The 504457-nt window shown below is 41.8% G+C and overlaps 2 protein-coding genes and 1 long non-coding RNA gene across 8 annotated transcripts in view; 1 reads left to right on the top strand and 2 right to left on the bottom strand.

The window, feature by feature from the left end:
* Positions 1–54788: 54788 nt before the first annotated feature.
* On the bottom strand, positions 54789–84324 carry LOC148152060 (uncharacterized). The gene is made up of 3 exons (XR_015751313.1): positions 84188–84324; positions 69484–70693; positions 54789–59070 (listed from the first exon to the last, which is right to left on the bottom strand). It is a non-coding gene; the product is annotated as an uncharacterized LOC148152060 (long non-coding RNA).
* dclk2a (doublecortin-like kinase 2a) lies at positions 83963–414835 on the top strand. Of its 6 annotated transcripts, none has more exons than XM_043699574.2 (18): positions 83964–85250; positions 143327–143658; positions 260954–261056; positions 272490–272594; positions 273825–273872; positions 282685–282779; positions 323241–323313; positions 336448–336556; positions 349969–350026; positions 353489–353608; positions 360003–360149; positions 376194–376327; positions 381649–381726; positions 383985–384081; positions 396966–397046; positions 400235–400348; positions 406458–406517; positions 414479–414563. In XM_043699574.2, the coding sequence occupies exons 1-17, from the start codon at positions 84815–84817 to the stop codon at positions 406485–406487; spliced, it is 2160 nt and encodes a 719-aa protein (XP_043555509.1). In that variant the 5' UTR covers positions 83964–84814; the 3' UTR covers positions 406488–406517; positions 414479–414563. The 6 variants fall into 6 exon arrangements, with proteins under 6 accessions (XP_043555490.1, XP_043555509.1, XP_087830445.1 ...); XM_087974319.1 differs by lacking the exon at positions 414479–414563 and adding an exon at positions 411699–412936; XM_043699565.2 differs by lacking the exon at positions 414479–414563 and adding an exon at positions 409950–411178 and having other exon boundaries at positions 83965–85250.
* Positions 414836–438778: 23943 nt separating this feature from the next.
* The window catches only part of lrba (LPS-responsive vesicle trafficking, beach and anchor containing), an 897133-nt gene continuing 831454 nt past the window's right edge, over positions 438779–504457 (bottom strand). Inside the window, exons 52-56 of the mRNA XM_043699616.2 lie at positions 477283–477450; positions 455891–455992; positions 450778–450974; positions 444139–444290; positions 438779–440105 (exon numbers count right to left, since the gene is read on the bottom strand). Of these exons, the coding sequence (XP_043555551.2) occupies positions 440015–440105; positions 444139–444290; positions 450778–450974; positions 455891–455992; positions 477283–477450 (710 nt within the window). The 3' untranslated portion in view covers positions 438779–440014. The remainder of the gene's footprint in view (positions 440106–444138; positions 444291–450777; positions 450975–455890; positions 455993–477282; positions 477451–504457) is intronic.

Here is a 504457-nt window from a genome sequence, read left to right as displayed (position 1 = left end):
ACAACTCAAACCAACGACTTCACCATCTGAGCTGATTTCCCTTTCATTTATCTCACCCACTTACACATGCTATCCATTTACCTAACATTATACCCACACTTCTCATCTACTTATCCACCTCGGTACCTCACCACCTAACCCCACCTGCCCACCACAACCACTTACCAATATCCACCTACCCAGTTACCTACGTACTTGCCTACCTCAACCAGCTTACTCAGCCACCTATTCACTCACCCACACACCAAACCATTCATGCACTCACACTTTAACTCGTCCATTCATCAACATTAACACTACTCCAGAAGGAGCTCTACCCTTCGGCAAGCAGTTCCAGTACAGTTGGAACATTGTCATCTATTTGACATTGTGGAAGTTTACCCAGTGATACGACAAAGAACAGAACAAATACACCACAGCCAATTCCAAACCCCCATCCCCTGCACCAATCTACTTTAAAGCATCAAAAAGTGACAGAAAGTGCTGTCAACAGAGCAACCAATCAGTACTTAATAATAACTTGCTCAGTTTATGCTTTGCCAGACCCACCTAGCTTCAAGGAGAAAGTGAGGTCTGCAGACGCTGGAGATCAAAGCTGAAACTTTATTGCTGGAACAGCACAGCAGGTCAGGCAGCATCTAGGGAACAGAAGATTCGACGTTTCGGGCACATGCCCTTCTTCAGGAATGAGCAGAGAGTGTTCAGCAGGAGAAGATAAAAGGTAGGGAGGAGGGACTTGGAGGTCCTAGCTTCATCCTTGGTCCAAACATGGACAAAAGTGCTGAGCTCAAGAGGGATTGACTTGCTCTAGACATATGGCATCAAGGAGCCCGAGCAAAACTGGAGAGAATGGAGATTGGGGTATTGACTTTCTGCCAGTTTTTCTTATTCACTCATGGGAGATGGGCAGCATTTATTATTATCCCTCGTTGCCTGTGAAAAGATGATCTTGAGCTGGCTAATTGAACCGCTGCAAAGCATGTGCTGTCAGTGGACCCACAGTGCCCATAAGGAGGGAATTCTAAGATTTTGACCCAGCGACATTGAAGGAACAGCAATATATTTCCAAGTCAGAATGGTGAGTGGCTTGGATAGGAATTTGCAGGTGGTGGTGGTGTTCCCATATATCTGCTGCTTTTGTCCTCCTTGATTGAAGTGGTCATGTGTTTGGAAGGTGCTGTTCGATGAATTACTGCAGTGTATTTTGTAAATAGTACATGTTGCTGCTACTGAGTGTTAGTGGTTGAGGGAGTGGATACCTGTGGATGTGATGCCAATCAAGCAGGCTGCTTTGTCTGGATGGTGTCAAGCTGCTTTAGTGTTGTTGGAGCTGCTCCATCCAGGTAAGTGAGAGAATTCCACCACACTCCCGACTTGTGCCTTGTAGATGGTGGAGTCACACTTAGCAAAAGGAAGATAGGTGGCATTTGTTAGAGGTCATGTCAGCCATAAGACATTGCTGCAAGAGTTGCTCAGGGTAGTGACCTTGCCTCAGCTATCTTCAACTGCTTCATAAATGACTGTCCCTTAATCACAAAGTCAGAGGGGGCGATGTTCACTGATTGCTTAGTTTTCAGCACTGTTCTTAGGTACTGATGTAGTTGATGTCTAAAGTCAAAAAGTCCTGGACAACATTGAGCTGCTAAAAGCAAGTGTCATGATCCCAGTATAACATTCCCTCGAAGCTGTGTGTGCCCATACAGCCCCACAACTGTTCCAAGGACCAATTAGCGTGCTGATAGGTTGGCTTCCACATGCAGAGATTACTCCCACAAATAAATCTCAGATGTCCATGAAAGAGAAATGGTAATGGTAATACTGAACAAGTCAGATTGCATGATGAAATCTGGCTTGACAGATCATATATTTAACGTTTTTGGTGGGTTAATGTGGTGTTTAGTCATTAGGACATATTCATATGAGATTGCAGATGTTCTTTGCCAAGGGTACCTAAATTTATGACACAAAAGATTAAATAAACAAATCATAACATATAGAAGTCAATGCTTACCCAGTGGTTTGTGATTCCTGATTACCTGTAACATAGGGCTGGTGGATCATCAGGCTCAAGTTCTTCTCGTTATGTCCCTTCCATTAGAAACAGAAACAAAGGTTTAACCGATTCTCAACACTAATCTATTACAAAGGCTCAGTCTGAAAGAAATATCAGTCCTTTCTTCGTTTTTAAAACATCTTTATTTAACCACTGCTTTCACATTCGCTCTTCTTGAACTGTAGTATCAAATTTTCCAGATGCCTTCCTGATTCCACTGAGATGAACCTTTCACAATTCAGATGGCCTAAGCTTCCGCAGTTCCAGCAACTTGAAGAATTATATCCAAACCCTCCTAGCTTGGATGCTGTACTGACTAAAAACAACTTCTGCGAAGGTGCATGATTCCCATGAAGTCAAGGGGAAAATGCCAAGATCTCCCACTAAGAGAAAAAAAAGTTCCAAGTTCTTTTCAATTAAAACTTTGAATCTTTTATTCTGACATCAAATTAATATTTTAATGTTTTTACTCTGCAGTCATAAACACAACAGTATAATAATTATATCCATTAACACTACAGGGGTTCTCCCAAGCACTCTACTGCAATCACTTGCTTTCTTAGAACTGATGGATTAAGTCACTGTTCCAAACTGACTTTCTGATTAGATTAGATTACATTACATTACAGTGTGGAAACAGGCCCTTCGGCCCAACAAGTCCACACTGACCCGCCGAAGCGAAACCCACCCATACCCCTACATTTACCCCTTACCTAACACTACGGGCAATTTAGCATGGCCAATTCACCTGACCCTGCACATCTTTGGACTGTGGGAGGAAACCGGAGCACCCGGAGGAAACCCGCGCAGACACGGGGAGAACGTGCAAACTCCACACAGTCAGTCTCCTGAGGCGGGAATTGAACCCGGGTCTCAGGCGCTGTGAGGCAGCAGTGCTAACCACTGTGCCACCGTGCCGCCCACGATCTTTTAAAAGAAAACCTGTCCCACATTCATCTGCCTTTTTTTTGAAATCCAAATCCCAAAATATAAAAATTAGTACATAACAACAGGATTAGGCTATTCAACCCAGTGACCCCAACCTGCCATTCAGCACAATAATGGCTGATCAAACACTTCAATGATCTTAGGGATAGTCAACACGGCCTTGTGCATGGGAAATCATGTCTCACAAATGGGCAACACAGTGGCACAGTGGTTAGCACTGCTGCCTCACAGCGCCAGAGACCCTGGTTCAATTCCCACCTCAGGTGACTGACTGTGTGGAGTTTGCACATTCTCCCAGTGTTTGTGTGGGTTTCCTCCAGGTGCTCCGGTTTCCTCCCACAGTCCAAAGAAGTGCAGGTTAGGTGAATTGGCCATGGGAAATTGCCCGTAGTGTTAGGTGTAGGGGAATGGGTATGGGTGGGTGCACTCCGGTGGGTCGGTGTGGACTTGTTGGGCTGAAGGGCCTGTTTCCACACTGTAAGTAATCTAATCAAATGTGATTAATTTTTTTTTGAAGAAGTAACAGAGGATTGATGAGGGCAGAGCAGTAGATGTGATCTGTATGGACTTCAGTAAGGCGTTCAACAAGGTTCCCCATGGGAGACTGACTAGCAAGGTTAGATCTCATGGAATACAGGGAGAACTAGCCATTGGGACACAGAACTGGCTGAAAGGTAGAAGGCAGAGGAGGGTGGTGAAGGGTTGTTTTTCAGACTGGAGGCCTGTGACCAGTGGAGTGCCACAAGGATCGGTGCTGGGTCCACTACTTTTCATCATATATATATAAATGATTTGGATGTGAGCATAAGAGGTATAGTTAGTAAGTTTGCAGATGACACCAAAATTGGAGGTGTGGTGGACAGCGAAGAAGGTTACCTCAGATTACAATGGGATCTTGATCAGATGGGCCAATTGACTGAGAAGTGGCAGATGGAGTTTAATTTAGATAAATGTGAGGTGCTGTATTTTGGGAAAGCAAATCTTAGCAGGACTTAATACATTTAATGGTAAGGTCCTAAGGATTGTCACTGACCAAAGAGAATTTGGAGTGCAGGTTCATAGCTCCTTGAAAGTGGAGTCGCAGGTAGATAGGATAGTGAAGGCGGCATTTGGTACGCTTTCCTTTATTAGTCAGAGTATTGAGTACAGGAGTTGGGAGGTCATGTTGCGGCTGTACAGGTCATTAGTTAGGCCACTTTTGAAATATTGTGTGCAATTCTGGTCTCCTTCCTAATGGAAAGATGTTGTGAAACTTGAAAGGGTTCAGAAAAGATTGACAAGGATTTTGCCAGAGTTGGAGGACTTGAGCTATAGGGAGAGGCTGAACAGGCTAGGGTTGTTTTCCTTGGAGCGTCGGAGGCTGGGGGGTGACCTTATACAGGTTTATAAAATCATGAGGGTCATGGATAGGATAAATAGACAAAGTATTTTTCCTGGGGTCGGAGAGTCCAGAACTAGAGGGCATAGGTTTAGGGTGAGAGGGGAAAGATATAAAAGAGACCTAAGGGGCAACTTTTTCACGCAGAGAGTGGTACATGTATGGAATGAACTGCCAGAGGAAGTTGCAGAGGCTACAATTGCAACATTTAAAAGGCATCTGGATGGGTATATGAATCGGAAGGGTTTAGAGGGATATGGGCCGGGTGCTGGCAGGTGGGACTAGATGGGGTTGGGATATCTGGTCAGCATGGACGGGTTGGACCGAAGGGTCTGTTTCCATGTGTACATCTGTATGACTCTATGACTGTATGACATGTAATCCATCACGATTTACCGAAAACATGCTGAAAGATTGAACTTCCACAGACCCCTGTCGCAGCGAATTCCAAGGTTTCAGAAACCTCTGTGTAAAAATGTTTCTCCTCATTTTGGATCTATGTGGAACCCCATATTCGTAAATTGATCTCCTTCATTCTAAACTCCCCATCCAGTGGAAACATCTTAACCTGCATCCACCCTATCCATCCTCTTAAGTATTTTGTAAATTTAAGAGATAACCTTTCATTCTTTCAAACAATACAAACCCAGTTTGCCCAATCTCTCTCCAAGTTTTACATTCACGCCAACAGCAAATCACACAGAGGATATCAGACCCACTCTGTTGAAGTGTAACCAGTCCAGGTTGTACAGGTCCTACATGTTGCAGGGTTGATCCCAATTCCATGGAAATCTGATTCCACTGATCCTATGTCAGTTATCCAGCTACGTATTCAACTGGGGCAAACATCCAGTTCTGATATTCACCAGCACATGGCACAGGGGGTATTCCAGCCATTACTGCTCTTGAGGTCCTGCTTTTTAGATTTTATTTCCCTAACTCCCAAAAATCTGCCTTTAGCATCTCATTCCTCTTCCCACCTGTATCATTGGTCCCAATGTGGGACACAACTTTTGGCTCATCCACTTTCCCCTGAAGAATGTTCTGCTGCTTCTCTCTGGTATCCTTGACACTAGCAGCAGGGAGGTAACACACTATCCTGGAGTCACATTTCATGCCACAGAAACACCTGTCTGACTCCCTGGCTATGAAATCACTTATAACTATTGCTCTTCCATTCCTCTTCCTCCTTCCCTGTACAACTGAGTTAACCAAATGTCGTGGGCTTGACTCTCACTGCATTCCCCTGATGAGCCATCAACTTCACCAGTTTCTGAGACCATTAGCAAGCAAAGTTAAAAATCACTAGTGGGGGATCCAAGATGGCGGCGACCCAGCAAGACTGAGTCTATAGTGCTCCTCCCAAGACTTGGGTACAGTGGGTCACCCACCCCCTACCACGCTCATCAAATCATTTATAATAGTTGTGTAATTTAATTAGTTGTGTAATATTACATTTAAACAATTTAATCCTAAGTAAAAATGACTAAAGGGAAGGGAGCCCGCAGCTCTCAGCAGGCAGGAACCCCTCCCCCACCCTCTCCAGCTGCAGCAGAAGCGTCCACAGCCGCCCCGGGGGACTTAGCTACAGTAACAAGCCTTGCAGAAATGATTTCCAAGCTGGATTCGAAGATCGATGCCTTTATTGCAGAATCCAGAAATCGTTGGGACTCGGTCTCGGCCGCGCTGCAGAAGCACGACCGAGAAATCCAAGAAATCGAGCGCCGAGTCGGAGGGGCGGAGTTAAAGACCGCGACCTCCAAAAATACTGTTCAATCAGCCGTGGATCAGGTCCGGACTCTCGAGCAGCGAGTCCGGACCTTGGAAAATCATATTGACGACCTCGATAATCGAGGTCGTCGAAAAAATATTCGTTTGCTGGGCCTTCCCGAACGGGAAGAGGAAGGCCAGCTTACAGCATTCCTGGAGCAGTGGCTGCCACAGCTTTTAAATCTGGAAGCTGGATCAGGCCAGGTAAGGGTGGAATGGGCCTACCGGGTAGCAATACGCGGGCCCGGCTCGAACCAGCGCCCATGCCCGGTCCTGTTCCGGCTGCAGAGCTACAAGGAGAGGCAGATATTCCGAGAAGCCTCTAGAAATCTCGGAAAAGACCCCCAAGCTATGATCTATAAAGGATCCAAGATCATGCTATTTCAGGACTTTTCCCCGGCTCTGGTTTGAAAGAGGAAGGCATTCGACAAGGCGAAGAAGCGTTTAAGGGACTTAAATATTCAGTATTCCTTACGCTACCCAGGTATGTTACGCTTTAATCATGAAGGATCCGTATATAACTTTGGATCACCAGAAAAGGCTAAGGAATTCTTGGACTCTCTTAGATAAACTGTAAGACATAATGGATGTTGGTCTGCCTTTCCCCCCACTTTGGTTTATATCCCCCCTTTTTTTTTCTCTTACCTTACTGTTTAATATTATCATGGGAGGTGGGGAGAGGGATTTGATTTTCTCCCCCGCCTTGGGGTTGTTTTCTGTTATTATTTTATGTATATATGAGGAATGTATGTATATGTGTGTATATATATATATATATAAAAGCTGGGGGGTTTGGTTAATGTTGGTGGGGGGAGGTCGTTATCTTATTCAATTTTACCTCTGTCTCTAGGAGCGGGATTGTTTTCCCCTTGTTATTTTGTATTATTATATTTAATTATTATTCGTTGAGGTGGTAATTTTATAGTTATATGTTTATATATGGTATTAACATTACCAAATATACCCAGGTGTTGGTATGGGTGGGGGTGGGGTGCTCACTGTTAACTCTAGCTTTGTATTATATTTGAATTCTCCTCATTTTATTGAGGAGTGCCTGGGTCAAGGGTGGGGCATTGGTTGGGAGAGGATATGATGGACTTTTGGAGAGGAAGTGAAACCCCCTGGGAACAAGGGGGAAAGTCTCCACTTAGATACGTTTTATATTTTTTTTATTTAGAAAACGTTTTTTACTGTATTGTTGTGGGTGTATTAAAGAGGTTTTATTTTTGTAAATTTTACATGTTCTACGCTCGGGATGTTCTGGATAGGGTTCCCCCTCCCGAGGGGTCTCGGATTGGCCCAGAGGATTATGGTTGATCAGTCGGTTAAGTGGTGCACCTGGAATGTCAAGGGGAGTAATTCGCCAGTCAAAAGGAAGAAAATATTATCAAATCTTAAGAAGGAAAGAGTTGATATAGCTCTCCTACAGGAGACACACCTGTCAGATAAAGAACACTTGAAATTACGACAGGGCGGATTTGATCAGGCCTTTTTTTCTTCTTTTAGCTCAAAAAGCAGGGGAGTTGTTATTCTTGTTCGAAAGAATTTCCCTTTCAAAATCCTAAAGCAGATAAAAGACGAATCTGGACGATATATCTTGATTAAAGCCCTCATAAATGGAGAGGAATATGGGATTTTAAATTTGTACTGCCCCCCGGCACACCCCTTTAAATTTATAACGGAAGCCTTTTCAAAATTGATGGCTTTTGATGCCCGTCATATAATTATAGGGGGAGACTTTAATTGTATTATGGATCCGGAAATAGATAGGATTCCCAAGAGTACTGCAGGAGTATCTCCCAGATCTAGACAATTGATGGATCTGAACAAAGAATTAGGATTAGTAGATGTATGGAGATGTCTTCATCCACAGGGCAGAGATTTTTCTTTCTACTCTAATCCACATAAATGTCATACCAGAATTGATATGTTTTTTTCCCCTCGATTTTTTTAAATTCTATATCATCCTGTAAAATAGGTAGTATAGCAATTTCTGACCACGCTGCTGTATATATGGAAACTAAGGCGAGGAACAATGGGACATCCCCTCGGCATTGGCGTATGGACCCCTTCCTAATGAAAGATAGTAAATTTGTAAAGTACTTCTCTCAAGAATTTAAAACTTTTTTAGAAATTAATTCAGGTACAGCTAGCAACCCGTCAATGATGTGGGAGACCATCAAAGCTTACACGCGAGGTTTGATCATCTCCTATTCAGCGACCCAGAAGAAATTGAAGGGAGAACAACAGCGTCTGCTTGAAACTCGCTTAAAAGCAGCTGAAACAGCATACACTGATAGACCTTCTATTATTAAATTGCAAAGGATTACGGCTCTTAGGACAGCTCTAAACACTACGCTTACTCAAACGGCTAAGAGGGAAATATTATTTGCAAATCAAAGGTTATATGAATATGGCAACAAACCGGGTAGATACTTAGCATTTCTTGCAAAGAAAAAAAAGGCCCCTCAGACTATTACGTCTATCAAGGAAAGTACGGGTATTTTGACTCATGATCACAAAAAGATTAATGCGATCTTTAGAGAATTTTATTCTGAGTTATATAAATCACAGGATTATGAAGATAGGACGAAGAGGATGCAGTCATTTTTTAAAAATTTGACTTTTCCAGGCCTAACTCTGGAACAAGTATCGGTCCTAAATGCTCCTCTTACAATCCAAGAAATACTTGATGCAATTAGGCAACTTCAAAATGGTAAGGCGCCGGGCCCAGATGGTTTTCAAGCTGAATTCTATAAAGAATTTACAGAAATACTGGCTGGTCCACTTATGGACATGTATAACTATGCATATAGTCAGGGCTGTCTCCCGCCTTCGCTGAAAGAGGCAAATATCTCTCTTATCCTTAAAAAAGGAAAGGACCCAGAAGATTGTACATCATACAGACCAATATCCTTGCTAAATGTAGATTTTAAAATCCTCTCTAAAACGTTAGCACTGAGACTAGAAAGGATACTGCCACATATTATAAAGGAGGATTAGACAGGGTTTATTAAGGGCCATAGATCATCCAATAATGTTAGAAGGGCTCTGAATATGATTCAAGCTTGTCATCAGGGAAAGATACCAGGAGTAGTGGTTTCATTAGATGCGGAAAAGGCATTTGATAGGGTTGAATGGTCATATTTGTTTTACACATTGGAGAGGTTTGGCGTTGGACAGGTGTTTACCAAATGGGTCTCAACATTGTATAGTGATCCCAAAGCAGTTGTGGTTACCAATGGATTAGGTTCGGATAGCTTCAGTGTGGATAGGGGCTGCCGTCAGGGATGTCCCCTCTCGCCATTGTTATTTACGCTAATAATTGAACCACTAGCAGAAGCTATATGAGCTGATCCTAATATAGTGGCCCCAAGGATTGGTACAGGTAAACATAAAATTACCCTTTATGCAGATGATGTTCTTCTATTCCTCAGTAACCCTTTGATGTCCATACCTCGCCTAATCCAAGTTATTAATACATTTAGTGCATTCTCAGGCTATAAAATTAATTTTTCAAAATCGGAGGCTATGCCAATGGGTGGCCTTGCTATGAGACCCCTTTTTCTCTTTCGCTGGTCCCTGGAGGGCTTCTTATATTTAGGCATTTTTATTACTCCAGTATTTGGTCAGTTGTATACGGCTAATTTTGTGTATTTATTGGAAAGGATAAGGCAGGACTTCCAGCGATGGGGAGACCTACCAATTTCCTGGTTAGGTAGAATAGCACTAATCAAAATGAATGTCCTGCCCCATCTCCTATATCCTATGAAAATGCTTCCGGTGATGCTGCCGAGGACGGCTTTATGTAAATTATATGGCTGGCTGGGTTCCTTTATCTGGAATCATAGGCGGCCCCTCATTAAGCTGAAGAAGCTACAGCTTCCACAGACAAGGGGAGGATTGGACTTCCCAGACTTTAGGAAATATCAGTTAAGTTCCCTATTAAGTTACATAGCTGATTGGGTCTTGTCTGACCCACAATCAATCTGGTTGGACATCGAGGCTTCTCAAGCAAAATACCCACTTATTAACCTTTTATTCTCAGACAAGAGGAAAATCATTACAGATCACTGTAAAAACCCTATAATACTAAATACAATCAAGGCTTGGAATATAATGCGGCAAAATGAGGGCAATTCACATAAAACATCCCCCTATGCACCGATAGTGGGAGCATGGGGATTCCAACCGGGGTTTACAGATGCCACTTTTAAACTCTGGAGATCCAGGGGTATCTCATGTCTCGGGGATCTATTTAAAGATGGGGTCCTGATGTCTTTCGAACTGCTGCGTCAGAAATTCGGATTACTCAATGGAGACCTCTTTCGATACTTCCAAATTCGAGATTATATACAGAAGACGACTACGTTATTAGATAGTCTTTATAAATCCGATAGAGAATGTAGTGTCGTACGACCAGTGAGGGTATCTTCCGTCAGTACTATTTATCATTTACTACATGAGGAAGTATCGGGAGATATGGATAATCTGCTTAAAACATGGGATCAGGATCTGGGACTAGAAATCTCCACAGAAACGTGGAATGATATTTGGGAAAATGCTAGAAGAATTACTATTTGTAACAGAACCCAGGCTATCCAGCTGAAGATACTTCATAAGGCCCATATAGCACCGGTTCGATTAGCAAAATTTAAGGCAGGAGCATCTCCAATGTGTCCCAAATGTAAAATAGAGGTGGGCACTCTTGTACATTGCTTATGGACCTGTCATAAGATCCGTAGATATTGGACTAAAGTAGCAAGTACCCTGACAGAAATTTTAGGAACGGAAATTAAAATGGACCCTGTATCTCTCCTCTTGGGCTTTTCGAACTTTCCCTCCCTGGACACGTACGGGAAGAGACTATTTTCTATTCTTTCTTTCTGTGCAAGGAAAAATATTTTGGTGAACTGGGCGGCTGAGGGCCCCCCCTGGACTTTCAAATTGGCACAGATTAATTATGGAATGTATTCCCCTTGACTTCCTTACAAATATGGTGCACCGAAAGACCGAATTATTTTATAAAATATGGCAGCCCTTTTTGAATTACATAAATACAGATATTTCGGCTATCCTAACAAGGGCTTTTATTTAATTGAGATTACAAACCTGGCTGGTCCGGGGCCACTTAGGAGAGGAATCCCGCACGAATACGGGTTTTATTATATCTGATGCTAACACATTCCGAGCATGTAAGAGACTTAAATATACACTCTGGTTAGTTGTAGGTTAGATTAGTAGATAGTTGAGTTTTGTTTGTTTTTTTTTCTTTTTTTCGGTTTTTTTTGTTTTTTTTTGTTAAATTTTGGCTATTGTATATTTGAGCTAATTGTATATCAATGTTTATATCTGAGAGTTTTGTTTATTTTTGTAAACTTGTAAAAATGTTAAATTTCTAATTAAAATATCTATAATAAAAAAAATGACTAGTGTGCTTCCAATTAAACCTGTTGGACTCTAACCTGGTGTTGTGTGATTTTTAACTTTGTACACCCCAGTCCAACACCGGCGTCTCCGAATCATGTTTAACAAGCAAGATAGATTCAGGCAATTCTTCCACTACTTGCCTTGTTTTCTTTGGCTGCCAGATAGTCACCCATTCCCTCTCTGCTGGTACATTTCTAATCTGAAGTGTGACCTCCTCTCTGTGAGTGCTACAATGTAGTTCTCAGTCTTGTGGATGGAAAAGTCACTCTCAGAAAGGGAGCATAGATTATGAATGTATTTCCAGCAAAAGAAACATATAAACTGACTGCAAAAGCTGGTCACACTTCCTACAGATGTGTTTGCCTGGGACATATGATATGTCCATGATTTCACAAATATTGCAGGATGTACACCCCATGTGACCCATCCAACCAGCCATCCCACAACTCTAAAAAAATTGTTATCCTTAGAGTAAGTTTTGACTTACCATCGAAACATAACAAGCTACTTTTCAGAAAAAAAGAGAGAAAAATGTCTACCTAAACTCCAACTAAATTTCCAACTTCCACTTTAAAGATTAGAAATACTGACCAATGCTACTCACCAATCACCCCACACTTGTGATATCATGTCACCATTGGTCTCAGTGCAGGTCCACCTTTAAATCTACAACTTAGCATCATCTCCCACTGACCTCTCACTCTGAGACTTTATTTCTTGCAGTAAGTCGTAATTAAAGCCCCCTTTGCACTGAATGCCCATTTGACCCAAATTCACAGTTATTCCATTTGTTTTCTGACACCCTCGCTCCCTCACTCTAACTGTATGGCTTACTCTGACCGAATAGTTTGAACAAAATCGTTTCATATTGAGAGCCCTGATAGGTCACATATTTTTCTTCACTTACTGCCACAGTTCTGGATGTAGGATTGCTACTAGGTAACAGCTGGAGTGGGCCTCTAGTTGAAGCACTGCTGATGATTTCAGCTTTTTATTTCTGCTTTGGGTAGGTGATGTCATTTCCTGTTCTTTTTCTCAGGGGATGCTGGGTGGGGTCTAACTCGATCTGTTTGTTGATGGAGTTCCGGTTGGAATGCTATGCATCTGGGAATTCTCATGCGTGTCTCTGTTTGGCTTGTCCTAGGAGTTAGACCTCATCTACCACCCCCTGAGAAAAAGAACAGGAAATGACATCATTGCAGGAAATGACATCACCAACCCAAAGAAACCCAAACATATAAGTAGAAAGCAGGAATTATCAGCAGTGCTTCCCCTGGAGGCCTACTGCACATGTTACCTAGTAAGGTGATGAAACGAATGGAAATGAACCTTCCAGCTCAGCGAGCAAATCTACATCCAGGTCTATTCTCTGCTCATTGTTTGTATGTTAACATTCAATGGCATTACCATTGCTGAATCCTCGCACTATCAGCATCATGGGAGTTACCATTTACTGGAAACTAAAGTAGATCAGCCATTAACATATAAGAGCCTCAAGAATAGGGCAAATGCTAAACATTCGGGAGTGACCACCTCCCATTTTCATTCATCAAAGTCTGCCCACTGACAAGGCATACGTCAAGAGTATGATGGAATACATTCCACTTGTCTGGATGACCACAGCTCTACAAACATGCCAAAAACCCAACACCAACTGAAACAAAGCAGCACCATCTTTGATTAGCACTCCAATCACCATTTTCACCATGCACTCTCTTTACCATGACACATAATGGCAGCAATGTGTACCATCAATAAGCTACTCTGCAGCAACTCTCACCTGGGGTTAGGCCTATACCCCAATGTTTCAAAATGGCAGCTCACCTATGTTTTCAAAGGCATTTAGGCTTGGGCAATATATACTATCTCAGCCAGTAGCCCTAAAAACAAACACAGATGTCGATGAAATAAGTTTTATTTTAGGTTAATGTTTTGAAGGGGAAAGTATTGGTGAAGGTCAGTAAGAACAGGGATAACATTAAAAAAAAATAATGCTATAAATGATCTCTGTGGATGAACAGGTTGAAGTTTGCGATGCTGGGAATAAAACGATTGAGAAAACTGAATTTGGAAAAGATGACAGATTGGATGAGAATTTCTGCTAATTTGGGCATGAAGAGAGATGATATTATTCAAATGGAATTCCAACCTCTTAGTGATGGACAGAATGAGGAGTTTGCAAAAAAAAAAATCGATGCTTTCAATCTCAATTTGCTTTTGGAATCAGTGACAAATGTAGGAATGCATTACAATTTGCAGGAAGAATGTGAACCAAATTGAAATGCTTATTTACTAACTAGTTATTCCTGGATACTCCCTCTGGGTGAAGTTCTTCTTCTTCTTTCTTTGCATTTGAACTTTTAAGCAATAATCTATTTTGTTATCCAAATCCATCTTAAACTCATGACTTTCCCATGTGCTAATTGGTGACAAATCTTCTGTTTCACTTCATTGCTGCTGAGTTTGCCAAGTTTCTGTCAAGACTAGCAATCCTGCCAGATTGATTGGACAGTCCACAAAGTAACTCGAAGCAGACAGAAACTTGTGAATGTGGTTTGTAAGCACAGCAGGAACGACTTATTCATGCTCTAGGGGGAGCCATGGTATCTAAAATTTACATCTTTCGACTCACTTCACTGTCCTAGTTTCCTAAAATTTGGGTTAGCATATTCGAATATTTCTGGAGGAATTATTCAAGTGTATGCAACTTACACCATCCAGTAAAAATTTTCTGATACAGATTTATGTTTGAATAATAATTTAAATTATAACCATGAACAAATGCATATTTAAATTACTACAAATCTGAAAAATAAAATTGATGTATTGCATTACTTTAATGTTGCAATTGCAATGCAATAGAAACATCAACATGACGTAAATAACACTTGCAATATATTTTTCTCAAGTGTTTATTTTTACCTGGGTCTTTTTGCTTAAACAATGTTACTTAGGTCATTAGTAATGATGAAACAAAGGAAAATTATGTCTAAGCTGTGAGAAATGTTTCCACACTCACTGGGGGAAATAGGAATATTTTACCTTCCATCTGCGCAGTTGAGAATATTTTATTTTCTCTGTAATGGAAAGGCACTGGGAATTTTGGTAAATTAAATGCAGTCTATGTTTTGAGTTTAAATTGTTCAGATGAAATGCTTCTCTGTCAATTTTAAACGTTCTGTGTAAAATTAATTTAGACACACAAGCCAGTTCTTCTTAGACTTTGGCTCAAAGTACAAACCACACCTAATTTGCTGATGTACTGTCTAAAAGAATATATGATGTGGGAAAGAGCAAAATACCACAGCACAGTACTGCAATAAAGAGTTCCTTCCAACCTTTGAAACAGAGGCACATTTCTGGAGCATGTAGGGCGAGGAAGGAAATTTTACCCTGTGTCACAGGCTAGACTTGTAACTTTGACTTGCGGAAGAAAAAGAGAATTTTTACCTTGCATCTTTTACTTTGAAAAACCTTTAATTCACACAAAAAAGTAAAAGTGTTCTATTCGCTGTTATGAATATGGGGCACTTGTTAAATGCACTATATGGATGCAGATTATTTTCATTCTTTCATGGGATGTGTGCGTCACTGGTAAGGAAAATATTTCGTAGAATAAATTACAATCCTGTCAGGTTGGAATCTCATGTTAGGACAGACCAAGTAAAAATGATGTATACCCACTGTAAAGGGCATAAGTGAACCAGCTGGGTATTTCCAACAATATTATTGTCACCTTTACAGAGCATAGCTTGAACTGTAGATTTGTTTTTAATTAACTTGAATTTAAACTCTGCCAGACACCATAGTAAAAATTTAACCAAGTCCCAAAGACATTAGCCTGGACCTTCCACTGTTTCATTATAACTCTCCTGAAATGTCTCATTTCAATTTCAATTGCCATTTCCAACTCAATCGAATCCAAAATGAGCTTGTCCTTTACTTCAACAGTTGCCTTCCAAGGACTATCATCTTACCTAATAGTAAAGATTGTACTCAAAATCATTCTCTGAAATGAGTATTATCAGATGTTTTAAACTCTAGGATGCTATATAAATGCAAGTAAATTTATCATTCTCAGATTGTCTGTTTCAAATAATAAAGGTGAAAAGGCCATGGATTTTTTTTTCATGATTTCAACATGAATGTCATGGCTTAAAACTATTGCCAGCCTGTCAGTCCAATTTAACAATGTCTCCATACAAGTGACAGCTCCAGTGGACCATAAAACATAATCTGATTGGAATACATGCTCAATGAGCTGCATATATGCACACAAGGGACTTCCTACTCAGACATTTTTCTTACCTTCAAAGATTTCCTACAAGTACAAGTAAAGGTCATTTGAGATAATGTTGCTGGATCAGTATTTTGAAGACCAAAGGCATTTGTTAGCTGCACTTCTGAAAAGGTAGTCTGGAATGTCATTTTATGACTAGCTGACTGGAAACATGTGTACAAAGGAAGGTAGAGTCACTATGTCCTCTCCTAGTCATAAACTGATTAAACTCATTAAATAGGGCAAACAACAGTCAATAAAAAATAATGTTAAGATTATTTTGATACACATAGTTACTAGATAAAATACCTCTAAATTATCATTGTTAATTTATAATTATATGTGATTATTATCCGTAGCCTGTGAGTATTTTTTAAATGTTCTATATATTAATTCTGCAAATAATTATAAGCTTTTATTTTAAAAAGGGTTACAATTCTTTTATTATTATAAAGGATATTAGAAGAATATAGAATAATAACTTGCAGAGGAGAATTGGATATGTATTTGAAAAGAAAAAAAATGCAGGAATAAAAATGCAGAACAAGTAGATGGCTCTTTAATAGCTGGCATGGCCACAATGGGCTCCTCCTGTTCTATATAATTGCATGTCCCAACTTTGTTCTTCCAGTTACCTTACTAGAGTTTATAGACAAGATGGAGCAAGTGTTATGGAATGACTGCTGAACTCTTGCTTTGGTTTTCTCATTCCAGTATTGTCAGTTTAAGAGTTCTATATCATTATTCCTCCAATTAAATGTTGGGAAGGTTCTGCCATTTGGTTTCAGACCATACTGTGAACATATCAGTTACCAACTCCATTTTTGTGGTCAGAGCTAAGATTTAATGAGTCTGTTTGCAATGTCGGTTTCATGTTTTATCTCACGATGAGGTTTTAACCTAATATCTGTTCTATCACTTACACCATCTATTTCCTTTCCCATAACTTTGCTCAATTTCACATCTGCCTCAGCTCTTCCACTGTTGAAATTCTCATCTGTATCTTTACTTCATCGAAACTTAACCAGCTCAATGGTTGGTCTCCCACATTCTACGCCCCAGTAATGGGAGGTAATGTGAAGTTTTGCAGCCCCTGTCGTAACTTGTAATAACTCTTGTTCCCCTATCACCCTGCCTCAGGCTTCCAGAGACAATTCATTTTTAAACTTGCGTTCTTGTTTTTCAAATCTTGCCAAACATCTTACCCCTCCCTGTCACTGTCATCTTCTCCAGTCCCACAACCTTCCAAACTATCTGTGCTCCCTATTTGTGGTATTTTATGCATTCTCAACTATAATTGTGCCAACATTGGAAACAGTGTCTTCAATTGACTAGGCTTCAAGGTCTGGAATTTGTCCCGTACATTTCTACCTGCTTTCTTTCTCTAATGTGGAGGTGCCAGTGTTTGACTGGGGTGGGCAAAGTAAAAAAAATCACACAACACCAGGTTATAATCCAACAGGTTTATTTGGAAGCACTAGCTTTCAGAGTGCTGATCGTTCATCAGGTGGCTGTGGGTCATGATCATAAGACACAGAATTCATAACAAAAGACCACAGTGTAAAGCAATTAAAATGACACATTGAACAAACCTAGACTGCTGTTAAATCTTTCATCCTTTAGAATGGATTGCAGGTTTCGGTTCATTAATATGTAAATCTCAGAACTTCTTTTAAGACACATTCTCGCGATAACTTAAGGTTTTATAAAAAAAGGTGACATCTCAGCTCAGACAATGCATTCTAAAAGATGAAAAACTTTACAGCAATCTAGGTTTGTTCAATGTATCATTTTAATTGCATAACACTGTGATCTTTTGCTATACATTTTGTGTCTTATGATCTTGCCCCACTAGTTACCCGATGAAGGAACAGTGCTCTGGAAACTAATACTTCCAAATAAACATGTTGGACTACAACCTGGTGTTGTGTGATTTTTAACTTCCTTCTTTAAGACAGTCCTTAAAACCCATCTCTTTGACCAAGCGTTTAGTCATCTAACTTAATAGCCCAAATGTTCTGGTCAATGGATGTAAGTTTGCTCACTGAGCTGGAAGGTTAATTTTCAGACGTTTTGTCACCATAGTAGATAACATCTTCAGTGAGACTCAGGATGAAGCACTGGTGGTCTGGCCCACTTTCTATTTCTGGGTTTCCTTGGGTAGGTGATATCATTTCCCATGGTGACATCATTTCCTATCATAATGTCATTTCCTGTTCTTTTTCTCAGGGAGTGGTAAATGGGATCCAAGTCAATGTGTTTGTTGATAGAGTTCCCATTGGAATGTCATGCTTCTAGGAATTCTCATGTGTGTCTCTGTTTGGCTTGTCCTAGGATGGATGTGTTGTCCCAGTTGAAGTGGTGTCCTTTCTCAACCATATGTAAGGATACTAGTGAGAGTGGGTCATGTCTTTTTGTGGCTAATTGATGTTCATGTATCCTAGTGGCTAGTTCTCTGCATGACCCACTCTCATTAGTATCCTTACACACAGATGAGGAAAGACACCACTTCGACTGGGACAACACATCCATCCTAGGACAAGCCAAACAGAGACACACATGAGAATTCCTGGAAGCATGGCATTCCAACCGGAACTCTATCAACAAACACATTGACTTGGATCCCATTTACCACCCACTGAGAAAAAGAACAGGAAATAACACCACCATAGGAAATGACATCACCATAGCAAATGACATCACTAACCCAAGGAAACCCACACATAAATAGAAAGTGGGCGACACCACCAGTGCTTCATCTGGAGGCTCACTGAAGATGTTCCCTAGTATGGTGATTAAACGTCTGAAAACAAACCTTCCAGCTCGGTAAGCAAACCTACATCCAGAACCTCAACCTGAGCTAAAAATCCTTTCAAAACTAGTTCTGGTCAATGGCACTGCGGTGCACAAGTTTCTGCCTTCTAAGGTTTTTCCAGCCTTTGCTATTGCTTATTTTATCTGGAGTCTTACTGTCTCTGCTGACAGAGAAATGAACAGTGTAACATCTCCTGCCTAACATTACTGAGAAGAGTTGGATTAAGAAAAGGGTATGCTCCCTTTTTATATCCAATATAGGAAGTATTCAAGGTCCTGTTTTTTACTTATTGAATACAGGTTAGTGAACGAATGAGTGAATGGTTGAGTGTATGAATGAATTGGTCTCTCCCACTCTCTCATGCTCTCTATCCTGCTCTCCTTCGCTCTTATGCTCTCTCACACTCTTCCCCCATCTCTCCCACTCTCTCATGCATGAAGTAGGTGGATGAGGTGAGTGGGTGGCTAAAGTGGGTGAATGAGTCATAGGATCAGGGATAGTTAGGTAGTCAGAAGGGTATTGGGAAGGTTTTATTGTTGAGACTCAGTTGCCAAGTTATCCAAATATTAAACCTAATATTTCCTGGTTAACCATTAAAGTAAGTCATATCTTTCCAGCCCAGGTCCCCATCCTAAGCTCAGGATCAAAGGTGTTTACACAGGGTTCCAGGTAGCAAGGAATTCCCCAACAGAAGTTTAGATTCACAAATATGTCCATGCATTATGACTGCTGCAGAGTTCAACGTATGTCCAGTCTCAATGATTTGGCGACCAAAGGATTTAGGCCAATATATAACTCTATGTTCTGTTAGCTCCATACATGTAGCTCAGTATCATGCTTTGTCCCTAATATTCCAATGAAGCAGTCTGGGACAATTCAGTGTGTTAAATGGGCAATATAAATATAAGTTGATTCTATTGTATTTTAAAATTGTGGAAAGTTTGTGTTTAGGCCTTTTTATTTTTCATGGAATCCTTCCCAAACGTTAAAAAATGGCAAGTGCTAGTTCATCTGTTTAAACAATTGGAGATTAAGAATACTGCTTGGGACCCAGGCAGTTGGCTTCAGCTCATATTAGTGGCATGATTTATGTGCAGGAATAGTTTATGTTTAACATAATATGTTTATCCAATCATATGAATATTTCTTCATGTTCTTTATACTCCAGAAATGAGGGAGTTGTCTTATGAAGAGAGATTGTGAGCAGTTCAGACCTCTACCTTCTGGACTTAGAAAAATGAGATAAGCTCCAATTGAGATGAACAAGATGCTAAAAGGGATTGACAAAATAGGCATAGAGGGGATGTCCTCTCAAGTGGGGGAATCTAGAATGAGAGGTGGAATTCACTAGCGAGCATGTGGTGGATATTGGGACATTCAATACATTTAAGGAGGAGATAGACAGATTTTTTAATTAGTAATTGGTTGAAGGGTGATGGAGAACAGGCAGGAAAATGAAATTGAGGCCAAGCTGAGATCAGCATGATCATATGAAATGGCAGAGGAAGCTCAAGGGGCTGAATTGCCTACAGATCCAGTTCTTATGTTCTTATACTTTTTTTAATTGAATAAATTGAATAACTTTGGTTATTTTTGTCTTCAATCAGAGTTGATGGAACCCACTCAATACTGTCATTGTCAAAAATAGATATGGCTTTGTAACATAATTAACAACTTGGATTCACCTTTTTTTATAAAACGTCATGCTGCAAATCCTTGAATTTTTGAAAGCATTGTATTTTTGGATTTGTAGCTTTAGGAATTTAATTCCTCAAACTGTATTACCACACCATGCCTCAGCGTGGTGCTGATGAACTATTAAAATTCTCCACTGATTTTATTTAAAAGCTACAAACACTGGAATAGTGAATTAAAATGTCAAATGCTGCAAATATTCTGCAGTTTATTAAAATGTAAGGTAAGATTAATGTGGGGAGCACCTGATGGCTTTTGATAAATGAATTCCTTTTCAAGATTTATGGTTCATCTGTAGATAGATATTGAAATCAACATGTTCAGAAATGTTGTAACATACCTTTCGAGCAGGTGGGAGTTGAACTCTGGCCTCCTGGCCCAGTGTTGGGGACACTGTCACAGGCTCTGTTGCAAATTCTGTTCCATTCTACCAACAAACAGGAATAACTGATCTTGCTCTCATACCAGGTACTGAAGTAGTATTGATGTTCCTACTTGGTTTCAAACCAGGGCCTTTTGCATGTTAGGTTAACATGATAACCATGACAGAAACACCATGATTCAGTTGTATATTCCTATATTTTGTTTTGCTATATAATTATATAATTCCAGCAATGTAAATAAGTAATGTTTATTTGATTTCCTCATTCATACATTAATTTCCTTTGGACTGAGATAAATTTTGAAATTATTTCATAATTATGCAATTCAAATAATTTTGACTGCAACAAACTTCTTTTTTTCTCTCACGCTAAGGTCCAATCCCACAGGCATCAAGTGCTCATTCCAGTGACCACCATGTGTGCTCGTTGCTGGATAGTAGACCATCAGATTCTTGTGGAGAAAGTGAGGACTGCAGATGCTGGAGATCAGAGCTGAAAATGTGTTGCTGGAAAAGCGCAGCAGGTCAGGCAGCATCCAAGGAACAGGAGAATTGATGTTTCGGGCATAAGCCCTTCTTCAGGAATGAGGAAAGTGTGTCCAGCAAGATAAAAGGTAGGGAGGAGGGACTTGGGGAGGGGCGTTGGAATTGCGATAGGTGGAGGGAGGTCAAGGTGAGGGTGATAGGCCGGAGTGGGGTGGGGGCGGAGAGGTCAGGAAGAAGATTGCAGGTTAGGAAGGCGGTGCTGAGTTCGAGTCAAACCCATCTTTGTCTAATTTGCATATTTCACAATTATAGATATCAATGATGATAAGTACCCTAGTTGAGTTTTTACTGTTTCGCCAAAGGCTGGCAAAGTAAATTAGAGAACTCCAATCACATTCTTTGTTGAGATTAAATAAGGGATTTTACAATCAGAGACCGAGGATATTATAATAAGGTACCTGTAAATGTCAGAAGAACTGAACACATATCAGAAATGTTAGAAATCCTAGAGTCTGTTGAGAGGACAGAACAGCATTAAAACAGCATTAATGAGAAAATAATGCTGGGGAAATTAATAGAGTTAAAGGCTGACAAATCACCAGGGCCTGATAATCTACATTCCAGAGCACTTAATGAAGTGGGCCTGGAAATATTGGATGCATTGGTATGCATTTTCCACAATTCTTTAGACACTGCAGTGGTTCAAAAATTGGACTGTGGTAAATGAAACCCCACTATTTAAATGGGAGGGAGAAAAAGAAACAGAATAACAGACCATAAATTGAAATTGCTAGAAAAACTCAGCAGGTCTGGCAGCCTCTGTGTAGGGAAAACAGAGTTAACATTTTGGATCGAGTGACCATTCCTCAGAACTGCCTCAGTTATACACTTCAGTGTGCAAAAACAGGAAGAATATTATTTCGATGATCATTTCTTGGGAAATGTAGGTGTACAAAGTGATGTTGATATCTTTGTACCTTAGTCAGTGAAAGTAGATTGGCTGAAGAAGGGGCAAGAGTGTGGTGCTGAAAAAGCACAGTAGGTCAGGCAGCATCCAAGGAGCAGGGAAATCGACATTTCAGGCAGAAGCCCTTCATCAGAAACCTTAAAGAAGGGTTACACCCAAAACGTTGACTTCTCCACCTCCTGATGCTACCTGGCTTGCTGTATTCTTCCAGCCTCCTGATGCTGCCTGGCTTGCTGTATTCTTCCAGCCTCCTGATGCTGCCTGGCTTGCTGTATTCTTCCAGCCTCCTGATGCTGCCTGGCTTGCTGTATTCTTCCAGCCTCCTGATGCTACCTGGCTTGCTGTATTCTTCCAGCCTCCTGATGCTGCCTGGCTTGCTGTATTCTTCCAGCCTCCTGCTTGTCTGGCTGCTACAGCAAGCAATCTAGAAGGTAAATGGTGTGTTGGTCTTCATTGTAAGATACATATTCCTCTCTTTCTCCTCCCTTTCTCTCTCCTCTCTCTCTCTTTCTCTCTCTCTCTTTCTCTGTCTCTCTCCCTCACACACGCGTGCGCGCGCACACACACACGCACACACACACACACACACTTATAAATCTATGGGGTGAATTTGCATTTGCAGAGTTGTGTTTGGAGATACATTCTACTTTGTTTAAAAGGCACACAATCTGTAGACAGTCCTACTTTGGAAATAAAGCCGTCTGACTCCAGGTTAAGACACAGTCAGACTCAAAACAGGGTCTCACACTTAAAATGCATTGTCCGACCTGAGATGTCACCTTTTATGCTGATAAAATGTCCAGTTATCTAAGGGCAGTGACTTAAAAGAAATTCTGGGATTTACATATTAATGAATCCAAATCTGTGTCTCCATTCTAACTGATTAAAGACTTAACAGCTATCTAGGTTGGTTCATTACATTTGCATCAGTTGGGTGACCCTTTGATCTCTTACTTATAAATTCTGTATCTGATGTATTCTCTCTCACTAGCTACCTGATGAGGGAGCAATGCTCCCAAAGCTTGTGGTTTCTGTTAGACTGTAACCTGGCATCATGTGATTTTTGACTTCATAGTAAGAAGATTTGAGTTTAGAAGTAGGGATGTCTTACTGCAGCTATAGAGTGGTTAAGGTTCAATTTGGTGGGATGTTATATAAACACTCTACAAGTTAAGTAATCCAAATTAATATATTTATTAGCTGTATTATTTATATTAAGTGAATATTAATCAGTAACTATATTAAGCAGTAAATTGATATACAAAGCAGTAAGTGTATATTTATCTCATGCCCTTCTGCCCATCATTGACGCTGTTTCTCAATGGCCGGTTTGGAGAACTTGAGGATTCTGGCACTGTTATCGAATCTTGTCTGAGGTGATGTCCAACAGAAATGACACATACATTAACATAACAACAAGCCTAAGGTTCAGTGCTAGGTCCTCTGCTTTTCATCATTTATACAAATGATTTGGATGTGAACATAGGAGGAATGAGTATAAGTTTGCAGATGACACTAAAATTGGAGGTGTAGTGGAGAGCAACGAAGGGTACCTTGGGTGGGCCAATAGACCACGGAGTGGCTGATGGAGCTTAATTTAGATAAATGTGAGGTGCTTACATTTTGGAAAGGCAAATCTGGGCGGAAATTATATACACGTAATGGCGAAGTCATAACTAGGGAGTTATGCTGGACAAAGAGACCTTGGAGTAGAGGTTCATAGTTCCTTGTGTGATGATGCTGTTCCTTTAACAAGGTTATGCTGTCCTGGGTTTTTTTTTCAGAGGTCGTCAAAGCAGCAATTTCAAAAAGTCTGGCTTTGGAAGAGTTTTAGAGCCAGTTTGATTATAGCGAATAGGTACTGCCGCAGGCAAAAGGCTTTCAAGTTTTAAAAAAAAACACTTGTACAATGAAAGGGGAGTGGCCAGTTCTCCCAGCTCAGCTTTCCTCTGGTTTTGTTTGGTTTGGTTTTGGCAGTCTGGCTGTTCACTGAAAGCAGTCAGGCAGTTTGAGGCTGCTGAACCATGGAAGAGGGTGTTCCATGCTGCCATCTCTCTCTCTCCTGTAAAACCCTGTATTTGATTTTACCTTTAGTGCCAAGGGGTGTTTATGGGGATTGTAGCAAGTATTTGGAACAGCATCGTTAGGTTGGAATCAGCTGTTGGGTTTTCGGGTAGCTTAAGTTATTCTGCAATCTGTTCTCTTTTGTTTGCGTTTCATTTGGTAATATTGCAAATAAATTCTGGTTTGTTTAAAACTAAGTGTATTCCTCCTGGAATATCTTAAAACAACGAGCAAAGTTATGATCTGGGATACTTTCTTGAAATGTTTTGAGGGGGTCCGGCCTGGTCCATAAACACTTGCAAGTGGAGTCACAGGTAGATAAGATAGCGAAGAATGTGTTTGGTATGCTTGCCTTTATTGGTCAGTGCATTGAGTATAGGAATTGAGAGGTCATGTTGCAGCTGTACAGGACATTGGGTAAGTCACCATTGGAATGCTGCGTGCAATTCTGGTCTCCCTGCTATAGGAAGAGTGTTGTGAAACGTGAAAGGGTTCAGAAAATATTTACAAGGGTGTTGCCAGGATTGGAGGGTTTGAGCTTTAGAGAAAGGCTGGGGCTATTTTCCCTGGACTGTCGGAGGCTGAGGGGTGACCTTATCGAGGTTCATAAAATCATGGCAGGCATGGTTAGGGTAAATACACATGGTCTTTTCCATAGGGGGGTCGAGTCTTAAATGAGAGGGCACAAGTTTAAGATGAGAATAGAAAAAAGGATCTAAAGGGAATCCTTAAAAGAGATGTAAGGGGCAACTTTTTCACAGAGGGCGGTGCATGTATGGAATGAACTGCCAGGGAAGTGGTGGAGGCTGGTAAATTACAATATTTCAAAGGCATTTGGATGGGTATATGAATAGGAAGGGTTTAAAGAGATATGGGTTAAGTGCTGGCAAATGGGACTAGATTTACTTAGGATGTCTGGTCAGCATGGATGGGTTGGACTAAAGGGTCTATTTCCATGCCGGATATCTCAATTACCCTATAACTGTCTTCTTACAGTCACAAATCCCAGCCTGAGGTGAAGTATAATGAATGGGGCAAAGTTCCTGACATTAGTACTTTTCTGAATTTAAGATTACATGCTGTTTATTATGGTATTTTCAGTACTTTCCCGCACATTCCATCATACAGAAAAATATATCCAGGTGGCTCTGTATGATGGCCCAACACGTCAACTCTCATAGACAATTTGATGTCACCTGATTACCTCTCGGGCAAAACAGGCTGTTTTCGTATTAACCCTGTTTTCCATGTATTTCTCTACTTTATTTCAATTGCTTGTGCTCATGTCCAATTAACTGTTAATTATTAATCCTTAATGGTCAGTTTTGAAGATATCATTTTAATCCTTCCACTACAAGGGTATTGGTGAGACCACACTTGGGTCTCCCTACCTAAGGGAAGGTAGACTTGCTGTAGAAGAAGTGTAGTGGAGGTTCACTAGCCTGGTACCAGGGGTGGCAGGATTGTTCTGTGGGGAGAGATTGGTTCAACTAAGTATTCACTAAAAGCGTGGAAGAATGAGAGGGGGATCTGATGGAAATGTATAAAATTCTCAAAGCTTTGGAAAAACTAGATGCAGGCAGGATATTTTCCCTGGTTAGAAGTCTCAAATCAGGGTGCACAGTCTCAGGGTATGGGGTAAACCATTTAAAACTAAGATGAGGAGGAAATATCCACCCAACTGTTCATTAACTCGTGGAATTTTCTACTACAGAAGGCCAAGGAAGCCAAAATACTGACCGTATTTAAGAAAGGGACAGATTTTATTTTTAGATTTTTAAGGTAACAACGGGTATGATGAGCAAGTGGGAAAATGGTAGAGAATCAGCCATGATCATATGGAATGGCAAATACAGGCTCAAAAGGTGGCATGGTGACTCAGTGGTCAGCACTGCTGCCTCACAGCATCAGGGACCTGGGTTCAATTCCAGCCTCAGGCGACTGTCTGTGTGGAGTTTGCACATTCTCCCATTGTCTGCATGGGTTTCCTCTGCATGCTCTGGTTTCCTCCCACAATCCAAAGATGTGCAGGTTGGATGAATTGGCCATTCTAAACTGCCCATAGTGTTCAGAGATGTGTAGGTTAGAGGCCTTTGTCAGGTGAAATGTAGAGTAATAGGGTGGGCTACTCTTCAGAGGGTCGGTGTGGACTCACTGGGCTGAATGGCTTGATTCCACACTGTAGAGATTCAAATTGAAGAGCTAAATGGCCTACTTCTAGTTTCTGCAGTTATATTTTAAATCAAACAAACTTGTGATAAGGACCACTCCTTCATCTCTTTGACAGTTTCTATCTTGGCCACCTAGCAACCCTTTCATATCTACCTTTGTTGTTTTTTTTTTCTTTTTTTTCTTCTTTTTATTATGCTGTGTGATAATTCCCTGTTTATTTCTTTTTTAAATAAATTTAACCCCACACTACCACCTAAGTGCGGTAGTGCTTATTTTCTACCTTTGTTGTTATGTGAGATGCCAATGAATCATGGTCATTAAAATCAGCCAAGGCCTCCTATCACCATTTCCCAAAAGACTGGCCAATTGGGCCAAGGTCCTGCCCAGCAATAAAAATCTCAATAGGGCACTAGTAGATGTGAGGCAGTTGACCTCCACACCATATCAGGAAGTGGAAAGTAGACTAGATTTGAATTGAATTGAATTTATTGTCACCTGTACCGAGACACAGTGAAAATCTTTGTCTTGCAAGCAATACAGGCAGATCACAGAGTTAAGTAGCATAGATAACTAGATAATAGGTAAACAGCAGCAACACAAAAACACAGGTACAGGCGAATGCTAAGAGTTTGTGAGTCCATTCAGTATTCTAATGACAGTAGGGTAGAAACTGTTACGAAACTGGCTAGTGTGTGTGTTCAGGCTTCTGTACCTTCTCCCCGATGGTAGAGGTTGTAGAAAAACATTGCCAGGGTGGGATGGATCCTTGAGAATGCTGGCGGCCTTTCCTTCATAGTGGGCCTGGTAGATGGACTCTATAGATGGGAGCTTGGCCTTTGTGATTGTCCGGGCCGAGTTCATCACTCTCTGTAACCATCTCTGATCTTGAATGGTATATACCAGGTGGTGATACATCCAGACAGAATGCTTTCAATGGCGCACCTATAAAAGTTGGCAAGGGTATTCATTGTCATGCCAAACATCCTCAGTTGCCTGAGGAAGAAGAGATGTTGTTGGGCCTTTGTAACCAATACGTCCACATGAAGAGTCCAAGAAAGCTTGTTGTGGATGACCACTCCCAGGAGCTTGACACTCTACACTCGTTCCACCTCTATGCTGTTAATGTGTAGGAGGTCATGAGGAAAATCCCACCGAATGACCCCTGTTTTCCATGTGAATGTATGGATATCTGCTGAACACTAGACTAGAGTTAACTAGAATGCCTCCTAAAGGTGAATAGCCTTGCCAACATCAACTGCCAGGACTCATACATGAAAGGAGGACCCCCACAAAATCATACTCCAGAGCAGGGAGCAGTTTGAGTAGATAGGGGAAAGAAAGGAAATTGCTGGGGCCAGTAGCAAAGATTGCATGAAGTTAAAAGTGGTTTGGATTACAATCAGTTGTGTTGGGTACAATTAGAGCATAAAAAATTATAAGTTAAAAGAACACCAAATCTAGGTTTTCTGTGAAATGGCAGTCAGTTTCAATTGGGGCATTATGGGCATGAGTGCTTAGACATTGGGAGCAACATCTCCGTGGAAGGAAGAAAGTAAATTCCTGGTAAGGTTTCCCATGCTGCAACGAGGTGGTTTACTGAGATGATGGTTCAATGTAACTCTGCAGAGTGGCACTATCATCACTGACCCATACCATCAACTTCCTGGAGATTTCCATTGATCCGAAAGTTAACTGGGCCAATCATGTGAATACTGTGACTACAAAGGCAAGTCAGAAGCTGCGAGCTTTGTGACGAGTACCTCTTTTTTTTTTACTAAACCCCATTCTCCTCCTTGTCATCCAGACATGGAACTGTATTGTGTTCCTTCACAGTGTGTCAAAAATATTGGAAATCCTTCCTTAACTCCACTCCTGTACCTCACCACAGGAAGCAGCTCAACATTGTAGATCACTGATATTTTGTGAAGTACAATAGAGATGGGCAAAATAATGCTAGCCTTTCCAACAATGCTCATATACTATGAACAATAAAGCTGCTGATGTCCATGACAATATGTATAGAGCACTTCTGCTGTAACAACATTCAAATGTAATTAGCAAATCAGTTTTGAACAATACGCCTGGTAAAAGTGATGGAGACTGTTCCACAATATAAAAAGAAATCAATAGCATTCTAATCTGAGAAGATTTCAAAGGATTGGAGCTTGTTTTTCCAGATCATCTGTTTGTTACAGCTACTGGGATAATAAACAGTTTTCACATTTCATGAACCATAATATTCTGAAATATTTCTGATAACGTTGAGACCTGTGTCCTCGTTAACTTAATTACATGTGGGAGGCAAGTTTGGCTCATAATCAGGTGGACATTTAAAATTAGAACATTTGACTTTTCTAAGTAGGAAAACCCCAAGTCCAGATTTTTGGCAAAATGACAGCTAATTTCATTTGGAACATTACAAACACAGGTACTTGAACACCGAAAGCAATATTTCCAGAGAAGTTAAGAAAACTAGAAAGAAATGTAAATCCCTAATTGAGGAAGTTCTGGGAACATTTGAGATATTAAGAGATACTTAACAACTCAATGCAAGCAAGCCAGAAAAATAAAACAAGCTGATAAAAGATCAAAGAGTTCTTTGATAAAAAGATCAAAGAGACAGACACAGTTCTGATGTCTTTGATAGGGAAACTATTGGTAACATTTCTGAGGGACAGAATAAATATCCATTTAAAAAGGCAAGGATTCATCAAGTATAGTCAACATGGCTTTGTAAAAGTGAGACTGTGTCTAACAAATTTACTTGAATTTTTCAAGGAAATAACTAGATATGGAGTTAGGAAGAAGGACCAATGGACTCAATATATTAACTCTGTTTTCCTTCTACAGATGCTGCCAGATCTGCAGAGTTTCTCCAGTAATTTCTGATTTTGGTTAATTAAGATTCAGGAAAAGTAGGATTATTTATGAAAATAGAATAGAGGGACACATAGTAAAGGCTTTGGATTCAAAGACTTCATGATTTTATATATGATGACTGGAGATGGAGAGTCCCAAAAGGACTTTATAAAAACACACCAGGAGAAACAACCAGTGGACCATTGGAATAAAATAAATTGTGACAAAAATATTATATATTTTGCAGGGTATTTTTAATTTATGTTCTGTGAAATGGAGAAGAGCAAGGGAGGGTGAAACAAGTCACACAGAATTAAGTCACTGCAAGTTATTCTCTGAAAATGAAGACAGTTTATTGTTACAGATAAGAAATTCCAGATGGTGCCTCAAAGCAATTCAAAAAATTATTGTAGTAATTTGAATGCCTGGTTCATATTGCTGCCAATTTTAGATTGGTAGGATTTAAAACAAATTGAACAATTATTTTACTCAGTGTTTTTCTGCTTATTTGCTCTCCGCTGGCAGTCACTAACTTAAAGTCATAGAGATGTACAACACGGAAACAGACCCTTCAGTCCAACCTGTCCATGCCGACCAGATATCCCAACCCAATCTAGTCCCACCTGCCAGCACCCGGCCCATATCCCCCCAAACCCTTCCTATTCATATACCCATCCAAATGCCTTTTAAATGTTGTAATTGTACCAGCCTCCACCACATCCTCTGGCAGCTCATTCCATACACGCACCACCCTCTGTGTGAAAAAGTTGCCCCTTAGGTCTCTTTTATATCTCTCCCCTCTCACCCTAAACCTATGCCCTCTAGTTCTAGACTCCCCCACTCCAGGGAAAAGACCTTGTCTGTTTATTCTATCAATGCCCCTCATGACTTTATAAACCTCTATAAGTTCACCCATCAGCCTCCAACGGTCCAGGGAAAACAGCCCTAAACAATTAAACCTCTCCCTATGGCACAACTCCTCCAACCTTGCAACATCCTTATAAAGGATGTGGTGCTTGAAAAACACAGCAGGTCAGGCAGCATCCGAGGAACAGGAGAATCGATGTTTTGGGCAAAAGCCCTTCATCAGGGATGAAGGGATTTTGCCCGAAATATGATTTTCCTGCTCCTCAGATGCTGCCTGATCTGCTGTGCTTTTCCAGCATCACACCCTTGTCTCTAATCTCTAGTATCTGCAGTCCTCACTTTTGCCTAACATCCTTATAAATCTCTTCTGAACCCTTTCAGGTTTCATGACATCTTTCCGATAGGAAGGAGATCAGAATTGCAAGCAGTATTCTAAAAGTGGCCTAACCAATGTCTTGTACAGTCGCAACATGACCTCCCAACTCTTGTACTCAATACTCTGACCAATAAAGGAAAGCATACCAAACGCCTTCTTCACTATCTACCTGTGACTCTACTTTCAAGGAACTATGAACCTGCAATTAATTGACTTTTTAAAATCATTTGAATTCTGTGATTTGCATGTTTAACTAATAATTTAATAAGTAAATTTTCATTTCAACACATTATTAATTTTGTACTTGGTGGTGTGACATTGGGAGGTGTGATGCCTTTGAGAGTGTAATGAGATGAACGAGAGCTGGACACAGACTTTAATTGTGTAGACAGGTTAGCTTAACCAAAATGAAGAACCTATCTCTTAAGTTGAATAATAAATCACAAAATTATTAAAACATTGTGAATTAAAGAACTTTCTATGGACTTTTGAAATTATAATATTCTTCATTATAAAGATTGACTAAATAAAATTCAATGCGTTGTGCAATTATGAAAGGTCACTGCTTAAAGATGATTTTGATGATAACCACTTTGATAGCTTTTCGGGCTAAAAGAGATCATAATCACGGTTCTCTAAATAAAGAACAATTACAGGCCATTCTGATGTAACACGACAGCTGCGTTCCTCTGCAACCTCACACTATAGAAAATTACGCTAGGGAAGGTCGCTATGGAAAACCACACTGTAGAGGATCACTAATAGAAAATTGCTATATCTATTCAGTAGAAAGTTTTAGTTATCCACACAACATCCACAGTTCATCAATCGTGTTCTAGCCAACTCGCACTAACAAAACATGCGTTATAGCAGAACGACGTGTAATTCTACATTTATTGGGAATGTTCTGAAATTTACCACTGAAGTAAAATTTTTGTTCCAAATCCTGTGTTATAAGACAGAAGCATCTGATTACAAACAGTCCACTTAGGCTCATGAGAAATAGATATCTGCTATTTGCCTTTCTCAATAAAAAGTGCATAGTATTAAGTCTTAATTACTTTGGAGTCGTGGATGTGTTTTTCACTGGGTATAAATAGCACAGTCTGGGCAGGGTTAGGAAGATTGGAACAAACAAATATATGCAGAGAAGCAGGTGGAGTGAGCCAATGATCAATAGACATGATAGTTCACACAAAAGGCTTTCAATAATTTCTGTCTTTCAGACTTATTTGTCTTAGTTTTAACTTTAATCCTATCTCATGTTCTCTCTCCTCTGAACTACTTGACAGGACCCCTGGCAATCTAGTTTAAATCTGTGCCAATACCACAGTAAACCTCCCACCAAGGGTATTGGGTCCTTTCTTAATGAGAAACCTATCCAATTTATACAGGTCCCCAGCTACCCCAGTAACATTCCCAATGTCTTGGAAATGTAAAGCCTTCCCTCTGTACCATCACTTCAGCCACAAGTTAATTAGTTGAAGGCTTTTATTCCCACTTTCCATGGTCTGTTAGGTTAACTCTGGGTATCCTTCCCAACCCTCTCTGCCTTCCACAAGGATCCTTCCCTTTGCTAATTCTTGATTCCTGTCACTCTTCCCACCAACACCCCCGAACCCTCGGTACCTTCCTCTGCAACCGTAATAGATGCAAAACCTGCTGTCAGACCCCCCCACCCCTCACCTCCATCCAGGACCCCATACAGTCCTTGAGGGTGAGACAGAGGTTCACCTGCCTCCAAACTAGTTTACTGTATCCGGTGCTCCCAATGTGGTCCTCTCTACCTCGGGGAGGCCAAACATAACCTAAGGGAATGTTTCACCGAGCATCTCAGCTGGGTCCACAGGGGCCTACCTGACCTCCCAGTCACCGCCCATTTTAATTCCCCCCTCCCACTCCCTTTCCAACATGACCTCGGCCTCCTCCATTGTCACAGCGAATCAGACCACAAATTGGAGGAACAACACCTCATCTTCTGCCTGGGCAGTCTACAGCCCCGAGGACTCAACATTGATATCTCTATTTTTAAATAACCTCGCTTCCCATCTACCGACTCCCTTTCCAGCCCCTCCCCCTCCCTTCCATTCCTCTGACCAACCCTTCCTTCCAGCTACCAAATGGATTCATTCCTCCCATCGACCAACCAGGTCGTACCCTCTACCTGTCTTCACCTATCCCTACCTCACTGCTCCGCCCCCTCCCCATCCAAAATGCTGCCCCACCCCCCTCACCCTTTACCTGCAGCTCCCTCTTACACCCATCCCCAACCCACCCAAAACAGTGACTTCTCCTGATTGCTAGGTAGAAGTGAGGACTGCAGATGCTAGAGATTTGAGTCAAGATTAGAGTGGTGCTAGAAAAGCACAGCAGGTCAGGCAGCGTCCGAGGAGCAGGAAAATTGATGTTTCAGGCAAAAGCCTTTCTCCTGATTGCTGCCTGGCTTGATGTGTTCTCCCAGTCACCTGCTTGTCTACCTATCAATCCCCAGGCAGTTCTAACGCTGGAATATGCCCAATGTTCTTCATTAAAGTACGCTTCAAAAATACCGGAAGAAAACGTACCCTAGCATTGTTTACAATCAAACGACGCATGGTTCATGTGAACTTGTCTAAGGATGACACAAAACAGGTCATCAACCTGCCCACCCCAGCGTTCCGGAGAGACCACTCCCTCCGCGACTCCCTCGTCAGGTCCACACCCCCCACCAACCCAACATCCACTCCCGGCACCTTCCCCTGCAACCGCAAGAAGTGCAAAACTTGCGCTCACACCTCCCCCCTCACTTCCCTCCAAGGCCCCAAGGGATCCTTCCATATCAGTCACAAATTCACCTGCACCTCCACGCCCATCATTTACTGCATCCGCTGCACCCGATGTGGTCTCCTCTATATTGGGGAGACAGGCCGCCTACGTGCGGAACGTTTCAGGGAACATCTCTGGGACACCCGCACCAACCAACCCAACCGCCCCGTGGCTGAACACTTTATGTCCCACTCCCACTCCACCAAGGACATGCAGGTCCTTGGCCTCCTCCATCGCCAGACCCTGGCCACACGACGCCTGGAGGAAGAGCGCCTCATCTTCCGCCTAGGAACCCTCCAACCACACGGGATGAATGTAGATTTCTCCAGCTCCCTCATTTCCCCTCCCACCCACCTTATCTCAGTCCCAACTGTCGGATTCAGCACCGCCCTCTTGACCTGCAATCTTCTTCCTAACCTCTCTGCCCCCATTTCCTCTCCGGCCTATCACCCTTATCCTCACCTCCTTCCACCTATCGTATTCCCAGAACCCCTCTCCCAAAGTGCCCCCCTCCACCTTTTATCTCAGCCCGCTTGGCACACCAGCCTCATTCCTGAAGAAGGGCTTATGCCCGAAACGTCGATTCTCCTGCTCTTTGGATGCTGCCTGGCCTGCTGTACTTTTCCAGCACCACACTTTTCAACTCCCAACTCCTGTACTCAATACTCTGACCAATAAAAGAAAGCGTACTAAACGCTTCACTACCCAACTATCTGTGATTTTACTTTCAAGGAGCTATGAACCTGCACTCTTTGTTCTCTTTGTTCAGCAACACTCCCTAGGACCTTACCATTAAGTGTATAAGTCCTTCTAAGATTTGCTTTCCTAAAATGAATCAACCTCACATTTATCTGAATTAAACTCCATCTGCCACTTCTCAGCCCATTGACCCATCTGGTCAAGATCCTGTTGTAATCTGAGGTAACCATCTTCACTGTCCATTACACCTCCAATTTTGCTGTCATCTGCAAACTTGCTAACTGTATTTCTTATGCTCGCGTCCAAATCATTTATGTAAATGACAAAAAGTAGAGGACCCAGCACCGATCCTTGTGGCACTCCACTGGTCACAGGCCTCCAGTCTGAAAAACAACCCTCCCCCACCACCCTCTGTCTTCTACCTTTGAGCCAGTTCTATATCCAAATGGCTAGTTCTCCCTGTATTCCGTGAGATCTAACCTTGCTAATCAGTCTCCCATAGGGAACCTTGTCGAATGCCTTACTGAAGTCCATATAGATCACATCTACTGCTCTGCCCTCATCAATCCTCTTTGTTGCTTCTTCAAAAAACTCAATCAAGTTTGTGAGACATGATTTCCCACACGCAAAGCCATGTTGACTATCCCTAATCAGTCTTTGCCTTTCCAAATACATGTACATTGTGTCCCTCAGGATTCCCTCCAACAACTTGCCCATCATCGATGTCAGGCTCACCGGTCTATAGTTCCCTGGCTTGTCTTTACCACCCTTCTTAAACAGTGGCACCACGTTTGCCAACCTCCAGTCTTCCGACACCTCACCTGTGACTATCGATGATACAAATATCTCAACAAGAGGCCCAGCAATCACTTCTCTAGCTTCCCACAGAGTTCTCGGGTACACCTGATCAAGTCCTGGGAATTTATCCACCTTTACGTGTTTCAAGACATCCAGCACTTCCTCCTCTGTAATCTGGACATTTTGCAAGATGTTACCACTTTTTCCCTACAGTCTATATCTTCCATATCCTTTTCCACAGTAAATACTGATGCAAAATACTCATTTAACATCTCACCCATTTTCTGTGGCTCCACACAAAGGCCACCTTGCTGATCTTTGAGGGGCCCTATTCTCTCCCTAGTTACCCTTTTGTCCTTAATGAATTTGTAAAAACTCTTTGGATTCTCCTTAATTGTATTTGCCAAAGCTATCTCATGTCCCCTTTTTGCCCTCCTGATTTCCCTCTTAAGTATACTCCTACTTCCTTTATACTCTTCTAATGATTCACTCGATCTATCCTGTCTGTACCTGACATATGCTTCCTTCTTTTTCTTAACCAAACCCTCAATTTCTTTAGTCATCCAGCATTCCCTATACCTACCAGCCTTCCCTTTCACCCTGAAAGGAATATACTTTCTCTGGATTCTTGTTATCTCATTCCTGAAGGCTTCCCATTTTCCAGCCGTCCCTTTACCCACGAACATCTGCCTCCAATCAGCTTTCGAAAGTTCTTGCCTAATACCGTCAAAATTGGCATTTCTCCAATTTAGAACTTCAACTTTTAGATCTGGTCTATCCTTTTCCATCACTATTTTAAAACAAATAGAATTATGGTTGCTGGCCCCAAAGTGCTCCCCCACTGACACCTCAGTCATCTTCTGGGATCTCTCTGTTCTCACTGTGCCTTTAAGCCTTGTTGCTGCCACTCCTGTGTCCCACACAGGTTTGCTACCAATGTATGTGCCGTTCAGACTGCTCTGCTCTTGCTGTTCTTTTTAACCTTGTTTCTAAGCCCCACACATCCCTGTCAATAATCTCTTGCTGGTTTTTTTATCCTCATTGCCATTGCTCCTGTATGTCACACAAGTTTGCTGCCAGATTGTCTGGCATATACTCCAAAATAACAATATACTCCAAATGTGACCCAGCTGAAGTTGTATACAGTGCAACATGACTTGGCAACTTTTACACTCAATGCACTGACCAATGAAAATGAGTATGCCATAAACGTTCTTTAACTCATTATTCATTTGTGTTGCCACTATGGATTTGGACCCCAGAATCCCACAGTATATCAATGCTCCTAAGCTCCTGCCATTAACTGTATACTTTCCTCAGACATTTGACCTCCCAAATGTAACACCTCACACTTGTCTGGATTAAATTCCATTTGCCATTTTGCCACCATCTTTCCTACTAGTCTAAATCCTGCTATATCCTTTGTTCACCTTCCTCAATAATCACAACTTCACCGATGTTCAGAAAGAGGTCCCAACACTGACCCTTGTGGAACATCACTGGTCACAGATCTCCAGTGAGGAAAACATTGCTCCTCAACTACTCTCTGTCTTCTATGACCAAGCAAATTGCGTATCCAATTTGCCAATTTATCTTGAGCCTATGTGACTTACTCTCTGGACCAGATTACCATGAGTGACCTTGTCAAATGCTTTGGTAAATTCTATGTAGACAGCATCCCCCCCATCGTCATAGGTCAACTTCATCACTTCCTCAAAAAACTCAACCAAATTTGTGAGTCACCTCCACCACATAGACCATGCTGAATTTCCTTAATAAGTCCATTATTTTGTAAATATGAATAAATCCTGTCTGTAAGAATCTTCTCCAAATATTTTCCTGCCACTGACATTAAGCTCAGTGATGTTTCCTGGATTATTCTTGCCTTTCTTAAACAAAGGAACAGCATTAACTGTGTTCAGTCTTTCATGACCTCACCTGTGGGTAAAGAGGATACAAAGATCTCTGTCAAAGCCCCAGAAACATCCTCCCTTACCGCCTTCATTTCCTGGGATAGATCCCTTCAGACCCTGGGAACTTATCTTCCTTAATGCTTTTCAAGACACCCAACACTTCCTTCTTCTTAATGTTAACATGCCCCAGAATATCAACATACACTTCCCGAGCCCTACCATCATCCATGTCCTTCTCCTTTGTGAATACCATTGCAAAGAACTCATGAAGGAGCTCACCAACTTCCTCAGGTTCCATGTATAAATTCCTTCCTTTGTTCTTGAATGGACCTATCCTTTCTCTAGCTACCCTCTTGCTCCTAATATGTGTAAAATGCTTTGGAATTCTCCGTAATCTTACTTGCTAAGGACATTCCATGGCCCCTTCTAACCTCCCCTAATTTCTTACTTAAATTCTGTTCTGCTTTCTTTATATTCCATAAGGTTTTTGTTTGATTTCAGATTTCTTGAATCTTATATATGCTTCCTTTCTCTTTTTGACTAAACTTTCAATATCTCTTGTCATCCAAGGTTCATGAATATTGCCATTCTTATCTTTTACCTTCACAGGAACACATTGTTCCTGAATTCTGATCACCTGGCCTTTCAAAGATACCCATATGTCAGGTGGGGATTTACACTCAATCAGGTACCCCCACTCTAATTTCTCCAGGTGCTGCCTAATACTGTTGCAGTTAGCCTTTCCCCAATTTAACACTTCTATCTGATTCTTATTCTTATCCACAACTATCTTAAAACTTACTAAATTATGATCAGTGTTCCCAAAATGCTTCCCCACTGAAAGTTCAATCATCTGGCCAGGCTCATTCCCCAGTACAAGGTCTAGTATGACCCCCCTTCCCTGGTTGGACAATCCACTTGCTGGACAATCTACCATTGTTTTAAGAAACCCTCCTGGATGCGCCTAAAAGAATTATGCCCCATCTAAGCTCCTGGCCCCAATCAAACTGGGCAAGTTAAAATTACCCACTATGACAACCCTGCTGATTTTACATTCTTTCCTGATCTACTTACATATCTGTTCCTCTATCTCCCACGGGCTATTGGAAGACCATTAGAATAATTCCACCATAGTGATTGCACCTTCCATATTCTGAAATTCAACCGATATGACCTCGTTGGACGAGGTCTACAAGATGACCTCTGTCAATACAGTTGTGACATTCCCCTTAAACAGTAATGCAACTCCCCCACCCTTTTCACCCATCCCTCTCTATCACACCTAAAACCTCTAAACCCTAGGACTTTGAGCTGCCGGTCCGGCCCTTCTCCCAACCAAGTTTCTGTGATGGCTACGATGTCGTAGTCCCATGAACTAATCCAGACTCTAATCCCATCGGCTTTACTTGGTTTGCTCTGTACATTAAAATGAATAGAGTTTAGACAGTCAGATCCATTGAATTCATTAACCTGGGCCTGCCTGTTCTTCTTGTTAGACTTAGTTGCCTTAAAGCCAACCTTCTCCTCAATCACTTCACATGCTGACCTACTGCTCTGTTTCTCAATCCCTGCCATACTAGTTTAAAGCCTCCTGAGTGGCCCTAGCAAACCTCCTGGAGAGGATATCGCTGCCCCTCCAGTTTAGGTGGAACCCGTCCTTCTTGTACAAATCCCACCTGCCCTGGAGGAGATCCCAAAAGATCCAGATATCTGAAGCCTTCCTTTTAGGCCACACATTCATCTCTATTACCTTCCTATTTCTGGCCTCACTAGCACGTGGTCCAGGGAATAATCCTGCTTTTCAACTTCTTACCTAATTCCCTAAATTCCCTTGGAAGGACCTCATCTCTCTTCCTACGTCATTGGTACCAATATGGACCACGACCTCCCTTTCAGAACGTGCCGTGCCACTCAGAGACATCCTTAAGCCTGGTACCAGGTAGGCAATACACCATGCTGGGGTCTCACTCATAGCAACAAAAATGCCTACCTGAGCCTTGAATCTAAGGACCCCAATCTCTCCTGGTTGCCCACACTTCAACCACACTGCTGTGTAATAGAGCCTGTCATGGTACCATTGATCAGGCTGCTGCTGCTTTCCCCTGAGAGACCTTGCCCCCCAACAGTATCCAACACGGTATATCTGTTTGAGAGGGGAATGACCACAGGGGATTCCTGCACTACCTGCCACGCTTACTCATCTTCCTGGTGGTCACCCAACTCTTCTCTGTCTGTGTAGCCCTTACTGTGGTGTGACCAGCTCACTAAACATGCTATCTATGACATCCTCAGTGTCATGGATGCTCCATATTGAATCCATCCACAGCTCCAGCCATTCCATATGGTCAATCAGGAACTGCGGCTGAACACACTTCCTGCATACATGGTTACCATGGAGACTGGTAGTGTCCCTGATTTCCCACAGATTGCAGGAGGAGCATTCCCTGGGACTGAGTCCTACTGCCATTGTGAACGTTATCAACTACAAACAATAAACGTGGAACCAGTAACAAACCTTGCCCCCTACTCACCAAAATCAGATTTCTCCCTCCTTGCCTCTCTCTCCCTATATATCTAACAAACTACAAATCATAAGAATAAGTACTTTACAATGTATCTCCCTGCAAACACTGAACACTCAGTGTCTAGACTTGGTACCTGAGCAGCCAATCCTTCGTCACTTTTTAACATGTGACATCACCCCCAGAGATCTGCCCCTGGAATCTGCTCTGCTCCCACAGCCATTACCCAGCCTCAGGCTCACTCCGCTCTGCTCCCACAGCCATTACCCAGCCTCAGGCTCACTCCACTCTGCTCCCACAGCCATTACCCAGCCTCAGGCTCACTCCACTCTGCTCCCACAGCCATTACCCAACCTCAGGCTCACTCCGCTCTGCTCCCACAGCCATTACCCAGCCTCAGGCTCACTCCGCTCTGCTCCCACAGCCATTACCCAGCCTCAGGTTCACTCTGCTCTGCTCCCACAGCCATTACCCAGCCTCAGGTTCACTCCGCTCTGCTCCCACAGCCATTACCCAGCCTCAGGTTCACTCCACTCTGCTCCCACAGCCATTACCCAGCCTCAGGCTCACTCCGCTCTGCTCCCACAGCCATTACCCAGCCTCAGGCTCACTCCGCTCTGCTCCCACAGCCATTACCCAGCCTCAGGCTCACTCCACTCTGCTCCCACAGCCATCACCCAGCCTCAGGCTCACTCCGCTCTGCTCCCACAGCCATTACCCAGCCTCAGGCTCACTCCACTCTGCTCCCACAGCCATTACCCAGCCTCAGGCTCACTCCGCTCTGCTCCCACAGCCATTACCCAGCCTCAGGCTCACTCCGCTCTGCTCCCACAGCCATTACCCACCCTCAGGCTCACTCCGCTCTGCTCCCACAGCCATCACCCAGCCTCAGGCTCACTCCGCTCTGCTCCCACAGCCATCACCCAGCCTCAGGCTCACTCTGCTCTGCTCCCACAGCCATTACCCAGCCTCAGGCTCACTCTGCTCTGCTCCCACAGCCATTACCCAGCCTCAGGTTCACTCCGCTCTGCTCCCACAGCCATTACCCAGCCTCAGGCTCACTCCGCTCTGCTCCCACAGCCATCACCCAGCCTCAGGCTCACTACGCTCTGCTCCCACAGCCATTACCCAGCCTCAGGCTCACTCCGCTCTGCTCCCACAGCCATCACCCAGCCTCAGGCTCACTCCACTCTGCTCCCACAGCCATTACCCAGCCTCAGGTACAGTCCATGCTGCTCCCACAGCCATTACCCAGCCTCAGGCTCACTCCGCTCTGCTCCCACAGCCATCACCCAGCCTCAGGCTCACTCCACTCTGCTCCCACAGCCATTACCCAGCCTCAGGTACAGTCCATGCTGCTCCCACAGCCATTACCCAGCCTCAGGCTCACTCCGCTCTGCTCCCACAGCCATTACCCAGCCTCAGGCTCACTCCACTCCTCTCCCACAGCCATTACCCAGCCTCAGGCTCACTCCACTCCTCTCCCACAGCCATTACCCAGCCTCAGGCTCACTCCGCTCTGCTCCCACAGCCATTACCCAGCCTCAGGTTCACTCCGCTCTGCTCCCACAGCCATTACCCACCCTCAGGTACAGTCCATGCTGCTCCCACAGCCATTACCCAGCCTCAGGCTCACTCTGCTCTGCTCCCACAGCCATTACCCAGCCTCAGGTTCACTCCGCTCTGCTCCCACAGCCATTACCCAGCCTCAGGCTCACTCCACTCCGCTCCCACAGCCATTACCCAACCTCAGGCTCACTCTGCTCTGCTCCCACAGCCATTACCCAGCCTCAGGCTCACTCCACTCCGCTCCCACAGCCATTACCCACCCTCAGGCTCACTCTGCTCTGCTCCCACAGCCATTACCCAGCCTCAGGTTCACTCCACTCTGCTCCCACAGCCATTACCCAGCCTCAGGTTCACTCCACTCTGCTCCCACAGCCATTCCCCAGCCTCAGGCTCACTCCACTCCGCTCCCACAGCCATTACCCAGCCTCAGGTTCACTCTGCTCTGCTCCCACAGCCATTACCCAGCCTCAGGTTCACTCCGCTCTGCTCCCACAGCCATTACCCAGCCTCAGGCTCACTCCACTCCGCTCCCACAGCCATTACCCAACCTCAGGCTCACTCTGCTCTGCTCCCACAGCCATTACCCAGCCTCAGGCTCACTCCACTCCGCTCCCACAGCCATTACCCACCCTCAGGCTCACTCTGCTCTGCTCCCACAGCCATTACCCAGCCTCAGGTTCACTCCACTCTGCTCCCACAGCCATTACCCAGCCTCAGGTTCACTCCGCTCTGCTCCCACAGCCATTACCCAGCCTCAGGTTCACTCCGCTCTGCTCCCACAGCCATTACCCACCCTCAGGTACAGTCCATGCTGCTCCCAAAGTCATTACCCAGCCTCAGGTTCACTCTGCTCTGCTCCCACAGCCATTACCCAGCCTCAGGTTCACTCCACTCTGCTCCCACAGCCATTACCCAGCCTCAGGCTCACTCCGCTCTGCTCCCACAGCCATTACCCAGCCTCAGGTTCACTCCACTCCGCTCCCACAGCCATTACCCAGCCTCAGGTTCACTCCACTCCGCTCCCACAGCCATTACCCAGCCTCAGGTTCACTCTGCTCTGCTCCCACAGCCATTACCCAGCCTCAGGTTCACTCTGCTCTGCTCTTACTGTCACTGCATCTCCAACTGATCCAGGCTGCATCATCTCTTACTTAGCTGAAAATGTGTTGCTGGAAAAGCGCAGCAGGTCAGGCAGCATCCAGGGAACAGGAGAATCGACGTTTTGGGCATAAGCCCTTCTTCAGGAATCAGCCTCTTCTCTTACTTATTATGTTTAATTATAGTGAAATTCAAATTATTTTATTAAATATTCGCCAATTATGTCGTTGCTGTGTCCTCCTAGATACCCACTGACCCATTCAAAGAGGAGAGTCCAAAGCAGTCACCCCAGATCTCCTGATGCTAGGAGTGGTTCTGACAAGGGAATTCCTTAATCCAATTATGACAATGTGCTCTAATTATAACCTTTCAAGTATGATACCATCTCTTTAATGCTCCTTTATGTTTCTGGATGATAAACTGAAAAGGTTATGTTTTCATTCCTAAACTCTTCATTAATTCTTGGCATTTTTTAGATTCCCTACTGTGTGGAAACAGGCCCTTCGGCCCAACAAGTTCACACCCACCCCCCGAAGAGCAACCCATCCCCCTACATTTACCCCTGACTAATGCACCTAACACTATGGGCAAATTTAGCATGGCCAATTCACCTGACCTGAACATCTTTGTCACTGTGGGAGGAATCCGGAGCACCCAGAGACACAGACACAGGGAGAACGTGCAAACTCCACACAGACAGTTGCCCAAGGCAGGAATTGAACCTGGGTCCCTGGTGCTGTGAGGCAGAAGTGCTAACCACTGAGCCACTGTGCCACCCATTTGTGACATACAATTTGAAACTTGATCAGACTATTTATTTGGGGCATCCAAATTTTGTAAAATAATTTTTCCATTTTTGCTGTAATTTTCTCCAAAAGCATCGCCTTTGGAAATCTTGATAAAAATTGCACAAGAAAATACTTATTTTCACCCTTAGCTTTAAGTAGCAGTTCTATCCAACCTTTTAAAAACCTGCTAAAGAGGTCTTGGAAGATGTGTAACATTTTACCGGCATGTTCAAGCCGGTGACCTGCCATTATTACCAAGACAATATTCAAATGGAACTGCCACTGATTGACCACTACACTTTTCTAATCAGCTGGTATTTGAGGTGGTTTCCATTTCCACATTAAACCATATTTTTAAAAGTTATATTAATAATAAAACTCAGGTATTGGTCCTGATTTAATTTCTGAGCCAGCTGTTTAATCTGGCTCTCTGAGCTCCAGATTTACTTGTTGTGTTTCGGTGAAAGAGATGGGTTAAACACATTGGAGAAGTGATGGCTTCATCTATTTGTCACTAAACTATTAATGCAGCGACCCAGCTAAGGTTCTGGTGGTCAGGTCTGAATCCCACCCAAGTCGAATTTGAATTCCATAAATATCTGGATTTAAGAGTCTAATAATCAACATGAAATCTTTGTTGATTATTGAAAAATCTATCTGATTCACCAATGTCCTTCAGGGAAGGAAACCGCTGTCCTCACCTGCGCTGGTCTACATGTAAGTCCAGACACAGCAATATGATTGACTCTTAACTGCCTTCTGAAATGGTCTAGCAAACTACTCAGTTGTAACAATTACTAGGGAGTCTCAACAAAGAATGGAAACCATCTGGCTGCAACCTAGGCTTCGGAAACAATGGTGGCAAACAGTCTTGTCAACTCTGGAAGGTCCTACTTACTAATAACTGGAGGGTAGTGCCAAAATTGGGAGAGCTGTCTCACAGAGCACTCAAGCAACAGCCTGGTATAGTCATGGTCACATAATCTCACTTTACAGACAATGTCCCAGTCATCACCATCACCATCCCTGGCTATGTCCTGTTCCACTGGAGGGAGAGGCCCAGTAGAGGTGGTGCTACAGTGGTATACAGTCGGGGAGGGCATTGCCCCGGTAGTGCTCCACATTAACGGTGGATACCGTGAAGTCTCGTAACACCAAGTCATTGGCAAGGAATCCTCTTGCTAATTACCACCTCACTGATGAATCAGTATTCCTCCATGTTGAACAACACTTGGAGGAAGTGTGGAAGGTGGCAAGGGTAAAAAATGTACTCGGGGCAGGGGATGCCAAAGTCCACACTAAAACTGTCTGGGCGACAGCAAAAATGGATGAGTCCTAGAGGGCATAGCTGCTGGATTGTGTCTGCAGGAGGTGGTGAAGGAACCAATTGGGGATAAAAACACCCTTGACCTCATCCTTTGCAATCTGCCAGCTGTAGATGCATCTGTCCATGACAGTATTGGTAAGAGTGACCACTCGCACAGTCCTTGAGAATCACCTCCATTATGTTGTGTGGCACTATCACCATGCTAAATGGAAAGACTTTGCACAAATGTAGCAATTCAAGACTGAGTCTCCTTGAGGTGCTCTGGGCCATCAACAGCAGCAGAACTGTACTCCAGCACGATCCGCTCATGGCCCGGCATATCCCCAGCTGATCCTAACCATCAAACCAGTGGATCAACTCTGGAGAGTGCAGGAAAACATTCCAGGTACAGCACCAGGCATCCTTAAAAATGATGCCTGGTGAACCTAGTGACACTTCCAAATTGGGCTACGTGTGTGCCAAACAGCAGAAAAAAAAGGGATAGACAGAGCTAACCAATTCCACCAATGGACTAGATCTAAGCTCTTCAGCCCCCTCGTGGGTTGAAGATGCAGTCATGAATGTAGCGGAGGAAGAGGTGGGGAGTGGTGCCGGTGGAACTGCGGAATATGGACTGTTCTATGTAGCCGACAAAGAGACAGGCATAGCTGGGGGCCATGCGTGTGCCCATGGCTGGCCCTTTCATTTGGAGGAGGTGGGAGGATTCAAAGGAGAAATTGTTGAGGGTGAGGACCAGTTCAGCGAAACGAATAAGAATGTCAGTGGAAGGGTACTGTTGGGGACGTCGGGAGAGGAAGAAACAGAGGGCTTGGAGGCCCTGGTCATGGCGGATGGAGATGTACAGGGACTGGATGTCCAGGGTGAAGATGAGGCCTTGGAGGCCAGGGAAATGGAATCTTGGAGGAGGTGGAGGGTGTGGGTGGTGTCCCGAATGTATGTGGGGAGTTCCTGGACCAGAGGGGATAGGACAGTATCGAGGTAGGTGAAGATGAGTTTGGTGGGGCAGAAACCACACCAATCCACCCCACCGCCCTGTGACCCAACATTTCAACTCCCCCTCTCACTCAGCCGAGGACATGGAGGTCCTGGGCCTCTTTCACCGCCGCTCCCTCACCACCCAACGCCTGGAGGAAGAATGCCTCATCTTCCGCCTCGGAACACTTCAACCCCAGGGCATCAATGTGGACTTCAACAGTTTCCTCATTTCCCCTTCCCCCACCTCACCCTAGTTCCAAACTTCCAGCTCAGCACTGTCCCCATGACTTGTCCTACCTGCCTATCTTCCTTTCCACCTATCCACTCCATCCTCCTCTCTGACCTATCACCTTCATCCCCACCCCCATTCACCCATTATACTCTTTGCTACCTTTCCCCACCCTCCTCCCTGACCTATCACCTCCATCCCCACCCCCATTCACCTATTGTACTCTCTGCTATTTTCTCCCCACCCCCACCCTCCTCCCATTTATCTCTCCACTCTGCAAGCACTCGACCTCTATTCCTGATGAAGGGCTTTTGCCCAAAACATCGATTTTCCTTCTCCTCGGATGCTGCCTGACCTGCTGTGCTTTTCCAGCACCACTCTGATCTAGACTCTGGTTTCCAGCATCTGCAGCCCTTGTTTTTACCTAGGAGCAAGCAGGAGCAGATAATAGGTCAGGCTTGTGGATCTTGGGAAGGAGGTAGAATCGGGCAGTGCAGGGTTTCCGGACTATGAGGTTGGAAGCTGTGGGTGGGAGATCTCCTGAGGTGATGAGGTTCTGTATGGTCTGGGAGATGATGGATGGGGTCATGGTCAAGGGGGCAGTAGGAGGAGGTGTCTTCGAGTTGGCGTCTGGCTTTAGCGGTGTAGAGGTCAGTGCGCCAAACTACCACTGCGCCCCCTTTGTCTGCTGGTTTGATGGTGAGGTTGGGATTGGAGCAGAGGGAGTGAAGGGCTGTGCTTTGTGAGGGTGAGAGGTTGGAGTGGGGGAGGGGGGTAGACAGGTTGAGGCGGTCAATGTCTCAGCAGCAGTTGGAAATAAAGAGGTCGAGAGTGGGTGATAGGCCAGCACGGGGTGTCCAGGTGGATGCAGTGTATTGGAGGCGGGTGAAGGGGTCCTCGGAAGGTGGGCGGGAGTCCTGATTGTGAAAGTAAGCTTGGAGGCGGAGGCAGCGGAAGAAGTGTTCGACGTCACAGCGTGTATTAAATTCATTGATGAGTGGACAGAGGGGGATGAAGGTGAGTCCTTTGCTGAGGACTGATCATTCGTCCTCAGTGAGGGGGAGGTCAGGAGGGATGGTGAAAACTCGGCAGGGCTGGGAGCGGGGATCTGGTGTGGATGTGGAGCTGGGAGTGGGGGCAGAACCTGTAACCAGAGTGAACATGGTAGTGGGTGGGACCAGGGGTGGTGCGATTTGCAGAAAGGATGCTCACCATGGGGTTCTGGGTGGGCAGAGGTGGTGATAGTGGGATCCACGGGGGGGGGGGAGCGTGTCAGTGGTGTACGGGTGATGGCGTCAGTGGGGGTGGAAATGGTTGTGATGACAGCAGCTGTGGGGGTGGAATTGGCGGAACGCGTGGCATCGGTGATGATATTGGGGGCTGCGGTGGCGGAGCAGAGGGGGCAGAATGGTTGTCTGGTCTATGTTCGCGGAAGCAGCATGATCAACCGTGGCTACAAGCTGGCAGCTGTTGCGGGGACGGAGATGATGTCATTGATCGCCGTGGTGATGATAGCTAGCACGGCCTCATGGGTAATGGCAGTGGAGCAGTTCCGGAAGGCGGTGAAGCTTCTGGAATGTTCTAGGAATGCCGACTATTGAGGTGGGTACATGAAAGTTTGTTGTACTTTCAGTTTTTGATGTTTGAAATGGTGTAGAAAAAGTGTTTGTTAACTGTGTGAATTCTTCTGAGGATATAATATAGTTGGGGGTCCTTTGCAGTTCTGAGAGAATGTGGCCCTAAGTTGAGGCATAGCTGAGAGGTTAGGTGGTGGTGACACTCTTATTCGTTTGGCTGAACTGATCCTCACCCTCAACAATTTCTCCTTCAAATCCTCCCACTTCCTCCAGATGAAAGGGGTAGCCATGGGCACTCACATGGGCCCTAGCTATGCCTGTCTCTTTGTCGGCTACATAGAACAGTCCATCTTCCATAGTTACACCGCCATCACTCCCCACCTTTTTCTTCACTACATTGATGACTGCATCAGAGCCACCTCGTCCTCCCGCGAGGAGGTTGAGCAATTCATCAACTTCACCAACACATTCCACCCCAACCTTAAATTCACAAGGACCATCTCTGAGACCTCCCTCCCCTTCCTGGACCTCTCAATCTCCATCCACGGTGACTGACTCAACACTGACATTTTCTACAAACCCACTGACTCCCACAGCTACCTGGATTACACCTCTTCCCACCCTACCTCCTGCAAAAATGCCATCCTGTATTCCCAATTCCTCCGCCTTTGCCGTATCTGCTCCCAGGAGGACCAGTTCCACCACAGAACACACCAGATGGCCTCCTTCTTTAAAGATGGTAATTTCCCCTCCCAAGTGGTTGAAGATGCCCTCCAGCGCATCTCATCCACATCCCACACCTCTGCCCTCAAACCCCACCCCTCCAACCACAACAAGGACAGAACCCCCCTGGTCCTCACCTTCCACCCCACCAACCTCCGTATACATCACATCAAACTCCACCATTTCCACCACTTCCAAATATATTTCCCTCCCCATCCCTATCCGCTTTCCTAAAGACCGTTCCCTCCGTGACTACCTGGTCAGGTCCACGCCTCCCCAACAACCCACCCTCCCGTCCTGGCACCCTCCCCTGCCACCGCAGGAATTGCAAAACCTGTGACCACACCTCCTCCCTCACCTCTGTCCAAGGCTCCACATCCATCAAAGTTTCACCTGAACATCCACAATATCATTTATTGTATCCGTTGCTCCTGATGTGGTCTTCTCTACATTGCGGAGACTGGACTCCTTCTCGCAGAGCACTTCAGGGAACATCTCCGGGGAGACCCTCACCAACCAACCCCACCGCCCCGTGGCCAAACACTTCAACATCCCCTCCCACTCTGCCGAGGACATGCAGGTCCTGGGCCTCCTCCACCGCTACTCCCTCACCACCCAATGCCTCATCTTGCACCTTGGGACCCTCCAACCCCAGGGCATCAATGTGGATTCCTCATTACCCCTCCCCCCCCACTTTACCCCAGTTCCAACCTTCCAGCTCAGCACCATCCCCATGACCTGTCCCACCTGTCAATCTCCCTTCCCACCTATCCACTCCACCCTCCCCTTCACCCTCCTCTCTGACCTATCACCTTTACCCCCTCCTCCATCCACTTATTGCACCCTCAGCTACCTTCCCCCCAGCCCCACCCCCTCCCATTTATCTCCCCACCCCTAAGTCTCCAAGCCTCATTCCTGATGAAGGGCTTTGGCATGAAACATCAATTTTCCATTCCTGCTGTGCTTTTCCAGCACCCCACTTTTGAGCTCCACACACATCTCAATCCTCAGTGATGGGAAGCTCCCAGCACTTCAGTGCAAAAGATCAAGTTTCAAGTAGATGAGACAATTTGGCTTGGCTTCCTCCTGTGGTCCCCAGCATTATAGACTTTAGTCTTCAGGCAATTTGATTCACTCCACACTGGAAGCAGTGGATATTGTAAAAGCTATGGGCCCAGACAACATTCTGGCAATATACTGTCCTGTGCTGCAGAACATAGCACTCCCCCAGCTATGCTGTTCCAGTACAGTTACAACACTGGCATCGACTCGATGATATGGAAAATTGCCCAGGTATGTTCAGTACATAAGAAGCAGGACAAATCCAAATCGTCCAATTACCGCTCCATGAGTTTACTTTCTATCATCAATAAAGTGATGGAAGTTATCATCAACAATGCTATCAAGCAGCACCTGCTCAGCAATAACCTGCTCAGTGATGCCCAGTTTGGGATCCCCCAGGGCTATTCAGGTCCTGACCTTGTTACAGCCCTGATCCAAACATGGACAGAACAAGGTGAGGTGAGAATATCTGCAGTTGACATCAAGGCAGCATTTGACTGATTGTGGCATCAGGGAGTGTCCTGGGCCCTACCAGCTGGTTCATCAATGACCTTCTGACCATCATAAAGTTCAGAAGAAGGAATGTTCACTGATGTCCACATATTGTCAGTACCAATCACAAGTTGGAGAAAGTGAGGACTGCAGATGCTGGAGATCAGAGTTGAAAGTGTGGTGCTGGAAAAGCACAGCAGGTCAGGCAACATCCGATGAAAGGCATGATTCCTGATGAAAGGCTTATATCCGAAACGTCGATTCTCCTGCTCCTCGGATGCTGCCTGACCTGCTGTGCTTTTCCAGCACCACACTCTTGAGCCCCATTCACAAGTTCTCAGAGATTGAAGCAATCTAGGTTCAAGTGCAACAAGACTTGTACAGTTTCCAGATTTGGGCTGACAAGTAATAAATAATATTTTAATGACCAAATGCTAGGCAATGACCATCTCTATCAAGGGCCCCTTGATAATCAATGACATTCCCTGAATAATAAGACAAGACCGAAAGGTATATGAGCAGAATTATGTCATTTGGCCCATCAAGTCTTCTCTGTCATTCAATCATGGCTAATATGTTTCTCAAACCAATTGTCTTGCTTTCTTCTTGTAACCCTTGATCCACTTTCCTAGGAGAACCTAGCTATCTCTGCCTTAAACACACTCAATGACTTGGCCTCAACAGCTTTCTGAGGCAATGAGTTCCACAGATTCACTACCCTCTGGCTGAAGGCCTCCTCATCTCAGTTCTAAAGGGTTGTCCCTTCAATTTGAGGCTGTGACCTCAGGTCCTTGACCCTCCAACTAGTGGAAACATCTTCTCCATGCCTACTCTATCCAGGCCTCTCAGTATTGTGTAAGTTTCAATGAATTCCCCACTATCAATAACCTGAGGGTTGTCATTGACCAGAAACTCAAGAAGACCCATCATATAAATATAATATCATAGACTAAGAAGCAGTCAGTGAGGAATTCATGTCCTAACACTCCAAGCCTGCCCACCATCCACAAGGCACAAGTCAGGAGTGTGATGTAATACTCCCACTTGCTTGGATGGGTGCAGCTCGAACAACATTCAAGAAGCTTGACACCATCCAGGACAAAGTTGCCCACTTGATTGGCACCACATCCACAAACATACTCTCGTACTACAACCAATGTTTTACAGCAGCAGTGTGTACCATCTACAAGATGCACTGCAGAAATTCACCACAGCGCCTTAGACAGTACCTTCCAAACCCACAACCACTTCCATCTCGAACGACAAGGGCGGCAGACAAATGACAACACTACCGTCTTCAGGTTTCCACCAAGCCACTGATAACTATCATGTACTATCATGCAGTAATTGGATCCATGTTTCATACATGATAATAGTGACTACACTTCAGATATCCTTCATTGACTGTAAAGAATTTCAGAGTATATTGAAATCATGAAAAGCATTTTATAAATGCTATTATTATTCTGCCAAACTCTGGATGTCCATCCAATGTTCCCAACACACTGGCCATGCCCTCAAATCTTTCCAGTATTATGAAGTCTCAGGAACCATTCCCAACAGAGGTAAACTCCACTGTCCAGAGAGTACTCCACAGACTATTGCTAAATATCAGAGGGTAGTATGTTGCTGTTGTTCATTGTTGTGACCCTGGTTGAATTCAGTGACTGAGTCATAAACTTGTTACACAGCTAACAGGCTAGTAATGGTTCTGTAGAGTTACCTTCTCAGCAGACATGGCAGGATAGCATTGTCAGCCTGGGAAATGTTTCACCACATCACCAGAGATACTTCATCACTTGGTCCTCGTTGTTGACCCCAGTTTGATGTAAATACTGATTCACTTTTCGGTAGGAATAGAAAAATAGTTACACATAGTACTGTATTTGCGGCACAGAAATAGGTCAATACATCTAATAGGTTTAAGCTAGTGTTCATGTTTGTTGCAAATGCAGAACTTTACAAGGCATTTGTGCTCAAATTGCTCAGTTAATCTTTGGTAAAACAATATATTTTTATTAGCGGGATGATGATCTTACTAAACCTCTGCTTAGACGGAAACCCAAACAAAAACCTTTTGAATGTCATCTTTGCACCTTGACCTTGATACAAAAAAAGGGACAGCTGCATTTTGGAGACAGAGATGGAGAGAGAGAGACACAGAGAGAGAGAGAGAGAGAGAGAGAGAGAGAGTCAGAGACAGAGAGACAGAGAGAGATACACATAGAGTCATAGAGATGTACAGCATGGAAACAGACCCTTCGGTCCAACCCGTCCATGCCGACCAGATATCCCAACCCAATCTAGTCCCACTTGCCAGCACCCGGCCCATATCCCTCCAAATCCTTCCTATTCATATACCCATCCAAATGCCTCTTAAATGTTGCAATTGTACCAGCCTCCACCAGATCCTCTGGCAGCTCATTCCATACACGTACCACCCTCTGCGTGAAAACGTTGCCCCTTAGATCCCCTTTATATCTTTCCCCTCTCACCCTAAACCTATGCCCTCTAGTTCTGGACTCCCCCACTCCAGGGAAAAGACTTTGTCTATTAATCCTATCCATGCCCCTCATAATTTTGTAAACCTCTATAAAGGTCACCCCTCAACCTCTGATGCTCCAGGGAAAACAGCCCCAGCCTGTTCAGCCTCTCTCTATAACTCAAATCCTCCAACCCTGGCAACATCCTTGTAAATCTTTTCTGAACCCTTTCAAGTTTCACAACATCTTTTCGATAGGAAGGAGACCAGAATTGCACGCAATATTCCAACAGTGGCCTAACCAATGTCCTGTACAGCCACAACATGACCTCCCAACTCCTGTACTCAATAGTCTGATCAAAAAATGAAACATACCAAACGCCTTCTTCACCATCCTATCTACCTGCGACTCCACTTTCAAGGAGCTATGAACCTGCACTCCAAGGTCTCTTTGTTCAGCAACACTCCCTAGGACCTTACCATTAAGTGTATAAGTCCCACTAAGATTTGCTTTCCCAAAATGCAGCACCTCGCAGTTATCTGAATTAAACTCCATCTGCAACCTCTCAGCCCATTGGCCCATCTGGTCCAGATCCTGTTGTAATCTGAGGTAACCCTCTTCACTCTCCACTACACCTCCAATTTTGGTGTCATCTGCAAACTTACTAACTGTACCTCTTACGCTCACATTCAAATCATTTCATGCTGCAGCCAGACAGAGAGAGACTGAATGTAACTGCTGTGAAGAGTAGAAAGATTTTGTTTATATTAGCAACCAAGCAGGTGAGAGTTGGATCTCTAAAGACAACTGAGAAAAAGCTCAGTCGGGACGTTTTGAGTTTTAAGAAACTTGACGTCATTGGGATGGGCCTTGCCAGTAGATGTTGCTTTATTCAAATGAAGTGGGACAATTGTCAACAGACATTGGAAGGTTCAATCCCCATAGCAGGAATAAGTGAGCCTGTTGGAAAACTGAGTATTTTGGGACTGCACCTCATGGTGTTATATTTTTGTCAGAAGTGCAAAGTCCAGTGAAATTAATTCTCTAGTATATCTTGACTGGTTCATGTAAAATCAGTTTTTCATCAGTTCGATGTATTAGTTGCCTATAAAATTGCCTGAAATGTTTGACTTACTTCGGTGTTAGTTTGCTTATTAAGGTATGATAATGCAAAAGCTTATGCTTCAGCTTATTTCTGTTGATTGATGAGAAAGTAATTTTTTTTTTGCTAATATTATATGTCCTGATGGGTACAGTAATAAAACTCCACTTAAGCTACTTTCCACCCTGCTTCTTGTCACCCAGTGAACATATCCTTCCAATCCTTTTCACTGTGATGAATTACGCCTCAACTCGAAACCACTGCTGTCAGAACTTGAATCCCAGCCCACGGCAGTGATATGATTCCAAGCTTAGATAACCTACAGATCTCAAAAGCGCCATTAAAGTTCTCCTGATGAAGGAGTGGCGCTCTGAAAGCTAGTGTGTTTCCAATTAAACCTGTTGGACTATAACCTGGTGTTGTGTGATTTTTAACTTTGTACACCCCAGTCCAACACTGGCATCTCCAAATCATTAAAATCCCAGATATTCCTAAAAATAAAGAATGTCATTCATTGGATTGATGTAAACGTATGGCAGAAACGCTCCCATTGATGAAAAAGAATAGATCCCTTGACTCACTGAATAACACCAATGGAAATTTGTTAACATTTATTATCATTATTAGCTCATGTCCTGTGACATTGTACACTGTGAGTCAACAACTGATTCAATTGGAATGTACTACCAATTATTTTAAGAATATGAAGGAAAACAAAACAAATTGTGAATTGGGGAGGAAGAGGTGGGTTTGGAGGAGTTATATAACAAGGAGCCACAATGGGAAGTGGAGGTAGATTCATAACAATGGAGTAAGATCCACAAATGAGAACATCACAAACACTGGGATGAGTTAGAATGTGAGAAAACAACATCTATAAGTGTACAGAGTTGATGGTATGTCCTAGAACTAAAGTTTGCTGACATACAACATTGAGTGGGTATATAAACTCTGAAGAGGGCACAAAGAAGTGGCAAAGAGATATATGACATGGAAACTGTCGTGAGGAAGTGTGGTGTAAAATTATGTCCCAATACATGTGTGAATCATAATGTAACACATGTATTGGGCCAAGCAGTGGAATGTGGTGAAACGGTTAAAAATTATGTCCCAATACATGTGTGAATCTAACCGGAATGGAGGTGTTGCTTAGTCCCGTGTGAATCTTATTACACACCTCCCCGTGTGAATCTTCTTATCTGTATGTAACCAGAATGGAATGTGTTTTTTAGCCTTGCTCTGCTGTTCACATGAATGTTTATATCTGGAAAAGAGTATATCAGCTGGAAAAGTCTCCAGTTCGGTGAGTCTGCTCCGGGGTTACGTTTAACCGCCGAGCGTGGGTTGTTGGCAACCGCTCTACGAGAACTGACGGCTCCCAGTTCCGGTAACATGTAGAGTGAGTACAAGCCAGACCCGGGAGTCTGCTCCGGGGTTACGTTTAACCGCCGAGCGTGGGTTGTTGGCAACCGCTCTACGAGAACTGACGGCTCCCAGTTCCGGTAACATGTAGAGTGAGTATAAGCCAGACCCGTTGTAAGTATGAGACCTGGTTTTGGCGACGCTGCGGGGAATAAAATGCTCATATTCTAGCAGACTCGCCTCTTGGTCGTTTGTTCTGTGTCAGACTACTCTCCTACGAACCTGACCTTGAGAATTTTTTAAAACAGGAAGGAGTTTGGCTCAGAAAATCAGGGAGTTGAACCAGCAGGGGTGAAAATTAGAAGTAAGGGGGGGGAAGACACGGGTGGGAGTGGTTTATTGGCACTTAACTGTAGCCATACTATTAATCAGAACCTTAAGTAGGAAACAATGGGAACCTGTGACAAAGGAAATGTAATAATTGCCAAGCACTGTTGTGTGTGCTCCTGTCTGTACCTTCTCAGTGTGTGGGTTCTTACCTGGCGCAATATGTATGAGGCTAGTCACCTTCTCCTCCAAAGAGAAGAGTGCTGTAGGTTGTTACAGCTCTGCACCTATTTACAAATTATAGGAAAACAAAGACTGTTGAAAAGACCTCAGTTTTGTAGGTTAGGTCTAGTCTATCCCCTACAAGATCCTTCCTTTCTGTCCCACCAAGTTTGTGTAGTATCAATATAGTCAGTATTTATTGCACTCAATCAAGCATTAATTCTCCCAGATCCTCTCAGAGCAATATTCAACAGGAAGTTTAATCTTTGGGTAGGGTGAACCAATCAAATTGACAAAGAAACCTAAGAAAAACATTGTACAATGCCTTTGTGCCAGCTTCCTAGAGCATTTAGTTGTGGAACAAACTTGGCATAAAATTATTTTAGCTGGAGAGCATTGTGCAGTGAAGCAGAATTAAATAATAATTCCATTGCAAAAGATCCATTGGGAAAATTATCACAACATCATCATACTCTATTTTCAGTTTGAAAGCTCCAGTCTCAAACGAGAATCTTAAACAAAGCCAATTACACTGACATGAGGGTAGAAATGGTGAATAGACTAAACTTTTGATGGTAAATAAACACTGGAAATTATGTAAAATATACCGATTCAAAATGTTGAACAAACTAAAGTTTTCAATAAAAGAAAATATGTCATCCTTGGCTTAATAAGGAAGTTACGGATGATATTAATTTACAAGGAGAAGTTTACACTGTTTCAAAAAATAGTCAAAAGCCTGAAGATTGAGGTGTCTTAGAAACCCAGCAAAAAGTAATTAGATACAAAGGGTAAAATTAGAATGAGATACAAAGGGTAAAATTAGAATGAGAGTAAACTAGCCAAAAAATTGTCAGAGCTCTTACAAGCATAAAAAAAGACAGCAACTAAGGTAAGCTTAATAATGTAGGACAGGCCTCTGACATCATGACAAGTAATTCCAAGGTGACAGCTGTATTATAGCAGCCTCATTGCCTGCAGCTTGGCTTCACTTATACACTTTTCTGTTCCCACTGGGCTTCTTCTCCCAACCTCCCACATTGTGTTGCAAAGCCTCTTTACCAACATTGCTTTAAACCTCCCACCAGCAGTATCATCCCCGTTAAACTCACCACCATTGCTGCCTTCAAGCCCATTCTGGGCCCTTTCTGTTGGCCAATCATTGATTGGCCAGCCAGTGTAATATTGCAGTCAAATGTAGGGAGTGTGCAGGAGCAGGCATAATGTCTATTTCCTCTTCCTCCTACTGCACTCACTCACCTCACATCAAATTCTTCCTGAGGTAACATGTATCAGCAGAGAAAATGTATGAAATGTTAGTGCTAAGAGCTGGCAAATTATCCAGCTCCGATGGTCTACAATGTGAATGCTCTGGAGCAAGAGAATACAGTTTTAGGATAATCAGTTAGGACTGAAATGAACTTTCTGCACAATGAGTGTTATCAATCTTTGAAATTTTCTACCTTCATTGAATTCTCCTTCATTGATATTTTACAAGACTGAAATCAATTTTTTAACCTCTATTTCTTGTGTTATGAGGTTCTGATTAGAGGACACAGTTTAAAAACAAGAGGTAGGCCATTTAGAACAGAGTTGAATAGAAACTTCCTCACCCAGAGAGTGGTGGATATATGGAATGCTCTGCCCCAGATGGCAGTGGAAGCCAAGTCTCTGGATACTTTCAAGAAAGAGATGGATAGAGCTTTTAAAGATAGTGGAATCAAGGGTTATGGGGATAAGGCAGGAAGAGGATATTGATTGTGGATGATCAGCCATGATCATAATGAATGGTGGTGCTGGCTCAAAGGGCCGAATGGCCTACTCCTACACCTATTGTCTGTTGTCTATTGTCTGATTGTGAAATAGGACAGCAATTTTGGATCATTGGGCTGTGGTGCAGAGTCACAAAAAGTATCAGTTATTCCAAGGGGCAGGATTGGAAAGAAGCTGAAATGAGTAAAGGTTAGGCTAGACAAATGCAGTTATTCAGTGGTTCATGTTCCTAGGTGAAGATAACAATGTGACTGTTAGAAATACAATGCAGCATATTTGTGATGGCATTGTTAGTGAAGTACATCTCTGGGCATTTGCTGGTGCACCTCACAATGAAATTATTGTTACCTCACTTTATTGAGAGATACTAACACTTGATTGAATTAGATGCTGATGAAGTCAAAATAGCCTTGATAAATTTACTTACAGAATCAGTGGTTGAGTCTCTAATATCAGCTGCCCCCATCCCTTCAGCATGTTCAAAGCTAAACAGCTGAGGAACATTCTCTACAGTGCTGCTGAATTCCTTCATTAATCTTAGTTGTTTTTTTTCTTGTCAGAGAGTAAAATGCTCTTCTGTTGACATTACTGAACAGTGTTTGGGGCTTTTGATCATTCAAATCAAATACAACTACAAAGGAATCTCCTCTGGCTTCTCTCCTGTCTTATGGATTCAAGGGGATGGAATCTTTCCAAATATTATCACGTGTCTAGGACTCTATGATCTACTTTAAAAAGCCATGCTCTTTCTTTACAAAGAAAGCCTTCCAATTTTTTTGTATCAAAGCTGGGCAATGCCAAATCGGCTGTGATATAATTAGTCTGGTAATCTAAGAAGACTCAAGTGCCTTACCTCCAGCTTACTTCATTCTAAACTGATAACTACAGCTGTGTGCCAGTGTACTGCTTTAGAACACTGTAGCTGCTGATTTAAGACATCAAATATTAAACTTGCAACAATATCATAAAGGCAGCAACAAACATATTCACCCCAGATAACTATCTAAAGTACTTTAAACATTCCTTGGCCCTTTTAAGGACTTCACATTCTGACAAATCTTTAGATATTAAATTATTGATTTTGGTCTATTTTGTTGCCACTGGTGATACAGCCAGTATCCCTGTCACTTGTTTATAATCGCTCTTTCAGTTGTCCTCAGTTGGATTTGAGAACTTGTGCTCCTACGACTTTTTGATTTCTTGCATCTTTAAAATGTAAATTCTCTCCCTCTTGCATGTCACCCATTTTCACTCCCACCCATGTTGATCACAAGTTCAAATTAAGCCCAAACTTCACAAAGGGGATCATGCAGGAGGCAGCACAGGAAAGACAGAAAGACAGTAAAATACCTTTGATGCTTCACACTGACGTGATTAAAGTTAATCACCTGATGGCAATGTAATTAAAGCATTTTATTGTTATGAGATCGATCTACTTGGGGAATTTGAAGGAAATTAATTCTAAAGCAATTTTTGCAAATTCTGTTCATTGTCATTAAAGAGAGAGTTACTGCAATCCTGACTGCAGGTACTTGGGATTGACACCAACACATTACTGCATATAATTGCCTTTGAATGTCAACATTATCTCATTATGTGAAAGTATTTGATTAATATATTTTATGGTGTTGCTTTGCTTGTATGTTCAGCCTTCAACAATATTCTCGTTGAAAATGTCAAATCCTGACAATGTCTGGAAGAAGGAAGAGCAGTAAATCTTGGGAACAAGGCCAAATTCGTGTTCCTCCCAGGCAGAGCTGTAGTTTCCAGTGGGCCATGTTCACAGGTTTCTGAGGAATGGCAGCCTGTGTTGAGTGTGTGGTGGCTGAAGTGGATGTCTGTCTGGCTGCAGTGCTTACCTATCTTATGACTGAAATCCTCTGGCTGGTCACGAGAGGATCCACATCTGCAGCTGTGAGGAATGAGGAACGACGAGGAACCCAACAGGCTGCTAGGGAAGGTGGCCAGCACTCAAAATGGAGAACTGTCTAATATCAGACGGTGCTGCTGCCCAACAAACTAACGTGACTAAATGAAATGAAGAAGAAATTCATAATGTCATTTCTGTTTTGACAGAGAAGTCTATTCATAAGACTGATTGTTTTTCTAGGAACGAGCACTTACAAAATAAGCAGTGAACCCAGATATACCAAGTTGAAAATTTTGTTTCTCAAGGGGCACTGGGTTACCATCAGGAATGAGATGGGCCCTCATATTATGAGATGCCTCATGGATGATTTTATAAGTTCATAAGGTCATAAGATATTGGAGCAGAATTAGACATACAGCCCATTGAGTCTGTTCCACCATGGCTGACATGCTCCTTAACCCCATTTTCCTGCCTCCTCTCCATATCCCTTCAACTCATTACCAATCAAAAATCTAACTCCTCCTTAAATTTACTCACTGTCCCAGCATCCACCACACTTTGGGGTTTAGTTTATTTCTTATCTTGCACAAGTTTTGTCTTCATGTGGTGCTGTTTTGCTTTTAACTTCTCTGATCAATCTTCATAAGTAAAGTTTCTCATCTCTGGACCCATTCTCATGAGCATCTGTTGCATGTTCTCCGATGCATTCATATCCTTCCTTAAGTTCGGTGCTCGAATTGTTTCCAATTCTCCAGCTGTGGTCTATGCAGCATCACATCCAGCGTTACATACCTGTTCGAGTACTCTATGTCCCTACAAATGAAACATAGAATAGTATTCTTAATTAATAGCTCTCTCCACTTTTTCTACTACCTTCAATGACCTATGCACATGAACACCTAAGTCTCTCTGCTCCTGAACACCCTTTAGGATAGTACCCTTTATTTTATACTGTTTGTCCATGTATTGAAGTGTACAACCTCAAATTCTCTGTATTGAACTAATCTTTCACCTATCTACCCACCCCATCAACTTGTCAATGTCCTTTTGAAGTTCTACATTGTCTTCCTCACAGTTTACAGTTCTTCCAAGATTTTATTGTCTGTAAACTTTGATATTTTCTCCTGTACACTAGGGAATAAATAATTAGTATAAGTCAGGAAAATGCTAATACCAATCCATGTGAAACTCTATTAGCAACCTTTGTCCAGCCTAAAAGAAACACCACTAACACCCAATTAGATTAACCATACTCTGTCCATTCATATAAATAATGTCTAATCCTAATTAAACTTCACTATTTTGTCCCTTACTCAGACTCTACCTACTAATTTCTGGTGTCTATTTAGTGTTATTTGCCTCTCCCACCATCTTATGCACATTGGTATTACTTTCTAATATTCTTTCCTGGTTCCACATTCTTTCTGAGTTAGTTTAATCCATTCCCAACAGCTCGGGTAAACAAATCCACAACAAACTCAGTCCTGGCTCTATTCAGATGCAACCTCTGTGGTTTGCACAGGTGACATTTTCCTGTAGCCAGATCTAACGTCCCAGGAATCTAAAGCTCCCCCTAATGCATCAACCTTCCAGCTACATAATCATCTTTTTTTTTCTATTTCTGTAATCACTTGCAAGTGGCACTGGAAGTGATCTAGAGATTACTACTTTAGAGATCTAGAGATTACTTGCTTGCTAACTTTCTGCCTAGCCCCATATGTTCTGATTGCAGGAGCACATCCCCTTTCCTCCCTATGTCATAATCAATGGTGTTTGTCTCCCCAGTAGAATGACTTGCAGTTTTTCTGTGACATCCTTTACCCCCGCACCAGTGAGACATCATACCATCCTGTACTCATGTTAATAGCCAAAAAAAAGTCTCTTCATTCCCTGAACGTAACAATTAGTACTGTCCTTCAACTTTACTTCCTTTCATTCTGTACAGCTGGCCCACTCTTGGAGCCACAGATTACCCTCAACAATATCCAGAACGGAAAATCAGTTAGTGAGCAAGATCTTTGGACAGTCGTGCATTGTCTGCCTGATTCTTTTGGACTGTCTGATGGTCATTGATTCCCCATTTGTCCACCTGCACTTGTGGAGGTATTTACTCGAGCTGATGGGAATGGATTAAACCAACTCAGAAGGAGTGTGGAACCAGGAGAGAATATTAGAAAGGAATACAAATATGCATAAAATGGTGGGAGAGGAAAATAACACTAAAATAGACACCAGAGGTTAGTAGGTAGAGTGGGAGTAAGGGAGAAAATAGTGAAGAGTAATCAGGATTACACAGCATTTATGTGAATGGACAGAGTATGGTTAATCTAATTGGGTGTTAGTAGTGGGTACCCATCTCCTTAAAGTTGCTAGCCACGTATTACTCTTCCTCATGGATCTACCTCAGTGACGTTACCTGCTGTTTGAGTTCCAGAGTTCAAGCTTGTGCAGCTGATAATGCTTCATGTACCTGGGCTTGTCTACATCACCAGGGATCTCCATGACTCCCATATACCAAAGACAGACTTTCTGCTTGACTAAGCTGGACTGCCATATATTATGCTCATGCATGTAGTTTATCTTGTTACATTAAATTACTTTTATTTACTTTAATCTTGCTCTTGCGCTAGTAACCATAAACGAGAGATCAGCATAAAGTAGAAAGATTTCACCCTGACTCACAAATCAGCTCCCTTTTCTGTGCCAATAATTTCTTATTTAACCTGGGTTTTCAAAATGGCTGGAGTTGAAGCACAGATCCTAATGGCAACAACATATGTTACAGCAACAGGCCTGGCTCGGAGATATTTTTTTCAAACTCTGCCCCATGACCCAAGATTGGTGCTCCCTCACAAGCTTTACAGTTCTAGACCTCACAAGGTGAGTGAAAGGCCCTGACCAATAGCCTCTGTTTTTATTACCAATCCAGGTCAGGGGTTTCCTCATACATTTGTTTATTTGAGCCCCTGAAGGTAGGTCTTTTATGTTCAATTCCTTTGGTAATAAAATACAGTATTTATTAGCCTTCTAATTACTTAACATACCAGCATACTAGGTTTTGATACCTCATGCACTAGAATACCTCGATCCCTTGTGCCTCAGAATTCTGCAGTCATTCTCTGTTTCAGTAATATTCTGATTTTTTTTTCAATTCTTCCTACCAAAGTGAACAACTTCACACCTTTCCATATTAAAGACTATCCGCCAGATCCAAGATGGCCATGGTCTGAGTGGTCTGCTGTGCTGGGCTCTGTGCCGTACCCCCCCTGGCAAGGTGGACATTTACCCCCCCCTCATCAACCACTCCAAGGAGTAAAACAAATTGCTAATGTAAACGTACTGAACATCTGGAGCTGCTAAAATTGTGGTGTGATAGCTTTAAGACTAGAATGAAAACAAATAAAGGAAAGGGGCCTGAAGGAGTACAGCAGGCAGGGCGCTCCTCTACTGCATCGGGGGTGCCTGCAGCCAGTGCTCAAATTTCCAGGGCGACCCCTTTGGATTTAATGGGGCAGCAGCAGTTACTCTCAGAGTTTGTCAAACTGAGAGAAGAGATGGAAGCAGCAGTTGAACCAATATCCACCATGCTGAAAAAGCATGAGCAGGAGATTCAATTGTTGGACCGAAGAGTAGAGGCAGTGGAGGAGAGGACTGTGGCATTGGAGACCATGGCGGAGGTCTCAGGAGGAAGCACCCAACACTGGACGACCAGGTTCGGGTCCTTCAGGAGCAACTGGATGACCTAGAAAATAAAAATAGAGGAAAATACTTTCAGCTCGTGGGTCTCCCAGAGCGCGAGGAAGGCGAGGACATTGTTGGATTCCTGGAGACGTGGCTCCCAAAGTTCCTGGGGCTGAAGTTGGGGTTGGGCCTGGTGAGCGTGGAACGCACCCCCGCTCGGTCCTAGTGCAACTCCAGCATTATAAAGAAAAACAGTTTGTGATTGAAACAGCAAGAAGACTAGGAAGAGATTCATACACTTTAATGTACAAAGGCTCAAGAATAATGTTTTTTCAGGACTTCTCAGGAGCCATAATTAAGAAGAGAAAGGTATTTGATGAAGTCAGGAGAAAATGAAGGGATTTGAACATTCAATATTCCTTGAGGTACTCGACGGTGTTGCATTTCACTCATGGAGAGACAGTATATAATTTTGATTCTGCAGAAAAGGCCAAGGACCTTGTGAATTCTCTGAATTAACACTCAGATCGGGGTGGAAGGAGGGGGCATTGTTACAGACAATGGCATGGGTTCTTTTTAAAAAAGAATTATTGCCCTTCTCTTCTCCTTTCTCCCTTTTTTTTGTGGTTATCGGCTTTATAGGTACTACCTTGCTGTAAAACCGGAATTATTTCATACATTGGTCAGTTGGGTATTATCTTGGGCTTTTCTTTACTGCTGTCCTTTGTTTTTGGATTGGGGGTGGCTATTCCTGTGGTTACGATGTGTTGGGGGTGGTGCATAGGCATCCATTGTTAACTCTCAGAATGTAAATAACAGGTTTTCTTCATTTGTGAATTGCCTGGGCCTAGGCTACAGCCTCAGCTAGAGGGGATTGGGGGAGTGTCCCCTATGGGCAAGGGAGGAGATCGCTAGAGAATTGGGAGTTATTTGTAGTGATTTGTTTTTTATTTGTAGTAGTTTTTATTGAAATAGTTTTAAGACTTGAAAGAGTTAGTGTCTTTGTTGCTCGCTGCCCCTCAGATAAGCTTCCTCATCTTGGGAGACCATGGGCTGCCCTGGACGACTGTGGCTAGTGATTTGTTCAGGTGGTGCACCTGGAATGTAAAAGGCAGCCATTCCTCCATTTTAAAAAAAAAGGTGCTGTCAAGACTTAGGAAGGAAAGGGTTGACATCGCCCTGCTGAAGGAGAGGCACTTACACTGATTAGGAACATGAAGCTTTGGCAGGGCATTTTGATAGGGTAGGAGAAAGTGAGGTCTGCAGATGCTGGAGATCAGAGATGGAAATGTGTTGCTGGAAAAGCGCAGCAGGTCAGGCAGCATCTAGGGAACAGGAGAATCGACGTTTCGGGCATTAGCCCTTCTTCAGTTTCCCGAAACGTCGATTCTCCTGTTCCCTAGATGCTGCCTGACCTGCTGTGCTTTTCCAGCAACACATTTCCATTTTGATAGGGTACTCGTTCTCCTTCTTTAGTTCCAAGAGTAGTGGAGTGGCTGTACTGCAAAGAAGGAACCTTCCATTCCAGGTAACTGAGCAAATTAAGAGTGAGGATGGTTCATCATTCTTAAAGCGCTAAGAATATGGTGTCCTGAATGTGTATTGTCCCCCAGCGCACTCTCTTAAATTTCTAATTGATGTAATAGCTAAGTTAATAAATCTTGGGGTGCACAGTACAATCATAGGAAGGGATTTTAACCGCCTAATAGATCCCTTGGTAGACAGGATGCCAAGGGGCCCGGCAGGTACACCCTAGACAGTTTGTGGACTTGTCTGAAGAGTTGGGATTTGTGGATGTGTGGAAGCATCTCCACCCTAATGGAAGAGACTTTACTTTCTATTCCAACCCACACAAGTGCCACATGCAAATTGACATTCTTTTTATACCATTAGATTGTTTGGACAGAACATTGACTTGCAAAATTGGGAATATATCTGTCTCTGACCATGCACCAGTGTTTTTAGATGTTAAAATCAAGGGTGTATGGCACTGGCACATGGACCCATTTCTGTTAAGGGATAGCAAATTTGTTCAGCACATTACAAGAAGGTTCAGTGCCTTTTGGGATATCAGCCCTGGTATGGCCAGTAATCCGGTAATACTTGGGAGGCTCCTAAGGCATATTTACAAGGCCTGATCATTTAGTATTCAATGACTAGAAGGAAGCAGAGGGAGGAGCAGCACCAGATGCTGGAGCCCCAGCTGAAAGTAGCTGAGGAAGTATATTATAATAGGCCTTCATTGGTCAAGCTGCAGCGGGTCACGGCTTTCTGGGCTGCTCTCAACTCATTGCTCACGCAGGTGGCAAAGAAAAGGTCGTCTTTGCTAACCAGAGATTGTTTGAATTTGGAGATAAACCAGGTAGATATCTGGTTAAAAAGAAAAATGCTTCCCAGTCTATTATCTCCTAGAGAAAAGGCTGGCGTAATTACCTATGAGTTGAAGAAGATCAATGTTAGATTTCGGGAATACTTTGCAGAGTTATACTGGTCAGAGGGAGGCGAATACAGTGCAACGAGAATGCAGTCCGTTTTTGAGAATCTGGACTTCCCCATTATAAGCGCAGAGCAGGTCTCCCTGTAAAATGTGCCTATGATGATACAAGAGGTGCAGGAAGCAATAAAGCGTCTCCAGAGTGGCAAACCACCGGGACCAGATGGATTCCCGAGTGAATTTTATAAGGAATTCATAAATGTGTTGGTTGTGCCACTTTTGGGGATGTGTAGCTATTCATATACACAGGATTATCTTCTGCCCTCTCTTAGGGAGTCTAATATCTCCCTCATTTTAAAGAAGGGAGATATGTGCTTCACACAGACCAATTTCATTGTTGAATGCAGACTTTAAAATTCTGTCAAAGGTGCTGGCCCTGAGATTGGAAAAGGTATTGCCGTATATTATGAAAGAAGATCAGACGGATTTTATCGAGGGCCGTAGCTCCTCCAACAATATAAGGAGGGTACTGAACATAGTGCAGGTAGGCAAAAACAAGGACTGCAGATGCTGGAAACCAGAGTCTAGATTAGAATGGAAAAGCACAGTAGGTCAGGCAGCATATGAGGAGCAGGGAAATCGGGCAAAAGCCCTTCATCAGGAATAGTGCAGGTATGCCAGCAAAGATTGATCCCAGGTTTGGTGGTCTCCTGAGACACGGAAAAGGCGTTTTGACCGGATAGAATGGCCGTACCTGTTTGGGGTCCTAGAGTGCTTTGGTCTGGGGGAAGTCTTTGGTAGGTAGGTGGGTTTTGGTGTTGTATAATGATCCTAAGGTGGCAGTCATCAGAAATGGCACTAAGTTGGATAACTTTAGTATTGGGAGAGGTAGTCGACAAGGGTGTCCTCTTTCATGTTATTTACCTTGGCAATTGAGCTGAGGCTGTCAGGAGGGGTCCTGAAGTAATGGTTCCAAGGGTGGGAATGGGGGAGCATAAGATCACCCTATACGCTGATGACTTCCTTTTGTTCTTGGCCGATTCAGAGGAGTCCGTTCCTCGATTGATTCAAAAAATGTATTTTGCGGTTTTTCGGGATACAGGATCAACTTCACAAACTTGGGAAGCCATGCCGGTGGGGGAGATTAGAGGAGGGACCTGATCTGAAGGATGGAATACAGTTCCTGTTTAGATAGTCATCAAAAGGTTTTTTAATATTTGGGAAGTTTTATTTACCCCTGCCTTCCACCAGCTGTATAAAGCTAACTATGAACAACTACTGGAGAGGATAAAACAGGATTTGCAGCAGTGGGATAGATTACTGTTATCATGGTTAGGCTGAGTAGCCCTGATTAAAACGAATATTCTTCTTCACCTGTCGCACCCCATGGGAATGCTCCCGTTGTTGCTACCCAGACAAGTGTTACAGAAGGAGAAAGTGAGGTCTGCAGATGCTGGAGATCAGAGCTGGAAATGTGTTGCTGGAAAAGCGCAGCAGGTCAGGCAGCATCCAGGGAACAGGAGAATCGACGTTTCGGGCATAAGCCCTTCTTCAGGAATGGGGAACGTTTGTCCAGCAGGCTAAGATAAAAGATAGGGAGGAGGGACTTGGGAGAGGGGCGTCGGAAATGTGATAGGTGGAAAGAGGTCAAGGTGAGGGTGATAGGTCAGACTGGGGTGGGGGCGGAGAGGTCGGGAAGAAGATCTCAGGTTAGGAAGGCGGTGCTGAATTTGATGGATTTGACTGAGACACGAGGCGGCGATCGATGACTGTATCGGCGCCGCCTCGTGCTCCCACGAGGAGGTTGAACAGTTCATCCACTTCACCAACACCTTCCACCCCGACCTCAAATTCACCTGGACAGTCTCAGATTCCTCCTTCCCCTTCCTCGACCTTTCTATTTCCATCTCAGGCGACCGAATCAACACGGACATCTACTACAAACCGACCGACTCCCACAGCTACCTGGACTACACCTCCTCCCATCCTGCCCCTTGTAAAAACGCCATCCCATTCTCCCAATTCCTTCGACTCCGCCGCATCTGCTCCCAGGAGGACCAGTTCCAAAAACGCACAACCCAGATGGCCTCCTTCTTCAAGGACCGCAATTTCCCCCCCGACGTGGTCGACGATGCCCTCCACCGCATCTCTTCCACTTCCCGCTCCTCCGCCCTTGAACCCCGCCCCTCCAACCGCCACCAGGACAGAACCCCACCGGTCCTCACCTACCACCCCACCAAGGATATGCAGGTCTTTGGACTCCTCCATCGTCAGACCACAACAAAACGACGGTTGGAGGAAGAACGCCTCATCTTCCGGCTAGGAACCCTCCAACCACAAGGGATGAACTCGGATTTCACCAGTTTCCTCATTTCCCCTCCCCCCACCCTGTCTCAGTCAAATCCATCAAATTCAGCACCGCCTTCCTAACCTGAGATCTTCTTCCCGACCTCTCCGCCCCCACCCCAGTCTGACCTATCACCCTCACCTTGACCTCTTTCCACCTATCACATTTCCGACGCCCCTCTCCCAAGTCCCTCCTCCCTACCTTTTATCTTAGCCTGCTGGATAAACTTTCCCCATTCCTGAAGAAGGGCTTATGCCCGAAACGTCGATTCTCCTGTTCCCTGGATGCTGCCTGACCTGCTGCGCTTTTCCAGCAACACATTTCCAAGTGTTACAGAGGCTCAATGGTTGGCTTGGGTCCTTTATTTGGTGTTGCAGGTGCCCTTTAATTAAATTTACTAAATTGCAACTACAGGGTGAGGGAGGGGTGGACCTTCCAGACTTGAAGAGATATCAAATAAGCGCCCTGTTAGGATATGTATGTGACTGGGTACGGGGGGGGGGGGGAGACTTGGAGTCGATTTGGTTTGACGTTGAAGCCTCACAGCCAAGATTCCCCTAATTTATTATTCATGGATTAGATGAATTCTGTGATTGAGCAGTGTAAGAGCCCACCATTTTAAATAGGGTGAAAGCTTGGAGGATAATGAGGCAAGACAAGGACAATTGACTTAAGACCTTGCCATTTATCTTGTTGGCGGGAGCCCCAGGATTTAAACCTGGGGCAATGGACTCTGGCTTTAAGCTATAGGAGAATAAGAGAATCTCTTGTTTGGGAGATTTATTCGAGGGGGAAGTCTTGATGTCGTTTAGCCAACTAAGTCAGAAATATGGATTGTCTAATAGTTACCTTTTCTGGTACTTTCAGATAAGGGATCATATACAGAGGAAGACCATGCTCTGACTCAGCCTTACAAGTCAGATGTGGAGAAAAAGAGTGCTCTGGTTAGTACTTTGTATCATTTACAGGAGGGACGTGCCTTAGGAGATGTGGAGAGACTCTGTAGGACTTGGAATCGGAACTAGGAAAGTACATTTCACTGGAAACATGGGAAGGTACATGGGAAAATGTAAAGAAAATCTCAATATGCAACAAAGCGCAAGCCATGCAAGTGAAGATTTTACACAGGGCTCGTATGGCGCCAGAGAAGCTAGCTAAATTCAAGAGAGGAGCATCTCCAGGGTGTCCCAAATGTAAAATTAGTATAGGCACTCTCACACACTGCTTTTGGTCATGTTGTAAGATTCGGAGATATGGAGTGCCATAGTAAGGGAGCTGAAGGAAATCCTGGGAATTGAAGTCAAAGTGGACCCGGTATTATTTCTTCTGGGGTTGCCCAATTTGCCACCTCTGGGGGCACACTGGAAGAGACTGTGTAACATTCTCATGCACGGGTGTGCAGAAGAGCATGTTAATGAATTGGATGTTGGAAAACCCCCCCAGGTCTTATGGGGTGGTGCAGGCTGGTGATGGAGCATGTCCCCCAAGACTACCTCTCAAATATAGTGTAGCACAAAATGGAGCAGTTTTACAAGATGTGGTGGCCCTTTTTAAAATTATATTGACGCAGACTTATCAGCAATATTAACTAGGGCTGTGATGTAGCTGTGGGAATCAGTCTGGGCACCTGTGGGGCCCTGGGAGGGCGAAACTAGGGAAAAAGACCACAGGTACAATGACTGGTGCTCCCATAGATGGGAGCCTCAGTGCAGGTGTGATGAGTGAAAGAGAATAAAGTTGTGAGATATAATTTAATTTAAGTTAATTTAAATTCAGTTTAATTTAAGTCTTATTTAATTTGTTTATAGTTTAGTTTAAGTTAAGTAGATACGTTTGTTCTGGTAGAATAGTAGGTAGTTCATTATTAATAGTATTGTGACATGACTTTGTCGTACTGCCTCTATCTTTCTGTATTTTGATATTATTTATTTTTGCAAATAAATGTTTTGTAAAAGATTTAAAAAGGTTTTTAATAAAAATATTTATTAAAAAAAAGACTATCTGCCAGATTTTTGCATGTCTGCTACTTCATTGGCCGTCTGTTTTAAAATCCTAGATGAATTATTTCTCTACTTTGAGGTCTAGGAATCCTTTATTAAGCATAAACCATCTATCAGGCCTTAGGAATAGCATTTATTTGCTTTATGATTTGTTTTGTATATCAGAAACTGTTAAGGGCAGTGGTAGTGAATGGTTGACTTGCAGATAGTTAAAAACAACAAGTTTCATATATTGTTTACTGTTCAGGTCGAACAGGATTACTGCACCCTCCACCTCGCGTGTGTAACACCAGTTTACCAGATTTGGTTTGGAAACTTAAGCCAATATATGTTTTATTGAATCCTTGACAATATTCTTTTAAGAACAAGACATTTTTGAAGAGTTGTCACATGCCTGTCACAAATGTTGCCCATTAGACTGATGCATGCACTTCAAATGTTAATTATAGCTGTACATGAGTTCACGTTTAATATATCAAACTAATAATATATTAAATATGTATAAACTTGGAAATAAATCGCAAAATGTGGCTTGAGAGATACACCAAGCAGAAAATGTGTTAAAGTAACACAACCCTTACACTGTAATAGATTCTATGGACAAAAACGTTGAATGCAAAATTTCTCTCAATTATATCATAATAAATATATCTAAAAAGTGTTTGTCTCATGTTTTGTTCTTTAACTAAAACTAAATATAACTAGAGTAGAATTTATCCAAGGCACTTGTGCCCTGAATTCAACACAACAGAGAAAGCACTTACATCGAAATGTGTCATGTCACTCTCAGCATTTAGAACTGTTTCTTATTCTTTCATCATTGGCATCACGTTTATTGTCCATCCTTTAATGGCCTTGAGAAAGTAATGGTGAGTAGTATCTTAAATCACAGTGTTGTTTCCGTACACCCACTGCACTGTTGGAACGTTGACCTGTGACAATGAAGGAATGATGATTTATTTCTAAAACAGGATGGGTGTGCTTTGGAAATGAGTTTGCAAGTGGAGATGTTCCCATGAACTTGATCTTTTTGTCCTTCTAGAATGTAGAGGTCGCAGGTTTAAGAACTGCCGTTGAAGGAATCCTGAGAAGTTGCTACAATGCATTTTGTGGATGTGTACACCGCAGCACAGTGCACCAATGGTGGAAGGAGTGACTGCATAATGTGATACAGGGTACATTTGTCCTGAATGGTGCCAGGCTGCTCCATTACCTGAGGGGTTGAAATGTAAGTAAATCCTGTGAGATTCAGAGCAAATATAACCACTTCTAATTTTACGATTGGAAGGAATAATTGATAAAGCAACTGAAGATATATGGGCCTTGGACACTTCACTGAGGAACTCCAGCAGTGATGTTTTTCAGATCACATGTTTATGTATTTCTAATAAAAAAAATTCCAAGGTGGCCAGATGCCAAATTGAGGTAAATTTTAAAATCCATCATTCCATGTATATTTATAATGCAATAAAATAGAAACAGTAGTGCAATATAACTTATTGGTCATCAGATTAAGCTCTTTAGAAGTTGAAGTCAAGGTGATTGGTCTCCAACAACTACAAACATCTTTCCTTAGGTTAGTTGTCATTTCAGCTGGTGATAAGTATTAAGCTGATTCTCACTGACTTCAGTTTTACTCGGGCTCCTTGATGCCACATTCAGGTAAAAGCTACCCTGAAGTCATTTTCCTCTCACCTCTAGATTTCAACTACTTTGTCCCTTTATAAAGGCTGAGAATGAGTGCTCCTAGGAGAACCCAAACTGAACATCAGTGAGTCGGTTATTGAAGAATAGGTGCCACTTGATAACACTGTCAAATCCCATTCCAGCACTTTTTCTTTCACAGAGAGTCACTTTCACATACCGTTCTTTTTTGTAATTGAACGTAGCAACCATTCTGTGCACAACAATGTCCAACAAAGCACCATGTGCAGAATATCCCTTGCTTCCAAAATTACTTGGGCACTGGAGAATCTGTTGCGAAAATAAGATGAGATTTGCAGAATTAAACTCTTGTTGTTGAAAGCAAAATGTCTGATTCTACAGACATTAGTAAGCAGTGCAAAGCCTATTTCCATCTATTTGCATGTATTAGCATATCACTATTATCCAGTCTCACCTCATTGATATGCAGTTTCACATTCTCCCACATACCACATCCCAGAGATTAATCTTTATGAATCCATTGCAATATTCACTTCCCTGGCTCAATGCTTTACTGTTCTGATTATTTGTAACAGAAAATGGATTATAAAAATATGGGAAGATTCTACTGGTTACCACTCTCATTGAGAATTGCAAAACAGTGAATAGATGATATCAGGAGTTAGAAAATTTCCAAGATACAGATCTGGCAAGTACCATTTACCTTTGGAAGCACCAGATTCCAAATTGTTCTGAGAAATTATATAGCATGCACCCTGTTATGATCCCAATTAATGGAACAAGTCAAATTGGTGACAGATCCCTGGATTGCTAGAACATATTTTTATTTCTTTTGGTGGTCACAGGCTATTAAAGTGAAAATCACGCAACACCAGGTTATAGTCTAACAGGTTTATTTGGAAGCACTAGCTTTCAGAGCGCTGCTCCTTCATCAGGTGGTTGTGGAGTATAAGATCATAACACATGATCCACAACCACCTGATGAAGGAGCGGTGCTCCAAAAGCTAGTGCTTCCAATTAAACCTGTTGGACTATAACCTGGTGTTGTGTGATTTTTAACTTTGTACACCCCAGTCCAACACTGGCATCTCCAAGTCATGGCTATTAAAGTAATTAGATGTGGATTTTTGTCCCCTCCCCAGTCTCCCTCGATTGCCTGAGAGATCAATTCTATTCACTAGCTAGCATTTCTTTGGTTTCATTTCTACGATAACTTATAACAAAGTGGTGTCCAGATTTCTAACTCTCATTGAAGCTGTATACTAACTCATAGGTAAATGTGTTTAGCATTTACGCAGCACCAGGTTTGCACAGCCAAATTGCATTGTTAATCCAGACACTAGAATTTATAATGAGCTGAAAAATGTGTTGCTGGAGAAGCTCAGCAGGTCAGGCTGATCGATGACTGTATCGGCACTACCTTGTGCTCCCACGAGAAGGTTGAACTGTTCATCCACTTTACTAACACCTTCCATCCCGATCTCAAATTTACCTGGACCGTCTCAGACTCCTCCCTCCCCTTTGTAGACCTCTCCATTTATATCTCGGGCGACCGACACAACTCGGACATTTACTATAAACTGACCGACTCCCACAGCTACCTAGATTACACCTCCTCCCACCCTGCCCCCTGTAAAAATGCCATCCCATATTCCCAATTCCTTCGGCTCCGCCGCATCTACTCCCAGGAGGACTAATTCCAATACTGAACAACCCAGATGGCCTCCTTCTTCAAAGACCGCAATTTCCCCTCAGACGTGGTTGACGATGCCCTCTACCGCATCTCCTCCACTTCCGGCTCCTCCGCCCTTGAACCCTGCCTCTCCAATCACCACCAGGACAGAACCCCACTGGTCCTCACCTACCACTCCACCAACCTCCAGATACATCGTATCATCCTTTGTCATTTCCGCCACCTCCAAACAGACCCCACCACCAAGGATATATTTCCCTCCCCTCCCCTATCAGCATTCCGTAAAGACCACTCCCTCCGTGACTCCCTCGTCAGATCCACACCCCCCACCAACCCAACCTCCACTCCCGACACCTTCCCCTGCAACCGCAAGAAATGCAAAACTTGCGCCCACACCTCCCCCCTCACTTCCCTCCAAGGCCCCAAGGGCTCCTTCCATATCCGTCACAAATTCACCTGAACCTCCACACACATCATTTACTGCATCCGCTGCACCCGATGTGGCCTCCTCTACATTGGGGAGACAGGCCGCCTACTTGTGGAACGTTTCAGAGAACACCTCTGGGACACCCACACCAACCAACTCAACCGCCTCGTGGCTGAAATCTTTAACTCCCCCTCCCACTCCGCCAAGGATATGCAGGTCCTTGGCGTCCTCCATCGCCAGACCATGGCAACATGACGCCTAGAGGAAGAGCGCCTCATCTTCCGCCTAGGAACCCTCCAACCACAAGGGATGAACTCAGATTTCTCCAGTTTCCTCATTTCCCCTCTGCCCACCTTATCTCAGTCCCAATCCTCGGACTCAGCAGCGCCTTCTTGACCTGCAATCTTCTTCCCGACCTCTCCGCCCCTACCCCCTCTCGGCCTATCACCCTCACCTTAACCTCCTTCCACCTATCGCATTCCCAATGCCCCTCCTCCAAGTCCCTCCTCCCTACCTTTTATCTTAGCCTGCTTGGCACACCTTCCTCATTCCTGAAGAAGGGCTTATGCCCGAAACGTCGATTCTCCTGCTCCTTGGATGCTGCCTGACCTGCTGCGCTTTTCCAGCAACACATTTTTCAGCTCTGATCTCCAGCATCTGCAGTCCTCACTTTCTCCTACTAGAATTTATAATTCCAAAGTTATAAAAAGAGGGCAGAGGTTTTGTAACTGGATCGTGGGAAGAGATGTGAGATTTAAAGAAAATATTAGAGTTCAATTCCTTTTTCTCTGACAAAATCTCAAATTGGTCCATTGCAATCTCACCACTCCCAATTTTTGCAATCCCTCACCATTCTAAATGTCCACCTGATCAATAACAATGTCAAGGATAGGCTAGAATGTACAATAACACTTGAAGAAAAACTCTCTTTTTCCTTTTTAGTCATGTGATTGAATGATGGTTAATTCTGGTTGGGAGGGTATTCAGGTCAGGTTGGGCAGCAGTTGAGTGGTCAACAGTAGTTGTGTTGTGTTGGAGGGTAGCTGAGTGATGGGCAATACAGTAGCTGGCTTTGATTAGAGGACAGTTGAGTGGTCAGGAATAGGTGACTTGTGCTAAAGAGTAGCTGAGTGATCAAAGGAGTTGGGTCAGGTTGGGAATTGGTATGGTTGTAGGGGTCTAGTCAGGTCAGGCCAGGGGGCTTAGTTGAGGGCTTAGTGAGGGTAGTCAGATTGAGTTGGTGTTTGTTAGGAAACATTCACGGAGGGTCCTGGGAATCAGGGAATTGTCAGAGGTTTGAACTTCCTGGATAATTCCCATGTAGGTCTGTGCATCAGAACGTCTACAGGATCTCAGTGCAGGTTTTCCATTGTATGTCTAGTCTCTGATGATCTGTAGACCAGAGGATTTGGCCTCATGTAACCACCTCACAGATTCAAATTTGTCTATATTTGTTTTCAGCTAAATTGGGAGTGTATGTGATAATATTGGCGCAATTAGAGATAGTATTGATCAGAGACCTGATCATTACTAATTAGGTAGGATGTGAAGCTTTTAGCTATATTGATTGACAAGTTATCTAGTAACGAGTGGGATAGGGAACATGCTTCTAACTGTGAATGCAGGCAAGGTTTATTCACAAAGAAAACACATGCAACATGCCTCAATGACTACCACCTAGTAGCTCTGACCTCCATAGTCATGAAGTGCTTTGAGAGGTTAGTCATGGCCTACATTAACTCTAGCATGCCAGTCTGCCTCAATCTCCAGCAACTCGCCTACTTTCAAAACAGGTCCACAGTGGACACTATTTCCTGAGCCCTACACTCATCCTTGGAACATCTGGATAACAAGGACACCTACATCAGGCTCCAATTCATCAAAGATATCTCCACCTTCAACACCATAATCCCCTCCAGACCAATCTCACAACTCAGAGACCTAGGTCATTGATAATCCTCAACACTGACACCCCACAAGCATGCATTCTCAGCCCCCTACTGTACTCCTGTACAACCACAACTATGTCGCCAAATTCCTTATGAATGCCATCTACAAGTTTGCTGATATACCACTGTTGTGGCCGGATATCAGATAATGATGAGTCAGAATACAGGAAGGAGATAGAGAGCTCGGTGTTATGGTGCAATAACAATCTCTCTCTCAATGTCAGAAAAAGAAAAAAAACTGATCATTGACTTCAGGAAGAAAAGAGGAGGACATGGCTCTATCTACATCAATGGAGCTGAGGTAGAGAGGGTTGAGAGTGTCAAGTTCCTAAGGGTGACAATAACCAATAATCTGTCCTGGACCTCCAAATAGATGTGATGGTCAAGAAGGCACAACAACGCCTCTTCGTCCTCAGGAGGCTTAGGAAATTTTACATGTCCACAAGGACCCTCAACAACTTTTACAGATGCACTATTAAAAGCATACTGTCCAGGTGCGTAATAGCTTGGCATGGCAACTGCTCTGCCTAGGAAACTACAGCCCAGACCATCACCGATGCCAACCTCCCATCTACACACTCCATTTACACTTCTTGTTGCCGCGGAGAGGCTGCCAACATCATCAAAGGCCCCTCCCACCCCGGTAATACTCTCTTCCAACCTCTTCCTTCAGGCAGAATATACCAAAGTTTGAACACATGCACCAACAGGTTCATGAACAGCTTCCCCTTGACCATTATTAGGCTGCTCAATGGACTCTCTAATTTCAAATCTAATGTTGACCTTGCTTTTGTGCACCTCCTGTGCTGTCGTAACCTTGTTGTAAGCCTCACTCTGTCTACGCAGCCTGTATGATCTGTATATCTTTGTTTGTTATGGTCTGCCTGTACTGCTCACAAAACAAAACTTTTCACTGTACTTAGGTACATGTGACAACAATGAATCACATCAAATCTTCACTTTACAAGCATTAGGAAAGTAGGTTTCAGAATTTCTATTGCAACATTCCTTCATAAACCCGTACCACATGAAGTTCCAACTTCTTCCTCCAAATTATCCCATTTCACCCTTTCTTCTTGCTATTTGCTCCTTAATCTTTCCCTTTCTCGCTTTCCCTACCTGTTTCTAGTTAATTCCTTTGAATTTAACAATGTTTGACCTGAATAATGTACTTATTCATGTACAATGCAACAATGAATCAAATACTTATTCTGCTTCAGTATAGTAGGTAGCAAAATATGCATCAAAAGGAGACACAAGAAAATGGTTCAGTACTGTATGGAAGGATAACAAAATAATTTGAATTAATTCTGCTTTTGCAGACCATGGGGTCTGGATGCTTTGAGGCTGAAACACAGTAAACAAAGTAAATCGATGATAAAACCCCACACTGACAGCAAACAATAACGTGAGTTTCATTCGTTCTGCAGTAAATGTAAACAAAGGGAAGATGGAAACCAGGCTCCTATTTGGCATGTGCCCTTTTGTGATGGGTGTAATGGGGCATAAATTTCCCACAAAAGACAAACACTTGCTTGATGACATCAAGAAAGTTGGACTGTCTGTAATACGACTAGGAAATAAAGGAAAGTTCAAAATAAGATCTGGAAAATAAGTTAAAGAAAATGTTTTTATGAAATAATAAACTGATATATTGACTCTCTCGGTTATAGAGTGAATGAAATAGATATTAAAGCTGAAAATTAGATCACAAAAAGGCTTTTATGAAGTAATTTACTGTTGCATTTCCTCTATGCAACAGCTTATTTTATTCTTCACAGGACAGGGAGCAGGACATAGATTACCTATTCCTACTTGCCCTGGAGAAGATGGCATGAGCTATCTTCTTGAACTGCTGCAGTTGGCAGGACACCCACAGTGCTGTCAGAAAGGGAGCTCCAAGATTTTCATCCAGTGGCAGTGAAGGAAAAGTAATATAATTTCAAATCGGGGTATGCATGGCTTGGAGGGAAACGTGCAGTCGGTGATGTTTCGATGCATCTACTGCCCTTATTCTTCTCGGTGACAGAGGTCACAGGTTTAGAAGATGCTTTTAAATGAGCATTGGTGAGTTGTTATGGTATGCTCTTGTAGATGGTACATACTGTTTTTGTTTGGTTGCTGGAGTGTGCTCTTGTAGATGGGACATGCTGTTATCGTTGTTCATTGGTGGTGAAGGGAGTAAATGTTGAACTTGCAAACCAGCTGTTCTGCCCTGGGTAGTGGTAAACTTGAATTATAGAATCTCTACAGTGTGAAAACAGGCCATTTAGCTCAGCAAGTCCCCACCAACCCTCTGAAGAGTATCCCACCCAGACCTATTCCCCATTGTTCCACATTTCTCCTGACTAATGCGCTTAGCCTACATGTCCCTGGTCACCATGGACAATTTAGCATGGCCAATTCACCTGACCTGCACATCTTTGGACTGTGGGAGGGAACTGCACCAGCTGGAAAAAGCCCATGCAGACACAGGGAGAATGTGCAAACTCCACACAGACAGTTGCCCAAGGCTGGAATCGAACCCAGGTCCCTAGCGCTGTGAGGCAGCAGTGCTAATTGCTGAGCCAGCGTGTCACCCCACAGCTTTTTGAGTATTGATGGAGCTTTACCCATAGCTTGGAGGGAAATGGAGTATATTCCATCACAATTCTGACTTGTGCTTTGGAGATGATAGACTTGCATTAGGGAGATAGGAGGTGAGTTTCAGAACTCCTCGTCTCTAACCTGCTTCTGTGGCTACATTATTTATATGGCTAGTCTGATTCTGTGTCTGGTCGATGGTCATTCTCAGTATTTTAATAATGAGGGATTCAATGGAGTTAATGCCATTGAACATTAGATATGGTTAGGTTCCCTCTTGTTAAAGATGGTTATTGCTTGTTACTTGTATGGCATTACTCTCATTTGCCACTTAGCAGTCAAAGCCTGGATGTTGTGTAGATCTTGCTGCATTTGGGACTTCAGTATCTTAGGTGCAGATTGCCAAAAAGCCTTTTTCTATACTGTAGACCTCTGTGACTACATGAGTCATGAATGGTGCTGAACATTGTGAAATAATCAGCGAATATTCCCTCTTCTGAATTTATAATGGAGGCAAGGTCATTGATGAATCAGCAGAAGATGGTTAAGCCTCAGACGTTGCAGTTGGGAATTTCTGCAGAAGTGTTCTGGAGCTGAGACGACTGACTTCAAACAAACCCACCACCCGCCTTTTTGCTCAGTGTGACTTCAACAAACGGAGAGCTGTTTCCTTGATTTCCATTGACTCAAGTTTCACATGGACTCCTTTGTAGAACATAAAGGTTTATAAAATCACAAGGGATATAAATAAGGTGACTGGCAGGTTTCTTTTCCCTAGGGTGGGGGATTTCAAGACTAGGGAGCATATTTTTGAGGTGAGAGGAGAAAGATTAGATTACCTACAGTGTGGAAACAGGCCCTTCGGCCCAACAAGTCCACACTGACCCTCCAAAGAGCAACCCACCCAGACCCATTCCCCAAAATTTACCCCTTCACCTAACACTACAGGCAATTTCCCATGGCCAATTCACCTAACCTGCACATCTTTGGACTGTGGGAGAAAACTGGAGCACCTGGAGGAAACCCACATGGAAAACATGCAAACTCCACACAGACAGTTGCCCAAGGCAGGAATTGAACCCAGGTCTCTGGCGCTGAGAGGTAGCAGTGCTAACCACTGAGCCACCGTGCCACCCACTAAGATAAGGGGGCATTTTTTTTACACTGAGAGTTGTTCATGTGTGGAATGAACCTTCAGAGGAATTGATGGCTGTGGACACAGTTACAAAGTTTAAAAGACTTGTGTGTACATGAATAATAAATACTTGGAAGGATGTGGGCCAAGTGCAGGCAGGTGGGACTAGTTTAATTTGAGATTATAGTCTGCATGGATTATTTGGACTGAATGGTCTATTTCTATGCTGTATGACTGTATGGTCTATGATACTTCACTTGGTCAAATGCAGCCTTGACATTAAAGGTAGTCACTGTCAGCTCACTTCAGAAGTTTTGCTCTTTGTTTGGACCAAAGCTGTTTTTGGATGAGGAGGTCCTGGTGGAATGGTAAGTGAGCAGATTATTGCTGAGAAAGTAATACTTAATAGAATTGTCAATGACCCTTTCTAACACTTTGCTGATAATTCACAATACACCAACTGGGTGGTAATTATTTGGGTTGGATTTATCCCGCTTCTTGTGACCAGATAATACCTGGGCAATTTTTCACATTGCTGGGCTGATGTCAATGTTATAGCTGTAATGAAACAGCCTTGCTTAACGTTTTCAGAACACCAGTTTTCAGTGTTTTTGTCAGAATGTTAACTTGGCCCACAGCTTCGGCAGCATCCAGTGCCTTCAGCCATTTCTTGGTATCCACATGGAGTGAAATGAATTGGCTGAAGATTGGTGTCTATGTTGCTGGGAACTTCAGGAGGAGACAGGGGAGGATTATTCATGGAGTAATTTTGGCTGAAGATAGATACAAATGTTTTAGCCTTGTCTTTTGCACCGAGCTGGAGTCGAGAGTGTGGTGCTGGAAAAGCACAGCAGGTCAGGAGACATCCGAGGAGCAGGAGAATCGACGTTTCAGGCAAAAGCCCTTCATCAGAGACCGATGTGCTGGGCCCACCCATTAATCAGGTTGAGAAAAGTTATGAAACCTCCTTCTGTTAGTTGTTTAATTGTCTGCCATTCATTCAACAATTCCCATCGTGCTGCACAATTATTTCAATCAACAATTTTAATCTCATAAAAAAGTGAGATATAAGTGCTTAAAGTCACAGAACATTATGCGAAAAACATTTACTGAACGTCTTCCTTTTCACGTGTAATTTATTTAAATTGCTTTACTTGACCAGATTTACAATTCCTACCAAATGATTTTTAATAATCACTTTCAAATCATCAAGATCAAGGTCTACATCTACACATATTTTCTCAATCTTTGTTAATATTCTGAATATTTCATGATCAGTTTCAAAGACAACATCTGTCATATCACTTTCTGCAGGTTCAGTCCATTGTCTACAGTTTCAGTGTTTGTTTGTCACTTTATTGTAGACCATATGACATGGTCTTCTTTTCTGAGACAAAATAAAATGACTTTGTGGTGGTCTTACTCAATGATTGGGCTGGTGGTCTAGCTCCATGTTAGCTTTCATCCTCCTCATAAACAGCAAACCCTTTGTGGTCACTTGGTTTATAAATTGGCTTCTTATGTACCCACGTCTATATGTTGTGGTTTCAAACCCTACGCAAGGACACCAGCACATCATTCATGCAGATATTTCAGTGCTGTTCTGAGAGAGTGCTGAGTTGTCAGAGTTACTAATTTTTTTTCAGATGCAACATTGCACCATTGCTCTAACTGTTCTTTCAGTATTTGGAATATGTTCCATGACACTTTTTCAAAAGGTGTAGTTCTTAGAGTCATAGAGTTGTATCACAAGGAAACAGACCCTTCAGTCCAACTTGTCCATGCCAACCATATATCCTGAATTAAACTAGTCCCATTTGCCAGCACTTGGCCCAAATCCCTCTAAACCCTTACTATTCATATACCCATCCAGGTGCCTTTTAAATGTTGCAATTGTACCAGCCTCCACCACTTCCTCTGGCAGCTCATTCCAAAAACACACCACCCACTGTGTGAAAAAGTTGTCCCTTAGATCCCTTTTATATCTTTCCCCTCTCACCTTAAAGCTATGACCTCTCGATTTGGACTCCCCTATCCTGGGGAAAAGACCTTGGCTATTCACCTATCTATGCCTGTCATGATTTTATAAACATCTGTAAGCTCACCCCTAGGCCTCCGACACTCCAGGGAGAATAGCCTTAGCCTATTTCAGGTATTGTCATCAAGATTTGATTTGGTTCCCAACCAAAGAAAATTATTGCCATATGTAAATTATATGCTGCATTTTGTTATATACAGCAGTGGCTCTATTTCATTGGCTGAAAAATGCTTGTTTGAAAATTTGAAGTTGTGAAAGGCACTAGATAGATGTAGGTTGTTTCTTTCTTCGGCTGCTTACATAACCAATCTGCAAATGTGAATAGTCTCTGCTTCAGATCATTAAGTCGAGGAGCGCCCTCGAGTCTTTGATCTCACATGATCACAAAATTGTTTGAAACATCCGCCCAACCACACTATCTAATCCCATCAACATATCCTTTTATTCCTTGCTTCCTAATATATTTATCTAGCTTGGTCTTAAAATGTTCTGGGCTATTTGTCTCAACTACTCTTTGTGGTAGCACTTTTAGCATTCTTACCACTGAACGAATTCTCCTGAATTCCCTGCTGGACTTATTGATGACAGTTGTAAATTTATATCTTTCACTTTTGGACACAAACCACACAATCCCCGCCCCATTCCTCAGCCCCCAAGCGTGCCTGTGTCTGCCTTATAATACCTTTCATTGTCTGAATATCGTGAGAAAGTTTGATGAATATGTAGATAAGCTTCTGAGGTGAACTATGATGTAAGGATGACCTCAGAGGTCATGTGCTCGTCTACTTGTTGTAAACCTGATAAGGGAAATTATGTCTGTTGCTGGTTCATTCCGTCTATATTGTTAATTTTAAAAAAACTACTCGAAACTCAGCTTAAGAATATTTGAAGAATATAATAACCCACAGAAATCATCACAAAACGTAAAGACTTCGATCAAGTCACTTCTCATTCTTCTCTTTCCTGCAGCCTGTTCAGCCTTTCCTGGTAGGTATATCCTCTCAGTATGGTTATCAGCTAACGCTTTCCTTGCACTGCATTTGTATTTTCTCATGACAGGTAGCATTCTTGTAAATCCAACAATAGCCTCTCTCTTCCTCCAAGGATCTTTGTCAAGTCAAAAGTTGCAAACAGCATTCCAATTGTGAACTCACTAACATTTTCTGTGGATTAGTGTTACATCTCAAATTTAATATTCCACACCACTTTCCTTAAAACCTGGCATTCATTTAAAATTTCTGTTGTCTTATAAACTTGAAATGGTTTTAGTTTCTGAACTTCCAGTTCCTTTGCCTTGCACATCACCCAAACATCTCAAATTCATCATCTGCAATTTCATGTTTTCTGACATTGAATTCAATCTGCCATTTTCCTGTCTACTTGGCTGACAACTATGTGTACTTGCAGTCTCTGATACTCCTTAAAATTATATAGAATGCTTCCGAGTTTAGTATCATCAAAAACTTTTGGGAAGAAATTCATATCCTATAATGAAATTATTGATAGGATTTGCAGGACGTTACCACTTTTTGAGAAATCATTAGCTTCTGTTTCTGTTTGCTGCCTTCTAATCAACGTTTGATTCAATTTTCTATGCTTCTCCCCCCCCCCCCCCCCCAATTTTTTAACCCTTAAACTTATACAATCGTTTCTCTGTGGTACTTTATCAAAGTTCTGCACATCCACAGAATTTTTTTCCATATTTCTTAAATCTACCATGTTTCCCAAGTGTGATTTCCCTCTCTAAAATCATGCTAAATTTTTAATTATTTTCTCTTTGTGGGTATTTAGTATTTCATTTTAAATGAAAATTAGCAATTCATGTTCCCATGCAGATGTTAATCTAACTGACTCACATCCACACTAATTAGATTTGACTAATTTTGAAATTAAATGCTACTGTCCAGTCCTCTGGTATATACGTACAATCCGATTACTTACAGTGTGGAAACAGGCCCTTCGGCCCAACAAGTCCACAACGACCCTCTGAAGAGCAGCCCACCCAGACCCATTCCCCTACACCTAACACTAAGGGCAACTTAGCATGGCCAATTCACCTGACCTGCACATCTTTGTGACTGTAGGAGGAAACCCACGCAGACACGGGGAGAATGTGCAAACTCCACACAGACAGTTGCCCGAGGTGGGAATTGAACCTGGGTCCCTGGCGCTGTGAGGCAGCAGTGCTAACCACTGAGCCATTATGCTGCCCATGGAACATAAAGTAGAAAATGCTGTTTTCAGGAAAGCCATCATTTAACTTTGCCTTTCTCTCCAAAGAGGCTGTAAGTATGATCCAGTGAGTATTTTGCTTTTACACTTAGAAACAAAACTGGGAATATAAATTTTCAGCCAATGCTCTTCTAATCTCTTACAGGATGCTGGGAAGTATCCTGTTAAATTCAAACATCTTGCCCACATGTTTCTTAACTAACTTCTCTAATTCTTTCTTTTCCATTTGTTGCAACTGATCTTGTAAACAATTCAAGATTGATCATGTTTCTCAATACTCTTTTTTAACTGAAGCGAGATGAATCGAAGTAGCTGGTAAATCTTTCTGGGAGAAAAGAGAGAGCTGGAGATCAGAGTCCAGAGTGTGTTGCTGTAAAAACACAGCAGGTCAGGCAGCATCCGAGGAGCAGAAGAAACGTTGATTCTTCTGCTTCTCGGGTGCTGCCTGACCTGCTCTGCTTTTGCAGCAGCACACTCAAATTTTTCTGCCAATTTGCATCTGTTCTCTACTCACTATTCCTCTCCACCTGGGGCCTAACTTCTCAATTAATAATTCTCTTTTAGCTAATCCCAGTTTTGGAAAACTAGACTGTTCTTTCTGAAAGCTTTTGGGAGCCTCCCCTTATTCTTTATCTCTGATTTTCTTTTTCCATTTGGCTCAGTGGTTAGCACTGCTGTCTCACAGCACCAGGGACCCAGGTTCGATTCCGGCCTTGGGCGACTCTCTGTGTGGAGTTTGCACATTCTCCCCGTGTCTGTGTGGGTTTCCTCCGGGTGCTCCAGTTTCCTCCCACAATCCAAAAAGAAATGTGCAGGTCAGGGTGAATTGGCCACGCTAGATTGTCCATAGTGTTAGGTGTATTAGTCAGAGGGAAATGGGTCTGGATGGATTACTCTTCGGAGGGTTGGTGTGGACTGGTTGAGCTGAAGGGCCTGTTTCCGCACTGTAGGAAATCTGAATTTAAACAAAATTCTTCACCCCTCACCTGAATTTTTGTCTGACTTAGGCCTGCCCCATTGTTGTCACAAAATTTAAATTGTAATGGTGGAGAGTCAACGTGGGGAAAAAAGGGGGCAGACTTTATATTTGTTTTGTAAGTAAGAACGGTGTGGCATTTTCATCTTGACTCTCCAAATAACGGTGCAATGTTTTCAAACAGATTTAATTACGTGAATTAATTTGATTTAAAAAAATCACAATCACTTGTCTTCAGGACGATATAATAGAGTGAAGAAGTGTTGTTTAGGATATTTCCTAACGATGTAGACTTTAAATAATTATTTGAAAGAAAACCGAAGGGACGATTGGCAGTCGCTGAATATGTTTGGAGTTTAAAAGGGCGGGGGAAAGTGTTTGTCAATAATTGGAGGGGGCAGTCAGAGAAGCAGGGCTGCCCTCCGGCACTAAGACCTGGAGGAAGCTGTTGTGTGTGTGTGTGTTGTGTGTGTGGAGCTGCAGCGATTTCCTCCTGCACACTGCGGCTCAGCCCATAGGCTGTTCGTGCTGCCGGGTTTGCGAAGTGTTGGGAAGACTGTCCCAAACACACACACACACACACACAAAGAGGATGAGCAGTTCGAATGGTTGCATTTGCACTCCAGCAGCCGTGCCTCCCTCTGCCTGACAGCTCCACACCCCTTAAACAGCGACGCTGCAGTGCATCAGCCCTCTCCCCATCCTCAGCACTCCCCCCCCCCCCTCCCACACACACACACACACACACACACACAACAGGATCGCCTTACTCCTGTTTCCGCTTCAGTCACAGTCAGCCCGGAGCTGGACCACACCGATTTGCTGTCGTCCTCGCTCGCTGCTCCAATTGGCAAGTGGACCACAACGGGCAGAGAGAGAGAGAGAAAGAGAAATCACAGTACTCTGCCGCCTCGGTGCATCGTCTCCTCCGTCTTCTGCACTCCTCAGTTAACCCAGACCTGTCATCATCATCATCATCATCATCTGTGGAGAGGCCGAATCCAGGCGACAGAGTCTCTCTGATCCTCCACTTCCCTCTTCCTTTCTGGGTGGGCATCAGCTGAAGCAATGTAGGAGATGGTGGGTGACCCCCTCCTCTCCCACCAACCCCATCCCCCTCCTTCCCTTATTCTGTGTAGAAGATAGTCTCTGGTGAATAAGACAGCCTACTGCCATTGTTCAGTTTCTTTTTTTTTTGAAAGGATAATAATTGCTCACATATTTGAAGTTCAGTGCCAACGATAAGGTCATCAAACTGACCGTGTACATGATCTTTGGGAAAGTGGTGCTTTCACTGCATTGCAGCTGGCAGTTAGAGAGGGAACAGGATTATTTAGGAGAACAGCAGTTTTCTTTGGCGTTGTTTCTAATTTTAATTTGTTGTTGCACTATTAACAATGTCGCATGATCGGAGTATCGAGCTGGAGCACTTTGAGGAAAGGAGCAAGGGCCACCGATCTTCCCGGCGTGGAAGTGGCACCGGAGGAGGAACAGGAGCAGGAGGAGGTGGTGGTGGAGGAGGCTCGGGCTCCCGGGGAAATGGTATACCGAGCCCAGCTCACAGCGCTCACTGCAGTTTCTACCGGACCCGTACCCTGCAGGCGCTGAGTCAGGAGAAAAAAGCCAAAAAAGTCCGCTTTTACCGGAATGGAGACCGTTACTTTAAAGGGCTCGCGTATGCTGTCTCCCCGGACCGGTTCAGGTCGTTAGACGCTTTGCTTGCGGAACTGACTAAGTCTCTATCAGACAATGTCAACCTGTCCCAAGGAGTCAGGACTATCTATAGCATTGATGGGAACAAGAAGATCACCAGCTTGGATGAATTGCTGGAAGGTGAGTGGGAAAAAGACAAAAATATGTTTCAATACGTGTATGATCAACTTAAATTGCCTCAAAGTCAGATATGTGGTTTTGATCACCATTGCAGTTTTAGAGGAAACCGCACTGTATGATGGGAGAACCAGCTTTCCATTCAAACACAGAAAACCTGTCATTGCTTTAAGGGATAGGCTACCTTCATTTACAATTATTACAATAATGCTGAAACAAGTGAATTGCAAGTACAAGGAAGCAAAGGTTGTTTTTTTCTTCACAATATTTTAAAAATTCAATGAAGTAACAAATATTCATTTGTATTTCTGCCACTTTAGCATCATGGTTGCCATGGCTAACCTAAAGGATATTTTTCCTATGGGGATGTTTTGGTGCTTGATTTTGGAATGATTTTATTTGGAAACTTCTGTGACAATCCATCGTGATGCTTTTAAACAGAATTTTAAATAGTAATTTCAGTATTTCCTTTGTAGCTTTTATTTTAGCTTAACACAGACCTGTAGGGTTTTCATCTTGGATACAGTTGTGCTGTAACTATAATGACAGTGTTCAAATTCCTGTTTACAAAGTTAGTGCATTATCTTTTTTACTACTTTGTGGTCCTCGTATCAAATGAAAGAAGAGGAGCAACTCAAAGGTCAAGGAAGTGTAGGAGGAACATCCTGTCTTCAAGGTATCCACTTTTTGAATCAAGTAAAAAATGATCTCCAAATTATGTTGGAACTAATTTTGTTAGTAAGATGGAGATCCTTGAGTTGGGTTTCCATCTTGCTAAGGCACTCAATAGTGCAGTTATGAGCAGCATTCTGAATGAAGCTAGTTGTAGTTAAAAGGGATTGATGACCAAAGAGTGTTATGTAATGAAATTATGTATATCTCCAAGTTATTATTGTTCTTGTTAATGGTGAGTGGTGTTTAATGTCAGTCCAATTTTGATAACCTTGCCACAGCTCAGGATGCAGACTTAAACCTGAAATATGGTTTCCCAAGATCATGTTCCTCCAAATTGACTTTGAGATGGGCATCAGCAATAACAACAATTTCCATAATAAGCAAAGCTATTATTATTATTTTAAAAAAAACTTCATGTTTGAAGTTGCTCTTATTTGCAACTTACGGTGGAGTCACTTTGTATGGTAGTTATAATTTAGAGGTAGCTCAGTAGGAAAAGAAGACTTGATTTTAGGAGTTGATATAATTGATTTTTTAAACTTCAAAACATACATTTTTGATAAGACTCATTTACTTTCACAAAAAGGATGACCTTCCTAAAAAGTGTGATGTAAAACTATTGCAAAAGGTAATTCTGACAGAAGAAACGTGCTGCATATAAGAATTTTAATGTAAGATTGTACACGATTGGGTTGCTCATGAAAGGGTAAGTTGTTTTCTAACAATAGGTTACTTATGCCACATAGAAGGTGATATAATGGTCACTGATTATGTGACTGTCCATACCAAAAAATGTTCTGATAAACATATTGAGAACTTGCACTGTAGACATATCCATTTGCAAATAGGAGGCCCAATTTGTGTGTGTTGGCCCTTTCCCAAATTTGGGCTATGCTGAATGCAGTTAGTGCCGATTATGTGTTAAAGCAATAATCAGCATCCTTAAAAGATAGTGACAACATTTATCTGTTAGTATTCAAAATTTGGTTAAATTGCTAACTTAAAAAGAACAATTCCAGTTCGGACCAGTAAAGATATTATCATTGCCTGCTTCAGTGTCTGTCTCTGAGTTGGTAATGATTAGAATATTTAAAACTAGGATCAGTGCTGGGTCACTGCTTTTAGTTATCGATATTCATATGCCAATCATTTATATGAGAGGTATGGTTGGTAAGTTTGCAGATGACACCAAAATTGGTGATGTCGTGGACAGCGAAGGTGGTTATCTCAAGAGAACAATTGGACCTTGATCAGATGGAGCTTAATTTGGATAAACGTGAGGTGTTGTACTTTGGTAAGGCAAATCAGGGCAGGACTTATGCACTTAACGTTAAGGTCCTGGCGAGTATTGCCAAACAAAGAGACCTTGGGGCACTGGGTCACAATTTCTTGCAAGTGGAGTCACAGGTAGACAATGTAGTGAAGAAGGTGTTTTGGTACGTTTGCCTTTCTTGGTCAGTGCATTGAGTTGGGAGGTATAGGACATTAGTTAGGCCACTTTTGGAATGCCGACTTTCCTGCTATAGGAAAGATGTTGTGAAACTTTGAAAGGGTTCAGAAAAGGTTTACAAGATGTTGCCAAGGTTGGAGGGTTTGAGCTATAGGGCGAGGTTGAACAGGCTGGGGCTGTTTTCCCTGGAGCGTCGGAGGCTGAAGGTTGACCTTATAGAGGTTAATAAAATCATGAAGGGCATGGGTAGGGTAAATAGCCAAGTGCTTTTTTTCAGGGTCGGGGAGTCCAAAGCTAGAGGGCATAGGTTTAGGGTGAGAGGGGAAAGATTTATAAGGCACCTAAGGGGTAACTTCTTCATACAGAGGGTGGTGAGTGTGTGGAATAAGCTGCCAGAGGAGGTGATGGAAACTGGTACAATTACAACGTTTAAAAAGCATCTGGATGGGTATACGAATAGGAAGGATATAGAAGGATATGGGCCAAGTGCTGGCAAATAGAACTAGACTAGTTTAGGATGTCTGGTCTGCATCGATGAGTTGGACTGAAAGGTCTGTTTCCATGCTGTCCATCACTATGACTAATTGCTAACTATCAGCAAAAATGTGATAATCCAGTTATAGTTATAGCATTTCTGCTTTTAGAGTCATAGAGTCCTACAGCACGGAGTCAGGCACTTCTGCCCAAACTGATCCATGCTGACCAAAATGTCCATCCACGCTAACCCCATTTCCCTGCACTTGCCCCATATCCTTCTGAACCTTTCCTATCCATGTATATGTCCAATTGCCTTTTAAATGTTGTTAATGTATCCAGCTCAACCACTTCCATTGGCAGCTCATTCCATATGTTACCGGCCTCTGTGTAAAAAAAGTTGCCCCTCAGGTTCCCTTTCATTCTTTCCCCAATAACCTTAAACTGATTCCCTCTTGTCCTTGATTCCCCAACTCTTGGAAACAGGCTGAGTACATTCACCCTGTCCATGCCTCCCATGATCTTCTACACTCCACTCCCTCAATCTCCTACGCTCTAAAGTAAAAGGTCCTAGCTTGTCCACCCTCTCCCTATAACTCAGACCGTTGAGTCCTGGCAACATCCTTGTAAATTTCTTCTGCACTCTTTCCAGTTTAATAACATCCTTCCTATAGCAAGGTGAGCAAAACTGAACACAGTGCTCCAAGTGTGGCCTCACCAACGTCTTGTATAACTGCAACGTAATTTCCCAACTTCTATACTCAGTGCCCTGACTGATGAAGGCCAGTGTGCCAAAAGCCTCCTTCACTGCCCTGTCTGCCTGGGACTCCACTTTCAGAGAGCCGTGCACCCAGATTCCAAGGTCCCTCTGTTCCACTACACTTGTTGAGGCTCTGCTATTCACCATGAAATTCCTATTTTGATTTGACTTTCCAAAATGCAAGATCTCACACTTATCTATATTAAAATCCATTTGCCATTTCTTGGCCCACTTCCCCAACTGATAAAGATCCTGCTGCAATTTCTGATAACCTTCCTCACTGTCCACGACACTGCCTATTTTAGTGTCATCTGTGAATGTATTTATCATGCTTTGTACATTCTCATCTAAATCATTGATATAGATAACAAACCGCAATGGGCCCAACACCGACCCTAAGGTACACCACTAGTCACAGGCCTCCAGTTCAACAAGCATCCTTCCACTATTACCCTCTGCTTCCTACCATCAAGTTAATTGTGTATCCAATTTGCCAGCTCTCCCTGGATCCCATGCGATCTAACCCTCCAGAGCAACCCACCATATGGAACCTTATCAAAGGCCTTACTGAAATCCTTGTAGATGATGTCTACTGCCCTGCCCTCATCAAACTTCCTGATCACTTCATCAAAGAGCTCTTATCAAATTAGTGAGGCATGATCTCTCACACACAAAGCTGTGCTGACTACTTCTAATCAAACCCTGTCTTTCCAAATGCACGTATATCTTATTCTTCAGAATCTTCTCAAGTAACTTACCAACCATAGACATGAAGCTTATTGGTCTATAGTTGTCAGGTTTTTCTTTGCAGTCCTCCTTGAATAAGGGCATAACATTTGCTACCCTCCAGTATTCCAGGGCCTTATCCATGGCTAATGCTGATGCGAAAATATCAGCCAGGGCCCTGTAATTTCTTCTCTAGCTTCTTGCAGGGTTCTTGGATATATCTGGTCAGAACCGGGAGATTTATCCACCTTCATACATTCTGATATGTCCAACACCACCTTTACTGTTATTTGGACTGTCCCCAAGATATCAGCACAAACTTCGCCAAGTTCCCAAGTCTTCATGTTGTTTCTCTGCGGTAAAAACCGATGAGAAATATTCATTGAGGATCTTGCCCAACTCCTGCAGCTCCACACATACATGTTCACTTTGGTCCTATTCTCTCTCTAGTTATTCTTTATAATACCCTTAATCTCAAGTATTCATTACTAAATGTGCCAATTAAAGATAAGATAATTTGTTCTATTAATCCAAATAGAACAAACATTTTTTCCCTGAAGTACAGTGTTTCAATCTTATGTAAATTTAAAATCTGAGACAAACAGTTTCTGAGCATTGCTGGGACTCTCACAAATGAACCTAGAAAACCAAGTCTCAGTAGTTGAGGTATTTTTGATGAACAATTTTTATAGCTGTTTGTGTTTTTAAAAAAAGATGTCTCAATTGAATCTGTCGGATGGGTTACTTGTTTGGCAATCCTTGTAACACACTGTATCTTAGCTCTTTGTGGATACTATTCGACCAGGCTTGCTTTTGAGCAATACTGTTTTAATGACACCTGCTAAAAAATGTAGAAACAGCAGAGAGCGTTGATAAAGGTTCTAGCACAAAGAAAGTTGGAGACATTGTAAAGAGCGACTCCTATTTAACTGCATACAATAGAGTGAGTATTACAGACATTTAGTTAGGTGCATTGTGGTTGTAAAGGATGAACATGAACAGCAGAGAAGGACAATGGTGATGTTAAGCCATTTTCTACAGACGTGGTATTGATGTCTAATAACAATATTTCAACTGAATCTTGTTGAAGGACAATCACTGAAGAGCAAAGCCGCCCAGGAATTGTGCCATCTTTCGCAACTGGAACTACTATCAGCAATGTTCTAAAAAGGTCATTGGACCTGAAACATTAGCTCTACTTTCTCTCCACACAAGCTGCCAAACCTGAATTTTTTTCAGCAATTTCTGATTTTGATTATGGTATTATTACACATTGCTATATCTTCCTTCCAGGCAAAGTGAGGAACCTGGCCAGATTAATTTGCTTCATGTTCCACTGCTACATTAAGCCAATCATAGATACCGGGGTGATGAATACATTAAAGTCAGTAGGCAGCTGCAGTAGGAGATGCGAAAAACACTTTTGAACAAAAATGGTCACTTGAATGCACACATCATCATTTAAGCAATATTACCTAATCAACCTATCAAAGAAAAAAATGTTGAATACCTAAATAGCTTCTGCTTCTAAAACACATGAATGCAAAATGGACTGCTTAGAATATTCACAAGCCCTTAACTTTAGAATGCATTCATTATTCCAAAGGAAATTAGTTCCGTGGAAAAATAGATTATTCACCCAAAAATGGTTTATAAATTGTACATAACCCATACCCACAACACAAACATGCAAGTACATATATATTTGAGAGGGAGGAATATAATCGAGTCATAAGCTGAAACAGCAGTTAATTATATTGGGAGACTTGTAGTAGGATCTGCACCACAGAAGCTGCAGAGTTGTGGTTGAATGCTGAATACTGAACACTATAGCTTTCAAAAAAGGCAAATAAGTGAAGACTGAGCAGTAGAAAGCTATTGTGCCTGAGCAAGATGACAAAAAGGTGGAAGGTGATAATGAGAACTAGCAGAAACTAAGCCAGAACTTCAGGCTCTGCTAAGCAGTTCCTTTTTCAAGGGCTTCATGTATTTTTGTGTGATTTTATACAGAATCATTTCTCTGTCATATGACCTTGATCAGATGGGCCAACGGGCTGAGGAATAGCAGATGGAGTTTAATTTAGATAAATGTGAGGTCCTGCATTTTGGAAAAGCAAATCAGGGCAGGACTTATACACTTAATGGTAAGGTCCTGGGGAGCGTTGCTGAACAAAGAGACCTTGGAACGCAGGTTCATAGTTCCTTGAAAGTGGAGTTTCAAGTAAATAGATTAGTGTAGAAGGTGTTTGGTATACATGCCTTTATTGGTCAGTGCAATAAGTATAGCAGTTGGAAGGTCATGTTGCAGCTGTACAGAACATTAGTTAGGCACCTTTTGGAATACTGCATTCATTTCTGGTCTCCCTGCTATAGTAAGGATGTTGTGAAACTTGAGAGAGTTCAGAAAAGATTTACAAGGATTAGATTCCCTACAGTGTGGAAACAGGCCCTTCGGCCCAACAAGTCCACACCGACCCTCCGAAGAGTAACCCACCTCCCCTGACTAATGCGCCCAACAACTATAGACAATCTAGCATGGCCAATTCACCTGACCGGCACATCTTTGGACTGTTGGAGGAAACCGGAGCACCCGGAGGAAAACCACGCAGAGAATGTGCGAACTCCACACAGATAGTTGCCCGAGGCTGGAATCAAACCTGGGACCTGGCGCTGTGAGACAGCAGTGCTAACCACTGAGCCATCCTGCCGCCCTTAAATATTGCCAGAGTTGGAGGATTTGAGCTATAGGGAGAGGATGAATAGACTGGGGCAATTTTCCTTGGAGTGTTGGAGGCTGAGAGGTGACCTTATAGAGGTTTATAAAATCATGAGGGGCATAGATAAAGTGAATAGCCAAGGTCTTTTCCCCAGGAAAGCAGAATCCAAAACCACATTTGGACTAGTTTATGGTGAGAGGGTAAAGATTTAAAAGGGACCTAAGGTATACATTTTTACGCAGTTGGTGGTATGGTATAGAATGAGCTGACTGAGAATGGTGGAGGCTGGTACAATTACAATATTTAAAGGCATCTGGGTGGGTATATGAATAGGAAGGGTTTCGAGGGAAAATTGGCCAAGTGCTGCAAATGGGACTACGTTAATTCAGGATATCTGGTCGGCATGGACAAGTTGGACCAAAAGGTCTGTTTCCATGCTGTACATCTCTATGTGAAATAAATGATTATTAATTTTAGATTTATGGTCATGTCACTTTTTTGTGGGTATTAGTATAGGGTATGTACCATGTTATCTATTTTATGTCATTGATATATTAGTGACATGGTACTTGTACTGTCTATGTGGAACTTTGATATTAGTCTTCTGGCTAGCCCATACAGCCCTGACCTACTTGGTTTTGCGTGCTTCACCTTCCCTAGTTCAGAGGCAGCTACACTCACGGGATTGGCATTGATTTCAAAGTTGCTGCCGTTTCTGTGCTTCTAGGTATGTAACACCTTGGGAACAGTATCCTTACTGAACTGAGGCTAATATTATGTTTAAGCACAAAGCATTAAAGTTGCTGGTTGCATGACTACAAATCCGTCTGCAAGTTGGACATGTTATTTTTTTTTTTCTTTTTTTCTTTTTTAACCCCCACACTACCACCTTACTGCGGTGGTGCTTATTTTTTTTTTCCCCAGCACCCATGGTGTGTGTGTGTGCAGGTGTGAGACACAGTGAAAGACACAAAGTGCACAAATGTTTATTCAAATTCCACCACCAGGAAGATAGGAAAACACCCGAGTGGCCAGTGACAAACACTGCCCTTCACATCAGAGGGCAGTGCTGTGTGATCAAAAACAGTGAGGGGAAGGGTAGGGACTAAATCAAAATAGAGTTGGAGGGAGAAATGATGCACTCCACTCCCTGCGGCGCCCACCTCTCCCTGAACAACTCCATGGTGTTGGTGGACACCGCGTGCTCCTTCTCCAAGGACACCCGGGCTCTAACGTAGCCGCGGAAGAGGGGCAGGCAGTCGGCCCTAACGACCCCCTCCACGGCCCGCTACCTGGACCTGTTAATGGCCAGTTTGGCCAGGCCCAGGAGCAGACCCACGAGGAGGTCTTCAGACCTGCCCTCCTTCCTCCGTACCGGGTGCCCATTGGACATGTTATTATGAATATAAACCTCAACGTCATTGGCAGAATCTTTAATTAGCCTCCCTGTCAAACATCTTTCACTTCACAGTTATCTCCTTGAGGACTGATTTAAGAAGTGAGTCAACAGAACATACCAGTGCTGTGCCTCTGCTGAACAGGAAACAACACTGCTTCATCCATCAATTCTGCCCTTTTTGTTTAAGGAATAACTTGTTATGCATTTCTTTATCTAAGACGTGAAGTCTGCTGACTCTGCACCTCAATTGAAGCCCACTTGAAGTGATCATACTGAAATCTATGGTGAGGCATATTGCTGAGAAAGTTCAGCTTTATGTTGGAGGTATCACACTCTCTGTTAAAAGAAAAGGGCTCTTGATTTAAGTCAGTGGGCATTGTTAGAGTCATTTCATGATGCACTGTAGGCCCTGCTCTCCATCTGCAGAAAAGCATTTAGCAAAGTTTGTGGTAATATAATTGTTCATGTTTTTCTCTCGATGCTTGCATGTTTCGCTTAGTATATACAGCCTCCCAATCAACGACTTCCTTGATAGCATCTTCAAATAGTGGTAGATTTGGTTATTCGGTCTAGCTAATATCTGAGTTTGATTATTGAGGCCAGTCAAGGGTCTCAATAGATCAAAGACCATGTCGGCTGGTACACCCACCAGTTTATTTGGGGAAAGCTGCAGGTGGGTGGCAAGGCGGTGGACTGCCCATGCATCAACCTATTTTATGTGACTAGCCCTACCTGTAAATATATCAGCTTGGAGGGCCATAAAGTTATGAATTGCCTACTTCTTTCTTTGTTCAGTGTTGCATAGGATCTCGAACATCCTGACATTTGTGTTATTTGATTTCCAAAGTTAGAATTAGCAGTCTGTTTTTGTTTTGGATGGCAAAGTGCAGCTTTTATTGTTAGTGCTGTATTGTTAGTTGTCTCATCTGGTGTTTCTCGTCAGTTGCTTGTGTATATGCTTGGCAGGGATCAGTTTCTGCTGTAATTCAGGAAAAGTGGTCTCCATCTATATCTGCCCTAAAAAGGCCAGTTTTGTGCTCATACTTGATTTTTTTTTCACTTTATATGCAGCCACCTTAGTTAATAGAACAATAAACACCAGTTTTGATGAAAGACCAAAAGAGAAAATGCTGGAAAATCTCAGCAGGTCTGGCAGCATCTGTAAGGAGAGAAAAGAGCTGATGTTTTGAGTCTTACTGACCCTTTGTCAAAGCTCCATTCACTTTCTTTCTCTGAGATGCTGTCTGATATTTCTTAGGTTCTGCAGCATCAGAGGGAATTATTAAATTGGATCTGGGGCTTGCTAACAGGGTATCATCCTCTCCTAGAGTGTCCCAGGCATTTATGTTGGGACTTCTAACATTCATGATGTACATAAACAACCTTCCTAATTATTAAAAACAAAAGTGCAAATATTTGCAGATATCTGTATCGCTTATATCTCACAATTGACACAAGATCATGTCAATTTTATGTAAGATGATCATTTGGAATGCAAACTTGGCAGGACCAGTGGAAGATGTTAAAAATGCTATGTTATGTATATTACCAACAAAAGAGAACTATAAAAGATAATTTCAAGTTCTGTATTCAAATCCTCAAATGGGGATTTCACATTTTGCATATGGCATTCAATGCAACAAGGCTCTCAGATTTCTGAAGAGCAATGTTTGGTATTGCAATAAAAGTATCAAAGTGATGGTTTACCAAAATCTCTTTTTCATTCAGCCTTAGTGTGCAGGTAGTGTCAGGGGTCCTTGCATAGTGAGAGAAATAAATAAGTGGAATCATCCAAACACATGCTGCATGATTCTGAACAAATCAGTCTTGCAGTAGACCAGTGTCACATCCTTGATCAAAGATTTGGAATGAGAATCTGTACAGCAAATGTGAACAAAAAAAGTAGGCTGACAGTGTTCTGTAAAATATGGAATGGATTGGTGAGAATTGGCAGAAATAACTACGTGCTTTTCTCTGGCAAGACAAAATGTGGCATAACTATCCACATAAACCATGAGGATGGTGTATCAACCATTTTTTCTTCTCAAGGAAAATCTCATGGAACAAGCTGCAAGAAGAAATAGTCAAAGCTCCATCACTTGAAATCTTTAGGACCTATCTCTAGGCCATTTCCATTTGTAAATTTTTTGTTATCGAAGTCTACAATGAATAGAGGTTGAGTAGGTTAGGTTTGTTTTCATTAGAAAAAAGGAGATTGAGGGGGGACCTGATTGAGGTTTACAAAATCATGAAGGGTATAGACAAGGTGGATAGAGACAAGCTTTTTCCCCAGGGTGAAGGATTCAATAACGAGAGATCACACTTTCAAGGTGTGAGGCGAACAGTTTAAGGGGGATACACGCAGCAAGTACTTCACACAGAGGGTGGTGGGCGTTTGGAACGGGTTGCCAGCAGAGGTGGTAGAGGCAGGCACGGTAGATTCATTTAAGATGCGTCTGGACAGATGCATGAGTAGGTGGGGAACAGAGGGATACAGATGCTTAGGAATTGGGCGACAGATGTAGACAGTAGATTTGGATCGGCTCAGGCTTGGAAGGCTGAAGGGCCTGTTCCTGGGCTGTAAATTTTCTTTGTTCTTCTTTATTCTAATACTGACACATCATGCTTGGGTTAACTCCTGCTAAGATTAGAGATATTGGCAGCTGATGGATATTATTCTGTGATGCTGGCGGAACCAAAGCAGAAACAGTAGCTGAGGTTCGAAAGGATTCAATGAGTTCTGTTCCCCAGCCACTTCTACCACCCACTTGGCAGTTGTTTGAGTCTGAATCAAACTGCACCGAATTTTAGTGACTTTTTCACCCTGCGATGATCTGCCACCTTCGTATCTGATGCCATCACTCCCACTGTGTGTTCCACTGGGACATTACCTGCCCTTTGGCCCTGTCTCAGTTCATCTGCTGCTGATGCCCTCATTCAATCCTTTGTTATCTTTCAGACTCGACTGTTTCAGCATACTTCTGATTAGCCTCCTACAGCTATCTTATGCATACTTGAGAACATCTAAACTTAAGCTGCTGATGTGCTAACTCTGTGTAAGGCTGGACTTACTTCTACAATCACAGCACTTGTCAGCAGGCCTTAAAGTTATCAGGGCTCTGGTGTGGACCAAGCCACTGAGTCAGATTTTGTAGTGACAGGCTTGTGAATGGATTTACAAATGGATCATGTGGCAGGGAAGGCCCATATCACCTGGTGGCAATGTAGGAGCTGATGCCATCTTTAAAGGACAACCCTGTGTTTGAATTGGAAATCAACTTAGAAACTAATCTCCTGCAATTTCTATGCTCAACACAGAGCATTGTCAAGTCAAGGTCAAAGTTTCCTCTGCAGTCAGAGAAAATTGTATGGTCCAATGGGTTTAATTCAAGCCTGAGATGTCCCAGTCCAATTAGTGTAGCTCTGTTGCAGATTGAGGATGAAAGGTGGATAATTCCCATGCTGCTACTAATTGTCCCTTTCCTCGCAGTCAGCCTCTGAGGTGTTCTTGTTCTTAGGGACTTCAAGCAGTCACGTCACTTCAAGGGATGATTCCTCTGCAATTTACTCTGCCCCTTTCAATTAGGATCAAGTACTTCTAGGTTCTAACTTTCCTTTGTGAGCCTTCACCCCCTTAGATTGTCAATTCAGCAAAATTTTATGCAGAGAAATTGTCTTCAAGATCAGTGCAATGCCCTGTGATGCAGTCTCCTGACATAAAAAGGACTCTGTCATTGAGTCAAGAAAGTACGTGTTAGTCAGCAGCTTTCACTGGGTGGGTTACTGAGGGCGCAAGAGACGTGTGAGTTTCAATACATATGTGAGGCAGGATTAAATTCCATTGAATTGCATTTAAATTATGAGCAAATGGATAATTAAGCAAATCAGAGAGCTTTCAACCATTAGCAAATGAATTCTCTCTTTCTTTCACCTTTCTGATACTGATTTAATCATTTACAGCCTTCTGCTGCGGAGAATATGATTCAGAGCCTCCCAAGCAATTTTCTGTGTGAGCCACCACGTTAAGCTATGCAAAGTCCATCGCCCAAGTTCTGTTCACCAGTCGCCGTTGTATGTGGGTGCACCTTGGCTCTCATTTGAAATTCTCATCCTTTTCACCTCTGACCAAAGCCTTGTTTCCCCCCAATTTCTGTAAACTGCTGCAGCCCCATGATGTTCAACATAACTTGTGTTTCTCTAATTCAGTTTCCTTTAGCATTCCTGATTTTAATTGTTCCACCATTGGTTGCCATAGTGTGAGCTCTCAGAGCCATGAAGTTCTGAAATACCCTCCCAAAGCTTCTCCAGCCCTAGACATCTTTTTCCTTGTTTAAAATGTGCCTTAAAACCCACCTTTTTGATCGAGCTTTTGATAATTTGCTCTAATATCTGCTCATGTGGCTTGATGTTGAGAGTGTGGAGCTGGAAAAGCACAGCAGGTCAGGCAGCATCTGAGGAGCAGGAGAGTCGACATTTCAGGCATAAGCCCTTCTTCAGGAATGAGGCTCATGGGCCAGGGGGCAGCTGAAAGATAAATGGGAGTGGGGGGGGGGTGCTCAGCCCTCCGGCCCACCAGCCTCATTCCTGATGAAGGGCTTATGCCCGAAACGTCAACTCTCCTGCTCCTCGGATGCTGCCTGATCTGCTGTGCTTTTCCAGCTCCACATTCTCGACTCTGATCACCAGCATCTGCAGACCTCACTTTCTCCTCATGTGGCTTGATGTCAGATTTGATTAAGAATGCACTGACAGCACACTATATAATGTTTTATTATGATAAAGGTGTAAGCTTAAATTTTAAGTTGTTTTTGCTGCATTAGGGATATTTCAAGAAACATTGTTTTTCTCTTTTAAAAAGTGTTCAGGCTGAAATTAGATTTTTCTCAAATATAACACTTAATACTTATTTATAGTCCCCGTACCTAATCTAAAAAAAAGCTCTGTATTCTTGCTTTGCCTTATTTCTTGGGTGTTATTTTTAATAATTAAACTACTGCCTGGCTGTAATTTTTATTTGTTATTCACACGGATAAATTATTATTTTATAGACTTATAAAGAAAGCTACTTCTTTACGAATGAGTACTTTTGGATTGTAATGTGAGGGAGAAAGCAGTGAGGCCTTTTTAAACAGTCATGTTCAGGCTGTGAGGTGGGTGATCAACAAAAATAAATCCACTTCTTTAGAAATATACAGTGCACAGAGGCTGAAAACAGAAGCAGATATTCACATTTTAATGGCAAGAAGGTAAAGTCAGAAGACAATCTGACAGTCCATCCAAAAGATGTTCATTGTTCATGGTCCATTTTGTGTGGAAGTTGTGCAAACTACCTTTCCAATTTGTAATCCATCAGATTTATATTTCGAGCTCAATTAAATCCAGTATGATAGAACTAGAAAATTTGGAAATCTAAAACAAAGTGAAACTCAAAGAAGTCAAATAATTTAGATATTTGCTGAGACTTGAGTTGGGAGATATAATTTGACTTTGTTCGTATAGTGAAATACTGGGCATTTCTGAGGAGGAGGTATTTACTCTTTGTCCCTAGGGTAGGAACTGGTCCTCGGCAAAAGTGAGGACTGCAGATGCTGGAGATTAGAGTCGAGAGTGTGGTGCTGGAAATGCACAGCAGGTCAGGCAGCATCTGAGGAGCAGGAGAGTCGATATTTCAGGCAAAAGCCCTTCATCAAGAAAGTGGAGTTAGTCGCTGCAGGCTTCATAGCCTCTGACCTGCTTTTGTAGCTACTGTATTTCTATAGTGGATTGAGTTTATGGTCAATGGTAACCATTCCTGATTAAGGGCTTTTGCTCGAAACATCAGTTTGCCTGCTCCTTATATGCTGCCTGACCTGCTGTGCTTATCCAGCACCACACATTCCACACTAGGAACAGGCTATAGCCTGTCAATGCTCAGATGGATATCATGTTCCTCCCATGTTGCTTACTTCAGATGTTGCCCTTGAGAAGGAGGTAGTGAACTGCCTTCTTGACCTGCAGTAGACCATGTGCTGTAGATTGACCCACAATGCCCTGAGGGAAGGAATTCCAGGATTTTGACTCAGCGACAGTGAAAGAGCATAATATATTTCAGGGTGGTGGGCATCTTGGGGGGACACTTAGTCATAGAGCTGTACAGCATGACAACAGACCCTTTGGTCCAACTTGTCTGCGCTGACCAGATATCCTAAATTAATCTAGTCCCATTTAGCCCGTATCCTTCCACACCCTTCTTATTCATATATCCATCCAGATGCCTTTGAAATGTTGTAATTATACCAGTCTCCACCACTTCATTTCATATGTGAGAAAAAGTTGCCCCTTAGGTCTCTTTTATATCTTTCGCGTCTCACCCTAAACCTAAGCCCTCTAGTTCTGGACGCCCCCAACCTGGGAAAAAGATTTTGGCTATTCACCCGATCCATGATTTTATACACCTCTTTAAGGTCACCCCTCAGCCTCCGACGCTCCAGGGAAAACAGCCCCAACCTATTCAGCCTCTCCCTAAAGCTCAAACCCTGTAACCCTGGCAACATCCTTGTAAATCTTTTCTGAACCCTTTCAAGTTTCACAGCATCCTTCCTATAGCAGGGACACCAGAATTGAGTGCAATATTCCAAAAGGTGCCTAACCAATGTCCTGTACAGCTGCAACATGACCTCCCAACTCCTGTACTCAATACTCTGACCCATAAAGGAAAGCATACCAAATGCTGCCTTCACCACCCTGTTTACCTGGAGCTATGAATCTGCACTCCAAGGTCTCTTTGTTCAACAACAATCTTGGGACCTTACCATTAAGTGGATATGTCTTGCTCTGATTTGCCTTAACAAAGTGCAGCACCTCATATTTATCTAAATTAGTCTCCATCTATCACTTCTCAGCCCATTGGCCCATCTGATCAAGGTCCTATTGTACTCTGATGTAACCTTCTTGGCTTTCCACTACACCTTCAATTCTGGCGTCATCTGCAAACTTACCAACTATACCTCCTATGTTCACATCTAAATAATTTATATAAATGACGAAAAGCAGTGGACACAGCTCCGATCCTTGTGGTACACAGATGGTCACAGGCCTCCAGTCTTACTGAAGTCCGTGTAGATCATGTGCTCTGCTCTGCCGTCATCAATCCTCTTTGTTACTTCTTCAAAAAATTCAATCAAGCTTGTGAGACATGATTTGCCATGCATAAGGCCTTGTGAAGTATCCCTATTCAGTCCTTGCCTTTCCAGATACATGTCCCGCAGGATTCCCTCCAACAACTTGCCCAATGTCAGACTCACCAGTCTATAGGTTCCCTGGCTTTTCCTTACCACCTTTCTTAAATTATGGCACCACATTAGCCAACCTCCAGTCTTCTGGTACCTCACTTGTGACTATCGATGATACAAATCTCAGTAAGGGGCCAAGCAATCACTTCTCTAGCTTCCCACAGAGTTCAAGGGTACACCTGACTATGTCCCAGGGATTTATCCACCTTTACGCATTTTAAGACATTCAGAATCTCTGTAATATGGGCATTTTTCAAGATGCTGTTATTTATTTCCCTACATTCTTTATCTTCCATATCCTTCTCCACAGTAAACATTTATGCAAAAGTTGCAGGTAGTGGTGTATCTGCTGCCCTTAATCTTTGAAATGGAAGTGGTCGTGGGTTTGGGAGATGCTGTCTAATATTGTTTGGTTCATTTCTGCAGTGCATCTTGTAAAGAGTACACACTGCTGCAACTGAGCATTGGTAGAGGAGAGAGTAGATGTTTGTGGATGTGGTGCCAGTCAAGCAAGCTGCTTTAGTGTCAAGCTTCTAGAGTTGGGGGTAATTCTATCACAGTCCTGACTTGTGCCTTGGTGGTGGGCAGGCTTTCGGGAATTAGGAGTTTCTCTCTGCTGGCCTCATAGCCTCTGACCTGCTCTTGTAGCTACTGTATTTCTATGGTGAATTGGCTTCATGGTCAATGGTAACCCCCAGAAAGTTGATCGTGGGAAATTCATTAATGGTAATACCATTGAATGTCAAGGTGTGTTGGTTAGATTGTCCCTTATTGGTGATGGTCATTGCCTGGCATTTGTGTAGCACAAATGTTATTTGCCACTTGTCAGGCCAAACCTGCATTTGTCTGGATTTTATTGCTTTTGAACACTGACTGCTTCAGTGTCTGAGGAGTCGCGATTGCTGCTGAACATTGTGCAGTCATCGATGAACATCCCCACTTCTGACCTTATGATGGAGGGAAGGTCATTGATGAAGCAGCTGAAGATGGTTGGGCCGAGGACACTGCCCTGAGGAGCTCCTGCAGAGATGTCCTGGAACTGAGATGACTGACCGCCAACACCCAGAACCATCTGCATATGTGCATGGTATGACTCCACCAGGGGTGAGTTTGCTCACTGATTCCCATTGATTCAAGTTTTGCTAGGGCCCCTTTATGCCATACTTGGTCAAGTGAGGCTTTGATATTAAGGGCTGTCACTCTCACCTCACCTCTAGAATTCAGCTCTTTTCTCCATGTTTGAACCAAAATGAGATCAAGAGCTGAGTGGCCATGGCGGAACCCAAACTAGGTGTCACTGAGCAGGTTATTGCTGAGCTGGTGCTGCTTGACAGCACTGTTAATGACCCCTTTACAGATGATCGAGAGTAGATTGATGAGGCGGTAATTGATCAGGTTGGATTTGTCCTGCTTCTTGTGTACAGAACATATTTGAGCAATTTTTGTCATCATCAGGTAGATGTCAGTGTTGTAGCTGCAATGGAAGAGCTTGGCCAGGAGAGTGAGAAGTTCTGGAGCATGTCTTTGACAACATTCCAGCAACAATACCAGAGCCTGCAGCCTTTGCAGTATCCCTGTGCCTCCAGCTATTTCTTGATATCACGCGGAGTGATGCAAATTGACTGAAACCTGGCATCTGTGATGCTGGGCCTATTGGAGGAGACTGTGTGGATCATTCACTTGGCACTTCTAGCTGAAAATTGTTGTGAATGTTTCAACTTTATCTTCTACGCTGATGCACTGGGTTCTTCCATCGTTGAGGATGGGACTGTTTGTGACACCTCCTTTTCCAGTGAGTTGTCTGAAAGAAGCTGCTGAAAATGCACCAGATTTTGCCTTGAGTGATTTATGCAGATGGTAGTCTTCAAGGCATATCAACAACAATGAAAACGTATATTTGCATCGTGCCTTTAAAGTCATATGCAGTGGAAGCAGTGATAATCAGAGGACATAAATTTAAGTTAATTAACAAAAGAGCTCAAGGGGACATGAGAGAAAAAGCAAGTTGTTTTGAACTGGAATACATTGCATGAAATGACAGTGACATAGATTTGATAATAACTTTCAAAATGGACTTGGATAAATGAGAAGGAAAGGAAAACACTATTATCTCCTGCTTAGGCCCATTAGGAAAGAAAAGGAGCAGTGGACCAATTGGGTTACTCTTTCAGAGAGTGCATACAAGATGGGCTGACTGTCCACCATCTATGCTGTCTCTTTGTACAATTCAATGCCTTACCTTTTGAAGACTACATGATTGAGTGCTCCATCCGGCTTCCTCAGGTTAGATGTTCGACCCAAATATTACGACAGAGCTCAGTTTGTAAATTACATTCATCATCATTGACTGTAAGGGTCATTTAAGACTGCCATTGAACCATAATCTTTTTTTTTGACAATGGAGTAATTATTAGGTCTTAGAACTGACAAATTTACTTGAATTAATTTCACATATGCTGTTTGGACAAGCGTGAGCTCAGATTATTTAAATTCCTCTCATTCTTAGTCTCCAAAATAAGCACTACCTTAGATTGCAAGGTCAATCAGTTCATCCTTTCACGACCCACCCTAAGCAGGGTCTTCCTCATAAAAAGAACTACCGGAAATCTCAAAAAGAAAATTCCAAAATGCTCATCAAATCCGTTGATACCAATGGATAGAAGTGCTGGATCTCAAGGCTGAAATAAATATTTCATCATTTGGCTGGATGATGAGCAGATCCTATCACTACTGCGAATAGAGGTCATTCCCAAATGTGAAACAAACACTGCAGCTCCCAATGGAGTTTGCTCTTGCGCAGTACAAAAGCTGGTTCATTATCCATTGCAGTAGCTTAACTTTCTCTTCAGTTTCATGTACTTTACTCGGATACTGTTCTAAACAGTAGCTGTCTGTGAGACAGTCATTAAACTAGGTAAGAATTAGTTCCCTTGCTATCTAAACTGCAGACCTTTAAAAATAGACCTTCGACCTAAAAATCTCTTGGTGTTCACAGAGGAAAAAAAAATTGTTGGCAGTATGTGAGTTAACTTGAATATTTGGAAACATTGGTTTGTTCACAGTCCATATATTTGCTTTCATACTGTATAAATCAGTTCTGGAAATATTATTTGATGAAGTCGTAACATAGTGTTCTATGATAAATAGTATTGTAATTCTTAGACAGCTGGCATGCAAGATGCAGCCATACTGTCCACATAGACCATCTTTATGTGTGCTCCGTAGTGTTAGTTTTCTAAGCCCATTTAAGGAAATAGATTATAAAGCATACTTTGCTAAATATAAATGGAGTCACATTGTCGATAGCCTGTTGGCTATATTTTAAAATTTAATTTAATTGCTCTAAAAACAACCTAATATTTAGAAGAACTATATATAAATGGGGCAGCCAAATTACGCCACAGCTGGTGTCTGAGTTACATGAAACCCATTAGTTTTTGGCTGTGATCATTCTAGAGATTAACTAACATGGAGTATCATAAACTGATTGTTATTCCTTTGTGTATAGTTTCTCATTTGTGGATGTTGTCTACCCGCATGTTTCATGTAGGAAGGTTACCAGTGATTGTGAGTCATGTGTAATCAAAGCAATTAACATTCTCACTCCAGCTTACCTTGGCCACTGTGGTCACACAGCTGCAAAAATTCTGCCGGTGCTGCCAGTTTGAGGCCTTGAGAATCTTCTGAAAATTCAAAATTTAACACGTTACATTGATGACTTTAGAAATCTGTATCAAAAGTACATTTGGCTTGCCTCAGTAATAAGAACATAAGAATTAGGAACAGGAGTCAACTGTTTGGACCGTTCCATTAAGTCGTGGCTGATCTGTTTGTGGCCTCAGCATTACCTCCTGGTGGTCCCCACAGCTTCTGATTCACTTGTAGATCAAATGTCTGCCTAAGTCAGGCTTGAATATATTCATAGAGCCAGCCTGTAGGTGGCTGTCATGGGGAGAGAGTTTGAAAGATGAGCAATGTGTCAAGAGAAGATAGTCCTCCTCACCTTCAACTTAAATGGGTTATCTCAGAATTGGGAAGACTGCACAGACCTTTAAAAATGCTGGGCATGACCAGTATTAAGAAGTCCCACCCTCTCCGTGAACGGGAAAGTGTTTCACAAGGTATGTTTCACAGACAGGAAATGCAGTCTCAGTAGAACCATTTGAACCATTTTGGCTGATTCAGAAGTCTTAGCAGCAGTTTGGGAGCCATGAGTAAACATAAATGCCCTTGATTATTGAGGATAATATCTGCCTATCTGATATGATCTGAAGACTTTGTAAATGCCTGTTTATTACATTTTTAAACGCATGTACAGCTGTTACAAGTGAGAGCTCTTGTACTACTTTGATTAACAGGCAGAAATTAGAAATAAAAATAATTACTATAATTTCTATAGAGCTCTCTGTGGACATTTACAGGAGGGCTAATAGATATTACGAATGCTTAGCTGAGTTTCAAAAGCCACAATTATGCCAGAAAGGGATTCAGGTTCATTATTTGATTGACAGTTTAAAGTGGTTGTTTCTGAATAGAAATTTGTTTTTTTTTAACCGAGATTAACCACCTGAGATCTAAAGTGGATTGAATGAATGGGAATTTCTTTCGCCATGTGGTGTGTAGGAATATGAGCTATATTAGAATGTTGGGTTTTTTTTTTCCCATCTCCCATGGCTCTTCAGGTGTGTCCCTGGTGAATGTGAGGTTAGTGGCTATGGGAATGGCATGGAATCTCTGATGCATCATCTTGGTGAGTGAGGATGAGTGAAGAAGGAGGGGTGAGAGGACTAAAGGGCATAACACATTCTAAAATTATTGGAATGAGGTTGCAGAATGAGAACCAAAGTAGGTCTTTCTAAACAGCCTTCCTTGGCACTTGTCCACCTCCGACTATCTGTTTGGAGCTACTGGGATCAGTAGGCCAAACGCTATCAGTACTCAGTCATAGACTCATAGAGATGTACAGCACAGAAACAGATACTTTGTTCCTACTCATCCATGCTGACCAGATATCCTAAATTAATCTAATTTCATTTGCCAGCACTTGGCCCATATCCCTCTAAACCCTTCACGACCCTCTCTCCCTCGTAGCCCTACGCATGGATGAAAAAAAACACCATTTCGACTGGGACAATACATCTATCCTGAGACAGGCTAAGCAAAGACATGCCAGAGAATTCCTAGAGGCCTGACACTCCAACCACAACGCCATAAACAAGCACATAGATCTAGATGCCATCTATCAACACCCCTGAAAACAAACAGGAAATGACATCACCACAAACCCCAGGAACCCCATCCAGGAGAAAGATATAAATAGAAAGCAGGAGACAACAGCTTCGCTTTACTTGGAGGTCGCCACTGATGATGTTACCTAGCCAGGTAATGAAACGTCTGGATATCAAACCTACAGCTCAGCGAGCAAACCTACACCCTAAACCTCAACCTGAGCTACAAACCTTCACAAACCTTGCAAAAACCCTTCCTATTCATATACACATCTAGATGCCTTTTAAATGTTGCAATTGTACCAGTCTCCACCACTTCCTCTGGCAGCTCATTCCATACACGTACCACCCTCTGCGTAAAAAAAGTTGCCCCTTAGGCCCCTTTTATATCTTTCCCCTCTCACCCTAAACCTATGCCCTCTAGTTCTGGACTCCCCCACCCCAGGGAAAAGACTTTATCTATTTATCCTATCCATGCCCCTCATGAGTTTATAAACCTCTAGGGTCATCCCTCAGCCTCCGATGCACCAGGGAAAACAACCCAGCCCAGTCAGCCTCTCCCTGTAGCTCAGATCCTCCAACCTTCTGTTGAGTGAAAATCGCATGTACCTTTCAGCCATGGCAAGTCTGGTGAATCATGGAGCTATCGGTCTGGTAGCTAAAATCAGGCCTCTTAGTGTGAAACTCTGCTCTCAGTTCTAGTCTTCCATGAGGGGAACATTTTCTTCAGCAACTACCCTAGGTCCCCCCACTATCTCTTTTTCTTTCAATAAGATCACCTCTGATTCTTCTAACATCCAGTGCGTGTCGGCCCAAACTGCTCAACACTTTTTCCCCATACGACAAACTTTCATTCCAGACATCATACGGAGGTGTCGGTGTTGGACTGGGGTGGACAAAGTTTAAAAATCACACAATAGCATAGCCCAGCATCAACTCTGGAAACCTTCTCAAGTTTTACCTCTAAAGGGTGAATATCCCTCCTTTTAAATAAGGAGGTCAAAGCTGTGCACAGTACTTTAAGCACAGTGTTGACGATGCTGTACGCAGTTATTGCAAAACACTCCCACTTTTATATTTCACACCCCTTCTGTAAGGCCCAGCTTCTCATTTGCCTTTCAAATATTCGCTGTACTTCTTTTATAGGATGTAGCTATTACTGGCTAGGGCAGCATTTGTTACTCGTCCCTAATCACCTTTGAGGAGGTGGAGGTGAATGTCCTTCTTCAGTCACTAGTTTGTTCCATGTAGGTATATCCACAACTGTGAGGATGTAAGTTCCAGGTTTCAATCCAGTGACTGTGAAGGAATGGTTGTATTTTTCAGTCAGGATTGTGTATTGCTTGGATATGGAATTACAAATGGTAGTGTTCTTATGCATCTGCAGCCCTTTTCCTTCCAGATGCTTGTTAACATTTTGTGATTTATGTAAAGGGCACTCGGACCCTGTGCACCAGATAAGGATGCAATCTGTTTCAGTTTAATTGCTATTCTTCTCTGTTCTTCCTCCCAACGTGTATATTCTTTCTTTTCCAACAGAAAAATTCATTTGCACACACACTTAGCCTTTACAGTGTAATATTTTCCATTAAGTAGAGCCTTTCACCTCATCAGAATGTTCTAAAGCAGTTCATACCTGATGCGATACTTATAAACTGTAGTCAGTATTATTTAATTGGGCCAATGTGACAGCTAGTTTGTATAGCGCAAGGTCCCACTTACAACATAGGAGAGAAATTACCAATTTGTTTACTTTGTTTGAGAATTGAATGTTGTCGAGGGTCCTGGGAGAATTTCATGCTCTTCTTTAAATAGCATGGAACCTTTTGCATTCATCAAAATAACCAGAAAGTTTAACATCTCTTTGAAAAGCAGCGCACCCAACAAAGTAGCACTCCTGCTGTATTGAAGAGCTGTCCATACAACGTGCACAAGTTGAATTGTATTAAATTAGATTTATTGTCACATGTCCTCAAATGTGTACAGTGAAAAGTTTACAAGTTGTCACTAACGATGTGATCTTAGGTATAAGGTACCTAGGTACAGATACTTCAGTACAAGTTCTTAGGGAAATCAATTTGGGAAAATAAAGAAGTGAAGTCCAGCGTTACAGATCATAAGAGTAAATTAGAAAAGTAGAGAAATAGAAGTTCTGGTTGAACCACCAAACTCCGCGACTGAAGAATATGTTGATTTAGTTACTTTCATGCTGTGGCAAATTATGAATATTTTAAAAATGCAATTAACAGTTGGTACTTTTAAAAATGCATCTGAAAATAAGTGTTTAATGTCACCTTTTGTTCTCAGAAAATCAAAGACAGCACAGTGATTTAGTGGTTAGCACAGCTGCCTCAGAGTGCCAGGGACCCACTCTTAGGTGACTGTCTGTGTGGAGTTTGCATACTCTCCCTGTGTCTGCGTGCGTCTCCTGCAAGTACTCTAGTTCCCTCCCGCAGTCCAAAGATGTGCAGGTTGGGTGGATTGGCCAGGCTGAAATGCCCATAGTGTCCAAGGATGTGCAGGCTAAGTAGATTAGCAATGGGAAATGCAGGGGTGGGGGAGGGGGATGGGTCTTGGTGGGATGCTCTTCAGAGGGTCAGTGTGGACTCGATGCACTGAATGGCCTGCTTCCACACGGTAGGGTTTCTGTGATATTATGAAAATGTAAATAAACTTGAGGTGCAAAAGAGAAGCATGAGAGAGTGCAAATGAGTGTGAAAATATGTGAGAAATTCTGAAATAATTGGAACTGCAAGCCTTTCAGGAGAGAATCTGATCATTCTTAAGGAAGAAATCAAGAAATCTAAGCAACGTAATTGGTGACAGGATATTACACTCTCTTTTCTTTCAGACTCAATTGTATTTCTATAATCTCAGCTAATTTTGTCTCATTTCCTAGGATTATTTCCCTCTGGGTCCACTTTGGAATACTGTCCTCTGTTACTTTCAGAAATGTTTGTCTAACTGTCTCTGATCGGATGTCTGTCATGTGAAAGAGGGAAGGGTTAATTTAATTATTTTATGGACCTTCTCTTTTTGCCCATAACCGAGATTAGTTTTGAATTTGTTTCTTACTTTTTATTTCTTTCCGTGTTTGTGAAGAAACACAGAATGCACCCTAGCAAACGAGAAATGAACGGAAGTTACAATGGTGAATAACGGTCTTAAAAAAAAGGCATCAATTCACGTGACTGAGAGGTCAGTAAGTTGTTGTCCAGTGAAAGTTTCTGCAGTTGGCTGTTCTGGTAGAATTTTCTTTCGTAGTTTCTCAGATGCAGTTGAATGTGTAACAATATGTTTCATGTAGACTGGGAATTAGTTTATGTTTCAGGTGAAACACTGAATTTCGTTTGGAATTTGGGTTTTGAGAGAAGTCAAGATTTGAGACAGGCTTTTAGCTGAGCTTGGAGCTGCTGCTTCCCTGTTCTAGTGTTAAGAAATAGTCTGAGGAAACAGCTCAAAACTGTATACTTAAGTTATTCAAAAATCAACAGTTTCAATCAAATGTCCTCTGAGTCAATTCAGTTCACAAGATGATTTTGGTATCTCTTATTGTTATGGGAGATAACAATTGGCACCATCTGAGGCATAATGAATTTCAGTGGCCCATGTTTGTTTAGAGCTGAGGTTGATATCTCATTGCCTGAGTCAAAAAGTGTAGCGCCAGAAAAGCACAGCTGGTCAGGCAGCATCCGAGGAGCAGGAGGAGTCGATGTTTGGAGCATGGTCCTCCAAATTGGTTTGACTGAAATGCCTACACTATGCAAAGTGTGAAATTCCAGGAGGCTGATGAGCTAGATTTTGTTCACTGGAAATTTCTGCAAAAAACATCTGTTGGTAACAGCCATTGCAAGTCTGGAAAGAGTCCATGTTTTAAAAAAAGAGGATTTGTTTTTGGAAAATCATTCTCTTAATCGCTCCATGTTTTTGGGCATGACTTAACTGTAAAATTGAGATGTCAACGATATTAAATCTTATCTGAAAATATGGACAGCTGGAGCAATTTTACCTCTACAGGTCGTTCTGCTATAACGTGCATTTCGTTAATGAGAATTCACAGTAATGCACTTGATGAATTGGGGACACTGTTTCTCAAGTGTGAACTGTTAAAATGTGTGTTGGCTTTAATGAGATTACATCACCAACACTTTAAGCATTGTTTCTGGAGTGTAATTTTTCTATCATGTGGGATTGCACTAGAATGCAACCATCATGTTATAGAAGTCCAGTTGCAGGTAGATGGGATAGTGAAGAAGGCGTTTGGTATGCTTTCCATTATTGGTCAGAGTATTGAGTACAGGAGTTGGGAGGTCATGTTGAGGCTGTACAGGACATTGGTTAGGCCACTGTTGGAATATTGCACACAATTCTGGTCTCCTTCCTATCGGAAGGATGTTGTGAGACTTGAAAGAGTTCAGAAAAGATTTACAAGGATGTTGCCAGGGTTGAAGGATTTGAGCTACAGGGAGAGGCTGAATAGGCTGGGGCTATTTTCCCTGGAGCGTTGGAGGCTGAGGGGTGACCTTATAAAGGTTTATAAAATCATGAAGGGCACGGATAGGGTAAATAGACAAGTTATTTTCCCTGGGGTCGGGGAGTCCAGAACTAGAGGGCATAGGTTTAGGGTGAGAGGGGAAAGATATAAAAGAGACCTAAGGGGCAACTTTTTCACGCAGAGGGTGGTGCATGTTTAGAATGAGCTGCCAGAGGATGTGGTGGAGTTTGGTACAATTATAACATTTAAAAGGCATCTGGATGGGTATATGAATAGGAAGGGTTTAGAGGATATGGGCCATGTGCTGGCAAATGGGACTAGATTAGATTAAGATATTTGGTTGGCATGGATGAATAGAATTGGATGGGTCTGTTTCCGTGCTGTACATCTCTATGACTCTATAAAATAAATACCTGTACAGATAAAAACTGTTTCTTTCTACCTTGCTTTGAGGTGACATTTATATTTTGTTTTCTAGTGCATCATTGAATCTATTGACAAGAGATGCTAAAGGTTAATCAGTCTATGGCTTGAAAGTGAATATGATGCGTTTCGCAATGTGCAGCACACTGAAGAGCTGTTGATCTAGGAATAGATTTGCTTATGCATATTGCCAAGCCTGTGACACTGAGCTTTGAAGTTCATAATCGTGACATTGAATGCGTTGATGCTTTCAGGCTAAAGAAGGTTGCTTTTATCTATAAAGCTTCATTTAGCTGCTGCCCAGATTAGCATTTGTCAAGTTCTCTTTATGTAAAATGAGCTAATTTACAAGTATACTAGTGAGGGAAAAATATTATGACATCCTTTTAATAAAATGAAGTGATTTAAACTAAATTTGGCACTGGTATTTGCTATGACCTGCTACCCCAAGACTGCAAATTGATGCGTCCAATAGAAGTTTGTTTTGTTTAAACGTCTGGCCTAGTAAGTGTGTAAGGATGACTGACTGGGCCTCCAATTCAGTTAATTCCTGTCCCTCTGATCTTAATACTATCCATCATATGTTATCTAAAAGGATAGGTAGATAGCCTAGTTCACAATAATTGCTTTCAAGTTGACCCATAAGAATAGATGAAAATTGGTTCTATCCCTCTGTGGACTTGAATGTTAAACCTGAGCCATAGCAGAAACATGACTTTTAGCTATTGCTGCACCTTCTGGGGTATATTGGGATGACTGTTGCTGAAATTTGATGATAAGACTCAGTCGGAGCAGTTTGCTACCAGCAGTGAAATCCTTTGTGCCGTTCATTTTGATATGAATAACCTTTTGCCAATCCCATACCGAATTAACATTTTTTTTTTCCCCCAAATAAAACATGAAAGAACTGCAGCTGCTGTAAATCAGAAACAAAAACAGAAATTGCTGGAAAGGTTCAGCAGGTCTGAGGAGGGATCACTCGAGCCGAAATGTTAACTCTAATTTCTCTCCACAGATGCTGTCAGACCTGCTGAGTTTACAACAACTTGTGTTTTTGGTTTTTTTTTTCCCAGTTGTCTCTTCCAACTTAGGAGCGTCCACAGAATCTTGAGGGAAATGGTGTAAATGCAGTTGGCGCTATTTCTCCAAGGTTTCTGCCAGGGTGATGGAACATGCTTGGGACAACTCTTCTCATTATGTATTGTAATGGTTCTGAAGAGTTTAATGTTCATGTCAATGGCTTCACCCGTTTGACTGATGCAACACAGTCAGTAGCTGGAAACAAGGAGGTCTCCTGGGGACAGATGTATCTGTAACAGCTCCCCAGTGTCCTAATAGTTATATTTGACCAGATGTAATTATACTTTTTTTACCATGCAATAAACTTTCTTGTTACCTAAGAACAGTGCCTGTTACACAGAAGCTTTGTGGTGATGTATTCTCTACCACTGATCACGAGATAAGACACAAAGGGCTAATGGCAGCAAGCTGCCTCAAGAACTCTTACCAGGTCATAAAATGCTTCATCTTATTTACGTGACAATTCCTATTAGGGCTGCTGTTTAATTTTTAAAGGTGAGATTTTGGTTTTCAGGATTTACTTTTTATTCTCACTGACTCCTTTATGAGGTGATTCAGGCAACATTATTTTGTGTATTCGTGTTGACACACAAGGCATTTGGACTTGCACAGAAGCAGAATTAGAAGAATTCACAAATACCCACAATAATTATTATCCATTTTTTTAAAAATCCACTATACAAACAAACACCTTAATTTTTCAGATACCACTGTCTTTCATATAAAATAAAAACATAAAATGCTGGAAAAACTCAGCAATTCCAACATCATCTACGTAGAGAGAAACAATTGACGTTTCGATACTGTGTGATTCTTCTATAGAGATGGAGAATGGTGTTTTTTAATGTAATAGGCACAGGAAAAGGATGAAACTTTATTGCTGGAACAGCACAGCAGGTCAGGCAGCATCCAGGGAACAGGAGATTCGACGTTTCGGGCACAGGCCCTTCTTCAGGCCCTTATTCCTGAAGAAGGGCCTGTGCCCGAAACGTCGAATCTCCTGTTCCCTGGATGCTGCCTGACCTGCTGTGCTGTTCCAGCAATAAAGTTTCAACTTTGATCTCCAGCATCTGCAGACCTCACTTTCTCCCCACAGGAAAAGGATGTCCAAGTGGATCAGATTGTCAGGATGGTCACAGCAAAGGCAGTGGCAATGGTGGTAAAGGAGTGATAGATGTGGAAATGTTAGCTGTGAAGATGAGAAGCCTCTGTTCCACTGAGAGAAAAGCCAACAAGACAAACCAGAGACCCCAGGGGCTGGTGGGAATGTAAGAACAATAAAAGGCAAATGTCATATCCTGAAGTTGTGAAAATCAATATTTTGTCTCATTGCAATAAAGTACCTAAGGATGAGGTGGTGTTCCTCTCGCTTGCTTTAGTGGAACACTTGTAGCATTGTAATGTTCTTACAGGACAAGGATGGAAATGGTAACATGAAGCAAGGTGGTTCCTTGAAATGGCAAGCTATTTTGTTTGTGAACCAGATACCACAAATATAAATTATTGATGCAAACCTTCAGTTGACTTAAATTGGTATCCCAGTGTTAGAATCCCATTTTTGTTGTACTTGTGTTCCTGTGATTTTTTTTTTCCTCTGTTAAATTGAGTAGCGAGGAAATTATTCACTAATAAGTAGAGCAGAGTTGTTTATCTCTATGGGACTCGACTTCTTGGATTGAAAGTGAAAGCAGGCTGCTGATGGTGTTTTAGTTGGCTCGACTTGCATTGAATCATAAAGGTCAGGTCTCCATCAGACTGGTGGGAAACAGTCAAGAAGAACGTCAAGAGGTTCTTTATCCTCCAAGGTGTTCAGAAAGTGAGAGAGAGAGAAAACTGTCCAAACTCCAGAAAAGTATGCAGAACCTACTCCAGCTGCAGACAATGGGGGCCCATGTCATAGAGGATCTCCAGGAGGTAAAGAGCCAGCAAGCCTCACTGTTTTGCCTCTGAGGTCTCCAAGATAACCTTCCAGTCCAGGGTCTGCGCCGTGGAGCAGGGTGAGATGTGCTCACGTTTCTTCTTTTGAAAGGTACACAGGGAGAGCTCTGTGCTCAGCAGCCTGAAAGAAGATGGCACTTCAGTAATATCATTTCAGTTTGACCTCCTGAAGGATCGCAAATGCTTTTATGCCGGACTTCATGCCATGATGCTCACAGGCGACACTCCTCCCAGTTATTCCTATCCTTAACAAGCAGGAGAGGTTGGACCAGCCATTATCTCCAGAGGAGGAATTTGAATAAAGATTCGTGCACCTTGTGTCTTTCACTGTGTCTCACACCTGCACACACACACCATGGGTGCTGGGGACAAAATAAGCACTACCACACTTAGGTGGTAGTGTGGGGGTTAAAAAGAAAAAAAAAAGAAAAAAATAAAAAAAAGGAGGAAAAATATATATATATAAAAAAAAAAAATCTCCAGAGGAGGTGACAAAGGCCCTCAAGTCCTTAGAAAAGAATAAAGCTCCTGGCTTATTGGCTAACTTGTATTCCAGTCTGTGGGGCTCGATTGGCCAGGATCTGCTGGAGATACATGAAAGTATGCTTCCGGCAGATAGCTTGTGCAAATCTATGAGGAAAGGTATCATCACCCTCATCTACAAGCGGAAAGGGGAGAGGGAGGAAATCAGAAATTGGTGACCATATTCTGTGCTGAATGTGGATTCCAAACTCCTGTCTAAGGTCATCACCAACTGGGCCAGGTGTGTTCTGCGATTAGTGATTTGCCGTGACTGTGTTGTATTGGGCAGGACAATGTTTGAGAGCCTCGTGTTCCTCTGGACTATGATCACCTAGGGGCAGGACGGGGTGGAGGGACGGATGCCTGCCTCATCAGATTTGACCAGGAAAAGGCCTTCAATTGGATACCGCCTGTATGTGGGATGTGCTTTCCAGAATGGGCTTTGGGAAAAGAATCTGCAATTGTATCTGACTGCTCTACACCAACATTGTTAGTGCAGTCTCAATTATTGGGTGGTAATCAGAAAGCTTCCTGGTCAGGCAGGGCTGTCCACTCTCTCCTTTTTTCTTAGTGTGTTATATAGAGCTTTTTGCTGAGTCCATCAGGAAGGATGTGAGCCTGAGAGGGGTGACTGTTCCAGGCAGTGGAGACCTGCAGATCAAAGCCTCCGTGTACATGGATGACATCACTGTTTTCTGCTCAGATCTGCTCTCGGTGCAAAGACCCATGAGCATATGTGACCAGTTTGAACTGGCCTTGAGAGCCAAGATAAATGAAGGCAAGAGTGAGGCTGTGTGCTTTGAGAACCGAGCTGACCATCCTTTATCCCCTTCACCATCAGGGCAGATTAACTGAAGGTGCTGGAAATATGGATCAGAGGGGCCAGAACATGCATAAAAGCTTGCAAGGAATGTATCGCCAAGGTGGGGCAAGGACTGGGCTTTTAGGAGCACCACTCCCTCTCCTTTCCGGGTAAAAACCTGGTTATCAGGTGTGAGGCACTCTCTCTGTGTTGTATGTGTTACAGGTCTGGCCTGTCACACATCTCCCGTTGGAATGTGCCTTTGCGAAGGAAGTCTGCTGTGATTTTTGCCGAGGTTCATCCTGAGCAGCTCTGTTATGTGGGACTCTGTGCTGCACGGTCTGTTCCCTGGTTGACCAACATCAACTGTTCCTGAAGGACCATCGACTCTGTGAAAGAAGCTGTTTGGTCAGCCCAAAACCTGCAGGTCTCCCAGAACAATGGATTACAGACTGGCACATTCCTAGGTCCAGGACTACAGGCTGAGGAACGCACTAAAGCTTGGGCTACCTGCCACTGAGGCACAGTGGGGAAAGACCACTGTCTAAGGCCTTTCTGCCAAAGTTAAATCGAGGTGTGTTCAGTTACTTGACCATGTCTCAAATATGGAAATATAGTCATATACAAGTAAGAAATGCCTTTGGTTTGTTGGTTGGATAGAGCCAAATTCTAATATTTGTTTCTTCATATGTTACTGTACAGAATCAAACTGCTTTAGGGACTAGGTATGTATATAAAGGTGTTTTATGAATAAAGCATATTTTTGAAATTAAAAAAGAATTACAGAAGTGTGGCTAAAGTTCACAGCAGTTAGCTCAGTTCTGGGAGTTTAACTGCGCTGACTTAGAATATTCTTGTTAAGAGAGAATTCAGAAAAGCAATGTTTTGTTTCCATTCTCTAAGATGGCTTTTAAATGCCTACTCGGGAAGAGAAAGAACAACCGAAGGAAGAAATGGCGATGTGATTTGAATGGTGAAATGCTGTCATAACCCCCCCCCCCCCCACTGACAGCATCAAGCAACTCTTTCATCAGCCAGGACTCAGCAATTCATACTGAGCACCTGCTTCCAGTTTCAAACTTTACAAGATGTGAGCAATTATCAGCTATTTCCCTCTCTATAGACAATTCCAATCTCGCTAACAAATGACCATTGATGGTAAAGAAAATCAGACTTTTGAATCTGATTATATTAGAAATGGGGAGGACCATTGCATTAGTAGCTTCAGTTTTCAGGGCTTTGCAGAAGTTCTCAAAGGCACGAAGGAGTAAGTAATTCCTGCAAGGTGTAGATTCATTCCCAAGGCTTCTGTGAAGGGTGGTACTTTGACCCTTTAGTCGACCTGTTGTCATTATGAAGTGTTTTGGTAACAAAAAAGCAATATCCTGACTATCTGAAATTTTCATGTTAATTTACTGCTGTGTGATGAATGGCATGTCAGTCATAAACTATACCAGAGAACATGAGTGCTACTTCAGCATTGATGCAGTGTGGTAGTACGTTTAGGTGGACAGTGGAATTGGGAAGAGACCGATCTGATCTCACACATTGCCTTCTCCAAACTTCAACTTCTTCCTTGCATTTTGCCTTTGACACAATTCTTAATCCATTCCCCACTCTCTCTGAATGTACCTGATGGATTCACTCTCGTTGTGCTTTCCATGCGATTGCTTTCCTTCAAAGTTTGAGTTGTGTCAGTCGGAGATACTGCTGTCTCCAGGTTTCACCCTGAACCTGTCTGGGTGGAGAAACTGCTGAAGGCTCACTGCTCTTTTAACAGTTTAGTTTAGCACAGACACATTTACAAACATCAGTATTCTGCCTTGTTATTTCAAGCAGTCATCAGTTGTTATATCCAAGATCAGATCTTTGTCTTTAACAAGGTCATGTTACACAATCCAACATGTGGGCACTATTAAATTGCGTGGTTTAATTCCATATGATTATATGGCTATGCATTTTTACTGAGTTCACAAGTCACTTGAAGAACTCAATTACAGTATCACGCTTTACAATTCTAGTATGATTACAGCAAGCAGTTGTTTACTCAAAGCACTTATTATACATTTGTAATTACATGCATCATAGTACCAAATTCTTTCTTTCTCTCTTTCTCTCTTTCTCTCTTTCTCTCTTTCTCTCTTTCTTTCTCTCTTTCTCTCTTTCTCTCTTTCTCTCTTTCTTTCTCTCTCTCTTTCTTTCTCTCTCTCTTTCTTTCTCTCTCTCTTTCTTTCTTTCTCTCTCTCTCTCTCTCTCTCTCTCTCTCTCCTCCCCCCTGCTCTCTCTCCCTTCCCCCTGCTCTCTCTCCCTTCCCCCTGCTCTCTCTCCCTTTCCCCTGCTCTCTCTCCCTTCCCCCTGCTCTCTCTCCCTTCCCCCTGCTCTCTCTCCCTTCCCCCTGCTCTCCTTCACCTTGCTCCCCTTCCCCACTCTTCTCTCCCCCCGCTCTTTTCCCTCCCCTCCCTCCTGCCGCTCTCCTGATCATACCATACGAAGTGCATTCGGGTAATGGAACAGAGTGAAGAATGTAATGTTGTGACTGTAGAGAAGGTGCACAAAGAGCAAGGTCAGCATTAGATTTTAGAAATTTGAGAGGTCCATTCGGAAATCTAATAACAGTGGGGAAGAAGCTGTTCTTGAATCTGTTGGTACGTGTGTTTACGTTTTTGTATTTTCTGCCTCTTTCCTTTTCTCTGTATCTCTTTCTCAGAGAGAATGAATGAGTGACCCAGTGAGTGAGAGAGAAGCGCTGAGCAAAAGCACCAGGAAGGGTGTGGTGAATCAGAGAGATAATGAGCAAGAGGAGGGCAAGTGGGAGCGAGGTGAGTGAGGATGGTGGCAAGCAAGAGGGTTGGCAGTTAGGGATGAGGCTGTGTCTGGGAGCTGGGGGAGGAGGGTCTGCAGGTGGGAGAGAAACAATGAGCAGAAGTGCTGGGGAGGGAGGGAAGTGGTGAGTTGGAGAGGTTGAGAGTGGAAAGGAGGAGTAAAGAGGAAGTGTTGGTGAGAAAGGTCAGCAGGTAAAAAATAAAAGGCAACCCAGAGGGATCATGGAGTGGGTGAGAGGTGATGAGCGGCCTGCAGGAAAGGTGTATAATTTCTTCATTATTTTCCACTTTCCCATCCATTGCAATATCCCAGCATAGTGTCCACTTGACCAGAATTCTACAGTCATCAACAGGTGCTTAGCATAACATCCTAATCCTACAATACACAATGAACTCTTTACCTTTGTGCATTCTATGAATGCAGTTCATATTTCCAATGCAGTGCCACCCTTATGCCTGCTGAAAGACTGTTGCCTGTCACTTGAGGGGATGGTGGTGAATTGCAGATAGTTTTGCAAGATGGTACAGGGAGCCATTCAAGAGGGAAGAGAAAAGACTGATGTAGTTATAATCAGTAATAAGGTAGTTAGGGGAATAGACACTGTTCTCTGACGCCAGGATAGAGAGTCCTGAAGGCCCGTGTTACCTACCTAGTGCCTGGCTTCAGGATATCTCATCTGGGCTGCAGAGGAACATGACAAGGGAGGTGAAAGATACAGTTATTGAGGGCCACGTACGTACCAGTGTTATTGGGAGAGAGGCAAGAGGTTCTGCTGAGGGAATATGAGCAGCTAGGGAGTTCAGTGCATGGAAATTTAAAGAAAAGGTTGGAGTGGGGGAGGCTCATCCAAGGTAATTAAAGTTTCTAAAATGAATAGCAGGGCAGAGAATATTGGAAAGGGTCAGGAATCTATTCTCGGTCACAGGAGATGAGGGGACAAATGAGAAGGGGTGGGTCAATGCAGGACTGAGGGTGTACTTCAATGCACGCAGTACACAAATCCCTATAGAGGTTTATAAAATAAACAGGGTGAATAAACAAGGCCTTTCCCTGGGGTAGGGGGATCTAAAACTTGAGAGCATAGGTTGAAGGTGAGTGGGGAAAGATTCAAAGGGACCTAAGGGCTTTCACGCTGAAAAGGTGATGCGTGTATGGAATCATGGGACATGATTTATTTAGGATATCTGGTTGGCATGGATGGGTTGGACTGAAGAGTCTGTTTCCATGCTGTATAGCTCTGTGACTCTAAATGACCTTGTAGCGCAGATTGAAATTGGCTGGAAAGATGTTGTGGGGAACACAGAGACATGTCTGCAAGGGGATTAGGGCTGGGAATTTTACATCCAAGAAGACGCACGCTATTAAAAGAAAGGCAGATGGGCAAAGGGAGCAGAGGTGCCTTGTCAGTACAAAATGAAATTAAATTGATAACAGGAAGTGATATAGGTAATATATAGACAATAGATCATACAGATAGTATAATCAAATTCACCCTGTTGAGAGGGAGAAGCTGGAATCAGACATAACGGTTTAACAATTGAGTAAAGGTAACTACAAAGATATGAGGGGGAGCTGGCCAGAGTTGATTAGATGGGGAGCTTAGCAGGGAAGATCATGGAGCAGAAACAGCAAGGGTTTCTGAGGTAATTTGGGAGGCACAGCAGAAATGCATCCCAAGGAAGAAGAAACATACTAAAGGGAGGACAAGGCTGATGAGGGAAGTCACGGACAGCAAAAGCAAAAACTAAGGCATACAATGTGATGAAGATGAATAGGAAGTCAGAGGATTGAGAAACCTTCAAAATAAAAACAGCAGAGAACTAAAAACCCAATAAGAGGGAAGAAGATGAAACATGAGAATAAGCTAGCTTGTAACATCAAAGAAAATTGCAGGAGATTTTTAGATAGCTAAAAGATAAGCGAGAGGCAAAAGTGAACATTGACGTCTGGGAAATGAGTTTGGAGAAGTAGTGATGGCAGAGGAACTGAATAGGTACTTTGCATCAGTTTTCACAATGAAAGACTCCAGTAGAATACCAAAACTTCACGTGAGTCAAGAGGCAGAAGTGAGTGTAGTAGCCATCATGAAAGAGAAGGTGCTGGGGAATCTGAAAGGTCTGAAGGTGGATGAAATCACCCAGATCAGACGGACTATAGCACAGAGTTCTGAAGGAGATAACTGAGCAGATTGCGGAAGCATTGGTGGTGATCTTTCAGAAATCATTGGAGTGAAGGATGTTCCCAGAGGATGAAAAATGGCTAATCTAAGAAAGGAAACTGTAGGCCTATTAGCCTGGCCTTAGTTGTTGGGAATGGTCCATTATTAAGGATGAGATTGCAGGCTACTTGTAAGTGGAAGGTAAAATACGGCTGACTCAGTATGGCTTCATCAAGGGGCAGCCATGCCTGACAATTTTTTTAGAATTCTTTTGAGGAAGTAATGAGCAAGTGAGACAAGGAGAGATGGTGGATGTGATCTATTTGGAGTTCCACAATGTCTTTGACAAGGTGCCGCCCAGGAGGCTGCTCAATTAAATAAAACCCTATTGTGATAGGGGTAAGGTACTGGCATAGATAAATGATTGCCTGACAAGCAGAAGGCAGAGGGTGGGGATTGTAGGGCTCTTTTTCAGAATGGCAGCTGGTGACTAGTGGAGTTCTGCTAGGGTCCGTGATGGGACCAGAACTATTCATGATGTACACTAATGATCAGGACGAAGGAACTGAAGGAATTGTTGCTAAGTTTGTAGATGACAATAAGGTACAGGTAGTGTTGACGAGATGAGGAGACTGCAGAAGGACTTGGACAGCTAGGAGAGTGGACAAAGAAATGGCAGAAGGAAAGTGTGAGGTTATGCACTTTGGTAGGACGAATGGAGGCATAGACTATTTTCTAAACAACAAAAGGCTTTGACAGTCTGAAGCAAAAAGGGACTTGGGTGTCCTTGTGTGGGATTCTCTTAAGGTTAACATGTAGGTTCAGTTGGCGGTTCAGAAAGCAAATGCAACGTTAGCATTCATTTCAAGATCATGACAGCAGAGGTCTGCTGAGGCTGAATAAAGCTCTGATCAGAAATGCATTTGGAATATTGTGAGCAGTTTTTGTCCAGGTGACTAAGGAATGATGCTCTGGCCTTGGAGGGAGTCCAGGGAAATTCAGAAGCATAATCCTGGGTGAAGGGCTTGTTATATAAGGAGCAGTTGTAGATTCTTGAGTCTTTACTCAATGGAATTTAGAAGGATATGGGGGATCTTAGTGAAACTTAGAGTACGCAGGTGCCTGGATAGAATGGAGAAGATGTTTCCACTAGTAGGAGGGATTGGGACCTGAGGGTACAGATGCAGAGTCTTGGGAAACCCTTTAGAATTGAGATGAGGAGGAATTTCTTTGTTCAGACGATGGTTAATCTGTGGAACTCAGTGCTGTAGAAGACTGAGAACTACGTGGATAGTATGTTTATCAAAGTGATTACACTGCAGGTTAAGGAGGTGAAAGTGAGGACTGCAGATGCTAGAGATTAGAGTCAAGAGTGAGGTGCTGGAAAAGCACAGCAGGTCAGGCAGCAGCTCAGGAGCACGAGAATCGATGTTTTGGGAATGAAACACTTTTGCCCGAAAAGTCAATTCTCCTGCTCCTCGGATACTGCCTGACCTGCTGTGCTTTTCCAGCACCACACTCTTGACTCTGCAGATTAGTACCGTGTAGATAGAGGCAGGTTGGCTAACTGCTAGACAGTATGGAAAGACCTGGCAGATAGTCCAGGAGCTCCTGGGCTTATTTCACTCACGACCCAGTTTTTCATTTTGGACACTGGTGAAGTCGATGGTTTATCGGAAGAATGTAGTTAGAATCAAACATGTGGCACTGCGACCGGCTCAGCTGCAATGGTGGAAGGGATGGGATGGGGATTAGAGCGGAGGGAAATGTGGTCAGAGAGTGCACGGATGTTTCTTTGATTGTAGACATAGTCCAGGATTGAATGCTGCCACCCTCGATGGTGTCACTGTGGAACATTTATTGGGCAAAGTTAAAAATCACACAACACCGATTATCGTCCAACAGATTTATTTGGAAGCACTAGCTTTCAGAGCACCGCTCCTTCATCAGGTGGTTGTGGAGGTTAAGATCATGCTCATAGAGTTTATAGCCAATGGGGTCCAACGAGCACGGGAGTCCTCCATTTCTGTTTGTCAGTGGCAGCAGCAACCCGAAGGGTGGGAGCTTGTACCAAGGGCCTAACGGGAGCGGTGAATCACTGATTTGAGCTTTTATATTTGAAGTCAGAGAGCAGGGGTTTTGGGGAAAGGAGGGACTACTTATTTTTATTTCCGTCCAGATGTATAAGTCGGTGTTTTCTCAACCCGAGACCCTACCTGTGTAGGGCCTCCCACCCAACCACCTCCTCTATCATTAAAGACCAGGGACATATCAGGTAAGCGTCTCTTTGTTTTTACTTTCTGATAAGGGGACTAGCAGGGTTGGCAGTGCAGGGAGAGGAATGTTCCTCCTGCATGATTTTTGAGGTGAGGGATGCCATTAGTGTCCCATCCAAGTACATCTGCAGGAAATGCACCCAACTCCCGCTCTTCCAAGACTGTGTTAGGGAACTGGAGCGGGAGCTGGATGAACTTCGGATCATTTGGGAGGCAGAGGCTGTGATAGATAAGAGTTACAGGGAGGTAGTTACTCCTCGGCACGAAGAAAGCTGGGTGACTGTTCGAAAGGGGAAAAGACAGTCAGTGGAGGGATCCCCTGTGGTCGTTCCCCTGAAAAACATGTATACCGTTTTAGATACTGTTGAGTGGGACGACTTACCAGGGGCAAGCAGTGGGGCTCAGGTCTCTGGCACAGAGCCTGTCCCTGTTGCACAAGAATGAAGGAGGGAAAGGAGGAGTGTGTTAGTCATTGGGGACTCGATAGTTAGAGACTCAGATAGAAGGTTTGTTGGGAACGAACGAGATTCGCGGTTGGTGTGTTGCCTCCCAGGTGCCAGGGTCTGTGATGTCTCGGATCGTATCTTTGGGGTCCTGAAGGGAGAGGGTGACCAGCCTCAAGTCGTTGTCCACTTAGGTACCAATGACAGAGGAGAAAGAGGGATAGGGATGTAAAGCAGGATTTCAGGGAGCTAGGGTGGAAGCTGAGAGCTAAAACAAACAGAGTTGTTATCTCTGGTTTGTTACCCGTACCACGTGATAGTGAGGCAAGGAATAGGGAGAGATATCAGCTGAACACGTGGCTGCAGGGATGGTGCAGGAGGGAGGGTTTCAGGTTCTTGGATAAGTGGGGCTCATTCTGGGGAAGGTGGGACCTGTACAAACAGGATGGTCTTCACTTGAACCAGAGGGATACTAATATCCTGGGTGGGAAATTTGCTGGTGCTGTTCGGGTGGGTTTAAACTAGCTCAGCAGGGGGATGGGAACCTGAGGTGTAGTTCCAGGGCACAGGAGGATGAGAGTAGGGAGGACAGGGACAGGATTTCAGGGTCACAGGAATGTGCTGTCAGACAGCGAAGTGGTTTGAAGTGTGTCTACTTCAACCCCAGAGTATCCACAATAAGGTAGGTGAGCTTGCAGCCTGGATACGTACCTGGGACTTGGATGTTGTGGCCATTTCGGAGACATGGATAGTGCAGGGTGAGGAATGGATGTTGCAGGTTCCAGGGTTTAGAACTTTCATTAAGAACAGACAAGGCGGTAAAAGAGGGGAAGGTGTGGCCTTGTTAGTCAAGGATAGTATAACGGTGGCTGAGAGAACTTTTAATGAGGACTCGTCTACTGAGGTATTGTGGGCTGAGGTTAGAAACAGGAGAGGAGAGGTCACACTACTTGGAGTTTTTTATAGGCATCAGCAGAATTCCAGGGAGATGGAAGAGATGATTAGCAAAATTATTCTGGGTAGGAGTGAAAGGAACAGTGTGGTCATTATGGGGACTTTAACTCCCCCAACATTGACTGGAAATGCTATAACTCTAGTACATTGTATGGATCAGTTTTTGTCCAATGTTTACAGGAGGGTTTCCTGACACAGTATGTCGAAGGGCCGACAAGAGGGGAGGCCACACTGGATCTGGTGATTGGTAATGAACCAGGCCGGGTGTTTGATTTCATTGCAGGTGAACACTTTGGAGAGAGTGACCATAATTCGGTTATGTTTAGTTTAGTGATGGAAAGGATAGGTACGTGCCACAAGTCAAGAGTTATCAATGGAACAAGGGCAATTATATTGCAATTAGGCAAGAATTAGGATGCATAGAATGGGGAAGCAAGATGCAGGGGATGCAGACAATGGAAATGTGGAGCTGGTTTAAGGAACAGTTATTGCGCGTCCTCGATAGGTATGTCCCTGTCAGGCAGGGAGGAAGTGATACGGTAAGGGAACCGTGGTTTACAATGGAAATTGCATCTCTTGTTACAAAGAAGAAGGAGGCTTATGTGTTGATGAGGCAAGATGGTTCAGATGAGGCGATGGAGAGTTACAGATCAGCTAGGAAGGATTTAAAGAGAGAGTTAAGAAGAGCAAAGAGAGGACACGAACAGTCTTTAGCAAATAGAATAAAAGAGAACCCTAAAGCTTTCTATAGGTATGTGAGGAATAAAAGGATGATTAGAGTAGGAATAGGGCCAGTCAAATACAGAAGTGGGATGAGTGTGGACCCTGTGGAGAGCGGAGAAGTGCTAAACGAACATTTCTAATCGGTCTTCACTCAGGAAAAGGAGAATATTGTAGAGGAGAAGAATGAGGTACGAGATATTAGACTAGAAAGGATTGAGGTTAGTTACGAACAGGTGTTATCAATTCTAGAAGGAGTGAAAGTAGACAAGTCCCCTGGGCCGGAGGGGATTTATCCGAGGATTCTCTGGGAAGCTAGGGAGGAGATAGCAGAGCCTTTGGCTTTGATATTTGAGTCGTCATTGTCTACAGGCTTGATACCAGAGGATTGGAGGATTGCAAATGTGCCCTTGTTCAAGAAGGGCAGTAGAGATGACTCAGGTAATTATAAACCAGTGAGCCTTACTTCTGTTGTAGGAAAGGGATACAGTATACTGGTTTCTGTTCTTTGATATGTGAATCCCAGAACTTCTTTAAACTTACATTCTCAAGATAGCTCAGCTTTGAAAACAATAGGTGGGAAGTCTGTCTGTGTCCCAATGCTATGTCAGACTGATAAACCCTCTGCATAGTTTTAGAGTTTTACATGGACTCATGCAATTTTTGAGCAAAATAAAATGTGATTCGGCAAAACCAGTTTTATTGGGCAGTGTAACAGCAGTTACAGACAGTATAAGTAACATTAACAATGAGTGTCAGTAACTCCTTTTAAAAGTGCAGCGACCCTTTCTGTAATACTTGGTTTTTAAAACCGTCCTTTTCTCATTTCAGGCCTTAATTAAAAATACAGAAAACAAGAAGACATGATCTTTACTTTGTAATTGTTTTTCCAGTGTTTAATATGCTTTGTAAATATCTGAGGCGCCAGTACTGATCCTAGAGGCATTCTGCTTGTGAAAGCCTGTCAACTTGAACAACATTCTGCTTATCCCAACTTTCTGCTTTCTATTATCAACCCATCCTTCTTCCTTACTGGTACGTTACCACAACCCATGAGCCTTACTTTGTGTATTTTGCCTTTTGTGTGGTACCTTGTGAAAATTCTAAAGGTAGTGCATCCAGTGGCTCCATTCATTCAGCTTATTAGTTGCATGCTTGAAAAACTGTAATCAATTTGTCAAATGTGACACTTATCTATCATAAAATCATTTTGATTCTGTCTGTTCGTACTGTGATTCTCTAAGTACAGAGTTAAAACCTCCTTAATGATACATGCCAGCATTTTCCAATTACTGCTAATTGGTTTGTATGAGCTGAAAATGTGTTGCTGGAAAAGCGCAGCAGGTCAGGCAGCATCCAAGGAGCAGGAGAATCGACGTTTCGGGCATGAGCCCTTCTTCAGGAATGAGGAATGTGTGTCCAGCAGGCTAAGATAAAAGGTAGGGAGGAGGGACTTGGGGGAGGGGCGTTGGAAATGCGATAGGTGGAAAGAGGTTAAGGTGAGGGTGATAAGGTGAGGGTGATAGGCCGGAGTGGGGGTGGGCGCGGAGAGGTCAGGAAGAAGATTGCAGGTTAGGAAGGTGGTGCTGAGTTCGAGGGTTGGGACTGAGACAAGGTGGGGGGAGGGGAAATGAGGAAACTGGAGAAATCTGAGTTCATCCCTTGTGGTTGGAGGGTTCCTAGGCGGAAGATGAGGCGCTCTTCCTCCAGCTGTCGTGTTGGTATGGTCTGGCGATGGAGGAGTCCAAGGACCTGCATGTCCTTGGTGGAGTGGGAGGGGGAGTTGAAGTGTTGAGCCACGGGGCGGTTGGGTTGGTTGGTGCGGGTGTCCCAGAGGTGTTCTCTGAAACGTTCCCCAAGTAGGCGGCCTGTCACCCCAATATAGAGGAGGCCATATCGGGTGCAGCGGATGCAGTAAATGATGTGTGTGGAGGTGCAGGTGAATTTGTGACGGATATGGAAGGATCCCTTGGGGCCTTGGAGGGAAGTGAGGGGGGAAGGTGTGGGCGCAAGTTTTGCATTTCTTGCGGTTGCAGGGGAAGGTGCCAGGAGTGGAGGTTGGGTTGGTGGGGGGTGTGGACCTGATGAGGGAGTCACGGAGGGAGTGGTCTTTTTGGAACGCTGATAGGGGTTTCCTCATTTCCCCTCCCCCCACCTTGTCTCAGTCCCAACCCTCAAACTCAGCACCACCTTCCTAACCTGCAATCTTCTTCCTGACCTCTCCGCTCCCACCCCCACTCCGGCCTATCACCCTCACCTTCTCACACTCACCTTAACCTCCTTCCATCTATCGCATTTCCAATGCCCCTCCCCAAGTCCCTCCTCCCTACCTTTTATCTTAGCCTGCTTGGCACACTTTCCTCATTCTTGAAGAAGGGCTCATTCCCGAAATGTCGATTCTCCTGCTCCTTGGATGCTGCCAGACCTGCTGTGCTTTTCCAGCAACACATTTTCAGCTCTGATCTCCAGCATCTGCAGTCCTCACTTTCTCGTAATTGGTTTGTATGTCAACTTTCTCTCATATTCCTGGTTAGTGGCAAATTTCCAATCCATTAATTTAGAAAATTTTAGAAAATTGTAACCAGTGACTACTGACTCTGCAATTGCTTCTTCCAAGTCTTTACAATTTAGACAATCTGGGAGCCTGGAGATTTGGTAATTTTCAATGCCTAAAGATAATTCAAAAAGATTCTACAAATACATTAAGATCAGGAGAGCAACTGGTGAGAGAGAGAGTAGGACCCGTTAAAGATCAACAAGATCATCGTTGTGTTGAACCTCCAGAGATGAGAGGTATTAAATAAATATTTTGCATCAGTCGATAAAGGAATAGAGGCTAGAAAATTCAGGGAAATTTAATATTGATGTATTGAAAATTGTTCACAGTATAGAAGACGAAGTGCTGGAGGTCTTAGAAACATAAAGGTAAATAAATCTCCAGGACCTGATCAAGTGTATTCCAGGATGTGGAAAATTAGGGAGGAAATTGCAGGGCCCCCAGCAGAAACACTGGAGGACTGGAGTGTAGCTAATGTTGTGCCATTGGTTAAGAAAGGCTGTAAGGAGAAGCCTGGGAATTATAGACTTCTAAGACTGACATCGGTGGTAGGTAAGTTGTTGGAGGTGATTCTGACAGATAGGATTTCCATCTATTTGGAAAGGCAAGGATTGATTAGGGATAATCAGCATGGTTTCATGCGAGGAAAATCATGCCTCATAACTTTTGGTTGAGTTGAGTATTTTTAAAGTGAAATAACCAAAACAATTGAGGGCAGTGCAGTTGACATTTGTTTACTTGGACTTCAATAAAGCCTTTGACAAGATTCTGGTGTAGTTGACTAAGTTAGATCACATGGGATTCAGGGTGAGCCAGTTGAACAAAAAATTAGCTTAACTGTAGGAAACAGAGGATGATGGTGGAGGGTTGTTTTCTGGATTGGAGGCTTGTGTTCCACAGGGATCGGTACTGGGTCCACTTTTGTTGGTCATTTATACAACTGATTTGGATGAGAATATAGGAGGCATGGTGAGTCAGTTTGCAGATGACACCAACATTGGTGGTAAAGTCGTCAGTGAAGAATGTTACCTAAGATTATAAAGAGATCTTGATCAGTTGGGTCAATGGACTGATGAGTGGCAGTTGAAGTTTAATTTGGATAAATGTGAGGTATTGCATTTTGGTAGAACAAACAAGGACAAGACTTAATAGTAGGGTCCTGGGTAGTGTTGTCAAACAGAGGACTAAGGACTCAGGTACATAATTCTTTGAAATTAGTATCACAGGTAGACAGGGTGGTTAAGAAAGCATTTTGCACATTTGTCTTAATTGCTCCTTTTCCCTATGATGAGGGAGTTTGAAACAAAGGGGTGTATTTTTTAGGTGAGAGGAGAAAGATTTTAAAAAAGGACATGTGGGCAATTTTTTTTGCACAGAGTGGTTTGTGTGTGGAATGAACTTGCAGAGAAACTCGTGGATGCAGGTACAGATGCACTGTTTAAAAGTCATTTGGTCAAGTTTGTTATTTGGAAAGGTTTGGAGGGTTATGGGCCAAGTGCAGGCAGGTGGGACTAGTTTAGCTTTGGAATATGGTCAGCATGGACTGGTTGGACCGAAGGTCTGTTTCTATGGATGTAGGTTTGCTCGCTGAGCTGGAAGGTTCATTTCCAGATGTTTTGTCACCCTCCTAGGTAACATCTTCAGTGGGCCTGTATCATGTTCATGTATCATGGTGACTAGTTTTCAGTCTGTTTGTCCGATGTAGTGTTTGTTACAGTTCTTGCACGGTATTTTGTAAATGACATTAGTTTTCCTCCTTGTCTGTATCGGGTCTTTCAAGTTCATTACCTGCTGATTTATTGTGTTGGTGGGCTACCATGATGCCAAGGGGTCTGAGTAGTCTGGCAGTCATTTCCGAGATGTCTTTGATGTAGGGGAGAGTGGCTAGGGTTTCTGGACATGTTTTGTCTGCTCGTTTGGGTTTGTTGCTGAGATATCGGTGGAGTGTTTTCATTGGGTACCCATTCTTTTTGAAGAGGAGGAAAACAACAACAAACTGCCATTCCTAGATGTCGCAGTAGAGCGAACAGCCAATGGGGAACTTCAAACCAGCGTATACAGGAAAACAACACATACTGACCAAATATTGAACTACAGAGCAATCATCCCAACACCCACAAATGAAGCTGCATCAGAACATTATTTCAACGAGTCAACACACTGCAGCACAGAGGAACTATGCAGAGCAGAGGAAAATCACCCATACAATGTATTCAAAAAGAATGGGTACCCAATGAACTGCTAATAGTGGTAACATCGACTTTTTAGATTAGATTAGATTCCCTACAGTGTGAAAATAGGCCCTTCGGCCCAACAAGCCCACACTGACCCTCCGAAGAGTAACCTGCCCAGCCCCATTTCCCTCTGACTACTGCACCTAACACTCTGGGCAATTTAGCATGGCCAATCCACCTGACCTGCACATCTTTGGACTGCGGGAGGAAACCGGAGCACCCGGAGGAAACCCACGCAGACATGTGGAGAATGTGCAAACTCCACACAGACAGTCGCCCGAAGGTGGAATTGAACCCGGGTCCCCGGTGCTGTGAGGCAGCAGTGCTAACCACAGAGCCACCGTGTTTTAAAAAATTCTCAAGGTCAAGGACCAGGCTCGCAGGAAAGTAGTCTGACACAGAACAAACAGCCAAGAGGCGAGTCTGCTAGAATATAAGTGTTTTATTCCCCGCAGTGTCCCCACAACCAGTCTCGTACTTACAACGGGTCTGGCTTATACTCACTCTACATGTTACCAAAACTGGGAGCCGTCAGTTCTTGTAGAGCGGTTGCCAACAACCCACGCTCGGCGGTTAAACGTAACCCCGGAGCAGACTCTACCGAACTGGAGACTTCTCCAGCTGATATACCCTTTTCCAGATATAAACATTCATGTGAACAGCAGAGCAAGGCTAAAAAACACATTCCATTCTGGTTACATACAGATAAGAAGATTCATACGGGAAGGTGTATAACAAGATTCACACGGGACTAAGCGACACCTTCCATTTTCGGTTAGATTCACACATGTATTGGGACACAATTTTAACCCTTTCACCACATTCCACTGCTTGGCCCAATACATGTGTTGCATAATGATTCACACATGTATTGGGACATAATTTTACACCACATTCCACTGCTTGACCCAATACATGTGTTACATTATGCCCATATGTATTCTTTCTAACAAGCGCCTACGTACACGCCAAATATACAAGCAAGTCAGGACATTACAGCATGTTAAAATCACCAGGACCGCTACCAGGATCGACAAGGGTGGGAACAGGAATGTCCCCGCAGTGGAGGACATACCACTCAATATGTCCCACCAATGATGAGCTGACTCCACGTCCACTACACGGGCAGCATGTACTACCTCCTGTCCATGTATAAAGGTAGACACCGTAACCTTGGTGACATTGGTTTGATGCTTTCGTAATATCTGCTTAAGCTCCTCGGATCGGTCCAATGCTCGCTTAAACCGATCCAGGGAAATGTTCCAGGGATTCCTCAGCACTTTCCACTGCACCTTGGTAAAGTGGCGAGCACTGCTATAAGTGGTCAACAAATAGGTGTGATTCTGCCAGTGCCACTGATAGACATTTGAGAGGCATCCCGAGAACGGTGCTGAGGGAAGCATAGGATGTGGATTATTGGTAGCCACACAGAGCGTGTGTGGCCCAATCTGCCACATCATGTCCCTTGGAGCCTCAACAGTCCATTCGCACAGGGCCGTTCCCTTAGTCAAGCAAGGGTCCCGATACCTGTCCATCAGTAGGCAAGTTTTCCCCTGATCAGTCTGTTCACAAGCGGACAGATCATAGGTAATATTGGTATCTGGGCTAAACCACTGTCCCCTTGTCTTCAGAAAATAATATCCAGAAGATGTAATCACTGGTAATACATAATATCGACAGACCGTAACAGTGTGGGTTACATTCATGGTAACAAAGTATCCGTTACACATAGTTGCGTTACACCATGTTCGCTCTGGATGGGTTATCATCCACAATTTCTCAGATACATTCCATATTCCCCTCCACGCCTGTACATTGGGGGATGTTACCACACGCAAAAAGCGTTCTTTCTGTATTTGAGCATGCAACATTTGAATATGACAGGCAGTCCAATTTAACTGAGCCGTAATGTTCTCAAACAGTTCCTGAGTGGCGCCCCAGACATCCAGTTCCCATTGCAGAGATCGTATCATTATTTCAGCTGTCTCTCCTTGAGTCATCATTACGGATGGCATCCACCTTCCAATAGTATGTAGTCCTTGTGAGGTGGCCTGTCCCGTGTTAGATAATTTAGTACGGGTTACCTCAGAGTCAATGGCATTCGAGATACCCATAACAGTTCCTGCGCCTCCCAGCAGGGTGTCGTACCACGCTCGTCGCCGCCTCTTGGTATGACACTCGGGTATGAGGGGCAACTGTACCCGCCAATGAACATCAGTGTGCAGTACCGCCCGGGCCATCTGTTGACAAGTTGACATAATAGGGGCCAACTGTGTTCGATGCGACCGCACGCCCCCCGTGGCACCCCTCTTCGGTGCTGGCCCGCCCCGCGTGGGGTTTAATAACGCCTCAGACGGGGCGTTCGTCGAGGGCAGTACCATTATTAACCACATGAATCGATGACGATTCCGAATATCGGTGGCATTGCGCAGCCACAGATCTTCCCCCCGAGCTGTGACGCTCCAATGGGTCCCCGTTGTCCCGCATGTCTGGGTGCGTCGGTCCCACAAACACGTCTTGACTTGGGCATTTACCACCAGGGTGCAATTAGGCGGTATGAACGATATGTCATATTTTTCCCCATCCCGGCGCATGTAGCACTGTGCACACGTGTACAATTGACAGTCGCTGGTGAGAGTCAGAACAACGCACTGCTGACCGGGTTCACATGTAAAATTGTCCTGCGTCCGTCGCTGGCTACTGGCCTCCCACCGCACCTCATGGCGGGCGACCGGTACCAGCGTCCAGGCCGTGATACCGATGCCCTGGAGTGGCCATCCGATCGCGAACATCGCCAATAGGAGTCGCAATCCCCATGACCACCCCATGTTCAAGGCGGAGGGTCAGCCTGCGGGTGCATAGCAATTACAACATTATTTAGGTCTCACGTAAGTAGCACTGGTTCGCCGGGACGTTTGCCCAGGTCGGGTCTCCGGGGTACATAATGGTGACCAGACTGTCCTTCCCCTGTGCTATGATTTCGGCCGGCCTGGGGGGGCCGGTCGTCTGGTGCACCCATACCTTGGCCCCCTTAGTGTCAGTAGACCCAAATCCCCCCGTCCCACGCTCAGTAACCGTAACGGGAGCTCCCATCTCTTCCACCGTTGTAAGGTTACATGGCTTAATGACCAATTGCGCTATTCTGTCCCCCTTCTGTATCACGTAAGGTTCAGCGGTGATGTTGACCAGGATCACCCCCAACTCCCCTTGGTAGTCTGCGTCAATTACGCCTGCCATCACATCAATCCCCTTTAGTGACAGTCCCGACCGCGGGAGGATATGCCCATAGGTTCCAGGGGGACAAATCAACCCTAACCCGGTCTTAATCACCGTAGGTTTCTGTTGGATCAAAGTCTGGGCAGTTAGTGCTCGTAGGTCCAGTCCAGCCGAAGCCGGCGTGGCCCTTACGGGAATATCAGCTTCCTCAGCGAACTTCCACATTTTAATAGGCTGAGTCTTTGGGGTATCACATACTCGTATCATCCTATTCAAGGGTGTTACCCCATTTCCTAATGGGCGGTTATTAATTTGTTTCACCACCCGAATTAGTTGCTTCCTCCAACCCGTTAAGTCATTGCAACCTCCTGCTTTTCGTAGTGAGGACTTCAGAAGCCCATTCATTCGTTCTATAAGTCCCGCAGCTTGTGGGTGATAGGGTACATGATAAACCCATTCCACGTGGTTATCGTGACACCACTGCTTTACCGCCCTTCCTGTGAAATGGGAGCCATTGTCACTCTGGACCTGTATGGGCAATCCATAAAATTGTTCAATCAAATCTAAACATCGCAAGGTAGCCTGTTGATTGTTGTGACGACAGGGATGGGCTACCAAAACCCCAGACATAGTGTCCACAGCTGTACATATGTGGTTACATCCTTGTGAGGAGGGTAAGGGACCCACAAAGTCCATTTGCCAGCTCTGTCCCGGACCATCCCCCCGATGGATATGTCCCATCATGTGTTGGGGCACTCCCTGCCGCTGATGTTGACACTGCTCACACTGGTTTACTGCAGTCTTAACATCATCTACCATAAGATCTATTCCTCGGTCTCGAGCCCAGTGCAAGGTTCCTTGCACTCCCCAGTGCCCAGCCTTAAGGTGTGCCCATCTAGCTAGGTCCACTGAGGTGCCCCTTTGCACCATCATGGTTCGGACGATACCATCCACATATCGGTTATGTAGAGCTTCCACATCATTTCGAGAGGTATGGGCATCTACGTGGGTGATGTATATGACCAGGTATTGAGCTTTCTCCCATATATCTTCCCATAACTGTTTACCCCACACTTCCCTATTCTGGATCATCCACTGATTGGCCTGCCAAGTTGGCATCCATTGTGTCATGCCGTTAACCACTGACCACGAGTCAGAGAACAAACAAACTCCCATGACCCCTGCTTGCATGACTACCATATGCACTGCCTTTAATTCTGCCCACTGACTACTTTTTCCCTCCCCTAATTCTTCTAGGGTGGTGCCTTGTTTTGGGTTAAAGGCGGCAGCTTTCCATCTACGCTGTCCCGCTTTCCATTGGGCTGACCCATCTACGAACCAAGCCGTGGCTTGTTCATCCGGGGTCAGTTCATCATACCGTTTTCCCATCTTAACGGGTGATTCCTTGTATTCAATCACCTCAAACCGTTTTTCCCCTTCCTCAGGGGCCTCCGCCACTTGCTCATGTAGGACTGACACTCCTTTCTGTCCAGTCCGCACTCTCTCCGACACATACCATTTCCATTTAATGATGCTGCTCTCTTGGGCAGTTCCTATTCGGTGGGTAGTGGGGTCACTAAGTACCCACGGAAGAATAGGGATAACTGTTCTCATGATCACTTCATGTCCAATGGTCAGGGCTTCGGTTTCCACCAAGCCCCAGTAGCATGCTAATAACTGTTTCTCAAAGGGGGTATACCGTTCCCCTGCCGGGGGTAATTTTCGAGACCAAAATCCCAGTGGCTTACGGGTCCTTTCCTGTTTTTGCCATAAGCTCCAATTGGCATAATCCCCCTGTGCTGAGACTTGCAGTTCTACAGGTCCTGACTGTATCTTTCCCAAGGATACAGCTTGCTGTATCGCTTGCTTGGCCATTTCAAATGCAGTTTGATGGACCTCCGTCCATTCGAACGCTGCCTTTTTCCTCGTAACTCGATACAAAGGTTTTAAAATTTGTCCTAAATGGGGAATATGCTGTCTCCAGAATCCGAATAACCCAATAAATTGCTGCACGTCCTTCTGGGTGTGAGGGACGGCAAAGACCTGAATCTTATTTTTAGCTTTCGCAGTGATTTCCCTTTCCCCCTTGTTCCACACGATTCCTAAGAATTTTACCGTTTGTGAGGGACCCTGGATTTTGGCTGGGTTGATCTCCCACCCATATCCTCGCATATGTTGAACCAGTTGGTCCAGCAATTCCTGAACCTGCTTCTGACTTGTCCCCTGTATCATCATATCGTCAATATAGTGCGAGATCATCACTTCGTCAGGCACTTTAAAGGCAGCCAAGTGTTCTGCAACTATCCGGTGGCAGATAGTAGGGCTATGCAGATATCCTTGGGGCAGTCGTGTGAACGTGAATTGTCTACCCTCCCAAGTGAATGCGAACTGTTCCTGCCTATCTTCGGGAATAGGAATTGTGAAGAAGGCATTAGCCAAATCAATTACTCCGTACCACACCCCTGGATGATGTTGGATTCGTCCTGTAATAGTGACGGCATCCGGGACCGCTGCCGTCAAGGCCGGAGTGTGACGGTTTAGTTGCCGATAATCTACCGTCATCCGCCATGACCCATCGGCTTTATGTACGGGCCATAAGGGGTTATTCCACGCCGTGGTGCATGTCCTAAGCACTCCCGCTTCCAAATAATCCTTAATTGTGGCGGATATTTCTTTATGTCCGCCGGGAATCCTATACTGTCTAAGACTTATTTCGCGATCGGCGATCGGGATGGGGAAGGGGTCCATCTTAACCTTTCCCACTAACACCGTCCTACAGCGCAAAGCCATTTTCGTGATTCCAAATTCAAACTTCCCTTGTTGGAGGTGAAGTGTTAAACCGGCCAGAATGTCCATTCCCAGGATCCATTCTCTAACCGGTGTAATGATAATTGAATAAGTTTTAATGGGCATTGTACCTATCTTTAGGGGCAATTGTACTGTTCTTCCTTCAATCAGATTACCTCCCAGCCCAACCAGCGTGACTGGGGTTCCTTTAAACTTATGGGGCGTCCCATAGATTAAGGTGGCCTCCGCCCCTGTGTCCACTAGAGCCATAACGGTTTGGACGGATTTGCGCCAATAGATAGTCAATGATACATGAGGTCGAATGTCGTCTGCTGACCATTGGCTCGTTCGTGGGCAAACCCTTGGGGCTTGGCCCGATTCCTATTGTTCCTCCCATTCATCTTCCCCAGACAGCACTGGGTAAAGACGTTTGCCTCGCCCTTCTTTGTTCTTGCCTTTCTTACTAGGTTTCCGGCCACGCCTATCCACTTTATAACACTCTCGGAGGGGAGGCCGTACCTCCTCCTCCTCCTCGTCCTCCGAGGATTCCCACCGCTGGGAAGTGGAAGTTCTACCCCTTCGAGGCTCATTAACAACCGGACCCCGTGTCTGACATTTTTGTGTTAGTAATTCCACTAGGTCTTCCATAGTGGGTCGGGACTCCGTCTCTACCCGGGACACCTTCAGTCCCTTTCGTCTGCATAAGTCTTTTAATTCCGGTGTAGGTAGGCCATCAATCTCCGATGCTGGGACCTGCGCCCGTATCAAAGCTTGCCACAAAGCACGCCGTGAGGGGCCTTGGTTACTTCCTTGATTAGGGTTTACTTTTCCCCCTGCCCGAGCCTCAGGGCGACGCCCCTCCGTGCCCCCCTGAGAAGCACGGGTTGTGGGTCCCCAATCCCCCAAACCACCCATCTCCCTCATCATACTACGGGCATCTCCTAGGGTTTCTCCCCGTCCACTCAACATTATGGTTAATAACAGTGGTTTATAATGGGGGGGGGCAGTCTTCACTAGATGGTCTCTAGTCTGTCTACTAACATTTGTGTTATCTACCTCGTCCAGCACTCCCAGCAACAGGGCATCCCGCACACACAAACGGGTTAGCCTCTGAACCCCTTCCTTAATCGTTGTCCAAGTTCCTTCCAAGGGGGGCCAATCGGACGGGAAGGGATACTGTTCGGCCACTGCCCTGGCATACATCCCAAATAGGGTCCCCATACTGCGATCTATTACCATATCCTTGGCTTGGTTGCGGTACCCCAGGTCTATGGCAGCATCCTTTGCTAATCCACCAAACTTGGGAGCATCCTGATAGTCTACCTGCACTTGTTGCCCCCCTTCCTCGAGGAGCCGAATTAGCCATAGCTCTAACGGCTCCCCAGGATTACGTCGGGTTTTCTGGGTGATAAACAGCACCTCATCGGTAGTGAAGTCTTCCGTTAATTCAGAGAATTCTGCGGGAGGCTGAGCCCGCGGTAATTCATGCATAATTGCCTCCCCTTGTTCATTCCGTATAGGGTTTCCTTCCTCATCTAACATTACCTCCCGTTGCACTGGGAGACGTCTCTGAACCTGCTTTCTCCTAACCACTGGTTTAGCTTGGAGTACGGGTGGGTCCTCTTCGTACTGATCATCTAAATCTCCCCAAATGTTCCCATCCCAATGATCGATATCCCACCGATCCCCGTTATTTAACTGGGCTACAAACGCCCGTACTTGTACCGGGTCCGGGGTTCGAGGGACCTTCCTTTTCTCTTTCCGTTTCTTAGCAGATAAATACATAATAGTTCGTCCTGCTAGTTCAGTTAATGCTGTCAATTCAGCTTTTAACTTCATAATTTCCTGCCTCAACATAGAGGCATCTCCCGAACTGAGTCCCTGCTCATGTTTCAGGAGGGCTAATTCTGCTTCAGCTTTTTGGCGCTTGTCTGACTGTTGTCTACAAGCCGCCGCACAGGCCCACATCCTCCGCTGTACCCCAGGCAATGGGTTCTTCGGCAGGACTGGGATCCTCTCAAGGGTGGACAGCAGCGACCCTGGGGTTCCTACGCCCTCGGCCTCCCAGTCCTCCGGTCGCCCCCCACCATTTCTCAAACAAACTGCCACGCCATGCCACGGCCCATGCCATCCCGGGACGGTCAGGACCTCCACAGTTTGTTCCTCTGGTTTCTTAGCCTTTTTCCAAAACATTGTTCTGTATCAAAATCTTTCCTCAATTGCGATTGATCCTGCCGGCTACGCCAAAATGTTTTAAAAAATTCTCAAGGTCAAGGACCAGGCTCGCAGGAAAGTAGTCTGACACAGAACAAACAGCCAAGAGGCGAGTCTGCTAGAATATAAGTGTTTTATTCCCCGCAGTGTCCCCACAACCAGTCTCGTACTTACAACGGGTCTGGCTTATACTCACTCTACATGTTACCAAAACTGGGAGCCGTCAGTTCTTGTAGAGCGGTTGCCAACAACCCACGCTCGGCGGTTAAACGTAACCCCGGAGCAGACTCTACCGAACTGGAGACTTCTCCAGCTGATATACCCTTTTCCAGATATAAACATTCATGTGAACAGCAGAGCAAGGCTAAAAAACACATTCCATTCTGGTTACATACAGATAAGAAGATTCATACGGGAAGGTGTATAACAAGATTCACACGGGACTAAGCGACACCTTCCATTTTCGGTTAGATTCACACATGTATTGGGACACAATTTTAACCCTTTCACCACACACCGTGCCGCCATTAACATTTTAAAACATTCTGTCATGCAACATGTGCACGGTACTTATTGCCCATCGCTAACTGGTTGAGTAAATCAGAACATGACAAACTCCAATTGTGAAGCACAGCAGTCCATCTGTTGCAGATACTCCCAGACTGCTGTTAGGAAGAGAGTTCCAGGACTTTGACTCAGTGACAGTGAAGTGATGGCAATATATTTCCAGGGGACATGCATACCAAATTGCGGTAAGGATGCTCTAGGAGTTGAGCAGGGGCATAGGCAGGACAAACTCAACATTTTGTTTTGATCATTAAGTGCCATGGGCTTTATCACAGTTGGTGATTTATCACCTCCTTGACAGTTCTCAGAGGTATAAGGCTTTTTGACTCTGTTCCCTGTGACTGATTGTGACCTTGTCTTGCAAGAGACTTGAACGACTATGAATGATATTAGTGTACTATTGTTTTGAGAAGATTAGTATCTCAAGTCGAGGTTCAGGTTGTAAGTTTGCTCACTGAGCTGCCAGGTTTGTTTTCAGATGTTTCATCACCATGTGAGCGAACATCATCAGTCTGGAGGCTCACTGGTGTTACCTCTCGTCGTGACAAACCTACCAGCTCAGCGAGCAAACTTATAACGTGAAGGGTACTACATTCTTGGTGCTGCGCCTGCTGGAACTGAAAATCTGTGGGTGCGGAGAGTAATAAATTTTGTTTGTGCGTGTTGGTAAGATGGAATCTTATGTACATGACCTGACTAGGGACTGTTGATGAGTGAGTGATGGGATGTGTGACATATTGAGCAGCCTGAGGAATTGTGGAGCAGTGGTACGCAACTAATGATGTTGATCACACATAAGATCATTGAACAACTTACTACATGACTGTTGTGTTCTCTTTGAGCATTTCTTGAGGGACTCTTCACCCCGTGGAGAGATGGCCTGTATCTTCCTGTTGATATCCACGGTTAAGACCCCCAACCCTGCACCTACATATATCGAAGGCATGTCTTTTCCCTGATACTCCATTTATTTGATTTTTGCTTGTAGCCAACTGCAATACTGACAATCAACAGTATCATCGTTCTGCTGTGTGCACCTTTCCTGTGCAAGCTCCAGCCAGACTTTGAGATGCAGGAGAGCTGGAACATGTGCTTCTGCATTACTTTTGGGCAGCACAGTGGCTCAGTGGTTAGCACTTCTGCCTCACAGAGCCAGGGACCCAGGTTCGATCCCAGCCTTGGGCGACTATCTGTGTGAGTTTGCACATTCTTCCCGTGTCTGCGTGAGTTTCCTCTGGGTGCGCTGGTTTCCTCCCATAATTCAAAGATGTGCAGGTCAGGTGAATTGGCCATGCTAAATTGCCCATAGTGTTAGGTGCGTTAGTCAGAGGGAAATGGGTCTGGGTGGGTCACTCTTCAGAGGGCCACTGTGGACTTGTTGGGCTGAAGGACCTGTTTCCACACTTTAGGGAATCTAATCTAAAATAATCTTCTAGGCTCCCTGTTGAGCATTACTTATCTAACTATTTCTATTAATGAGTTCTGGGTTATTTATTCTACTGCTACTTCATCCCCTCTGAATAAAAGAAATGCCAGGGCCTGTGTGTTTTGCAGGCCTGTCTAGCTGTCAAGTATGAGAGAATTGCTGGTAGTTATGAACACAGATTACCTGTACAGAGTGACGTTAATGTGTCCTGGGAGTTCACAGAGTACTTATGCAAAATGACAGTGTGTCCTGAGAGCTGCAATTTCCAAACTGATTGGCCTTCATTGTTCACTTGACAGTAATAGTCGTGAGCTCAGTCTGCAGATGATACAGACTAAAGCAAATAATGTGGGAGGCATAAAACCAGTATGAGGTTTGGTAGACAATTAACAAGTGAAATTTAGGAAAGGAAGGGGATGGTCTATATTGATAAATGATAAAAGAAAGTGACTGCGGAAGGCTAAGTAACTGGTGTAGAGTGGCAAGGAGATACTGAAATAAAGCAATATAACTGGTTACGTTGCTAAGTGTAGCAGCTCGAGTAGGCCTTTGGCAAGGTAGCGACGTATCAGAATTCCAGTTGAGATGTACAAGAAGGAAAAACAAGGAGATCATGTTAAACTTCGATGGGACCCTGTTCAGAAAATATGTGAAATGAATACTTACATCATTCTGCATAAATGTCATTCAGTTGTCATTCACTAGCTGTTTTACTCTCCAGAGATGTTGTCTAACCTTCTGCGTATTTCCAGTATTTTCTGTTTGTACTTCGGATGTTTGGCATCAGTAGTATGAATTGTGTCAGCTTAAAAACACAAAATACTGGAAATACACAGGCGGTCAGTCAGCATATGTGGAAAGAGAAACGGGGTAGACTCAGATACGTCATGTCATGAGAACTGAGATAAATTAAGGACTGTAATAGATTTTCAGCCTGTGAAAGGGAGGATGGGAAACAAACAAACAAAAAGATATGCGATAGGATGGAAGTCAGGTGACATTAAATGACAAAATTATTTTCAGTACAGAGCCAAAGCGAGTGAAAATGGCAGAAATAAAGAAATTGTATACTGGCTGCAGGAGGCAGGAACAGCAGAATAAGGAGCAGCAGCTCTCTGAATAAAACTAAAAACTGTGGAAAAAGTAAAAAAGAATAACAATTTGGGGAGAAGGGTTATGCTCTGAAAATGTTGGACTCCATGTTGAGTCTGGAAGACCGTAAAATTGAACTATGAAGTGCGCTTCCTCAAGTTTATGTTGAATCTCATTGTAAGAGGCGGAGGTCAACTCAAGGTGAGAAGTGAAGAATTAAAATGACCAGCAACTGAAAGCTCAGGGTCACGCTTGAGGACTGAATGGTAATATTTTGTGCAGCAATCGTGTAATCTGCATTTTGTCTCCGCAGTGTAGGCTAGACAGTATTCTAAGCAGCAGACATGAAAGAAGTACATGTAAATTGCTGATCACTTGGAAGGGGTATTTGTGGCCTCCGACAGTGAGAAGGAAGAATATGAAATGATAGGTGTTCATTTATTGTGCTTACATGAAAGAGTTGGAGGTTTTGAGGGTAACTGAGAAGTGGACTAGAAGATTGTGGAGGGAACCATTTCTGTGGAAGGTTAAAGGAGGGAACGATGTGTTTCATGGTGGCAAAAATGATGAACTATGATCGATAGAATGTCCTGGGGTATCAAGATGAAGACAAGGGAAGGAAAAGGTGGGACCAGAATTCGGGGAAGGGGATAGACGTTGTGAAGAACCAGTCAACTGTGGGGAGAATCCTTAGTTAAGGATGATGTATCAGAATAGATGCAACAGAGTTGGAGAAACTGGAGGAATGGAATTAAGTCTTAGGAAGCAAGTTTTGAGAATGTGTAGTCGAGGTAGCTTTGGGAATTAAAGGGCTTACAATGAATATTCATTTACAACCTATCCCAGAAATGGAGAAATCATGGAAGGGAAGGAACGTCTGGGAGAAAGTCCATGTGACGGTGAGAGAAAATGGAAATTGGAAGTCAGATGAAGGTTTTGGTTTTGGTTTTGAGCAATTGCAGTAAGCAGTGCCACTACAGTCATTACTGTTCCATGAAAAGATTAAGGATGTCCTGAGTTGGACGGGAACAAGGAATGTTTTGTATATGCAATAAAAGGGAGGTGGTGATACTCAGTGACCTATTCTGTTTGGAGAAGTGAGTGAAATTAAAGGGGAAGTTGCTCAACGTGAGAAAAGATTCAGCCAGGCGGAGGAGGATGACGTTGGATGGAAGCTGATGGACCGAGCCTCAAAGGGCAGAGCTTTTGAACATGTCTGTCCTAGGCCCATGCTTTTGTTTCCACCCCTTGCCCTCCTCCCCAAGCTATGACAGTAGCTTCTTGTGCCCTCATCCTCCACCGCTCCAGTTTCATGTTTAACATGCCATTCTCTGTCATTTCTGCCACTTCCAGAGTGATGTCCCCATCAAACAGATCTGAAGGCATGGCTTGAGCCACAAGAGTGAAGGTCTCAGCATGTATCCAGGAAATACTGATGTCTTGTTGGAGCTGAGTCTCCACGGTAGTTGCCACCTCGTCATTTCTCACTAATTTGGAGCCCCCCAAAACACTCAAACTTAATACTGTCAAGGACCAAACATTTGCTCTTAATTAACATCCACCATCATTTAAACTTTGTTTCCTTCACCACTGATGCACAGTGGCAGCAGTGTGTGACATCTGTACAGTCCATCTTCAGCAGCTCATTCCAAACTTGCAGCCTTTAACTCCTGGAAGGACAAGGGTGACAGATGTAAGGGGACACCACCTGTAAGTTCTCTCCAAGCCACCCATCATCCTGGACTGGAACTGTTACTTCACTGTTGGGTCAAAATCCTGAACTCCCTCCTGAACAGCATTTTAGGTGTCCCTGTACCCTATGGGCTACAACAGTTTAAGAAGACAGTTCACTTTCTCAGGGGGAAAGTAAGAAATGGTGACTTAATCAGTGATCTCCACATCCCATGATGGAAAACAAAAAAAAAATGAAGTTCTAAAATCACACTGTGATCATTTTTAGTTGTATTAAGCAGTTTAACCTGACAATCTCCCTGATCCTAATTTTGAGAAAAGAAAACTACTGGGGTGAGTAATTAATCACTGACCTACTCAGCTAATTCAGAACTCTGGACCTCAGTGCTTCAGCCTCCCTTTCTCACTCCTTGTCTCAGACCATTCCTGTCTTGTGAAAGCAGAACAGCACTTCTTCCCTCATAATGCCAGATTTCTACATGACGTTCTGAGTTAAGTACTCTGGATAAGCTGTATTCCATTGAGCTGGCCTCCATGCTATTCAACAAATATATACTTAACGAGCATCACATGGTTAAACTGTTTGTTGTGATGTCATTCATGTTATTAATTTAACCTTTTAAACAACATTTGTAAATTATACCTTGTGACCATTCCCATAGCTATTTTTGGCCAGACTTTATGAAGAGGATGAACTGCTATATTCTACAGAAAGATCAATCTGCTTCACATTTTAGAGTATTTCACTAGTTTTCTTCTAAAGAGTTCTTATTGTATCAAGTTACTGATGTAAAAATGCCATAATATTTCCTATAATGACACTTTTGTTTAGTGAAAGCAATGGGATATAACTGTCTATTTTAATGAGCACCCAATAGTTATGGTAAAGTTAAAATCAGAAATACAATCCTTCGGAAAGTGAATCTATGCTTTACAAGGGCATCTTTTCTTTTCAAACAGGAGAAAGCTATGTTTGTGCATCCAATGAGCCATTTCGGAAAGTAGACTATGCGAAGAATGTTAATCCAAACTGGTCAGTCAATATCAAAGCAGGAACATCCCGCTCTCTCTCATCACTGACATCAAGAGGTGAAGGAAGAGAATCCAAGGATTTTATCAGGCCCAAACTGGTGACTGTTATCCGCAGTGGTGTAAAACCACGGAAAGCTGTGAGGATTCTTCTCAATAAGAAGACAGCGCATTCATTCGAGCAGGTGTTAAATGACATTACAGACGCCATCAAGTTAGATTCTGGAGCAGTCAGAAGGCTATACACACTTGATGGAAAGCAGGTACGAAATGCTCTGATCTAACTCCTTGATCATACAACATTTACAGAGAGTAAGAGTACATATTTGTACAGGTACCATGGTTAAACTTTGTAACACCATGTCTGCCATGTTGTCTGAATTTCTAGCTGTTTCTTATGGTACAATCTGTTATGTTTTGTCAAGGCTGAACGCAATTTCTAACACCTTTTTAATTAATTTGTATGTGGCATCAAAATGAACCTTAACCTGACATATTCATTCTGATGTTTTCATGAGAAGTTTTGGTGTGCAGATGCAGGTTTGATAACCTTCTTGTTCGCATATATTAAAATTCTTTTAACTTGGCTATGTGAAGGTCAGTTGAGGTAACTCTCTCCTTGTACTATTCAGAGAGTCATAGAGATGTACAGCACAGAAACAGACCCTTTGGTCCAACTTGTCCATGCCAACCAGATATCCCAACCTGATCTAGTCCCATTTGCCAGTACCTGGCCCATACCCCTCCAAACCCTTCCTATTTATATACCCATCCAGATGCCTTTTAAATGTTGTAATTGTATCAGCCTCCACCACTTCCTCTGGCAGCTCATTCCATACCCATACCACTCTCTGAGTGAAAACGTTGCCCCTTAGGATCCGTTTATATCTTTCCCATCTCACCCTAAAACTATGCCCTCTAGGTCTGGAATCCCTTACCCAGGAAAAGACTTTGTCTGTTTATCCTATCCATGCCCCTCATGATTTTATAAACCTCTCACTCCTCAGCCTCTGACGCTCCCAGGGAAAACAGCCCCAGCCTATTCAGCATCTCCCTATAATTCAGATCCTGTATTGAGTACAGGAGTTGGGAGGTCATGTTGTGGCTGTACAGGACACTGGTTAGGCCACTGTTGGAATATTGCGTGCAATTTTGGTCTCCTTCCTATCAGAAAGATGTTGTGCAACCTGAAAGGGTTCAGAAAAGATTTACAAGGATGTTGCCAGGGTTGGAGGATCTGAGCTACAGGGAGAGGCTGAACAGGCTGGGGCTGTTTTCCCTGGAGCATTGGAGGCTGAGGGTGAGGGGTGACCTTATAGAGGTTGACAAAATTATGAGGGGCATGGGGCATGGATAGGATAAATGGACAAAGTCTTTTTGCTGGGGTCAGGGAGTCCAGAACTAGAGGGCATAGGTTTAGGGTGAGAGGGGAAAGATATAAAAGAGACCTAAGGGGCAACTTTTTCACACAGAGGGTGGTACGTGTATGGAATGAGCTGCCAGATGATGTGGTGGAGGCTGGTACAATTGCAACATTTAAGAGGCATTTGGATGGGTATATGAATAGGAAGGGTTTGGAGGGATATGGACCGGGTGCTGGCAGGTGGGACTAGATTGGGTTGGGATATCTGGTTGGCATGGACGGGTTGGACCGAAGGGTCTGTTTCCATGCTGTACATGTCTATGACTCTGACTCTACTCAATACTCTGACCAATAAAGGAAAGCATACCAAACACCGCCTTCACTCCAATTTCAAGAAACTATGAACCTGGACTCCAAGGTCTCTTTGTTCAGCAACACTCCCTAGGACCTTACCATTAAGTGTATAAATCCTGCTCTGATTTGCTTTTCCAAAACATAGCACTTTGCATTTATCTAAATTAAACTCCATCCGCCAATCCTCAGCCCATTGACCTATCTCATCCGTTGTACTCTGAGGTCAAGTTTTTCGCTGTCCACTACACCACCTATTTGGTGTCACCTGCAAACTTATTAACTATACCTCCTATGTTCACATCCAAATCATTTATATAAATGATAAGAAGTAGAGGGCCCAGCACCGATCCTTGTGGCACACCACTGGTCACGGGCCTCCAGTTTGAAAAACAACCCTCCACCACCAGCCTCTGACTTTGACCTTCGAGCTATTTCTGTATCCAAACGTTTAATTCTCCCTGTGTTCCATGAGATCTAACCTTGCCAACCAGTCTCCCCTGGGGAACCTTATAGAATGTCTTACTGAAGTCCATATAGATCACAACTACTGCTCTGCCCTCATCAATCCTCTTTGTTACTTCTTCAAAGAAACTCAGTCAAGTTTGTGAGACATGATTTCCCACGCACAAAGCCATGTTGACTATCCCTAATCAGTCCTTGCCTTTCCAAATACATGTACATCCTGTCCCTCATGATTCTCTTCAACACCTTGCCCACTACGGACGTCAGGCTCACCGGTCTATAGTTCCCTGGCTTGTCTTTACCGCCTTCCTTAAATAATGGTCCCACGTTAGCCAACCTCCAGTCTTCTGGCACCTCACCTGTGACTATTGATGGTACAAATATCTCAGCAAGAGCCCCAGTAATCACTTCCCTAGCTTCCCACAAAGTTCTAGGGTATACCTGATCAGGTCCTGGGGATTTATCCACTTTTATGTGTTTCATGACATCCAGCACCACACCCTCTGTAACATGGACATTTTTCAAGGTGTCACCATCTATTTCCCCACATTCTATTTCTTCCATGTCCTTCTCCACAGTAAATACTGATGCAAAATATTAGTTTAGTATCTCCCCCATCTCCTGCAGCTCCACGCAAAGGCTGCCTTGCTGATCTTTGAGGGGCCCTATTCTCTCCCTAGTTACCCTTTTGACCTTAAAGTATTTGTAAAAAACTCTTTGGATTCTCCTTAATCCTATTTGCCAAAGCTATCTCATGTCCCCTTTTTGCCCTCCTGATTTCCCTCTGATTCCTTTGTATAAAATCTATCAAGAGCGGGTCTAGCCTCTTTTTTGAGATTTTGTCAAAGCTAAGTTGTAAAATTTATGGTTTACGATTTCAATGCAATTTCCGGTTGCTGAACATTTCTACTGAGATATGTTGTACTGAAGAGTTCTAACCTGTGTTTGGCATATTTTTGGGAGGCTTGGTTACGTGACATTTGATTCCATGACATTTGATCTCATGCCATCACTTATGCAATATGTAAGCACAGGACAACTGGCTGTGCAGAAATTGTCTGCACGTTGACGCCGTCTCCTGAGTTGTTGGGACCTGCATTTAATCCAGTAGATGTCTGCATAAACAGGAGGATTCTGAACTTTAATTGTACATTCTGTGTATCTCTGGTATCTTTTGTTTGTGGGTCAGTTTGTTGCAACCTGCATTTTTGCAACAGACACCTCTCCTGGCTTTTCTGGTCACAAATGTGAGGTGCAGCTAATCGAGGTGGGAGGAGAGCATCCCCACTGGTAGTTCAGTAGAATTCTACAACCTGGATGAGGAAGGCTTTTTTCTCAAAATTCACCTTCGTTTAAAGGCACCTCAAGGTGAAACCCCAGGTTCCAAGTATCCAGACAATGCCAATAGCACCTAAGTTGCCTGAACGAGTCCTGCCTTTGATGCTTGGACTTGATTAGAGATAGTGACTGAGTTGTGCTCCCAATTGCCAGTTGATCTTCGAATGACCTCAACTTTAATCCAATTGCTTTGTGCTAAGGTCAAAATACTTTGTTCACTCTACATGGTGGATCATACTTAACAAGGGAATTTAAAAAGATACCTTCTTAACAGTTGTTAGATTACACATTACACAGGAAGGGTTCAGAGGAGATTTAGTAGGATGTTGCCTAGGATGGAGGGAAGGGCTTATGACGCTGAGAGATTTGAGGCTGTTTTTCTTATGTAGAAGAAGGTTGAGCGGTGACTTAGTTGAGACATATCAGATATTCAGAGGGTTAAATAGGGTGGACAGTAAGAGCCTTTTTCCTCTGATGGTGGTGGCTAGCACGAGGGGATGTAGCTTTAAATTGAGGGGTGATGGATATAGGTCAGATGTCAGAGGTAGTTTCTTTACTCTGTAGTAGGGGTGTGGAATGCACTGCCTGCAACAGTAGTAGACTCACCAATTTAAGGGCATTTAAATGGTCATTGGATAAACATATGGACGTGAATGGAATAGTGGAGGTTGTTTGGCTCTCAGATTGGTTCCACAGGTCGGTGCAACATTGAGGGCCGAAGGGCTTGAACTGCGCTATAATGTTCTACTATATTTTTTTCTAAATCTCTTAGTGGTTGCTTTATGTTTTATAAAGTACAATCTTAAGACCACATGTATTTGCTAAGTATAGGAGGACTGTTATTTAAAAAATATCATTGGCTATTTTGGAGGGAAGCAGTTCAGTCTAACTTGCACCTCATATAATAGAGCTCCTTTGGCTTCCTTATTCTTCTTGAAACATAACACACAGAAAACTGGCGACAAGGGTAAAAACTGATTCAGGATCTATTGGGTGAATCCACTGATCCATCAAAAAGAAATGAACTAGAATCACAGTCCCCACTGCAGATCATGGAGGCTCTTCAGTAAAAAAGAAATCAAAAGCACAATTGCCGCACCAAAGTGAGCACTTGTTGTAAAGGAGTTCACCCCAGGGAAAAGGTGATCGGTGCGGAAGCAGCTTGTAATTTACCCCACCTGGGAAGGACACTGCGAGGGTTGAGTACCCTACCCGGAGGGAAATGTTTTGACTTCGGGGTATAGTCTCAGAGGAAAAAAGAACAGGCTACCTTAGAAACATCTTGTTTTAAATGGGCAAAAGTGAGATAAAGCAAGATAGTGCTAAAATTTTCATGGTACGTTGCTACACAGTTAATTCCACTTGCAAACACAAAGGGAGTAAGTTTTGCTCCATGGAACTGTATGATGAAAAATACCAAAAGCTGAAACTCCTACACTGGAAGATTCCCTTGCTTCACTCAAGCCAACAACTTGAAGCAGATATAGTCATCCTTGTGATCCTGAGTATTGAAGGGGAATTTTTTTACCATCCTGAGGCACTAGTTGCAGCCAGAGAAACTGCATTCCAAAACTTGGGAAGAAGTAATGGGAAGCCTGCAGAACTTGTTGGAAGGTTCAGATTCCACAAATGTAATCAGCATGTTGTTGCATCCATTTCCCAGTTTGTAGCAATTTTGAAAAAAAGTGAGCAGAATTTTATGAATTCGGAGACTGCTTAAATGATGCTATCAGAGACAGATTAGTTTGTGATTTAAGGTCCCCATAAGAGATTACTGATGGAAAGGAACCTAAACTTAATGAAAATACTAGGACTAGCAACCAAGGTGGTTGAATAGGTAAGCTCAAGTTTGAGAGTTCACGAAATGGTGGTTGAGAGACAAGCACCGATGCATACTCAAAACTGCCATCGGAATGGAAAATCTGGTCGCACAGCCGCAGACCTCTGGAATAGTCACGTTGTATGCAGAAGCTGTGGCAAAAGATTGGCAAATTGAACAGGTCTGCTAGAGGACAAACCATGTACAACATGCAGTGAAAATACAGAAACTCAAGAAAATCTACACGAATAGATAGAGTTTGAACTTTGCTCATGTTCCTTCAGTCTGAAGAGGAGTTGCTATGAACATAGTGGCTGTTGTTGGTGATACCAACCGATTGGGTCACTCCCTTACTAAATGGCAAATCAGAAAGAATGGACGTGGTCATCACATTAGTGTTACCTGAAAGTGTGTATCAGAATAGTTCAGTCACGTGAGATATTGTGTTATGAGATATCATGTTACAGGTTATCTTAACTCACTCACCAATGAGTTACCACTAACCACTAACTAAATGACTTGTCAGATTCTGAGCATGATCTATCACAAATTGTAATGAAGTATGCCATTGCTTATAATTTAGATCTGGGAAGCATGGGAACGATCTTTGTCAAATGGAAAACCAACGTTAAGAATTGAGCAAGATATTGTCAGGCTTGATCAGTGCCTTAGACAATCAGACCAAAGGTCGAGGTAGAACTAGGAAGGTTGATCAAGACAGGAGTCCTTGAACACTTAAATGTGAGTGATTGGGCACATCTATTGTACCAATAATGAAGACAGATGGATCAGTACACATCTGTGGTGATTTTAAGGTCATTATTAATGATGAATGATGTTTTTAGTAGTATCAGTTGCCTTTAATCGATGACCAATTTGCTGAACTAGCAGAAGGTCATTTTTAAGTAAACTGGAAATCTGCAGATCAATTTATCCTGAATTACAGAAATACTTGATTATGACATACACAATCACATTTGTACCTGCGTTGTTCCAATGTGCATTGGATCAGATTTTAAGTGGATTGGAAGGAGTCCACTATTACTTCGATAATATTTTATTCATGGGAAGAAATGAAAAAGCGCACCTCCACAATTTTTAGTTACTAAGCTGTAGAGACTTGATGGTTATGCCCTAAAGTGAGGGAAGACAAATTGAACTTTTTAAATTTTCCATTAAATATTTAGGTCACGTCATTGAAGCTAAGGAACTATACAAGTTATATTCAAAAGTAAAAACCATAACTGAGGCACTGGTACCTAAAAATGTAAACTAACTGCAATCATTTTTGTGTCTGCTAGATTACTATGGCAGGTCTATTCCAAATTGAACATCTATTTCTGAAGCTGTTGCACAATTTATGACAAAACAAGGTTTGGAAATGGGAGGATGAATGTGAAAGAGCTTTATTAAAGTCAGAAGTTCAAATCCCTTTGACCCAAAGTTGTCATTGCAACAAGCAAGTGATGCATCACAGAATGGAGTGGGAGCAATCATTTCACATATATTACCCAATGGTGAAGAAAAGGAAACGCCTTTTGAATCAAGACCATTTTAAGTAAGTGGAGAAATGAACTATGCACAGATAGAGAAAGAAGTTTTATAAATCATTTTTGGCATTAGAGGATTCTGTCAATGCTTGGCCAAGAATTAACCCCACTAACAGACCACTGACTGTTGATCACAATATTTGAGCCTCATAGAGGGGTACCTTCTCTATATAGCAAGCCATATTAGAATTAGGTTTTACTATCTCTTGAACTCAAGTAGAGGAATACATGAGTACAATGAAAAATGTACAAAGTCACCATTTCCAGTGCATCTTGAGTCCAAAGGAGCCTAGGTACAAAATCTTAGGTATAAATTAGAAAAATAAAGTTAGAAGATCAGCAATACCGTCCTTCTAAAGCAGAGAAAGAGAGAGAAAAAAAATAAAGGACGAAGCAGATGAGTCTATACTAGGCTCTACCTCAAGGCTGTGCTGTCTCAACTCATCGCCACTGATGTCATCTGAGGATGGGAGGTAAGTAGAAAGGAAAAAAAATGTGAAAAGAAAAAGAAGAAAGGAATCGGACAGAGCACAGGAGCCCTCCTGCCATCTTGGACTTGACCCATATGCAGAGGTTGGAATGCTGATGGGCTTCCTGGTTACCTTTGCCAAATGAGCCAACTACAAACCGTACTTATGTCGACATCATCTACTTCATACAAGTAGAGAACACTCCAGTAATGGCAGGACAAGGAAAGACATTCATTAGAAATTATCTCCTACTATCACTATTCACTGAGGTCAGGCATCCAACAAAGCTGAGAGTGGATGACTTTCCAGCAGCAATGACTACCTCTCCTGTGTCATTGCCAGGTAAAAGTGTTGTTGCCTCTGATTGGCCAGCAGCCCTCAGAGTGAAAGGGGTCAGTTCTGATCCCATGAAGGTCCACCAATGACCACTCAACTGCCTGCTTGGCAAGGAATAAGGCACACTTTCCATTAAGGATGTAATATGGGCTGCTTGTTGGTTTTCCAGTCAGCAGTCAAGACACCCATTATCTCCATAACATTCTTTCCAATGTGTATGATTCATTCAATAATTTATTACCGGAGGAAATCTACTCATGACCTGATGTCTTTATAAGGCTACCTTTAGTGGGAAAGGACTGGAGGTAGAGGGGGAATGGCCTGAGGATAAAACAGGAAGCTCTGACCATCATAGTGGCTCTAGATCTCTCAGCCAGTGTTAGCCTGTTGCTGAGATATTGCCTGGAGACTGATGACAAGGCTATCAACTGTAACGATGTTATCTGTAGACTGCAGGCAGAGGGGAAAGTGAGGGCTGGAGATCAGAGCTGAAAATGTGTTGCTGGAAAAGTGCAGCAGGTCAGGCAGCATCTAAGGAACAGGAGAATCGACGTTTCGGGCATGAGCCTGAAGAAAGGCTTATGCCCGAAACGTCGATTCTCCTGTTCCTTGGATGCTGCCTGACCTGCTACGCTTTTCCAGCAACACATTTTCAGACTGCAGGCAGAGTCAACCACACTGTTCTCTTTAATCCTGTTTTGACATGTACTAGAAATTTGTTCAAATTAATGTTCCCTTTAAATTTTTGGAAAGAGCAGCACACTTGTGATAACCTAAAGGTACTGACATGTACATAGTCCACATGGAAACCTTTGTCTTTTTGTGCAGCCACTCAGCTTGAAAGGAATGTTTGACTGCAGGGATACGCTCTGGAGTTACACTGCTGAGTTTGGACAGAGAAGGGAAGAGAATGGTGTCTGGAGATCACTGGGGCAGTTGTGGAAATTGGGGCAAGGACAGATGCAGCAGGTTGTAGAGTTCCCTGGTGCTCCTGGCGCGCACACAGCTGGAGAAACCATTTCCTGTTTGCTTTCATGCGTTGTTCGGATGTATTTGTCAGTGGCGAGGCCAACATTTATCCCCCATTGCACGTGGTGCTGAGGTATTTTCTCAAATAGATACTGACTGTGTAAGAAGAAAACACTGCCTCAGTGTTGAATTATGGATTTTTGTTTTGCTTTTGACAAAACTGAATGGTTTACTCAGTCACTTCAGAGGGCACTTCAGGGTCACCCCTATCACTGTGGCTCTTCTGTCACATATGGAGAAGACCAGGAAGGATGGCACATTTCTCTTTCTGGTTGACATTAGTGAGCTTGATGGGTTTTATGGTAATCAGGTAACTTAGTGGTCATTATTATGATACTGACCTTTTATTGAAGTTTTAGTTAGGTTCCTAATTTTCAGTTCCCCAGCTGTCATGGTGGAATTTGAACAGCTGTCTTTGAGTTGCAAGTCCATTTTCCCTGTTGCTTTGTTACATACCTTTCAGCAGCTGCCTCCCTTCAGTTGCTGCATTTTCTTCACCATAGAACATCAGGCACATTAGATTTAATTTGTTACCGAAATCCAAGAGCACCTTCTCATTAACCTCCATGGACCAGCATTTACTGTAAAAATAATGGTCTGCGCTCTCCATTACTTATGCACAAAAAGAATAGTAATTTCAGGAAAGTGCAGATATATGCAGTCAAATGTGAGAGTTAGGAGGTTGGCTGAAGTATGTCAGTAAAGTGCATTAAAAAAGGCACTTTGCTAGATGGCTTCCCAATCCAATGTGTTTAGTGGTGTGAAGTATTTGTAATTATGCTGTGGATATGAACTAGAATTCACACAAAGATTTGGTCAGTTCAGTCTAAGTGTCCTCTTCTTAATGGTGTGGCAACTCTTAAGTTAATACTAAACAATTACTGTGACAGTCAAAGCAACTTGAACAGTTATGACATCTTGTTCCTTCTGATTTTAATCATTATTAAAGATTTTCAAAATGGAATTTTCCCATACTTTTCATCTTTCTTTTCCTTTCTCTCTATCTTCTCATCTTCCTTTTCCTGATTTGATGCAGAAAATCAATATCCTGCTGAATGTTTTGATTAACTCTGCACTGCCCATTGACAGCCTTCAGTCTGATTATTTAGACACAGAATTGCTTGCCCTGATGCATCCCAGATGCTCTTTGGACCTCTAATTTACAGCAAATTTCACTGAAGACAATACAGAAATTCAGTGGGCAGTGGGAATTTTAAGTAAGGCTGATGATGCTGCCTGGCTTGTTGTGTTTTTCCAGCCTCCTGCTTTGTCTACACTGCTGTAGGTTATGACAGACTAAAATGACTGACTTGCCTCTCCAAATCTGCCACGGCCAATCCCAAATTTGGCACCTTTGTGGTGAGTTGGAATTGGGCTCTCATTTTTAACCATTTAAATCATACCCCCAAACCCCCACCAATATTCCCTTCAATTTCCCTTTGTTGTGTGTGACTTATTTTTGCTTATGTGGTTCCTTTAAGTTAGTGGCTAAATGCTCATAGTCAAAACGTCAAGAGTCACTCAACACAGAAACAGACCCTTCGGTCCATCCAGTCCATGCTGAACATCATCCCAAATTAAACATCCCACTTCCATGCTCCTGGTCCAAAGCCTTCCAAACCTTTCCTACTTAAAAGGGTTTGCTGTTTGTGTGTGACCTGTTTATCTCATCCACAAGATATTCCTTGTTGCTGTGTGACTGCTATCTGCAGAGCATACAGGAAATGTTTCTTCTTTATTTGACCCTCTTCCAACCGTAATTTCTTCATCATGCAGCATTCCTCTCTGTTGAGTCTGAACACATGAGGTTAGTTTAGCTGATTTTAATTTTGAACAAAGTTCTCCCTTTGTCTGACCGATCTATGCTTACCTTTCTGTAACACTTTTTCATTCAGTCCTGGCACATTGCTCATAAAGGAAGTTCTCAAATGAACTGATGAAGGCAATGGAATGAAATTGGCAACAGTTTAAATGGTCAGTTGCCAATTCTGTTTGTGAGGACCTTTCTCCCTGCTGAGAGTCATTAATTGTAAACCCATAATTATACCCAGAGTATTTGTTTTTTAAATGTATACCTTTTGATGAACTTTTATGTTAAATGTAAGTTATGCCAGTGCTCTGAAATGGAGCTTTATTTCTGAATTTTCACGGTCAGCATTAAACACTGCCAGGTGGAGAGAGAATTTCTGCTGTATGCTGTAAAGTGCTTTGAACCAAGTCTCAATGTAATGTTTCTGTTTTCCATCTCAACCACCCATATGACTGACTAGCTTAGATCCTTAATTTGAATTGTACTGCACTGTGGCATTTTCTTACTCGAGTGGCAACACAGACCAGACAGCTTCCAAATGTAGTGAATCGCACAGTACCTCAGATGGAATCATTTTCAGAGATATAAAGTCGTGACAGAAGACAACCATTTTGTCTGTCATGTCGCTTTGCGAGGAGTAATTCAGTCAGGTTTTATCTTTTATAGCCAAATGCGATTCTGTGGAACTCTTTGACAATGGACCCAAGTTTCCTTGGATTGGAGTTATAAGGAACCTCCAAACTCCCAAGACTGGCCTGGAATTCCAAAAACTGAAGAGTCATGCCCAAGACAGTGTTGTGGTAATCCTGCAGAGAACGATATGGGTCTTTAAGATAAACTTTCAACCAAACTGGGAGAAATCCTGCTAAGAGAAGGTTAACCTTGTCACAGGAGAACAACATAATCCATTAAGTGTATAAGATATGAAAACCTTAAAGACACACGTGACAAGAAAACCCACAGAGCAAGCCAGGCAGAGGACACTAAGAGATAGTGACAGTTCTATGGAATAAGGAAGCTCATAGACACAAATATAGTCCAGCCCTTGGAAAAAACATTCTCTGTAAAACTGTAAGTCACTTGAAGGACAAATGTTGAAATAGAACACAGTGGTTCAATGACTACTCATCCAAAAATATTAATGTAGTGGAACTACTAACATTGGAAAAGATATCCAATGCATTCCAACAGAAAACTAGTAATCCAACCAACTTGAGTTTGACAAAAACTGTTTATGTCAACGGACACTTCATTAATTTTAAGATTGACAAAATGGCCAGTACATCTTGTAGATAATACACACTGCTGCTCTTGAACACTGGTGCCAATTGAGCAGGCTGCTGCTTTGTCCTGGATGGTATCCAGCTTCTTGAGTGTTGTTGGAGCTGCACCCATCCAGGCAAGTGGGGAGTATTCCATCACAGTCCTGACTTGTGCCTTGGAGATGGTGGATAGGCTTTGTGCATCAGGAGGTGCTGCAGTATTCCTAGTCTCTGTCTGCTCTTATAACCACAGCATTTGTATAGATGGTTTAGTTGAGTTTCTGGTTAATGGTAACCCCCAGGATGTTTGTGGGGGATTCAGTGATAGTAATGACTCCATTGAATGTCAAGGGGCAGTGATTAGATTGTATCTTATTGGAATTAGTTATTGCCTAGCCTTTTTATGGCATCAGTGTAATTTGACAATTGTTAGCCCAAGCCTGGGTATTGTCCAGATCTTGTTGCACTTGAACGTGGGCTACTGCAGTGTCTGAGGAGTCACTGAATATTGTGAATCATAAGTGAACCATTCCACTTCTGACCTTATGGTGGTAGGGAAGGTCATTGATGAAGCAGCTGAAGATGGTTGGGTCTAGGACACTACCCTGAGGAGCTCCTGCAGAAATGTCCTGGAGCTGAAGTGGCTGACCTCCACAAGTGTTTAGTATGACTTCAGCCAGCAGAGAGTTTGCCCTCTGATTCCCATTGATTTAGTTTGAAGTATAATTCTGCTGTTGTTGATGGCCTACAGCCCCTCATGAATGCATAGTCTTAAGTCGATAGATCTGTTTGAAGTCTGTGTAATTTAGCAAGGTGATAGTGCCACACAACACAATAGAGGATATTCTCAGCGTTAAGAGGGGGATTTTTGTCTCCACAAGATCTGTGAGATGTTCACTTTTACTGATTTATGATGTGGACAGTTATATCTGCAGTAAGTATATTTTTCGCTCGTATTGATTCCCTCACCACTTGCTGCAAACCCAGTCTAGTAGCTATGTCTTTAGTACATGACCAGCTTGATCAGCAGTACTGGTGCTCAGCTACATTTGTGGTAGACATTGAAAGACCCACCCAGAGTACATTTGAGTCCTCGTTACTCTCAGTGCTTCCTTCAACTTTTGTTCAAGGTGGAAGGTACGTCATAATCAGCAGGCACTTGAACCTGAAGCCGTCAGATTTATTGGGGTCTGGAGTTAATGCCAGGGCAACGTCCAACTGTATATACCACTTGCCACTACCTCTGCTGGGTCTTCCCTACTGGTGGGACAGGATGTATCTCTGGATGGTGTCTGGGATATTGCCTGCAAGGTATGACTGTGTCAGGCTGTTGCTTGACTAGTCTGTGAGATAGCTCTCCCAATTTTGGCACTAGCCCCCGATGTTAGTTTGGAGTACTTTGCAGAGCTAACAGGGTGGGTTTTGCCATTTCTGGTGCCCACATTTTTTTTTTGAGACTTCATAGAGTTTGATACAACTGAGTGGCATGTTGGCAATTTCTGAAATCAGTTGAAAGTCAACTGCATTGATGTGGGCCTGTGAGGATGGCTGATTACCTTCCACGAGTGAGCCAGATGGGATTTTTTCCCCCAAGAAGAGACAAAAGTTTCATGGTCATAGGTAGATTTTTAATTCAAGATTTCTTTTTATATATTGAATTCAAAATCTGTGGCAGGATTCAAACCCAAGTCCCCAGGATATGTGCTAAATTTCTGGATTAAAAGTTTAGTGATAATGTCACTAGGCCAACACTCTCTTGGAGCCCTAGCAAAACTGGAGTCAATGGAAATCGAGGGGAAAACTGCCTGATGGTCAGAGCCTTGTGTAGAAAAAAGGAAGATGGTTGTGGTTGTTGAAGGTCAGTCATGTTGACTCCGGCATATCACTGCAGGAGTACTTCAGGGTTAGTAATCTGGACCTGACCAGTTGCTTGATCAATAACCGTCTCTCCATTATAAAGTCAGAATGGTGATGATCTATGATAATTGCACAATGTTCAGTAGGATTTGTGACTCCTTGCTTACTGAAGCAGTCCATGTACATTTGCAACAAACCTGACCAAGATCTGGGCTTAGATTGACAAGTGAGAAGTAATGTTTGTGCCACACAAATGCCAGGAAATGACCATCTCCTATAACAGAGAATCTAGCCATTAAATGTTCAATGGCACTGCCATAATTGAAACCCCCATTATTAACATCATGGGTATAACCATAGGCCAGAAACTGAACTAGACTAGCCCTATAAATACTGTAGCTGTAAGAGCAAGTCAGAGGCTGTAGCAAGTGCCTCACGACCTGCCTCCCCAGTGGCTCTCCATCTACAAGGCACAAGTCAGGAGGGTGATGGAATACTCTGTGCTTTCCTGGAGAGGATAACTCCAATATCACTATCCACTTGACTGCCACCACATCCACCACCTTCAATATTAATTCCCTTCGCTGTCAATGCACAGCATGTACCTTCTACAAGATGCACTGCAGAAACTCACAGATTTCTGTTAACTGACAGACTCCACCATCTAGAAGGTTTTCATGATGTTTGGCCAGCATCTTGATGACTCATGGCTCACAGCCTCTTAGAAGTGTAGTGAGCCATAGTCTGAACTTGCTGGATTCAAAGCTGTATCGTTGGCTGTGGGCCCAGACCAATGAAAGCACTATCTCACATTACAAAATACTGTAACAAATTTATTAAAACCCAGTGGTAAGCAGGAACATTTTCACTTTCATGTTTTAAGCATTGGGTGCTTGAAGAGTTTTGAAATCTTCAGGCATTTGGATTCCACACAGTTCCACATTTTACTTTGCACAACTGAGTTTTATAAAACCAAAATGTTAGATTTTAATTATCAGCCAGATGCCAGATGGTACCGTCAGGAGACCCAGCCCATTTGGAGGATTGAGCTTTATTCAGAATTATTAAAGTGAAATGAATATTGAAACCCAGTGTGATCTCAGGTCTCCAAAGGCCAACTGAACCTTTAGGTTCAGAGGTCAGATAGTTGTAAATGCAGTATATTCTGCATGGGTTTCTGGAGAGGCTGCAGTGCTCAGTATCCTTATGAAGTATATGGCACTTTGATTTTCAGGCCTCTTTTGCTGTGTGGAGTGTCCACTGCACTTGCAGTTGGGCCAGACAGGGAAAATGATGACAGCGTAGGAACTTGTATTTTTATTTTGTTGCATCCTTACCTCTGATTAAATATCCAAAGAGAATCATAGGATGTAGCAGCACCGGAACTTAGTTGATCAAGTTCATGCTGAGTCATTTCTTCAATGGAGCAACCTATAGTATATTTTATTATCATATTCGTCACATCTTTTATTATTCTGCATTAGGTCAGCCATATTTGATGCATCAGAATAAATGTAAATATGGAATTGATTTAAAATGAAGCGTTCTTATTTGCAATTTTAGTCTTCTTATAAATTGCTAGTTTTAAAAATTGCTATCAATTTAACAAAGAAAATATTCCAGTCTCTCATCGATCATGAACCATTTGTTAATTCAGTATTATGCTCAGAATGACCCAGGTCCAAAAGTGACATTACAATTCATTCCTTGTCAGCTTGAGGGCTTGTACAGTCTATATGTCATTATGAATAATATCAGATTTAAATTCGGGTTTCTTTGACTCAATGAAATTAGTGTGTTACGTTCCACACCACATATTGCATTTGAAGTGGTCCGTGAAGTTTTAAGTCCCTGCTACCCTCTATTTTAGAAGTTTACAGAAAGCTTTTTTTTTGGCTAGCAGTTAGTTGGTCAGTATTATGTGGCAATGAGAATGTATATGTTCACCATCTATCTAACTCACCCATCATACAACATGCAAGAAAGTAGTTCTATTTATATTTAATTGCTATACAGAATCCAAAACTCACAGATGATGTTGTATTTAAAATCAAAATTACAAATTTTATGGTTCCCATCCGTGTATTCAAACCTCCGTGTTGTCTTGTTCCTCCTTATCTTGGTCATCTCTTCTGCTTTGCAGTCTTGTGCAATTTCTCTCTAACTCCAGATCTGGCCTCTTGCACATTCATTTCTCTACTGGTGAATATCCCTTCAGCTGCAGTACCTCAAATTATATTGGCTAATTCTGAACCCAGCAGGCTTAAATAGGTGTCAGATGCTGCTGCTGCTGGAGTGGGGCAGGGGAGGGGTGTGGGTTTATAGACCCTGTAAGAATGATAAACGTGGTGTGTGGTGTAGCTTAATTAGGCTGATACAAACTTTCAACTTCCTGATCAAAAATACATTACATTGTTTCTTACATAATGAAGGAAATATCCCTAAACTCCCCAGTAATCATCTTTGAAATTTTACTGTGTATTAAAGTGCTATATAATTACAAGATAATGTCAGTAATGGAGGGGTAATTACCTGGATGGCTGTGCACCTTGTTACATCAGGCCAGCTATTAATGTAGGTTGGGCCTAATGCTCGTTTGGTAGTGAGGTGCAAACTTGGAATTTGAAAATTTATCCAAAATGACAAAATTATTTGCAATCCCTGAAGCTGACTCATTATGAAATGTAATGTTTTATATGTTATAATGAGGCATTCTGAGCATAATACTGAACTAATAATAATTCATGATTTTATTTGCATTATTCCCCTTGACATTTACACTGCATTTTAATTCTTGAACTTCATTTTAACTTCGGAAATCCGTCTTTCCCAACTGATGATATTAAGATCAGCAGACGGGAGCCACACTGATGATTTGATGCTGTGCTAATTTGCACTGCTTGAGGTTAAAATAATGTCTGACCCGAAATGATATAATTGAGCTGGGGGGGTTTTGCATTTTGATTCGTCATGAGAACGCAAAGTGGCAGTGGGTGTTTTTCAAAATTAATGTTCACTTGTAAATACTTTGCAATTCATTGGTTTAACTTTATACATATAATTGTTACTTGTTGAACTTGGTCAGAGAGTTAAATATACTGGCGTGCCTTAGGCCCCAGGAGAGTTTACAGACACTTCCTCTATTCTGCAAGAAACAATGCCATGGATTTTCAGGAAATTGAGACTTTTCAGCGAGCCTCATAAAGTCACCTCGCACAGCATGTTTTTCCCTCTCTTAAGAGCTCCATGAAATCCTCCCACCCCACCAAAAAAAAATCAACGCACCCAGTTTGAGCTTCTAAATCCCACTGGAGCCGATAAGATCCAGAGGCCCACAGAAATATTCCTAACTTGATGTTTCCTGATCACTTGGCTTCTGTATTAATATTTGTGGCAGGGCTCTATTAGATTTATATGGATCAACAGTGCTGGAGTGATGTGAATATGTGACCAGTTTTATTAGCAATGGAATTAGTAGGTGATGTTTAATGGAAGTCTCTTTTCAAGAAATTTAGTGCCAGTATAGGAAGTAGCAGGCCTTCCTCAGAATCAACTAACCCAAAGGCAGAAGTTGCTATTAACGGCTCAGTAGGGTCTGGTGGCTTTTGCCAGTATTATACTCCCCTAAGGTTCAGAATCAGCATAGACACCAACATGGATGAGTTGGGGCAGGACTGGGATCACATGATTGTTGAGGAAGGGCATCAGCAGCAAGGGCACATGATAGTACTCAATGGGCATTGAACAAGACATAGCCACACTTCCTTGGGTGTCCACAAGAAATCCAGACACTTATTGCTTTGCAGGGTTCCCACTTTCTTCTGCCTGCCAGTGGGTATTGACAAGAATGCAAGTAAATGGGTTAGTCTTTTGTCAACAATTTAAAAACTCCCAGCCAATGTTATTCTCAGGCCTCAAGTCAAAGACCTGGATTTCCACGATCTTCTGCTGTCAGTTTGGTGGGTGATCAGCTGAAACCCCAGAAATGGAAGGGTATTTGAATATTGCAATTTGTAGTGGTTCTCTGGGATTCACACCAAAGCTATGATGCGAGATTGGGGAAGCTACATAACATTTCTCCAAAGAGAGTTGGGCTGCAAAGGAAGCTGGAGCAATGATCAAAATTTTAAAAGTTCAAGAGATGAACAGCTGCTTGGGGATTTACATTGAGGGATGTACACACCATGGGGCAAGTTTTTATTTTTGGTACAATCACTGATTTGGCTACACGTGGAACACGTTTCAGAAGTGGTTTTTGCTCCTGGGTTTCCACTCAAACTAATTCTTGTAGAACCAGTCGCAAATTCTAAGCCAGTATACCTGAGCAGTGATTTAAAGCATTTTAAAAAACGTTTTAAAGCACATTCCTCGAAATCTTTAAGAATGGAAACTGGAGCTGTTTTATCAGTACCACTCAAAATAGATGTATCACAACACAAAAAAAGCACCAAACCAAGCCACCATCAACATTGAGTAACCCAGTTTTAAGTTGCTGAATTACTTTAAAAACAACAATCATTTTCGGCAGTTTTTTAGTTAGCGAAAGAATTACATGAATAGCCTTTTGATTATATAGCTTTTCCTACACCCAAAAGAGCAAAATTAATTCTTATAGCTTCCTCAAAGGCCTGCAAACGAGTGGAATTTAGGGAAGTGCAAATTGAGGTTTACGTTAATCCAGCACATGGCCAGTTTTGTGTCATGCCTTCATCAATGCTGGAAGAGGATGCATCAATTCCTGTTGTCTGTGATTTTCCTGGTTCCTGGTGCAGGTAGTGAGCTTGGACTCAGTAATACCACCTTTGCTTATTCCGTTGTAGATAGGGGGCATTTTTGACCCTCTGCTATCCTCATGGACCTAGTCTGTAGGGAGACATAGTTCACAGCACCTCAGAGTAGCCATGCACCATGGGGGATCATGAGTCACAGATGAGGAACAGCACAGTCCCCTGCTGCTGAAATTCCTTTATCGACAAGCTTTGGGGAAAGAAGCTATATTTCAATTTCAATGATTAGATATTGTATTATACGTTAGGTGTGTTTTAACTACCTTGATTAATCAATCAATCCTGCAAAGGTAAATTGATCATTGCATTCACCAGGTTTATTCAAGTGTTGAGACGCCAAAGAGTCTTTTTTCAATTGGCAAAAAGTACTCATCCACTCAAAACAGAAGACATTGATGCTTGGAAACTAAAGTGCAACGTTTTGAATTGTGTTAAAGGCGGACAGCCCTTTACAAGCTTCAGCACTTTTCACTGTCGCTCAGAATAATCTTATCTCTGTTTTGGCAATTTTGATAGGGACCATTGTTTGAGAGTTGGACTGTTTTGTTATGAAAGTTAATCTCTTTGTAAGTTTGTAGCTGAGTTTAAATAGACACGTGCCCTCCTTTCTCAGCACTGATTGTTACAGAGATATGGCCAGTTTTAAGAGGTTATTAAAAGATTAGCTATTCTTGATTAGATTAGATTCCCTACAGTGTGGAAACAGGCCCTTTGGCCCAACAAGTCCACACCGACTCTCCGAAGAGTAACCCACCCAGACCCATCTCCCTCTGACTAATGCACCTAACACTATGGGGCAGTTTAGCATGGCCAATTCATCTGGCCTGCACATCTTTGGAGTGTGGGAGGAAACCAGAGCACCCAGAGGAAACCCACGCAGACACGGGGAGAATGTGCAAACTCCACACAGACAGTCGCCTGTGGCTAGAATCGAACCTGGGACCCTGGTGCTGTGAGGCAGCAGTGCTAACCACCATGCCGCCCCAAATGTGAAATTGATTGTTGTTTTTGCTGATTGACCACTTGAGATTAACTTAATTTGAATTCATAAAATCAAGTTTTTCAGTATGAGTTATGTTTGAGAGTATAGTTTATTCAATTGTTCAAGAACTTTCTTTCAATTACTGTACCAAAGACACACATCCTGTAGCCTGGCCATGTTGGATGAGTGGAAATGGAGGACAGAAGGAGGCATGGAGGTGGTATGGATAATATGAGGAAGCATTGGGACATGGAGAAACTGGAGAATATGGAGTGTTGGTGAGAGTTGAGGAGTGAGTTTTTGAGGAGCTGTCATGTATCATTAAAGTTAGGTTGATGTCCCAATAAACAGAGCTAGACTTCCCCGGGGCATGGTTCCTGATTCCATCCCACCCTTGCCTCTTCAATACAAAAATATGGCATGCTGGGTATTTTTATAGGAGATGGGTTTGCTGAATCAACCTCCAGTCTGTCCTCCAAAGAAAAGTCCAATCCAAGTTCTTCAAAACAAGGACAGAAGCTTATGAAAAGTCAGTTTGCTCTTATTCTAATTTGTATTTAAAATTCTGCACCTTTGCAAAGATTTTGGAGCAAAAAAAGTGCAATCTAGTGAAAACTACCCTTACTCCTGAGTGTGTGGTGTGATATTGATATCTTTGTGACATAAGAAATGTCTAGCCTTGGACGTGAATAGTAAATTAGGTGAGATCTGAAAAGCATGATCTTTTGGAAGCTAGGAACAGATTCCTCACAATTTGGCTTTTATACCTTCTTCCCATTGTACAGGTCAACCAATGTTTTGAATATTAAACAAAAGTACTGAAAGTGTGACTGTGTAGCTCTGTTCACAGCCATGTCAGCCATGCCAGGTTTGACAAAAGGCCATTTCACACGGTTTTTGTTTGCTGCTGTTCCTGTTTCAAATCCTGCTGCTGGCTTCCTGTTCTGAAAACTTGTCATCGTTTACCAGCCTGTATGTGACTAAAATGCTCCTTTTTTTTTGTTGCACTTGAACAAGCCACTGTTTGAAGAAATCACGCACGTTATAACCAGGTGCTGATATTTGACCTCAAAATGTCATGCGGACATTGTGTGCTTACCACTGAGCACTGTCTGGAGTCAGGCAATAATGAATTAATCGCATTCATCTGTATTCTTTACGGTATTTTCAGCCCACACCACCTCTTCTCAGGCAGTTTTCTGTGAGGCAGCATACAGAGACTGGCTTGGGATAATATTGCATCATTTATTCGTTGAAATATCAGCTGCTCAATACAAGCAGTTTCAAATCCTTGCTGTCTCTCCTAAATGAGGTGAGTCTTCATAGCCAGCCACTGATTTACATCAAGGACTTGGTAAAACACCCAAGCTGCACAGAGACAGTGAAGAGCAGGTCATACAGCTCGCACTTGTCATAAATATTAAATGAAGGCCATCTAGTTTCGATTTGTTACTTCTGCTTTAAAATAAATATTATTCATACTGGAGTTTGGGCTGCAGGAAATCCTCAAAGGATGCTGATGTCATTGGGGATTTTGTTCAGCATCACTAAGTTTTCTGCTGATTTCATCCTTGATGTGGAGCTCCGCCCATGCTCCATACTTAATGGTTTGCTGCAGAATGCAGTCACACCCTTTAGAAACGGAACCAGTTGTCATTACCAATCACCACAGTTTTCTTTGTGTATTTTGTGTTAAATGTTTTTAATTTGAACTATCTGCCTTCTATTTATTTTTTAAATATGCTAAATATTTTTGGACCTTTCAATTGTCAGAAAAAATATTATCTTCCTGAGGTAAATCAGGTCTCTAGGTGAATGTCACTGTCTTGCATTCAGGCTACAGAAGCCATTGCCCAGTTGGTGCCCTCTGGTTCTGTCAATTCCTCTGCTTAGTTACAAGCTCTGCCTCTAATTCTCTGTATCTGTCTTTTTAGCTTTTGATTATCAAAATAACTACTTTGGTAAAATTTTGTATGTTAGGTATATTGTGAGAAAGTCATTTTTGGGGTTAACCACATGCGTCCACATTAAACAAATAAAAAAAGAATGAATTTAAATTAAAATGGTTTCCTGTAATATCAGCTCAAAATACAGATATTTTCTGGCACTGCTCCTCTGTTATCTCCTTGTTGAATTCTGCCCAATACACATTTTCTAAAATTTTAATCAGACTTGTCATCTTGAAATTCTTTTGGTTAGGTGGCAGTAATATTTTGGTGAGTACATCTTTTTTGCTGCCTTTTCGTCCATCCTCTCCTGCCTTTTTTTTTCCCATGGAATCTAAATGGAATGCTGCAGCTGCTCTGTCACGGGGGGTTTGAATGTCAGATTAAAATTCGGTCTGTCCAGGCTAAATTCCAACAAAAGAATTATTGAAAATTATTATTCCCAGCTGCAGTCATTGCAAGACCAATTTCCATTAATCTTTGGGCTCAAAGACTCCTCCCTTCCACTAGTGTTAGCTGAGTCTGGGAATGTCGGTGTTGTAAATTTCTCATTCTGATTTGCTAAGCATAAGTTTGGAGAGCCAACATGTAGTCTGTCATTTACTATACTTTGAATGGATGCAGGGTATTGAGCAGATGGATCAATGGAAGGGCCAAATCATCTGAAGAAATGGGGCACGTCAGCTTCCATCGCAGTTAGCTGTCCTGAGAAAAACACTTTCTCTAATTTTAGACTGGAAAACCACCACAGATGGCAAAGAATGCTGAGGTCAGGAGCTGTGGTAAAATAAGTACAATCTATGGTAATCATGTTTTGAATATGATTGTCTGTTGTTCTGATCCACATTTTCAGCCATAATAACAAATAAACTAGTTCTGTCAGTATGATTAATTATCTAATATAGAGAACTTTACTTAAAAAAAGCAATTTAATACCTGCAGTTTATGGGTAACAAATATGTTGCAATATTTTATTCTGCAAAAGCGCCATGTTTAAAAAAAAAGTGTCTGTCACCCATGTCCCAACTCACATCAAGCCTTGTTCACCCAGACAGATAAAACCTTGATTTTAAAATTCTCCATGTTTTCAAATCTTTCCAAAACCCATCTCAATTTTCTCCACCTCTGTCAGCCTTCCAGATATCTAACACCTCCAATTCTGGCCATCTGAGCATATCTAATTCCACTATTGGCAGTACTGCTTCTAGTTGTCAAAACTGAGCTCTGGAATTCTCTCCATAAATCTTTCTTCCTCTCGCCCACTCTTTCCTCCTCTTACAATCCCTTTAAAAGTTATCTCTTTGACCAATCTCCCCTTCATCTGCCATAATGTCTCCTTAGGTCATTTAGTGTCAAATTTTGTTTGATAATGATTCTTTGAAGTGCTTTCAATCATTTTAGTCCGTAAAAAGAGCTATTAAAATACAAGTTATGATAGTTAAATAGGTTCAAGTTCTTATCATTGTGATGTATCAATCTATGTCCACTGATTATACTGTAAGCTGTACAGCTGCACAGAAATCTGCAAGTTCCCACACACACAGCAAGCAAATTGTCTCCCTTAAGTTATTGTGGTGCATGGCCAAACAGAAAGATTTAAAAGGCCCATGGACCCAAAGACCGCACGCTTCTAAAAAACACGTTAGTGTTCCCAAGAAAGTTGGATGAGTGTTGTGATCCCTAAACTGTCTCTCGTGTAGTTGTTAGAATGTAACAGTGGTGTGTTTCATATATTTCTCCACCGTTGCCTCGAAGCAACTGAACTTTGTCGAGTATGTTTGGGATTAATTATTAACAGTAGAAAGGTATTTTCCTGATCGATATAATCATACCCAAAAAAACACACTGTCCTAAATAAACGTGCACTTCGCTCAACTAGTTTTATCTGCTTTAAACAAATTTACATCAAGAACACAACACCCAGCAACCCATAATTATACTGAGTACATGGTCTACCACCGTTATAGTCTGGCCTGTTTTTGATTATAATTCAGGTTATTACCCTATTATTAGTCTGCATGTAAACTCTTTTAATTACATTTTATTACTGACAGATTGTGGACAGTCTTGACAGCTGTAAAGAAAATTCACACATGGTAGTTACTCTGTTGTTAAAGTTCTGTTTATTGCATAATCTTCTTTGATTAATATTTGAATCTCTGGTATTAGTGTAGGATCACTTATTCTCCAGGCTGAAACTAAAGTTGGATGATTAGTCAACATTAATGAGGTTCAAATCATATTTGACTTTTTGCTTACATGATGGAATCAAATCTGGGAGATACAAATTTTTATGTTCTCTAGATGTTTACAAATGTCAAAATATGGCATTAGTTAAGAACTAGTTTAGAGATACTGGGATTTTTTTTTAAAAGAGCTATTAATACAGGTTTACCTGACTTTGGTCTGTTGAAATAATTAAACCTGGCACCAAAACCTGGAAGACAGTTTGCAGCGAGCAGGTGCATAAATGGTAATCACTTACTCTCTCTACGGATTAAATTTTCCACTTGTGTCAGTCATGTCTTCTGTTTTTCCTTTCCTTTTCAACTCCCAAAATAAGTTGCACCAACAAATATTTAATTTAAACAAAAAAAAGGAACATTTTAAATTAGGCTAAGGACATGTAACTTAAGCTCAGTATAGATTCCTTGCATGCAGCAACATACCTTAATACCTATATATTGATAGAGGTTTCTGTCAATGTTTTTTAACTGCTTGTATTGCTACTAGTTCAAGTAATGATGTTATAAAATGTTGATTTTTGTGTTTATTAAGTAACAGTTTAAATAAGTTGTTGTAAAGTAGTACATTTAATTGATGCTGATGAAAATACTTCCGCCCCTAGACTGTTAGGTTGCTGTTTGTTCAAACTTCAGTTGAATAAACTATCCCAGTGTGTCATCATATTGGCTGATATTGGGTTATGTGAAATTCTTTGGTAAGATTAAATGAGATTTGTTCTCCCAAAGGCTGGAAATTCCAGATCTGTAAATGATTACAAATGTCTTTCACTCTACAGCTTGAATCACTTTGCAGATTTTTCTTTGATCACTTTGTTTGGCTTTACTTTCATACTAATTTGCATGAGCCCTATTAGGTATATATATCCAGAAGTGAATCAGCATCTTTAATGTTGTGTGGTCTTATAACAGATGTGGCACAGATCAGATTTGACTAAGCTAAATGAGTTTTAATGAAATGACAGAGAAGGTTGCTGAAAAGAAATGCAGTGGATATTGTCTATATTAATTTTAAGAAAGCAGTTGACAAAGTATGATATAAAGGGTAGTCTAATAAAATTGAGTCTCATGGAATATACATGAGGTGAGTGTTAACTTGGGGAAGAACAAATATTGACTGAGGCTAGAACAGCTAATTCTGGTAAATATTCATCAGTTCTGAACTTGAAACATTCATTCTGTTTACTCTCCACAGATACTGCCTGACCTACTGATTTTCTCCGTCAGTTTCTGTTTTTATTTTAGTTTTCCAGCAGCCACAGTTCTTTGTTTTATGATACTTTGGTAATTTATTTTGGAGTAGGAAATGGTAAACAGTGGTGTTCTCCAAAGTTTAGTGCTAGGAGGTCTGGCAACCAGTGGTATCATAACTTGTAACCTCGAAGCAGTTCAGCAAGGAAAAATTGGAACCTCTTTAAAATATTTGAACCTGTAATTGTTTTCAAAAATATTTGAATACAACTCTTGAGAGTTTCTGTCCATTGTAGAGGGATTAATTATCATTTTGAGATATAAAGAAATACGGTCCATGTGACCTGGCAATTCTTAACTAAGAAGCACTACTGCAACAGGAAGTAAGATGGAAGCCATGTGTTCAGGCACAAAAACAAGGCAGCAAGACAGGAGGTAGAAGGTGGTAATTATACAGATGCAGGCAAAAATGAGAAGCTGAAGAGTAGTTGAGAAGGTTCCAAATCAGAACTTTGTTTCTGCTGTGCCTGCAGAGATTCTGCTAGCTCTTGGAAGGAAAGGAATTGGAATTTGGTTTTAAGATTTGTGTACCCGAAAAGGGCACCTATAAATGGTGATGCCCACTGACTAAGTCAGAGAGATAGTCATTGAAGTATCAGCTGTTCCAGCTTTGCCAACTATGATTTGCCTATTAACTTAAACTTAATACAAGTTCATTCTGATTTGTGTAGAAGTAAAAGCTGCAAAAAGATGAAATCTTGTTGGTAAATATTTCACTTGTGGTGGGGGTAGTTGTTTGGTAAATTTGTTGGTTTGTGGTTTATGATCACTACAAGAATCTGAACCATTAAAACATGATACAGATACACTAATAGAAATGACAGTCTAATGATAGAGAGAATTTAATGCAAAGAACTGTGAGATGATATATTTTGGCAAGAGGGAGATGGAGAGACAATATATACTTAAATACATAATTTTAAAGAGTGTGTAGGGAGAAAGGAAGCTGGGGTCTGAAGACTTATTGGACCAGATTTTCATGGAGTGAGGCCATCCCACTCTGGAATTCTGACCGTAATCCTAATGCCCTCCATTTTCACCAATACAGAATAAGAGTGCATCCTGCATTGAATCATTATTCACACATTGGTCTCCTGACCTAGCTGACCCTTTCCATCAGAGGCACTCTCTAAGAAGGTGGCACTGCTTCAACACCTGCTTTAAAGTCCGCCCCCAAAATACTCTCACTCCAACTTTGCATTGTCAAAAAAAAACTTCTCTCCAAACCTCCTGATTTACCTGGATCCAGAACTGATCCTGGAGTGAGCTTGCTTCTAGTCATGTGTTTGCCCTGATGCAGCAATGCTTATGTTATCTCCCATCTCATAAGAAACTGGGTGTGGCTATCATGGTATGGAAGCATCCAACAGAGATTTATTACAAACATTGCATTACAGAGGGTACAGTGTCTGAGCTAACATTACCTATTAACTTACAATAGAGGAGCATGCTTTTATTTGTGTTCTGGTTCAATTAATGCAAAGATGGAGAATGAGACTCCTGCTTTAATAGTGATGATATCATGACCTTTTCTCTTTAAGGCATACTGACCGTGAGACTCAATGCAAAATGTTGGGAACCTCCTCCAGTCCCAGTAGTGCCCACTATGGACTGTTGAAGCTACTGACTATTCTGATTCACCGTTGGCTCCAGTGAGTAGAACCTCCTCCCAGTGAGGGATGGAAGTCCCACTATGAGCTTGTTTACTGCTCCTGCAGCGTTTAACGGAGGTGGGATTATCTTCTAACTGTGCACTTGGCTGGCCTCTGACTTTTCTCCTGTGGGGTGCGGAGGGCAGATCTATCTGTGCATCATGTCAAATACCACCCAATATTCTGAAAACATGCTGAGTAGTGGGTTGTGATTATTAGTTTTGTTTGCAGATCCATTAATGTGAGCTTAAAGACGTTGCAATTTGTTATTTTAAATTCCAGCACCACCATACATATGCTAGTCAGTGGCAATTGACCCATTCAATTACTGTAATAATATAACCCGTGCTGTTTTCATAAGTTCAGCATCTGCTGGATACATTTTTAACTATTTAGACCTAAGAATAAATATTGCTTTAAGAACAAAGTCTGCAATTTGAGCGACCAATCTGACCTTGTTTTGAGCACGAGCCTAATTTTAACATCTCTGTTTTCACACACAGTTTTTCAATATTCATTCTGGGGATATAGACACCACTGCAATTAATTTAAAATCCAGTGACTTTACACAGATTTAAACTTATTTCTATCTGTTAGCAGCAGTATTATGTTGCATATATTTTCACTATGAATAGTGGGGACTGGAAGAGGCACAGCTTAAAACATTGATGCTTTCATAGCCATAACAAGCTAAAAGTTACCTGATGTTTAGCAATAGCAGCACAATTTGGTCTGGAAAAGGAAAGCAACCCCACATATTCTCTTTTCGTTAATCTCTCGTCCTATCTAATATGTTTTGTTTCCTGTTCTTTCAGATGACACTTGCTTCCTTATCAAATGCATTCCTGTTCTGTAAAGTACAGGGATGGAATTATAATGGATGCAGCTTTTCACAGGATCCCTTTTAACACTGAGACTTATTCTATTGCCCTCTTTAATGGAATGCATGTTCTGTTAAGGAGATGTTTGCTGTCATATCACATTGCCAAGTAAACATGAGTATTTATTGGCTTTATCCTACGGATGTCACTTTGGTCTGTTGGATAAACCTTTGCATTTTAAATGAGGGTGAATGTCATTTTTAATATTACAGCTTGAAACTGTCATATATATCAACGCATATGGCATTTGGACACATTACTCACATTGAGTTTGAAATTGGCTTGACACAACTTATGCTGTTACAGCAACAATGGAGCAGTGTACTGTCTTGAAACAATTACAACCCGTTTGGCAGGATATGACTGCACATTTCAAATTGTAACATTCCCATGGGAAAGTGAAACAAGCCCATTACTGTTCCTCCTTGTTAAATTGTCCTTTCTCCATATGATTTTAGTTCTGTAAGCTTCAGGATTCAGATGTTTAGGGAAAAGAAAGTGCTTTAGCAATCAGCACACATTATGCACCAGATAAACAGTACAAGCCTACTTATGTGACACATTTACAGTGCTGTTCATGAAGGACAAAAGATAGGGCTGCAGAAGGAGGCCAGTGCTTTGACAATGTGCATGCAAATGTATTAGCGGATGGCTCTTTTGGCATTCAAGCTTTCATTTGCATTCAGTGCACAGTAAGTCCCCATCAACCTTTTCCATCCCACTGAGTCCTCAACTTGATTTCCTACATAATAGTTGACCCCTTTTTTCCCTTTTGCAAAGTACAGATATTTGTTATTTTTCTCTAACCTTCACCACTCAGAAGTGATTTTCAGAAGTGTGCTGTGAATGATGATTATCTGCATTTGCTTAGTATTACCTACAGGAGTAGTTATTTTAAAATCCTGTTCAAAGGTAAGGCCGCTGCCTCTGTGGCATGAAAATCCAAACCTATATAAATACATTGAGTGATATCAGCCTTTTATAGAAACATGTTGTGAGGCCCAATGAGTGGGTTGAGATAGGTTGGTGTGTGTGTGTGTGTGTGTGTGTGTGTGTGTGTGTGTTTGTTTGTTTGTTTGTTTGTTTGTTTGTTTGTTTGTTAGAAACATCAGTAGTGGTTTTGCAGGGGTGCCAATAACCCAACCAAAAGAAATGTGCTACCTTCCTTCCCACTTCTGTGCAAGTTAATTTTTACAAAAGTGATCTTCTACATCTCACCTGCCACCCTTCTGCACTTCTTTATCAACAAGAGTCCAATGAGTGCACAGACCAACAACCCAGAGAGAGAAACAAATTCTCCTAATCTTGTCCTAAAAGAAGATTCTTAAACATTGGACCCTATTCTAGTCTCTTCTACAAGAAAAAGCATCCTCCTGACATCCACCTTGTCAAGTCCCCTTTAGATCTTACATGTTCCAATAGGAACATCTCTCATTCTTCTAAACTCCAATGGATACAAACCAACCTGTTCAACCTTCCTTCATCAGATGAGCACACATCCTTTAAAAAGGTTTACAAGCACATTCACCAACAAGTAGATGCACAACTATGATAATAAAACAAAGAACTGTGGATGCTGGAAAAATAAAACAAAAACAGGAATTGCTGGAAAAACTCAGCAGGTTTGGCAGCAGAGAGAAAACAGAGTTAACTTTTTGGGTCCAATGAGCTTTCCTCAGTTCTGAAGAAATGTTAACCTGCTTTCTGTCTACAGATGCTGCCAGACCTGCTGAGTTTCTCCAGTAATGTGTTTTTGGTACACACCTGTACCTGGAAGTTCATTTTTCTTGAACCAGTTTCATTGGGAATCCCATATTCAGCAGATAACATCCAAAGCAACAGATGTTTCTTACTTCTGAGGAGGAATCCAGGATATTTTTAATGCAATACCAGAGTAATAACTTTTCAAGCATTTGTTTATCCAATCAGAGTGTATGCACGTTATATCTGGGATCTTTTTATGATGAGTGATATAAATAAGATTCAAGCAATCCAAGGACATGCCATATGACTCAGTGCATGAAATACACTAGTACTTTTGATCAACAAATTAGACTGGGAATCACTAGAAGGGAAGAATAATAGATTGATTATTTGAGATTTTTTAAAAAATGGCATGGACAAATAAAATTGACAGAAACAAGTACCTGCTACTGCGTTGTAGTTATGAAACATGAGGTAACCATGCATACAGAGTACAAAGGCCATTTGTTTCCAAGTCCATACATCCCAAGGATGATCCCACAATTGCAGAAGCTTCAGAAGAAGGAATATTCACAGCTGCAGCACTTAAAATGTTCTGAACCTATCTGTAAATTATTTTGATTTGTAAATCTTTCATCATTCAGACTACCATTAACAGTCTATGCTTGGGTTACTTAGTGCTAACTGTTATAAATATTGGAGTAATGTGGATTTATTCTGTGATGCTGACACAAGCAAAACCTTAGAAGTAACATCTGTGATGACAAAAGCTGTTTAAGTATGAGCCTGGTTGAACAAACTGCATGAAAGAAGGGAATGAATTTTATCATGTCCTCAGGGTATCCAAAACATTTCTTCACGTGTTACCGTATCCTCAGGGTATCCAAAACATTTCTTCACGTGTTACCGTACTCTTAGGATATCCAATACATTTCTTCACGTGTTACCGTATCCTCAGGGTATCCAATACATTTCTTCACGTGTTACCGTATCCTCAGGATATCCAATACATTTCTTCACGTGTTACCGTATCCTCAGGATATCCAATACATTTCTTCACGTGTTACCGTATCCTCAGGATATCCAATACATTTCTTCACGTGTTACCGTATCCTCAGGATATCCAATACATTTCTTCACGTGTTACCGTATCCTCAGGATATCCAATACATTTCTTCACGTGTTACCGTACTCTTAGGATATCCAATACATTTCTTCACGTGTTACCGTATCCTCAGGATATCCAATACATTTCTTCACGTGTTACCGTGTCCTCAGGATATCCAATACATTTCTTCACGTGTTACCGTATCCTCAGGATATCCAATACATTTCTTCACGTGTTACCGTATCCTCAGGATATCCAAAACATTTCTTCACGTGTTACCGTATCCTCAGGATATCCAATACATTTCTTCACGTGTTACCGTATCCTCAGGATATCCAATACATTTCTTCACGTGTTACCGTGTCCTCAGGATATCCAATACATTTCTTCACGTGTTATTGTACCCTTAGGATATCCAATACATTTCTTCACGTGTTACCGTGTCCTCAGGATATCCAATACATTTCTTCACGTGTTACCGTGTCCTCAGGATATCCAATACATTTCTTCACGTGTTACCGTACCTTCAGGATATCCAATACATTTCTTCACGTGTTACCGTATCCTCAGGGTATCCAATACATTTCTTCACGTGTTACCGTGTCCTCAGGATATCCAATACATTTCTTCACGTGTTACCGTACCTTCAGGATATCCAATACATTTCTTCACGTGTTACCGTATCCTCAGGATATCCAATACATTTCTTCACGTGTTACCGTACCCTCAGGGTATCCAATACATTTCTTCACGTGTTACCGTGTCCTTAGGATATCCAATACATTTCTTCACGTGTTACCATACTCTTAGTATATCCAATACATTTCTTCACGTGTTATTGTACCCTTAGGATATCCAATACATTTCTTCACGTGTTATTGTACCCTTAGTATATCCAATACATTTCTTCACGTGTTATTGTACCCTCAGGATATCCAATACATTTCTTCACGTGTTACCGTACCCTCAGGGTATCCAATACATTTCTTCACGTGTTACCGTACTCTCAGGGTATCCAATACATTTCTTCACGTGTTACCGTGTCCTTAGGATATCCAATACATTTCTTCACGTGTTACCATACTCTTAGTATATCCAATACATTTCTTCACGTGTTATTGTACCCTTAGGATATCCAATACATTTCTTCACGTGTTATTGTACCCTTAGTATATCCAATACATTTCTTCACGTGTTATTGTACCCTCAGGATATCCAATACATTTCTTCACGTGTTACCGTACCCTTAGGATATCCAATACATTTCTTCACGTGTTATTGTACCCTTAGGATATCCAATACATTTCTTCACGTGTTACCGTACCCTTAGGATATCCAATACATTTCTTCACGTGTTATTGTACCCTTAGGATATCCAATACATTTCTTCACGTGTTACTGAATCCTCAGGATATCCAATACATTTCTTCACGTGTTACTGTATCCTCAGGGTATCCAATACATTTCTTCTCATTTTACCGTACCCTCAGGTATCCAAAACATATCTTCTCATTTTACCGTACCCTCAGGGTATCAATACATTTCTTCTCATTTTACCGTATCCTCAGGGTATCAATACATTTCTTCATGTTTTGCTGTATCCTCAGGACATCCAATACATTTCTTCTCATTTTACCGTACCCTCAGGGTATCAATACATTTCTTCTCATTTTACCGTATCCTCAGGGTATCAATACATTTCTTCATGTTTTGCTGTATCCTCAGGGTATCCAAAACATTTCTTCACGTTTTGCCGTATCCTCAGGATATCCAATACATTTCTTCTCGTTTTACCGTATCCTCAGGGTATCTAATACATTTCTTCACATTGGCAGTTTCAGCAAGCAATATGCACACAACAAAATCCCATAAACAGCTGTTAATCTAATTTTAGTGTTGGTTGGATGAGGAGCACTGGTTACTGAATCCAGAAAATGTTGTACAACATTCTGAATAAAATATTGGATATTTTAGCATCCTCTTGAACAGCCACATAGAGCTTTGGAAATGGTGTCTCTAACGATGCAGTAATCCATCCTAAAGTGACAACCTAGGTAATGAAGGGTATGAGTGGTGAGAAGGGAACACACATTTCAGAAACATAAAGTATGGAGCAAATCTTCAATTGGATAAATATTGCTTCTGCCATTTGCAGAACAATATGGTAATGCAATATCTGAATGCATCAATTTTCTATTAGACTGATGATAGTATTGTATGCTGTTATCTTCATCCAGTGCATCAGGTCAAGATGAGCGACATTTCTCTACAGGATAGTAATGTCACCAAAGGTAAGTTGGCAGGGTGTCTGTGGACCTGATTAGGCAGCATTGGACACATCTTGAATTTCAAGATTGGGATACAGACAGACATCTTTAATGCATTATCTGAGCTGAGATGTCACCTTTTTAAAAATAAAACCTTAAGTTATCTAGAGAATGTGACTTAAAAGAAGTTCTGGGATTTAAATATTAATTAATTGAAACCTGCAACCCATTCTAAAGGACGGAAGACTGAACAGCAATCTCGGTTTGTTCAATATATCATTTCAGTTGCATGACACTGTAATCTTTTGCTATAAATTCTGTATCTTATAATCCTCTTCCAAAACTACCTGATGAAGGAGCAGCGTTCTGAAAGCTAGTGCTTCCAATTAAACCTGTTGGACTATAACCTGGTGTTGTGTGATTTTTAACTTTGGCTGATGATTGGCATCTGTAATGCAGAGGGCTAGAAAAGGAGACTGAAATAGATCATCTCAGGTAGTGGAGAGTGCGGGATGGTGATGTAGTAATAAGCAGAAGGTTTCACTGCACATGTTTGACTTGATGCCTTGAGACTTCATGAGGTTTGGAGTCAGTGCTGAGGGCTTCCAATGTAACACCCTTCTGATGGTATTACCACTGTGTTGCCACTTCTGCTGGGACATAGCCAGGCATGGTGATGATGCTGTTTTTTTGGGACATTGTTTGAAAGGCGTGACTATGTCAGGTTTTTCCTTGACTAGTCTGTCAGGCAGCTCTCTTAATTTTGGCAGTAGCTCCCCAGATGGTGGCATGTAGAACTTGGAAAGGTTGAAAGGGCTGAATTTACCATTAACATTTCCACTGCTCAAATCAATGCAAGGTTGTCACCTGGTATATTTAGTGGTTTGTTACAGCTACATGGCTTGCTATGCCATTTCAGAGGTTAAGAGTAAATCACATTGCTGTGGGTCACATGTTTGTCAGACCAAGAAGGGACAGCAGATTTCCTTCCCTAAATTACAGAATCACAGAATTGTTACGGCATGGAAAGAGGCCATTCAACCCATCATGTCTGTACCGGCTCTTCAGACGAGCATCATTACCATATGCCCATTTCCTGCTTTTGCCCCATATCCTTGCACTATATATCAATGCGAATAATCATCCATTTCCCTCTTGAATACCTCAGTTGAAGCTGTGTCACCATATCTCCAGGCAGTATATTCCAAACAGAGTTGTGTGAAAAAGCTTTTTCTCACATCACCCTTACTTTTGCGATCACTTTAAATCTATGCCCTCTCATTCTTGTTCCTTTTTATGAGCAGAAATTGCTTCTTCCTATCTTTTCTATCCAATCTGCTCATGATTTTGAAAACCAATATAATATCTCATCTCAGCCTACTTCTCTCCAAGGAGAATAGTCCCAACTTCTTCAGTCTATCCTCATAACTGAAGTTTCTCATTCTTGGAACCTTCTTGTTAATTGCTTCTGTAGTGTCTCCAATGCATTACACCTTTTTGATAAGTGTGCTGGCCATACTGTACACAATACTTAATCTGAGCTTTAAAAAGTGTCTTGTACAAGTACATCATCACTTCACTGACTTTGTACTCACAAGGCCAGAAATAAGTAAATTGGAAATCTGCTCAATGTGTTGCACTCCACACTACAGTCGATTGTTCAGTTCCTATGTGATCCTGCGTTATAAGAAAATCGCGTAACAGCAGCACCAGTTAAGCTAATGGGACAGGAATCACGTTATAGCCAATACAGGTATGGAAAGTTCTTGTTCTACAAATAATGGTCTACATTTTTTAAATGTGTTATAGCCAGTTCGCATTGAAGAAATGGATGTCAAGGCAGAATCAACAGTACTTTGCTATGATCATATCCAACCCCTTAACTTGCCCTGCTTCCAGAGAAGCAGAATTAAAAAGATCATTACTCACTCTTCATTCCCTTTTGACCTTAGTTTCTTGATTAAATTAGCCAAGACTAGTAGCCATGCTAGCAACAGACTGGGTGTTCACTAATCCTCACCAGTGATGCAGTTGGCTAGGCTGAACACATTATAATAAAGCCCTCCTCATTCCCCATGAGTTCAACAGTAGACTTGCTCAATTTCTCAATTTTAATTGAAATACTTTCTTAGGAGCATGAGAACAGAGGAATTTGAAAAGTCCACTCAATCCAATCAGCCCACTCACTTCGTCAGTAATACCTATTTCGAAACTTGATCTGACATTTTCCACTTCCTTGCTATTGCAATCTACTACCTCTGGGGTACCTTCTCCCTTAGCTTTCCAATAATCAAAACTAAATCCCATTTCTTTCTGATTACTTCAGCTGAATTATTATTAATAATATAGTCCATAAGTTATTAATCTGGTTATCCTGTGATCCCATGTCTCCCCTGCCCAGTGTAGAACAGTGCTCCCAGGGTCAACTTGTTAGATACTAGGAAACAAAAATGCCATTCCTGAATTTCTAATTAAGCCTGGAAGCACAGCATCAGAGTTATTTCAATTGAAAATGTAAAGACATTTATTTTTTCCTGTTCAATCCGTTTACATTTCATTATTATTTTGTGTGGTTTTTCTCATCCATTTAATAATTTTACTCGTGGTCTGAAAGCCTACACTATAACCTGCTATCTTGATCTGCAGTTTGTTGCTGATGGATGAGCTTGCTTCATCACGTAATTACATAAATGGACCTATTTTCTGTGTTAATAGACTTGTCATCCTGTTCATGTTCAGCAAGAAACTCAATGGGAGAATTGGAATCTTCAGCTTTCCTTTCTCAGGGTTGTAATTTTTATGTACAGGGACCATACTAGTATTCCCTAATATGTATCTAGTCAAAATGCAGCTAATGAAATGGGGCTGTAGTTATACTAGAAAATCACAATTGAAATGAAAGAAAACTCAATAAAGTTTGTTGTCAAGATAGAATAAATATGACAGAAAAGAGCATTAGCAAGTGAGAAAAAATGGTTGAGGAAGAATCTATTTTAACAATTACCTCATAACCTACTTGAGAGGAATAGTTTGTAAGTAAAATTCATATTCATCACCTATATCGTGTATTCAAAAAGAATGGGTATCCAATGAATGCAGTCCTCCGATTTCTCAGCAACACACCCAAACAAGCAGACAAAACACGTCCAGAAATCCTAGCCACTCTCCCCTACATCAAAGACATCTCGGAAATGACTGCTAGACTATTCAGAGCCCTTGGCATCATGATAGCCCACAAACCCACCAACACACTAAAACTAAAATGAATTTGAAAGACCATATACAGACAAGAAGCAAAATTAATGTCATTTACAATATACCATGCAAGAACTGTAACAGACACTACATTGGACAAACAGGCAGAAAACTAGCCACCAGGATATATGAACACCAACTAGCTACAATACGACATGACCGTCTCTCTCATTAGTATCCTTACATACAGATAAGGAAGGATACTATTTTGACTGGGATAACACATTCATCCTGGGACAAGCCAAACTGAGGCACGTACAAGAATTCCTAGAAGCATGGCATTCCAACCAGAACTCTATCAACAAACACATCGAGTTAGACTCCATCTAACCCCCCTCAAGAAAAAGAACAGGAAATGACATCACGAACCCAAATAAACCCAAACAATTAAATAGAAAGCAGGAATCATGAACAGTGCTTTGCCTGGAGGCCACTGATGATATTAGCTAGCAAGGTGATGAAACGTCTGGAAATGAACCTTCCAGCTCAGTGAGCAAACCTACATTCATATTAAGATTTGGTCAATGTTGACTTCATAATGCCAGAGAATCTGCTTAATATTTGTCTTTAATGCAGTAATAATGTGCACAACTCCTTATATGCATTATAAGTCCTTCAGGGCTTTTACATTATGTAAGGCTGTGGTATTGTGAAGTGTTCCATGATTGTAGTGTGGTTTAATTTCAAGGTTTCCAACTTATTAAAGTTCAGTGAGCACACATTCCACTCAGTTGTGATAATAGAAACAGCAGCAGTACTTGCAGTTATACAGCATCTTATGATATTTAAACATCTCAAATTTCTTCACACAAGTTAATTTTCAAAACATTTTAATGACTTACGTGGGTTATGGTGCAGTATTATGAGCACGACAAAGTCCCAAGCACTTCTGTGGTTCTGTCTTATTTCGCAAAAGTGGAAGTTGGAAGTTCTTCGAAATTAGTGTCTTCATAACTGTTTCCAATGGAGATGATATATAGCACTTTATATTTGAAATAAAATTACTTGTATCTGTTTTTTAAAAAAAAATTGTAACTGACTTTACATAAAATTGCTTGTTACCAGTTGAAAGTGTGGAGCATGAAAGGTTTAGTTGCTAACCCTCTGCTTTATAATCTATATTCGAATACTCCCAGAAAGGAAGAGGTTTGTAGTCTTGAGGTCAGTCAGAGGGTTTTGCTGGCAGTGGTTGTTTGAAATGTTTCTCCATGTTTGGGGAGTCACAGGGTTTCATTCTGAGTGGAGATTGATTGGTGTCCTTTTTCTTTTTGGGCAGTTTTTAAAGACTGCTCAGTTATGATTTGATGGTTTTGCACCAAGTGTGGCATCTGGGAAATGAAGAATGCTGTCAAAAATTGATTTAAATTGATCAGATTTGAATGCTGTTTATCTCCACGACAATGCCAATAAGGTGGTGATGTGGATACAGCTGAAAACCATCAGATTTAGGATACTTGCAGAATAGATGAAATTGCAGTGGTAGTGTTCCCACCTCTAAGCCGGAAGGCCTGTGTTCAAGTCCCACCTGCTCCAGACATATGTCATTAGGTTATCTGAGCAGGCTGATTAAAATCTACATGATAAAAAATGCACAGATAGGTACAAATCACCAGTTGCTATAAATTTATGACTGCTCAATGTTCAGTATTTGACACTAGAACAATTGGAATATAATTTGATGTAATTTATAGGTGACTGCTCAGTACTTGATCTTCTACTGGCTTAGTACTGGGTCTATTGTTCAATTGTTAATAGATGCACTATCCAAACTGGGTAATGATTTCTAAGGTATCTAAACATAATCTCCCTTTATCTTTTGTGCTTACCATGTATTCCCACATAGAGTCATAGAGATGTACGGCACAGAAACAGACCCTTTGGCCCAACCCGTCCATGCTGACCAGATATCCTGAATTAATCTAGTCCCATTTGCTAGTATTTGGCCCATATCCCTCTAAACCTTCCTATTCATGTACTCCTGCAGATGCCTTTTAAATGTTGTAGTGGAACCAGCCTCCACCACTTCCTCTGGCAGTTCATTCCATATTCTGCTTTTATTTCAAACTTACTGCATTCTAAATGTCGTTTTATTCACCCAGAACTAAGTCTCTAGTTTGTGATATTGTGCTCTTGTGTCATGTCTGTGTTTAATATTTGTTGAGTTGTTTGACAGAATATATGCACTAACTATCTGCTATGCACTCGTAATGATGCTTCTGGTATTCAGTTGGAGAAACAAAATACTAAATCAAGGTTTGGCCAATGCTCCTAGTTTTTGTGTGTCAGACAGACTAAGTAATCTATATTTTATATTTTCTCACCTTCCCATGGGGCTAATTTTTCACAGACCTGGATGTACAGATGAAGCAACTGCTGCTTCATCCTGTCAGACAAAATGAAGCAGTCACAAAATTCAGCAATCAGTTTCATCTGTCCAGACTTTAAACATCAAGTGCTGCCAGTCTTTTATGTACTTAAATGACCATATGTTTTCCATTGTGACTTTCACAACTGTTTCTAGTAAATGAAAATATAGTAAAACGTTAAATCATCCCTGTATGATATCTCCACAAGAAGCTATTATCAACCTGTAAATAGATTTACTGTCATCTGTTCATAGTATGAGGAAAATGAATAGGCCATCCAGCTCATCGAACTTACCCACTACTTTGGTAGCAAAACTAGCATCATCTCTCATTTTTCTGTCATAGCTTCTCATGACTTAATGCATAGTTACCTTGCTATCTTCTGAATGTCATGCTCATTCTTTATCTGTGATCTTCAAAGGTAGCATATTCTACATGTTAGTCTGGCCTGGGTTCCTTTATTGGATTAAAGATTATTCCCAAATGGTCTTGTTCAATCCTTTTATTATTTCAAACATCTGAATCCACCATCATCAAGCCCTTGGGGCTTGAAAATGTGCTTTTCAGTGTAAATAAAAATCTACCCACAACCATCCTTGAGTGCTAAGTCCCAATAAATGACCCATTCGCCTTTGTAAGGGGCTAAATAATCCCACCAGTAATTCAGCAATTATTCAGGGCAGCTACTTGGTATACCCAGCTCATATACGCTCTGTGAAATGGAGACACAGTGGCCTGGATAGTAACAAATGAGGGTAATGTATGTAGTTACGTTGTTACGTGGAGGTTCAGGCGAGAGAGTCTGAATTGTGCTGTAAGAAAAGGTTACAGTGAATCCCTTGGCTGTGACACCTTCCCCAGCAAATGTCAGCTTGGGTGACAAGCTTGACTTTGAGTTAGGTGTGAGCACTGTGGAGCAGGTAGCTCTGACTCCCGATCCCACAGAGGTGAGGGATTTTTGTATTGGAAGGTGAAGAGTGGGAGATTGATTGATTGATTGATTATGAGAGAATATTTTTGGGGAAAGGGGGCAAGTCTTCTGCATCTCTTGACCCACAACAACACTGCAAAGGCACGTATCTACAACATTGGCTCAAGGGCAGTTAGGGATGTGCAGTAAGTACTGGCCTTGCCAGTGATTTTTGTATCCCAAGATTAAATGGAAAAAAAGTTTAGGAATGCAGGTGGGTGTAGTTAATGAACAGAAACATTCCTCGGTTTTCTTTGACCTGGTATCATGAGATTTTACAGAAATCCCAGGGTCACACTTGTCCATTGGAATACCATTGTATCCCCCTGTTTTGAGTCCATGCCATCTGTAGGATGGGTACATTCCCAGCAATGATTGTGGGGATGTAAGGTATGTTGCTGATAGATGTCACTGTTTGAGTGTGGTTGCCTCAAAATTCCAGATCCAGGTGAACCTGAAAACAGTATTGGATCCCACTCTCATCTGCTCAGACGCTTGCTAATCCAGGATCATCCTGAATATAAATAAACCACCCATCCTTAAACCCCACTCCTTTCTTCCCTGTGTTCTCACCTCCAACAACGAATGTGACGAGCTCGTGGATACCTTTTGTCACTAAGATCAAAGCTGTCTGATTGCTGCTTCCACCACTTCCCTCCAGACCAAACCTCTTTTTATTCCCCCTCCATGTCCTTGCCCTGAACTCTCAGCTTTTTCTGGTTCCTCTCCTATCACCTTCATGGTCTCCTGAGTTCATCTTGCACATGAGACCCACTTCCTGTGACTTGGATTTCATTGCCATGAAACTGCAGGTGACCAGATTTTTCTGCTGGTCCCCATGTTCACTGACACTCTAAACTGATCTCTCCTTTCAGATACTGTTCCTCTTTCCTTTAAATCTGCTGGTATCACCCACAGGTTAACAAACCTTTAATCTTTACACCTTTGCAAGCCATCATCTAGCCTCCAACTTCCCTTTCCTCTCCAAAGTTCTTGAATGTGTTGTCAACTCTCAAGTCTTTTTGCCAACTTGCCTGGAATCCACAGTTAGATCCTTCCATTCAGATTCCTGTCTTTGACACAGTACCAAAATGACTCTTATCGAAGTCATAAAGTACACCCTATCTTGCTGTGACAATCCTAATGTTTGTTTCTTAACACTTCTACAGCTTTTCATATAGTTTTCTACACCATCCTCCTCCAGTAGCTCTATACTGTTGTCCAGGTAAAAGTGAGGACTGCAGATGCTGGAAATCAAGAGTCTCGATTAGAGTGGTGCTGGAAGAGCATAGCAGGTCAGGCAGCATCCGAGAAGCAGGAAAATCGACATTTTGGGCAGAAGCCCTTCTTCAGTCCTGATGAAGAGCTTTTGCCCAAAACGTCGATTTTCCTGCTCCTCGGATGCTGCCTGACCTGCTGTGCTTTTCCAGCACCACTCTAATCTGTACTGCTGTCCAGCTGGGAAGGGTGGCACGGTGGCTCAGTGGTTAGCACTGCTGCCTCGCCATGCCAGGGACCTGGGTTCAATTCTAGCTTTGGGCCACTGTGCAAACACCACAAAGACATTCTCCGTGTGTCTGCATGGGGTTGCTCCGGTTTCTTCCCACAATCCAAAGATGTGCAAGTTAGGTGAATTAGCCAAGCTAAATTGCTCATAATGTTCAGGGATGTGTAGGTTAAGTGCATTAGTCAGGAGTAAATGTAGAGTAATAGGGTAGGGAATGTGTCTGGGCAGATCACTGTTCAGAGGGTCAGTGTAGGTATGTTGGGCCGAAGGGCCTGTTTCCACACTGTAGGCATTTTATGATTCAATGACTGCTTTCACTTGGTTCCATTCTTATTTTTCTAATCTTAGACAGAGAATCATTTGTAATGGTTTCTCTTCCTGCCCCACTACTGTTACTCTGATGTATGCTGAGGGTCTTAGCTTAGTCCCCACCTGCTGCCAATATATATGCCGTCCTTTGACAAATTCATCTAAAGGCACACCATTAGTTTACAATTATACATCAACAGCACCCAGCTCGAACTCCCCACCTCCTTTGAGGGCTCCACTGTTGCTAAATTATCAAACGACTTATCTAATATTCAGTACTGGATGAGGAGAAATTTCCTTCTGTTAAATATTGATGCGATTGAAGCCATTGTTTTCAGTCCCCACTCCAAACTTCATTCCCTATCCGTGTTCCTGACGACAGTCTGAAATTAAGCCAGTCTGTTTGCAATCTAGGTGTCATATTGGATCCTGAGATAAGATTTCAAAATCATTAATGCAGCCTCTGAAACTGCTTTGGCCACCTCGTAACTTTGTTCCATTTTCCCCATTTTCCACCTCAACAGCTGCTGAAGCTCTCATTTGTGTCGTCGTTGCTTTTAAGGTTGATTATTTCAATGCATTGCTGCTTGGGGTGTCTCATTCTGCTTCCTGGCATCATCCAAAACTCTGGCACCGTGCCCCGTTCCCCTCACACATTGCTAACCTATGTTGACTCCCCGTCGAGCGATACCTTGATTTCACAGTACTCAGAATTGTTTTTGTGTCCTCATTTGGCTGCTCCAATTCTACAATCTTTTCAAGTCCACAAACCTCCAGTACATTTGTATGACTTTAATTTTCATCTTTTACAGATTCTCAGTTTTTTTAAAAATTCATTTGCAGGATGTGGATGTTGCTGGCCAGGCGAGTATTTATTCCTCATCCCAATTGCCCAGTTAGCAATTGAGAGTCAACCACATTACTGTAGGTCTGAAGTCACAGATAGATAGGCCGCACTGGGTAAGGTCTGAAATCATATATAGGCCACACCAGGTAAGGGTGGCAGATTTCCTTTCCTAAAGGATGTTTATGAAACAGGTGGCTTTGTTCCGACAATTGGCAATGGTTTCATAATCATCATTAGACTCTTAATCCCAACTTTTCATTGAATTCAAATTAAAAATTCAGCCATGATTGGACGTGAACCTGGATCCCCAGGACATTGCCTTGGTCTCTGGATTAATAGTCTAGTGATAATACCACTGGACTATCACCTTCACCATTGACAGCTGTGTCTTTCGATACAGGGACCCAAGCTCTGGAATTCTCTCCCTCTGCCTCTGTACTTCTAGTTGCTTTACTTCTGCTAGACACTACATAAAACCCAACATTTTGACCAAACTTTTTGTGAGGTGATGTAATATCTCCTCTGTAGTTTGTTACACTATCTTATTTTCCAGAGCTCCTCAAGAGCATCTTGGGACATTATATTGTGTTAAAGGAATGGTATAAACATCATATTGAAAACACTTGCAGATTTAATAAAGAATAAATGTTACATATTTTCAATACCTACTCCTGAGGTTACAGATACTCCATGGCAGATATATACATGAAATTGAAACCAGCTGGAAATCTCCTTTCTCATGCCTACAGTATGTCTACGACTTCATTGTTTTTATATTTATACTGTTTTCAAATTTTATTCTCCAGTTGGCAATATTCCTGGCAGTTCTGAAGAAGGGCCACTGGAATTGAGATGTTAACTCTGCTTTCTCTCCTCAGATGCTGTCAGAGCTGCTGAGTTTCTCTGTTCTTGTTTCTTATGGTCTCATGTGTGATAGAAAACATCAGTGTTCTAAACTGAGCATAAAATGGAGCGTGGTCCTGAAGAATAATGTTCAGTGTCCAGTTTAAAGTGATCATGTGAATCCAAAAGTACAAGTATGCCAGCAGGCCTTGAGAAACATTAGAGTGAGAGAGGAGGGTGAGAGAGGCAGTTGATTAAGCAGGATGGCGGCACGCCTAAACCCCATTGCCTTCTGCCTCCTCTGATTAAATTTAGACTAGGGGAGTTCGTGGTAAGTGCACCAGTGAAAGCTGTGCAGCCAGCTTGCAGTGTGCAGGCAGTATTGAGCTTGGGGTCTTTCATTCAAAGACACGCACAATCATGAGATCCAACACTGTGGTGGTTTGCATGTGTATCCTGAGAACTGCCATCCTTCCCTTTCTGCCACCTTCCCTTATCTGCTTCCCTGCAGCCTCTCCCCAGTACAACCCTCCCACTTCTCAATTCTGGATCAGCTGTGCTCATTGTTCTGGCGGTGCTACCGTTTAAAAGGGTTGCAAGCCTCTAATTGGCCAGCACCTCTCAGGAGGTGGGGACCTCTGTCCTCCAGTTCTTAATCCCAGGAATTGCCCACCAATGGTTTTTTTAATTAACCATGTGGTACTTAGCCAGAGGAGGCAACACACATCGCTGGCTGGCTGTCTATAAGCCTAGTCTAGACCCCTGATGTTTCCACAAAATCCAGACCGTAATTAACTTTCTGCATCATTGCTTCACATTCTCACCTCCAAACTAGCCAAGAGAGACAATGGAATTCCACTCTACAGGTGCATTTTACTGAGCATCTCATCATGGTCCTCTCAGCCGGGAGGCAATCAATTGATTTATCTCATTGTGGACAGCTAGGACATTTGTAGTCAAGTCCAAGGGGCAAGTGAAAGAGCAACAACAAGAAGATGCCTACATCAATGTTGCAACTGTGTTTCTGAAATGGCTGCAATGTTTGGACTAAAATATTTTTAGAATAATCACTTTTCACAAGCTTTGGCTGTGTCATCACTACTTTTATTTGTCCAAAGAAGTGAACAGAAGAAAATATATCCCCACAAAGGTATCTTGGCAGAGCGCAGGCAATGGGTTCATTTGACTGCTTTACTGTTATCTTTCAGACCTTGTTTTTACTAAATTTGTCCACACTGCAGTCTTCTCCAGACTGTGTTGATATTAAATAGTCCAGCCTGTTTTCATTAAACTGCAAGAGCACATAATCATTCAAGAAGAAAAACTGAGCTGAGTTTGCAATGTTTTGTTCTCCCTTTTGCTTTGCTAATGAGAGCCTTGTGTCATTTATTTTGAAAGGGCAATTATCAAAAGCAATTGCCTGATCAGCCAAAGGGCTCCATTTCTTTGTTTCATTTTGTGGAGGGAGCTAGTGTTAAGATTTTAATTAAAGCCATAAAATGCAGCAGCATTCAGTTTGTAAAATAATAAGCCATCACCAACATTGTAAAGCATTATATTTTTAAAGCTTGGAAGCTCTCAGTACAGAGGGAGGACATTAAGCTCTTGTTCACACTAAAGGAACGTGGAGTGAATCCTATCTCCTCATATCTCTTAATCTTCCTGTTCCTTAAGTATTTATCTATTCTTTGTCACAACTGCACTCTCTGACAAAACATTGCACACTCCAACTGCTCACTTTGTAAATAATCTCTTGTAATTCCTAAACTCTCAACCTCATTGCAGTAAGAATTCAATATCATTTATCCCTTGCCAGTGGTGTCCCAGAGGAAATAGCCTTTCCCCATTCCCTATAAAAACCATTCTACTCCCAAGAAACATAAACCTCCTTTAATCTTTTCTTTGCCTTAGTGCAAAATTTCTCCTTATAGCTAGTTTCCAGTCCCTCCACTGAATCTATTTTATGCATTCCCTATAATTCTAGTTCTCTATTACAACAATCTCCAACCTGTATGTAAGACCCCATCCATGCTTTACGCAATTTCATCTTAATCTCTTGGATCTTCTGTCCTATGCTCCTCTATGAAAATTAGGAAATTCCCAGATAGTGGCACCTGTTTTCCACAGGGTTGATATTAGTGAAAACTCCAGTGGGTACATACATGACAGGAAACTCACCCTTCCATAGCACTGCAGATGTTGAAAATACTCAGCAGGTTTGGCAGCAACTGTGGAGATAAAGCAGAGTTAAAGTTTCAGGTCCAGTGACTCTCCTTCAGAATGTAATGTGGAGGTGTGGGTGGGCAATGTCAGAAGTCACATGACACCAGGTTATCGTCCATCAGGTTTATTTGAAATCGCAAGCTCCTTTGTCACCTGGTGTCATGTGATTTCTGACCACCTTCAAAACAGTGAAGAAAGATCACCAGACCCAAAACATTAATTCTGCTTTCTCACCACAGGTGCTACTAGACTTGCTCAGATTTCCACACATTTCTGTTTTTGTTTCACCATTCCAGGGCATTGACATAACAGTGAGCGACTCAGCAAGGGTAACTTCAGTTCAGTACCAACTCTCTGGAACAGATTTTGTACAGTTGCTGTACATAGCTGATGGTGTGCGTTCACTATTTGTGAGTGGCAGTGATGTGAGATGTTATGGAGTTTGCAGGAAGAATCTTGTAGAGTTGATAGTTGATTGAGGAGGTCTCTGGCTAATCAGGAACTGGAAGCTCTTTTGCTCTCCCATGTCACCAGGGAAGATGATGGCTGCTGCTCCCTCTGGTCCAGTATCAAACAGTGAACCATATCCGAAGTAAATAAAGTCATAAAGTCAGACAGCACAGAAATGAACACTTCAGTTCAACTCGTCCATGGGGGTGACAAAGTTTCCCAAAACTAAATTAGTCCATTTGCATACACTTTGCCCATAATCTTCTAAACATTTCTATTCATGTACAGATGTCAGGAGGGATCTTAATGGAGTGAGGTTTACGAGTTAGGTAGTGTATAGTGTGTCTGGGATAGGAGGCCATCCTCCCATGCTGAGTAAGTCCATCATGGAATTCATTGTTTTTGAAGGAGGGGCCACCATTGCAAATGGGGAAACAACAACAAGTTCTGACAAATTTATTTGGCATGCACACTGCATGGTGATCACCCTGCCCACTGTTGGTCTCATATTAGTGGCAATGGATCTTATCGTGGTAGTGGCAGAAAGGTGACTAGTTGCTCACCACTTAATTAAATGTCCTCCCAATCTCCAAACACACCACCAGGGAGGGTAGAAGATTCTGCTTGGTAGATCGATTGCTTCAGTGAAACATTGGGAAGGAAAGGAGTAAAAATGTCTTCCTGCAAATAAATAAGAATCTTGGTGAAACCATTTTTCATGTGTTATATGCAAACCTGATCTCCTTACCCAAGGAAAGATGTAATTGTCATAAAGGGAGTATGCTAAATGTTTGTTAAATTAATTCTTGGAATGAATGGATTGTCCCATAAGGAAAGATTAAATTGATTACACCTTTATTCTCTGCAGTTTCGAAAAATGAGGTGTAATCTCATTCAAACGTACAGAATTATTGCAGATATTGACAGGATAGATGCAGGAAGGCTGTTTCCCTAGCTGGATTCTAAAGCCAGGGAGCACACTCTCAGAGTAGGGGGCAAGCCATTTCAGACTCTGATTTGGGATTTGTTTCACTTTGAGGGTGGTGGGTCATTGGAACTATCTGTCACAGAGGACTGCTGATATTCAGTTGTTTCAGGGATAAAGGGTGGGTGGATGGGAAGGGTGTAAATATAGCAACTGTCACTGCAGGAAAAGTACCAGGGAAACGAATGGGATGAAAGGCCAATAATTCCCCTGGACCTCATCAGTTGCAAACTATAATTTTAAAAGAAAAAGCAGCAGAGATAATGGATGCACTGGTGATGATTGTCTGTAAATGCTAATATTCTGGAAGTCCCAGAGGATTGGAATAATTCCAATGTAACAACACCCTTATTCAAAAAAAGGGATGAAGACACAAAGTCGTTAACTATATGCCAGTTAGCTCACATCTGTCTTGGTAAAATGTTAGAGTCTATGAAAAGGGAGATAACAGCAGAGCATTTAGTTTTACATAATGTGATCAATCTGAGTCAGTATAGGTTCACGAGAGGAAAATCATGCCTGACCGATTTATTAACATTCCTTGAGGAAGTAACAAGAATGATAGATAAAGGGGAAAAGATGGATGTATTGTGTTTGAATTTCCAAAAGGCATTCAATACATAAGATTCAGCACATAAGGCTACTTCGTAAGATGAGCCCATGGCCTTAAGATTGGCCAGGATAGAGGATTGACCGACTGATAGAATTCAGAGAGTTGGGATAAAAGGGGTATTTTCAGGATGGCAACCTGTAATTAGTTAAGTGCCGCTGATATCAATGCTGGGGCCACAATTATTTACAATATACAGTACATTAATGATTTGGATAAGTAAGTGAATGTACTATAGCCAAGATGCAGATGACACAAAAATAGGTGGGAAGGCAGGTATTGAGGATGAAGCAAGGAGTCTACAGATGGAGATAGACAGGTGAAGTGAGTGGGCAGGAATTCAGCAGAATACAACATGGAAAAACATGAAATTTTGTACTTTGGCAAGAGGAACTGAAAAGTTGAATGGAGAAAGATAGCAGCACAGAGGAATTTTAGGGTCATCCTGAATGAATTATAAAAAATACAGCATCCTAATTCATTGGCTAATCAGGAGGAAATTTTGTCTTTATTTCAAAGGGAATGGAGTATAGCAATAGGGAGGTATTACTAAAATTATGCAAGGCACTAATCAGACCACAGTTGGAATACTGTGACCAGTTCTGATCCTATTGTTTTAAGGAAAGAAATACTGTCATTGGAGCCTGTGCATTGAAGATTCGCTAGATTGATCCCGTATGGAGGGAGTCTGTTATGAGGAGAGGTAGTGTAGATTGGGCCTGTACTCATTGGAGTTTAGAACAATGAGAGGAGACCTTATTGAAATGTATAAAATTCTTTGGGGGCTTGGCAGGGTAGATGTGGAGAAGTTATTTTCCCTTAAAAAGGGACCAGAGGGAATAATCTGAGAGTAAGGGGGTCACCCATTTAAGATAGAGATGAGGAGGAATTTTTTCTCGAAGGGTCATAGGTCTGTGGAATTCTTTATCACAGAGCTGTGTCAAGACTTGGACTTTTATTCAAGGCAGAGATAGACTAATTTTTAATCCATAGAACATTACAGCGCAGTACAGGCCCTTTGGCCCTCAATGTTGTGCCAACCTGCGAAACCAATCTGAAACCCATCTAACCTACACTATTCCATTCTCATCCATATATTTACCCAATGACCACTTAAATGCTCTTAACATTGACAAGTCTACTACTGTTGCAGGCAGTGCATTCCACATCCCTACTATTCTCTGAGTAAAGATACTACCTCTGACTTCTGTCCGATAACTATCACCGCTCAATTTAAAGTTATGTCCTTTTGTACTAGCCATCACCATCCGAGGAAAAAGGTCCTCGCTGTCCACCCTATCTAACCCTCTGATTATCTTATGTATCAATTAAGTCACCTCTCAACCTCCTTCTCTCTAATGAAAACAGCCTCATGTCCCTCAGCTTTTCATCATAAGACATTCCCTCCATACCAGACAATATCCAGTAAATCTCTTCTGAAACCTTTCCAAAGCTTCCATATCCTTCCTATAATGCAGTGACCAGAACTGTATGCAACACTCCAAGTGCGGCCGCACCAGAGTTTTGTACAGCTGCAGCGTGACCTCATGGCTCCGAAACTCGATCCCTCTACCAATGAAAGCTAACACACCGTTTGCCTTCTTAACAACCCTATAAACCTGGGTGGCAATTTTCAGGGATCAATGTACATGGACACTGAGATCTCTCTGCTCATCTACACTACCAAGAATCTTACCATTAGCCCAGTACTCTGCATTCCTGTTATTCCTTCCAAAGTGAATCACCTCACATTTTTCTGCATTAAACTCCATTTGCCACCTCTCAGCCCAGCTCTGCAGCTTATGTATTTCCCACTGTAACCTACAACATCCTTTGGCATTATCCACGACTCCACCAACCTTCGTGTCATCTGCAAATTTACTAACCCATCCTTCTACGCCCTTGTCCAGGTCATTTATAAAAATAACAAACAGCAGTGGCCACAAAACAGATTCTTGTGGTACACCACTAGTAACTGAACTCCAGGATGAATATTTTCCATCAACCACCACCCTCTTGTCCTCTTTCAGCTAGCCAATTTCTGATCCAAACCGCCAAATCACCCTCAATCCCATGCCTCTGTATTTTGTGCAATTAGCCTACTGTGGGGAATCCTAACACACGCCTTATTGAAATCCATATACACCACATCAACTGCTTTATCCTCATCCACCTGTTTGGTCACCTTCTCAAAGAACTCAATTTGGGTTTGTGAGGCATGAACTACTCTTTACAAAACCGTGTTGACTATCCCTAATCAATTATTCCTTTCTAAATGATAATAAATCCTGTCTCTTATAACCCTTTACCCAGCTGAAGTAAGGCTCACTTGTCTATAATTACCAGGACTGTCTCTACTCCCCTTCTTGAACAAGGGGACAACATTTTCTAGTCTTCTGGAACTATTGCTGTCGACAATGACGACATAAAGATCAAAGCCAAAGGCTCTGCAATCTCCTCTCTAGCTTCCCAGAGAATTCTAGGATAAATCCCATTGGGCCCAGGAACTTACCTATTTTCACATTTTCCAGAATTTCTAACACCACCTCCTTGTGAACCTCAATCCTGTCTCATGTAGTCGCCTGTATCTTGGCATTGTGCAGGACAACATTGTCTTTTTCTGGTGTGAATACTGACAAATAATATTCATTTAGCACTTCTCCTATCTCTTTAGTGGGCGTCACGGTGGCGCAGTGGTTAGCACTGCTGCCTCAGCGCCAGACACCTGGGTTCAATTCCCACCTCAGGCAACTGTCTGTGTGGAGTTTGCACATTCTCCCCGTGTCTGCATGGGTTTCCTCCAGGTGCTCCGGTTTCCTCCCACAGTCCAAAAATGTGCAGGTTAAGTGAATTGGCCATGCTAAATTACCCGTAGTGTTAGGTGAAGGGGTAAATGTAGGGGAATGGGTCTGGATGGGTTTCTCTTCGGAGGGTCAGTGTGGACTTGTTGCGCCGAAGGGCCTGTTTCCACACTGTAAGTAATCTAATCTTTGGACTCCACGCACAACTTCCCACTACTGTCCTTGATTGGCTCTAATCTGACTGACTCTAGGAGAAAGTGAGGACTACAGATGCTGGAGATCAGAGTTGAGAGTGTGGTGCTGGAAAAGCACAGCAGGTCAGGCAGCATCCGAGAAGCAGGAGAATTGATGTTTTGGGCATAATCCCTTCATCAGGAATGAGGCTTTTGGGCTGGGGGGAGCTGAGAGATTAATGGGAGGGGTGTGGGGTTGGAGGGATGTTCTCTAAAATGACCAGCAAGTTGGCGTCCTGTTTTCCTGATTTGTTTCAGAGAACATCTTTGGGACACCCGCACCAACCAACCCCACCACCCTGTGGCTGAATATTTCAACTTCCCCTCCCTCCCAGATCCTGGACCTCCTCCATCGCCAAACCTTAACCACCTGACACCTGAAGGAAGAATGCCTCATCTTCCACCTTGAGACCCTACAACCACATGGGATCAGTGTGGATTTCACCAGTTTCCTCATTTTCCCTCCCTCTACATTATTCCAGTCTCAAGCCTCCAACTCGGCACTGCCCTCTTGGCCTGTCCATCACCTTTCCCATTTATCTACTTCATCCTCCTCTCCGACCTGTCACCTTCTCCCCCACCTTCATCTCCCTATCACATTCTCAGCTACTTTCCCTCCATAACCCCCACCCCAACCCGCTCCCATTTATCTCAGCCCCTTGGCTCACAAGCCTCATTCCTGATGAAGGGCTTTAGCCCAAAATGTTGATTCTCCTGCTGCTCGGATGCTGCCTGATCTGTGCATTTCTAGCCCCACGCTCTCGACTCTAATCTTACTCTAGTCATTCTTTTATTACTGACATACCGATAGAAAGCTTTAGGGTTTTCCTTGATCCTATCTACCAACGATTTCTCATGTCCCCTCCTGGCTCTTCTTAGCTCTCTCTTTAGGTCCTTCCTGGCTAACTTGTAACTCTCAAGCACCCTAACTGAGCCTTCACATCTCATTCTAAGATAAGCCGCAATTCAACTTCTTTAGTAAACCACAGCTCCCGCGCTCGACCACTTCTTTCCCTGCCTGACCAGCAAATACTTATCAAAGACCCGCAGTATGTGTTACTTGAATAAGCTCCTCATTTCAATTGTGCCCATCCCCTACCGTTTCCTTCCCCATCCTATGCATCCTAAATCTTGCCTAATCACATCATAATTGCCTTTCCCCCAGCAATAACTCTTGCCCTGCAGTATATACCTATCCCTTTCCATTGCTAAAATAAACGTAACTGAATTGTGGTCACTATCACCAAAATGCTCACCTACCTCCAAATCTAACACCTGGCCGGGTTCATTACCCAGTACCAAATCCAATGTGGCTTCACTCATTGCTGGCCTGTGCCAGGAAATCCTCCTGCACACATTGGACAAAAACTGGCCCATCTAAAGTACTCGAACTATAGTATTCCCAGTCAATATTTGGAAAATTAAAGTCCCCCATAACAGCTACCCTGTTACACTCACTCCTATCCAGAATTATCTTTGCTATCCTTTCCTCTACATCTCTGGAGCTATTTGGAGGCCCATAGAAAACTCGCAACAGGGTGACCTCTCCTTTCCTGTTTCTAACCTCAGCCCATACTACCTCAGTAGACGAGTCCTCCAAATGTCCTTTTTGCCATGGTAGTACTGTCCTTGACTAACAATGCCACACCTCACCCTTTTTTTTTTAAACCACCTTCCCTATTTTTACTGAAACATCTGAACCCCAAAACCTGCAACAACCATTCCTGTCCCTACTCTATCCTGTCCCCAAAATGGCCACAACATCAAAGTCCCAGGTCCCAACCCATGCCTTACAAACTAGCCTTACAAAACCTAACATTAAATTTTGAACCAATTTTTATCATTGGCCTTGATTTTGTCTACATAGATTATTTTTCTTATTTCTGGCATGCGATTAAATAGCTGGAGAAAGGTAGCTGGAGGTAGTGGATCCATATAGCAATCAAAGTAAGAGTGTAAGGGGTTAAAATCCACTGGTCTACCAAAACAAAGTGGGGTTTGCAACACAGAAGTCCTCAGTCTGATGGTTTCCAGTGCAGGCAGCAAGTCAACTTTTGTGGTGCCTGCGAATTAACATAATTGCATGTAGCCAGTGCTGACTGGGCTTTTGAGTGGTTCTGTGATGAATTGGGCAGCTCAAAATCATGAAAATTTACCATCACTTAAATTACCCAGATCTAAAGTCAGCCTTCAAGAGGGGATGTATTGTGGAGCAGGTACTGGAAGTCATTCTAAAAGTGATTCTGGCTCTGGCCATTCGAGCGTCCTCTACCATTCAGTGAGGTCATGGCTGATCTGGTTGTGTGAATTCCCATCTACCCCTTTAAAAACCCTTTACCCACTCACTTATCCAGAATCTATCTACCTCTCAGAATTATTTGAAGACTGCTCACTTGCCTTGTGAAGAAATGATAACAAAGACTCATGATTGACTGTAAGACAAAGCTTCTCCCCGTCTCTATTTCAAATGGACGACACCTTATTATGAAACTGTGATCCCTTGTTGTAGAATCTCCCACAAGATCTGACGCATAATTGCTTAATGAAAAGCTGTCACTTGAAGCATTTAATAGCATTTTGAGTGCGTCATGGTTTTAAGGTCAACTCTATGAATGTGTAATATATTGGAACCATAGCTTTGAATCAGACAGAAATGTATTGGGTAGGAGAAAGTGAGGACTGGAGATCAGAGGCAAGTGTGTGGTGCTGGAAAAGCACAGAAGGTCAGGCATCATCCGAGGAGCAGGAGAATCAACGTTTCAGGCATAAGCCCTTCATCAGGAATATATGTATTGGGCCCTCAGTAAATCAGGTGTGCACTCTTCACAAAACCAGTGTGAAGCATTAGTTGAAGTTTGACTAGGGTTGTGTTTGAGGTGAAGCCGAGTGCATGCCTGGAGTCAAGGCCTGGCATGGACTGGAGGCTAGGTGCCAGTGTGGACTAGGTTGGAAGGATTGTTGTTTTGAACTTGTTATTTCTCTATTTTCTAATTTATTCCTACAATCGCAATGCTGGACTTTTCATTTCTTTATTTTGTCATTTTTTTCCCCCAAAACCTTGGATTGAAGAATCTGTACCTGGGTACCTTTGTACCTGAGATGATGCAGTAAGTGGGGACTGTAAACCTGTCACTGTACTCATTTAAGTACGTATGGCAATAAAACTAATTCTAATTCTAGTACCTTCAAGATTCTTATTGGCACCACATCAAGTGCTTTCACATCAACCTTGTGTCTTGCAGATTAGAAAAGTCTGTAGTCTTCAAGGTATGATTTGACCAGAGCTCTGTTTATCTTTCACATATTTATTTGTTTACATTGTGCATTTCAGTACTCTTAATTTTACTGATTTCTGCTTTCCATTGAGTAAGCATTTTATTTTCTTGGAAGTGATCAATCCATGGTACTTGTATGCCACTTATCACCTGATGTCTGGATGTTATTTACAGCTTCCTGTGTATGAATCTGTACTGTTTCAGTATCTATGCTGAACACTGTACGTTCAGAGAACATCTCCACTTCTGACCATTTGATGGATGGAAGGTCATTGATGAAGCAGCTGAAAATGTTTGGGTCTAAGAAATGACTGTGAAGACCACCTGCAGAGATGATTTGGAGTATTGAACTCCAACAGCCATATTCCTTTGCGCTAGGTATGACTCCAACCAACTGAAAGATTTCTCCCCTGATTCCCATTAACTGTATTTTGCTAGGGCTTCTTGCTGCCACACTTGGTCAAATGTAGCCTGATGTCAAAGGTTGTCACTCTCACCTAACCTCTGCAGTTCAATTATTTTCTCCATATTTGAACCTGAGGTGTTAAAGGGTCCTCGGATGCTGCCTGACCGGCTGTGCTTTTCCAGCACCACACTCTTGACTCTGATCTCCAGCTTCTACAGTCCTCACTTTCTACTAACTCATTGTTCTGCTGACATGTAAGAAATCGGATGTCCTGGGAGGTGTGTTTTTCTGTCTTGCAGATAGGATGGAACAATCTAATCACAATCTGTAAATGCTGCATATTAAGGAATAGCGTAATCACACACTGTTTTAAAGAATAGCCTAATATTGCATTGTTTCTGGAAATAATCTAATCATATTACATTGTTGTTGGGTGGCATGTGACACTGGGGAATGGCAGGTGGTTGTGTTTTGCGCACATAACTGACTGTGATGTATAACCCTCTATAAAGGGAGGACGGTTCCCTTGTTCAGGGATCTTCATTTGACACGCTTCCCAAACATCACAAAGAGTGTTATGTGATCCTCCAAAAGCTGGTACTTGCTGAAATAAACCGTGGCTGTTCCCAGAAGTTGGCGTATCTCAAGAAGGGAACCTGACAGACCAAGGCTGGAATGAAGTCAGGAGCCAGGTGGCCCTCATGGTTCCCAAACCAAATCAATGAGCAGGTTTTTCCTTTGCAAATGCTGCTTGAAAACAATGTTGACATTTCCTTCCATAACTTTGATAATCAAAGTCAGGCTGACAGGACAGTAATTGTCCTGGGTGCATTTGTTCTGTTTTGTGGCTGGGATATAGCTGGGTAATTTTCCACTTTGTTGGGTAACTGCTAGTGTTGTGTCTGCACTGGAACAGCTTGGCTTAGGGCACAACTTGTCCTGGGGATATTGTCCAGAGTCTTTGCAATATCCAATCTCTCAGCTGTATCTTGCGATCGCCTGGAGTGGATTGGGTTGGTTTAAAGCTGGTATCTGTGATGCTGGAGACGTTTGGAAGAGGCTGAGATGGATTATCCACTTGGTATTTCTGCAAATTGCTGCAAATGTTTCAGCTTTGTCTTTGCACTGACTTGTTGAGCGTTGTACTTTCAGGTGGGTAAAAACAATAACTGCAGACGCTGGAAACCAGATTCTGGATCAGTGGTGCTGGAAGAGCACAGCAACTCAGGCAGCATCCAACGAGCAGCGAAATCGACGTTTCGGGCAAAAGCCCTTCATCAGGAATAAAGGCAGAGAGCCTGAAGCGTGGAGAGATAAGCTAGGGGAGGGTGGGGAGAGAGTAGCATAGAGTACAATGGGAGTGGGGGAGGAGATGAAGGTCAGGGAGGAGAGGGTGGAGTGGATAGGTATAGTCATCATAGTTTTAGTAGACCCCAAGGCTGCTGTCTTAGAGAGTGGTGACTAGGGGTGGTTTAACCTGATGGTCACCATGCTTCATATGAGGGGAGAGGTTGAGAAGGACAGTCCTTCATGTTAACCTAAGCCAATGTAAAAATGGAACCCACACTATTGGTGTTATTGCATCATAAACGAGCAATCCAGCCCCTAGCTTCCACTTTCAGATACCACCACTTCCAGCATCTGATATCCTGGTTTGAGTAGTTTGATGCCACCAATCCTTTCTCTGAGCTGAGTCTATAGCCTGACTATTTGTTAGTGGCAGAAGATAGATCACTGGTGCATCTAAATGGAGTAGACACTGTCTGACATAAACAAGGTAATTTATTCCATGTTTTTATGATAGGTAAAATTTACTTTAACTTCCTAGGTATAATTACAGAGGACAGTTGGGAACAGTAAATTATGTAAATGACATATCTGCTCCATTTGCATACACGTGCAAAATCATTGTTGAACTCAAAGACTATGTAACATCACCAGGTTGGGTGAATCTTAATGTAACATAAACATTAAACCGTTACCTTAAACAACATTGGGTTTTCCAGTAATTGAGGATGGGGTTTTTTGTAGAATCTCCAGCTTCTGTTAGTTGTTTATTTGTTCACTAACACTCACATTTGGATGTGGGTCAACTTCAGAAATTAGACGTAAAAAAAGCAAATTACTGCGGATGCTGGATTCTGAAACCAAAAGAGAAAATGCTGAAAAATCTCAGCAGGTCTGGCAGCATCTGTAAGGAGAGAAAAGAGCTGACGTTTCGAGTCTAACATACGGGTCAGCTCTTTTCTCTCCTTACAGATGCTGCCAGACCTGCTGAGATTTTCCGGCATTTTCTCTTTTGGTTTCAGAAATTAGATGTGATTGTTCAGCTGTGGGACCACTGAACCATGCCTAGTGCACGCTGCTCCTGCTGTTTGACATGCAAGTCTTCACCAGTTGGAACCTTATATTTAAGTACTTCTGAACTGAAAATAAAATCTTGTGTGCTTTAAAGCAAATGACAGATTCACGGTTGTCCATTTTGTAATCTCATCAAAGGTTCCTTTCACTCCTGTCTTCGTGAAAAGAAAGTAACACATTTTGTTGCAGTGGACTAAGTCAATGATCAAGTTCTTGTGTCAAAATGTGTCAGCGAATCATGTTTCAACATAATGTATTTTAAACTAATGAAAAAATGCATTGCAAATAATTTTACAAAAACGATGCTCCTTTAAAACATGGAACAAAAGAAACTACAAATCTCAAAAAACGACCCCACATGGATTGATCACGAATGCACTGACTTGGTTGACCCCCTTATCCAGGCCATCTTCACTGTCAGGGAGAATGATCACAAATGGCAGATCAAATGAATTACCAGGACTGAAATTGGCTGCTCTTTTTTATTGTGCACCAAATACAATAATTCAAATATCTACAATGGTTCTGAACATTATAATGGAGGGTTTGATTATTTTTCTCATTAACCTTAATGAAGCACTTTGGGGCTGTGTTTCTGAATTAAAGACAAGTTTCTGCTTATTGGCTGAATATGGTAAACTGAGCTGTATTTTGCTTTCCAGAGTGATCATTGTAATGCAGAACTGAAAGCAACCTACAATGGCGTTCTGAATCAGGAACAGCGATTTTGAATGGCAGTGTAACATAAAGAGCAATTGAGACGTTACGTGCAGTTTTGATGGAGTTGCATTTTGTTTTGCAAGATGTGTTCAGGGCCAGGCTGACAGTTATTTTTCACAGCATGGAAGGGGCAAGAATTCTTCTGTTAACTGGTTTCTGACTGATAATGGTGCAACACTGTTCCATTGAAACACAGTTCAGAGGTAATCACTGCAGTCACCACCCTTTGCTTCCTGTGCAGCCTCTACTCAATGGTTCTCAGCTGTTGTAACAAATTAGCTGCACAGTAGCCTTGTAAGCTGTTCCATGTGAGTTATTGGCAACATGTAGAGTTCTTAAGGAGATGTTTCTTGACTTCAGTGCTGTGCTAATTTTGTTTTTTTTGGCAATTGGTGAAAAACAGGGACAGAATACCAAAAGGACTGGGCAGGAGAGCTTGGCAGAGGAACAGCTACTATCCATCAGTGGCATGATGTAGATGAGTTAGAAAAAATAAGTCTTTTATATGAATACATTTCTGGTTGTAGTATAGAAGGTGCGAGGGGAAACATTTTTTCATGTTGCACAGCAAACACCAACAGCTGTGTAATAAAATGAAAGACACTACTGTACTACCTGTTAACCAGATTAATGTCTTTGATATTAAAATCTTTTGTTACTCAGTTGGTACGAACCTGTTCTTTGTTGTGGATTTTTAATCTTACACTAACAAATTAGTGTCATTCACAAAATTAATACTCTGGAATTGTTGAAGGCACCCTGGCTTCTTGAACATTTTGGTCAATTTTCTTAATTATGTTGCAAGTAAGTGATGTTTTTCAATGAGGATTGAATAAAACCTTCCTAACAATTTTTAGAAGTATTTGTCTTTAATGAAGGTAATGCACCTTTAAAAATGAAATATTTGAATCCTTCTGGGACAGCAAAGTGGGAAAAGAGAAAAACAACTGGCTTAGATTTTGTTGAGATGATGTTGGCAGAACTGACAGTGCAGCAGATCACTTGTCTTCCTGTCGCACTAGAGCCAGGTTCACTGGGTCTGTACTTGGGCCTTGGCCTCTACAGACACCTCTGCCTCGGCTGTATTCATCAGTTGGGATGTCATTTTCTTGCTATCCAGAGGGAAAAGAATGTCCGCTCTCTCCTGAATAGCCTTCAGGTGAACCTATCAGGGACATCACTAAAACTGGTGCTGCATTTAACCTGTTTTTGGACATCTCCAGGGATGAGTGGAGGTGATGAGCAGAAGTTTGGTGATGCTTCTGGTTTGCAAAGACTAAAGTGCTGTCTGGGTACCTTTTAAATATGGTGTCTGGATGTTGGATTCTGGGAAGACACTTGGGCCTTTGACCTCCTTGGGAATATGAAATGAACTAAGAAGGACGCACTCATGCGAGAAAACCCAACTTATCCCTGAGCATGTGTCTTTCTCACTGCCACTACACCCATCTCTGTACCTGGTCTCAAAAAGAAAATTGCAACTCGAGAGTGGCCTCTTCAAAATTTAAATTAAAAGCGGCCATTGAAGACAGCCACACCAATGGAAACCCTCAACAAGGCAGCCGGTGACTGCTGGTATATGCAAGCAGACAGGCTGGGCCCTGCTGGTAGGCCTGGCCCCTTACTATGCTGGTAGGAGATTCTGTCTTCAGGCAGTGACACTGGTTTCTGCAAGCTGCTGAAAACGGGAGGCTGACTGAAAACAGTTGGCCTCTGTTAACAGGCTTCTCTAGCCAGTTGGCTAGTTGCTGTTTGTGTGTGGATGGTCCTGGTTTACCTTCATTCCCAACATACTTCCTGTGTCCAACATAGTGTCTGAGGTGCAAGATGGAGTTGGAGTACTGGCACACTACACATCCCATGATGATCACACTCCAGCCTTTGAATTGAATTTATTGTCACGTGTACCGAGACGCAGTGAAAAGCTTACTCCCCACTCATTCCACCTCTGTGCTGTTAATATGTAGGGGGGCATGAGTAACCTGATGGCTCTGATGGGGGAATAAACCTCAAATTAACAATGAGCTTTAATCACATCAGGAATGACAGTAATGTTTTTCGGATATTTTTGTACAGCCAATATAACTGAAAAGGAGGAGTAACTGCCAGAGTGCATATTTTTTGTATACAATACTCCTCCGATTACTGTAGATGTACACTTTATAGGAATGACACGGCAGCTCCTAAAAGCATGAGAAGTGTTGATGACTTTAATGATGTTTTTTTAAAAAACCCCTACTAGAAAATAACTGCACACTTCAGGATAATTCACAAGAAATTCCAAAGTGAAGGGAAAAAGCAACATCTATACATTACAAAACAAAAAGGCATGGACACAATATGTCTTTCTCAACAATGCTCCGAAATCTCATTCCTGGGGTGTAAGAAGACGAGGGAGTTAATCTGCAAACGTGGATAAATTTGACAGAGAAAAAATGAGTGCTTCATATTTGCCAGAAGGAAAAACTTGGAAACAATAGAAACGTCAGAGAAAAGCAATTGAGACTGAGGACATTAAATTCTTTATCAAGTATCTGGTGATAACCAGATATTGTTAGATCGTTAAGTAATAAATATTCACAAGAGAGAATGGTGCTATGGGGAAAGGTAACAATGTTTTCATCTGAGCAAGCCTACTGTGTGACCAATCAAGGGAGAATATGTGAGAGATGGTTTCTCCCTTCAGAAGATATCTTCATTTCAAAATTAGCCATCATTGAAAACTGAATTTTTAAAATTCATTCATTAATTATGTGTGCATCTCTGGCAAGGCATATTTCTAATTGCCCTTGAACTGAGAGCTGTACGTTCCTTTCTGTCTGGTATCGATGCTTAAAATGAGGACTTCAGAGTGAAAGAATCTACCTCAGATCTCACGTTTCAAAATATCACTTAATTCTGAAGATTAAATGTGATTGTGAAGTCATTCGAGGTATTTTAACTTCTCTTACTCTCGTAACACTGTCAAACGCATTATCATTTAACTTCTGTAATTGAATACTGCACCTTTGCTGAAAAATACAATCCCTGTTACTAACCATTGTTGTCCCAGTAAAATATCAGTATGAATAATTAATTTGTCACCGCCAAAAGCTTTGTATCATCCAAATGGAAATTTGGAAAGGCAAGATCATCTGTAATAATGTATTAAATGCAAATACAGTACTTGGGTGGGGTGTGATTGATTTAACACTCCAAAATGTTTTGACACATGTTTTTGCATCAAAATTTAGCTCGAAAAATTGGTTTTCTTTCACTCATGTGCTTAAAGGTTTTCTTTTCATGAGCTATTTCAGTGTAGCGTAATGCTTTCTCCTTCGTTTTATTTCACAAAACCTTTCTGCATTGCCCTTTGGTGACCTTGCAGCATTTGACGAGATCCTGTTGCCATGGCAACATTCAGATTTGTTTTTCACCGTGAAGTGGGAATAACACATGAGCTGGAACCTGACCCACTTCCTCAGCACAGCTGACAGTGCAGGGCCTCTGTAGGTGCTAGGCTGGAGCCACTCAGCTGTGCTGCTGATTGACTGCATTGAAATGCCATAAACATTTTAACAAGCCCTTCAAGAATAAACCTCACTAACCAAGCTGCAATGGCTGCAGGTGCATGAAAGGCGTAACGAGGCATTTGAAGTGAAAATTTTAAGTCGCTCAGAGATGCTAATTAATATTAATAGCATATCAATGTGCAGCTCCTAGAACATACATTTCAGTACAACAGGAAGGAAACGTGCTGGAAGCCCTGCTTTAAGCGATCAATTTGAAAATAGCTGCATTATTAATATTCATCTGTTCATTCAAACATGCTTGGTATGTTTAACAACTGAATTCACTGTTCACATTCTTGTCATTCCCTCCCCATAGCATGAAAAATTAGTTTTTGTTTTAGCAAACTCCATTCTGTATGTCTCAATTCATTATGTGATGTAGTTTTTCTTTTGAATACTTGTATTTTATGACTAGAATCTTCATGGTATTTCTGGAATTCTCTTTTTTTTGACGTTTTTAATGTTCATGTCTTTTTTTATAACAGATCGTCACAATTCATGGCCCGCCTCCTCTTACTCTATACATAGGTTTAATTTTGAAGTCAAATTTTACTATAATTATTCTGAGATACTGCAGCAATTTATTGGCCATTACATTCACAGATTAAAATTAAAGTGGATACTTAAACCATGAGCTTTAATGGCTCACTCCTAAATAACACAAATTCGTGATGATGTCAGTATGCTGACATGTACAGCACTTCCTGCTGAATAATTAATACAGTTTTTATTTGTTCCTGGGTTGGGAGCATTGCAAGCTTGGCTGGGTTTTATTACCCATCCATAAAGACACTGAAGAGTGTGACAGTGCTCCACCTTCTTGAACTACCGCAGTTCATTTTGTGTAGGTCCATCGACAGTGCTATTCGGAAGGGAGCGGAAGGATTGTGACCCAGTGCCAGTGATGGAGTAGCAACACATTTCCAAGTCGCGATGGTGTGCAGCTTGATGCTGAGAGTGGAGAAGTATTGATTGGCAAGGCTATATAGCCCACAAGTTTTTCAAATGCTTGCTGAATATAGGGAAATCTAATCCTTATGATTATTTTTTCATATTCCATTATTAAACTCTGTAATTGAAATCATGAAATAATCTTGTTATTTGTGACGTGGAATAGTGCAAATCACAGAAATACAAGTTTTTGCTGAGTTTATATTTCAACATATGCAAATCTCCATTAAAATGACCACTTATTTAATTCTTGCAGTTTAGTACACAATTCCTTTTTTTACATTGAGACAATGATTGTGACCTTAAATGGGTTTTCATTAAGAGAAGACATCTAACCATGAGAAGATTAGAGCGTGGCTGTAAAATGTGATGATCATTATTATAAGAATGGAGGTACAAAGGAACTTCGATTCTGTGAAGGAAACGGCCGGAGAGTATTTTGTTCGGATAATTGAATGCTGGATAACATAGTTAGTCAAGCATCTAGACCTCGCGATCTTGTTAAGATCATTAGAAATTTTGTTAATCAAATGCTGGATAATCGAGGTTCCTCCGAACATGGCAATGGAACAATCGTAATCTTTTATCATATTTAGTTCCATTAGAACTGTCAACTTTGGTCATTTTTTAAAAATACGCTTTTTAGTTGTGTGCATTCTCAATGGGAATTAATTTTAATTCCTTCCTCATGCCAAGATCTAAAGACAGTGGATCTTTTCTAACATGTGTATGTCAGATCCTGATCATGTCATCAAGTCTTGGCTGTATTTTTACTGCGTTGGGAAGTAGGATCTCAGCTCACTCAGCTATAATGAGTGAGTGAGTGAGCTGAGATTCTCAAAACGATTCTCACCATTATAGTTTAGTGAGGATAAGGAGCGAGATTCGCACCATTATAGCTCAGCGAGGATAAGGAGTGAGAATCTCACCATTATAGTTCAGTGAGGATAGGAGCAAGATTCTCACCATTATAACTCAGCGAGGACGGGGAGCGTGATTCTCACCATTATAGCTCAGTGAGAATAAGGAGCAAGATTCTCACCATTATAGTTCACTGAGAATAAGGAGCGAGATTCTCACCATTATAGCTCAGTGAGGACTGGGAGCGAGATCCTCACCATTATAGCTCAATGAGAATGAGTGAGATTCTTACCATTATAGCACAGCGAAGATGAGGTGTGAGATTGTCACCAATATAGCTCAGTGAGAATAAGGAGCGAGATTCTCACCATTATAGCTCAGTGAGGACAAGGAGCGGGATTCTCACCATTATAGCTCAGTGAGAATAAGGAGTGAGATTCTCACCATTATAGCTCTGTAAGGACTGGGAGTGAGATTCTCACCATTATAACTCAGTGAGAATAAGGAGTGAGATTCTCACCATTATAGCTCAGTGAGAACTGGGAGCAAGATTCTCACCATTATAGCTCAATGAGGACTGGGAGCGGGATTCTCAGCTGAAACTTTATTGCTGGAACAGCACAGCAGGTCAGGCAGCATCTAGGGAACAGAAGATTCGACGCTTCGGGCACACGCCCTTCCTCAGGAATGAGCAGAGAGTGTTCAGCAGGAGAAGATAAAAGGTAGGGAGGAGGGACTTGGAGGAGGGGCGTTGGAAATGTGATAGGTGGAAAGAGGGGGATTCTCACCATTATAGATCAATGAGGACTGGGAGCGAGATTCTCACCATTATAGCTCAGTGAGGACTGCGAGCGAGATTCTCACCATTATAGCTCAGTGAGGACTGGGAGTGAGATTCTCACCATTATAGCTCAGGGAGAACTGGGAGCGAGATTCTCACCACTATAGCTCAATGAAGACTGGGAGCGGGAATCTCACCATTATAGCTCAGTGAGGACTGGGAGCGAGATTCTCACCATTATAGCTCAGTGAGAATAAAGAGTGAGATTGTCATCATTATAGCTCAATGAGAATAAGGAGTGAGATTGTCACCATTGTAGCTCAGTTAGAATAAGCAGCGAGATTCTCAGCATTATATCTCAGTGAGGATAAGGAGCGAAATTCTCACCATTATAGCTCAGCGAGAATAAGGAGCGAGATTCTCACCATTATAGCTCAGTGAGGATAAGGAGTGAGATTCTCACCATTATAGCTCAGTGAGGATAAGGAGTGAGATTGTCACCATTGTAGCTCAGTTAGAATAAGCAGCGAGATTCTCAGCATTATATCTCAGTGAGGATAAGGAGCGAAATTCTCACCATTATAGCTCAGCGAGAATAAGGAGAGAGATTCTCACCATTATAGCTGAGTGAGATGGAGTGAGATTCCCACCATTATAGCTCAGTGAGAAGAAGGAGTGAGATTCTCACCATTATAGCTCAGTGAGATGAAGGAATGCGATTCTCACCATTATAACTCAGTGAGGATAAGGAGTGAGATTCTCACCATTATAGCTCAGTGAGGACAAGAAGCGGGATTCTCACCATTATAGCTCAGTGAGAATAAGGAGTGAGATTCTCACCATTATAGCTCAGTAAGGACTGGGAGTGAGATTCTCACCATTATAACTCAGTGAGAATAAGGAGTGAGATTCTCACCATTATAGCTCAGTGAGAACTGGAAGCAAGATTCTCACCATTATAGCTCAATGAGGACTGGAAGCAAGATTCTCACCATTATAGCTCAATGAGGACTGGAAGCAAGATTCTCACCATTATAGATCAATGAGGACTGGGAGCGAGATTCTCACCATTATAGCTCAGTGAGGACTGGGAGCGAGATTCTCACCATTATAGCTCAGTGAGATGGAGTGAGATTCTCACCATTATAGCACAGTGAGAAGGAGTGAGATTCTCACCATTATAGCTCAGTGAGAATAAGCAGTGAGATTCTCAGCATTATAACTCAGTGAGGATAAGTATCAAGATTCTCACCATTATAGCTCAGTGAGATGGAGTGAGATTCTCACCATTATAGCACAGTGAGAAGGAGTGAGATTCTCACCATTATAGCTCAGTGAGGATAAGGAGTGAGATTCTCACCATTATAGCTCAGTGAGGATTAAGAGCGAGATTCTCACCATTATAGCTCAGTGAGGATAAGGAGTGAGATTGTCACCATTATAGCTCAGTGAGGATTAAGAGCGAGATTCTCACCATTATAGCTGAGTGAGAATAAGGAGTGAGATTCTCACCATTATACATCAGTGAGAATAAGGAGTGAGATTCTCACCATTATAGCTCAGTGAGGATAAGAAGTGAGATTCTCAGCATTATAGCTCAGTGAGGACTTGGAGCGAGATTCTCACCATTATAGCTCAGTGAGGATAAGGAGCGAGATTCTCGCCATTATAACTCAGTGAGGATTACGAGTGAGATTCTCACCATTATAGCTCAGTGAGGACTGGGAACGAGATTCTCACCATTATAGCTCAGTGAGGATTACGAGTGAGATTCTCACCATTATAGCTCAGTGAGGACTTGGAGCGAGATTCTCACCATTATAGCGCAGTGAGGATTAGGAGCGAGATTCTCACCATTATAACTCAGTGAGGATAAGTAGCAAGATTCTCACCATTATAGCTCAGTGAGATGGAGTGAGATTGTCACCATTGTAGCTCAGCGAGAATAAGCAGTGAGATTCTCAGCATTATAGCTCAGTGAGGATAAGGAGCGAGATTGTCACCATTATACGTCAGTGAGATGGAGTGAGATTCTCACCATTATAGCTCAGTGAGAACTGGGAGCGAGATTCTCACCATTATAGCTCAATGAGGACTGGGAGCGGGATTCTCACCATTATATCTCAGTTAGAATAAGGAGTGAGATTCTCACCATTATAGCTCAGTGAGGATAAGGAGTGAGATTCTCACCATTATAGCTCAGTGAGAATAAGGAGCGGGATTCTCACCATTATAGCTCAGTGAGAATAAGGAACGAGATTTTCACCATTATAGCTCAGTGAGAATAAGGAGCGAGATTCTCACCATTATAGCTCAGTGTGGATAAGGAGTGAGATTCTCACCATTATAGCTCAGTGAGAATAAGGAGTGAGATAGTCACCATTGTAGCTCGGTGAGAATAAGGAGCGAGATTCTCACCATTATAGCTCAGTGAGAATAAGGAACGAGATTTTCACCATTATAGCTCAGTGAGAATAAGGAGCGAGATTCTCACCATTATAGCTCAGTGTGGATAAGGAGTGAGATTCTCACCATTATAGCTCAGTGAGAATAAGGAGTGAGATTGTCACCATTGTAGCTCGGTGAGAATAAGGAACGAGATTTTCACCATTATAGCTCAGTGAGAATAAGGAGCGAGATTCTCACCATTATAGCTCAGTGAGAATAAGGAACGAGATTTTCACCATTATAGCTCAGTGAGAATAAGGAGCGAGATTCTCACCATTATAGCTCAGTGTGGATAAGGAGTGAGATTCTCACCATTATAGCTCAGTGAGAATAAGGAGTGAGATAGTCACCATTGTAGCTCGGTGAGAATAAGGAGCGAGATTCTCACCATTATAGCTCAGTGAGAATAAGGAACGAGATTTTCACCATTATAGCTCAGTGAGAATAAGGAGCGAGATTCTCACCATTATAGCTCAGTGTGGATAAGGAGTGAGATTCTCACCATTATAGCTCAGTGAGAACTGGGAGCGAGATTCTCACCATTATAGCTCAATGAGGACTGGGAGCGGTATTCTCACCATTATATCTCAGTGAGAATAAGGAGTGAGATTCTCACCATTATAGCTCAGTGAGGATAAGGAGTGAGATTCTCACCATTATAGCTCAGTGAGAATAAGGAGTGAGATTCTCACCATTATAGCTCAGTGAGGATAAGGAGTGAGATTGTCACCATTGTAGCTCAGTGAGAATAAGCAGCGAGATTCTCAGCATTATATCTCAGTGAGGATAAGGAGCGAGATTCTCACCATTATTGCTCAGTGAGAATAAAGAGCGAGATTCTCATCATTATAGCTCTGTGAGAAGGAGCAAGACCACACATTTATTTGTGGCATCCTGCCTAAAAATTTTTGGAGAATCAGCTGTCAACTTGTAGGTAAGGATGTCAGTGGTTAACTGACACCAAACCCACTCACTGAAAGGTAATGTGTAATTAAACTAATCATAATTACCTTTTTAGATAAATCTGATGCCAAATTGTTGTTTTTCAGGTGTTCTTTTAAGCAGCCATTATTATTTTAATTAGTTGCAATTTTTTTTGCAAGAGGTGAAGTCCAACCTGTCCTTTATTGGAGCTTTGTAGAAACGAGAGCAAACTGCATACCAGCTTACTGAGGTCTGCAGGATGGTGGCTCAGTGGTTCGCACTGCTGCCTTACAGCGCCAGGGTTCGATTCCAGCCTCAGGTGACTGTCTGTGTGGAGTTTGCACATTCTCCCCGTGTCTGCGTGGGTTTCCTCCGGGTGCTCCAGTTTCCTCCCACTATCCAAAGATGTGCAGGTCAGGTGAATTGGCCATGCTAATTTGTCCATAGTGTTAGATGCATTAGTCAGGTCTCAATCTAGGGTAAAGGAATGGGTCTGGGTGGGTTACTCTTTGGAGGGTCAGTGTGGACTTTTTGGGTTTCAGGGCCTGTTTCCATTTTGTAGGGAATCTAATCTGATAATTTTGTTTGTGTTTAATGAGGTCATGTGACTTTCCACGATGTATTTGGACAGAAATTAGGGAGCTTATTCCTCATGTGCAGGAACGGTTTGTGTGCAAGGAAGGTGTTAGGGAATGCTTGTGATTAAAGTTGGATGTCTAAATGAAGGAGCCAAAAATTCTGAAAATCTTTGCAAGGGTTCAAAGTCGTCTTGAATCCCAACTGGCAGAGAACCAAGGCAAAACAGGACATAATGAACAAAATGGAACTTCAAAGAGCAGAAATGAGTTTGCAGGCAATTGTTAACTCATTACCAGCTCCTCTATACACAAACCTGCATTGCACCTTGGATGTACAGGCAAGCTCAGGTCACAGCTCATTGTTACAGCCACTGGATCTAGTAATCCTGATGAAGGGCTTTTGCTGCTCCTCGGATGCTGCCTGGCCTGCTGTGCTTTTCCAGAACCATTCTAATCTAGACTCTGGTTTCCAGCGTCTGCAGCCCTTGTTTTTACCTGTAGTAATACTATGCTACCTGCAGATGCCCTTACAGAAAGTGGTACAACTTGACAGCTGCACCATCGATGAGTAGGATCCTGAGAAGTCAGATGGGTGTGCCAATGCCTGCAGAACTGGTTGGGAACATCTCGTAAGGCCTGGCCAATCAGGTTGTGTTGGTTAGATCACCTGACACCACTGCTTACATACAGCAATGTATTATCCTCAAGCTGTGCCTGAGAAATCAACCAGAATTAATTGGGGTGTCTGGTCTGTTGTCTCTTTCTATTGTGGTAGGAGAAGCTTCAACTTGCATTGTTGAATTTTCAAAGTGGGGATGTTGTTATCTTTCTGCAGCTGTGTGTGGCCACCTAAAGATAGGCACTGACCATCTGTCATGAAACCTGACCTGCTTAGCATCCCTTTGTAATTCCTCACACACAAGAGTTTGACCAGATTATTAACATATATGTTTCCTCTGGATAATTGAATGCAGTGGGTATTTGTGGAGCCCCTTCCTCCAGTGAGTTGTTTAATTGTCCACCACCATTCATGACTGGATGTGGCAGGACCGCAGAGCTTGGATCTGATCCCTTGATTGTAGAACTACTTAGCTCTGTCTTATCACTTTCTGCTTATGTTGTTTGGTAGACAAGCTAACCCTGTGTAGCTTCAGCACGCTGGCACCTCATTTTTAGTAATGCCGGGTGCTCCTACTATGCCTTCCTGTACTCTCCTTTGAACTGAAGTTGATCCCCTTGCTTAATGGCCGTGGGATCCAAATTAAAAACTATTTCATATGAACAAAATACAGCCTCTCTTAGATTTGTGCCTCCTGGCTGAAGAGCTCCATTACTGTTTTTAATGGCTATTTTAACCTTTCTACTAATTATTCAATGATATTAATTACTACATTTATCAACTTGAATCTATAAATTAGAAGACATTGCTGGATGTACATCTTCTGGATGTCAGAAAGTGTGGGGCAGCCGGTCAGACAGCATCCGAGGATCAGGAGAGTCGACGTTTTGAGCATAAGTCCTTCATTGGGAATGTGGGGGGGGTCCCCAAGGGGGCTTAGAGATAAATGGGAGGGAGGTAGGGTTGGGGGGAAATGGAATGCGAGAGGTGGATGAAGGTGTGGGGTGACACTGATAGATCGGAGTGGAGGATGGAGCGGATAGGTGGGTAGGAAGATGGACAGGTAGCACAGTTCACAAGCATGGTGCCAAATGTAAGGTTGGATCTGGGATAAGGTGGTTGGAGGGGAGATGGGGAAATTGGTGAAATCGACATTGATTCCGTGTGGTTGGAGGATCAGAAGACGGAAGATGAGGTGTTCTTCCTCCAGTGTCGGGTGGCTTGGATTTGGCGGTGGAGGAGGCCCAGTATTTGCATGTCCTTGACAGAGTGGGAGGAGGAGTTGAAGTGGTTGGCCACAGGGCATTGGGGCTGTTTCGTGTCTGTGTCCCAGAGATGTTCTCTGAAACGTTCCAACAGTTGGCGTCCTGTCTCCCCAACGTGGAGGAGACCACAACAAAGCAACAAACAATAGATGAGGTGTTTGATGTGAAAGGATCCTTTGGGGCCTTGGACGGAGGTGAGGGGGGAGGTGTGGGCACAGATTTTACACCTCTTGTAGTGGCAAGGAAAGGTACCAATAGTGGAGGGTGGCTTGGTGGTGGGCATGGACCTAATGAGGGAGTTGCTGGGGAATGCTCTCTGTGGAAAGGGGTGGGGAGGGAACTATATCTCTGGTGGTGGGGTGTAATTTTAGGTGGCAGAAATGATGGAGGATGATGCATTGTACCCAGAGGTTGATGGGATGGAAATTGAGGACCGGGGTGAGAGGGGGGGGGGGGGGTTCTGTCCTTGTTATGGTTGGAGGGGTGAGGTACAGCGGCAGAGATGCAGGAAATGAGGAGATACGCTGGAGGGCATTGCTGACCATGTGGGAGGGGAAATTGCGGTCCTTGAAATAGGGGGTGATTTAGGATGTTCGAGAGTGGAAGTGGTCCTCCTGGGAGCAGATGTGGCCGAGGCAGAGGAATGATGTCTATTACTGTCAGTGTGGTCTCCCCTACATTGGGGACACAGGATGCCAATGTGAGGAACGTTTCAGAGAACATCTCTGGGACACACACACGAAACAACCCCACTGCCCTATGGCCAACCACTTCAACTCCCCCTCCCACTCCGCTGTCTTACATATCCATCTTCCTTCCCATCTATCCACTCCACCCTCCTCTCTGACCTATCACCACCAGCCTCCAACTTTATCTACCTATCGCATTCCTAGCTACCTTCCCCTCAGGCTATCAATCCCTCCCATTTATCTTTCCGCCCCCTTGGGGCCCCCCTACACATTCCTGATGAAGGGCTTATGCTCGAAACATCAATTCTCCTGCTCCTCGGATACTGCCTGACCGGCTGTGCTTTTCCAGCACCACACTTTTTGACTCTGATCTCCAGCATCTTCAGTCCTCACCTTTCTCCCAGTACATCCTCTGGACCAAGACTGCATATTTCGGTGATATGAAACGACACCAATGGTAGAAATTAATAGAGCACAACAGACCTATCAACCCAACTTGTCTCTGCCAACCAGCTTTCCTAAACTGAACTAGTCCCATTTCCCTGTGTTTGGCCCATATTCCTCTGTACCCTTCCTATCCATGTGCCTGTCCAAATGTCTTTTAAATGTTTTAATTGTATCAGCGTCTACCACTTCCTCTGGCAGCTCGTTCCATGTAGGCACCATTCTCCGCATGACAAAGAGGTCATTTTTAAATCTTTCCTCTCTCACCTTAAACCTATGTGCTTGAGTTTTGGCTTCCCCTACCTTGGGGAAAAGACCTTGGCTATTTACCTTTATCTATGCCCCCCACAATTTTCTAAACTTCAGCAAGGTCATCCCTCAGCCTCCTACGCTCCAAGGAAAAAAACTCCAAGCCTATCCAGCCTTTCCTTGTACATGATTCCAACCCTCCAGTCTTGGTAATGTCCTTGTGATTCTCTTTTGCACCCTTTTCAGTTTAATAATAGCCTTCCTATAGCTGGGTGACCAGAATTGTATACAGTGCTCCAAATGTGGCCTCACCAAAGTATTGTACAGCTGTAACTTGATGGCCACTTTCAAAAAACTATGTACCTGTACCCCTCGGGGTCTCTGTGCAACAACAACACCTCTGCCCTCACTACAGGGATCCGTATTAACCTGGTGCATTTTGCAGCATCTACAGCACAGGCATGTGGAGTACTGACGAGGATCTCTGTGAGCTGTTTCCTGTACAGGTCACCACGCGCTGAAATATTATCGTAAATGCAGGCCTCCGTACCATCCACGAAAGCTGTGCACACAGCTTGCAGGAACTAGTGACTGGAATACTTGAGGCAAATTTTTTGATGGGTACACATTTAATGACGATTGGTGGTTTCTTATCTGCCTACCTGCCTCTGCCCCAATTAAGGCCGTGTTAAGAAAGTTCATGGATGGCTCCCCTTCTCCCACCCAGTGGAAAGTGGCAATTAAGGGCTTTATCCGACCAACACAGGTATTCACCCAGCAGTAGACAGAGGATGGTTTCTCACTCAGAAACAGATGGACTGCTGGCCTCTGAGTGACCAGCAGGAGCATGGGATTTCCATTCTCCCAAGGGTCCTTGGTCTCTCTTGTGTCCTGCCACTGCCTAGTTAAGTGTCTGATTGGCACTTGGTTTGGTTGGACTTCATAAAGGGAGACGCTGTGCGGTTTTGCTGGCTCTTCAGCTGCTGGGCAAGACCCCCAATGTCTCCACTAAATACCACCCATGAGGCCAATTAGTAGAAAATTAGGAATCGTTCTGGTTTTCCCTGAACCAGCAATCATGTTCTTTGTGGAACCGTATTGTGAGGAAATACCTTCCAAGTGTGGACCATAACTAGTGCAATAGCAATGTGCTCTTGTATAGCACTCTGATGCAGTCGAATATCCGAAGGCATTTCACAAAGATGTGACTTTATTTAGAAAAACATGTAATACCAAAAATATAATGGAAGGGGTAGCAAAGAAAAATCATGAGGTTTAGGGATAATGTTATAAGAGGTGCAGGAGGTGGAGAGGCAGAGTGTTTCAGAATTATGGAGGTTGGGTACTTCAGATGTCAATGTTAGAGGGAGGAGAGAGGATCATAAGATTCCGCTAGAGCAATTCCAGGTTCAGGAGAGATTGTAGAGCCTGTAGTTACGGATGACTGAGATCAAGAAGGAATTTGCAGTTCAGACAGAGAATATTAAGTTTGCATCTGGAACTGGTGTAAATGGGTGTCATTTAGGACGAGGATAATTGTAAGAAGTATTTAATTTGGGTTTACATGCAGGAATCAGAGTTTTGGATGAGTTAAAGTTTATGGAGAGTGGAAACAGGGCTTTGAAATCCCTGAGACTGAAGATGATGGGTTTTAGTTGAAGTCTGAGCTGAAAATGTGTTGCTGGAAAAACGCAGCAGGTCAGGCAGCATCCAGGGAACAGGAGAATCGACGTTTCGGGCATAAGCCCTTCTTCAGGAAGAAGGGCTTATGCCCGAAACGTCGATTCTCCTGTTCCCTGGATGCTGCCTGACCTGCTGCGCTTTTCCAGCAACACATTTTCAGCTCTGATCTCCAGCATCTGCAGACCTCACTTTCTCCTTTAGTTGAAGTCTGCTGAGTTTGGAGTGAAGCTGGGTGATATAAAAACAGTGGTGTAGCTGGCCTCTGACAGAGAGATCATGGGATTGCATGGTCATGTTGGGATCGTATAAGATGCTGAAACTGTGAATAGCTTGCCCAAGGATGAATTCAATTCAGAGATAATTAAAACTGAGAGATGCGCTAAATCAGTCAACAAAACGAGAGTTTTTAAATCACAGTTCAGTCTGTTAACATATGGTGCACAGCAATTATTCTGTCAATGAAATCAGACAATATCTGGCAAATATCCACTCTTTAACGGAAGATTCATCATGAAGCTCGACTCGATCACCAGCCTATTGTATAACATTCTCTTCAAAGGAGTTTTTGAGTAGGTTTTTAAAAAAAATTCATTCAGCGGGTGTGGGCGTCACTGGCTAAGCCAGCATTTATTGCCCAGAGGGCAGTTAAGAGTCAACTGCATTGCTGTGGGTCTGGAGTCACATGTAGGTCAGACCAGGTAAGGACAGCAGTTTCCTTCCCTGAAGGACATTAGTGAACCAGATGGGTTTTTCCTGACACCTGATCATGGTCTCACAGACATCACTAGACTCAGGATTTCAGATTTTTTTGAGTTCAGATTCCACCATCTGGAATGGCAAGATTTGAACCCAGATCCCCCAGAACATTACAGAGGTCTCTGGTTTAATAGTTGAGCAATAATGCATGTAGACCAGCGCCTTCCCATTGGGAACATTCTGTGATAGAATTGATCTGATTAAGAGGACAGACCTTTAGAAGGCTTCACTACTTTGTAGTGTCATATTATATTAAACTTTTCAAATCCTTAACATTTTTTGAGGTATGTACAAATAACAGATATCAAACAAACGTAGGCTGGCGTGCAAAGCAAATGATAAATCATGGGTGGCTCAGTGGTTAGCACTACTGCCTCCGCGCCAGGGACCCGGGTTCAATTCCAGCCTCGGGTGACTGTCTGCGTGGAGTTTGCACATTCTTCCCGTGTCTGCGTGGGTTTGCGCTGGTTTCCTCCTGTAATCCAAAGGTTATATAGGTTAGGTGAACTGGCTATGTTAAATTGTTTATAGTGTTCAGGGATGTGCAGGTCAGGTGCATTGGTGGGGGGGGCGGTAAATGTAGGATAATAGGGGAATGGGTCTGGGTAGGCTGCTCTTCGGAGGGTTGGTATGATCTTGTTGGGCCGGGTGTTTCCGCACTGTAGGGATTCTATGAATAAGAAGAATCTGTGGATGGTCAGCGTTAATGCATTGAATGTTAGAGTTTCTCTAACATTCCTCTTAGACACTCCACTTTGTTGTAGGAACCACCATTGTCAGGAAATCTGCCAACTACACTGACTTAATGTGCAAGTTTGAGGTGTACCTACTGTGCACCTGATGGTAACACAATGTAAAAATTACTGCTATTTCTATAGAGTTTCTAATGTCAGTTGACTAACAGTTATACTTCGAGGCCACAAAAAAAATGACAGCTTGTAAATAGTTTTTACTTTTGGCTATTCCTCATTGGATGTTAGTATTAAATTCACTACAGAACTGCCAGTCACACACGTGACCTGATACTGAAAGATACTCAGCAGTGGTTAATGCTGAATAGGTTAATGCTCAGAAGTTTATTTCAAGAAGCAGGACTATAAAATTCAAAAAAGGCCAACTGTGTGTCATCAGTCAGGACCGCGTCCTTAAACTGTTTGTAGTCCCAGTATTCTTGACTATGATATTGTTTGAACTCGGACTCTGTAGACCCCTCATCGCTGAGTGTGAAAGTCCAGCCATATGTAGAAGTTCCTTATTACTGCTGTACACTGAGTGGCATTTTTTCACAGCTTTCAGCAGTGTTCTCTTAGGTTTAACAGGCCTCTACCAACAGATAAATGTGAAAAATAAGATAGTTGTTATTTTATGTAATAAGGAAGCTCTTCAGGCCTCCATATTAACAATGCCTGAAAGGAAGAAGGGGCATGCACTGCCAAACACACCACTGCAACATGATATCTGTTGGGAAGTGTGAATGGCCAATTGTATAAAGACAGGTTTCTTATTAACATAGTTAAATCAGGTTCCAACGTTACACTTGGGAGCATGATTGAAACTTACTGCTGCACAGATTTCAAGTGGTTAGCAAACTGAGCAGTGAATGTGAAGTAGGAGCTGCTGATCCCCCATGATGGATGCTTCTTTCAGTACTCCTGGGTAGGCCAGGAGCTTAGAGCAGGGGTTCTCCCTACTGGCCCTCAATAAGCCTTGTTTGTCAATCTCTCCCACCGTGGTCTCAATCTCCATTTCCCCATTGCCCCATCTTTTGATTGCTTCACCTCCCTCCTGATTGACGGGTCCTATGAGTCTCTAATTACAGCTCCATAGCCCTTGTGTTCCCTCCAGGTTGCTGTGCTTTTCATCAGTTGCCCGACAATAAGCAGAGCTGCAAGCTACTAGAGTTGTTAGAGGTTGTGCCATTAATGTCTTGACCTTTGTATTTTCGGCCTTTACTGGTTATTTGACCATTTTTGATGCCACTCGCAAGCTCACGTTTTTCCAAATATATATGTTTCCTTTTACAATCCTTCTTCCCTAAGTATTAAAGAATTGCAATAGACATGATGTAGATCTTATTAACTGGGACTGTCTTTGTTGTCATAGCTAATTACTGTCTCAGTGCCCTATTTCTGTCAACTTAGAGGTGAAAGCCTCAGCTGCCAAATAAATCTCTAAGGCTTATTATCAATTTGTAAAAACTCTCGACTTTATGCTCAGTCTTCAACTATAGACTCAGAAATTATAGCACAGGAGGAAGCTATTATGGCAGTGCCTGTGTGAGATTTTCTGCTGGGACAATTAACTGTAATCCTGTCTACCTTCTTTTGTGCCCTTCACCTGTAATAAACATTAAATCTGTTGTGAATGCTCTATGTAAAACTCATTTTTGATAACTTCTACCTTTTTGTTCTCTGAATTGATCTCAGCATGTGCCCCTTTCACTGATTCACAAACTAGAATCACTGAATCCCGACAATGTAGAAATAGGTCCTTTGGCCCAACAAATCCACACCCACCCTCCGATGAGTAACCCTCCCAGACCCATTCCCCCTACCATGTTATTCTTCATTTACCCCTGACTAATGTACCAAACCTACACATCCCTGAACACTATGGGCAATTTAGCCTGGCCAATTCACCTAACCTGCACATGGGGCGGCACGGTGGCACAGTGGTTAGCACTGCTGCCTCACAGCGCCTGAGACCCGGGGTTCAATTCCCGACTCAGGCGACTGACTGTGTGGAGTTTGCACATTCTCCCCGTGTCTGCGTGGGTTTCCTCCGGGTGTTCCGGTTTCCTCCCACAGTCCAAAGATGTGCAGGTTAGGTGAATTGGCCACGCTAAATTGCCCGCAGTGTTAGGTAAGGGGTAAATGTAGGGGTATGGGTGGGTGGCGGGTCGGTGTGGACTTGTTGGGCCGAAGGGCCTGTTTCCACACTGTAATGTAATCTAATCTTTGGACTGTGGGAGGAAACTGGAGCACCCGGAGGAAACCCATGCAGACACTGGGAGAATGTGCAAACTCCATGCAGATAGTTGCCTGGGTTTGGAATCTAGATAAGATTCCCCACAGTGTGGAAACGGGCCCTTCAGCCCCACAAATCCACACCAACCCTCCGAAGAGTATCCCATCCAGACCCATTTCCCTCTGACTAAACCAGAACACCTGGAAGAAACCCATACAGACACAGGGAGAATGTACAAACTCAATAGATAGTCGCCTGAGGCTGGAATTAAATTCTAGTTCCTGGCACTGTGAGGCAGCAGTGCTAACCACTGAGCCACAGTGCCGACCTTAACTAGTTGAAATATTCTCAAGACCTTTGATAAATTTGATAATCACATTCCCATGCTCTGGTTCAATAAAAAAAGCCCCACAAATTTCACACATTACCTTATAATTATAGAGGTAGCATTAATGTTAAAAAGGCCTCAACTGTTCCATAGGCAAGTAAGTCTCACAGATGTCCCTGATCCTGAGTAAAATACCCACAATAATGGGTAATGAATGGCAGTTGCTGGACAGGGCACCACTGCCATGACATCTAACTTTATTTATATCTTTCCCTGCTTAGTATCCTGCCCTGTGGAATTATAAATTCAGGTCAGGATCTCTCAGTAGCCTCTGTAGAGGTTTTCACCCATGGATGAGTTTAAGAGGAAAATAAAATTATAATGTGCTTTCATTGTCTGGATCACTCCAGAGGGACCATGTAATATTCACCAATCAAGGTCTCTGGATAGTGGTTGTGTGTACATACTGCAGACTATTACACAGAGAAGTGAGTTCATCTTGAGTAGGTATATGCTAATGGAAGGCCCATGCTTTCATTCATCACAAATCCTAACAGTATGGAAGAAGGCCATTCGGCCCTTGGAATCCATACCACTTCTCCGAAGAGCCACATGCACATCTCTGCACCTCCCAAGGACTACCCGCCTCGCCCAGGACACTATGGGCAACTTAGCACAGCCGACCCACCTAATCCAGACATCCATGGGCTGTGGGAGGAAATCACAGCAGCCGAAGGAATCTCACGCAGACATGGGGAGAATGTGCAAACTCCGCACAGCCAATCACCCGAGACCAGAATCAAGCCTAGATCCCTTGCACCGTGAGGCAGCAGTGCCATCCACTAGCCATAGTGCTGCCAACATTGGTCAGGTCAGAGGGTGAGCCATCAGGAGCAGAGGTTGATGAGGGAAGGGTTTTGCGTGCATGATGCCATGTCAGTAGGGGCCTCCCCTACTTTTGCCTGATCACAACACATCATGTGCATGGCAAGAAATGAAACTTGAGCCCAAGTGAACATCCTTCATATTTGTTACCATCGTGAGAGGTGGATGTTCACTGTTTCAAACCGAACCAGTATGAACTTATTTTGTCTTTAAAGATGTAAGTGCCATCAACCTGCCCTACAAAATGAGCAAATAGTCACAGCCATTAAAACAGCACACGTATTTCGTGCATTTATGTAGTGCCTGTTCAAAATTACAATTATAATGGCCATCTCTGGAACTCCATTGCGACCCATTCAGAACTCATTATAACAAAAGCCTTGTGAAAGAGCATACCCGTGCACAGTGTGCGAAATAGGATATCTCCTGATGTCTCCACGATGTCTCCTGCCCCTATTTCGCATGATCTGTAATCTTGTCAAACAGTAGGAGAAGAAGGAAAAGAGCAGCAAAATTAGCAGTTTGAACACTGGTTGTGGTTAACTGGCTGACCATGTAACAAACAAAAAATTACTACTTTGCAACTTCCTCGCTGAAACATATTATCATGTGGTTTTCTTTTTTACTTTTTGTTTTACCAACTGTGGAGATTATCTGATGTGAGTTTGCTTATGTTATCTCCCATAACATCAAAGCCTGTGCATGGACATCATGGTTATTGATGAACCCAATAGATATCATGACTCGCTATAATGCATGAACATTACAATCCTCACACACCAACGTGCCTGGGCTAATGTTAAGCTAGTAGTTTTAAGCAGGAGTGTCATGCTTCTAGAGGTCTTTGAGATGGCATACACAGTCTTTGTAACCTTAGTTCGCATGCTATGATGGAATGATGATATCATGAGTATGCCTGTTAAAAATATACTGACCTTGAGGCATAACACATTATCCAGCTTAATGACTTCTCTTCAGACTTGTAACATTAACGCGGTATAAAGGTGAGATTCCTCCCACAGTGCCTCAATAGGAGGGCGAGACTTAATGTCTCCACAAGGATGGACTTCTGACAATACTGTCATGAACAGACATATTTGCAACAGGCAGCTTGGTAAGGATGAGATTAAATGGGCTTTAGCGGTAATGTCACTGGACTGATAATCCAGAACCCCAGGCTAATTTTCTAAGAACGTTAGTTTGAATCCCACCATGGAAGATGGTGAATTTTATATTAAATAAGAATCTGAAATAGCATAGATTTTTGAACAGTAAAGGAATTGGGCTAAGCAGGCGAGCAAGTAGAGTTGAGTCCATGAAAAGATCAGCCATGGTCTGATTGGAAGGCAAAGTGGGCTCAATGGGCCAGATGGCCTATTCCTGATCCGACTACTTATGTTCTTATGAAAGCTAATCGAATGGTGACCATGACTGTTGATTATCTGGTTCCATATGTTCTTTAGGGAAGGATATCCTCCATTCTTGCCTGGTCTGGCCTATATGTAATTTCAGACCTACAGTAATGTGGTTCATTCTTAACTCCCCTTTGTGGGCAACTAGGGATGGACAGTAAATAAAGCACACATTTTCCCTTTCATTGGTTCTCTCACCACCTGCTGCAGGTCCAGTCCAGTAGCTGTGTCCTTTAGGACATGACCAGCTTTGTAAATAATGCTGCTGCTGAGCCATTCATGATGATGGACATTGAAGCCCTTCACTCAGAGTATATTCTGCATCCTTGCCACCCTCAGTGCTTCCTCCATGAGGTGTTAAACATGGAGGTGCACTGATTCATCACCCAACTGGGTCCACTGTGTAAAAATCAGTAGGAAGTTTCCTTGCCTATCTTTGACATGATGTCATGAACATTCTGGGGTCCACGGTCAATATTGAGAATTCCCAAGTCGACCTCCTTCTGATGATATACATTGTCCTGCCACCTCTGCTGGGTTTGTCCTGAACAGGCCATACCTGAGGACGGTGATAGCAGTGCCTGGGAATGTTTGGATGGTATGATTCTGCGAGTGTGACTGTTAGGAAATGGCACAACTCTCTGGATTTTGGCACTAACCCCAGGTGTTAGTAGGGAGGACTTTACAGGATCAATAGGGGGCTGAATTTGTTGTTTCTGATTCCTGGACCAGTGGTCTGTTCAGTTTTGTTACTTTCAAACGTTTTAGTGGTTTTCAAACAACAAGATGGCTTGCTGGGCCATTTCAGAGGAGAGTTAAGAGCCAACCATATTGTTGTGTATTTGGAATTACAGGTAGGCCAGACCAGGGAAGGATAGCTGATTTATTCTCAAAAGGACATTAGTGAACCAGATGGGCATTTACAACAATTGACAAAGGTTTAATGGTCATCATTAGATTTTTAAATTCAGTTCTTTTGGTCAAATTCAAACTTAGGTCCCCAGAACATTGAGTCTCTGATAAATGCTCCCAATGCTCCCAAAGGATGCATCGGGAGCATTCATTGCATATCTTTGGCATCAACCCCAGGTGTTATTAAGGACGACTTTGCAACATCAACAGGTCTGAATTTACTGTTGTTTTTGATTCCTGGATTGATGTGACTGGTCTGTTCAGCTTTGTTGGAAATCTATCTTGCCAAAACCACTTGATGGAAGATTCTTAACTTGAAAAATTGGCCTATATTTCCATGGAGTCTGAAAAACAATTTCAAAAATGGTAGGAAGACTCCGTGAGAGAGTCACAGAGTCTTAGAGGTGTACAGCATGGAAACAGATCTTCAGAATACTCATTCATGCTGACCAGATATGCTAACCTAATCTAGTCCCATTTGCCTGCATTTGGCCCATATCCCTCTAAACCCTTCCTATTCATATACCCATCCAGATGTCTTTTAAATGTTGTAATTGTACCATCCTCCACCACTTCCTCTGGCAGCTCATTCCATACACGCACCACCCTCTTTGTGATAAGGTTGCTCCTTAGGTCATTTTAAATTCTTCTCCTCTCACCTTGAACCTGTGCCCTCCAGTTTGGACTCTGCTTCCCAAATGGAAAAGACCTTGGCTATTCACCCTATCTGTGCCCCTCATGATTTTATAATCTTCCATAAGGCCATACCTCAGCCTGTAATGCTGTAGGGAAATTAGCTCTGGCCTATTCGGCTTCTGCCTATCGCTCAAACCCTCCAACCCTGGTAACATCCTTGTAAATCTTTTCTGAACCCCTTCAAGTTTCACAACATCCTTCTGTTATAGGAAGACCAAAATTGCATCCCAAAAGTGGCCTAATGTCCTGTACAGCTGCAACATGACCTTCCAACTCCTGTACTCAATACACTGAGAATAAAGGCTAGCATCCCAAACGCCTCCTTCACTATCCTATCTACCTGCGACTCTACTTTCAAGGAGCTATGAACCTGCACTCCATGGTCTCCTTGTTCATCAACACTCCCTGGGACCTTACCATTAAGTGTATAAGTCCTGCCTTGATTTGCCTTTCCAAAATGCAGCGCCTGAAATTTATCTAACCTAAATTCCATCTGCACTTCCTTGCCCCACTGGTCCATCTGACCAAGGTCCCGTTGTACTCTGAGGTAACCTTTTTGGCTGTCCACTACTCCACCACCTTTGGTGTCATCTGCAAACTTACTCATATCTCATATGTTCACATCTAAATCATTTTCATAAATGATGAAAAGCAATGGATCTAACACCGATCCTTGTGGCACACCACTGGTCACAGACCTTCAGTCTGAAAACCAACCCTCTACCACTACCCTCTGTTTCCTAGCTTCGAGCCAGTTCTGTATCCAAATGGCTAGTTCTCCCTGTGTTCCATGAGATCTAACCTTACCAACCATCTTCCTGAAGTCCATATAGATCACGTCCACTTCTCTGCCCTCATCAATCCTCTTGGTTACTTTCTCAAAAAACTCAGTCAAGTTTGTGAGACATGATTTCCCACGCAAAAAGTCATGTTGACTATCCCTAATTAGTCCTTGCCTTTCTAAATACGTGTAAGTCCTGTCCCTCAGCAACCCCTCCAATAATTTGCCCACCACTGATGTCAGGCTCACTGGTCTATAGTACCCTGGCTTTTCCTTACCACCTTTCTTAAATAGTGGCACCACATTAGCCAACTACTGGCACCTTACCTATGGCTATCGATGATACAAATATCTCAAACCAGGAGCCCAGCAATCACTTCCCTAACTTCCCACAAAGTTCTGGGCTACATTTGATCAGTTTCCAAGGATTTATCCTTTGTGTTTAAGACATCTAGCACCTCCTCCTCTGTAATATGGACATTTTTCAAGATGTTGCTATTTATTTCCCCGAGATCCAGACTGCATATATATTAGCAGGATTTGGAGGCAATTTATCAGGATCAAATTGAACTTGAAAGCGACTATGAAACTCGCAGAGCTACAGTGTCCATTGTAGATTTGGTTGCGATTATACAAAAGTATGTAAAAAGGCCTTGCTTTCTCTCTGATCTGTTTTATTAGGCATATTGCTCCATTAGTAATTTGAATAGGATATTGATGTCATGACGAGAACAAAGAGCAAAGAAAATTACAGCGCAGGAACAGGCCCTTTGGCCCTCCAAGCCTGCACCGATCCAGATCCTCTATCTAAACCTGTCGCCTATTTTCCAAGGATCTGTATCACTCTGCTCCATGTCCATTCATGTACCTGTCTAGATACATCTTAAATGACGCTCTCGTGCCTGCCTCGACCACTGCCACTGGCAATGTGTTCCATGCACCCACCACACTCTATGGAAAGACCTTTCCAAACATTTCTCCCTTAAACTTCATCCCTCTCACCTTGAACTCATGACCTCTTGTAATTGAGTCCCCCACTCTGGGGGAAAAAGCTTCTTGCTATCCACTGTCTATAAATCTCATGATTTTTGTAGACCTCAATCAGGTCCCCCCTCAAACTCCATCTTTCTAATGAAAATAATCCTAAATTACTCAACCTCACTTCATAGCTAGTGCCCTCCATACCAGGCAACATCCTGGTGAACCTCCTCTGCATCCTCTCCAAAGCATTGACACCCTTCTGGTAACGTGGAGACCAGAACTGTACACAGTATTTGAAATAGGATGTCTCCATCATGTGGCTGAATTAAAGTCATATTCACCTGTAACATGACCTGCCAACTCTTGAACGCAATACCCCATCCGTTGAAGGAAAGCATGCCGTATGCCATCTTGACCACTCTATCAACCTGTGTTGCCACCTTCAGGGAATAATGGACCTGAACACCCAGATCTCTCTTTACATCAATTTTCCCAAGGACTTTTCCATTTATCGTATATTTCGCTCTAGGATTGGATCTTCCAAAATGCATCACCTCACATTTGCCTGGATCAAATTCCATCTACCATTTCTCTGCCCAACTCTCCAATCTATCTATATTCTGCTGCATTCTCTGACAGTCCCCTTCACTATCTGCAACTCCACCAATCTTAGTGTCATCTGCAGACTTGCTATTCAGACCACCTATATCTTTCTTCAGATCATTTATGAATATCACAAACAACAATGGTCCCAACATGGATCCCTGTTGAACACCACTGGTCTCAGTTCTGCCTTTTGAGAAACTCTGTTCTATTAACTCTCTCTGTCTCCTGTTGCCCAGCCAGTTCTCTATCCATCTATCTAGTACACCCTGGAGCCCATGCAACTTCACTTTCTTCATCAGCTTACCATGAGGAATGTTGTCAAACACCTTACTGAAGCCCATGTATGTGACATCTACAGCTCTTCCTTCATCAATCAGCTTTGTCACTTCCTCAAAGAATTCTATTAAGTTGGTAAAACATGATCTTCCCTGCACAAAACCATGCTGCCTATCACTGATTAGCCCATTTTCTTCCAAATGTAAATATATCCTAGCCCTCAGCATCTTCTCCAGCAGCTTCCCTACCACTGTTGTCATGCTCACTGGTCTACTGTTACCTGGATTATCTCTGCTAACCTTCTTAAACAAGGGGACAAACATTAGCAATTCTCCAGTCTTCCAAGACCTCACCTGTGTTCAGGGATGCTGCAAAGATACTTGTCAAGGTCCCAGCTATTTCCTGTCTTCCTTCCCTCAGTAACCTTGGATAGATCCCATCAAGACCTGGGGACCTGTCCACCTTAATGCCTTTTAGAATACCTAACACTTCCTCCCTCCTTATGCCGACTTGACCTAGACTAGTCAAACCTCTATCCCGAACCTCGGTGAATAGTGATGCAAAGTCATCATTAAGAATCTCACCATATTCTCTGATTCCACACATAACTCTCCTCCTTTGTCCTTGAGTGGGCCAACCCTTTCTCTAGGTACCCACTTGCTCCTTATATTCTGAAGTATCTTCTATAAAGAAAAGTAAGTTAAATGGTAAAAACAACAACTCAAGCGTCACTAAAAGGGGTCAAATTTCCAGCAGCACAATCTCCCCCAGTGATTATCATAGGATAGTGGTGAATTGGGCATCATTTAAAATTTAAATGTGACAGAAATGTGCTTTAAACAAAGTGCTTAAGATGATCAGTTGGTAAAATATGACAGCGCTGGCCTTGAGATGGATTTGCCAAGATGAAATTTTCAGCCTTCTGGTGGATGAAATTCCTGCATTGATAACTGAAAAAAATATATTAAGATGGGTTCTTGCTGGGAACTGAACAGTTGGAATCTACAGTGTGAAATTTGGATTTGCAGCACCACTGGTGAAGGTGCTGCAGAAGCTAAAAGCCCTACGGGTGGGGCTGCAGAACATCTCCAGCAGATTTGTCTTTTATCTCACACTATTCAGCTGGAACATGAACTGTCCTTTCCCTTGGTCTGACTATTGCACCCTGAAGTCTGCATGTCTCAGCAAGTGCAGGTCCACATCTATACCAGCCTCGCTGGTATATGCAGTGCCTGGATCAGAGCTGGTGATGAAGTGTCGCATCAAACGATGACGCATGGTCATCATTAATTTTGTAGTTCCTTCTCCCCTTTATTCCTATGCTGTGTTGGACAGGTACTGAGCTTGTGTCTCTGAAAGTAAGAAATCAAGATGGGGTGAAGAAGGGGTAGTGGGTTGCAAAGTAGGCGCTCCATGGTTGGACGATGTACAGGTTGCTGTTCACATTAGGTAGCAGGATGAGAGAGAAAGTGGGTCTTAAGAAGGAGCAAAAACAGCAGCATTCTGTCATCCTGAATTTGCTCAGCAGTCAGCCCCATGTTGCTAAGGCCTGTTTTCTCTCGGGCTCGGGTGAGATGTCCATGTCTGTCACCAGCTCTGCTGAGTTTGGGTGACATACCTGCCACAGCCAAATAGTTGGAAGTAAGCGGAAATAGCAATAGTCGATTGTGAGGCTGACATTATTGGTTTGTACGCTGAAGAGTAGTTGGATTATTTGGATGTAAGTCCTGAGAACCAGGAAGTATTTCTGATGAATGTGTGGTGGGCTGTCATGTATTGAGCAGCGCAAGAGACAAGTGGATAGGAGATGTCATGTGAAGGTGTATTCACTGACCATGCTCACCTGGGTGAGGTGAGACTGCTCCAAGCTCCTTGGGGCCAAAGCATGAATTAATCTCTGAGGTCACCAGCTGAATAGGCTGCACAACTTCTGCTCACTTTCAGGCACATTACTTGCACTTAAACCTATGATCCTTCTCCTTTCCTTATGCCCCCATTTTGTTTTTCTTTTGCAGCTTCTGCATTGAGCCAATTTCAATGGGCAACCAGTAGTCATTCTGTTTCGAGTAGATCATCTCCGTTAAAAAGAGCAGGCTAAATGTTTCTTGTGAGATGTGTTGAATTTTCAACTGCTATTACCAACAAAAGTAATTTCTAGACAATTCTTCATAAACAATAGAATCTTTGCTTTTCAATGGACTAAAATCTTCTAATAGCCAAAAACAAAAATAAATATTTGAAAATGCAGCTATTTTTAAAACGGTGACAATCATTCCTCTGTATCTGCGAGGGTTCCATTCTGGAAGACCCTTGCAATTGATGACATCCGCTTCCAATTAAACCTGTTGGATTATAACCTGGTGTTGTGTGATTATTAACTCACTAAAGATAGGTTACAAATATCATGGATAAGTGGGTTTTTGCCCATGTATGTTAATTTTTGGTTGGGTTTTTTTGCCGTAAATAGGCAAATTCATGATTTGTGATTTCGTGTGTATGAGGATTTACTATTTATTAACATTTCTGACTGACAGCTTAAATTTACTGATAAAATCCATAGCTAAACACTATATTTAGCCACTTTGAGCTGCAGTAAACCTTTTGCACAGACAGTAGGAGAACTTAATACTTCAGCATTCACAGTAGATGAAAAACAAGGGAGTTAGATCTTGTTTGATGTCCTATAAGTCAAAAATGTAGACAGACCATAAACATTGTGGCAAGGAAGTTTGCCTTTTTTTTTGTATTGTTCAATAGTAAAGAAGGGAATATTTTTTAAAACGGAGATACTAGGAAATAAATAAAACTGATCCTGTGGGACAGGGTAAGTACAGAAAGAGCTGCTTTGGAAAGAAATTTCTAATGTGAAGCAAATCCAAGAGAGAGCAGGCCAATAAAAGAACATCCTGTTCCACACAGAGACCAGATTCTCATTTCCCAGTGAAAATTGGAATTAGATTGGGAAATCGGAAATTTTGGGTCAAATATTCAGTATCAACATGGAAACGTAATGCGGCCCTTGAGAATGTGGTGATGAGCTGTCTGTTTGAACCACTGCAGTTCATGTGGTGCAGGTACACCTGCAACCCTATCAGGAGGGTTATTCCATGATTTGATTCAGCGACAATGAAGGAACATCAGTAGATTTCCAGGTCAGGGTGATGCCTGTCTTAGATAGGAGCTTGCAGGTGGTGATGTCCCCAGCATCTGCTCGCTGTTGTTCTTCTAAACAGTCGAGGTCACAGGTTTACAAAGTCTTGTTGAAGGAGCCTTGGAGAGTTGCTGCTATGTGTTTTGTATATAGTTCACATCACCATTGCTGCCTATCAATAGTGAAGTGAATTAATGGTTAGGTTTGTGATGAGATGCCAGTGAAGTGTGTTTAATACTGGGGAATTCAGTGCTGGTAATGACATTGATTGTCAAGGACAGTAAGCTCATTTTTGTTGGAGAAAGTCAATGCCTGGCACTTATGTAGCACAAATGTTGCTTGCCACTTATCAGCTCAAATTTAAGTCTTTCTGTGTGTGGCTGTGGACTTCGGAATTTAAGGAAAATTGTGCAAATGTTCCCATTTCTGACATTATTTTGGAAGGAGAGCCATTAATGAAGCAGCTGAGAATCTTCTGCCTTGATGTCCTGGGACTGAGATGGTTGCCTTTCAACAACCACAATCATCTTCCTAACTGCAAGGTCAGACTGCTATCACTGGAAATTTTTCTCCCTGGTTCCCACTGGCTTCAGTTTTGCTAGGGCTCCTTGAAGCCATACTCAAACAACTACCTTGGTGTCAAGAACAGTAACTCTCATCAAACTTCTGGATTTTAGCTTTTCCTGTCCATGCTTCAGTCAAGGCTGAAATGAGGTCAGGAACCAAGTCACCCTGGCAAAACACTAACTGAGGGTCTATGACCAAGTTTTTATTGCTGTGCAAGTAGCACTATCAATGACACCTTCCACCATTTTACTGACCTCTTGAGAGGCAAATGGAGCACTAATTGGCTGAACTGGATTCAGTTCCATAATGGAGTTCAATAATGATTTTCATGAACTGCAAAAGGTTTAGATGGCATGGCAACATGATATAGCACATGCATAAAAAATAATGATCATGCTGTCTGCTTTTGCTCTCTTGTACAGCTGGAAGTAAGTAAATATTTTCTTTCATTTAAACAGAGCTGTGTTTTAAGCTGTAAAGATTTACGGGTGCAGCGTTTCAGTTCTGTATCATTGTCCTGACAGAATATGTTTAGAAGCCTTACATGGAATTGAACAAGGAAACATGATTTGCTACCACAGAAGGATGGTCTGTACTCAGTAACTTGGAAGAAATTTGTCTTCCAATATTTATTACATTTTCTGTTTAATAGCTGGTGTGTCATATCAGGTTATGTAAGGTTATTATCAAAAGTAGAATCATAGAATCCCTATCGTGTGGAAGGTCCTTGGGTCCAACAAGTCCACACCGACCCTCCGAAGAGTAACCTTACCCAGACCCATTCCCCTACCCTATTACTCTATATTTACCCCTGACCAATGCACTTAACCTATACATCCCTGAACACTACAGGCAATTTAGCATGGCCAATTCACCTAATCTGCACATCTTTTGGATTGTGGGAGGAAACCAGAGCACCTGGAGGAAACCCACGCAGACACGGGGAGAATGTGCAAACTCCACACAGACAGTTGCCTGAGGCGGGAATCGAACTGGGGTCCCTGGTGCTGTGAGACAACAGTATTAACCACTGAGTCATCGTGCTGCGCAAATAGTTTCATGACTGTCGATAACTCAAACGTGGAAAGTAAGAGCATTATTAATTCGCATTTGTTTTCCATTTCGTCCTAGATTTCCATGTGGATAATATTGGGAGAAATGACACTGTAAACATCAACAGGGAACTTCCATTGTTTACAATTTTGCTAGAAATAATCTTTTCTAAAACAAATTTAAAAGTTTGTTAGAAGGTGCATGGAAAACCAATCTTTTGGCTGTGTTTACAATAATTCTAATGCAGTGACCAGCGCAAAACCTGCCCAAACCCACATTACATCAGAATTGTTAGATTAGAAACAAATAGTACAGTACTCCCAAACGCCTGTGACAAAGTGAACACGTCCATAATGAGCATTCCTCCAATATTGTGTGTTCTGACAGCTTTATCGTTTCAAATGAAACATGGGGAAATTCAGGAATTCATAAGAAATGAAATCCAGATTTATTTCAAATTCCTTAAGTCTGGTTTGCAATTTAAGGCCAATCATGTGTGCAGTGTAGTTTGACAAATAGCTCCATCTGCAGCCAAGGCAGAACAAGGGACATGAGGTAGAGATAAGAATCTGGATATTCTTTCCTTTGTTGAGTTATTAATGGAGACACATACTTAATTTTGGCTTGGACTATGTGGAAAAATGGAGCAACATTCTTTGAATTATTGATTCCCTAATAACCGTTGATTATACAAAGCTAAGTATCTAAAATTAGGAATAACTAAGATTGTGGATGATAATGAGGAATTCACCTTAGGAATACAGTGAAAATGGAATTCAGCCACATTATTTTGCAGATCTGGTATATGGGGTAATTCCACAACAAACAGGTTAATTTTCATGGACTAAAATTCACAGTTGATTCACACATTTCCAAGATCCAGTGCTTTCCAATAAGAGTGCCGGATTATTGACTAACACGTTCAACATCCCATAATGAGACCCTCGTCACAGACATGACCTCATAGTGAAAGGATAAGCAGTACATCCTCAGCCTCCATTGGGAAAGATAGAAAATGAGAGTTGCTATCACAGTTTTCACTGTCTAATTCCAGTCAAGCATTAGCAGTGTGTGTGTGTGAGTGTAATTTAAAAGTGGAGCTCGATCAGAAAGAAACAAATCAATGTGTAGCTACAGTGAGCAATGATTGGGAGTGGGAGGAAGTTCATTTCCTTATGGAACAGACAGGAAGTTGGCCAAGGAGCTACAATATCCCCAGCTGAACAACCTTGAGGTCCAGGCTTTATTTAGTCCTCATCAGAGATGCAAGAACCAAACTGGTGCTCCACTCCAGCATGGAGTTGAAGGAAGGAACACAGAGAGTTAGAAGTTGACTTTTGGAGATGGCCATGACCAGCCATCCGCAGGCTGCAGTATTTCTGGGAACTTGAAGGGGTCTTGCACACTTGGCCCTCTCACAAAAAGACCCCTCCAACCACACAAACAAAATTACAGACCTTTTGTCGAAATTAAGAGATACTGGTTAGGTAGGCCATTTCCTGGTATGGCAAAAGTGAGGACTGCAGATGCTGGAGACCAGAGTTAGAAAATGTGGTGCTGGAAAAGCACAGCAGGCCAGGCAGCATCCGAGGAGCAGGAGAATTGACGTTTCGGGCATAAGCCCTTCTTCAGGAATGAGAGTTGCTATCACAGTTTCCACCACCATCCTCTGTCTTCTACCTTTGAGTCAGTTCTGTATCCAAATGGCTAGTTCTCCCATTAGCAAATGGCCATTTGCTAATAAGTCTCCCATGGGGAACCTTGCTAATCAGTCTCCCATGGGGAACCATGTCGAGCGTCTTACTGCAGTCCATATAGATCACATCTACTGCTCTGCCCTCATCAATCCTCTTTGTTACTTCTTCACAAAACTCAATCAAGTTTGTGAGACATGATTTCCCACACACAAAGCTATGCTGACGATCCCTTATCAGTCTTTGCCTTTCTAAATACATGTACATCCTGTCCCTCAGGATTCCCTCCAACAACTTGCCCACCACTGACGTCAGGCTCACTGGTTTATAGTTCCCTGGCTTGTCCTTACCATCCTTCTTACAAATATCTCAGCAAGGAGCCCAGAAATCACTTCTCTAGCTTTTCACAGAGTTCTAGGGTACACCTGATCAGGTCCTAGGGATTTATCCACCTTTATGCATTTCAAGCCATCCAGCACCACCTCTTCTGTAATATGGACATTTTTCAAGATGTCGCCATTTATTTTCCTACATTCTATATCTTCCATGTCATTGTCCACAGTAAACACTAATGCAAAGTGCTCGTTTATTATCTCCCCCATTTCCTGTGGTTCCACACATAAGCTGCCTTGCTGATCTTTGAGGGGCCCTACTCTCTTCTTAATTGCCCTTCAGTCCTTAATTACCCTATTTACTAAAGCTACCTCATGTCCCCTTTTTCCCTCCTGATTTCCCTCTTAAATATGCTCCTACTGACTTTATACTCTTCCAAGGATACTCTCCATCTCTCCTGCCTACAGTGGAAGGGATGGAGAGGGACGGGGAAGGGAGTTGGGGATGGGAAGGGAGGTTATTTGAAACTGAAGAACTCAGTGTTGAGTCCTCCAGGCTGTAGGCAGCCCAGATGAAAGATGAGGCATTGTTCCTCCAATTTGCAATGTGGCTTGTTGTGGAAATGGAGCAGGCCAAGGATGGTCATGTTGGAAAGGAAGTGGTTGGGGGGGAATAGAAATGGGTGGTGTCTGGGAGGTTCGTCAGCCCCTGTGATGCTTGGTGAACCATTCCCTAAGTTTACGTATGGTCTCCCCGATGTAGAGAAGATCGCATCGGGAGCACCTGATGCAGTAAATGAGGTTGGAGGAGAGGCAAGTGAACCTCTGTCTCACCTGGTTGGGGCCCTGGATGGAGCTGAGGGGCGTGGTGTACCGACAGGTTTTGCATCTTTTCTGGTTGCAGGCACCTATCGTCTCAGCATGCGTCTGCCCCCACAAGTTCATCTTGTCCTACCTCAACTCCATCCTCTCCCACTTCTGTTCAGGCACTTCCCACCTACATCCGCGATACCAACTACACCCTCCATCTCTTCAGCAACTTCCAGTTCCCCAGCCCCCAGTGCTTTATCTTCACTATGGATGTGCAGTCCTTATACACGTCCATACCCCACAAGGATGGCCTCCATGCCCTTCCGCTACTTCCTCTCCAACAGACCCAACCAGTCCCCCTCCACCAATTCCGTCCTCCACTCACCAAACTGATTTTCACCCTCAACAACTTTTCCTTTAACTCCTCCCATTTCTTCTAAATCAAGGGGTTGGCCATGGGCACCCGTTCAGGCCCCAGCTACTCCTGCCTCTTTGTCGGCTATATAGAACAGCCCCCCTTCAGTACCTCCACAGGCACTGTGTCCTACCTCTTCCGCCATTACATTGACTGCATCGGTGCAGTGACCTGCACCCAGACCGAACTGGAGCAGTTCATCGACTTTGTCCACAACTTCCACCCCGCCCTCAAATTCACTTGGTCCATCTTGAACACCTCCCTCCCCTCTCTTGACCTCACCATTTCATCTCTGGTGACAGTCTCCAGACAGATGTCTACTACAAACCTACAGACTCCCATAACTACCTGTTCTACACCTCCTTCCACCCACCATTCTGCAAGAACGCAATTCCATTCTCCCAATTCCTCTGCCTCCGCCACATCTGCTCGGACGAAGAGACATTCCACTCACGAGTATCCCAGATGTCCAACTATTTTGAACAATGTGCTTTTCCTCCCTCCATCATTCAGACAGCCCTCTGCCACACCACCTACATTCTCCGCTCCACTGCTCTAAACTACCCCCCTTCCAACACAATAGAGACAGAGTCCCCCTTGCCTTCACCTACCACCCCACCAGTCTCCATATCCAATGCATCATCCTTAAACACTTCCGCCAATTCCAACTAGACCCCACCACCAAGAACATCTTCCGCTCTCCACCCGTCTCTGCCTTCCCCAAGGACAGTTCCCTTCAACAGTCCTTGGTTTGCGCCACTCTCCCCACCAAGCCCTGAACTCCCAGGTACCTTCCCCTGCAACTGGAAAAGATGCAAAACCTGCTGGTACACCACCCCCTCACCTCTATCCAGGGCCCCAAACTGTCCTTCCAGATGAGACAGAGGTTAACCTGCCTCCCTTCCAACCTAGTTTACTGCAGCAGGTGCTCCCAATGTGATCTTCTCTCCATCGAGGAGACCGAATGTAAACTTATGGATCGGCTCACTGAGCATCGCAGCCGGGCCAACACAGGTCGACCGGACCTCCCAGTCACCACCCATTTCAATTCCCCCAACCACTCCCTTTCCCACATGACCATCTTTGGCTTGCTCCATTGCCACAACGTACACCTCATCTTCCATCTGGGCAGCTGACAGCCCGGAAGACTGAACATTGAGTTCTCCAATTTCAAATAACTTCCCTTCCCATCCCCCGACTCTCTACCCAGTTCCTCCCCCTCCCTTCCACTCCTCCCTGCCACCAACCAGTTTGTACTCTCTACCTGCTTTCACCTATCCCCACTTCACCACCCTGCCCCCTGCCACCCAGTCCTGAAGAAGAGTTACACCTGAAATGTCGACTTCTCCACCTCCTGATGCTGCCTGGCTTGCTGTGTTCTTCCAGCCTCCTGTCTGTCTACTTTGATTTCCAGCGTCCGCGGGTTTTTTTTTGTCTCTGGAAACTGCAAAAAGGCAGAAATTGCAATTCTATTGGGTCGCCAAGATATCCTGCCAGTGTACCCATACCCTGACGTACTGATATTCAGCTGTTTTCAGTGTATAACCTGAGAAAGAGTTGGCTAGTTTAAAATTGCCAACCATGTTTAATGAATTTAAATAAAAGTCAAACCAAAGTCTGGTCTAACTTACAACCTTTGGGAATAGAATATTATGTAATGGTCAAACAGAAGGCCTTTGTTGCTAAGTGCAGCTTCTTTAGAATTGGAATAGTAGTGGAATAAACACTCTCAGACAACAAGATCTAGAATTGTATGTATTACCAGTTAAGTGTAACAACAGATTGCAGGATTTCTGTCATGTTGTTAACATCCTCTTCACTCCTTGGTGAAAAGACTGGGGAACCGAAACTTATACGGAGCTGAACAACGTGGGTTATGGGGGGATTTGTAGCAGAATCAGACAAGAAGTCTGATGACCCATCTTAATGACAGGAGCAGCTCACTCTACCTTTTATGTATTTGCTGAGCATTGAGGTGAGTTCCTTACTATGCAGATGTAAGTTGCCATTTAACGGGGGTTATGGCTTATTAAATGCCTGAAACAATGCAGCTCATCTCATTAATAGTCCACTTCCTATTTTCCTGAACACTGAACAAGCGAGAGAATTCTCTGTATGGAAATCAGAGTGGCTACCTGGTGTTTTCACCTCTGCATGAGCTTCAAGGAACCTTTGCGAGGAGAGGTTTAATTGGTTCGAGCTATATTTGTTGGAGTTCCGAAGAATGAGGGCGGGTCTCAGAAACCTATAAAATCTGACCAGGACTAGACTGGGTCGATGCAGGAAGGATATTCCTGATAGTAGGGGAGTCCAGAACTCAGGGTCACAGTGTAAGCATATCAGGTAAACCATTTCGGGCTGAGATGAGAGATTTCTTCACCCAGAGACTGGTGAATCTGTGGAATTCACTATCACGGAAAGCTGTCAAAGGATGTATAATTTCAGGAAAGAGTTGGAAAAAAGCATCTGGACTAAGGAGATCAAAGGCTATAAGGGAAAATTCAGATCAGGCTTTTTGAGTTGGATGATCTGCCGTGATCATAATGAATAGCAGAGAAGATTCAAAGGCCAAATGGCTAACTCCTACTCCTATTTCCGCTGTTTGTGTTGCCCAGGATTTAAATGATCCCCAGGCACCGCTAAATGCACCTCTTGTCCAGGTTTATTGGCATTCGACAATTAACAACCCCTCACAGCCATCTTGGCACCTCCATTTGCAGGCCATTTATGTAGCACAGGCTGTCATTGCAGGGTGAACCAGAAACTGGCTAACGTAGGTCAGGAGATTTTCAGGCACCAGCCTAAAGTCTGGGCGGTTCTTGTTCACGGCTGTCTGGTTAGGCTGCTGAAAGTGGTGGGCTGCAGTTAGTCCGTCAGGTCCTCCCACTGGAACTCGGGAAAAGAGGATGGAGGGTGACAAGGGGATCAATGCCAAGGGGGAGGAAGCCTGGAAACCTATTCTTCAGGATTGGGGGCTGCAGGCTTAGGGGTGAACGTGGAGAACACCAGTTGTGAAGGGGAACTATAATATTTGTAAAAGGGTGTGCAGTAAAGCAATGGTGGGTAGAGGGTCATGCATCATGTGGTGTTTGTCCACAGTCAGTGACTCCAGGGGGGAGCAGTCTATGATAAAGCTGGTGAGGTCACCTCATTTGCCAGGTGCTGGGAGAGAAAGGTGGGCAGCTGCAGGCTCGTATAGACAAGTTGGGCAGGGACCTGGGGTGTGAAGCCTTTGGGCAACTCTGGAAGGAAGAAAATCCATGCTGGGCCTCATTGGCACAGAGAGACAGAGGCTGGAGGCCGAAGAGTGCTCACTGTCACCTTTCATTGTGCTAGAAATTGAAAGTACACAATGGGAAATAAAATGGCTCAGACCGGGAGCCACAAGACTCACTGATGTGAGGTCTTGAAAGTGAAACAATATTAAGCACAGGCCTGTGGGGTCTCTAATTCCTGGTGATCCCAAAGCACTGGTTTCCCATTTGCTGCACTCTTCTCTGCCTCAGACATGCCTCTGGGGCGCTGAAGGCCATTGAATCCCACATACCTGTCTGCCACTGTCGTTCTTCCCTGTGCATGTGGACTAAGTCCCTGACTGCTGACACCACAGGGTCCTCTCCTCATGTGGCTGAGCAGGAGCTTGGTGTCCGGCAGTCCACTGAGTGAAAATGCCCTGGGGCTTTCCTCCCTCGGCTGGCCACAGAGGTTTCACAATGAGGTGTCCACCAGCACATTCTGCCAAGCTTTTCCAGATCTGCCATTTCCACAGAGGTATCCGAATTTGAGGTTGTTGGGGTGGGAGGGGGACAGTGCAGGAAGTGGCCTTTCCTCTGACGCCTTCGTACTCTTGTCCTCAGAGATTGAGCAGATGGTTACTGGCGGTGCAGGCCCTTTCTCAGTGGCAGTTACAGCGGTTACCTTCCAAATAAAACAGCGTGACTGGTTGGAAGTGGGCTGCAATGAAAGGCACTAAGAGTGGGGTTACTGTGAGAGTTGCAGGGGAATGAAGAATGCTGACCCCCACCCCACCCCTATCCCCTAAGGTGCTCAGAGGAAGTGAGTAGGCAACATAGAAGCCATGCAGGGTATGTATGTGGGAGGTCTGGGAGAAAGGTGAGAATGGATACAGGAAGATGCTGGAGGCAATGGTGAGAGTGGTAGAGTATGAACATTGATAGATGATGATGGAGTAGCAGATAGTATGTACATATTTTGGCAAAATGTAGAAGGTCATTGGCCTCCTGAAGGCATTGATGACCAATCCTCTGCACTGCTGAGACAGCACTGACCTGGGTGGCAATCTCAGTACAGACTGCCAGGGTCTCCTGTGCCAATCTTCTCAGAAGGATATCCCTCCTTTACGTTATCCAGTCCACCAGCACCTCCAGATCCCTGTCAAAGAATCACAGCACTATCTTCCCCCTTCGCCAACAAATTTAGAATCTGTAGATCAGCTTTAGGTTGCTGGTGCTTGTCCAGGTGCAGAGTGACTTTTTGAATATGGAGACTGGGGTACGGGTCGTTTGGCGGATATCTGGTGATTGGCGAGTTATTCTGGAACAGCTCATAGAGTGAACTGGATGTGAAGGATGCCAAAGGGATGAGGTAAGTTTGGTAACATACAGCAAGAAACTGCACTGGGCCCCAAGTGTGAATCTCTTTAAAAGATTCAATAAATTTGCAGGTAGCCAAAAAAAGGCCTTAACATTCAGCCTAAGATATTTTACTAACTTTAGTAGAAGTACTAGTCCTGACTGTCGTAACACTTGAACAAATGAGTTTGGCAGCTTTCCACATGAGGCGCAATACATTCTTCTAAGAGCTGGATAGGCTGGGGTTAACCTTACAGAGGTTTATAAAATCATAAGGGACGTGGATAGAATAAATAGACAAGGTCTTCTTCCTGGGGTGGGGGAGTCCACAACTAGAGGGCATAGGTCTAAAGTAAGAGGGGAAAGATTTAAAAATGATCTAAGGGGCAACTTTTCACGCAGAAGGAGGTGCGTGTATGGAATGAGCTGCCCGAAGATGTGGTGGAGGCTGGTACAATTACAACATTTAAAGGCATCTCGATGGTTATATGAATAGGAAGGGTTTAGAGGGATATAGGCCAAATGCTAGTAAATGGGACTAGATTAGGTTAGAATATCTGGTTGGCATGAATGAGTTGGACTGAAGGATCTATTTCCTGTACATCTGTACACTTCTCTGACTGTAAAAGCAATGAATCGCTAACAGGAACCCTGGAATATTTTTATTATTTTCTCTCAATTGTAAGGAGTAGAATGTGGACTGCAAAGAAATATGTTGTGCTTCCCCAAATTAATTTGAGCTTCCTATCAGATGCAAAACCCAAGGGCTAAGTGTTCCAATGGAAAGATGGAACTTGCAGCAGTGTAGATCAAAGTTAGATGTCTGGACCATGTGAAAGTCCCAGTGCAGCTAACTCCCTGGGAATTGCCCCAGAAATGGAAGCTGCCAATAGATTATTACCTAGCATTTAGGACCTCCTGATTAACAGCATCCTCTCAACCAACTTCCAACTCCATTCTGGAATGCCCATGGACAGCTAACACCTTGAACCTCCCCAGCCCTAACCGGACCCAAACACCTTGCTTCCCTGAAGGCCGCGCCACCCCATTGACCAAGCCGTCAGATCTTGCCCTTTTTACTTGCTACTTCAGCCTCTCGCCTGCCTGACAATCAGTACTTCAGTTACTTGATAGCCAAGCTCCCATCGACCTACCAGCCAAGACCCTCACTGACCTTCTGCCAATAGCTGTGAAAAAAGCTTTATATCCTGAAAGATGGCAGGGATAGTCATGAAAAAGTGATGAGGTTTCTAACACTGATCCACTTTGCTACTGGCTGGGGACTTGCTAGCCTGAATCCAGAGTGCGGTGCTGGAAAAGCACAGCAGGTCAGGCAGCATCAGAGGAGCAGGAGAAGCAATGTTTCAGGTAAGAGCCCTTCATCAGGAATGGCCCGACCTGGACTGAACTACTTCAGCTGAGAAGGTTTCTGGTGCCCACAGAGAATTCCTCTAAAGATAATTGTTTATTTTTTGACCCATGGGAACAGAAATAGGGTTTCTGATTAGAAGATCTTGGCCATCACACCATTTCTCAGTTTTGGAACAGAGCAAACAACTACGTTGAATAAATGTTTCTCTTGTTTTGTGTTCACAGACTCACATACTTAAGTGACATATTGCATACCAGACAATGATCTGTATCCCATATGCCAGCCAATAAAATCTCTGAAAAAGGTAACACAACAGCTGCATATATTGTTGCCAGGACAACACTAGTCCTGACCAGATTGGAAACGATTGGATAATTCACTGTTGATCACAATTGGAGACCATATGATTGTAAGTGACTTGAACATGATTTACACACAGACAGACTTTTGTTGGTTCGGCCCTACTTGGGAGCTCGTTTAAAAATGACATTCAGTATTTCCTGATGAGGAATGGACCAGCTCCCTAACTCATCTTAGTTTCTGTTCACTGGACTAAAGACCATGGACTTTCAGACATGGCCATTTGGTTGAAGCACATGTGGCGTGATTGACATGTAAGCTATTGGTACATGCTGTAGATGTGATATCACAGAGGTCAGTACACTGACCGGTCCACCCCCACTGGACTGCTCATTGCTGCCTAGCTTTCATACATATTAAAAAACAAGGCAGAGATGCTGTGAGCATTCATCCAAGTAGACACAAAGTGAGTGAGTGCTAAGAAAGAAAGTTAACAGCCCTAAGATTGACACTGTTCCAATGAACAAGATGGGTACTTGCCCCAGTGGGCAAAGCCACTTGGCAGCAGTAATGCTATGCAGTCATGCAGGGAGTGGGCATATTACTGTGGCGAACTCTGCTACATCAATGTCACATTTACAGTATGTGCCAGTAGCTTACATAGAAAATATATTATGTGAGTTTCAACCAAATGGCCATGCCTGAAAATGCAGTAAAAGTGGGGATCCTGGTCAATCAGGTGGCTGGTTCCTCAGTCAGCTGTTAGTGAACTTGAAAGTAAAGGGCTAAACTGTATTATAAGTTTGTCTGAGATGTGCCATAGTGATTTGGTAAGGCTGGTGTTTTGCCGTTGGCAATTTCAGAGAATAGGGAGTACAGATGGTAGCTGCCATGCTGGTGTGTCCTGAGGTATTCGGGAACGCTGACCAACATGGAAGCCTGGAGAAGACACATTGAACTGAAGCTGCCAGGCCATTGCTCTGACCTTCAAGTTGGGAGTTGATGCTGTCTGGTTTCTCACCAGCAGAGGCCAGTTGTGGGAGAAGAGCTGCCCGCTTTTTGCATGAGGTGAGATTAGAATAATAGATAATAGATAATGAAATGTAAATCTGTGCAAATGGAGGTCTTGCCACTCTCTTTGGCAAGGTTCTGTTGCAGCCACAGAAACCTTAAGGGGAAAATCCAACTTTATTTTTCTCCATTTTCTTTCAACATGCTCGCCACATTTCCCATTTCTTGCATTTGTCCACATTGTTCAGACACTGGGAAAATTCTTCCCTTTGACATTTCCGACCACAGTGCTTGTAAAAACAAGTCCACAAAGTAGGGTAGCTTCATGTGTCAAGAGAGTGAATCAGGAATTTGAGCAAACAGATTAGTTGGCATGAAGAATTTTGCATTTATTCAAATTAATAGGATAGAATGCTGTGGGTTCAGTGATTGCCATGCTCAAATTTCCAGTGTCTACTCATATTGTCTAAAACACTGCCCTAAAATTGCATCTTTAATCTTATTACTGATTTTTAATTTTGTTTGGTGTACCTGATTTGAAGGAGTTGGCTACCTCCCTATAATTGAGTTGTTTCTTGTCTTTTTCATTGTTGTTGTTGTTAATCTTTCACTATCACATTTAGCAGCAGAGCAAGGAGGTTTGGAAAAAGATGCAGTTGGCTTTCTAGAGATTCATCCCAAGCAGCTTCATGACACAGGGCTCTGTGTCATATGGGCTATTCTCTGGGACACACATTGACTGCACCTGGAGGACCCACAGCTCGGTAAACTATGCTCTTTGGTCTGCCCGAAATTGGTTGGTCTTCCAGAGCAAGGACATTAACCTCAACTTAGTATTACAGACTGGCATGTTGCAAGGTCCAGGACTACGTCCTGAAGGATGCAATAAAGGTTGAGGCAGCTGCTGCCAAAGCACAGTGGGGAAAGACCACTGAAGTCTTTTAGTCGAAGTTAAATGAGGGTCCCAGACCACACCCCCCCCCCCCCCCCCCCCCCATAGAAATATATGTAAATATAGTCGTGAAGAAGTAAGAAATGCCTTTGACTCTAGCCTACAAACAAACCGAACTCTCAATATTTGTTTCTTCACGTGCTGCTGCACAGATCCAAACTACTTTGGTGACCACGTAAATGAAGTATAAAGTAGATTGATATTTGTAATTTTATGATTAAAGTATATTTTTGAAATAAAGAAAAACAAAAAAATAAAAAATAGCAGTGCAAATGGCTTGTGGCTAAATTTCCTGTGAGAAACCCCATGAGTTTCAGCATTTGCCATGTGTTGTGTGATTTGTAGTCTCTGAGCTGCAATTTAGCAAGTTCTGCAGGCAGTTAAAAGAAACATGATTTGGGGGACCATCTGGACAATATAAGGAATAGCAATTTACTTACCCTTCATATTGGGAGTTCTACCAGGGTGTATACAAGTTTGTTATCACTACATGACTTTTGTGTCAGATTTTCACTTTGTTAAAGGATCTGATTTCCTTGTTTATGCCAACACTGGGTTGTTTCTCTTTGCTGACTGCAGGTATCAGGAAATTATCGACATGCTGGGCTCAGTGTCCCATTATAATGGAAAGAATATTACAAATGCCATACGGTAGTTTCTCAGTAATGGTGTCTGGTGGGTGAGGCTCCCCTCTACAGCATGAACACTGAAGTCGCTCCTCTTTGCGCGCAGTAGTCTCCATTACAGGGTATTCTCTGTACTTTGCCTCTGTTAGCTTATCAAAGAATTGACACAGTTAGAAGCTTCTCTGGCTCATATTTTCTGATGAGATTTCCCAGCCTCTTTTATTTGGAACAAGACTGGCCTTTTTTCTGGTACCATGGTTCCCACCACTTGCAGTACTTATTTAATTCAGAGGTGCCAAGTTTCATCAATCATATATTGCACTAAAGCTGCTGTCTCTGCAGAGGAATGGAAAACAAAACAGAGAGCCCCTGCAATCAGTAGTACTTCAGAGTTGTACAAGTGCAGAGATTTGCCCTTAATTTACATTGATATTGCACTTTTAATGTGCTTTGCAGAGGCAAAAATGGGGGGGGAAACAAACATTAGCAGGAGAAATGAGCAAAACTAAGGTCAAAAGGATAGGTTTTGAAAATGCTTTTAAAGACTGGGAGAGAAATAAGTAAGTGGATAGTTGAAGGAACTGAGTTTTAAAAAGTAGGGCTGAGTTTGTCAGTCTCTCCAATTACAAGTACACATGTTGACACAGAAATATCGAGACACTGAAGAGCCATAAAAAAATGTAATGTAAGCAATCAAAATAGTTTCCTTTCTGATTAGAAATGATTTATTTATGTCAGATTAGAATGGAAATAAGTTTTGGAAGGAAATTCTCTTCCTTCTTTTTGAATTGCTTGATGGCCTTGCCCCTCCCAATCTCTGTAATCTTCTCCAGCTCCAGAATCCCATGAGGTAGCTGTGCTCCACTAATTCTGGTCTCTTGTGCATCTCTCTGACTTTCATCGCTGTATCATTGGTGACACTGGCTTTACTTGTCTTGGTCCTAAGTTCTGAACACCCTCTTTACATCTCCCTAATTCAATACTTCAAGTTCTTAAGTTAAGATTGTTCTTGATCGAGCTTTGATACTTCTCTGCTTTCTTTTATCTTGTGGGTTTGCCTCGCTGAGTCATTTTGTGGATTTCAAGTATTATCAATATGTCATTTGAGATTGGCATCACACATAAAAGGCATAATATTCAGTGTCAGGCGGAGGCATGATTACAGCTGGAACAAGGAGGAATTTGTAAGAAAAACAACTCGTGTCAAATTGTGAAAAACTGTTGATTGGTTATAAATGACGTGTGAAAGTGAGGACTGCAGGTGCTGAAGATTAGAGTCGAGAGTGAGGTGCTGGAAAAGTACAACAGGTCAGGCAGCATCCGAGGAGAAGGAGAATCAGCGTTTCTGGCAAAAGCCCTTCATCAGGAATGAGGCCATCATCTCTGCCTGACCTGCTGTGCTTTTCCAGTGCCACACTCTCGACTCTAAATGACTTATACTTTTGCTGTTGCAGTTGATGATGTAACCTCAGTTCTTCAGTTGAATCCTAGTCTTGTCAGTTATTAGCAGGCATTTGTTGCTGCCTGTGATTAGATTTATATTATCTTGAGAAAACGATTAAGTAGGAACCGCTGCAAAGGGCCGTTGTGTTACAAAGCAAAATAATAGTTTGATTCAATGACATTCGGACTATTCAAAAAATTAAGACATGGTGTCACCAAATGATGCATCATGCAACAGCTTAGCTCTCGAGTAAAGCAGGTCATTGATATTTGCTGAAACAAAAAGGCAGGGTCCATTTGAAAGCAGTTGAACAATGTTGAGATAAAGCTGTGTCTTGTTTACTTTTAATCCTGGGTCACCAATTAGTCATCCGAAAATCACAGTACCAATGATTTACAGAACTGGAAGTCTGCAGTGTGGTGAACATAATGCTTCTTTATAAAATATTTTCCCATCTGAGCCACCATTGCATTCAGGCTCTCATTACAAGTTATTTGATTTTCAAGTTTGATAAATTGAAATTTGAAATGGAGTAGAAAGAAACAATTGTTTGCTTTCATGAGAAAGGACAGCACGGAGAATTTGAAGAGAGTGTTGTCAACATTCTAAGTTTTAGACTTTTGTTCATCTGAAGATTGTTTATTATATACCATGAGTGCCCCCAGTAAGCAGTTTGATGGGTTTCAAGTAATTCTTACGATCATGAGAAAGTTGGTGTTTTTTTGACTTTCATGAGATGAGGTTGTCACTTTCAAGGCTGGCATTTATTTCCTGTCCTGGGTTGCCCTTGACTCGAGTGCCATGCTGTGTCAATGCTGAGGGCAGTTGAAAGTCAAGTCTGGATTCACATGTCGTCCAGACCAGGAAATGATGGCATTCTTCCATTGTTGGAGGATGTGAGTGAACCAAATGGGTTCTTGCACCAACTGATGGTTTTCACAGTTACCATTACAGGGCCACTTCTATATTCCAAATTTTGTTACAGAATCATACAGCACAGAAACAGAAACAGACAGTCCAACTCATCCGTGCTGATCAGACATTCCAATTTGACCAAGTCCCATTTGCCAGTATTTGGCCCATATCTTTCTAAACCCTTCTTATGCATATACCCATCTTTTAAATGTTGTATAGAATCAGTTATTGAATTTTAATTCTACCAGCTGCAATGGTGAGGTTTGATCTTGTGCTCTCTCAGTATTAGCCCTAACCTTGAGATTACTTGTCCAGTGACATTGTCACCCTTTCTGCCTAATTGAAATTGAAAGTAATGTTGGACGTTAGAGGAGTTCATTGCAACAACATATATTTCATCTGTTCTCCTGGATGCACCGCAACCTTTAGGCATTCAGGGCATCCTTTGACACATTAGTATGTCTCAGGAGCAAGCTCTGAGGACAGGGAAGGATGGGCACATTTAGAGTCAAAATGTTGCTCCGTATGAAGGGCAGGTATCGTTGGTATTTACAGTCTGGCACGAAGGGCTGAGCCTGCTAAATCCTTCACATTGGGAGAGGAGCAATGTGTGTTTAGGCCAGGAATTACTATAACGTGAATGACATTCTTGGGAAAAGAAGAACATGCAAGCAGAGAGGTTGGTCAGAGCACTTTGAAAGTGTGAAGTCAGATACTAAATAGACTGACAGGTTGTAACCCAGCTTTCAGCAGTATGGGCTCCAATAGATTATAGCAGGGCAACTGGAGTAATGGTGTGCTGGAGCATCTGAATTCCGAACCCAGCAGGATAGAGGGACAGTATTCTGAATGCACTGCAATTGGAAGCAGAGGCTCTGAAGAAAGTGTGTGTTAGAATGGGATATTGACCAGACATAGAAATTTCTTCTGCCTTTTGCTTTACCTTTCTCAAAAGGGTTTATTCCTGATGTGCTGGAGGCTCAGACCTTTAGGATGCTCTAGAGTGACATTTGTTGGTGAAAAACTGCAATTGCACGCAGATGTCGCCAATGTGGTTTTGCTGTTGACATTTAAATACACAGCTGAGATTCCCAAACTATTTATTGTCTATTCAGTTTCAAAGCTACCAGCTTGAATACCCCTGGCAGCATATAGGTCTGATAGTTGAAACATGTTACGGCCCAGGCATCATTTAAATGGTCGTATTATAACACACACATGCAACAGCTACAATTTTAATAGTACTGAATTGAATTGACAGGTCATAACTTAAGATACAAGTTGATTCTTTTTCCAGAGAGGTAAATCCTCTTTCACAAAAGGTTGGTTGTAGCAATTGGTAAAACTTTGACAGCTTTGTTTGACAATCTGGAGAACTCTGCTCACATTTGGATCCAAACTCTGTCAACTGTTTTCAATTAAGTCTCATTCTTGAGTACACTGTCAGTATGAGTACAATACAGATTTCTTCCATTAGTTTCACCTACATCTTGGATGATTGTTTAAGCCTAATAAACTATATTTAAGGCACAACTCAAATTCTGAACACTACTTTCTATTTGACATTCTCTTTCAGATTCTGGGAAGGTGAATAATGAGGGAAAGTTTTCTTTCTAGAAGCAAATATTAACCATACTTATTCAGTGTTTGGGTTCTTTAAGGACTGGACCTGCAAACTGCAACACTTCTATTTTAAAATGAATGTTTTTTCTACCTGTGGATGCATTCTTTTTAATGCATCCCAATGTGCTTAATATCAGCCACATATAAAGGTCAAATTGTTTGTGTAGTTGCTTTTGAATATATTGCTTCCTGTATTATTAATATTTTAGGTTAAAACTTTTCGAAACCTAAAGACAGCATTTCTCAGTCAAGTTACAGGTTTCAAATTTAACTCGGGGGGGGGGGGGGGGGGTCAATGCATACTTAATTTTGCAAAGCCACTAAGTCAGCTAGTGAAGATACTGAAAAGAAATAAAGATCTTCTCAAACTGACTGTTTCCAAAATATTTCTGCCAAAAGAAATCAGATATTACAGTTGACATCAGAAGCTTGAAGTATCGGAGTGCAGCACAACAGAGGAGGAAAAAATCCTGGACAGCAGCAAAGATTTTAGAAAATATAATCTGAATAATCCAAGGAATATTCCAGCACTTTTATGCTTTGCCAATACACTTTCCTGCAGAGTGAATGTAGGGAGTTAGTCAGGAGGTTAAAGGGTAGTAATCTCTGGGTTATTCCTGGTGCTGTGTACTAGTCAGAGTAGGAATAGGAGGATAGGGCAGATCAATGTGTGGCTGAGGAGGTGGTGCAATGGGGAGGGGTTCAGATTTTTGGATCATTGGGATCTCTTCTGGGGCAGAAGTGACCTGTACCAGAGGGATGGGTTGCACCTGTACTGGAGAGGAATCGATATCCTGTTTGCTAGAGCTACTCAGAAGGATTTAAGCTAGTCTGGCAGGGTGATGGGACCCTAAACAGTAGTGAAGCGAGAGAAGGTACACAAGTCAAAGACAGTAAGTTAAATAGACAAGTCAGGCAAGATCATAAAGAATGAGGAAAGACTGATGAAATAAATTGCATTTATCTCAATGCAGGAGGCCTGACAGTTAAGGCAGATAAACTCAGGGCATGAACGGGAACACTGGATTGGGATATCATTGCAATTACAGAAACATGGAAGAGGGAGACAGGACTGGCAGCTGAATGTTCCAGAAACAAATGGTACAGGAAAGATAAAAGGGGAGGCAAGAGAGGAGGGAAAGGTAATTTTAAAATGAAAGGCAGTAAGCTCTTTAGTTTTGAAACAGAATAGTGTTTGTTTACTGTTTTCAAAGCTTGGGCATGTACTTAACAGATTTGCAGATAAGATAGACTGAAAAATGAAAGTCAAATCGAGATAGCACAATTTGCTTGAAATCAAAGAGATCAGATTAGTTCACATACACTAGGGAGTTCAGTAAGTCCTTGTCCAGTTGAGGTTCCTTCAAGTGGTGGTGCACAGAATTCTCAGTTTACAGGAGCACTGATACAGTTGAATTGCTTGTGAATGTTTAGTAGTTGTAAGCTGTAAATTGGTAAACTGCAGACAAAAGACAGGTTTCTTTATAGAAATTATTCTTTTTGGAAGGTATTGAGGTCAGAAACAAGTCTTTAGTTAAGCCTGGGACTGCTACTGTTCCCGTGTTACAAGCAGACTCTGAAACAAAAGTGAAGTCAAAGGCGATTCGAACAAACCAGCAGTTTCAATCATGTGATTGGGCTTTCGGGCTGAACCATTTAGCCAATGAGGTCATTTTCGATGTTCCTTGTAAGAAACAGTTGTGTTTCACAGTAGATAACTGTGGAATTATTTGCACCAAATCAAACAATAATGGGTTTCAGTGGTGTCCTTTGCTCAGGACTGCCTAAGCTAAACACTTCATCTAGATTAGAGTGGTGCTGGAAAAGCACAGCAGTTCAGGCAGCATCCAAGGAGCAGGAAAATTGACGTATCTGGCAAAAGCCCTTCACCATAAATACCTGATGAAGGGCTTTTGCCAGAAACATCGATTTTCCTGCTCCTTGGATGCTGCCTGAACTGCTGTGTTTTTCTAGCACCACTTTAATCTAGACTCTGGTTTCCAGCATCTGCAGCCCTTGTTTTTACCTAAACACTTCATCTGCTAATCCCTTGTGTTGGCTAAGCTCGGAGGTTCATACATTGCAAAAGTTGAATGCATATCTATCACAAATCTATTTCATGCCAAGATTTTGAAGAAGCAAGGCATCTTTGATAGCAGTTTCCTTATTTCCACAATTAGCTGCACTTGTATGGTTTCAAAAAGCTGCTGACTGATTTCCACATTAATAAAGTGGACACTGCTTATCCCGTTAAATTATTTTTACTGCAAAACCCTGCCACATATTTCATGGATTACTACAATTGCAAAATGTATGATTTTTGAAATCTCTTTAATAATGTTCCTCGTGGAAGGAGGGACTTATTTGTATGAGCGATAATGAGAATGCTAGAATTATTTGTCATCAATGGAAGACTTTTGTATCTAGCTGCTTGATAATAAAAAAACATGAGACATACCTAAAAGGATGTTAAGTTGAAGCTTTTTGTCTTGCACTCATCAGAACTGAAACACAAGAAAACCAAACTTTAGAAAGAAAGTGACAATTCAGATAGCACAAAAAGAGGGTGCTAACAGGTTGTACTGTGTTTGGCATGGAGATACCACCAGAACTGTCGACTGTCCTAGTTAAGGATAAAGTGTATGGTGGCACGGTGGCTCAGTACCAGGGGTCTGACGCCAATTCTAGCTTTGGGGTGACTGTGTGGAGTTTGCACATTCTCCTGTGTCTGTGTGGTTTTCTTCTGGATGCTCTGGTTTCCTCCCACAATCTTAAGATGTGCAGGTTAGGTGAATTTTCCATGCTCAATTGCACATAGATATGTAGGTCCAGTACATTAATCAGGAGTAAATGTAGGTGAATGGGTCTGGGTGAGTTACTGTTTGGAGGGACGGTGTGCACTTGTCAGACTGAAGGGCCTGTTTCTGTGCTGTAATATTCTTTGTTCTTTAGAAAATAAGTGTCAAGTTTAGATAAAGGATCTGGATCAGCATAGGCTTGGAGGGCCGATGGGCCTGTTCCTGTGCTGTAATGTGCTTTGTTCTTTGTATTAAATTAACTCGTACCAGGCAGGTGAACCCTAATCAGCCAACACGTTGCTGTAGGGATGTAGTCAGCATAGTTGTCTCCACAGCTCTTAATTAGTGAAAAAAGGTGCATGGACATATTCCTTTTGTTTGCAAAGAACAGGTCTGTCATATGAGTAAATAAAGCTTCTAGCATGTGCAAATTCATCATGCCTGGTATCGGTTTCCAGTTTAATTTTTAGTGCAGTTAGAGCTATTTAGTAAATGTCCAAAACAGAATTCCACCGAATGTTCGATACCATGTCCTATGTTTTTCCAGCACAGATTGCTTTAGCACAGTCAGTGTATAGCCCATTGTGGAAAATGGAAGAAATGTGTTTCTTGATACAATTGTGAACAAGTGAGACATACAGCCTGTGTACTTGTTATCACACCAGCACTGAAATTCATATACCATATTACTCATTCATTGGTAGGCAGAATATGTTTTTGTTTTCATAGCAGTTAGAGGAGAATATCAGTTGTGTGCTTTCAAGTCTATTAGATGAAATTATACTATTATAATAGAGAATACTTTAACATTGGCACTTTATCCATTGAAAAGAAGAAGGATTATTGTCATGTTATACTAGAACCATTTTGCTTTATGTAGTATGTTGCAGTTCACTTACAGAGTTGGATTTCTTTAACAAAATGGGCAGCACGGTGGCTCAGTGATTAGCACTGCTGCCTCGCAGCACGAGGGACCTGGGTTCAATTCCAGCCTTGAGCGACTGTCTGTGTGGAGCTTACACATTCTTCCCGTGTCTGCGTGGGTTTCCTCTAGGTACTCTGGTTTCCTCCCACAGTTCAAAGGTGTGTAGGTTAGGTGAATTGGCCATGCTAAATTGCCCATAGTGTTCAGGGATGTGCAGGTTAGGTGCATTAGTCGGGGGGAATATAGAGTAATAGAGTTGGGTAATGGGTCTGGGTGGGATGCTCTTTGGAGGGTCAGTATGCACTTGTTGAGCCTCATGGCCTGATTCCATACTGTAGGGATTCCACGAAAATGGACTTTTGTATTCAGCGTGATGTAATCTAGAGTTATGTCTGGTAGTGGCAGAAGCTCCGATTTTTCTTTCCATCCTATTGGCTGCCCGGGAATCTTTCCCTCTTCTCCAGCCAATTTTTGGTGTGGTGTTGACGAATATGTGGGATCATACTCAAGCTGTTTGGTTCCACTCTGAATGTACCTTCCTTGGGTATCAATTCCTGGGGTCGTACTCAAACTCTCTGAGCTTTTGGCTTAGAGACAGGAATGCTTCTCAGTGCATTGCAGGAACCCACTATATGTAGAGTAAGTATTCACAGCAAGAGAGGAACAATATTTGATCAGCTTGGTATATTGGAATATTAAATCCAGCTCTGTAGAAAGAACTTAATCTGCTAACATTCTTTAGTATATATCATAGAAAATTAGTAACAGAGTACAATATAAATGAAATGAAAAAGGAAAAGCAAATAATTTATAATGTAATCATGTTGCAGAAAATTTATAAAGTATAATTATCAGTAGAGAAAGAGTGCTAGGGAAACTAATAGGGCTAAAGACTGATAGGTCTCCTGGACCTAACAGGATGGATCCTCGGATATTAAAGTGAGTAACTACAGAGACAGTGGATGCACTGGTTACAATCTATTAGGAATCCTTGGCTTCTGAAAAAGTCCCAGAGGATTGGAAAATTATCAATGTAACACCTTGATTTTAAAAAGAGGAGACAAAGTTGAGGCAGCTATAAGCTAGTTTGTTTAATCTCTGTTATTGGGACAATGTTGGAGTATTCTATAAAGGATGTGCATAATATGATCAAGCAAGGTCAGTATGGTATCAGGAAAGGGTAATAATGCCTGACAAATTTATTCGAATTCCCTGAAGGGATAACAGACAGGTTTGATAAGGGGGAAATCAGTCAATGCAATATATTTGGATTTTCAGAAGGCATTTGATAATGTACGACACATTAGGCCACTTAAGATAAGTGCCCTTGGTGATGGAGATTGGATATTAGCATGAGGAGAGAATTGACTAACTCATTAAAAAAAACAGAGTTGAGGGAAGGGGCTTTTTCAAGCTGGCAACCTGTAATTAGTGGTGGATCCTCACAGGGATTGGTCCTTCCTGGAAATGCTGATCAGCATTGAGGAGCGCTGATTTAGCTGGGTATGTGGCATTCACCAGGAAATTTCCCTGCCAATGTTGACCTGATGCCATGAGAGTTCATAGAGCACACAGTCAATGTTGTCCCTCCTGACTATACATCAGTGTACTGCCACCTCTGCTGCATGGTAATTGTGTTGTTTGGGATCTTGAGTGTTAATTCTATGCATGATTCTGTGAGAATGACTATATCAAGCTAGAACAGTCTGTGAGATAGTACTCCCAATATAACACTTACCCCAGATTTCAGTGAGGAGGACTTTGCAGGGACAACAGGGTCATGTTTGCTGTGATTCTATCCAGTACCTTCATTAATGCCAGGAATCTGCCTCGTGCCTTTTCTTTTTTTTTCCCCTCTTCTTTCGATACAACTGAATGGTTTGTGAGACCATTTTAGTCAACCACTTTGTTGTTAGTCTGGAGTCGCATGTAAGCCAGACCAGGTAAGGCCAACATTAGTGAAGCAGATAGGTGTTTTTTGACAATTAATACTGGTTTCATGGTTATCTTTAGACTTTTAATGGAAGATGTTTAATTGAGTTCAGATTCCACCGTCTGCCATGGTGGAACTTGAACTTGGGTCCCAGAACATTACCTGGATTACTAGTCCAATGATATTCATTATGTTCCTGTATTGCCTTATAGTAAACTCTACTATGGAAAAAAATTAGACTGTGCAAAGGTGGAAAATAGTGATTATAGAAACTAAAGATCATTGGATTCAAATATTGTTTGAACTTTCACATCCAGAATTTTCCACAATAAGCTGCCATTCATTGCTGCATTGTCATTTCTCTAATAAAACAAAGAACTGAGGGTGGTGGAGATCTAGAATAAAAACTGAAATTGTGGGCAAAATTCAGGCCTGATGGCGATTATGAAGAGAAAGTAGAGTTAACCTTGAGTTTGGTTGCCTCTTCATCATGCATTCTGTACAGTGGTCACTATTTTCTAACATTTATTAATATTTTTTCAAATGCATATTGACAAACACTAAATCTGAACTTGCTGAAAGAAATAGCAGTGCATGGCAACTAAACTCGAGTATTGGTGTTCAATCAGTCATCACCTCAGAGTGAGGAAGAGATAATTACAATGCCACAAGTTACTGGTAGATTGTGTTATTGTATCAACAACTTTGCAAATGTGACATTTCACCTTACACACCCTCTGATTTTTATGCAGTTGCTATATTTAAACAGGATAGGCCACAAAACTTACCACAATGTAATAACTGATAAATGACCATTAAACCCACTAGCCTAGAAAGTGTAGAGTCTCATTCTTTTAGGTTGTAAAATTGTGGGCGATGATTTTAAAAATCCTAAATTTAACTTTCTACCTCCTACTTAATCCTTGTTTTTGCCTTCTAAAGTCTTCCTCAAACCTCAAGTCCCATTGGCTAAATAGATTTGCTGTCACTTCCAACGTTCAACTAAATCACAGATAGTCAGTCTGTTGCTCTCTCGTTGCCATTATCAGATGACCTTTCCAGCAAAATACAGGGCAAAATGTTTTTGAGTTGAATTGAAGCCTGTAGGAAAATGTCAACCTTTACTGATGCCCTGTTGCAGCAAATTCAGCTCATGAACATTCTTCAGTAATACCTCAACCTTTCTTTGTTGCTGTATATTCTTTGCGAAGGGTGAGGAGAGTTTGCCACAATAGAATTTTTTTCCCCCTCCCGTTCCCTCTAAATTACATTCGCAGCACCAGTCTGTCAGGAGCCTGCAGCAACTAATCTCATTTCAATATCATTAACACAGCTGCAATCTATTCTCGACTTGAGAATGGTCGAGGCAGACTCTGATTGGTTAATAAAACCTCTGCCTATCATTGAGCTGGAGGCCAATAAAAATGTTACACCAGCTGGAAACAATTTGCACAAAACAGGAAACCTGCTTTCTTGCAGTTGCAAGTGATAAAAGTGACTAATATAACAATTCTGGCTGTAATCATCGCTATAAACGAACTTTGCAGGACTGAGTTTTGTAATAATCAGTTCCAGACTGGAGATGAGATGAGTTTTCTAATGGCCTCTGTGGCAGGGAACAATTAGGAACCTCTTTTCAGGTTAATTGAAGCACTAATCCCAAGAGATATTGAGTGGGGGAGTGGGAGTCTAGCCTTAGTAACCAGGGATTTTACACTAATACTGACACAAAAAAATGCCTTAAGCCTTCTGGTGAATTATGAATTCTATCTGAATCCTTTAATTTAGTTATAGTTTTATTTAACTAATACAGGAACTTGTATCTTGTAGCACCTTTAACCTAAGAAACCATCCCTCTGCAATTCATAGAAGAAATTTGGACACAAGGTAAACAAAAGCTCAGGAGGGACTTTGAAAAATCTTGATCAGAAAGAATTTTAATAATCATCAATGACCTTCCCACCATCGTTAGATCAGAAGTGGAGATGTTTACTGATGACTGTGCAGTGCTTGGTATCATTCATAACTGAAGCAATCCGTGTCCAAATGCCACAAGATCTGGACAATATCCAGACATAGGCAGGTAAGTAACATTTGCACCACATTAAGTGCCTGACAATGACTAGATTTTTTTTTAGATTACATTACAATGTGGAAACAGGCCCTTCGGCCCAACAAATCCACACCGACCCGCCGAAGCGCAACCCACCCATACCCCTACATTTACCCCTTACCTAACACTACGGGCAATTTAGCATGGCCAATTCACCTGACCTGCACATCTTTTGGACTGTGGGAGGAAACCGGAGCATCCGGAGGAAACCCGCGCAGACACGGGGAGAACGTGCAAACTCCACACAGTCAGTCGCCTGAGGCGGGAATTGAACCCGGGTCTCTGGCGCTGTGAGGCAGCAGTGCTAACCACTGTGCCACCATGCTGCCCATGACTATTTCCAACATGGGAGAATCTAATCATTGCCTCTTGATATTCATTAGTATTTACCATCACTGAATCTTCCACTATCAATGTCTTGGGGTTATCATTGACCAGAAACTGAACTGGACTAACACCTGATGGGTTAGTGATCACAGTTACCTGATATGTGCAGTAGACTGCTTGTAACAATTTTCTGATGGTTTATTGAGTTTTTTAAATTACTCATTCACAGGATGAGGGCATTACTGGGCAAGCCAATATTTATTACCCATCGCCACTTGCCCAGACAGCAGTTAAGAGTCAACCGCATTGCTATGGGTCTGGAATCACATGTCATCCAGACCAGGTAGGGATGACAATTTCCTCTCTAAAGGACATTAGTGAACCAGATGGGTTTTTCCAACCGTCAGGCAATGATTTCATGTTCATCATTACACTCCTCTAATTCTAGATTTTTATTGAATTCAAGTTCCACAATCTGCTGTGGCAGAATTTGAATCCCAGAACATTACCTGGATCTTTGGATTCACCACTGTGATATTATCATTAGGCCATCGCCTTCCCTCTAAATTTATTAAGAGAATTCATTAAGAAACAGCAGTTTAGATATAAACCATCAGTTAATTAGGCAAAGAAAATATAACACCATGACTGATGAAATGCATTCCCAATACCAAAATTGTCCTGCAGAATGGAGGAAACAAAGCAATAGTTTTGAAGTGGCATTTGTTCTTCTCTCAGGCTGATGCTCAGTCCATTTCCCTGGATCCTCTCACTCACACCTCTCTCTCCCCACCTAACCCTGTTGATGTTCTGTATTTTGGGGACTGTCTATCTATACTGTCTAAATCCTCAGCCAATGACTACAGACAGGTATTCATGATGCCTGAAGACTAATGTCCCCTTGCCCACTTCCACTTGAATGTTAGATTTCATTTCTTCTAAGAAGAAAACCTTCTTATTTTTGAAAACAGTATGTTCATAATAGGTTGAGGTAGTGCCCAATAAGTCTTTTGTTTGAACTGTAGAAGACTTGTTAACATTGTAACAGTTAAATGAGGTTGTATGGTGCACTGGATATGGAATATTAAATGAACAGAGGTTTAAAGGAACCCCCTTAAATAGTAGCTACTAGTTACAAAGTTCATCTTTATGGTTTCAACTATAGTTTTTATGCTTCTGTTGCTGTTTTGATCCCAAAAGGACAACCATGCCCCATACTCCCTTCCAGTGAACATACATCTGGTTGTCCATATTTCAGTTAATTAGGCAACTGAATTAACCTTTCTTAAAGAAGCACAGCTGAGCATGTGTTCAGCAACAGGAAGAACTCCTTCCACCATTGCTATTCCAAATAAAGGATTACCAGCTAGTGGGCGGCACAGTGGTTAGCACTGCTGCCTCACAGCACCAGAGACCCGGGTTCAATTCCCGCCTCAGGCGACTGTTTGTGTGGAGTTTGTACATTCTCCCTGTGTCTGCGTGGGTTTCCTCCGGGTGCTCCGGGTTCCTCCCACAGTCCAAAGATGTGCAGGTTAGGTGAATTGGCCATGCTAAATTGCCCGTAGTGTTAGGTGAAGTGATAAATGAAGGGGAATGGGTCTGGGTGGGTTGCGCTTCGGCGGGTTGGTGTGGGCTTGTTGGGCCGAAGGGCCTGTTTCTACACTAAGTAACCTAATCTAATCTACGATTAATTCCCACTGACCTGATGTAAATTTTTCAGAGGGTTCAGTGGTTTGCTGAATTGTTCTAAATTGTTGAGGGAGTGGTGCTGTGAAGTCCTTTGTTTCACCAGAAACTTTGCAGTGTACTCCCAATTGTGATGTTACTAATGCCTTTGCACTGCAGCATGAAAGGCCATTGGAGCAGAGGGAGTATGGAAAATGCCGAATAGTTGGCAGAAGGATTGCAGGGTGACAAGGACTCATAAAGGCAGAACTTTCCGCGAGCATTCATCTTCCTTCAACCCAAGTAATCAATGGTGTGAATGCTAACTGTGTTTTATGGAAATCTACCATCTCTTTGGGCAGAACTACAACTTCAGAGTAAGGTGGGGACAATTTTGCCAGTGGCTGGGCGTATTATCTGTAACCCTGAATTTCTGTATGTAGGGACCCTGAAGCAGGTGACATCTGCACAGCTCCCAGTTCACCATCCAAGGGAAGTAACTAATGCTCCTCATGCACGGAGAGAGGTGTTCATTACCCCAAACCTTCCAAGCAGCTCCAAGAACAAGCAACTAGCCACTGTGCTAATAAATTTCCCTGATCTGACTAAGTTGCACATTTTTTTCTAAGGTCATTGGATTCAGCCTTGCATAGAAATGCACAATGTCCCTCAGAGAACCCTTTTGCAGGAGAGTGGGATCAGATGAAGACAGGACACCCCTCCTTTTTATTGATATCGCAGTCTCATGTTCCTCACCAGGTCAGAGTTCATCTGCCTTCCCTGTCAGACCTCTTGCATTGAAATAAGTGCAGTTTAATTTATCAGTCCTACCTTGTTCTCTGCTTTGTCCCTGCCTGCCCTGACTGTTTGACTCACTTTTTTTTCTCAACTGTACTAGTCTCAGATTGAAAACTTCCCTCACTATCTCTCTGGCTCCCACCCCCTCCCACCACCTTATTAGTTTAAATTCTCCCGAGCAGCTCTAGCAAATCTCCCTGCCAGTATATTAGTCCCTTCCAATTTAAGTGTAATCCGTCCTTCTTGTACAGGTCACTTCTACCCCAGAAGAGTTTCCAATGATCCAAAAATGTGGATCCTTCTCCCGCACAGCAGCTCCTCAGCCATGCATTCATCTGATCTATCCTCCTACTCCTGCCCTCACTAGCTTGTAGCACTGGGAGTAATCCAGATATTACTACTCTCGAGGACCTCCTTTTTAAATTCCTGCCTAACTCTCTGTAATCTTACTTCAGAATCTCATCCTTTTCCCTTCCTATGTCGTTGGTTCCAATGTGGACAATGACCTCCTGCTGACCCCTCTCCCCCGTGAGAACATTCTGCACCCTCCCTGAGACGTCCTTGACCCTGGCACCAGGGAGGCAACACACCATTCTGCTTTTTTGTTGATAGCAGAAACGTCTGTCTGTGCCTCTGACTAGAGAGTCCCCTAACAAAATCAATCGCTTGGAACCTAGTGTACCCCTCATTACATTAGAGCCAGTCTCGATACCAGAAACTTGGCTATTCATGCTACATTCCCCTGAGAATCTATCACCCTTTACATTTTCCAAAACCGCATACTTGTTTGAAATGGGGATAGCCACAGAAGACCCCTGCACTACCTGCCTACCTCTCTTACCTTTCCTGGAGTTAACACATCTATGTGACTGTATCTGCAACTTTTCTCCCTCCCTATAACTACCATCCATCACATCCCTTTGCTCTTGTAAATTCCTTATTGCCTCTAACTGTCGCTCCATTTGGTCTGATAGGATTCGCAACCAACAGCATTTATTGCAAATATAATCCTAAGTAAAACATAAACTCTCTCTAAACTCCCACATTTGACAAGAGCAGCATATCACTCTATTAAGGGCCATTTTTACTTCTTCCAATCCACAGACCCAGAAAATAGCACCGTCTTATTCCTCCACAAAACACTGCTCCAGGCTAATTTAATATTTATGGCTTATATTTTTAAGTTTAATCAAGAGACATATCTCAATAAGACATATAATCAAGAAAGAACCCACTCTGCTCACTATTGCAGACTTACAGCAAGACCACACTTAAAACTATTCACTTACCTGTTTGTGTGCTGTGACATCTCCCAAACAGGTTCCTCCAAGATCAGTTGTGAATTTTACTGTTAATTTTCCTAGCTTAAAAATGTGTTGCTGGAAAAGTGCAGTAGGTCAGGCAGCATCAAAGGAACAGGAGAATCGACGTTTCAGGCATAAGCCCTTCTTCAGGAATCGTCTTTTCCTAGACGCACTCCGATGTCCACCGATACATGAATTCAAACAGCAAAGGCAGTAACTGCGCAGGTTCACTGCTCTGTTAGGAAGCAGTGTGGGTTTCTTTCTTTCTCTGTCTCCTGCACTGACCTGACCATGTGCTGACTTTGTCTGTTCCTCTCCCTTTTAAAAGTGTCATTGTTTTGACTTTTTTCTCCAAGTTCCAAAACAATGCAACAGCATATAAAACAGCAATTGCTGCTCCTGAAATTTGAGGAAATCACCTCCAACATGTGAAATAGCTCAGAAAAGGAGCAGCCTGTTATAGCCAGAAATGGTTCCCGTCCTCCATCTTGGCTTACCCAGAATCCTTGTTGAATAACTCTGTGGAGCAGTGCTGTGGGTGTGAGGTTGAGGTGAGCTATGAATGTTGGGTATGAATCATGTTTGATCAGGATTGTTGGTCAGTGAATGAAGGAGGGGTAGTGGTGAATGGAGCAGTGAGAAATGCTGATGGTTCCTTTGTGAAAGCTCATTAGCTTTCATCTTGTGTTGCACCTAAGTTATTGGAACCAGACTACTAACAAATATTCTGATGACCATATGCTCCTGTTATCTCAGTATTTGTCGAGAGTGCCCCTTAGCTCCCTTTTTTATAGACTCATAGAGTCCCTACTATGTGGAAGCAGATCATTTGGCCCATCGAGTCCATACCAACCCTCTGAAAAGCATTCCACCCTAGCCCTGTAACCCTGCATTTCCCATGGCTAATCCACCTAACCTGCTCATCCCTGGACATTATGGATAATTTAATATGGTCAGTCCACCAAACCATTTTATTGAGGACATCACTATTCCTATGCATTTCCTATACCGAGGGCTCTAGTTTTATGTCACAGAACCCTGGAACTTGCTGTCTGACCTGTTACACCATTCACAATTATTACTCAAAGACTCTTATTCAGCCCCTCTAACACCTGCCAGAGCAAACATGTGCCTGCCCTTGAGATGCAGACAGGCTTTAAGTGATGCTCATCTCTCATGAACTTGGGACTTGTCCTGATTATTACAGCCATTCAGTATTGCGTGCTGGACTGCATGTGATTGGATGCTGCCTGTAATATCACAAGTTGATTGAGGTTAATCGTGCGTCATGATTCCCTTGTATATTTTGGGCCTTATTAAATTCTACCCCATGAAGCTTCCAGTTGTATGGTGTACTGAACATCAAAATATACTGCAAAATGTAAGTGCATGGCCTGACCCAGTGTGACAGAACGGACTATAACCCATTAAATTGTAATTACTTGAGACAGGAAAGACCTACCTGAGCAATAATTTCTGCCTCACTGCTATGAGCTTCGACTTATCTAGAAATGTTACCAGTATCCTCACTTCACAAAGTTTTGTTTATCCATCAACTCAGCCCTCATAACCTCCACCCCACCCTCTAACAAGTTGATTTCAAGATCTTTATTTCCTGGACAACTGTCCATAATCTGTCTTCAGCTCAGACTCAGATGACTTCCAACTGCCCTTCTGAATTTGAACTATTATGCATCGCATTCCCTTTGTCCCACCATTAATCCCAAAACCAAAATTAGTCCCAAAATTGTGAAGTCTGGAATCTCCTCTCTCTTGCCTTTTTTAAGTCAGTCTTCTGTGACCACACTTTTGGTAACTCCTTCTGACCTTCATTGTTTTTCCTGCTGGGTCACCTGCCTCTTTAAGTGATATTGTGGAATGTTTTACTATATTAAGTCTGTCATATAAATGTCAGTTCTTCTCATGCACCAACTTGCTGAGTAAAAGTGTACACATTTGTAATGGAAAGTAAGTCAAAGGGTTTCAGGAACCATGGGTGATTTGGTGATGGGGAAAATAAACTTTTCAGTTTAGTGTAAGTGCACAACTGGATTTAATATAAAAAAGAAAAATACATAAAAGGGGTTCAGGTCAGAAGCTTTTACCACCATGGCTCCATTTGCTGCTCCTAGGTTTGACTTGGCTGTTTGGATGCTGGATCAAGTGTTTATTTTAAAGCTGAGACAAATCATTTTTTGTTAAGCAAAGGTATTAAGGGATATAGGCCAAAGGTAGTTATATGTAGTTAGACCACAGATCAGCCATGATCTCATTGAATAGTGGAACAGGCTTGAGTGGCTGAGGGACTACTCTGTCCTCATGGTTTATGATAAATTGAGATGAGTAGAGCCTGTTGTCTTTGGAACTGTATTTGGCATCTTGCCTGAGACTGACAAGCTCACAACTGAAATGGTCAATAAGAGTGTTCCCGAATTTCAATCTTTACTACTCAATTAAGATGTATAAATACATATTATTAAAATAGAGTATTAGAATGCTCTTCTATTATTTGATTTAAGTAATTTGTTCAACAAGTGATTACTATCGCTATTTTCTCTTTCAGATCGTTTGCCTCCAGGACTTTTTTGGGGACGATGATGTCTTTGTTGCATGTGGTCCGGAAAAGTATCGCTATGCCCAGGATGACTTTTTACTGGACAGCAGTGGTAAGATTCTGTGGATCATTCTGTGTATGATTCAAATTCAATCTCCCTCTTATATGAATGAGGTTAAAGAAATAAGGAAATTTCCATTTGGCTCCAAGTCGTGATTTTGATTGTTCTTATTTGAAGTTCACTAGCCTTTTTGAATTGTTCCATTTGAAATTGTGCTTGCCTTCTATCAAGCTGGCTGTTAATAACTGAAAATTGCCTTTAATAGGTCAGCCAACAAAGTCTTACTGTTACAACACCTTTAAATGAATCTCTTTACAACTGTCAAGCTTACTTTGTTTGTTTGAATGAGCACAAATCTTGCATCTGAAATAGTTAAACTCGGTGCTGTGATTAATACCCAGACGCTGATCCTTGTGCTGCAAGCAGGGTTACTATATCACTGCTGGTTGTTTGAAGGAAGGCAGCCAGGGTTCCTTGCTTTGACCTTTATCCATTGCCCCAGCTTGTTGGGGATGTTATCGTCTTGCTTGGATGAATGGACAGCACCTACTTGTGTGAGGTACAACTAACAACACCCTTGTAAAACTTTACTGAAGCAAGGAGTTGATTCCTTTAACTGATGCAGAGTGGGGATGAGAAACTTGATCAGAAAAAGAAGCCACTTCCAGCCATTTCCATGGATATGTGAAGGGATTGCACATCCATAGTAAAGAGAAACCAACTGCAAACTGAAAACTGGAAATTCTGAAACCAGCTAAAGCATCAGACGAATTGTAGATGTAAATGGGCAGGGACTGGACTGGGGGGAGAAAAGACTGAGTCAAGGTAGGGAGAGATGAGCTCTGTGGGGCAGGAGCAGGCAGAAACATTGGGTCTGCAAAGGGAATCCTGTTTGTGGATTTTTGGAAGGAGGTAGAAGTGAGCCCTCTCAGTTTGGAGGTAGTGATGGGGAGATCACCAGATGAAGTGAGGTCAGTGACCCATAGTTGATACAATGGCCTGATGTTCCATGGTGGGCTCATGGTCCGGGGAGATAGGAGGAGGTTATCTGAGAGCTGCTGCTCAGCCTCTGCAATGTAGAGTCCAGTAAAGCAGCACCACCTTTATAGGCAGGCTGAATGACAAAGTCAAGGTGGGATCTAAGCATTGGAGTGCAGTCAGTTCGAGGAAGACAGTTTGGTTTGGGTGGGGGGTGGGCAGAGAAATTGAGGTGACCAATGTCATGTCAATAGTTCTCAATGAACAGATCGAGCACAGGTAAAAGGCCAGAGGGAGGGGTCCAGGTGGAGGGAGAGTGTTAGAACTGAGTGAAGGATTCTGTGGGACAGGAGGAGGATTCTTGCTTAAAGAAATGTTCAAGGTGGTGAAGAGGCTAGAAGAAGAATTCAACGTCATGTTATGCCATTTTTACAAGGGAGCCTCCAAAACGTCCAACTACATCCTCAACCAAAAGTTTCCCAGCACCATTGTTGACAGGGCTCTCAACTGGGTCCGACCCATCACCCGCACTTCTGCCCTAACCCCATCTCTTCCCACCCACAATGGTGATAGGGTTCCCTTTGTCCTTACCTACCATCCCACCAGCGTCTACATCCAGAAGATCATCAGTTGACATTTCCACCTCCTCCAGCAAGATGCCACCACCAAACAACTTTCCCTCCCTTGTCCACACTTCACAGGGACTGTTCCCTCCAGGTTACCCTGGTTCACTGTGTTCCTTCACTCTGAACACAGCCTCTGGGCACCTCCCTCTGCAACCGCTGAAGGTGTAACACCTGCCCACTTACCTCCCTCCCTCCTCAGTCTCCAAGGGTCCAAATATACATTCCAGGTGAAGCAGCACTTTACCTACAATTAGACTGGGTGACCACTTTGCAGGATACCTACGTTCTGCCTGCAAAAATGATCCTGAGTCTCCAGATGCCTGTCACTTTAACACCCCACCCTGTTCCCTGGTCAATATCTCTGTCTCAGGCTTGCTGCAGTATACCAGTGAAGCTCCGCACAAGCTGAAAGAACAAAACCCCACTTTCTGGTTGTTGCGCCCGCGCCCCCACCCCCCCCACCCCCGGACTCACTATCAAGTTTAATAACTCCCAGCCCCCAACCCTGCACACCGGTCTTGTTATCACATAGTCTGCCATTACACACTATGTATTGTTAGCTGCTAACAGTCTATTTACAGCTGTTCACTCTCCTAGCCAGATAGTTGCCCACTCCTTTATCCAACAGATCTTTTTCTCTCTTTGGACTCTCTTTCTACCTATTGGTTACTCCTTACCCTCTCTCCCAACCTATCTTCTGTATGTAAACTGGCATTTTCCTCGCTACCATCAGTTCTTAATTTGGTTCACAGGATGTGAAATGTCATCTCTGATTTCTCTTCACAAATGCTGCCAGACCTGCTGAGCCTTTCCAGTGATTTTTGCTTTTGTTTTTGGATTACAGCATCTGCAGTTCTTCAGCTTTTTATATTCCATTTAAACAGTACCAGTAAGCAGCAGATTTATTTCCAAAAATCTATTCAAGCTTGCTTTTAAAATTGACTGATTTGATGTGATGGTGAGTGTAATTGGATTAGACGTTAGGTTCCCTGATTTTAAAAAAATGTTTCAAATAAGTAGATTACCGAAAATGTTGAATGGTGCTTACTGAAAATCTTAGCCTGATTTGACGGGTTGGTCTTAGGATTGCTGGGCCCCAGCCATTGTAGAAACAAACCCCCACTGTGAGCAGCACGGTGGCTCAGTGGTTAGCACTGTAGCTTCACAACACCAGGCACCTGGGTTCGATTCCAGCCTCAGGCGACTGTCTGTGTGGAGTTTGCACGTTCTCCCCATGTCTGTGTGGGTTTTCTCCGGGTGCTCCGGTTTCCTCCCACAGTCCAAAGATGTGCAGGTTAGGTGAATTGTTCATGCTAAATTGCCCTATGATGATAGGTGCATTAGTAGGGAGTAGGTGAATGGGTCCTGGTGGGTTGCTTTTCGGAGGGTTGGTGTGGACTTGTTGGGCCGAAGGGCCTGTTTCTACACTGTGGGGAATCTAATCTGTAATTACATTTTCATCCTGTGGCCAGAATCCCATCAGAGCCTGTTGAGAATAGTGAGAAGGTTAAAGGTGAAATTTCAGTACACTTGACCACAATGAGCTTTCATGGCTACAGCTACATTGTACGTAAATGGGAATTTAAATCATGGCAAGCAAAAGTAAAATATTACAGCTGCTGGAAATGTTAAACAAAAGCAGAAAATGCTGGAAATACTTCGCTGCTCAGGCAGACACTGTGAAGAGAGAGAGTGTTAATGCTTCAGATTTGTGACCCTTCAGCAGAACAGAGTTTGGTGACAGCACAGGGGTTAGGAAATACTGAGGTGCCTTTTGTCATGTCAGTTTGATCTGCTTTGCCTCGGGTTGGATGATGTATTCTTCTCCAAGAGAGGAGAAAGTGTCTATGAGTGGGGCTGATATGGCAATTGTGGTTGAACAGTTGTTCACACTGTGAGCTGTGGTTATGCTATTTGCACTGAAACTGAGTACATGAGGGTGAGCTTAAATATATATGATTGTTGGACGTATGACCTGTCTGATGGAAACTATTGAACAAATATTGGGATTATGATGATTTAAATATTATTTAGACTGCTGTTGTGGTTGATGTATTTGAAGATGCATTCATTGATCTTACTATCTGCTAAGCATACGTCCAGAAGGTGTCCTGGGTTTCTATAGTTACAAGATACCTGCCCTCCATTTCACCTTCCTCTGTTTCACCCTCCCCTCCATTTCAACTTCCTCTGTTTCACCCTCCCCTCCATTGCAACACCCCTCCATTTCAACCCCCCTTTGTTTCAGCTCCTCCCCCCCCCCCCCCCCCCACTCCTTTTCACCTCCTTCACCAAACACTCCAGTGTAGGGTTGGGTTGGAACCCTACGGTTCTTTGGCTCCCATGTTGTGCTAATATTCACTGTTTCGGAGTCAGATTGATTTCTACAAGATTGCCACGTTGCACATCCCTGGCTTAGAGGTGCGTGCATCTCTAACTAGCACCAAGGCTGGTGCTGACACATTCAATCCCTTAACAAGATTGTTAACGCAGGCTGCACACTGCAGCCGCTCAGATGAGCTGGCATCATGAAGTTGATGTGTTTCCTCTATTGCAGCCAATGGACACAGGAACATTGTTCATTACTACCCCTGCCTGTGATCTCAGGCAATGATGTAATTAGGCTACCACTGTATTCGTGCACTTCTTACTGGATAAAATGGCAGCGTGACTCTATTTGTTGTCTAAATTTAAATTTGAGAATTGAGCAGATCATGTGAGCTGAGTTATGCAGCTTATTCAAAAAGTTGAGATCAAATATTCTATATCATTCTGCCTAAGTTGGTTGAAAAGCTGTGTGATGGCAAATTATAAAGATCAAAAGGGTAGACGGGCGGCACGGTGGCTCAGTGGTTAGCACTGCTGCCTCACAGCACCAGGGACCTGAGTTCAATTCCCACCTTGGGCAACTGTCTGTGTGGAGTTTGCACATTCTTCCCGTGTCTGCATAGGTTTCCTCCGGGTGCTCCAGTTTCCTTCCACAATCCAAAGATGTGCAGGTTAGGTGAATTGGCCGTGGTAAATTGCCCGTAGTGTTAGGTGGATCAGTCAGGGGTAAACATAGGGGGGGGGTGGGTTTCTCTTCGGCGGGTCAGTGTGGACTTGTTGGGCCAAAGGGCCTGTTTCAACACTAATCTAAATCTAAAGAACCTGAAATCAAATTCACATTGATATTAGACAGAGTAATGCATTTTAATAAGATTTAATACTTTTTTTAACCTGTCATACATCAAATTTTCTCCTTGGCTTTATTAAATCCTGTAGATATCATTGATCAATTGTATTGAGGCGTCAGCGTAGAGCAGGCCTGCTTTCGAGTCAGAAGGTTGTGGATACAGGTCTCATCCCAGCTCTACATGTAATCAGAAACCAATCGTAACACACCAGCCAGGAATGAGGGAGGTGTTCCATTGGCAGAGATGCTGTCTTATAGCTCAGACAATAAGCAGAGCCCAATCTGTTCTCTCTGATGGACGTTTGATGATTCTGTAGCACCGTTTTGAAGAGGAGTAGTTTACATTCTCCCCAATTTCCTGGTCAGTCGTTACCACTCAAGCAACACCACTGAAACAGAGGACCTTGTGAATATCACTATGGTGCTTTTAGGACCTTGCTCTGCAGAAATTGATTATAACATTGCCTACATTAAAACTGAGATGGCACATCAAAAGTACTGCACTAGCTGTAAAAGTACTTTCGGAAGTCCTGAAGTTCTGAAAGACACCACATAAAATGAAAGGTTTTTTTTAAGATGTGCAGTGTAACAGCATAAAGCACTATTTATAATAAAACTAGTCAATTTTTCTCTCATATTAAAACTATGCAATTTTCTTGTTTAGAAATTGAGTTTTCCTGAGGTTGGTGAGGTACTTGTTCCATTTTCAAGCAAGATTCTAATGCAAGTCAAATGTGATTCAAAATTCCAGTCTATTTGAATCGTTACACCATGTTCTGTTCTCATCGTCCTGGGCTCACATTTGGGATTTTCATCGTCACACTTTCTGGGCTGTGGGAATATGCAAGAGTCTAAATTTTAAGTTGAATACAGAGCATTAATATTTCACTCTAGGTTTTGTAAGTACGTCTTAGCCAGCATAATTAACTGGCAAACGTGAATCAGGATGGATATTAAAGGGAAAGCTGGACCCCTGAAAATGGATTGTAGATCTTTTTTTTTCTCTCAGGTAGCCATTTTAAATTAAGTAAATCTTGTGTTTCTTAACCAAGTTGTTAATGCAGGTAAGCAGGTAAGTTAAACTGCAATGGGACAAGTGAGGTAAAAATGACCCCTCTAGTTCTTCTTGAAGGTGTGGTGAATGATCTTTTTAAATACAAGAGTATAGCCTCTTGTTAAATAATTGACACCTCCAGCAGCGTGGCACTCAGAGCGGCATGTTCCAGTTGCAGAAGTGTGGGATAAATCCGCATCCTTTACAATCAGAAATGGGAGTGCTGCCATCACTCTAATAATATTACTGTCTAGATGCAGTTTATATCTTCACAGTTGTTATGGACCAGGCCAGACCCCTCAAATCATTTCAAGAAGGTAGCCCAGACTAACTTTGTTATTTGATTTTAAGCAAGTGTACAGTGGATATTCCAGGAGAATTTATTTACAAGATTACCAAATGAAACACAAAGAACAGAAAACAGAATACTGAATAACCTATCCTATCTGAAAACCCAACAGACTATCCCAACTTCCAAAATACTCGCAGCAATCCCCATAAACCCCCCCCCCCCGTGGCACAAAAAGAAGAATCAAACAAGTTCTAACAGGAGAGAAGTCCAAGAGAGAGAGGGTCTAGCAGCCTTTCTTCTCACACACACACAGCTGCATTAAAACCAAACCAGAGAAGAGCTTTGAGGACTGGCCACTTCCCTTTCATAATACAAGTGGTTTTATTTTTAATACTTGAAAGCCTTCTTCCCAGGGCAGTATCTGTTAGCTGTAAACAAATTGGCCCTAAAGTCCAACCAAACTCAGACATTTCGGAACCTGTGTCATTTATAACCTCTCTGGAAAAATACCAAGGACAATCTAACCTTGTTAAAGGAGCAGCTTCATCACACAGTGTTTTGAACCACTCTGAAGCTTGTGTTACAGCAAATGTACACTCACAATGTCCACAAAAAACAACTTGAATGAACAAGTAGGTAACCTGCATGATGGTGGTCTAACTTGACCAGAAGAGGAAGAAGGCTCCCTTCCCTCCTTTCAATCATACCAGGGGATCGATTACCCTACACTGATAAGGCCTCAACTCATGGAACGTGACAGATGCACTATTCACAACTTTGAAGGAGCTTTGGCCACAATTCTCGGAATATAATTTAAATATTCATGTGCACCATTTAACTGGAGTGGAAATAAGTAGGTCTGACAACTAGAACAAATGGGGGTGAGAGTTGAGAAATATTTTTTCATTCACTCAGGAGCTGTGGGTGTTGCTAGCTTGGCTAGCATTTATTCCCCAATCTAGACACCCTTAAGCAGTTGGTAGTGGGCTGCCTTCTTGAACCGCTATTGTCCAATTGGCGTAGGTCAATCCACAATGCTGTTAGGGTGGGAGTTGCAGAATTTGACCTAGCACCATTGACCAAACAGTGATTTATTTCAAAGTCAGGATGGTGTGTGGGTTGAAGTGAAACCTGTAGGTTGTAGCTTTCCCATAATTTTGCTGTCCTGTCCTTCTGGATGGAAGAGGCAGTGGATTTGGAAGATGCTATCTGAAGAGTCTTGGTAAATTGTTACAATGCATCTTGTAGATGGTACACTGTAGCTACTGAGTATAAAAGGCCAAGGGAGTGAATGTTTGTGGATGTAGTCCCAATCAAGTGGGCTGCTTTGTCCTAGATGATGTCAAGCTTCTTGAGTGCTATTAGAGCTACATTTGTCCAGGCAAGTGCAGTGTATTTTATCACACTCTTGTGCTTAGTGCATGGTGGATAGGAAACAGGAGGTGAGTTAATTGCTACAGTATACCTAGCCTCTTAGCTGCTCTGGTAGCCAAATATTTACATGACTAGTCCACTTTAAATTCTGGTCAATGGTAATCCACAGGAGTTTGACAGCAGGGTATTTGGTGATGCCATTAAATGTCCAGGGGCGATGGTTAGATCATCTCGGTGACAATAGATGTGAAACATTAGCAAAGAATGTGCCAGTTTGGAGAAGGACAGGATGGCTAGACATCATCTTGATGAAAGGAGGAACTACAATGAACAGAAAAATGCCTTGTGGATTATATGGCTAATTATGAATTTGGGGTTTTCATGAATCATTTGGCAGTGTTACAGCAGGAGATTGAAGGATCCCCGTTGGAAATTCTACCTCAGTATTTTCATGAAAAATGGGAAAATACTGGCAAGAGAGAGTTCTTTGCCATCTGTGAACATTACCATTATCTATTTGTAATATGTTCTGTGGAAGTTAATGTTCATTTCTGTTTCCTTCAGAGTTCCTGAGAGTATGTTGAGCCTGTTGAGGACAATGGCAATGTCAATTTATCCAGCATCTTAAGAATATCCCACTGTACTTGACTGCAGAGACACCAAACAATTGGTGCTCAGTTGAATGAAAAGGTCAAATGTCTAGTTAAAGAAGTAGTTTTTTTAAAAAAAACATATTAAATGAGGAGGAGTGTGTAACTTTGCAGTGGTAGTTCAAAAACGTAGGGCCTGGACAATTGAAGACAATGCTGGGACAAGGAAGAGGGAGGCAGTGTAAGTAGGCAGAGTTGGAGAAACACCGAATTCTCAGACGGTTCTCCAGCTAGATGAGATTAGGAGGTAAATGGGATACATAGATGATGCAGACAAAAAAAAAAATCAAAGTTAGTTCCAAGAGCAAACAAAAATATGGGGAAAAAAGACAGGAATGGATTAAAATATAAAGGCCTGGATTTTCTCCTCAGTGAGGTAAAAACAATGACTGCAGATGTTGGGAACCAGATTCTGGATTAGTGGTGCTGGAAGAGCACAGCAGTTTAGGCAGCATCCAAGGAGCTTCGAAATCGACGTTTCGGGCAAAAGCCCTTGATCAGGAAGTGGCAGAGCAGGAGCAATGAGAGTTGGGGGTTTCGTGACAAAGCACAATTCCACTGACACCCTTTCCCATCACAGACTGAAATCATGGCCCATTTGATGGGACATAGGTTCACGATATACTATTGTAAATAGACCTGTCTTTGTTAGGTTCTCTTTCTCTCCTCCTGTTCCCCACCCAAACCCTCAACCCTGTACTCGCTATTACCACTTGGGAGGGCGTGGGAGGATGCTAGGTGAGGGAGCAATGTTGGGAGGGTGAGTAAGGAGAACATTAGAAGAATGGATAAAGAGGATGCTGGGAGAGGGAACGGTGTTGGGGGTGTGGGTAAAAAGGATGCTATGAGAGGGAGTGTTGTTGGGCTGTGGGTAAAGAGGATGCTGGGAGAGGAAGCAATGTTGTGGGGGTGTGGGTAAAGAGGATGCTGGGAGAGGGAGCAATATTGGGAGGGTGAGTAAGGAGGATGTTAGGAGGATGGGTAAAGAGGATGCTAGGAAAGGGAACAATATTGGGAGGCTGGATAAGGAGGTTGCTGGGGTGATGAGCAGTGTTGAGTTGTCTAGGCATTGAAGCTTTTGGATATTTCCACCTGATTTACTTCAAACTGTGCTCCTGAGGTAAGCTTTATACCTGTTAAGAGCTTTGTGTAACCAATGTATAAAGTGTAGGACAAACAGCTTGGTGTATATGTTTACAGATATACTAAATACATTCCTGTTGTATGTTGGCTCCTAGGTATTAGAAATAATCACTCTTTGGGTTTGGAAAGGTTAGACCTCTTTGACTAAGCAGTTTGTGGTACTGTCAGTTACTGAGCTACATCGGGCCAATGTTGTGTTACATGTAACTTGACCCTTCAGTACAGGTTTTAGCCTCCTGGAGCATTTTAAAGCACAATCCATTCCTGACCAATCGGTTCCCAACTCTTAACAGACATTACAACAAAATGTTATGGGGCCCATCAGCATGGTCTCCCACAGAACCAATTTTGGCATATCCAAAGTTCCAGGTTCAGGAATAAATCAGCTCCCACTGCGACACACAATAGTAGCAAACATCTCAGCTTAACTACTCTTGGGAATAGAAGATTGAAGTAGATATCAGTTTGTGGGTGATCGAATTTACACCAAGTCAACTTAATAGTCTTGATGTTGTTGAAATGAAATCTTTGTGTCACTAAAAGGTAGAAACTCTGCTATGTTTTTATAGGGTTCCTGCATGGAATGGAGGTAGTTTGATCTGTCGCAAGGCAACAACTGTACTTCCTTAGACTTCAAGGAGTTTGTCATTAGGAACATTTGACTTACTGGTTTAAACAAAGTGCACCTCTGCTTGGCTGTTTCCAAAGAACCCGTTTATATTTATTGATGATGTTATTAATTAATGTCAAGAGGGGCCAAACAGCAAGCTGCAACTAGGGAGGTGGGGGTGAAAGGACTGAACCCTGGAGGGGAAGGGGAAGGGGAGGAGGGGAGAGAGAGAGAGAGAGAGAGAGAGATCTGCCAACAGGCTTGGCATTCAATGGAGGCCACTTCAATGCCAGCAAAATCCCAACCAAGTCCCTATCTTTATCATCCTCATTGGAAACTATTGAATATTTGCTGCTCCTGGGCATGGGGCTGCTAATGTTGTTTATCTACCATTTACTGGAGATGAAAGCACATTGGCCCACTGCCCTGAGGCTCCGGTGTGCAAGTTTACCCCCTGTTCCACCTTCAGCATTTCTCCACATGACCTGGAAAGTTTTGACTTTGCGTATTAGAAGTACATGTTGCCCAGACTACTGCAAGTTGTCTTTAGGGAACAAATCCGGGACACCTGCACCAATCAACGCCACCACCTCGTGGCCCAACATTTCAGCTCCCCCTGCCACTCTGCTGAGGACATGCAGGTCCTGGGCCTCCTCCACCTCACTACCCGACGCCTGGAGGAAGAACGCCTCATCTTTCGCTTCGGAACACTTCAACCCCAGGGCATCAATGTGGACTTCACCAGTTTCCACATTCCCCCCCCCCACCACCTTACCCCAGTTCCAAACTTCCAGCTCAGCACCATCCTCATGATCTGTTCTACCTGTCAATCTTCCTTCCCACCTATCCAGTCCACCCTCCTCTCTGACCTATCACCTCCATCCCCACCTCCAACCACCTATTGTACTCTTGGCTACCTTCTCCCCAGCCCCACCCCCCTCCCATTTATCTCTCCACCCTGGAGGCTCCTTGCCTTCATTCCTGATGAAGAGCTTTTGCCCGTAACGTCTATTTCCTGCTCCTCGGATGCTGCCTGACCTGCTGTGCTTTTCCAGCACCAGTCCAATCTTGACTCTATCTCCAGCATCTGCAGTCCTCACTATTGCCTACTGCAAGTTGTATGGAATGCAGATCTTCTGAATTCCAAGAATTTTAGTTTTGGTTTGCTGCTTGATGCATGACACCCATCTGTTAGTTACCCTGTGGCACAAACAACAGAAGAATACCGAGACTCTATTGTAAATAAGACTGGGTCATTTAACTTTTCAGGGATGTCATTACCATAAGGGCCCAGTTGATATGCAGTATCTTGGAAAGTTGTAAATAAAGATAACAACTAAACACTATCAGTTTATTCCACTGAGGTCTTATGTAATTTCATCTCTTACGCTACAGCTAATGCTGCCAATTGTGCTGCAGATTGTAAACTGTACGTCGGTGTTAAGGGCACAATGGTAGAACACTAATATGGAACTGCACCATAATATAGTTAATGCACATTTTGCAATCAATAATGGCATGAAATCCAGGAATAAAGTGTGACATGTGAAAGATATAGTAATGTAACTCTTTTCTGTTCCAGAGTGTCGGGTGATGAAATCATCGTACTCGCGTTCTGGTAGCGCCACACGACATTCTGGATCAAGAAGTCCCGGGCTATCTCGTCGAAGCAGATCTCCTGCATCAGGTACTTTTTTTTAAAAGAATGGCCATACAAGTAAAACCATCAAGTGAAGTGATAAACTGATCTTAGCAACCTGCTGAGGAAATTGTGTGCGAGAATGCATTGTCAGAAAGATACTTGGCCTGTGGACCCACATAAGTAGCTTCCAATCTGTTTTTAAATTACTTTGCGCAGTGTGGCCATTGCATTTATTGCCCTTGAGAAGAGTGGTTGTGAGTTAACACCTTAAACTGCTGCAGTCCTGAGCTGCAGGTACACTCACAGTATTAGCTTCTTATGAAGCTGCTCTCATGTGACTATTTCTGACCTTTATCCCTTACCCTTATCCATGTCAGACTTTCACTTGATGTTTACATCACAAAACGCTTTTGAATGTTGCTTTAAAAGTAGCCATTGTAAATAAGTGTTCTGCATCCTGTCTGGCAGAAAAATTCCAGATTCAAGGGGTGGATAATGCTTATTATGACTTTGTTGGACACTTACCCCGGAAGGTTTAGCACTTATGGCACTTTAGGATCTTCTTTGTCTCACGTTTCTCAAATAACGCATGGTTTATTTTGCCAACAGGAAACACTTTGGGCGTGATTCTTTAAATTTTTATATCTGGAGGTCATTTTAACTTAATGCAATATAACAAAGCTGATTTCAGATTAGCTGCCACTTACGTACTCGGCTACACTAATCTTGGATTGGCAAAGGAAGGTTAACCAAACTCTGAAACGGGAGGCCAATTTGATGTTTCAATTTTATACCATTTCCCCAAGTTAAACTTGCTCCTGCTTTATTTATAAGACAGCTGCAATATAAACTGTAATAATGCGTGAACAAAGAAGACACCTGGGTGTTTGAACTTACACATGTAATAGAACAAATATATGTTCAATGTGAAGGTCAGAGTTTTTGAATAGAACCACACAACCTGATTTTCACACAGTTGTTTTGTAGTCATTATTTTTTAAAAATGTGCTTCAGAGATCTGTTTTTCCAGATTCAGAAAATTGTGTCTCCCACACCTATAATACTGTACCCTGTATGTAGTTGTATATTTGTGATCTCTAATGTCTTCATCTCCTTATATTAATCTTTGTTACAAAGCTAAATGTTGTCTGTAATTGTCTTTGTCTTTAACCCTTCTTATGTTTTGGATTTGAATCTCTTCTATTTATGATCGTGTGGTAACATCTCTCCTTAATGTTTTTTCCTTCTGTTTGTGTGTTAACTGAATGAGTGCAGTTAAAAGAGGAGGTTACTACACAGCTTTCTCTCCAGTCAAATCCCCAGGTGAGCCCCTCTTTTCATACAATCCCATCTCATACTTTGTTACCATCCTCAAGGCAGGTTTGTTTCAAACGGTAATATTCACAAAGAGCTCGAGTTTTCCCCATCTCAGCAGTTGATGAGGAACTGGAAGGATGAGGACTGTACTGGACCTGGTGGCTTGATCACATGAACTTATCTAGACCTAGTATAATTGACGAATGACAGAAATAACAGCAAAGTAGTTTTTGGTGTGTCAACCTCATTTGCTACTTGAAACTTTCTGGGGATGGAACTACTTTTGGGCTTTAGGATAAGAAGAACGGTAGCTTAAACCCCACTGAAGTCAACAAAGATGAAAATAAGCTGCTCTGTGAAATAATGGGCCATGTAATGTTGATTTGTGAGAGAGTTGGATTTGCACAGAAGCAGAGTTAGAAGAATTCACCAATATCCACGATAATCATTGCAGCTCTATTGAATGGAAAACTACACCACATAAGCAAAGTATTGATTTTGAGAGAGATAAAACACAGAACTGGAGATCTGAAACTAAAACAAACTGCTGGTGAAACTCAGCACATCTGCCAACATCTGTTGGTGGTGGTGGTGGGGGGGGGGGCATTGGAGGAGGGGAAAGCAAAGTTAATGTATCAAGATCAGTGACTCTTCATTGGAACTGGGCTACATGTGCTAACTCTGCATTAGTTCCAATTGATTTTGTGGGCACTATTGTAGTCAGTTGATGCAAAATAATGGACATAAGGTGGCAGCAAATGCATTTAAAAAAAAAGACACCTTTTCTATACACAGAAAGCCATTACAATGTGTGTGCTTCCAGTTTGATGACATTACACTACAACATTACATGTTTGTCTCTAACACAGCTACTGAGCTTAAGTAATTCACAGTATGTAAGATACTTTGTGAGGTGCTAACACACAAATCTTTATGAAGTAAAAGTGTTCAATGTTAAATTATACAATTGGCTTAAAAATAAAGCACTGTGGATGTTGGAAACCAGAAACAAAAATAGAAATTGCAGGAAAAGTTCAGCAGGCCCAGCACCATCTGTAGAGAGAAAGGAGAGTTGACTTGAAGCTTTATCTCTGCAGATGCTGCCAGACTTGCTGAGTTATTCAGCAACTTCTGTTTGGATACAATTAACTCTGTTCATTGCAATAGCATCCACTACACCCCCACCACCCATTATAATAGGTTGTAAATGACATGTGTCGAAGTGTGGGTAAAACTTTGATGGATGTGGAAGGCTACTTTGGAGCCTTGGACGGAGGTGAAAGGGGAGAACTCATTCCTTGACTTCATTCCAAAGCCTCACTCTTCAGTTCATTCATCTGGTTCCCATCATTTACAACCACGCTTCCCAAAGTCACTCCTGAGGCCCTTGGCCCCACTGACAGGGCCCTGACCTCATTCCCAAGCTTCATTCCTGCACAAACTTCGTTGTCCAGCCTCACTGCCCAGCCTCAGCCTTTGATGTCTTCCTGGGACCCCCTCCTCATTCAGTCATTCCATTTGCTGTTCAGGGTGACTTTTTCACTGATTGGTTGACCCTGTGAGTGAATTCCCCTGACTGTTTTTGGATTTCAGGGGTGTGTTCACCTGCTGTAACTGTGTAATTTGAGCCCAGTCTATGGTTTTAACCAGATCCCAGGCCACAAGGTAGTTATGGAGGTGGAGAGAGTGGGGCTTCAGGCAGTGAATGCCTTTGAATGAGGGACCATAGCTGTGCTCCAGAAGCAATCCCAGATGGTACGCTTACTTAGTAAAGCAGTACCCATTTAAGACTAAGACGAGGAGAAATTCCTCTTCCCAGAGGGTTGAGAGTCTTTGGAACTCCTTTTCACAAAGAGCTATGGGTGCAGAGTCCTTCTACTTATTTAAGTTTGAGATAGATACTTCATCAGTAGGGGAATCAAGGGTTATGGGGAAGGGTAGGAAACTGGATGTGAGGGTGGGGTAAAACTGAGGTACTAGGAAAAAGTTCCAAGCAGAAAGGAAAGTGTTCCTGGCTATCGTGTGGCTGCACTGTTGCCACCCTTTTTAAACACAGAGAGTACCACCTGACTGGTCGATGGGAGGAATGAATCCAGTTGGTAGCTGGAAAGAAGGGTCAGTCAGAGGAATGGAAGGGAGGGGGAGGGGATGGAAAAGGAGGTTCTTTGAAATTGGAGAACTCAATGTTGAGTTCTCTGGGTGTAGGCTGGCCAGGCGGAAGACGAGGTGTTGTTCCTCCAATTTTCAGTCTGGTTCACTGTAGCAATGGAGGAGGCCAAGGATGGTCATGTGGGAAAGGGAGTGGGAAAGGGAATTAAAATGGGTGGTGACTGGGAGGTCAGGTCAACCCCTGCAAGCCCAGTTGAGGTGCTTGGCGAAATGTGCCCTAAGTTTTACGTTTGGTCTCACCGATGTAGAGAAGACCTTCTCTAAGCTCCAAGTGTGAGTTGTAATCACATGCAGCAAAGCATAGGAAATGGGAATGCAGTCTGTGGTTTACATCAATTAATGGGACATAGCTGCAGTTTCCTAAGAGACACAGCCAGTGTGTGGAGTAACTATATAAATTCCATCTTTGATTGTCAATAACATTTTCTGATTGTTTCAGTTCAGCAGGGAGTGAGGGTGATGGAAAACTGTAGGAAGAAAGCTTATTATATTGGTTAATGTATATTGCCAACAACATTCAAGAAGCCTACTTAACCCAAACTGCCAAACTCTAAATGAAAATAAATAATGAAAATAAATAATCAAGCAATGGCATTCGAACATAAGAAGAACATAAGAAACTATAACAAGAGAAAGCAACTCAGCTTATTGAGCCTGCTCTGCCCTCAGTAAAATCTGACTATAGGTTTGGTTTTGGATGTCAAGTGTTGGGACTATCAAGTCAGGTTGACAGGGGGCCAAGGAGGATTCGGGAGTAATGGAAATTGCTCAATTGTATCTATTTCCAGGAGTTAGAGACAGTTTTAAGCTGTCTAACATTTCCTGGGTAACAATTCAGCTAAGTAAATTGGAATTGTTCTGATTAATAATCAGAAGATCTTATTGGGTCAATTTTACAGAAGTGCATGTGGCAAATGGACAGCTTTCCAGAGCTGGGTTGTATGTAAACATTCCCTGTTGTGAGAAGAACAGAGTGTGCACCGGGAGTTGCATGGGTTGGGTGTGACTACACAAACATGACAGACACCAACCAACCAGAAGCGTTTGTCAACTTTGCATTTTATCTTGGATTCCGTTCCATTAATTTGCAGTTCATGCACAACCGCAGGTAAATGTTTCATGGAAGTCTGATGCTGATTCCAAGTGAGATGACAATCAAATTGCCCCATTTCATCACTTGTACTCTCAGCTCCTCGTTTGCTGACTAGTTCACTTTGATTGTGCTGTTTTTCTACTATGCTAAATGTATTTCCAGTACTTCAACGGAAAAGGGGAATAAAGCTGGAGGATAAATTATGTATACGCCAGCTGAAAAGCAGCATACTGAGATAAATGTTGAGCTGGGAACCTCTTTTCTTATCATTTGATGTTTGTCTTAAAACTGGAGTAATTCTGAGTTTCAGCAGCTGGGCGTTGGATAATATTAAGTTAACTATATCACTTATATTCTCATTCCTATGGGAGGAATCCACCTCTCAACTGTAGGTATTATTGTATTCTTGGATGTGTCACGATGTGTGAATGTTTTAATCGATTTATCACATAGCAAGGTGCTGATCCACTCACTGTATTGATTATCAAAGGGTCAGTGTCACAGCCAGGAGGCTCATTACCAGAAAATCCAACTTGTTGCCTTTTTCAGAGCCATTAGACCAATTTAAGTTTATTTATGACTGTGGCTCTGTCTCTGTCATATGCTGTTCATCTTTTGTTATAGCTCATTTATTTAGCGAATTCAGGGACTGCCACTATTACAGAACCATTAGAATGTAACATCGTAAAACAAGGGAGTCACTGGCATGAACAAAGGGTTGTTGTAAATTTGTAGTAAACTGAAGAAATTATGTTTTCAGGGATTTTCTTGACTGTCATTGCTTGCTGAAACAATTAAATATCATCTCAATCATCGTAGAATCCCTACATTGTGGAAGATGTCCAGTCGGTCCATTGAGTCCACACCGACCCTCTGAGCAGCATCTCCCCCAGACCCCTACCCTATCCCAGTGATCCTGCATTTCCCATGGTTAATCTACCTAGCCTGCTCATCCCTGGACACCTATGGCAAATTTAGCATGGCCAATCTACCTAACCTGCACATCTTTGGACTGTGGGAGGAAACCGGAGCACCCGGAGGAAACCCACGCAGACAGTCGGCCAAGGTTGGAATTGAACCCAGGCCCCTGGCGCAGTGAGACCACTGGTCTACCATGCTGCTGCCTTCTGATTGAATTAGTATTCAACTGTTCCAGTGACTTAGAATCATAAGGATGAATTTTACAGGGGCTAGGGGGGCACAGAAGCTGAACATGAGCTGAATGACTGAAAGATGACTACTCTGTCCCAATAATGCACTGTTAGTGGCGTGAGCAAGGGTGCGACTTACTGTGCTCCTCATTAGTTGGCAGCTCCAGCCACCTCAGCAGCGCCAGAATTCAGCGCTGTGTGTTGCTGAGGCTTGCAGTAGGTCCATGAAGAATCACTAGTGTCTAGAACCAGGAAGGGCCCAGGCCCACAGGTATCTTACACCCTTGGAAAGGAAGACAGGGTGGGAAGCTCAAAATGGGGTGCATCTTTGAGGCCTGTGCACCCCTGATGCACCCAGGGTATAGTATAATGATGTATGCAAATTATAATGTAAATTATTAGAGTGTGGAAACAGGACCTTCCAAAGAGCAACCCACCCAGACCCATTCCCCTATATTTACCCCTGACTAATGCACCTAACACTACAGAAAATTTAGCATGGCCAATTCACCTAACCGACACAACTTTGGAATGTGGGAGGAAACTGGAGCACCTGGAGGGAAGGACACGGGGAGAATGTGCAAACTCCACACAGACAGTTGCCCGAGACGGGAATTGAATCCAGGTCCCTGGCGCTGTGAGGCAGCAGTGCTAACCACTGAGTCACCGTGTTGATGTGACTCTGATAGCACTCCGAGAAGGCAGGAGCCTAGAATGAGAATGTAAAGAGAAAATTCTTAGAGCTGTACTTAATAATGTAGTCTATAGACATAAGTAAGAGTGATGCAGTGCAAAAGAAGCAGCAGCCCCCTACCTACAAAATGCAGATACGTATATATGTATATCCACAGATCAGAGATATTAAGAATTAATATTTATTGCCAACCCCTAATTTCCCAAACTAAGAGTCAACTATATTGCTGTGAATTTGAAGTCACATGTCAGCCAAACCAGGTAAGGATTATAGATTTCCTTTCCTAAGTCATAGAATCCCTTTGAAAGAGGCCATTTGTCCCATCAATCTACCCAGACCTATTCCCTCCACAACAATCCCACTTTTGTTTATTAATTATGGTTTACCTGCACATTCCTGAACACTGCAGGGCAATTTAGCATGGCCAATCCACTTAATCTGCACATTTTGGGATTGCGGGAGGAAACCCACGCAGACATAGGGAGCATGTGCAAACTCCACACAGACAATTGCCCAAAGTTGAAATTGAACCCGAGTCCCTGGTGCTGTGAGGCAGCAGAGCTAACCACTGCGCCACCATGCCGCCCAAAGGATGTTAGTGAACCAGATGGGTTGTTATAGCAATGAACAGTGGCTACATGATTGCCCATTAGACTAGCGTTTAATTCTGGATTTTTATTGAATTGAAATTTCATCATCTGTGATTCAAACCCATGTCCCCAGAATATTGCAGAAACAGAAATCACTGGAGAAGCTCAGCAGGTCTGTGAAGAGAAGCAGAGTCAACATTTCGGATCCAGTGATTCCAGAACTAGAAAATACAGAACAGTTCAGTTCAAAAATTGAGATGCTATTTTCTGTGGTGGGGGAAATGAAGAACAAGAGAATGCCATCCTAAAGTTAGAGGTAGGCCATTCACGACCAAATTTAGGAAGTACTTTGTCACAGGAAGGGTAGTGGACATTTGGAATAGTCTCTGTGAGTTCTGTGTCAATTATAGCTATGAAATTTGAGTTCATAAGATTTTTGTCAGATAAGGAATTCAACAACCATCAAGCAAAGGCAGTAAAATGGAGGTGAGGTGCAGGTCAGCCTTGTTCTAATTGAATGGTGGAGCAGGCCCAAGGGGCTCAATTTCCTCCTCCAGTTCCTAATTTACCTATACTGTATTGTGTCTGTGAAGCTGCTTGATTGACTGCTCTGTGCTCAGAGACCTCTTTAGATTGTGATAAATGTAAAATCCAATCTTTGACTCAATCAAACCAGCAGGATGTCACATTATTGTAATGAGACAGATGAGGAAATGCCAAGTGAAATCGACACACTTTCCGCAAAGGAGGAGGGAAAATCTGATGAGTATTCATTATTGTTCTCAAAGGGACTGAAGACTTGCTAGGTGGGAAAAGATCAGGGTCCATTTAGTTTGCCTTCTGTCATCCTCGTTGCTGCATGATGCAATAATAATTGAGTTATTGACAAGATAGCACTCAATCTCCATCAATTAGTCTACAGCAGACACAAACATCAACTGAGGAAAGGCACACCAGTGATGGAAAGCTTTGGAAACATTAAATGGGGCTTGGTTTTAACTTCGTGAATGGATTTTGAGTAAGTTTAAAATTTCACGCTGTAGTTCCAAAGTCGCCTGTTTCTCCCAAGCACTTGACACTTACTACTCATTACATCTCATGACTAGTTTGAGATATTAATGACATGTTAGAAAGCAACATTGTTTGATGCGGAGGTGAAGGTTTCATTCTTGGCAATGTTGTGTGACAAAGGCAGAGGAAGGCAAAATAGAAAGAAAGTGAATATAGTGTGTGAAAAGAGCAATGTGTTCAACATTAATAAATCTGGAAAAAAAAAGCCCTTTAAAATCCTTCAAAATCCATCAACATCATGACTGATATTTTCTCTTTTATACAGCCATATTTATTGTTATTAATCAATGGCTTCATAGAATAATTTACTTCAGCTGGGAAAGGCACTGATATTACAGGAGTCTTCATGGTATTGAAATCAATTTGACAACTTTAAGCCTGTAGAATGTAACAAAGTCTATAGCTTTCAAGATCATTGTGGGGAGATGGGACTGAGTAGAAATCAGGTTTTCATTCTTTGTGGTAATAAATTAATTGATAAAAACTATTAGAACAGAAAATTCCATATTTTGATTTGACTGAATCAACTGTGGTTACTGTGAAGTCTTTTTTTCGATGTTTATTATCTGTTGTCTATTTGGCTTTAGTAAACACTTCATTTAACTTATTAAAAATGTAATCATAATCTTTGCAGTACAAATTACTAGATTGCATGTTTGATTTCAACTTTTTGACTTTTGAACCTACACTGTTGACCAACTTAGTAAATGAAACAGACAATAATTCTACAATTCATATTACTGATGAAAAATACCATTTAATGAGACAAATTTGTTTAAAGGAATGCATGGACAGAGACCTATCATCTCAGTTAGTCCAATATTCTAGTTATTCAATATGCTCAATCTACAGGTTTTTCATGTCACTGGGATGGTGCTCTTGAAATTGAGCTATGCCTAGAGTTGTCACGAAAAATTTGTGAAGTTGTGCAAAATTCTTCTATTTACCTGTCTTTTGAGGCCAGGTTGAACATGGACCAGATTTCTGTGTTTAACAAGAATGTCTACTTATTGCAAATAAGTAAGTAAAAGATCATGAACTGTCAACATACAGCTGTACTGGTTAAAATGCTAACTAAACTCTCCTGCACACACACAACCACACATACACGCACACAAATAAACTTCTAACAAGGCTAGAAAAGGTGTTCCCAATGATGAGAGGGTCCAGGACCAGGGATCACAGTCCAAGGATAGATGAGAAACAAAAACAGAAATGGCTGACAAAACCCAGCAGGTGTGGCAGCATCTGTGGGAGGAAAGCAGAGTTATGTTTTGAGTCTGATGACTTTTCTTCAAAATAGGGGTAGCTCTCTCTCCCTACACTCTCCCATCCTCCAAGTGCAAGATTCCAACTGAGGAGGATACATTAAAAAAAATTACGCTGTGATTATGATGAAGCAGGCAAGCAGGGAGATTAAGAGTATTTTAGTCTGTCATTCATCATCCTTTCACCAAACACAGTCCCTCTAAATTCATAGTCTTTCCTCTGCACTACTCAACAAATTTCCATTAACTTTACAACAAAGACAAAACAAGTTATGGAAAGATATATATTGCCCCAACATAGCCAATAAATAAAATTTGCCAGCCTTTATATTCATGAAGTAACGTTAAAATTAAATGTTCTAGAAAGTCAGTGGTCTTCCACAGTAGGCTTGGAGCAGATTGGAAGTCATTTTATGCTGAATCCTTTTTATCCCCACACCTGTTGAAATTAGCGCAAAAGGAATTTGCGCCTGGCATAAATTGGGCTGCCAATTTGCAATTAACCAAATTTGTGCTATAGGCAAAGACCAATTCCTTTTCAATGTTATGTAAAATAAACAAACAAAAGACAGTGCTTACTTCTTCAAAATAAATCTTGATAATCACATTGTTTTACATGTTGAAAATCAGCAGGGTAGATATAATGTTCCATGTAAGAAAAAGGTTATTTTGCATTATGTAACAATATGAAATTTCTGGGGGTTTTTTTTGAAAAAGATTGTCTATCAATCTGTGCTTTTTAAATTTTCACGTCATTTAAATATTTATTTTCTTGTGCGCAGTGAATGGAACTCCAAGCAGTCAGCTGTCAACACCCAAATCCACAAAGTCATCGAGCTCCTCCCCAACCAGCCCTGGCAGCTTGAGAGCTCACAAGGTAAATAAAAAAATCCGTTCATATACTCACAAAAGATTGACTTTTGCTGAAAACCTCTACACTGACCAAAAACAGCAACAAATGGGAGAACTCTTTAATAAGGTGTGATTTCAAAGAGCTATCAAGCATATAGGGTGCAGCTTTGAACATGTGAATGTGCAGGCACTGTATTTCACTGTATCTTGGGAGCCTGGGTTTCCTAATTTTAACGTTTCTTTTGTCTTACAAATTCTTTTGATGGGACAAGTCATAACAATGTTCCAGTCCTCAAAAGATCTCCTCTTCATCACTAGCTTTGAAAAGGTGACTGAGCCTGCAAGCCATGAGTGACTTGTTCTCTAACTACCCACTTCTTTTATATCTTTGACTGTTGACTTGTCTGAGACTAGAAACTTTGGGAGACTGTGACCATGGACCGGCATCCTGCCACCACAATGCTGCTATCCTATTTTTGCAGAGCCTTTCAAAACCAGCTGAGGATGCTCCAAGGATTGTATCTTCAATCATCAGCTGTAGTATAATCACTTCTGTCCAGTCATTATCCTCCCTTGTCCCTCTCCCTAATGATTATGGCCTCTTCTTCACTATCAGCTGCTAATCCCTTCTAGTTTTGGATAAATAAATATTGGCGAGAGTGTGATTATGAAAGCATTTTAAAAATTTAAACCAAGAAAAAGAAATTAGAACTGCAGTTTAAACAAGTGCTGCACAGTGATGGGAACCTGAATTGTAGTTCCAGTGTACAGGAGGTTGCTGGTAGGTCAGGGACAGGTTTACAAGGCTGCAAGAGGGCACCGGCAATCAGGGTGTTGGTTTGAAATGTGTGTACTTCAGTGCCAGGAGCATCCGGAATAAGGTGGGTGAACTTGCAGCATGGGTTGGCACCTTGGATTTCGATGTTGTGGCCATTTCAGAGACATGGCTGGAAGAGGAACAGGAATGGTTGTTGCAGATTCCGGGATTTAGATATTTCAGCAAGAACAGAGAAGATAGTAAAAGAGGGGGATGGTGGGGTGGCATTGTTAATCAAGGGAAGTATTACAGCAGCTGAGATAACGTTAGGAAAGGAGAGATCACCCTGTTGGGAGTTTTCTGTAGGCCCCCGAATTGTTCCAGTGATGTAGAGGAAGGGATAGCAAAGATGATTCTCGAAAGGAATGAGCATAGTTGTTATGGGGTCTTTAACTTCCCCAACATTGACTGGAATACTATAGTTCAAATAGTTTAGATGGATCAGTTTTTGTTCAATCTGTGCAGGAGGTTTTTCTAGGCACAGTATATAGACAGGCCCACAAGGGGCAATGCCATATTGGATTTGGTACTGGGGAATGAACCCGGCCAGGTGTTAGATTTGGAGGTAGGTGAGCACTTTGGCAATAGTGATCACAATTCAGTTATGTTTATTTACGCCATGGAAAGGGATAGGTATATACCGCAGGGAAAGAGGTATAACTGGGGGAAAAGCAATTATGATGCAATTAGGCAAGATTTAGGATGCATAGAATGGGAAAGGAAACTGCAGGGGACAGACAGTTGAAGTGTGGAGCTTATTCAAGGAACAGCTACTGTGTATCCTTGATAAGTATATACCTATCAGGCAGGGAGGTAATTGTCAAGTATGGGAGCCATGGTTTACTAACAAAGTTGAAGCTCTTGTCAAGAGGAAAAAGAAGGCTTACGTGAGGATGAAGCGTGAAGGCTCAGTTAGGATGCTTGAGGGTTACAAGGTCGCCAGGAAAGACCTAAAGAGAGAGCTCAGAAGAGCCAGGAGGGCACATGAGAAGTTGTTGGTGAATAGAATCAAGGAAAACCCTAAGACTTTCTGTGGGTATATCAGGAATAAAAAAATGACTAGAGTAAGATTAGGGCTGAAAATGTGTTGCTGGAAAAGCGCAGCAGGTCAGGCAACATCCAAGGAACAGGAGAATCGATGTTTCGGGCATAAGCTCTTCTTCAGGAATGAAGAAGGGCTTATGCCCGAAACGTCGATTCTCCTGTTCCTTGGATGCTGCCTGACCTGCTGCGCTTTTCCAGCAACACATTTTCAGCTCTGATCTCCAGCATCTGCAGTCCTCACTTTCTCTCATAGAGTAAGATTAGGGCCAATCAAAGATAATAGTGGAAAGTTGTGTGTGGAATCTGAGACATAGGGCAAGGGTTTAATGAATACTTTTCATCAGTATTTGCACTGGAAAAGGGCAACGTTAGTGAGAATACAGAGATGCAGGCTACTAGATTAGATGGGATTGCGGTTGACAATGAGGAGGTTTTAGCAAGTTTGTAAGATCTGAAAATAGATAAGAAATCTGGGCCAGATGGGATGTATCCTTGGATTCTCTGGGAAGCCAGGAAGGAGATTGCAGAGCCTTTGGCTTTGATCTTTGTCATTGTTGTCAACAGTAGTAGTGCTGGAAGACTAGCAAATGTTGTCCCCTTGTTCAAGAAGGGGAGTAGAGACAACCCTGGTAATTATAGAGCCTTACTTCGGTTGTGGGTAAGGTGTTGGAAAATGTTATAAGAGATTGATTAGATTAGATTAGATTACATTACATTACATTACAGTACGGAAACAGGTCCTTTGGGCCAACAAGTCCACACTGACCCGCCGATGCGCAACCCACATCTACCCCTTACCTAACACTACGGGCAATTTAGCATGGCCAATTCACCTGACCTGCACATCTTTGGACTGTGGGAGGAAACCGGAGCACCCGGAGGAAACCCATGTAGACACGGGGAGAACGTGCAAACTCCACACAGTCAGTCGCCTGAGGTGGGAATTGAACCCGGGTCTCCGGCGCTGTGAGGCAGCAGTGCTAACCACTGTGCCACCATGCCACCCATAGGATTTATAATCATCTGGAAAGGAATAATTTGATTAGAGATAATCAACACGGTTTTGTGAATGGTAGGTCATGCCTAACTAACCTTATTGAGTTCTTCGAGAAGGTGTCAAAACAGGTGGGTGAAGGTAAAGCAGTTGATGTGGTGTATGTGGACTTCAATAAGGCATTTGATAAGGTTTCACATGGTAGGCTATTGCACAAAATACGGAGTTTCAGGATTAATGGTGATTTAACAAATTGGATCAAGAATTGGCTAGCTGAAAGAAGAGAGAAGGTGGTGGTTGATTGGAAATGTTCATCCTGGAGCTCAGTTACCAGTGCTATGCTGCAAGGATGTGTCTTGGGGCCACTGCACTTTTGTCATTTTTATAAATGATCTTGATGTGGGCATAGAAGGATGGGTTAGTAAATTTGTGGATGATACTAAGGTAGGCAGAGTTGTGGATAGTGCAGAAAGATGTTGTGGGTTACTGAGGGATATAGATAAGCTGGAAAGCTGAGTGGAGAAGTGACGAATGGAGTTTAATGCGGAAATGTGTGAGGTAATTCATTTCGGAAGAAATAACAGGAATGCAGAGTACAAGGCTAATGGTAAGTTTCTTGGCAGTGTGGACGAACAGAGAGATCTTGGTGTCCAGGTGCATAAATCCCTGAAAGTTGCCACCCAGGTTGATAGGGTTGTTAAGAAGGCATATGGTGTGTTGGCAGGTATTGGTAGGGGAACTGAGTTTCAGAGCCACGAGGTCATGCTTCAGCTGTACAAGACACTGGTAAGGCCGCACCTGGAGTATTGCGTACAGTTCTGGTCACTGCATTATAGGAAGGATGTGGAAGCTTTGGAAAGGGTTCAGAGGAGATTTACTAGGATGTTGCCTGGTATAGAGGGAAGGTCTTATGTCGAAAAGCTGAGGGACATGAGGCTGTTTTCGTTACAGAGGAGGAGGTTGAGAGGTGACTTAATTGAGACATAAGGTAATCAGATGGTTAGATAGGGTGGACAGTGAGAGTCGTTTTCCTCAGATGGTGAAGACTAACACAAGGGGCCATAGTTTTAATTGAGGGGTGATAGATTTAGGACAGATATCAGGGATAGTTTCTTTACTCAGAGAGTAGTAGATGTGTGGAACGACCTGCCTGCAACAGTAGTAGACTCGCTGATGTTAAGGGCATTTAAATGGGCATTGGACATACATGTGGATAATAATGGAATGGTGTGGGCTAGATGGGCATCAGATTCATTTCACAGGTCAGCATAACATCGAGGGCTAGAGGGCTTGTACTGCGCTCTATCGTTGTATGTTCTAATGTGACTTTGATCAGAGTTCTGTTTATTGAAAGTCAAAAGAAATGAACTTAATTTCAGTTTGAGATTTTGTGAAGACTACAGCAAATAATACGATGTAAATAGGGTCAGAGCAGGGATATGAACTTCATAAAGTGTGTGAGAGAGCAAGGACAGGAGCCTCATAAAGAGAAGATTAGACTTGGGTGAGGAGGGCAGCAGCAGTGGGAGATGAAAACTGTAGACAGAGACTCCCTTCACCCTGCTTTTACCAGTCACAGCTGATGTTCCCTGATCTTGGGAAAATGTATATGTGATTGCTGGGTATTTCTTCCATTTATCTTTTGATTGGCCAAATCAAAAGATGATATCATAGCCGAAGAGTAAAGTTAAGGAGTTCACTTTTAAAATCTTTAACACCAAATTAATTAATTGAATAAAAGAAAGATGGTTAGGCAGGTGATGTGTTGCAGCTGTAACATGTGGGAGCTGGTGGATAGCAGTATAATCCATGCTGACCACATCTCCTGCCATCGAAGGAACTTCAGACCAAAATTGCTGAGTTGGAGTCTGAGCTATGGACACTGTGACACATCAGGGAGACGTGGAGAGACCTGGACACTGGTTCAGAAGACAATCAAACCCCTTAAATAAATTAGTCAAATTTGGTCCGTGGTCAGGAATAGGAGGTTATGACTATAAATGAGCTAGGTATGGCGATCCAGAAATTAGCTTTGAAGGAACCTCAGAAAGTGCACTTGTTTGAGAGGTTTGAGGTTTTTGCTCTGAGTGGGTGAGGGCACAAGTTGTAGGACAGGTGAGTAAATTGACCAAGCACCAAGCTCCAGAGCTATTTTCAAGTGAATGGAGAAAACAGAAATGTAGTAATAATTGTTGGTTATCATTGTTGGAAGAATATATACTGTTTTCTCCAGCAAAAGCAGAAAATCCTGAAGGCTGTGTTACTTACTTGGTGCTGAGTTTCGGGTTATCTCTTTTTGCGCTGGAGAGGAACTTGCTGCAGGAGTGGAAGATCTCGTTGTTGTGGTCAAGGAAGGTGCCAAGAACATGGGTTGGACCAGGAAAGACATTCTGCTGAGGGACTGCAAGGAGCTAAGGCAGAATGACAATGGTAATAAGATCTAGATTATTATCTGCACCAAATGCAAATTGGCAAAGAGCAAATAAGATTTGAGAGCTAAATGCATGGCTCAAAGATTGGTGAGGGAGCAGTATCACCAGTACTATGGAAAGGATTGTGGCTGAGGTAGTAATCACAACATGGTAGAATTTCAAATTCAGTGGGAGAGCAATTTGGATCACAAAGCCGTGTCCTTAAATTAGAAAGGGTAATTAGTGAGGTGTGAAGAAAGAGTTGAATAAACTGGGTTGGGAAAATGAACCAAAGGGCTAGCTAGTGATTAATCAGTGGTGGATATTTCAGCTGATATTTCATAAAGCTCAACAATGAATTATTCCAGTCAAAAAGAATGACTCGATAAGCAGGTCAAACCACCCGTGGTTAACAAAATTGATAAAGCAGTGTAATGAATCGAAAACAAAGGCATGCGATGGACAAAATTCATTATGAAAGTAAATTAGCAGGAAATATGAAGACAAACAGCAAGAGCTTCTAAGGGGTAAAAAGAAAGAGAGAAGCTAAAGAAAGTGTGGAAGCCCTGGAGGATGCAACTGGAGAATTAACTTTGAGGAACAGGGAAAAGGCAGATAATTTTAAAAAAATACTTTGCATTAGTCCCCACAGTGAAGACAAAGATAATGTATCCAAATTTGCTGGTGATGTAAAAATAGGTATAGAGCATGTTGTAATGAAGACAAGGGGATACAGACAGAATGAACGGGAAAACGTTTGGGAGATTAAGTTTAATGTAGGAAAGTGTGAGACCACGTACTTTGGTAGGAAGAATAAAAGGTCAGACTATCATTTAAATGGAGAGAAATTCCAAAAATGTGCAGTGTGGTGAGATCTGGGTAATCTTGACCATCAATCACCAAAAGCTTGCAGTTACACCAAATAATTATGAAGGTCAATGGAATATTGGCCTTTATTGTTGGAGTATAAAAGTGGGCAAATCTTGTTACAAGTACATGTTGTTGGTGAGGCCTCATCTGGAGTACTGCATATAGATCTTAAGATCCTTAAGTATATCCTTAAGAAAGGATATACTGGCAGTTTTTTTTTCTAAACTCACCAGCTGAACTTGTGAGGAAAGGCTTGATTGTTCAAGAACAGCCGAACAGGTTTTTATTCATGAGAGTTCAGAAGAATGAGGGGTGATCTATTGAAACATGCAAGGTTCTGTTGGCTTTTGACAGATAGATGTTGAGAAATTGTTTGCACTGGTGGGGGACACAGGGAACATACTTACAGAATAAGGAGACACTCAGTAAAAACTGAGACACATTGGAATAACTTTTGTGATGGTCAGATTTTCAACCCATGAAAATTGTGGAGACTAGATCACTGAATTTAAAGAGGAGGTAGATAGATTTTTGGAGTAGTTATGAGGTGAAGGCTACAATAACCAGGCAACAAAGAGGAGCTGAGGCCTGAAGCTAATCAACTATACACTTATTAAACAGTGGGGCAGACTTGAGGGGCCAAATGACCATACTCATTCCCCCATTTCTTCCATTCTTACACTCCAGAGATACTTGAACATTGCATACACTGAAGTATTTAACTCCACAATCTCAGTATATTCTTTAAATTTCAACAGACCATAAGACACAGGAGCAGAAGTAAACCATTCAGCCCCGTCGAGTCTGCCTCACTGTTCAATGTGATCATGACTGATTTGATAATTTTCAACTCCACTTTCCTTGGTGACACTTAGAGTCACAGAGATGTACAGCACAGAAACAGACACTTCGGTCCGATTATCCATGCCGACCAGATAGCCTAACCTAATCAAGTCTCATTTGCCAGCACTTGGGCCACATCCCTCTAAACCCTTCCTGTTCATATACCCATCCAGATGCCTTTTAAATGTTGTAATTGTACCAGCCTCCACCACTTCCTCTGGTAGCTCATTCCATACACGTACCACCTTCTGCATGAAAAGGTGAACCCTTAGGTTCCTTTTATATCTTTCCCCTCTCACCCTAAACTTATGCCCTCTAGTTCTGGACTCCCCCACCCGAGGGAAAAGACTTTGTCTATTTATCCTATCCATGTCCCTCATAATTTTGTAAACCTCTATAAGGTCACCCCTCCGCCTCTGACGCTCCAGGGAAAACAGCCCCAGCCTGTTCAGCCTCTCCCTATAGCTCAAATCCTCCAACCCTGGCAACATCCTTGTAAATCTTTTCTGAACCCTTTCAAGTTTCACAACATCTTTCCGATAGGTAGGAGACCAGAATTGCACGCAATATTCCAACAGTGGCCTAACCAATATCCTGTACAGCCGCAACATGACCTCCCAACTCTTGTACTCAATACTCTGACCAATAAAGGAAAGCATATCAAACGCCGCCTTCACTATCCTATCTACCCGCGACTCTACTTTCAAGGATCTATGAACCTGCACTCCAAGGTCTCTTTGTTCAGCAACACTTCCTAGGACCTTACCATTAAATGTATAAGTCCTGCTCTGATTTGCTTTTCCAAAATGCAGCACCTCACATTTATCTAAATTAAATTCCATCTGCCACTCCTCAGCCCATTGGCCCATCTCATTAAGATCCTATTGTACTCTGAGGTAACCTTCTTCACTGTCCACTACACCTCCAATTTTGGTGTCATCTGCAAACTTACTAACTGTACCTCCTTTGTTCACATCCAAATCACTTATGTAAATGACGAAAAGCAGTGGACCCAGCACCGATCCGTGTGGCATTCCGCTAGTCGCAGGCCTCCAGTCTGAAAAGCAATCCTACACCACGTTTGAGCCAGTTCTGTATCCAAACGGCTAGTTCTCCCTGTATTCCATGAGATCTAACCTTGCTAACATGGGGAGCCTTACTGAAGTCCATATAGATTACGTCTACCACTCTGCCCTCATCCTCTTTGTTGCTTCTTCAAAAAGCTCAATCAAGTTTGTGAGACATGATTTCCCAGCATGCTGACTATCCCTTGTCAGACTTAGTTCTCTTACTGATTAAAAATCTGTCTATCTCAGTCTTGAATATACAATAAGTTAGCATCCACAATCTTCTGCAGTAAAGAATCTCACAGATTCACTGCCCTCAGAGAAGAAGTCCCTCCTCATTTTTATTTTAAATTATTATCCCTTATTCTGAGATTATGCCCTCTGAACCAAGACTCTCCTTGAAGGGAAAACAACCTTTTTGCATCTAAATGTCAAATTCCCGTAGACTCTTGAATGTGTTAGTCTCTAGATCAAAATGGTTCTGTAGCACGTTTTCCTGTAGTGATAGCAGATGTATTTATTTCCTCTTCTCTTTCGCCCCTCCATTATTCAGTAATTTTGGAATGCTATTAGTGTCTTCTAACGTGAAGGCTGATGCAAAATATTTATTAAATTCCAATGCCATTTCCTGGTTCCCTATTATTATTTCCCCAGCCTCATCCTCTAAGGGGCCTAGTTTCACTTTTCGTGAAAGTGAGGTCTGCTGATGCTGGAGATCAGAGTCAAGAGTGTGGGGCTGGAAAAGCACAGCAGGTCAGGCAGCATCCGAGGAGTAGGAAAATCTGCGATTCGGGCATAAGCCCTTCATCAGGAATGAGGCTGGTGGGCCGGGGGACTGAGAGATAAATGGGAGGGGAGTGTTCAGCCCTCCAGCCCACCAGCCTCATTCCTGATGAAGGGCGTATGCCCGAAACGTCGATTTTCCTGCTCCTCAGATGCTGCTTGACCTGTTGTGCTTTTCCAGCACCACACTCTCGAATCTAGTTTCACTTTTGCCTGTCTCTTCCTTTGTATATATTTAAAACTTGTATACACAGTTTGTGTACCAAATCATTGACAAAGTTGCACTTCTGTAAACATAAAACTTTAATCTCTAAACAAGTTCTGGTTTCTATAGATTACATTATTTTTCCATCACTAATGTCAATCCATTTTAATTCTGAAAATAAATTATTGGGCTGAAATTGTTCTGTGGAAAATGCACAAATTAGAATTATTAGTAACAAGTGAATAGGGTGTAAGATTCAGGAGTTCTCCCCCTGTGATTGGTGGAATGGTGAGAGGAAGGAGTTTTGCTAAAATACCATGGAGTCTATTTTATGCCTTCTTATTGGCTGGGTCAAACAAACATGGGAAGACATGATGTGGAGGATCACAAATGGAGAACAGAACTCATTTGATGTTATCCACTGTTACAGTGAACGGGTGGAAAATCATTTAACTGTGAGAACATCTTCCCTGCAGGTTTCCCTTCCTTCCCTCCTTTGTGGCAATGCTCAATGATTAGTCAGTAAAGACCAAATACTTTTAGTTATTGCATTGCAAGATGAATGAAAACGTAGGTCAGATAAATTGTTCTTCACATGATTGAAACTGGCAAAACTAGTAGGCTGATTATTCAATAAAAAACAAAGATTTATTGGTAATTATATATTACAAATTGTATATGGACAAAAGGATACAGAAGTATACCCAAAATAATTAGCACTCTTCTTGAAAAAAAACATAACAGTGCAGTTTTTTTTCAGTCCTTATTTTCCCATTCTTCATTGTATCTTTCTACAGCTAACAGGGTGAACTGGCAACCTTTTTCAAACTTGAGAGATGCTTAAGAGTAGCATGATGATGTTCCATCAGTTTTATTGCCCTTCCCTGGACTTGTCGTCTCCTTGACAGCACAATAAACATTTGGAACTTATCATGCAGGAACCTACAAGTGAAAACCTCCATACTGTTAATGAATATACTTCTTGGGCTCTGTGCCCCCTCTAATGTGCTACAATTGAGATTGCTCCCCATTGATAACTCAGTACCTGTTTAAAGCTTGCTGTCATTGATTGTTCTCTAGAGAGCTCATGGTGTCAACTAGAAATATTATGCGTTGCAGGATATCAGTTATGTGACCCAATAGATTAGATATTTTTATGAACTAAATGCTAATCAATATGGAAATTTTGGCATGTAATGTTAAGAAAGAATGTCAGTAATATATATTTATTTTATAGCTTCACCCCTTCTTAGAAAATAGAGAAATGAATCCACAATTTTCCTCTTCTGAGCTCAGAAGCCTGTGAATTTATAGCTTATCATAACTATATTGGGCAGTAAACCATGAACTGGCAAGCTCTCTTATTAGAATATGTACAAAATGTTTTGGTTGTTTATCGTTCTCTTGAAAGTGAAGCGTTCAGGTCTCCCTTCTTGCTGATCAGGGATGGCTACCTGGAGAAACCGTTGTGCATGAGTGTAGCATTTACTCAGTGCTGCCGCTTCCAGAGGAGTTTAGTTCCAAAAGCAGCAGTATTACATCATTAACATGTAAAAAAAATCTGTGCTGCCACTTGCATCAGCACTGGGGATGTTAGCTGCAAATAGCAAATGATCCAGTGTTTATATAGTTCATGTTGAAACCAACAGGGAAATTGTCAAATTCAACTGCTCTTCAACATGTATTACACTGTAGTACAACTACTTATTATAGTGTGTGGTGTTCCTTTCAAGAGTAACATCCATTTCACTGAAAACAATTGGATGTGAAATGCAAGTCTAGAAACTGACAGCTCAGAAAACTGGAAACATGTTATTATCATTCAGAGCATTCATTAGTATTGACATTCAACAAGCTGATCCTTTGATTCATTTTTAAGGCGTGGCAGCATGGTATCTTATTTGATTCCAGTGTTTACCGTGTCTTTCAGTAAATGTTTTGTTAAAACAGCACTTGATTAAAAAAAGAAACTGAAAGAACTGGAAATTAAAACAAAACAGAAATTGCTGGAAAACCTCATCAGGCCTGGCATCATCTGTGTAGAGAAACCAGAGTTAATGTTTTGAGTGCAATGACCCTTCTTCAGGACTTCAGTAAAAAGAATAAAGATAATGTTGGTAAATTTCAGATCAACCATGCAGCAGGTGAATTATAGTGTGTGATAACTTTATAATACAAACACCCAGAAGACATCATTGACTGTGGTGGATTAAATGATCAGGAACAATATTGGCATTGTCTGAAATATTGAGATTGTTTCAACACTGATCTTGAATTTTCTTCCTCAAGCATTTTTTACATTGTAATGGATTCTAACCAACCTACTTACTGTCCCAGGAAGGAATTCCACTCTTTTGCTCCATAATTGGTAGCAAGGTCTGGGGGACTCTCCATACATTCTGCTCAGAAACAGTAGAAACAGATAGTGGAGGTCAGTGCCAGAAGTCCAGTCCCAAGGACCTGGACAGAAGTGAGCAAGGTCATTGAATACGTTTTCAAATGCCTTACCAAAGCGATTGCAACAGTATTGCCAAACGTCAATTTATCACACTAATGTACCAATAATCTCTATCAGTCAGGTCTCATACCTGTCACTGATGTGCTTGACCCTTGCATACCTTTCACTGCCATGAGCCTGGAACCTACGTTCCCAACTTGCATATTCTGCCAGCTATCCAACAACCGTATCATGCAAACATATGGCAGGACACATACTGCCATATTTGCCTTTATCTTGGTACAGACATTTATTGGAGGGGTAAAGCACAACTGTGTATTTTGAATCAATCAATAAAATGGTATTGGATATTATTAGAGTACCCATTGCTGAAGTAGTGGTCAGTGGAAGTACTGAAACCATCAAAGACAATGGTATCCTCACGTTTACTTCTCCTTGGATCCCATTTCCCATCGCCACATAGGAACTTCTGATTTGCAAGCTGCAGATGGCCTAAGCAAGTTTGGACACCTGAGATGTGTGACCTGACCAGGCAGTGCAGGGATAGCCAAGAAGATAGAGGTGATGAAGACCAGTCCCGTCCTTTGTAAGATTTACTGTTTCATATTGCCTTCAGGAATTCAATACCCACTAAAGCTCAAAGCAACAGCTGCACCTCCAGCAACAGTACACTAACTGCCTGGTGGTTAGTTCTTTAATTATGAATATATAGCATATGTTTAAAATAATATCACCACATAATTAGTGTGCAGCAGACTAGTGCTAATGTTTCTGTTTTGCACTGGTGAGTAGCTCAGGGAGGGAAATGTGTTGTTTCAGCATCCCAGTGATCTGCTCAGTTGCATTGCATTTGGCAACATGGCTTTCATTCTGTGTATGTTACATGCGTGCATGGTTTGACCACTGAAATAATCAACCATATGTTTAGCAGATGAATCTTGGAGACACCAGCCACCAGTTAGTAATGGTGTTCAGGCAAGTACAGATGGACCAGAAGGCTGCAGGAGAACTAAGGCATCATGATCATTGCCAGGATGTTTGGCATTGACCTGTACAATACTCTCTGTATGGGCACTCACCATCTACACAGTGAGGAAATGTATTTCAATTCAGTACAGGGTAGAATTGACATGCAGTGCCTGCAAAGTAATGCATATGCAGTCAGTGGCACCGTGCACTGTGGGGACGTGTGCAAACCTAGCAACAAACCACATGGTTTGCCTACTGTTTCTCTCTGGTAGGGAAGAATGAAATTTAGCTAGCTCTTAATGAAAAGAAAGGCTCAATGATCTCTCTCATACAAGAATTAACGGAAAGATATTGCAAGTATCTCCATCTCCAGCTAACCTAGGAACTACCTGCATAAAAGTTCATGACCACAGTCACCCTCATAACCATGGACAATGACGTGCTTGGTGTGTTCTGGGGTTGCAGATGTAAATGCATCACATTACAAATCTCAGTGAAGATGCCCCAACTGGAGCAAAAATATTGTGCGCACAGTCCCTCAGTGATGTTCAAGTGGAGAGTTGCTCCCTGAACATCCTGCATAAATATATCCTTCTGCTGAGAGTACTGCTCCCCTCTCTCCCCCACCCCTTAAAAGCAATGCTTGGCAATGTATCCATGTTGATGAGCCATTGCATTGTGTACAACTTTTAAAATCAGAGATCTCCTTAAACATGTCACACCATTTCCTGTCGACTTTAATCTTTCAAAAACTATAGAAAGCACATGTTATAAAATGACGGTAACAGCCAGAAGAAATGAATCAGCAGCCAACTTCTAGGTAGTTGATGACCCCTTGAGTTAACACATTGGAATATCTTTTGCTGCTGCTTAGCAGTTGTTCATTTGTTAAAGAGGAGCCATTGGCTAATGCGTTGAGCTCTAAAAGGACATCTCTGGTGTCAAATAAACAGAAGAAGAAGACTGACATCACAACTGGTCTGCTCTGCACTCTTCAAGCAGCCATTCAGTGCCTCTAAAACATGGCTTTCAAACTGACATGCCTCAAATTTTGCCCATAATCCCCATTGCCACTTGGTACAGCGTACAATAGGCTATAATGCCCGACTGATGGTGCTACCGATCTAAATTTCATGCCATTGGTGCTTGCATAGTTCTAAATATATGCATTTTCAGACTAATATTTTGTTTCACCACACTGAAATTCCAATCTTTGTGCCAATGCATTTTTGTACTAAGACTGTGTAAATTTTATTGCATCAGTAATTGCCTTGGATTATAATTTGAGCAAAGTATTGAAATTAAGATATCAGGTGAAAGTCTAATTTTAAACTTCCTTAGTTATCTTTCTATTGCTGCAGCTGCTGTAGAACCTAATCTGTCACTTTAATATCTCCTGAGATACTATGAGGACTGAATTCTGATTAACTGCTTTCATATTGCAGAACCACTTCAGGATGCAGTTCTGTAATAATAACCATACAGAACCTAAGTTAACTTTACAATGGGACACTGTTGCTTGAATCTTGTTCAATCAGTCGTGGCTGTAACCTTTTGCATCATCCCATTCACCCATCTTGATAAGCTGCACTGATGCAACATCGGTCCTGCCCGAAAACACCGAATCTCCTGATCCTCTGATGCTGCCTGACCTGTTGTTTTTCCAGCGCCACACTTTATCAACTCTGACTGTACCTTCTGGATGTGGTACCAACCCAAGTGAACTGTTTTGTCCTGGATGGTGTCAAGCTTCTTGAGTGTTGTTGGAGCTGTACCCATCCAGGCAAGTGGGGAGGATTCCTGACTTGTGCCTTGTAGATGCTGGCAGGTGTTGGGAGTCAGGAAATGAATTACTTACTGCAGGATTCTTAAGCTGTGACCTGTTCTTGTAGCCGCAGTATTTGTATGGCGGGTCCAGCCTGTTTCTGGTTCATGGTAACCTGCATAATGTTGATGGTGGGGGGATTCAGTGATGGTGAAACCATTGAATATCAAGGACAGATTGTATCTTATTGGCAATTAACAATGTCTCGCATTTGTGGGATGCAAGTGTTACTTTCCACTTTTCAGATTAAGCCTGGGGATTGTTAGGCATTTAAACATGGACTGCTTTAGTATCTGAGAAGTTGCAAATGGTTCTGAACTTTGTGCAATCATCAGCAAACATCCCCACTTCTGACATTATGATGGGTGGATGGTCATTTATGGAGCAGCAGAAGAAGTTTGGGCCTAGGGTACTATCCTGAAGCAATGCCTTGGAGCAGAGATGACTGACTTGCAACAGCCATAACCATATTCTTATGTACAAGGTATGAGTCAAACTAACAGAGTTTCTCTCTGATTGTTGATGACATCTTCCATCACTTTACTGATGATCAAGAGTAGACAGATAGGCGACTGACTGTGTGGAGTTTGCACGTTCTCCCCGTGTCTGCGTGGGTTTCCTCCGGGTGCTCCGGTTTCCTCCCACAGTCCAAAGATGTGCAGGGTCAGGTGAATTGGCCATACTAAATTGCCCATAGTGTTAGGTAAGGGGTAAATGTAGGGGTATGGGTGGGTTTCGCTTCGGCGGGTCGGTGTGGACTTGTTGGGCCGAAGGGCCTGTTTCCACACTGTAATCTAATCTAATCTAATCTATTGATTGCAGTTTAGTGAGGGATCCTCAACATCACACTCTGTCAAATGTGGCCTTGATGTCTCATCTCACCTGTGGTATTCAGGTCTTTTGTCAATGTTTGAACCAGGTCAATGAGATCAGGAGCTGAGTGGCCCTGGCAGAACCCAAACTGAGCATCAGTGAGCAGGTTATTGCTGAGCAGGTGCTGCTAAATAGCATTGTTGATGACATCTTCCATCACTTTACTGATGATCAAGAGTAGACAGATAGGGTGATAATTGGCCGCATTGGAGCTGTCTAGCTTTTTGTGTACAAGAAATGCTTGGACAGTTTTTCACATTGTTGGGTAGATGCCAGTGTTGTAGCTATACAGGAATAGCTTGGCTCAAGGTGTGGCAAGTTGTGGAACACAAGTCTTCAGTACTATTGCCGGGATGTTGTGAGGGCCCACACCCTTCACAGTATGCAGTGCCTTGATACCACGTGGAGTGAATCGAATTTGGTTGATGCTGGGGAACCACTGGAGGAGGACAAGATGGATCAACAATTCATCTCCACAAGGTCTACGTGGTGACCGCCCTTACAGATAATGTCATGGACGGATGCATATGCAGCAGACAGATTAATGAAGGTGAGATAGCGTATGTTTATCCCTCCTGTTGGTTCCCTCACCACCTGCTGCCAACCCAGTCTGGCAGCTGTGTCCTTCTGGGCTTAACCAGCTCGATCAGTAGTGCTGCTGCTGAGCCACTGTACATGGCTGGTATTGATATCCCCATCTAAAATACACCCAGTGCTTCCTCCATGTGTTGCTCAATGTAGAGGAGAACTTAGTCATCAGTCAAGGGAGGGCGGTACATTGTAATGAAGAGGACACTGCCTTGTCCGTCTTTGACCTGTTGATTTGAGACATCGTGGTGTCTAGAGTCAGTGTTGAGTACTCTCAGGGCAACTCTCACCCAATTGTATTCCCCTCTGCTGGGTCTAACATGTCCATGTACAGGACATAGTGATGGTGATGTGGTGATTGTAAGGTATTACTCTGTGAGGAGAAAATGAGGACTGCAGATGCTGGAGTGATGAACGGCTTATACCCGAAATATTGATTCTCCTGCTCTTTGGATGCTGCCTGACCTGCTGTGCTTTTCCAGCATCACACTCTCTACTCAGTATTACTTCGTGAGTATGACCATGTCAGGCTGCTGCTTGACTTGTTCATAGAACAGTTCTCCCAAGTTTGGGACTAATCCCCTATGTGAGTAAGGAGGACTTTGGCAAAAACAGCCAAGTTAAATCTGCAATGTCCTTTCTGGTTGATAGCTGGTCTGTCGTTTTCACTTTTTTTTACTGGCTCATTTCAGAAGGCAGATCAAAGTCAACCACATTGCTGTATGTCTGGAGTTATGTGTAGGCCAGACCAGTTAAGGATGGCAGTTTCCTTTCCTAAAGGACGTAAGTGAAGTGACAATGGTTTCTCGGTCATCATTAGACCGGTAATTCCAATTTTTTTTTTAAATAGCCATGGCCATTTACATTCACACTGTATTCCATGGCAGGATTCCAACCTGGGTCCCCAGAACATTAATATCTAGCAATAAGGAGAACGTGAGGACTGCAGATGCTGGAGATCAGAGCTGAAAAATGTGTTGCTAGAAAAGCGCAGCAGGTCAGGCAGCATCCAAGGAGCAGGAGAGTCGACGTTTCGGACATAAGCCCTTACTGAAGAAGGGCTGCTCCTTGGATGCTGCCTGACCTGCTGCGCTTTTCCAGCAACACATTTTTCAGCCATAGTCTAGCAATAATACAAATAAGCTATCACCTTCCCAATAAGCATCTGTAAAAAGTATTTGGAAGATTTTGGCAGGTTATTGTGTCAATAGAACATCAACTGAAATGTTAACTCTGTTTCTCTCTCTGCAACTGCAGCCTGACATGCTGACTATTTCCATCATACTCTGCTCTTAGAGTCATAACGATATATAGCACGTAAATAGACGGTCCAACTCCTCCAAGCTGGCCAGATAGCCTAAATAAATCTCGTCCCGCTTGCCAGCACCTGGTCCATATCCCTCTAACCCCTTCCTATTCATACACCCATCCAAATGCCTTCTAAATGTTGTAATTGTACCAGTCTCCTCCACTTCCTGTGGCAGCTCATTCCATACTCGCACCACCCTCTGTGTGAAAACGTTACCCCAGGTCCCTTTTAAATCTTTCTCCTCTCACCTTAAACCTATACCCGCTCATTTTGGACTCGCTCACCCCCAGGGAAAGGATCTTGCCTATTTACCCTCTCCATGTCTCTACTGATTTTATAAACCTCAATGAGGTCACCCTCAGCCTCCAACGCTGCAGTGAAAATAGCATTTTCAGCCTCTCCTTTTGGTAAAAACCCTCCAAACCTGGCAACATCCTTCTAAATCTTTCCTGAATCCTTTAAAGTTTATAACATCCTTCCTATAACAGCGAGAACAGAATTGCACACAGCATCCCAAAAGTGACCTAACCAACGTCCTCTGAGCCGCAACATGACCTCCCAACTTCTATGTATTATTTCAGATATTCGGCATCTGTAGTAGTTTGCATTCATCTTATTATTGTTGCAACCATGAACTGCTTCATAGCAGTTTGGTGAAATAGTTGCTGTTTAAAATTCCACAGATTTAAAATGTTTATTCCCTGATTTCCATACAGCGGCAGAGTATGTGATGAACATTGTAGCAGCATCACTGAGGAGTCACTGTACAACTGAGATTAATTATCACATCTCATTTATGGCAGCACAAAAAACTAACAACTTCATTAAATGTGAGCGAGAAAGAATCTGCTTTAGTACTGAATCAATCTTAACACGTCTAATGAAACACCTACATTACGTTTGAGAGTAAAAAATCATTAGCTGTCTAGATTTGAGTTGAGTGAACAATTAACAACTACCTTTACCCTCTGTCCTTTAGAAGCAATTCACTTTTTAACCAGTAATGTGCACGTGTAAGAAAGGCTCACATTTTAAAGCAGAGTAGTTTATTTTAGCAGTGTTCACTAAGTTTCTAAATTTGGCTTTGTTCTTATAAGTGCTGGCTTAGTGACATCAGTTTCTCTTTTCAAAGCTTTTCATTTTTCACTTGCTTACACAACAACAGCATTTACACTTCAAAACTATTTCATTGGCTGTAAAGTAGTTTTGAGTTGTATAGTGCTTTTCACGGCCACTGGACAAGTGGAAAAATAAAGTTGCATGAATTCAGAGGAGATGGATATAAGATGCCTACATTTTTATGGTTAATGTAGGCTATTTGTTTTGTAAAGATTTGTGAACATGCAGTGCAGATCAGTATATCAATATATCTTGTAGGATATCTCACTACGCCTTAGAAATACAGGTTATATTTACATTTATTGTCAACATTCTCCGATGCATAAGTAAAACAAAGAATTGTGGGTGCTGGAAACCTGAAACAAAAACAGAAGTTGCTTGAGAAACTCAGGTCGAGCAGTATCTAGGGAGAGAACGCAGAGTTAACATTTCAGATTACGGGTCTGTTCTGAAGAAGCGTCACTGGACTGGAAACATTAGCTTTGTTTTTTTCCTCACGTCATTCTCTGATGCAACCCACTTGATGGATTTTACACGAGTTCCAACCTCTTTGTTTAAGTATGGGGGGGAGGGGAGGACCTTAGACAGTGACCATTCTCTGTTGGGCCTTTGCACCAACTGTCTCAGCATGAAATACACCTTGGATTGTAACAGTTTACAACACTCAGTCATTAAAAGCATTTGTACTGGAAGACTAGCAGGTTTTGGGAAGTCTAAAGAGTATCTTTCATTATTTGATGTCCTCCAGCAGCATTTGATTCTTCTTTTGATGCCAGTCATTGGGAAAAGCCCAGAAAGCATGGAGTGTGGATGATAGAACTACTTCAATAAAAACTGCTGCATTTCTTTCCTTTCTTTGAAGAAGTAAGCCATGGTCTCTTTTCTCCTACAGCTGCCTTGAGGGTATTGAGTGTTGGTGGTAACACTGGGTATGCCCAAAGTATCTGATGAGGAGGTTCTTTTCAGCCAAGCTACAATTTTGGGGTGGGTTCATAATTCTGGGGCTGAGGCATTTTGCTACGTGGCCTTTAACAATCTGCCCACCATCTCCCTTTTTCTGCAAGGCTTCAAGGACACTGCTTGTGACCACTCTGATTAAATATGTTTTTCTCCACCAGGTTTTCCATGAGAACAGGTGCAGCAAAACTCAGAGGAGTGTAGTCAGGCTCATCCTTTGCAACACTAGAGACAGAACCTTAGCAAAGCAGTGCAGTGACATTTGAGGTGATATTTAATTTAGATGATGAGGACTTTACCCACTGGCTGGAGAGTTAAAGAAAACACTCCATTGCCTACATTGGGAAGGTTTGCCATATAATATGCCTGTTAGGTACTTCCTGGGATCACAGACCGAGGAAATTTCAGCAGAACTATAGGGGAAGTGGTGTTTGCCACTGTATCAACCTGTGGCTGAGGATCATCAATGAACCAAGGCTATAGTTGAGTTGCTTTTTATATTTGGGCATTTTATGTTTGGGTGTTGTTGACTGGACCAACATTTATTCCCAATCCCTAGTTGTTCCTTGAAAAACCTCCTTGAACCATTGCAGCCCATGTGCTGTAGTTAGATCCACAATGCTCCTAAGGTGATGATTTAAGTGTTGAATTTGGCCAGTAGGGCACATCTTTTGCCTTCTCTCGACACAGTTGCTAAATGACTTGAATGGTTAAAAATCACCCAACACCAGGTTATAGACCAACAGGTTTAATTGGAAACACTAGCTTTCGGAGCGCTGCTCCTTCACCCTATCACACAACCACCTGATGAAGGAGCAGTGCTCCGAAAGCTGGTGCTTCCAATTAAACCTGTTGGTCTATAACCTGGTGTTGGGTGATTTTTAACTTTGTACACCCCAGTCCAACACCGGCACCTCCAAGTCATGACTTGAATGGATGTGCATCAGCATCTCTTTTCTCATCTCCATGGGGAAAATTATTCTATTTCCTTTATCCAAGGTACCATCTTGGGTATAACTTTATTTCCATACATCCAATGCTGTCTTACAGCAATAGGTGTATCCTTGATCCTTTTACACCAATCTTTCATCACTACTACCTGCAACACATGGAGAGTCACATTTGTTGAATGGTCGGCTTGATTTAAGCAAGACACTTGTTTTTCAGATTCAATGTCTTTGCTGGAGGGATTGATTCCAGAATATGTCACCTTGTTGTTTTTTCTTGAGTCTAGCAAACTCAATGCGTTATTTTAACATCCTTAATATTTTTTTCATAGTGAGTGCTGCTCATGATAGCATATTGGGCATATCCATCTGTTTCCCTTGTTTGTATGTCACAGTGAGATCATATATCGGCAAACAAGGTAAAATTCCTTGCAGACACTGGGGAGATGGAAGCAGCTTACGGAAAACGCTTTGAAGTGATTTGTGGTTGGACTCTATTGTCATGTTGTCTCTTCTATCTTACAGATTCAATAGTTGGCTCTCTTACAGTTCTGAAAAGGCACACATTTTCAGCTGTATCACTCTGACACCATGTTATAGAGTCCTAGAGGATATAGCATGGAAACAGACTCTTCGGCCCAACTCATCCATGCCAACCAGGTTTCCTAAACTGAACTAGTCCCATTTGCCTGTGTTTGGCCCAAATCCCTCTAAACCTCATCGTCCCACAACCCTGCACCGCCCGTTTCTACCTCCTGCCCAAAATCCACAAACCTGACTGCCCCGGCCGACCCATTGTCTCCGCCTGCTCCTGCCCCACAGAACTCATCTCTGCATACCTCGACACAGTCCTGTCCCCCTTAGTCCAAGACCTCCCCACCTACGTTCGGGACACCACCCACGCCCTCCACCTCCCACGCCCTCCACCTCCTCCATGATTTTCGCTTCCCTGGCCCGCAACACCTTATCTTCACCATGGACATCCAGCCCCTGTACACCTCCATCCCCCATCACAAAGGTCTCAAAGCCCTGCGCTTCTTCCTTTCCCGCCGTACCAACCAGTACCCTTCCACTGACACCCTCCTTCGACTGACTGAACTGGTCCTCACTCTGAACAACTTCTCTTTCCAATCCTCCCACTTCCTCAAACCAAAGGAGTAGCCATGGGCACCCGCATGGGCCCCAGCTATGCCTGCTTCTTCGTCGGATATGTGGAACAGTCCATCTTCCGCAGCTACACTGGCACCACCCCCCACCTTTTTCCTCTGCTACATCGATGACTGTATCGGCGCTACTTCGTGCTCCCACGACGAGTTTGAACAGTCCATCCACACCAACCTCAAATTTACCTGGACCGTCTCAGACTCCTCCCTCCCCTTCCTAGACCTCTCCATTTCTATCTCGGACGACTGACTCAACACGGATGTTTATTATAAACCGACTGACTCCCACAGCTACCTAGATTACACCTCCTCCCACCCTCCCCCCTGTAAAAACGCCATCCCATATTCCCAATTCCTTCGCCTTTGCCGCATCTGCTCCCAGGAGGACCAATTCCAATACCGTCCAACCCAGATGGCCTCCTTCAAAGACCGCAATTTCCCCTCAGACGTGGTTGACGATGCTCTCCACTGCATCTCCTCCACTTCCTGCTCCTCCCGCCCTTGAGCCCCAGCCCTCCATTTGCCACCAGGACAGAACCCCACTGGTCCTCACCTACCCCACCAACCTCCAGATACATCGTATCATCCTTCGTCATTTCCGCCACCTCCAAACAGACCCCACCACCAAAGATATATTTCCCTCCCCTCCCCTATCAGCCTTCCGGAAAGACCACTCCCTCCGCGACTCCCTCGTCAGGTCCACACCCCCCACCAACTCAACCTCCACTCCCGGCACCTTCCCCTGCAACCGCATGAAATGCAAAACTTGCGCCCACACCTCCCCCCTCACTTCCCTCCAAGGCCCCAAGGGATCCTTCCATATCCGTCACAAATTCACCTGCACCTCCACACACATCATTTACTGCATCCACTGCACCCGACGTGGCCTCCTCTATATTGGGGAGACAGGCAGCCTACTTGCGGAACGTTTCAGAGAACACCTCTGGGACACCCGCACCAACCAACCCAACCGCCCCGTGGCTGAACACTTTAACTCCCCCTCCCACTCCGCCAAGGACATGCAGGTCCTTGGCCTCCTCCATCGCCAGACCCATGGCAACACGACGCCTGGAGGAAGAGTGCCTCATCTTCCGCTTAGAAACCCTCCAACCACAAGGGATGAATGCAGATTTCTCCAGCTTCCTCATTTTTCCCCCCCCCCCACCTTTTCTCAGTCCCAACCCTCAGACTCAGCACTGCCTTCTTGACCTGCAATCTTCTTCCCGACCTCTCCGCCCCCACCCCCTCTCCGGCCTATCACCCTCACCTTAACCTCCTTCCACCTATCGCATTCCCAACGCCCCTCCCCCAAGTCCCTCCTCCCTACCTTTTATCTTAGCCTGCTTGGCACACCCTCCTCATTCCTGAAGAGGGGCTTATGCCCGAAACGTCGATTCTCCTGCTCCTTTGATGCTGCCTGACCTGCTGCGCTTTTCCAGCAACACATTTTTCAGCTTTAATCATAATATGTCAATCCTGATACTCGAGTGGAGGCTGAGTAATCCAGCAACTGTCGATCTAGCAAGCTATATACCTGGACTTTCAAGCCTTGGTATCCAATGCCTAATAGTCTAAACATTTATCTCTTGTTAGATTGCTCAATGATCACTGGCAGGAAGATGACAATCTCATTTGCTGAGCCTAGCTATTACTTGGCAATTCTTCAGGGACTCTGATAAGGAAGAGATAGTGGGAGGATTGAGATTTAATGAGCTATCTAGGAGCCTAACATTCTGAATGTATCCTGTGGGTGCTGAATAGTTTTTATTTCAATACCATAGTCTCAACACTGCTGATTTTTCATGGTATTTGAAAAATTACTTATGCAGAAATGGTAGAACTTTAAATACAGATGTGTGATAGCTGCAGGTGCTTAAAGCTGCGGAATTGATCTTTTCGAACAACAAGCACTACAGTTTCATCACAAGGCAGTTACTATATTCAGTTCACATCCATCTACATGGGAGGTCATCCTGAGCTGTCCTTCATGTGACCAGTACCCTCTCTCTCGCTGATCTGCATTGAATCCTGGCTAAGCAAAATCTCAAACGTGAAATTCCCATCAGGCCACGAAACTCTAAATCTTGGCAACCTTCCGTAACTGTACAGCCCTCTGGCAAATCTGTCCTCCTCCAATTTTGGCCTTTTGAGCCGTGCCCATTTTAATTGCCCTGTCGTTGGTTGCCGTGCTTTCCAAGTTCACTCAATAAAAACGGAAAGAACTGTGGGTGCTGTAAATCAGAAACCCGAAAGGTTGACTCTGCTGCCAGACCTGGTAAGCTCTCTTCCAACAATTTCTATATTTGTTTCAACTTCACTTGCTTGAAGCTCTGGAATACTCTTGAAACTTCTCCATTTCTCAGTCTCTCTATTCCATTAAGATGCTCCTCAAATCCCCTCACTTCAACTACTCTATTGATCAATCATGGCCTAATTTCTCTGTAGCTTGGTTTCTCTTTTTTCAGTAATATTGTCCTGATTAATGCCTTGGGATATTATTAAATGGTGCTATATTAATGCAAGTTGTTGTATTAATGCAATCACAGAGACTTGGTTGAAGGAAGGGCATGATGATAGGCAACTAAATGTTCCAGGATATAGATGCTTCAAACAGGACAGGGAGGGAAGTAAAAGAGGGGGTGGTGTTGCATTGCTGGTCAGGGACGATATCATGGCTGTGCTAAAGGAGGACACTATGGAGGTCGTGGATAGTGAGGCATTATGAATGGAGCTGAGAAATAAGAAGGATGCAGTTACATTGTTGGGGCTGTATTACAGGCCTCCTAACAGTGAGCGTGAGGTAGAACAACAAATAGGGAAACAGATTATGGAAAGATGTAGAGGCAACAGGGTAGTGGTGAAGGGAGATTTTAATTTTCTCAACATTGACTGGGATACACTTAGTGCCAGAGGTCTGGATGGGGTAGAATTTGTAAGAAGCATCCAGGAGAGTTTTCTAGAGCAGTATGTCAATAGTCCGACGAGGGAAGGGGCCATATTGGACCTGATACTGGGGAATGAGCCAGGACAGGTGTTAGAAGTGCGGTGGGAGATTTCTTTGGGAACAGTGACCACAATTCTGTAAATTTTAGACTACTCATAGATAAAGATGAGAGTGGTCCTAAGGGAAGAGTGCTAAACTGGGCCAAAGCCAATTATATCAAAATTAGGCAGGAGCTCGGAAATGTGGATTGGACACAGCTATTTGAAGGGAAGTCCACATTTGAGATGTGGGAGGCTTTCATAGATAGGTTAAAGATAGTGCAGGATAGGCATGTCCCGTTGAAGGCAAAGGATAGGAAGGGCAAGATACGTGAACCGTGGATGACAGGAGAAATTGTACGACTAGCCAAGAGGAAAAGGGAAGCGTACATAAGGTCTAGGCAGCTAAGAACAGAACAGGCCCTGGAGGAATATCGGAAGAGTAGGACAAGTCTTAAACGAGGAATCATACGGGCTAAAAGGGGTCATGAAATAGCTTTAGCGAGCAGAATTAAGGAGAATCCCAAAGCATTCTATTCTTATATAAGAAGCAAGCGGGGAACTAGAGAAAGGATTGGTCCACTAAAGGATAACTAAGGAAGGCTGTGTGCCGAACCTGAGGGAATGGGTGAGATTCTGAATGATTACTTTGCATCAGTGTTCACTGAGGAGAGGAACATGATGAATGTTGAGATTAGAGATAGAAGTTTGATTAGTCTGGATCAAGTTGACATAAGTAGGGAAGATGTGTTGGGTAGGCTATAGGTTATTAAGGTGGACAAATCCCCAGGACTGGATGGGACCAATCCCAGGTTGCTGAGGGAGGTGAGAGAGGAAATAGCTGGGGCCCTGACAGACATCTTTGTGCATCCTTAAATACAGGTGAGGTGCCGGAGGACTGGAAAGTTGCTCATGTTGTCCCCCTGTACAAGAAGGGTAGTAGGGATATTCCGGGTAACTACAGACCAGTGAGCCTGACGTCGGTAGTAGGGAAGTTGCTGGAGAGGGTACTGAGAGATAGGATCTATTTATATTTAGAAAAGAATGGGCTTATCAGTGATAGACAACATGGTTTTGTGCAGGGGAGATCGTGCCTTACCAACTTTATAGAGTTCTCTGAGGAAATGACCAAGTTGATAGATGAAGGAAGGGCTGTTGATGAACTTTAGTAAGGTGTTTGATAAGGTTCCCCATTGTAGACTAATGGAGAAAGTGATGTCACATGGTGTGCAGGGTGTTCTCGCTAGGTAGATAAAGACCTAGTTGAGCAACAGGAGGCAGAGAGTAGTAGTTGAAGGGAGTTTCTCAAAATGGAGAAAGGTGACCAGTGGTGTTCCACAGGGGTCAGTGCTGGGGCCACTGTTGTTTGTGATATACATAAGTGATCTGGAAGAGGGCACTATTGGAATGATCAGCAAGTTTGCAGATGACACGAAGATTGGTGGAGTAGCAGAAAGCATAGGGACTGTCAAAGAATACAGGAGGATATAGATAGACTGGAGAGTTGGGCGGAAAAGTGGTAGATGGATTTCAATCCAGGCAAATGTGAGGTGATACATTTAGGCAAGTCTAATTCTAGAGCGAATTATACAATAAACGGAAGAGCCTTGGGAAAGGTTGATGAGCAGAGAGATCTGGGAGTGCAGATCCATTGTACCCTGGAGGTTGCTGCACAGGTGGATAGAATGGTCAAGAAGGCATATAGTATGCTTGCCTTCATTGGATGGGGTATTGAGTATAAGAGCTGGCAAGTCATGTTAAAATTGTATAGGACGTTGATTCGGCCGCATTTAGAATACTTTGTACAGTTCTGGTTGCCACATTACCAAAAGGATGTGGACGCTTTGGAGAGGGTGCAGGGAAGGTTTACGAGGATGTTGCCTGGCATGGATGGTGCTAGCTATGAAGAGAGGTTGAGTAGGTTAGGTTTATTTTCATTAGAAAAAAAGAGATTGAGGGGGGACCTGATTGAGGTTTACAAAATCATGAAGGGTATAGACAGGGTGGATAGAGACAAGCTTTTTCCCAGGGTGAAGGATTCCATCACGAGAGGTCACACTTTCAAGGTGAGAGGTGGAAAGTTTAAGGGGGTGACACGCGGCTCAGGCTTGGAGGGCCGAAGGGCCTGTTCCAGGGCTGTAAATTTTCTTTGTCCTTTGTTATTGATCAATCTTGGGACTTTTGCTGGGTGTTTTCAGCAGGGCACGGTTGGAGTTGTTACAGCCTTGTGCAGTCCAACATTGTGAAGAAAAATTTGAGATAATATGCGACATCCCTCCCTTCAATATCTAATTAACACTTCAAATCACTGCACTAACTAATCTAGTTTGATTGCTGAGAAGGTAACACTGAATTTCACATTGCACAACATGTGTGAGTTTATAAAATTAGTCCCAGCTCAGAAAGAATTAAATTTATGGCAACAAAAAAATCCAACCAAATGTATTCTGGCTTTCGAGCCAGCAATCTCAAAGCACATTTATATTACTGACTTCAAATTTCTGCAATTCTGTTGCCAGAATAAAGCAACTCAATTATCAGTACAAATGTGAAATGTCAAAGCACAGATGCTAGATTCCTGAATAATTGTCACTTCTTTTTACTAAAGCACCTTTAGGATTGCCCAGGTGTCCTGTTCTTCAGAAAGAGAATTTAAACAGGATCTGTGAGACAGTACTTAGGATGTGTAGATCTATGTATTCTGCAGTGACTAAAAAAATGATATAGAGCTTTCATTTTCTGATTATCACTCATTATCCAAAAGTGAATAAATTTAAAATTCAGCAGCAATAAATAACTTCCATCTATTTATATTGTTCCAGTAGCTGCATATTTAATATTTTTTGTTTCCTTGTGTTGAAGTGTTTTGGAGATACCTGCATTGTTTTTAAACAGGTAAATAAAAGAGCGGTGATATACTTTTAACAAGGCACTTAGCATCTTAAAAATAAGAATGGAGAAACACAAGTTTGTGGTGGAAGGGTTTGAGATACTGGTGTTGATTCCCGTGAAAAACTGCCATGATCTCATGTGTAGCTTTAATGAGAGTTCAAAAACAATCTTTGTGAACACGGTCAAAGCAGCAGAAACCAGCTCTCTCCTGGATGCTGGTTTCTTGGTAAAATCCCAGCTCATTGTTGTGACTTCCATTGGAGTAGAGAAGAAACAAGAGATATTACAGAGCATTTTAAAATGAAGGAATTTGACAGAACATATAGGACATGAGGAGTTTCTTTTTGTTTTGAGTTAGTGACGAGGGAGTCATCAATTTAAAATCTTCACTATGGAAAGAAGTGAGGAGACATTTCTTTACACAAAGGATTAGTGAGCATGGAATGTCAAGGTAGAGGGATGAGACTGTTACTTGCTTTTATGAAAAATCAGAAAAAGATTTGAAGTGGAGGAGCGCCACTAGGGGAGAGCAAACGAGGGATTATCGTCTTAGCTGTTACAGACATGATGGGCTAAATATTTTCATTTTGTGTTGTAATTTCTATAATTAGCGTTCTTCAACTTGCGTGTAATCATGTTAATTTTAATGCAGGAATGCTGTCACAGGATCAGCAGTTTGAAGAAGGTGGCCTAGTTTTACAGCATTTATGGTCCTTTCATTCTAGAGATGTATAGTCAAACATTGTTAAAGCTTCAAGCTCAGCCAGTTTTGTGATTTAAAAAAAAACACTAGCAAGTGCCAAGTCTCGGCATCATTTATATGGCTTGGGTTCTGAACAGACTCATAGAGATGTACAGTATGGAAACAGACCCTTCAGTCCAACCCGTCCATGCTGACCAGATATCCCAACCCAATCTAGTCCCACCTGCCAGCACCCGGCCCATATCCCTCCAAACCCTTCCTATTCATATACCCATCCAAATGCCTCTTAAATGTTGCAATTGTACCAGCCTCCACCACTTCCTCTGGCAGCTCATTCCATACCCGTACCACCCTCTGTGTGAAAAAGTGGTGTTTCTGAGTTTTAAAGAGTTCTGCAGTCTATTTCCGTGAAAGGATTTTACCTGGAACTGTGATTAATTTCTAAACTCTGGGTGAACTGTAAATTTTAAAATACTGTTAATAAAAGTCTCCAAAAGCATCAGGATGTGAATTTTCAAGTTGTTTAATTTACCTATAACAGTGTTTTCTCATCTGTCAATGTCGGGAAGTGGAATGGAATGCCTCTTACTTAGTCAATAGTGACAGTGCTTGTTTTGGAAGGATGTTAACTGCCAGGAAAGTGTTGAAGGTTGTCTGCTTTACATTAGAGACGTGCTGAACCTGAAATTTCCGAAGGGAAGTGCTACTTACTGTAGACCCAGAACCAATTTATAAAAAGGAGTCAAAAACATACTGCCTCTCAAAATGGTTCTCAGTTTCTCCACAGAAAAGGAAGACCTGCAATTTGGAGGGTGTCCACACCGTCTCTGTTAACAGCATTTGATTTCTCCATACTCCTTTTGACATGGTCCTGCATTTGATAGCCCGCCATCAGTGAATTTGAAAGCAAGGGTCTCATAAAATAAAGTGGATGTCCTTCCCATTCGCCCTTTCTGTCTCCAAATGGATAGGTCAGGCACTTGGAAGCCAAACTGGGCTGACTGAAGGTATGGAGTGACCAATTAATGGCCAATTAAGAGCTTCATTGCACCTGTGCTGATGTTCTAAGAGAACTGCTCGAAGAGTTCTAATACGATTGCCAACTCAAGTGAGGCCCCTGGCTTGTGACCAACCAAGCCTTGTATGGGAGGGTACATGCACATTGAGAGACTTCTTGAGATTCATGCAGAAGCAAAAGTGGAGATATTGGAGGGAATCTCAGAAACCTTCAGCGAGCTCATCCATCCAGCCCTTGAAGTAGCACTTGTCCTGCAGGTTGTGGAGTTTGCAGATTTGTGTATTGGAAATATCAACCATCTGAGAATTCATTGAAGCCGCCAATAATATCCACTTGCACCATTGGCAAAGATTCCAAAACCAAACAACATGTTAGAATGGACCAGTCACAGTGGATTCTCATTGCTCTCAAGGCTCATGTGACAATTCACAACCAGAGGAAAACTGTAGGAATGAAGTATAACCTTATTCTACCATTATTCATTAGTGATCACGGATTGGTGCAGAAATAACCTTTTTAATCAGTTTTATTTTCAACACGTCAGGATATCCCAAAGCTTATCACTATCCTTTTAGCTTTTAATTTCAGACATTCACTAATTGATTTTACATCTCAGTGTCTGCTATGGTGGGATTTGAGGCCATGGGACGTTTTGTCAAGTGATTATACCATTACGCTACTGCCTCACCCTCCATCACTGCTACAGTGTGTAGAAGCTATAAGCCGCCCTGCAACAACTCTCCAAAGCTCCTGCAATAGCATCTTCCAAGCCCAACCCTTTACCACCCAGAAGGATAAGGCCATCTGATACATGGGGGCACCATATACTGGATGTTCCCCTCCAAGAACACCTTTTCAGAGGCAATTAGGAATAGGCAATAAATGCGAGCCTAGCCAAACAATGCTCACATCCCATGAATGAATAAAGAAGGGACTTTTAGAAGGACAGGCACTGGTGTAACTCAGGTACCAGTAACAGCTCGCAATAAAATTACATCTCCAATAGAGCAGTACAAAATAAGATATTGAAATTGGTGAAAATGTCAGTATCCAAATAATTCATTCACCAGTTTCACTTCCCATCTTTTGAAGGCTCTGATTTATTCTGAGGTACTTGATGCTGGACTGCCCTATGCTTTATAATCTAAATGACCATGCTTCATGTGTGGGTCGAGACAACCTTTTTAAAGATTTATGTTTTCCGTCTTGTTCTCTGTAGCTTTTTCAGCCATTTTACTGAAATTAATGAGGAAGTTTCAGTGAAGTTGATTTAAGGGGTAAATGTATACTTTTAACTCAATGACTTTGCAACTTCATACAGGCTATCAATCCATCAAAGTGTAACCCCTCTTGAACTCTTTTCTTTGACAGTAGCTGTCTTAGAACTTGCCATAAGAGTCTCCAGTACTTGGCTGGCAAACCAGCCCCTTGAAACCCCTCCTTTTATTTCGAATAAATCTGTTCATAGTGCTGCAACAGGTGGCAGTCTCTTATTATTGCACCACCTGACCACTGTGAAAACTCTCCTTTTTACTTCTTAAGTGATAATTCCACTGCGCTTATTGTAACAAAGTGATCAATTCTATTATTAATTGTATTTCTAATTACTGATGTCACTTCTCCACTTTCTTCAGCAAGAATACTACGGACTACTTGTAGAGTCATGCAGCATGAAAACAAAGCCGTTGGTCCAACTCATCTGTGTCAAGCACACATCCCAATCTGACCTTGGCCTATATGCCAGCATGTGGGCCATAACTCTAAATCCTTCCTATTTAGGAAGAAACGAAAGAGAAGTGATCATAAAAATATTGAGCTAAGTAGGGACCTTAAACCCCTCAGTCATACCACCCGGACACAGCTCCCAATTATTGCCCTGACTATACAATAGATATTCATGGGCTCTTGTGGCATAATAGTAGTGCCCCTCCCTCTCAGCCAGGAGGCCCAGGATCAAATCCCACCTGCTCCAGAGGAGTGTAATAACATAACTGAGCAGATTGATTAGAAAATATCGACAGTAGATATTCTTGGGCTTCCCTCGTGCAATGTTAATGTCCCTGCCTCTGGGCCAGGAGACCTGGGTTCAAGCCCCACTTGCTTCTGAGGTGCATTGTACCATCTCTGAACAGCTTGTAAAGAAAATGCAATTGATATTCTTGCATAATTGTCAGGACTCATGATTATTTGTATGTTTGTCTGCAAGTGTTAGCTGAAGGAGCAGCTATGGATTAGTTCCAAAGCTAGTGCTGAATTGGGAAGTGCAGTTTTTTTTTAATTTATGCAGTCGAAATGGGTTCAAAAATGAAATTTTAAGCATACGTAACAGATTATAGCAGTGAATGTTTAAGGAAATTACAGACAAAATAACCTCTGATTGACACCCTTCCACCACCTTAAGTGTTCAATCTCTTTTGTACAAAGGCTAATATATGGGTCAGCTACAAGATGTACTGCAGCAAAACATCAAACCTCCTATGCCTATACCTCCCAAATCCATGATTCCAGAAAAGCAAAGGTAGGGATGCTTGAGACTTGTATCGTTTTTAAGCTTCCATCAAGTCTCACGCTATGCTAACTTGGAATTACATGGCTGTTCCTTCACTGTCACAGGATCTGAATCTTCCCTAACAGTGCTGTGGGTCTGCCTTTATTCAAAAAGGCAGTTCCCAATACATCACCTTCTCAAGTTAGGGATGGGTAACAGCTCGGTAAAAACAAGGACTACAGATTGCTGGAAACCAGAGTCTAGATCAGAGTGGTGCTGGAAAAGCACAGCAGTTCAGGCAGCATCTGAGGAGCAGGAAAATCGATGTTTCGGGCAAAAGCCCTTCATCAGGAATAGAGGCAGGGAGCCTGCAGCAGCTGGCACCCTGGGAACAACTGGGTAACTGCGGCTGACCTAGTTAACAATGCTCACAACCCATGAAAGAACAAAGACAAGAAAGGAATTTTGATTCCTGGGGCAGGAATTGGGATTTAAAAGAAGCACAGTCCCTGCACTCCTGTCTGAAGCACTGGGGAGGACCCGACCCATCAAACAGACAGCTGTCCCAAGACAAGTTATCATTGGAAGTAACATTAATTGCTTTAAGGCAAGACTTCCAATCCTTTCAGACTGACATCTACCTTTTGAAGCCTTCCTGCACATCTTTGGTCTCCTTCCTGCTTCAGGTAGTTAGCTATTTTATATAAAATCCCACTTTAAAACCAGCATGTACTCAAATGACTGGACGTTTACTAGTTCTGGCATTCAGGATTTGAACTAGAACCTTAGCTTTTCACAATTGCTGATGAACTGGAGAGTAGTGTATCTTAATTTGCTCACAGCACAAAGTTAGATAGAATTGAAAGTAGAAGATAGAAACATCCGGGGACAAAGGGACACTGATAGGTGGGCAGAACATTGGCAGATGAAGTTTAATGCGGAAACAGTGTGAAGTCATTTACTTCGAAGCCAAAAAAGATAGATCACTGCATTTTTAAATGGTAGAAAGCTAGGAACTGTGGTATAAGTTCTTAAGGGTCCAGCTACAGAAACCATTAAAAGCTAGAGGACAGTTACAAAAAATAATATTTAAAAAATGTTGGCCTTTATTTCAAGAGGACTGGAATACAAATAAGTGAAAGTGATCTTATAGCTATATAAAACTCTGGCTAGACTCTAGTTAGGGTACTGCTTTCTATTCTGGGCACTGTAACTCAAGATTAATTTGGCTTTGAGGGAGTGTAATGGTTCACCAGGAGGACACTATGGATAAAAGGATCAAATCATGAGGACAGGTTACATAGAATTGGCTCATATTCCCTAGCATATAAAAGATGAAAAAGTAATTTATATGATATATTCAAGGTGACTAAAGGATTTGCTAAGATGGATAACCCTCTTGTGAGAGAGTTCTGAACAATGGGACATAACCTGAAAATTAGAGTGAGTTCCTGTGTTTCTTTATGCGAAATATTCATGCAATCATTCAAACAATAACTAATGATGGATAAGAGCTCAGCAGGAATAGCAGCAATAACTGACTTTTTTCAAGTGAGTCAAGCAATTTGAATTTATAAAAGGCACATGAAAACTCAAAGGGATGTAATGCAAAAGAAACCAGAGTGCAAACCTCCGTCAGAATTTGCTAACTCAACATTACTACAACTATGCAACTCTTCCTTAAGGAACTGTACCAACAAAGTTGCTGAAGACATTTTTATAAAGTGTGTCCATCCTTACACAGTAGACTCAAGGCTCCAATCCACATCCTACACTCTACTCTGAAAACTCTGCTCACGTTGTGACAGCTGTGGCAAATGTTGCTACAGTAGCAGAATCCACAACATTGTAAAGCAAGTTAAAACAGCTGTGACACTGCCAGTTCTTCATTGGAATAATTATTTATTGCCATTTGACTGTTCTCCTGACAGCTGTACACAATCTTTTTTTTTATTATAGATATTTTTATTAGAAATTTAACATTTTTACAAGTTTACAAAAATAAACAAAACTCTCAGATATAAACATTGATATACAATTAACTCAAATATACAATAGCCAAAATTTAACAAAAGACAAAAAAAAACAAAAAAGAAGAAACAAAACAAAACTCAACTATCTACTAATCTAACCTACAACTAACCAGAGTGTATATTTAAGTCTCTTACATGCTCAGAGTGTGTTAACATCAGATGTAATAAAACCCGTATTCGTGCAGGATTCCTCCCCCGGGGGGCCCCGGACCAGCCAGGTTTGTAATCTCAATTAAATAAAAGCCCTTGTTAGGATAGCCGAAATATCTGTATTTATGTAATTCAAGAAGGGCTGCCATATTTTATAAAATAATTCGGTCTTTCGGTGCACCATATTTGTGAGGAAGTCAAGGGGAATACATTCCATAATTAATCTGTGCCAATTTGGAAGTCCAGGGGGGCCCTCAGCCACCCAGTTCACCAAAATATTTTTCCTTGCACAGAAAGAAAGAATAGAAAATAGTCTCTTCCCGTACATGTGCAGGGAGGGAAAGTTTGAAAAGCCCAAAAGGAGAGATACAGGGTCCACTTTAATTTCCGTTCCTAAAATTTCTGTCAGGGTACTTGCTACTTTAGTCCAATATCTACGGATCTTATGACAGGTCCATAGGCAATGTACAAGAGTGCCCACCTCTATTTTGCATTTAGGACACATTGGAGATGCTCCTGCCTTAAATTTTGTCAGTCGAACCGGTGCTATATGGGCCCTATGAAGTATCTTCAGCTGGATAGCCTGGGTTCTGTTACAGATAGTAATTCTTCTAGCATTTTCCCAAATATCATTCCACGTTTCTATAGAGATTTCTAGTCCCAGATTCTGATCCCATGTTTTAAGCAGATTATCCATATCTCCCGATACTTCCTCATGTAGTAAATGATAAATAGTACTGACGGAAGATACCCCCACTGGTCGTAGGACACTACATTCTCTATCTGATTTGTAAAGACTATCTAATAACGTAGTCTTCTTCTGTACATAATCTCGAATTTGGAAGTATCGAAAGAGGTCTCCATTAGGTAATCCGAATTTCAGACGCAGCTGTTCAAAAGACATCAGGACCCCATCTTTAAATAGGTCCCCTAGACATGAGATACCCCTGGATCTCCAGAGTTTAAAAGTGGCATCTGTAAACCCCGGTTGGAATCCCCATGCTCCCACTATCGGTGCATAGGGGGATGTTTTATGTGAGTTGCCCTCATTTTGCCGCATTATATTCCAAGCCTTAATTGTATTTAGTATTATAGGGTTTTTACAGTGATCTGTATTGATTTTCTTCTTGTCTGAGAATAAAAGGTTAATAAGTGGGTATTTTACTTGAGAGGCCTCGATGTCCAACCAGATTGATTGTGGATCAGACAAGACCCAATCAGCTATGTAACTTAATAGGGAACTTAACTGATATTCCTAAAGTCTGGGAAGTCCAATCCTCCCCTTGTCTGTGGAAGCTGTAGCTTCTTCAGCTTAATGAGGGGCCGCCTATGATTCCAGATAAAGGAACCCAGCCAGCCATATCATTTACATAAAGCCGTCCTCGGCAGCAACACCAGAAGTATTCTCATAGGATATAGGAGACGGGGCAGGATATTCATTTTGATTAGTGCTATTCTACCCAACCAGGAAATTGGAAGGTCTCCCCATCGCTGGAGGTCCTGCCTTATCCTTTCCAGTAAATGCACAAAATTAGCCGTATACAACTGACCAAATACTGGAGTGATAAAAATGCCTAAATATAAGAAGCCCTCCAGGGACCAACGAAAGGGAAAAAGGGATCCGTCCACTAAGTGGGGTATCATAGCAAGGCCACCCATTGGCATAGCCTCCGATTTTGAAAAATTAATTTTATAGCCTGAGAATGTATTAAATGTATTAATAACTTGGATTAGGCGAGGTACGGACATCAAAGGGTTACTGAGGAATAGAAGAACATCATCTGCATAAAGGGTAATTTTATGTTTACCTGTACCAATCCTCGGGGCCGTTATATTAGAATCAGCTCATATAGCTTCTGCTAGTGGTTCAATTATTAGCGTAAATAACAATGGCGAGAGGAGACATCCCTGACGGCAGCCCCTATCCACACTGAAGCTATCCGAACCTAATCCATTGGTAACCACAACTGCTTTGGGATCACTATACAATGTTGAGACCCATTTGGTAAACACCTGTCCAACGCCAAACCTTTCCAATGTGTAAAATAAATATGACCATTCAACCCTATCAAATGCCTTTTCCGCGTCTAATGAAACCACTACTCCTGGTATCTTTCCCTGATGACAAGCTTGAATCATATTCAAAACCCTTCTAATATTATTGGATGATCTATGGCCCTTAATAAACCCCGTCTGATCCTCCTTTATAATACGTGGCAGTACCCTTTCTAGTCTCAGTGTTAACGTTTTAGAAAGGATTTTAAAATCTACATTTAGCAAGGATATTGGTCTATATGATGTACAATCTTCTGGGTCCTTTCCTTTTTTAAGGATAAGAGAGATATTTGCCTCTTTCAGCGAAGGCGGGAGACAGCCCTGACTATATGCATAGTTATACATGTCCATAAGTGGACCAGCCAATATTTCTGTAAATTCTTTATAGAATTCAGCTTGAAAACCATCTGGGCCCGGCGCCTTACCACTCTGAAGTTGCCTAATTGCATCAAGTATTTCTTGGAGTGTAAGAGGAGCATTTAGGACCGATACTTGTTCCAGAGTTAGGCCCGGAAAGGTCAAATTTTTAAAAAATGACTGCATCCTCCTCGTCCTATCTTCACAATCCTGCGATTTATATAACTGAGAATAAAATTCTCTAAAGGTCACATTAATCTTTTTATGATCATGAGTCAAAATACCCGTACTTTCCTTGATAGACGTAATAGTCTGAGGGGCCTTTTTTTTCTTTGCAAGAAATGCTAAGTATCTACCCGGTTTGTCGCCATATTCATATAACCTTTGTTTTGCAAATAATATTTCCCTCTTAGCCGTTTGAGTAAGCGTAGTATTTAGAGCTGTCCTAAGAGCCGTAATCCTTAGCAATTTAATAATAGAAGGTCTATCTGTGTATGCTGTTTCAGCTGCTTCTAAGCAAGTTTCAAGCAGACGCTGTTGTTCTCCCTTCAATTTCTTCTGGGTCGCTGAATAGGAGATGATCAAACCTCGCGTGTAAGCTTTGATGGTCCCCCACATCATTGATGGGTTGCTAGCTGTACCTGAATTAATTTCTAAAAAAGTTTTAAATTTTTGAGAGAAGTACTTTACAAATTTACTATCTTTCATCAGGAAGGGGTCCTTACGCCAATGCCGAGGGGATGTCCCATTGTTCCTCGCCTTAGTTTCCATATATACAGCAGCGTGGTCGGAAATTGCTATACTACCTATTTTACAGGATGATATGGAATTTAAAAAAATCGAGGGGGCAAAAAACATGTCAATTCTGGTATGACATTTATGTGGATTAGAGTAGAAAGAAAAATCTCTGCCCTGTGGATGAAGACATCTCCATACATCTACTAATCCTAATTCTTTGTTCAGATCCATCAATTGTCTAGATCTGGGAGATACTCCTGCAGTACTCTTGGGAATCCTATCTATTTCCGGATCCATAATACAATTAAAGTCTCCCCCTATAATTATATGACGGGCGCCAAAAGCCATCAATTTTGAAAAGGCTTCCGTTATAAATTTAAAGGGGTGTGCCGGGGGGCAGTACAAATTTAAAATCCCATATTCCTCTCCATTTATGAGGGCTTTAATCAAGATATATCGTCCAGATTCATCTTTTATCTGCTTTAAGATTTTGAAAGGGAAATTCTTTCGAACAAGAATAACAACTCCCCTGCTTTTTGAGCTAAAAGAAGAAAAAAAGGCTTGATCAAATCCACCCTGTCGTAATTTCAATGTTCTTTATCTGACAGGTGTGTCTCCTGTAGGAGAGCTATATCAACTCCTTCCTTCTTAAGATTTGATAATATTTTCTTCCTTTTGACTGGCGAATCACTCCCCTTGACATTCCAGGTGCACCACTTAACCGACTGATCAACCATAATCCTCTGGGCCAATCCGAGACCCCTCGGGAGGGGGAACCCTATCCAGAACATCCCGAGCGTAGAGCATATAAAATTTACAAAAATAAAGTCTCTCTAATACACCCAGAACAATACAATAAAAAACTATTTCTAAATAAAAAAAATATAAAACGTATCTAAGTGGAGATTTTCCTCCTTGTTCCCAGGGGGTGTCACTTCCTCTCCAAAAGTCCATCATATCCTCTCCCAACCAATGCCCCACCCTTGACCCAGGCACTCCTCAATAAAATGAGGAGAATTCAAATATAATACAAAGCTAGAGTTAACAGTGAGCACCCTACCCCCACCCATACCAACACCTGGATATATTTGGTAATGTTAATACCATATATAAACATATAACTATAAAATTACAACCTCAACAAATAATAATAAAATATAATAATACAAAATAACAAGGGAAAACAACCCCGCTCCGAGAGACAGAGGTAAAATTGAATAAGGTAACCACCTCCCCCCACCAACATTAACCTAACCCCCCAGCTTTTATATATATATATATACACACATACATACATACATACATACATATATATACACACATACACACACATATACATACATCCCTCATATATACATAAAATAATAAAAGAAAACATCCCCAAGGGGGGAGAGAAAATCAAATCCCTCTCCCCACCCCCCCATGATAATATTAAACAGTAAGGTAGGAGTAAAGAAAAGGGGGGATATAAACCAAAGTGGGGGGAAAGGCAAACCAACATCCATTATGTCTTACAGTTTATCTAAAAGAGTCCAAGAATTCCTTAGCCTTTTCAGGCGATCCGAAGTTATATACGGATCCTTCATGGTTAAAGCGTAACGTCGCTGGGTAGCGTAAGGAGTACTGAATATTTAAGTCCCTTAAACGCTTCTTCACCTTGTCGAATGCCTTCCTCTTTCGAACCAGAGCCGGGGAAAAGTCCTGAAATAGCATGATCTTTTCCGAGATTTCTAGAGGCTTCTCGGAATATCTGCCTCTCCCTGTAGCTCTGCAGCCGGAACAGGACCGGGCGTGGGCGCTGGTTCGAGCCGGGCCCGCGTATTGCGACCCGGTAGGCCCATTCTACCCTTACCTGGCCTGATCCAGCTTCCAGATTTAAAAGCTGTGGCAGCCACTTCTCGAGGAACGCTGTAAGCTGGCCTTCCTCTTCCCGTTCGGGAAGGCCCAGCAAACGAATATTTTTTCGACGACCTCGATTATCGAGGTCGTCAATATGATTTTCCAAGGTCTGGACTCGCTGCTCGAGAGTCCGGACCTGATCCACGGCCTATTGAGCTGCAGTTTCGGAGGTCGCGGCCTTTAACTCCACCCCTCCTGCTCGGCGCTCAATTTCTTGGATGTCTCGGTCGTGCTTCTGCAGCGCGGCCGAGAGTGAGTCCCATCGATTTCGGGACTCCTCGATGAAAGCGCGATCTTCGCGCCCAGCTTGGAGATCATCTCCACAAGACTTGTCACTGTAGGTAAATCCCCCGGGGCGGCTGTGGACGCCTCTGCTGTAGCTGGAGAGGGTGGGGGAGGGGGTCCTGCTTGTTGAGAGCTGCGGGTTCCCTTTCCTTTAGTCATTTTAATTAAAGATTCGATTGTTTAAGTTTAATATTAAACAACTAATTAAATTAAACAACTATTATAAATGATTTGGTGAGTGTGGTGGGGGTGGGTGACCCACTTTACCCAAGTCCTGGGAGGAGCACTGTCGACTCAGACTTGCTGGGTCGCCGCCATCTTGGATTCCCACAATCTTATTTTATAGATAGCTGCCCTCTTGAATGTCTCAGTTGCACATTTCTACATCATGCTGTCAGGCAATGCATTCCAAATTTTAACATGTCGCTGCACAAAAATGTTTTTCTTCATTTCAGGTCAATACCCTTTCATCAGAACTCACGCATAGTCATTGACTGGAAAGGTTAGCACTATTCCTCTGTCCATAGATGCTTCCTAACCTGCTGAGTATTTCCAGCAGTTCTGGTTTCCTTTTGGGCTATAAAATTCCATGGGGAGGTTTTGACTTTGGCAAAGGTGCTATATGAGCAGCCATTTATTATGGGTCTGTCCAATTCTCATTTCCATTGACGTCAATAGGTATAAATATCAGGGGAAATAGAATGGATGGCTGACCTAATCGCATCCATTATAAACACCTTGCACTATTATCCAAGGTCAAAATATGGTTCGAATATGGTTCGAATCACAGCATTGGTTAAATCATAGACTGCAGAAATTTGATTAAAAAATTCGGGACATTAGTGTTTCTGCTCCTTTTTAACCTTCTGGCATCGAATTCAATTTTAAGATTTCAGACAATAAATCACATTCCTATGAATAAGTTGACATGGGAATCTTGCTGGATAGCTACCCACTGTGCTAACATGCTGAGGGAATTCACTTTGTCTTAAGTGAGAGTTTAGCTATTCACATGTTACAACTTCACAGATATATAAGATCCTTAACATCCTGGAATATATGACTATAAAAATGCAGACTCCTGCCCATGATTATTGCTTCTACTATTTGAAGCACACCTATATTTTTCTGGTAATACTCAAAAAGTATGAATTTGAAAATAAGCCCTATAGAACAAATGTTAAATTACAGACTACGTGGTCATACATTGACCAGTTATTGTGCAGGTGCACCTGTCACAAAACTGCCATTAGGTTAGATTATTAAAATTCACAATTAAATACTGATCTTTTCCTGTATACTTAGTTCCAACAGTCAATGGCAAATGCTTTCAACTTTATGTGAAGTGTTTTTATTACACAACTGTATTTTGATAAATTGTTCCCATCTTCTTGCTATTTTTCTAACAAAAATGCTGCAGCCATACCCGAATGGCTCTGTGTTTGAATTGACTTTAACTGTGATAGTAATTGAAGAAATATAAGAAATCATGAAAGGTACCACCAGATTACCTTTTCCTGCCCAAAATATATTGTCATGTTACTGTGCAATCCTTGGTCTTACTTCCTATGGCCAAGGGCTCTCTAAAGTGAAAATTTTGAGATCTCTGAAACTATATAATGCTTTACATTGTATTATTTACAGATTATCCACCAGATAGGTTTGTCCACCAATGTGAATGGAGTATCTCAACAAGCCAACGGCATCAGTCCAGAAGGTAAGTGGTTATGCTTTGGAGCATTGACTGTTACTTGCTTCTAAAGATGCAGTGAAGATGTAAGGCTTTGGAATCAGGAGCCTTGGGGTCTTGAACCTTAGTCCCTGACCCAATTCTGTGTGGCTGAACTTGTCCTATATCCCTAATGCAATTGGTTAACAAAGTTCCATCAATCTCAGACCTAGCATCAACGCTGCTTGTAGAGCATAGTTTCAAATACAGATTCAATGTCCAAAAACTGCAAAAGCAAAAGTTTTGAGAGTGCATTCTTCCAGGACTATGGTTGTGGCAGATCTCAGCGTTTCTCAGATTTTGGATTACCTACCAGATCAGAAAGGTTTGGAGCATCAGTGGTGAGAGAAACAGAGTAAAACTACTTCAAGTCTGAAATGGCTCTTCAGACCAGTTGGTAAAGATTTACTGTTATTATGTTAGTATAAAAAAAAATTTCCTTGAAGGTGCAGAACTTGGTAACACATGCAGTTTGTAATATAATTATACAAATGTATATCCCTCTGAATAACCTAAAACGCACACACAAATAAACACTGAGCTTCCAGGAGCTGATTAAGAAGTTTAGGCAGGGAGCATTTGAATCTCTGTTGTATCAACAACGGCCAGATTAGTTTTTTCTCGCAGGAAACACAATCCAAAAACTAAGTTCAAACTCTGACCACTCCCTGACAGACTGACCACCTCCTCCAAGCAGTCTCATCAGCCATTCACAATCTGTTTGAGAATACCATCTTACCAGATTTCTAGAATGAATATCTAAGTACTGACATTATTAATAGCCGACTTCTGCTATTTGTTTAAACATAATGCTCTTCCCTAGTGACGAAGCGTCTGCAGAATGTTTTGATCAGGAAACAACCTGCAATTAATTTGAGGCCTGGCCTCCCGAGTAAACATAAGCCTGTTTGGTCTGTTGTCCTATCTGCACAAGCTGTTACCCATAGTCCAAGCATCATTCTTAGCTCTCCATTCACAGCTCCAATCCAAAATTGATAAAAGAATAAAATAAAAATAATGAAAAATCAGCAAGGGTTCTAACACACCAAGACATAGATAGGTGTCTCTAGGATGGATCCAATGCAGCTTTCTCAGGAAGGACAGCATAGAGGATTCTTCCAGACTCTCTCAAAGAGGACATCAGGGTTGAGCCTGGACTAGTGCTCCAGGTACTATGCTGGATTCACAACAGGAGGTGGAGGTGCCAGTCTTGGACTGGGGTGGTCAAGGTCAGAAGGCACACATCACCGGGTTATAGTTCAACAGGTTTATTCAAAATCACAGGCTTTCAGAGCACTGCTCCTTCGTCATGTGAAGTGAAGAAAGCACACAGGCACAGAATTTAAAGACAGAGAGCTCAAAAATCATAAAAATGGTGAGAGTGGAGTGTCGCTAGGCTGAATAATAAGTCTCTGCAGGTGATCAAAAGTATCAGACAATGTGAGTAAAGTGTCAACAACTGATTAGCAACTGAAGGGAATGACCTGTAATCTGATTAATTGAGGCAAAAAATTAATTACAAAAAATTAAAAATAAGGTGGTGCTGGAGACAAACCAAATAGCTGGAATAATATGGGTGATATGAGTCACAAGCTGAGGGCCGAACCAAACTAACAAGTAATCCAAAACTGTTACAAGCTAATTGAGGTAGAGGGATCATAACAAGTTATCAAATTGATGGTGTCAAAACATGTAGCGCAACGTGAACCCGAGACCATGGTTGAGGCCATCTTCATGGGTATGGAACTTGACTATCAGTTTCTGCTCGGCATTTCTGCATTGTTGTGTATTTCAAAGGCTGCCTTGGAGGCTGAATGTCCTTCACTGCTGTAATATTCCCCGACTGGGAGGGAATAATCCTGTCTGTCCATTCATCTGTTGTAGCGCCTGCATGGCCTTGCCAATATACCATGCCTCTGGGCATCCTTGCCTGTACGTATGAGGTAAACAACATTGGTTGAGTCACATGAGTATCTGCCAGATGTGTGGTGAGTGATGCTCCCACATGTGGTAATGGTATCCATGTCGTTGATCTAACATGTCTTGCAGAGGTTGCCATGGCAGGGTTGTGTGGTGTTGTATTTGATGTTCTCCTGGAGGCTGGCGGTTTACTGTGAATGATGGTCTGTTTAAGGGTTGGCAGTTGTTTGAAGGCGAGAAGTACGGGTGTAGGGATGATCTTGGCGAGATGTTCGTTATGAATGCTGACATATTGAAGGCTGCAAAGAACATGGCTTAATTTCTCCGCTCCAGGGAAGTACTGGGTGATGCAGGGTACTCTATTGGTCATGTCCTGTGCCTGTCTTCTGCAGAGGTCATTGTGGTTGTTCGCTGTGGCATGATCGATGAGTTGAGCATTGTATCATGTTCTTATGAGGGTGTCTGGTGATCGATGAGTTGAGCATTGTATCATGTTCTTATGAGGGTGTCTGTCATGTTCCTCCTCATCTGAGCAGATCCTGTTTATGAGCAGGACTTGTCCATAGGGGATGGCTTCTTTAACGTGTTTATGGTTGGAAGCTGGAGAAGTGCAGCATCCTGAGATTATCCATGGGCTTGCGATAGAATGAGGTACTGAGGTGTCTGTCTTTGATGGAGATGTGTGTGTCCAAGAATGAGACTGATTCTGAAGAGTAGTCCATGGTAAGTCTGATGGTGGGATGAAACTTGTTGATATCCTTGTGTAGGCATTTCAGTGATTCCTCACAATGAGTCCAGAGGAAAAACTGTTGATGTATCTGGTGTATAGCATTTGTATCAGGTCCTGCTCATCAAAGAAGTTTTGCTCGAACTTGTGCATGAAAATGTTGGCATATTGGGGTGCAAATTTGGTCACTATAGCTGCTCTGTGTGTCTGGATGAAGAACTGATTGTAAAGGGTGAAGCTGCTGTGGTCGATGATGAAGTGGATGAGTTGTAGGATGATGGCTGGAGATTGTGTGTTGGTATTGAGTACTGAGGCTGTAGCAGCAATACCATTGTTGCAGCAGGTGCTGGTATAGTGTTGAAACATTCATTGTGTTGAGGAAGGTTCAATTAGTCTATTTGTACAGTTTTGGATTACTTGTTACTTTGATTAGACCCTTGGCATGTGACTCACATCTATCATAGAATCCCTACAGAGTGGAAATAGGCCATTTTGCCCAACAAGTCCATAGTGACCATTGAAAGAGTATCCCACCCAGATACATTCCCCAACCCTATTACTCTACATTTCCCATGACTAATGCACCTAACCTACACACTCCTGAACACTGTGGGCAATATAGCATGACCAATTCACCTAAAGTGCACCAGAGCACCTGGAGGAAACCATCCAGTCATGGGGAGAATGTGAAAACTCTACACAAACCAGTCGCCCGAGGCTGGAATTGACCTGGGTCCCTGGCGCTGTGAGGTAGCAGTGCTAACCACTGAGCCACCGTGCCGACAGAGAGATGTCTCTTGTGTTATTCCAGCTGGGGTTAGTTTGTTAGCGATTTTTGAAAACATTTGTAGCTCAGATTGAGGTTCTGGATGTAAGTTTGCTCGCTTAGTTGGAAAGTTTGTTGTTAGACGTTTCGTCACCATACTAGGCAACATCATACTATGTAACATACCAGATATGTTTGTCTCTAGCACCACCTTATTTTAAATTTTTTGTAATTAGCTCTCTGCCTCAACTAATCGGATTATAGGTCATCCCTTCACTTGGTATTCAGCTGTTGACACTCCACTCACACCATTTATATGGTCTTTTGATCACTCTGCCTATAAATTCTGTGCCTGTGTGCTGCTCTTCACTTCGCCTGATGAAGGAGGAAGGCTCCAAAAGCTTGTGACTTTGAATAAACCTGGTGAACCTTAACCTGGTGTTTGTGACTTCTGACCTTGTCCACAATAGGATGGTTTTCAGGAACAAGAGAGTTGAACTGTGAACCAGACTGGCCACCAAGCTGAAGAAACCAAGCAATCATCAAAGCAGAAGCTGCAACCAGGCAGTGGTAAACCTCGGCAAGAGTCTGCAATAAACAAGCCGTTACCACGAGACATGAGATTTTCAAGAAATGTATTGTTTAAAAAAAGTTTCATTGACCTTTTTAAAAACAAAAGCAAACCAGTTATCTCCATAATCCTGTAACCTCATTTCGTTAACCTGTTAATATCTCTTTATAATTTTATGCTACCATTTACACTGCTCATAATGCTGTCTATTGTTGTTTCATTGGCAAACTTGAATGTACGGCTTTGTACCTCATTACTGAGTTATTGTTAATTAGTAGCTATTGCCCCACCATTGTCATGCAGACCTGCACTAGACATATTCTGTGTATCAGTGTACCTTCCCATTATCTCTGCTCATTGTCTCCTGTCATCGGCCTGTTTTGTTTATGGTGATTTGGCAATTTTCCACCACTTAAGAATTATTTTCTTAAGATATCTAATGTTATCACTGATGTAAACAAAGTAATTGTTCAACATGCACACTATTTCTTTAATTTCAATAAGGTTATTTGTAAGGGGCCCACATTGCACTCTTTCCTGAGAATTATCGAAATTTATTTTGGTGATTCTGATATGGCTTGCATATTTCTTATCGTACTCCTTTTTCATAGCTCTTATAATTTGGTAGTTCATCTTTCATTGTTCTTTTAATTCCTCCATTGCCTGGTATGTGCTAATTTTTGACTTTTTATAGTAATTTTTTTATTCCTTTAGTCTAACATGCCTTTTGTTGGCAATTAGAACTTTTGCCCCGATGGATACAAGTAATTTCCGTATTACATGAAATTCTACATGATCATTATCTTTTCACAGATTTGCACAGTTTCCTATGAACAGTCCGTGTCTCATCACATTAATGTCCAAATTGAATATAGCTATTCTCCTATTTGGTTCTAGAATATATTGTTGGAGAAAATTATCCTGAGGCCATACAAGAAAGAGCCAGTCTGCTTATCCCAATCTATATTACATCTTAAGTTGCACACTGAAGCCATCCTGTCTTTACTACATGCTAATCCAGTCTCTACAACGGCACCACTTCATAGGTACAGCTAAGGTTGGAAGGGTTGGGCTGTACACAAATCTCCAGTACAGTCTTAAATTTAAAAAATATTCTGCTCCTAATGTCTTCACTGCCCGCTTAGATCTCTCATTATACTTCTTTTATCATTGAAATGGTGTCATTCTTAATTATTGAGGCTGCCACTTACTCTTTTTCATTTTTACTATCATTCTGTATTTTGCCTTGGAGAATTAGTGTAAATTTTATTGCTCATTTGCTCTTTTCTGTACTTAACCAGGGAACACTCATGTTGATGTTGGGTGTCAAATGTGGAAAACATATCCCAATCTCCATATTGATGTTTCCATATTTCAATTAGTGAAAAAGTGCAGATGTTAAATAATTAAATTCTTATGAACCCGCCAAAGGACTGAAATATTGCTTCTTTTTCTGTTGAACAGCTCCATTTTATTTTCCAGAGGTGCACATTTTTCGAGTAAATGTGAATAATAAACATGAAACATAATTTTGACAAAGTTCAGTCCCTCTATGATGTAAAAAAATTCTCATGGACTCCTGCTTACCAACAGCCCTTATATATCATTCCCATTTTTAAGATTTATTAACTTTTTCTTTTATAATCATGAGAATATTAAGAATGCAATAACATCATGAAATACTTCCTCAAGATATCTATTCAATTTCTTCAATTTTGAATAAGCTACTGATGTTTTAGTGGTCTCTCCGGAAGTTTCCAAAATGAAAATCTGAAACCAAACCTGCCTTTTTGAAATGGAAGTCATTTTTTACCTCTTTCTATTGTGTCTCATTTGTGCAGTTAAATGTTATTGATATTCTTCAGCAGATAAGCATTTATCAAAATCATCGTCCCCCTATCCAATTTTTACAGAGCAGTTATAGCTAGTGTGGCAAAGTGCCTATGTGTATAGAAGCATACACATTATTACTTTCCAGTGGGTTATATTTCTCTCTGGAAGTTTATTATTTGACCCATTAGTTCTTCTTTAAGGATGTCACAACTTCACTATTTGCTAACGTTTTCTGAGAACTCATTTCTTTAGAGACTTGGTGAAATATTGCAAGCATACACAAATCCATAAGGCCAGTTTTAGGAATTTGCCTTGTTTATGGAAATGGTCATTGTTTGACGTGGCTCTTTGATAGTTCAGGAATGCTGTGCATTTTCTTTAAAGGAGCAAATGCAGTTAAATTGTTGTTTCAAAAAGATCTTGCAGATCTACAGCCCATCGGCTGATTTTACAGCACCCTGCTTCCACTTTGGCACCCTTGTGCTCCATGACTACAATTTGGAAACTCACGTATGCTGAAGTTTTTATGATGCACAGTCTTGACAGGGAAAGCTGCTTGCTGGAAACACTTTCTTTTAATGTGTTAGCTTTGCTCGTCTTCAACATTGAATACTAGAAGGACAAAACAATTTCCAGTCAACGCTTTTCTAGAAATATCTCAATAGGATTTACTTCATTAAGATCTCCTGAGAATTTCAACTGCTTTGAGGCAAAGATCGGTTGGCATCAAGTTGCCTGATTGTGATAAGCCCATGTGTAATTTTAAGTCCTTCCATTGAGGGAAATGGAGACTGAAACAAGAGCACACAAGTGTAACGTTGCCATGTGTAAAGTATTGTTCAAGGTTGGGAAAATGTTTTCTTCTAATAGGTTAGTGAACAAGTGGAGCTGATTTTATTTTTGGAAAAGGCAAGATGTTGTGAAACTTGAAAGGGTTCAGAAAAGATTTACAAGGATGTTGCCGGTGTTGGAGGATTTGAGCTATAGGGAGAGGCTGAACAGGCTGGGGCTGTTTTCCCTGGAGCATCGGAGGCTGAGGGGTGACCTTATAGAGGTTTACAAAATTACGAGGGGCATGGTTAGGGTAAATAGGCAAAGTCTTTTCCCTGGGGTCGGAAAGTCCAGAACTAGAGGGCATAGGTTTAGGGTTAGAGGGGAAAGACATAAAAGAGACCTAAGGGGCAACGTTTTCACACAGAGGGTGGTACGTGTATGGAATGAGCTGCCAGAGGATGTGGTGGAGGCTGGTACAATTATGACATTTAAGAGGCATTTGGATGGGTATATGAATAGGAAGGGTTTGGAGGGATATAGGCCGGGTGCTGGCAGGTGGGGACTAGATTGGGTTGGGATATCTGGTCGACATGGACGGGTTGGACTGAAGGGTCTGTTTCCATGCTGTACATCTCTATGACTCAAATTGGTTTCAGCATTAGCAGTAATCTTTCAAAACTTTCTTGATTTTGAAATTGTGCAGTTAGACTGGAAATTTGCCATTATTTAGGAAGGGTCGGAGTACAAAACCAAGTGGCTACGGACCTCTCAATTTGATGTCTGTTTTAGGGGAGGTATTAAAATCATTTAAGGACTAAACTGGAGTAAACTATGTGCTGATCAGACAAAGCCAGCGCTGCATTTATAAAGGTAAGAATGAAAGCCAAATCGAGGTGAATGTTTTGAGGAGATCATTTGTGAGGGAGACAAAGGATTTAAGGTGGAAGTTGGCTCCATGGCTATTCCATTACGTTCCATGCAAGAAGTCGTTGCCAAAAATGTTTGAGAGTGCGTGGAATTGGAGGTTGTCATTTGAGTTGAACTGGAAATTTCATATGTGAAGATTTCAAAGATAAACCAGAGTATGTTGTTAACTGTGAGATATCAGACACTGTAGATAAATGGATTTGAGAGACCAAGCGCACAAGTCTATTCAACTTGGTAGACAGCGACAAATCACACCCAAAAGCCGACTGGAATGTGTGTCTTTGTTTCATCATTGTAATGTAGATGATTTGAAATAATGTTTCAATTGTATAAAGCTATAGAGCCTTGGTGATGTCCCATCTGAAGTAGTCTTGGCACCACGTACCTCAGGAAAGACCTATTAGCTGTCAAGGAGGTGTAACACAGATTCCTTATAATGGTGCTGGCACTTACAGGTTTGAGGTTTGAAGGCTTAAACATGGCTGAAGTATTGAAGATTGAAGGGTGATCTGGTCATTTTTGTTTTAAATGTATGACAATTCAGTATGATAGGCACAATAAAGTATTTCATCTATTGGGGAAATCAAAAACAAGAGGACATACTTTAAAATTAGAGCCGGGCAGTTCAGGGGTGAAATCACAAAGCTGTCTGTGTTTGATATGTTTTTATTTAGTATGGTTGTCAGGGGGATGGAGCTGAAGTGGGTAACTGCAAGTTGAGGGACAGGTCAGCCATGATCAAACTGAATGTTGGACTGAGCTCAGGGATTAGTCTACTCCTGCTGCTGTTTCAGTTGGTCAAAAGAAGCTTGGTCAATAGTTGTTGAGCACTTTAAATCTCATAGGAGTTAAGAGAAGGAAATTAGTGTTCACTAACATCAGAAGAGTAACATGTGGCTTAGGGAAGAAATATATGACAGTGCAATAAATCATAGACCGTGCATGAACTAGCCCTGAATGGCCAAATTACTTTTTCTTTGCTCAGGATAGATTTCTAATCCATTCTCAAATTTTACATGAATCAGGACTGGGAGATCCAACTGAACATCATCATTATCTCCTGAGATAATGTGTTGTGTGCTGAGAGAATACTTACAAAGGAGGTAATATGACTATGTAGGACAGTAAATAACTAAAAAAACTAAAATGGTATTGTGACAAGACATCAGTTTTCTGCTAGCATGAAACAATCATTAATCATTTCTGATGCTTAAAATATCAATCTGCCTTTTCCACCACCCTTTTCATCAATACTTTGGATAAAGGAATATACCCAATCAGAAAATATTGACATAGCATCTACATTCGATGACAGTTCAAATGGATCAGTATATCGTTTAAAATTGGATGGTGTAATTTGGAGCAAATCTCAATCACAGATAAATACCATTTAGCATTATGGTCTAGAGTCATACATTCAAAACTGACCCAGAGCTTGTCATATTGATGCAAGTGGGCATGAGTTACCAAATGCAGCTCCCTCCATGAAGTGATCTGAATAACTGTATACAAAACTTTTCCCCTTCTTTCAACGTTTTTTCTAAGAGCTTCTTTCACACCTTCCATTTCAACTGGCATGCTGCACTTCCAACTGGTCATTCTCTGACCCCATCTGTCAGGGTGGACTCTGCCAGGGTAGCCTCTGTGCCACTCTGTCAGGGTGACCTGCATGTCCACTCTGCCAGAGTTATCAACTCTGATGAGGAGCAGAGGTGGGAAGATGATAACAAAAGTACAACATAAGTGAGTAACATTAGAAGATGTAAAAGACAGTGGAAATAGGTTTGAATGTATATAATGAGAAATGAAAGCCAGCAACTCACCAACCTGCCAAGACTCCTTTGACAGCGCATTGCAAACTCACAACCTCTGCTATCTGGAAGATCAGAAACCAAGAGATGCCAGGGAGCGCTACCACCTGCAATTAACCTTCAAGCCAGACACTAGCCTGACTTGGAACTACATCACTGTTACCTCACTTCCTCGGAGTGAAACTCCTGGTACTCCCTTGCTGTCAGTCTCTGTCTGTAGACCAGGGCATGATTCTCTCCAACATCCAGGCTACACTAGAGCCAAGGAAACTGGACATCCCTTCAAGGTTTACTCTTATAGGGACAAGATTAGTAAAGGGTTAAAACATATTGTGATTAAAACATTTTTATAGTTCACAAGGCCATAAGATGTAGCAACAAAAATAAGCCATTTAGCCCATTGAGTCCACTCCAACACTGAACAAGATCATAGCTCATCTGATAATCCTCAGCCCATAACCCTTGATTCCCTTATTGATTAAAATCTATCTCATTCTTGAATATAACCTGTACTTAATGACACAGCCACCACAGCCCTCTGCGATAATGAATTCCACAGATTTATAATGTTTTGAGAAATTAGATGCCTCCTAATCGGTATCTTAAATGAGCAGCCCCTTATTCTGAGAATATGCCCGATACTCCTAGTCTCTCCCACAAGGGGAAACAACTTTTTTGCATCTACCCTGTCAAGTCTGCTAAGAATCTTATGTTTCAATTAAGTCACCTCTCATTCTTCTGAGCTTAAATGTGTAAATACCAACTCAGCCTCTCCTCCTAATACCGTCCAGCTATACATGCTATCAACCTACCAAGGCTTTAGATATAAGTTTGCTCGCTGAGGTGGAATGTTCCTTTTCAGATGTTGCATCACCATACTAGATAACATCATCAGTGAGCCTTCAGTGAAGTACTGGTGTTCGTGACTCGCTTTCTCTTGATGTGTTTAGGTTTCCTTAGGATTGGTGACATCATTTCCTCTGGTGATGTCATTTCCTGTTCTTTTTCTCAGCGGGTGGTAAGTGGGGCCCAAGTCAATGTGTATCCTTACACACAGATAAGAAAGGACACCAGTTCGACTGGGACAACACATCCATCCTAGGACAAGCCAAACTAAGACAGGTGTGAGAATTCCTAGAGGCATGGCATTCCAACCAGAACTCTATCAACAAACACAGTGCTTCACTGGAGGCTCACTGATGATATTACCTAGTATGGTGACAAACGAACCTTCCAGCTCAGCGAGCAAACTCACATCCAGAACGTCAACCTGAGCTACAAATCTTCTCAAAACTCGCTGCCTCCAAAGCTAGTTCAGATTTCCTTGGTTAAGGGTACCGAAATTGTTCATAGTATACCTGTTGAGGTCTGATTAATATTATGAATCAGACTAAACCCCTTCAAATATATTCAGGATATAGTCTAGACCTTAAATCTTTCTTATTTAAAGGCAATTGTAAGGTGCCGTGTTCCAAAGTAATTTGATTGGTTATGCAAGTCGGTTTTAAGCAAAACACACTTTATTCTTGCTCTACGGCTAAAAAGCAAACAAAAGGCAGAAGAATTAGCCAACCTTAACTTTATTAGAAAACTTAACAGAATAATAGATTATTTAAAAACTAACCAGCAACTGTTCCAATATAATAACATCCCATAAACACACCCTTGGCAAAGGCAAATTCAATAAAATAGATTATCTTACAAGCAATTCAAGAAACAGAGAGAACTCCAGCCTTTAGCTGTAACAGAGAGAGAGAGACCTTCCAGACCCAGCTTCAAAGCCCTGGCACTGCTGAAAGCTAAACTAAAACCCTGGGTTCTGTGGGAGCTTGGACCCATCCATTCACGCTGCTTCCATTGTTCCAATTAAAAAAAAGCATTACGATTTGTTTACTTTATTGGTTTCGAATAGACAGCTTGGCACCTCTAACTCAACTTCTCTTCATTAAAAAAAAAGACCAAGACAAAATATACCTCTTAAAAGCCTTGGTATCTTCACCCTAGTGCTATGTATATTCTTATACTCTGTTCCATTTGAAATAAAGGCAAACATTCCAATTGCTTTCCCTATCACCAGTTGAATTTTGATGTTTGCTTTGATTGATTTATGCCCAAGGATTCCCACATCTTCTGTGTGATAATATTCCTACATTTCCACTCCCCCCAGCAATCGCTCTAACACCCTCCCTCTCCCACATTCCTATCCCCTTTCCTCCACTCTGTCCACCTTCTGTAGACAACTCTCTCTCAACCACTTCCCCCTCCTCATCTCTCTCCTTCTCTCCTCCACCTCTTTCCGCTATTCTTCCTGCCAAAGTGCATAACCTCACAATTTCCCACTTTATATTCCTTCTGCCAAGCTTTTGCCCACTTACTTAACTTGCCTATGTCGTCCTCAAACATGTCTGTAGTACATTCATTTTCAATCTTCCAAATCATTAATATATATTGTAAATAATTGTAATCCCTGCACTGGCATTCAACTAGTTACAGCTCACCATCCTGAAAATATTTTAAAGGAAAACTTTATCGTCCAATAAGTGGCAAAGAATCTTGCAGTTCATGCCACACTTCCAATACTCTACTGAACCCCCTACCCCACCAGAATGTCAGCTCCTCATGACTCTAAGGCTAAAAGCCTCTTCAGGCCTACGAGAAACATGATCACCCTCAAGGACCCCTGAGTCTCAGGACTAAGCTGTCCTGCATGCCTCTGGTCTCCAGACTCCAATTCCCACTCCTTCTCCTGTCTCAGGAATATAACTAGCCAGCTCCCACATTCAAGACTACAACCTTCCCCGAATAACCCAGGCTTGGGACTATCCTTTCACGTCCACCCTATCCCTATGGATCCTATCTCCCGTGCACTCCATATTTGAGATATTTCCTCTCCTCTTCCAGATATGGGACTCTCCCCTCTTCTTCAGACTTGAACCACTTCCTTCCTTGCCCCAGGCTCAAGATCTTCCCTTCCTACCTGTTTCCCCCCGCCCACCACAGGAGCAGGAGGTGAACTAAGGGAGTTGAAGAGGGAGGTGGAGAAGAGAAGAAGGAAGGAGATGAGGACAGGGAAGTGGTTGAGAGCGTTGTGTAGAGAAGGTGGACAGGGTGGAGGAAAGGGGATAGGAATGTGGGAGAGGGTGGAGAGGGAGGGGGTAAAAGAGGGGTGGTGTGGGAGGGAATGTAAATCGAAGGGAGGAGGACTATAATAACACACATTAAGAATACCAGATAATATGATATTGATCTCTGTAGTGATTCATCTGAGTTAAACAATTGCATACCACATGGCATTGCAGCTAGGACCAAGACACATGTCTAAAACTTTGTGATCTCTAGCTTAGAAGTTTTGCCTTGATCATGTCTGGGCTAACGATGCCTTGCTAAGTTCCCTGGTGCTTTTGTTTAAGTTTCATTCTTTGTGAGTTGCTTTCTAATGATTGCAGTTGAATGCTGCTGACTGCTTTAAAAGCATAAGGCTTGCAATAGATGTGGTTCGGAAGCCGTGTGATTTACTTTCAGGGTTGTGTTTCAATCGATCACTGTTAGCTCTCAGTCGATGACTGAATGAACATTTTGGAATGCAGATCATCGCAAATGGGTGCAAGGAAATGCTGATGAGTAAAGAATTATGTCAAAATGTTCTGGTAGAGTTATCAAACAAAAACAAGTTATTACTGTAGAAAGGCTCACAAAAAGAATCACTGACTTTTCTCCCTCTCAGTTAATGTGGAGATCCTGGTACAGTTAGACCTGAAAATTATGACCCAAGTTTTCTTTGATCCACCCACAGGTATAAATGGAAATAGATCCTTGTCAGCTTCAACTATTCTTGATAAATATAAAGTTGGGAAGGTGATTGGAGATGGGAATTTTGCCGTTGTTAAAGAATGTGTGGAACGGTAAGTCAATGCAATAATACCTCTGAAACATTTACTTATATTTAAGGGAACACCGCGAATGTGATTTATTTAATAGACTGTTTTGCATTTTACACATGACTGAAGATTTTTTCTGCAGAATTGTAGTGAAATGCGTTTTCCTACAGCATGTCGTAAGCTAAATGTATAAAGTTGCCACGGGGTCAGCTGTGGCTCAGTGATAGCATATTCATTTCCAAGTGAGAACATTCTAGCAAAGCTACTTGGGCATGTAGCAGGCTGTTCCTATACAGCTACTGGCGTCTATCTACGATGTGGAAAATTGCCAGATATGTCCTGTTCATCAAAAAGCAGGACAAATCCAAATGGGTCAATTATTGATCAATCTATCTATTCTTGATGATCACTAAAGTGGTATAAGTGGACATTGCCAGTGCTATCGGCTGCACTTGTAAAGGCGTAACTTGCTCAGTGATGCTAAGTTTGGGTTTCCACCAGGGTCACTTAGCTCCTGACTTTGTTACAGTCTTGACCAAAACATGATCAATAGAGCTGAACTCCAGAGTTGGGTTGAGATTGATTGCCCTTGACATCAGAGGCAATGTTAGACTGAATGTGGCATCAGAAAGTAGCAAAACTGGAGTTGGTGGGAACCAGGGGAAAATTCTCTGCTGGATGGAGTCATACTTTGCATAAAGGAAGAAGATTGTGGTTGTTGGAGATCAGTCAACTTGGCTCTAGGACACCTCTGCAGGAGTTCCTCAGGGTAGTGTCCTCAGCCCAACCATTTCAGTTGCTTCATCAATGACTTTTTCTCCAACATAAGGTCAGAGTTGGGACTGTTTGCTGATGGTTGAACAATGCTCAATACCATTTGCAATTCCTGAGGTGCTGATTTGTACCACACACGTGTCAGGCAATGTCTCTAGACAAGAGAGAATCTTATCATCATTTCTTGCCATTCAAATGCATTATCATCATTGAATGCCTTGCAATCAACATCCTGGCTGTTATCAATGACCAGAAACTGAACTAGACCAGTGGTACAAATACAGCTCCAACAACATTCAAGAAGCTTAACACCATCCAAGGCAAAGCTGCCCACTTCATTAGCATCCCATTCACCACCTTCAAATTGGCTTATTTTCCATTGACACAATGTGGCAGCAAGCATGACATGTAAGAAATGCATTGCTCCTTCAGCAACACCTTGCAAACCTGTGACCTCTACCATGTAGGAGAAGACAGGCAACAGATGCAAGGGAACAGCACTATTTGCAAATTCCTCTCCCCAGCCACGCACCATCCTAACTTGGAATTATTTCACTGTTCATTCCCTGTATCTGTATCAAAATAAAGAACTCTGTGGCTAACAGCACTGTGAATGTCTCTATGCCCCAAGTACTGGGCGGCACGGTGGCACAGTGGTTAGCACTGCTGCCTCACAGTGCCAGAGAACCCGGGTTCAATTCCCGCCTCAGGCAACTGACTGTGTGGAGTTTGCACGTTCTCCCCATGTCTGCGTGGGTTTCCTCCGGGTGCTCCGGTTTCCTCCCACAGTCCAAAGATGTGCAGGTAAGGTGAATTGGCCATGTTAAATTGCCCGTAGTGTTAGATAAGGGGTAAATGTAGGGGTATGGGTGGGTTGCGCTTCGGCGGGTCGGTGTGGACTTGTTGGGCCGAAGGGCCTGTTTCCACACTGTAATGTAATCTAAAATCTAATCTAATCTAATCTACTGGTGTGGTTAGGGGTGTCCTTCTAGAGGTTTGAGGGGCATGGATAGGGTAAATAAACTAGGTCTTTTCCCTGGGGTGCGGGAGTCCAGAACTAGAGGGCATGGGTTTAAGGTTAGAGGGGAAAGATTTAGAAGGGATCTAAGGGGCAATTTGTTCACGCAGAGGGTGGTGCGTGTATGGAATGAACTGCCAGAGGAAGTGGTGGAGGCTGGTACAGTTGCAACATTGAAAAGGCATCTGGTTGGGTATATGAATAGGAAGGGATATGGGTCAAGTGCTGGTAAATGGGATTAGATTAATTCAGGTTATCTGATCAGCATGGGCAAGTTGGACCAAAGGGTCTGTTTCTGTGCTGTACATCTCTATGACTGTTCCACCTTCTCCAGCGCAATGCGCATTTTGGCAATAAATGTTGGTTTAGCCAAAGACACCTACATCTGATGTAGGATTCAAAAATCTTGTATTATTTCAAAACCCATTCCAGAAATATATGTAAAAGTCTAGATGAAAAGTCCATTGCAATATGTAGGAGTACTGCGATGTTAGACATGTTATGTCTCAGAAGAAAGCCAAAAGCAAGACATGGCTGCCACTATTTCCTGCAGAGGAACGATTATCCCCAGTGTCCTGGGTAAGGTTTATTCCCTATATTTGTAAAACAGATTATGTGGTCATTATGCAGAATATTGCTTCACTCCAATTTGACTGCCATTTTCCCTACACGACGGCAGTCACTCCATTGCCAAAGTACCTAATTGACTATAAAGCATTTGAGAACATACTGTGATGTCAAAGAAAATAAACTGTCACATGATAGATAAGTTTCTGAGTTAAAAACCGATTTTATGTGTGACGCTCCCAGTGTTTTTATACTATTTAAATGGCTAACTCACATGGAAGCATCCTACCTCCAGCTCTGTTAATCTTGGAAAGCGGCTGAATGGAGTCAGGTTCAGGGCTATCTTCAAATTTTCCCATCTCACCTAACTGCAGCCTCATAATTTGGATTGTTTAAATTAATTAAGTGAGCTCAAAAATCCTCGAGTCATCTGTTGCTTTCCTTCAAGTCCAGTCAGGCCTGTGACTTAGATCAGTACTGTGATGTACTGTTACACATTTTTATTTTATGGCAGAACCTGCAACCTTCCATAGATATGTACCCGTACATCAGAAAAAGAGGCTGTGGCTGCAGTGTCAAAATTCCCAGGTAAGTTACTAGCACAGCTCAAGTATAGGTTTTGCACCAGGCAGCCTTTATTCGTTAGGCAAAAGTGAGGTCTGCAGATGCTGGAGATCAGAGCCTAGATTAGTGTGGTGCTGGAAAAGCACAGCAGGTCAGGCAGCATCCGAGGAGCAGGAAAATCGACGTTTTGGGCAAAAGCCCTTCATCAAGAATGAAGGCAGAGAGCCTCCAGGGGGGAAGAGATAAATGGGAGGGGGGTGGGGCCGAGGAGAATGTAGCAAAGAATACAATAGGTGGGTGGGGGGCTGGGATGAAGGTGATAGGTCAGAGAGGAGGGTGGAACGGATAGGTGGGAAGGAAGATTGACAGGTGGGAGAGGTCATGAGGACAGTGCTGAGCTGGAAGGTTGGAACTGGGGTAAGGTTGGGGGAGGGGAAATTAGGAAACTGGTGAAGACCACATTGATGCCCTGGGGTTGAAGTGTTCCGAGGTGGAAGATGAGGCGTTCTTCCTCCAGGCATCGGGTGGTGAGGGAGTGACAATGGAGGAGGCCCAGGACCTGCATGTCCTCGGAAGTGTGAGGGCGAGTTGAAATGTTGGGCCACGGTCTTTAAAGAAGGAGGCCATCTGGTCCTTCTGGGAGTAGATACGGCAGAGGCGGAGGAATTGGGAATACGGGATGGCAATTTTGCAGGAGATAGGTTGGGGAAAGGTGTAATCCAGGTAGCTGTGGGAGTCGGTGGGTTTGTAAAAAATGTCAGTGTCAAGTCGGTCATCATTGATGGAGATGAAGAGGTCCAGGAAGGGGAGGGAGGTGTCAGAGATGGTCCATGTGAATTTAAGGTCGGGGTGGAATGTGTTGGTGAAGTTCATGAATTGCTCAACCTCCTCACGGGAACAAGAGGTGGCGCCGATACCGTCATCAATGTTGCGGAGGAATTGGTGGGGAGTGGTGCCAGAGAACCAGATATCCTGACTTCCTGGCTTATGTATGTGGACCTCACCTGGGGATCCTTGGGTTGGTTCTTGCTCTGGATTTCTGAAGACTTTGGTCTGTAATTTGAAACTCAGCACTTCTGGCAGCATCTGATTAGATTAGATTCCCTACAGTGTGGAAACAGGCCCAACAAGTCCACACCGACCTCCGAAGAGCAACCCACCCAGATCCATTTCCCTCTGACTAGTGCACCTAATACTATGGGCAATTTAGCATGGCCAATTCACCTGCCCTGCACATCTTCGGACTGTGGGAGGAAACCGGAGCACCCGGAGGAAACCGACGCAGACATGGGGAGAACGTGCAAATTCCACACAGTCAGTTGCCTGAGGTGGGAATTGAACCCGGGTCTCAGGCGCTGTGAGGCAGCAGTGCTAACCACTGTGCCACCGTGCCGCCCACCTGTGGAGATGTTTTGAGTCCAGTGACCTTTCTGGAATTTAGCCTGACATACCTCCTTTTACAGGGCTCTTTCAGAATGCAGTTTCATCTTGAAGTTACAACTAAACTTAGAAGGAGTTACCCCACCCTCCTCCTGCTGTCCCACCCACACTCTGGGTAGATGCCCATCATGTCACAGTGCCAGTTTCTATCTGGCATAATTACCCCTGATTATTCCTTCAGTGGTGCTTCTCAACTGTTGCAAAAGCAGTTCATGATAAACAAACCCTACCACTCCACTAGTCACACCATTAGTATATATGTGTTCACTCAGTTACCAAATTAACCAGTACTTCTTTTTGTACCAATATAGAAAATAGAAATGTCCCCAGGCATCTTCAATAAACTCAAAATAATCTGTTTATTATGAACAAAGTGTTTATTCTTGAAGCAAGTGCTAAATATGATTAACATCTAAACTATGATCTGGTATTAGACTATGTCTTCTTAACCCCCACACACCAACTGTCACAGCATTAAAAGAAAGGTTTCTCTCGAGAGTTTCTTTGAAAGTCCAAGGGGGCAAAGCAATCCTAGTGGATCAAAGATCTGGAATCAAAGAATGGAATATGATAACTTCTGACATCAGTGGATTTCCCTTTGATGAAACTGAATTACTGACAAACTACAGTCATGTGATGTTCCTCAGCTGCTGCCTTTGCAACCATCTCATTCCTCAAGGCCTACAGGAACACTTTAAACCCTCCAAACTTGGACCCACCCTTGATAGTCCATACTTGCAACACCTCCACAAATTGTACTCGCTGAATTACTGATAGTCGTACAGTGTCGTACATGTCCAGTTCCAACCAATTTCATTCAAGTTCCTGAATGTTGGTCACAGTCCACCATTTCAGGTATTATCGAGGAGACACAAATACCGGTTTTTGGAAACTCTGATCAGGGTTTCTGGGGCTTTTAATGAGAACAGGTTTTAATGAGAACAGGAGTCTTGCAGCTTCAGGAGTGTTTTCTTTAATCTGCCACTTGGGTCTGTATAACAGAATTCTAAATCCATAGAGGACTGCAAGGCAGTCATTAGCAAAGGGAGCCTAACCCCCTCAAAGTCAGTAAATCAGGAAATAAACTTTATTTTCTTGTTTCCTTGAAACCTTTGCTGTTTCCCCAAAATCACTTGATTTCCAGTTCAAAACAGGAAAAGCACAGTGAGCATTTATTCATTTCCAAGAAATCCACGTAAAATCAATTTGAATTTGGAGAATGTGCAAACTGTTAAAAAGGTCCAGCTTTTTCCTGCTCACCTTTAAGTATAAATATGTAATCCCAACAGCGAGAACAACCTGGCACATACACAAGGATTCATGACGTCAAACTTTTACAAGCTCAATAATCTTTTGCCCCATGATAGAATTATGGCTTTTAAAAACAAGTTATCAAATGAAGATGTTAAAATGAAATATATAACAGCATTGATGTATTACTGACTCCGATGGTCTCCATGTCCACGATAATGACACTGACAGACACACATGCTCAATGTTAGAGTTCGTAATTATTGATGAGAAAAACACACAACTGACTGAGAAAAAGATTGCCTATGGAAGTAAGGGTCACTGGCAGTTTGGTATTTTATTTAACAAATAGACAATTAAAAAGTGAAATTGCTGTTGTAAATTTTGCTGTTTGCTAGAGAGAGATTTGAGTTGTTCTTTTCATTGTTGTCCTGTGAATCCAGCCTTATTTATCGATTTACTAAAGAAAAACATTGCAGAGGACTAGATATGCTCTGACATGTTTTCTTTGACTTCATGTACAAACGTATGAAAATGATGGGTTAAAAAAAAGGCAGTTGTCCCATTAAACCTATCTCCCCCACATTCGTGATGCCTTAAGCATCATGACTCACCGCACTTCCACCCACCAGCCCCATGTGACCTCAATCAGAAAATTAAATGGAAATGTTTTGTATGTATGCATCCAATCCACAGCGCATAGGCAGTCATGACCATTCCTTCTTATAATGAAGGTGAGAGCAGTTCTGCATGGAACAGCTGTTAGATTTCCTAATATTATCATCAAGACATCTTATTCATTCCTATTGCTTATAAATCTAGTTTAAAGCTTTTTCAATGCTGTGCTATAATTTGCTGTCAGTCAAGAACATCTTTAGAATAGAAGGGGCTATGCATGCTTTTACTCCCCATTTTGTTACTTTGAGGTGCTTCACGTAAAAATCCACTCAGTTGTTAATGCTCATCTAGAGAAGGACTTGCAACCTTAGATGTCTGACAAGATTATTTGATTTGAAACTGTGAGATTAGATGGTGAGTGCAGGAGTTCCTGAAATCTTCCAATATTCCTGTTGTTAGGAGGCAATATGTTACGAGTGCACAGGAAGATTATATCTACCATTGGAGTCCTGTCAGTGAGCCCAGTGGAAGCTGCACGCATGGGAAGAACAGCACTAAGCTTCCGTACTTTACAAATGTAGCTTCAAACTGTATCGTCAAAGAATCACTCCTTGTATGCCATATTTTAAGCTGAACAAGCTACATATTACCTGTCAATTGATGATTAGGTTTTCAGCTTCTGATCACACAGTGACGCAACTGTCTGAAGCTCACGTTGATTTAAATGCAGCAACTGTAAGTTGGGAGTTCTTGCACATTCAAAGTTTTCATCCCTTGTGCCTCTCATACCAAGTCCATATATAGGACAGAATTGTCAATAGGAGAAGGGTGATCTCAGGGGACAGGAGGGGGTAAAAAGACCTGAAAATATCTCCATCTCAGAAACCTGAGAGAACCACCAACAAATTCCAGGTTTTTCCAAAATTCGTTACAAAGTGAGCAAAGGTCCCTTGAGGAACTGTCATGTTAGTAATTTAAATATTCAAGCAAGCAGTTAACTGTGTTTATCACTCTGGTTTTAGGTAGCGTAGGAACGGGTGTAGGCCATTAAACCCTTGATGAGACAATGAGGTCTGCAGATGCTGGAGATCAGAGTTGAGAGTGTGTTGCTGGAAACGCACAGCAGGTCAGGCAGCATCTGAGGAGCAGGAAAATCCACGTTTCAGGCAAAAGCCCTTTATAAGGAAGGGTTCCGGCCCAAAATGTTGATTTTCCTGCTCCTGGGATGCTGCCTGACCTGTTGTGCTTTTCCAGCAATGCACTGTCAACATTAATTCCTTGAGCCTGTTCCGACATTCAATGAGATCATGGCTGATCTATGGCTAACTCCACGTACCTATCTTTGGCCCAAATCCCTAATACCTTTGCTTAACAAAAATGTGTCTATCCCAAATAGAGTATAGGTTCCTGATCTACGTGGAACTTGCAAGGATCAGCAAGGTGAGAGTACAGCAGTGAGCCCTTGTTCAATGAAATTGACAGGCTGGGAAGCCTTTAAACAGCAAAATGGAAGAGCAACTATCCTGCCTTTGTGAATGAGTTCCAACTTTCTGCATATAATTTCACTTGTCTTTGATTCATCCTCCATTTTAATCTTTCACTGCATATTGGAGCAACATGAGCAGCAACGACTCCAAAAACCAAAAGAAACAGATTAATTGCAGCTGCTTCCTCCTCCTCAGTATGTCTCTCCACAGACAGAGGGGATGAACACAGAACGCCAGCACAAGGGTACTGACATTCCCAGCACAGGGTCTGCACGCATGGTCTTTGCAGCAGTGTGCTTCAGGACATTCAGACTTCCAGGGAAGGTCTTTGCTGACATCTACAGCCTTTTGAATAAGACCTCTTTCCCAGATAACTGGAGAACTGTCAAGGTCACCACAGCCCAGGATTTGGTTAGCCTTGGTTCCTTCCAGGGATCTGCTGGTGATATCTGCTGCCACAGTAAAGCGCTGAGGTATCTTTTGGCATTTGTTACAAGGCAAACATTTGAATCCACTTTGACACTGAAGTCAGAGAAAATCAGAAGATTTTTTTATTCATTCACATGATGTGAATGTCGCTGGTTAAGCCAGTATTTGTTGCTCGTTCTGAATTGCCTTTGCCAATGTAGAATCACTGCAGTGCTTGATGATACTGTTTGGGATGGAGCTCCGGGATTTTGATCTTGTGACAGTGAAGGAACGATAATATATTTCCGGGTCAGGATGGCTTATGGCTTGGAAAGGAACTTGCAGCTGATGATGTTCTTGTGCATTGGCTATCCTCATTCTTTTAGCTAATAGAGCAGCTGGGCTTGGAAGATGCTGTGGAGTGAACTTTGGTGAGTTGGTATGGTGCATTAGGTAGAGGGTACGTGCTGCTGCAGTGGTGTATTGAAGGGAGTGAATGTTGAAGGTGTTGGATAGGGTGTCAATTAAGCTGGTTACTTTGCTTTGGATGGTGTTCAATTTCTTGGATGTGGTTGGATACACGCTGCGAGTGGGGAGTGTTCTGTTACTGAGTAGCTGTTTGACAGGGTTTCAGGAGTTAAGTGAATTATTTGCCTCCGAATTCCAGGCCTCTGACCTGTTTGTGCAGTCACATATTTATATGGCTGGGAGGAGTACTGTTTCTCAGCAATGGTAATCCTCAGGATGTTGATAAAGGGTTCAGCAATTGTAACACCATTGAATGTCTTGGGGAGATGGTTAGATTCTCTTGTTGGAGATGGTCATTTCCTGGTACTTGTATGTTACAAATGTTACTTTTCAGTCCTTGTCCAAGCCATGCTGCATATGGATATGGATGTGGCACAGTGGCTCAGTTGTTAGCACTAATGCCTGACAGTGCCAGCCTCAAGTGACTGTTTGGGTGGAGTTTGCACATTCTCCCCGTGTCTGCATGGCTTTCGTCCAGCTTCCTCCCACAGTCCAAAGATCTGCAGATTAGGTGGATTGGCCCTGCTAAATTGCCCACAGTGTCCAAGAATGTGCAGGCTAGGTGGACTTGCCATACGAAATGCAGGATTACAGGGATAGGGTAGAAGGGATAGATCTGAGTGGGATACTCTTCGGAGATTTGGTATGGACTCGCTGGGTTGAATGGCCTGCTTCCACACTGTAGGGATTCTGTGATTCTATGAAAATTTTGATACAATCCACTTGGGAAAATGCACTAGTGAAGAAGATGTTAACTATGCTTTCCTTTCTTGATCAGAGTTTTGAATACAGGAGTTGGGAGGTCATGTTGCGGCTGTACAGGACATTAGTTAGGCCACTGTTGGAATATTGCGTGCAATTCTGGTCTCCTTCCTATTGGAAGGATGTTGTGAAACTTGAAAGAGTTCAGAAAAGATTTACAAGTATGTTGTCAGGGTTGAAGGATTTGAGCTATAGGGAGACGTTTAATTGGCTAGGGCTGTTTTCCCTGGAGCATCGGAGACTGAGGGGTGACCTTATAGACGTTTATAAAATCATGAGGGGCATGGATAAGATAAATAGACAAAGTATTTTCCCTGGGGTGGGGGAGCCCAGAACTAGAGGGCACAGGTTTAGGGTGAGAGGGGAAAGATATAAAAGAGACCTAAGGGGCAACATTTTCATACAGAGGGTGGTATGTGCATGGAATGACCTGCCAGAGGCTGTGGTAGAGTTTGGTACAATTACAACATTTAAAAGGCATTTCGATGGGTATATGAATAGGAAGGGTTTGGAGGGATATGGGCTGGTTGCTAGCAAGTGGGACTCGATTAGATTAGGATATATGGTCGGTATGGACAAATTGGATCAAAGGGAGTGTTTCCATGCTGTACAATCTCTATGACTCTGTGATTCTTCCAGCAATTCAAAGGCTTCTCATAGTATTGATCCCACCATAAGATGTTCAGCCTCCCAGAAACCAATCAGAATTGTCATCAGGCTGATCTTTACCATCCACAACTGGTCATAATTGGAGTAACCAATCAACTGCTGTTGTTGGTTAACTCTCATTCTGCAAAACCTGCATAGTGCCATGCCATCTACAAACAGCTTCAATGCTTCTTGAACAAAGCAACAGTGTAAACACCACTCCCAATGAGCTTTAGTAACCTGATTTTAGAAATGCAGCAATTCCTTCCCAAGCCCTTTGTTTTATAACAGTCCATTTTTCAGATTCCAGTTTGCAATCAAAAGTAAAAAAACTACAAGGACACAGTCTTTCCTGATGAAGGGCTTTTGCCTGAAACATCGATTTTACTGCTCCTCGGATGCTGCCTGAACTGCTGTGCTCTTCCAGCACCACTAATCCAAACTCTGGTTTCCAGCATCTGCAGTCATTGTTTTTTACCAAGTCTTTACAATCTGATTGCTCATGAATGGTGTTTAGCACTGTGCTATCATCATTGAACATCCAGCTCCTGACTGTAAGTTGAAGGAAAGGTCTTTGAAGAACTCTTTACGATATATGGGTCTATATATGGGACACTCCCTGAGGAAGTTCTGCCATAATGTCATAGGGCTGAGATGATTGAGCTCCAGCAACCATAATCATCTTTCTTTGTGCTAGATATGATACCAACCAGCCAGAGTTTTCCCAAGCTTCCCATGGACTTCAGTTTTGCTTGGGTTCATTGATGCCATTTCCAAGAGGGACTTGGTAGCTTCGCTACTGACCAAACTGGCCAAATCTGAAACTACATAGCTGTTTGACTCGATCTGCACTAAATGGTGTGGAACCAAAAAAAAATTGGAAAAAAATCTGCTTGACATTACCCCCATCAATCTACTTATTGCAGCTGCACCCTCAAGAAAACTGGTCATTCTGAGCACCACACCACACTTGTAGAAATAAAGTCTAGTTTTATCATGGTGTATGGTCCTATCACGGCACTAAATGAGTGGACATCAAACGGATCTAGCAACTCAAAACTAGATAACTGTGAGGCACTATATCTCATTGGCAGCAGCAGAATTATATTCAGTCACAATCTGTGACTTCATGTATTGGCTCATCTGTGATTACCAGAAAGTGAGGTCAAACCTGGTTCAATGAAAAGTGTGGAAGACCATGCCAAGAGTAGTGTTAAGCTTGCTGAAATATGAGATATCAGCCCAGTGAAGCTACAGCACTGAAATATTTGCATAGCAAACAGCAGAGGCAGTATGAAATTGGCTAGGCTAATTAACTTAATTGAGTTTTTTGAAGAAGTAATGAAGAGGATTAATGAGGGCAGAGCAGTGGGTGTAATCTCGATGCACTTCAGTAAGGAGTTCGACAAGGTTCCTCTTGGTAGACTGGTTAGCAAGGTTAGATCTCAGGGAATACAAGGAGAACTAGCCATTTGGATACAGAACTGGCTCGATGGTAGAAGACAGAAGGTGGTGGGCAACAGTTGCTTTTCAGACTGGAGGCTTGTGACCAGTGGAGTGTCACAAGGTTTAGTGCTGTGTCCACTGTTTTTTGTCATATGTATAAATGATTTGGATGTGAATATAGGAGGTATGGTTGGTAAGTTTGCAGATGACACCAAAATTGGAGGTGTAATGGAGAACGAAGAAGGTTACCTCAGAGTAAAATGGGATCTTGATCAGATGGACAAAAGGGCCAAGGAGTGGCTGACAGAGTTTAATTTAGATAAATGTGAGACGCTGTACTAAGGAAAGGTAAATCAGGGCAGGATTTATACACTTAATGGTAAGGTCCTAGGGAGTGTTGCTGAACAAAGAGACCTTGGAGTGCAGGTTCATAGCTCCTTGACAGTAGACAATTGGTCAGAGCATTGAGTGTAGGAGTTGGGAGGTCATGGTTACGGATGTACAGGACATTGGTTAAGCCACTTTTGGAATACTGTATGCCGTTCTGGTCTCTCTGCTACAGGAAGGATATTGTGAAACTTGAAAGGGTTCAGAAATGATTTACAAGGATGTTGCTGGGGTTGGAGGATTTGAGCTATAAAGAGAGGCTGAACAGCCCGGGGCTGTTTTCCCTGGAGCATCGGAGGCTGAGGGGTGACCTTATAGACGTTTATAAAATCATGAGAAGCATGGATAAATAGACAAGGTCTTTTCCCTGGGGTGGGGAGTCCAGAACTGGAGGGCATAGGTTTAGGGTGAGAGGGGGAAGATAAAAGAGACCTAAGGGGCAACTTTTTCATGCAGAGGGTGATACATGCATGGAATGAGCTGCAAGAGGAATTGGTGGAGGCTGGCACAATTACAACATTTAAAAGGCATCTGGATGGGTATATGAATAGGAAGGGTTTAGAGGGATATGGGCCGGGTGCTGGCAAACGGGACTAGGGACGTATTTAGGATATCTGGTGGGCATGACTGAGTTGTACCAAAGGGTCTGTTTCCATGCTGTACATCTCTGTGACTCTAAGTGATCCCGCAACCAACAATCAGATCTAAACTCTGCAGTCCTATGCATCTAACTGAATGATGGTGAGCAATTAATCAACTAAAAACAAATGGGAACACTCCACAAACATCCCCCACCTCAATAATGAGTCAGCCCAACACATCAATGTAAAAAACAAAGCGGAACCCATCTTGGTCTCCTCCTGAGATCTACATCTTCATAGATGCCAGTCTTCAGCCAATTTGTGAACTGAAAATGACAGAAGACATGATATCCTCCAAAGGCTATGGGCCCTGATTACATTGCATCAATAGTATGGAAGACTGATGCATCAGCACGAGCCAGACTTAGTCACGCTGTTCCATTACAGTACTGACATCTACCAGATAATGTGGAAAATTGCACAGTAATATCCTATCTACAAAAATCAGGACAAATCCAACTTAGTCAATGACTGCCCCATCGGTCCACTGTTGATCATCAGTGAAGTGATGGAAGAGGTTATTGACTGAGTGGCACCTGCTTAGCAATAAACTGTTCGCAAATGATCAGTGTTTCTCTGGACAAATAAATAGAGCATTGGAGCAGACTGAAATTTTCACAGAATTGCTTTAAGTAGAAACCACCTGTAAAATAATACAACGCCCCAGAGATAAGCTAACAAGGATCATTAACTGTTAGTTTCCAATGGACCAGATCAGAACTGCAAAAACTAACATGAAAATGTTTGGTACTGTTTGTACCTCAGGTCAAAATAATGTGAATATATGCTTGAGGAAGAGGAGGTGAGAGAGAAAAAAGAATCATTTGAAACTATTTTTGGGGAGTGAACATGATATTGATACCACAAAAGTTATTTCTTTATCTGTTTTTTGCTTAGATCCAGTGGCAAGGAGTATGCGCTGAAAATAATTGACAAGGCCAAGTGCAGTGGGAAGGTAAGAAAATTTCCTGTTCAGCATTATTTTTCTTCATTGTTTGACTAACCTCTGGGATACGGCTTGAAGCCTACAGCAGAGCAGTGGGAGACATTCGAAAAGGAGCTGGGGAGAATACAGATCCAGCAGGTGTTCTTTCGAGGGAAATATAGGAGCAAAACGTTCAGAGAACCCTGAACGACAAGGACTGCATGAAGAAGAATAAAAAAGCTTCCAGCACGTGCAGAGGGAGCAGCAATTCAGCATCAGCCCTAGAGGAATACAGGAAGTGGAGGAGGGAACATAAGAACACAATCAGAAAAGCAGAAAGGAACATGAATTGCGAGCAGGATTAGGGAGAGTCCTAAGATATTTTGTAAGTACATTAAAGGGAGCAGGTTAAACAGGGAAGGAATACGGCCCATTTGGGACCAAGAGGGCAACGTCTGTGTGAAGCCGCAGGATATTGGAAAGGTGCTAAATGAATACTTCTCTTCAGTCTTCACTCTGGAAAAGCAGAACGTCAGTACAGAATTCAGGAAAAGAGGTTGTGAGGCGCTTGCGCAATTTGGCGTGGGAAATGGGGAGATATTGGACGCTCTGTCAGACTTAAAAACAAACAAATCCCTTGCCCGAGATGAACCGCATCCCAGGCTGCTCTGGGAAGCAAGGCAGGAAGTTGTGGGGGGCTCTGCAACAAATTTTTAATTCCTGTCTGGCCACAGGGGAAGTCCCAACGGACTGGAGGATGGCTTTTCAGGAAGGGTAGTAGAGATGGCCAGGAAATTACAGGCTGATGAATCTCACATCAGTGGTAGGGAAACTGTTGGAGAAAGTTCTGAAGGAGCGCATTAATACCCACTTGGAAAGGCATGGGTTAACTAGGGATAGTCAGCATGGCTTTGTCACAGGGAAGTCACACCTAACAATTTGTTAGAATTATTTGAAAATGTGCTCAAGTGTGTGTTTCACTTTGGTCCCAATGACAGAAACATTTCAGCAGTCAGATTGCCCTCAGTGTGATTACAGAGCTACCCACTTAGTTCAACACTATACAAGTCAACATCCTGCCTTTGTTGACCACACAATATGGTGCCAATCTGTTTTTCTCTTTGTCTTTGTAATTTCGACCTCACTAACTCTTTGAGGGGTGGCACAGTGCATCAGTGGTTTGCATTGAAGTTTGCATATTTTCCCTGTCTGCTTGGGTTTCCTCCTACAGTCCAAAGATGTGTAGATAAGGTAGGTTACCCCATAGTGCCCAGGGATGTGGAGGCTTGGTGGGTTAGCCATAGTAAATGCAGGATTACGGGGATAGCACTGGGGGTGGCTGTGTCTGGATGAGATGTTCCTCAGAGGGTAGGTGCAGACTCGATGGGCTGAATGGCCTCTTTGAGGAGAAAGTGAGGTCTGCAGATGCTGGAGATCAGAGCTGAAAATGTGTTGCTGGAAAAGCGCAGCAGGTCAGGCAGCATCCAGGGAACAGGAGAATCGACGTTTCGGGCATAAGCCCCAGGATTCCTGAAGAAGGGCTTATGCCCGAAACGTCGATTCTCCTGTTCCCTGGATGCTGCCTGACCTGCTGCGCTTTTCCAGCAACACATTTTCAGCTCTGAATGGTCTCTTTCCACATTGTGGGGATTTTATGATTCTGTGATTCGAACTTAGTGTCAACATAGAGGGATAACCTGATGAAATGAGTGTGATTTTTTGTTCCTGATCTGTTGCCTTATCTTTGAATCAACCCGCATGTTTCAACATCTTTGATGTTTAATGCTTCAAATTAAAAATAATTTAAAAGACAAAATAAAAAGGGGCATAATCCTATTAAGTCTGAAGCGCATGCTGCAGTTTAAGGTAGCACATGTTTCAGTTATGACTAATGAAGATCTGTGGTGAAGAAAGAAAATAACTTTCAAGAACTTGAAATCAAGTGCCAGGCATTGAAAGCACTCGATGAAGGAAAGACATGCAAAAAAAATTCAAGCTGAATTCATTGTCAAACACAATAGAGTGAGCGGTCAGATAAAAAAAATGCTGAAAAGATTAAAGAGAATTATTAGAGAATGGAATACTAACACCAAAAAGATGATTTGGAGATGCCGGTGTTGGACTGGGGTGTACAAAATTAAAAATCACACAACACCAGGTTATAGTCCAATAGGTTTAATTGGAGGCACACTAGCTTCGGAGCGCTCTGAAAGCTAGTGCTTCCAATTAAACTATAACCTGGTGTTGTGTGATTTCTAACCAAAAAGATGCAACTTGCAAAATATCTGAGATTGAAGAAGGCACTCTTCACTTGGTACAATGATACAATTACCGTCAACCCAAGCAAAGGGCTAACAAAAGAAGACCTTTTCTGGAGCAAGTTTAAAGCGTTGCAAATAAAATTGATGTTGACAATTTTACTCCTAGCAATGGCTGTTTTTTTTAAATGGTGACATAATCGCATCCACAAACAGCTCTGAGGGAATGGTTCATTTGTCGACATTTCAGAATGATTTGCGTAATATGTTCAAGAAATTGTTCAAGAATATAACCCAATGGAGATCTTTAATGTGGACAAAATTGCCCAATCCTATGAATGCACACCAGATAAAACTTACTGTGCCAAGGAACAGCCCGCAGTTGATAGTAAGCAACCAATAGATCTTGTTACCGCAAACCTGTCCAAAACTGAAAAGGCATGGTTTATTATCTATCTGCAGGTTCAAAAAGCCAATTGGCGTAAACAACAGAAACTATTTCCCAGTCATCTCTGAAGCAAACCAGACGGCTGAGATGAAATGTACAATTTTTAATTCACGGGTTCAGAGATTTGAACAGCGCTTGCAGTTCCAGAAAAGCAAGGTCCTGATACTCGTGGATAATTGCTCAGCCCTCCTAACATCCAAAACTAAAAGCCATAGAAAAGTATACGCACCCAATACTTTAACTGCTCAGCCAATGGAACTAAGATGTACAGAATCTTGTGTTGCAACAACAGACAACAATGCCATTGTGGAAGCTGTTACAAAGGCAGCAGGTTCTGTTAAGACAGCTGAGGAGTTTGAGCAGACAGAAGCTGAACATCCAATTCTCTCTATGATTTTCTCACGTTTCTTTTTGGGACATCTGAGTTCCTTATTTGTTTTAAGTATGTCCCCACTTATGAATGCTCAGCCGTGTGATTGTGTTTGTCCATGGGTGCCATCTGTGAACTAATATCGTGAACCTGAACAACTGAATGTTCAAAGCTTAATTGAATAAGTTAGAGCAACTCAGGATAACGCCGAAATGAAGGACCATTTATATATTCTAAAGCGATCAGATAATTATTTTAATTATCAGTTGTCAATCGATTTGAAACAAAAGGAGTTTAACCATGATGTAAGTTGAATGTGGAGCCTTGCTGCTTTTCTGTATGGTTGCTATTGGTTAGAACTAAGGCCACTTTGTTGTTATAAATGATATTTCTACTGTGCTTTTCTTTATTATTAGGAGCACTTAATTGAGAATGAGGTGGCAGTGCTGAGGAGGGTTAAACATCCCAACATCATCATGTTAGTTGAAGAAGTAGATACACCAACAGAGCTGTACCTAGTAATGGAGTTAGTCAAGGTAAGAGGACTTAAAGAAGTTGGAAATGAGTCTGTTGCGGGTAAAATAAATTTCCATTCACTTAGTAAAGACTCTTGATTGCTACCCAAAGCCAGATGTTCTTGTCCCAACATGCAGATTTTGAGCACTGCAAAACTTACCCTCTCCCTAAAACAGGAACAATAGTCTGTAATGGAATTTGAAATACTGTGCACAGTTTTGGATGTGCTGGCATTGGAGGAAGTCCAGAGGAGGTTTACCAGAAAGATCCCGGGGGATGAAGGGCTTGTCATGTGACTAACAGCTGAGGTGTTTGGGTCTGTGCCTGGAGTTTTGAGGAACGAGGGGGATCTGATTGAAGCTTACAGAATATTGATGGGCGTGGATACAGTGGACTGGAGATGATGTTTCCACTACTAGGAGATACTAGGACCCAAACCTCAGTGAAGGGATGAGCCTTTAGAACTGAGATGAGAAGGAACTTCTTCAGCCACAGGGTGGTGAATCTGTGGAGCTCATTGCTGCAGAGTCTGTGGAGGCCAAGGCATTGTGTGGGTTTAAGATGGAGATAGGTTCTTGATTAGTAAAGTGATCAAGGGTTATGGGGAGAAGGGAGGAGATGGGTTGAGAAATGTATCAGGCAGGATCAAATGGTGGAGCAGTCTCGATGGCATGAATGGCCTAATTCAGCTCCTATTTCTTATGGCCTTCTGGTCAATCCTGAACAGATATGGCCCAATCAGTGTTCAAGCTGGTGCTGAAGTGAAAATCTGGTAAGAAATTGGTTTGTGCTTAATTTCAGACACAGGATTGGTGACACATTTGGCACATGCACCAGCAGCCTAGGCCCAAAGCTCATCCCAGGCGAGGCCTTGTTTCTCACCTTCGCAAAGCAACAGGTATTAACCACTCCAGGCCCATTTGGGTGAGTTATAACACCAGCAGTTCAGGGGGTGCAGAGAATAGGTTGGATGCAACGAAAGGGTATAAGCACTGACTTGCAGCAGTCTGCAGTTTTTTGTTGTGGGACAAGCAACTGTTCCTACTTCCGACTCCACTTCAAGGAAGTTGGAAATCAAAAGGAAATGACCATAACGGCAGTATGCAGCACTTCCTCTGACACTGGTTGGGCTGCAGAAGTACCTGCAAAAGTGAGGAGTAAACACCCAGCACATGATCCATTCGGTGTACTGATGTCAGAGTGTGTTTACGATGCAAACATTAGATCTCTCGTAATCAGATTTCTGATTTCTAAATGTAGAATCAACTGAATCCAGTTAAATAAACTGGATTCAGCCAGCATTATTCAGTCTGTTTAAATCTTTCTTCTGTGCAGTAGGAGGCAACTGGAACTTCTGGATCAGTGAGCAGGATTGGCCAGGCAATGTAATTCATACAGGTTCAAGTCCTGCATGACATAAGAATGTTTTCAAATGCCCTTTTCTCATTGCAGTCATACAAGACTTATTTCATTCATTAATAATTGAAATTAGATACTGAATAAGTTATTCACAAGGCTGGTGCTCATTTTCATTACTATGCAAACTGAGAATAATATCTTAAATTCTCTTGTGATGGCAATTGAGGTGAGCAGTAAAAGTCTAAGCATATAAATGAACATATAAGTATTAGATCTTGAGGGCAGCACACTTAAAATTTCAACATATGAACAACTATCATATTTATAACACTTTTTAAAAATAGTTATCCTTAATGAGATATACAGAATTGCTGTCAGTTAGCAGTGATGATGTTCCCTCAGGTACTATTGGGTTGCTGTTCTACTGTTACTGACGCTGTTTGATTGATGGATATAATTATATTTTCACTTTAAATGTTTAGCTTTGAAGTACACACTGCTGTGCATCTTTTAAAAAGCAATCTTTTCACAATTTCATGTGGAGGTTTTATGGTTCCAAACTTAAAATCACAAAGCAAAATACAATATCTAATTATTGGAAATTAATCTTTCCCTGCCACTCCTTGTTAAGAAGGAAAATGGATACACGCTCCAGGGCAAAGGACATGGGAAGGCGAAAGAAAATCAGAAAAAATACCTTGGGGCCAATAAATACACAAAATTCCTCTTCAACCCCTTCAAGCAATTAATCCCAGTTCATGTAACTGATAACATTTAACAGCGCATATTTATCCAGTTCCATATTATATGATACAATCTCTATCCCAGTGTAGAGCCACAGCTCCAAATCTGAAAATCATAATTTTTGTGAAAATGATGGACTGGTGCCCATGTCTTAATTTCCATACTGTATTTTAATACAGCACAACTCGGTCAAAAATAGAGTTTCACAGTTATAGAGCCACTGAGTTGAAGATAAATTTTAACAGTCAGTCATAATACCCATCTATAAAATGTCTGAGAATCCATAAGGCTTGTGTGAAGGAAGGGGTGTTACACAAAAGCAAGACTTTCCACTGTTTTCACCAGGGGTGTGTTGTAGACTGATTGCCCAGATTAAATGACCAAAAAATAGGTAACAGTGTTTTCAGGCTTGCAGAGTTGAGTAATCACTGATGCATCTTTTTTTCAACTGTTATAATCTAAATTATAAAAATGGGTATTGGTTTTACCGTCCCTGATTACTTGAGATTTTAAGATAGATGTAAAGGATGCATGTGAGGCAGTTTTGCTTCCATCAGTGATGGATTGTCAGTGTCTCGCTTTCCCCTTGCAAGTCACCTGGGACAATGTATACTTGAGAATGTCTTTGCTAGCTCTGACTCACTAGGAGGTAGTGACTGAGCTGTGTTGTCTGGTGGAATCAAACTCACAATATTGACAAGCGAAAATGACCACGAAATCTTAAGACTTCAGCTTCTTTGAAATGATACCAAGAGTATATGATCAAGATTCAAGATGCATTTGATTATAAAATCATGAGGGGCATGGATAGGATAAATAGACAAAGTCTTTTTCCTGGGGTGGGGGAGTCCAGAACTAGAGGGCATAGGTTTAGGGTGAGAGGGGAAAGATATAAAAGAGACCTAAGGGCAACGTTTTCACGCAGAAGGTGATGCATTTATGGAATGAGCAGCCAGGGGAAGTGGTGGAAGCTCTGGTCAGCATGGATTAGTTGGATCGAAGGGTCTGTTTCCGTGCTTTGTACATCTCTATGACTCTATGAAGGCATTGAGAATGAGAAGGAAAGTGGAAAGGATAGGTTGGGTGAAATTGTACAATGGCTGCTATGTGTAAAATCAAGAGCAGGTTACAGTCACCAATTCAGCAGGGCTATATCCCATGCCAAAATGATATTGAAAGATTGGGTGGAATCTTATAAGGGTGTGAGCAATATGGACTATTGTGAGATTTATAACAGAAACATAAAAGAAGTCCAAGAAGGCCCACATTGATGCTGGGAACACTTTGACATGCAGAATAGTGAGTTTCTTACTTGACAGAGGCGAGTTGCCAATGGAAGAGGATATGTGCTTGTTAAACATCTTGTTAATGACTCAAGTTGTCTCATTAATATTTAGCTTCACATCTTATGAAGCAAGCTAGACATCAAGAAAACGAGACATGGAAATCAAAGCAGGTACCCACTGAATTCAGCTCACTGCTCACTCCAAACAACCTTCATGTTGCATAGAATTCAACAGCACCTCAAGGCAGGATCTACAGGCGTAGTTGGGATTTCAGTTATCAATACTATTACTGAAGCCCAGATCTAATATTCAAATTTAGATTCATTTTCTGACTAAGATACATCTGAAATCGGAACTGGAATTTGAATGAGACCTGCAATACTTGGTCATCTAAGTTCAAATGAAGCTCATTCCTTCAAGGACATCACTCAGTGGTGCTGTTCAAAGCATTTGGAAATCAAAATTATTCTTTCAATTTGCACTCATGAGTAGTTTTTAATCTGATATTCATAAATAATTTAACCAATTAAGCTTTGATACAAGAGGCTGAAAATCAGCAAGGTCCATGTTCCTGTGCGCTAGCTGACATTTCCTGTAATGACATTATCTAGGGTCACTGGAAACAAGGGAATGTTACAGAGTGAGATTCAATGTGATCACGTTGAAAGACTGGTGACATCCCATCAGTCACTTGTTAAATGTTGACAAGCAACATTATCAAAATGCACAACATTAATTATCAAATGTTAGCTAAATAACCCTGTCTCACCATCTCTCAACTTTTGGTTGGGACAGTCCCAGTATTTTCACCAAATGATTTGGTGTTCTGACATTTGCTCCAAATTGCTGAACTATCTGGGTTTGCAGTTACACTGAGTGCCCTCCTCTTTAAGCCAGCCCTTGTGTGCAGTTCGAGCTCTGTTCAGTTTGTGTTCAGTTTGTGCTGCATCCTGAGAATTTGGGCCAATCCATTCTGCATCTGCACCCTCTGGGGAAACATCCTGGACACTGAATTTAAAAACAAGACACTATTCAACGATTCCAGACATTCAACCCACCAGGATGTGGAAACTCTCGACAGGTCTCCCTCCTTTCAGTTGGAGTACATCTCAGCTTGACAGTTGTGGAGGCAGCAGCCAATCTGTCTGCGAGTTAGAGAGTGACAGGAAGCCTCAGCCAATCAGGAATCCGCTCATGGGAAGGAAGGTGGTATGAGCAATAATTGATGTTGCAGCAACCAATCATTTTGATTGTTCAGGACAATTGTCACCACTAACAAAGATCTGTTAGATGTTGGTATAGCCTGAATTTGCAAGGGAATTTGTACATGAATATGCCTGCTGCGGTCCCCCTCCCACCTCCCCCCCAACATGGTAATCATAGCTTGGTTGGTGTAGCGGGTGGTGGATTTGAATTGCTGCCAGGAAGATTGAGGAGGCTGAAGGAGAGTCAGCCTCGCGATCATACATCTGGTTTTTGGTATTGATCAGTGATGACAGTGCTGTTCTGTTAATGGTGCTGCATAAATATAGGTGCTGTTAAGCGATATTCAATTCCATTGACTTCAATATCAGGTATGTCTTATGATTGACAGCAATAGCAATTCCACCTTGTTTTTAGTGTCCTGTTACTCTACAGTTGTTTGCTCTCACAGGGGAACATCAAGGGAAACTGCCCATCCCAGGGATCTGTGGGGCAATCTATTTTGAAATCAACTTACTTTGGGAAGAGCAGTCAAACCTACTAAATCTTTCCATGAAGATAAAATCATAGCTCAACTGGGGTACACATAATTCCAGCTTTCCAGAACAAATGGGCCAATGGGCTGAGAAGGGGCAGATGGAGTTTAATTTGGATAAATACAAGGTGCTGCATTTTGGGAAAGCAAATTTTAGCAGGACTTATATACTTAATGGTAAGGTCCTAGGGAGTGTTGCTGAACAAAGAGACCTTGGAGTGCAGGTTCATAGCTCCTTGAAAGTGGAGTCGCAGGTAAATAGGAAAGTGAAGAAGGTGTTTGGTATGCTTTCCTTTATTGGTCAGAGTATTGAGTACAGGAGTTGAGAGGTCATGTTGTGGCTTTACAGAGCATTAATTAGGCCACTGTTGGAATATTGCGTGCAATTCTGGTCTCCTTTCTATTGGAAAGATGTTATGAAACTTGGAAGGGTTCAGAAAAGATTTACAAGGATGTTGCCAGGGTTGGAGGATTTGAGCTATAGGGAGAGGCTGAACACGCTGGGGCTATTTTCCCTGGAGCGTCGGAGGCTGAGGGGTGACCTTATGGAGGTTTACAAAATTATGGATAGATAAATAGACAAAGTCTTTTTCCTGGGGTTGGGGGAGTCCAGAATTAGAGGGCATAGGTTTAGGGTGAGAGGGGAAAGATATAAAAGGAACCTAAGGGGCAACCTTTTCAAGCAGAGGGTGGTACATGTATGGAATAAGCTGCTAGGGGATGTGGTGGAGGCTGGTACAACTGCAACATTTAAGAGGCATTTGGATGGGTATATGAATAGGAAGGGTTTGGAGGGATATGGGCCGGGTGCTGGCAGGTGGGACTAGATTGGGTTGGGATACTGGTCGGCATTGAAGGGTTGGACCGAAGGGTCTGTTTCCATGCTGTACATCTCTATGACTCAGGCCTCCGCTACAAAGATGGCCTTTAAAGCTGATATTCCTGAGGAAAGCAATGCACTTTCCTTCTGGGCTTACTGATCACTTCCCCAATATCTTCCTGATCTTACAGGATCATAAAGTATTCTTGACTATGCTATTCCCATCTCTGGGTCTCACACACGTTCACTTTGCTCTGATTTAGTCGAGGCTGCACCCCTGACAAAAACACGTACAAATTACCTTGCAAATTCAGGACACAACAAATTTAATTCCAAGTCTAAAATTTTCCTGTGGATTTGTGCTGAAGGTGCACTGTCAGTGTACAACAACCAAAGGGTATTTTGCACTGTTCCCTATTATCGTACATGGCTTATTTCTTGTCTGTTGTTAATGTCTTTCCTGACAGGGTGGAGACCTGTTTGATGCCATTACATCATCAACTAAGTACACAGAACGGGATGCTAGTGCCATGGTGTACAACCTGGTTTCTGCACTCAAATATCTGCACAGCCTGAACATTGTACACAGGGACATCAAGCCGGAAAACCTATTGGTATGTTTTTAGCTTGGGAGTGAATATACCATCTCAATTATTTTAGTCCTGTAGAGTCGCATCCCTAATGACCAGCACAGTATTAATACTCATTTAGGAGAAAGTGAGGACTGCAGATGCTGGAGATCAGAGCTGAAAAATGTGTTGCTGGAAAAGCGCAGCAGGTCAGGCAGCATCCAAGGAGCAGGAGAATCAATGTTTCGGGCATGAGCCCGAAAGATTCCTGAAGAAGGGCTCATGCCCAAAACGTCGATTCTCCTGCTCCTTGGATGCTGCCTGACCTGCTGCGCTTAATACTCATTTCACCTGTATCAGACACAGTGAATGAATGATTGAATTTTAGCCATATCACAAATATATGAATGGGAAACACCCAAATCAAATCTCCTTTACAGTGCTATCAATTTGACATTGTCACCATTGAAGTTAACAAAGATTCCAAATGATTTGAGCACTTATTACAAAAGTGCCTTGTGGCCAGAGAATGCTTAGTTGGCTGAACGTCTGGTTCAGTGTGATGAGTGCAGAGTGATGTCAACGGAGTGGGTTCAGTTCCTGCACTGGCTGAGATTACTATAAAATCCTGCCTTCTCAACCTCATCCTTTACTTCAGCTAGGGTGACCTTCAGGTTACGCTCTCACCACCACTTCTCTCTCTCTCTCTCTCTCTCTCTCTAATGAGAGAGCAGCCTGATGGGACCCTGGGCTTACAGCACTATACCTTTTACTTCTGTCTTCCCCACCACCATCCATCCGCGTGTTGGTGCTATGAAGTCTGTGTCAGCTTACAGCCTGGACCTCATTTGTATGGACCTAACAAGTTCGTTGCGCCAAACCTTTCCACCCTACATGGATGCAGAAGACAGCTTGGGCCTGGGAAGGAAAAAGTCAAGAGTGTGGTGCTGGAAAAGCACATCAGTTCAGGCAGCATCTGAGGAGCAGGAGAATCGACATTCCTGATGTAGGGCTCCGGCCCGAAACGTCGATTCTCCTGCTTCTCGGATGCTGCCTGACCTGCTGTGCTTTTCCAGCACCACACTCTAAACTCTGATCTCCAGCATCTGCAGACCTCGCTGTCTCCTGGGCAGGAAGAAGGTGGCCCTGAGGAGCGTTTGGTGGGTGGGAGAACAGCTGTGAATGGGAAACCAGTTGAAGCGTTCTCTTTAAAGACCCATTGATGAGGCCTCTCCGAGTTTGTGAAAATGGGCAGTGCATCTGTCAAGCTCATTAGACTTTACATTGTAGTTTGACCATGTTTTATGACCCTGATTTGCATATTACAGGTTGCTTCCTGCCTGGAATAAGCAGGCTTCCCTACTGTCTCATCCAGAAGTTCCTACCACACTGATGTTGTGCTAAGTGACTTACCAACATTATCAGGTTACTACTGTCCTGTTATGACAGGCAGCTGCAAGTAATATTGTTCCCAATTTATTCACGTACGTGAGGCCTGTTTGTATTGGTTACAGTGATTCAATCATTGAATGTCTCCCTTATGTTAGAGCACCTGGGATGTCTTGAAGACATGGGACTTGTTCTGAAAATACAGCTCCTTTTATGTTTGTGTATTACTGCACGTTTGTCGATATTAAAATTAATCAAATCTGGTCACCCTACTATAGGAAAGATGTTGTTAAACTTGAAAGGGTTCTGAAAAGATTTCAAGGATGTTGCCAGGGTTGGAGGGCTTGAGCTGTAGGGAGAGGCTGAATAGACTGGGGTTATTTTCTCTGGAGTATCGGAAGCTGAAGGGTGACCTTATAGAGGTTTATAAATCATGAAGGGCACGGATAAAGTGAATAGCCATGGTCTTTTTCCCAGGGTAGGGGAGTCTAAAACTAGAGGGCATAGACTTAAAGTGACAGGGGAAAGATGTGAAAAGGACCTAAGGGGTAACGTTTTCAGGAAGAGGGTGGTGCATGTATGGAATGAGCTGCCAGAGGAAATGGTGGGAGCAGGTACAATTACAATATTTAAAAGGCATCTGCTTGAGTACATGATAGGAAGGGGCTAGAGGGATATGGGCCAAACTGTGGTGAATGGGACTTGATCAGTTCAGGATATCTGATCGGAATGGATGAGGTAGATCAAAGGGTCCATGTTGTATAACTCTATGACTCTATCAGCCACTTCTCAAACCATCCACGTAAAGAGTCTGGAACTGCTTAAATCAACCGCAGTTTTGTTCAGCAGGGATAGTGTCAGAAATCACAGGCCTCAGTGCTGCCCCGGCACCACCCTGCCCATACCCAAGCATTTGGATCTGCCCCCTGACCTGAGTGAAAAATAAAATAATACTATTACAAATGTTTGGCTCCATATCATTCACAAATATCACCAACAGCAGAGCTACCAGAGAAGTAACAGAGCTTTGGACTCTGCTGAGGTCAGGAATGAAACCAATAAGGCTGTTTCCCAAGCCCCCATTCCTGAGATGGGTTCAAAACCAGCAGGACTGGCTGTCCAATGAAGCAGGCAGCCGATCAGATTTATTAAGAATCTTTTTAAAGATATGGATGTTCTAGGAAGGTTGAGGGCCAATGCACATTTCTGCATGGGTAGAGGTACAGGTGTAAGAGGGTCTGTATTGTGGTTCACCTCCAGCCCCCAGCCCCTCACCATGATTGCTGGCTGCTTTTTGCATTTTTAGTGCATTTAAATAAAGTGCTTTGTAAGTTAGCTTTGGCTGCAGCTTGACACTCCTTTGAAGCCAGGAGGTCTCCAACTGACTCACTAAAAATTATTTGTCACCTTTAAATAGACAGCTCTGCAATCTCTAACCATCAACAACAAATTGTTACTGCACTAAAACTGAGGTGACTCCATCCTGCCAATGTTGTCATTATCCCACAGAGGATCTTGGATTTTAATTCTGGATTTCTTCCTAATATCTCCCATTTTCTATTCACCATCAGGTTTTCTGTTTCCTCACTTTTCTGTAACCAGTCCTAAGTATCTTGAGTTTTCGGAGTTCATGTATGTGTTTTGCTATTCTGGACCTGAATCTGTTATTTCAGTTTACAGCTCTTCCCTTATGTTGTCTTGACCACCCCTAGCTGAGGACCCTTCTCCTCAATCAGCATGTCCCTTTCAATCCCCCCTACTGCCCTCCTAGTTCCAGCTACACGCAATGCCCCACCCCTGATCTTTCTGCACCCTAACTGCTGCCCCAGACGTTACTCCCTCTTAGTAATATTGTATTCCATTTGATCACCTCTTCTAGCTGTCTAGCTTCCTCCAAAGACTATAAACATACACTGTAAAGTCCCTTTGTCCCTTTACCTTTTCAGAATCTGACTATTTATTGTGAACTCTTTGCCTTGTCTAAGCTCCTCAAATGCATTGCTTTACAATGAATTGAATTCCATTTGCCAATTTTCTGCTTGCTTGATCAATCCATTGGTAGCAGTCTGTATAGATTACATATTTCTTCCTCACCAGCAACGCACAACCGATTCTTGTATCATGCAAAATTATTTATGACTCCTGCATTTAAGTCTAAATCCTGGACATTGCCTGTACTGAGCCCTGTGGAATCCCACCAAAAACAGGCTTCCCATCTCAAGAAATCATCTCTTAACCAATACTCTTTGTATCTTGTAGTGTTTGAGTTTTCAATCCAATTTGCCACTACCATGGGCTATTAATTTGCAGCCCAGAATGCCTTCTGGGACTTTATCAAAAACCTTGCTGAAATCCATGTAAGTTACATCAAAGATATTGTCTTCATTGACCCTTCTTGTTACCTTTTCAAGAAAATGTAATCAGTTAGTCAGACATCACCTTCCATTAACAAATCCACCCTGACTGTCCTTGATTATTTCATGTGTCTATATTTATACTGTCTCTCAGAACTGTTTCCAATAATTTTCCCACCACTGAGATTAAGCTGACTGGCCTGTAATTGCCCATTATATACTGTTCTTTTTATATTTGTCATGAGACATTGACACCTGTAGCTAGGCTATATTTATTGCACAACTTTAATTTCCCTGAGAAAGTGGTGGTGAGCTGCTTTCTTGAATTGCTGAAGACCTTGGGGTGTAGATGCACCCACAATGCTGTAAGGAAGGGAGTCCCAGGATTCTGAGCCAGCGACAGTGAAGAAACAATGATATAGTTATAAGTCAGGATGGTGTATGGCTTGGAGGAGAACTTGTGGGCATTGGTATTACCATGCATCTGCTGCCCTTGTCGTTCTCAGGGGTAGAAGGAGTCATGGGTTTAGAAGGTGCTGTCAAAGGAGCCTTGGGTCATTGCTGAAGTGCTTCTTGTAGATGAAACATGCTGCTGCCACTGTGCATTTGTAAAGCGAATGAATGTGGAAGTTAGTGGGTGGGGTTCCAGTCAAGTGTTATTTGTTCTGGATGGTATTGAACTTCTTGAATGTTGATGGAGATTCATTCATCCAGGCAACTGCTGAGTATTCCATTAGAACCCTGAGTGTACCTTGTGGAAATACACTGGGGAGACATGAAGTGGGTGACTAAAGAATTCCTCCTCTGATCTGCTGTTGTAGCTACAGTATGAAGTGGCTAGCCCAGTTCAGTTTTGAGTCAGTGGCAATCTCCAAGCGGTTAGTCTGGAGGATTCAGAAATGGTAATGCTATTGAGTGTCAAGAGGCAGTGGTGAGATTCTCTCTTGTTCACTCTTCTCCCTTTGCAGAAAATGTGAGTAGCTCTTCTGTCTTCTAGCACCTTGCATGCAGCCAGTGAGATTAAAAAATAATGCCATTTCTTCTGTAGCAGCCTGAAACACATTCTGTCTGAGGCAGGTGACTTGTAAAATTATCAAGGATGCTACACAGCGTAATATTTATTGCCTTTTTTATGTTAGATTTTTCATACTCTCTTCCTTGATTACATTATTTTGTTCCTCTGCTTTGTGAAAACAGAAACAATCAACCATGCCTGAGTCTTACACCTCCATGCAAAAATGTCACCTTTTGATCTCTGACCGTACTCATTCTTTATGTACCCACTTGCTCTTTATGTATCTTATTGCCAATATATTTTCATGGCCCCTCTTTACTCTCTTAATTTTATTTTAACTTTCTATACTCACCTGAGTTATCTGACATTTTGAACATTTGGACATCTGATATAAACTGTCCTTTTATGGCTTTACCCTTATCTTCAACCACACCCAGGAGAGGTGCTACATTCACAGTCTGGGGTAAAGAAGAAACGAGTTTAATACTGGCAGCTTGCAGGCATTCAGAAACCTAGTGGTAATCTGTGCTTAGACCATCAGGCAATTGCTAGCAGACTGAATTTGAGGTACATGTGCTCTATTGAACCTTTGTTTCAATTTCAGAAAGAGCATTGCCTGAATCCCAGGAATGGATTTGTTTTCTCTGATAGAATTATAGATTATGATCCCAAAGCACCAGCAAAGGTCTCAGAAACTCATTAAATTTTTACCTTTTTCAATCACTATAAACCAATGTCCCTGCTGACAGCGGCTATCATTGATTTTCTGCCCAGTCACTGTACCGTTATATGGATGACGCAGCTGCAGAGATCTAAGATCATTCTAGAAAATAATTGCAGGATTCTTTTGGCAGCAGCTAAACTTTAAGATGTCTTGACATTAGCAAAGTCCCAGCTGTATTCTGTGAGAGTCCTGCGAGCATAACTATCCTAGTTCCTTTCATTTTAACAAAGTCAGCAGCTGTGCCCATTATTTCTCCCACAGCATTGAACACTGAATACATTCATGTTGGTTGCGGTTCAGTCAGTTGCTGCAAGCTGCACTGATTCCATTGTTTAAGCAGAGTGCACACATAGTATAAGTGTACAGTACGAGCAAGTATATTTTAAATTCTCTTTCAGAATAATCTTTTAAAATTGAAGGAAGAAAACTTCAAAATTACAGGGTATAATTTCTGCAAGTCTGGCTGGGCAGCTACAGTGGAAGATAGGCCTGACAGAATCTCAGCAGTGGCAGTTTCCACCTTTCTGTGGGATTTCTGCTGACTCTGCCCAAACTACCGGATACAGGTCAACTCAAGCGTGCTTGCAGAGTTGTGCCATCTGCTGAAGGCCATCTATATTTAGTGTCTGTGCAAGAAACGTGGGCGGCACGGTGGCACAGTGGTTAGCACTGCTGCCTCACAGCGCCAGAGACCCGGGTTCAATTCCCGCCTCAGGCGACTGACTGTGTGGAGTTTGCACATTCTCCCCGTGTCTGCGTGGGTTTCCTCCGGGTGCTCCGGTTTCCTCCCACAGTCCAAAGATGTGCAGGGTCAGGTGAATTGGCCATGCTAATTTGCCCGTAGTGTTAGGTAAGGGGTAAATGTAGGGGCATGGGTGGGTTGCGCTTCGGCGGGTCGGTGTGGACTTGTTGGGCCGAAGGGCCTGTTTCCACACTGTAATTTAATCTAATCTAATCTAATCTAAAAAAACTGCTACTTCTCATTCAACCTCCCAGAGCAGTCGTGTCATCAGGGCAGATCAACATAGGTTTCCAGAGAGGGACTGCACGTGACAAATCTGTTTGCATCCTTTGAGGTGACATTGAAGTTTGTGAAGAAAAGAGTTCCATAGACATCCTTTACCTAGACTGGAACAGGAGTTTTGCTGCAAAGTATCAAAGCCTGGTGCAAAGGGGAGATAGGTAGACAGGCAGGAGGCTGGAAGAACACAACAAGCCAGGCAGCATCAGGAGGGGGAGAAGTCAACGTTTCGGGTGTAACCCTTCTTCAGGGCTGGGGGTGGGTGTAGAGGGAGCTGCAGATAAAGGGGGTGGCAGGGGCAGGTTGGCGAAGGGATCAGTGGAGACAGGCAGAGGATACGACCTGGTTGGTCAATGGGAGAAATGAATCCGGTTGGTGGCAGAGAAGGAAGGGTCGGTCAGAACAATGGGAGGGGGAGGGAGGGGCTGGGAAGGGAGTCGGGGGATGGGAAGCGAGGTTATTGGACAACTCAGTGTTGAGTATTCCAGGGTGTAGGCTGCCCAGGCGGAAGATAAGGTGGTGTTCCTCCAAGTTGCGGTTTGACTCCTTGTGGCAATGGAGGAGGCCAATGATGGTCATGTCAGAAAGGGAGTGAGAAGGGAAAGGAAGTAGTCTTCTCTACCTCGGGGAGTCCAAACATAAACTAAGGGAATGTTTCACTCAGCATCTCAGCCGGGCCCTCAGGGGCCTACCTGACCTCCCAGTCACCGCCCATTTTAATTCCCCTTCCCACTCCCTTTCCAACATGACCTCTGCTTCCTCCATTGCCACAATGAATCAAAAAACAAATTGGAGGAACAACACCTTATCTTCTGCCTGGGTAGCCTACAGCCCGGAGGACTCAACATTGAGTTCTCCAATTTCAAATAACCTCCCTCCCCAGCCCCTCCCCCCTCCCATTGCTCTGACCGACCCTTCTAGCCACCGACCGGATTCATTCCTCCCATTGACCAACCAGGTCGTAACCTCTACCTGTCTTCACCTATCCCCACTTTGTCACCCTGCCCCCCCACACCCTTTATCTCCAGCTCCTCCCAAACCCATACCTAAATCATTGACTTCTCTGCCTCCTGATGTGTTCTTCCAGCTTCCTGCTTTGGATTCTGACCTTGGAATGCAGCATCTGCAGTTTTTTTGGATCTAGCAAAAGGGAGATAAGCATGTATTGAGGTCAGCTTTGAAGAGCATTAGAAACTGTGTCAAACAAGGTAAAGGATGGTTATTCAGAGACATCTATGAGTTGATGTCAGGAACAGGTTATTCCAAAAAGCAGTGCTATTCAGTTTATTCATTTTGCTGTTAGATTTTTTATCAGTGATACAGGAGTCCAAAGGGAAATAAAGCTGTTTAAATTTCCCTGTGATGCTATGTTGTACAGTGGTGCAGACAGGACTGCGGGAGATGAAGTTTGTAACAATGAAGAAGGTGTTGTCTTGTGCGAAGGAACCTAAGTAGGTTGGGGTTAGGAAGCTAAAGTGAGACCTGGCAAAATGGCTTTTATTATAGACAACTGAAAAGTGATGTCATTAGTGAAGGGACCAGGCTATTTGGCTCTAGAAGGGCTGTAGTAATAGGAAATTCAATTGTAAGGGGAGTAGATAGGTGGTTTTGTGGTCAAAAACAAGACTCCCAAATGGTATGTTGCCTCCCAGGAATGTCTCAGATTGGCTGCAGAACATGCTGAAGTGGGAGGGTGAACAGCAGTTACCATGGTGCATATAGGCACCAATGATGTACGTAAAAAATGGAGAATTTTACAAGCAGAATTTAGGGAGTTAGGAGCCAAGTTTACAAAGTAGGACCTCAGAGATAGCAATCTCAAGATTGCTATCAGTGCCACGTGCTAGTCAGAGTGGAAATGAAAGCATAGGCAGGATGAATGCCTGGCTTGAGAGCTGGTGCAGGACGGAGGGTTTCAGATTTTTGGGACATTGGGACTGGTTCTGAGGGAGGTGGGGTAATTGCAAATTGGACAGCGTATACTTGGGCCGGACTGGAATCGATGTCCTTGGGGTACTTTTGCTAATGCTGTTGGGGAGGGTTTAAACTAATGTGGCAGGGGAAAGGGAAACAACATGCGGAGGTTAGTGGACAGTAAGGAGGTAGTAATCAAAGCCTGTAAGGAACTAGATAATGAAGTCAGTGTGAGTAAGGGGAAGAGGAGGCAGAGAGCAGATGATGAATGCAAAAGGACTAGTGATCTGAGTTGCATTTGTTTTAATGTAAGTGGTGTAGTAGGTAAGGCAGATGAACTTGGGGCTTGGGATATGTTTGTATATTTGTACTTTTTTTAAATTTGTGTTTGTATATTTGTACCTGGAGTATGATGTTATTGATATTACTGAGACTTGGTTAAGGGAAGGACAAGATTGGCAAATAAATATCCCAGGATATAGATGGGTTAGAGAGGGAGGTAAAAGGAGTACAGGAGTTGCATTACTGGTCAGGGAGGATATCACAGCTGTTGTGAAGGAGGGCACTATGGAGGACTCGAGCAGTGAGGCAATATGGGCAGAGCTCAGAAATAGGAAGAGTGTGGTAATAATGTTGGGGCTGTACTACAGGCCTCCCAACAAGAGTGAGATAGGGGGACACATATGTAGACTGATTATGGGAAGATGTAGGAGCAACAGTGTGGTGGTGATGGGAGATTTTAATTTTCCCAACATTGACTGGGATTCACTTAATGTTTGAGGTCTAGATGGAGCAGAATTTGTAAGGAGCATCCAGGAGGGTTTTATAGAGCAGTATGTAATAGTCCAACTCGGGAAGGGGTCATACTGAACCTGGTGTTGGGGAATGAGCCCGGCCAGGTGGTTGAAGCTTCAGTAGGGAATTACTTTGGGAATAGTGATCATAATATAGTAAATGTTAGAATACTCATGAACAAAGATGAGAGTGATCCTAAAGGAAGAGTGCTAAATTGGGGGAAGGCCAACCAATGCAAAATTTGGCAGGAGCGGGGGAATGTGGATTGGGAGCAGCTGTGGAGGGTAAATCCACATTTGATATGTGAGAGGCTTTTAAAGAGAGGTTGATTAGAGTGCAGGACGACATGTTCCTGTGAAAATGAGGGATAGAAATGACAATTAGGGAACCATGGTTGACAGGTGAAATTGTGAGACTTGCTATGAGGAAAAAGGAAGCATCCAGGTGACTGAAAGCAGCTGAAGCTTTGGGAGAACATCGGGAAAGTAGGGCCAATCTGAAATGAGAAATTAAAAGGGCTAAAAGGTGCCATGAAATATCTGTGGCAAATAGGGTTAAGGAAAATCACAAAGCCTTTTATTTGTATACAAGGAACAAAAGGGTCACCAGAGAAAGGGTTGGCCCACTCAAGGACAAGGGAGGGAAGTTGTGCGTGGAGTCAGAGAAAATGGGTGAGATTCTCAATGAGTACTTTGTGTCAGTAAACACTGAGGAGAGGGACATGGTGGGTGTTGAGGTTCAGCATAGATACTGTAGGTCAAGATGGCATAAGGATGGAGGAAGTGTTGGTTATTCTAAAAGGCATTAAGATGGACAAGTCCCCGGGTCCAGATGGGATCTATCCCAGGTTACTGAGGGAAGCAAGACAGGAAATAGCTGGAACCTTAACAGATATCTTTGCCACATTCTTGAATACAGGTGAGGTCCCAGAGGACTAGAGAATTGCTAATGTTTAAGAAGGTTAGCAAGGATAATGCAGGTAATCATAGACCGGTGAGCCTGACATCAGTGATAGGGAAGCTGCTGGGGAAGATGCTAAGGGCTAGGATATATTGGAAGAAAACGGGCTAATCAGTGATAGGCAGCATGGTTTTGTGCAGGGAAGATCATATCTTACCAACTTAAATAGAATTCTTTGAGGAAGTGACAAAGCTGATTGATGAAGGAAGGGCTGTAGATGTCTCATACCTGGACTTCAGTAAGGTGTTTGATAAGGTTCCCCATGGTAAGCTGATGGAGAAACTGAAGTTGCATGGGCTCCAGGGTGTACTAGCTAGATGGATAGAAATCTAGCTGGGAAACAGGAGACAGAGAGTAATAGTGGAAGAGAGTTTCTCAAAATGGATCCTTGTGACCAGTGATGTTCCACAGGGATCCGTGTTGGGACCATTGTTGTTTGTGATATTTATAAATGATCTGGAGGAAGGTATAGGTGGTCAGATTAGCAAGTTTGCAGATGACACTAAGATTGGTGGAGTAGCAGGTAGTGAAGGGGACTGACAGAAAATGCAGCAGAATATAGATAGATTGGAGAGTTGGGCAGAGAAATGGTAGATGGAGTTTGATCCAGGCAAATGCAAGGTGAGGATTGGAAAATCCAATTCTAGAGCAAACTATACGGTAAATGGAAAAGCCCTGTGGAAAATTGATGTACAGAGAGATCTGCGTGTTCAGGTCCATTGTTCCCTGAAGGTGTTAACGCAGGTCAGTAGAGTGGTCAAGAAGGCATAAGGCATGATTTCCTTCAGTGAACAGGGTATTGAGTACAAGAGTTGGCAGGTTATGTTCCGGTTGTGTAAAACTTTGGTTCAGCCAGATTTGAAATACTGGGTACAGTTCTGGTGATCACATTACCAAAAGAATGTAGATGTTTTGGAGAGGATGCAGAAGAGGTTCACCAGGATGTTGCCTGGTATGGAGGGCACCAGCTATGAAGAGAGGTTGAGTAATTTATGATTATTTTCATTAGAAAGACAGCGGTTGAGGGGGGACCTGATTGAGATCTACAAAATCATGAGATTTATAGACAGTGGATAGCAAGAAGCTTTTTCCCAGAGTGGGGGACTCAATTACTGGGGGTCATGAGTTCAAGGTGAGATATTTAAAGGAGATATTCATTGGAAGTTCTTTACACAGAGGATGGTGGGTGCCTGGAATGTGTTGCCAGCGGAGGTGGTCAAGGCAGTCACAATAGCATCATTTAAGGTGTATCTAGACAGATACATGATTGGGCAGGGAGCAGAGGGATACAGATCCTTGGAAAATAGGTGATGGCTTTAGATAGAGGATCTGGATTGGCTCAGACTTGGAGGGCTGAAGGGTCTGTTCCTGTGCTGTAATTTTGTTTGTTCTCTTCCTTCTTTGCTCTTTTGACTATAAGGAAAGGAGTTCCAGGACTTTGATGCAATGGTAGGGAAGGGATGTGGATATAGTTCCAAGACAGGATGGTGTGTGTGGCTTAGAAGGGAACTTGTCAGTGGTGGTGTCAGCACATATCTGCTACTCTTGATGTTCTTGATAGTAGAGGTCCTGTGTTTAGAAGGTGCTGTCAAATGACCCTTTGTGAGTTACTGCAGTTCATCTTGTAGATAGAGCACACTATTACTATTGTGCATCGGTGGGGAAGGCAGAGAATGTGAACGATGGTTCCAAACATGTGGATTGCCTTGTCTTGGATGGTGTCAATCTTCTTCACTGTTATTAGAGCTGCACCCATCCAGCCATTTCTAATGTTCTTATACCTACCGAGATCTGGTGAACAACAAGGGAGAACAGGGTAAAGCTCAGATAAGGGAATATTGTTTCACCCAGCAGGTAAAACTACTTCATATAAAAGGGGATTTGTGTTTGGGAATACATTGCTTTGGAAGAAATTAAGAGAGGTTACATCAGTCGTCTTCAAAGGGAATTCAACAGGAATTTGGTGTGAAAATCATGGAAGAAATGTTGGTACCTGGTTGCATCCTGAAACTGGATTGAAATGCTTTGCCCTGATCCTTCACATTTTTATACTTTATTTCCCTCAGGCCAGTGTTTTTTTTTATTAAAATTGCTTCAAGTTGTCAAAACATTTAGACAACAATCTTCCCCAGATGGCCAGGTCTCTCTATTCTGGTTACTTTATTTGTAACGCATGACAAACTGTTGACTTTCTTATCAGACTTGACTGACTTTTATTTGTTGGTTTGGAAGAGGCGCACAAGTCAACATTTTTATCAGAATATAGCTGTATTGGAATACTTGCTGCCCAGTGATGCTACTAGATGTTTATCTATCTAACACTTGCAGTTTGCTGCTTTGAATTGAGAGATAGGAAAAGCTGTCAAAAGGTGACTGTGGAGGTAGGAAGATGGTGTAATTTTATGCCTTCCTTTCATTGGCAGTACCATCAGCCAACATGGGACCAACCTACTTGAAGCCATTGACGTACCAAAACAGGGGGTAGTGTTTTATTTGTTGTTATGCAGGATATTCAGTAAGAGTCTCCCTCAGTACAAATTAAACCAACACCAAAGAGCTATTTGGATTGATGAGCAGCCTGCCCACCTCTTATCCAATGCAGGCAGCATCATACCATTGTGTCCTTTCTGTTTCTTTAAGAAAATGCAAACCATTACTCAAAGATGAGTCTTTTGTAAGTTAATTAATTACAATTTCTCCAGACAATTAAAAGCCTTTCATTGAAGTTTTAAAAAATGTTAACAATTAAATAAACATCCTTTTAATTTATTTTATTCATTATTAAGTATGCCAGATGAGTTGTGAGTGCATGACAGCTGGGGTGCTGTCAGATGAAATAAATATCTTGCTTGGTCAGGAACATTACTAATCCTTTTGTAATTACCACGATTATAGCTCATTTTGAGATTGTGGTAGGAGACCAGCCCTATCAGCATCTTTTGTTAAATGGTTGCATCTGCTTGTCATGTTTTCTCAACACCCTGAAAGCTTAAAATACCGGTAGGGCCAGATGTGAAATCAATAATATTCACCAGACGAGCCTTGTTTATAAATAAAATCACTCTGTGCAAAGCTTTAGTCACTAATTATACAAATATAAAATAAAGAAATGCTGAGAGACTTGATCTTAAGTAACCATTCGACTGCTGCACATCTGGGTACAGGACTCATCAGTGGTGACCGTCCTTTGATATTAGCACAGCAGTTACTCAGGGTTATGAGTTTCTGTCATGGTTCTTGATGAACTGAAAAGGCCACTTATAGACCTGTGTGTCTTTGGGCTTATGAGGCAAGAGATCCCACAAGACAGTGAGATGCAGAATTTGCTTCCTTTTCTTTCCTTCTGTGTCTCTGCTTTGCCTTATCTTTAACACATTATGACTCAAAGCATGAGGTAGCTTGAAGGACAAAGTATCACCACTCTGAATAATTGGTAGAAAACTTTACCCAGTCAATAATGTCAAAGCTGCCGCACTTCAAGGAGAGCTTCAGACAGTCTTTTTCTTTCTTTGTAAAGCAGAATTAAAAGTAAGCCTAATAGCAATCATGTAATCACAAAAAAAAACCCATTTGGTTCTCAGATCGCCTTTAGGGAAGAAAATCAGCCATCCTTACCTGGCCTGGCCTACGTGTGACTCCAGAACCACAGCTAGTGTGACTCTTACCTGCATTCTGGACAGTAAGGGATGGACGATAGTCACTGGTCTCGCCCACGAAGCCGACGTCCCGTGAATGGATTTAAAAACAAGTTGGCCATTTGAGAGCTGAGAATGCAGAACCTGGTGGGGGAGGATTGTTTTCGGTTATCTTGACATAGTGGTCAATCTGACAAAAGTTGATTTTGGAGTAGGTTTTCTTGAATTCTTATGGAGCTGGTTAAAAATACATTAACATTTGTTCAGCATTCCTCTTATTGAATCAAGAGGATTTAATGATAACATTGATGATGGAATTTCAATCTCATAGAACCCCTACAGTGTGGAAACAGGCCGTTTGGCCCAACAGGTCCACACTGACTCTCCGAAGAGTAACCCACCCAGACCCATTCTCCTACCCAATACTCTGCATTTAGGAGGAGAAAGTGAGGTCTGCAGATGCTGGAGATCAGAGCTGAAAATGTGTTGCTGGAGAAGCGCAGCAGGTCAGGCAGCATCCAGGGAACAGGAGGATCGACGTTTCGGGCATAAGCGCTTCTCCAGCAACACATTTTCTACTCTGCATTTACCCCTGATTCATGCACCTATCCTATACATCCCTGAACACTATGGGCAATTTCCCATGGCCAATTCACCTAACCTGGACATCTTTGGATTGTGGGAGGAAACTGGAGCACCCGGAGGAAACCCACACAGAGACGAAGAGAATGTGCAAACTCCACACAGACAGTCGTCTGAGGTGGGAATCGAACCTGGGTCCGTGTCACTGTGAGGCAGCATTGCTAACCACTGAGCCACCATGCTGCACAAGCAGCCATATTCAGCAATAAATAATTCAGTGGCAATGTAGACTGATTTCCTGATTTCTAATATTTTTAACGGAACTTGGATGCAATTGACAACGCCAGCATCTGATGACCCTCCTTAATAACCCTTGAGAATTAGGTGATGAGTTGAACTGCTGCAATCCAATAGCTGTTAGTACACCACAGTGTTGTTCAAAAAGGAGTTCCAAGATTTTAATCCAACAGCATTGAAAAAACAGCTGGAGTCTCCAATTAAGTCAGGTTGCTGTGAGTTGGAGGAGAACTTGCAGGTAGTGATATTAGAGAGGAAAATATGCCTTTTATACCATCCCCCTCCTCCCAGTAAACTCTCCCACTCACATCCTTGGGACACTGAGTTCCTACACACATTGATTGGAATGATCAGCATACGAACATATTAACTTCCACTTTCAGAAGTCACTGCCTCAGAGATCCATATACAAATAAAAAGAATTACAGGGAGAATTGGCCCCCAGAAATAATGATGCAAAGGTGGGAAGTGATTCTCTAAGACTGGATGTGTAAAAGTAGAATAAGGTGACAAAATCCCATGTCGTTGGACAAAAGAGGAAAGGTTCTGGAGATAATTAATGTCTTGAGTGTAGACCCTTTGTCAGGTCTAGACAGAAGGTCTGTGTCTAAAATGGTAATTCTTCTCACTTCACCATAGCATGTCCAAACTCTCACTCCTATAGATCTTTGACAGTTTGTTTCTGTATAAGACAGGAATGCATGAAATATAAGAAATATAAAGTTTCAATGTTTCTGTTCTTTTAGTTAGTTGTACTATTGACCAAACACAGTGGTAAGATGTCACCTCCTGAGATGGTTAGGCAATTTTGACTACTAACTGGCTGTACATGCTCTATTTTAAAATGTTCTATTTCAAAAAAAAAATCTATTTGATACTTTAGGCTTATATGAACATATTTGATGTCATTTAAGTTGAGGAGGATATGCAATTGAAATTCAATTTGTAAACAGGTCTATTTTTAACAAAGGCATTATGTTCTTCTAAGTTATAAGTTTGTAAGTTTGTATTATAGGCAACTAGAATGCTTACCTGTAGGAGCTGATGTTGTCTTCAACAGGAAGAATGCTTTTTGTGAGGAAACTGAAATGTAACGACTTGCTGTTTTTGTTCTTTCTGTCATCATTTAGTATGAAATACGGCAGCTGTGATTCACATGTTAGGTTCCAAAGGAATGCAAGAGCTGCATCAGAATTAAGTGACATTACACTCTACATTGGACTTCTATGTAGTCAAAAGACATTGCTATAATCTTGAAGAATGACTGTGTTTGGAATTATTTTGGGAAAAATGATTAATTAGACTTTATTATAGCTATTGAAAATAAAGCAAATACAGTGAGTAATTTCAAATGTGCCTACTTGCATGCTTTGTTAGTCAGCAGTTTTTTTTCTCTCCAATAGGTTTGTGAATATGCAGATGGGACTAAGTCCTTGAAACTGGGTGACTTTGGTCTGGCAACTGTGGTGGATGGGCCCCTGTATACAGTGTGTGGTACACCAACATACGTCGCTCCAGAGATCATTGCAGAGAGCGGGTAAGCCGTGACCAGACACCTTGAATATTGGGCACGTTTTGGCTGAAATGGGGTAGCTCTCAGCATGTCCTATTAGTTAGACATGTTGGTGCACATTTAAGCTTCGAATTCTTTTGCCACAAGTGTGAGGTAATAATGGTGCAGTGAAATAGGGAACTCGATGAATAATGTTGTTTCTCTTTAATCAATGTGATTAAAAGGATGAGACATACATAGAAGATGATCTGAGAGTAAATTCGAATGACTGAATTCAGTGTCAAGAAAGATTCTGGGTAATCCAAGATAGAGAGTGAGAAGAAGTTGTGCCTATAAAAGCTACTCCTTTATTGAGGTATTTTAGGCGTTGGTGGTGATTTGCTCGAATTCCAGGAGCAGCAATTACTGTCTTATATGCTGTTGCATTGTTTGGAACTTTGGGGGAAAAGGATCAAAACAATGGCACTCTTAAAAGGAGGGTGATAGACAAAAGGCAGCATCACATGGTCAGCAAGGGAGAGAGAGAAAGAAATCTGTACTGCTAACTGACACAGCAGTGAATCTGCATAGATACTGCCTTTGCTGTTTGAGTTCATGTATCTCTGGACACTGGAGTGCATTCACGAAAAATTAATAAACAGTGAAATATACCTTGGAGGAACCTGTGTGGGAGAGCTCACAGCACAGGAACACATAAGTGCATAGTTTTTAGCGTATAACCTTGCTGTAAGTCTACAGTAGTGAGTAGATTGAGTTCATTCTTAATTATATTTTATTGAGATCTTTCTCTTGATTAAATTATAAAAATATAAACTGTAAGTACTAAGTTAGCCTGGAGTCAGAGAGTGTGGTGCTGGAAAGGTACAGTCAGCCTGGCAGCATCCGAGGAACATGAGAATTGACATTTCAAGCATAAGCCCTTCCCCCTCATTCCTGATGAATGGCTCATGCTCGAAACATTGACTCTCCTGCTTCTCAGGTTTCCATGTTACTAATGATTATGTCTGCAGGAAGGGTCTTTGGTTGCAAACACTACACAGTCATATGGATCAGTTGGAACGGCAGTTAGAGGTAATGAGGAATTTACAAGAGCTATGGGGTGTGATGGATGGAAGTTATAGGAAGGGAGAAAAGCTGCAGATACAGTCAGGTAGATGGGTTAACTCCAGGAAAGATAAGGCAGGTAGTGCAGGACTCTCCTGTGGCTATTCCCATTGCAAACAAGTATGCTGTTTTGGAAAATGTAGTGGATGATGGACTCTCAGACGAATGTAGCGCGAACAGCCAAGTTTCTGGTAGCGGGACTGGCTCTAAAGTTATGAGGGGTATGTTTGGTTCCAAGTGATTGATTGTGTTAGGGGAGTGTCTAGTCAGAGGTACAGACAGACGTTTCTGTGACCAGCAGCGAAAAATCAGAATGGTGTGTTGCCTCCCTGGTGCCAGGGTCAAGGATGACTCAGAGAGGGTGCAGAATGTTCTCACGGGAGAAGGGCCAGCAGGAGGTGACTGTACACATTAGAACTAACAACATAGGAAGGGAAAAGGTTGAGATTCTGAAGGAAAAATATAGGAAGTTAGGCAGGAGTTTTAAAAAGGAGGTCCTCCAGGGTAGTAATATCTGGATTACTCCCTGTATTACAAGCTAGTGAGGGTAGGAATAGGATGATAGAGCAGATGAGTGCATCGCTGAGGAGCTGGTGCAGGGGAGAAGGGTTCACGTTTTTGGACCATTGGATTCTCTTCTGGGGTAGAAGTGATCTGTACAAGAAGGACGGATTGCACCTGAATTGGAAGGGACTAATATACTGGCAGGGAGATTTGCTAGAGCTGCTCGGGAGGATTTAAACTAGTAAGGTGGGAGGGGTGGGGTGGGGTCCAGGGAAATAGTGAGGGAAGAGATCAATCTGAGATTGGTACAGTTGAGAAAAGAAGCAAGTCAAACAGTCAGGACAGGCAGCAACAAAGCAAAGAACAAAGTAGGTGATAAATTACATTTATTTCAATGCAAGGGGCCTAACGGGGAAGGCAGATGAACTCAGGGCATGGTTAGGAACATGGGACTGGGATATCATAGCAATTACAGAAACATGGCAAGGGATGGGCAGGACTGGCAGCTTAATGTTCCAGGATACAAATGCTACAGGAAGGGTAGAAAGGGAGGCAAGAGAGGAGGGGGAGTGGCATTTTTGATAAGGGATAGCATTACAGCTGTGCTGAGGGAGGATAATCCTTGAAATACATCCAGGGAAGTTATTTGGGTAGAACTGAGAAATGAGAAAGGGATTATCACCTTATTGGGATTGTTTTATAGGCCCCCTAATAGTCAGCAGGAAATTGGGAAACAAATTTGTAAGGAGATCTCAGTTATCTGTAAGAATAATAGGGTGGTTGTGGTATGGGATTTTAACTATTCAAACATCGACTGGGACTGCCATAGTGTTAAGGGTTTAGATGGAGAGGAATTTGGTAAGTGTGTGCAAGAAATTTTTCTGATTCAGTATGTGGATGTACCTACTAGAGAAGGTGCAAAACTTGACCTACTCTTGGGAAATAAGGCAGGGCAGGTGACTGAGGTGTCAGAGGGGGAGCACTTTGGGGCCAGTGATCATAATTCTATTAGTTAGAAAATAGTGATGGAAAAAGGTAGACCAGATCTAAAAGTTGAAGTTCTTAATTGGAGGAAGGCCAATTTGACGGTATTAGGCAAGAACTTTCAAAAGCTGATTGGGGGCACATGTTCGCAGGTAAAGAGATGACTGGAAAATGGGAAGCCTTCAGAAATGAGATAACAAGAATCCAGAGAAAGTATGTTCTTGTTAAGGTGAAAGGGAAGGCTGGTAGGTTTATGGAATGCTGGATGACTAGAGAAATTGAGAACTTGGTCAAGAAAAGAAGGAAGCATATGTAAGGTATAGACAGCAGAGATAGAGAGAATCCTTAGAAGAGTACAAAGGCAGTAGGAGTATTCTTAAGAGGGAAATCAGAAAGGCAAAAAGGGGTCATGAAATAACTTTGGTAAATAGGGCTAACGAGAATCCAAAGGGTTTTTACAAATACATTAAGGACAAAAGGTTAACTAGGGAGAGAATAGGGCCCCTCAAATATCAGCAAGGCAGCCTTTGTGTGGAGCCGCAGGAGATGGGGGAGATGTACTAAACGAGTATTTTGCATCAGTGTTTACTGTGGAGAAGGACATGGAAGATATAGAATGTAGGGAAATAGACGGTGACATCTTGAAAAATGTCCATATTACAGAGGAAGAGATTCTGGATGTCTTGAAATACATAAAAGTGGATAAATTCCCAGGACCTGATCAGGTGTACCCTAAAACTCTGTGGGAAACTAAGGAAGTGATTGCTGGGCCTCTTGCTGAGATATTTGTATCATCGATAGTCACAGGTGAGGTGCCAGAAGACTGGAGATTGGCTAACGTGGTGCCACTGTTTAAGAAGGGTGGTAAAGACAAGCCAGGGAACTATAGACCGGTGAGCCTGACCTCAGTGGTGGGCAAGTTGTTGGAGGGAATCCTGAGGGACAGGATATACATGTATTTGGAAAGTTAGGGACTGATTAGGGATAGTCAACATGGCTTTGTGCGTGGGAAATCATGTTTCACAAACTTGATTGAGTTTTTTGGAGAAGTAACAAAGAGGATTGATGAGGGCAGAGCAGTAGCCGTGATCTTGTGGACTGTAGTAAGGCGTTCGACAAGGTTCCCCATGGGAGACTGGTTAGCAAGGTTAGATCTCATGGAATACAGGGAGAACTAGCCATTTGGATACAGAACTGGCTCAAAGGTAGAAGACAGAGGGTGGTGGTGGAGGGTTCCTTTTCAGACTGGAGGCCTGTGACCAGTGGAGTGCCACAAGGATCGGTGCTAGTTCCACCACTTTTCATCATTTATATAAATTATTTGGATGTGAACATTTGGAGATATAGTCAGTAAGTTTGCAGATAACACAAAAATTGGAGGTGTAGTGGAGGCTGATGAAGGTTATGTCAGAGTCCAACGGGATCTTGACCAGATGGGCCAGTGGGCTGAGGAGTGGCAGATGGAGTTTAATTTAGATAAATGTGAGGTGCTGCATTTTGGAAAAGCAAATCAGAGCAGGACTTGCACAATTAATGATAGGGTCCCAGGCAGTATTGCTGAACAAAGAGACGTGGGAGTACACGTTCATTGTTCCTTGAAAATAGGTAGGTAGGATAGTGAAGAAGGTGTTTGGCATGCTTTCCTTTATTGGTCAGAGCATTGAAAATAGGAGTTGGGAGGTCATGTTGCAGCTGTACAGAAGATTGGTTAGGCCACTGTTGGAATATTGTGGTCTCCTTCTTATCGGAAGGATGTTGTGAAACTTGAAAGGGTTCAGAAAAGATTTACAAGGATGTTGCCAGGGTTGTTAGATTTGACCTATAGGAGAAGCTGAACAGGCTGGGGCTGTTTTCCCTGGATTGTTGGAGGCTGAGATGTGACCTTATAAAGGTTTATAAAGTCGTGAGAGGCATGGATAGGATAAATTGACAAGGTCTTTTCCCTTGGTTTGGGGAGTCCAGAACTAGAGGGCTTAGCTTTAAGGTGAGATGGGAAAGATATAAAAGGGACCTAAGGGGCAACTTTTTCACACAGAGGGTGGTGCGTGTATGGAATGAGTTGTCAGAGGAAGTGGTGGAGGCTGGTACAGTTACAGCATTTAAAAGGCATCTGGTTGAGTATATGAATAGGAAGGGTTTCGAGGGATATGGGCCAAGTGCTGGCAGGTGGGACTAGATTAGATCAGGATATCTGTTTGGCATCAATGTGTTGGACCGAAGGGTCTGTTTCTGAGTTGTACATCTCTATGACTCTAATTCATGTACAGTGAGAGAAACAAGGGAGAGGGGAAGAGCAAATGAAAAAACTGAAGCAGAAAGTAAGTTTTTTCGCATTTACATTTTTAAAATTTCTTAAAAAAATTTCACAGCTAAGAGGAATGATGATCCACTCTTACAATTCTTGAATTTCTGGATAATAAAGGTGAGTTGGTAATCATTATCGTAATGCTGATCTTTTCTGGATTTAACTTTTCTTGCTGAGATTAGTTGACAACTAGTCCCATTCCTGTATTCCCCCTGCCATATCACCTTCCTCAAAAGATACAAAATTATAGAATTATTTACAAAGGAAGTCCAGCAGTATAGTAGGCTTAAAGAAAATTAAATGCATTTCTGTGGAGACAAGGGATAAAATGGAATTGAGGGAAGAAAGATATCTGAAGCTTAACCTGTAGACAGGGAATGGTTGTATTGGAACTAGTTGCTTTTTTTCTGTTATTTTAACATTCCTATACTATTAATTATTTTTACAGATATGGATTAAAAGTTGACATTTGGGCAGCAGGAGTCATTACATACATCCTCCTGTGTGGCTTCCCCCCATTCCGCAGGTAATCTGCTTCAAACTTCTCAAAGTTAGGAATTGTCTTCTTTCCTATCCTAGTACAAACAAGCCCGTTTATTCTGAGAGTATGCAGCTCGTGCGAAGAACATGTGCTCTTGCATTTGGTGACAGGACATTAACTAACTAGAAGTAAACTGCTACTCTAAAAGCTGCCAAAGTTCCAAGTTCATTGCAGGTTCTAAGAACAAAAACTGGAGATACAAAAGTACACGTGGAGGTTGTGAAAATTCAGTATTCCCACGTTACCAGCTCCTGCTGAGTTTAAATACCGTTGTTAACGTGGCAGCAATTAATGGAACAGAGATGCTCAAGAACATCTTTATTCTTTCCTGGGCAGCAGGCCTCCCACCCCGCGCCTGTCCGCCCCACAACCCCGTCAAATACGGCCCCCCCACCCACCCCCAACCCGATCTGATACCCCACTGCACCTCGCCAGGCAGCTGGACTGGACATCATCAGCAGTAAAATTGCTGCTGCCTTTGGGGTGTGAGTCTCCAAATAGCACGCACGTACACACACAAACGCACACACACCCTTTTATTTCGACTTTTTGACAAGTTCCACCTCTGCCCTGTACAGGACAATGTTGGAGAGATTATCTGGGGAAGGGGGGTTTAGGGTATACCCCTCTGTAGAACTCCAGGGAGAGAGAGAGAGACGGTGGCAGAGGAGTCGTAGAGTCATAGAGATGTACAACATGGAAACCGACCCTTCAGTCTAACCTGTCCATGCCGACCAGATATCCCAACCCAATCTAGTCCCACCTGCCAGCACCCGGCCCATATCCCTCCAAACCCTTCCTATTCATATACCCATCCAAATGCCTTTTAAATGTTGTAATTGTACCAGCCTTCACCACTTCCTCCGACAGCTCATTCCATACATGTACCACCCTCTGTGTGAAACAATTGCCCCATAGGTCTCTTTTATATCTTTCCCCTCTCACCCTAAACCTATGCCCTCTAGTTCTGGACTCCCCCGACCCCAGGGAAAAGACTTTGCCTATTTACCCTATCCATGCCCCTCATAATTTTGTAAACCTCTATACATTTAGAGATGGTGCCTGGACGGTCCAGGATTGTTCTCAGAAGCATTTCAGTGAGCTGAGTTCGCTTTTAATCATTGTACCTGTGAACAAATGTCATGATCAGGATTGAAATAGCTCTTTGATGTAATGTTACTATCGGGACCTTGAGATCCCCTTCAGATAATCCGATATTCGGATAATTGATATTCGGATAATCAAGGTTTCTCTGTATAGGAATTTGGGACCAGTAGGGATGGGCCATACAATTGGGATGTGTCTTCAACTGATCAGATTAAAGAATTCTTCCTGAGGCATTTAGGTCTAAACAGCAAGTTTAAACTGAAATATTTAATTCAATGTTAAATCATGTAAAAAGAGCGGAGAGAAACAACAAAGATAAAATTAAAAGGTGGTTTTTATTAAATCTCCAAGAGTAATTAAAATCTGAAAAAACTGTAACTCTGAACAATTAAAAGTTAATTTTCAATGTCAGAGACATTGTTTGTAAGTAAACTTTATCATGCTGCAACTGGTTCCTTAGCAACGTACCAGACGAGTGCAACTTGTGGAGGAACAGGGAACATTGTACATCTTCCTGTTTCCCACATTTAACTCCACACATTCAGACACCAAAATTACTGCTTTATTAATGGTGTGCACTAATCAATTCACCATTGTTTGTGCCACAGAACGCTGGCTAAACCTTAGGATTGAGCTGTTACATTCATTTTCCCTGAAAACTCTATTCAGAAGACACATTGACAATTTCCGTATAGCTGACAGAACTGGTTAGTTTGCAGGTTAAAAGCCCTGACGACAGTCTATTTGCTGAAAGTGAGGACTGCAGATGCTGGAGATTAGTTGAGAGTGTGGTGCTGGAAAAGCACAGCAGGCGAGGCAGAATCTGAGGAGCCGGAGAACCGACGTTTTGGGCAAAAGCCCGATTGCTGATGAAGGGCTTTTGCCCAAAACGTTGATTCTCCTGCTCCTTGGACGCTGCCTGACCTGCTGTGCTTTTCCAGCACCACACTCTCAACAGTGTATTTGACACATTTCATCTATCTGTTCATGGACACAAGAAACCATCTCCTATAGCTAAAATTATTTTTCTGTATTTACTGAGAGTTTCAAGAATCCAGAAACAGGTACATTAACTGGATTGATTCTAAGTCATTTCCACATTCTACTGTAATAACTCTATTTTTGTGTTTCTCTAGTGAGAACAATGTCCAGGAAGACTTGTTTGACCAGATTCTTGTTGGACGACTGGAATTCCCCTCTCCTTACTGGGACAGTATCACCAGCTCTGCGAAAGTATGTACAGAGTTGTGATTTATTTAGAGCCAGGAATGATAGAGTTACAGCAGAATTTTAAAGGGGGATTACCTTCATTAACAACTGTTTGGCAAACATTTTACAGAAGGAAAAGAAATGATAAAACTTGTGAATGAAATATACTGGTCCTCTTCATCTTGAATGCCTCAGATGGAGTTATGGTATAACCAGTGGGTTCATGTCCAAGTATTGTTGGCTTTTGACTGCACTTTTTTCCCTCTGGGTTACTCATGCCTGTTGAAACCGTAACAGGAGTAATGCAATCAGAGCAAGGAGCACTACTCTGTCATGCACTACTTATTACTGTGCTGAAATATGAAGCAAATTCATCATGTCCCAGTCCCATTTATTACAAAGTTACCTCTTTGCAGCCATGTTTACACAAAACAAAAATCTGACTTAATGACTTCAGTTCTGGATGTAGGTTTGCTCGCTGAGCTGGAAGTTTCATTTCCAGACATTTCATCACCCTACTAGCTAACATCTTCTGTGGCCTCCAGGCGCAGCACTGTTCATGATTCCTACTTTCTATTTATATGCTTGGGTTTCTTTGGGTTGATGATGTCATTTCCTGTGGTGATATCATTTCCTGTTCTTTTTCTCAGGGGGTGGTAAATGGAGTCTAATTCGATGTGTTTGTTGATTGAGTTCCAGTTAGAATGCCATGCTTCTAAGAATTATCGTGCATGGCATTCCAACTGGAACTCTATCAACAAACACATCGAGTTAGACTCCATCTACCACCCCCTGAGAAAAACACAGGAAATGACATCACCACAGGAAATGACATCACCAACCCAAAGAAACCCCAACATATAAATAGAAAGCAGAAATTATCAGCAGTGCTTCGCCCGGAGGCCCACTGAAGATGTTACCTAATAGGATAACGAAACGTCTGAAAATGAACCTTCCAGCTCAGCGAGCAAACCTACATCCAGAACCTCAACCTGAGCTACAAATCTTCTCAAAACTCATTCATGACTTCAGTCCTATTTTCCTTTAGCCTCGCAAAGCTTTCCAACCTTTATTTCCATTAGTGCAGTTATTTATTATGGTATGTTTTGTACTGTACTATTAACGATTTATACTATTTTAGCAGTTGAGAAGCAGACTACGCCAATATAGGGTGAATGGCAAAGAATTAAAAGACAAAAATGAGGGAAATGTGTTTTTGTGCGGCGCAAGGTTATGATCAGGGAAGTACAGTATGAGATTGTGTTGGAGGAGGATTCATTTTCTGATTTTCAAGAGGGAATGGGACAAAAACATGAGGAGAAAGGCATTGCAAAGCTTTCACAAGAATTTCCATTCACCATGTGTAACAGAACTCCCAACAGAAAAGGCGTTATAGAATCATAAAAAGATTACAGCACAGAAGGAGTTTGTTTGCTATGAAGTATTCCTGCTAGCCCTCTTCAGGAGTAACATGCCCAAAGCCACCCCCTTGCATAGCTCTGGGGGAAGAGCAAGGGGATGGCTTTGGGCATGTTACTCCTGAAGAGGGCTAGCAGGAATACTTCATAGCAAACTCCTTCTGTGCTGTAATCTTTTTATGATTCTATATCTCCTTTTATGTTGGGAGTTCTGTTACACATGGTGAATGGAAATTCTTGTGAAAGCTTTGTGAAATGATACATTACAAACTCCCCATATCCAGAACAACAGTAGGAGTTGTGAATGATAAATTAGAGAGAGGGAAAGTGGGTGGAGTAATTTAAAAAGAAAGCATGGAATGTATATGATCAGAGGGGAAAGGAAAGAGATTGCTGAGTGAAACAAGGGTACGAATTGGACAATCTTAAAGTGTGATGAGAAAGAAAGGAGATTGAACACAGTAGAAAAAGGGCTTAGTCAGTTTGGGATTAAGAGTGTTAATGGGGAAAAATGTTTATTGGCATGTTAAAGAAAGTTTGGCAAGATGGCAGGGGAGAGGGAGTATATTAACAAAGGAGATGAAGAGTAGGAGTGAAAATAGAGGGTTTGGGAATATGTAAATGGGGGAGGTTGGCAGTGTTATTGGGGGAGAGATTATAATTGTTAATGGGGGAGGTTGGCACTGTTAATGGGATTACAGGTGAGGTACCAAAGGACTGGATGTCTACAAATATTGTACCATTGCTTAAAAAGGTGGAAGAGCTAAGACACAATTATCAGCCAGGCAATTTTATTTTGATGGTGGGAAAATTATTACAATCAGTTCTGAGAGACAGAATAAACTATCATTCAGAAAAGCATAGATTAAACTATATGGCCTTTCAGCCCTTCAAGTCTGATCTGCCATTCAGTAGGGTCATGGCTGATCCAAAATTCCTAATGCCCATTTTCCTGCCTTTTCCCACCAATGATCAAGAATCAGTCTACCTCAGCCTTATATATACACAAGGTTTCTGTCCCCTCAGCTCTTGTGACAAGGAGTTACAAAGATACTCAACCCTCCAGGAGGAGAAATTCTTCCTTATCTCAGTCGTAAATTAGCACCCCTTTATTCTGAAACATTAATCAGGGAAAATCAGTATGATTTTGTTAAGGGAAGGTTGTGTCTCGTTAACATGTTTGAATCTTTTGAGCCAATAACAAAACGGATTGATGAGGGTGGTGCAGTGGAAGTTGTCCCCCTGCATCTTAGTGCAGTAGAGCATTTCGCAAGGTCCCACATGGCAGACTGGGCCAGAAAGATTAAACCATGCAATACAGGGAAATATGATGAGTTGACCATAAGGTGCAGAACTAGGCCATCCAGCTGATCAAATCTGCTCCGTCATTCAATGTGATCATGACTGATCTGCTAATCAGTTCCCATTTCCTGCCTTTCCCCATAATCCTTGATTCACCTACTGATTAAAAATCTGTCTATCTCAGCCTTTAATATACAGAATGACTCAGATACCCGGACGATCACTATCAGCAATCCATTATCTCTATTGTTACTTTCTTTTATGTCTAAGGGTGCATCCCGTCAGGTCCAGGGGCTTGTCAGATTTTACCCCTTTTTCTGGAGCAACTATTTTCTAGTGATAGATATTGTATTTATTGCCCCTGCTTTTCCCCTTGATCATTGAATAATTTTGGAATGCTATGGTGTTCTCTACTGTGATGATTGTGACAACTCCTCTGCCATTTCCTCATTCTCCATTATTATTTCCCCAGTTTCATGCTGTAAGGGGCCTGTGTTCACTTTAGTTTCTCTCTTCCTTTTTATATATTTAACGAAACTCTTGCTGTCCACCTTGATATTACTTGCAAGTTTACTCTGAGTTTATTTTCTTTTTTTTATTATTTTTTGGTCACTTGGTGCTTTAAAACTTGCCCAATCCTCTGCCGCACTGTATGTGTTTCATTCATTTCAATGCTATCCTTAGCTTTCCTGGTTAACTGAGTGTTGGCTTATCTCCTAAGTAGAATTCTCTTCCTCACTGGAATATATCTTTGTTGTGAGCCATGACTATTTTCCTAAATGTCCGCTATTGTTCCTCAACCTTCTTTGGTAATATATTCCTTTCCCATTCCACTCCAGGCAGCTCTGCCTCATTCCTTTGTAATCACCCTTATTTAAGCTGAGCGCAGTTATTTCTTTATCTCTTACTTCCACGTAAACGATTCTCTATCTTCTGATCCAAGATCATTTCTTGCTATAGTACTTATTCTATCCCATACCAACAATGTTATCCTACCACCCTTCCTTCTTGCCTGTCCTTTTGAGTCACATGTCCCTGAATAGTTAATTCCCAGTTTTGATCTCCTTACAACCATGTCTCTGAAATGACTATAAGATTATATGTTAACCTATGTTTATGCTGTTAATATATGTATTTTGTTACAAATACTATGCACATTCAGGAGCCATTAATTTTGTCTTATTGACTATAATTTCCCTTTTTGACCTTTTTTTAAATTCACTCCTGGGACTTGGGCATCACGGGCTGGACAGCATTTATTGCCATCTCTAGTTGCACTAGAAAAGCTGATTTCTTTCTATGTTTGTATACTCTGGGTATCATTTTCCAAACGGATACCCTGTAATGCTGCCATATCCTCTTATTTTGTAGTGAATCTGTAATTGGTTTAGTGACAGGAAACAAAGGCTCATGGTCGATGGATGATTTTGTCAATGGAAAACAGGTTCCACAGGTCTCAGTGTTAGGTCCTTTGCTATTTGTGGTATAAATGAATAATTTGGACTTAAACATGGGGAGTAAGATTGGAATGTTTGCAGATGATGCAAAAATTGTCTGGGTGGTTGATCGTGAAGAGGCTAGCTGTCAACTCTAGAATGATATATATGTTGGATGTGTTGGTTGTAATTTTCAAAAATCCTTGGATTCTGGCAAAGTACCAGAGATTGGAAAACTGCCAATGTGACACACCTATTGAAAAAGGGAGAGAGGAGAAAAGTGGGTAACTATAGGGCAATTAGCCTCATGTCTGTTGTTGCAAAAATGCTGGATCATTTGTTAAGACATAATAACAGAATACTTGGAAATTCATAATCTAATTGAGCAGAGTCACTACAGCTTCATGAAAGAGCAATCGTGTCTGACTAATTTATTAGAGTTTTTCGAGCAAGTCTCGATCAGAGTGGATAGAAGGGAACCAACAAATATGTTGTATTTGAACATCCAGAACGCATTGGACAAGGCACCTCACAAAAGATCAACTCATAAGAGCCCATAATGTTGGAAGTAGTATATTGACTTGGATAGAAAATAGGCTGGTGGGCAGGAATCAGCAAGTGTGGATAAGGGGTTCTTTCTTAACCTGTAACCTGTGGGGTTCCACGGGGGATCAGTGTTAAAACCACAACTGTTTACAATATATATTAATGACAACTGTTCACAATATATATTAAGCAACAAGGATGTTGCCAGGATTGGAGGATTTGAGCTATAGGGAGAGGCTGAACAGGCTGGGGCTGTTTTCCCTGGAACGTCGGAGTATGAGGGGTGACCTTATAGACGTTTACAGAATCATGAGGGGCATGGATAGGGTAAATAGACAAAGTCTTGTCCCTGGGGTAGGGGAGTCCAGAACTAGAAGGCATAGGTTTAGGGTGAGAGGGGAAAGATATAAAAGGGACCTAAGGGGCAACTTTTTCACACAGAGGGTGGTACGTGTATGGAATGAGCTGCCAGAGGAAGTGGTGGAGGCTGGTACAATTGCAACATTTAAGAGGCATTCAGATGGGTATATGAATAGGAAGGGTTTGGAGGGATATGGGCCGGGTGCTGGCAGGTGGGACTAGATTGGGTTGGGATATCTGGTCGGCATGGACGGGTTGGACCGAAGGGTCGGTTTCCATGCTGTACATCTCTATGACTCTAAGTAAATGTACTATAGCTAAATTTGCAGATGACATGAAATAGATGGAAAGGCAAGTTGTGAGAGGATTACAGATAGCTTGCAGAGTGATCTTGATAGGTTAAGTAATGGGCTGAAAGTTGGCAAAGGGACTAATCCAGGAACACGTGAAGTTGTTCATTTCGGAAGAGAGAACACAAGTACAGAATATTATTTAAATGGAGAAAAATTGTAGAAAGCTGCAAAACAAAGGCACTTCGGGTATTTTTGTGCATGAAACACAGAAAGCAGGCACACAGGTGCACAAGGTAATCAGGAAGGCTAATGGAATGTTGGCCCTCATTTCAAGGCGGTCAGAGTATAAACAGTAGGGGAGTCTTAATGCAGTTGTACAGTGATATGGAGGTGCTGGTGTTGGACTGGGGTGGACAAAGTCAGAAGTCACACAGTACCAGGTTATAATCCAACAGGTTTATTTGAAATCACAATCTTTCAGAGCTCTACTCCTTTGTCAGCTGAAGTGGAGGGAAGTGCACAGGCACAGAATATATAAGCAGAGGAATAATGGCAAGATAATTCCAGGTATTTAGGAATGCCAGCTGATGAGTATAAATGGAGTGTCGACAGGCTGGATAACAAGTGAAGGGCTGACCTACGAACTGATTAATTAAAGCAGAGAGATCATTATAAAATCATCAAAAATAAGATGGTGCTAGAGACAAACCAAATGGCTGGAAAAGCAGGAAAGGGTGTCTGTGAGTGACATGATGAGTATCTAACCAAAGGTACAAATAATCCAAACTTCAACAAACTAATTAAGATAGAGAGATAATAACAAGTTATCAAGGTGATGGTATCACAACAGAACAGTAAGGAAGATTTTACAAACACAAGTTTTGTTTACTTTTGAACTTCAAGCCAGTGGAAATGTCAGTGGTTTTTATCAACTCAAAACCTATATAAAATGTACCTCAAATTGTTTTTAAAAAGTTTTCAAATATTGTTTCAACCTCAAAAATAGAACACTACATACATTATTTACAAAAGCAAAGAAATAAAGTGTTTTCTAATATTAACACAACTGAGCTGAAGTTTCTGCACCCAAAAGAAAATCCCCTTTAACAATGAAGGAGGAATAAATGTTCCTCTAAGTGAATACTGTTTCCTTCAATCACCTGTTTGACTCCCAGTGAAGGTTGCATACATCTACAGCAAAGAATGAAGATTATACCAAAATAACTTGAATCTTCTGGTACTTCAGTTTCCATCTTAATTTTTGTTAACCTGGTGAATTTATTTTCATTTATTTAAAATTTAAGCAAAACTGAACTACATGTAACCCCACCACACTGTTCTGTGTTTGTAAAACTGAACTACATGTAACCCCACCACGCTGTTCTGTGTTTGTAAAACTGAACTACATGTAACCCCACCACACTGTTCTGTGTTTGTAAAACTGAACTACATGTAACCCCACCACACTGTTCTGTGTTTGTAAAACTGAACTACATGTAACCCCACCACACTGTTCTGTGTTTGTAAAACTGAACTACATGTAACCCCACCACACTGTTCTGTGTTTGTAAAACTGAACTACATGTAACCCCACCACGCTGTTCTGTGTTTGTAAAACTGAACTACATGTAAACCCACCACACTGTTCTGTGTTTGTAAAACTGAACTACATGTAACCCCACCACACTGTTCTGTGTTTGTAAAACTGAACTACATGTAACCCCACCACGCTGTTCTGTGTTTGTAAAACTGAACTACATGTAACCCCACCACACTGTTCTGTGTTTGTAAAACTGAACTACATGTAACCCCACCGTACTGTTCTGTGTTTGTAAAACTGAACTACATGTAACCCCACCACGCTGTTCTGTGTTTGTAAAACTGAACTACATGTAACCCCACCACGCTGTTCTGTGTTTGTAAAACTGAACTACATGTAACCCCACCACGCTGTTCTGTGTAAAATCTTCCTTACTGTTCTGTTTTGACACCATCACCTTGATAACTTGTTATTATCTCTAATTAGTTTGGACAGTTTTGAATTACTTATTACTTTGGTTAGACCTTCGTCATATGACTCTGAGATCTATTATGTCATCCAGCCATTTGGTTTGTCTCTAGCACCGTCTTATTTTTGAACTTTTGTAATTATCTCTCTGCCTTAATTAATTGGTTTGTAGGTCATCCCTTCACTTGTTATTCAACTTGTCGACACTCCACTGACATTATTTGTACTCATCTGTTGACACTCTTAATTACCTGGAGTTATCTTGCCATTATCTCTCCACCTATAATTCTGTGCCCTTCCCTCCACTTCACCTGACAAAGGAGCAGCATTCCGAAAGCTTGTGATTTCAAATAAATCTGTTGGACTACAACCTGGTTGTCATGTGACCTCTGCAATTGAACAAGGTACTGGTGAAACCACATCTGGAACATTGTGAGCAGTTTTAGTCCCTTAACTTAAGGAAAGATAAGGCAGTTCAGAGAAGATTGGCTAGGATGATCCCTGGTATGGAGGACCGTCTTATGAGCAAAGGCTAAACAGGTGATCTCATTGAAATATACAGGACTGTTAAGGGACTTGACAGAGTAAATGCTGAGAGGATGTAACCTTTCATAGGAAACCTAGGACCAGAGGGCACAGTGTCCGAATCAAGGAATTAAGATTGAGATGAGGAGGATTTTTTTTTCTCTCTGAGGGTTGTGAATCACAGAGCTGTGGGGGCAGAGATCCTGCATACATTTAAGACAGACATGGTTAGATTCTTGATAAAGGAGAGAATCGGTTGTTATGGGGAAAACCCAAGAGAGTAGACATAAGAATGAGGACTGAGTAAACAGTAGTCATCCTATTGAATGGGAGAGCAAGCTGGAGGGGCCAAATGATATATTCCTATTTCTTATAGTCTTAGGGTCACCCGGAGGATGGTGGGTGTGTGAAATTCACTGCCCTCATTGATGGTGGAGGCAAAAATCCTGAACTCTTTAATAAAAGGATCCTGGATCTGCAACTGACGTGCTGCACCCTGCTACAGCCAGGTGCTGGGAAATGAAGATTAGAATGGGCAGCTAGTATTTCCTTTTCTTTCTCACTGGTGCAGTTTCTATAGGATTAGCGGTGCTCATTGAGGATGTTGGCAGCACCATTCCCTCTAATGTTCTATCCCATTGCGCAGGCTGCTATGGTCCACATGTGGCAGTGACTTCTGGGCAACCAGAGAGTCAATGTTGCTATGGGCAAGCCGATGCCAATTGCCAGGTATGGAATGTTGGAACAGCTGCGCACGCGTGGAGCTTAGAGGGAACGTTGGTAGGCCGTGTTTTTGAGAGATGGGGCTGGGAGTGTTAATGGGGTAGTTGGGATTCACAGTGTCAATAAAAAGGTTGCAGTATTAATGGGAGAGATTGGTTTGTTAATTGGGAGGATCAGTTTTGTTAATTAATTAATGGTGTGAATGGGAGATTATGAAGTTTGGATGAAGGGCGACTGGCAATATCGATGGAGAGTGACAGATTGGAGGTTGACAGTAATGGCATGCTCTCGGGAGACTGATGGGTGTCGTTTTGTGTCAGAGAACAGTAAAGACTTGAAAAATGATTGGAGGCTCTGATGGATTTATTATCTCTGATGTGAGCTGCAATTTTAGTATTACTGCACATCACAGAACTGCTTTTGAGGTTTTAGGATATTCTGAAATAGGTGGTCAGTATTTGTAAGGTTTACATGTGTGTATGAGTGTTCTTCTGACTTTGTGGCAGAAATACAAAACACAAGACAGCCACATCTCGTTCAGAATGGGAGTAGGGAAGAGACGCAATGACATCTTCTGATTGATGAAAAAATAATCAGTACTCTGGCAAAATGATTCAGAAACTACAAATGGTTATTTGGGCATAAATTTGGTGCAATATTTCCATTTCCAAAATATGATTCTCCTATGTCACTAACATGCCTGCCCCCACTGCTGGAATATCTCAGTTTATCATAGAACATAGAACAGTACAGCACAGTACAGGCCCTTTGGCCCACGATGTTGTGTTGAGCATTTATCTTTATCTAAGACCAACCTAACCTACACAAGCCTCAATTTACTGCTGTCCATGTGCTTGTCCAGCAGTCTCTTAAATGTCCCTAATGTCTCTGACTCCAGTACCATCACTGACAGTGCATTCCACACACCCACCACTCTTTGTGTAAAGGACCTGTCTCTGACATCTCCCCTATACCTTCCTCCAATCACCTTAAAATTATGACTCTTTGTGACAGCCATTTCAGCCTTGAGGAAAATTCTCTGGCTATCTCCTCTATCTATACCTCTCATTACCTTGTACACCTCTATCAAGTCACCTCTCTTCCTTCTCTCCAGTGTGAAAAGCTCTAGCTCACTCAACCTCTCCTCATAAGCCAAGCCCTCCAATCCAGGCAGCATCCTGATAAATCTCCTCTGCGCCCTTTCCAAAGTATCTACAGCCTTCCTATAATGAGGCAACCAGAACTGGACACAATATTCCAAGTATAGTCTAACCAGGATTTTACAGAACTGCAGCATAACCCCGCAGCTCTTAAACTCAGTCCCCCTGTTAATGACAGCCAAAACACCATATCCCTTCTTAACAACCCGATCAACTTGAGTGACAGCTTTGAGGGATCTATGTACGTGGGCCCCAATATCTCGCTGTTCCTCCACACTACCAAGACTCCTGTCTTTAACCTGTATTCAGCATTCAAATTTGATCTTCCAAACTGAATCACTTTGCATTTATCCAGGTTGACCTCCATCAGCCATGTCTCAGCCCAGCTCTGCATCCTGTCAATGTCTTGTTGTAGCCTGCAACAGCCCTCGACACTATCTATAAAACCACTGACCTTTGTATCATTGGCAAACTTACTAACCCACCCCTCTACTTCTTTGTCCAAGTCATTTATAAAAACGACAAAGAGCAGAGCCCAAGAACAAATCCATGTGAGACAACACTAGCAGAATACTTTCCATCTACTGCCACTTGCTGTCATCTTTTGGCCAGTCAGTTCTGTATCCAAACAGCCAAACCTCCCAGTAACCCATACCTCCTGACTTTCTGAATGAGCCTACCATGGGGAAACTTATCAAGTGCCTTACTGTAATCCACTGCTCATCCTTCAGCAACTTGTCTCGTCACATCCTCAAAGAATTCAGTAAGACTTGTGAAGCATGATCTGCCCCTCACAAAGCTATGCTGACCATCTTTAATCAAACTATGTTTTTCTAAATAGTCAGAAATCCTCTCTCTCAGAATCCTTTCCAGTGTACTGCTTGCCATAGACATGAGACTGACTGGTTTGTAATTCCCAGGGATTTCCCTAATCCCTTTCTTGAACACAGGAACAACCCTCGCCTCCCTCCAATCATCTGCTACTACTCCTGCGGAGAGTGAGGATGCAAAAATTATCACCAGAGGTGCAGCACTCTCATTCCTCACTTCCCATAGTAACCTTGGATATATTGGGTCCAGCCCTGAGGACGTATCTGTCTTGATGCTTCCCAGAGTTTCCAGCACATCCACTTTCTTAATATCAATGTCGAAGCGTATAAACCTGATCCACGGTGTTCTCACTATCAACAAGGTGCCTCTCTCTAGTGAATACTGAAAGAAAAAAACTCATTTAGGGCCTTCCCTCCCTCTTCAGACTCCAGGCACAAGTTCCCTCCACTATCGGCCCTACCCTCTCTCTGATCATTCTCTTATTCCTCACGTAAGTTTTAGAACATGTTTGGGTTTTCCTGCCTGCTAAGCTTTTTCGTGCCCCTTCCTCGCTCTCCTCAGTCCACTTTTGAGTTCTTTCCTAGCTACCCTATAATCCTCTAATGCGGTGCCAGTTCCTTCCTTCCTTAACCTTAAGGAAGTAAGCTTCCTTCTTCCTCTTGTCATCCAAGGCTCCTTCATCTTACCATTTCTTGCCTGTCTCAGTGAGACAAAGTTATCCAAGACGAGCAACAAATGCTCTTTAAACAGCCTCCACATTTCAGTTGTGCATTTTCCACAGAGCAATTGTTCCCACTTTATACTCCACAGCTCCTGTCTAATAGCAGTATAATTTCCCCAACCCAATTAAATATTACCCCATACTGTCTGTTCCTGTCCCTCTCCATGGCTATAGTAAAGGTGAAGCAGTTGTGGTCATTGTCATCGAAATGCTCTCCCACCAAGAGATCTGACACCTGGCCTGGCTCGTTGCCTAGCACCAAATACGGCTTCCCCCAGTCAGCCTGTCTACATATTGAGTCAGGAATCCTTCCTGGATGCACCTGACAAAACTGGCTCTGTCCAGAACATCTGCACAAAGGAGGTTCCAGTTAATACTGGGGAAGTTGAAATCACCCATAACAACAACTCTGTTACATCTGCACCTTTCCAAGATCTGCTATCCAATTTGTTCCTCTATCTCTCTTGAATTGGCCGGAGTGGGGAGGGAAGCACATTAGAAAACACCCAATAAAGTGACTGCTCCTTTCCTGTTACTGACTTCCACCCACACTGACTCAGTAGACAAACCCTCCTCAACAACCTCCTTTTCTGCAGCTATGATACACTCTCTAATTAACAATGCTACTCCCCCTCCTCTTTTACCCCCCTTCTCCCCCCCCCCCCCCCCCCCCCCCCCCACCCCCACCGTTCTTGTTAAATGATCTAAATCCTGGAAGACCCAGCAACCATTCTTGCCCCTGTGAAATCCATATCTCCATTATGGCCACAATGTTGTAGTTCCAAGTACTGATCCATGCTCTAAGTTTATCACTCCTATTTCTGACACTCCTTGCACTGAAACAGACATACGTTAACCTACCCCTTTGCCCTATCAATTGTGTATCCTTCCTGACAGACTCTGCATTCTATTTCTGCCCATTCAACAACTATCCTCTCCTCTGATCTGTAGCTCTGGTTCCCATCCTCCTGCCAAACTAGTTTAAACCCTCCCAAAGTGCTCTAGCAATGTGCGAGTCAACTTGTGAACAGCTGATAGCTGAGCTAGAGGTGTTCCTTGGCCTGTCACAAGCCTTGATTCTGGGGCCCCAGGTTTCCAGAAGCTGCCAGGTGTCCAGAAGCTGCCAGGTGTCAAAGGTCAAATGGCCACCAGTCTAGGCCTACTCCTCAGGTTCCACCAGTGACAAGGTAAGTGTTTCTTATTTTCTTGTCACAGAGTCGGAGGTCACATTCTCTATTCCTCCAGTTAGGCAAACCTAAGAAAACAGTAAGCCATTTGCTCTGGTTTCTCAGACGGGGAACTAGCCACCTATCTCACTTTATCGGGCAGTGAAGAGTTGAGGCCCTTCAGTGGCTAATAATTGACCACTTATAGTTGTTAGTTAGTCCCTGAAGAACCATCTCACTCAGAACTTACTTCCTTCTCACCACCCCATCAACTGAGTCTCTCATCAGGGAAAACCCACCCAATTATTTTCCCTTCTTGTCACCACCCTCAACCCTTTCAGGGAAGGGGTTATTCTGCCCTTTGAATCTGTGTTCTTGACACTTAATATCTCTGGCTTCAGTGTGTAATTTCTTTGCAGGAACTGATTAGCCGAATGTTGCAGGTGAACATTGAAGCTCGGTTCACAGCTGAGAAGGTTCTGACTCATCCATGGGTGGCTGTGAGTATCACAATTATATGGAGAGAGAGAAAGAAAGATATGTGTCTGAAAAGGCTACACTGAATTAGAAATGTGGGCGGTGGGAGTGGTTACCGCAAGGGCGTCATTGAATTGTTGAACTCAAAATCAAATTATAACTGATTCATTTTAAATAAGATCTTGAAATGTGTGATTTGTGGAAGGAGGGAATATTAGATACATGGCTTGATCAAGAGGATGGTAAAAGATGTAATATTCAGGGTATATAGGGGTTAGAAAAATCAACTCCACAGAAATGAAACATAATTTTGCAGCATTTGACATCCCTTGTTTGTATTAGGGAAAGTTGTTTCCATGATCAGACCCTAAAAGTTGGAAGTTTAAGAAATAGAAAGTTATGAAATGATATGCATTAATTAAGCGTCTCTAATGTGAAAAACTGTAGCTGATACTTAAGAGTACTCTATATAACTGTCAAATTAATATAAGGAGACAATAGTATTCCCTATGAAAAGATCAGGAGAGTATGTAAGGACAGAAAAGCAAGTTTAATATGTTACTCCTATCAACTTCACCCAAACACCGGGAAAACACAGCTGGAAACGAGTCAGATTTGGTAATAATAAACAGGAACTGCTTCTTGAGTCATTGCTTCATTGTAATCACGAGAGATAATACTGAGCTTGATCCATGTTCACAAGTCAGCCTGAAAGGAACAGGAGGTGAGATTTACAGCACTCCTGGTGCAAGTCCTAAAGTACAGGAGTCAAAAAATACCCAAAAAAGCAGGTCAAGTTTACAATTTTTATGTCATTTATTAAGGCGATTATAAGATGAATAATTAGGAGACACATACAGCCAGTGACAGCTGAGAACATTTTTCTTGGCATTCTCTTTTCTGCTCTGTTTGCAGCCTTGTTTTTGTTTGTTCTCTATCCTTCGAGCTGACAGGGTTAGCGCTGGGCAAATCGGATGGTGGGGAGGAAGTTCCTTCCTGAGCTGCCCCTACCAACAAGGACTGAAGCCAGTATTGATCACTTTGAATATCCTCTTGCTTGCCCAAAGTGATTCTTTTCTCTCTCAAGTCTTTTTAACTATTTACTCCGATAATTTGCTTGCATATGGGTCACGTAATCACCTTCATCAGGAATTCCTGGGCTAGAGATATGCCCTTGACACAGACAGTAGGCATACCCAGTACTTTTTTTCAGATAGCAAGCTGACTTTGTAAACTTTCTTAATAAGATTGCTAAAGTAAAAAAAAAGTTTTTAAGGTTTTATGAGGTTGCTAGATACCAATTTCTTACATCTTTCCCCTGCTTGAGAACCAATTTTTTGCAGGACTGTTGTTAACGTCTAGTTATTTTAAAGTAACAAATTATGCACAGATTTAAATGATCCTCTGGCTTTCCCGTCATCTGTGTCCATCATGTATATAATTCTTATCAAGTATTATTTATCATTAACCTTCAACTGTCCCAGTCAAATCCACATTAATTTTACTCTCTTTGACTATTGCTATCCTGTGGTCTTGAACTCATTTTCTCTGCAGGGTTGATGATTTTAAAATGTTTTCTCACTCATCTAGCCCCATTAATCATCACAAGTCACATTGCCTATTGAGTAGCTGAGCGTATCTGGGATCTGTCCTTTAGTCCCGCCTCACGTGCACTTCCACATTAGTTACTTCACGTGTAACAAGTCACATTTTCACAATCACACCGGTATCACAATATCATGAAACATGTTCTTGAATTTCATGAAGATCTTACCAAAATTTCAGAAGGTGTGTCTGTCCAAAGCTTTATGCTTATCTTATGCCTGGTCGAAAACTTTCAGGTAGTGACTGGGTTACCAAGTGTGAATTCTTTCTAAAGAAATGTCCACGTGGAAAGGTGAACATGTTCAACAGAAAAATATTAAGTTACTAGTTTTATTTAGTCCCTTCTCAGGGACACACACTAAACACAGATTGATTTAATTAAATTACCCAAGTCAATTCTTTCCATTTCCTTTCCTATCTCTGACCTGAAGTTGAATGGGGACAACCTTTAGTTATGTTCTGTTTCACTCAAGAACTCAACTGTCAAATACAATATTTTCACAGAAATCATACAAGGTTTACTTCTGTACTTTAGATAGCATTTTATTTTCTCAAAAGTAAACTGCTAAATTGTGCCAGAATTTTTTTTATTTCAAAATAATCCCAAATTCAAATAACAATATCGTTAGGCTGGTAAGTTAGTTGCTGTTCAATTTATTCTTTTCCAAAACATTTTCTAATAAACTGATATGCTTTGTAATGTAATTTTTTTTATCTCCCTCAAATTTCACACAAACTTTCCCTATGAGTGCTTTAAGAAGCAATTTCTATTTAAAAAATCATTTTCTGAACCTTTTTTTAATGCCTAGACTGGATCTTCTACATCAGACTGAAGTGCTTGGATGTAACTTCCATATTGCCAGCACTTTGTCTCAGGAGATAAAGATGGTCTGAATGGTTAAGCCGGGTCACTGCAAGGGGAAGACTTTAGTCAAAATTAAATGGCATTTGAGCTGTAAAGTCTGATAAATCGCTTGTAGTTATTTGGCCTTGAAAACTGCCATCACCATTATTAAAAAAATGTGTAACTCTGTGCAAAAGCTCGCTGGGTTAATTTGTCCAAAAATATCTGTAAATTTGGAAACTTAAAATGTCATAATTGCCAATATATGTTAATGTAGCAAAATGATAGTTAGGCTGTGAATTTAAAAAGTGGTTATCAGCAGACAGGGTTAACTTTGCTTGTTTTCAGGGGATAGGGTAGAATCATCAGTTGTGCTTTGATAGGAAACTAGTTGGGAAGTAGAGAGGAAGTAGTGGTTAGAAGAGATATGTTATTGTTTGGGGAAAGTTAACCAGGGGTCTCCGAAATGCAACTGTACTGTTCAAAGTCAAAATTATTCTTTATTTTTAATATGATTATTTTCTGAGTGCCTATTATGATAATGTGGGATTAAGATCATTATTATACAGATCTTTGAATAGTATAGGTCTTGTTCAGCATGCTTTGTATTATCCTCTCACTGATGACAATGCTGCTGTTTAGAAGCAGCATATTGAGTGTAATGTTTTGCTCAAATATATAGACTGCTGCTACTCTGTCTATCACCAGTTATATTAGCAGATGCTCTGGGAGATTTTATCTGTTTCTGCTTCCTTCCTGCAGGACGATACAGCACAAGAGCGAGACATGCAGGTAGCTGTAACTGGAAAATTGAGAAAGCACTTTAACCCTGTGACAAAGCAGAGCAACAGTCCTGCTGGTGTCAGTGTTATAATGGTGAGTTGGACAATGCAAATATAAATCTCTTATCAATTAAAGAAAACCTCCAACTTAAAACTTCACGTGTTTCAGCAGTGTGACTAACATTTTCTTCACGTCCATCCTCCTAAACAGTGTCTTGATCAAAGGCTGTCGGTGCATGCTGCACCTCAGATTGTTGAGGTACAAATTGATGCCTGTGATTTCCCACATTAAGTCTATTAGGGGAACGAATAATGTGTCCTTAGTGCAAAAGCTGCCTCTTGATTAACAATACTCGAGACTTGACATCAAGGATAAACTCTAGAAACTACGCTCAGAAGGAGAAAATGTCCGGCCAGAGGAAGAAATGAAAAGGCAAATAACATTTGTTGGTGGAATGAAAATTCTGTATTTTTGTCTCTTCCCTTCCTTATTTGTTTTCTCTATTTTCATTTGTTTCCATCTTTTTCTTATTCCTCCTTTCTAATCTTCATGTTTTTTTTTCCATTTTCCATCTCTGGCTCTTTTCTCACCTTTTCTTTCTTCCTTCTGCATGCCCAGTTTCTCATCTCTCTCCTTTTGACCCCTCCCCTTCAAGGGACTTGTAGAAGGATTTATACTTGAGTTTAGGAGAGGTAGGTCAGAAGGAGGCTTATGTGGGGCATAACCACCAAGACAGAACAGGTCAAATGACTTGTCTCTGCAATGTAAATTCTCAAGAATTCAGTCCTCTTCCTCTTCTTTAACTCTCCTGCAATGTAAATTCTCAAGAATTCAGTCCTCTTCCTCTTCTTTAACTCTCCTTTCTTCCCTTCCATTTCCCCCATCATCCTCCATTTCTCTTTTCCCCTTCCAGCTTCTTGCCTTGAAGTAAGTGGATTGTAAAGTTGGATAAGGAGGGAAAAGGTGACATTTCAATCCCTTCAGTGTTCTGGTTACAACTTGGACAGTTTACGTTAATATTATTTCTGAAAGATTTCAGGAACTGAAGGAAATGTTCAGAGCTCTAATGGACGTAGTTGAGTAAAGGTGGGCCATGTGTGTTGAGTAAGCTGTATTCCAGATAAAATTGTTGAATGTATCAGGTTGGAGTTAAAAGAAAACTATCCATTAGGTATGTCCACTTCCATTTTCTGTGTTTTAGTGGCAGCATAAGAAACAACATTTTAAAATTAATAGTATCTAAATCGGTTCGATTCTGGATTCAGCCTAACGACTGATATTTTACCCCAGGGATGGCACGGCAGTACATAGTTACCTCCTAAATGAGTTTTTAAGAAGTGTACATTTTGGCTTTGTTCTGTCAGCAATAAGATTCACCCACTTGCAACGTGAGATTGAATTGAGGCCGGTTCTGCACATACCTTTTGGATCGGCTCCCTGTTGATTCCCCACCATAAAGTCACTGTTGGAAACTGCTCAGTTACTGCAAGCAGCGAAGTGTTCATGCGGGGACAGTTTCAGTCAGAAAATACATCCCACCAACGGCAGTTGTGATTTCTGACAATTTAGTGACCGACTAGAACTGGCAATGATAACAACCAAAGGGCACTATGGTCTGACATTTGCCATTCCCTTTTTTTGGGAATGAGATGGAATTATCTCCCATACCAAATTGTGTTGTTGATTTAAAAAAATAAAATTGCATAATTCCCTTTGTCATAATGTTGCAATTACTTGTGTGTCAGGAAATGAAATAAGGCCATAATACTAGCTCCTCTCAGGCCGAATGTGCCGAGGACCAATGGAGAATAACTAATAGCTCTACATGCACAAACAATTTCAGGAAAACATATTGGCCAGAGTTCCTACTCCTGACATTATCCAATGACTCTGCCAAAAAGTATATAAGTAGCAGTCACCTCATCTACAACTGAAATATATATCACACACATGTGTCCTCAAACCCCACAAACATTTAAAATTGCTGCATACATATAATTCTGGCCTTTTTAATTGCTGTGATTTGAATCCTCCACCATTGTTGGATATGCCTCAGCTACCAAGGCCATGAATTCTGACATTTGGTCCTGATACACTCCTCCTCTCTCACTTCCATCGTTTAAGATCCTCCTTTCAACCTATCATTTGTGAAAAGCTTTTGATCAGCGGGCGTTAATATTTCTCTATGTGTCACAGTGTCATACTTTGTTTTACATTGTTCCTGTGAAGCATCTTTACAAGATACTGTACAAATGTAAGATGTTTTGGTTGTTGTACATTGGAATTCTCTCCCTATGAAGATGGGGCCCAATATCTGATATTCAGAAGAGGCAAAAAGCATAAATTGTTCTAAAGCACAGGGTAAGCTACAGAGGTTTCGCTGGGATATGAGGAAAACATTTTTCACCTGGAGGGTGATGGGAATCTAGACTCTCTGCCTGTAAGACTGCTGGAAGCAGAAACCCTCATAGCATTTAAGGAATATTTCGATCTGCACTAGGCATGCAAGGCAATGGGCCAAGTGATGGAAAATGGGATTTAAAACAGTTAATTGCTTGCTTATGACCAGCATCCATTTGATGGGCCAAACGGCCTTTCTCTGTGGAAAACGACACAACTGATAACTTTAAATGAGCAATGGCTCATGCATCTGGAGTCAAACCACCACCCAACTATATTACATGCCACCTTCCTGAAATAAGCCTAGGCCTCAATTTAATGTTGGAGCAAGTACCCAGTGCCCATTCTGGGAAAACCTCCTAATACTAGTTATTTCACAAGCGCTGACTCTTTTCGCTTTTTACAAGTCATGTAATCAATTGTCCCAAAGGGACTCCTGTAGATTGTCCTGGAAACTGACAGGTCATGTGGAGCCAGAGGAGTAGGAGTGCTTTCTTGCTTCTGCATCAATACTGCAGGCCACTGCTGTCCAGTGTTCCCTCTAACATTGTTTCCTTCTCCAAGGTCCATGCACTGCAGTCACTTCCAAAACCAGAAGTCAGTGCTGGGAATGCTGACCAGCAGCTGAGAGGGAATCTTGCTATAGACGCCATGCTGTCACTCTTAGACGTACAATGACACATGTGAATTTGGAGCAGTAACACGCCATTTTGCCCCTTGAGCGTGTTTGGTCAGTTCACAAAATCATGGACGATCACTGTGGCTCTACTTTCCTGCTTTCCCCTCCAACCCCAACCCAAACCCATAACCTTTCATTCCCCTGTTAAAGAAAACATTAAAAAATATTGGATGACCCTGCCTCTGCTACGCTCAGGGCAAGAGAATTCCACAGACTAATATCCCTCACAGATAAAAACAATTTTCTTCATCTTTGTCTTTAATGGGATACCCCTTATTTTAAACTATCCCCTAGTTCTAGTCAACCCTCCTCCCACCCTCCCACCCCCCCAAAAGGGAACCATCATCTTCACATCCACTTCATCCCCAGTTGCCTCATAGTTGATCTTTTTCATGAAAGATCGCTTTTCATCTTTATAAACTTCAGTAGATACGGGCCCAGCCAGTCCAGTCCTTTCATGTAAAATAAACTTGGCCCGATTGTGTTGACAATTTAGAGGTTGCCCCGGCTCTCTAAAATCATGAACAATTTAGGACAATCCACTGGCGTTTCAATTAGTCCTCTGGCACCAGGCTTATGACTCCATTAGTATCTTCCTTATGTCTCTCAGGATTCTGGTTTATATTTCATCTGGTCTTACTCACTTTCTGCAATACTAATTTAATATTTCTTCATATCTGGTCATAAGCTCTTTCCTTTCCTCTTGTTCTTTATGTATTGATAAAACGTATTTGGGTTTCCTTAATTTCACTTGCTAATTTTTATTTTCAAGCTCTGTCTTTGTTAACGAATTTCCTCTTTAACTTCACCCTGCACTTGCATTCGGCTGTCCATTAGGATTAAGCTTACTATACCAGGCACAGGCTTTTCATTTTTGCCTTTTCCTGTTCTATATCTTCTTCGACATTCAGGGGTTGCTAAGGCTTGGGAATCCTGCCCTTTTTATTTGAAGGAAAACTTTTGTTCTGAACCTTCACTCTCTGTTCCTTGACTATCTCCCACTATGTTTAACAATGACTTATCTTTAAGTTGTTATTTCTAGATCATTTTTTGCCAAATCACATCTGATCTTAGTAAAAGTGATCTTTCCTTTCTGCTGAATTTGAATAGCCTGGTAATAAGTGAGTGTGGATCCCTAATATGAAACATTCACAGTTTGAGCACAATCAGCACCTGCCGTTCAATAGGGATGGCTATGTTAGGAAGTTAGAATGAGGAGGTGCTGCATTGACTGATTCTCTTCTCGGGTTGGATTTGAGGCATCATAGTTGGCGGAGGGTGATAGAAGAGTTTCATTTACCCAATTAACCTGGAACTACTTGATACTGAGAGTGTAGGCTGGAATTGTGCAAGTTTCAGGAGCCCAGGATCAGGGCCAGACAGGGATCCTGATTCCACACTGGCCTGCAGAGAAAATGGGCTGCCTACATGTGATAGAGGGGCTCGATCACAGCGATGCCGTTCTGGAACCGCGGCCAGCCTACTGGCAGAGGCAGGATTGGAGCTGCGATGGTGTCTCTATATGGGTGCCCTCCGAGGCATTTGTGAAATTTAAAAATGATGAACACCAAAGTTGATGGATCTTGAATTGAGCAGGTGGAAACTCCACTGGTGGAATAATTCAGACTGTGCGTGAGACCTTCCATGTTCAAAACCTCCTCCTTAGCAATTGGGCTTCTGGTTTTAATGCCCAAACGCCCCCCCCCCCCCCCCCCCAGCTCCCCATAGGGAATCATAGAATCCCAACTGTGTGGGAGCAGGCCATTCAGCCCATTAAGTTGACACTGACCGCTGAAGAACATCCCACCTAGACCCATCCCCCTACCTGTCCCTGTAACCCTGGTTTCCTATGCCCAGTCCACCTAACCGGCACATCTTTGCACTTTCGAAGGAATGCACAGCACCTGACACAGCACCCCCACGCAGACCCCGGGAGAACATGCAAAATTCACACAGTCTCCCGAGGGTAGAGTCGAGGGTAGGTCCCTGGTGCTGAGGCAGCAGTACTAACCACTGGGCCCCGCGTGGCTGGAGCTTCCAGTGAGAGTGAAGGGCTCCCTTAAGGCAGCAAGTCAAGGCAGAATCCTTCTCTATCATAATTGGCCATTCATCCGCGTGGGATGGTGACTGACTCTGATTTCACACCATCCCTGAAGGCATTCACAACAGCCTGGACTGCATTGGGAAGCTGTCTTGGAGTTTATTTCCACCTTTCTCCTCCTCCCCCTCCCCGCATCCCCATCCCACCCCCCCCCCCTCCCAAAAAAAAGCCCAGCACATGCAGCAGAGAAAAATGCAGCTGTTGGTGTCCCCAGTGTGAGAGTGCCTCATCCAATAATAATTAATGTTTGTATAGTTTTTCCCTCGCACGCAGCAAGTGGACCTACAACACTTAGACAATGGGAGGCTAAGAGGTGGCTTCAGGTTGAAAAAAATGTCAGAGATGGTTGGAAACAAAGGATCTTTGTCAGGATTTTGACTGCAAAGTTGGAGGGAATTAGGAAGAGAATTCCAAAGCCCAGAGGTGAGTGAAGCTCAGAAAAATCTAGAAAAAACGTTATTGGAGGAACTGAGGGTAATTTACAGTCTTACCAAGCCCACAACACTTAGCTTTCATTTGATTAACTCAACAATTCATTGAAAAAATAAATGAGGGGGGCAAAAACTGTTCCTTTCAATATTTCCGATTACATACTGTAGACAAATTTGTTGAAGTAGAACTTCCACAAGCTTTCTCTCTGTCACCTCTCTGTCACCTCTATGTCACCTCTCTGTCACCTCTCTGTCACCTCTATGTCACCATTTCCATATGTCATCATCAGAGGCTCAGTGTGCTACCATACAGCAGCTATTTTTCCATTGAACATTTCCAGAATTAGAGGCGGACATCAGGAAAGATGCTGCAGATTCTAGGAATAATGGATAATATTTCCCAAGTTAGTGTGAGCGTCTGCATCCACTCAGTAAGCGAGAGACAAAAATCAATGCTTCTCATTCTGATTTACTGATAGAATGGCAGATCATATATTTTAAATAGTAGTTTTGAAATTGCTATTTTACAAGATTGCCATGTATCACTGTTTTTAAAAAGACAGGCGTCAGCCCTTTTTTTTGATTATCTAGATGCAGCAAGAAGTGCAGTGCAATGATTAATATCCTTTATGGACACTAGAAGATCATAAGGTAGGTCTGAGATGGGAATTGATGGCACTGGAAGGGATAATGCTGTTTTCTTCTGTTAGGTGCTACATCAGTATGGAATCAAAATGTTGAAGATGGAAAAAAAAATATTCTTTGTTCACTTTTTTGGAATCCACTGCAGTACCATTGTACTGATCGCTTTTAGGCCAGATCTCATTAAAACAAAAAGCAGCACATGTCGTCTGGTAGCTCCAGTGATAGGATCCTAACCAAGGGACTCTCCAAGTTCAGATCTTACATTTGAACCTGTTATCAGCCAAGTTTCATGAGACTTCTGCAGACAGATGATTGTTAATTGAAAATTGTACCTCTCTTCAGAGAGTTACATGGACACATTGAAGACAGAAATGGAAGATGCCCCAGTGTTTAGGAACAAATGGACAACACCATTGGTGTTTTCTTTGACTGGTCTCTGAATTGAAAACTGGTGTATCCCTCATGTTCCTTATTTTTTTTTCTCTTGACCAATTTTGCAGTTCCCTCTGGCCATTGGGGTTCTGAGTAGTTTGCTTCATGTATTCACCTTCCTTTGTGGTCAAGTGATAGCAAATAACTCAACTGAGCTTGAGGATATAGTGTTGTAGTTTGTGATCATGTTAAAAATATTATTTGGGTTTAGCCTGTCCATACCCATTAGATTTTTAAACACTTCAATAAGACTACCAGTACAAGCATTCCCAATTACTAGAGCCTTTTGTTTTGCATAGCTGAGATGCCTGTTTAATATCTTACTTTATTTGGTGTGGATCTGGAATCAATGGGCCAAACCAGGTAAGAATATTAGTGAACCAGATGGGCTTTTACAATTGACAGTGACATTATTGTAAAGACTAATTTCAATTCCTGACCTTTAACTGAATTTAAATTCTAACCAGTTACTATAATAGTATTTGAACCCATGACCTAGAGCATGAGCCTGGGAATTAACACCACATCAATACCTTCTCTGTTTAAGCTATTTGTTATATGCTGCATCCTCTCCTATTCTCAGATACCCCGCTATAATGAGGAGAAGGAGGCAGTTCTGCACTAGATCCAGACCAGTCCTTTATACAAATTCACTGCTGTCTAGAATTTTTACTTTCAAGTTCTTGACAGCCTGAGATCTCTTTACTATCATCGCATGTGCTTTGTAATAGCTTTTAAATTACAACTATTAGTGATGTGACTTACAGTCCCTTCTTATGATTTGACTTACAGTCCCTTCTTATTTAATCATATGTCCCAGTATTTTAAGGTGTAAAGTCCCACCATATCACCCAACTCCCCTCACCCTACCGTTTCTGGTTTCAATCCACCCATATTGAGGTTCCTACCCTCTGTTTGGATACCTGTAGTCTCGTGAAGGATAAAGGAACTATGATAGGAGGAGAATATAGAAAATGATTAAGTGAAGTTATTCATTTATTTTTGACCTTATGTTTGTGTGCTGCAGGTTGCAGATGCTCAGCCCCCAGTTACCCTTGAGTGCCTTATCCAAACATACAATCTTCATGTCTAAGCCTTTGAGTGTCAGTAAGCTATTGAATCACAAACTGCATCACAAAATGCACTCTAACACTGCTCAATCAACACACTTCCAGCGGGGGTTACTGGGTAGTTGTCAGGAGCAACAACCTTGGATGAATTTCCTCTCCTTACAAGTAAAACCAGTTCAAGGAGTGCTGTGTCAAAGAGTAACTAACTTAGATTTGATATCAAGATTTAAGACCTTCTGGTCTGTACACCTGTGTTAAGTGTTTTTTAGTCAGTAGCTGTGTAAATATTATGAATTCTTGATGTCCAATGACATTACTGAATGTTATGTAAGATATGTGGGTTCTGCATGACATTGGTAGAACTCTTTATGGGCTGCTTTTCATATTTCCTTTTTCTGCCTCTGAACTCAGCTGTCATTAATGCAGGTCTCAGTTCTCCCAGTTTATTCAAAAACAGGATAACTATGAATTACTTATTCTTGAAGTAGTTTTAGAACCTTTACAATTTCACCTCCAGCTTCCTTCTGGTGAAGTGGATGCGTTCCACGGCTTGGTCTTTCCTCCACTATCTCAGTCAAGATCAGGTCTGATACTGGTAGAAACAGCGAAGCCTGTTGCTACGTCCCAACAAAGTCTTCCACTGCCACCCAAGAGGTAGGTTTTCCCTTCCTAGTGTCCACATCCAGACATTAGGAGGACAGCACAATGGCCAGACTCTATTATTTCACTCAGCCACCGCTTCCACTTTCAATCCTTTAAGGTATAAAATGAGAACAGGACACTGGTCTGGACTAAAAGTGGTTATGTCCATGAAAGCTGTAAGAGTGAGAGTGGTCTGAAAGAGTCTACCTCTCCTCTAGTTTCTCATTTGCTCAAGACCATCGCCAACTGAAACTTAGTGTGACTAGAGTCATAGCCATGGAGATGTTCAAGCATAGAAACAGACCCTTCGGTCCAACCCGTCCATGCTGACCAGATATCCCAACCCAATCTAGTCCCACCTGCCAGTGCCCGGCCCATATCCCTCCAAACCCTCCCTATTCATATACTCATCCAAATGCCTCTTAAATGTTGCAATTGTACCAGTCTCCACCACATCCTCTGGCAGCTCATTCCATACACTTACCACCCTCTGTGTGAAAACGTTGCCCCTCAGGTCCCTTTTATATCTTTCCCCTCTCACCCTAAACCTATGCCTTCTAGTTGTGGACTCCCTGACCCCAGGGAAAAGAATTTGTTTATGCTATCCATGTCCCTCATAATTTTATCAGTTTCTATAATGGATAAATAACGCGGAGGATGTTTAAAAAGAAATCCTGTCCCTCTTTACTGTTTTCCTCCTTGATGGTGAGGCTGAAACCTGGAACACTGGCTTCAGCTGGCAATGCCAAGCCAGTGTTGCACCAAGATTCAAAGGTAGACCTCCTGTGATATCTGGGGTTGGCAGTGGAGGAAGGTGGTGGTGGTGAGGAGAAGGAGGTTGGCTCAAAAGTGAAATAATAGGTGGGCATGGGTGGTTCTCCTGATTTTAACAGGAAGCTTGGAGAGTTAGGATTTCTACCAAAGTTAAGGCAGGAGAACTCATGGAAATACCAAACATTCTAGTTTTTCCATTTTTGGATAAAGCCATGATGAACAACATATTGAACAATGCAGTGAGTTGACCCAGTGGATTCGCACACAGAAGTAGCAGTGCACTTCTTGAAGAGTTTTCCCATTCAGCCTCTGGCTGGAGTCTCAAAATGGCAAGCAACTCATTGTATGAGGTAAGGGGCAGTTTAGACAGGGAAGAGGGCAAGCAAATTAGTTTGAATAAGTCTTTGAGTGGGAGTGAAAAAAACCCCAAAAAAGCAGATTTGGAATTGATTGGAGTTCTAACCAGCATTTTCTTCTGGCCTTGATGTCTTTTTTTTTGTATGTTCCTTTTTTTTGACAGTTTGAAGTATAAGAGGGAGAGGGTGAGGAGCTCCAGTCCTCATACTGAGACAATGGACTAACCTGGAACGACACCATGGTGTAGAACGCAGTTCCCTAGCAGGGTGATCATTCACTAACTCCCAGCCGGTTCAAATTTGCATGGCCTGTTGCCTTGTGCCTCACAGCTCTTTTTAAAGCTTTCTCAGCTCACACAAGGCAGAACTTTTCATGTTGTGGATTCAGGCTGATGCTGCTATTTAAGGGAGAGCACACATTTTTCTTATCTGTTGCTTGTACTGGATTAAGTTCACCTCAGACTCACTCAAGAATCAAAATTTCTGGACTGCTGAATACTTGACAGGAACATCTGAAAAAATCTACTACATAATAGACCTCATGCTCTTGATTTGAAAGCCAAAAGCATATTTCATAACTGTATGTGGACAAGAATTGGTTTTAAGATAAGCACCGGTATTAAAATTCTTCAGAAATAACAGAAGAAACCAAGAACTTCCAAAAAAGGAAGACAACCTGACATTATTTCGTGGGCAGAGTGGTCTTTGAGTGCCATCTGGTGTTAGCAAAGCTGAATTGCTACAGATGCTATGTCAAAAGCTTTGCTAAAGATTCTTTGCTTTCCACTAAACCTATGACTCTTATTTCATAAATGTTTAATTTAGCCCTGATTGTTAGAGTGCTTTTGCATTATGTATTATGTTCATGTGATGCTTGGTTCTCTAAGATATGATTATGTGATCAGTGATTTTTTTAATTGCAGATTTATCTATTAGCTAGTAAATATAATTGCACTCCATCTTCATTAAAGCACAGTTCTTGAGAGCCAAGTATTTTGCATGTTGCAACAAGATATGAGCTGTAATAATTGTCCTTTAGTACAGCACAGAAGAGAGTCAGATACTTCAGGAGGGGCTGCTTCACCCGGAATCACTTTAAATGTTTTCAACGGCTGCCTGTTTCCATCGACAAATCTTCTAAAATAAAATCTGTGCGAATAATTGGCATGATGTAATTACAAAACAAAACATGACCAAAATTGGGTAACTTTCCCACTCCAGTTTTGCTACCAACTGTAGAAATACGTCGAGGTTTATGTATTCATTGAAATGTCTGAGTTGGAATCCATAATCGACAAGTTGTACGATGAATTGATTTGAAAAAATAATTTGCAGCCACATTTGTGGTGTGTTTTCTTGAAGATATACAAATATAAATGTGTCTGAACTGTGACGAATCTATTGCCATTGCTTCTTCCTACACCTGCATTGCTCCATTGTTTAAATGCCTGTGGCACATACTAACTGCATCAGCACTGCTCTCAGAACACTGTTCTCCCCTTTTATAAATAACTGCAAATGTAGGGAAAAAGGAAAAACTGTTTGGAATTACTGATATTTGCCCTGCATGTTTTCCCCATACAACTAATTTAACATTTAGATTTGTCAATGTTTTGCCTAAGTGAATGAATCCTGTTTTATAGTCTTAATTTTGACATGGAACAGCATTGTGCAAGGAGATGTGTTTCATTTAGAAATCCAACTAATCCTGAATCTCTGTACAGTATGAGAACAAGTGAAGTGTGACAATCATGCTATTTGACATCATTTTAATCTTTGAACTCTTTTGTGTTTAAGAAGTCTTCTATATGACATGGATGATCCACTCAATTCATGCTAAAATAATGGGGCAAAGTTTTAAAAGGAACACCTTATTTGAGCAATGTCTTACAATCCTTTTTGATTATTTACAGGGTCACAATGAAAGCACAGGTTCCATCAAAATGCATCATTTGAATGCGTGATAACTCTGTCATGAAAATGATGTATGATTCTACAAGTTGCTATCCACAAATTTAAAGAAAAATTGTTGAATATTTTTCTTGGAAACTGTACCACTTTGGCAATCATGCAAAATAATAATACAAGTGAATTGAGAAACTGTGATTCATCATAAAGCTATAATGTTATGTACTGTTAGATTCTTGTACTAAAAGGTACAAGGTAGGATGATTTCTAGTTGGACTTCCAACTGTTGGCCATGCACTAGGAATTAATTTTGTTGTTACCTGGAGCATTACTAACTCCATATTGAGAGATCCATAGAAAGGCTGTGTGAAAAAAAAATTGCCTTTGTTCTGTATGTTTAAATATCTTAGCATTTTAGATTGGACTGTAAGGCCTGAGGGAAACAGTAGCATTCAAATAACTCTGGCACTCGATCACTTGCTCCATCCCTCACTCCACCTTCTCTCAGTCAGTGGCTACAAATACAGTGAGCAGATCACCAAAGCTGCCACACAGACACCAACTCTGAAAAAGTTTTGACTGAGAACCACCTGAAGCTGTTACTCTGTTTAATAGAAATCTACAATAGTCATTAGGAGTTGTATCCCTTCTGTTGTCATGTGATCATACTGTGATAAAATCATGTGCCAATCAAACAAATCAATTGAGTTTTCTCTTCTGGGCCTGAGCTCTCTAAAAACTCTGCTTTGTAGAAATGCAAATTTTGCACTGCCATGTTCCACTGAATGCAGAAACTTGTCCACCTACCACTGTTCCAACTTTTCAGGAGAGGGTGAAATTAGAAAAGAAAATTTAAATTATGAAAAGTTTTCTTGGGAACTATACTGGTTGAATTACTTGTGCCTTAACACCACATATTTGGAAATAATACCAGCATTATTGAGTTAAACTTCAATGCCACCACCAACAGACCTCAGAAATACTCCCCATACGGTTTTCCCTATCCAACGCGGCTTTCAGTTCCATCCAGAAGATGAATTGGCAGATGGCTTTCTATAGTTCTGCTGTTAAGAGGTTCAGACCTCAATGTTAAGCCTGGTTTCTAACCATAGAATGTCTGTTTGATAGAGCCAATCCAGAAATAAACTAAGTTCACAAATTTCAGTACTGTTATTACCTGGCAGCAGGATAGAATACTTTTCCATCGAATGAGAGAAAATGAGGAGCAGTTGATGTGCAGGAGGGGGTACTGTATGTTATAGTCTTGATATGAATTGAAATGTGTTTGATCGCTCAGTTGTTGAGTTGGTTTTGATCCCACATGTGGATGATGTACCATTCCAGGGAGAAGTCATTTATGAATCCTCACATTCACCAAGGTCTCCTGTATAATGATACAATGAGAATATGACCAGTTCTTTTTCAGGTTATATATGGTTGGACAGATAGTACCACTTCTGGTAACTAGTCTAAGAAACTACATAAATTGCTGACTGCAGATTCCAGAGAAACTACAATCTTTGGATACCCTTGCATTTCACTGGAGATTTACAAGGAAGCTAGCAGTCTTTGTTATGTTTTGTACCCTGGATTCCATTACATTGGTACCAATCACTGCTATGTCTCCATGTGTGGCAGTCTATCCAACATTACAAAAAAATCTGCCTTTTATCCATATCTCTCTTTTACTGCTGGCAGGATTTTCATTACTGTAATTTATAACAGTAAAATCTGACTTTCCATGCACCAACGCCCCTGCCCCTTCCACAACCACCATCTTGTATCCACTGGAAATATCATAACTACTTCAGACTGCGTACAAAATATTGTGTGTCCATCACCCTGGTCCTTCCTATGCCCCAGCAAACTGAATTCAAACTCTCATAAACAACCATTCCATACCATCACTCCAATCCATTCCTACAGCTTTTCCCAGATGTAATTTCTTACATGAAGGCAAAACTCCTCTATTCAGAACTCGCTGCTCCTCCATTGTTGGCCTGTTCCTGACCGACTGGTACAGAGTGGTGAGTAATCACTTTCATGTTTTTATTTCTTTCCATGCTGGCAAGCAAAGCAACTTGTGTGTTAAACACGTCATGGAAAACTGTTACACTTTACCTAATATATACCAAACACGTCTAACATTCGAATGACAATATCTTAAAGTAATGCATCCAGGCAGTGAGAAAACCTCAGTGTGGGATTTGTTCAGAAACGGCCAGAATGCTGTAATTTGTGGATTAGAGTGGTGCTGGAAAAGCACAGCAGGTCAGGCAGCATCCGAGAAGCAGGAAAATCGACGTTTCGGGCAAAAGCCCTTCATCAGGAATAGAGGCAGGGAGCCTCCAGGGTGGAGAGGTAAATGGGGATAGGGGGTGGGGCTAGGGGGCAAGGTAGCAAAGAGTACATTAGGTGGACGAACGTGGTCAGGTCCACTCTGGCTTCCAGCATTTGCAGTCCTCACTTTTGCCCAGAATGCTGTAATTGTTACACAACACTGTGACACTCATCAGACAACTTATTATTCTCTCGCCAAAGACACATCCAGCTGGTTTCATGGAATAAAGCGAAACCATATTGAATTAAGCACGTTTCCCTTAAGTCACACCATCTGTAATCTGGAGAGGAAATTTCAGGAATTTAGTCTCATGACGGCGACTGTCTTTCTCTCTCTCTGCTGTCCTTTTGTAGTTCCACCATAATCCATGTTAAGTACATCAAGCTCATTCTATGTTTTGTACGCTCGCTCATTCTCTCTTTCCTGTTTTTTTTTATTTTCCAGTACACAGCTCTTGATAAAGAACGTCAGATATTCAGTGGTACGCCCCACCGAGATATTGAAGGAGTTGGTCCGGAGCAAACGGTTCGGACGTCCCCTGGCGCGGATGCTTCAATGTCTGGCCTCATGTCCATTTCCCCCAAACCATCTTGAACGAGTCTTGTCCCTCACGTACGCCCTTGCCCAGTCTGTGTATGTCCTGCAGATCTGGGACAACCACACCTCAAGGAATTTTTTAAAAATATCCAGCTTTCTAGAAACTATGGCTTTTAAGAAACAAAACAGTATCGATTTAAAAACATCTAAACATGTACAAGAGAAGCCACAGCTGAGTCAATTTTAAAAGGACGTGCTTGGAAACTTGGTTTTTGTGTGAATTTGTGCTCTCCTATAGCTGGAAGTGTGTTCGAGTGAGATAGGGTGTCAGCAGCTCAGAGTGAGATTGAATGCTGTCCAATACAGAGAGTTGGTAATGGATTGAGGACTGGACTTACTTGTACTCCCCAACCCCAGGTTTGAGTTGACTTGCATCATGAGATTTAAGCACCATGCTCATCAGCAAATAGTTCTAATCTAGACGGCGCTGTCTACCCAGTATGAGATGTAGAAACAAGATGCATTGCTCAAAATCGTGATCAAATCAAACGTTTAATTAAAATTAAATCAAAAGTTGGTGTTTCTGTACTCTGATTCCGAAAAACCTTCCCATCGATTGCTCAGAAAGAGAAAGGTGTTTTGGTTTTGAGTGCTGGGGATGCCACCAGCTGTTTTGTCGATATTATGATGTCAGATCAGGAGCAAAAATCAGGGTCATCAGTTTAACCAGAGACTAACGAGCACAGGGATGCCTGAAGTTGGTCACTTGATTTGTGCGGCGCCTTGAGAATTAATTTTCTTAATAAACGAGTCTGGTGAAACCAGGTCAACACAGTACCGCTGGTTCTCGGTTGGAAAATACAGTAATTGGTTTCGTTAATTTTAGACAAGCCGGCTCTCTAAATTGAGAGAAAGGTCCTAGGTGTCTTTCAAGTGGAAATGATTTCTGTAATTGATGAATAGAAAATGGTGGTAAACTCTCATCGTTGCTAACCGCCAGATCGATGAAAGACTTATTCTCCAGGATGGACTGGGCAGCGGAGAAAATCAGCATTTGCATTATCGGGACCCAATGCTGAGGCCAACATGTATCCCTGCGGAGGCAGGAATATCCCAACCTGATGCACTTTAACTTTCCTAATAGCCCCAGGAGTGGCACTTGTGATTTCTGAATCATTCCTTGACACCGCTTGCTTCCCAGAGACTTATTTGCAAAAAGGGTGGGGAGATCATTGTAACCATTTTCCTGAGGGTCTCTGCAAGTCTTCCATGAAAGTGCAGGTGGATGCAGTAAACCGGCGTGCAAGGAACTGTGCTCGAGATCCCAGAAACAATGTCTGCAGATAAAATTCCAACCGACAGGGACACTCAAAAGTCTCCAGGCCTCTTCCCTGAATCAGCACAAACTGGGTGGGCAGGCTGGGGAACGATGCAATTCATTTCAACCTCATGAGACTCCTGTTCCAGATCATTGTTCACTCGTCTCGTCTCATCTCATCTGAACGTGTTTGTGTGTGTCAGGGTCTGAATGACGAGTAGTTTGTATTAGAGTATCATCTCCAAGCGAGATGTAAGAATCTGTCGGTGCTGACTGTCCGGGTCCCGCCTGAGAAGTGATCACTTGTTCCCTCGGAGTGAGATAACCTGGATTTATGAATTTATATTCCACGGTGGTTACCTTGCGTCTCGGATAGGAGGACAGAATGAGGTCAAGGGAGAAAATAATCTTTTTGGGGGGTACAGTGTTGGGTTTGGCCGGGATTGCAATCTGCAGCCCTCGGGGACAAAATGGTTCGGTTAAACACATCAGCAATTTTCTCAAGAGTATCTCCTGTTAGCGTTAAGTTCAATGGAAACTCCGTCTGTAAGGGAAAATTGTCTAATGCCAAAGTGACAGCAATGGTGTAGAAGTCCCAAGGAAATCTTCAATGATAAACGGTAACAATCCTGCACTAAACCGAGATTAAAATAGAATTGTAAACACCTCATTAGCTCGTTCCCATTAGACATGCAGCTGTGATATGGGATATCTCGTGGAAAGGGCTACAACAGTTGATGCATGGAAGTGAAAATTGAGAGAGCCAAGCTCAGTTTCGAGATGCCATTGATTTGGGAGAACATTTAGCTGCTTCCTTCCCCAAGTTGTGATAAATAGCGTTTGTGGAAATTAAGTAAAAGTTTAATAAAGATCCCTAATTGGCTGGTTCAGATACATACCTGGAGGGTTGGGGAGATTTCTCAGGTTTGCATTTTACTTCCCACCTCCACCTCCAAACCAATTGACTATTTCTGAGTTTGCTTTGAACTGCGTCCTAATACTGCAGCAGTAGGTTATAATAGTCCTCCTGGTCTTCTGCTGCTAAAAGAAACAACCATTGGAATCCAGAGTTAGTTTCTGTCCATGGTAAGGGCCACCAATATCAAGTCCACAAACATCTCTTCATCCCTCTAACTGGCGTGTGAGCATGGAACAGGCACCTTGACTTCTAATGGTATTCCATTGACCTATGTCAGGTGAGGATGGGATTAATTATGATGGTCCCTTTATTGAAAAGACTGCAGATTTGTTCTAATTTGTCTCATACAGAAAAAAAACAAGTCATTTGCTGGGGAATGCTTACAAGTGGAGAACATTGTGAAGAATTTTGTGCTATCTAATGAAGTTGAGCTATGTTGAGTATTGTGTTTCCCCATAGCAAGAACAAAGTAGCTAAGATTCTGAAGCATGGTTCATACAATTGGCATTACCTCCTTTTGGCTTAGTCATTCTGTTCAAGCCACTGACCACAACAAAGGCCATAGGCCCTGACAATATTTTAGCTATAGGATTAAAGATTCATACTTCAGAACTAACCGTGCCTCTAGCCAAGCTATTCCAGAACTGCTAGAACACTGATATTTACTTTACAATGTGAAAAATCATCCAGGTGCATTGTGTTGTCAAAAAGCTGAACAAGTCCAGATGGACCAGCTACCACTCCAGTGTCATCAACAAAGTGACAGAACATGTTTTTGACAGTCCAGTTAAGCAGCACTTTCACAGCATTCACCTGCTCACTGACATTCAACTTACATTCCAGAAAGTCCACATTAGTCAAATGGTGAGGTAAATGTCACTGTCCCTGACATTGAGGCAGCATTTAATAAAGCATGGTATCCAGGAGCCCTAGTAAAACTGGAATTGATAGGAATCGGGGGAAGACACTCCACTACATATGATTGTACCTAGTGCAAAAGGAGATAGTTGTGGTTGTCAGGTTGACTCCAAGATATAGCTGCAGGAGTTCCATAGGGCAGTGTGGTAGGCCTAATCACTTTTGTGTTGCTTCATCAATGACTTTCCTACATTATTAACTCAGAGGTAGGGATAATCACTGGTGATTCCACACTTTTCAATGGACTTTGTGACTCCTCAGATACTTAAGTAGGGCAGCATTTAGGCCTGGACTGATAAGTTTCTAGTGATGCTTATACAACATAAGTATCAGACAATGTCCATCTCCAACCAAAGAAATAACCATCGCTTCTTGATGTTCTCAGTTTTGCCATCACAGAATTCCCAACAATTGACATGTTAGGCATCACCATTAACCAGAAACTTAACTAGACTGTGACTGCAAAAGTAAGTGCGAGGTTAGAAATTTTGTGATGAGTAACTCACCCCTGACTCCCAAAAGCCTGTCTAACATCTACAAGGCACAAATCAGTGGTGTGATGGAATACTCTTATTTGTCTGGATGAGTGTAATTCCAATTTAAAAACTCAAGACACTTCACAAAATACAGGACAAATCAGCCCACTTAATTGATACCACTACTGTAACCATTTACATTCGCCACAACTAACATATGGTGATAGCAGTGTGTACAAACTCCATGACACACTGGAGCAACTTATTAACCTTCTTTGACAACCTGTTTCAAACCTCAACTACTGACATCTAGAAGAACCATGGTAGCAGATGGATTCACCTCCAAGAAACACTATCTTGATTCAAAATTATTTTGCTGCTCCTTCACTGTCATTGATTCAAAGTCATTGGAACACACCCCCTGTGAAGCATTGCGTGTGTATCTATACCACATGGTCTCAGGGTCAAGAAGGAAGCTAAACCATCAGTTTCTCGAGGGCAATTGGAAACTAGAATCCCTGTCAGCATTGCTGACCTGTAAATTGAGTTTACAGCACTGTGCAGGGAACTTTGATGATAATACTGGTTGTCATGGTTACTTGCATCCATTATGCTGTACAATTCTTTAAAACTTCTCGGCATCATTAAATTGAATGGTTCTAGTCACTACAGTAGTTCTGTCAGATATAAGGCCAAATTCCAAGCTAAAAATCTTTGCCCACAACCTGTGCAGACTAAACGAGAGCAGTTAAAACAAGGGCATCAACTTTCCAACATCCCTTGTGACCCCACTGTCTTTTGACTTGATCCCAATATTGAGGCAGCAAGTTGGCCGCCGCAGGAAGACAGGTGTAAATATGCAAATCAATAATGATGGCTTCATAAATGAGTTGTTAAATCACACTGAGGTTAAAATTGCAATGTACTTTTCAATTTTTCTGTTATGTGCCTGGCAATCAAATAAGGGAAATATTGACAGCAAAATTGCAGGTGGTAAATTACATTTCCATAGGATTCATTGCAGAAGGTTAAGTTGTTTAAATGCACTCCTTGCACAATGTCTTGGTGTACTTGAACAGATTGGTACATGTTTAACTGTGCAGCAGTTAATTAACTCACATATAAATTAAGTGACTGATTCATTCCCAGATGTAATGCAGTTATGCACGCAGCTTAGAGTATTAGACCCATGGCTTGACAGATTCATGCATATTGGCCTTTGCCCAATTAAAAATCATTATTGAGTTAACATTTAAAACTGTTTTTTTTCCTTGGAATTGAAGGGAAGTACTAAATATAATTAACATTTTATGTATAATTATTATTCATGATAGTAAATCAAAGTGTGTACATTTGCATTTTGAAACAAAAAACTCTAGCAATGTGAAAGTATATGCTTTTGGCACTCAAGGAATTCCAGAGATACCTCAACCCTTTCTGGAAGCAGATTAATCACTACGAACATCTTCCTAATAAAGGCCTTTCAGACCAAGTTTATTTTGTTCAAGTCATTGAAGAATGTGACCAGTATATGTTGGGAACCAGGTTCAGTTTCAACAAATGTGAATAAAAAGACTGGAGTTTTATTTATTGGGGATAATTTATAAACATATTTATATTTGCAAAGCCTGAAAGGGAAATGCACTAATTTTCTAAATGAATTTGTTTTTTTTTTGGCTATTCTTCAGCACTTACCACATTACAAATTTTAAAATAAGCAGTTATAACATAGTCCTTGCCTTAGAGTTTTGAGTAAACTATTCTGCATGCTACAAATGCATTTGTAATTCTGCTACATAACTCATTCACTACTGATGATACTCTTTGGCACTTAGTGCGCTGATATTACTGATGCCAGTCATAAGACTATAGTATGGTTACAGTTTTCTGAATACAGTGCAGTTAATGAATCAAGGAGGTACTAACATACTCATCTAGTGAATACTAAATTCTCAATCAAAAATTATTCTGTTAAATTTTAGCTAATTGTGATACTATGTCATCAGAAGTGTAGATTTGTCAGAACTGGTTCCTTAAACATTGGCTGAAATAAGCTTTTACATCTATCCACTTTTTAATCTTTCAGTCCTGTCTTCTGTTCTTCAGATCTGCTGCTGGTTTCATTTTTGTATTACAAATTCATAGAATAAAAGTTTCTCCTCCATTAACTACAGTGGTCTCTTTCTTTCATTGAACTTTCTTTCATTCACAGACATCTGATATGATTTGATGGTTGAAAGATATTCCCAGTGCACTCAATTTGCTGGACAGAAGGTCACATTCTGTGTATAGATACTTGGGAGGCAGTCCTTAAGCGTATACCGACAATGAATAAACACAATGATCAGAAATTCCACAGTGGAAGAATCCCAATTATTTTCCATCCCTTTTTTTCTAGCTTCCCTAGTGCCACCAACTGCACAAGGTATTATCGTAAATGAAAGGGAGTGGAATTGGAGGTAACCTTGTGACATGTGTTGGTAATTGGATGAGAAGTAGGAAACAAAGAGCACAGATAAAATAAAATGTTCTCTGATTGGTTTCTCAGAGGTGACAAGTGTTGCAGTTCAGGAATCTGTAATGGGACCATTCACCATATGCATTGACAGCTTAGCTGAAGGAATTCAGGGTTTTATATTCAAGCATGCAGGTGACACTAAGGAAGCAGTTAACAGTGTACATGCATACAACAAATTACAAATGGAGCTAGAACTAGTGTGATAAAACTATGACTGAAACATGAGATTATTCTTTACTGAACAAAAAATGTTTTCCAGATGAGGAAAACCTAGGAGCTGTGGAGAAGCAAAACAATTTGTCTGCACATGCACAAGTTGCAGGTACAAAAAGCAGTACAGATGAATGAAATACCAGCCTTTCATACATTTCTAGTTCAACTTCCTTGAGATAGTGAGCCTATAGTTGTTCAGGGTTTTCCTACTAGAAATAGGGAACAAGAGCTGGGACTGATTTTGTGCCTAGAACCCAACCCAATGGCCATTCAATTCTGGCCCCAAGTTTTCTTGGGGATACCCAGTCTCAGAAGAGACAGAGGTCTGAAAGTTACATAGGGAAATTCTTGTATTAAAAATAATGAGGCAACTGGGCTGTTCCTGTTTGACAGAGGACAATAAAATAATAAAGGGGTTAGTTGATGTGAATATGGTGAGTCTAGAACAATGAGCATAGCTATAAGTTAGCTACTAAACACTAAATAATTTAGGAGGAATGTCTTTATACAGAGAATGGTCAGAACATGGAACTTGCTATTGCGTTAGTTGAAGCAAATAGAATTGATGCAGTATGAGGGAAGAGGTACAATAAGTTGAAAGGTTATTAGGTAGGAGAAGGGTAGTGCTATATTTGTTTTCGTCTATGAAATGATTAGTCATAAAGGAAGCATCACTGCAAAGCATCTACAGAAGTGTCATTATTCTGAGAAAACAAGAAGGTTTATTGCATGTTAGCAATATAAATAACTATATTTGACAAGACATAATAATCAGGATTAAAGGGGTTGGTACAGATACGGCTGCTCCTACTGAGGGCTGTAGAACTCCTTGTTTCCACTCAAAGGTGTGACATCAGGTAGAATGGATGGAATTAATGTAACATCAATATTAACCCCTTCAGAATCATTAACATATACAACATCTCAGCCCCAAGTCTTTTTCTCCCAATTATGTATATGACTATATTACAGTTACCACTACCCCATCTCCATGTCACTGACTTTACAACTGCAGTCATCTGAACATTGTCAGAGCTTTCATAGAATACACTTGCTTGGTACTAAGAAGGAGGCTGGGGTCTTGCCAGAGGGCTGTTCACCTGGTTCTGAACTGTGGGCAAATTCTCTAGTTGAGGATTTTTTTTTAGCTGTCACATACACTTCACAGAGAGCATCATTCCTTTTCCACTACTTTACCCAGATGACCTTAACCTCCTGAATTTCCTTTGCAGAGGAACTCTTTGCTAACCCAGGCAGATACTCAACAACTTCATAGGGGTCCTTTAATCTTGTGACCACCCACCTTGGGTGACAGTTGTCCTGTTGAAATAAGTACCTTTCTTGTAGAATCATTAATTTCTGGATTGGGAAATCTCTTCCTAATTAGAAGAGGTAATCTCTTTTCTTTGCAATGTTCTGGATGCTTAGAGCAACCTTCTTGACCACATCCAGAATTAGTGGATGATGGTTGAGCTGCCATGAAATCCAGGTTATCTCCTTTGATTTGTTGGTGAGGCTGGATGTTTTCAGTCACCTATTGTGATTGTCTAACTAGTGAAATAAACTTATCCAGATTTTCAATCATATTACTAAAGGCTGCTGCTTGTCCAGCACTAATTTTGTATTGACATTGCTTGTCTGAACATAATCAGTAAAAAATTTCTAAATGATCTTAAATGGGTTCTTGTTTTCAATATTCACTTCTTCCCATGCGTTTTGCTGAGTTTTAGCTTCTGATCTACTTTCGATATTGACAGGAGATTTTTCTAGACTTGACAATCCTGTATAATTGCTTATTTCACAATGAAATATGAGATCTCCACTCTCTTTTGAAATCTCTGGGGATCATACCACTGACTGAGCACTGCCTGTGCATCTGGGAATGCCTAAGTGTCCTTGGTATATACTTTCCACTATGTCTTCATGAAGGGAAGCTGGAATAATTAATCTTGTCATGCATTAAGAAATCAACCATAATTGCAAAACATTATAGGTGCTCAACGTGTACGCGCTCAGTCAACTTCTGGATGTTATGGTCATGTTATTCTTCACTGCAGTACTGGCAAACAGCCCCACAGCCTCAGTCACTCCACATCAAATTTGATTGAGCTTCTTCTGACTTGCCGGCTTTTGTTTCTTCTTGGCTATAAGAAACTTCCCTTTTACATCCTCGCAGATAATTTCAATAGATTGTTTCTTCATTTCAAGCTCTGCCATGTGTCGGGGAAGGCCACTAAACCTTCTGTTGGTTTCCCTTTTCACCAGTTGGTCAACAATGATTCATTTCTGGTCCAGTTGCTCTCTGGGAGTTAGTCAAAGTCCTTCTACGTTAAAGTTGGACATCTGCGCAGGATCAAGAGTGAAGTTGGCTGGTTGCATAAAATGCTACATATTTTCAACTTTTTAATGTACATTTGGATTGTATCATGAATTATAGCATTCCTGTACTTCTGTCAGTTATTCCACCTCTGTATTGGCTGTCACCGCTGTTTCGTCATTCCCAGTTACTGGTCTGATAGCATAGTGACCTCAGCGGGAAAGTGTAAATTTTTCTATTTCTTCTCAAAATTCTGATTGTGTATTACTTATTCTGAAAAGCTGTTTTGAGTCTGTATTATTGTCACATTTTAAATTAGAGCTTGTTATGTACACTTATATTCACCAATGTTGTTATAAGTTGTAAGTTGTATGCATGTAGAGCTTGCTACAATTGCACCAGAGCAATGTTCCAGTAGTTCTTGTACTTTGCTCTTTAGTAAGAAAAATCTGGCTAATAGTAGTGCTGTATTGCCTTTGTGTTTAGTGCCATCAGAAAGCCAGGAAGGTTGTCTGCAGTCCTCAGTAAAATCAAGAGAGACAACCTTTGTATGTGTGAGTGTGTGAGAGAGAGAGAGAGAGTGTGTAGGGGAAGGGGGCACATGCTGGCACAGGAAGTTAAAGACAGCTTCCAATACCAATTCAGGGGACTTAGTCAGCCGCTTGGAGCGGTCAGAGGCAGGGTACCCTCCACAGAAGTGGTGAGGAGCTGAATGTCAGGCAGCACACCATCGATATGACTCTATCTTATTGTGGGCTGCTAGGTTAGTGGTATTGGGGATGGTGGTGTTAGCAGTAAGTTTAGAAGATGTAGTGGTGAGAGTGGTAGAGCCTTGATGGGTGCAATAACAGAGATGGAGTCCATGTGAGGTGATGGTAGCCACTTGCACTAGGAGAGTGCAGAAGGACGTTGACCTTCTTCCTACAGTGTTAGGCATTCTGCAGAAGAATCAGGCAGGACTCAAAACAATAACTCCGTTTCCCTGTCCAGACTTCCTCCAGCATTGTCTGCGTTTGTTTCAGATTTCCAGCATCTGCTTTTATTCTTGTATCGACATTTAGGGAGCTAGATATAGGAGACAGCAAATATATTTCACAAACCTTAAGGCAAGAACTTCTGTTGGTCCACTACTGTGTTGTTGTATCAACAGAGCAGATGAATTAAATTGTAAAATCTGGACATCCTCAAAGTTCATGTAACATTCAATCTAATTGTTGAAACCTGTAACTTGTTGCTAAAATGCAAAGAGCTTTTCATTTTAAATATAAGAGACTCTTCTCTGAGACCAGAAAGTGAATTACCTCTACCACTAGAAAGCAAGCTACATAATTTCTTACTAATGAGGATGCTGGTAGCAATCTTCATCAACGCACTGCACCAAGTAAGTTCATAAATCCTTGCAAAAGGAGAATTAGTAACTTCAAAGCAGATAGCAAGTAGCATTGCGAGGCTTTTCTGTGTGAGCAGTCCTGATTTTGAGGTCAATGGTAAATGACACCAGAGACCCCATGAGTAAATGGAAAAGGGAATGTTGAAAAATTAATTCTTCCTCAGGTCAGACGTTACTTCCAATAGCAGGTATGCACAGTGAGACATGGTTATAGAAGCAGAAATGAATCTGGTCGGCATGGACGGATTAGACCAAAGGGTCTATTTCCATGCTGTACATCTCTATGACGCTATAACTATTAGACCAAAATTATATATCAGATGCCACAAAACCAGTAATTCCGTTAAAAGCACCAGGCAGATTAAAAGCCTAAGTAGAACTGGTCTAACAGACAAACTTTTGGGAGAGTTTATTGTGACCATGGGATATTTTGTATAAAATCGGCAATTAAGGCAAGAATAGTTTCTTTAAACAATGTTGGAATCATTCAGCAAAGCCATAATTAAAACAGGAATCATTTATTAAAGCTGTGAACAACAAAATTCATATAGTGAAGTAGTGAAAAGGCAGAATCCACCATTTTATCCCATTTCACATGAAAGTAATCGCAAAAATGGAAAAAAATTCAGAGAATGGCCAGTATTGGACATCTTTGAGAAAACAATTTCTGAGATCTGGAGTAGGTTTCCAAATTAAATACTTAATCTGAGGCTGAACAAGTAAATACACTTCAAGGCACAAATAAGATTAGAGCTGATGTTCCTTGCCAAAGAACAAAAGAAATAACAGATACTGAAAACTTTTACCAATTACTTCAATGCCAGAACTAAAAACATCCTTGAAAGAGCAACATTTAAATAATTGAATTTGACAATCCAAAGATGGCTTAATTAATGATCTCAATGGATTGTAGGAGAAATGCAACAATGGTAACTTCAAGCCAGAATTTATCAGGAACAGGGTCATTCTCAAAATTACTGATGAGTCTTTGTTAAAGTCCAAAAAAGACGTATCACTAGCGAAAGCCAATAAAATGATGAGTGAAGCATTAGTTGGAAAGCAGCACAGATCAATTCTAACTTTTGCATTGGAGATTAGCACGGTGCATTCAATTCTCAAGGTACAAACCAAAAATGACATATGATAGACCAATATAGCAAGTAGAATATGTAGCTGTCATTAAAAGTGCTTGTCAGTGATGTGGAACAAAAAAAAACTCTCAGGCACAAACAGTGCCAGATTATTAAAAGTGAATATTTTATCTATCCCAAGCCACTTCCAGAAAATGTGGAGAAATAGGATACAGTTTCAGAAATGCAAGAATCAAATAGCTACCCATACAGTTCACCCTCCCACCCAAAGTGATAGCATCTGCAAACTTCAACACTTACATTTTGTTCCTTCATCGAAATCATAAATATATATTGTGAATAGCTGGGGTCCTAACACCAATCCCTATTGCACCCTACCAGTCACTGCCTGCCAATTTGAAAAGGACGCATTCATTCCAACTCTTTGTTTTCCATCTGTCAACCAGTTTTCTATCCATCTCAACATACTTACCCACTTCTATAATCTTTACAGAGGGCACAGGTTTACAGTGAGAGGGGAAAGATATAAAGGAGACCTAAGGGGCAACTTTTTCACACAGAGGGTGGTGCGTGTGTGGAATGGGCTGCCAAAGGAAATGGTGGAGGCTGGTACAATTGCAACATTTAAAAAGCATCTGGCTGGGTTTATGAATAGGAAGGGTTTGGAGGGATATGGGCCAGGTGCTGGCAGGTGGGACTAGATTGGTTTGGGATATCCGGTCAGCATGGACGAGTTGGATCAAAGGGTCTGTTTCCTTGTTGTAGATCTTTGTGACTCTAATAATCTCTTGGGGACTTTGTCAAATGTTTTCTGTAAGTCCAATATACCCCATCAACTGGCTCCCCTTTGTCAACTCTACAAGTTACATCTTCATAGAATTCTAATAGATATGTCAAGCATGATTCCCCTTCATAAATCCATGTTTACTCTGTCTGATCCTGCCACTGCTTTCTAAACGCTCTGCTATAAAGTCCTTGATAATGGACTAGAGAATTTTCCCCACTACCGATGTTAGGTATACTGGTCTATAATTTTCTGGTTTCTCTCTACTTCCCTTTCTGAATATTGGAATGACATTAGCTCCGCTCCAATCTGCAGGGACTCTTCCAGTGTCTGTAGAACCCTGGAAGATGACCACCAATCCATTCACTATTCCCTTAAGTACTCTGGGATGTAGATTATCAGGCCCGGGGGATTTATATGGCTTCAATCCTCTAAATTTTCCCTGTACCATTTGTCTACTAATATTGATTGTCCTCAGTTCTTCCCTCTCACTAAATCGTACATACTCCAACATTTCTGGTATCTGATTTGCATCCTCTTTGTGAACAACCAACTTATATATTCAGTTGTTTAGCTATTTTGTTGCCCCCTATTATACATTCCCCGGTTTCTGACTTTAGGGGACCTACATTTGTTTTCACTAACCTCTTTTTCTTCACGTACCTATAGAAACTCTTAATGTCAACCTTGCAAGCTTATGTTCGTACTGTATTTTCCCCTTCTTAATCAATCTCTTGGTCCTCCTTTACTGAATTTTAAATTGGACAGTCACCCGCCCCAGTCCTGAAGAAGGGTTACACCCGAAATGACTTCTCCACCTCCTGATTCTGCCTGGTTTGCTGTGTTCTTCCAGCTTCCTGCTGGTCTACCTTGGATTTCAGCATCTGCGGTTTTTTTTTGTTTCTAAGTGGATTTTAAACTGCTCCCAATTTTCATACCTTTTTTTTTCCTGGCTTATCTGAATGCTTCTTCCTTGGATCAGACACTATCTCTAATTCCCTTTGTAATCCATGGATTGGCCCTCTTACTCATTTTGTTTTTGTGCTGGACAGAAATAAACAGTTGTTGCAGTTCGCCCATGTATTCCTTGAATGTTTGCCATTGCTATCCACTGTCATCCCTTTAAGTAACTCTCCCTAATCTATGAAGGCCAACTCATGCCTCATATCTTCATAGTTTCCTTTATTAAGATTCAGCACCCTAGTCTCCGAATCAACTACCTCACTCTCCACCTTAATAAAAAATTCTATCATGTCACTTATCCCCATAGAGGTCTTGGACAGCTGGATTAGCAATGATTCCCTTATCATTACACAGTACCCAGTCTAAGATGGCTCTCTAATTGGTTCCTCCACATGTTGGTATACCATCCCGTATACACTCCAAGAATTCCTCCTCTATGACACTGTGGCTAATTTGATTTACACAATCTACATGCAGTTTAAAATCACCCATCATCACCGATATTCTATCATCACATGCATCTCTAATTTCCTATTTAATGCCATTCCTAACATTAGCACTGCAGTTTGGGGGTCTATATATGACACCCCCTAATATTTTTTGCCCCTTAGTATTTTTCAACTCAACCCATACAGACTCCATTGTCAGAACTAATCTCCTCTCACACAATAGTGTTAATCTCCTCTTTAACCAGCAATGCCACTCCACCACCTTTTCCTTTTGGACATTCAGTTCCCATCCCTGGTCACCCTGCAGCTATGTCTCCATAATCCCAATTATATTATACCCATTTACATCTATCTGTGTGATTTGTCCATCCATTTTATGCTTCATGCATTTAAATACAAAGCTTTTAAATTTGTTCCACTGGTAAATTTCCCTACTCTTTTATAATCCCTTAGTGCATAAATATATTCACCGGTTCTGAACCTCACCTTTATGGCCTAGTAACCATCTGCCACATTGTTAACCTGCACTCTTACTTCCTCCTTTAATTTGGGTTTCCCTTATAGCTGAACCCTAGCCCTCCCCACCCCACCTAGTATTAGTTTAAAGCCCTGTCAACAGCCCTAGCTATGCGATTCACTAGGACTCTGGTCCCAGTATGATTCAAATGAAAACTGTCTAATCAGAACAGGTCCCTTCTTCTCCGGTACTGGTGCCAATGTCCTATGAAGTCAAACCCATTTCTCCCACACCAGTCTTTGAGCCACGCATTTACCTGCTTAATCTTTTTGACCCTGTGCCAATTAGCTCGTGGCTCAGATAGTAACCCCCCAGAGATTATTACCTTTTTTGTTCTGTTTTTCAATTTAGCTCCTAGCTGTTCATACTCCCTTAGCAGAACCTCTGCCCTAGTTTCATTAATGTCATTGGTACCTACACAGAGCACGACCACTTAATCTTTCCCCTCCCACTCCAAGTTCCTTTGCAGCACAGATGAGATATCCTGAACCTGAGTACCAAGTAGGCAACACAACCTTCGGGACTCTTGATCCTGGTCACAGAGAAGACTGTCTATGTCCCTAACTATATTATCCCCAATTACAATGACATTTCTCGTCTCTCCCCCCACTTGAATGGCTCCCTGAACCATGGTGCTGTGGTCAGTCGGCTCGCCATCCCTGGAGTCCCCATTCCCATCCACACAGAGAGCAAAACTCTTGAATCTTGGGCAAGGACAAGGGCTGAGGCTCCTGCAACTCTATCTCCTGGATCACTCTATCTCTGTCTCACTCACAGCCACACCTTCCTGTCCCTGACCACTGGCTGAATTTGAGTTAATCTAAGGGATGCATCCAGGAAACACAGATCCAGGTAACTCTCCCCCTCCCTGATGTGCTGTAATGTTTGAAGCTCAAATTGCAGCTCATCAACTCCGGTTGATGAGTTCCTTTAGCAGCCAACATTTACTACAGATATGGTCACTGGGAACCACAATGGGATTCACCAGCTCTCACATCATGCAGAAATAACACATCACCTGACCCTCCATTCTTATTTTATTAAATTAGTTTTGAATCTGTTTTCTTACTTTTTTAAAAAACTGTTTTTATATCTCTGCATATTTTCCCAATCTGAACACAAGCTGTAACCAATAATTTACCAAAGATTCAATTTAATACAGATTCAATTTTTGCAGACTCCTTATTAGGAGAATTTGAGGAGTGCAGATCAGAGTCAAAAAGTGTGGTGCTGGAAAAGCACAGCTGGTCAGGCAGCATCCGAGGAGCAGAAGAATCAATGTTTTGAGCATAAGCCTTTCATCAGGAATTAAGAGCTTATGCTTGAAACATAAGGGCTTATGCTTGAATAGAGCTTATGCTTAGCACTTTTCCAGTGCCACATTTTTTGACTTAGATTCTTTATTAGCCAATCAAATCACAGCCCTCCTTACATCAACTTTCAGTTTCCCCCTCAGTTGAAATGCTCAGAACCCTTCCCAGATTGCTCTCCATTTGATCTCACTCAGCTCCATTGATGACGTTATTAAGAACCTAACTTTCCCTGAGGCCCTAAATACAAAATCTTTCAAGAGTTGATGGATTTAATTAAGGTATATTACAACCCAAGCTTCCTCCAATTCTGAGATGCTATCAGTTTTCCTCAGCAATTCAAGAACCAGGGGAATTCATATCAGGATGTTTGACTAGGATAAGACAACTGGCAGAGGCATGTGCCTATGGTTTAACTCTTCATGAGATGCTGAGAGACTATTTGGTATGTAAGATTGATGATGTAAAATTGCAAAATCGCCTACGAGCTGAAGCCCAGTTGGACCAAACAAGCTCTACAACTGATTTTATCATTGGAAAATGCAGCAAGTAAAGCATGAGTCACAGGGTAGTCTGATGGAAGTGGATACCTTGCCAATCGGACTGAGCTTGGGGAACACCATCTGAATGACGTCAATTGCATAGCCTCACTCAGCACATATCCTGAACAAAGGCATTCCAAGTCAGCCCCCAGCAAAACCCCAACACAAAACTAAGCCGCAGCCAAACAGTTAAAATTTTCTTCATGATCCGGGCTGACAAGCCATTGTAGTTGCTGCCAGTATGCAGACTTGAGACAGCAAGAGAGTCTCATTAGACCCAAATTGAGTAACAGAACTCTTTGGCTGATAACCAGAAGAGTGTACACCCTGGAAAGTACACCTAACATTTGGTTTGGGTCAGTTCAATTGTTCAGCAACATCCAAATCAGAACCACTCAAAATAAAAGATACCAGCGTTACCATTTCAGTGGTCACAGAACAATTCTTTAAGAAAATTTGCTCTGGATTCCAACCTCAACTAAACGGAGAACCTATACCTGGGAACAATTACAGATTAAGGGCACAACTTTGGTTCTGGTCTCTTATGAGAAGCAAATCTTTGAGGAGAAAGTGAGGTCTGCAGATGCTGGAGATCAGAGCCGGAGATGTGTTGCTGGAAAAGCGCAGCAGGTCAGGCAGCATCCAGGGAACAGGAGAATCGACGTTTCGGGCATAAGCCCTTCTTCAGGAATGAGGAAAGTTTGTCCAGCAGGCTAAGATAAAAGGTAGGGAGGAGGGACTTGGGGGGGGGGCGTCGGAAATGTGATAGGTGGAAAGAGGTCAAGGTGAGGGTGATAGGTCAGACTGGGGTGGGGGCGGAGAGGTCGGGAAGAAGATCTCAGGTTAGGAAGGCGGTGTTGAATTTGATGGATTTGACTGAGACAGGGTGGGGGGAGGGGAAATGAGGAAACTGGTGAAATCCGAGTTCATCCCTTGTGGTTGGAGGGTTCCTAGCCGGAAGATGAGGCGTTCTTCCTCCAACCGTCGTTTTGTTGTGGTCTGACCATGGAGGACTCCTCCATGGTCAGACCACAACAAAACGACGGTTGGAGGAAGAACGCCTCATCTTCCGGCTAGGAACCCTCCAACCACAAGGGATGAACTCGGATTTCACCAGTTTCCTCATTTCCCCTCCCCCCACCCTGTCTCAGTCAAATCCATCAAATTCAGCACCGCCTTCCTAACCTGAGATCTTCTTCCCGACCTCTCCGCCCCCACCCCAGTCTGATATATCACCCTCACCTTGACCTCTTTCCACCTATCACAATTCCGACGCCCCTCCCCCAAGTCCCTCCTCCCTACCTTTTATCTTAGCCTGCTGGACAAACTTTCCTCATTCCTGAAGAAGGGCTTATGCCCGAAACGTCGATTCTCCTGTTCCCTGGATGCTGCCTGACCTGCTGCGCTTTTCCAGCAACACATCTCCAGCTCTTATGAGAAGCAGCTGATTCAGTTACGTCTGATTGTAGTAAAAGGCTCAGGCTCAAGCTTAAGCTTGATGGGGTGAAATTGGTTGAGAAAGATTTGCCTAGATTGACTCAACATTTTTTGATTAGAAAACTGCCTGAGTGAAATCCTAATTAAATACCCAAAGATTTTCAGGAAGGTCTAGAGACTAACAAAGGAGCCAAGTTGACCAGGAAGCAATTGTAAGATTCTGCAAGACCTGCCCAGTGCCATTTGCCTTACGGGTAAAAAGTAGAGGCAGAAATCAGAAGGCTGGAAAGCAAATGAATCATCAAACCAGTCTAGCTTGCGGAATGGGCAGCACAGTCATACAGATAGTGAAACTTGAAGTGTCGGTTCACTTTTCTGGAAATTTTAAACAAATGGTAAACCACTTTTCCCAGATGGATAAATACCTGATCCCTTGCATTGAGGATTTATATGCAAAGTTGGCAGGGGAGCTGTCCTTCACGAAGCTGGACATGATCCATGCGTACTTGCAATTGTGGTTAGATGAGGATTCCCAGAAGTATGTTACAATTAATACCCGTAAGGGTTTGTATCAATATATGAGACTGCCATTTGGGGTATTGTCAGCCTGTGCAATGTTTTCAGTGAATAATGGAGAACATTTTACAGGGTCTATCCCAGATCATCATTTATCCAGATGATGTGCTAATAAAATGAAAGCTGATGAGGAACACTTAGAGAACGTGGACATGATTCTTACTCATTTCTACCAGGTGGGCATACACCCGAGAAGGGAAAATTGTGGTCCATGCACCTCAAGTGACCTTTTTGGACTACAGAGTCGATAAGACTGGGTTAGATCTGTTGGAAGATAAAGTGAGAGCTCAAGTAAGGGCAGGACAGGGTTTTAAATATCTCTTTCACAAGATGTTCAGGAAAGTTAGGAAAAAAATGAAAAGGGAAGTTGTTGGTATTGATTAAAGAGAGAAATGCAGTGCTTGAGAAAGATGTTCTAAAAGGGTCAACAACAGATCTGATTTGGTTAGACATAGAGATAAAGAACAAAACTTGTGCAATTGCACTGCTCTTGGCCACTAATAATATAGTGTAACAAGTTTGCATGGATATTACAGAAGGGTGCAAAAAAATTTTGTATTTATAATCAGGACTTTACCAATATCCCAGTCGGTATGCAGATAATTGATGAAAAGGGCAGAGAGGAAGTACTGTGAGACCTGGTTCTTGGGAATGAGGTGAGCCAAGTAGCCGGTGGTAGGACATTTAAGGGATAATATTTGTTGTATCATAGTATTGAAGGTGACAATGGAAAAGGATAATCAGCATTCCAGAGTGAGAAAAATTAATTGTTGGTAAGCTGACTACAATAGACCTGGGGTTGAATACATTGGTCAAAGTTCAGCAGGAGAAGTCTTTGCTGAAGAATGGGCTACCATTAAAGAAAACATGACTTAGTTGCAGTCAAATTAAATTCCCTTGAAAGGGAAAGTGCAAATACAGAACTTCCTGGATGACAAAAGAGGTAGAAATTATGATAAAGAAGAAAAAATGTTTATTACAGATGTCAGATAAAAAGCTAATTAAGAACTGGACTGAATATAAAAGACAGAAGGTGAAGAAACAAATAAAATTAGCAAAGAGGGAGTCTCAAACAGATCCTTGTGGCACACCTCTGTTAACCGGACTCCAGGCTGAATATTTACTGGCAGTCAACTTTAAAGGGGATCCCAAAATTTTCTTTAGACACAAAAGTAATGATCAGGGTGGAAAAAGAGGAATGCAGTCAATTACGGACCAAAAAGGAAAGCTATACATAGGGCAGAGAACAGAGGTGAGGTATTCAAAACATACTTAGCATCCGTCTTTCTAAGGAAATCAATCTTGCATAGGTCATAATGAACAAGGATGGGAAATTCGGTCACTGGAAATTTAAAAGAATTGAAGGTGGAGATATTTTAGATAGGCCTTATCGACACTGCCTACCACTTGACAAAACAGCAGGACCAAATGAGATGCATCCAAGCATACAGAGAGAAATGGGAATAGAGGTGCTGATAATAATTTTAAAGTCATCTTTAGACTCAGGAGCATGCCAGAAGAGTGGAGAATTGTAAATATTATGTCTTTGTTCAAAGAATGGTGTAAGGATAAACTAAGAAATGGCAGATTAGTAATTTGAACTTTGTTGATTGGGAAACATCACTTTCAATCTAACAATCTGTAGCAGATTGAAATCCAAATCCCAGGTGTGAAGGATCATTGAACCATCTAAAGGATTTATTCAAAAAAAGGGAATAATTTTAATTCAATTTAGTTTAGTGCTATCCTTGGCATTTGAACTCCAAATTCAGAAGTGCACAGCCCAGGGCACCAATATCATGCTCAATCACATTCTCAAAGCAAAATCTGTCCAAATACTTGTTCAAATACAGACTTATACGTAATAGGTCCCCTGCACTGATGATTTTAGAAAGACTGCCACTCATAATCGGTGAAAAGTTAATGTAATCATGGAGATCAGAGAAACAATGTCTGAGATCCTTAACATTAAACACATGGAAAAATATAACATTTTAAACATTTAAAAAACATTGAATCTTCCTTGGCTAAACTAAAAACAGTTGGTTAAAGTCTCTTTGAGGCATATGTTACAGTACTAACTAATAGGCTAAATGGAGGATTTCTAAATGCCTTCAGTATAAGAATGTTGCTACATGTGCAATAAGATATTTCACTAAAGATCAATAACATTTCCTTTATTTGTAATTCGTAACTACCTACAGTAGGTTCTAAAAATTTCCAGTGATGTTATTTTGAAGGAATTAAATGTTTGAGACATGAATGCTGGTTATTAACTTTCTGTAAATTGCACCTTTTCTCTCCATATACTGTATGCACTGTATTCCTTCAGTTTACGGCTGCTACTCTGTTGGTTCTTTCAGTTTCACAGAAATAAGTTCCTGAATTATCCCAGACTAAAAGATAATTCAGTCAGTCTGAATGGTCTTGGTAATTTAACAAGAAATTAATAAGTTATAAGGTTGGGAGTTCAATGCTGTATTGGCTACACCTGATAGTTTCTCCTTTCTGCACATTTATTTTGTAATACATCTAATGATAATCATACTTAATCTTTCGATAATGTGAACTAAAAGTAACATAGAACAGCTGAAAAAAATCAGAATATCTATGGGGAGTGGTAAGGAAATATGAAGTTGAAAAACTACACAGTCAATAAGTTACACAAATTCCTGAGCAAACCTTCAACCTGAAATTTCAAAAGAGATTTTCAAGAAAACAAATGATTTCCCACCAACAAATAGAAAGAAGAAGCTCGTGAAGGGACAGTTTAATTTGGAATATTTTTACACATACTCTGTTAATTGAACGTAGGACACTAACTGATTGGTGTATCTGCCATAGAATTCTGCAAGAGACTAGGACATGAAAGCACAGCCTTAGAATGAAGGAACAGCCCTTTAGGACTGGGATGAGGAGAAATTTCTTCAACCAGAGGGTGATGAATTTGTTGAACTCATTGCCACAGATGGCTTTGATTGAGAGCATTAAGGTAGGTTCTTGATTAGTAAGGGGATCAAAGGTTCCAGGGAAAAGGGTGGAGAATGGCTTGGGAAACATATCAGCCAGGATCAAACAGTGAGCAGACTCAATGGACTGACTGGCCTTACACTGCTCCTATATCTCATGGTCTTGGATTCACAATTATTGTATTTTTTAAACAATATACAGCACAAAATACACAGTTATAATGAGAGATTTTGTGTATTTATTGTAAGTTTGAAACAAGCTATGATTTGGAAAAAAAGAAAACCAGTGCTGAAATACCATGTTAAGCAAGTAATCAAAGTTCTTTTTAACTAGGATGTAAGCAAGGAAGGGAAGGAAAATGACTAAAGTCGGCGGAGTAGTGGACAGTTTGGAAGAATGTTACAGGTTGCAGGGGGACTTGGATAAACTGCAGAATTGGGCTGAGAGGTGGCAAATGCAGCTAAATGTGAGGTGATGCACTTTGGGAAGAATAACAGGAAAGCAGAGTTCTGGGTCAATGGAAAGATTCTTGGTAGTGTGGATGTGCAGAGGGATCCTTGAGTCCATGCACAAAGAACCCTGAAAGATCCCTTCAGTCCAAAGCGTCCATGCCGACCAGATATCCCAACCCAATCTAGTCCCACCTGCCAGCACCCGGCCCATATCCCTCCAAACCCTTCCTATTCATATACCCATCCAAATGCCTCTTAAATGTTGCAATTGTACCAGCCTCCACCACATCCTCTGGCAGCTCATTCCATACACATACCACTCTCTGCGTGAAAAAAGTTGCCCCTTAGGTCTCTTTTATATCTTTCCCCTCTCACCCTAAACCCATGCCCTCTAGTTCTGGACTCCCAGGCCCCAGGAAAAAGACTTTGCCTATTTATCCTATCCATGCCCCTCATGATTTTATAAACCTCTATAACATTACTCCTCAGCCTCCAACCCCCCAGGGAAAACAGCCCCAGCCTATTCAGCTTCTCCCTATAGTTCAAACCTTCCAACCCTGGCTCATCTTCAGCACATAAGAATCCACAGATGCTCTCAAACAATTTTCACATAGACTGCAAATGTCCCCTCTCAGCCATGCATTATCTGATCAGATTGTCTGTGGATATGTTCATCATTAATAACTAGGACAAACCTTGATTCCTGTGTTTAAAGGTAATGTCTATTCTTTCATTGTGTTCTTCCAGAGGGAAGTAATTCGATGTACATTTGATCCATGATGTTGTACAAACGTCAAACTTTTACAGCAATACAGAAAATAAATCTATTTGTTAAAATTCATATGTTAGATGTTGTTCTGTTAGTAATATGGTACTTGCATAATTTTAATGTGAAATATTGTTATCTTCACCAGATTATTTTTTTAAAATCGTACAACTGAAGCAGGGATGTACAATTTTCAAAGAAAATAAGGGTGAATGCTTACAGGGCTATTATCTCAATGAGAAAACAATTTTAAAGAAAAGTTAAAAATGAACATATTGTATGATGTAAATTTCATTGAACTTATTCTACCACTTGCATGTGACGCATTTGGAGCAAAAGGTACAACTATATCTTCAAAAAGAAAGTTATTCCAAATGTTTATGTGGATGATATTATCCCTGTAAACGTTTTTTCATATTTTCATAGCTCCGTTTGGTAATGATATTTAAGATATTCATAAGATGTAGAATCCTTCAATCATATGTTTCTTTTATGGCATGAAATTACTTAATCAAGACTGTTGAAAGTAACGTGTAAGTTGCTCTGAACAAATGTTAGCAGTGGCAATACAGTATTATAGAAGAACATTCTTCCAATCCTAATCTTACTTATATGGTTTGTTGAGACATTGAACAGAGTAAAGCATTCCCCCAAAAGCAGAAAAAAGTGGCATCAGCATATAGTGCCTTCACATGCTTCTCAATAGGAATAGATCTAAGCCTCTGATTATGCCTTTTAGCTGATGGGATAGGGCTTAAGAAGAATAGGTAAGTGAGTAGATTAAACTAATGGATCTAAAGTACTGCAACTGAAGATTTTAAAAAAAATCTTTATTCCAAGACTAAAAGATAACTCTGCTCTTAAGATCTTCGGAATTGTAGGAATAGGAAAAGGCTAAGGCCCAAAAAAAGCTGTCTTTTTCAATGTGGAAAGTGGTTTTGATTCCAAAACAAATTAAATATGATTAGGTATTTTTCTTAAAAACAAGTTTATTATTTTTGTAAATCTTAAATATTCTAGGTTTCTATTTGCAATTCATAGGTTAGGCTGCTCTAACACCATCTTGGAATGTAGACTCCAAGGAGTAGGCTGATTTCAGCTATTAACGTTTTAATTGTCAATATTGGTCTGGATAAAACTAGACAACTACTCAAAGAAAATCATAAGTGTAAATCTACACCTTCCACTGTATACCTATATAATTCTATTTATAATTTGAAACTTCTTTGAGTATATTTTAGCCTAAATGTAATGATCATCCATTTCACTTCTCAAGTTAGGTTGCAAATTTCAAAATTCTGAAACTACAATCCAGGCAAATTGAGCAGCCTTTAGCTTATTCCCAAACAAATTAAACATAAAACGAGGTCAGAAATTTATTTTCCAAATATTGCAACTGTGTAAAATTTCAGTAGCCAAAACAAACACATGGCCATATTCTTCTACTCTCACCAACTTTCAGATTGCCACTGAAGCAAGTATCACATTTACTCTCCACATACATGAATTGCATCCATTAATCAGTCTTTTACTTCATTTAATCAGGAACAATCACTTGCTTTTATAGTTAGGATTGTTTTAATCAGTTGAACTTCTCACAATTTGATTATAATAATGATCAATAGTTTGAAACTTTAGGGTTAATTGTTACTGTGAACTTGGGTTTAAAGCAAAACCATACACCTGAAAAGATGCCGTTGACATGAAGTGTGAAGTTCATGGTTCAAAGCTTGTCAAATGGCAGTAAAACAATCACAAGAAACCTAATTAATAGCTTTTGAGTGATAATGAAGACATCAATTGCACATCAGTGGAACTATTTTCCATTTCAACATTAGATATAATTATGTTTTCCAAACAATCCCCTTCTGTACTCCATCTTTACTTTCTAAACAAAAGGTTTCAGTTGTGAAATCCATGATAATTATTTTTGTCAAAACAAAATCCAAGAAAAATCATTGCTTGTCTGAAACAGTTAAATCAATAGAATTTAACTTTTTCAGCAAAGCGTTTTGTTCTATAATTAATTTCTAACAAATGCTCGTGTTATTTCTCCACTTGAGACCTTGCAGCCGTTAAGTTACAGTTATTCAGTTGCATGGCCTCAGGTAATTTGGAGTTCTATTGCAGAAAAGAAAAACATGATCCACAAATCATACAAAGTCACGGTTTACAAGTGGTGCTTAGAGATTTGCTCAATATAATGTTATCTAAATAAACAGCAACCAATCTCAAGGTTGGATTGTTTTAATACTGTCAGTCAAAAGAAAAGACTCCAGTCTCAAGATACAAGTGAACTTTATTTTTGATTTCATTACACAAACTGGAATAACCTCATTCCAAATCATCACCAAAAATCATTTGAGTGAAGTTTTGAAATACAGTAACTTGGTCCCTCTGGCAGGTTACTAATGCACCATTAGGCACCAGCAAGATCCATATTGAGCAAACCTTCGCTCAGCAAGGTGGAATGTTTTCAGCAATTTAATTTCTGAAAATATGAGGCTTACCACAACATCCCAATATTCGATTTCACACACACACACGCACACACACACACAAGTAGGACAGAAACCCAAACAGAATTTCACAGTTACAAAGAGTTATCAGGAGTCAATGTCAAATAACAATGTTAGGATTATTAATGTGTTTAACAAAGGCTATAGAAATGAAATCAATGGACATAATTCTTTGAAAATGCACGCACACTCTTTGGAACGGACAAAACCTGGTACACTGGATTGATTTACCGTTCACCTGTTCCCTTTGCCAGCCCAGCAGCATGCCAATGACAAGAATATAGTTTCTGATAGACTGTTATAAAGTTAAAAAAAATCCTAGGTCATAATTTAAATATTGCTTTTTGTTCCCAGTAATATCAGTGCTAAGCTACCATAACATTAATGAAAAAATACAGCAAAGAACCATGCCTTAGAAAGGATTTGTACACCCCCACGTGCAAATCTTCTCCCCAAAAAGAAACTTCTCAAAATTTGATCTCTACATATGTAATAATTAAATCACAGGTGTAAATATATTGCTTAGTTCTAACATAATTATGAATATCTGATTAAAATTTCTGTTTTACATTCTGTTAAATCGGTCATTTCTTCTTAGAGATGAGCGTAAAGAAATAGTCATTGTATTTCTTATGAATGAGACACTTATAAAGAATCGTGTAAAGATTTGTTCCTCCTAAAAATAGACGTTTGTATTTCTGCATCAGACTTATATGTTCTGGTGTTCTACGAATGATATGTCAAATTCCTCATATTCTACAAAAATAGCAGTAAGCATTTCAAAATACTCTGCTTTCCTGGAGACTTTTTTGTTACATTCAAATTTGTTGCTTCTTCATATGAATGAAGGCATATATATATATACACAGTGGCAGGATTGAATGATTATGATGATTAAAAACTCTCAATTCACCAACAATGGCTATTTGATCTTCTGGATCATGATTTTTTAAAAATTCCAGCACATAGCAATGCATCTCTGTGTATTGAAGGCATCTTTAGTACCTGGTTTGATACTCATGATGCCATCGATTAAAATCGATGTAAAACAGTACTATACTTCCAGATGCCATTCCAGTAATGATGACCCTAAATTAAAAAGAGGTACAGTTAGTTTCACAGAATATAATTTACATCAATCAATATTATACTAAAAATGTCCAAATACAACAAAGAAAAGACTGAAATTCAATACATCCAAGTTTTTGATATTGAGAGTCGGTAGGAAAGTTGGATTTGAGCACTATCAGATCAGCCATGATTTCACCGAATGGCGGAGCAGACTCAGTGGGCTGAATGACCTGCTTCTGCGCACACATCTTATGTCAAAATATGATAATTTATTTACATGTCTTTAATATTCAATGGAACCATTGCTATTTACAGAAAGTTAATTTACTTCTAAAGCTTTACATCAGATCAATTAAAATGAGAGCTTGGTGTTAGCAGGTGCTGCGCTAGATGGAGAGGGGGATATTGTGGTGTGGGTTTTCAAACCCAAAAGAACATTTTCAATAATAGGCAAAATCACTGAATAACCATATCTAGGTTTTTCTGCCTTTCTGCTTTTAGATGTGATAATAATCACTCCTGGAAACAACTGATAACTCTCTGTTACTGTTTCCCTGATATACACAGACACTAGCTAACTCACTGAACGCAAGAAAATCTCTGGGCCTGTCGAGCATTCTGCTAAAATGGCTCAAGACTTATTTTTAGTTTTGATGGCCTGGAGACTGTAAAAACTAAACTGCTCCTCTATTGGTACAGATATTTTTCTCTGAAGTGGACCTGCTTATTGTCCTTGGCCTCTCTACCTATAGATTATTTGTTCGAGCATTTGGCTTAAATCATTGGATTTTAGCATTGACTCAATGATAAAACAAATTGTTTCTGACTTTTAAAAAATGTCATCTTTCTATAGCTGAAAACTATCAATACATTTTCCTTGACATTCAAGTTTCCAACCAACAACATATTATAAACTTTCATCACGAGAGTCTCTGGTGGACAAGTGTGAGGGCTTGTACATATTTGTGGGGGTAGATGTGTACACAGGGGATATACATTTATGACTTCAAATTTCAAACCATTACATATATATCTGGCTGATGCTATATTCTAAAGAAATAAAGAAACTCTTAGTAACCTCCAGTGAAGTGCATAAACATGGAAATCAGAAAATTATTGTCCTATTTACCCCATTGCTCCAAAAAGCTGCCTTGTAATAGTATTTTGCTTAAAGTCGTAACATTGAAATCTATGAAAGGGCTTGAAGTTGCAGTATCTTACATGACAGATAACAACTAAGTGTCCAAAGAAAATTAGAGCTAGTTCACTGCAGGCTAAGTAATTTTGAAAAATAATATGATGAGACTTAATCACTGCTAACTTATCTTCCTTGCATTCAAAACTGAATCTTTATAAATGTAGAAAGTAATCCTGTAATATTTTAATTATGCTAGTTAGAGGCTATTAAAAAACTAAATGTTTTAACTTGCGTTTCTTTTATCTCTCCCTCTCAATCTCATTGTCTTTTCCTTTCTATTTTGCTTTCTGTACACAATTTGACATTAACTATTGCAATGTCCACTTCAGACTTGGTGTTTCTGAGTAAAGACTCTTCAGTCTCATTGGTTAAGGCACACACATCCCTGAAGAGGATATCCCAATATTTTGATTCCCTTACCATCACAAATGTCAGTGCATAAATTGATAAAAATCTTATATGAAAGGTTAAGCAATGGTTAGAACCACTTTTTCATTGCTGACCTACAAAATACAGGCCAATGCAGATAAAATCCATCTTGCATCAGTGAAGCAAAACAGAAGTAGTGGGTGAACCATGCAATATATGTCTCAAATGATTTTCCTTTCCATAGAAGTCAACAGGACTGGAGACTTAATGGGATGTGTAATGGGCTATTGTTCACCAAATATTTTGTACTGGCCAAAGGTGAATTTCACCCTCAGTATATTTCTAAAATTAAGAATTTTGATTCTGTTTTGCAGAATACCTAATTTGATTTGTGATTTGGAGATGCCGGTGTTGGACTGGGGTGTACAAAGTTAAAAATCACACAACACCAGGTTATAGTCCAACAGGCTTGATTGGAAGCACACTAACTTTCAGAGTGCTGCTCCTTCATCAGGGGATAGTGGAGGGCTCAATCCTAACACAGAATTTATAGCAAAAATTTACAGTGTGATGTAACTGAAATTATACATTGAAAAATTGATTGTCTGTTAAGCCTTTCATCTGTTAGAACCTGGTGTTGTGTGATTTTTAATTTGATTTGCATTGTGATCATAGTGCAACTTTGATGATATTAGAAATTTCTCAAGTTCTTGAACAATTCTTTTATCCCAGTAAAAGAGAGTTTGTCCTTTTCAGTCTGTTATGTACTTGTCTCTTAATAGTTCCAATTATTTGTCATGTTCTAGTAACCTTTCATAAAGCAAACTATTAAAAAAAAACAATGACTACTAAAAATTAAAATAATCCAGTTGTAGGTTAGTAAACCAGCAATGCAGAAAGCTATAGAGCAACGGAATGCAATTTTGCATTGATAATATCTAATTTTATTACTGAAATAATTGAGACCATTAAGATGTCCCAAGTTCAATTTCACATGTTCAGAAAGATAATTGAACAAGTGCTGCAATTTTGTCTGTTTGCCTTTCACTTCCGAGAACAGTGGTTGAAGTATATCCCCATAACCTTTTATCCTCTTACTAATCAAGAACCTATCTATCTCTGTCTTAAAGACATTCAATGTCTGGGCCTCCACAGTCTCCTGCGGCAACAAGTTCCAAAAATTCATCACCTGCTGGCTGAAGAAATTTCTCCTTCTCTCATTTCTAAACGGTCATCCCTCAACTCTGAGGTTGTGCTCTCATGTCCTAGTTCCCCCTGTTAGTGATACCTGCTGTTTATCCACTCTCTCCAGCCCTCTCAGTATTTTGAAAGTTGCAATAGGACACTCCTTATCCTTCTAAACTCCACTGAGTACAGGTTCAAGAGTTTTCAAACACTCCTCATACAACAAACCTTTCATTTACAGGATCATTCTTGTGAACCTCCCCCGGGCCGCCAACATATCCTTCCTTAGGTATGGAGCCTAAAATTGATCACAACATTCCAAACATGGTCTGACCAGAGTCTTATATGGCACGGTGGCACAGTGGATAGCACAGCTGCCTCACAGCGCCAGAGACCCGGGTTCAATTCCTGCCTCAGGCGACTGTGTGTGGAGTTTGCACATTCTCCCTGTGTCTCTATGGGTTTCCTCCCACAATCCAAAAATGTGCAGGTTAGGTGAATTGGTCATGCTAAATTGCCCGTAGTGAAGGGGTAAATGTAGGGTAATGGGTCTGGGTGGGTTGCGCATCGGCGGGTTGGTGTGAACTTGTTGGGACGAAGGGCCTGTTTCCACACTGTAAGTAATCTAGAAGATAAAGACTTAGCAGTACATCCCTGCTGTTGCATTCTAGCTCTCTTGCAATGAATGGTAACATTGCATTTGCCTTCCTAACTGCCAACTGAACCTGCATGTAAAAGAATCCTGAACCAGGTGTCCCAAGTCCCTTTGTGCTTCAGATTTCTGAAGTCTTTCCCCCTTTAGAAAATGGCCTATGCCTCTATTCTCCCTATCAAAGTGCATAACCTCACACTTTCCCACATTGTATTCCATCTGCCACTTCTTTGCTCCCATCTGTCCAAGTCCTGCCGCAGCCTCCCTGCTTCCCCAACACAAAAAGTGTCCCTCCATCCATCTTTGGATCATCTACAAATTTAGTAATAATGCCCTCAGTTCCTTCATCCAGATTGTTAATGTTTAACATGAATAGTTGTGGTCCCAAAACGGACCTGTGGATCTCCACTAGGTACTGGCTGCTATCCTTAAAAAGACCTTTCCCCCCCACATTCTTTCTTGTGCCAGTCAGCCAATCCTCTATCCATGCCAGTATCCTGCCATTCTTATTATTTGCTTGACAAGTTTCAACCCATTATTACTTTACAGGCCACAGTTTGGCAATTTTCAAAAATTGCATATAGAAGAAAGAAGAACTTTGAAGGAGAAGAAAGTAGTTTGTCCAGTATTTTTGAAATACATCTTACCTTTGGTCATGAGACATGGCCATGGCCCTAATACCAGCATCACATCCAGGATAAGTCATCAGTTGTTTGAGGTCCCATACCTGCCACACAGCCACAATTCCACTATCTCCACCAGCAATGAGGTATTGCCCGTCACGACTCAGCAGCATAGCCTGGAGAAGAACCACACATATTACAACATAGCTCTCAGCTCATATCCACTTAGTCATCTGCTGACTTTGGCTGCAACTCAACAGCTGGTATTTTTTAAACAAGGTTGTATATTAACAGTATCACCCAGGGTTTTCTCCAAGGACATAACATTCTCACTTCTTCTAACAAAAAAACTGACAGTTTTATTTTTTGTCATATGTCAGTTTGTCATAACTGTAAATCATCAAGTTCACTATCATCTTCTTATATGTTGTATTTATTTTAAGAAAATATGTCATTTTGGTTTCGACTGGCCAATATATCAAAATGCATTACAAATCGTTGAGATCAAAACATTCTTCAGTTGATTGCTGGGTTTCTTGAAAAATGATGTTGCCGCTGGTGTCATTTGCAACCATTTCATGTTATAGCAGTAAAACTGCAAATCCCAATGCTTAGTTTGCTATTAGAATGAATTAATTTCCATAACTATATCTATTAGCCAATATAGAAAATGGAAGGATTGTTCTGTTAAATACCAGATGCATAAACACACAAAATTTGATAATCACTTGAAAAGACTAATCATAACTCTTCAAGATATGGGAACCCCTCTGTGTTTTCTGAAAAATATATTAGTACAGAATTTCTGAGCATTTTTGAGGATTTTACCTCACATTTTCTCAAAAGGGGCATGATGAATTTAGAATTTTGGAACTACTGCATCATAACAGAAATCCTTTTTGCCTCATTACATTTTTAGAACATGAAGTAAGAGTCTGGAGAAGTAAGGTATTATTATAGCAACACTCAACAAATTTATTGTCATAAATGGTGATCCTTGCTGTTCTTATATTATGTACTACTGTAAATTTGCAATAACCATTTAAAAAAGCTTTTTGCAAGAGATTAAAATTACATCACAAAATATAGCATTTGATTTTCTGTTAAACAAAGTACAACAACCAAAATCATCAGTCTACTTAACACATGAACAGGCAAGGAATGGATGGATATGGATCATGTACAGGCAGATGGGATCAGTTTAGAATGGCATCATTGTCACTACAGACATGGTGGACCAAAGGGCCCATTTCTATGCTATGTTACTGTTCTATATTCTATGACAGCAACATTTAGAGAGCAGCGTTGAACAGCAGTTTGCAATGGAAATTGCAATTTTAAAAAGCACAAAGTGTTTATAATAGAACTAAAACATAACAAAAACACATACTTTGCCCCTTTCAGACTTTTCTAGCCCAAAGTGAAAGAATGAAAGTTACTTTTGCCAGTGCACTGCTAGTATATTGTGTTAAATTAGATTTTACATTTGATGAGTCAAGTTATATTCTTGGCCCAATGCACAAAGTACTGTAGCTTAGTAATCTCGAGTGACTACAAGATGAATTTTATAGAAATTGAAAAATTTCACAAGTGAAGTAACGCATGCTATTCTTAGGTGGATTGTAAATGTTAGATGGGCACAGAAGAGGGAGTTCTGTTGTTCCTTTTTATTTTAAACTTGCACATATGGTATGATCCTCTGGGAAAATTGAAATGAAATAAATAAATTTACCGAATGAACCCCTCCATTAAGAAATTATCTACAAATTTCCGCTTACAGTAGTTTTTACTTTAACACAAATGAGAACCAATGCAAATGACACCTGAATTGACAGGCAAATAATATTTCAAAATAAAGTAAATTCACTTTAAATAATCAATAAAACAAAATTACATCTTACACAATCACAAGCATCTGCATCACTCAATTTTGCCAGGACAGACCCAGTTTTACATTAAATGCCCCAGTGCCTGACAATTTCCTAAAAACAGCTCAGATGTCCTGGTTTTCACCTTTTCTCCTTTTATCAAACATAAATTGTTTTGGGGAAAAAGTTCTGTTAAATATCATGCTTCTTCCTGGAAACACCAATCACATTTCATTGTACACGGTATTGCTCCCCTCACTGCCCTCTTGATGTTTCCAAGGGATTGTCACCAGCTTTTTGGCATCAATAGTTCCATGTCTCACACACTATCCTTACTTTGGGGACTAATCACTATTTCTTCACTGGAACTCCCTCCCCAACAGCATTGTGGATGCATCTAAACCAGAATGCTCACAGCAGTTCAAATCAATGGCACGCCATTATTTTCTTATGGGAAACTGGGGGTGGACAAGAAATGCTAACTTTGCCAGTGTTACCCACATCCCATGAACAAAGAAAAAAAAAGTGTAGCAATTTGAGAACATTTTGTCTTGTATAGCAAGAAGTAACAAACCAGATAAAAGTCTAGACAGCTCAACAGCCTCAAATGAGCAAAAACCTCACAGCACTTTACCACAAGGATTGTGTGCTTCTATACCGCAGGGATACAGGTAAGCAGGACTCCTGGACACTGCAGAAATTCCTGTAAGCAAGACTCCTAAAGACTGCAGGAATTTCTCTGCCTACAGGAAAACATTTTGTCTGGATGGATATCACACTCTTTGATGCTGCTCTTAATCAGTTCTCTTTTTACTAGTTCAGAAACAAATCACAGTCTAGAAAAGGCAATATTTGTGTTAGTATAAAATAAATCCTATAAATGTTAGAAAACAGATACCACAATTTAAAAATAGCATCATAATTGCATCATTTCCCTGGCTGCTTTACTTTTGATAATTCATGGCAAGAGATTTAAAATTATACAGTATCGGATTGTTTTGCTAAAGGCCAATTAGGAGCAAAGAGTCCTGTGAAATAAGAATCAAACAAAATAAGGATCTTAAAGAAAAAAATTCTTGGAATAAAATAAATAAACAAACAATTTGATCAATGATATTTTAAATTTAAACCACCGATGTTATGTGTGCAGTTGATGCCATTAAGAATAAAGTGGAGTGTTGTTATTTTAGGTCAGAACTTCAGATCAAAACAGGTGTGAGTTGTAGGTTGAACAGCACATTTTTCCCAGGCAGAAAGGAGGTTTAGTTGTAATTTTTCTTTGCCATGTGAGATGAAAGTAAATTTGAATTCTGTCTTATGCTTGAAAATTGGAAAGTATTGCAGTTGTCAACATGCTGGCATGTATTCCCTTGCATGACATCTGAACGGCACCTCAAAGATTTTTTGTACATAGTCCACTACCCAAAGGAGTTCTGCATTGCCCAAGAAGTTCTTTCTTTATTTCAAATACCACCAAAAATGTAATTTTCACAGTCTGTGCACAATTATTGTTTATCTCAAACACTCTTTAGTCACAATTTTTTGGGCCTCAGTGTGATAAAGCACAGCAGCTCCAGCTTTTGAATCAAAATCCCAAAAGAGGCCTTTCCAAGGGCACATTGCACATTACTTCTCAATTATGTAAAATAAAATTTCCACAGCTTACACTGAACTCAAAGGCAGCCAAAGATCCAAAAGAAATTTAATGCAGTAAGTTATATATTTACTAAACGTCAATACATTTTGAGCAGGACAAATTTTTCCCCTCTCAAGATTCAGTATTTGGTCAGAACGCTTGCTGAGAGCAGATGAAATTCATTCAACCAAGGCAAGGGAGTTTGAGCAACAACTAGCCTTGGGAATCAAATTGAGAACCTAGCTGACAGTCAAGCGCTCAATTACTTAAGCTCCAGGGTCATAGTTAAAAAATGCGATGCACAACAGACACTTTGTTTCTTTTTGAAATTACAATTTCCGATTGTGCACAGCAGTTGCAGGGTAGCCTTCTGATTAAACCACTAGGGCTGCTGTATGCTCAGTTCATCCATAGCTCAGTGGTAGCACTCTTGCGTCTGAGTCAGAAAGAAGGATGTGGATTTAAGCTCCAGTCAAAAATGTAAACAAGTTATCTAGGTTCAGACGACACTGTAGAACTGATGAAATCTTCTGTAGTCAAAGATGCTTCTTTTTGAATAAGATGTTCAAATAAATGTAACAGATCACATGATACAATTCAAACAAAAGGAGGAAATTCTCAGATTAAAAAAATTCCTCCCTCATCCAAAAGCAGACTAACCAGCCATATGTGGAATGTTTCTGTGGTAAAACTTGGAGAAAGTGAGTACTGCAGATGCTGGAGATCAGAGTAGAGAGAGTGTGTTGCTGGGAAAGCACAGCTGGTCAGGCAGCATCTGAGGAGCAGGAGAATCGACATTTCGGGCATAAGCCCTTCATCAGGAAGGGCACATGCCCGAAACATCGACTCTCCTGCTCTTCGGATGCTGTCTGACCGGCAGTGCTTTCCCAGCAAAACACTCTGTGGTAAAACTTGCCTACATAAGAACTATAGTTATTATATGAAAACATGCTCAGAAGCTCTTTGGACTTCATGCAGCATGAAAAATGATATTTCCCTACAAATTCTTCTTCTGCAGCAAATCTAAGCAAGTCCACCTTGTTCCTTAGGAATGTATTGATAGCTAGTCAATCTCTGCCACTAGAAGCTGTGTATACCCTTAAACTGGATTGATTGCAACATTAACATATAATTGCAGTTCTGAAAGCACTCAAGGAGGAATTAATCTTTAATAAAAGCAACTGAGAAAAATCTTGTCAGGGGCAGCATTCAGGTCAAACATATCACTTTGACTATGCTGATATATATGCTGGTAGAAGTTCAAATATAAAAATATTGTAAATCTTTTTCCTATTATTTCTGGATTTAGATTTGAATTAGTGTAAAAGGTTCAATGGTCATCGTACTGAGGCAGAATCGCAGAGCTGAGAGTTCTAATCCCAACATACAGTTGAAAAAATTTAGCAATGTACAGTATAGCTACTGGATTTTTAAAATTTAATCATGGGATGTGGGTATTGCTGGCTGCCCACAGGGGAACTTGCAGGTGGTGTTATCTGCTGCCGTTGTCCTTCTGGTTGGAAGTGATCATGGGTTTGGAAGGTGCTGTCTAAGAACCTTTGGTGAATTTCTGTAGTGCACCTTGTAGATAGATAGCACACCCTGCTGGTACTTAGTGGTGGAGGGACTGGATGCTTGTGAACGTGGTACCAATCAAGTGGGCTGCTTTGTTCTTGGATATCAAGATGTTCAGTGTTGTTGGAGCTGCACTCATCCAGGCATGTAGGGAGTATTCCATCACATCCCTGACTTGAGCCTTGCAGATTATGGACAGGCTTGGGGGGGTGGGGGGGGGGGGGGGGGGTCAGGAGGTCAGTTACTTGCCACAATATTCCTAGCCTCTGACCTGCTCTAGTAGCCATTATGTCTATGTGGTGACTCCAGTTAAGTTTCTGATCAAAGGTAACCTCAAGAATGTTGGTAGTGGGTGATGGTAACACCACTACATATAAAGGGGCAATGGATAGATTGCCTATTATTGGAGATGGTCATTGTCTGGTATTTGTGTAGTGCAAACATTACTTGCCACTTATTAGCCCAAGTCTGGATATTGTCCATCTTGTTTTATTTGAAATTGGTCTGCTTCAGTATCTGTGTTGTGGTGAATGGTGCTGAGCATTGTGCAATCAATGGCCAACATACTCACTTCTGACCTTATAGAGTCATACAGCAATAGAAACAGACCTTTTAGTCCAACCAGTCCATGCCGAACACAATCCCAAACTAAACTAGCCCCACCTGCCTGCTCCTGGCCCAAATCCTGTCAAACCTTTTATATTCACGTACTTATCCAAATGTCTTTTAAATGCTGTATTGTACCAACATCCACCACTTCCTCAGGAAGTTCACTCCACACGTGAACCAGCCTCTATATGAAAAAAATTGTTCCATATGTCTTTTTTAAAATCTCTCCTCTCTCATCTTAAAAATGTATCCCCTAGTCTTGAAATCTCCCATCTTAGGGAAAAAAAAACTACCATTAACTCTACCTCACTATTCTATAGACTTCTATAAGGTCACCTTTCAACCTCCTACGTTCCAGTGATAACAGTCTCAGCCTACACAGCTTTTCTTTATAACTTACACCTTCCACACCCAGCAACATCCTAGTAAATCTCTTCTGAATCCTCTCCAGATTAATAATATCCTTCCTGTAACTGGGCAACCATATGATGGAGGGAAGGTCATCAATAAAGCAGCTGAAGATAACTGGGGCTAGGACATTACCAGACGAACTCCTGCAGAGATGTCCTTGAGCTGAGATGGTTGACCTCCAATAACCACAATCATCTTCCTACCTGCCAAGTATGACTCCAGCCAGTGGAGAGTTTGCCCCTGATACCGTTTGATTCCAGTTTTGCTTGGCCTCCTCTGTCATTCTCACCTAAAATAGCTGTATTTCAGACATCCTGGATTCCTTTATTGTTACTCCTGGATTTGTCTTATTCAATTCACGAAGTAGACATATCAGAGACTCATGATGGAGAGGGATGAAGGGGACAGTGGTGAAACATGGTTAGGAAACCAAATGCCACCTCAATAGTCAACTCACCTATCAATATTCTTCCATGTTAAACAATGCTTGGAGAAAACACTGAAGCAAGTAAGGGTAAAGAATGTAGGGGATTTAATTGTTTCCAAGCAAAAGACATTACTTACCTTCACAGAATCTTCTGTCTCCATCTTGCTCAGCAACTTTCCATTCACACTGAAGACACAAAACTGGCCCTTTTCATAGTAAATAATGCAGTGGCCTTCAGTGGACAACTGGATTAATCGAGGATGCAAGTAGTTTTCAGGGTTCTCAAGAGCCTTCAGAAGGTCTCCATTCATTGTATGGATTAGGCATGGACCCTCTGTCAACCATTAAGAAAAGAAATACATTTCAGTGATATTTTTGAAAAACAACAATGAACCCTTTTCAATAAATCCATCAGTCAGGTGGGCTAAAATTCTTCATTTTCTATTTTCCTTTATCCTCAAAGTTCAACTGGAATGATATTGCAGTTTGTTATTTTCTGTTCAATCATTGTCATTTCAGAAATATGTATATTGTAATTTAATTACCATTTCAGCTTATTGTAGAGTTATGAAGCAAATATCATTGCATACACCAATATGCAGGAAAGTTGCATTTTCAGACATATGTCACTTTATAGTTAAAGGAACTGTTAGCATATGCTGTATATCACTGATTGAATCACCCAAACTACATCCAATGTTCAACCTTTTTAGACATAAAAACAGCTTTGAAAACATCACTACAATGCTGGCTGCTATGGAAACAATTAATTAGAGTTGTGTTTGGGTCAGGCATCTGGTAATTCTTTTATTGCAAAATTTTTTAAAGCCTTTGGGAAAAGGTAATAAAATTTTTCTGGAGCAAATCAGCAGTAGGTAGAGTTCATTAAAAAAGGTTTCTGTTCTCACAGGAAATCACAAGCAGTACAGGGATTTAGTATATGCAGAAGTGTGAGCTGGGCCATTCAGACCAAGTAACTATTCTTTTTTTTGTGCAATGACATAAAACAGGACCAAAATTATTTAAGTCTTTTTTGTTAACTGACATCCCAGTTTTACCTACTTTGACATTCTGCTGGCTTATTATTCAAGTGCTTCGATCTTCTCCTCTTACAAAATCATTTTAATTTTCGTTCTGTAGCATACACAATACCATGGCATGAGGGAAGCCAAGTGATCAAATGTCATAACTCTACCAATTATATTATTTACTGATTCTCTCAGCAATCCAGAGAGGACTTGTCCTCCACATTTTGCTTCCTATTTGACTAGGCTATGTAAAATTGCATGGAATCAACAGGAAACAGCTTAAATGGTTTACTCCAGTGCTTTTAATCCACTCCAATGATCTTACCATTCTGTGCCACCACCATCCTATCTAGTACTCCACTTTCCCCTTCTCCCTCATACATCCAACACGACTCATCTGAAATGGATTAATACTCAGTGTCCTATATTCTCAACTTCTTCTAAATACTTTATTTGATTGGTTAGTGACTTTCCTATGCATTTGGCCAATGCTCTGGATTCAAATAGTGAAAGATGCAGATAAGGCAACATTTGGAGATGCAGTTAACTGCGAGGAGAATTGTAACAAACTGTAAGAGAACTATAAAGAAAAATAAATTATCGAAGAATAGTGTAGAGCAAAGTATTTGACAAATACGTTAGGTTGGGCCACTAAGAAATGCAAAATAATGAACTTAAAAAGTTGATGACAATAAAACAACAGGTATATTAAATATTTACATTGTTTCAGTTTACACTGAAGAGAATATAAAATTAGAAGATATTAATAAGAAGGTTTTTTGAAAGGATGAAACTCTGATCTATATGGATACTAAGTGGTGTCTGTGAGGATCAGTGCTGGGACCTGTGTTTTTCATGATTTCCAAATCATTTGGAAACCAGAAAAAGAAATTCAAGTTCAAAATTTTTGGATAACACCAATTTGAGGAGCACAGTCAGGAAGACCTAACAAAATACAAGCCATAAATATTATTGCAAAGTTTGTGTAATTGGCAAATTAATTTCAATTTAAATACGAGTGAGGTGCAACATTTTCCTGGAAAGAGCAAAGAGGACACTGACTGGTTTGACGTTGAAGTTCTAAGTCATACAAGTAGCAAAGAGATCTGGGATATCAATACATAATGTACTAAAGATAATAACATGGGTTAATAAGGCAGGGAATTTGTGTTGCAGACGTTTTGTCCCCTGTCTAGGTGACATCCTCAGTGCTTGGGACCCTCCTGTGAAGCGCTTCTGTGATCTTTTCTCCGGCATTTATAGTGGTTTGAATCTGCCACTTCCGGTTGTCAGTTCCAGCTGTCCGCTGCAGTGGTCGGTATATTGGGTCCAGGTCGATGTGCTTGTTGATCAACAAGCACATCGACCTGGACCCAATATACCAACCACTGCAGCGGACAGCTGGAACTGACAACCGGAAGTGGCAGATTCAAACCACTATAAATGCCGGAGAAAAGATCACAGAAGCGCTTCACAGGAGGGTCCCAAGCACTGAGGATGTCACCTAGACAGGGGACGAAACGTCTGCAACACAAATTCCCAGCTCGGCGAACAGAACCACAACAACAAGCACCCGAGCTACAAATCTTCGCACAAACGTTAATAAGGCAATAAAATAAAATACCAAGCGGTATCTAAGATATATTTGCAAAGGATAGAATTGAAAAACAATTAAGTTATGTTAAAATTGTATCAAACCTTGGTATTATGCATGATTCTGGTCTGCATATTACAAAAATGACAGAGACAGTGGAGAAGGTACACAAAAGTCAGCAGGATGCCACTAGAATTAAATGTTAGAAAGCTTAAAGATGCTGGATCTCTGTTTTCTGGAAAACAAAAGGCTGAGGGATGACCTTACAGAAAATGGTCATGGAGTTGCCAGGAAAACCTCTTGCAGGATACCGGAACTAGGGGCCATCATGTAAGATAATCACTAATAAAGTCAAAACAGAATTTAGGAGAAGCTTTTCAAATGAAGTTTCATTAGAATGTGGAATCCTGCTTGATTGACACCTGTCTGCAACCTTAAGCATTCACTTTCGCTACCACAGATGCAAGTTGCAAGGCACTGGGGCATCACAACAAAACTAGAGTTGAAGTGGACAGTGTTTGCAAACAATTGGAAGCAGGATGAGCTTGATGGTCTCAATTTGTGCTTCAAGATTCTATAACTCAGCTACTTTCTCTATGTTACCTGAGTGAACCTTTTCATAATTTTGAAGATACCTATCAGGTTCGCATTCTAAGATTTTTTTTCCAGAGAAGACAGGCTTATTTGTTCTTTGTAGTTATACATTGCTTCAATTTTAATAACATCCTTGTAAATCTCTCTGTACTTTCTGCAGTGCTCCAGTTTTGGTAATAGAGGGACCAAAATGGCAGAGTTACTCAAGCGTGGTCAAACCAAGTTTTCATATCAAATTAATCTTTTTATTCTATCCTCTAGCAATAAAGTCCAAATTTTTTGTTTCCACTCTTCATGAAGTAAATTATCAAATTGTGTCAGGATGCTTGGTACCTTTTCATAATTGTATGAACCAGATTAGAATTTGCCACCTGAAAAAAAGAACCTAAAAGTAATAACCGCAGCAGATAGCAGGTGCATACATGTTACAGCGGGTTTATGAAAGTAATCAACAAATTTACTGAAATGTATTTGGTTAACATGCAAGTTAGTTACTGCAGTTTTAATGTGCTATTTTCCTACATACATATAGTGACTGTGTGTGTCATTATAATGACAGTACATTGAAAGTTCTGAATCTTTAAAAGAACAAAAGCACTGGAAACCAAATGCAAAACCTAACTGATTGTCATGATTTCAAGATGCCAGTGTTGGACTGGGGTGTACAAAGTTAAAAATCACACAACACCAGGTTATAGTCCAACAGGTTTATTTGGAAGCACTAGCTTTCAGAGCACTGCTCCTTCATCAGGTGGTTGTGGAGTATATGATCGTAAGACACAGAACTTGTTGCAAAAGTTTAGTATGATGGAACTGAAATTATATATTGAAAAAAACCTGGATTGTTTGTTAAGTCTCTCATCTTTTAGAATGGGCATTTTGGTTTCAGTTCTTTAATATGTAAATCGCAACTTTTAAAAAAGTTTTGTGACTTACACATGAAAGAACTCAAATCAACATGCCCATTCTAAAAGATGAGAGACATAACAAAAAATCCAGGTATTTTTCAATATATAGTTTCAGTTACATCATACTGCACACTTTTGCTACAAATTCTGTGTCTTACGATCTTATACTCCACAACCACCTGATGAAGGAGCAGTGCTCCGAAAGCTAGTGCTTCCAAATAAACCTGTTGGACTATAACCTGGAGTTGTGTGATTTTTAACTAACTGATTGTGGCATTGCTCCAATTTCAGCCATGCACATTATTGCCCCTCTTATTTACATTGCTGCTACGACTTCACTCTATCTATGCATTATTCAAATAATACTGTTCTCAGATCTTAGCTATTTACATTTAATATTGGCACCAAAGATGTGGACAGGTGTTGTTTGGTGACTCCTTTACAAAGTTTCTCTCTAGCTTCTTTTCAATTTTACTTTAGGTGGTTCTTCCAAACATAAATTAGACTAATAGCTCACCGTATGGAGGAATTGGGGTATGAAACTTCATTACACCACTAACTTATGAGACTATATTACTCACTGTATCTTTAAAGTTTAACGCAAAGACCACAGCCTGATGAATCAATGTGTTTTTTTTAAAATGTTGTTTCAAGCTTAAGAGTCATAAGTGATGTGCTGGTCTTACAAAGGCCAATAACATGCAGAGCCAGCATGAACTGAAAGACATCTTAAAAAATGCTTTTGTTCTGTGACAGGAAAAGGCCTGTACATGAACTATCTTGCCAAAGTTGAGCCTTAGTATCAGATACAGCAGACACATTTTACGCAGGTAACTGATATTGCATATTTCCTTGAATAATTACGTGTATTTTCTCATATTCTTGGGCTTACCTTCATGCTCTTTTCTTTTATTTTACATCATCACAATCATTGTCTCCTACTATTTTCTCATGCAATGTGCTACTCTCTAAAGATACTTGAAAGGCATGGGAAAGTGCACTCAAATGAGAAGCAGAGGCAATTAAAAAAGTGCAAAGATCTCCAGCACCTCGTCCATTAAGTAAGCATTTGCACTTTAGAACACAATATTTATTTCAATAACAAACCTCTTCTACCTGTACCTACCTTTTGAACCACTGATGACCAGACCGAGTTCTGCACATATTGCAGCACAGCTAATCTCACAGTCATGGCCGGTTAGGATAGCCCGAGGAGCAGCATATTCATCTGAAAAAGTAATTTAACTGTTCAGCTCAACAAAAATGACAATATTGAACATTGCAGCATTTGATATAGCATACAACAAAGACCTGCAGATGCTGAAGATCTGAAACCAAAGCAGAAATTGCAGGAGAAATTCAGAACTAAAGAAGGGTCACTAAACTCTAATTGTTAACTGCTTTCTCTCCACGGATGTTGCCAGACATGCTGAGTTTCTCCAGCAATTTCTGTTTTTGTTCAGTGACATAATTAAATATTTAATACAGCACATGGATGAGTTTCTTTTCTCTTTTAAATGCTTTCTTTACAACAATATGATACAGTCTGCTTTCAGCTTTTTCCACTTTTTATTTACGTTGCTGCAACAGAATTTCTGGAACCAAAGTGAAAAGAGTAGAAGTGATTAATACAATCCCACTTTTACACTTGTAATTGGATTTTAAATTCTCTCATTACCAAGCATCTACTGTCAATTTGTTCATTTGACCCAAATCTAGTTAGGCCTGTCCAAAGAAAATTCTTCAAATAATGAGCAGATGAAGAAAGGTTTAAAAAAAAAAGTAACTTTATGAAGGTATTTAGTAATATTAAATGCTGTCTACACTCAAGCTTAAAATTTACTTAGCCAGTATCTGTGCAATCTGAGTTAGTGTTGGCTCTACAGTACAATTCAATGTTAATTTATATACCAAGCAGCAACAAAAATAAAATAATAAATGAAGAATTTCCATCAAGAAATTTAGCTTTTCCATTGTGTCCCTGCTGTTAAGTTCTTGTATTATCAAAGCCAGTCCACTTCCTCTGCAGTTCCCTGCTGATAGTGTACTAGAGTGGAATAGCTAACCCCCTCAGCTCAGGCAGGTGTGAGCAGATAGGTTGCATGTATTGTAATTTACTGAAAGCCATCGTGTGAATTAAAAACTTTCCAAACAGAAATGTACTCATAATGAGCTGTTTTAGATGATCAAGACTGCCAAGCAATAATTAAATAATAGTGACTATTATGTTGGTTTAATGGGGTGCTAGGACTGTTGATGCCTGATTCACAGGTCTTGTGCAGTCAACAAGAACCAAAAATGATACGTGCTGGAAACCTCTATTTTTACTGGTATTCCTGGCTGTTTGACTTGGAAGGTCTTGCAAGTGTATTGTTTGGCAGGCCTTGAGCTCACTAAAAGCATAAAAGTGATCGTGAAATCCAAGCAAAGATTATAATTCTGGCTTTAGAAGTATTTGCACTGGGGATTTTAAGCTTCCATTTTTTTTCTACTTGAATATAACCACATTTTTTGACTATCAATATAATTATGCACAACACAGCCCTTACTTTAAATTTCTTTAAAATTAAACATTTACACAGAAAATGAGTTGTCACATCACAACCAAATACATATAAATATTTTGAAACAAATTTCTCATCAGTTACATGTTTCAGATCTTGCAATTGGGTTATGTAATAATGGGAATACATGTTGGATGTAATCATTATTATAGTTACAAAAAACTAAATGTAAAACTGGTTAAAGCTTTTGCATTCCAGTAAGAAACGGATATAATGCATGATTTCACTGAAAGTTTTGGCATACTGTTTCAACTGGCATGCCAGGGAAGAGTGCTAAAGTAAACGATCAAACTCAAGTTTATTAGTATAATCCTTAACTTTGTGTAAATTGCATGTATTTTCTCACTGCTGCTGGTACACAGTTTATCTAGTTGTAATCAGGAAACAACACATTACACACTGTATATTTAACAGTGTCAGAAGCCGTTAGTACTGTGCTGAAACAGGGTTATTTAGACATTTCAGTTCTTGCACGTGTATACGTTCATCTGTATGTGAATGCAGCATAAAGTCATACAGCTATACAGCATGGAAACAGGCCCTTCAGTCCAACTAGTCTATTCCAACCAGATATCCTAAATTAATCTAGTCCTATTTGCCAGCATTTGGCCCATATGCCTCTAAACCCTTTCCAATTCACATACCCAGCCTTTTAAATGTTGTCATTGTACCAGCCTCCATCACTTCCTCTGGCAGCTTATTCCATACACGCATCACCCTCTGCATGAAAAAGTTGCCTTTTAGGTCCCTTTTAAATCTTTCCCCTCTCACCTTAAACCTATGCCCTTTGCGTTTGGACTTGGCTATCCTGGGGGAAAACACCTTTGCTATTCAACCTAGATGTGCCCCTCATTATTATATAGACCTCTATAAGTTCACCATTCAGTCTCTGACGTTCTAGGAAAAATAGCCACAGCCTATTCAGCATTTCCCTGTAGTTCAAATGCTCCAAGCCTGGCAACATCCTTGTAAATCTTCTCTGAACCTTTTCAAGTTTCACAACGTCCTTTCAATAGCAAGCAGACCAGAACTGAATACAGTATTCCAAAAGTGGTATATTTTATGGTAGTCTACACAGTCCATTAGTTACTACTTAAATGCAGACTGACACAACGTTTTAATATATTGCACATTGTACTCCCAGATTTATATTTTTAAAGTTTTGAAATCCAATCAGAAACTTCCAAATGTTGAGGTGCAGCTGAAATAGTGAGATGAGTGGCCACTGATTGAGTTTGAATCATAAGAATTGAATTGTTTTTTTATTTCAACTTGCCTGACAAGGAATCACTACTTCAAAATATAACTGACGGAGGCCTATACGGTTAATGATATTGCTGTGGTTACTCAGTTCCTGAAGCAATCAAGCCTTCCTTCATTTTGCAGACACCACGATTTGGGTTACAACACAGATCATTGTTAAAAATGACAGTCCTGTCAGTTAAATTTTAAGCCACAGAAATCTAGAATCCAATAATCTTTCAACTCCACATTGCAATTCTGTTATAATAAACAAAAATAAATAAAAATACATGACATGCTAAAATCTCACCAACACCGCTTGGACTAATCCCAACTAGATATATCAAAATTGAGTCATCAGTAGTAATAGATATATTCAAATTGCTTAGCAGATCAGTGCTTCTACACTGTAACTTTGCTTTTAAACAGAATTTCCCAATTTTGATCTCATAAAAAGACATCAATATAACGTCTTAGCCAGATGAACTCAATCAAAATTCAGCTTGTAACACATGAATAGCATTGATAGTGACTCTTAAAGGCAAGATCCATGGATGAAAAAATATCAATTCTTGTTTAAATGAACAATGTTTTATGACAAACTTTCTAGTCATTAATCAATCTATTCATTTAATTCATGAGAGTATTTCATGCAATCAGTTTATTGTAGCACAAGTGAATGCATTGTTGCCAGTTGAAAAAATACTTTACAACAATTTGCCATCAATATATTAAGCAATCCAAAATCTAAAAGAAAAGAATTAAAATTATTTTTGAAGAAAAGCAAGCATGGAACAAGTTCAGTAAAGCTGATGGCACAATTTCATGTTATGTGCTTAATATGGACATTTCAACTTATGAATAAAATATTACTGCTGAACTGTTGGTATCTAAGCACATCATGCTATACAATTCTTATACCAATCCTTTAAATTTCAATAATCATATACTTGTTCTTCTGATTTGAAAATAATTATAAAATGTAACTCCAAAATAAAATTCCAATATATTCTTTACAACTGAAATGATGCCGTGAAATGCTTCACACATGTCTGGATGAAAACTGAACTTGTTCAAAACTGAACTTGTTCAAAACCCACTCTTTTTGCATAGAGTTGAAGTCGGGCCTCATAGCCCAAGATCATTTATGTAGAAACCTGGTTGGCAGTGATGTTTATTGAAAGATAACGGAAATAAAGATCTAAGTTTTATAGTACAAGCAACAGTGAATGGATTACCATTAAAATGTTACAATCAGAAAATTTAGGCCTAGAATCTTGTCCATCCAATAATAATCGAACATAGCAGAGTTTGGTCCATCATACCTCCAAAACAACTGTGCAGGATCCCATTCTCCTAGACTTACACATTTTTGTTTCTTTGATATTGCATTATTACTTATGTTATTACAACAATGTAACAGTTACATTTATATGCTTGAGATGAAACTGTAAAAATTTATTGAAAATGACATTTTTATCAGTTTTGCCAAACTTTCAGGTTTTAATTGTGTTAATGGTAGCCAATCACAACTTTCTAGCTCAGAGACGATTCCCATACTGGCGACTTCAGCAGATAATCTAAATTGACACTTCATACAATACTACCCTCTCAGCTGGACGGGAAAGATTTCAGGGCATTATTTAAAGAGTAGCAGAGCTCGCTGGTGTCTTGGCCAAAATTTATTTTCAGGCCCTCACTAAAACAGATCTGGTCATTATCCTATTCAGTTGTTGGGACCTTACCCTGTGTATATTGAGTATGTACTTCTAACATCACAGTAGTGATTAGACTTTAAAAGTACTGAATTGGCTGTAATGCATTTGAGCATCTTGAGGTTGTGAAAATCACAATAAAAATTCGAATTCCTTTCTTATTTGTTACATTTTTGCTTAGAAAGCAAGACATCCACTATGACATCAATAAATAACAAATGCATTGTACCTATTATAACATAATTGGCCTACAGCTGACAGGGAAAGCTAAAGTATTTAAAATTACTTCTGATCCCAAGATGTTACAATTAGTTAAGATGCAAAAAGCATTAATAATTTAAACTTAGCATACCAGAAGCCTAGCCTACATCTTGGTCCCTGAAAAGTACTAGGTCCCTTTCACATGTATTTGTTGATTTATGGCCACTTAATATTAGAGTATTGCCTTTAACTGGGTCATTTCCTATATATACACATATACTGCTCAGGCTCTTGTAGCACAGTGGTAGTGTTTCCACTGCTGAACCAAAAGGCCCAGGATCAAATACCATCTGTTCCAGAGGAGTGCCATAACACATCTGAACTGTTGATTAAATTATGCCTTTTAAGTAAAATAGGTGGAACTGCCACCTGAAGAGAAGTAGGACCTCTACGAAATAACTTCCCTGAACTCTGTAAGGTAAAGATAAAGTCACCATATTCTTACCTGACCATAGAGAGAGGTCTGCTGGCAGTTTAAGCTGAAGGTCATCATACCTCAGGCAAAGGGAGAGGTTGAGAAGGATAATCCTTCATGGTAACCTCAGCTGGTGAGAGAATTGAACCTACACCTGTTTGGATCACTCCACACCGCAAACTAGTTGTCCAGCCAACTGAGCTAACCCACCGCCAATTCTAGACAATATCATCAGCATGTTGTTGGCGCAACATCTCCTTATCATGTGTTCAGTTTGCCCATGTTGCTCAGCAATAGTTTCCTACTTGACACTTATCCAGTCATACTCAAAACTTGGTCGGCATGAATGTAGGTATTTACCAGCTACTGTCAGTACTGTGGAATCAATCTTGCAAACTAAATAGGATAACATCCACAGCACCAGGCGTTCCTGTTAGAGTTACTTTAGATTGTAATTAAAAAGGGCATCATAAGTTTTGACTAGTCATGTTTTTAAAAAATGGTGCTTTTTGTTATGGGAATTTGCAGCTTAATAAAAATCAGTCTGTAGTAAAACGAGATTAGTACTGTACAGAAAAGCATGGTTTTGAATTAACATGCATGAAAAATGAATTCAGAACTGCAGCCAGCCTGGCCAAATGAGACATGAAAATTAGTCTGAAATTTTAGTTCTCTTCCTAAAGTTAGCAGCTTTAAAAACATATGATAGAAGCCATTCTTTGCTTTGATATATTCCACTCCTGCTCTGATTTTTATGAGTTGATAAAATACACAACAGGCAACTACCAGGAAATGGGGACAAAATTTCTGTCTTCACAAACTTTGGTAGAAAAAGAATAAGTGCACAGCAGGTTTCCCGCTTAATACTCAGGTTAACTAGTAAAAGCAGGAATTTTATCTCCCAGATCTTTGCTCCCACCGCACAAAAGCCTGGGTGTACGCTCTCCCCCACTCCACAGGAAACACCATGCAGTGTGTCAGCTATCCTACAATGTAACAGAAACCAGTTAAAGAAATGACAGAAAAACTACAACTGCTGACTTCCTCCGTCCCTAATGATACAAATGCTCAAAGTGCTTACTCTGGCACAAAAACTTTAATGGGGCAAAGTTCATTTTGTAGCTCAATGCAACAGCATGAAACACAAGCCTATATAGATTTTATGAATCTATAAAAATTACCACTCTGCATTTAAACCTGGGGAAAATATATGAACAGTAGAAATGAAACACAATGACAAGTTGGAGTATTTGAATCTCAGTTCTGCTCATCATACTCACTCGCTTGCCTCAGATTGGGCACTATCTTCAAGTCACAATTAGACCCGTGGACAGTGGAATATCTGAAGTGAGGAGTAGCAATCAGATGGAAAGATGGGCCGACTTATTCCATTTAAGCTCATACTTTGTTACAGTTGAGCATGACCATGCTGATGTCAGGAAAAACCTTGCTATTCCAGCTACCAAAAGATATATGTTTAGTAGAGTCACAGAGATGTACAGCATAGAAACAGACCCTTCAGTCCAACCTGTCCATGCCGACCAGATATTCCAACCTAATCTAGTCCCACCTCCAGGACCCGGCCCATATCCCTCCAAACCCTTCCTATTCATATACCCATCCAAACGCCTCTTAAATGTTGCAATTGTACCAACCTCCACCCATTACAATAGTAACCCATTACAATAGGAGAAAATGCAAAGGAGGAGGAGAAATGATTATGAGATTTAAAAACCCACTTAAAATAAGAAGGGACAACAAAATGCTGCATCAGGAGCTGATATTTTTTTCTTTTAAATTGAAATGCACCGGTAAGATATCTGCTTTCAGTGTTTGTGAAAGACAAAAAAAGTTATGAAGATTATTTAAAATAAAGCAATGATTTAGATGTGATATAACAAATCACTATGTACAATTTAACACAGTACAAAACTCAAATGAATCTGTAAGCCACAGCAGTGAATCTTAGATTTTTAGCGTTAATCGCAGCATTTTAAATTTATGTGTTGTAGCCTAAGGGTGAAACGTGTAGTCAATTGTCTCATTAACCAAAAAGATAAATAAAATTGATGAATTGTTCTTTTGCTTAACTAGTGTGCACATGGTACATATTAAGGCTGTACACAGCTAACATCTGAATACAATCCATTTTATTAATGCTGCTAACAAACTTAATAGAAGGATGGGATGCAGTAAACTGCAGGGAAACAACTTCTGTCAGTCTGTTTTGCACACACTTATTTAAAAAGTCTTCATGTATATATTCTAGTTATATTCCTTTAATTAATAAACCATAAAGGTCCTTCTATAAATGTAATGTTCCTTTCCTCTAAAGTACACTTGAATAATGTTCTGCTTAGTTGACACACCCTAAACACAATGCTCAAGATGCTGGTAAAACATTGCTGCAGATCTAACTATCAAAGCTACGTGATTGAAGCAGTGTCTGTAGTAGTGTAAAAAGAGAAAAAATGATTATTTTGGAATTAAGACAGTTAACGAGTTTATTTTAAGAAAACCCTATCCAACTGTGCGCACTTTACAGGCCTTGGCAAATATTTATTTGAAGACATAAGAAAGTATAAATACATGCAGATTGAGTCCAAACATGGTACTTCATTACTTAATCACTACGTAAGCAACTTTCCTTATGTGAAATAACAAACTGCACCATTAGGTGGCACTCTCATTTGTGCGCTGTAACATACTTTTGATTTTAATTAATAATTCGCTGGGGTGGCACAATGGCTCAGTGGTAAGCATCATTGCCTCACATGCCAAACCTGGGTTCAATTCTAGCCTTCGGTAACTGTGTGGAGTTTGCACATTCTCCCCGTGTCTGCATGGGTTTTGAAATCCAAAAACGTGCAGCTTAGGTGGATTGACGTTTCGGGCAAAAGCCCTTCATCAGGATAAAGGGCTCATGCCCAGAATGTCAATTCTCCTGCTCCTCAGATGCTGCCTAACCTGCTGTGCTTTTCTAGCATCACACTCTCAACTCTAATCTCCAGCATCTGCAGTCCTCACATTCGCCTAGGTGGATTGGCCATGATTAATTGCACCATAGTGTGCAGTGATGTTAGGTTTGATGGAGTAGCTATTGTAAATGCGAGGTTATGGGGGGAGGGTCTGGATAGGATGCTCTTCAGAGGGTTGGTGCAAATTTGATGGATGCCTCTTTCCATACTATAGAGATTCTATGATAACCACAGCAAAATAGGAGGAGCAAGAGGTTTTTTTATATTCACAAACAAGTTTCACTGCCAACTCAATAGCCAAGAACAATAATAAAATAAAAACTTTGAGAGCTCACAGGTTTTACCCAATTATCACTTACAGAGCCATAAAAGAAGAACTGAACTTCAACAAGGGGAGTAGATAGAGAAGGAACAGGGGAGCTGCAGGGAGAGAGAATTCAGGGCAATGAGAGAGAATTCAGGGCAATGGGGGAGAAACTCGGGAGGGGAGAAGGGAAGAAAAGGAGGATAGGGAAGAGGTGAGCAGAAAAGAGAGGAGTGGGTTGGAGAGGAAGCCGGGTTTGGATGAAGCAGGGTAGATGGGAAGAGGGTAGATGCTGAGTGGTCAGGTGGATGGGAAGTGGGTGAGGAAAGGGATAGGAACAGAGGGAGGAAGGAAAGGCTGATTGGAAAAACTAATATAATAGTAAACACTAAAAATGGACTTTCTATATGTGCTCCATTTATTTGCGCTATCAATTTCAGCATCAACACCCGAATAAGGCAGTGGCAATGTAATTTCTGACATTATCACAAGAAAACACAAATAGATATGTTGGCAGAATTGTGTGCTGAAATCCCTATTTCTTTTCTGTGAACAGGCTGTCAATAATAATCCAGCCACTATGCGCTTTCCACTATTCTCTTAAACAATTTTTCTTCTAACATTACCAATGATCTGCAAACACAGAATTAAAAGCTACAATTGCTACTTCTCAACAATTGCTCATCTCAACTAGAGCACTGAAATGAACCTTGAAATTCTAATGGAATTATAGGATACTACTGCATCAACATATTGCAGATCTGCTTCAAATAAAAGCAATTCTTCCATTTAATGCAACATTGTACACCACATTTGTTGTCCTAGCTCTGTAAAGAAAATGTTTAATTTGCTTTCTTTTTATGTGTTTGCATTAAAAGAAAATATCGTTAACTATTTTGCTTGATTATGAGTTGCTTGGACTAAGAACAGGCATTTAAAAATACATTGCTTTACATTTTATTGTAAATATGAAACATCTTGGCTAAGTTACAGAAGTAAGCATGAGTAGATTTATAGGCCCACAGCTGAAGGCTGAGAGGATTACTGGGCAGTCAAGATCACTTCTCTTAACCCAAGGGGACAACTGTTTGCCTTACAGCCTGTAAAGTACCATCAACATTGGTTTTATAACACCACTATATTAACGTTTAAAAAGCAGGAGATGTTTTTACTCATTTTGTGCAGGTCATAGCTATATAGTGCTTTGCAACAAAAGAATGCAGCTCTATTGTCCCTCAAATTTGACTGCAGATGTGGTGGCTAGGAGTGAAAACTTTTGAGAAAGTCATGTTTAGCATTTCAGACCAACTGTAAATTAAAATAAATACTGCATGCTCAAGTTGGTAGATTCCTTATGTTCTCCGCTTTCTTTCAGACTGAACATCTTTGTATGGAACGACCTAATATACTGAAGGTGAACAGAGAACCTCCAGCAAAATCTTCAACTGTCACCTTCTAAAGTTTGCTAAGATGTTCACTAGAGGAGTCTGGTGACGACTCTCTCTTCATGGCAAAGAAATATGGCTTGCAAAATGGCCAAACTAATAACATGAGATAGCCAACTCAGCAGCTGCCTACTTTCCAGATATAAAACAACAGGATATTTTATGAAAAATTCAGAGCATTGTAGAATTGTCTTTTCATTGTCTACATTAGCTGAAGAAATATTCAGTTGCCTCAATGAAAGAAATTTACTCGTGACTAAGTGAAAAACAAAGAAATGTTTGCACCAGAACAGAATCAAAATCGGACAAAAATACTGATAATCAGAATGGCAAGTTAGGCAAATCAAGATCCATACACCCACATTAATTCAGATTAAAAGTAAGCCGTTCAGCTGTTCAAGCCATGAAAAAAAATGTCTGATCTGTTTGTGTTCTGAACTCCACGTTTCCATTCATCCAAAAACAAACTCACTCTGTCCTAATAGGCCAAACACTAATTTTAAAAGTTTTGGGCCTCACCTCCTTTTCACATCCACCTCAGCAAGGCAATTCTGGATCTTACAAACTCAATTAAATCACTCCTTGCTTATCTAAACTCTACTGGAAACACCTGCCCACCCAAGTTTTCCTCCTAAGACAATCCACTGATTCCAGGTAATAATCTAGTAAACCTCCTCTGAACCATTTCCAAAACATTTCCATCCTTCCTTAAATAAGGAGATGAAAACTGCACACAGTATTTGAGACACTGTTGAGACAATGTCTTGCATAACTAAAGCTTAACATCCTTACTCCTTTGTTCAATTTCTCTTGTAGTAAAATATACATTCCATAAGCTGCCTTAACCACATGCTTTACCTGCATAATAACTTTAAACTCATGCAACATCTAATCCTCTGCATCTCAGAACTTTTCAATTGTTCACCGTTTAAATAGTACTGCCCTTTTATTCTTCCAATCGAAGTGAACAATTTTTTATTTCGCCATATTATATACTTGACAGATTTTTTTCCAATCAACTCAATCTATCTAAATTGGCCTGCATCCCTATTATTTTTCTTTATTCATTCATTGGATGTGGGTATCACCGGCTGCATCGGTATTTTTGGACCATCCCGAGATGCCTTGATAAAGTGGTGGTGAGCTACCTTCTTGAACCACTGCAGTCCATGTGGTGAGTAGATCCACACTGCCATTAGAAAAGGAGTTCAGAGACTTTGATCCAGTGACACTGAAGGGAATACAATATATTTTCAAGTCAGGATAGTGAAAAGGTTTGGAGGGGACCTTGCAGTTCATGGTGTTCCCATGTATCTACTATCCTTATTGTTCATGATGATAGTGGTTGTGGGTTTTGAAAGTGATGTCTAAGGAGGCTTAAAGTTATGTCACCTTCATGACAGATGTTCCTACATATCTAGCGACAACTGCAAATTTAGCCACCATACCTTTTACCCCTCACTTAAATCACTGATGTAAATTGTAAAACGTTGAGGGCCCAGCACATATGCCAGTGTGACTTCACTCATCAAATCAAGCCAATGTTAAAAAAAAGTCCATTTTGTTGCCAGCTCTGCTAGTTTCCACCACCCCATCTCTCCCTGTCCCCACCCCCACCACAGACAAAGACTATGAGCTCTTACTTTGCACAATAATTTTGTACGTGGAAACTTGTCAAATGTCTTCTGTAAATCCTAGTACATCAACTGACTCCCTCTTACCTGTAGCAAAGAACTCCAATAAATTAGTTAAACATGATTTCCCTTTCACAAAAACAGTGCTGACTTTTCCTGAAGAATGGCTTTTGCCCGAAACGTCATTTCTCCTGTTCCTTGGATGCTGCCTGACCTGCTGCGCTTTTCCAGCAACACATTTTCAGCAATTTTCCATATTGTCAGGTCAGTGCCAGTATTGGAACAGCTTGGCTAAGGGCATGGCTAGCTCTGAAGTCCAAGTACCAAATGAAATCGTTTCATGCAGAACTACCATTATACTTTTGGCATTAACCTTTGTTTTCATCAATACAAATATTTTCATCAATCAATATCTGCTGCAACAATGGTTCTCATGAAATAATCTTTTGCGGCCAGTGTCACCTTTGTGGATATCCAGATGTCTATTCACTGCCTGCTTGGTTGGGAGATGTTAACAAACTGGCAGTTAGAGATGCTCACCTGCTTTCTTTTTCCTTCTTCTGCACTTTAACCTCAGGTACATTCCAACGATCTATTCTTTAGCCCCTCCTATTTCTCAGGCGTCAGTTTAGTTCTGTTGGTTGGATGGCTGGTTTACAAAGCAGTGTGATGCCAATAGCACAAGTTCAAGTTCTGCACTGGCTGAAATGACCATTAAGAATTTTCCATCTCAATCGCTCCCCTTATCTGAAGCATGGTTTACACCATTTGTCTCTCCCTCTCTAATGAGATAGCAGCCCTATGGGCTCATAAGGCTGTGGTGACTTTACCACATATTTCTTATTTAACTGTTTTCTCTCTGCAAAATCATCCAAAATGACAGGATAGTTTTCACACATACTCTTGATGAGTTTGGATGACATCCAGCTCTATCTGACCACCATTTCTCTCAACTCTTCCACTGTTATTATGCCATCAGAATACTTTTCTGACAGTACTAGGAACACTGAAGTTGTTGATTTCTGGCCCCTTCCTCCAAACTCCTCTTCCCAGCTACTGATTCTCTCTCCTTCCCTGGCAAAAATCTGAGGTTAAGCAAATCTGTTCATAACTTTCGAGTCAGCTGTGACCCCCATGAGCTTCCAACCTCATTTTTGTGCTCTCAGTATGACCACTTCTGTCTTTGTAATATTCCCTAAATGTCGCACTGTCTTCACTCATTTGCTGCTGAAAGCTTACATTTATGACTTAGTTACCTTTAGGCTTGATTAGCTGCATGCTGGTTGGAATCCTGGTTGATCTCCCACATTCTACCCTTCGTAAACTTAAGGTCAGCTAAAATGCTGCCCATGTCTAACTTCCACAGTCCCATTCACCTTTCACCTCTATGCATGCTGATCTAGATTGGCTCCCACTCAAACAATGATGATTTTAAATTTCTCATGCTCAATTTCCTCGCTCACCCCTTCCTCCCTCTTTAATCACCTACAGTTGTCTATGTCAGTACTCACCAAATTCTGGCCTCTTGTACATCTCTGGTTACAATTGCTCCCCCTTTGGTGGCCAGGCCTTAGTTGCACCCCACTTGATTGGCACCACATCCACTAGCATCCACTCCCTCCACTACTGATGTAACAGCAGTGTATAATATTTACAGGATGCACTGCAGAAATTCAACAAAGATCCTGAGATAGCACCTTCCAAAAGCACAACCACTTCCATCTTGAAGGACAAGAGCAGCAGATAAATGGGAACACCACCATCTGCAAGTTCCCCTCCATACACCACTAACTTGGAAATATATCTCCATTCCTTCATTGTTGCTGGGCAAAGTCCTGGAATTCTCTCCCTAACAGCATTGTGGACCAACTTACAGGGTATGTACTGTAGAAGTTCAAGAAGGCAGCTCACCACCACCTTCTCAAGGGCAAGTAGAGACAGGCAATAAATGCTGGCTCAGCCACCAATACCCATGTCCCATGAGTCTATTAGAAGGATGGAAATAATGACCAGTGTAAAAGAAAATAAAGTAATTTCCAATTCAATTTCCTCTAATTCTTGCTTCAAGTGCATCCCCAATTTTCACTGCTCTACTACTGATGACCATGCTTTCATTTATGAAGATCAAAGCTCTGAAATTCACCATCCAACATAACAGATAGTCCTAATCTCAATTTCCTACAAACATGTCTTCTTTTACATAAAGGAGATAACACAGCAAATAAGACAACTGGTACTTACACTTCTAAAAACCTTCCTTTCCAGTAGAAATTCATACAGACCTTTTAGGAAACTTGCAATGACTTTCTTTTACACTATAATTCTAACACCTTGTAAACCTTATTCAGACTCCCACCAATAATGTAACATATTTCTCATATTATGGAGATCAAATCTGAACACAGATCAGATATTGCCTTAAAAGGACTAAAATCAAGTAAAATTTCAACATCACCTTTTTAGACTTACAAGTTACACTGACAGTTATATATTCCCACATTTTATTTATTTTTCTTCATTATTTATGAATACTGTAGAGAGCTTTGGTGGAAGGAGGAATCAGGAAGACAAGCAGCCTTTAGGCATAAATTGAAGAGTTGGGGCTGTTTTATAGAAAGATTGATTGCAACTTGTAGCTTGGGAGTAATTTTCACACTGTATTGTAGGCATTTAAGTTAGGTGATTTTGTTTATATTAGATAAAATATGAGAGAGATTAAAAGTTTAAATATTTTTTTTCCCATCATTACCAATGTGACTTTATGGAGTAAAAAAACTATTTTCTGACCCGAACTGAATTATTCCAATGGTTAGCACCAACAAAGCATCCACTAAACCTGAGTTGTTATTTTACAAGACCGAGTTTTAAAATTCCAAAGAAAAGTCATTTTCATCTCAACTAAATATTGATTTTTTTTCATATCACCCTAATGAATAGTGCTGTGAATATGACCACTGCTATGATCTCTGGAAACCAATAACTTCTGTTTGAAAAGCAATCAAACTTCCAGTTAACAGCTGAAAGGAAGACACTACAAGATTTCACATTTTAAAACTTTAACTGTAGCAAACTAAAAGTACTATTGACTGAACACTGCTTGGTCGGCAGCTTAAACTGAAAACTACAGAACAGAACTCCTTTTTTCTCTTAACATAATAGAAACCCCCATTCCACAAAGAGTCTTTACAGTGTTCTTTATGTATTCACTTTTCACGGTATCAGCCCAAAATGATTCTTAGCTCTGAACAGTTTTCATCCATGTTTTCTCTTTCTCAGCTTGGTAACCTTTAGCCTCAGGACTGTCTTTCATGATGACAGTTAATCCTGGAGTTTTTCTATTTAGTGTAAGGTAGGTGATTTTCCAATCCCATTCAAATTATTGACTTTGGCCTTTAAATGTGAGCACAAGGTTCACTTAGATACTTCCAGCATCTAGAAGTTCTCACTCCCAGCAGACTGATAGCCTTCAATACCAATCTAGATTATGTTGAAACACTTCCCCTCTCAAAGCCCATCCCCACAGCAAAGTTAATTATATGAGCATTCTGAAGTAGAACCATATTGGATTCAAAACATTAACTTTACTTCTCTCTCTAAAGTTGCTGCCAGACTTGCTCAGTTTCTGTTTTTATTTAACTATTTGGCCAGAGATCCATGTAGAGTGCTGATTATCTCTTCTTTCAACCCCAACTCTAATCCTTCTTGGAATAAGTTAACAGTTTAAAGCATTGGTGCTTACAACCTGACGTTTTACAGAAGTTCCTGTCTAATCAATGTAAACACAGATGTTGCAGCTAATGTCTCAAAGTGTGAACACTTTACACCTTCTTCCCAGTAAAACATCCTGAGCCTTCCTTTAATTTTTAACAACTATTTCAGCCAGACCTGTTATCAGGCAGACCAGTCACATTATACCCTTTACCTAAAATTAAAGACACAATCCAAAATGTAACAATCTTATAAACTTCATTTTGTAACACCAAAATAAATTTGTAACCACTCACAATAATATGTTTCCAATACTGTAGTCAGTTTAGTTCAGTTAGCAAGAGATCTGATTTGTGATGCAGTGACACCAACAGTAGTAGCAGTGGGTTCAATTCTTGCACAGACAGAGGTTAGCATGAAAGATTCTCCTTTTCAACATCTCCCCTTGCCTAAGACATGGTGATTCTTAGTCTAAACCACCACCTGTCAACTCTTTGTAGAGAGAGAGCAGCTCTAATATCTGATAAGACTATGGTGATTTTTTTTCCTTACCTTACTGCTTTTGTTAAGTATTTAACACTTTGTTGGATACTGCTGTTAAAATGAAAAATTGCATATAGTCATTGTGAATCATTGTGCTATAAACTAACAACATTGTCTGTCAGTTTACATGCCACATGCATGCATGTTATCTGACTCACTTTAAAATTACTATTGGGAAAAGCTTATTCCTGAGAACACTAACTACTGTACTGTATATTCAAGACAAAAAGGTTAAATTAGACCAGGAGTGCAAAAATAGTGTGATAATGATTAAAAATTGTAATCTTGCATTTTCAAAAATAAAACATGCAAGTGGCATGTGTGCAAGAAGCACATTTCCCAAACTTGAATGCAAATTCTAAAAAATTTGGCAGATTTCACTGCCAGCATGTCAACCTGTAAAAATATAACAGAAAAACAAAATTTAATTCCATAGTCTAAAAAATTATTCATCTCATTGATGATTTGAACAATTGATTCACTAATGCACTCATTGCATAATTATAGTCAAATAAATTGCTTCCTAGTAAAGTCACAGAAATAGCCCTTCCCAAATACAAGACAATTCGAAAGAATGTCCATGCAACTTCACTATTGGAAGCTTTTTCTCATCATCATGTCTTTGGCTATTATATGTTTTTAGAAGGATAAATTGAAATTACAACCAAAGTGGACAGTTGACTTTTCAAAACTTCATTCATACAATAAGGTCATTTAGAAAATGTTGCATATCAATAAAATTGGTCAGATGCTCAGTTATTGGAAATGGTTATTGCCTGCCATTTGCCTTGATACTTATCAACCCAAGCCCAAAATGCTGCCCAGATCTTATTACAACCAGACATAGACTAATTTATTATTGAAAACAATGAGAATGGGAGTGAACACTGTAATAATCAGTGAACATTTCCACTTCTAACAGAGGAAAGGTCATTGATGAAGTAGTTCAAGATGGTTGGGCTCAAAACACCTCCGTGCAGTAGCGTTCTGGGGATAAGTTGATTACTCTCTATCTACTACAATTATTGTGTTTCAATTTAGATATGACAATGCACAGTTTCCCCCAAATTTCAACTGGCTTCAAAACTGACTATAGTTACTTGATGGAGAAAGTGAGGGCTGCAGATGCTGGAGATCAGAGCTGAAAATATGTTGCAGGAAAAACGCAGCAGGTCAGGCAGCATCCAAGGAACAGGAGAATCGACGTTTCGGGCATAAGCCCTTTTTTTTTGTCAAATGCTGATTTGGTATCAAGGTTAGTCATTCTCACCTCTCATTTAGAATTCAGCTTGTTTGGCCACAGTATGGAACCGAGTGGCCCTAATGAAGTCAAAGCTAAACACCAGTAAGCAGGTTCACATGCCTGTTTGAAATTCTTCTCTCTGGTCTTTTGAATTCATGTAATAGGTTCTGCTATTTTTGGGAAGTGAGATGTTCATGGAGCCTCCTTGTCCAGTTAAATAATTAATTGTACACCATTCATTGATGTTGCACTGCTTTTGATATCATTCATTGGTTTTTGTAATCACTTACCATGTTACATCCATAAGGTTTGCATCTCAATGTTATAATCACTCGGTGCTACTTCAAGGATGATTTTTCTGAACTTCTTAATAAATGCTGATTAGATCCTTTGACTTGGTGGGAATGAGTAGAGTGAGATTTAAGCTGGTCCATGAGGTTACAGATTATGATAAAATGCAATTCTTACTTTATGGTGGAACATGTGTTCTTGTGAATGCCCAGTTTTGTGGGTTTTTCTTTTCCCTTAGTTCACTCAGCATGACAAGGCCAGCCTGTTAACTATATGTTCTTCAAGACTCAATGAGTTAAGCAAGAGTGGTGCTACCAAGCTACTCTTGGCAATTGGATACTGAAATCTCCACACATAATAAATTCGGAGCCCTTGATAACATCTGTGCTTCTTCTGTGGTGCTCAAACCACATGAGTCCTGATTTATGAGTTGACGGAGATCAACAAGTGGTCAATCAGCAGAAGCATTCCATGCCTATGTCTGATCTGATGCAATAAAACTTTATGGAATATGCTTTTAATGTTGAGGTCTCCAAAAGTCACTTCCTCATAATTATATATAACTTTGCTAGCACCTCTAGTGAGTTTGGACAGACGGTGAGAAGACTGGGACGTTGGTTGAAAACTATGATTCTGTGAGCTTGACATATCAGGGTGTCAATTCCAATTTTGGCATAAATCCCCAAATATTAAAGAGAATATCTTCATAAGGGTAACTGGGCTGTTTTTGCTCTTAGTATGCCCAAATTCAATTCTTAGATCAATGTTGGATGGGCTGACCAATCTTATTCTTGTTGACACAGATTTAGTGGCAGTGATGCCAATTGTTGGCATCATTACAGAAGCCCGAAATCTGCATGTGAAGTTATACGTGGAAATCCAAAGCTTGCTGTCAATGTTTCTACCAATGATAGTGCCACAGATGAAAATCAATTAGAAATATCAAAAACTTATCCTTTGACACTGTAATATCACTTGAAAAATATTGAAAATGTAGTGCCAAATTAATGAGGTATAGTTGGACTTGTAATAATGTGACTATTGCTGAATAACCTCATTTGAAAACAAATTTTAAGTTTGTAACATCAGTTTTTTTTGTCTAATATGATTAAAATTCCATAAATTTTTAATTAATGCTTTTGTGTTCAATATTTCATCTCCCAGTTGCTGACTGCAAAATCTAAAAATGTTTAAGGATGGTCAGTATCTAATTTGTTGTCTATAAGCATTCTTCATCGTTATCAGCTGCTTGATAACATTACTGTTGTTGGACACTTGGAAATACCCTTGTCTTGGCCGCAAATCTTGTCAGAAAAGATTAAATCTATGCCAATGAGATAATGAAATCTTTGAGAGTTATTTTCCTTGAGGTCAAGAAAGCTGTGACCTTGTGTATGTTTGCAAAATCTAAGCCAATATGGTTTATCACAGTGGCTTAGTATAATTGGGTGGCTTGTTGGGTTATTTTAGAGAGCTGTTAACAGTCAACTACACAACTGTGCACTTGTAATCACATGTAAACGTGATTAGGTATGGATGGCAGAGTTCCTTCCTAGAGGAGATTAGTGAATCAGATTGGTTTGCAATGACAAACCACTAGTTAGATGCTTATCACTGCTGATATTACCTTTTCATTCCAGATTTATTTAAGTTACAACTATGGTGGGATTTGCAAACATGTCTCATGATCATAAGACCACACTGCTAGATTAACATAATCACTATGCCACCATTGCCACTACTTTGCATGTTTTCTTCCTAATGACTGTGAAAAGAAAATGATAAATTGAATCCTGGACATGATACTATGAAAGTATTGCTGTTCCATCAGATTTTAAAGAGTCCAACTAACCCTGATGCTGCAGTAATGGTCTTTGACACTAGAGGCCCTTCATGAACTACTTAATTATTAAATCTCTTTCCACAGGTAGCAGTCTGATAAGACAGTATTTTAATTTATTCTATAGTGGCATACGAAGGCTTGCTACAGGTCCTGAGCTATGGAATTTTCCATTGTTGCTAAGAAATATAGTGGCGATCATGATCAAACTTTATTCCTAGTCAATTAAAGGCATAATTTTACTTCTGATGTAGGAAACATCAAGGCAAAAGTTTTACATGCATAAATTTAATCCAGCTGTACACTTATACTGAATCAATATAATACTCAGCAGCTGTTCTTGAAACTTACGCTTTTAACACAGAAAACTAAGTGTATGAAGCTCAGAACATCTAAATTTCTTTCTTAGTGCTCTCTGAAAACTATATGAGTGAGCTACTGCCTCTAGTAATATTCCTGTTCAAATGGATTACAGAAATACTTGACCTATTCCTCCAGTGGGTGAGCACTGTTTGCATTATAGTTGCAGATGGAAAAGATAGCTGAGATTTGGCTGTGTAAAGACAACTGCGGTTGAATAGAGTTGTCAGTGTGGCTGCAGAGGAGGAGACTGGGTGAGAGCAAGGAAAGTGAAATATTAATGGCTTCAAATGACAAATCTAGAAATAGTATAGTATGAAATTTGGGAATTTTCAATTGATTCCTATCTAAATTGTAGTTATGCTCCAGCAAATATCATTGTCAGTTTAAACAGATTTATAAATTATTATGTTTGCAATGTTACAAAAAAACTTATGTAATTTTTTTAAATTTGCAACGGCATCATCTGTGCAATGGTAGCACTGTAGCCACTTAATTTTGCATATTTCAATTTATCAGACCACATTACATAGAAATTACTCTGCTCAAACAATTCCTAATGGCCACCAAATTTGTGAATTAGTAATGGCAATCCACTCAAAAGTACTGATATGAAAACAAAGTCGAAATTTATTATTTTCTATGGGGACTGAAGTACATCAATCCATCCTGATCTAAATATTCCACACTTCATAATCTCACACCACCTGAAGACTCCACGTGGCCTTGACTGCTCACATATATGATCAGAGGAGATCAACTACTGTGATATCAACTCAGAAGTATTTTTTGCCAAATTGTTCCTAAACTACAAAAAATGTAATTTTAAATGTAATAAAATTTTATGAATTCTCTCTCCATTATTTCATGACGAATTAGGAATCTAAACATGTGCTTGGCTTCGATGTTCAGAAAGGATCACAGCTGAAGGAGGATGGTAGGTCACAGGTTCAAATACCAAATATCCTGAGATGTGTGGAAATGTGACATTTCCATGGGAATGACAGATTTTTTTCAGGTTTCATACTTAACATAGGAACACAGAAACAGGAGTAGACCATTCAGCCCCTCAAGCCATTTAATAGTGGTTATGTGGTAAAGCATATAATGTTTTTGGCCCATATCCCTTAACAATAATATATCTATCTCTGATTTAAAATTATCAAGTGATCTACCATTAATTGTTATTTATGGAAGATAGTTTCAAACCTCTACCACCTGACATGTATAGAAGTGCTTCCTAAAATGTCTTCTGAATGGTCTGGCCCAAAGTTCTAGGTCATGCCCCCAGTCTAGAATCTCCAGATGGAGATGGATTACTTTCATCTACCATGTATTTTCCTATTAATATCTTGAAGACTTCAAACAGATCATACTCTTAACCATCTAAATTTCCTGAGAAATCAGGCCTTATTTGTATAATCTCTCCCACTTCTAACACGAGTGGGTATGAAGTGATCTCACCTCAAACATTGAAAAGGCTGAGTTAATAGATGCAATGTTGGAGAAATTTAGAATTCTGTCTCTTCTGGCTATTACCATTAGAGTGGCAGCTCATATTACACACTGGCCTGGAAAAACAAATTGTGTATAATCTACCTTGGACTTTTATCTGTAGTCAATGGGAGATTTGATATTTCCAGCAACATTCTGACAGGTAACTTCTCCTGTCTGTTGCATGGGGGAGTAATATTGAGCATGTGGATCCATAATAGAACAAGAATTCTTTAATCCACGTTTAACACTTTTTTTCTGGACACCTACATGTAGTTACAGTACACAAAGCTTATTTAACAAATGATTTTAACACAAAAAAAATTTAAAAGGGAAAGAGTTCATTTTGACTATTTCACATTACTACAAATAGCACTGCGGCGTGGTCTAATCTTGAATTTGTAAAACACCTATTGTTAGTTAAGAGACCGAAATATCAAATAACAAAAATCATTAGATTCTGTATATTATCTTCACTTACTGTTAGGGTATTCTCCAACACTGTGTTTTTTCCCATTCCAGTACCAGAGAAGCAGTGTTGCATCACGTGACCCTGACAGAATATAACAGTCCCCTCCAATGTATGATTCAGATCTGGCTAAACAGGTTACAACGTCCCAGTGTCCGAAAATAACTTGCGAGAGTTTACCTGAAAATGTATTTTTAAAAATAAAATCACTATTAACTCAGTTTAAATGAACATTCAATATTTCATAACGCACTATTGAAATTTTATTGAACTCCAACAATATTCTTTCACAAAGATTTCAGCTATAAGTACACAAGTCTTTGCGAATGCAAGTTTATGTAAATTGCACCTTAAAATGGACAGCAACATTTTTAAGTGGATTTCACATCAAGCAAGGGAATATTTCCAAAGGCAGTAAATTAACCTTAATAATGGTGTATGTAAAGGTGTAAATATTGCAGAAGACACAAACCTACCAGATGTGAAACTGCTTTTGCTATTCATCAGTACTTACAACATACATTGTAAACTAGACAGATGAGGACACACAAAGTGTTTTTTGTTACATTCCTTCGTGGGTGAGGAGAAGAAAAGATTCTTTATACATCATTTAAGAATTTTCATGCACTGCTACGTTTCTCCTGTCCACAGATCATGGCCTGATGAGAGAAATAGCAGGTAAATGGTTTCATCTGCTTATGAATTTCTTCAGTGTGCCAACCTAGCAAAACAAGTTGACTTGTGGTTTCCTTCCATGTACTCAGCCCTAATTGGTGTCTCTTTAACTTTCTGAAACAAGATTAGGAACTCAAGTTCATGAAGATTCAAGATCCAAACAAATGCTATCACATCAGTCATAGAAAAGGGCTGAACAATTAACATTCCTCATTTCTAGCACAGTCACTAAGGTATGGCTTTAAACTGTATATGTCAGTTATTTTTATCAGTACCTTTCAGAAAGCAAAATAGGACGACTTAAAAAAAATGTAAGCCTGGCATTACATTTCAGATATGTTTATAATGAAGGTCAAAGTATAGTTCCTATCCAATCAGAGTATGGCAGGTTGGTCAGCATGCGGTTACAGTTCAATGCACATACGTATTCACTTATCTGCTACACATGATGCATATAACTTTAAAAATACCAGACTGGAATGTACATGTCACTAGAAATGTTTGAAGTTGAACATTTAGGATCGAGCAACAATCATTTCAAATATAGGCAAGAAGCAATGGCACTATTTAAACGATTATTTTGTTAAGATGTTCCAAACCAATGCCTATATCATCATTATTTGATACTTTACTAACAGATTTTCAAATAGAAAGTAAGCAACAGCATTACTTATCACAAAACAGTCATACATGTATAAGCAGGGAAAAAGTGAGGACTGCAGGTGCTGGACATCAGAGTTGAGAGTGTGGTGCTGGAAAAGCACAGCAGGTCAGGCAGCATCGAGGAGCAGGACAGTCGACATTTTGGGCATAAGCCCTTCATCAGGAATGAATCAATCCTGATGAAGGGCTTAGCCCAAAATGTCAATTGTCATGCTCCTTGGATGCTGCCTGACCTGCTGTGCTTTTCCAGCACCACACTCTCGATACATACATAAGCAGTTTATTAATGATGTAATGAATTTATCTAAAGGTCTGAAATTTATGATTTGTCCATAAATTTGAGGTCAAGTAATATTATCCCATTTTGTTCCTGAAAAGTACCATGGACACAAAATGGGTGGTCCCTATCAACAGAATTCTCTAATAAAGCAGAGGTAATTTTGAAGCCCCAAGATGGTGCCAAGCTAGAATTTTCTGGGTCTTGAAGGCCACTGATGGATTGGGTGCCACCTACTAAACTTGTGGAGTTAGTTCTGCAAAAGGAGGATATTTTTGTAATGCTGCAGTATAATTTAATACAATGGCAGCATGGCAGAAAATAGCGGTGAAGTTGGTTTTGCGTTACTTGTGATGCAATTCGTGACTTTATCAAACAATATTTAGGAATTAATATATGTAAACTCAGCAATAGAATGAAACTACTTATGGAAAAAATTGTCTTTATCAAATATAACACTGAAAATGCTGTTAAATATACACGTATTGAAGTGTCAGTGCAGTGGTCTTCTACAGCACCTGAGTGATGCATGAAAATCACAGCACTGCATCTGATTTTACAATTTTGTTCTCAGCATGATTAAATAAGCTACTGATATAAACTTAAATGCATCACAAGTATTAATTACTGGTACCAAATTTTGAGGGTGAGATATTGTTGGTATGGCATTAGCACAATTTACATGCTAATGCTTAATTACAGAAAATAAATGTCATAATCAAGGTTCCATAGAACAGTCATTTACATACAATGGAAATTCAGGCCATTGCCTTTCTACTAAAAACTTCTGATCTCAATATGCAACTTAAGAAAAATGGTTTTCAAGATATTTTAATGCCTACATCCTATGTATTGGTTTTAGTTTTCTAAGTTTGTTAGATTCTGAAAGCGAACTACGAAAGAATTAATGTAACACCCTTAACTGAGAAATGAGAGAGACAGAAAATAGGAAACTCTCACTTCGGGAGAGCATCCAACCGGACACCAACTTCAGAAGGTGGGTGATTCCGAGTGGGGAACTGATAGGTGACGTCATAGGAGGGCGGTGATTTCATTGGCTAATGAGAGGCCTGCTAAATTCGAAGCTGTTTTAAAGTGAATCTTGTTAGTTTATTCGTTACAACTTGCATTCAGACTGAGAAGTAGGTGGAGATATAACAAGTTAAAAATGAATAAAACCAAATTCAAAACTAATTAAATAAGGATGGAGGGTCAGGTGATTTGTTATTTCTGCATGATTTGGGAGCCAGTGGACCCCATTGTGGTTCCCAGTACCCATGTCTGTGGTAAATGTTGTTTGCTAGAAGACGTCTGGCTCACAGTTGACGAGCTGGAGTCTGAGTTTCAAACATCACAACACATATGGGTGGGGGAAGAGTTAACTGGATACGGTGTTTCGGGGACAAACACACCCATTAGATTAACTAACTCAAATTCGGTCAGTGGTGAGGAACAGCTGGGTGTGGCTGTGAGGCAGGCAAATTAGCCGAACCTCAGTCGTGGGTAAGATCCTGGAATCCATTGTGAAGGATGAAATTTCTGAATACAGGGGAACCTCGATTATCGGAACGAGATGGGCGGGCACTATTTCATTCGGATAATCGATTAAATGCCTTTCCTCTTGGACTCAGAGTTTTAAAGGCTGCTCCCTCTTCAGGAGACTGCAGACGCACACAGCACAGAAGGTCCCGCCTCCCTGCTAAACCTCGTCCAATACTGTCCCCCCCCCCCCAACCCCGTCCGATAGCGAACCCCTCCCGCCCCCGACCCCAGCCCGCCCCCAACCCCGTCCGACACCGCCCCCCCGACCCAACCCCAAACCTATCCAACACCGCCCCTCCGCCCCAATCCCAATTCCAACCCCGTCCGGCCCCGCACCCAACCCCCATCTGACACCGCCCCCCCGCCCAGCACCGCCCCCCACCTCCAACCCCGTCCGACACTGCACCCCTGCCCCCAACCCCAACCCCAAACCCGTCCAACACTGCACCCCTGCCCCCAACCCCAAACCTGTCCGAACCCGCCCCCCTGCCCCCAACCCCGTCTGGCACCTCCCACCCACCCCCAACCCCGTCCGACACTGCACCCCCACCCCCAACCCCAAACCCATCCGGCACCGCCCTCGGACCCCGTCCCACACTGCCCCCACCCGGACCCCGTCCCACACTGCCCCCACCCCGACCCTGTCCCACACTGCCCCCACCCCGACCCCGTCCCACACTGTCTCCATCCTGACAACGCCCTGTCGCCCCCCGACCCCGTCCCACACTGCCCCCACCCCGACACCACCCTGTCGCCCCCCCGACCCACACTGCCCCCACCCCGACACCGCCCTGTCATGCCCCCAACCCCATACACCGCCTCTGCCCCCAACACCACCCTCCCAACCCTGTCCAATACCGCCCCCAACACCATCCAACACTGCCCCTCCACCCGCCCCTAACCCTGTCCAATACCGCCTCCCGCCCACCTCCAACCCCGTCCATCACCGTCCCCCCCGCCCGTCTCCAACCCCGTCCAGCACTGCCCCTGCCCCCCTCTCCGGGGCAGCCAGACTGGACACCAACAATAAAGGCTGCTGCTGCCATTGTGGGGTAAGTCTCCAAATAACACACACAGCCACAGCCACACACATTTTACTGCACCTTTTTGACGGGTTCCACCTCTGTCCTGTACAGGACAATGTTGGAGAGATTATCTGGGGCAGGGATGGGGTTTAGGGTACACCCCTCTATAGAACTCCAGGGAAATTGTGAGGAGAGAGAGGGCGGGAGGTCAATCATTTGGAGACAGTACCTGTTTAATCACTTTTAACAAAAGATGCGATCACTGTTGGAAACACATCTGATGTAATGTTTCTGTCGGGACCTCAAGATCTCCTTCGGATAATCTGATTTTCTGATAATTGGTATTCGAATAATGGAGGTTCCTCTGTACTTGGAAGTATATGGTAAAATAGGGCAAAGTCAGCATGGTTTCAATAAGGGCAGGTCATGTCTTAAAAATGTCCTAGAATTCTTTGAGGAAGTAATGAGCAGATTAGACTAAGGAGAACCAATGGATATTATCTACCTGAACTTCAAGAAGCTTTGACAAGATGCCACATAGGAGGCTGCTGAGTAAGATAAGGGCCCATGGTGTTAGAGGTAAGGTGCCAGCATGGATAGAAGCCCGGCTGTCTGGCAGAAAGCAGTGAGTGGGGATAAAAGGTTCTTTCTCAGGATGGCAGCTGGTGACAAGTGCTGTTCTGTAAGGCTCAGTGCTGGGACCACAACTTTATACATTAACAATCTAGGTGAAGTAACTGAGGGCATTCTGCCTAAGTTTGCAGTTAGAGGGACTGATAGCATTGAGGAGGCAGGGAGGCTGCAGAAGGGTTTAAACAAGTTAGGAGAGTGGGACAAGTGGTGGCAGATGGAGTACAATGTGGGAAAGTGTGAGGTCATGCACCTTGGTAGGAAGAATAGAGGCATGGTCTATTTTCTAAATGAGGAGAAAATTCAGAAGTCCAAACTGCAAAGAAACATGGAAGTTCTAGTCCAGGATTCTCTCAAGGTAAACTGGCAGGTTGAGTCAGTAGTTATGAAGGCAAATGCAATTTTGACATTTATTTGGAGAGGACTTGAATATAAAAGCAGGCATATACGTCTGAGGCTGTATAAGGCTCTGGTCAGGCCATATTTGGAGTATTGTGTGCAGTTTTGGGTCTCTTATCTCAGGAAGGATGTACTGGCCCTGGAATGGGTTCAGAGGAGGTTCACGAGAACGGTCCCAGGAATGAACAGCTTAACATATGAGCAATGTTTAAGGACTCTGGGTCTATACTCAATGGAATTTAGAAGGATGAAAGGGGATCTAATTGAAACTTACAGAATACTGAATGGCCTGGACAAAGTGGATGTTGGAAAGATGCTTCCATTGGTAGGAGAGATTAGAACCCGATGGAACAGCCTTACAACAAAGTGAAGACCTTTTAGAATGGAGATAAGGAGAAACTTCTTCAGCCAGGTCATTGTGTTTATTTAAAATGAGATAGATAGGTTCTCAGTTGTAAAGGGGATCAAGGGTTACAGGGAGAAAGCAGAATGGGTTGGGAAACTTATCAGCCATAACTGAATGGCAGAGCAGACTTGATGGGTTGAATGGCTTAATTTCTGCTTCTATGTCTTATGGCCTTGTGGAAATTAAGAGTCATTTAGCAAAAAACCATTAATAAGGAGATGAAAGCAGGAGGTTTAGAATATAATAATGTGATCAGGCACAGTCAACATAGCCTTGTGAAAATGAAATTGTAGTGTTCTTTGAAGGTGAGTAACACAGCGTGGGTAAAGAGAAATCTGTAGATGTGTTGTACTGGAATCTACAAAACACATTTAAAATAGGCCACTAGAAAGCATATTGCACAGAGATAACATGTTATCATGGATGAAGAGTTGATTAGCTAACACGAACAGAGTAGCGATGAATATGTCTTTTACAGCTCAACAAGCTGCAACTTGTGGAGTACCACGTTAATTCGTGCTGGACCTCAAATATTTACAATCTTTCTCAATTACTTGGACAAAGGGACATGTATAGTAGTTAAATTTGCAGACAAAGCCAAAAATTGATCAGAAATTAAGTTGTCAAAACAAGCTGGAGAGTCAATGAAGAGATATAGACAGGTTAATTGAGTGCCCAAAATGTTGAGAACTATAATGTGGGGGAAATGTGAATCTATCCACATTAACAGGAAGAGTGGAAAAACTTAAATGAAGAGAGAGGGGAGACTAGAACTCAGGTACACAATTTATGAATAAACAATGTAATAATACAGAAATGAGATTTTTTTTCCTCAAACAGTTGCCAGTCTGTGAAATTCCTTTTCTTAAAAAGCAGTGGAGGCTTGGTCATTGAATTTATCCAAAGTGACATAGATTTTTTGCTAGAAGAGACAGTCAAGGGCTATTGGAGCAAGAAGGAAAGTAGATTTGAGACCACAGCCACATCAGCCATGATCTTACTAAACAGCAGAATAGATTTGAAAGGTTGAATGGCCTACTCCTGCTCTTAAGTCTTGTGCATCATCACCGTTACAACTAAAACCAATATATTTTCAGGTAAACTATGATTTACTTCCGACTTATGAATGCTCATATTTAAAGAACATGATCTCATAAAGGGGTGTAATTTTAAAGACCTGACATACAAATATTTCCTGTAATTACGACAGCTGCTTTATATTGTCCTGCAGTGTTCCGCCTCGCAAACAAATCGACTTGCAAACAGACTCTAGAAGGGAACTGCTTGCAACCTGGGCTTGCCTGTATTCTTAGGTTTCATATGAAGTTTAATTAAAATTTTTGGATTTCATTCAAGACAAAGCATACTTGTCTGAATCAACTTGAAACATATTTTACTTAATTTTCCAATACCTGGATTACATTGAATGTCTCTACACTAAATCAAGATGTAGCAATGGAAAAATTGATTCATATGAATATTATGATGCATGTAGGATACGGATTTAAAAGCAAATGCTGGTTAATGACTTTCAGATTTTTACAACCAATTTTTTTTTGTTCATTGTTCTCAGTAATGTTTATCAGTGCCATATTTAATGTCCATTGAAATTTGGTTCAGAAGGCAATATGGTTCATCACAATTAATTGTACAAGTAAATGGGCACTACTGTGATGCTGCTGCTCCCTTAACAAGGTTGTATTGTCCTTCATTTTTTTTCAGAGAGGTCATACACAGAGAATTTGGGAGGTCTAGGTTTGAAGGTTTTTAGGACCAATTTGATTGTAGCTAACAGATACTGCCTCAGGCAAAAGGCTTTCAAGTTTAAAAGAACACATTTGTAAGTGAAAGGGGAGTGGCCAGTTCTCCAAGCTCAGCTTTTCTCTGGCTTGGTTTTGTTTTGTTTTAGCAGTCTGGCTGTTCATTGAAAGCCAGTCAGTTGTGAAGCTGCTGGACACAAAGTAGGTCCATGCTGACCCTCCCTCTCTCTGACATCTCTCCTGTAAGAAACTGTTTTTTTTCCTTTTGTGCCAAAGGGTGCTTATGGGGATTGTTGCAAGTATTTGGAGCAGCATCATTAAATTGGGATAATCTGTTGGGTTTTTGAATAGATTATGTTATTCAATATTCTGTTCTTTTTTGTTTGTGTTTTATTCGGTAATATGGCAAATAAATTCTGTTTATTTAAAACTAAATGGTTGGGTCAGCTGCATCACTCCTGGAGTATCCACACTGTAGTTGCGTTAAACAACTAGCAAAGTTAAACCATAAGACATAGGAGTGGAAATAAGGCCATTCAGCCCATTGAGTCTACTCTGCCATTTAATCTTGGCTGATGGGTATTTCAATTCTGCTTACCCGCACTCTCCCCATAGCCCTTAATTCCTTGTGAGATCAAGAATTTATCAATCTCTGCCTTGAAGACTTTAACATCCCGACTCCACTGCATTCCGTGGCAATGAATTCCACAGGCCCACCACTCTCTGGCTGAAGAAATGTCTCCTCATTTCTGTTCTAAATTAACCCCCTCTAATGCTAAGGCTGTGCCCATGGGTCATAGGCTCCCCGCCCTTTCTAAACTATGCATTATCTTGTAAGTTTCTATTAGATCTTCCCTCAACCTTCTCAACACAAATGAATACAATCCTAGGATCCTCAGCTGTTCATCGTATGTCACGCCAACAATTCCAGGGATCATCTGTGTGAATCACCCTGGACACGCTCCAGTGCCAGTATGTCCTTCATGAGGTGTGGGGCCCAAATTTGGACACAGCATTCCAAATGTGGCCTAACTAGAGTTTAATAAAGTCTCAGAAGTACATCACTGCTTTTATATTTCAACCCTTTTGAGATAAATGACAACATTACATTCGCTTTCTTAATCATAGACTCAAATGCAAGTTTTAGAGAATCCTGCACTAGCACTCCCAGGTCCCTTTGTATTTTGGCTTTGTGAATTTTTTCATAGTTTAGAAAATAATCTATGCCTGTATTCTTTTTTACAAAGTGCAAGCCCTCGCATTTGCTCACACTGAATTTCATCGGCCGTTTCCCAGACCACTCTCGTAAACTGTCTAAATCTTTCTACAGCATCCCCACCTCCTCAGTACTGCCTGCCTGTCCGCCTAACTTCGTATCATCAGCAAACTTTGCCAGAATGCCTCCAGTCCCTTCATCCAGATCATTAATATATAAAGTGAACAGCTGTGGCCCCAACACTGTGGGGCGGCACGGTGGTTAGCACTGCTGCCTCACAGCACCAGAGACCCGGGGTCAATTCCCGCCTAACGCGCATTCTCCCCGTGTCTGCGTGGGTTTCCTCCCACAGTCCAAAAATGTGCAGGTTAGGTGAATTGGCCATGCTAAATTGCCCATAGTGTTAGGTGAAGGGGTAAATGTAGGGGAATGGATCTGGGTGGGTTGCGCTTTGGTGGGTCGGAGTGGACTTGTTAGGCCGAAGGGCCTGTTTCCACACTAAGTAATCTAAAAAAAACTGAACCCTGCGGGACACCACTTATCACCAGCTGCCATTCAGAGAAAAAGCCTTTGATCCCAACTCTCTGCCTTCTGTCAGACAGCGAACCCTTAATCCATGCCAGTAGCTCACCTCGAACACCATGTGCCCTCACCTTACTCAGCAGCCTTATCAAAAGGGCCTTTTGGAAGTCTAGATAGACAACATACACTGCGTTTCCCTGGTCTAACCTATCTGTTAACTCTTCAAAGATTTCTAACAGGTTTGTCAGGCACTACCTCCCCTTACTAAATCCATGCTGACTTGCTCTGATCTGACCCCGCACTTCCAAGAATTTATAAATCTCATCATTAACAATGGATTCTAGAATTTTACCAACAACTGAGGTTAGGCTAATTGGCCTATACTTTTCCATCTTTTGTCTTGATCCTATCTTGAACAAGGGGGTTACAACAGCGATTTTCCAATCATCTCGCACTTTCCCTGACTCAGGTGACCTTTGAAAGATCACAACCAACACCTCCGCTATTTTCTCAGCCACCTCCCTCAGAACTCTAGGATGCAATCCATCGGGACCAGGATATTTATCAATTTTTAGACCTTTTAACTTTTCTAGCGCTTTCTCTTTTGTAATGGCTACCATACTCAACTCTGTCCCCTGACTCTCCTTAATTATTGGGATATACTCATGTCTTTCACTATGAAGACTGACGCAACGTACATATTAAGTTCATCAGCTATTTCCTTACCTCCCATCACTAGCCTTCCAGCATCAATTTGGAGCAGCCCAATGTCTAGTTTTGCCTCTCATTTGTTTCTTATGTATTGAAAGAAACTTTTACTATCATTTCTAATATTACTGGTGAGCCGACCTTCATATTTGATCCTCTTTTTCCTTATGTCTCTGTTTATTTTTGTAGCCTTCCCAATCTTCTGATTTTCCTGTGCTTTTGGCCACCCTATAAGCGCTCTCTTTTTTTGATACATTTCTTGACTTCCTTTGTCAGCCATGGCTGTCCATCACCACCCCACCCCCATCCCGGATAATCTCTATTTCCTTTGGAATGAACCTCTACTGTGTTCTCAATTACACCCAGAAACTCCAGCCATTGTTGCTCTACTATCATCCCCACCAGGCTCTGCTTCCAGTCAATTTTCATCAGTTCCTCCCTCATGCCCCTGTAATTACCTTTATTTAACTGTTACACCGTTACATCTGATTTTGCTTTCTCTCTTTAAAACTGCAGATTGAACTCTACCATGTTATGATCACTGCCTCCTAAGTGTTCCTTTACTTCAGGATCTTTTATAAAGTCTGGCTCATTACATAGCACTAAGTCCAGAATAACCCGCTCCCTTATGGGTTCCATCACAAGCTGTTCCAAAAAGCCATCCTGTAAGCATTCCATCCACCAGCAACATTATTTACCCAGTCCACATGCATACTGATGTCTCCCATGATCGCCGTGACCTGGCCCTTCTGAAATGGCCTATTTCCTGGTACACCTTGCACCCCTGAACCAGACCACTGTTAGGAGGTCTGTACATAACTCCCATTATGGTTTTTTTGCCTTTGTGGTTCCTCAACTCTATGCACACAGACTCCACATCATCTGACCCTATGTCATTCAGTGCCATAGATTTAATTTCATTCTTAACTAACAAGGCAACCCCACCACTGCCATCTCCCCCCCAACTCCCTGTCTTTTCACTAAGTTGTAAATCCTTGGATGTTTAACTGCCAGTCCTGAACCCCCTGCAACCACGTCTCTGTGATGCCTACCACATCATAATCATTCATGATGATTTGTGCCATTATTTCATCTACTTTGTTACGAATACTATGAGCATTCAGGTAAGGTGCTTTATTGCTAGCTTTCTTATCATTATTAGAGATATTGGAAATCATAAGATGTCCTAAGCTATCCTTCCTTTTTGCTGCATTCCTAGTCTGCCTCGAGCTTAAACGTATCTGCACACATGCTATCCTGTTGCTTATCTTTCCATTTAACTCCATACTCCCTGTCGCTTTTGTTTTCCCCTCCGGACTACTTTCTTACAATGTTTTGAGAGGGTCTGACCTGGTCCACAACAAATTAGGGGCTCGTCCAGGATTTGTTCCTATAGTTCTGGATTGGGATTTGGGTTGTTCCACTCAAAGGCTGTGAGTGGCAGGTGTTAGTGTGTTTTGTTCTGGATGTTGATTTCCATTGGTTTAAGCAGTTCTTGGATACCATTGGCTCTATCAGTCACTAAGAGTTTTCTGGAGGAGGAAGAAGTGACTTTGGGGTTTTAAAAAAGGTAATTAAAGGCCAACTGCTGAAGTTAGCAGACAAGCTGGGGTTGGAGCTGCCTCCTTCTGTAAGGAAAGGAGAGATAATTACAGCAATAAGATTTGCTGGAAATGCCATTACAATCTCTAGATTTGGCTAAAGTTCAATGGAAAATGAAGCAGCTTGGGTTCAAGGCAAAAAAAAACCCAAGGACAACACCACATTGTTAAAGGAGCGGCATCATCAAACTACAGAAGGAATGAGGAATCAATGAGATATTGTGGGACTAGACAGGTGTGTATAATAGACTGAAGGAAGAAGGTATTAGTAAATAATTTGGGTTTTGCATTATTTTGGAAGATTTTATGATTATTTTTCTAATGCTAACCCTATTACCACATTTACAACAATTAATTTTGCAACTTAATATGACATGATTTTAACGAGTGACATTTGCATCGTTAATTCATACCTTTACCACAATGGAATTGTTTGCTTGCCAATCTCAGCACTGGCTTATGTTTGCTATTCTCAAGTTGTGCAAAATTGTATTTAGCCTGCTGTCACTAAAGGAACCATGAACAAAATCCGTTAATCAGGAAAGAAAAAGGCCATATGTAAACAGGCAAGGACTTGAAGATTTGCCGCAGTAGAATTGGATTATTAACTGAGAAACATTCACTGTTTGCTTTGCAAACATGAAGGTAAGAAGTGAATTGAATCACATTCGTGTAGACATCAAATTGTAGTAATTGGTTTTACAGCATTTGTAGGAGGTGCGGAGAAATGAACAGATTTAGATTCCTCTCTCTTCATAGGATAGGAACATAGTAATGGTAGGGATGAAAAATACCATCGGATAGGAGGAGGCATGGCTCAGGTACAGGCAGCTGGGATGAAGGGAATCCCTAGAGGTATATAGGGGATTCAAGAGTTTATTGAAGAAAATCAGGAGGGCGGAAAGGGGGCATGAGATAGTCTTGGCTGAGAGGATTAGGGAGAATTCAAAGAGATTCTTTCAGTATATTAAAGGAAAAAGAATAACTAGAGAAAGAATAGAATCACTCAAGTTCCACAGTGGACATGTATATATGGAACTGCAGGAAATGGGCAAGGTCCTCAATGAATACTTCTCTTCTGCGTTTACCATGGAGAAAGACATGAAGACTTGGGAACTTGGGGAAGTTAGAGGTGAAATCTTGGGGATAGTGCATGTCACAGTAGAGGTGGTGTTGGACATATTAGAATGTACGAAGGTGGATAAATCTCCTGGTCCTGACCAGATATATCCAAGAACCCTGCAAAAGGCCAAAGAAGAAATTGCAGGGACCCTGGCTGATATTTTTGTATTATTAGCCATGGGTGAGGTCCCAAAAGACTGGAGAGTAGCAAATGTTGTGCCCTATTCAAGCAGAGCTGCAAAGAAAAGCCTGGGATCTAAAGACCAGTAAGCCTAACACCTGTGGTTACTGTGTAAGTTACTTGAGAAGATTCTGAGAGGTAAGATAGACATACATTTGGAAAGACAGGATTTGATTAGGAGTAGTCAGCATGGTTTTGTGCGTGAGAGATCATGTCTCACAAATTTGTTAGAGTTCTTTGATGAAATTACCAGGAAGGTTGATGAGGACAGGGTGGTAAACATGGTCTACATGGATTTCAGAAAAGTCCTTGATAAGGTTCCATGTGGTAGGCTGCTCTAGAAGGTTGATGGCTTGATGGTAGGAAGCAGAGGGTAATAGTGGAAGGATGCTTGTCTGACTGGAGGCCTGTGATTAGTGGTGTGCCTTAGGGGTTGGTGCTGGGCCCATTGTTGTTTGTTATCTATGTCAATGATTTCAATGAGGATGTACAAGGCATGATTAATAAGTGGTCAGTGAGGAAGGTTATCATAAATTGCAGCAGGACCTTGATCAGCTGGGGAAGTGGCTGAGAAATGACAAATGGAGTTTAATATAGATAAGTGTGAAGTCTTGCATTTTGGAAAGTCAAATCAAGATAGGAGTTTCTCGGTGAATGGTAGGGCTTTAAGGAATGTAGTGGAATGGAAGGACCTTGAAGTTCATGTGCATGGTTCTTTATATGTCACATGGAGTCACAGGTAGATACAGCAGTGAAGGAGCCTTTTGGCACATTGGCCTTCATCAGACAGGGCACTGAGTATAGAAGTTATGTTGCAGTTGTACAAGATGTTGGTAAGGCTACTGTTAGAGTATTGTGTTCAGATTTGTTCACTTTGCTATAGGAAGGATGCTATTAAACTAAAAGGAAAGCAGAAGAAATTTACAGGGATGTTGACCGGACTCAATGGTCTGAGTTTTAGGGAGAGGTTGGACAAACTAGGACTTTATTCTTTAGAGCATACAAGACCGAGGCGGGATCTTATAGAAGTGTACAAGATCATGAGAGGAATGGGTTGGGGAATCAAGGACTAGAGGGCATCTGTTTAAGGTTAGAGGGGAAAGAATAAAAAGGAACCGGAGGGGCATCGTTTTTACAGAGGATGGTACGCATATAGAATGAGCTGTCAGCAAAAGTCAAGGCTGTCACTCTATGCAGTACTAAGTGCTGCACTGAGGCAGGTACGTTAACAATGTTTAAAAAGGTATTTGGACAAATACATGGATAGGAAAGGTTTAGAAGCATATGGGGCAAGTGCAGGGAAATGGGTCAGCGTGGATGGACATTTTGGTCAACATGGACCAGGTTGGTCCGAAGGACCTATCCTCCCAGCTGTAGGACACCACGACCTTATAGAACTCTTTCATCATAAATGCTCAGTAGAATTTTAAAGAGCAATTTGACACCCAACACAGCCATAAGAAGCAGTACTGAAAGTATTTATCAATAGTCATGGTGACTCCTTTTTCCGCCCCTCAGTACAATTTTAAAATGAATTGAAAGAAACATCCTTTGTCCCAGCCAAAACAGTTATAAACAACCCCTCTATTGGTCACTTAAACATTCTGAAGCTAAGCAGTAATTTGAAAGACAATGAATTCCACAATTTATTTTTAGAATCAGTTTAGCTTTGCATTTTTAGTTCCTTAAAGCCTCTTTTACTGTCAATCTTATGACCATGACATCACATGCTGACCAAGGATGTCCCATTCCAGGACTTGAACACAAAAGTCAAGGCTGTCACTCTATGCAGTACTAAATGCTGCACTACCTGAGCTTCCATGTTTCAGGTCAAATATTAAAGTGAAGCCCTTTTGAAGAGGGGAGTTATACCTGTTCTAGCAAACATTCATCTCTTGATGACCATCAGAAAAATAGATCATCGTACAATTGTCATATTATTCTTTGTAGGAGCTTGCCATGCGTAAATAGACTGAACTAGTTCATAAATTGTAAATTAATGATGTTAGATTTCCTGCATTCATGAAAGCAAGATATAAATGCAAGTCCTTCTTTCGTTTCCTTTGAGAAAAGAAACTGTTTTTCACTTGGTGACAATGTTCTCTTTAAGCTGAATATCAAAAAAACCTCACTCTTACTTTTGAACTTATTACAGCACAAACCACCAAGAATGGGCTATTGCCTGCCAGATCTGTATTATACCATAAGGAAGGAACAGCCACATGTAAGATTATGACTGGATAGATTTCAGGAATGAAGAGCAGTGAAACAACTGCTATCACTTGAGTTAGAGCTTTGGATTCATATCAGGAACATAAACACTTCCATAATAACACCTTAACAATAATAGCTTGCATCTTGTGGTACAGTGTAGCACAAAAAGGTCCTTGGGCTTTTCGCAGAGGCATAATCAGACAAAAATCCATGTCAGGACAAAGGAAATGTTGGGAGCAGGTTGTTCAAATGGATGCTATTAAAGATGAGGAAGGAAAAATTTAAAGGGAGTATCGAATAGTGCGAGGCCTCACTGACAATAGTGGAAGGAAAGAAAGGAAGATGCAAAATCATGATCAGAGAACCATAAAGGTCGGTGACAGGGATTTAGGGCTGTAGGAGGTTGTAGAGATATTGGGAAGGTAAGGAGAGGAGAGGTGGTCAAAGCTTTTAGGAGATTAAAATAGAAGCACAAGCATTTTAAATTTGAGATATTGATAAACCAGAAGCCAATATGGTTTAAATAATGCAGGATGTGATATCATAAGCATTGTTTCTGACAGGGTGAAGTTTATGGAGGGTGGGAGGTGAGCCTGAAGAACATTGGAAGTGTCAAATCTGAAGGTGATAAAAGTACAGGTGCAGATTTCAGTGATGGAAGGACTGAGGTATGAGCAAAGCTGGGAGACATGGAGTTTAAAAAAAACAGTTTTTGTAATAGAAGATACAGGGAATTGGCAGCTCAGTTCCGAGTTACATATTCTGCTTCAGTCATGAGACAATGTAGATGGATCAGATGATGAGAATAGAACATGTCTGACTGTCAATTTACTTATGTATGTTTCCAATATTTTAAAAATAAATTTCCTGCATTCACTTTCAACCATGATACCCCATTTTTGTTTGTTCCTCATTTATCTGAAGTCATATATCTATTTTTCCCATGGTATAGATTATAATGTTAGTCACTTCATTGTATTAATTTATCCTCCAGACATTTTCTATTGAAATAACTCAAAATAACGCCTTTACACTGAAGATAATGGTGTTACAAATTTCACTAACATTCACATAACAAGGAGGACATTGAGTACTTGGTGCAAGTAATCACTTCTCCTTTCTTTACTGCCTGAAACAACTTCCTCAACTATTTTGTTCCTTTGGAATTATGTCAGTAAAAATTTTATTGAGTAGTAACTTCCTAAAAATAGAACAAGCCGACGGAACTGTTCCTTAGGCATTTAGCACTTAACTGCACTATATTTCTTATCAACTCTTCCAGGCGGAAGAAATATTCCTGGACCAAATGGACTATGTGACACCCCTATTTAAAAAGGGAATAAGGCAAAAGACAGAAAATTACAGGCAGATTAGCCTAACCTCAGTCGTGGTAAGACTTGAGTCCATTGTGAAGGAGAAATTTCTGAATACTTGGAAGTGAATGGTAAATAAGGCAAAGTCAGCATGGTTTCATCAAGGGAAAGTCATACCTAACAAATCTGCTAGAATTCTTTGAGCAAGTAACAAGCAGGTTTGTCAAAGGAGAGCCAATGGATGTTATCTTCCTGGACTTCAGATGGCCTTTGACAAGGTGCTGCATAGCAGGCTGCTGACTAGGCTAAGAGCCCATGGTGTGAGAGGTAAGGTGCTATCATGGATCGAGGTTTGGCTGTCTCGCAGAAAACAGAGAGTGCGGATAAAGGGTCTTTCTCAAGATGGCAGCTGGTGACAAGTGGTGTTGGCAATGCTCAGTGTTTTGGACCACAACTTTTCACTTATGCATTCATGATCTAGATGAAGGAACTGAGGGCAGACGATACCAAGATAGGTAGAGGGACAGGTAGTATGGAGGAGGTGGGGAGGCTGCAAAAGAATTGGACGGGTTAGGAGAATGGGACAAGAAGTGGCAGATGGAGTACAACGTGGTAAAGTGTGAGGTCATGTACTTTGGTAGGAAGCATAGAAGCATGGAATATTTTCAAACTGCACAGAAAATTCTTAAGTCTGAAGTGCACAGAGACTTGGGAGTTTTAGTCCAAGATTCTCTCAAGGTAAACTAGCAGGTTGAGTCAGTAGTTAGGAAAGGAAATACAATGTTGGCATTTATTTTGAGAAGACTTGAATATAAAAGCAGGCATGTACTTCTCAGGCTCTACAAAAGTCTGGTCAGACAACATTTAGGAGTATTGTGCCCAGTTTTCCCAGATCTCAGGAAGGTTATAGTGGCCCTGAAGTGGGTTCAGAGGAGGTTCACGAGAATGGTCACAGGAATAAAAAACTTAATCTATGAGGAACGTTTGAGGAATCTGGGATTAAATTCAATAGAGTTGTGAAGGATGGGGGAATCTAATTGAAACTTGCAGAATACTGAATGGCCTGGACAGAGTGGATGTTGGGAAGATGTTTCCATTGGTTGAAGAGGCTAGAACCTGAGGGCATAGCCTTCGAGTAAAGGGAAGACTATTTAGAACGGAGTTAAGGAGAAACTTCTTCAGCCAGACAGTGGTGAATCTATGGAATTCACTGCCACAGAGGACTGTGGAGGCCGGGTCATAGAGTATATTTAAGACAGAGATAGATAGGTTCTTGATTTCAAGGAGATCAAAGGGTTATGGGGAGAAAGCTGGAGAATGGGGTTGAAAAACTTATCAGCCATGATTAAATGGCAGAGCAGACTTCATGGGCTGACTGCCCTAATTGCTGCTCTGATATCTTGTGGCCTAAATTTGCGATGAATACACTCACATTTAAGCTGATAACAATAAATTCACCAGTGGGGAAAACAGGGGGAGAAAATGAAATAGGCAAGGTGAAACAAAAGAAAACTTATCAATTATGAATTTAACAACTGGGCATCTCTGGAACCTTGCTCAATAATAATGTTGGCTAATAGTGGTTAAATGGATTGGAAATACATTTGAAAGGTTACACAGTATTTTCTTTGTGAAGATAATTTGGACACTATGTAAGCCATTGGCTCAGTTACAGTATTCAATAGCTTATTGACAACAGAGTTAATTCTCTTGGATTAGAGGGTGGTTCACATAGCACTATTATTTCAAACAGTGGAACACCAGAAATTTGGAAGTTTTTTTTAAACTTTGGAAGCAGGGGAAGTTGTTGTAAAGCACAATTCAGGATATAATACAGAATTACTGGAAATATTCTGCATAGCCAACATTTCTTCAGGATCGAGCTAATTGAGAAAATAGCCAGAATAGTGGATAAAGATGTTATATACCTGGACTTTCAAAAGGTATTTGATTAAGTACTACACAAACAATAACTTGGAAAAAAAAACTAATTGGCTAAAGGAGTTATATTGGATAGGTGACTAGTTGACATAATTCAAGTGAAAGCTTTGTTACTCATGGAGGTAAATACGATTTGGTCTGGAAATACACAGCAGTTTGTAGGGTTTGTTTGGATTATTGCTGTTCACCATTTTTATTCATAATCTGTTTAGGGTTTATGCAGGACTATTAACAAATTATGGATAACACATAAATATGCACTAAGTTTTGTAATTTAGGACACATTTATAGATTTCAGGCCAACACACATAAATGTGTCTGTAATGTGGTAGAGGCAACTTCATGTGATCAAATGCTCTGCCATGTACTTAGGATTAGGTGACTCCAGATATGTTTGAAAGGCAACTGATTTGAGGAGCTGGCAGGAAGTTTCAACATCAAAAATATAAGCAGAGGTAGGCCATTTGGCCCTTTGAGTCTGCTCTGCCACTCAACATGATCATGGCTGATAATCCACCTTAGTACGCTGTTCTCCATTTTTCCCATACCCTTTGATCCCCCAAAGCGCCAAATCAAATCTAATTACTTCTTAAAAACATTCAATGTTTTGACCTCAACTGTTTTCTCTGGCAGAGAATTTCACAGGCTCACCACTCTCTGGGTGAAGAGATTTCTTCTCATCTCAGTCTTAATTGGCCTTCCTGTATCCTTAGACTATGTTTCTCGACTCTCCAATCATCAAGACCATCCTTCCTACATTTATCCTGTTCAGACTTGTTAGAATTTTATAGGTTCTATGAGATGCTTTCTCATTCTTCTAAACACTAGTGTATGTCGTGCTGACGGATTCAGTCTCTCTTCATATGTCAGCCTATCATACCAGCAATCAGTCTGGTAAACCTTGGTTTCACTCCTGCATAGCCAAAGCATCCTTCTTCAGATAAGGATACCAAAACTGCACACGATACTCAATTTTCTTAGGTCCCCACCGAATTGTTGTTGCTTTTTCAATTGTTTTTCACCTTTCCCAGGAAATTATTTTTGATACAAGGTGGAGTGATCAACAAGATTTTCCCGTTGGGACAGACTTGACCGAGTCTTTCAGTTTCTTCTCATTGTGCATCTTCAAACACATCCCACTGATAACTTCTCCTTTTACTAAGGGGTGTGTTATCAACACAATGATGGCTCAGTAGAAGCTTCAACAAATGCTATCTCTTCTTCTCTAAGAGTCTTCCCTCTAATGCTATCATTTTTTTTCTTCTCCAGGCACTAGTTTATGTAGAAGCTTGTAACCAACTGGTACTTCAGCTAAATGACACATTGTTGCCTTTTAAGGGTATTGGGGCAATCCAATTGTCCAATGTTTCAGCAAATGAGTCTTCCAGGAGTTAACACCAGACAAAAAAAAGTCACATTAGAGACCTTGGCTGATTTGAACAAAGATGTCAATATTATTCATTATTGCAGAAAAAACCTCCCATGCCTTCACAGAAGAGTGCTAGAGTGGGGTGGGTGTGTTAATAGCTGAAAGCTTGGCCAAAGGTTTTGATGAAAAGAACAATAGAAAAAAAGAGAAGGTGCCTAAGGAGAGAGTCCCAAAGAATAAAAGTGAAAGTTGCCATAATCAGAGAGGAGCACAGGTCACACTTTCATTACAAAGAGATGACCAGAGGTGAGTATTACCTGAAGGTCACCACATCTCAGGCAAGTAGTTAGGTTGAGAAGGTGGGAGTTCATAGTGATCTGAACAAGGACAAGAACTGAACCCATGCTATTGGCATCACTCTGCATTGCAAACCAGCCATCCAACAAGCTAAGCTAACCAATTCTTCTCAAATAGTAGGTCAAGCTGAATTGAAAGGAAAGTCATTTACAGGAAATCAGTGTCAAAGAATCAAAGTATGCAGGATGGTGATTTGTACATTAGGAGAAGAATCTCTTTGGAAATAGTAAGTCAGTGTATCCATGAGTGAAAATAATGTGACAGAATATAGTGGCTGGGGAAGGAGGAATTGGCAAAGTTGAGACTAGGTAAGGATATTTTCTATACCTCCTCACTTGTCTGGGTAGACCCAGCAGGCTATTTCTTTTTACTGAAAAGAGCTAACAGAGTATTGGCCAAGAGTTGAAACGGTGAGCGCAGCTGTTCATCCAGAAACCATTAGGGAATCATCCTTGAGAAATATTCAAGTAAGTGGTTGAAAATAGATTATTTAGAAAATGGAAATTACATGAAAAGGCCAAAAATTAAACAGGTTTTCTTTCCATTTTGCCTTAAATACCATTTTCCAAATTATTATGAATAATTCTTATTTCAATTTCTTTTGTTTTGACAAAACGTATACTGATTAAACATAAACATATTGACTTAAGGATCTCTACAAAGACATCTGTCTATTGATAGGGATTATGGTTCGATGGATCCACAGTGTATACATGCAAATCCCAAACTAACAAAGTACTAATTGCATCTATATCAATCTCTTCATTATCATATTTCATAACAAAAGAGCTATTTTTGGTGCATATCTGTGGCATGTTTGAAGGTGTTTAAATATGCTACAATTCCATAATTCACACTGCCAATACTGGATGCAATTCAAGTAATCAATTTACAGATAAATTTCAGTTCAATGTCCAGCTAACCAAATTTAGTAAGAATTAATACAAATCAATCAACAGAAATCCGATCAGTTCCCATTCATGAACTAATGAGTTGCCCAAAACTGAGTAAATTACCTAGTTTCTCAATTTTTTGAACAGATATGCCATTTCCTATAGATAGCCAGCTCACGGACACACTTAAAGCTGTTATTAATAACAATGACAAAAACTACAACTGAAATATGTCGCTAAATTCCAAGTTACCCATAAAATTGACCAATTTTGGTGACTGTGTTTTGCCAAAGTCTGCTTTTTGACAAATGCCAAGCTTGTAAGATCTGTCCTCTTTGCACAACTTCTGTACTTTCTTTGACCTGTCTATCTCAATAGTTCCTAGGTTTGCACCCATACAAGGTTGGAACCTGCATGACCCAGTGACGAACTCAGTGTTAACTTCCTATAAGCAAAGTTAGAAGAGAAACATTAATATTATATGATGTTTCTATATATCAGTCAAGTATACACATAAACTACATTCTATCGTGAATTATTAAGACTGGCTAATTCAGCCTTAGGAACTTTGTTAACAGAAAAGAAAGTAGAGTTTTTTGTTATCAAAAATTGTTTAGCCACTTGTTCTTTATATCCATTAAAAGTCCAGCTTAAAAAAAAATCTCTTCTCAACTACTTTTGAACTTCACGAACATAAAATCTTGGAAACTGCACTTCATTGAACTTTTGACAATTGTTTCACTTCACTGGGGCACTAATACAGAAAATCAAGGGTGCCTATTCTCTGAGTCACCACAAAAATTAAAGATTTTAACAAGTACACAGAATTCTCCAATTTACCTGACTTTCTGAACGAAGTTGACAGAAAACACAAACCAGGTTTCTGTTTTATGAGGAGTGGTTAAGTTGGTTGGGACTGTGTTCATTGGAATTTAGAAGTACGAGAGGCAACCTTATTTAAACATACAGGGTTCTTAGGATACTTACCGGGATAGATGTGGAAAGAATCTAAGCCCAGAGAGTACAAGCGCAGAATAAGTGTGCACACATTTAAGACGGACATGAGAAGAAGCATATTTTCTCAGAAGGTAGTGAATCTGTGGAATTCTTTACCGCAGAAGGCTGTCAAAGCTCGGTCATTTTGTACAGAGGAACCTTGGTTATCCAAAGGATACAAGAAGGAAGTATTTCATTCAGTTAATTGAATTCCGGATAATCAAATGCCGGAGAACATAGTTTAGCCAAGCATCAGGACCTTGCAATCTTGCTGGATGATCTGATATATAGATAATCGACTGCCAAATAATCGAGGTTCCTCTGTATATTCAAGGCAAGATAGACAGAATGGGCTTCAGACTAAACATCCAGAAAACACAGGTTCTCTACTAGCCCGTTCTTGCCACACAATACAGCCCCAACCATCAAGATCCATGACAATGTGGATCATTTTCCATATCTCAGGAGCCTCTTCTTAGTACAAGAAGGCATTGACAATGAAATCTCACATCAACTCCAAAATGCCAGCACTGCCCTTGGATGCCTTAGGAACAAAATGTTTGAAGTTCAACACCTTAAACCCAGCATCAAGCTCATGGTCTACGGAGTACACCCTCCTTAATGCATCAGAAACACAGACAGTGAACAGCAAACATTTTAATCACCGGAAAACTCTCATCAGTGCTGTCTTCACAAAATCCTGTAAATCCACTTATCAACATAACCATCCTCTTTCAAGTCAATAGTCACAGTATTGAGGCACTGGTCCAGCCGTGACGGGTAGGCCACATTGTCGGCAGCCCTAAACAAGTGCTCTACTCCGAGCTCTCCAATGGTAAGTGATCACTAGCAGGGCAGCAGAAATACTACAAGGACACCCTAAAAGCCTCCCGAAACAAATGCAACATACTTGGGAATCGTTTGCCCTAGCATATAAAAATTGGAGAAAAAACACCTGTGAAGGCGCCAACTACTTCAAGAGTCATCAAGTTGAGCATGTGGAGGCCAAGCACAAGCAAAGGAAAGAGCATGCAGAATCCAGAGAGTTCCACACCCACCTCTTCAAACACCAGTTTCCCCACCTGCAACAGAGTCTGCATCTCTAGGATTAGACTATTCAGTCACAATAAAACCTATTCACCCCAGTGGAACAAGTCATCCTTGATCCGTGAGATTGCTGTAGAGGACAGATTTTTAATCAGTAAAGGAATTAAGATTTATGGGGCAAAGGCAGGAACGTGATATCAGATCAGCCATCATCTCATCAAATGGCTGAGGGGAATCAGTGGGCTGAATGGCATACTTCTGCTCCCACGTTTATTGGTCTCACGAGGTGATCCTGGGAGGCAATCACATCATTGATAGCAAACAGAAGCCTTTGTCATTGATAACTGGTCACTAGTTCATACATCAATTGACCAGTTGCACTTCCATTTGTACACAACCCCTCAGCTCCAGCACATCTGCAGACCTTTCACTACTACTTGAACCAGCAACTATGTAAACAACAATTACAATGAGCATCAGATTATTTGTCTTCAGAAAGGGGCAATCCCTCAACAACCCTTGCTTTTTAAATCACTTCTTTTTCCATTTTAGTCCACAATGAAAGATACAGAAAGTAAGAAGACATGATCAGTACATGATTTTCCAAATTAACTTTTGTTTGTTTAAATTTATTAGTTAAAAAACCTATCCATTTCACAGGCTAGGATTCCCCTGGCACATGCATTCCAAGAAATAACACACTGCTAGCCCTTTCAACTTTGAAGCAGATATCCTTAAATGTTTTCAGGCAGGATTATAAAGATGGGAATCAGCTGACTGAGGAAAATCATAAGGAATTTCTCATAGAGAAGAGTGATCTGAGTGGAAGGAGGTTAGAAATGTAGTGGAGGGTCTGGACCTGCTGTATGAAAAAAACATATTCAGATTTAATTCTCTTGGGTTTACTTCCCTCCTAAGGCTGCTGGACCATCCCAACAATCCTCCAAAAAATACCTGTTCCCAGACGATGTCTGTTTGCAAGCTATTTCAATCGTGTCAAAGTTGAGCCTAAGTGGTGTAACTTCTGCATCCCAGTAGACTCCAGTAAACTGTTCTAGGTTATCTTTGCATTTTCAGATTACAGTCCCTACCTTCTGTTCTCAAAGTATATGGCAGCTGCCTGTTTTAGGATCTCTCCCAATGTTTCCTGAACTTGACAACCTCAAATTTTAAGATTTGATTCCAAAATCCCTTTCCTGATGATCCCAGTTAACTAGATTTAATCCCACATTACCAGTATTTCCTTCTCCAATGTTTTCAAATATCGCTAACCCTGTCAATTATCCGAGATCTGAAGATTCTTCTCAAAAACCTCTGGACTCAGAAGACCCGAAGCCAGCATTGCTAGCAGTGCATATCAGAAGATTGCACATGCTCAGCATCTGAAATATTGCCCTTTTGTACATTATCAGTGATTTCGTCAATTTGCTTCTGCCCTTAAGACCTTCGAATCACAAAGTGACAACACAGGAGATATTCTAGTAACACATTAAAATCTTGCATTCTGTGTACATTTTAAAAATACAGTTATCTTAATTTATGTTCCTTTAATTTTTAAAAAATCAAACTTTTGACATTTGCCAACTATACTTTGTGAATTGACTCAACATTAAATACCAGAATTGAAAAGGTAAGGAATCCACAAATCAAAACTAAGGAACATGACTACCACAGAAAAATTCTAAAGGTTTTTAAAAATAATCACAACCAGTCTGGAGAATCCAGCAATTAATGACCTGTTTTATGTAAATGTTTTCATTTGAAAAAAGTCTCCCACCTCTTCAATAACTGTATATTCTGTACATTCACCTTAAAGTCTTAAACAAAATATTTTAAAAGCAATGCTTCACAATTACATGATTCAGTTTATCTTTCTTTAAATACCTTCCTCTAAGCTTTTACATCAAGGCTTCAACCTAAGTCTCAAAAGCTTGAGCTTTGACTGGGTATTGTTCCCAGAAATGCTGCAGAGTTATTAAGCACATCTGTGCATTCTGAAAATGTGCACCTTATAGAATTTCTCAGCATGCATCTAAGATTAAGCACACTGCACTGCCTCACATTCTGTACATATTTGAAAGATTCTCTGCCTTTTCCAAAAGACTTTGAAACAAATTTAAGATTAAATTTTGAAAGCTTTATTTTATAAAAGACCATAGTGAAAATATTAACAATCGCTCCTTTTCTATTCTGAACTGTTTACTGACACACATGATTAACAGCACCTGTAGTTTCTTTGTTTTCATTTGAGAAAACAAAATGAGAAACAGCTGAAACTAATCACAGCAAAGGTTGTGGGCTCCAACAATATCCAGTCTGTAATACTGTGGATATGGGATTCTGAACAAGCTTTGTCCTAAGCTAAAGACTTCCAGCACAGCCACATTGCCATTTATTCAATAATGTAGAAGTTGTGTTGCATGCCTTGTCACAAAAACAAGACCAAACCAAGCTAGCCAATTGTCACCCAGTTAGCGACACACAATCAATAGTAATCAGGAAGGAACCATGAACAGTGCTCTCATGTGACAACAGCTCACCGTTGCTCAGTTTTGATTCTGTCAAGATCAGACTGCCCCTCGTAACAGCTTTGTTCTAAATATGGACTCAAGAGCTGAATTCCAAAGTGATAGTGAGTTCCCTTGACATTAAGGCAGCACATAACCATAAAACCTAAATCAATGGAGGTCAGGGACAATCTCTCAGTGGCTAAGTGACACCTAGCACAAAAGAAAAGCAGCTTTGGTTATTGGAAGCCAATCATCACACTCCAGTTCATTACTGCAAGAGTTCCTCAAGTATACATCTGGTAGTTTCTGATCACCATTCTTGAGGTTACCTTTTTAAGTTCAGACTTTTAATGGAATTTAAAATCCATGAGCTGCGATAGTGGGATTTGAACTTCCATCTTCACAGCATTATTCTGGCCCTCCAGATGACTATTCCAGCAACCTTACTGCTATGTCACAGTCAAATAAGCAGCCCAACATTGCATGCAGCAAGATCAAGACAACATTCAAGCTTGGGCTGTAAGTGGCCCAAGTAAGTAGTACCATTCACATAAGCAGATATCAGTCAAGATTATCTCCCAACGAGAATGAAACAATTTGTCCTTGACTTGGCCATAACAGCAGGTCAGAGGCAGGGAATTCTGTGACAAGTCAGTCATCTTATAACTCAGCAACGGTTGTTCATCTTTGGCGAGAGTGTGGTGCTGGAAAAGCACAGCAGGTCAGGCAGCATCTGAGGAGCAGGAGAATCAACGTTTCGGGCATAAGCCCTTCTCCTGCTCCTCGGATGCTGCCTGACCTGCTGCGCTTTTTCAGCACTACATTCTCGACTTTGATCTCCAGCATCTGCAGTCCTCACTTTCTCCTCCTTGTACATCTTCTGCAAGGCACCAATCAGGATGATGATGAAATACTTTCCATACCTGGAGAAACACAGCTCCAACAACACACAAGAAACTGGACGTTATTTGGTACAAATCAGCAATATAACCACCACTTTCAACGTTCATAAGTTTTACCACCAAAACACAATTGACAGCAGTTTGTAACATTCACAAGATGCACTGCAGTAACTCACCAAGCTCTACAAGCTTTTTAGAACAACATTCCAAAGCCACAACTCTTTACCACCTTGAAGGACAAAGATAGCAGGCACCTGTGAACAGCATGACCAAATGCAAATTCCCAACAAGTGACACACCATCCTCACCTGGAATTATATTACTGCTTCTTCTTTGTTGCGATGTCAGAAACTTTTGTCCCCAATCACCTGCAAATTCCCCACATTACACATCATCCTCATCTAGAATTATATCACTGTTCCTTCTACGTCAAGAACTTGGATTCTCTTCCCAACAGCTGGGCTACAGCAGTTCACCTCACCACCCTGTCAAGGACATTAAGGAATATGAAACGAATGTTGGCTTCACTAGTGATGCACATATCTCATGGCCTTACTAGTAACTTGCATGTCCTACGAATGATTAAAAAAATGCAAACTCTGTAGCTGCATTAGTAGAGCCAGACCCAATACAGCCTCAAGCAAACCTGTGCCAGCTTACGCTGCAATTCATGTGGAAGCTATTCTATATACCAGTGTTGCTTTTAAAGCTCAAAAAGAGATTAGATTCATCCCAGCTGCCATACAGACTCAGACTATGGATATTTGTGCCCAAAGTGGCAGGTAGTCAAGGTGATGCAATCCGAAGCTGAGCCCTCAAGCTTCAGAATTGCCTGTGACACCTTGCAAGGTAATTTTCAGTGAAAGTCAACAGCCCCCAGAGTCACGCTTGCAGCGCTGGAATATCATTTCACCAGAA

This window comes from Chiloscyllium plagiosum, unplaced genomic scaffold (genome assembly GCF_037043375.1).
Source record: "Chiloscyllium plagiosum isolate Xiang-an unplaced genomic scaffold, Cpla_swu_hap1 HiC_scaffold_1, whole genome shotgun sequence".
NCBI lineage: Eukaryota > Metazoa > Chordata > Chondrichthyes > Orectolobiformes > Hemiscylliidae > Chiloscyllium > Chiloscyllium plagiosum.
The sequence above is the reverse complement of the archived record's forward strand: the minus strand, read 5'-3'. Positions and strand labels throughout refer to the sequence as shown.

What these genes read in the sequence shown, in the direction of transcription:
- dclk2a (XM_043699545.2), top strand. Translation starts at nt 84,815, where the DNA reads ATGTCGCATGATCGGAGTATCGAGCTGGAGCACTTTGAGGAAAGGAGC. An exon ending in TCAAGCCGGAAAACCTATTG is followed by an intron (nt 360,150 to 376,193) that starts GTATGTTTTTAG and finishes TCTCTCCAATAG; the next exon opens with GTTTGTGAATATGCAGATGG. An exon ending in CTGGTGTCAGTGTTATAATG is followed by an intron (nt 400,349 to 414,478) that starts GTGAGTTGGACA and finishes TTTATTTTCCAG; the next exon opens with TACACAGCTCTTGATAAAGA.